Source organism: Myotis nattereri (genome assembly GCF_964212035.1).
Source record: "Myotis nattereri genome assembly, chromosome: 1".
NCBI classification, from domain to species: Eukaryota; Metazoa; Chordata; class Mammalia; order Chiroptera; family Vespertilionidae; genus Myotis; species Myotis nattereri.
This window is the reverse complement of record NC_138075.1, coordinates 44,658,657-45,235,372: the sequence shown is the minus strand read 5'-3', so window position 1 is coordinate 45,235,372 and position 576,716 is coordinate 44,658,657. Positions and strand designations below refer to the sequence as shown.

The 576,716-nt window shown below is 46.5% G+C and overlaps 4 protein-coding genes and 1 pseudogene across 5 annotated transcripts; 3 read left to right on the top strand and 2 right to left on the bottom strand.

Annotated features, from left to right (window-relative positions):
* Positions 1 to 169,565: 169,565 nt before the first annotated feature.
* On the top strand, positions 169,566 to 284,233 carry SMAD3 (SMAD family member 3; the record flags this gene model as incomplete). Its single annotated transcript, XM_081113433.1, has 9 exons — positions 169,566 to 169,771; positions 257,726 to 257,919; positions 258,071 to 258,202; positions 259,528 to 259,602; positions 262,478 to 262,528; positions 271,224 to 271,436; positions 274,448 to 274,585; positions 277,283 to 277,427; positions 279,963 to 284,233. 9 exons carry the CDS (start codon positions 169,566 to 169,568, stop codon positions 280,084 to 280,086), a joined length of 1,278 nt encoding a protein of 425 aa, XP_080969559.1. The 3' UTR covers positions 280,087 to 284,233.
* Positions 284,234 to 291,461: 7,228 nt separating this feature from the next.
* On the bottom strand, positions 291,462 to 340,849 carry AAGAB (alpha and gamma adaptin binding protein). The gene is made up of 10 exons (XM_081113423.1): positions 340,728 to 340,849; positions 321,612 to 321,802; positions 321,386 to 321,482; positions 320,778 to 320,867; positions 315,684 to 315,767; positions 302,662 to 302,744; positions 301,720 to 301,816; positions 294,314 to 294,418; positions 293,801 to 293,850; positions 291,462 to 293,152 (listed from the first exon to the last, which is right to left on the bottom strand). The coding sequence occupies exons 1-10, from the start codon at positions 340,798 to 340,800 to the stop codon at positions 293,075 to 293,077; spliced, it is 948 nt and encodes a 315-aa protein (XP_080969549.1). The 5' UTR covers positions 340,801 to 340,849; the 3' UTR covers positions 291,462 to 293,074.
* Positions 340,850 to 341,046: 197 nt separating this feature from the next.
* On the top strand, positions 341,047 to 541,933 carry IQCH (IQ motif containing H; the record flags this gene model as incomplete). Its single annotated transcript, XM_081088533.1, has 19 exons — positions 341,047 to 341,097; positions 350,811 to 350,930; positions 353,007 to 353,101; positions 363,509 to 363,623; positions 378,085 to 378,201; positions 404,083 to 404,203; positions 412,709 to 412,854; positions 438,688 to 439,239; positions 439,930 to 439,996; positions 453,375 to 453,458; positions 457,785 to 457,960; positions 467,978 to 468,169; positions 484,432 to 484,552; positions 489,621 to 489,907; positions 518,080 to 518,250; positions 527,671 to 527,793; positions 534,066 to 534,127; positions 538,835 to 538,943; positions 541,570 to 541,933. 19 exons carry the CDS (start codon positions 341,047 to 341,049, stop codon positions 541,690 to 541,692), a joined length of 2,832 nt encoding a protein of 943 aa, XP_080944659.1. The 3' UTR covers positions 541,693 to 541,933.
* LOC308527253 (small ribosomal subunit protein eS8-like) lies at positions 387,700 to 389,919 on the bottom strand (annotated as a pseudogene). The gene is made up of 2 exons: positions 389,766 to 389,919; positions 387,700 to 388,356 (listed from the first exon to the last, which is right to left on the bottom strand). The product of its transcript is annotated as a small ribosomal subunit protein eS8-like (transcript).
* Positions 541,934 to 558,338: 16,405 nt separating the features above from the next.
* On the top strand, positions 558,339 to 563,195 carry LOC308527087 (uncharacterized protein C15orf61 homolog). Its single transcript, XM_081102414.1, has 2 exons — positions 558,339 to 558,698; positions 562,969 to 563,195. Exons 1-2 carry the CDS (start codon positions 558,353 to 558,355, stop codon positions 563,094 to 563,096), a joined length of 474 nt encoding a protein of 157 aa, XP_080958540.1. The 5' UTR covers positions 558,339 to 558,352; the 3' UTR covers positions 563,097 to 563,195.
* Positions 563,196 to 576,716: the final 13,521 nt, after the last annotated feature.

Genomic DNA, 576,716 nt, shown 5'->3' with positions numbered 1-576,716 from the left:
CATGTAAATATCTGATATGCAGGATGGCCTTAGGCGACCCCTGTGAAAGGGTCGTTCGACCGCCAAAGGGGTCGTGACCCACAGGTTGAGAACCACTGAGATAAATAATGACAAGCTAAAAAAAAAAAAAAGGTAGCCCTGGCTGGTTTGGCTCAGTGGTTTGCAGACCGAAGGGTTTAGGGTTTGATCCCTGCCTCTGGTTGGGGCGCCGATGGGAGGCAACCAGTTGTGTCTCTCTCACATTGATGTTTCTCTCTCTCTCCCCTCCTCTCTCTAAAGATCAATGGAAAAAGTATCCTCGGTGAGGATTTAAAAAATAAGTGTAATTATGTCCCATGTAATATTGCAGTGTCATGAGGGGTCGATGAGATCTGGTCATATCAGATCTCTCTCCACCCCCCACCCCTACCGCCACCACCACCCACCCGCACAAAGGGCCCTAAGAGTGCGAAGGAGAGTTAGGGAAACGGAAGTGTGGCTGGAGGGGAGCCTGAGAGGTAACAGGGGCGAGATGGAGCCTGGACTCGGAGGCCCGGGTACTTTGAGTGAGATGGGGCCTCTGGACCGGAGGGATTGAGCCCAGGACTCATGTGGTAACAGGCTCCCTCTGGTGGCCGTGTTGAGAATAGGCTGGAGGGTCATGGCCCAGGCTGGCTGACCTGCGAGGTCACTGCAGCCGCAGAGAAATGGCGGATTCTGGGCATAGGGACTGTTTGTTATGGAAAACGGCAAGCATGCACAAATAGTACAGGGAACTTCCGTGTCCTCAACACCCACTCCAGCCATCATCAGCTCGTAGCCAGTATTGTTTCAGGGAAACCTTTCGCCCCTCCTGGAACCTGGATTATTTTGAACCCAGATATGGTGTCATTTCATCCATAAGTATGTCAGCATGTGTCACGAAAAGATAAGGCCTGGGACAGAGTTTGAGGCAGGTGCTACCAGGAATTTGCTCAAAGGCCCCATGAAGCCCATGGCTGTCAGCTCCCGCCTCTCCTGAAGCTTTTTAGTGCTTTTCTCCTCAGGCCTTCTCTCTCCCGCCCTCTGTCTGCATCGAGTCCTAGCATGAGGCTCCTCCGTCTGGGGTCTGGGGATGCTGGCATGGACTCCCCATTGGACACTCCTGCCTTCTCCCCAGACCTCACAGCCACCCCAAACCTCTCCTTTTTCTGGTCACTTGATTTCAGGATTGTCCAGGGTCTGGCACAGAGGTTTCCTATTCCCTCAAAGACCACCTCTCCCTGGGAAGTCAGGAAATGCAGGCAGCCTGGAGGAATGTGGGGGGAGCTCCTGGGAAGTCAAAGAATGAGGTGCAAGGACACAGATTCAGACATAAGAACTCTAATAAGTACAGGGAGGCCCTTTGCTTTCCTGAAGGCCACCTCCTCCAGGGAGCAGCCGGGCTCTGCCTCTGATTTACTGGGAGCCTTTGGATAGGTCCCTTCCCTCTCTGGGCCTGGTCACGCAGGCTTCTACCTGCTCCCCTCCTCTCAGATCTGCCTCCCCAGCGTTCCTGGGATGGAAGAGCTGAGGGGCAAAGCTGGGCCTGGGAGAAGCTGCTGGGAACATGCCGACTCCACCCAGCTACACCCACACACTGATGGCCAGAGTAGTCGCATTTACAGGAGAGGAAAGTGAAGGGCAGGAAGGAAAGACACGTCATTAGGCTCCCCTAGTTTGTAGGCAGTGCAACCAGGACTTGAGTCCACGGCCAAATCCTCAGAGTGCGTGCCCAGGTGTCTCCATGGTTTTTGAGGCCCCACCCCTGGGCGGGGGCCTCCTCAGCAGGCCCAATACGGCCCACGCAATCTGGATTCCTACCCTTCTGCCCCTCAGAGCCTCCCGAAGTCTGGAGCTCCTCAGCGTGGCTCTGGGAGGTGGGCTCGCCTTCCTAGTTGGTTCATTTTCACTCACCAAGATCCTCCTGCCGGCTGGGCTCAGTGGGTACCAAGCACGCTCATGCATTTCTCTCCTTTAATCCTCACAACCGCTGAGTAGAGTGCTATGGCCATTTCACAGATGTGAAAATTGATGCTCAGAGAGGTGCAGTGAGCTGCCCAATGCCACGCAGCTCTGCAGTGGGGAAAACAGGGCCGAAACCAGAGATCTCTGACTCTAAGTGCTCCTTCCGTTACATTGCAAGAACTGGCTTAGACAGTACAGTGGGGCCTTGTTGTACGAGTGTCCCGACTAACGAGTTTTTTGAGCTACCAGCTGTCTCTCGGCAGATTTTTTGCATTGAGTTGATAGAGTAATTTGAGTTAACGAGCTCCTTAACAAGCTCGGTCTCGGAACGAATTAAACTCGTAAGTCAAGGCCCCACTGTACATGTCTAATAACCCACTGCCATTGGGTTGTCCTGGCTTCAGGCATCCTTTTTGCACATAACTCCTCTGTCCTGTTTCACCTGCTGGTATGTGCTCACACCGACCTTTCCAATAACCATGGGAGGCAGGTATGCCGTCCTCTCAGCCTTTACAAGTGAAGTGCCACACATGCCCCTGGGAAGACTGTGTTTTGAAACTTCCTGAAATTTCCCAAGCCTTATCTTCCCTAGAGCTGCCCACCAATACTTACGTTCTTCTAGCGCCCCCTACAGCCCGTCAACGACATTGAATCACCCTGCTGGGTCCTTCAGGACATTTTTCTTGAAAATTGTTCTTTCCCTTTTTAACCCACCTCCCTCCGTTGGCACATCTGGGCCCTCCCCTCACAAGTTTGGACCCACCTTGTCCCTTCTTGCTCCGCATTCGTAGCAATAGTTAGAGCACGTTCACCTCTGTAACTTCGTCTTCAAGAAACTACGATATTATTAAGTCTCAAAAAAATTGGGGAGGTTGTCAAGCTTGGGAACCACAGAATGGGTCTGGTTTTCCCCAGTCTGGGAACCCTTGGGGTCCGGTCAGTGTTACCCCATCAGGTTAGACTAAGGGTCTTCCAGGAAAGGAACTGTGTCTCCCCTACAGCACCCACCCATGGGGACAGGTCCTTCAGGGCAACAACTGATGCAGTGACAGGGAAGAGGTGGCTCTAGGCTCTGCCCACCCGTGAGCCGGCTTCAGCAATTACCCCCTCGGGGCTGATCTTGTTTCATCATCCCACTCTCCACCATGGCCATTTTTTTTTTTAAAGCAAATCCAGGCTGTGCTATCACTTCATTCATAAATATTCAATATTATCTCACCTAAAATGTGTGCCATCGTCACAGCTAATACCAACTACCTAGCCAGTGCTCACATTTTCCTCATTATCTCATGAATGGCAGAATTATTTTTTGTCTTTTACATCTTGTTTGTAAAAGATTGCAAATAAGGTGCACACACTGGGATTGGCTGATGGGTCTTGCAGTAACTTTGCTTGGAAGCCATTTGGAGCGGTTCTTCTTTGTGTGGGTCTACCCCTAACCTAATGCACACATGTATTTGCTTCATTTTGCTTGTGGGTTTTATGAATTTATTTAAAAATTTTAAATTTTATTTATGGTTTCAAAGTCTATCATACAAAATAAAGAACATTTAGGCCCTAGCCAGTTTGGCTCAGTGGCCAGAGTGTCGGCCTGTGGACCGAAGGGTCCTGGGTTTGATTCTGGCCCAGGGCACGTACCTTGGTTGCAGGCTCCTCCCTGGCCCGGGCCCTGGTCGGGGTACATGCGGGAGGCAACCAATTGATGTGTCTCTCTCACATCCATGTTTCTCTCTGTCTTCCCCTCTCTCTTCCCCTCTCTGTAAAAATCAATGGAAAAATATCCTTGGATCAGGATTAAAAAAATAAAAATTAATATTTAGAAAGCTCTAACTTTTATTTATCTCCCCTCACCCAAACCCCCTTCCCATAACTATTTATTTTTAAAAAGTATGCGTTTCCTTTCATTGGTCTATATAGATCTATACACACATACTGGTATATATAGAATACATACATACGTGCATATGTATTTGTGTTCCTCCCCCTTTTCTCAGGTAAGTGTTGACCTGCAATGGCACTGCCCTCCCCTTGCTTCAGTCATGGTTCGCTCCGCCTGTGGTCCGCCTGCAGCAGTCAGTCTATCAGGGTGTCCCTTGTTCTCCTTCACAGCCGGAACCCTCCGCTGTGCCGCAGCCACAGCTCCCTGCTGACGGACCTCTTCCTTGTTTTCAGCCTTTTGCTCTTACTAATTGAGGTGCAATAACAACCCTTCTGCTCACAGCTTTCGGTGTATCTGCTGGAGTAGATTCCCAGCAATGGGATTCCCGAGTCACAGGTTGAATATACTCACAATTTTGCTGGCTTTTGCCAAAATGTTCTGCAAAGGGATTGCACTATTTTGCATTCCCATCAGCTACCTAGAGGAGCGCTGGTCTCCCCACTCCCTCCCCAGCAGAATGCGCTGCCAAACGTTTGGACTGTTGCCAATCTGATAGGTGGGAAATGGTATCTTCAATTTGCATATCTTTTATTTGAGCAATGTTGATCATCTTTCCAATGGTGACGGTCTTTTTGCGTTTCTCTTTCTGTGACTTGTCTGGTAAGATTCGTAGCTCACTTTTCTAGGAGTGTGTTGGTTTTTTCCTTCCCCGTGTTTAGACACTCTTTACAAATTAGAGGCATTAGTGCCTTCTCTGTGATAAACTTTCAGGTATTTCCCCCCAGTTGACCATTTGTCTTTTTTCTTTATTTGTTCATTTGTTCATTCATTCATCTTAGGCTGCTCGATGCTGGGGATACGGCTCTGAACAGGGTGGCCCTGAGGGCTGCACGGCCTTCGACAGATCACAGACCTCCCTCATCCCCGTGGGCCCTTTGCGCCCTGACCCCTCTCCTGCCACTCAGCGATCCCCCAGTCTCCGCTCAGTGAAGGACAGGTTAAGTCTGATTATCTCTGTATCTTCCTCCACATGCCTGGCACCTGATGAGCGAGGGAGGGAATGAATGAATGAATGAATGAATGAATCCTGTTAGGATAAAACAACTTCTCAGCCTGGGAAGCCAAGTCAGAGGGAAGCGTGGAGAAGCACCTTCAGGATCAAGGTTTCTTCACCCCTCACATTCTCTTCAGACCTAACTGGGTCAGTTTGCCCCTTTCAAATTGCTTGCAGACAGTATTTGATGCCCAATTTAAAAGGGTGTCTGCTTATTGTAAAAAAGTGTGAAAAATGCAGAGAAGAAAGAAGAAAATAGAAATAACCCATTACAGAGTAAACCACTGTGGTCATTTTGTTGTATTTTTATTCAACTTTAAAAAAATATTTTATTTTTATATATTCTATTTTATGCAAACATATATATGCATATCCCTTAACATTAGATCATACATATTTCCTCATGGTGTTGGATTTCAGCACATCATCATGATGTTAAATGGCCGTGTAATATGCCATGAAATGAATGAACCATGTCCTACCTCTACCACTTAACCTCTCTGTGCCTCAGTTTCTTCATCTGTCAAATGGAATAGTAATTGCTTCCCTGTAAGTTCCTTGTGAGGGTTGGTTGTGAATCATGTGCATGGTAAGCACTTGGTGAGTGTCAGACATTGTCATCATCATTGTTACTATTTTTCCCAATTGTGGACATTCAAATCCTAACTTTATTTTATTGCAGATAATACTGAAATGGACCTCCCTGTTCAGGGGAGTTCTATGGGTGCCTTACTCCCACCCCCAAATTAAGCACATCAGCAGCAGGGTGATGCTGGGGAGGCTGCTCGGCTGCATTAGGACAGCAGGGGTTTGCCACCGGGAGCCTGGGAAGAGGCCATCCAGGCAGGGGAACAGCATCGGCAAAGGCTCAGGAGCTTGAAGGAACATGGGAGTTCTGATGTGCTCGGCGGGGCGGCGGTTCTTGTCCCTATTTTACCAATGGGATAGGTGAGGCCCAGGTCAGGGAAGTGACGTGTCAGACGACAGGGGTGGGGACCAGACTTGTACCTCCTGACTCCCAGAGTTGGGTTCCACCCTCCTCAAAAGCAACTGTGTGCTTGAGGAGGAGGAGGCGAAGACGAGGAGCAGGAGGAGGGAGAATTTGGGGCTCACGAAGTCCTCATACTGTGAGCCCCTGCCTCGTGAAGGCTCAGCTGTCCGCAAGGAGGTTGAGGCCAGACTCAGCTCTGCCTCCACTTCTCCCTGAGGTCTCTTCAATGCAGGCCTCGGGCTGGCAGGTCTCCTGAGGCCCCACCCTCACCTCCCACCCCTTCGACCCAACCCCTTGCAGACAAAGACGAAAGCCATGGGCCCATTTCCAGTTATCGTCCAGAGCGTATCCTCAGGCAGCAGCTTGCCCTGTGTTTACTTTAAAAAGGAACTCATGTGACCATGTATCAGTGCTTAGGTCAAGAGGGAGGAGCCTGCAGGGCCTAGGAAGAGGTGGGGGTTTAGGACCTTAAAGGCCAAACCAGCCTGGGGCACAGGCCCTGACAAGCAAAGATCAAGGGCTCCTGAATGTTTTCCAAAATCTCCAACCTCTCCACTGCTGCCAGTTTCCATCCAAGGTCCACCATTAAAATGGATTCTATAGAATCTCAAAGGCCTCGTAACCATCAGAAAATTCAAGTTAATAGTTCTTGGAATTACGGCTCTGAGTTTGAGGGCATTGTCTGCAATAGCAGCCTCCTTGCAAGCATTTCTGTGCGATTCTTTCACGTCCGCACACTGAAGAGCTCCTGCCCCCTGCTGTTCACAGGAGGTACTTCAAGGAATGGGAGGTGGTGGTCCCACAGTGGTGGAAGGAAGAGCCGCTCTCTTGGCCTTGGGAATCGTCTACTAGCAGGACCTGGCTTTTCTCTGAAGGGCCGTTGTAAGTTAAACCTCCGATTCAGAACGTCTGAGTGGGAAGGGATCCCAGGGGTGCCTCGGCCATTCATTTCTCTTAAGGGCCAGAAAGGACACAGGGAGACCTGGGAGAGGGGGAGGGGCGCACCCCCAGCAGTTTGTAGCAGGACTGGGACTGGAACACAGGGCTCCTGATTTCAGCCCCGACTCTGTGGGACTGCGCCGTCTCCTCCCATCAAACAGCAGCGAGGAGACGTTCAGTAGCGTGGCTGGGGGAGCCAGGCAGTGAGCCAGGCACCAGCTCACAGTCCTGTACCCGTGAGGGGCTCCCAGAGGCCAGGGCTGAGGACATCAGAACGGATAACCATCTGAACTGCGGTGGGTGGGGGGCTGGCAGGGGGGCGGGGGGCACCCAGAGAGCTGTGGAGAACAGGGTGGAGAGAAACATGGGAAAGTTTCCAGAGAAAGTGACAGGAGGGTGAAGGATGAGGGACCTCACTCTCAGGGCCTCCCTGTCAGAGAAGGGGTGTTCCAGGAATGGGAGGAGCAAGGGCAGCGCCTGGGAAAAGGGGGGAGATTTGCCCCACTCCCAGCTTGCAGTGGGATCCTAGTTAGAGTGTGGACATCCCACCTCAGGGCCCGAAGATGCGACCTGTCACCTTGCGGGACATGTACCAGGACATTTGCACAGAGGGTGTTGGACATGGTGTATTTTAGTCTAAAAGAGTGACCCTCTACTGGTGGAAAGGCAGGCACTGTGGTGGCTGGTGAGGAGAACCTCTCTGGAGAAGTGGGGATGTGAATGCCATATGTGCTGGCATGTGGGGGTGTCTCTTTCTCGGTCTTAATTCTGTTGACTTGCAAATTGCAGTTTAAGAGCCATTTGCTCAGATCCAGCTGTTGAGGTGGCCACTCCCTCCTCCCTCACCTTGACCATAGCACCCTGCCCTCTGTGCCCTGGTTTCCCCACGTGTGAAATGAGGCAGGTTGGACTTGTTGATCTCTAAGGCCCCTTCTGCTTAGGGCTGGTGCTAGCCCAGTGTGATTCCCGCTTTGCTGGGGTGTTGGAGGCGCCCTCTGGTGGCTAATGTTGGCCATGCAATCTGGGAATGGGTCGGTGTATGTGAGTGTGAGCGTGCCTGTGTATTGGGAGAGGTTGCATAGGAGATGCGTGACAGGCTCATGACATATAGAATGCATAGTTTCCCTAACTCTCACCCCCTGATTAGAACACAGACAGAGCCCTGGCCAGAGTGTGGCTCAGTTGATTGGGTGTTGTCCCATGTACCAAAAGGTTGCCAGTTGGATTCCCAGTCGGGGCACGTGCCCAGGGTGGGGGCTCAATCCCCAGTGGGGTGCATGTGGAAGGCAGCCAATCAATGCTTTGCTCTCACATCGGTGTTTCTCTCTCCCTCTCCCTCCCTTTCTCTCTCTCTAAAAAAACAAAACAAACCAATAAAAAAATCTTAAAAAACACACACACAACACAGAGAGATGGGGCCATCCTATATAATAAAAGGCTAATATGCAAATTGTCCCCTCGACCGGGAATTAGACCAGGGTGCGGGGCTGGCCAGCCAACTGCACTCGACCCCCTCCTCCCAGCTGGCCCCACCCCCAGTCAGCCCCCCCACCCTGATCAGGGGTGGGATTAGCCCACCAACTGCCCGTGCCCTGGCCAGCCCGGCCAGCCCAATCAGGGCAGGCCAGCCAGGCTCCACCCGTGCACGAATTCGTGCACTGGGCCTCTAGTATAAAATAAAGGCAAGGGCTGACAAATCTTTCTGGGGTCTGCCTGGGCCACCCATCTCGCCAATACATGTGGGAGCATTATTCCTATGCTCAAAATACCATCCTTGTTGCCCCTCTGCTGAACAGGGTAAATGTCAGATGCCTGGCCAGGGTATTTAGGGTCCTCCAGAAGCTGACTCCTGCTTTGTCACTCCTATGGTGCAATTTTTAACTGTTCTCCTTTTTTTGTCCCACTCCAGGGGGACGCTTTCTCATCCTTTCCCATTGCCCAGCCTCTGCTCATACTGGTTCTTTTTCTCAGAGTTTCCCACCTTCTCTAGTCCCCCCAGAATCTTTTAGGACTTGGCTAAATGCCACCTCCTCCTTGACTTTTCCATTTGGGTCTGAGCTCTCCTTCCTCAGAATCTGCTGGTAACTTTGTCTACATCTGTCTCCTGGAATGTAGAGAGTTTGTAGAGTTTAACCAGGTAACTCAGGTCAAAGATGTCCAGTTCCACAGCCCATCCCCGAGGACTGGTTCTACGTCGGCTTCACATCTCAGTCCTTCCATTGGTGGCCAGGCCATCCTCTGTAGGGCCCTGGTTCCCGCTCCTCCCGTCCACCTTCTCTATGCCCTCGCCTTTAGCCAGTAGAAGCTGCTCTCGTGGAAGGAGGTCTGTTGGTAGAGGAGAAAGGCATGAGTCGTGGGCCAGACTCGGTCCTGTCCTTCAGCATGCGAGTGACTGGCCAGGACACAGGCTCCAGCTGCTGACAGTGTGTAGTAGGCTGGTCTCTGGGTGCTCAGCATGAAGGATCAGACGCTGGTACTGCTGGCTCTTTCCTTCAAGGACAGAAGTAATAATGCAGCCCTCACAATGGAACCTCTGGCTATTTGTAGAAATCTGTGATTGCCACTTTGTTGTTCTCTGAAGCATGAAATTCTCACACAATCCATTTATCAATGAGGAAATGGGATCAGAGAGGCTAAGTAACTTGCTCAAAGTCGCACAGCTCTGAGTGGGGAATACTGCAACTCAATTCTACCTTTCCAAGCGTCTCCAAACCTCGTGCCGTTCCTGGCGTACTCTGCTGTCACTGTGCCTTGCACATAGTGGGTGCGTGATGAATTCCTGGATCATAAGACACAAATGAGTATATGACGGTCCCTTTCTGCTCTGCTTCCAGCCTACCTCACACCCACACATTCACCTCTGACGTAGGAAAGGTCCCAGAACTGGGATTGTCTGAGACGGGAGCGGCTGCAGGGGCTCCAGGGAAAGGTGGCACCTGGGTCCCAGGAGGGGAGCATTCCCTGAGTCTGCGCATTAGGGAGTAACGGGTCCTGGGCAGGATAAGGACCAGCTCCCGCTGTCCACTGTCCCAGCTGGTGTGTGTCCCATGGATGTCCTATCACTTCAGGAAGACACAGGCTGGCCCTGGAGCCAGGACTGGCCCGCAGGGTGAGGCCTGGAATTCATCCCAGTTCTCTGAGAAGCAGACATCGAGGCAGGATTCGATGTGCAAGTGGTTTATTAGAGAGCAGATCTGTGAAGGGAAATGGGGACGAGGCTGGGGTGGTTGCGGTGCTCCAGGCCTAGCTGCTGATCTGAACCAGGTGAAGGGGAGAAGGGAGGGAAGAAGGCAGGCTGAGCGGACGCATTTTGAATTGCAGAGCAGTTTTAAGGAAGTTTGGCCAGGCCCACAGGGAGCCCTCTAGCCCAGGTGCCTGTCAGAAGGTGCCGCCCGTCCTGGGAATGGGCCTGCTCCGTATTCTGGCCGTGCCCAGCACTGGCCAGCGGAGCCTGTGGATGCAGTCGGGGAAGGGGGCCTCTTTCTCAGTCTGAGTGCTGCTACCTTTCAAACTGCAGGTGAAGAGCCATCTGTCCAAGGCCAGCCGTTGATATGGCCACTCCTTCCCTCCCTCACCGTGACCACACCACCCCCTCTCTGAGCCTCAGTTTCCTCGCATGTAGAACGAGGCAGGTGGACTTACTGACCTTTAAGGCCCAGAGCGCAGCTGCTGAAGCCGTGGGTCAGTTCTGCTCCCCACAGTCAGAGAGCTTAAGGGGCCTTCTCACGGCCACCACGGCCTTCTGCCTGGCGGGGCCTCCTCCCACCAGCCTGGCCTCGGGAGCCCCAGGCCCACAGCTGCAGGGAGGGAGATGCACTTCCTGTGAAATCAGGAGAGAAGGAAGTGGATTGGCCCAGCCGGTCGGGTGCCCGGTTCTGGCCCAATCAACTAGGTCAGAGGGCGGAGACACTTTCCTGGCTACCCACTCAGCAGGGCCTTGAGCCTGCGGGCTGAAGTGCAGGTGAGCGCTGTGGGGTGTGGGCACTGGCAGGGGGGAGGGGGGTGAGACTCTCTTGCAAAACGTATCCTCGCAGCATGACACAGCCAGGGGCTTGTTTACCTCCGTGCTGGGGGCTGCACACTGCCTGGTCTCCAGGTGACCCTGTGGGCCTGCCTTGCTATTGCTCACCCCGAAAGGCTGACCTCTGCTGGCCGGGACGGGCACCAGGTGTACTGATGGCCGCCACCCCAGGGCACAAACATCCGGATCTGTCTTCCCTTCTGGCAGGCACCACTGAGGTTAAACAGCCCAGGCTCTAGTCTTGAGTTTGGGTCCAGGTCTCCCACTAACTTGAGCAAGTTCTTTCCTTCCTCTGGCCTCAGTCCCTCATCTGTTCAGTGGGTAGCATCACACACAGCTGGTGGAGCAGCGGCTGGGCGGTGTGGAGGTTTGGGCCTCAACTTTCAAGCTGATTTGAATCCCAACTTCTCCAGTTACCTGCTGTGTGACTTTGGGCAAGTGACTCAATCTCTCGAAACCTCAATTTCCCCATCTATAAAAGGGGACCGGAGAAGACTCTTTCGTTCTGGAAAAGGCAATGTGAGGAGCCAGAAAGCTCTGAGCATGGCATCTGGCATCAATCCTTGTGATGTGACTGTGCTATCCAACATGCTGGGGTACACACATTCATCTCTTAACTTCATCCCTTCCCCAGCCCCACTCCTCGCAGCTCCCTGGCTGATGGGTCAAGCAGTGATCAGTGTCAGGCCCACAGCGGGGACTCAGCCATGCGTGAAGAGTGGGAAAGCATTGCACACCTTCTGCCTGGGTGGCCTCAACCTCTTCCAATAGCAGTTATCGAATACTTCCTGTCTGGCAGGTAAGTCCCTGCCCGAGGGGTTCCCAGGCAGCTTCTGCACGGGGCAGGGCGCCTGCTTTGTGAGCGCTCCCTGCAGGCTTGGGAGGGGCCTGTCTTGCATGTCTGGACACCTGAATTTGAATCCAGTCTTTGCTTCTCACTCTCTATGTGGCTCCCAAGCCAAATAAAGATGAATGAGCTGGGTAGGGAGGAGACTCACAGGGGAAGTGAGAGGAGAGATGGATCGCCCAGATGGGCCTAGGGATCTACGAATGGGGAGGCGCTGCGCCCGGTGTGGCCAAGGAGGTGGGAGGAGCCCGACCTCCTTGTGTTGTGACAGGTCCTGGAGCAGAAGTGGACGTTGTTCATTGGGCACATCCGGGCACGTGGGCCTGATAGGGCCTCCCAGAGCTCCCAGGAGCAGCAGGAGGCTCCTGTGTGCCTAAGGGGTTTCCCACAGCCTGGAATGGGGTGCACGTGGCAGGGTGCTTTTGTTGTGCCCAAGAGTGTGGCACAGTGAGGGCACGGAGGGCTGAGGTGGAGCCCAGAGGAAGGCAAGGCATAATTGGTGGGCACCGATGTCTGATGTCGAGACGTCTTTGTGTGGACAATGAATGTGGCAAAGGACCAAGAACTAGGTCCTCCTGGGGCTCCCCCACCCCCACACTGGTGACTGAGCCGTAGCCTTAGCAAAGGTTAGGTCGGTGTTTCCCGTCTACGTGAAATGAGGGCTCCAATAGATTCAGTTAGATAAGCAGTTATTCTCCTCATATTCCTCAGTTTGTGGTTGGAGATTCTTACCAGCCACCCCAGGGTAAAGAGAACATCATACAGGCTCATGCAGGTGATTTCAAAGAGAATCAAACTAGCATTGATTTTTACATCTGCAATACTGACAGTAAAACTTCTACAGGCTGTTAGGGAAAGGAGTTGTGACCCAAGAGTCTTAATCCCGAGATTAAGACCCAAGAGTCTTACCCTTAATTCTGTTAGGGTAATTTTGAGGGGCACACAAGGAGTGAAAGAAGTACTCAAGGAGATATGAAAACTGGGTTAGAAGAGAGATCTCAACAGGGGATGAAAAAGTACTCAGGGAAACAGTCGGAAGGAATGGACGCATATAGTTAAATCAGAATGAATTATGACAATGTGGTTAATAATTTTAGTGTTAAGTAGGGATTCTTCAAACAAAGAAAGCCATGCTGTCAGGGGACATGTGTTTAAAAGTCAGAAATGAAATCATCAAAGTCTGCACTGTCCAGTGCGGTAGCCACTAGTCACATGCGGCTCCTTACATTTAAATTAATGAAAATGAAGTATGACCTAACATTTAGTTCCTCAGTTGCTCTAGGCACCTTCGCAGTGCTCAGTGGCTACACGTGGCCAGTGGCTTCTGTGTTGGCCGGAGCACACAGAACACTTCCATCACTGCAGGAAGTTCACTGGACAGCGCTGGTCTAAGTCACTAGCAAATCCACGGAAGGGAACGCATTTTGGAGAGTAGAGAATAAAAAGATTCTAAAGATTTCAAAAAGGGTTGGGGAGAAGTTAACAGGCAAAACCAGCTGCAAAATTGAAAAGCAGAGTAGAATTTCTAAATAAGTAAGTAATGGTGGTGGTGGTGGTGGTGGGATTTGAAATAAGGAATAAAGAGAAAGTTGGCCAAGCCAGAAAAGGAAAAGGAGAAAGAGGGAGGAAAATATAATCAGTGGTAAATACAAAATTAGGCGGAGACAATAAAAGTAAGGTTATTAGCTATCACAGTAACCGTGATCTGAGTGGACTCTCCTAGCAGAAGTCAAAGATGCCATGTGCAGCAGGTGCAGAGAGAAATATCCCCTGGGGTAGAACGCCTAAAATGCTGCATGCGTTTTTTTAAAAAAATATTAAAAAAAAATAACTTAGATGACAGAAAGCGAGGGTAATGTCATTTTCAGAAGCATCAAGAAAGCTTGAGTCCACAGAGGTGAACACGTTTTGGAGCCAGCACTTACCCTGCCTATCCCTGTGACCCAAAGTCTGGCCACACAGCACATGGCACAGAAGATAATTCCTGGGGTCCACGCAAGGTGGGACCTAGAAAGACAGCTAGAAACAGCTAGATCCCAGCTGCATAAAGCTAGGCTTCCCAAGGGCTAGGAAAAAAGAAGAGCCACAGAGACTCAGCTGCCTCTGTCTTCACTAGGGTTGGAGCAGAGGAAAGAAAGATCTTTCCTGAGAGTCTCTAAGTTTCAAGTGGGTGTGGCACCTGAATTCACACTATATTGCTCCCTGTGCGCCCCTCCTTAAAAACAAACAAACAAACAAAAACCCACAAAAAAACAACTGGCAAAAAAATGCAGTTCCCCAGATGCCTGATAAAGCAATTGCTAATGCTCCCAGAGGAACACACTTTAAATCTAGGCTTTAAGAATTATCACAGATAAACTTCCAAGGAACAGGAGGTCACACAAAAAAATAAAAATAAAAAATCATTAAACAGAAGAGGAAATAAGCTACATGAAATGAGAGTCAGCAGAAACAATATTGCTGAATCAGACCAACAACCACTGAAGATATTGGAATGATCTGTTATAGAAGATAAAATAATTATGTGTGGTTTCTTAAAGAAATTAAAGAGGTGGTTGAGTGTCTGACAGAGGAATAAGAGAAAGTGTATCAGAACTGATTAGATGAGCTTGAAAAAAACCCAAGTACAATATCTATATACTAGAGGCCTGCACAGGTGGGGTTCTGAGGGGAGTAGGGTGGACGATGCGATCAGCCCTCCAGGTGGTTGGTGGGACGCCCTTGCCAGCCCAGGCCCAGGATCCCGATACATTCGCGTTGGTTGTTGGGAGCCACCTGGAGGCTGCTTTTATACTGTTTCTTCCTTGCGGAGCGTCTAGGGAGGGGAAGTGGCCCTGGTGCCCGAGGCTGACTTTCAGGAGGCCGGCAGTGGTGGCACTGTCAGGATGTGCTGGCAGCGCTGGTCCGTAGGTGCCTGGCCCATTCGCTGGAGATTGGACCTGCAGGACTACTGAGGGAGGGAGTGGCTGCCACCGGGCTGGTGGGCTGCTGGGACAGGTTGGTCAGCTGAGCGGCGCTCCTGCTGTGGGAGTGCACAGACCACCAGGGGGCAGCTCCTGTGTTGAGTGTCTGCCCCCTGGTGGTCAGTGCGCATCATAGCTACTGGTTGACCAGTCGTTCCGGTTGTTCTGGTTGTTTGGTCGTTCAGTCGCTTAGGCTTTTATATACATAGATATAAAAGGCTAATATGCAAAGTGTCCCCTCAGGAGTTTGACTGGTCGAACGGGAGTTCGATCACTCGCTATGACGTGTGCTGACCACCAGGGGGTGGCGTGGAACATGGTGGGCGACCAGCGGAGGTGGCAGGGTGCTCTGGGAGCAAGGGAAGGAGGAGGCGGGGAGGCGGGGAGGTGGAGATCCTGATCGGGCCTGATTGCCGGCCAGGTCTAGGGACCCTACCCATGCACGAATTTCGTGCACCAGGCCTCTAGTCTGGAAATAAAAAAATATAATTGAAATTAAAACCCAGCAGATGAAAGATTGGTTCTGAGAAAGACAGCGTAAACATATATGTCTCCTACTGAATACAATTATAAACCCTGGATGGGATGTATGAACCAGCTATCTGACCACCTGAAAATTAAATAGTAGCCAGTAGTTTGAAGAGAGAAAAAGAATTTGAAATACAACTGAACTGGGATGAGTTTCCCTTTCCTGACCCCCTCCCCTACAGTATTGCCCGGCCTGGACTCAAATGCAGCCCCAAACCTGGAAGGGCGCCCTAGGTAGAGACAGAAAGAACTTCATGGGAGCAAAGGCGCTCTCTTTCTGGTCTGAAGAGTAGGAAAGGTTCCTTAGCATCAGAGACGGGGATGTTTTCCTGCTTCTTTTTTCTTTTCCGCTGTCACCTCCCATCCCAGTCTCCAAACAGCCTTGCAGTGGTGGCGGTGGCAATGGGAATGGCAGTATGTATCAGCCAAGTAGGTGCCTAATATTCTGAGGAAAGAAAATCTTGTCTCTTACCAGAAGAGATGTGAACCCAAGAGAATGGCAGGTTGCTTTCCCCCCTTCTCTGTCCTCCTACTAGTTAGTCCTGGGCAGATACAGTCATAAGAAGCAATAGAAAAGCTGAGAAACTAAAGCCTGAGATTTCTGGCTGGGAGCCTGGCAAGGGAGGCCCCAGGGAGCCTAACAGTGTTGGGTGATTGTGGAAAGGAGAAGCACAGAAGAGTGATCCCATAACTTTGTGTGTGAACTTCTGGGATCACTTCCAAACTGTAAATGCATTGGTCTGATCCTAAACAGAACATGACAGGCTTTGAGAACAGAACTATGGGGCAGACCACCAGGCCTGACTGGCCACTGGAGTTACACGTGTAGGCCACATTTGAACAGAATTGCAAAAGGCTGTGAAAACTGAGCTGATAATGGAAACAGAGCCCAGAAAGTGGGTTAAAACTTATGACCTGTACCTAGCCTACATCAGATGTTGGCAAACATAAAAAAAAAAAGGAAAAAAAAAGAAATCAACATTCCTTTTGGTGTTTAAACGAGACCCAGAGTTACATAACATGGTATTCAAAATGGCCAGGATACAATCTAAAATGATTTGGGATATGAAGAACTAGAAAAATCTCAACTCACAGTAAAAAGGCAATGTCAAATCTAAGATAACATAAATTTTGAAATTATCAGAAAACTACATTAAAGCAGCTATTATAAATATATTCCAAGAAGTAAGGGTGAAGACTCTTGCAATGAACGAAAAGATAGAAAGTCTCAACAAAGATATAGAAGATACAAAAAGGAACAAAATAGAAATGATATAACTAAAATATATGATAACCAAAATTTAGAAATAACTGAATAGGGTCCATAGCAGAATGGAGTTGACAGCGGAAAGAGTCAGTGAACTCGAAGACAGATCAATAGAAATTATTCAGTTTGAACAATGGAGATATAAAAAATTGAAAAATTTGAACAGTTTCAGGGACCTGTGGTACAGTAACAAAATATCAAACATTCATGCCATTGGAGTTCTAGGAGAGAGGAAAGAATGCAATTCAAGAAATAATAATAGAAAAATAATGGCTCCTAAGTGCCCATCAGTAGATGAATGGATTAGAAAACTGTGGTACATCTACACGATGGAATACTATGCTGCTCTAAAAAGGAAGGAACTCTTACCATTTGCAACGTCATGGATGGAACTGGAGAGCATTATGCTAAGTGAAATAAGCCAGTCAATGAAGGAAAAATACCACATGATCTCACTCATTCATGGATAATAGAGACCATTATAAACTTTTGAACAATAATAGATACAGAGGCAGAGCTGCCTCAAACAGATTGTCAAACTGCAGCGGGAAGGCCGGGGAGGGTTGGGGGGCAGGAGGTAGGGGGGTAAGAGATCAACTAAAGGACTTGTATGCATGCATATAAGCATAACCAGTGGACATAAGACATTGGGGGATAGGGGAGGCTAGGGGACTGTCTAGGGCGGGGGGATAAAATGGACACATATGTAATACCCTTTGTAATACTTTAAGCAATAAATAAAAAAAAAATGAGAAAAAAAATAATAATATAAAAAAATAAATAAATAAAAAGGAAGAAAAAAAAAAAAAGAAAAATAATGGCTGAAAACTTCTCCAAACTTATAGGTTCAAGAAACTCAGCAAATCCCAAATAAGATAAATGTAAAGAAATTGCCTCCCAGATACATGATAATCACACTTATAAACTTTGTCTTTAAAGATAAATAAATTAATTCTGAAAGTAATTAGAGAAAAAAAAGCATATAGAAAATTTATTTGAAAGACTGTCAACCTCTCATCAGAAACTATGGAGGTTAAAAGGAAGTGAAACAATGTTTTGAAGTGATGAAAAAAACAAAACAAACACCCCCCCCCCAACCCAGCGTTCTATATACAAAGAAAACACAGGCATACCTCATTTTATTGTGCTACACTTTATTACGCTGTGCCGATATTGTGTTTTTTACACATTGAGAATTTGTGGCAATCCTGCATTGAACAAGTCTGTTAGCATCATTTTTTTCCCCCCTGGTGAACATGCTATGAAGATTGTTGAAATGACAACAAAGGATTTAGAATATGACACAAACTTAGTTGGTAAAGCATGGCAGGCTTTGAGAGAACTGGCTCCAATTTTGAAGGAAATTTTACTGCGGGTAAAATGCTGTCAAGTAGCATGGCAAGCTACAGAGAAAATTGCTCATGGACGAGAGAGTTTGTTGATGTGACCCTACGAGTCGGATAGGAGCGGGACCCTGGGGATCCATTCTCCTTGCCCGCCTCTTTCCCCTGTCAGTATTTTTGAGTCTGTAGCTCAGAGGTGTCCAGATCGCTTAGAAGAAGAATAAAACGCTTCCTTGCAGGACTCCCGTTTCCAAAGGAAGCACAGAAACTTCCCTACAACAGGGATCTGCTCCTGCTCATGCCCCTTTTCCTACTTCCCATGTCAGCTATTCTGACTTCTGTCACCACTGATGAGTTTTGCCTGTTCTTAAAGTCCACAGAAAGGGAATGGACAGTATGCACTTTACGTCCATCTAATGCCTGTGAGATTCAATCATATTATTATATATACTTATAGATGGTTTATTCTCATTGCTGTGTAGCACTCCATTGTATAGATATACCACATTTATTTATCCATTATCCTGTTGATGGGTATTTGGGTTGTTTCCACTTGGGGCTGTTAGAAATAGTGCTGCTAGGAATAATCCCTAGCACAAGTGTTTCTGTTTCTGTTGGGCATATGTCTAGAAGTGGAATTGCTGGGTCACGGGATATGCATATGATCAGCTTTCATAGATACCACCCAATAGTTTTTCTAATTGCATTCCCACCAGGAGCTAACTGACAGAAATCCAATTCAAAGTGGCTTCGTCAGAAAGTGTATAGGCTCTCCCTGGCTGGTGTGCCTAGTGGTCAGAGCGTTGGCCTGCATACCGAAAGGTTACAGGTTTGATTCTTGGTGAAAGTCATATTCCTGGGTTGCAGGTTTGATCCCCGGCTCTGGTCAAGCGCCACGTATCTCTCTTGCATCCATGTTTCTCTCTCTGTCCCTCCCTCCCTCCCTTCAATAGGAAAAAATATCCTCAGGTGAGGATTAAAAAACAAAAGTATATAGGTTCACACAACCAAACTGTGGGACCAGGGAGGGTACAGCTGCTCAGCGGTGGAGGAGCCCCTGCAAGGCTCTCTCTGCACGTCAACACCATTTTCTCGGACTAAAGACCGGCTTCCTCCATGTGTCTACCTGGCTTCACATTTTTCAGTTGCAGCGATTGGTCCAATGTGGATTCTGCACCAACCCTTGAGGGCCTATGATTGGCAATCCCCATTAAAACCACAAAGTTGGCCCGGCTGGCATGGCTCAGGGGTTGAGCATCAACCTATGAAGCAGGAGGTCACGGTTCGATTCCCAGTCGGGGCACATGCCTGGGTTACAGGCTTGGTCATCAGTGTGGGGCATGCAGGAGGCAGCCAATCAATGATTCTCTCTCATCATTGATGTTTCTATCTCTCTCTCCATTTCCCTTTTCTCTGAAATCAATAAAAATATATTTTTTTAAAAACCTACAAAGTTGGAGGGGGGAATGAGCAGTTCTCCCCGAAGACAGGAGTGCTTCCCTAGGCTGCACAGGGGCTGTCTGCGGCCAGGGCAGTGCAGTGCAGTAGAGAGCAGAGAGTGACATCAGATGTCTCAACTCCATTCCCAGCTCTGCAGCACCCTCCTCCTAGCCGTGCGACCTGGGCAACTGCTATCGGCTGAATGTCTGTGTCCCCCCAAAATTTGTGTGTTGAAACCGAATCCCCAATGTCATTGTATTTGGAGGTGATTGGGTCATGCGGGTGGAACTCTCGCAAATGAGATTAGTGCCCTTATAAAAGAGATGCTGGAGAGCTTCCCTCGCCTTGCGCCATTCGAGGCTAGGGTGAGAAGGCACCTAGGCTCTAGGAAGCAGCCGTAACACAGACACCAAATCTGCTGGCTTTGATCTTGGACTTCCCAGCCTCCAGAGCTGAGAAATACATTTCTGTCGTGTATAAGCCACTCGGTTATGATATTTTGTTATAGCAGCCTAAGACAGCAATTCACAGCCTCTCAGAACCCCAGTTTTCTCCTGGATGAAATGAACAAACACCTCCCTTGCAAGGTTCTTCTGAGCGTTAAATAATACCTGCCCCTTAATGGACACTTAGTAAATGTCCCTTCCCTCCCAGCCCCATCCGAGCAGGCGTTCCTGAAGAGTTGGAATGTGAGCCTTCCTTTTTCCTAGAACTGTGTTCTGTATCTAAGGGCTCCCGCTCCTTGCAGCTGATTGAGAAAACCATACCCAGGGATGGGGGGTGGGGGTGGGGGTGGGGTAGGTGTCACCCTGACTGTATATGTCTGTGCCTCCCAGCAGCTCCATCCAGTTACCCTGCACTGGACTCAGTGGGAAAGGAAAGATTGGATGCTGAATCAGTTAGGAATGATGCTGTGGGAGATTCCCACAAGCAGCAGCTTAAACAAATTAGAGTTTCATCTCCTTCCTCTGAGTAAAGGAAATACAGAGGCAGGCAGCCCAGTGCTGGTAGGATGGGTGCTTGATGCCGTCAGGGGCCCGGAATCCTTCCTGTCACTCATTCGTGGTCCGTGTGGCTGCTCTTCCTCTCTCTGCGCACCCACAGCCCCGGAGAGAGCAAGTCCAAAGGCACGTGGTGGTTGAGCCTGTCCCCTCTCTGGGGCTTTCCTAGAAATGTCACCCCACAGGCTGCCCTGACCGCTGCCTGCATCACATGACCACGCATGTGAAGAGTGCAAGGGAGGCTGGGAAATGTTCTGCAAGGACGCTATAAATTTTTGCTGTTATGGTTCTGAGGTGGTGCAAGACCACATGAGCAGAGGCTGGCAGCTTCCTCTGGGTAATTTTGGGAATGTGGTTTCCGGGTGGTGAGGAACGGTCACTGTGGAGGACATAGTTTCCTTTTCAGAATGTCTGGTCAAATGGACGCGGAGAGCAGCTTCCAGCAATGGAGCTGAGGGCACCCATGTCACATGGGCCACCAGCAGAGAGGAGCTGCCTGGAGGAGGAGTCACGGGGGCCTGGCAGCAGTTGTGTGCTGACGGGGCCAGGGCCACCATCAGTGCCCACGGAGGCCAGCGCCACGGCCCCCCTTAAGGGCAATGCCTACATGCTCAGGAGGCCATGTTCTGCCCCTTGTGCCCATGCACCACCTCTTGCCCCTTGGTCTCAGCTGACTGGACTAAAGGCTGGCACCTAACTCACAGGCAGCCAGTCCATAGGCTGGCCAGCCACCCATGTCGTTGGCTCAAAAACTGTTCTGGCCAGATTGGTTCATGAACTTGACCTGCCTATATGGAAAGAACTTGCAGGTGGGCCCACGTGGTCTCTCAGCAGCTGGCGCATGCGGGCTCCAGTGCAGGTCTGTCTCCGTGAGCATCCCTCCTGGCTCCTGCTGGCGTCACCCGCTCACAGTCCCCCAGGCTGAGTAGTTTGAAAGGGCCTCTGCTCCTTGCCACTAACCCTACTGGCCCTCAGCAGTTTTAAGGTAAGGTCATCAGACGCTTCCTACAGAAATTCAGTTGATTTCGATAATGAAATCAAAGTCAAGCTTTTGGAAGTTCATTCTGGTGAGGGTGACGCATCCAACATTGTTGTAAACATTCTTGCAAATTCATATACAGAGTTCAGCATTGAAGACAGAATTATTTGTGCTTTCAAGTATGAATATAAATTTTAGTGGAACCCAGCAGCCTGGTAAACACAATATGTATATCCAATTAGGAAATCTATAAAGCAGAAATGAGCCTGGACTTGGTGGTGGTGGTGCACATATACTTGAAAATTGAGATAAAACAAGCTGCGATGGCCTGGCAATTGAAATAGAAACGGTGGTTGTTTGCATACACACACTTATACATAAAGAGTAATCACACGACAGTATTTTTTGTGGCAAAGATGATGTTGAATATAAAACATTTCAGCATGGTAGTAGGGCCAGGAGCAGGGGGAGGGGAGTGCGGTGCCCACCTCTGGGGCAAAGTTTAAGGGGGCACCAAAAAATTCAGTAATTAAAACAAATAGTATTTAAAAAAAATCAAAATTAATGTAAAAATTCATGATGAACAAAATATCAGAACTTTAAATGAAGCGCAGATGGTTTTCTCAGTGTTTCCTTTTGTCTCCGGCTCCCCTCTGACTTGGCACAGACTGCAGAGCAGAATGCTTTCTCCTTTTGCTGTCTGCCATTGGTCGGATTTCTAATATGTTTGAGCCTTTGAAGAATTACTTTGTAAATAATCTTAAGTATTTACAATGGAATTGAACATTTTATAAATGAGTCCTCTAAATTTTGTTCAAAAGCAACCGAAAATCTTTAGTCAGAGAGTTCAACAAGTGTGCCAAAATACACTTTAACTTTAGAAACTTTTATCAAATTTTAGGTATCGTACTTGTAAACAAAGCTTTTAGCAAATTTCATTTATTTCACACTGGGAAACATTCACTTTTACCTTTCGAAAGCAAGGGTTGCTGAACAAATTAAGTAATGAGAACTCAAGTGGTGGCCAAGATTCAATTTAGACATTCTGTACTTTTTCTTTGGCATGCCTTCACTTGTGGGAAGAATATTTTGATGGTGCTCCTGTTTTTAATCAAGCAAATTCTATTTTGTACTTGATTTGAAAGGAAGGCAGAAGGCGTATAGTTTTGCAGCACCTACAATTGGCAAAATATTAAAAAGAATTGCAAAGTCAACTTACGGATGAGGTTTATGTTCTCATAATGTTTTTTAACGAAAGGTATTCTAGCCTGGCTGGCATGGCTTGGTGGTTGAGCCTCAACCTATGAACCAGGAGATCATGGTTCAGTTCCTGATCTGGGCACATTCCCGGGTTGTAGAGCATGCAGAAGGCAGCCGATCGATGATTCTCTCTCATCATTGATGCCTCTCTCTCTCTCTCTCTCCCCACTTCCTCTCTGAAATCAATAAAAATATATTTTTTAAAAAGAAAACTATTCTAAATGGAAATAAAAATGTATTACCTATGAGAATATTTGGGTGGAAATAGTTAACCATTTCTAGCTAAAGAAAGTAGAACTGAGAATATCATCCATTAAGCAGAATTTGCTCTGAGCTTGTCAGTTACCCCTGCAGAGAAACTATATCCTCATTAAAAATATTATGATCTATAAAGAGGAGTCTATGAAAGATGCCAACAATTTCTCTGTTATTAATCATAAATGTAACTTTGAAGATGATTATAGGCAATTATTTGGAGGAAAAGAGAGATCAAAATTTTAAAAAACATACATGCTTCAGAAAAATACCAGTGATACGGTATTAGAAGCATATATGGCTAAGAAATTTATATATATTTATATATATGTTTATATATACCAAAATTATTCTTTTTATCACTTTTAATGGTCAGATAAATATAGTTTTAACAATTTCAATGTACACACTAAATCATTATTTAATGTTATTTTAAAAATAAACTTGTAGTTTTAGAATATCTTTATATTTACAGAAAAATTGCAAAGCTAGTAATGAGAGCTTTCATATGTTCCACACCCAGCTTTTCTTATTATTAACATCTTACATACTTTGGTACATCTACACTAATAAAAGAGAAACATGCAAATTGGTGTCACTTCGCTCCCCTTCCTATTGGCTAATCAGGGTGATATGCAAATTAACTGCCAGCCAAGATGGCGGCCGGTAGCCAGGCAGCTTGAAGTGAACATGAGGCTTGCTTGCTTCAGTGACGGAGGACTCCAACGTTCCCCGTCTGGCGCTGCCGGCCTCTGAGCTTGCAGTTTCAAACATTGTTACAAATATAGAAGCTAAACAAAACCCCAGAAACCTGCTTTCAGCCAGCCAGGATCTCAGAGCTGGAGTTGAAACAGTGTTTCGATTATAGAACCAAACAAACCAGATACCTGCTTTCAGCAGCCGAGGCCTAAGAGCTGGAGCCAAGCCTCAAAGCTAAGACTGGCCCAGAATTAAAAAAAAAAAGAAAAAAAAGAGTGTTGGGAGCTTCAGTCACCCACCAGCCTGAAAACAGCCCTCAGCCCCTCACCCAGATTGTCCAGGCACCCCAGTGGGGACCCCCACCCTGATCCAGGACACCCTTCAAGGCAAACCAGCCAGCCCCCACCCGTGCACCAGGCCTCTATCCTATATAGTTAAAGGGTAATATGCCTCCCAGCACCGGGATCAGTGGAGCCGCGAGGCCTCCCGGCACCGGGATCAGCGTGACAGGGGGCAGCGCCCAAACCCCCTGATCGCCCTGCGGCTCTGTGTGTGACAGGGGCCGGGGCCACAACCTCCCTATCCGCCCTGCTCTGTTCGTGACAGGGGAAGGCGCCCCAACCCCCTGATCAGCCCTGCTCTGTGCCTGATAGGGGGGAGCTCCCCAACCCCCTGATCTCCCTGCGGCTCTGTATGTGACAGGCTGCAGCGCCCCAACCCCCTGATCGGCCCTGCTCTGTGTGTGACAGGGTGCGGCGCCCCAACCCCCACCCCCCCCCGCCCCCACGGGCCCTGCTCTGTGTGTGATGGGGTAGAGCAATAACCTCCCCATTGGCCCTGCCCTGAGTGTGACAGTGGCGGCGCCCCAACCCCCTGATCACCCTGCTCTGTGTGTGACAGGGGGAAGTGCCCCAACTCCGCTATCGGCCCTACTCTGTGAGTGACGGGGGGAGCTCCCCAGCCCCCTGATTGACCCTGCTCTGTGCGTGACAGGGTACAGAGCCCCAACCTCCCTGATGGGCCCTACTCTGTGAGTGACAGGGGGCAGTGCCCCAACCTCCTGATGGGCCCTGCTCTGTGCGTGACAGGGGGTGGTTCCGCAACCTCCCCATTGACCCTGCCTTGAGTGTGACAAGGTGCGGTGTCCCAACCCCCCAATCGGCCCTGCTCTGAGCCCGACCAGGGGCTGCAGCTAGGGATTGGGCCTGCCCTCTGCCACCTGGGAGCGGGCCTAAGCCAGCAGGTTGTTATTTCCCGAGGGGTCCCAGACTGCGAGAGGGCACAGACCGGGCTGAGGGACCCCCCTCCCCCGCGATTGCACAAATTTTTGTGCAACTGGCATCTAGTTTGTTATAATTGATAAACCAATAGTGCTACATTCTTAGTAACTAAAGTCTATACATTTTTATTATTTTTATTTTTTACCTACTGTCTTTTTTTAATCCTCACCTGAGGACATGATTTGATTGATTTTAATGAGAGAAGAAGGGAGAGGGAGAGAGTAAGACACTGATGTGCGAGTGAACATAGATCAGTTGCCTCTTGCATGTGCCCTGGCCAAGGATCGAACCTGCAACCTGAGTATGTGCCCTGACTGGGAATAAAACCCTCAGCTTTTCAGTCTAAGGCCATGGTCGGCAAACTGCAGCTCGCCAGCCACATGCGGCTCTTTGGCCCCTGGAGTGTGGCTCTTCCTAAGCCTTAGGAGTACCCTAATTAAGTTAATAACAATGTACCTACCTATATAGTTTAAGTTTAAAAAATTTGGCTCTCAAAAGAAATTTCAACCGTTGCACTGTTGATATTTGGCTCTGCTGACTAATGAGTTTGCCGACCGCTGGTAGGACAAGATTCCAGCCACCTGAGCCACACCAGCCGGGGCCCTCCTGCCAGGACCGTCTGTTTTCTTTCTTTCCTGTTCCAGTGTCTCAGCGCATTTAGTTGTCACGTCTCCTTAGGCTACGCTTAGCGGTGACAGTTTCTCAGACTTGTTTTTGATGACCTTGCCGGTGTTGGGGAGTGTTGATCAGGTACACACTCTCGAAGGGACTTGGCTGTTGTTCTCATGATTAGACCAGGGTGCAGGTTTTTGGGAGGAAGACCACAGAGGTGAAGTGCCGTTTTCAGCACGCTGGATTAAAGGCGTGCACAACCAATCAACATGACGGACCCCTGGGGGCGCTGGCCTTGATCGCCTGCTGAAGTAGTGTCTGTGGGGTGTCTCCATGGTAAAGTTAAAAAAAAAGACCGTACCCTTTTATGTAATGATGTTTACTTTGAATTTATATTAGTTCACACAAACACTCCATCCATGCTTTTGTTCCGGCCCTCCGGTTCAGTTTAAGAACCCATTGTGGCCCTCGAGTCAAAAAGTTTGCCCACCCCTGATCTATCCACTGAGCCAAACCAGTTAGGGTGCAATGTCATTTCTTGATCTGCAGGCTGAATACACAAAGGGGTACTAAAACTTTTAATGGCTTGCCTGGCTGGTGTGGCTCAGTAGTTGAGCATGCACCAAGAGGTCACCAGTTGGATTCCTGGTCAGGGCACAAGTGGGCTTGATCCCCAGCAGGGGGCGTGCAGGAGGCAGCGGATCAATGTTGATGTTTCTCATTGACATCCCCCCCTTCCCTCACTGTGCTCTTTGGAAGACAGTCACTATGCTCAGCCCACACCTAAGACTTGGGAGCTTATGCTCCCCTTCTTTGAGGAGGGAGTGTCTCCTAAATTATTTGGAATTCTTTTGCACCAGAGATTTGTCTTGTCTCCCTCATTTATTCAATCATTATTATTTTTTAAAGTTTTTTTAAAAAATAGGTTTTTATTGATTTTTAGAGAGAGAGGAAAGGAGAGGGATAGAGATATAGAACCATCAATGAGAGAGAAATGTCAATGAGAAACATCAACATTGATCCGCTGCCTCCTGCACGCCCCCTGCTGGGGATCAAGCCTGCTTGTGCCCTGACCAGGAATCCAACTGGTGACCTCTTGGTGCATGCTCAACTACTGAGCCACACCAGCCGGGCAAGCCATTAAAAGTTTTAGTACCCCTTTGTGTATTCAGCCTGCAGATCAAGAAATGACATTGCACCCTAACTGGTTTGGATCAGTGGATAGAGCAGGGGTGGGCAAACTTTTTGACTCGAGGGCCACAATGGGTTCTTAAACTGGAACGGAGGGCCGGAACAAAAGCATGGATGGAGTGTTTGTGTGAACTAATATAAATTCAAAGTAAACATCATTACATAAAAGGGTACGGTCTTTTTTTTTTTTTTTTAGTTTTATTCATTTCAAACGGGCCGGATCCAGCCCGCGGGCCGTAGTTTGCCCACAGCTGGGATAGAGCGTCTGTCTGAGGACTGAAGGGTCCCAGGTTCGATTCCGGTCAAGGGCATGTACCTTGGCTGTGGGCACATCCCCAGTAGGGAGTGTGCAGGAGGCAGCTGATCGATGTTTCACTCTCATCGATGTTTCTAACTCTCTATCCCTCTCCCTTCCTCTCTGTAAAAAAAATCAATAAAATATGTTTAAAAATAATAATAATAAAATGATTTTAAAAAGACATTGCTAGCACCCCAAACATCAGTCATTCACATATCACCTTCCTGATTTTTGCCTCATCCATGTCCCACTACATGCCAACTTTCAGATTTTCCTTACAATTACTTAACATTATCCTTTAAATATATACACATTTATTTAACTATATTTATTTGAAAAGGAACTTTTTATCACCTTGTTGAAAGTAAAAAACCATTATTATGAGCATTATTTATGCAAGTATTCTATTTGAAGGCACATATAAAAAATGTTGTTACTAGCCCCAGCCAATATGGCTCAGTTGGTTGAGCGAAGTCCCATGCATCAAAAAGTCATCAGTTTGATTCCCGGTCAGACACATGCCCAGGTTGTGGGTTCAGTCCCCGTTCAAGTTGCATGTGGGAGGCAACCAATCAATGTTTTCTCTCTCACATTGATGTTTCTCTCTGTCTCTCTCCCTCTCCCTTGCTCTCTCTGTGAAATCAAGAAAAACATATTTTTTAAAATAATAATAATTGTTACTAAATATCAGCTAGACACTCCCTGAGGTCTGAACCTGGGGTCTGCTGTTTCTGTATTAGGAAGGGGAATTAGCAGGAGGAGCGTGAGAGGTGCTAAGAACTGACTAGCACCCAACCCAGGCTTCACGTGTATCCAAGCCTAAGGATGGAAAGACAAATGGAAAAGAACATGAGAGAATGCTGTGTGATACCAGGTCTGTGCCTGCCCCCCACTCTCACGTGTCCCTGGCCACCGGCATCAACCCCACACTTCATGAAAGAGCCAGGGCCTTGTTCCTGACTCCTCTACCACGGCCTACAGCTCACTAACTGCGCAAGCCCAGGTGGGCGACTTCACCTCTCTGAGCCATAGTTTTTCAATGGCAACGGAGCAAAGCACAGTCGATTCTGGTATTTGCAGAAGTCATGTTTGGTAAAGTAGCAGGGAACACTGAATCAGCAAGTACTAAATGATCATTGCTAGAAAAAATACAGGGTTAGGTTTCAGGGAACCTTGGGTTACATTTTCATTAATCGACCAATATTTAATCTTGTTTTCTGTGTGTTTCTGTTTAGATACCTTATTTAAGGTATTGATGGTTCATTAACAAATGAACACACCTGCTCTAACACACCTGTTTTCTCTGTAAGGCACATCACAGCCTCTTACAATTAGGAACACGAGAAAAATAAATGAAACAAAAAAAGCAACCCGCCCCCTCCCCCAGCAAACAAACAAACAAAACCCCACAAGGAAATAGGAACACTAGAAAGCATTTCAGCACTATGTTTGGAGCCACTTAAAATAGTGAAATCCCCAACAATAAACAAAAGTGTGAAAAGCCTGGCAGAAAGGACACCTGCTACAGTGAGAGAGCAGAGAGGAGAGGGCAGAGGGTAGCCCTGTCGGACGGCAGCGGGGCGCGTGTGCGTCGATGACTCAGATTTCCCCACTCTACACATGTCTGTGAATGGCCCTGAGAGCACAGTGAGTGGGTTGGGGGTTAGCATATATTTCATTGAGTAGGCAAATTCGCACATTCAGCATCTGCGAACCATGAGGGCGGCCGTAGTACCACCCTCCCCGGGTCGCCACCAGGGGTAACTGGGTGACAGGTGGAAGCCCCTTAGCAGTTTGCCCCATAGCAGGTTCTTCTTCTTTTTTTAATAGTAAATATATGTATAATACTAGACAGGCTTTTATATGCATACTAGAGGCCCAGCTCACGAAATCATGCTAGCCTGCGATCAGGGCGATCTTCCGCCCGCTCGCCAGTCCCCAGTCCTGCCCCACCGCCACCCACCCAGTTCCCCATGCCCCCCCCCCCCGCCCCCCTTCACCATGCTGCAATCGGAACCTGCGGGCCAGGGGGCAGGGGTAGGGGAGGGACCGAGATGTGGTCAATGCACCTCATAGCAACTGGTCGAGTGGTCGTTCTGGTTGTTATGGTTGTTGGCCTTTTCTTATATAGGACTTATTTATTGATTTTTGGAGAGAGAGGAAGGGAGAGGGAGAGAGAGAAACATCTATGACAGAGAAACATCATTGATCAGCTGCCTCCTGCACGCCCCCCACGGGGGATTGAGCCCGCAGCCCAGGCTTGTGCCCTGATCGGGAACCAAACCGGTGACCTCTTGATTCCAGGGTTGACGCTCAACCCTGAGCCACACTGACTGGCTGGGCAGTCGTAGGTTCTTAATCCATGGTCGTCATCACTGTTCTGCTCCTTGCTAGCTCTGTGGCTTCAGCACATCAGACTCTCAGGGCGGTGAGGTACCCACTTTCAAAATGGGGTTGTCACGGCGAGTGCTGAGGCCCCAGAAAACCTCAGGCTATTGTTCTTGGATTCCAAAGAAATGCCCTGGAGGCCTGGCTGTGAAGGACGTGGGTTTATTAGGACTTACAAGCACACCGGTGGCAGCCCACCGGGAAGGTGAACCACTAAGTCCCATCCAGCCTGCGGAGGAGCCACACTGGGGGCGGGGCGGGGTGGGGGGTGGCCGGCCGGTGCTATTGTTTCGCTGCCCCCCAGACTTTTCCAACACAAGGTTTTATAGAGTACAGAACGCAGAGAAACAGGGCACGCAGCGGGAGGGGTCGTGCGAAACTGTGTGAGATCAAAAGGCTGTTTTCTTGACTGAGGAGCTGGCCAGGCTCCCAAGGTCTCGCTGTCGCTGTCCGCTTACTGATGGCCTTCGCTGTGTCTCCCAGGGGGCGGGAGGGGGAGCTGGAGCGCGGGAAGGGGCCCGTGTTCCCATTCACCACACAGGGGGCTCTGAGGCCGGGCGACGGGAAGTCTGTGGAGCCCAGCACCGAGCTGAGCTCAAGCCTTTGCTGAATCAGAGTTGAATTTCCTCGGCACCTTGGGTGCAGCACCGTCAGTTCCATTCTGAGCCCATGGACTTGCCCACTCTGGTGCCAGAGATGGTGGAGGATACGGAGGGGCAGGGGGTGGGCCAGATCTGAATAGAAAGGGCCTCCTTGAATTTTGTGCCTTGGGCATCTCCCCCTCACCCAGTGCCAGCCCTGGAACCTGCCTCGAGGGGTTGCCTGGAAAGGCAGGTTGGGCCAGGTGGCAGAGGGCAGGCAGTGGAGTGGGTGCTTAGGGTAGAAGGGAGCTTGGAGGCCGTGAGGCAGGAGGTGGCAGGATGGAGTGGATGTTCAGCAGGCAGCTCTGGGGGCAGCGTGGAGGAGGGGCTAGAAACGAGGCTGAGGGGAGCCTGCCCAGTGAGTGGCAAAGGCAGAAAGAATGCAGCCGCTGAGGTCTCCAGGGTCTTCCAAGCCACGTGTTTCCCCCTGTGTGTGGTCACAGTTTACCCGAGCGGCCCTGACAAGGTGGGAACAGTGATCACATGGGCGTTGCCCACTTCCCTGGGGCTCCCTCTGCCAGCTTGGCCGCCACCCAGGTCCCCCGTGCTCAGCAACCAGTTTGCTTGCTGTTCACTACATTTTTCACAAAGGAAAATGGTCACCAAAGTGCACAACTGGTGCAGTGCCAGCAGCACTGCCTGGGAGATAACGAGCCAGACACAGGAGAAGTCAGAGCACCTCCCTCCTTGTCTCCCCTTTGGGGGGTGCGCTGGCCTGATGCACACCGTGTGCAGCACCCCAAGGGCACACCCACAGCACCCATGTCAGCACTGTCCAATGGATGTGTGGTGCTCAGCACACACCCATGTGCCACACCCCCAGGCTGGCACAGCTCACAGCATAACCCAGGGCCTGGGGGTCAGCCAGCCAGTTTGGATCCCAACTCTGCAACTTAATAGGCAAGTTAACCTTCCCGACCCTCAGTTCTCACCTGGAAATGGGGGAGAAGAATAGAACCTCCCGCAGATGTCGGGTGGCAGGGCTGAATTCCATCATCCATGTACAGTACTTAGTGTGGGGCCTGGCACATGCTAAATGCCCCGTCAGCCCTAGATCTCAGCATTTCTCGTCATCAATGGAAAGGGCCCGCAGCATATAGACCAGCTCACAGTCCTCCTCCTCAGCCTCTTCCTCTCTGACTCCCAACCTCTCATAGCCTCTTTGACCACATACTTTACAATTGTGCCCAGGGCCCTGTGTGTTGCTCCCTTTGGTAATGGTGTATCTGTCATGGTGGGGCTCAGCAGAAGCTTACATTGTAGAATCCTGCAGAGAGAGAGAGAGAGAAGCAGGGGCGAGAGAGGAAGGGGAAGTGTGGAGGGCGATCCATTCTGGTTTCCGCCCTCCCTGAGGCCATCTGCATCTCCTTGGCCCCCTAAACCACAGTCATGGCCTTCCAGCAAATCCTGCTCTTTGATTAAATAGCTTGGTTGGATTCTGTTACTTGTAACCAAAACCAGTCCAGAGCCAGGCGAACAAGATGTGGCTCCTCCCTTTCTAGAGCTCAGTCCAGGGCAGGGACAGACAGGCAAACAGGCTACAATGCCCACTGCGGGGAGGCTCAGATGGGGAGCAGGCAGTGCCCAGCGCAGACCTGGGACTGCAGGGCAGTGAGGGGGAAGCTGGGGAGCCTCCCCGGGCACTGAGAGCCTCTGGTCGATGCTTGGCACTGGGGGCACGAGGACACTGCCCTGCTGCGCTGACAGTGACACACCCCAGGTCCGTGCACCTGACTCTGATTCTAAAATATTTATATGAGCCCTAGCCAGTTTGGCTCAGTGGATAGAGCGCTGGCCTGCGGACTGAAGGGTCCTGGGTTCGATACCGGCCAAGGGCACATGCCCGGGTTGTGGGCTCCATCCCCAGTGTGGAGTGTGCAGGAGGCAGCCAATCAATGATTCTCTCTCATCCTTGATGTTTCTCTCTCTCTCTCCCTCTCCCTTCCTCTCTGAAATCAATAAAAGAAAAATATTAAAAAAATAAAAAATTAAAACAAAATAAAATATTTATGAGAGAGAGAGAGAGATTAGTGATTACTTTGTGCCAGGCACTGGTCCAGGTGCCTAGCACCATCTCATTTCATTGTTTCAACAGCCTGTGAGGCAAGTTTTGTTCTCATTTTCAAATGAAGAAATCAAGACTCAGAGAGGCAATGCCACATGCCCATGGTCACACAGGCAGTACTGACCATAGAGCTGCCATGTTGCAGAAAAACCAGTCCAGCCTCATCGGGCCAGCAGAGCTGCTTTCTGAAGTGCAGCGTGTGCTGCAGAGGGAGCCGCACACCCGGGAGAGCCAGGAGACAGGTCGGATGCCTGTCAAGTTCAGCTCGGACACCCCCTCACCAGCTCATCGTCCTGGCGGCAGCCGCTGGCACTTACCACCTCCCTTCCCAGCTTCCCCTTTCAGAACTGCTCACTTTAGTCTGCAGGGGACCCTAAGAGCTGGCCTGGGGAACAGCACTCCTGGGCCAGAAGTCCCAAGGCAAGTCGTTAGCATCTCTCGGGGTGTCTCCTCCCACATCTGGAAAATTGAAACTAAAATAAGACTGAGGGTCTCCTTTAGAGCTATATTTTAATTGTTTTTAGCAAGAGAAGAAGGGAGAGGGATGGAGAAATAGAAACCTTGATGAGAGACACATGGCTCACGCTTAACCACTGGGCCACACTAGCCAGGCAGGTCAGAGAGTCAAAGTCATAGTGTCCTTCGTGGAAGGCTATGGCATTTTGACATATTTAATTATATAGTACAAGAGCACATTTATAGAAGAAAATATAAATATATATCATGTCTGTAGGATAGTGTATCTTTAAAAAAAAACACAACTACACATAGAATTTAAAAATCAGCAAATGCCTTCCTTGAACTTTTTTCTCTCTCTGTAAACTGAGAAAGAATCACCAGATGATATTTCAGGAAGAACTCTACGTCCAGCTCATCCTGCAGGTGCCAGTGTGGGAACCCCTGGGCTGGGGATGGGAGACTGTGCATCTGCTCCTGCCCCACGGGGACATACATGGGAGCCCTTGGGCCCCGGAAAGGCCTCTCCTTCCCTCACCCCTTCCCTCACCCGGGACCCCCATCTCCCCAGTCTAGGGCCTCAAGCCCTTAAACAATTGTCTGAGGGAGATCCAGGCTATTAAAGTAATTTACATAGTAATTAACAAGGTTCCATTAGCTGGTTCCCGGAGCTAGAACACTCTGCCTCCTTCTCCCTTTAGGGGTCCAGGTCCCGGCCTGGGACTGGGCTTTGGCTGGTGGAGCAGGAAGGGGAGGAATGTTTCACGCTCACGTGTCCCCGCCCCACACCCAAGGAAGAGAAGCAGTGGCTGTGCGAGGCCCCAGCTGGCTGGGTAATGAGGTCTGGGGCAAAGAGGCGCCTCCTGAGCACTTGGGGCCTGAAACCCCGAGAAGAAAGGCGGCCTCGAGTCTCGCAGTCATGTGTCTTCTGCAGCCCGGGGCCTGGTGCCTCTGAGAGCTCCTCTTTGATTCTCAGGTCCTTCTGGGCCTCTTGGCAACAATTGTATTTGTGACCATAATAAGGCCCAAGCTGTCCTGGTTATAGCCCCTCCGCAGCCCTGTGAGGGAGATGTCTTCTCTGCTGTGGGGACAGGAAACCGAGGGCCAGAGAGGTGAAGTGGCTCGCCCAGGGCCATACAGCCTGGATGCAGCAGAGTAAACTAGAACCCGGGCCTTCCCACTGGGCCGGTGGTTTGCAAATGGTCTGTGGACCTCAAGGGACTTGCAGAGTGGTTTGCCTCAAGGTCAGGGGCTGTCGAGAGGAAGTCCACCCCCATCTGCCCTTCGCTTCGAACAGGGCACTTATTTCCTTGTTGGACTTGTAGGTAGGATTTTGTGGGGAGCCCACAGCTAGAAAACCTTTTACTGCCACTGCGCTGCTACACATTGTCCTAAGAAGGGACTTGTCACAGGGCCACCTCATGGCCTATTCAACTGCGAGTGGTTGTGCGACACAGCAGAACTGACCTCTGAGGCTCTGGTCGGGGTCCCCTATCCCCTGCCCTTGGTCTGCGCACCAGGCTCCCTGCAGGTTGGGTTTAGGACTCCCCCCTGACCAGGCCCTGCGGCTCCTTTCCCGCATCGCCAGCCCGCTCTGTGAGCTTTTCTTCGGCTCTACTGTCCATGACCAACCAAGGAAAAAGACAACAAAGGTCAGGATAGGACCGTGATTCTGGTGTCTCAACAACTTTTGAGTGTTTTCCTACCCTCACTTGCCCAGCAGACATTTCCGGAGCTGTAAGCGTGAGCCTCTGAGGACAGAAAGATACATGAACACGCGTCCTGCCCTCAGACAGCGTATGGAAAGACACAAGACAGATTCACTAGCCGTGATTCCCATTGATGACGTACGGGGTGCAGAGCTGGGGGTGCCCAGACCCCAAAGAGGGGTCGGAGGAGTGGGTGATGCTATGGAAGACCACACAGGGTTGGAGAAGCTGAGCCACTTTGAAGGCGGAGGAGGAGTTGGCCCAGGGGGAGGGAGGAAGGCACATTCCCATTGGAGAGCCTGGCATTTGGGGGCTCAGAGCGGGACAGCAGAGGGCATGTGTGTGTGCTGAGGGAGGGTGGGGCCTGGGCAGGCCGGGACGGCTGGGAGGAGGAGCCTGGTGAGGGGCTGGACCCTTAGGTCCCATTGCTGCCCGCTCTTCTCTGCTGCTCCCTCTTAGGGCCCTCTCCTGAGGGACCACAGTCTTAGGCGATGGGAGCGGTCGATAGGGGGTTCATAGCTTGGGAGCATGCACACAGTTGCTGGGTGGCACCGGGCACTTCTTGCACCGTTTTGGCTCTCAGTTCCCTTATTTGCAAAATGGGCGTATGATGCCCACTCTGCTAACTTCCTCAGGTCGTTGAATCCGATGTTTCAGCAGGATGCATGGCGCCTAGTAGGTGCTCAGCAAATGTCTGCCCTGATGGAGACGCAGGAGGCTCTCACCCGGGGGGAGGGGGTGTCACAGTGGTTAGCTGGCAAGAATGCCTTGAGTCAGAGGAGCCGCGCCTGCCCCTGTGGGTCTGGGGTTGGGGTGTCTCTCCTCCCCCCGCCCCCCCCATCCGCTCCCCCCTGCAGCTCATGAGTCAGGTTTTCCGGCTCCTGTGATTTCACTGCTCCCTGCCAGCCAAGCTGTTTTGCAGACCCAAGTTGGCAATGACAGATTCTTCTCGTTCGGCCCTGCGCGGGCCAAACCGCGGAAAGTATTTGAAGCACGCAGCCCCAGGAATGTGCAAGCTCCCATTCGCCGGGTTTGGGCGTTTGGCAGGGGCCGGCCGTTTCTCAGCCAGCACTTTTGCCTAAGACTTCTGCCGCTCAGGTTTCCCACGAGCTTGTCAGCTCGGTTTCTCAACATCTTTTATACCTTTTTTCCTTCCTTCAGAAAATTAACCCTGAAGTAGGCTCTGCATCGGACCATTCTGGAAGCCAGGCCTTCCCTCTATTAGAAGCTGGCCTGCTCCTGGGAAGGGGGACCTACTCCTACAGGCTTCATGTGCCCAGGCAGCCTGAGTTAGAGGATTCTCTGCTGAAAGGGGTACCCAGGGGTCTTCCAGATCTTCTGCTCCAGGAAGATCTGGCTAACCCATTCCAGACCCCGGCAACTTTGATTTAAAATCATCCTCCCCTGGGATGGAAGAAGGGAGCCAGGCTGGAAAGAGCAGGCAGGGACTCTGGATCTCGGCACACCTCGCTGTCAACTGCACGTCTGCTCCCCTGGGTTTCGTCAGTGAAACGGCAACGACGGCCCACCTCCAGGTTATCCGGAGGTTTAAGTGCAGCCCATGACAGCACCTAGTACAATTCCTGCGCGCAGTAGGTGCGCCGCTCTTTCCTCTCTTCCTATTTCTGGGTCACTGATCCTGCTATCTCATCACAAAGTTGTCTGGCAAATGGAAGGATGAAGGTCTTTATGCACCTCAGCACCTCTGCTCCTGGTGACACCCTCGTTCTCCGCTCAGGTCAACAGTTTAAAGCACGGAGCCAGTATTTACTAAGCATCAGTGCTGTGCGAAGAGCAGAGCTGGGCCTCATGGACTGTAAAGGACTTTCTGGTCTAGAGAGGGAGCAGGCACCACGGGGCAATGGCCCGGGGGGAAACAATACCCCCCCCTCCACCCCCCACTCCCACCGGGAGGAGTAGTCACACTGCTGCTGCTCACTCGCTTGCACATAGCCACTCATTCCTGAAATAAGCATTTAGTGCAGGAGGAGGCCTGGCCACCCTCAGCCCTGGTGAAGGTGAGCCCTTTCCACCTGACATCCCAGGCTCTATTTGCTGGGAAGTGAGACCTGAAAGGGCGTGCTGTTCCCGCTGCCTAGGACACCCTGTCTTTTGCTACCAGGACTCACAGGCAGGGATAGAGGAGCTCAGGGTAGGGCAGGGGCAGGGGCAGGGTCTCTAGAGAGCCCTTGGGGCTGGGGAGGGGCCAAGAGGAGACGGAGGGGCCCACTGTCCTTTATGACCTTCACGGCCTTAGCCAGGTCCCGGGGTCTCTCCCTGGGAGCGCCCTCTGCACTTGATCACAGACAAGCAGGCTGTGTGGGCCTGCTTTACCCCGCTGAGCCCACTGTGAATTCTTAACAGTAAGGGCTTCATCTTATTTCGATTTTCCGAGTGCCTGTCTCAGTGCCTTGGCGTTTAATAGGTGTCCAGTAAATATTCCTGAGCAAATAAAGTAATAGGTCCCTTAGTTTTTCTATGAGATGGGGACAGGGCCAAGAGCCCTGTGCCGTCTCCCGTTGCCAGGCGGTCCTCCTGCGAAGGCAGGGCCCGGCTGTCCTTGCTCTGCCCCCGCCAGCACCCCGGCCCCAGCCAGGCCCCAGCCTCCGCCTTCGCCCCACACGCATCCCGCGTGGCAGCCTCGGGCGAGGGCGGCCACTGGGACATGGCGAGGACGGAGAGCTCCCGCTGGCCTGGCGCACGGCTCCTCGGCCTTAATTTCTATGAAATGCGACGCCATCACTCAGGGCCTGCGCCTGGCCTGGGTCGGTGCAGGTAATGATGATATCGGCTCATTTATGCAAGATTATCCTTTTATCACATTTCCAGACTCATTTATGAGGCTCATGTTTCCCCCTGAGGGCGTCATCAAGCAAGTTAAGTTGTACTATTTCCCTCCCGCAGCGAACTGGCGGGAGCCTCCCTCGCTGACGGATGAGGCCCGCTGCCTTTGCCAAATAGGGTCGGCGTGATGGATCTTTTACTTGTGAATATTGTAGCTGGGAATTAGCATGTTTATTGAGGTAGAATGTGTTTGTTTACATTCCACTACCCATGGCATTACCTCTTATGACCCGACTTATTTAGTGGAGGATAAGCACAAATGATCCGCATTTTGGCACCCACAAAAAATTAATGAACTTCCAGATACGACGTTCAGCCTTAAGTAAACACACCAGCGAGGTGGCTGGGGACGGAGGGGCTGGAAGGACTCGGGGCTTGTCGGGTGTGAGCCAGTGGGACCACCTGGTCCTTTGATCTGATCTGGAAGGGCAGGCGTAAAGGGATGGAGGCTGGGTGGGCGCTGTGGGGTCAGGCTCCCATACAGGGCACAGGGCCAGCACCCGCTTGTCGGGGAGGCGGCTTCTGCTGGTGGAGAAGGGAGAGGGAGGGAAAGGGTCAGGACTGTGAGTGTCCTGGGGATTTTCCTAGACGACCTGGTTGTCTTGATGCAGGTGCGAGCAGGCCGGCCCAAGCTTGCCGCCTAAGGGTAGGGAAGGCAGGTGTTTGGCCAAGGCGTCACCTGAGCCTGCTGCTCTCCTAACACTGTCACCTCCAGCAGCTTTGAAACCCAGCTTCTCTCTTCACCTCGTTTGCCGGGAGGCAGCACCATCTGGGGTCCAAACACCGGCAAACCCAACGTCCTCTTGTTTTAGAAGAATCTCAGAGACAGGGAAGTGGGAGGGCTTGGTCAGGGTTTTGAGGCAGAAGGAAACCAGAACCCTGTGCATATGGAGCACTTAATCCATGAATTAGTGCTTGTCAGTAGTGTTATTTTTCATTCCTGCAGCCCTGGCTTCCTAACAATTGGGAATTGATGGAAGGGATTGAAAGAGACAGAGGGAGAGAGAAACTGATTCCTTCAAGCCTCTCCATCGCTCTCCCCTCAGTGGGGCCTGTTGCGGGGTTTGGGGCCCTTCCCAGGGAGCCTGCAGAGTTCCCATGGGGGTGGGGTGGGGGGAAGTGGGACAGCAAGGTGCCATGGTCCATGTCAACCACAAGTCTCTCTGGGATCTGGGGAAGCTAAGCAGGTGCAGACCTCAGTCTCTTTATCTGTGAAATGGGGCCAGCCTCCCTGGTAACCTGGGAAGCAGCTGGGTTCATATCCCATTTGTCTCTGAATCACCAGTGCCCAGCATAGTGTCAGGCGTGCAAGGGGTGTTCAGTGGTGGCTGGAGGATGGGCGAATAGACTGGACTGTGTAGATCAGGGTTCAGGAAATGTGTTCTGTGAAGGATCAGCAGTTTTGTAAGCCGTACAATCTCAACCAAACTGCTGTCGTGCAAAAGCAGCCCCGGACAAGCTGTAAAGAAATGAGTGCGGCTGTGGTCCGGTAAGACTTTATTTATGCGACCAGGTGGCGGCTGGATTCGGCCACAGCTCTTCATCTCTGCGTCGTGAGGCCATGGCGGTCTTTGGGCTCAGACAGCTGGACTGAAATCCCAGCACCGCCACTGCTTAGCAAGGTGGCCTTAGACCCGTGGCTCACCCTCTCTGGCCTCCATTCCCTCCTCTGTGAGTTGGAGGACAGTGGCTTGTACTTTCCTGGTATTCTCCTCACCAGCCTGCGGGGCTGGCCCGGGGAAGGGGCTCAGGCAAGACTGGCAGCCTGGCTCAAAAATGGCCTCTGGCAGTGACAGTTCCTGGTGTGCGTGCAGTGCTTTTCGGTTTATAGTGCATTTTGCATACATCTCACTTCCTCACCCCACCCCTTCAAAATGGGTACAGTGTTGTTATTATGCCCACTTTACAGATTAGAAAACCAAGGTCAGGAGAGACTTAGAGACTTTCCAAAGGTCATTGTCTTACTCCATTCGGGCGGCTGTAACAAAATACCATAGACTGGGCAGCTTATAAACAGCAGGAATTCATTCTCAGTGCTGCAGGCTGGAGATCCCAAGATCAAGGTGCCAGCAGATTAAGTGTCGGGTGAGAGCCCATTTTCTCCTAGACCAGTGAGCTCCCTGGGCCTCTTCATAAAGGCACGAATCCCGTTTAGGAGGGCTCTGCCCTCACGACCTAATCACCTCCCACAGGCTCCACCTCTCCTGATACCAAAACACCGGGCATTAGGATTTCATGTGAATTTTGGGCGAACACAAACATTCAGTCTCCAGCAGGCAAACAGCCAGTAAGGCACAGAACAGGGATTAAAAGCAGATATTTCAGCAGTGGATCCTTGCATTTTCTCCACCACACCAGAGCTGTCATAAATAAATCTTCTCCCCAGTCTGCTACCCTGCCATGGGCACTGGCAAATGGACTGGCCCTGCAGGCACTTGGGAAGTATGGAGGTCAGGGGCCTGATCTCTCAGTGAGAGGGGGCTGCTTCTCATCTCCTTAACTTCTGAGACATACAGGCTAGTGATATGGGGATCTTGGCTCTGCAGCGAAGATCCAGAGCCTGGGCGATCCGATTGTGGCTGGGGTCAGGGTGGGAGTGAGGTGACACGGCTGCAGGCTGGTGCAGGAAGCAGATGGGCAGGCAGTTCTGAGCAGCTCAGAGAGCAAGCTTTCATTATTCGGATACATCAGGAAACCCTGCATCAGGTAGGGGTAGCATTTGGTAACAAGTAACCAAGACCCAAAAAGCGAAGGCTTAACAAAAACAGAAAGCTAAACAAAGCCCACAAGCCGAGGCCTAGCTTTCTCTCAGGGCCCATGAAATCCAGGTGGTCAGGGCTGGGGCAACAATTCCAAGATGCCATCCCAGGCTCTGGCACCTCCGGTCTTTCTCCTTAGTCAAGTGGCTCTGCAAGTGGCTTCCACCTTTAAAGTTTACCTCATGGTCACAAGATGGCCACTGGAGCACCGACCATCACAGTCACGTTCTCTTTGGGAGAAAGAAGGAAGGGGGAGTGTGGAAGGGCTGCCTTCCAGCGGAGTCAGCTCCCTCTTAAAGAAGACTTCTTGGGAGCCCCAGCCAAGAACAGAACAACTTTGGCTTCTGTCCCATTGGCCAAATTGGTCATGGGGCCAGCTGTATCGATAAGGGAGGTTGGGGAATGTGGATGCTGTCGTTGGTACATTGCTGCCCCAGTCAGTGTTGTGCTAGAAAGGAGGATGCTATAGGGTGGGCCAACATCAGTCTCTTAATTTGCCTTTCCCTAATTTGCCAGGCAAATAAACTAAGGGCCAGGGAATGAAGCAAGTTGCCCGAAATTGCACAGAAAGTTAGGTGCATACCTGAGATCAGACCCCAAAATTTCTGACTCTGAGAAAAGTGCTTCTTTCACTGCCTATACCTCTTCACTCTGAAGCCATGTACCTATTCACAAATGATGCCATTATTATTTATTAAACATTAACTATGTGCCAGGTGCTATGCTAAACGTTTTGCAGGATTGTTCCATTTCATCTGGTACCAACCATTTAAGGTAGACATTACTGTTATTCCCATTTTACAGAGGGATAAGCTGAGTTAGGCGACTGCTCCAGGTCACAGAGATTGTAAGTGACGGAAGGGGCTGGAAACCCAGGTTCCCACCCAGCCTGTGAGCAATTTAGGGCACGTGATGAAAAGGACCCACAGACATCCCAGGAGACTGTTGTATTGAGGTGGGTCTCTTGGTGACCCTGTACTGTCAGGATCGCCTGCAGACCACCCCGACAGTCAGGCAGCAAGCCTTGCACAGACTGAGGGGGCTCCCGGCTCCCCACCCACCTGGCCAGCCTCCCTCTCTGAGGCTCCTCATTCCAGCCAATTACTCCTAATGGAGTGATATGAAATGTAACTAACTTGGGGAAATATCTGTGTACTTTAATTAAATTAGTTCGCAATTAGCCATCTGAGTAATGAGGCTAAGGTGTTTATCTCCCTGTGAGCCGGCGGGCCAGGAGAGCCACGGGCAGAGGGACTTTGTGCAGATAGCGTGGTCCTAGTGACAAACTCTTCAGGGGTGTGGAGGCAGGTGCGAGAGGCCCCAAGAGAGGATTTGACCCAAATTTACTATGATTAAATAAATACAGCACCTCGGAGAGGAACTAGTAATTTGTGGGACTAAATTTTTAATGGCTACAGACTGTTTTTCTTATTAAAGAAATAGCAGGGCCTTTAATCCAAACACTTCATGGCAAAGGGCTAAAAATTACACGTGTCCGCTGTGTGACCCCAAAGTCCCCAAACATAGTAAATGCCTGGCTGGGCGGACTGGCCACTGTCCAGCAAGGGGCTCCTTCCAGGCCTCCGGCCGGCAGGGTGGGGCCAGGTGAGGTGGGTGAGGTGCAGAATTTATTTATTTTTATTTTTTTAAAAAATATATTTTATTGATTTTTTACAGAGAGGAAGGGAGAAGGATAGAGTTAGAAACATCGATGAGAGAGAAACATCGATCAGCTGCCTCCTGTACACTCCCCACTGGGGACGTGCCCGCAGCTCCTGACCAGAACCAAACCTGGGACCCTTGAGTCCGCAGGTTGACGCTCTATCCACTGAGCCAAACCGGCTAGGGCAAGGGTGCAGAATTTAAATGGGCACCAAAATACTCAGCAATCAAATAGGATTTTAGTGCAATATATTTTTTATTTTTTAAAAATATATTTGTATTGATTTCAGCGAGGAAGGGAGAGGGAGAGAGACAGAAACATCAATGATAAGAGAGAATCATTGATTGGCTGCCTCCTGCATGCCCCACACCTGAGAATGAGCCTGCAACCCAGGCATGTACCCTTACTGGAATCGAACCATGACCTCCTGGTTCATAGGTCGGTGCTCAACCACTGAGCCATCCCAGCCAGGCTAGTGCAATATATTTTTAAAAATCAAAATTAGTGCAAAAAAATATGACAAACAAAATTTTAAAACTTTAAATAAAGACAGCATCAATAGCAATGCCATACAGCACTGAGCCATGTTGGAGTCTGAGCAAAGGTGAAGTCAGTAATACTGAGCTTGTCTGTAGTTAATATTTTGATTTTTTTTCATCATGGGTTTTTGGCATTAATTTTTATTTTTTAAAAAATTGCATAGCATATCATGTATCTTGATTATTGAGTTTTCTTGGTGCCTCCTTAAATTGTGTCCCCATAGGCGAGTGCCTCACTCTCCTAACCCTCGTTCCGACCCTGCCAGCTGGGTTGCCTCGTAGAGTTCCTGTCTCCTTTGGTAAAATTGCCCTTCTGTGTGTCCCTCCAGGGCTCAGCTGGGTTCTTAGGGGCTCTGAGGGGCAGACTTTATGGTGGCTGAGATGGGGGTGGCACTTGGGACCCTAGACCATTGAAACAGAGGGTGGTCTCATGATTGCTCCAACAAGACCCAGAGACAAGAAGCAACCGGACCGAGGTTGCACAGCAGGCTTGCACCAGAGCTACAGCAGAAGTGGGGCTGCTCTGATTCCTTCCAAGGCTCTTCCTCATCTGAGGAGAGAAGGACTTTCAGACGACTCAGGGTGAAAGCCATTGCAGAGCTGCCCTCTGAGCGGGGAGGCGCTAGTGAAATGACCCACGGTGGATGGTGTTGACCGGCTGACCCAGCCCCACACACAGCCCCCTTCTCTCTCCCAGTGACTGTGTAGGGTTGGCCATGTGACCCAATCCTGGCCATTAAGACATAGCAGAAGTCTTTGGGTAGGGCTTATGGCAGGGGTGGGCAAACTTTTTGACTGGAGGGCCACAATGGGTTCTTAAACTGGACCGGAGGGCCGGAACAAAAGCATGGATGGAGTGTTTGTGTGAACTAATATAAATTCAAAGTAAACATCATTACATAAAAGGGTATGGTCTTTTTTTTTTTTTTAGTTTTATTCAGTTCAAACGGGCTGTATCCAGCCCGCGGGCCGTAGTTTGCCCACGGCTGGCTTATGGGGACAGACTCAGCTGATGTCCCTTTCTTCCTGTCCCTCTTCTCCCTTCATGTCTTGATGTTGTACTCTGTGCCTAGAGGTGAGCAGCTGCCTCATGGGCATTTTGTCCTTGAAGACAAGAATGCGAGGATAGTAGAACAGAGAGAGGAGAGGAGCCCGGGAGCTGGGGGTCCCTTTAACCCTCTGTTCCAGCCCTGGGCCGCCTATCCCATACCTTTCCCCCCCCATTTAATAAAATGTATATTTTTATTGATTTCAGGAAGGAAGGGAGAGAGGGAGACACAGAAGCATCATTGATTGGCTGCCTTTTGCATGCCCCCTATGGGGGATTGAACCTGTAACCCGGGCATGTGTCCTGACTGGGAATCAAACCCATGGCATCCTGGTTCATAGGTTAATAATCAACCACTGAGCTATGCCCGCTGGGCTTCTGTAACCTTTTCAGTGAGTTAAATTAATGGTGACAAGAACAGCTTTAGGTGAAATTCATTTGATATTCACATTGCTCACTCCCTGCTTCATTCAGGTCTTTGTTCCCTGTCATCTCCTCAGGAGAGCCCTCCCTGATTATCCTCTCTAAAATAGCAGCTCCCATCACTCTCCATTCCTTTTGCCATTCCTTTTATTTTTTTAATGCTCACCTGAGGATATTTTTTCCATTGATTTCTAGAGAGTGGAAGGAGGGAGGTGGGAAGAGAGAGAGAGGCAGAGAAAAATTGATGTGAGAGAAACATATTGATTGTATGCCTTCTGCACACGCCCCTACCAGGGCTGGAGAACCTACAACCAAGGTCCATGCCCTTGACTGGGAATTGAGCCCTAACCCTTTCGTCCGCAAGCTAATGCTCTAACCATTTAGCACCAGCCAGGACTCCCATTCCCTTTTTAATGGCCCTTATCAATCACTGTGTGACATTATGTTATGTAATTATTTGTTATTTGCTTCTCCACTGGGCTTAGTTCCATGTGGGCAGGGCTCTTCTCTCGTTTCATGGCGGTGTCCCAGTGCCTAGAGCAGTGGTTGGCATGTAGGAGGTCCTCAGTAAATATTGTGAATGATTGGACGTGCTCTGAGCCTGTTGGGCCCTGAGCCTTTGCTCCTGCCTCTGACAGCTGCCAGCTCTCTCTGATGGAATTAGGACTTCTGCTTCCTGTCTGGCTCAGCCTCTCAGTACCCATTGTGAATTCCCTTATTGACCACTTTGCTCCCTGAAATGATACCACCGGACACCCCAGGTCCCAACCTCTTGCCCAGCCCTGTCAGCCCTGTCTCACCAGACGTCCACTCCCATCCTATGCCCAGTGATGGCTGGGCACCCTCCACCTGGGACATCCTTCCCCATCCTTCTTCATCCTCATTCTCGAGGTCACTGTTCTGGTGGGATCCCAGGTGTCATGACGCCGTGTGAAAACTCCCTGGCTCTCCCCCCGACAATAAATACATCAGGAGCCATTACCTCCTGGTTCTGATCTCCAAGATGGAGCCTGCCTCTGAGAAAACAAAATGAATGGGTTTGGTGCGCCGACTCCATTAGCTGGCTACCCGAACTAATCAACAGCAGGAACGCAAGGAAATTGCTGGAGCAAATTGAGAAGCCAGATTATGTGGGTCTCTTGATTAAGATGGGAAGAATAATTGTTTGAGGTTCCATTTAACGGGCTCTGTTTACTCACCCCTGGTCCTGTTTTGGTATTTCTGCCTCGGTTATTGGGGAGATGGCGACACTAAGATACATAACTTTGATGTTCGGGTAGAGCTCCTCTACCCGAATCCCTTCCCTTTACAGATGGAGGTCAGGTCCAGAGGGGAAAGGAGGCTCCCCAAGGCCCCCAGGGATTAGAGACCCCCCACTCAGTACGCTTCTACTTCCGAGAAACCAGGGAGGGTTCAAGGAGCCTCCAAGGGCGCGGTATTCCGACACGGACACTAGCGCACCCTGAAGGGGCCTAAAGACCGGAATCTCCTCAGCAATGAAGGAAACACTTGGACAAATATGCTGGGGGGGGGGGGAGCGTGTCATGTCTCAAAGTACCTGAGTCTTCCTTGCAGGGTAAAAAGGGCACCCCCTTCTGCTAAGAACCCATCTTTCCCCGGAGTTACTGAGAATGCCACGGAGCTGGAGTGTGACAGAGACACCCCGTGCGGGCGGACAGTGTGGGGACTTCCGTGAGGCCTGGAGAGGGGCGAAGGGCCCCGTTTTCTGGCAGCTGGGGTAGTCTGGGAGTCTAGAGTCCCCGGTCAGGCTGCTGTTCCCTACTGCACACTGCCCAGTCCCGCTTGCAGAACCAGGATGTCGGTCTGGGAGCCAGCGAGCGCAGACCCAGATGGCAGGCAGTCCCTGCAGGTGTCCCTCGGTTCCCCTGGGGGAGGCGGGGAGCAGGGCGTGGAAGAGACGCTGAGTGAGCTGGGGACGGAAGAGGCAGGAAGAACCGCACCCTGTGGTCAGGGACGCCTCTCAGGCAGGAGGGGCTCTGTCCCTGGAGAAAGAGCAGGACGCAGTGGCACAGGCTTCGTTTTGTCTTGTCTGAATCGGTGACACGGAGGTGCCGGGGTGACCAGGTGCATGAGGCGTGCTCAGAGGAAATTCCCTCATTCTGCAATTTTTTTTGGCGTGTGTGTGTGTGTGTGTCTCTGTGTGTGTGTGTGATTTATTATGGGCGCATTCCTTACATATCCATTGGTTTTAATCCTCACCACAACCCTATGGAGGAGGCAGGAGTTTCACTTCCATTGGGCATTTAGGGAAAGAGGCGCGGAGGCCTTCGCTCGCCCAGGCTCACACAGGAAGTTTAGGGAAAGACTTGAACCCAGCCGTTGATGTTTCCTTTCACTACAGGATACAAAAGTACTTAAGCGTGGAGTCCTAGGAACGGAGGGTCATGGATAGGTTTGTGGGTGGGCTCACAGGCACGGGGGTTCAGGTACCAAAGGTACCCTGGGCCCCCATCACAGTGAGCCCTGGCTCCCTCTTTCATGTGAAAGCCCTTCCATAGTCACAGCCTCCTGACCCTCCAATCCTCCACGCACTGGTTCTTTCAACAAGCATGCTCGCACCTTCTCTTCTGTCGGGTGCTGTAGTAGATTTGGGGGATACAAAAGTAAATGGGTTGTGGGCCCTTCCCTCAGAATTGTCCACCAGGGACTAGATCTGTCTGTTTCCTTCTGTAGCTCAACCGTTACTTACACGAAATGACCGCGTCACCCCGGCTGCCTGGGCCCCTCGCCCCGGTGTCCTCAGTGGGCCTGGCACCACCGCCATCTGCCCCCCATGCTCGCACTGATACCATCTGAGCGGGCATGAGTTCCTGCAGCAGCTCTACCTCATCCTTTTAAATGGAGGAGTCAGTTTATGGATGATTAAAACCCCAGGGAGTTTAACAAGATCCCTAGGGATTTTAACTTGGTGTGCAGTCGAGCCAAGCATCCCCCATCCTATGCTCAACCAACTGATTTTTGAACTTAAATGGGTAGCTTTACTTTTTTCTTTCTTTCTTTTTTTTGTCTGCTAAATTCCACCTTATTCAGCCAGCCTATATTTCTTGTAATCTATTAGATACTTTCCCACTGGATATTTTGTCACTCAAGTGCTTCTGCGAAGCCTGGAAATGCAGCAAGTCTGCTTTGAGAATCTTTGTTCAGGGCAGTAAAATGCAGAATAGACCAGAGATGAGGCTGGGCCCTACAACCTCTCACCAGTGATCTTCCAGGCAGTTGTGCTCTATTCCTGGTGTGGGGCAGACGTGAATCTGTATATGAAACGCGCTCCTTGCCCCGTCTCTCCCACACGGCTAACATAATACATTATATCCCAGCAGAAGGAAAACCGGGTGAATTTGGCCTGACTTTTCTTAGTGAATCCCCACTAATTCCTAGTAGTCACCATTTCTTTTTTCCTTCCTTTTCTTTTTTTCTAACTGCTTATACACTAGGAAAATACTATCAGTTGCAAAAGGAAGTTCTGCAAAGGGCGGCAACAACTTTGCAGGTCGAGGATGACAATTGCATTGCAGTAGGAGGCCCAGTTCAGCCCCCCGGGCGCCCCCCCCCTTCTTCCCCCTCCCTTCCCCCCTCCCTCCCCTGCCAGTAGACATGGAAGGAAGTAGCAAAGCTAGTTGCCTCAGGTAGGGCGCTAGGACCCAGGCCACAGGAGGCTTTCCATGAGAGTACAATTTAAAAACCGAACCTAGAAAAGATAGTAGACATGGAATGAGCTGGAACATTTGACCTCACCTTGGACTCTGGGCCATGGGAGAGAATGGCCGTCCAGTACTGCTAAGGCTGGAGTTTGCAGTCCTGTACTTGAGGCAGGTTATACACAAGCAGACATAGCGCCACCCTGGTTCTTCTGGAGCTAAAGAAACCAGAGGAAACATGGCAGCAGCTGGAGCTGTGGGGCGAAAGCTCTGAAAAGGGCTGGTTTTTTAATACAGATGTGCCTCCTCAAGTCCTGGTCCATGGCCGCCTAGGCATGATGCCTACAAATCTCACCATAGCCACCAGAGGCAGCATTGGCAACAATTGACAGAGGTTGGGATTTCCAAAACCTGCCACCTGGTGGCTGCTTATTGTAATCACAGGGCGATGTTAAGGATAAGGGTTGGTGAGGGTAACAATGCACAGGATAAATCACTCAACTTGCAAGACAGTGTGCCAGCGTACGTTAGGGTTTGTAAGGCACAGTAGCCATTCACAGTCCCTGGTGGTGAGAGGACCAAAGAAACCAAGAAAAAACGACCCATGCAAGAAATTTAATCAGTATTTGTGCGTTGGGGACGGGTAGAGGGGCTGGTCCGGACAAGATAGAAGACGAGGGGAGAAGTTTAGAAGGAAATGAAAATGAATCAGCTTAATGAGGCTGGAGGAGTTTCGGACCTCTGTCTTACTGACCCTGCCGCTCTAAGGGGTCTCCCTCCCTTCGCCATTTAATTTACTTCAGTGCAGTAGGCCTGCATTGGAGATGGAGGTGCTCTCAGTCTTGAGGGATCAGCAGGAGCTATTCTCACCTTTGTATCAAGCTATTCAGGGTTTGGCCCCTGAGTTCTGTGACATGCTTGGGATCTTGGGAAAGATATCTTCCTACCTAATGCATTTTTTTTAAATATTCATATTGGTTTCAGAGAGGAAGGGAGAGGGAGAGAGAGAAACACCAATGATGAGAGAGAATCATTAATTGGCTGCCTCCTGCATACCCCTTACTGGGGATCGAGCCCCAAACCTGGGCCTGTGCCCTGACCGGGAATCGAACTGTGACCTCCTGGTTCATGGGTCTATGCTCAAACACTGAGCCACACTGGCCAGGCTCATTCTTTTCTTTTTCTTTAATTAGTAACTGTGGTAAGATAGACATAACAAAATTTCCCACCTTACCCATCCAATATAACCCTATATAATAAAAGGCTAATATGCAAATTGTCCCCTCCACCAGGAGTTTGGCCAGGGGATGGGCCAGCCGGCCAACTACCCTCAGCCCCTCCCCCTGGCTGGCCCCACCCACAATCCTCCCCCCCTCCCACACCCCACCCCCCGATTGGGGAGGGCCGGCCGGACCCCATCGGTGCATGAATTCGTGCACTGGGCCTCTAGTTTATAAGTATAAACTCAGTAGTATTAAGAACATTCACATTGTTCTGAAACCATCACCACAGTCCATCTCTAGATCCTTTTCATCTCCTCAAACTGAAATCCGGTACCTATTAAACACTAACTCCTCATCCTCTCCTCCTCCTAGACCCTGACAGCCACCACTCTATTTTCTATCTCTGTGAATTTGCTTCCTACAAGTGGAATGAGACTGTATTTATCTTTTATGTGATTGGCTTATTTCATTTAGCATACTGTCTTCAAGGTTTAACCATACTGCAACATGTGCCATGATTTCCTTCCCTTTTAAGGCTGAATTATATTTTATCATATCTACACACCACATTTTATTTATCCATTTATCCCTTGACTAGAGACCTGGTGCACGAAATTTGTGCACTGGGGGGGGGGTGTGTCCCTCAGCCCAGCTTGCACCCTCTCCAATCTGGGACCCTTCAGGGGATGTCCTACTGCCGGTTTAGGCCTGATCCCTATGGGAAGGCAGGGGAAGGCAGTTAGGGGTGACCAGGCCAGACATCCCTCTCACAATCTGGGACTGCTGGCTCCCAACTGCTCGCCTGCCTGCCTGCATGATTTCCCCTAACCGCTTCTGCCTGCCAGCCTGATTGATGCCTAACTGCTCCCCTGCTGGCCCGATTGTCCCCAACTGCCCTCCCCTGCCGGCCCGGTTGCCCCCAACTTCCCTCCCCTGCAGGCCTGGTCACACCCAACTGCCCTCCCCTGCCAGCCATCTTGTGGCTGTGGGTGCTGCCATCTTTGAGGGTGGGGCAGTCAATTAGCATATTCCTTCCTTATTGGCTGTGGGTGCTGCCATCTTTGTGATGCGTGAGGGTCCATTAGCATATTCCCTCTTTATTAGATGGGATGGGCACTCGGGTTGCTTCCACCTCTTGGCTATTGTGAGTAATGCTTCTGTGAACATGAGTGTACAAATATCTGTTCATGTTCCTGCGTTCACTCCTCTTAGGTATACACCCAGGAGTGAAATTGCTGGGCCAGATGGTATCTGTTTTACATTGTTTGAGGAACCACCATACTGTTTCCACAGCTTCCTCATGCATTCTTGTGGGGAAGTGTACCCTTACTCAAGCCAAACACAAAGTCCTCCAAGGAATAAGAACAGGAGCGTTCCTGAGTGGAACTCCATCTCCAGGTGGAAAGAAAGGGCTTGCATTATTCCTAGTTTACCTCTTGCTTCTCTTCCTCCTGACCCTCACCCTGCACATAAGTAGCACCTGTACATTTAAGCCAAATCCCAAATCCACCGAGGCCGGAGCAGAAAAGAACTCCGACTCCTTGGCAGGATTGGAGGACATAGTAAGGTCCAGGTAGGGAGTTGGGGAGCTCTGCTCCATGTGAGCTAATCCTCTTCACCCAGGGGGAATTGACAGCCCATATGGAGGACTCGTCAGATACACAAGGAGAATCAAGCCTACGTGTTGAAGGAGAGACCCACAAAGCCATTAACTCCTCTATCCTCACAGCCCGGCCTTACTGGAGAGAGGGCGGCTCCTGCAACAGCAAAAAGGGTAATGGAACCCATTCCTGCCGTTGCGTGATGTCACCTGCAGGGGTCAACCTGGCACAGCGGAAAGTGCAGCTTTGGAATCACAGAGACCTGGGTGTGAATCCCTCCTCTGCTCCTTCCTGGTCACATGACCTTGGACATGTTCTTCAGTTTCTTTGAGACTCATTTCATAGCCCACATCGGCCAGCCATGCTCATATCGCCTTTTCCACTGTTGTGATGATGACGTATCATGGAAGATGTGCAGAGCCCAGCACAGCACCCAGAATGGAGGGGTTCCATCGACGGTCCCTCTTTCTTCCTGTCGGGTCCTTTCTCAGTCATCGATTTGGATCGTTTTCCTCTAAAGTTTTCGTCTTCACGGGTTGCCAGGGCCAGCCTTCGGGGGCTGCTCTCACCAGCAGTGGCTCCACCTTGGATTGTTTCCGTTTGGATTCTTGGACCTTGATCAGCTCAGACACACCTTTTCCTGGCCTCCTAATTCAATGGGTGACTGGGGAGGAGGCATGAAACTACCCCCTATTGGGCCTGATTTCAAGCCAAGGCAGGTGAGGTGCTCTTTGCTTCGCTGTCTCCTCTGGCCGCACACTCTGTGTGAGGGGAGGTTGGCCAGCTCAGGTGAGCTCCCCCAGCCCAGCCCCTGACTTGCCTGGCTTTTGTTAGCTTGTGTTACAACCTTAACGTTACTTAACTGAAGAGGACTTTGGTGTGTGTGTGTGTGTGTGTGTGTGTGTGTGTGTGTGTGCGCGCGCGAGTCTGTGTGTTAATAGCAATTTGTGATAGATGCCTTTGGCGCCCACACATTCAATAACACCCACACTCACAAAAAAAGAAGGGGGGAGGGGCGTCGTTTTTATGGGAGATAACATAACTGCTTGCAATTTGGCTATTCATTGTATCTTTGGCATTTTATGTACTGCATTAGCGGAGGCAATTTCATGCATATGGATATAATGCATTAAGTGGAGGCATTTAAATATAGTGAAACTAATTTTATGATGATTAGTTGAAGGAAAACATTGCATTCGTATCATCTATATAGAAGCCAATTTGCATGAAAATGCCCAAAGTTGCTATGCCAACATTTTCTGTGCTGCTGGTCGGGGTCGTCTCCGAGTCAAGACTTTGTATTAAAAATCGGTCTCCAGTGCCCATGTCTTTTAATTCATTGCAAGCTGTAGGCCATTTGCTCACAAAGCGCTCGCAGTAAAACAAATGAATAGCTAAAATACTCATTTGCATGATTCCCATTTGAAAACGATTCCCCTGAAATTAAAAAAGCGTGTTACTCGGTTGTGAAGATGGATGGGCCAGGGAGGCAGGCAATTAATATTTTCGGCGTTCTCTTTAAAGCCCTCCCAAGACTGAGAACAGCACATGCCAGACAAATTGGGCCCCACAACACTTCCAGGGCCTCGGCGGCAGCAGCTTGCTTCCACTGTCTCCCCTTTATTGTCTCACTTACATTATGCAGTAATTAAAACTATTTACCATTCCTACTTATCCGCCATCTGCTCCCACGGAAGGTTCCTCTGCTTTAGAAAGCCGCCTTAAAGAGCAGCAAGCAGAGGGCAGGCTTGGCACTGCTGCAGAAAGGGGTCTCGGGGCTCTTTCCCCTCCCGCTGCCATGCCTACCGTCCTCCGTGAAGGGACGCTGGCATGACGGAGAGGTCAGGTTTGGGATACTGGGCTTCCGCGCAGGTTGGTTGTGTGTAGGTGGGAGTGTTGAGTTCAGTTTCCTTCATCTTTGGGCGGGAGACTTGGCTTAGATGTGGGGTGATCCGTATGTTTAGAGGGAGCCTGGGTCTGCGTCCTCTCACAAATAATGATCGATAAGGGTCTGGGGGCTTTAGCCGTGCAGCTGGGGCCTGGGGCACAGCCACCGACTTACAGCTGTACAGGTTGCTCACTGCTCAGGGGAGCCCAGCCCAGGGGCCGTGAAGGCTGAATTCCACCGGTGACCCACGTGACAGTCTGAGGTCCCATGGGCTGTGTCTGCCCCAAGAGGGTGCCTTCTAATTCGCACAAAGGCACCCTAGGTCCCAGCTCTGGCCTTGTCGGAGAAGCCATTTTGAAAGCAAGCAAGTGGCTGCCTCTTTTCTGTGGCAGCAGGTGCCTCCCAGGCTGGTCCGACATGGGGCCTGGCATCGAACAGGCTTAGCTTTTGTCTGTAGAGGCCGAGCTAGGACAGTCAAGGAGCAACCTCCTCTGGGTACCTTTCCACTTCCTGCTGGGCCCCCCTGCCCCGCCCAGCCAGCACCGACTCCAGTAGGAGAAACCAAATGTGGCCGGAGATGGGGACAGGGAGGACTCTCTCACTGGGACCGAGGGTAGACCCGGCGCCTGCAGACTCATGGCCGAGGGCGTGCTCTGGGCAACGGGCCCTGCATGGAGCATGCTCTCTGCTTCTGCTTCTCAGAGCCGCCTGGTGCTGGGCGCACAGCAGGTTCCCGAAGGACTGGTTGCATTAAGTTGACAGTGAAGCTTTGGTCTTGGCATCACTGCCCCTTCCTGAAGCCTCCTTCGAAGCTTCTCCCAGAAGCTCTAGCTCACGCCTCACCTTCCCTTTTCATGGTTCTTCTCTGGTACTTGACCAGAGGGGTTGGATTTTCCTAGAACGGAGCCTGGCTATGACTTTTCTGATTCCGTTGTTAGGCAACCCTCTGGTTTGAAATTCACCTTTTCTTTGGGGAGCCCAAACTGACATCTTCCGTCAAGCATCATCACTTCATTGAAAATGGCCAGCACCCTGTCTGACCTGCCCAGTGCCAGGTGGCTCCATTTCTCACCAGAGGCCTCCAGGCACTGCCTGGCAGCGGGCTGCAGCTGCCCCAGGCCTGCAATGCCCCTTCCCTGCCTGGTGACCTCACCTCTGCATCTCCGCCCTCCTAAAAGCTGGGCCCCAGCTTGCCCAGGCCCACACAGACAGCCCTCCTGCCCCAGCGATGTGGTTTTGAGGTGGTGCTTGGCCTGGTTGTCACACCTGCCATCTCCAGGTGGCTCTGGAACCCTCTGGCACTGGGCAGGTCGGACAGGATGCTGGCCATTTACAATGAAGTGGTGACTCTTGATGGAAGATGTTGGTTTGGGCTCCACAGGAAACGGTGACTTTCAAACCAGAGTGTTGTCTTACAGTGGTGTGGGCTGTCTCTGGCGTTAGTGAGTCCCAGTCATCAACACTCAAAATGAGATGGCAGGCGGGAGTCACACATCAGACTCTCCGCCCCCAACACAAAGGCCCCTCTGGGCACCAAGGGCTCTCCTGCTGTCTAGACCAGCGGTCGCCAACCGGTGGCCTGCGGACCACTGGTGGCCCGCGAGGTCCTAAAGGTTGGTGACCGCTGATCTAGACTAACCAGAAGCCATTCTCACTAACCGGACCGAGAAGGAACTTATTTCATTAAAGTAAATAAAGGCCTACGTGGGGGAAAGCAGGACTTAACCTAGAGGACAGTTCTCTCTAAGGCTTGGCTACACTCAGGAGGGGAGCAAAGGGCGCATTCTGGGGCCTCTTAAATGCTGTCACAGCAGCAGCTGCTTATGCCACCAGCAGTAAATGCGCTTCCTACCCAAACCTCATGTCCCCCTGGGCTCTGACAGACTGGCGGGGGTGCCAGAGGTGGCCAGTGTGCTAGAAAGGGCACTGCCCTTGTGGTCCATAGCTCTGGGTAAGACTCTCCCCTTTGTGCCCTGCTGGTGTGGCTCAGTGGTTGAGTGTCCACCTACGAATCAGGAGGTCAACATTCGATTCCCTGTTAGGGCACATGCCCAGGTTGTGGGCTCCATCCCCTATGTGGGGTGTGCAGGAGGCAGCCAATCAGTGATTCTCTCTCATCATTGATGTTTCTCTTTCTCTCCCCTCCTTCCTTCCTCTCTGAAAGAAAAAAAAAATGTCCCCTTTGCCATCATCTATCTGACCCCATGGCAATCGTCACGACTCCCTGCTAGTCTCAGGCTTCTCATCCGCTAAGTGGGGTCTCATGGCTGGCTGTCTTGGACAGGTGGTGTTGCGTCCATTAATTAATAAAACATTGGATCTCAGTGCCAGCCTGTATCCCCAAGGCAGGCGTGGGGCCTCCGGGAGCAGAAGGAAGCATCTTTGTGCACTGGCGAAGCTCTGCGGGCGCAAGCATTTGCGAGGGCCGTTGTTCTTGCTTGTACTGGAGCATAGTCCAGTTCTGCTACTCAGGGTCAGGTGCGCGAAAAGCTGGACCTCGCCCTAGCTGGTTTGGCTCAGTGGATAGAGCGCCGGCCTGTGGACTGAAGGGTCCCAGGTTCGATTCCAGTCAAAGGCACATGCCCGGGTTGTGGGCTCGATCCCCAGTAGGGAGCGTGCAGGAGGCAGCCAATCAGTGATTCTCTCTCATCACTGATGTTTCTCTCCCTCTCCCTCTCCCTTCCTCTCTGAAATAAATAAAAATATATTAAAAAACAAAAAGCTGGACCTGGCCTTGCTGAGGAAGGGCAATCTGATGATACCTGTATCTAACAGTGCTGAGCCCTCACACTGTGCCCGGCCTTGTGCGAGGCCCTTCACCCGAGTATCCCTGCTCCAATTCTAATTGGCCTCATTCTACTGGTGGAAAAGTGGGGCTCAGATCCTCTGAGCCCCAGAGTTCAGTGCTCTTCCTAATGCTGTGTGACCTCGGGCAGGTCACTTGCCCTCTCTGAGCCTCCATCTCCCCATTTCCACCCCACATCTGCTACCTATCATTTTCCATCCCACACTGCCTTTCAAACCCTCTGCTGGCCGCTGAGCTGTATCTCCTGCAAATCACCCTAAGTACTATTGTGAAGCTTTGTTAGTGAGATGTGAGCGAGAGAAGCATTGCTAGTCTCTGAAGAAGAAAGTCATCAGCAAAGTAAACTGAGAAGCAGGGATCTGGAAGGGAGGGGGAAACGCAAAATAAACCCAACAGGAAACTTCACCTACTTCGAATTCGGAGGGATGGGTGAGAGGAAAACAAGGGGGGAATGCCAACTCCCCACTCAGTAACCGCCACTAAATATCAATACTGGACCAAAATAGAAATTCATGTAGGAAACGATCTTGCTTCACAGCCTCGGAAAAAAAAAATTTAACATAGAGAAGCCATTTAAAGCAGAAAAAATATTTGTATGTAAAAGGAAATATTTTAGGTAGGAGTTGAATACCAAATGATTTTGGGTCTCTGTGGGGAGTAATGAGGCATAGCAAACACACAATTCTATATGCATGTAATATTATCATCGCACGCCTCGAAAAGCTTTTAAATCACAGAAATGCAGTTAGGGACCATTGTACAAAATAAACATCCCACTTGGTGTCTTGCCTGCCCTAAGTTCCTTGATCTAGAGCGGCACTGGCAGGTTTTTACAGCCCCATAAATTAACGTGGCGCTGATTTGATTGAGCTAAATTAATAAGACTTGTGCTTTGTTGCAAAATAACTATTACAGTATGTTGTGGGGATGCACTGCCGATAAGGAAATTGCTGCCTTTAACAATCCCACTGAAGTTTCATGGAGGATTTCAAAACCGATTTTAATTAAAACAAAAGCCGATGTGTGGCAATAATGTGGGTGTTAAGGAGAGAAAATGCAAAATGTCTTTTTAAATCCATTTTAATATGTCTTAAGGACTGGATGATCGATGTGGATGAGCCAGCGGCTGACACTGCGCCGGGATGTCGCCCATGCTCCCGGTTTCCTCCGCGTGGGCAGGTCAGGCCCACCTGGCGGTCCTCTGCCCAGACTCCACTTCTGGGCCAGGAGTCATCTTCCAATTTGGGGCTCCAGGGGGAAGACCTCCTTTCAGTTGCTTTCTCAGTGAGACAGAAGCTAAGCCCCCGTTCCCCTGGCCATTTGAGATAGGGCCATTGCCCCCAGGCCTGGCGCCGGCCTCAAAGACCTGGCTCCCCAGGTGCCTGTGACCGGCTCCCTGGCCACTGCCAAGGCCCAAGGCAGCCTCGGGGAACCCTGAGGGCAGTGGTTCTCAACCTTCCTAATGCCGCGACCCCCAACTTTAATACAGTTCCTCATGTGGTGGTGACCCCCAACCATAAAATTATTTCCGTTGCTACTTCATAACTGTCATTTTGCTACTGTTATGAATCGTAATGCAAATATCTGATATGCAGGATGTATTTTCATTGTTACAAATTGAACATAATCAAAGCATAGTGATTAACCACAAAACCAATATGTAATTATATATGTGTTTTCCGATGGTCTTAGGTGACCCCTGTGAAATGGTTGTTCGACCCCCAAAGGGGTCGTGACCCACAGGTTCAGAACCACTGCCTGAGGGGCTGGGTTTTAAATAAGAAGCAGCTGGAGTGTGAGAGCAAGAGGACAGGCTAGGCCTGAGGGCCCTGGGGGAGAGCGCCAGGCCAGGGCACCTGCAGATAGGGCCGCAGAGAGCAGCACCAGCGCCAGGACCAGCCCGGGAGGCTGGAAACTGGAGCCGCTGGGCCTTGGGGCCAGAGGAGGCCCTGAATCCGGGCGCGCGGGGCGTCTGCTGGCGCTGGGGCAGGAGGTGAGTTTGGTTGGTCCACCTGTGAGACCCACCCTGAGTCTCAGCCTCCCATGACCTTGGTTTTCTCAGCTGTGAAATGGGAATAATGGTAGAACTTACCTGACCGAGCTGCCATGAGGATTAAAGGAGGTTGGTTTTTGGTACACAAACACCTAAGAGTGTTAGTCACTGATAGAGATAAAACCACAACAACGCTAGCTGTCTTTTGACTTGTCATGTTTTAAACCAGAGATACTGTGATTAGCCTTTGAGGTCCTGTTGTATGTAAACAAAGCCAACACGAAGAACAGGCACCCGCATTTTGAAGCCCTGCGAAGTCTGGGTGCTGTTCTGAGCGACTTCGCACGCGCTGTCCCATCAGTCCTCACAGCAGCCGGGGAGCTCAGAGGTGAAGGAAGCGTCCACATCACACAGTGTCTGTGAGACGGGCGGGGACAGGATTTGAGCTAAACCTGCGTGACCCCCAGACCCTGCTGGGAACCACTCAGCTAGTGGCCTTCAACCTTCTTCGAAAAAAAGTACATATTCCACACATGATTCAGTGTCTGCACACATACCCACTTACAAGTAAGGTAGGCGCTTATCAAGACAGTACCCTTATTAAAATGATGCATGCAATGATTTTATTCTGTGTCCTTTGTAGAAGAACTTGTCCATGACTCACTAAACTCTTTGCATCCCATTCTCATGACTCAGCCCTCACTTTGGAAAATGCCTCAGGCTCCCCTCACCGGTGGGGACTTTCTCTGTGTGATCTCATTGACCATCCCACCTGCCCCAGGAGGTGGCTAATGGCTACAGATGAGGAACTGAGATCCAGGAAGGAGTGATTTGGCCCCAGCCCTGACCATACTGCTGTGACTGCTCAGTGTCTCACTGGCCCTTGGCCCCTCCCCTGTGCTATATGCTCCATTAGGAAAAGTACCATGTCTGCCTGTTCCCTCCCAGCGTCCACCCAGTGCCTGGCATGGAGCAGCCCCTAATAATTGTTTGCTGAACAAATGAATGAGTGGTGGGGTCCGTGCCTTCATTCTGGAACTCGGCCTCCACCACCCACCAGGCTCCGTTCCATCTCCACCTTCTCTCAGGTGCCATCCTCCCTCCTTCAGGGGTGACCTCCTGTGTCCCCCAAAGGCAGGGATGGCTTGGCCTTGAAGGCATCCACCAGGCCAAAGGTTATAGCTGAGAGGGCAAGAAGACTGTCAGGAAGAGAGGAAGCAATAGGCCATCTCAGGGACTCCTGAGCGAGATCCGACAGCCCCCACCAGGGGAGCCTGGGACAAAGCTGTGAGCATTCAGAGGAGGCAGAAGGGGAAGTTCCTGGAAGAGCAGAGAGAGTGGTCCAACTGGATCATCTCTAGGAGCCTGTGGGGAGGTGGGGCCAGGTCCATATCCTTATAGGATGGAGACTGAAGTATCTTCATTGGTTCCCAAGGAGACAATTACAAGGCAGAAGTAGCCAATGCCAGAGTTTGCCTTTGGACACTGGGGCAACTTGGTTTGCCCATCAACTCCACTGGCCCACCCAGAACTCGAGACTGAGCTGTGGGTTCCTAAGTCTTAGTGAGGGCGTCCAAGGATCCAGACACCTAAGTCTGGTGGGGACCCCTGGGAGAGAGGCTGGAGGGGATAGTGGAGCTCTGGAGGCCAGCTTGGGTGGGTCCTGAGTGCCGGGAGCCAGCGAAGGGCTGGGAGCTGTGGGGACAGAGCATCAGCGCTGTGTCTCAGAAGACCCTGGGAGAGAGACAGTGAGGAGAATGGACTGGAAGGCGGCAAGGCCCAATGCACAGAACCTGGATGGTCAGAATAACTTAAATAGTGTTGGACTGGGAATGCCTTTAAGGTACTGGGCAGAGGTGAACACAGATGATTTTATTCCAGACCACACAGAATCACCAAAAGCAATTTTCCAAGGAAAATCAATTCAGACAGAAACTAACAAAGTACACAAGGAAGCAATGCTCTGGAAATGAGGACCCGAGAATCAGCAGGAACAGATTTGCAAGATTTCAGATATTGGAATTATCAGATACAGACTAGAGAGCTGCAATGCTTATTATCTGAAAGGAGCAAAAAGACAAAGTTGGTAATATCTGCAGGGAAGAGGAACATATTTCAAAAGAGAAAGAGAGAGGCTTCATGGATTCTAAAAGGAAGGAAATAGTACAGTGATGGCAAACCTATGACACGCGTGTCAGAGGTGACACGGGAACTTCTTTTTTTGGTTGATTTTTCTTTGTTAAATGGCATTTAAATATATAAAATAAGTATCAAAAATATAAATCTTTGTTTTACTATGGTTGCAACTATCAAAAAAATTTCTATATGTGACACGGCACCAGAGTTAAGTTAGGGTTTTTCAAAATGCTGACACGCCGAGCTCAAAAGGTTTGCCATCACTGGTATAGTACATTTAGAAGTGAAAAACAAAAGTGTAATAAACATTCAACAGATATGTATAACAGCATGTTAGACACAGCTGAGGAGAGAATCAGTGAACTAAGATGAATGTAGCCGCGAGAGAAACGGAGATGGCGAATATGAAAGAGAAGCCAAGAGATACGGGAGATAAAGTTAAAATATGTAATGTGCATCGAATCAGAGTTCCAGAAGGAGAAGAGTAAGAGAATGGGGCAGAGGCAATAATTCAGGCAATAATGGCTAAGAATTTCCAGACCTGACGAAAGATATTGGTCCATAGTTTTAAGAAGCCGTAAGGGGTTAAACCACTAGATTTCACAGGTAGATTAATCAGAGTGAAACTGGAGAACCAAGGACAAAGAAAAGGCTTTGCAAGCTGCCAGGGAAGGAGAAAAGCAGGTTACAGTCATATCGTCTGTCTGATTTATTTCACAAGTGAGAAAAAAATTGGACACTTTGAGCTGTAGATCCTGTTCCATCATGTGGTGTTCATAAATTCTTTTTTTAAAAAAGCTTTTATTGATTTTAGAGAGAGAGGAAGGGAGAAAGGAAGAGAGAGAGAAAGAAAAACATCAATTTGTTCCACTTATTTATGCATTCAGTGGCTGATTCTTATATGTGTCCTGACTGGGGATTGAACCCACAACCTTGGCGTGTTGGGATGACTCTAACCCAGCGGTTCTCAACCTGTGGGTTGTGACCCTTTGGGGGTCGAACGACCCTTTCACAGGGGTCGCCTAAATACATCCTGCATTTCAGATATTTACATTAAGATTCATAACAGTAGCAACATTACAGTTATGAAGTAGCAATGAAAATAATTTTATGGTTGGGGGTCACCACAACATGAGGAACTGTATTAAAGGGAGGTTGAGAACCACTGCTAACCAAATGAACTACCAGACTAAGCCACCAAATTCTTTGACATTCCTCCCGGCAATGATGGAAACTAATTCCCCTCCCCTTGAATGTGGACTGGACTTGGTGACATGTCTCTTACAAATAGAATAAAGTAGAAACAATGATGTGTGACTTCAGAGACCAGGCTGGAAAAGGCATTGTAACTTCCTCATCAATTTCTCTTAAATTTATTGATCTCAAGGAAGAGGAGGACTCTCAGTCAGCCTATGGAGAGGCTCAAGTGATGGGGAACTTAGGCCTCCAGCCTGTCAAGACCTAGGTGACTGCATCTCCTGCCAGCATCCTGATTGCAGCCACACAGGAGACCCTGAGCCTGAACCACTCAGCTAAACTCCCAAATTCATGTCCCACAGAAACTATGGGTCAATAAATGGTTGTTGTTTTAAATTGTTGATGTTGGGGATAATTTGTTACACAGTGAGAGCTAACTAATACATAGCACTAATTTGCTGTGTGTGCAGTTTGCATTTCTTCTCTGGGCTGCAGTTTTCTCGTCTGCATAGTGGAGAAGTTGGACTAGAATTTTTAAAAAATATATATTTTTATTGATTTCAGAGAGGAAGGGAGTGGGAGAGAGAGACAGAAACATCAATGATGAGAGAGAATCATTGATTGACTGCCTTCTGCATGCCCCACACTGGGGATCAAGCCCACAACCAGGAGTCAAACCATGACCTCCTGGTTCATAGGTCAACGCTCAACCACTGAGCCACACCAGCAGGGCTGGACTAGAATTTGAATGGCAAATATATGTTATCTTGTCATAGAAATGCCAATCAGTTGGTACATTGAGAAGGATTCTGAGACTGCACCCAAGTTCAGGGTGACAAAGCATAGTAATTTATTGGAGGGGAGCAGGAGAGATACAGCTTAGTCATCATGTTTATTCTGCCCAGACTAAAGGGTCACTAATCTATGGAGAGGGAAGCATTTTAATTCCCCCCTTACAAGATGTAACTTCCCTGGAAGTTAGCATAGCAGTGACAAAAGCAGCCAGCCTCCTCCTAACACAGCTGCCGAGTCCTCCCACATCCTCATGTCAAAATCACATAATGAAAACGCATTGGCCCTGGGTCTGGGGATGAACCTGGGTTCAGATCTTGTCTGTCACTTACTAGCTGTGTGACCTTCAGCAACTTACTTCACCTCTCTAGACCTCAGCTTCCTCTCCTCTAAAACTGAGATTTTTCTAAGGAATGAATGCAACTCCATGGCAACTAGTCATTCAGTTCATCAGAAATCATCAGCTCAAGCACCACAAGCCCATCCCTGCCTGAGCTGGTGGTGTTTTAAAGGACATCGCGGCGTAGCCCAGAGTCCTTGCCCCCCAAGGAACCTGCTATCTGTGTGAGGAGACAAGGCTTGGCCACGTGCCCAGAGAAGCTCTCAGGCACAGTGCCTGACGGCCTAGTGTCTGCATTTGCTCTGGTAGTTCTCCAAGTGTGGCCCCCAGACCAGCGGCAGCAGTGGCACCTGGGAGGTGTTAGAAATTCAGACCTGTGAAACCCAACACTCCCGGGGTGGGCCGAGCGATCCATGTGTAACAAGTCCTCTCCGCGAGTCTGATGCGCGCTCAAGTTTGAGAACCACCGCTGTAGAAATTCAGGAGACAGAGGGACCAGGCGGTCCCTCCTGGAGGGTCTGGAATTTGCACGGCAAAGAATGACTAGCAGTTGGTAGGCAGGAGGAAGGGCGAAAGTGGTTTCAGGCCAGGGCAACGGTATGGGTAAAGGTGAGGAGATGGGACCACATGGCGTGTGCTGGGCCCGGGGAGGAGCCCAGCGGGGTGGAAAGGAGTACAAATGTTGGGAAGAGCAGGAGCGAGGCTCGGGTAGGCAGGGCCTCACGTGCCAAGCAAGGAGGCTGGCCTTGACAGAGGAGGCCACAGGAGTCCTTGTCGGTGTTTAGTAGGAGAGTGACAGTAGTCCGGCACCCCTTTTAGACCCACAGGCCAGAATCCTCCCCTGCGTCTCACTGGGCGCCTAACGCAGAGGAGGCCTTCATGCATCAGCATCCTCTGCATCCCCGGAGACCCTTCTGCGTGGAGGTGAGGCGGCTGGAAGGGAGGGGCGGGGCCCGCAGCCGCTGCAGCAGGGCCTCCCTCCCGCAGAGGACCCGAGTCCCAGCCTGCCACGGGCCGCGCGCAGGTATTGAATTATGAATGGAGGTTGCCGGAAATAATTGCAAACTTTATTGCCCCCTCCCCCACGTGTGTGTCCTTCGTGGAGCTGCAGCAATAGATTTTGTTGCTTGGTCTTCCCAGCGTCATGATGAATGGGACTCTCATGTTGACAGTGGGGCAGGGCACCTGGGGCGAGGGACTCCTGTTTGACACCCCTAAAAGGGACAGACCCCTCGGCTGTGTCCATTGGTTACCTTCAACTTTCGCTTTCATTTGATCGATTCCACTTCTCCCTATTAAATAACTAATTATTTAACATCTTTTAAAGCTTTGTTATATATTAGAACAGGCAGGACACAAATGAGTGCTTTTAATAATATAAAAGCCCATTAGCTTCATTTACTGTTAATGTTAAAATAAACATGAGGCAATTTAGATATACTATTCCAATTTCACGGAAACTTTGGTGTTTTTCTTCTCTAGTCACATAATTAAGGGAAAAACTACTAATGATATTAAGTTTGTACAGTGTTAATGAAAGAAACAGGCACAAGCTGAAATTGCAGCCATTAATATGAAAAAATAAAATATTTAACAGGGGAGATAGATGAGTGCAATTTTAATAAACCAAAATGAAGCAAATTAATTTTAGAAAGTTCCACAGGCTTTCGCATGCTACTGTGATCCAAGCTGTCTGATGCGTTATTTTTGCGGTCTGGATTATTTATTGATGGTCCAGAGGAATGGCCTGGCTTTTGTGTACTGCTTTGTGGATGATGAAGAGTTTGCCTTTATTTGTTTAATTATTTCTCTTTTCCCCTCTTGCCACCCCCAGTTCCCAAATGGAAATGGCTGTATTTACAGTGCGTGTTTGACCTGCAGACCTTACCAACAACCTGTAGATAAGCTGCAAGGGGAGGGAGGTGTCCCGTAACTTACTGAGAGTCTAGCAGTGACCACTGCCCGCCGGGAGCTGGTGGTTGCAGGGGTTGAAATGCTGGGGTTGCCCCACATGTGACAGTTGGCTCCAGAAAAAGGAACCCCCATGTCTGGGTGCAGACGGCTGCTCTGTCTTTAGCATGCCTCACTGCATCTGGATCTCTCTACTTGTAGTGGGTTCAGTAGTATTCCCCAGCTTTCATATTACCTGGGACCTCAGGATGTGACTGTATTTGGAAATAGATGTAACTAAGATAAGGGTCTTGAGGTGAGCTCATACGGCAGGAGGGTGGGCCCTAAATTCAACGAGAGCATCCTTAGGAGAGACAGAGAAGGCACATAGAGACACAGAGAGGAGAGGGCCAGGCTAGGCCAGAGGCAGAGGGTGGAGTAACGCTGCAAAAGCCAAGGTCCGCCTGGGCCACCAGGGGCTAGAGAGCCCTCAGAGGGGGTGTGGCCATGCTGACAGACTTCTGGCCTCCAAAACTGTGAGGGGATAGGTCTCTGTTATTTTAAGCCGCCAAGCATGTGGCTGTTAGCACAGCCCTAGGAAGCCAACACTGCTAAAGAGCAACACAGTGAAATGAGCATGTCTCGGGAGGCCATGAGAGGGCCTAGGGAGCCGGGGAGGGACAAGACTGCTGGGAAGGGAGCAGAATGCAGAAGCAGAACCAGGCCCTGCTGCAAGGAAAGGAAGTCCAGGCTGATGACAGACAGGGTATCTGCATGTAGCACATGCTGCAGAGCCATAGCAGCAACAAGGTTCCGACATGCTCTGAGGCAGGAAAACGGGGAGGGGTCCTGGGAGCCTGGGGCAGGTGCCAGCAGGTTCCTGAGCCAGTGCCCTGAGCCCAGTGAGGTAAGGCACAGAGTCTGGCTCTCCCTGGGAGGCATGGGGTGGAACTGGCTTCTCTGAGGGCCAAACTGAAGCCTATTTGTCAAAACAGCAGCATACACCTCAGCCAGTATGGCTCAGTGGATAGAGCATCAGCCTGAGGACTGAAGGGTGCTGGGTTTGATTCCAGTCAAGGGCACAGGCCTCGGTTTCGGGCTCAATCCCTGTGGCCCTGGTTGGGGCGTGTACGGGTGGCAACCAATTGCTGTGTCTCTCTCACATCGATGTTTCTCTCCCTCTGTCTCTCCCCCTCCCTTCCACTCTCTCTAAAAATCAATGGAAAAATATCCTCGCATGAGGATCAACCAAAAAACCAACCAACCGACTGACAAAACAGCAGCATGCAAGGTGCTGACAGTGCCCTCTGGGAGGCGGCATCAGCACTCCGCACAGACCCTCACTTAGCCTTCGCCTTGATCGATGAGCCCTCTATTCCTAATATCCCCGTTTTTGTAGACGAGGAGATGGAGGCTGGGAAAGGCGAGAGGGGGCCTGACTTGGCCTATTGAGCGAGGAGCAGAGATTCAACCCAGGAGCAGGAGTCAAAGACCCAGCCCCACCAGCACACCAGCCGCAGCTGGCGGGGCTTCCGGTCAGCCTCATGGAGGGTTACCCACGGGGCAGCGCAGGGCCGGGGCCTGTGGGGGAACAGGGCGGACTGAGACAAGGCAGGGCCGTGCGGACGCTGGGCCAGTAACAGGAAAGCGGAGCAGGAGCCACACGCCTGGAGACACGGATGTCCTCTCACGACAGGAAGTCTGGGGTAGAGCAGCTGCATGGTTTCTCCCTCTGTTGGCTCAGCCATGTCTTCCAGGATGCAGGCGCTCTGCATCTGTATCGGTTATTTAGGCTCCCGTCTCCGCTCCAAACCCTCCCTCCCACGCTGGGCTTTGTGACACCGAGGCTGGAACTCCACACACACTTCTGCTTTGTGGGCGGCTCCCTTCAAAATCGGCCACTAGGGGGCGCTGGAGGGAGGCCTTGGGGCTGGAGGGGGCACTTCCTGCTCCTGTCAGCATCGCTCCGGCAGCCCCTCTTCACCGGGCAGAGGCCATTCCTCCTGAATCAATTTGCTGTTTTTCCAACAGATACAGCCGCATGGTACCCCCTCCTCAGAGCCCGGGTCCAGGCCGCAGTGGGCTCATACTCCAAGCTCAGAGATGCCAGCACCAGCCAGGCAGCCCCTCCTTCTCTGAGGTCCACATTTCAGCTCCATGGAACCCTACCTCTATGCAGCTGTTAAATTCTGACCTCCGCTTTGTCCCCCAGCCTTGAAAGTGCTATTTGCTCCCTTCAGTCACCGCCTCCATTTTTACCCTTTGGTTACCCAGTTAATAATCCTATATAATAAAAGCCTAATATGTTAAGTGCCAGTCGACTAGTCGACTGTTCAACCAAAGCGTACTATGTTAATGATATGCTAAGGCTGCTCAACTGCTGCTATGATGTACACTGACCACCAGGGGCAGATGCTCTGACCAGTAGATTGGCTTGCTGCTGGGGTCTGGCCGATTGGGACTGAGTGAGACAGGCCAGACAAACCCTGGAGCCCTCCCATGGTCCCTCCCCAGCTGGCCAGCCCTGATCAGCCCTGATCGGGACTGGGCAAGACTGGCTGGAGCCCTCCTACAGTCCCTCCCATGGTCCCTCCCAGGCCACCAGCCCGATTGGCCCCAATCGGGACTGGGCGAGATGGTCCTGACCAGCCCCGATCGCTGGCCAGGTGAAGGAACCCCACCCAAGCATGAATTTCATGCACCAGGCCTCTAGTCTCTATATATAAAACCCTAATATGCAAATAGACCGAATGACAGAACAACCGAACAACCAGTCACTATGACGTGCATTGACCACCAGAGGGCATGTGTGGAACATGGTGGGTGTTGGCTGTGGCGGGATGGTGGAGCAGGGGAGGAGACCACTCGTACCTGCTGCCAGCGCCCAGCAGCAGCTGCCTCTCACACCACTGCTGGCGACGGCCCCGCTTGCACCCGCTGCTGGCACCGGAGCCGCCACTAGCACCCACTGCTGGCACTGGCCCTGCTTGCACCCATAGCTGGAGCTGGAGCTGCCGCTTGCACCCGCTGCCAGTGCCCAGCACCAGTCCTGATCGCTCGGCACCCGCACAGCTTTGGCTGCCAGCCCCGATTGCCCCTGAGGGCTTCTCCACCTTCCCCTGCTCCTGAGGGGCGATTGGGGCAGTAGCCATTGCTAGCTCCTGCTGCTGGTGCTGGCCCCAATTGCTCCGCGCCGTCAGCGGGTGGGAGTGGGGCCTGTGCCATCTGTGTGTGGGAGTGGCAGAGGCAGGAGCGGGGCTGTCAGCAGACAGGGGACTGGGGCCACGGTGGGAGGGGCTGGGTGGGGGCATGGAGGATGGGCCGAGACCCGCCCCTGTGTCCACCGCAGCCTTGTGGCCCACAGTTCCTTTCAAGGTGCACAAATTCGTGCACTGGGCCCCTAGTTATTCATAGCAAAATTTTTCTGTTAACATAGCCTGCATGGTTCTTGACTCCTGCCTGGACCTTGCTTGATAACATGTCTTTTTGCGCCCCCCTCCCCCCCATCCTCAGTGAGTTGGTGATGATTTATCCCAGGGCGGCTGCAGCAAGTCCACCTAACAAATGTTGGTGACCAAGCCCAGGGGCAGAAAGGGGCCTCCTTCCTCCTGTCCCAGTCCCAGGTCTTTTTAGCACAAAGAAACATTCCTGCAGGACCCCCAGCAGATTTCCTCTCACATTTCATTGGCCAGAATTAGATCATGTGCCCCCTCCTCAGCCAGTTCCTGGTCAGAGAAATGGGATGCTGTGATTGGAGTAGACTAATGAGGATGCATCTCCCTGGGGCTGGGGCTGGCGTCACCCCCATGGCCAGGCAGAAGAGGGTCAGCTGCGCAAATGTCGGGCCCTAAGCTAGGAAGAAGGGGGTGTGTTCCACCTGTCCCCCCACCCGTCCCTCCAGCGAGAGATGCCAACAATTACAGATGGGGGTGTTAGATGTTGAGGGGGAGGCACAGCAGGGTGCTGTGGAGCACAGAAGAGGAGACCAGGGAGGGCCTCAGAGAGCAGGTGAGGTGTGAACTGAGACTTGAAGGATGAGGTGGACTCTACCAGGTAGCAAGTGAGGTAGGACTTTCCAGACGGAGGATATGGTCTGTGCAAAGGCGCAGACAGGTGGTGAGAACATGGCACAACTGGGAACAAATTTGTTGGGTGTGATTTGAGTGCCTGGGGACACAGTGCAGTGGCCTTCCAGGTCAGCAGGGATGGAGCACTGGTAGGTAGGTGTGTGGCTACAGTGCCCGCTTCAGGCCAGGAGAGGTGGGAGCCAGGGCTGCTGGTCTATGAGGGCCTATAGGAGATGCGGGTCCTGGGGGCAGAGAACTGCAAGGACCCCACAGCTCCTATCGCCAATCTTCATGGGCTGCTGACCCACAGATGCCCTCCCTTTCTCCATCGCCTCCCCAGGCATTGCCTTTGTTGATATCACTGCGCAGAAACCAGAGAAGTAAAAAATATAGGCCTCGCCTACAGGGAGCTCACAGCTTAGGTTTATTTTTTCTTCCCTTTTTTTGGTTTTGGTGATAAAATATACATAACATAAAATTTACCATGTTAACCCCTTTTTATTTTTTAAAATATTTATTTTAATTGTGGTTTAATTAGTTTATAATACAAACTAATATATTAGTTTCAGATGTACAATTTAGTGATTAGACACTTCCATACCTTACCAAGGGATCATCTCAGTAAGTCTGCTACCCATTGGATGCTATACGTAGTTATTAGAATGTTATTGGCTGTATTCCCTATACTGCACTTTACATCCTGTGACTATTTTTATAACTGGTGGTCTGTACTTCTTAATTCCTTTTACCCTTTTCACCCAGCCCCTCAACGCCCCTCCCATCTGCCAGCCATCAACTTGTTCTTTGTATCTATGAGTTTGTTTCTGTTTTGCATGATCATTTATTTTGTGGTTTAGATTCCACATATAAGTGGCTATTATTATAACACTAGTGGCCCAGTGCACAAAATTCTTGCATGGGGTGGGAGGAGGGGTGTCCCTCAGCCTGGCCTGCACCCTCTCCAATCTGGGACCCCTCAGACATTCCTCTCGCAATCTGGGACTGCTGGCTCCTAACCGCTCACCTGCCTGCCTGATCACCCCTAACAACTCTGCCTGCCAGCCTGCTTGCCCCCAACTGCCCCCGTCCCGCTGACCTTCTTGCACCGAACTGCCCCCCCTACTGGCTTGCTTGCCCCCAACTGTCCCCCTGCCAGCCTGCTCGCCCCCAACTGCCCCCACTGCTTGCCTGCTCGCCCCTAACCACCTCTGCCTTTGTCCAGAAGGACATCTGGAAGGTCTCCCGGTCTAATTAGCATATCACCCTTTTATTAGTATATACTAGAGGCCCGGTGCACAAAAATTTGTGCACTGGCGGGGGGGGGGGGGGGAGGGTCCCTCAGCCCCACTTGTGCCCTCTCACAGTCTGGGACCCCTCAGGAGATAATGACCTGCTGGCTTAGGCCCGCTACCGGGTGGCAGAGGGCAGGCCCAATCCCTAGGTGCAGCCCCTGGTCGGGCTCAGAGCAGGGCCGACTGGGGAGTTGGGGCACTGCCCCCTGTCATGCACAGAGCAGGGCAGATTGGGAGGTTGCAATGTCACCCCCAGTCACGCTCAGGATAGGGCCAATTGGGGGTTGGGGCACCGTCCCCTGTCACACTCAAGGCAGGGTTGATGGGGAGGTTGCGGTGCCACCCTCTGTCACGCACAGAGCAGGGCCCATCAGGGGGTTGGGGAGCTCCCCCCTGTCATGCACAGAGTAGGGCCAATAGGGGAGTTGGGGCGCTGCCCCCTGTCACCCACAGAGCAGGGCCGATCAGGGGGTTGGGGCACTCCCCCCTGTCACACTCAGGGCAGGGCCGATGGGGAGGTTGTGGCTCCACCCCATCACACACAGAGCAGGGCCCATGGGGGGGTTGGGGCGCCGCACCCTGTCACACACAGAGCAGGGCCGATCAGGGGGTTGGGGCGCCTTCCCTTGTCACGAATAGAGCAGGGCGGATAGGGAGGTTGTGGCCCCATCCCTGTCACACACAGAGCCACAGGGCAATCAGGGGTTTGGGCGCTGCCCCCGTCACACTGCTCCAGGGGCCAGGAGGCTTCGCTGCTCCGCTGATCCCGGGGCGTGAGGCCTCGCGGCTCTGCTGATCCCGGTGCTGGGAGGCATATTACCCTTTTACTATATAGGATAGAGGCCTGGTGCATGGGTGGGGGCCAGCTGGTTTTCCCTGAAGGGTGTCCTGGATCAGGGTGGGGGTCCCGCTTGGGTGCCTGGCCAGCCTGGATGAGGGGATGATGGCTGTTTGCAGCTGGTCACACCCCCTTCAGGGTGGGGGTCCCCACTGGGGTGCCTGGCCCATCTGGGTGAGGGGCTAAGGGCCGTTTTCAGGCTGATGGGTGACAGAAACTCCCAACCTCTCCTTTTTTTCTTTTTTTTTTTATTCTGGGATTTATTTACCTTCTATGGCTGTCACTGGAGCTGAGAGCCGGCTTTAGCTCTGAGGCTCGGCTCCAGCTCTGAGACCTCGGTTTGTTTGGCTTCTACAATTGAAACAATGTTGCAACTCCAGCTCTGAGGCCTGGCTAGCTTAAAGCAGGTTTCTGGGGTTTGTTTAGCTTCTATAATTGCAACATTGTTTCTTAGACTGCAGCTCAGAGGCCGGCAGCGGCAGGTGGGGAACCTTGGCTTCCTCCATCACTGGAGCAAGCAAGCCTCCTGTTTGCTTCAGTTGCCTGGCTGCCGGCTGCCATTTTGGTTGGCAGTCAATTTGCATACCGCCCTGATTAGCCAATGGGAAGCATGTCAGAGGTATGGTTAATTACCATGTTTGTCTATTATTAGATAGGATAATGCTGCAATCATAGGAGTGCATTTTTTGAATTATTGTTTTCTGTTTTTTCTTTAAATATATTTTTATTGATTCCAGAGAGGAAGGGAGAGGGAGAGAGAGAGAGAGAGAGAAACATCAATGATGAGAGAGAATCACTGATTGGCTGCCTCCTGCACGCCCCCTACTGGGAATTGAGCCCACAACCCAGGCATGTGCCCTGACCTAGAATTGAACCGTGACCTCCTATTTCATGGGTCTATGCTCAACCACTGAGCCATGCCAGCTGGGCAGAATTATTGTTTTTATTTTCTTAAGGTTGCTTGTTCAGACTGCTAAAGACTGGCTCTCTGTTAGAGCCTCCTGTCGGTCTAGGCCAGTGGTCAGCAAACTCATTAGTCAACAGAGCCAAATATCAACAGTACAATGACTGAAATTTCTTTTGAGAGCCAAATTTTTTAAACTTAAACTATATAGGTAGGTACATTGTTATTAACTTAATTAGGGTACTCCTAAGCTGGCCTTTGCTAAAAACGTCCTCAATCTGATTGAGGTATGTTTGCTGAGGTTGACCCCTTCCAACTCTCCCATTCACACTCATCTTGTATACTTGTTTCATCTATCTCCTTTTGTTCATCCTCTCTATATGTCCAAACCATCTCAACATACCTTTCTCAATCCTCGACACTACATCTTCTTTCACTCCGCAACGGTCCCTGTACATGCACGCCCGCACATGGTATTTTGTGGAAGAGCCACACTCAAGGGGCCAAAGAGCCGCATGTGGCTCGTGAGCTGTGGTTTGCCGACCACTGATCTAGGCCATCATTTTCCAACCTTTTTTGTCCCATGGCACACATAAATTAATTACTAAAATTCTGCGGCACACCAAAACTTATATTTTTTGCTGATCTGACAAAAATAAATAGGTATAATTTTGATTCTTTCACACCGATGGCTATTGTTTTGTTGATTGCTGTCATTTTATTTGACCATCTATGGGAAAAGAGGTCAGTGCCCCTGATGAAATAGCCAGGTATTGCAAGTTTTAAAAATTCTCATGGCACACTGGTAAAACGCTGGTCTAGGCTGACCTGTTAAGGCTGTCCCAGAAAGCCAATGAGATTGGGAGGTCGTTGCAAAGAGAGTGAAGCTCAGAATCGAGAGGAACTTACCCATAGTCCTTGAAAATGGCAAGAAACACAGAGAACTCAACACAGAGGATTCACAGGTACCGGTGCCTGTGTTTCTTGTCCACAAAGCAGTCAGAGTTTTCCTTTGGATCCTGTGTGGGGCCAAATCTGTTAAACAATAAAATTCAACTGAGTAAATTTTAAAGATCTTATTGGTTTGGCTTAATGATTCATGAATTGGGCAGCATCTCATCTAGCATATAGAAAGGAGTTCTGAAGAGCTGTTCAAAATGAAAGACTTTCACAGGCAGAACGGGAGGCAGCATAAGCAAGTTAAAGGAGCTGTTTGTGGCAAGTGTGCTGGGCCAGCACAGCCAAGGGTTCGGTGAACCTGAGGAGGGGTGGTGAAGGATTAAAGAAGACAGACAAAGAGAATACAGCTGGGGCTCAGCAGATCTCCCGTGCCCAGATGAGGATACAGAAAGACCCAGCCTGCAAGCCGGGGCTTTATTTTATAGTGAGAGCAAAACAAGGGAAGTGGTCAACATGTTTACAATGTTCTTGTGAGTTTCACCTTGTTTTGTCAGCACTTGCTGCACCTCCCACAGCCCATTAGCTACCTAGGAAGGAACTAGGAGGATTATAAGGTTAAGCTTAATTATGCTAGGAGGGCTCTGCCCTCCAAGCTGGGACTTGTTTGTGGCCCTGCCACAGGTCAGTCGGAGGCTTCACCCTAAAGCCGCTCCCTACAGGCAAGGTCACCTTTCTTTAGGGGACAGCACGGGCCTATCAGGCAGGTTACCTCACTGGTGCTTACTAGGTAATTCCAAATCGACTGGCTTAGATTCCGTTCCTGGGAGGGCTGGCACTGTAATTAAATTAGGTTTTAAGTCTTGGTTTGGTGATGTGGGGCTTAGCACAAGTGACTCCATTTTGAGCCTGTTTATTTTTTTTTTTTTAACACTGGGCATCTCCTTCATGACAGGCAGGAAACATGCCATGTCACTTAATCCTTCTAATGGCCTCTGGGTCATCCCTATTTTACAATGTCAGGAAAATCATGTAAGTCTTTGAAAGGAGGGGGAAAAAAGGCCAGATGCCTTCAATAGTGCCCCTTTCTGTGTGATCTGTACATTTTATTGTCTTTTAGCTATTTTACAACTCCACAAGTTGTAGGAAACTGATAATAATGCAAATGCTTCTTGTCTATAGAGATGCAAATAAGTTTGTCTGTTGGAATGCAAACGACTGTTGCCCTGAGGATACTGACCAGTTTTGCAACTATTTGTAAATTCATTTCCAATTGCCTAGATGTGTGTAAGCTCTTTGAATTCTCCACAGAATCAGTTTTGAACACCTTACTGGTCTCCTCATTAATCAGTGAGTTAAATAGAATCTTTTTGACCCTTTTTCATCTTTATATTTGTACTAGAGACCCTGTGCACAAAATTCATGCACTGGGTGTATATGTGTGTGTGTGTGTGTGTGTGTGTGTGTGTGTGGTTGGGGGGGGGGCGTCCCTCAGCCCGGCCTATGCCCTATCACAGTCTGGGACCCCTCAGGGGATGTCTGACTGCCTGCTCCCCATGTGGGCCTAAGCTGGCAGTCAGACATCCCTCTCACAGTCCAGGACCCCTTGCTCCTTACCACCCACCAGCTTGCTGCTCCTTAATGCTGGGTTTGCTGCTCCTTAGTGCTGCCTTGGAGGCAGGAGAGGCTCCTGCCAATGCTGCTGCGCTCACCAGCTATGAGCCCGGCTTCTGGCTGAGTGGCACTCCCTCTGTGGGAGTGCACTGACCACCAGGGAGCAGCTCCTGCATTGAGTGTCTGCCCCCTGGTGGTCAGTGTGCATCATAGTGACTGGTTGTTCCGCTGTTTGGTCTATTTGCATATTAGGCTTTTATTATATAGGATAGGATTGAAGTGATTACTTAACATTTAAAAATTTATCTTTTAACATACACGAGGAAACTTAACACTTAAATACTTTACCCAGGGTCACAGTTTGTAAGAGCTACAGTCTAATTTCAAGCCTTATACTCTCTCTGCTATCCACACCCTCCCCCCCCAACCCAGCTTTCTTCTTCTTTCTTATAGCTCCTGGTTTGCAAGCAGCATAGCTGTGTGGTCAGTGTGACTTCTCAGAGCTGCAGACTCCTGTTACCAATGAAGGATCTGAAACCTTCCCTGCGCCGTCCAATAGCGTCATGCATATGGAAGCACTCTGAGAAAGGCGAAGGCCCTGCACAATACGTGTATTTTAATGAAGGAGGCCATGGGGCTATAGACTTGGGATTAGATCTGAGGGCAAATTCCACCTCCTCCCCTTAGCAGCCCTGTTGTTACTGGTGAGACAGTGAGACCTTGGGTCTTGCCTTCTAGAAGGAAAGACTTCAGTCTAGAGACAAAGTGCAGCAACACAGGCAAGAATTTATTTAGGGCAGTGAAACAAGGAAGGGCCTAGAAGAAGCAGCAGGAGAGCGTAGGCTGGGCTGCTTTGGCTCACTGGGATGTCAGAGAAAAGGGGCCTCGGAGACGGGTTCAGGGTGTCAGCTTGGGACGACCTGCTGTTGCCCATGGCTGCTGGGGTTGCAAACTTGTGAGGTCCCTTAGAGGGCAGAAGGGGAAGGGAATGTCGAGGGTGTGGCCCGCTGAGGGAGAGGGCACTGGGTCTTTTGTGTTGAGGGTATTTCTCTCTCTCTCTCTCGAAGATGGGAATCTTAGGGAAGTTCTCAGGGGAAAGTCCTGATTGAATACTCATCACCTTCCCAGGTATGCTCTTGCAGGGCATGGTCTCGACCGACTGGTCGGTGCCAAGGTAGGGGGTCATTAGTCACTGCAGCGGGTGTGGAGGCAGCCACAGCCACAGCCACAGCCACAGCCATAGCCACAGCCACAGCCACAGCCACAGCCACAGCCACAGCCACAGCCACAGCGTCGCTTGTCTGGTGTTGTTGCTTCTCTGGGCCTGGAGCTGAAATACAATTGAGGCCTAGATGTTATCTATAGGAAGGAAAAGGTCAGGAGGTTCAAACCACAGGATCAGTGATAAGCTAGGGGAGGATAGTGATAAGCTAGGAGGGACGAGGTTCTTGTTTTCCTAGTTTTGCCCTTTGCTGGGCATCCGGGCCTTTCTGTCCTGGGGAGTTTCTGTACCTGGCCCATCGTCCTTGCTCTGCTCATGTTTGTCTAACTGTGTATAACACTATGACTTTTTTCAAGACACTGGGTCCTCTCTTGGACCCTCAATTGTCAAATGGGCTTGCCTTGCCTGCACCTCAGAACTAGTAAAAGGATGGAGCGAGATACCGGATGTACAAGTCTGTTATAGACCATTAAGTGCTATAGAAAAAGGAAGCCTTAGTGTTTCTCCACATGAGAAATGTCCAAAGATGTAAAGAACTTTTGTAAGAGTTTATTTGAATCCAAACTGACAACAATGCCTGGAAGCAAGATCTTAAATACAGTTTGCCTTTCCTCTTATGCATTTGGAGTTAAGGAGGGAATTTAAGGAAGGTTTCGTGAGGGTGGGAGAAAGCCAGGCAGGGGTTGGATTACAGGATAGTTAACAAGATGATGTGCTCTCCTGGGGGTGGTTTCTCCTTCACGGGGTCTGGAAAAAAGAGGATCACTTCTGGCACTTCAAAGCCGTGTTAACCGAGCTGCACAAGAACAACAGACAGGGTTTGCTTAAAACCCTTGCCCTAACTGGTTTGGCTCAGTGGATAGAGTGTCGGCCTGCAGACTGAAAGGTCTCAGGTTCGATTCCAGTCAAGGGCATGTACCTGCATGTACCTTGGTTGTGGGCACATCCCCAGTAGGAGGTGTGTAGGAGGCAGCTGATTGATGTTTCTCTCTCATTGATGTTTCTAATCCTCTATCCCTCTCCCTTCCTCTCTGTAAAAAATCAATAAAATATATTTAAAACAAAACCAAAAAACAACAACCCCTGTCACCCAAGAAATCATAGGCCTGGGGTGTGTCTATCCACCATGACCTGCCTAGTTAGGAATTTATGGTCCAGTCACCATAAATGGGAGGTGACTTGGTTAGATTTATCACAGCTCCCTTTACATCCACAGTGTAGTCATGATTGCTGCTGTTACTCTTCTTACTCCAACTACTACAGAGGGGACGGGGTGGAGGAGTTTGAATACAGGAACTCCTGTTCCTTCCTTCCTCGGGTCTACTTCTCTGGGGGACAAACCTGCTCCCTCCTCAAGCTATCTCTCCTTCGCCCTCCTTTCTATGCCCTTGCTCCAGGCCAACAGCAGTTATTAAGTCCACTTTCATCTGGAGGCACTTGCCCCAAGAAAGTGGGCAGGAATACATTTTCCCAGGCCCTGCAGATGCCCTGCTGAGCCAGTGCAGGAGTCCCAGGATAACACTATCCCCCAGACCCATGCATCAGCTCAGATGCATGTCCCAGCTTATTGATATCTCCCTGATAATGAAGCTCCATCCACCTGGATGTCCCCCCCCACTGCCCCCCGCATGACTTTTCACCAGGTGTGAGCTTATTCTTGCTCAGCCAGCTGAGCAGGTGTGTTCTTAGTTGGTGCTGGTATAAAGAGCAGAAGGAGCCCAGACAGTGTGGCCCAGTGGTTGAGCATTGACCCATGAACCAGGAGGTCACGGTTTGATCCTCTGTCGGGGCACATGCCTGGGGTGCAGGCTTGATCCCCAGTGTGGGGAGTGCAGGAGGCAGCCGATCAATGATTCTCTCATCATTGATGTTTCTATCTCTCTCTCCCCCTCCCTTCCTCTCTGAAATCAATAAAATACATTTTAAAAAAAAGAGCAAAAGGAAGGCCTGGTTTCCTCCCTCCCGCCACCAGGACAGAGCATCCCAGAACCTCAGGGCCAAAGGCAGGCAGAGATGTTCAAATCCAGAGGACTCAACCTGGCTGCTAGGTTATGAGAGTCCCGGGGGGGGGGGGGGGGTGAGGCAGGGCCTGGGAGCGAGACAGGGTGAGCTCTGGCTTTACATCTCTCCTGGGGCTTCTGATGTCCACAGCCTTGCTTGGAAACCACTCTTCTCAAGCAATCTTCTTTCTCTGAACAGTGAGGAGCCCATGAGTCAGGAGTGTTAAGCCAAGTATCAAGGTCACCCAGGTGACCACAGTCCCTTTGGATCCATTGTTCCAAAGGGACAGGATTGGGGGGTGGGGGAGGTTGGCATTTTCTCCGTGTGAAGCTGCGTGCGTGCAGGGGCTGCTGCAGGGGGTGGAGGCGTGGGGGAGGAGCTCCTTGCTGCATTCCAGAACAGATCTGGCTGTGAACAGGCGAGAAAGCGCTTCAGCGAAAGCCCCGCTGAATGGATAATTAAACAGATAGCAAAATGGAATGCAGTTCCGCACCTCCTGGGAGCTGGCTGGGGGGGACAGTATGCCTTCCTGTTGTCAGACGGCACAGGAGGAAAAACAACTGGGCCTGGCCGCTGGCCATTTAACAGTATTGCTTTTGTAAACAAGTTGAAAAATCCAATAACTGTAAAACTTACGGCATGTCCTTAAAGCCGGTCCCTGTTTTCCCCATGAAGGGGTGTGTTTCCAACCGGGGGTGTTCTAATCAAACAGTCCCCGCCCCAGGGCGGCCAGGGCATCCTCGAGAAGGAGGTCTGGCTCCTCCACTGCCTTTGGGACCAGGGGAAGCAGTGATGAGCGTGGAGCACCTCTCCTCCCCCCTCCTGTGCTCTCTCACGAGAGGTACTGCCACAGAACGACCCAGCACAAACCAAAGCAGCAAACTCGTGGATGGAGGCCAGCAGGGAGTGCCCACAGGTGCCTCAGAGAGGGCGAGGAAAGGCTACTCAGTTCATCCACAAAGAAACCCTTTTGCAGTGAAGGCAACAAAATTAGAGAATGTGTAGTTCCGGGCCTAGAGGAGCACCGTGTTGATGGGGAGAGAAGGTGTGTGCGAGCACACACACACACACACACACACACACACCCTGAAAAGGACACTGAAGGGAGAGACATATAGCAAGTGAGTGAAACAGACAGCGGGCTGGCGCTCGGGGGCTGGGGTCTTCCTGGAAGGATCATGGAAACGCAGGGCTGGACGGGATTCCAGAGGCATCGGCTGCACCAGCAGCTCCCACCCGCTGCCTCCCCTGGCCCCGTTGACCTGGAGGTGGGCCCCATGCTTACTCCAGACACCAGCTGCAAGCCTAGGGCTCCCAGGACTCCTGCTGGTATGACCAGCCACTGCAAATGCAGGCATTCCTGTCACCACCCTCAGGGTGAGCATTTGCTAGGAAGACTCACAGAACTCAGGCACGTGCTATATTTATGATTATAGTTTTTTAAAATTGTAGTAAAATGCACATCCTATATAATAAAAGGCAAATATGCAAATCAACCGAATGGCAGCATGACTGGTTGCTATGACCTGCCCTGAGCACCAGGGGGCAGATGCTCAATGCAGAAGCTGCCCCCTGGTGGTCAGTGCACTCCCATAGGGGGAGCACTGCTCAGCCAGAAGCCGGGTTCACGGCTGGCGAGCGCAGTGGCATTGGTGGGAGCCTCTCCTGCCTCCCCAGCAGCACTAAGGACTCCTTGGAGGTCCCAGACTGTGAGAGGGCACAGGCCAGGCTGAGGGACCCCCCCACTCGCCCAGTGCACGAATGTCATGCACGGGGCCTCTAGTAACATATAATTCACCATCTTAACCCATTTATAAGTGTACCAGTTCAGAGTTGCTAAACATATTCCCATTGTTGGGCCACCATCTCCAGAACTCTCTTCCTCTTGCAAAGCTGACACTGTGCCCATTAAACAGACTCTCTGTTCCCCTCTGGCCCCAGCCGCTGGCATCTGTTCTTCTATAAATCTGACTACTGTCTATAAATTTGACTACTCTAGGCACCTCAGGTAAGTGGCATCATAGAGTATTTGTCTTTTTGAAGATTACAGTTTTATTATAGAAAAGCTTATAAATATGAACCAGTGAAAGGGAGAACCATGTAGGGTGAGGTCTGGGAGGGTTCCATGTGCAAAGCTTCTGTCACCCTCGGGTACCCTTACCCTCTCAGCACCGAAGGGTGGCAAACTCGAAGCGTACTGCCAACCCATGCAGCTCACCTGAGCTTCCTGTCCAGAGTGTTTGTTGAAGCAAGTGTGATTATGCAAGTGTGATTGAGGAATCACTGGCCCTCCGCCCCCAAGGTGAGGCTGGTATCACATGACCCAAAGCCCCAACCCTGCAATCACAAGGCTGGTCTTTCTGATACAGCAAGTCTCCATCCTAGGCCATCTCATTAGCGTAAGCTCTGGGGGACTCACTGTGAATAAGGAAAACATCACTTAGGAAATTCCAAGGAATAAGAAGTTAACTCCAAGGGAAAGGGGACAAAAGCCAGTCAAATTCTTTAGTGCACACCCCTCCAACCTGGTCACCCTTATCCCACTACCCCCACAGCCCTTTCTAGAAGACCACTGGCCCATCCGCTAGTGAACAGGAAGGGGACCCAGTGCTGGGCCTGGTTTGGTCATTTAGTTCCATGTGACCTTGGGCAAGTCACGTAACCTCTCTGTGCTACCTGTCAGCGCCATTAGGGCAGGGATATTTGTCTTGTCACTGATGAGTCCCAGGGCCTGGAACAGTGCCTGACAGACGCATAACAGGTGCTCAGTCAGTATTTGTTGAATGAATGAGTGAGTGAATGAATAAATGAATGAATATGCTTTAATCACTTTACCTGAACCATGAGAATCATTGCTGGAGTCTTATGTGTGGGGGGCCCTTGGGGAGCTGTGAGGGCCAGTAACTCTTACTCTTTCTGTAGCTGTGGTTGTGGCCAGGTAAGCACCCCCCCCTCCTCTCCCACCGCCCCCGCACACCGCCCCTCCCCCGGAACAGGTGCAGCCTTAGCAGAGGTGCCTTCGAGAGATCTTATGCTTTGACTCAGGAAGTGACTGGGAGGGGAAGGCCGGGCCCTGTGACTCTCACAAGGGACCTGGGGGTGGTTTTCTGACAGCTCACCAGGCCCCACTGTCTCAGTGCAGTTTCCAAAAAGGCCCCCATTCCCTGGTGGGAAAAGTCAACCTACTTTTTCTCTTAAAAAAAAATTTTTTTTAAAAATTGATTTCAGAGAGGAAGGCAGGGAGAGGGAGAGACAGAGACATCAATGATGAAAGAGAATCATGGATTGGCTGCCTCCTGCACGCCCCACACAGGGGATGGAGCCCGCAACCCGGGCATGTGCCCTGACCGGGAATCGAACCGTGACCTCCTGGTTCACAGGTCGATGATCAACCACTGAGCCACCCCTGCGGGGTTGCTTTTTCTCTTAAAGGACAAGAGACACTAGGAGAACATGTTGCCTCTTGGCATTTGCCGGGCCTTTCTGGATCAGGTGCTCGTTCAGGTTTCTGTTTGGCAGACAAGGACCCTGCAGCTCAGAGGTCAAGGCCGCAAGGTGGTAAGTGGGAGAGAGGCTGTGACTCAGGGCCCTGCCCTTCCCAGAGCCTGGGCTGGGCTGGGTGAGCAGAGGCGGCAAAAGACATGCCTGTGCCCAGGAGCCTGGGAGGGTGACCTTACCTGGGAAAAAAGGCCTTTGCTGATGTAATTAAGTTAAGGATCTCGAGATGGGGTCCCCTGGGTTATCCAGGTGGGCTCTAAGCCAAGTGCCCTTCTAGGAGGCACGGAGAGGAGAGGTGGGGAGAGGAGGAGAAGGCCACGTGAAGAGGGAGACGGAGGTAGGAGCGATGCGGCCACAAGCCAGGGGACAGCTGGACCCACTGGCAGCTGGAGCCGCAAGGACGGATTCTCCCTGGAGCCTTCAGAGGGAGCGTGGCCCGGCCGACATCTCGACTTTGGGCTTCTGGCCTCCAGAACCGTGAGAGAATCAAACCGTTGTCTTAAGCCGCCAAACCTGTGGCTATTTGTTACAGCAGCCACAGGAGACTAATACAGGGACCCCAAACTGTGCCTCACTGACGGCGGCCTCCCCTCAGGACGACCCAGAGAGGGACCAGGAGGGAAACTGAGGCAGGTCCCCGGACAGAAGGGACAGGAAGAGGCGTGGCAGCCCCACATCTCTTCTTCCTCGGGTCCCTCCTCTTCCTGGCAGGAGAAGGCCCAGGGCGTCTGGTGTCCCCCCTCTTCTGTGCATCCATAGGCTCAGGAAAGAGACCTCCCCCTGAGTCGTCTAAGCCAGTCACAGTAAGCCTGGTCTCCTTGGCTAGTGACTGGTGAAGGGGTGGGCATGTGCCCCTGTCCTGGCCAATGAGATGTGAGAGGAAAGGTTGCCTAGTTTTGAAAAGGGGATCAAAGGGCTCCTCCTTCTCTCCTGGACCTGTCAGGGGTGGGTGACCATGAGGACAGTGACCATGAGGACAGTGAGCGGGCTGGACGGCTGAGGGCAGAAGGAAAGGGGGAAGCTCCTGACTCCTGGGGGCGCTGTCTGGCCAGCGTGGAGCGGCCTGCCCGGGGCTTCTGGGAGTGCCAACGACAAAGGCCGTCATTGGGCTTGCTGGTCGGAGATTTCTGCAGCTTGCCGCCAAAGCATCTCCGCTCAGTGGCTTTCAGGCTTCTTCTTAGTTTCCTGTTACCAAATCTTACGTGAAAGCATTCACATTGGTAACCAGTGCACCAGTCCTGTGAGAGCTGCGACAACTCAGAAGATAGTATGTGCGACGTATTCTGAGATTTTCTATTTTATTCCCTTTTTTTGTTTGTTTATTTAATCTCTGGTCACAATCTAGTAAGCTGATTTCATGACACACAACTTGATAGACACCATACAAAAGAAATACAGTGATAGTTGAGAGAGCGAGAGAGCGAGAGAGAGGGAGAGATAGATAGATAGATAGAGAGAGAGAGAGAGAGAGAACTAGAGGGAAGACCTAAGTGACCCCAAAGAAGAGGAAGTCACACAGACCCGGCGTCAGCCGCCCGGTGGTCCGGCCTCCCTGAGGGCTCGGGCGTGAGGAAGGGCAGGGAGAGAAGGAGAAGCAGGGAGAGATGGACGGAAAGAGCTACTCACAGACAGAGCCTTTCCCCGCTGACACCACAGCCCGGAGAGAGGCCCAGGGGACAGGGGACATGCAGCGGAAACCACAGAGGCCCAGGGACAAGGGGGCAGAGACGGGACATTAACAAGGCGCAGAGAAAGAACCCAAACAGGCGGGGAGCGGAGCCTCTGAGACGGAGGGGCAGGGCTGTGTCCCCGACAGCCGAGGAGGACGGTGGGAACAGGGGCCAGGCTCTGGCTGGGACGGCCACTGCTCCCCGCGTGGCCTCCTGGCCTCTGTTCCTTCTCTGAGAAATGGGGCTAACGCTCTCCCCTCTGAGCGTGGAGAGAGTCACGCTGGGTGTACTCGGACCCCCCAGTCCCTTAAGAACTGTCCTCACGCCCAGTCCCTGGACGGAGTCTCAGCTGCCCCCCCCCGCCCCCGGGCATCCCCAGTGTCCTTCCCCCCACAGCCCCTGCCCGCTCCTCTGCCCGAAGGAGGGAAACCCATTTCCCTGGGAACAGCTGTGCTTCCTCAATGAACAAATGTTCCTTTAAAACGTTTCTGAGGAAAGCGGATGGTAATGAGCGAACATCTGGCCCATCGGCACACTTTCGTTTTTGGCAGCTCTGGAGCCGCCAAGTGACTATTCCCTAATGCTCACCACGTCCCGGCACCTGCCATTCCCCATCAGGCTCGGCCCGCTCCGCCGCGGCTAAGAGCAGATGCAGGGCTGCGCGAGAGGAGGGAGAAACCCGAGACACCCCCTTCCCCAGCGTCCCTCTGCTCTGCCCAAAGCCAGCAGTGGTCCCAGAACTAGAACCGGCACCAGCTCTGCCTTTGCCCTCCCTCCCTCCCTCCCTTCCTCCCTCCCTTCCCCCCTCCCTTCCCTTCTTCCCTCCCTCCCCCCTTCCTCCCTCCCTTTCCCCAGCAGATCTGAATGACATATCCTTGCCCTCAAGTTGCCTGCAAGCTCCTAGACCAGTGGTTCTCAACCTTCTGGCCCTTTAAATACAGTTCCTCATGTTGTGACCCAACCATAAACTTATTTTCGTTGCTACTTCATAACTGTAATGTTGCTACTGTTATGAATCGTCATGTAAATATCTGATATGCAGGATGGTCTTAGGCGACCCCTGTGAAAGGGTCGTTCGACTGCCAAAGAGGTCGCGACCCACAGGTTGAGAACCGCTGGCCTAGACAGACACACTTCTTGATGGTGGAGGGGTTGGCAGGCATGTTTCGTACAGGGCCAGGTCGTCCTGCAGGCCGCGTGGTCTCTGTCACAACTACCAACGCTGCGGCCAGAGCACAGAAGCAGCCGTGGACAACACGTAAGGGAACGAGCTTAGCTGTGTTCAATACCATTTTCTTTACAAAAATGGTGGTGGGTTAGCGTCAGCCCATGGGTCATAGTTTGCTGACCCCTGCTACACTCACACCCTAAATTGAGGTGGTCACGTCAGGGTGTCTGCCTTAGCTGTCCCTCACACCCACTGTATTACATGAGCCCCCACCACACCCCCCACCACCAAGGGGTACAATCGATTGGACAGGTGACATTGGCCCCACGCTGAGCTACTCAGAGTCTGTCCCCGACTTGGAAATGGGGCTAAGGGGTCCGCTTCCATCTAGGGCTGATCTGACTGGGAGCGGAAGTGTGGCGCCTTCCTCCTGCCCCCGGACAGAGCAGCAGAAAGGCCGGGCTGCAGAGCGCACAGGGGAAGCTGCCCACGGGGACAGAGGCTGCCCGGGACCCCAGTGCCCTCCCGGACTCTGCCCCGACCATGTCCCAGGCCTGTGCTCCCCGGAGCACCGCACCCCCGTAGTCAGATGTCCGCCTTTCTTCCCTGGATAGTGTGGCCCAGTGGGAGCGTGGTCCCGTTTACCAGCAGGCAGTGGGTTCGATCCGGTCAGGGCATGCATGGGAGGCAACCCTGATGCTTTTCTCTCTTTCTGGCTCCTGCCTTTCCTCTTTCTCTAAAAACAACTCATTTAAAAAGCTGCTTTTCCGTTTATGCTGGTTCAAGCTGGTACCTGCTTCACCTAACCACGCGAGGCATTCCGAGCCACTCTCTGCCCCCGCGTGCCACTCACGCAGCTATGTGACATTTGTGCCAGGGCTTGTCCTGCGGCGGGTACATGGGTGGGCTATGTCCTTGCTCTCCAGCAGCTCACAGGTAACATATCCACAGGGGAAACCAACACCCCTGCTCCTCACTCTGTCACCTGCAGGGCACTGAAAGGAGCAAGGGGCGGGGAGTAGGAGGAGGAGGTGGGATTGAGGGCCTTGTCAGGGGAGGAGCCATATGCAGGCCTTGGAGAATGAGTTGCCTTTCACTGGGCAAAAAAATAAGGAGAGGTGGCAGGCATGTAGAGCAGCATTTTCCAAACCAGGTTCATAGAACACCAATCCCAGGAGGGGTTTTATGGTTTCCACCCTTCCTTACCTACAGACCTCTAATTCCATGCAGGTCAGAATGTGCCCCTTAAAATTACTCAATCTCTCAGACTCCCTTGCAGCTAGGGTGGTCATGTGATATATTTCTGGCCAATGAAATGTAAGCAGAAGTCTGCTGGGGGAGCTTCCAGGATACAAAGGTTCAGACTAACCTTTGCTCTTAGCCGTTCTCCTTCTTCCCGCCTGGAATGTAGATGTGGTGCCTGGGAGGGCTGCAGTCATTCTGCAACTGTAGAGATGGAAGCCACATGTTAAGGACAGGAGAGCAGGAGGCTAGGAAGAGCCTGGGTTCGCAGTGTCCTGTCGGAGCCACCACATCGGCCTGGACTGCCTATTTCTGTACTGGCTCTTGGCTACTATTGGGGGTGGTGGTTCTTTTACTCACAGCTCAACACATTTGTAACTAATACAATGCTTTGTGATAAAAGGGAAAAGGGGACTAAATATGTTTGGGCATACCAGTTCCCACTATTATAGACTCATAAAATATATTAGATTAAAACGGAAAAATCTTAATGTCAAGATACTGTTTTACCCAATGTTCCCAAATGTTTTCCATCAACAGCCCTCCACCCCTTTTCAGGACACGAATGGATACCCCATGGAACACACTTTGGGAAACAGGCTCTTCAGGAAAGAGTATGGGCTTTGGAGTCAAGGAAGATCTGGGTTGAATGCTGTGTGGCTGCAGGCATGACATTTAGCCTCTCTGAGCCCGAGAGTCCTACCCCATAAAGTGAGGGCGGGTCAGATAGAGGAAAGGCAATCCAGAGAGAGCACCCGGCTCCTGTTGGTGATCAGCAGTTCTGATGTTTGGAGAGAAGATGGCATTAGTGAACGAAGACGCTGGCGTGGATAAAGGGTCCTAGCTCTTCCTGTGTGGCCCTCCCTCCGGACGTGACTTCCCTTCCCTGCTCTGAACTGTGGTGGAGAGGCTAACGCTCACCTGGGCAGGAGGAGGTATGTGGAAAAGTCTGCTCACCAGCGGTGGAGGCCTTGTCTGAGCTGAGCTCCGCCTCCCAGCCCCGCCCTCACCCCCGCGTCCCCCAGAAGGCTACACACCTGAGCACTTCAGCAGAGGAAGTCAGAATTGCTTTTGCATTTTCATTAAAAAAAATGTATATATATGTATGTATATATGTATATATATATGTATGTATATTTTTATTGATTTCAGAGAGGAAGGGAGAGGAGCAGAGAGAAACATCAATGACGAGAGAGAATCATTGATCAGCTGCCTCCTGCACGTCCCACACTGGGGATCGAGGCCACGCCCTGACATGTGCCCTGACTGGGAATGGAACCGTGACCTCCTGGTTCATAGGTCGATGCTCAACGACTGAGCCACACCTGCCGGGCTTTGCGTTTTCATTTGTCAGGTCTCTGCCTTGCCTCCCAACCCACCTCTCAACCTCCCTCAGGCTCGGCAGGCCCCAGGGCAGGCCCTCTGCTCCAGCCTCTGTCACCTCTCACCCAGCGGGCAGCCCAGGGCAGCTCCCCGCCTTTGCCGGCTCTGGGCTCTCTAAACCACAGGTCCAAGCAAGCGGCGGCGTCCTGACCACCTCGTGGGCCTTGGGGAAAGCACTGCCCCTCTGAGCCTGTTTCCCCCTCTAAGAGGAGGGGCTTGCAATGTATGGGTGAGATGGAGATGAGGAGGTGACAGACGTGCTTCCCAGGGTTGTGAGGAAGAGCAGTGAGAAAAAGTCCACCTGCGAACGTGTCTATACGGGACAGCAGGCACGACTCATGGTCACTATTTTCACCTGCGTCTGCCCAGCTCCTCTGTGAGGCCCTCACTGCCTCTGCCCTCCGGAGCCCAGGGCTTCACTTCCCCTGTAGCAGCTATCGCGTGCTAACTGCCGAGAGCCCCTCCCTCTGCACCCTCTCCCTGGGTGCTCCCCGACTCGCCCTTCGCCCAGAGCACCTGTGCATGGCTCTCACCCCTCACCCTGCCACGTCCTCACAGGAGCACCTGTGCATGGCTCTCACCCCTCACCCTGCCACGCCCTCACAGGAGCACCTGTGCATGGCTCTCACCCCTCACCCCTGCCACGTCCTCACAGGAGCACCTGTGCATGGCTCTCACACCTCACCCCTGCCACGCCCTCACAGGAGCACCTGTGCATGGCTCTCACACCCTCACCCCTGCCACGCCCTCACAGGAGCACCTGTGCATGGCTCTCACACCCTTACCCCTGCCACATCCTCACAGGAGCACCTGTGCATGGCTCTCACACCCTCACCCCTGCCACACTCTTTGCCCAGAGCACCTGTGCATGGCTCTCACCCCTCACCCCTGCCACGCCCTCACAGGAGCACCTGTGCATGGCTCTCACACCCTCACCCCTGCCACGCCCTCACAGGAGCACCTGTGCATGGCTCTCACACCCTCACCCCTGCCACGCCCTCACAGGAGCTGCTTCTACTCTGTCCCCGGGGCATGTTTCAGCGTCACCTTGCACAGCAAGCCTTCTCTCCCCAGCCCTCGGGGCGTCCTCCTTCTTCAACAGCCCTGAGTCCTGTGGCTGCACCTGTGCTTCTGCACCAATCCTGCCTGCAGGCCGAGAGGCAGGGACCACTTGTTCCTCCCGGGCAGAAACTCAGGCTCATCCAAAGCTCAGGAAGGAATGAGCCTGAAGGGTCACAGCCAGGAGTGGTAGGGGCTGGGCTTAGCCTTGGAGCTTGATCTCTTGCTTCTAGCAATTTCCACTCCATTCAGGGTTGCCTCTCGCAGGCCACTGTGGAAAAGGTGCTTTTCGCAGCCGGCTGATCCCAAGAGGGGAGTTGGGAGGGGTGTTTGGGGGCAGGGAGGGATTGGCTGAGGGGGTGATGGCTTTGTCTTCTCCTGGGGTCTGGGGAGGGGGACGCACGGAGCGCTGTGAGCAGAGCCTGGTCTGAGGAGGCAGCAGCCAGGCCCTCGGAGCTGCCCTGAGCAGGGCCAGGTCTGGTGGGCGCTCCTGCTGCCCCTCCAGGCCCACCCTCAGGGCAGGGGCTGTGGGCAAAGGGGGCTCTGTGCCCGCGGTGCCACCTGGAGGGCCCAGACAAGAGGAGAGGAGAGAGGAAACAGGAAGCCTAAGGGAGGAGGTCACTTGTCCAGGTCCCACGGCAAGTCCTCCGGTCCCCCCTCCCTGCCTCGTCTCTCTCTTCTGAACGTTGGAGCCTCTTGGCTCCCCGAGGAAGCCGCCGCGGGAGCCACACTTCCCACCACGCTCCCCAGGCATCTGCTCTGGCTCCAGGAGGAGCAGGAAGGGGCTGCCCGGCTGTGTGGTGTGGGTGGGCGGGCAGCAGGGAGAGAGGGTTACCGAAGATGTGCAGCGGCCAGACTAGCTGCCCAACCTCAGCGCCCCTGGAGCTGCCGCCTAGGCCAGTGGTCGGCAAACTCATTAGTCAGCAGAGCCAAAGATCAACAGTACAACGACTGAAATTTCTTTTGAGAGCCAAATTTTTTAAACTTAAACTATATAGGTAGGTACATTGTTATTAACTTAATTAGGGTACTCCTAAGGCTTAGGAAGAGCCACACTCAAGGGGCCAAAGAGCCGCATGTGGCTCGTGAGCCACAGTTTGCTGACCTCAGGCCTAGACTCACTGTGCATGGGTGTGTGTGTGGGGGGGCGGGGGGTGGGGTGTCAGATTGGCATCTCTGCTCCTTCCTAAGACTCTGAACTTCCTTTCCCAGAATCCCCTCCCCTGCAGGGTTTGAGATGGCAAGACTTACAAGGGTGGCAACGAAGTACAGGGGTCAGGCCAGTGGCAAACACACACAGGCGCCCACAGTCTACGTGGCCGCTGTCCCTTCCTCTGCAGGTGCCTGGGGCCTGGTTTTCCCCTCTGCCCTCTGCTGCATGACATGGTCTACTTGGCTGGCTGCACCCAGAGCCAACAGGGATCCCTGTCCAGCCCCCAGCCCACACCTGCCTACCAGGGTCCTTTCCACACAGGGGAGCAGGCCCAGGACCCCACCTTGGAACTTCTACCCCCTCATCTCCTCTCCCAACACCCTCCATGCACTGCTTGCCATTTCTCTGACCCTCAAGGCACCCTACCGCCCAGGCTCCCCCCGGGAAAAGCCAGATCCACTCCCGGGCGAACAGAGCCTGGTGACAACCCCTGAAACACACACAGACTGACTCCACCCACCTCTTTCTGACCCTGGAACTCAAAGCCCGGGGCTTCCCTTACTAGGGAGGGGGAGAGAGATGCTCTCATTTTCTTCCAGAGCAAATGTCTGATATGAAATACTGTTTTCAACAAATCATCTGTAACCTACCTGCCCAGACTCCTGGCTTCTTGAAGGCACCCATTCCCTGCTGGCCAACCACCAGGTGCCCAGCCACCGAAGGAGGGCTTAGCTCCCAGCTCGAACCAGGATTCGCCCTCTGTGATTTGCTGGGGGTGGTGCTAACATGCGTTGGTACCCATTGTTCCTACAAGGGTCATGCCCAGAGTGGAAGGGATGGGAAGAACCCTCAACGGCTCAGAATCCCGAGGGCTTTCAAGAATTCCTTAAGAAGTGAGCCCACAGGCGGCTGCTGCCATCTGATTTATCCTTCACTTGCTAGGTCACCTACACTTGGTAACGTGACCAAATGATCCCAGGGGTCGGCAAACTGCGACTCACGAGCCACATGCGGCTCTTTGGTCCCTTGAGTGTGGCTCTTCCACAAAATACCACGTGCGGGCACGCATGTACAGTGTGATTGAAACTTCGCGGCCCACGCACAGAAGTTGGTATTTTGTGGAAGAGCCACACTCAAGGGGCCAAAGAGCCGCATGTGGCTCACGAGCTGCAGTTTGCCACCCCTAATCTAGTCTCCTCCATGGGATGCTTGTGAGAGAAGGAGGCGTCATAAGCTAGACTGCAGGTGCAAGCCAGCCTCCTTCCGGGCAGCCTGGGTCGTCCAGCCCCTGGGGACTGGGATCTAATATTTTGGTCTCAGTACCTCCGGTGAAGGTCTGGGCAAGTTTCATGGTCTCCGATGCGGAAGTGATGACACTGGGGTTGAGAGCAGAGAGGTGATGGGCCCACATCCAGGCAGATGGTTGGGGGACGCCTCTGGCCTCGCAGCTGGGCCCTGTCCTCTGCAGCTCGCCCCTCATCACACTGGCTCACGGCTCTCCTGGTCAGTCCAGGAAAATTTCAAGGGATCCCATCCTCAGAGCAGTTCCCAGCACCAGCGCCATTAAGAGGCTCTTCTGGAACTTTGAAGGCAGAGGACACAGGTGTCTTTGTGGTCGAGGTGAGGCGGGAGGCTGGATGAGAGGGCTTCTGAGGGTAACTACAGCTGGGGAAGAGTAAGTCCCCACCGGGTACCAAGTGCTGCATTATGCTGTGAGGACACAAGAGGGCGCCCTCGTACCAACAAAGACACGCCTTGAACCGTTCTCTAGAGAGGCAAGAAAAGCCTTTCATTTTTATTGGTTTTCATTTTGAAACAATGTCCTATGTAAAGAAAAGTTGCAAGTGCAGTACCGGTAGTTTTTCCACCAGCCCATTAAGGGTAAACTGCTGAAATGATTTCCCAAGTTCACCACGTTCTTTACAGTGCACCTCCCACAAACAAGGAACTATTCTAACCATGCTACAGCCATCAAAATCAGAAAATTAATGTTGAAACATTATTGCCACCTAATCTTCAGCCCTCATTCATGCTTTGCCAATTTTCCTCCTTTTTTTTTTTGGTGGCTAAGCATCCGGATCAGAAACATGCTTGCACTTAGTTGTCAAGCCTCTATAGTCTCCTTCTGTCTAGACCAGTTCCTTGGTATTTCTCTGACTTTTGTGACCACACACACACACTGTTGGAGGATGTCCCTCAGTTTGGGGTTGTCTGATGGTTCTCATGACTGGATTTGGGCCCTGCGTCTTTGGTGGGGCCAATTCTATGATGCTGCTTTCTCCTTGCACCCTGCCTGGAAGCGGGGGGGGGGGGGGGGGTGTGGGGAGCGCGGGGGCGGGGCATGATTTCAATGTCTCCTTCCGGATTACCTGATAGGGTGGTGTCTGCCAGGCTTCTTCACCACAGCGTATTCTTTTGCCTTCTGTAATTGATAAGTATTTAGTGGGAGGTACTTTGACATTGTGTAACTATTCTGTTCAGTGCATTCATTTCTTTATTCATATGAGCATGAGCTCACAGCTCTCTTAGTCTGTCTCAGAAAATTCCCAGGGGTCTGTCCTCAGGGCGGTTACCAGCACCACGGCCAGAAAGAGACTCTCCTGGAACTCGGAAGGCAGAGGACACAAGTATCTTTACGGTTTATGAGAGGAAACTTTAGCCGAGGCAGGAGGCTGGGGTTCCTTTCTCATTTCTCCCCACTTCTTTTCTATTTTCTTTCTTTCTTCCTTTCTCAGGGTTTATTATTCTACTCGGTAAGTTATAGTCTATTACCAACATCATATATTTGGATGTTCAAATTGTCCCAAAGGTGCCTGTGGGAGCCCCTCTAGGGCAGCGCCTGTGTCCTTTTGACACCTCCCACCATCCCTTGAGTACTTCATGCTCTCCGGCACCTCGGGATGTTCAGGCGCATCGTGTACTTTCTCTGGAATCTGCCATTCCTCCAAGAGCCCTGGCTCCCAAAGGGGAGAGTGGTAGCTAGAAGCCAAGATCCGGGCACTCGGTGTACTTGTGGCTATTGGAATTTTCTCTTTCCAGGCTCAATTTTTGTGCTTTTTTTGAAAAAAAGTCACCCTTTCCAGTTTTCGTGGCGAGGACTAAGGAAGCAGCAGAAGTGGATGCCGGCGCCTGCCGTCTTCACTCATCCTGCTGGTCCAGCCACTACAACTGTGTCCATCCCAGCTCCACCGCTGGACTGGGAGACTCTAGCTGGACACTGGAGCAGCTCAGTCCACCTCTGAGGGACAGGTATGTCCTTTCTGCAAAGGACCTGGCCAAGAGGGGCCTGTGCCACCTGCCACTGGTCGTTACTCAGCACTTCTCACATTAGAGCAGCCCCACCCGACTTCAACCCAAGGGCCGGCCCCTGGAGGTTCTTCAAGCAGCTTCAGGCTGCTCCTGGGCCCCCGGCAGCCCCTCTCCAGGGCAGGGTGGTGCCAAAGACGGGGCTCAGCTCTGGAGGGGTCACGGTGCATCAGCACCCAGCCAGGCCGCCCTTGCACACACTGGGTGGGCTTCCAGCTGTCGTGCCCCCACACGTGAGATGGGGTGACTGGTGGGCCTGTGTGACCAGTGCAGGCTGGTAACTGACGAGCAGAAGGGAGGCGTGTAATGTCTGAGCTCGATCACGTAATCACTGATAGGGCAGCCTCTTCCCTCTGCTGCGGGGAGTGGCCCTGACTGTCTGGGCCTCAGAGTGAGAACAGGAAAGTCACGGACACAGGCCCAGCCACCCTGCAAGGTCATGAACAAGAGGAAGGCCGTGCAGGCCCTGGGCAGGCGGGGCTCTGTTCCTGCGGGCAACCTCGCTTGCCTGGCTGCTGCCTCACGGAGCTGCGAGGACTCAGGACAACAGGTGAGTATGCACAGGGCTCCACCGGGCGCTCAGCAGGTTCCCAGTAAATGTGTCCTCTTAGCGGCGGAAGGAGACCGGGAGAGTGTGTGTGACTCAGGCAGTGTGTTCCACATCAGACACGGGTCAAGGTCACGAAGGGGTCCCCACGGCCACCCTGAGGGCAAGTAAATGCACATTTATCCAGCTCCTAACACAGTGCTGGGCTGACCGTGCGGCAGACCTGGAGCCAGTGCTTGTGAGGCCAAGACAGAGAGCGACCGTCCAGCTGGGGCCACAGACATAGGGGCCATCTGTGCAATGAGGCAGTGATAGGAGGTGGGGTAGTTCTGATACTTTGGGGGCGCTGGGCCCTCGGGGGCCCAGGAAGAGCGGTGGGCCTCCTTTCTGGAAGTCACCCATGAGCATCATGCCCACCCCCACACATGTGTGCATGTCCTTTTGGGGGATTCCAGGCCCAGGTTGAAATGCCTGAGCCGGGAAGCCCAGTGGGCCGTGTGGCTGACGGGCACCGGCCTCTAGTGGCCGCGGGAGGGCTCCCTGCAGGAGCGCCTGTCTCAACAGCAGTAGTCCAGGTGTGGGGGCAGAGCCAGCACCGGTAGAGCGGCAGCCTGTGGGGGTGGGGGTGCTGGCTTGGGGTCTGGCGGGAATCCGGAGGTCACAGCTAAGTGGGGTGCAGGGGGGAAAATTGCCTTGAATTCAGACTCACTACTTGTCAGTGTGAAAAGCCCCGAGTCTCCACGTGGCCACTGTGATGCTGGGTGTGGAGTGGCCTACAGCTGCTGTCAGCGCCTCCACGGGGGGTGGGGGGGTTGGGGGGGGGGCGAGGCCGGAGACGGATGATTTGCTTACCCAGCTCAGGTGGCCGAGCCTTCCTCACTGGCTCCCACATGCCCAGGGTGCTGGGCATCTGGGCATCTCGGAGACCAGGTGTGTAAGTGACAAATCAACAACAGGGACCAGTGTGGAGTGGGTGTGGGGGGTGTTCTGGGGAGGGGGAGGTGGGGAGGAAACCCTGAGATGCTTCCCTAAATCCACCAGGTTCCTCCTTCTGGGAGGAGGGAAGATCCTCACGGAGTCGGCAGGTGGGTGGAGGGAGGACGCTCTTGGCAGGAGGACCAGCAAGGCAAGAGCACAGACGTGGGTCGTGGGCTGAGTGTGGGCAAAGCGGGCGTGTGAGGACGCTGGGTGTGGAGGCTGGGAAGGGCCTCACAGCAGGAGGCAGCTGCAGAGGCTGGGGGTGTGGCGGCCCCTTTGGGGATGGCCAGTCTCCTGGCACATGACCTGAGCTCCCAGGGGTGTCCCTCCCCCTCAGCTTGGGGGGTGCAGGGGCTCTGTTTGATTGTCCCCCATGTATGTGGTGGGGTTGTCTCCGCGAAGCCTTTTCAATGCATCCTGATGTCCAGCTCTCGGGGGCCACTGTCCTGGGAGCAGAGGAGCAGGTACGGTGACATCACACAGAAGTGCAGACAGGAGGATTTGGTCAGAGAAACGCCTTCATGAGCTGAAATCTGACAAGAGGTGGCAAAGACAGCGAACTTGGCCGCAGGTTCCATCGGATCAGGCCCTTTCTGGTCCTGAAAGGGCCCTGGCCCTCCATTCCGGGTGCCCAGGAGCGGTGACTCACGGGCCCTGGTCTGTGGCTGTTGACTATGTCAGCCCTCCATATGCTCCCCCGCTCAGCCCCCTGCAGCACCTGTGACTCAGCCGGCTTTAGTCAACCAGCGAGTCGACAAGCCGGGACATTTGGTGGGTGAAAGCTGTCGAGGATCTTGGGGGCTGTGTGTTTTTTCTGGCACCGGGACCAGGGTGACTAAGAGAGGCCCGCATCGCCATGGGAACAACCCCTCCTACTCACACAGTCCTGATAGTCTTCAAAACATTTCGTTCACGTGACCCTGCTGATCCCTGCAGCTGCTTCGTGCAGGGTGGGGGTGAGGGTGGGGGAGGGGGGGTGGGGAGGGAGGTGCAGCCCAAGCTGCTCTGCTCTGTTCCGTCTCCCATGGCGGACATGGCCAGACAATCAGACCACCCTTTCCTTCGTTTGCAATCCTCCTCCCCGGGGCTCTCCTGGCAGCCGCTCCGATCCACGAGGGCTGCCGTCCCTGCTGCCGTAGATGGAGGTCAGGCGCCTGGCCAGCTGGGTGACCTGGGCCATGCCAGTCAGCGTTCCCATCTGGAAAACAGGAAGAGGGACTAGCCTTTCGGTGAAAGGGTCTGCTGGCAAGTCCTGTGTCAGCCTTCCCTGCTCCCATCAGCACCATTGACGTCTCTTGTTACGTCTGTGAGGACCCCTGGCCGGCCCCTCTCCAGGCTGCAGCTCCTGGTGGAGACCTGCCGGCATCTCTCCCTCAGGTTTTCTGCTCAAGAACTTCCAAGGGGTTTCCACGACCTTCCGGGAGAGCCCGGCGGCACAGGGCCTATGACCTGGGACGTCTGCCCACCTCCACACTCCGGCCCAGGCTCCTCTCCACTCCCCTGGGGTTCCAGCCAGCGTGGACATGCGTTCGGCCCTGTGTGTGGCCCACACTGTCCCACCCCTGGGCCTTTGCCCGTGCGGCTCCCTCCGCCAGGGCGCCTGCCCTCACCTCCGCTCACCATGCCAACTTCTCAGAATCTTTTCTGTGCTCAGAGGCCGCCTTAGCAAGTGCCACCAGCTCCTGGAAGACTCCACAGATGCCCACAGCAGGGGGCTCTCTGCCTCTCACACATGTTAGTGCCGTGGTCAGCAAACTGCGGCTCGCGAGCCACACGCGGCTCTTTGGTCCCTTGAGTGTGGCTCTTCCTAAGCCTTAGGAGTACCCTAGTTAAGTTGATAACAATGTACCTACCTATATAGTTTAAGTTTAAAAAATTTGTCTCTTAAAAGAAATTTCAATCGTTGTACTGTTGATCTTTGGCTCTGTTGACTAATGAGTTTGCCGACCACTGACAGTTAGTACATCCTTTTTCTTTTCTTCCCGCCCTCCCTCCACCTGACTTACTCACTTAGGAAATCCCAGGTGACTCACAGCCAGCACTCTGTACGAGCAGGATCCCCACCGGGCCTGTCCCCCTTCCTTCCAAACAGAAGTTATGATGAAGGTACTTCCTGAGACCTACTATGCAAGGTTGATGAAAAATGGGAACATGGGCCCCTTCCCATTGCCCCCCGTCCTCCCCCCACCCCCCTGTGGGAAATAGAGTGAAGGCCATCTGTGAGCAGACGGGAGACCTTGGGAGCCCGGCCAGCAGCTTGGTCGAAGAGAGGCCAGAGAAACTGCTTCTAGCTGTGAGCCTGCTGCATGCACACAGCCAGTGTTTGATCTCACACAGCTTGTGCAGGGCCGTCTGCCTCGCCCTGTGTGCCCTGTTTTTCTTTTTTCCTTGTGCTGGGAAAGTCAGGGGGTGGCAAAACAACAGCACCAGCCAGCCACCCCCGGTGCAGCCCGCCCGCAGGCCGATGGGACTTAGCAGGACAACTTCACCAGTGGCCGCGGGTGTGGTGGGAAACTTCACCGGGTTGGCCGGTGCACGCGCAAGTCCTAATAAACCCATGTCTTCCACAGCCAGTCCTCCGGGTTATTTCTTTGGAACCCACAAGTAATAGCTGAGGTTTTCTCGACGTCAGCACTTTGCATAACCGAGGTGCTGAGGGGGCCACCCGGCACTCGGCACCCTCAGGAGGGGCGCAGGTGTCAGAGGGGGGCTTCCGTTCCGAAGGGGCCGCCTTTGTGAAGTCTGTGCCCTGCTGGGTGTGGGAGGGAGGAGAGGGGGACGGAGGCCCATCCCTTCCTCCTCTCCGGGAGCTCGCATTATCCCTGCTCACCCGCTGAGCACTTCCTGGACACTGAGGACCTGGGCCTGCCCTGATTGTGGTGGCCAGACTGATGGACACTCGCGGCCCTCTGTGCCTGTGGTCTGGATTTCCACTCTCTCCGCCGCCTGACGTCTGCTAGATTCTCCCAGCTCCGTGCTTCCTCCTCCGAGAAGGCCTCCCTGACTGCCCACCTGGAAACAACCTGGGCCTACAGACTCCCTTTAGCCCTTGGGTTGTGCCTCCTAAGGAATGTTCCTCCAGCCCCACCTCCTCTGCAGTCACTTGTGTTCAGGTGACACGACTCTTCCTACTTCAGGGAGGTCTTTGAGGTGATGCTCTGTTTTGGAGCCTCCCTGTCCCCCCTGGGCCTGGACCTATGACAGGTAGGTGGTCATGGGCCGCTCAGGATGAACAATGAGTGTCAGTCACTAAGTGGAGACTCCAAGAACAGGTCGCACGGTGTCTTTTCTAACCGCCCCCCTCCCCCGCCCCACACTCCTGGGGAAGAAAAGGGTCTGGAAAAGCAAGTTGGGCCTCAGGGAGCAGCTGAGAAAGATTTGCGCACCCTCCTGCCCAACTGACCGAATCACCTCCATGCCGAATCCAAGGGAGTGATGAGTTATCGCTAGACTTGGAGCCAGGTGTGCGGCTCCCCCACAACCACTCGCACCTGGGACCCGGGCCTCGGGCCCTTCCACTGGGACCGGGCTGGCTCGTAGAGACGCCGGTGAGCTAGGAGGGCCGCGCGGACCTCTGCGGAGAAGCCGGGCTCACACCTGGTCGTGTCACTTACTCGCTGGTGACGGCAGGTAAGTGGCTTCGTGGCTCCGAGCCTCTATTTCTTTGCTTTAAAATGGAGCTGGTAACCACAGGAAGATGAGTTCTGAATCTGGAGGAGCCGCATTCCTGGACCGTAAGCAGGAGGGGGTCCCAGGGGCCGGGGAGGGAGGGGGGGGTAGTTTGACGAGCTGCGCAGAGGTGCAGCTTTGAGAGATGCAGAGTCCGGAGATGGGTGCCCAGCAGTGAGTGCACATGACACTTCTGAACGGGATGCGAAAAACGGTTAAAACCGCGCTATTTACTTCATGTGTATTTTGCCGCAATGACTTTTTTTAATATAAAAAAATGGAGCTCATAAGAGCGTTTACCTCATGGGGTTGTTGTGAGGATTAAATGAGAGGTTTCCTCAGTCACTCGGTGTGTGTGAGTGGAAAGGACACTTCACAGATCCTCCCGTCCTGTTCCTACGTGTGTGGGGGCGTGGCTAAAGCTGGGGTGCATGATAGATGCAGCCCAGCTACTGGAACTGCTCCGGCAGCCGGACCCCTGAGTAGGTGGGACCCCTAGGGAAGCAGGGGCCCTGGGCAGAGGGAGTGCAAGTGTGGGGGGCGGGGGAAGTGCCCAGTGGGGTCAGTGGCTGCTTGGAGGGGCCTGGGAGCTCCCTTCGCAACCAAGGATTTGGGTGGTTTGAGCCCTATCCCACCACCATCGTAAGCGACACTGTTAAGATAGAGGACAAGCTACCACATTTTAATATTCGGCCGCGTCCCAGGCCCCTGCAGCCCCTGGATGGGGTGGAGGTTGGGGAGTAGAGGAGAAAAGGTTAGTGGAGAGTTAAGGTCAGGGGTGGGGTTAGGAGCCTCCCTCCTTCCTTCTCTGTGCTGGTTTCCTCCTCTGTGGCCGACAACAGCACCTCTTTCCTGGCATCTGTGATAGCAAAGACAACGCAGGAAAGTGCGCGGAACACAGCGACCCCCAGCAGCCGTGATGCAGGTAAGCTGTTCCTTTGGAGTGTTTAGTGGGGTGTGCGTAATTCGTTCTTGAGAGAGGAGCAGAGGGGGCTGCGGGGGGGGGGGCGGGGGGGGGCTGCGGAGGGGGCGAACAGAGAGAGGGGATCTGAGGCCCAGCCTCAGGAGCTGGGTCCTTCCTGGTGTGAAGTGCCTTCCACACTCTGTCCCGAACACTCAGGTCCCCAGGTCCCTGGGGAGGTACAGGGGCCTGAAGGAGGGTAGGGTCACCCCAGGACCCCAGTCCTCAGCCCAGGGCTCTCTCAGCCCACACAGAGCCTTCCTCCCACCCCCCCAGATGTGGCTGGAGAGCTCCGGCATTTCCTCCCAGGGGAGGAAGCGCTCAGTAAGGAGCAAGCCCCTGACAGTTGTCAGAAAGCCATTGAGAAGCGATAAATTCCCAGAGCAGCACTGGAAACCCAGCCAGGGGCAGCCGGGGCCTCCCTGGCAGGTGAGAGAGGCGAGCACCGTGGTGACCAGCTCTCTAACTTGCTGCGGACCCTCCAGGAGAGGTCAGGGTTCAAATGGCACCGAAAGCCAGGCCCAGGCCCCGTGGCCTCCCATTTGCATGATGAGAATAATGATTGTACAGTCACAACAGTGATCATAGTAATAAGAAGGAAGAGCTGATAGCTTGGGCCCTTGCTGTGGGTGACAACAGGGCGTAAGTGCTGTGATGAAGATGAGCAACTTTTACTCCGTCCCCCCACGAAGGACACATGATTATTATCCCCATTTTCCAGAGGAGGAAACTGAGGCTCAGAGAAAGGAAACCGAAGCCACAAAGCTGTCAGGTGGCCCTGACCGGTTTGGCACAGTGGATAGAGCGTCAGCCTGTGGGGTGAGAGGTCCCAGGTTCGATTCCAGTCAAGGGCATGTGCCTTGGTTGCGGTCACATCCCCAGTGGGAGGTGTGCAGGAGGCAGCTATCGATGTTTCTCTCTCATCGATGTTTCTAACTCTCTATCCCTCTCCCTTCCTCTCTGTAAAAAATCAATAAAATATATTTTTTAAAAAAAGCTGTCAGGTGAAAGGTTCCAAGCCCACCTCTCAGCCCCATTAACGACACAGCCGGCACAGGAAGCGGCCCCCTGGCTGGGAGGCTCCTAGTGGGGCCACATGAACAGTGTGTGCACAGGCACTCGGCCCCCTGTAGGTGTGCGTTACTAGTAAAATAGCAGCCTCCCACTCAAGGTCCAATTACACCCAAAGACGTACCCAGCCCTCTTTCTTCAAGAACAGTCAGCTGGGTGACACCTTCCAGAGGAGGCTGGGAGAGGACAGGTTCAGTGTGGCAGGGTCAGAGTAGAAGCCACAGGCAGGGCCGGAACCAGCCTGGACGCACGGACACCAGTCAGCGTCGCTTCGGTCTGGGCAGCGCTGGTTCCATCCATTTAGAGGCACGATTTCAGAAGGTCTGAATTGGCGTGGCCACCTCGGATCATGTTAGAAGCCGTTTTCTTCCTGGTCAGAACGGAAATGAGCTGGAACGGACTTGGGCTGGTGAGAAGAGGTTTCAGCCTGTGGTGACTCGTTTGAAGCAGTCAGAACCTGTCTGGCGTGGCCATAAGCCCTGGCCCTGGTTCTACAAGAGCAGCTTCAAAAACATGTTAGAAGTTGGGGTGAGGTCTAGGGATGGGGAGCAGGCAGGTGGGACACGGACAGCCCCGCCTGGCCCTGCCCCGGTAGGTCGTGAATGCCCAGCTGGAGAGCCTATGATGTCATAGCCACAATCACACCGCACAGAACCCTCCGGAGGGCTGCACAGACCACACGCCTGTAAATCAATTAGCCTCTCCCCCAGTGATTAATGGGAGGGAAGCTTTCATCACTCGTTCTGGGTAAATTATTGCATATGGAAGCGCAGCTTTGATTGTATGAGTTCTTGCTGGAGCATGAAGTTTCTTGGAGGAGGGTCCCCAAGGAATGTGGAGCCCCTACAGGCCCCCATGCGCTCCCCCGCACCTCCATACAATCCCGTTCCCTGCTTCCCCCTTGCCTCCCCTCCTCCCCCAGCTCTGTCTCCCCAGGAGTCCCGGCTGCACCTCCCCAGGACCAGGAGGAAGGGCTGGGGGAAGGAGGCGGGGGCGGTTCATTCCCACCCTCCACTCTTGAAAGAGCAAGGCCAGGGTGCTGTGTAGATGACAAGTGTGATGGAGAAGGGGAGGTGGCGAGTGCAGGAAGCAGATGGTGGATGTCCTGGACCAGATATAATCCACAGAGTCCAGGCCACCTGCTGTGGGCAGGGAGCTGGGGGTAGAGGGGCCAGCCAGGTCATCGGAGGGGGGGTGGTGGAGGGACGGGGTTCCTGTAGAAGCAGATCTACAAGCCACAGGGCTCCGGGTGTAAGTCCAAAGTGGAAACCCACACGGCTAGCAGTTCTAGGAAGAGCCTTGACAACGCACAGAGCGAGACCCTCCCTTTTCCTGGAGGTCCTGAGTGGGAGGGGGCGGCTCCGCTTGTGAACAAGAAGCTGCTCTTAGCCCCAACCCCCAACCCAGAGCACTCCCTGCCTCTGTAAGTGATGTCTGTCTTTAAGGCTCCTCCACTGCCCTGCCCACACCTGGAGCACCGGCCTGACTCCTCTCCAAGCCCCCCTGCACCCTGGACATCTAGGGCTGAGGTCACTGAGAGGTCCCCCATCACCCAAGCAGGCCGCCTTCTGTGCCGCTGGCTGAGAGGCTGACTGCAGGGGGGTTAGCAGCGTACTGCCGTTGGCCAGGCTGGGCACCTTGGGCCCTGGGCATTTCTTGGTTTGCTGACTACCCTTCTTTGAGTTGGACCCCTCTGTAGATTGGGCTGTACGTGCGGGGGCACTCTCAGGTGCCCTTCTGACACTGAGGTGCCCACCGTGTGATTCTCAGCAGAATTCAGGTGGAGGTGCTGGTCAGGACAAGCGGCCGTAGGTGCCGACCTCGCCGCCTTCCTCGGGTTCTGCTGGAGGGACATTGAGGGCCAGGGTGAGTAAACAGTGGCTGCCCCCATATCTGCCGTGAGCCCCCCATCATCACTCCTGGACTAATTGCCACCCTACCTGCCGCCAGGTGCCGGTCCGTGTGTCCCTGGCTCTGGGGCTGCTATTAGCACATGTTGCAGCAGCTTTACGAAGCGTGGCTCAGGACAATTTTACACCTCATTTGATTTATGTTCCAGGATCCGCGCCTCTCTCAAGGCTCCCTCCCTGTGCACAGACAGCCTGTGTCGCCCACACTGGCTTTCCCGTGCACCTGCAGAGCCAGTCCCGGGGCCCACCTCGGACGCACCCTAGGTCCTCAGCAAACAGCGCCCATGGCCTGGCCCTTCCTCCCAGGCCTTCCCTCTAGGAGATGTCCTTGAGCCAGGACATGTGTGATGAGGCCTCCATAGATGTGAGAAAACCCCACGGAAGGTCGTTGGGGACTGGCCACCCCACCCCCATCTGTAAGATGGGGAAACGGACTTGAAGAGAGTCCTCAGGGCCCTCACGACCCTTCTGAAGGTCCCTCATCAGTCTGTGGCGGCACCTGCCCCCGTCTGCAGCAGAGAGGGCGGGATCTGCTCGGGGACTCACCAGGTCAGCCGTGAGCCACCGCAGAACCCGATGGACTGGACTCTTTGTCCGGGCAGTGACCTTGACTTGGGCTGAGGAACGGATGAGCTACAAGATGATCTGGCCCACCTCCCTCACTGCAGAGAGAAAGAAGAGAGGCTCAGAGGAGGGAGTGATTCCCCACAAGGCACAGCGCCGGTGGGACGCAGAGTCAGGGCCAGGACGCTAGCTTCACAACTCCAGGATTTGGTCACCTCCCTAAGAGGCAAGATCAGCTCCATGACCAGATCTCCTCATCCATCCATGCGTTCATTTTTGGGTGCCCCCCCAGGAGCCAAGCTTGGTGTTAGGCTCAGAGGATATGACAATGGACCAAACACAGAAGCGCCTGGGCTATCACAGGCTGAGGAGGGAACGTGTTGGCCCCAGCAGCTGACCCCTCCCCTGTGTTTGGGGAAGTCCCCCCATAGCGAATCGTGGTGGAGGGCCAAGTCCACCTCCCACTTCAGAATCTGGAAAGGCCAGGAGCCCCCATCTCAGCCTCCCCTGTGTCCAGTGTCCAGCACTGGCTGGGAGGTGTCCTCCTGACAAGTTCAGGAGCTTCATGTGCGTGACATTTCCTGCTGTGGACCTCGGCGAGGAGGCCCCAGCCACCTGGAAGACATGGGTATATGTTACCAAAGGAGCATATACCACAGTAGAGAAAATAGCACAAAGAACCCCCATGTATCCATCCCCAGGTTTCAGAACTCATCAACGTTCTGCCGTTTTTGTTCATCTTCCCTCTTAAGGAACCCAGAAACATTTTTTTCTCAAAAAGATTTTAAGACTTGGTGTCCCAACAGTTTTAGGTTTACAGAAAATTCGAGCAGGCAGTAACGAGAGTTCTCATGTACCCCATCCCATACCCTGTTTCCCTATTATTAACATCTTACATCAGTATGGTACATTTATTACTAGTAGCAAACAAGTATCGATACCTTATTATTAACTAAAGTCCATGCTTTATTCACCCTGATGCTCTGTTCCTGTCCCAGGGTTCCATACAGCTGTCCTGTTTTCTTAGCCTATGATAGGCTCACACACTCCTCTTGTTTGTGATGACAGTCATGCATATTGTAGGATGTCCCACGATGGGCATTTGCCTACTGGTTTTCTCATGCTTAGATTGGGGTTATGGGTTTGGGAGAGGAAGATCACAGAAGTAAAGCACTGCGATAGTGTGATGCAATAAGAAATACATGCTTGATATTGTTCCTGGTATAAGCTCCTAAAACCCCAGTAGTTTCCTGAGTGATGGGGTGAAGGGAGCATCTTTATTATAAATTTAGTCTTAGTCCTGGTTCCTGACTCAAGAGTTTTAAGACCCTTGGAATCTCTTGAGTGATAAGAGTGTCCTGAGTATGTTAATGAGATGACTGGTGGATCCCCTCCCCACCAAGATGGCTTCCAGATGGGGGCTGGTTGCCAGAAAGATGAAGGCAGGATTGGACAGTAGGGACTTTCAGTCCTACCCCACTCCCATCCTCTAGGGAGGGGAGAGGGGCTGGAGATGGACTAAGTAATCTCCCATCCTACACGATGAGGCTGCCATAGAGATCCATACCCTGCAGGTATAGATACCCTGAGAGCTTCTGGGTGGTAAGCACACCCAGGTGCGAGAGACAGGGCTACTTTGCCTGGGACCTTTCTGGACTTTTCCTCTGTGCCTCTTCCGTTGGCTGTACCTCTGTACCCTTTACAACTTCCTTTATAATACCACCAGCACATGTATTTCCCTGAGTTCTGTGAGCTGTTATAGCAAACTAGAGGCCCAGTACACGAAATTTGTGCATTCGGGGGAGGGGTCCCTCAGCCCAGCCTGCGCCCTCTCGCAGTCCAGGAGCCCTCGGGGGATGTCCAACTGCCATGGAGGCGCAAGAGGCTCCCGCCACCACCGCTGCACTTGCCAGCCATGAGCCTGGCTTCTGGCTGAGCAGCACTCCCCCCTGTGGGAGTGCACTGACCACCAGGGGACAGCTCCTGCATTGAGCGTCTGCCCCCTGGTGGCCAATGTGCATCATAGCGACTGGTTGTTCTGCCATTCAGTCTATTTGCATACTAGCCTTTTATCATATAGGATTATCAAAACTGAGGAGAGGATTGTGGGAAACTCTGATTTGTACCAAGTCAGATAGAAGTGTGGGTAACCTGGAGACCTACCACTTGCAATTGGCATCTGAAGTGGGGGCAGTTTTGTGGGACTGAGCCCTTAACCTGGGGGGCTGCATTAACTCCAGGTGGTTAGCAGCGGAGTGGAATTAAGTTGTAGCACACCCAGTTGGTGTCCCGAGAAAACTGGAGAATTTCTTGGCATGGAAAACCCACGTATTTGGTGTCAGAAGTGTTGTGAAGAGAGAAATAGTTTTTCTTTCACAGACTTTCCTTGAATTTGATGACCTTGACAATTTTGAGAAGTGCTGGTCGGGTATATCGTGGGATGCCCCTCTGGGAACTTGGTTACTGTTCTTCTCATGACTAGACCAGGTGTATGGGCTGTAAGGATAAGGCCTCGGAGGTGAAGTACTATTTCCATCACACTGAATTAAGGGGATATACCATCAGCATGGTTTGTTGTTGCTGGTGTTGGCTGTGATACCTGGCTGAATAGTATTCATTAGGTACCCCCAGTGGAGGGTACCTCACCGCCCCCCTTTCTGTACTGTCCTCTTCGGAAGGAGGTCACATGGACAGCCCACACTTGGAGTGGGGGTTGTGCTACCCTCCTTTAGGGGGAGGGCCTGCATAATTTATTTTAAATCAAGTTCCAGACATTCTATTATTTTACCTGTAAACACTTCAGTAGGTATCTCTAACAGATACAGACTTAAAAACCACACCTCGAGCTACATTACCACGATGCCACCAGTGCAACCAACAATGCTTCTTTCATGCCATTTAATATGCAGACTATGTTCAGTTTCCCCTAATTGTCTGATAAAAGGTATTTCTGTGGTTGGTTCATTCAAATCAGGATCCAAGCAATATCCATCCATTGCATTTGGCTAACATGCTCTTAAATGTCTTTCAGTCTATAAAAATCTTTCCTCCTTTTTTGGTTTAGTGCCTCTTACTTCCTGAAGAAGTAGAGTTGTTTCTCTAGAGCAGTGGTTCTCAACCTTCTGGCCCTTTAAATACAGTTCCTCATGTTGTGACCCAACCATAAACTTATTTTCGTTGCTACTTCATAACTGTAATGTTGCTACTGTTATGAATCGTCATGTAAATATCTGATATGCAGGATGGTCTTAGGCGACCCCTGTGAAAGGGTAGTTCAACCGCCAAAGGGGTCGTGACCCCCAGGTTGAGAACCGCTGTCTAGAGTATTTTCTACCTTCTGGTCTTGGCTGATGGTGTCTCACAGATGTGTTTAACATGTCCCCTGGCCTCCCTTTTCCTGGAAACTGAGTGCTACATCAGAGGTTTCATTAAATTCCTGTTCATTATTTTGTCAAGAATACATCAGAGGTGGTGGCCACAGCAGGACACTTAAGTGTCCAGATGTTCCTCTTTTCATGGAGCTGAGATTGATCGGGGGGGACGTGATCGGGGGGGACGTGTGGTCAACATTTCTTCTCATGGGCCTACCTACCGCTGCTGATTGATGCCTTTCCTTTGCAGGGAAACCTGTCTCTGTTGCTTGCAACTAAGACCTCTGATGGGTAAATCCTGGGCGCCCAGAATAGCACTTTTTAAATCTAACCTGGCAAATTTCTGATTAAGTGCCTACTCCTGAGATGGGCAAAGCATGCAAGCTAAGAGAGGACTCCAGAGCCAGAACTGTCTGAGTTGGGGGTTCCACCTCTATCGCTGACTGGCTGTATACTCTGGACAACACTCCTCAGTTTCCTCATCTGTAAAATGGGATCCTGCTGCTGATAGCACTGCCTAGCTCATAAGATTATAATAAGAATTAAAGTAGCTAATAAATTAAACCCTTAGAACAGTGCCTACCATGCAGTAAGCATTCAATACTTGTTAAGTCATATAATAATATTTAAATATTTAAATTTCCTACTTCTCTTCCTCCCCCATATCATCTCCTTAGGTAACTTCACCCATTCCCATGGCTTTGGCTATCATTTTTCCCAATACCTCAATGTCAAGAACAAATGACACAATAGTTTGATTTTTGTTTGGTTTTATTTGGGGGGAAGGAGGACCTACAGCAAATGCAAACATTGCATTGTAAGACAGGGCGCAGTTTCAGAATTGTGAGAAGTGAGACAACTTGAGATATTTGGACAACTTCCTAAGCCATACTCACCCAAACAGCCCTGAGCCCTGAGGGGAGGTTAGTGGAGTCTTGGGGTGGCTGGGATCCCGTACAGACTCTGCGCCCCAGGGAAGGGCCTGGGAAGAGGAACCCAGGCTCTGTGCGGAGTGCTCTGGGCGTTGGATCTGGACACTGACTACCAGGACAGGGAGGTACAGTTGTCCCTGCCACTCCTGCAGAGCACCCCATGATGGAGAAAGGTGAAGGGGGTCGGTAGACACGGTCTCTGCCTTGGGACCACCAAGATGAAGCTGAGAGAGCAGCCCAATGTCTGGGCCATTGAGTGGCTGTTCTCAGCGCAAATGTGAAGGATTCGGGCATGTCTACAAGAGTTCTGCAGCGCTATAATTGCCATTGGGGAGTTCATTAGGCATCCCACTGTGAAGGCCTGTGGAGAGAGATCCATGGGCAAGGCATGTACTCCAGCACACCCAGGGTGCCCTGCAGGACAGCAGTGAAGGGAAAGCCTCCCGGCAGGCAGAACTCTGAAAACCTGGGTGTTTGTTTTGCCTGGAAGGAAATATGGCCAGAGGTTTGGATCCATGTTCATTCATGGACACGGCTAGGCTAGAGGTTTGGTCAGGGACTTGGAAGGAACCCAGTTGGAAATTTGATGACGAAGAGGTGTGAAGAAGAGGTGTTTCAGTAAACCTCTCCACATGGGCTCAGTGGTGAAGATATTTGTGCCCTAAGTGAGTGCTCCTCAGAGAGCAGTCTCAGCACAGCATGAGTTTAATAATCGGGTTGATGAGATGATCCGTTTTGTGAATGCCCACGTACTCATAAACAAAGCAGCCTGATAGTGTGGGCGGAGGTTTTGCATGTGCCCAGCAACATGGACCTCCACTCACCAAGCTCGATTTGGCCGTAGTCACTGCTGAATACTCAGCCCACCTGCCGACACAGGGTTCCCCATGTAACACCATCTCTGCGGAGACCGGCCAGACACCTGGCGGTAGGTGCATTTCATGGGCCCACTTTCATTTTGGAAGCACTTGTTTCCCTCCTGAAGTAGGTGGGTTTCCTGGATATGGGCGTGCCTACCCTGCCCGCAGCGCTTCTACCCACATCACCATCCACGGGCTCACAGAATATCTTGTTTACTGTCATGGTATTTCACACGGCATTGCTTCTGACCAGGGAACTCATTTCACAGCTAATGAAGTGCATCAGTGGGCTTAGGCTCAGGGAAGTAGCCAGTCTTACCATGTTCCCCATCATTGGAAAGCATCAACCTACTCAGGGAATGGCCATTTGGAGATCTGGATTTGGAGCCAGATAACACTGGGTATGAACTCTGCCTCTGACACGTACTGTTGTGCACTCTGGGTAAGCTAGCTGTCTTTTTGCAGATAAAGTAACGTGCACACTAAAATATGGTGGCTATTATCACTCTCAATGAATAATTATAGGTGCTCCCAAAGACTGAGCCTCATGGCTGTTCATAATGTTGTTTAGAGTAGTAAAATATTGAAAACTACCTCAATATCCACTAATTGAGAATTGTCTAAAAATGGTAATGCATCAGTTGAATAAAATACCATGTAGCTATTAAAGTTGTATTTAATGAAAGGGAGAGATATTCATGATACGCAGGTGAGAAAAAGTGAGTTATAAAATAGTAGATATACTGTATGATATCGTTTTTGTGTTTTTTTAAAAGGTGTATATCATACATGAAGCTAATGTTCAAATGATATAAAATATATTGGACATAGTTATGATGCTCTCTGGAAGATAAGGAATTTGTTGATTTTCATTTTGTCCTTTTGCGTGTCAATGTTTCCCAGATGTGTTTTCATGTAGAGGCGGAGGAGCGAGGAGGTGAGCTCTGTGGGCCTCTGGGCCGCGAGGCAGGCCTCTCCTCCATCGGGGAGGATACTGGCTGGAAGGAGCTTCCAGCCACATCGTCCCTGTGGCCTGCTGGTCACAGCCCTTCCTTGGCATGGCTCCACCCCTGCCTGGCAGCCCCCAGGTTGCCAGGCTTGTAATGGCAGGGAGAATTCTACCCACTGATAGGATGAGAGAATTCATAGCAGCCGCTCCCGTGGCCAAGACCAGACCTGCCATTTTCAGGGCACCGGCAGGAATGCGCCGCCTGGGAGAAGCAGGCCCCGACCCAGCCCCCTGGGCCTGCGTCTGTTGGCGCAGGTTCACAAAGACGCCCGCCTGCAGTCTGGCAGATTGAAAATATTTTTCAGTGCGGCCCCAGGATTTGACTGGAGAAACAATAATATTCCTTCTCTGGATGTCAAACATCCGGACAAATAGAAGCCCTTTTTCCACCTTCTCTCTTCCCTGAGGCTACAAAGGACGCTCTGACATAGGCTTCTGGAAAGGCCTCGCCTCGCCAGGGTGAGCGCCAGCGTGAGCCGCAGGGAGTGCTTATTTTTAAAAGGAGGGGAAGTAGGTGGCCCTTGAAGGTTTGCTCAAAGGGCCTGGCTTCCTCAGGAGAGAGCGTGGGCCAGCGGGACCTGCCTTCTTGGCCATGAAGGACTCTGAGTGGAGTGGCGGTGTCCCAGCCCCTCTCCTGGCGGGGAGAACGGATCCCACCCAGAGCTGGGATTGTGGGTGCAGCTAGAGCCGGGGAGCAGCATGGAGGCCAGGAGAAGAGAAGGGAGGTTGAGAGCAGACATAATGGAAAAACTCCCATCCCATTATTTTCCGAACTGGAACCCAAGGACTACCAAGCCACAGCAAAACCAGTGTCTTTGGCTAACCCCAGAAATGAAATGAAGATGCTCCTAACAAATCTCCCCCAAGTGAAATAGGCATTTGGGGGATCCCCTAGAGCAGTGGTTCTCAACCTTCTGGCCCTTTAAATACAGTTCCTCATGTTGTGACCCAACCTTAAAATTATTTTCGTTGCTACTTCATAACTGTAATGTTGCTACTGTTATGCATCGTAAATGTAAATATCTGATATGCAGGATGGTCTTAGGCGACCCCTGTGAAAGGGTCGTTCGACCGCCAAAGGGGTCGCGACCCACAGGTTGAGAACCACTGCCCTAGAGAGTTCCTGGGAAAGACGTTAGAGGGGAGAATGCCCCTAAACCTTTCCCAAGTTGCAGAATGAATCACGAAGGCCTTCCCATTCCTTGGGTCCCCCCGAGCACCATCCTAACCTGCTTAGCCAGTGCCACCCAGGCTGAGCGTCAGTCCCCTAACCCGACCCACCCACCGTTGGCGCAGCCTGCTTCCTGACACCTAGCCACTTTGCCCCTTCCCCGGACCAGGAGAAAACGCCTCTTTCCAATGCTGCATCCTGGACTGGCTCATCCTGAGCCACTGGCAGCGCTGCGGGCAGACTGTCCCTCTGATGGGCCTGGCCCCTCTCAGTGTCGTGTGCCCCCACGCTGTGATAGTCGTACCCGCACAGGCAAGACCGCACTCCCTGAGTGCCCGCATGGCCTCTCGCACAGTCAGCTGCCTTGACTTGATGGGATAACCTGGAGCCTCTGTTCCAGACGTTCTTGGAAAACCCAGTTCAGCGCCTCCCTGTTCCCGTGGACTAGATCCAGCCCAACCCCTGGCAGTGCAGGGAAGTCCGGCGGCCTCTGCCAAGCTCCGCCTCCACCAAGCTCCACCTGCGCCTTTTGTCCCTTCCTCTCCTCCTTCACGGCCTCTCCCTGGTTCAAGCCACCTTGATCTCTTTGCCTGGCTTACTGCAGTACCCTCCTTCCTTTTCCCACTCTGGTCTCTGTCCAATCTACTCACTGCACGAACTCTTCCCTGCCCGCCATTGCAATCCAGAATAAAATCCAGGCTCCCCACCCAATGGCCCTGCCACTGTCCGTTGCTTACAGCTCATCTTCACCCACAGTCCTCTGTGCCACTTGTCACACTGGCCTTCTCTCTGTGCCCACCACTGCTTCCCTGCCTCAGGGCCCACCCCAGTACTGTTCCCACTGCCTGGAACAGCCCCTCCTCATTAAGCTGGCTCTTGGTTACTTTTTAATCCACCAAGTCCAAGCTTCAGAGAGGCTTTCTCTGACCAATTGAGCCAAGAAAGTCCGCCTGGCATGCTCCTTTTTCCTCTCATGGCACTCACCATGCTTTAAAGTGGGTAGCTAATTGGGCATTTGCTTGTTTAACACCTGGCTTGACCCCTGGGTCCTGAGCTTCATTAGTATAGACACTGTGTCTGCACTGTTCACCCCACATAATTGATGCTCAACCAATTGTATGGTACCACCCAGGTAATGGATGCTCAGAATATTTCCTGAGTGAGTGAGTAGGTAGAGGGAAGAGAGAGAGACCAAGATGCAAAAGGCAAAGGGCACCAGGAGGCGGTGTGATTGAATAGCAGGAGGGTGCACTCTGGGGTCGGACGGTCCTTGACTGACACCTGGGATCACGGCACTCTATCTGTGTGACGTTAGGCAAGTTACTTAACCTTACTGAGCCTCCGTTTCCTCATCTGTAAAGTAATGAGTACAGTAAAGTGCTTGCTAGATTGTTTTGAAAACTAAAGGTAATATGTTCAGAGAGTTTTCCCGATGCCTAGCACGAAACAGATCTACTCATTTACCCAAGAAACACATATTGAGCAAGCCCTGGATGGTGTGGCTCAGTTGGTTGGAGCATTGTCCCATACGCTGAAAGGTCACTGGTTCGATTCCCGGTCAGGGTACATACCCAGATTGTGAGTTCGATCCCTGGTCAGGGTGCGTGTAGGAGGCAACTGATGGATGATTCTCTCTCACATCGATGTTTCTCGGTCTCTCTCCCTCCCTTCCTCTCTCTCTTAAAAAAAAATCAATAAAAACATTTTAAAAAAGAAAGACATACATATGGAAAGTCTACAGTGGGCCAGCCCGTGCTGGGGCCTACAGGACACAGGCCCTGCACTCAAGGACGGCACCTTTTAGAGGTTCTATAAATTGCAGCTATTCATAGTAATAGTAGTACTGCTACTACTACTAATAATAAACAAAATGTTAGGAACTCCTCTAGCCAGAGAATGAGCCACGCCCCGTGGAAGCCCGCCTGGGAAAACCAGGAGGTGAGAGCAGGGAACAGGGTGTGAAGAAAAAATACAGGAGCCAGTGTGTCGTTGGCTATAAATTGTCCTTTGATCTTTCTTTCATGGTTGGCTTAGATTTTCCATTTAACCAAATTCAAGAATTCTCTGACTAAAGTATTCATTCACCAGATAGGTATTTATCTGTAGGCTGCTTTCGGGAGGGAGAGGTTCCGGGTGAATTTGACATTGTTTCTGCCTTCAAGAGGCCTACAGGGGAGTAAGCTCCTACCACACGGCAGACTTAACGGAGGCACAGACGAAGGACAATGGGGCTTCGGAGACAGGAGCACGAGGCTTCGCGAGGAGCTGTCATTAGGGAAGATTGAAGGACATAAGAGAGAGAAGGAGGGAAAGAGCACAATATAGGGAGAGAAGTATGGAAGTGAAGTCAGAGGACCCGTTTCCAAACCCTGGCTTACCACTCACACCTAGGAAAATGACGGTTTCTCTGCGCTTCAATGTTCTCATCTGTAAAATGGGTTAATAACACCTCTGCATCGTTGTGATGATCATCTACACACCCATGTATCCTGGGAAGTCTCAGAGCCAAGGGACCGAGAAGCACCTCCTGAGGTTCTGGTGAGCTCACCAGCAAGCTCATCCTCACCACAGTCCTCCCTCTGCCGTGGAAAAGTAGATTCCTCAGGCCTGGAGGGCATGTGCTTAATGATGGTGACGGGTGATGGTGGTGATGGCAAAGGTACCACATCCTGCCTGGCTCAGGGCTCCGCATTCTTCCACTTCAGCCATCTGAGATAGAAATGGCATTTCCCCAAATCCCAAACCACTCCCATTCCCAGTCAGAGGACTTTCAGGAACCCTAAACAGAGCCTAGTGTCCGAGCCAGAGTGGGCCAGGAGCCCGGGCTGCCAGATGCCTCTGGGCTGAAGCAGACATGCTGAGACTTTCTAGCTGTTCACCAGCCCATTCCTGCTCTTCCTGGGCTCGGAGCTGGACTCCATGCCTGTGGCTGGGCGAGACCATGCAACATGGTTCTAATCAATACAAAGTGATAGATGTGTGCTCTTTCCAGGCCTGACTGATAAAACCCTTCACACTCTCTCTTGGTCAAAGGACTGGGACAGCATGGTTTTGGAAGCCGGTTTAAAGATGGCATGACTGTTACCAGCCCAAGTCTCTGGCTGGCTACATGGAGAAGGATGCCCCCGCATTTAGCACACCTGAACCCCAATCTAGAACCTCCCGGGACTGGTGGGTGAGGCATAAAACAAACTCCGTGATTATTATATGTTTGGGTCTATTTTTCATGGTAATACCTAACTAGTATACCAGAGCGGAGCTGTCCTACCTGAGGACCAAAGCAGGAGAGGCCCAAGAGCAGATCGAAGTCAGCAGCTGTGTGGATCCAGATCAGTGGTTCTCAACCTTGGCTGCACATTAGAATCACCTGGGAATCTTTTTAAAATCCTGATCTCTGGGCCTCATCCTCTGGGAATTCTGTTTCTTTGTTATGGGGTGGGGCCACAACATTAGTAACAAAGAAACAGAATTTCCGGAGGATGAGGCCCAGAAACCAGGATTTTAAAAAGATTCCCAGGTGGTTCTAATGTGCAGCCAAGGTTGAGAACCACTGATCCAGTTGGTGTGACTGAGGTGCCTAAATACCAGATGTGAGCTCTTTGGGGTGTGAGTGGAGTTAAGGGTTAAGAGCGAGGCAAAGTCAGGTCGGAAATGAAGGGAGATGGGCCACGGGGCCGGTGAGGGATGTGCAGCCGTGCCCAGCCTGATCTCTGAGGGGAGCTGACCTGAAGGTGGGAGCCGCTGCTCTCGCAGTTGGGCCTGCTTCACTCCTGGTTCCCACCTCCTGCCCTCCAGCCTCTGCCTCAAGTCCAAGGCCCAGTAACTGGGACCCCACGTCATTGTCCTGGGCCCTGACTGCTGTCTGCTACGCAGCCCAGTGGCCCAACCTGTTTTACAGATGAGGAAAAGCAGACCCAGAAAAATGAAGGGACTAATTCATAAAGCCCCAATTGATCTTTCCACCTGGTCTTGGCCAGAGATCACAATTTCCAGCAAAGTGCCGCTTCTTTAATGCCCTGGCCAGAGCCTCCCCCAAAAGGGCTGCTTCTCCCCACCCTCCCTCTCTTCTGGCAAACTCCATTTCCAAGCCTGGCCATTGAGAATTAAAAGGAACTGGTTTCTTCTGGTCCCAAAGAAAAACAAGCTGGTCAATTTTCTGCCGGTCCCAAGGCAGCTCCTCACTGCCCCAGAGCCAAGCAGACACTGGGCAGTCTGTGTGCCGGGCTGAGGCTGAGCTCCCACCGGCCGGTAATGACTTCTCGGAGGGAGCTGGCCAGGGCTCAGACCGCTCCGGGTGCGGGGAGAGGAAGCCGAAGACAAAACGGTACTTCTCGCTTCTCGTAAAGGTCTCATTCTAAAAATAAAGACAGAGTTAGCTAGGGAGTGCCCACAGGGATGCTTGTCTGAGTAGAGAAGTTTATTAGTCTGGATTCTCCAGATAAACAGAACTAATAGGATCTCTATCTCTATCTCTATCTCTATCTCTATCTCTATCTCTATCTCTATCTCTATCTCTATCTCTATCTCTATTGATGTAGCTACTGCTCATGAGGTTTTAGAAGCTGAAAAATCCCACAATGTGCAGTCAGCAAGCTGGAGATCCAGGATAGCCTATTAGGGGTGGGGAAGCTTTTTCTGCCGAGGGCCATTTGGATATTTATAACATGATTCAAGGGCCATACATAATTATCAACTTGAAACTTAGCCTGCTGTATTTGGTCAAACATTTCATTAACCCACCCCTCATGCCTTGGCAGGGCCAGGCCAAATGAATATGCAGGCCTTATAGAGCCCGCAGGCCGGACGTTCCCCACCCCAGTGCCAGTCCAAAAGCCTGAGAGCCAGGAAAGCCAATGGTGTAAGCTTCGTTCTGAGTCTAAGACAGAAGGCATGAGATGACCGACATCCAGCTTAAAGACAGACAGCGGAGCAAGTGCTCCCCACCTTGCCTGCTGTTTTGTTCAGGCCTCCTGTGGCCTGGATGAGGGCCACCCACTTTGGGGAGGGCAATCTGCTTTACTTATTCTACTGATTCAAATGCTAATCTCATCTGGAAACACCCTCTTGCCCAGAATAATGTTTAACCAAATTATCTGGGCACCACATGGCCCAGACAAGTTGACACATAAAATTAACCATCACAAGAAAGGATGGAACCATGCAGAAGTTCCTGAGTAGGGCAGTCAGACTAAGAGAAGAGCAGAGTGAGCCTTCTCCTAACAAGACCTGTATCCCAATCAGATCAAAGTTTTCAGCTTTTGATAAATCTGTTAGAGTGAGAAAGGTTCCGAGGAACTGAAAACTAGCCTCAAATGTTGTTAACAACAAAAATAATTTATTGGGCCTTGGCTGGGAAGCTAAGTTGGAGCATCCTCCCCATACACCAAGGTTGTGGGTTCAATCCCACATGCAAGAATCAGCCAGTGAATGCATGAATGAGTAGAACAACAAACTGATCTCTCTCTCTCTTTCTCTCTCTCTCCCTCCCTCCCTCCCTCTCCTTCTCCCTCTCTCCCTCCTTCCCTTCCTCTCTCCCTCTCTCAAAACAATATTTAAAAAGTAAAGAAAAAATAAAGTTTATTGGTTCTTGTACCTGAAAATTTCAAAAGTGCGAGTTTCAGGCAAGAGTTGATCCAGTGGCTCAAATGTATCACCAAGAATATACAGACAGTCCTCAGGTTACGTTGGACTTGACATAAGTCGTTTCATGGTTACGTTGCCATCTCCCATTTATTTATAAAAAAAAAAGAAAGTTCCGTCATTTCAACGTATGTACGTATGTGCTTTATGTTTTTTATTATTTATTTACCACAAATAAAGGTCACGAATTGTTATCTTTTTAAATTTTTTTTTTTTTACTGTTTCACTTCATTACTGCTGTGTATGTGCTCCATGTGAGTGATGTAGGTGCTTATGTAGGTGGGTTCCAACTTACGGCGAAATCTCGTTAAGTCGAGCCGTAGGAACGGATCTCCGATGTAACCCGAGGACCTACTGTAGTTTCTTTCTGCATCCTCTGCCCTCCATGGAATCATTCAGTTGTCAGAGTTAGCAAGAAAAATAATACAGGATAGCCCTGGCTAGGTAGCTTGGTTAGAGTGTTGTCCCCATTTGCCAAGGTTGCGGGTTTGATCCCCAGTCAGAACACATACAAGAAGCAACCAGTGAATGCATAAATCAGTGGAACAACAAATCAATAAATTAAAAGAAAAAAAGAGCACCTCCTTCTGGGTCATCCTGGCCAAACCAATTCATTCCTCTGGGCCTCCATTTAAAAAAGGAAGAAAGAGAACGAGAGCGAGAGAGAGAAAGGAAAGGCTATGTAGTTAATTTTTTTTTCAGATTAACACTGAATACATTTTTAGTATAAACATGTCTCATAAGACTATACTTTCAGGGATCATTTCTATAGTTCGTTATCATAAACATGTCTCATGCAATATTTGGTAGATAGTTATACTAAAAATCATTTGTTGTTTATCTAAAATTCAAATTTTACAGAGTGTCTTGTATTTTATCAGACAACCCTATCCTAAGACTGACTCTCTCTCCCCCTCTCTCTCTCTCTCTCTCTCTCTCTCTCTCTCTTCCTCTCTCTTTGATAGCTCGAATAAATGAGATAGTTTTTTTCCCAAGAACCTCAAGCAAACACTTTCTTGTATCTTCTTGGCTTAAAATATCTATTTCCAAACCAATTTCTGTGGCTGGGGGTCAGATGAACTGATTGGCTTGGCAAGGAGACCAGAGGCCTTTTGAAAAAGAAGAGGAAGAGTGGGTGTTTGGGGTGCATCCAGTAGATGTCTCCTACAGTGGGCTTTCCATTATCAGGCACAGAACCCAAGCTCCTCATGGTTGGATGAGACCCTAAAGATGACTTAGTCCACTTGCACTACGGCCCTTAAATCATTATTGTGTTCATATCCTCCCTGACAGGGAGCTCACTTTCTTGCACAGAGCTCATACCATCGCTGGCCAGCCCTGTCTGTTGCAAAGTTGTATCTGAAGTCTTTTTTTTCTTGCATCTTCCACTCATTGGTTCCATTGCTAACTAGAGGTATCTCTAGGGCAGTTTTCTAAACCAACTCCAGATGAATAAGCGCCTACTCCACACCAGGACCTGGGCTATGCAATTTGCATTGTTCATTTCCTTTCATCCCCTAACACCCCATGAAATAAGTTGGTCCCTTTTGATAGACACAGAATCTTGGGAGTCACGCCACTTCTAATCACACAGCTAATTGGTGGCCGAGCTGGATTTGAGCACACATCAGTCTTTGTCCCACCCACCTGCCCCTCCAGCACGATGGGGAACCAACAGCTTTCAAATATCTGATGACAGTGTCCCAGATCCCTTGCTCCCTAGGGGCCTTGCTCTCGGAGACCTTCACTCCTTAAAGTTGGTGTCCCAGAGGGAACGCACTGCACCGATGTGCACAAGGGTCAAAGAATTGTGCAGGAGGAGAAGCAGGCGGTCCAGAGAGCTCCATATACAAATCACTCAAAGTGGACTTAATTTGCTTGTCAACGGAGGCCAAGCCCCTTGTTTGTGCAGACGCTATGTGAGGCAGCGAGGACGAAGAGAAAGAGTGAGAGCAAGAGAGAGAGACAGCAAAAGAAGCTATAGACTGGAGCATGATGGAGCTCATGGCCCAGAAGGGGAAGCAGATGTGAAACCAATAATTACAATAAACGGTGGTGTATGTGAATATTTGAATACACCAACATGATTAGAATGCTGTGAGTCTGGTTGCGGGGAAGTCAAGGGAGGAAGGGCTCTGGGCAGGAGGAACAGTCAGGACAAAGCACCGAGCGGAGCTCCTGCAGAGAGAGAGGGTTAAAGAGGCGCCTGGAAGCGAAGGTGCTGGTAGAAAGGCTGCCGTGCACATGTACCAGTGGGACTCTCTCGAGACGAAGGACCTTTGCTTCCCAAGGCACCCCTGCCTGGGCCTTCTCTCCTCCAACACCCTCCTCAACACTGCTCGGCAGAAAACATTCTCTCCATGCGTTTCAGCAAATCCGTGATTCATCCCCACAGAGGAAACTGGTTTTGGCATTTGAAAACATCATAAATGGGCAAAGAACACAGCAGTCCACACAAAAGGAAATACGGTTAGTAAACAGATGTGAGGAAACACAGTCAACCTGGCCAGGAATCAAAGAAACGCAAAGTAAAACAACCAAGGTGCACATTTCCACCTATTAAATTAGCAGCCATAACACCAAGGTGTAGATGGCTATAGCCAAGTTTGGAGAGGTCTGTAGGGGAAGGAATCGCTCTGGCGTTGGTGAAGGCAGGACCAGCTCCAGGATCTGCAGGGCTCAGCGCAAACTGAAAGGGTGGGGCCTCTTGTTCAAAAATGATTAAGAATTTCAAGACAGCAACAGCAGAGCATTAAACCAAATTCTAAGCTCCTCTGAGTCCGCAGGTGAATTTGTAGAGCTCCGTTACAGGAGAGGAGGTACTCCTTCCACCGAAAGCCGGTCCTTCACTGGTGTTTCAGACTCATCCCCTCCCACCTGCTCAGAGACCTGGTTATCTACTGTCACTGTTCTCTTGACTTTCACCCACGTGCTCTTGACCCAAGCTCTCCCATTAGCATTTAACATACACACAAGCCCCCCTTTCTGGAAAAAGAAAAAGTGAACAAAAACTCCTCCCTTAAGCCCTCAACCCATCTTCTCCAGCTACCCGTCCACTTCTCATCTTAGCCGCGCTCTGGAGAGGGCTGTACAGACACACCATCCTCGTGTCTTCATTTCTCATTCATTTCTTCACCCTGTTTCTCTCTCCATCATTACAGGTCTTGCCAAAGCCACCACTGATCTAAATCCATGTGCTGGGACCTCCTGCAGCCTTCTACACTGGTGACCACTCTCCCCTTCCTGGAACACTGCCCTGGGCTTCTATGACAGGGCTGTCCTCTGCATTTCTCTTGGCTCTTCGACCAGCTGTCTTTTTCCACCTGCAAGTGGGAGTTCCTCACTCACCTGGTCTAGACTATGTCCACTTGTCACCTTTCCCCTCAGGCAAGCCCATCTATGCCTGTGGCTTTGGTTGTCATAACTCATCAGTTCATGGCTCATCAGTTCATGGCTCTGGCCCAAACTCTGCTCTGAGTTTCAGACCCATAGTGTCACTGCCCCCCTGACAGCTCCCCTTGCCTATCTCAGACACCTTGACCTCCTTATGAAACACACCCCCCTCCTCCGATCCTGGTCTTCTTTCACTGTCCCCTGTATCTGTGAATGGCACCACCATTCATCCTATTCCTTTATATTCCCTTCTCCTTTCTCTTCCCCCATACTTCTTAAATTAAATCCGTCTTGTCAATTTTACCTCTTTAATATTTCCCATATGTGTTCACATCTCTGTCTGTCCCTCCTCTTGTCATCTAAGCGGCTATCGTCTTTCACTTTGCCCACTGCAGCAGCTGCCCACTGGTCTTCATGCCTTCAAACTCCCTGCTCCCATTGACTGCAGTCAGAGTGTGCTCAAAGCACACATCCAGCTCAGGAGGGTCTCACTGCTCTCTCCTGAAAGACACGCCCTTTCCATGGCCCACAGGCCCTGCCTGGTTTTGCCCCAGGCTTCCCCAACTCTTTGAGCTTCAGTACCGGAGTCTTCTTAACTCTGCCAAAGGCATTTGTACACTCTGCTCCCTCTGTGTAGAATGTTGTTCTTTCCTCCTCCTTGGTCTAATTAGCTCCTGGTTATCCTGTGGTCCCCAGCTCAATCACTTTTTCCTTAGGAAAGCCTTCCATTAACCACCAGGCAAAGTTCCACCATGACACACTTTCATAGTTCCATGTCTCTCATTCCTTAGCAATGCTTAGCATGGTTGCAATTTTATCCATTTGTGTGATGACCTGATTGAGTCTGTCTCCCTGACTAGACGGTAGGGCCTATGAAAGTAGACTGTATGTTCTTCCTCAGCATTGTAACCCCAGCACGTAATCAGTGTCTGGCAGGAAGAAAGGGCTCAATAAATACGTGGTGAATGAATAGATGGAAATCCATTTAACAATGTATTTTGAGAGCTATAGACATGTTCGTATATTTTGACCCAATAATTCCACTCCAAGGAAATAATCCAAAAGAAAGAAAATGGTTTATACATGAACATATTAACAAAAACATTTTTTAAATTAAAATTTTTTAAAAATCTATAGATGTCTAGCAATAGGGAAAATGTTAGAGTGGCAGATTCATAAAGTAAAGACCATGGTAATTAAAAACAATTGTGAGGTTCTGGCCAGTGTAGCACAGTTGGTTGGAGCACTGTCCTGTCCACTGAAAGGTTGTGGGTTGATTCCTGGTCAGGGCACATATCCTGTTTTCAGGTTGGATCCTCAATCGATGTTTCTCTCACATTGATGTCTCTCTCTCTCTCCCTCTCTCTCTCTCTCTCTCTCTCTCTCTCCCCCCTTTCTCTCAAAAGTAAAAAAATAATTGTGAAAACTAAGTAGCAATATGGAAAACAGTTTGCCACATTACAATTGTTTTTCAAAGCTGAATACAAAATTGGAATTTTACAACTATGTGAAAGTGTTTTATGCATGCAGACAAGTACCAGATGGGAACAAGGAAAAATAAATGAGTTGATTTGTCAAAAAAAAAGTGGATCATGATTAAATTTTCCATTTCATTTTTATTTCTCTTAGGGCAGTTTTATTGATTTTACTAAAATAATACTTTAGTGTAATCTGTGAGTTTCATCTAACAGTCTTAGATTGAATAACACAGTCATGTTAAGCTAAAGCTAAGGGTCTGTTAAAGCACAGCTAGTTACATTTGATTCACTGCACAGTGAGTTCACAAATACCTGGTAAGTAATGTTATTTTAGAATGACCTTCTTAACCACTTATGAAGTAGTTTCCATGACAATTATACCCTATGTTTATAATATTTTATGGACATTCATGTACATGTCTTTGTGTGGATATAAGCTTTTGTTTCCCTTGGGCAAATACCTGGCTAGACTATATGGCAGGTGGGTGTTCAACCTTTTTTCTACTTCACTGTGAGCAGTTTTTTTTTTATTTAAAATTATTTTAAAAAACAATTGTGTATATTTAAGGTGTACAACATAATGATATGATGTACATAGTGAAATGATTAGTAGCCAAGCTAGTTAGCATATCATCTCACATAGTTCCCATTTTCTGGTGTGTGGTGAGAGACCTGAAATCTACTCGTCAAGCAAATTTCCAGCATTCACTACGGTATATTAGCTAAAGGCATCATGCTCTTCATTAAACCTCTAGACCAGCCGTGGGCAAACTACGGCCTGCAGGCCGGATCTGGCCCATTTGAAATGAATAAAACTAAAAAAAAAAAAGACCGTACCCTTTTATGTAATGATGTTTACTTTGAATTTATATTAGTTCACACAAACACTCCATCCATGCTTTTGTTCCGGCCCTCCGGTGCAGCTTAAGAACCCATTGTGGCCCTCGAGTCAAAAAGTTTGCCCACCCCTGGTCTAGACTGACTCATCCTGCATAACTGCAGCTGTGTGCACTTTGACGAATATCTCCTCCTTTCCCCCACCTCCTTATCCCTGATAACCACCATTCTGCTCTCTGCTTCTATGAGTTAGACTTTTTCAGATTCCATATGTAAATGAAATTATGCAGTACGTGTCTTTTCTGTGCCTGGCTCGTTTCACTTAGCATAATGTCCTTCAGTTCCATCCATGTTGTTGAAAATGACAAGACTTCCTTCTTTCCTTGAATAATTTTGCATTGTGTTATATATCATAACTCCTTTATCCATTCATCCATCAACATACACTTGGGTTGAGTCCATATGTTGGATATTGTGAATAATACTACATTGAACATGGGAGTGCAGACATCTTTTCCACATACTGATTTCATTTTTTAAAAATATATTTTATTGATTTTCTACAGAGATGAAGGGAGAGGAATAGAGAGTTAGAAACATCGATAAGTGAGAAACATCGATTAGCTGCCTCCTGCACACCCCCTACTGGGGATGTGCCTGCAACCAAGGTACATGCCCTTGACCGGAATCGAACCTGGGACCCTTCAGTCCGCAGCCTGGCGCTCTATCCACTGAGCCAAACCGGTCAGGGCCTGATTTCATTTTTTTAAAATATTTACCCAGAACTAAAACTGCTGGATCATATGGCAGCTCTATTTTTAATTTTTTGAGGAACAGCCAGACTGTTTTCCATAATGGCTGTACCAATTTACAATTCCACTAACAGTGTACAAGGATTCCCTTTTCTTCAGATCCTTGACAACATTTGTTATCTTTTATTTATTTATTTATTTATCTATTTATTTTGTTGATCATAGCCATCCTAATAGGTGTGAGATGATGCCTCATTAGGGTTTTGGTTTGCATTTACCTCATGATTAGTGATGTTGAGTATATTTTCTTATAAGATTGTTGCCCATTTGTATGTCTTCTTTTGAGACATATATATTCAGGCCCTTTGCCCATTTGTTAACCTGGTTATTTATTTTCTTGCTATTGAGTTGTTTCAGTTCCTTATATATTTTGTACATTAACCTATTATCAGATGTATGGTTTATAGCCTATAACTGCAACTACTGTATACACTTTGGTTAATATTTTCTCCCATTCTGTTAGTTGTCTTTTTTTTTATTGTTTCCTTGGCTGTACCAAAATTCTTTAGTTTGATGCAACCCCATTTGTCTATTTTTGTTTTTGTTGCCTGTGCTTTTGGGGTAATATTAAAAAAAAGTCATTGCCCTACCAGTATCAAGAAGCTTATTTCCTATGTTTTCTTCTAGTAGTTTTACAGTTCCAGGCCTTACATTTAAGTCGTTGATCTATTTTGGGTTGGTTTTTTCATATGGAGTAAGATAAGGCTCCAATTTCATTCTTCTGCACAGGGATAACTAGTTTCCCAACACTATTTATTAAAGAGACTGTCTTTTCCCTATTGTGTGTCTTGGCACATTTGTCAAAGATCAATTGGCCATGAAGCATGGATTTATTTCTGGGTTTTCTACTTATTTCATCGGTCATTACATCTGTTTTTATGCCAGTACCATACTCTTTTGATTACTATAGCTTTGTATTATATTTTGAAATCAGGTAGTGATCTACTTTGAAATCAGCTTTAGTTTCTTTGCTCAATATTGCTGTGGCTATTCATGGTCTTTTGTGGATCCATATGAATTTTAGGATTTTGTAAAAATTATTTCTGTGAAAAATACCATTGGAATTTTTATATGGATTACATTGAATCTGTAGAGTGCTTTGGGTGCTATGGACATTTTAACAACATTAAATTTTCCAATCTATAAACATGGGATAGCTTTCCATTTATTTTTATCTTCTTCAATTTCTTTCATCAATGTTCTATTGTCTTTAGTGTACAGATCTTCCACCTCCATGGTTAAACTTATTTCTAGGCATTGAATTTTTTTTAAATATATTTTATTGATTTTTTACAGAGAGGAAGGGAGAGGGATAGAGAGTTAGAAACATCGATGAGAGAGAAACATCTATCAGCTGCCTCCTGCACACCTCCTACTGGGGATGTGCCCGCAACTAAGGTACATGCCCTTGACCGGAATCGAACCTGGGACCCTTCAGTCCTCAGGCCGACGCTCTATCCACTGAGCCAAACGGGTTAGGCCTAGACATTTTATTTTTTGACGTTATTATAAATGGAATTGTTTTGTTAATTTCTTTTTTTTTTAATTGTTTGTTGTTAGTGTATAGAAACACAACTGACTTTTATATGTTGATTTTGTACCTGCAACTTTACTGAATTTGTTTTTAGTTCTAATAGTTTTTGGTGGAGTCTGTAGAGTTTTCTATGTATAAGATCATGTCATATGCATAGAAATTTTACCTCTTGCTTTCCAATTTGGATGCCTTTTATTTCTCTTTCTTGCCTAACTATTCTGGATAGGGTGCCCGATAATATGATGTCGGACAGAAGCGGTGAGAGCGGGCATCCTTGTCTTGTTCCTGACCTTAGAGGAAAAGCTTTCAGTGTTTCACCACTGAGTGTGGTGTTAGCTGTGGGCTCGTCATATATGGCCTTTATTATTTGGAAGTACATTCCTTCTATACCTGATTTGTTGACAGTTTTTATCATGAAAGAATGTTGAATTTTGCCACATGCTTTTTCTGTAACCATGGAGATAATCATATAATTTTTTAAAAATATATTTTTAATGATTTCAGAGAGGAAGGAAAAGGAGAGAGAGAAACATCAATGATGAGAGAGAATCATTGACTGGCTGCCTCTTGCACGCCCCTTACTAGGGATTGAGCCCACAACCCGGGCATGTGCCCTTGACCGGAATCGAACCTGGGACCCTTCAGTCCACAGGACAACACTCTATCCACTGAGCCAAACCAGCTAGGGCTAATTTTTATCTTTTATTCTGTTAATGCAGTTTCATATTTATTAATTTGCATATGTCGAACCTTCTTTGCATCCCAGGGATAACCCCACTTGATTACGGTGTATGATCTTTTTATTGTGTTGTTAAGTTCAGTTTGCTAATACTTCGTTAAGAATTTTTACACCTATGTTAATGAGGAATATTGGCCTAGAATTTTTTTCCTTGCAGTGGCTTTATCTGATTTTGGTATGAGGTTAATGCTGACCTCACAAAATGAGTTTTGGAGTGTTCCCTCATTTTTTATTTTATTTTATTTTTTAAAATATATTTTATTGATTTTTTACAGCGAGGAAAGGAGAGGGATAGAGAGTTAGAAACATCGATCAGCTGCCTCCTGCACAGCCCCCTCTTGGGAATGTGCCCACAACCAAGATACATGGCCTTGACTGGAATCGAACCTGGGACCTTTCAGTCCGCAGGCCGACACTCTATCCACTGAGCCAAACCAGTCAGGGCCCATTTTTTATTTTTTTAGAAGAGTTTGCGGATTGGCATAAATTCTTTTTTAAACGTTTGATAAAATTCACCAGTGGAGCCATCTGGCCCTAGGCTTTTCTTTGTTGTGTGGAACAGGTAAGAATTTCCAGGGACTACCAACAGAGTAGAGTTTGTAGCTGAGAACGTGGACTCTGGTTTAAATCCCAGTGCTGCCCATATTGGCTATGAGGCCTTGGGCAGGGTGCTTTCCCCTCATTTTCTTCAATGGTAACATGGGGATTATAGGACATACTTTACAAAGTTGTGAGGGTTAAATGATTTAACACTTTAAGCCCTCAGAACAATGCCCGATAGACAGACTGTGATAAATAAATGGTAGTTGTTATCAATATTACTTGGTAAGGTAAAGTGAAAAATCCCACACTTCTTATGGTAAAGCTGGCTGTGGCCTAGGCAATAATTTGGGCAACAAGAGGAGCGATAGGCCTAATTTGTTGTCACAAGCTATTGAGGTAACTCAGAAGTAAAAAGGAGAGATTGCTATGGTCTGAGAACACTTAGAATCCGATCATCAAAGCTAGAAGAGGTTTTTATGAGTTTGTCCAAACCATGACTTTTGTCAGAGTAAGAAGCTTGGAGGGGAAGCATCACAGCTGATAGTGGCAGATCTATACCTAGCCTTAGGGACCCCGAAGTCTCCTGGTGCCAGTAGCACAGGAGTGGACATTGGCACCCCATACCCTTTCCACCAGTCTGGGCAGGGACTGGTCAAAAACAGCTGTACTCACTGTCAGAAAAGGGCTGAAATAATAATAATAAATGTTAATATAATGTTAATAGTTGGCATCTATTAAGCACTTACTATGTGCTAGTCACAATTGTATTAGGATAAACTATTTTTTGCCAATAAAAGTGACAGTTTTATATAGGTCAACCTAATCCATTCCTCTAATCATGAAAGAGACTCTATGAAGCATATACAATTATTATCCTTATTTTACAAATGAGGAGACTGAGGCACAGAGAGATTAAGTGACTTACCCAAGGATACATAACTGTTAAGTGGTGGAGCCAGTTTACAAATCCAAGAGGTCTGAGTCTAGGGCCCACGCACATGAACCTCTTCTTTACACAGTGACATGGCTGTGCCCACAGGCTGTGTTCTGGCCTTGGCACCCATGCAGGGCACCAACTTCCCTCAGGAATTCAGATGGGCCCCAAACCTGCTGGGGCCTCATAGGAAAGAGCGGGTGCTGAACCAGCCCTGTGATCTCACGCTGGCGGGGCCTCCAGACAATGGAACAACGGGTGAGCACCGGGCATCATGGCAGAGACAATGTGCTTCTCCAAACACCAGCCGTCAGAATAACAAACATCGCTGACTCCCACAGCTCCGAAGTCTAAATACCGAAGTGGAGCATCCGTGCCTCGCTCCGTGTGGCGACACTTCAGTGGAAAAAAGCCGGCCGTTGCTATTGTCTCGCTTTCCCAGAGGGAAGATCTGAGGCCGTGTCTCTAGTCCTGCAGGACTTCTGCTGCCTCTCTCAAGCCCCCAGTCTCAAAGAGGGCTTGTTTGATGTGAGCCAGGCTGGGGAGCCCCCAAGCCCCACGGTGATCTTTACTGGTCTATTGCAAAACAAGAAAACAAGGACCAAGTGGAGAGTTTTTCCTTAAAGATAAATGGCTCCCATTTAAAGAATCCTAGTTATGACGCACAGCTTCCTTTCCACGGCTCCTGGGCTCTGTTCGCTCCATCCTCCTATCTGTACTTGCCAGCTTCCTCTTCTGCATACTCCGCCTTGCACCAGACCCCAGTGAGTGGCTTCTCCAGCCCTAACTCTGCGTCATGACTTTTCAGTCTCAAGTTCCATTGCCAGCTCCCTCATTCTCAGTATTTCTGTGCCCACGTTCTCGCAGGAGAATCTGCTTGACCTAGCATGCTCTTTTACACCAAACCCGTCAGCCATTTGTCTTTGGGCCAGGTGGCCACCACTGGTCATCGTGGGGCCAGCTTTCCTTAGCAGGGACCTGAAAGTCCAGTTTGGAGGTTTTGCACCAAAAATGGATTTGCATAGCCCTAACCGGTTTGGCTCAATAGCTAGAGCCTTGGCCTGAGAACTGAAGGGACTCAGGTTCAATTCCAGTCAAGGGCACATGCCTTGGTTGTAGGCTTGATCCCCGGCCTCCATTGGGGCATGTGCAGGAGGTAGCCAATCGATGTGTCATCAATGTTTCTCTCTCTCTATCTCTCCCCCTCGTTTCCATGCTCTCTAAAAATCAATGGGAAAATATTCTTGGGTGAGGAGTAACAACAACAAAAAAAATGGATTTGCATTTTTCAGCCTAGGAAGGTGTCAAGAGTCATGGTTCAGGAAGGCCCACCTGACATACACAAGGGATGCCAGAGCAAAGTCAGGCCCTGAGGAAAGCAGCCAAGGAGCAGACTCAGGGAATGGGCAGGATTCAGCCCCAGGGGGTGGTTATTGGGGCCGAGAGGAAGACACAGGTTCACTATGTTTCAAAAGAAAATCAGTAAGCCTTGGTGAAAAATTGGAAGGAATGAACAAGAGGGAGGCTAGATGTGGGCATCATTCAATGATAAAAAACACAACAGGTTTGGGAGATGAAGGAGAAACGGCCTGTTGCATTCTGACATGTTGAGATAGGAGACATTCTATTCAATTTACCAACAGGAAGTTGGCTGTTCAAGTGGGAAGTTTAAGAAAGAAACCCAACTTTTCTTAGGAAAGAATCCTGCCACCCAGCTGGCTTGGCTCAGTGGTTGACATCGATCTATGAACCAGGGGGTCACAGGTTCAATTCCCAGTCAGGGCACATGCCTGGGTTGTGAGCTTGATCCCCATTGTGGGGCCTGCAGGAGGCAGCAGATCAATGATTCTCTCTCATCATTGATGTTTCTATTTCTTCTTCTCCCTTCCTCTCTGAAATCAATAAAAAAAATATTTAAAAAAGAATCCTGCCTTCTTGGCTGGAAGGCTTGATGTGAGAATCTTCAGCATGTTGGTGGCTGAAACCTTGGATGATTTCACCCTGGGAGAAGTGGAATGCACAACTGACACCTGACAAATGCTTGTTGGACAAATAAGTGAATGAATGAGAAAGCGGGTGGATGACCTGGCCAAGTCTCGGGGTCCATTCATGTCTCACTCCTTCCCAAAGCCACTCATTGAGATCCTGCACTATGAAAAAGCATAGTGGTGAATGGGAAGAATATGGGCTTTGAAGGCAATACAGAGTTCAATTGCAAGATCTAAAACTTACTAGTTCTTTGCGCTTCATCTTTAATCTTTTGCGGTCTTAGTTTCCTCATCTCAAAATGGGTGCAGTGATATTTACCTCATCAGGCTGTAGTGAGGATTAAACAGGATAGCAAGAATAGAGCTCCAAGCACAGGGTTTGGTATGTACAGTAGGCATTCAACAGAAGTGGCAGACTCCTGCCTCCTCCTAAAGCAGGCTTTCAGATACTGGAGAGGATTTGGGGTAGGAGCATACCAGGGATTCTGAGGATGTCAAACCCTTAGCCAATGGCTTCGCAAAGGAACCCACAGACTGTGTAAATAATCTCGTTTGGAGCTAATGTCAAGAGTATAAATGTAAGGCTTGAACCAAACAGCCCTCCTCCTCATTCACCCCCACTCTCTGTGTGAACCTTCTGTGCAGGCCATGCCCATTCATGTGGTCTCACCCCCACTGGGTGCCTCCCTCTTGCAGGCCCCAAGGATCTGCCCACCCCAAGCCTCATCTCCCCAGGGGCCCTTCCTCACACTGCCTGCAGCTATCAAGGCACCTGACCCCTCCAAGGTGAATGCCCAGTTGTCAAGTCATTGAGATCTCCCCATGACCAAGAGCTCCCATTCTGACACACATACCCTGGCTACATAGATAGAAAATACACGAGAAAGTCTGTTACCTTCATTTAAACACCAACCATTCAAGACTTGGACATTACTTAACTTAAAGACATAAGATTTCCTCAAAGAAAGTTATAGAACCCTCCTGGGAGAAATAAAGGAAGGTGAAAATAAATAGAGGGCCCACTCCCTTCAGACTAGACAATTAGAAATAGCAAAGGCAACAATTTTCTTTGAGTTTCTGTATAGATTGAATGGACTACCTATTAAGGTTCCCAAGGAATACTTTATAAGAGCTTGAAAAGTGAATTAAATGGTTAAAAAGACTCAGCTTCTTTTTAAAGGGTGTGATGGTAAATTTAACCGACCAGATTTCATAACATATTACAAAGTGACAATTATCCAAACCATATGGTAGCAATGGGGGGAAAAAGGATCTGTAGAAGAGACTACACGATCTCAAATTAATTCAATATAAAGTAAAACTAGAAATAATCTCACAATGAGGAAAGTCATTACGACACCATAAATGTCTTGGAGTGAACTATGAGTAATACAGAGAAGAGTTGCTCTTATATCATCTTATGCCATAAATTGCAGATGAGACTTTTATGCATGTCGGAAAAAACCATAAAAAAATGACCAGAAAGTACAATCCCACATTTATCACATTGGAAAAGAATCCATCACCAGAGACAACAAAGATTAGATTTTCAAAGTAAAGAACACCAACCTTTGGTTGAATAAAATATAGGACAATCACAAGAGGAAAATAACAGCCTGGAAAACATAAGCCACCGATACATCTAAAATATATTAACTTTTGCTTTTTCACAAAAAGCTAAAATCAGTGACCAGTTCCCACTCTGTAAGCAGCAAGAGAGATAAACAGACAGTTTACACAGGAAGTACAGGTGGTAAATCAAAACACAGACAGGTGCATAACGCCACCAGAAATGAGGGACATGCAAACAAACCGATTCTGAGGGGTCAGCACGTGTTTGTCCAAGGCTCAGCAACGAGTGGCAGAACCCTGTGCCGGGATCGGGAGGGTGGACAGAGAGGTTCAAAGTGGGGTCTCTCCAGCCAGCCTGCTGGATTGAACACTGGCTCCACCAGGGGCCACTTCAGGAAGTGACAGTCTCTCTGTGCCGCGGTTTCCGCATCTGTCAAAGGAAATTTAAATGAGTCAAGATATATAAAGTGCTTGGAACAGTGCTTAGCACACAGTCAGTCCTATGTAAGTGTTAACTATTATTATTTGGGTGAGGGGTGACATTCACATCATTTTCTCCTGATTGTAGTATAAAGGACATGGACTTCGGAGCCAGAAAGATCATTCGTTCAACCGATATTGACCAAATGCCACACGAAGGTGCAAATCCCAGTTCCATTAATGATTAGTGATGTCCCCTTGTGAAAACTGCTTAGCAATATGGACTCTGTTTCCTCCATCCTGTAAAATGGAATAAGGAAATCTTATTCCAACTCTTCTCTGTATTACTCATAGTTCACTCCAAGACATTTATGGTGTCGTAATGACTTTCCTCATTGTGAGATTATTTCTAGTTTTACTTTATATTGAATTAATTTGAGATCGTGTAGTCTCTTCTACAGATCCTTTCCCCCCCCATTGCTACCATATGGTTTGGGTAATTGTCACTTTGTAATATGTTATGAAATCTGGTCGGTTAAATTTACCATCACACCCTTTAAAAAGAAGCTTAGTCTTTTTAACCATTTAATTCACTTTTCAAGCTCTTATAAAGTATTCCTTGGGAACCTTAATAGGTAGTCCATTCAATCTATACAATCTATTCAATCTGCTTAGTCTGGTTTGAGGTATAAAGAGCTCCTGCACCACAAAGTACCAAGGAGGGGCCCTGGTATTAGAAGTCCTAATGCGCCTTGGATTCCTCATTCCTCCTCCGAGAACTGCAGCCCTGCCCATGTCCATGGTTGTGGAATTTGCTCTCAGCTGCCTGCCAGCGCCACCAGATTAAGATCTTTAGGGGTCCCAAGCCCCGAAGCTGAGGATGCCACCTACATCTGAGGCAGTGGGAGCAAGAGCTCCTGGGGACTGGAAGCCTGGCCCAGAAGGGGCACCCAGTCAACATGGGCAGAATGAACGGATGAATGGATGCATGAACCATCACTGAGCAGTGGCATTTCAGCTGCCCTGGGAGGCTTTCTTTAATGGGGAGACAAAGTGACCAGACTCCTCAGATCACATGAGGTAGGTGCAGGGCTGCTATTCGAAGCATGTCACAGGCAGAGCAGCACCAGTTCTGACCATGGGCCTGTGGGTAATGGGAGGCTCAGGGTCTTCAAGGGAGGGGCTGAGGGAGAGAGGGGGCCCTGGGGGCTCCCGGCAGCTACTGTTCTCCAACAGGTTTAGAAGTACTACAGCATTCCAGTGACCAGCACACTCTCTCTCTCTCTCTCTCTCTCTCTCTCTCTCTCTCTCTCTCTCTCCTGCCCCCCCCCCAGCTCAGACTGCCTTAGATTTTAATATAATAACAACAGTGTGCAAAAGGTATAGTAGGAAAAGCATATACTCTGACCCTAGAAGACTCAGTTCAAATCGCAGCTGTTAGTGCGGGATGAATCCATATCAGTTAACTTCTCTGAACCTCTACTTTTCATAAAAATAAAACCCACAGCAAATATTTACAGAGGATGTTTTATATGCCAAGTCCCAAGGACACTCTGGTGATCGAGATTTGTCCTTGCTGTCATGAAACTGTCTGCCTAAGACTCCCTGAATGAGAGCGACAGACATAGACTGAGGGCAGCATGGGCAAAAGCAGAACAATATAAAGATGCAGGCATGTCCGGGGAACCCAGCGTGGAACGCAGCCAGACTGGAACACCTGCAGCCCCTCTGCTGTCCTCAGCATACTTGCTGGATTATTCATTCTCTCTCCCCCTCCCGCCTTAGCCTTCTCTCCTGCTCTCTCTTTCTCCTTCTAGAACTGATCCCCGTGAGCCTCCGTTGATATGACATCCCAATTCCAAATTCTCAAGGACAATCTGATTGACCCAGCTTGGGTCATGTGCCCACTCCTAACTCAATCACATATGACCCGAGGGCAGGGCCACTCAGGACAAATAAGGCCTCAGACACTGGCTCACGTGAATGGGGGAGGGGTCCAGGTCCCAAAGGAAGTGTGGGGGGGGCTTGTGGATCCTGGTGTCCACTCCACAGCCTCTTAGGGTGCTTGTGAAGATTAAACACAATTCCGTGGGAAGTGGCTGGGCCGGAGCCTGGGCTGTGGATGGAGCGTGTGCCACCTGGCCATGTTTGTGGCTGGTGCTTGGCTCTGAGGGAACACTATTGTTCAATTGCTTCCCTGTCTCCAGCTGCTCACTGTCCATTTTCTTCCTTACTTCCTCCCTTTGCCTTGATCGTGGGACCCACCTTGCAGAGTTGACTGAAGTAAGTTAGCTGGGTGCATGTGGTGCCCAGGCTGGCCAGCACCCCAGCTCACACCCCACCCACACACCTGGTGGGCGCCTCATGTGCTGAGTGAGTGAGTGAATAAGTGAATGTCCTCCCTCTCAGCCCTCAGAGCTCCACTGGGGGCAGGATGGCAAAAGGGAGGTGGTGTCTTTGCAATTTGGCTCCTTTCCACCCAGGACTTTGTTGGAGGACCTTTCTTTTCCCCTTTGCTTAGTGTCCAAAGGACCAGGAGCTCAACTTCTCCTAAGAATTTGAGGGGGAGCTCAAGGACAGGGTCCAGGTCCTCCCACCTCAAGTCCAATTTACTGACTATCACCGAGCCACCGACGCCCCCTCTCTGGGCCTCAGCTGCACCACTGGCAAATGGCCATGGACCAATCACGGTAGGAAGACTGGCTGAGGTCAGAGGTGAGAAAGGGCTCAGACAAGGGCCAGCCGCAGCCCTTCTCCGCTACCAGCAGGGAATCTCCAAGCTGCTGGCAGGCCCCTGCCTGGAGGGAGAGCTCACACACCAGGCCTTCCGCCCAGCTGCTCCTGCCCGCGGAGCCCCTCGGCCATGCCGGGACTGATGACTTCACCGGCTGTGTGGTGGAAATCTGAGCCCTCTCGCTAGAGCTCGAGCCAGGCAGGAAGTTTTTCCCTGCGGTGGGAGCTTTTGTTCTGCACGCCTTGATCGCTAGGCAGAGGAATTTCCAGCAGGCTTACGTCAGCGTCAGCTCCGACTGGGGCCGAGCCCATTGGAATTGCAGGGGGGCCGAGGGCGGGCTGCCAGGAGGTCAGAAGGTGCAGGGTTCCGGGCACCAGGGGGCGGTCCCCTCCTTCCTCTTCTTCCCGCACTAGCCCCGGGGTCAGCTCCAGCCCGTGCACTCAGGCGGGAAGGCCCGGGAAAACTCATTCCCCCTAAAAGTGGCTTGAAAGGTGGCTGGAAAGTGCTGTCTAATTTTGGTCCAGCTATTTACTGTTAGTTGAGTGCCTGGGACCATGCACGTGACCTTGCTAGGACTCAATTTCCTTATCTGTAAAATGGAATAATAGTGCCTCAGAATTCCTGGTAAGGGTGATTGAATGTAAAGTTTTAAAAACTGCCCAGTACCCAGTAAGTGCTGGATAAATGTGAGCAGCTATTTGTGTTGTAACTATTTCTCCAGTGAGGAGGAAGTCACTGCCATGTATGAGGCAGGCACCCAGCAAAGGGTCCCGCTCAGAAACAGAAGCGCCTTTGCTAAGGGATCATGCTTTTCCGCTGCAGGAATTCAATTGCTTTTCTTCCAGAACTGGAAGCCTCTGCAGGGATGGCTGTATTCATTTCCTAGTGGCGTAACCAGCAGACACACATCATCTCACAGCTCTGCAGGCGAGAGTCCTGAGATCAAGGTGTCTGCAGAGGTGGTTCCCACTGGGGGCTGTGAGGAAGGCTCTGTTCCAGGCCGTCCTCCGAGGCTTCTAGGTGGCCAGCTTTTCCCTGTGTCTCTTCACATCGTCTTCCCTCCGCGCTAATCTCTGTGTCCTCGTCTCCTCTCGTAGCAGGAGAGCATTCACGCTGTGAGGGCCCACTGCAAAGACCCCATTTTAACGGACGTGCTGGGGACACAATTCAGTCCCTAACAATAATTTATGAGGAGAGGGCGATGCTTAACTGGAAGGTGTATTCCAAGTCTTTATATATATATAATATATTATTGATTTATATATATTATTTTATATATACACTAGAGGCCTGTTGCATGAAGAGATTCATGCAATAAGCCTTCCTTTCTCCTGGCTGCCAGCACAGGTTTTCCTCCGGCACCCGGGACCCAGGCCTTTGCTCCGGCTGGAGCCGCCTTCAGTCTTCGATCTTTGCTGCTCCAGCTCACCTTCAGTCTTCCCTCCGCCTCTTAGAGCCTACATATGCAAATTAACCACCATCTTTGTTGGCAGTTAATTTGCATATCGCCCTGATTAGCCAATGGGAGGCATAGCGAAGGTACAGCCAATTACCATGTTTGTCTATTATTAGATAGGATAAAAATTATATATATTTATATATATATATAATATATATATTATTTCCTCTCTGAAATCAATATATATATTATTGATTTCAGAGAGGAAGGGAGAGGGAGAGAAAGAGATAGAAACATCAATGATGAGAGAGAAATATTGATTGGCTGCCTCCTGCACGCCCCCTACTGGGGATCGAGCCCGCAACCCAGGCATGTGCCCCGACGGAATCGAACCACGACCTTCTGGTTCATAGGTCGGCACTCAACCACACCAGCCGGGCTCCAAGTCTTTTAACATGAGAATAGAAGAGATCACTTGGAAGAGAAAGTCCTTCTTGAAGATTTTCAAAACTTTCCTGGAGTGTGGAGGTTAATTCTAACAATAGTGTCGAGTCTTAAAAGCATCAGAATCTAGTTGTGGAGCCCAAATAATGAAATTACTTATTTTCCACTATAAATCTGCTCCCCATTTCTGATTTCACCTGCCAAAATCGAAGGTGAAATCCGAGACCCCCTATGAGGCTACGCCATCCTTGATTCTCTTGGCAGTAGAGGTGGATAGAAGGAGCACTGGACAGGCAGTCTATGAACCTAGAGTTCAGTTTTTGCACTTGCCGTGTGACCTTGGGCATGACCTCCCCTCTCTGATGTTTTGGATTAGGTGTCAGCAAAAATATCCCAGTTCTGAGCCTCAATCTCCTCACTTGTAAAAAGTGTGTGTGTGTGTGTGTGCATGTATGAACACACATGTGCATGCAGATGTGGGGGGGGTGAAGTCACATGTCAGACTCCATCACTCTACCTGGAGCACCAACAGACAAACCAGCACATCTCCTTGGGTGTCAGTTTCACATGAAGGTAAGCAATTTAGAATGTAATTTTAAAACTCCCAAACACACAAGTACATCACAGAGTAGAAGGTAAAAGGGCAGGAATTTTTAAGCTAAAACACGAGGCTTTATAGAAACACTGGGCTTGTCATGGCTGCTCCATACTCCACTTTGCCCTGATCCTGGGTATCAGCTCTTTCCCACGTGTCGTCGGGGATCTGCATTGGAAAGATCTGAGGTTGCTCTGGACTCGGTGTTGGCAAATGCATTCCAGCTCAGAGCCCATCGCTCTTGTTGTCGACCTCCCTCTAGGACACTGAGAACCCCAGGGGCCTTTCCTTCGTCACCTGGTGCGGGCCCTTCTTCACTACGTGTGCCCCGGCCACACAGGGTGCCAGGTCTGCACCAAATCAGACCCGGTGTGGCTGGCAGAGAGGCGCGCACGGTGGGCGGGCCGCGGAGGAAGTGGGAGAGGCGGTCTCCGCAGCTGTGTGGGGAAACAGCTTGGGGCTTCCCCGTCTCCCAGTTCCTCTGATGGCCCAATGGCAGGAATTTGAAAGTGAGAGTCTGCATTTCTCTCCAGCTCCCGTCCCGTTCCTCTTCTTCACAGCCATGCTTCTTGAAGGTGGGGTCTATACTCACCTCCCCGCCGCCCCTGCCAGCTGTATTCTAGCTGCTGCCCCAGCACCCACCTTGGCTTGTTCTCTGTAAGGTCCTGGGCACCTCCTTGTTGCTAATGATGGTCAGTCTTCTTCCGTCCTCATCTCACCGGCCCTCCTGGCAGGACCCTCTGGCTTGGGGGTCGCTGCCCCCCTTGGCTTTCCTCCTTGCTCTCCAGTTACCCCTTCAGTCACCCCTGCAGCTTCTCCTGTCTCGGGCAGCTCCTTCTGCACACCCTCCTGTGTCACCGCACCTGCTCCCGCAGCTCAATCTCTCTGTACAACCATGGCCTCCAGTCTCCACCCCTGGCCCAGGGTCCTGCAGGAGCTTCTGGCCTGGCTACCTGGCCTTACCCTGGACATCCCATAGGCCTTTCTTTTTTAAAAAATATATTTTTATTGATTTCAGAGAGGAAGGGAGAGGGAGAAAGAGATAGAAACATCAATGATGAGAGAGAATCATCAATCAGCTGCTTCCTGCATGCCCCCACTAGGAATCGAGCCCGCAACTGGGCATGTGCCCTGACTGGGAATCGAACTGTGACCCTCTTGGTTCATAGGTTGGTGCTCAGCCACTGGACCACACCGGCCGGGCCCCACAGGCCTTTCAAATCATTGTGGTTCAAAGGGAGTCATCACTTTCTCCTGGGTCCCGTATTTCCACCTGTGTCCCCAAGTGCCGAAACCAACTGGGGAGCTCCCTGTGGCATCTCGCAGTCCTTCCTCCTCTCATCTTACTTGTAGATGAATTGCTTAGCATCTGTCTCATCTCTTAGCTACACTGTCATTTCCACGAGGTTAGGGTTTGCGAATTGCACCTCTTGGCATCCTCACAGGACCTGGCACAGTGGGTGCACAGTGGGTGCACAGTAGGACCTCGATAAATAACCGTGACTTGGTCCTTAAGGGAGGTTAGGCTCAGGTCCCGCAGACCCCATTCTTCAGCCTTCTGAGAAGTACTGTCCTTGTTCTATCGCTAGTTACCCGTGTGACTCTGAGAAGACCACGGGTTACCTGTCAGTCTGTTTGCAAACCGTAAGATGGAGGTTGGGGAGTAGATTCCTTTGCAGGGAGGAGAGGCCTACAGGGAGCACAGGTTCCTCACAGGGTAGCATGTGGTGGGAAGAGCATTCTGGAAGTAGGACAATCAGTCCTGCTCCGTCTCGGGCTCAACTGACCACCAGACTCACCTACTTCCCTCCCCTGCCTGCCTTCCAAGGCAGGGAAAAGGCATGGCCTGGGACAGATTTCACAGAGAAAAACAAGTAAGTAGCCCAAGGCTCGGGACCAGAACACAGCAAGGAAACGGATCCCCTCATCCGCATCCTCTCGCTGCTCTAGACTTTGGTCACCTGCCCAAGGGACTGTCCTGTGTGGTCAGCCAGCCGGACCGTCCACCCCCGTCCCTGCCCTGTGATACGTGAGCCAGAGCTGGTGTGCAAGCTCTCTAGAAGGAGCTTGTTTTCCTGGGTCTGGTTGCTTCTCGATGAGCTCATACATGGGGTTTGGAACCTGAACGCCAAGGACTCTGGTGGGATCCCTTTGGGAGGCCCGGCACGAGCAGCCACCTCGAGTCTCTCTCCTCGATGTGTCGCAAGTGCCACCCCCGGGGCTGCCCAGTCCAGCTGCTCGGCAGGGCTTCGAAGTGGCCGGTCCTGGCTGGAGCACCGTACTTTTCAGCAAGGAGGGAGATCGTTGGCAAAGTCTGAAGACACCTTTGGTTGTCGCATCTTGGGTGGGGCTGAGGGTTCCGTTGATACCTAGTGGGTAGAGGCCAGGGATACTGCTCACCTTCCTACAGTGGGCGGGACAGCCCCACAACAAAGAGATACCTGACCCAACATGCCCCGTGCCAAGACCGAGGAACCGCATATAAAGTTCGACTTCATAGCCCAGCTCTGCCTGGAGCAACTCAACCAGCCGCCTGCCTTAGTGTCTGCAGCTTGAAAATGAGCATTCGTATCTCTGTACACCCATAGGGTTGTAAAGAATAAATGACCCAACGAAACAAAGCCCTTGGGCCCTGGCCGGTGTGGCTCAGGTGGTTGAGCAGTGTTCCCTGCGCCAAGAGCTTGCTGGTTCGATTCCCGGTCAGGGCACATCCCTGGGTTGTGGGCTCAATCCCCAGTAGGGGGCGTGCAGGAGGCAGCCGATGGATGTTTCTCTCTCCCTCTCCCTTCCTCTCTCTCAAATCAATACAAACATATTTAAAAAACACACAATAATAATAATAAATAAAGCACTTGGCACCATGCTTGTTCCCCAATAAAGGACTCAAGGAAGTGTTATTATTCCTGTTGTTATTTGTGGGGTGACATGGGCCTTCGCTGTGCCCCTTCACGGCAGCACAGGTGCCACTCCATTCAGATCTGCAGTAGCATCTGCATCTTGTCACCACGTGTGGCAGAACGAGGACATCCCATGTCACCGTTGGGGCTTGGCCTCTGACAGACGCCCGGTGCCTCCCTGTGTCCTGCTGCTGATCCTCGGGCTGCTGGGCTGGGCTCCCCAGACCTCCAGGGGTTAGGTCCCCGGGCCTCCCACCTGGATTCAGTGGCTCCCCTACCTGGCCTTGCCGCCTTATCAGCCTCTCCAGACGTGGATCCTGAAGCTGCCAGGGCTTCCCCCATCCTGGCTGCGTCCCAGGCCGCTCAGACTCAGCTTTTGCTGGACACCAGGTCTGGGCTCTCTGCCCACTCTCTGGTTGGCCTCAGCTCACCCCAGGATTGAAGCTGCCGCCTGGGGGCCTCGGCTGGTTTCTGTGCCGCGAAGGCACTAGCAAACCTTGGGGAGTGGTGCCTAGCTATGTTTTTAGTTTTCAGGTAGGCCTGACTTATATCCAGAATCTCCAAAACACCCACCAACAAAGGCAGCAGTCGCGGAAGGTTGTGAGAATGAAAAGAGAGATGAGAGAAGCATTTTAAAGTGTATGAATTATAAATATGTCCAGCTTCTTGTATACACACACATGTGTGTTTTTATGTGTGTGTGTGTGTATGTATGTAAAAGCATTGTGGGGAAGTGTATGGATACGCAACATATAATCATCTCCCCTCTCCCAGTGTGCTTTAATTATTCAGAACGAAGGGTTGGCAGGGGAGGCAGGGAGAGAAAAGAAAAACATTTAAAAATCTAGAATTTCGGTGGAAGGAAAACCTACCCTTGCGTGAGAGAATTAGCTAGCCTTTCCTTTTAAGGAAGATCTGCCTTCAAAGGGGAGAGATTAGAACGCACTATCACTTAGGGAACAGCCAGCTTCCAAAAGGATCCTGGAGAAACTCACTCCTGGGACTTGAGGTTGGAGGAGTCAGCCGGCCTTCTCCCAGCGGCAGCTCTGAGCTGTTGGCCGTCAAGTTTAAGAAGCAAGACGCGGTCCTGCTCCAAATCTGCTCCTCCCTTTGACAGACAGGCAGGAGCGGGGCTGGGCTTGCCACCTCTGCTCCTCATAAAAGATCAGGCCTATTCCTTGCAGACGGATTGCTCCTCTCTTTAGGAAATTGGGCATTTGAAGACGTTTCTCTCACCCCATTTGATTCTGATGACAGGCCAAGTGCCCATTTTCTCACGAGCAAGCCATTAGCATGATGTTCAAGATGCAGTCGCCCGCTTCATGATGCACCGAGGCTCTGTTTCATCAAACGGGGCCTCGGAGTGGCTGTGTGAGGGAAGAGGCTTCAGAGATCCGAAGACCTCGGCCGTGGTGGGTCAGGGTGCTGGAACTGGGGCTGGCTCTCTGACTCTCAGGCAGTGATGGCGAACCTTCTGAGCTCGGCGTGTCAGCACTTTGAAAAACCCTAACTTAACTCTGGTGCCGTGTCACATATAGAAATTTTTTGATATTTGCAACCATAGTAAAACAAAGACTTCTATTTTTGATATTTATTTTATATATTTAAATGCCATTTAACAAAGAAAAATCAACCAAAAAAATGAGTTCCCGTGTCACCTCTGACACGCGTGTCATAGGTTCGCCATCACTGCTCTAGGATAACGGTACTAAGGACCTCTTGGTGCATTTTATACTTCATTCATTCAGAAAATACTTACTAAGCATCATCTACGGTGTGCCCCCCGACATTATTCTGAGCATGGGTTGCAGCAGAGAACAACAATAAAAAGGTCTTGTGTCCATGGAGTTAATATTTTAGTGGATGCGGCGGCTGAGTATATTGGAAAGAGGTGAAGCCATTTTAGGGGGGTTTTGGAAGGCCTCACTGAGATGCTAATGTTAGAGCAAAGACCTGAGAGGTGAGGAGGTACTGCACAGACACCCGTGGAAAGAGTGCTCCAGGCAAAGCACAGCCAGTGCAAAGGCCCTGAGGTGAGTGAGGATGAGCCTGATGTGTTTGGAAAACTGGGGCTGGACCAGGGTAGGGGTGGGAGACCAGGTCAGAGGAGTAGTAGGGGACCGGGTGGTCATGCAGGGAGTCCTGAGCCTTTGGATTTTCCTCCCAGTGGAATGGGAAGCCACTGGAGAGTGTGAAGCAGAAGAATGGCACTGTCCTGTTAGCTCATTTCTCAACTGTATTGTTGCCCCCATCTTAAAGGGGAGGAGACTGAGGTTCAGAACGGTTAAGAGAGTTGCCCACCTGTACACAGCCTGAGCTGCCAGGACTCTAAACCCGACTTCTCTCCCTTCTAATCCAGAGCTATTTCCAGGCTCATGTGTGGTTTCCAAATATGATGACCTCGGCACCTGCCTCTGAGAACTGGGAGTGGGGAAGGCAGAGCTGGCTCTTCTCGAACCCAGATTTCTGGGCACCTATGTATAGCACCATTTGAGGCCATGCATGGACAGTGCTCCGGAAATGATCTGGTGCTGCACATATGGCAAGCGTGATGGGAGCTGAAGACGCTCCCAAGGAGTCCTCTTGACCCAGGTCCTCAGTGCCTGCCGAGCCAACGCTTGAGCGTTGAGTTGAGTCTCCGCTCCTGTTCCCACCCGTCACCTGCGGGGCCGCTGGCTTCACCTACAGGCCCACCTTGCCCTGGTCCAGGGAGCCATCCGCCCGTGTAAAGAAGCACTTTGATAGCCAGACATCGGGCCATTCTTTCTATTGGGCTGTACCTCGCACAAAGGAGGTGGCATGCCTGTTAGTCGCCTTGAGCCCTGGGCTTTGCTCTCCTGTGTAGCCCACAGCTGCTGGCCCCTGCAGCCGGCTCAGCCTTGCTCAGCCTGTGAGGGCTGGGGGCTGGCCCCACAGCCGCCCTGACTCAAGGTCCTGCTGGACGTAAACAGCGGCTCAGCAAATCCCGGAAACAGGCCATGTAAGGAGCGAGAAGGGCACGGCCGTAGTTTGGGGTGCTGGCGTCCATTCTGCCTGTTTCCCAGCAGGCTGGCAGGGGAGGGAGTGGTGGCAGCTGCTGGCCCGGTGGAGAGAAACCCCCATCCGCCCTGAAGTTATCGTCCACCTTTCTTTGCGGGTCAGTTGCCATAATATCATCACGAGAAGGGTTTTCTTCCCGCCTGGGTTTCACGTAGGGTAGATGAATGTGTGCTTGCAGGCACAGAAAGGCGGGCGTTTCGAGGTCCTACAGGACCCATAGCCCATTCCCTCAAAGAAAAAGAAAAAGACAGGGAGAAGCAAAATTAGAAGGAAAGAAAGAAAACTGTAAACGTTAAACAAAACCACCCACAACCAGTGGAAAAGAAAAGGACTGTACCATATCACAGCAATTGTGGACAGTTTGGCCGCTGAGCTGCCGATGACTCATTCCAGGCTCTGGTTGCATAACCCTCCCCAGCCCAGGCAGGGAATGAAACTAGGAAACTAATGCAGTGACATTTAGTAGCAAAAAGGAAGCCCACACAAAATTTGTGCAAGGCCATCCAAAAATAGCGGGCTTCTCAGTGCTTGGGCTGGAAACTATGCATCGCACTCGAAATGCCTGAGTCGTGGCACATTTTTCTTGGACCACCCACACCCGGATTCAGTTAACTTCTCACCAGCAAATGTTTACTGCAGGCCTACTGTGTGTCCAGCTCTCTTGCTTCTAGCTGTGTGGCTCGAGCAAGGGATTTAACCGCCCTGTGCCTTAGTTTCCTTTTCTCTAAAATGGGTGCAAATAACAACTTCCTGATAGGGTTGTTGTAAAAAATGAACTGAAATAATGATTGCAAAGCACTTAGCACAGTGCCTCGAGGCCAATAATGGTCATCTACCGCCATCTTCATCACCTCTCCTAGCGCCATCATCACCACCACACACCACAGAACAGAGGGAGGCGCAGAGTCCTCCTGGAGCAGAGGAGAGCTTGAAGCGTCAGGGAGCGCCAGAGAGCGGAGGTGAGTTTTGAAGGTTATGCCAGAAGGGTTCTGGAAGGAAGGAGTATTCCAGGCAGGGGGATGATAGGAGAAAAAAGCATGAATGTGCAGAAGATAAATGTCCAGGAAACAGGAAACGGCTTGGGCAGAAAGCCAGGCTGAGAGGATGACCTGCACAGGGAGAGAGAGGGCAAGCAGGAAGGGAGTGAAAATCTTTCCTTTCTCAGCGTTTTCCAAGTGCTCTCCCGGCGCATGGCAGGCAGTCCGGAAGCCGCAGGCCTGGATGTGAGCACCCGGTCTCTCTTCGAGCCCTTTGCTTGCTCTTGGCTTATTTCCAGACAGCAGACACAGGCTCACTGAGAATGCAGCGATGGGTGCTGTCAGGTTTTCATTGAGAATACTATCCCTCATGTTGCTCGCAGCTCTTTGCATAAGGAAACCTCAAGATACATTTACTGTAGAATCCAGCCAGGAGAAATGATAGATAAAAATGATTCCTAACTTTTATTGGGAGTTCGCAGTGCGTTAGGCTCTGTCCTAAGTATTCGCTCACTTAATCCTCACAATATCCGCATGAAGCAGGCACCCCTGCCTGTGCTGTTTATAAGGAGAGAAACCGAGTCACAAACAGGTGAACTAATTTGTCAAAACAACATCGCCAGCAGGGGCAGCGCCAGGACTCAAACCCTGGGAGCCAGGCTCCAGAGCGCGTGCTCTTCAATCTTTTGTAACAGAGAAGCTCTTTTTCTTTCTGTGGTTCTCCTTAGGCCTTGGCTACCAGGGGCCTCAGCTGAGCTTGGTGATAAAGGGTAGTAGTACCTCCCATTAGCTCATATTTTTTTTGGTCATAATTACTTTTTTTCCTTTAAGGCCCTCTAGTCTCCAGGTCCAAACAACCAATCCGGGTTTTGTTCCCGCTGGACTCCTCTTTGTAATTTGTGCTCTGGTCATCCTAGACGCCTCACTGTTTCCAGGCTTGCTGTGTACCGTCATCGTTCCATGCCTGTGATCACGCCAGTCCTCCCACCTGAGATGACTTTTTTTCCTGTATGACATGGAAGTGTTATAATTTAGTGAGTGGACAAAGTAAGTGACAAAATGACGTGTACAGAAATACAACAAGCTGCCATATTTAGTAAATAACAATCGAAACGTAACTATGAAACCACCCTGGAGAGTTATGCATTAAAATAACATTATTTACATCTGAATGGTGGAATAACAATCTATTTTATTCATTTTTCTCTTGATGATCTGCATTTCCTGACTGTTCACACACAAAAAATGTACATCTCTATGGTAATTTGTCATCTTAAAGAAAATGGTAAGCTGCATTTTCACTTTTAATTTAAAAATTTTAAATTACTTGATTACCGTTTTAATCATTTTTAAGTGCACAGGTCTGTGGCATTAAGCACATACACATTGTTGTGCAACCATCCGGGGGGACTTTCTCACCTCATTCTCAGCTGAGCCATGCGCGCTATCTCCCCAGGACTAGAGTAACTTCACCTTCCATTTACAGCTTTCCCCAGCGCTCCCCACTCCCCAGCAGAAGTGATGGCTCCTTTCTCTCTGCTTCCTTGTTAAGGGGCCTCTGTGTCACCATGTCATTGTGCAGTAGTGCTCAATGAGCAGGCGCCAGGGTCTCCGGATCCTGCATTGGAAGCCTGCTGGCTGTGTAATGTGGGGAGTCACTTAACCTACCTGTGCCTTCGTTCCCCCCCCCCACCTTTCAAAATAGACATTACTCATTCCATTTCATAGATCAAGAAACCAAACTTAGGAAGGTTAAAGGAGTTTGCCCAAGATCCCAAAATTAAGAAGTGGTGGAGCACATTTAAAGCACATTTAAGTGCACATTCTGAGTCTCTGTCTCCCTAAATAATAACCGTACCATTTATTTATTTTTTAAAATGTATTTTATTGATTTTTTACAGAGAGGAAGGGAGAGGGATAAAGAGTTAGAAACATCGATGAGAGAGAAACATTGATCAGCTGCCTCCTGCACACTCCCTAACTGGGGATGTGCTCGCAACCAAGGTACATGCCCTTGACCGGAATTGAACCTGGGACCCTTCAGTCGGTAGGCCGACGCTCTATCCACTGAGCCAAACCAGTTAGGGCGACTCGGACCCTTTTCAAACAAAGCCCGGCCTTCCCGCTTGCTGGTCAGCACTCCCGGATTCCCCATGGCGCTCTCTCCCAAAAGGAAGAAGGGTGATTGTGAATGACAGAAGCTGCTCCTCCCATTTGTTGAGCCTCACTCTGTCCCAGGACTGGCCTCCACTAATCCTCACAACAACTCAGAAAGTGGGCATGACTACTAACTTATTTACAGGAAGAGCAGCATGGGTCCCACAGCTGAGAGCTGCCCTAGCTGGGGTTTGAGCCCAGGCCTGCCTGATCCCCAACCTCCCGCTCCAAAGTCCTCTCTGGGGCCTGGTCTTTCCTGCTTTAAACTGAACACACCACCTCCTGTGATTGACCCCGTCACTCGCTTTGTACTTTATGTAAGCTGTAAACTTTACCAAACCTGAGATGTAGAGAAGCTAAAACGCAGGGAACGCAATGCCCCCTGGTGACAGAGCTATGTGGCCTCTGAGGGGGCGCCTTTCTGGCCTGCGGGGCTGTAGAGAAGATATCTTGAAAGACGGAGCATCTATTAAAGTAAAGGATGAGTAAGAGTTGACCAAGTAAATAAAGTGGAAAGGCATTTAGGCAGAGATGAGAGTCTGTGCAGAGGTCTAGGGTGTGGGGTGTGAGGGCGTTTTCAGGCACACACTGGCGATTTGGCGGTGGAGCCTGGGAGTGGTAGGAGACGCAGCTGGTGGAGGTAGCAGGGACTCACTCACCTGTCGTCCTAAGGCAGTTTGACTTCACGGTGATGAAGCAATAAGGAACCCCTGAAGAACAGGAGGGCTATGAGGTCAGACTCTGAACTGTCACTGCTCTCCCTACTTTCAGAAAGGCAGACGTGACATGGTGGGCAGCACACGGAGCCTTGCTTAATCCTGAATGTGACCTTACGCAGGTCACTTCCTCTTTTGGGACTCAGTTTTCTCATCTATAACAACTGAAGAGATGGACCAGATGGCCACTGGGATCTTTTCCAACTCACATTCTATCTAAGAAAATCAATGACCCCTCCAAAGGGAGACAGCGAGGTTACCAGATCTCATTCTGGCCTCAGGTTCCTCTAGCGAGCTCCGCAGAACCCCAAAGGCAGTCGATAGAAGAGAGTGAAGTTCAGGAGAGAGATCTGGTTGAAGAGAAACGTTTGGGAGCCCTTGGTATCGCTGGTGTTTGAGGTCACAGGACTGGATGAGATGACCTAGGGAGGGAGTGGTGTCACTTTACCCATCCTTCTGAAGAGGGTGACAGGAGAGCCTGCCAATAGGATTGTTGGGGGATAGAGTGGGACAGTGCAGGCATGGAAGACATCAGGTCGGTGGCCAGGTCCAATGGGAGCGTGCCAGGCAGGGAGACGGAAAGCCCCAGCAGTCAGAGGCCAGGAGCCAGACTATACCTGGAGCGAGGTAAGGCTGAGGCCCTGAGTCTGTCTTGATAGGGCTGGGATGGCCAGACATCCCTCTAGCTGGCTGCATGGAGCATAGGACAGCCTGGACTAAAGGGTCAGGGTCCAGAGAGCACCTGGGAATCTGACCTCTGCAGAGAGGGTGACCCCACCCTAAGAAGGGGTGGGGTTAGGTTCTACCGTTAATAATCTATTTTCAATTGCCCCTTCCCAAGGTCTCTGCCACTGCCCCTCCCTCCCTGAGCCTCCCTGTACCGTCTGCAGTAGCCACATAGCAGGTGCCAGGCACCTAAAACCTGTCACACTAAGCACCCAACATACATCACTGCGTTTCGACCCATGAGGAAGGTACTCTGGTTACCGCACTTCGGAGAAGGTGGGTATAGAAAAACACTCCCTCCCAAGGCCATCTCATCCAGTCGCAGGACTTCACGTATCATTCATTCTGAGGGCTCCCAAATTTCCCCCTCAAATCCGACCCTAAGTTCATACATCCAATGGCCTTCTGAGAATTCCCACATGGATGTTCAACAGGGACCACAAATAACATTTATCCCAAATGGAACTTCTGACCTGCACGGCCCCAGCCTGTGCCCACATCTTCCCCATCTCAGTTCACAGCAATGCCGTCCTCCTGGCTGTTAGATTAAAAAAAAAAATGCATAGGCATCATCCTTGATTCCTCCCTGTGCTCACAGCCCATATGCACATCAGCCTTGCTCTGTGGCTGCGGGGTGAGCGTCCTGAGGTCACAGAGGGTGGAAGACAGCCTTCCGGGAGGACAGGAAAGGATGCTTCTCATCCCACAGGGCCTCAGAAACCAACCACTCATTCCCCCATGGAGAGGAAAGGCAAGATGGGACAAGGGCTCCACACCTTCGCCCCGTCCCCTCCCCAGGGCAAGTCCACTCGGGGACCCAAAGCAGCAGGACCCTAATGGATGGGGAGGACAGAACAGACTGAGAAAAGACAGCTGTTTTCATGGAGGAAGCTTCAACTTAGGGGAGAGCCCCCGTGGGGTGGGCAGGCTGCAGGACCGGCTGCCCCACACGGGGCTCCCCAGCGTCCCACCTGCGCTGCCCCTCCGACAGGCCCTGTGCCCCCTGGGGTGTGCTACCCCAACCTGGCTGGCCAAAGAGCTCTGCCGGCAGATGCCATGCTTCTGCGTCTCCCCTGCAGCGCCAGGTGGCCTTGCTGCGGGGGATCCAAGGCCACCTCCTGGATGGGGGCCCTGCGTCCCTGACCTCTTGGCAGGAGAGGGAGAGGCCTGCTTTAGTCCCTCTGCAGGGCATTCCTGCAGGCAGAGGGGGAAGGCTTTAGCGCGGAAGCGGGGCCTCCGGATTCCGGATTCCGATCCCACCGCTGTCTCTCATTTGCTGTGTGACCCCCGATAGTTAGTCTCCATCTCAGATTTCCCACCTTTAAGGCGAGCACGTAGATGAGATAACCCCTGGTTCCTCCGGGGCAGGACGGTGACCTATTTATTGTTTCCGTGGCCCCTGGATTGGGAGGCAGGAGAGTCACTGAGTGATTGTCTCCATTGTAATGTATTCCTGTCTCGGGGTGTGTGCGTGTGTGTGCGCGTGTGTGTGTGCGTGTGTGTGCGTGTGTGTGTGCGTGTGTGTGCGTGCGTGTGTGCGTGTGCGTGCGTGTGTGTGCGCACGCGCGCACGTGTGCGTGTGTGTGCGCGTGTGTGTGCGTGTGTGCGTGTGTGTGTGTGTTATTGGAACCAGATGTTCTCATTCCATGTGCAAAGTTATAAACGGCCCCCATTGTCCTGCAGCTGGGGACACAGAGCAGAGATTACACACAGATGCCAAATGTGTCTTAAGGCTCAGTTAAACCTCGAGCCTGAGGGGCCAAAATACAACCCTCTTGGCCAAAGTGAAGCTCATTCCAAGTTCTGCTTCCTGAAAACGTCCCTGCACCTTCGAGGAGGGATGGTGTCCCCGAGTTGCGAGTCTGTTCCAACCCCCTCATGAGAACAGATGAGCCTCAAGGTCAAAGGTGGGGGGGCGGGGCGTGAGGAGAAGCTGTGTGGGAGTCAGGCCGGGCTCCAGCGAGGCCCTGGTTCTGCAGACAGGGTCCAGGTGGCCGGAGGGTGGGAGGGGCTAGGTTTTCAGAGCTTTCCACGAAGCTGCCTGAAACCCAGTGCACTTCCCAGTCTCGGCTGCATCTGGCATCTGCGAGTGCCTCCCCAGGGCCAGGCTTGCCCAGTATAAGGGGTACTATTGAGCTCACAGCTGCAGGTAGGGGCTCAACTCCCCTGAAAGCTCCTGAGAAGCCTGCAGACGGCCTCCAGATTGGTCTGCGAGTGAGGTACAGAGCAGTGAAATGCTTGCCCAAGGCCACACAGCCGTGCGAGAGCGGGCCCAGCAGGAATGAGAGCCCTCTGCTCCCAGAGCCAGGCTGTGCCCACAATACGATGGACCCGGGTCTAGTTCGGCTCTGACTTGCCGGGGAACTTGGGCCCATCCCCTAACTCTCTCTGGAGGTGGCTCCGTTGCTCATTGGGCGGGGGCAGGAGAAAGGAATCTGCCTGTTTCCTGCCAGCCATGTCCCAAGGACCCTGGCAGAAGACTCATAGGAGCAGCGGAGGTGCTCACAGCACCACAGGACAGGGCAGCTCAAAGCGGGGCGGGGCGGGGGGGGGGGTCCTGCTGGGTACAGAGACTGAGGGTGGAATGGGGAGTCTGTCCGAAGGGACACTCTTAGAGGCCAGGCTGCCCACAGACTTCCTGTCCCCACCCCCCCAGGCCTGGGGTCTCCCTGGCCCTCTGCCCTCACCGACACCTGGTTTGCATCGAGAAGCCTAAGCAAGGAGGGCAGCCTCTCCCACAGACTCCCCTCTCCCAATTAGGAGGCTTTGCAGCTTCCCCAGTTCCCACCAGCTTTATTCCCCTCTCGTCACACCCCCTTGAGGTGGGCAGGAAAGGCATTGTATCCCACCTCCGCAGGCCCCGGGAAGGGACCTGCAGACCACAGCCAGCCCCTCCCTTCGTGCAGGCGGATAATGAGGCCTGGACAGGACTAGAAGCTCCTGGCTCAGGGCCTCGCAGGTAACCACTAGCAGAGCCAGGGCACCAAGTGAACGTGCTAACACCTATTTGGCCCAGGGTGTGCAAACCCTCAGGGCCTCCCTCTGGAAGCTGCCATTTAAAACAAATCCCCTTAAGATTTTTACTTCCCTCAACATCTGTCTCTTCCTCCTGAAAGTCAAGTGAAGATTAGTTAAAAGAAAGAAAAAGAAAAGAAAAAAAAGTCTGTGCCTGGATTCTGACCTGCTTCCCCCTCCGGGGTATGTGGGGGCGGAGGCTGGGGAGGGGAGTGAGGGATGTGGCCGCAGCTGGCCTTCGGTTCCCGCTGTGTCTCTCGGCCACATGGTCAGGGGCCATGGCCCCTGTCCTTCTCCTTTTCCTTCTCCCTCTCTGGCCCCGGCCTGTGGTTATTGATGACCACACTCCTCCTCCGTGACCCAGAGGAACCCTCTTCAGCAAGGATCTATTTAATCACAATTGGAGGGCAGAGAAAGCCGACTGACATTTTTTTAATAACTAGCAGCCACAAGGAAGACCGAAACAAATTGAGTTTTACCAGCAGATCTCTCCATTACCCAGAAAATTGTGTTACCCCGCCTCCCCTACTCCCTGAGCTTTCGGCTTAATAAAGTCCTGACTGCAACATACATTCCCAACGTCTGGTCTCAGAGGAATGGAAGGGGAAAAACCCAAATAATTCAGACATGCAAGGGAGCTTGTGAAGTTTTATTTCCTCAGATAGGTTTTGGAGGACTGCTGGGGGGAAAAAGCAACCAAATTAATTAAGCGAGTAACAGGCTGAGGTCCAACCTACAGCAACAGTTTTGCACCTGAGCCATATGAATGTTAGGTGTGTGAAGGTTTATCACGGAAAACCCAGCAGCACTAGCGGTTCAGACAGGTGCTGCTATCATCTCATGGTGTGCGCCAGACCTGGGTAGCAGCTGGGTCTTGGTTCCCAGCAAGGAGAGTGTGTCCTTGTTGTCTGATCCAATTGAGAAATTCCTCTTCCACTTTGTACCTTAAAATCTCCAATAGCTCACTCCCTTCGGTCCTCTCTCCCCATCCCTGCCCCAAAAGTTAGCCATATGTGTGACTGGACTTCATAATAGACTCCTCATATCAACACCATCTCAGGGATATTAATGACTGCCTTTTGTACTAAGCACCTTGAGTTCAGTTTTCCTCCCCATATGATCTTGAACATTCCATGGCTCCCTATTGCCTGCAGGGGGAAAGCTTAGATTTCTTTGTATAACACTTTAGTCCTCTGAATTGAGACCCAAATTATCTTTTCATCTTCCTCTCCAGCAACTCCACATCATATACCATCTACTCCAGCCTGGCTACCTTGGCTTTGACCTTGGCTACCTTCCCACCCATTTATTCAAATTCTCCCCAAAACATATAAGAACCAGAGAAAAAGAGATTTAAGCTCAGTGAAATCTTCCCTTTCCTTCCCCTGGGCCATAGTGATACTTCCTTGTTCTGCCTGCAGCACTCTGGGGCTCTTTCTTTCTTTATTTCTTCCTGTTTTTGTTGTTTTGTTTTGTTTGTTTGTTTTTAGAGAGAGTGGAAGAGAGAGGGAAAGACAGAGAGAAATACCCATGTGAGAGAAACCCACCGATTGGTTACTTCCTGCAGGAGCCCTGACCAGGGCCCGGCCTGGGGAGGAGCCTGCAACCAAGGAACGTGCCCTTGACTGGAATCGAACCTGGGACCCTTCGGTCCCCAGGCCAACGCTCTATTCACTGAGCCAAACTGGCTAGGGCTGGGGCATTTCTTGACCTTACATTACAAGTATGACTAATTCAATCCATCATCTGCATATATCTTCTTTTTTCAACCAAATAGTAAAAATGAATTTTCTGAATGAATGAATTTGCAATTAGCCCTCCACAAATACTCCCTGGCAAGGCAAGAACAAAATGATTTGCTCAAGGGGTCTGCAGTTTAAGGTCCCATATGCAGAAAGGCAAACTGTCATAACAATCTATTAGAAGCCTAAAGGTTAGCTCATTTAAGCGACCAGCTTCATTAGGGGCTGTTAGCATCAAAGCAGTGTTTATTGAACCTGGAAAAGTGTCAAATTGTACTTCGGTTCCTCAAACTTCTCCAGAGCTAGGTGATAACATCTGCTTTCTTTTCGAGAGAAAAATAGTTTCCTTTCCCTGAACACACAATATCTTTGTTCCTTCTGTTGACTAAGATGTCAAACTGCCCTGAGTTATTTAAAGAGACAGAACGGGTCTTTGTTCCTCCGTGATATTCCCCTTGGATTCCTTTCGCTGACAATAACCAGCTTCACCATTTTAAGATGTATTTGCTTGCTTTTCAGGGGACACCACTCTATCCATCTACACTCCGTTTTTCTGGTTGCTATCTTTACATGATACCACACTTCTTCAATGTTGACATGGAAAGACCCCAAGCTTCATGTCTCTTTCCTGGAGAAAAACACACATACAAACACCACCTTCCTCCTCTCTCTCCTTTTTTAAGGGCTTATGACTCCACTTTGCAAATATGCCATTTAGGCCCCAGCCTAAATGTTGGAACCAAAGGATGTGGCCACTTTGCTGAAATCAGATAAATGGGGCGGCTGCCCTGGTTACCGCGGAGACAGAAGCGTACTTTCCAGAATAATGGGGGCCACATCTGGGAGCCTCAGACTCCGCCTGTCCCCCCTTCCTGAGGCCTCTTGCTTTCTGTTCAAATAGGAGTGGAAGAAGAATAGTTTCCAGTGCTGACTCCTGACTTTGGGGGCCTCGCGGGGGAGCAGAGGGGAGGGAGCACTAACCTAAGCCACGGCTGGTCTGGTGGGTGGGACACTGGGCTGGGGCTGCAGGCCCAGGCGCAGGCCCTGACTCAGTCAGCTGTTCAGCGACCCTGAGCAAACCACTTTTTCCTCCTGGGCCTCGGTTTCCCGAGCTACAGGATGACTTTCATTAATTGTCTTGGTTTGGGTTTCCCCCAAAGCTGACCTTGAGTCAAGGATTCAGATGTGAGTACAGCCATCCCTCCGTGCCCTTGGGGGATTGGCTCCAGGACCCACGGATACCAAAATCTGCGGGTGCTCAAGCTCCTTATATAAAAGGGATAATATCTGCATATCAACAAACCCCCGGCTCCTTCTCCCTCATGCTAGACCTCTAGGCCAGTGATGGCGAATCTCTGACACCCGAACTCATTTTTTGGGTTGATTTTTCTTTGTTAAATGGCATTTAAATATATAAAATAAATATCAAAAATAGAAGTCTTTGTTTTACTATGGTTGCAAATATCAACAAATTTCTATATGTGACACGGCACCAGAGTTAAGTTAGGGTTTTTCAAAAATGCTGACACGCCGAGCTCAGAAGGTTCGCCATCACTGCTCTAGGCTGCCCCCAGAGCCTGACACCAGTGTCCATCTCTACTCACAATGACAAGTTTACCCACCGGCCAGAGGAGAAGGTGGTGTTCTCACAGGCTCCGTCCCACCTTCCTCTCCCACTGCACCCAGGATGTTGACACCACCCTCCCCACCCAGCTTCCAAAGCTGCTCATCGTCTGGTTCCAAGACACCTAGTCTGTGCTTTCTAACACCACCCTCACTGCTGCCAGGCTTCCTCCCTCCCCTGCAGAGGCCCCGCCCACAGACACCTCTAGAGCAGGGGTGGGGAACCTTTTTCCTGCCGAAGGCCATTTGGCTATTTATAACATCATTCTTGGGTCATACAAAATTACCAACTTAAAAATTAGCCTGCTGTAGTTGGCCAAACATTTCATTAACTCACCCCTAATGCCTTGGCAGGGCCGGACCGAATGATTTTGAGGCCCTTATATGGCCCGCATGTCCCCACCCCTACCCTAGAGTATCTCCATCTAATTGAATTCAAAGCCCAAACCAATCTCACCTCCTCCGGAAAGTGCTCATGACCATCCTAGGGTTAGAAATAGCCTTCTTCTCTGATACAGATGGCACTCATTTACCCTATCGCCCAGGGCAGTGGCACTTCTCAGGCATAGCCCAGACTCCCTCAAGTGGAGGGCATTATTCTTTGTTTAAATATGTTTTTATTGACTTTAGAGAGAGAGGAAGGGAGATGGAGAGAGAGAGAGAAACATCACCGTGAGAGAGGAACATTGATCAGTTGCCTCCCGCACAAACCCCAACCAGAGATCAAACCTGCAACCTGAGCATGTACCCTGACCGGGAATCGAACTGGCGACCTTTCAGACGATGCCCTACCAACTGAGCCACACCTACCAGGACAAGGACATTATTCTTTATACCACTTTGCTATGTATCTTCTAGTGCCTGGCAAGTGTCCTAGAGAAACCGAATGTTGACAGGGAGAGTGAACCCATTAATTTGGTTCAGTAAGTACTGATGGAGCAACTCAGCATGCAGACACTATACAAGGAGCCATGGGGTGACTCAAAGATAAATCAGACCCCCACTGTGGCTGTGTAGGACTTAAGGGTCAAAGTGGTCCTAGGTATAAAAAGCTAAAATTTGTAAGGATGGCTCTTGGAGATCTCCAAGTTCAAATCTCTTCCTTCGCAGACGGGGAACCACAGAAGAAAACTGCCTTGCCTAAGGTCACGCAACCAACAAGGAGTTTTACATGTATTTGTTCACAATGGAGGGCTCTAGGCTTTCTTGTCATTTGTGCGAGTTCAGAGACAATCTTTTTTCCTCCCTTTGTCTTCTGTCCCGCTTTGAAGAAAAAGGAAATTTAACAGCTTCTCTTTCTGACAAGAGGGGCACAGGATAAAAATACCAGTTACATAACAGTCATTCGCCTTAGTCACGCAGCCTGCGGAGTGCCGTTGGAACAGAACGATGGTTGAGTTAAACACTGCATGCTTGTTCCCCTGCGGTCACCCTCATTGGTTCTGCCACTGTAATTGATTTGACAGGTTATTTTTACTCAGAATGAGCTGGGCTCCTCCGCTGGCTTGTAGATTCGCTATTGTTCCCAGAGTCCAGGCCGGCAGCGGTCCAGATGCCCAGATGTGCGGACTTGAGGATGAGAGGGAGGGCCCCAGCCGAACCTGGGGGAACGGAGCTTGCGCCGGGCAAGTGTGAGTGTGTTTAGGGGGTGGCCAGGGAGAAAGGGACAGCGATGTTCACTAGAATGCTTCAAGAGGTCAAACTGGGAAGGAGCTAGAGAAGATGTAACACGATGTGTAACTGTGTTAAGGACTTTCTCCCGAGGGCAGAAGGAGCCTGGCAGGGCTTGGCGCAGAGGAGTCGGGGAGAACTTGCTGCCTACAGAGTCTTCTGTACGTTTTGTCCATTCCAAGCACACAAGTCTTCCCACCCTGCAAACTGCTCCCCGGAGTAGACTAGTAGAGCCACATCCCCTGGGAGCCTACAGCACCGGCCACCTGCACACCCTTCCCCGTCTCTGCGTGTGGCTCAGTGCCTCCCCTGTGCTCCGGCCGTGAGGGGAGAGTGTGTCGGCAAATGCCCCGCAACCCATGGGAGGTCTCCGGAGGTGAGAGGTGACCCTTGAAGGGGCTGGCATCCTGCCAAGCAAGACTCAGGCGGTGGATAGGGCCATTTCGGTGATCATGTGAGATCTTGGATATCATCTAACCTTTGAACCTCAGAGTCCTAATCATCTGTCAACATGAGGTCACCCTCGTCTATCCCATCCCTCACTAGGCTGCGATAAGAGTCATTCCAAGAAATGATTACTGAGCACACACAACACGCCGAGTGGGGACTAAGGGCTTCTGTGCATGATCGCCTGCCACCTTCACAATGCAACGGAGAGATGCCATTGGTATGGTTCCTTACAGATCATGAACTGAGGTTCGGAGACGTTCAGTAACTCCTCTGTGGGCACATAGCTCATGAGCGGGGGAGCTCAGGCAGGCCGGCCCTGCCCTCAGCGCTTCATTTCACACTGCCATTCTCCATTCCATACTGTACGCCAGGAAAAAGGTTCGAAGCTCCTGAAAGTACAGGTGCTGAGGAGCACAGTCATGAGAGAACGCACCATAGCCAGAGGAGTGCGGTCTGAGGAAAAAACACGTGGAAAATGCAGCCCCACCATCTGCTAGTTTTCTCATGTCTGGGGCATCCCTCCATCCCATCTTGGAAATGGGAATAATAATATCCGTCTCACACAGGTTTTTTTTTTCAGGAGTCTAGGACAGCCCAGGTAAAGCCCCTGGCACGGGGCCTGGCATACCGTAAGCACTCGATAATGGCAGCTCCTCTCCTCCTACTTATCCAGGAAGCCAAGCTCATCGGACATCCACGTCCCCCAGCTCTCCCGGCACGGGGCTGGGTACTTCCTCTGCATTGCACTTTGAACAAGGGCCCCGGGGTGGGACTCCACAGCGGCCTAACCTAGTCCTGCTCAGCATCCCGCATCCAGGACGAGGAGGCCCACCTGGGAGCGGGCTGGGGAAGTGAGGTCACAGCCTCTGACAGCACTTCGGAAGCTGGGGAGGCCCGCCAGTCCCTGCCAGCCCCTGCCAGCCCCTGCCAGCCAGGAGCAGTTGTTTCATGGTGAGGCTGGAGTCTCAGGCAGGAATGCTCAGCGGACGACAGTGAGGCGGGTGCACAGTCCAGAGGCTGAGGCAACGTTGTGCAGCTCCGGCCTCGAGGCCTTCCTGGGAGTGGGAGGCACTTCTTGGGCTTGGAGCAGGGCCAGGATGACCCGGAAGCAGCTCCTCCCAGGGTCCAGGGGAAATAGTGGGTGATCTGGTATGTACCAGGCGTTTTCACACAGATGTAACCATTTTATGGTTCCAGCTGGATCCAACATGCAAACAGAAGTCAGCTTCACTTTTTTTCCTGTCTCTTGTAGACAGCGCTTTCTTCCCATCCCTAAATGAAACCGCAGGCAGGCCTGTAGCTCTCCTGGGTCTTTTCCATCTTCAAGACAGTCTCACTTCACTAAATAGAAAATCTAATCTAGTTTCATATCAAAACTCCAGGCTTTGATCGAATTAAGCCCTATCACATGGGCCTGCTCTAGGGTTCATGGCTACTACTCACCTTTCTTCACTCCCCCCTACCGCCACCCCGCTTGCTGCTTTGGCCCCTGCAGAGCAGGCACAAGGTGGAGGAGAGGTGAGGGGCAAGATAGGTCACCCTTCCTGGGGTGGTGGTGCTCTGGGGTCCACTGTCTTTTGTGCCCCCTGCGTGGACCATGCTGCTCTCCCCTCTGCTCCTCACACCCCCTTCGGCCTGGGCTGTCAGCTGACTACCGCTCTGTTAGAGTCCCTCCCTCTGCCAGGCGTCATCTGCAGTGGGAGCCAGTCGAGAAGACCCCAATGAGTCTGCCTTTGACGGAAAAACCGTGGGGTGCTCCCTACCCTCTGAACAGCACCCCACTCCTTGCTCCAGCCTGTGCACCTAGTCCCTCACCTTTCATGGCCCAGCCACAGTCAGACACCAGTCCCTGTGTCCTCCACACCCTGGGGTTCCTACCGACCGAACTCCCCACGGGCCCTCTGGATGCGCCGCCTCCCTTCCCCTGCGCGTCAGGGAGCATAGGACACCCTGCGGCTCTCTTCTAAGACCTTCTCACCAGGGTCCTCTTTCAAGTCCACTCTGTCGTCCTGCAGGTGCTGGCAGCATGTTCCGCCATCTCTTGGCTTGTCCCAGGCACACGGCCCAGGCCCTTTACGACGTGGGAATCCTTGGCACCCACTGTATTATTTCAGGTGTTTGGGGTGTCCGCTGAGCTAAGTCAGCTAGCACCCCGTTGTCGTGTCTTCTTAGGAGAGTGTCTAATGCAAGGGCGGTGATGGGCACTCCTGTTACGGGGGTACATGGTTTCAGCCACTACACGAGGCAGCTTAGCTACCTGGCTTCACAGAAACGCCCATTGGCAAAAGGAGGAACTAAGACTCGGCCAGGCGAAGGGACCACCCCAGGGTCACAGAGCTCGACGGTAGTGAAGTTAGGATTTGACCTCCCAGCCACCGGCATCCACCACGCCGGGCTGTTTCTCTCCCCACTGCCCGGCCTGAGCTGAACCCCCTGCTCTGGCCACAACCTCTTTCTCTCTGACCCCCAAGCACCTCTGTGCTTCCTCCTGTCCAGTCTGTGCTCCTGGAAGGACCCCCACCCCAGCTCTGTTCTTTAAGGTCCAATGGAAAGCCCGCCTTCTCCATGAAGCTGTTCAAGGGGATCTCTCCCTCCCTGCATAAGAAGCACTTCTGAATGGAGCCCTTATCCCAAACTTGGTAATTTTCATTTCCGTCCACAACTTTTTCTTTTGTAAGTTTTTGATCAATGTGTCACGTGTATTACATGCACAAATCTTAAGCCTACAGCTTAATGAATCTTACAAATGAATATGCCCGTGTAACTACCACTGGGATCAAGATACGGGACATTCCTAGAACTTCAGAAGGTTGGGCCTCCACATGAATGATATACAGTATATCCTCTTTTGTATCTGGTTTATTTCCTCTATACAATTAACATATACGGTTGTTGTGTGTAGCACTTCATTTGAAAAAAATGAGTAATATTCCATTGTGTCTATGCCATAATTTATCTACTCTATTGATGATGGACATTTGGGGTTATTTCCAGTTTGGGGATATTATGAATATATAAGCATTCTTGTACATGTCTTTGGGTGGACTTAATAGTCATCTCTGTTGGGTATATAACCAGGAATAGAATTTCTGGGGGACGTTTACATACATTCTGTATTGATGCTGTCAACCACTTTGTAAAACGGTTGCACCAATTTCCATTCCCACTAGCAATGTACGGGAACTCTGATTGACCCCCGTCCTTGCCAATACTTGGTGTTGTCAGTCTTTAAAATTTTAGCCATCCTAAGGGATGTATAATGGTGTGGCGTTATATTTTAATTTGCATTTTCCTGATAATTAATGATGTTAAACACCTTTTTACAGACTTAGTAGACTTTGGATATCCTCTTTTATAAAGTGTCTATTCAAGTTCAATTTTAAAAAATTAAGTCATCTTTTTCTTATTGATTTGCAGAAGCTTGTTATATGTTTTGCATAAGGTCCTTAGGTATTTATATCGCAAAAAAACTTTTCTGACTCTCTGTTACTTTTAAATATCTCTTCTTTGTCTTTTTCACGAACGGTTCTTAATCCTAATGAAGTCCAATTTATCAGTTTTTAAATGTTATCAAATTTTTAGGGTTAGTTTTTTTGTACTGTTTAACAAATCGTTTCCTGCCCCCGAGTCATGAAGCTATTCTATGTTCTCCCCTAGAAGTTTTATCATTTCCCACATACATCTTTATCCTCTAACTACATGCATATGTATCATGAAGCATACACAATATTGTTTTGTATATCTTTAGATTTAATACAAATAATATATATTAATAACACAGAAATATAAGAACATTCTGCAACTTGCTTTTTGTGCTCAATAGTACATTTCTGAGACTAATCTTTGTTGATATGTGCAGCTCCGGTCCATTCACTTTCATGGGACCGAAGTGAATTACACCACATCCATAGCTCACCACCTGTTTGCCCTTTCTCCTTTTGATGGACATTTAGGCTGTTTACAGTGTTCGTCATCACAAGCTGCTTCAGTGAACATATGCACAAGGGCCTCCCGGTATGAGACTGTCTGTGTGCATCCACCTGCCTGCGGTTTTGGAGCTGGAGAGACTCAGCGCTTCAAGGAGGTGCCTCCGGGCTGCTGAGGAGCAGGACTGGGGAGGGAGTTGGGTGGGTGGATGGGGTAGGGGTCTTGGGTAGTCCTGGCTCTGGGCCCTCACCCATTTCATTTCATTTTATTTTAAAACTAGAGGTCCAGTGCACGAAATCCATGTACTCAAATGTGTGTGTGTGGGGGGAGGGTCCCTCAGCCCGGCCTGCACTCTCTTGCAGTCCAGGAGCCCTTGAGGGATGTCCGACTGCCAGCTTAGGCCCACTCCCCATGGGAGAGGGCCTAAGCCGTCAGTTGGACATCCTTATCGCTGTGCTCACTAGCCATGAGCCCGGTTTCTGGCTGAGTGACACTGCCCCTGTGGGAGCTCACTGACCACCAGGGGGCAGCTCCTGTGTTGAGCATCTGCTCCCTGGTGGTCAGTGCACATCATAGTGACCGGTCGTTCTGCCATTCAGTCAATTTGCATATTAGCCTTTTATTATATAGGATATGTTTTATTGATTTTTAGAGAGAGAGGAAGGGATAGAGAGACAGAAACATTGATGAGGGAGAAACATCATTGATCGGCTGTCTACTGCACCCTCCTTACTGGGGATCCAGCCTGCAACCCGAGCCTGTGCCCTGACTGAATCCACCTGTGACCTCTCATTAACGTCTGGGTCAATGCTCAACCACTGAGCCACACTGGCTGGGCTGGGCCCTCACCCATTGTCGCCAGAGCAGATTTGCTTTCATGCTGTTGACCTGGCATTCTGTTTAACTCTTTGTTTAAAAAATAGACTCTGCTTTAAAAATAAAATGCTTGAAGACGAGGCATTGAGGTAAGGCATGTTCACGAAGTGTTGTAGGTAAAACAGGACTGTGTCTGATGGGAGTGCTGAGTGACTCCCCTTCAGCCCGAGCCAGCTGCTGTGCACTGTTTGTTAACTCTTCCCCTGCAGCCCTCCTTTCTCTCCAGCTCGGCTCTTGACTTCTGCTCCTCTGTGTCTGGCTCCCTAAGCATGTGTTGATGGGTTGGTTGATGAGAAACATTTTAAATAACTTGGCACCGTAGTCATCTCACATTTGTACGCATTGCAATTTGCAAACCACGCTCATAGCTTGCTTTCCTTCAAGCCAGGCCAGCCAGAGGAGGACTGTGGGGGACTGACTGCTCCCACCCCGCAGGGGAGAGCACCAAGGCACAGGGAGGTGAAGAGACTGCAGGTCACGTGACTGGTAGGACCTGGACCCGGGCCTCGAGCTCTGGCAGCGTGCCCATTCCATGGTGCGCGGGGCCTGAAAACACGGCCTTCATCCAGACGTTAATGAATAACTAACCCGTGCACTGCCCTCCGCAGCCTACACGTGCTCTCCCTCGCATGGTCTCCTTCACTCTCCACGCCCTCTGTGCGGTGGATGCTATTATTTTATCCCTAAACCCACCACTTTGCAAAGAGAGGAAACTGGTGCTCAGAGGGTGGAGGTGTCTCACTCAAGGCCACAGTGCTCCGGGGGACAGAGCCATTCTCGGTATCCAACTCCCAGCTTCCCCTCCCCGCCCCCTCCCCCCCGCCCCCCCCCCACTCCTCTGCCCCTTCCCTCCCCTTTACTCCCAGCAGCAGGGCCCAGGGAGGTCTGGGGGCAGGTGGGCTTTTCAGCAGCCCAAGGGCCTGGCCCTCCCAGGCAGGCCCAGGAAATGGGGTTGGCCCTGCCCTGCTGAGCAGCCCCTCCCATGAGGCCCGGGGTTGTTTTCCTTATCTAAATAAACTCTGCACAAACATGGCCGCATTACTCATGAGTAAGTTATTTGCCATAGCATAGCCCAGAGATGGGAAATTCGTTCACACTGGAACTGTCTTAACCTGGTACCACGAATGGGAAAGTGCGGTTTGAGACCCACATCAGCAAAATCTGAAACCTGCTTTCCTAGGCCCCCACCCTCCATCTGGAGCCTGGGAACACAGCTGCCCCTGGCCCAGGAGTCCCGCTGGGGGACAGGCAGAGCCCACCCCGCTGGGGAGAGGGGGAGCTCCAGGGCAGGGCTCTCTCCTGGCCTCTGTCTCTTCCCGCGGGCTCCCTGGAGGAAAGAGGCAGACACCCCAGAGGAGGGGCGCTCTGCTCTATCCTCAGGCCTTTTGTACCGGGGCGCCTGGTGCCCGTTCCCGACACGGAACTCAATTCCTTCAGCCCTGGACCAGGGGAGGGCTCCCGGGAGCTGTTATGTAAATGAGGATGCCCATCACTGAGCCCAGTGCCTGGCACGGGGCACCGGGCACCGTCGCTATTATTCCTGTGAGGGGGCAGGGAGTTAGGCGGGTGGTGGGGAAGGCAGATGATGCTAAAAGCAGTTGATCTTGCCCACTGCCATGCTTTTCAAAAGCTTTCGCATCTGTCTGGGCTGCGTTTATTACATCATTTAACAGGAGAGGGCCTGGCTCTCAAGGAAGCTCTGTGTTGCCCTTGAGGTAGCAACAGGAGTGGATCATAAATCACCACCGAACATGGGGGCTGCGATGGCAAAGGACTCTCAGGCATCAGGTCTCAGCGGGAGTCCTGGCCGAGCTGAGGGAAGAACCGTAGTAATCCTTGACTCCCAGGTCAGCAGATTCTGGTTACACAGAATGTTCCTCGGATGCCACCTGGAGTCCCCGGAGGCGACTGTGTTCGTCCCCAGAACCCAGCGCGACCTGTGGCTTCCGTCCAGGGCTCCAGCACTGTGGTGCGGGGCTGTGTGGCCACAGGGATCCCTTGCTCCTCGTGGCCAGCGTCAGACCGATGGGCTGGAGCTTGGACAGCGGCGGTCATTTCTCTGTGTGGGCCATGCCCTGGAGACCGTCTGATTCGTCGCCTCGCTCCCACCGGGGCTGCAATGGGACCGAGCTGGAGGGAGATCCCAAGATGCCGGGAGGGATCTGGCCCCTCAGAGGAAATTCAAACAAAAACAGTCCTAAACCTGAAAAAGTACCACCCATTCATGCGTGCTAAACTCAAAATAGCTTCCTTCTAGAGATTCAGATTGCAAAATCCTGGATGAATGGGAGGAAGCTGAACTTTTCTCCGTGGGCAGGGAGTGGGGTGGAGGTGGGGGGAGGGGTGGGGGGAGGGATTTGCTGTCTTCCTAAGTGCCTACTTGCTCTGCCTCCTGAGTCACCCAGCCTGCCAAGGGGGCCTTGCACACAGAGAGTGCAGTGCCCACGTCTTCTGAGTTGTATGAGGTGTGCCCACTTCCCAGGGGAGGACTAAGTCCAAACATCTCTGTGTTGGGGTGTCGCCAGCCCAGCATGCACACATGCACATGTATGCACACACATCCCCACACATGGGGGAGGGGGAAGGACGTGTGTAACCTCAGCAACTTTCATTAATTCCATTTTGAAGGAACAGCAAAATGATAACATGTTTTTCTCTCATAATTAATATTCATGTTTGGAGTTTCCACATCTGGCCAGGTGCAGACTGACCCCTGGTGCTGACTGACCCTTGTGGACAAGTTTCCCACAGAAAGATCAGTTGCTCACCCTGACCCAAATGGAATGCTGGGCCTGGGACCCCCAACTTCACAGAAGATACAATTCTACAAAGGGATTTTAGTTTCCTAAGGCAGCCCCAAGCAGATGCATTGCATGGGTACCACGTCCTGCTAAAACCAGCCTGGGTGTGCTTAAAAAAATACCAATGATGGCAAAAATGCATTTAATGAAGGTGTCACACACCACAAAACCACTGAAAGTGGGGCTTGAATTTGAGGGGGAGTGCATAATTGTGTGTGTTTTAGACATTAGGTTAAGGTAACATGGCCTCACTTGGAAAAATCTGAGGGGAGGAGGGGAAAAACGATGAAAGTCTGAGTCCATGCTACCCAGCTAAGCTTCAAGGATAGCTAGAGTGTTCATTTCTTGGTGCATATATGTTAATTTTTCATTCATTCATTCATTCATTCATTCATTCATTCAAATATGTATTGACGGCTCTGTACCAGATGCTGTGCTGGGCCCTGGTGACACATCCACTAATTAGACAGGTAGGCTCCTGCTCTGTTTTATTCAAGTCGGTGGGGACAGAACTGTCATTTCTGACTCCCGGCTTAAACTGCGTGCTCCCCAAGGGCGGGAGGCCAGGCCCTTCTCTTGTGGCCTCTCTTCTACGAAGGGCTCCACACAAGTGCGCCCACAATGGATGCTCGGCAATGGGCCCACCGGGCTTACAAATGAAAGAGAGATCGTGTGTCCTGATGCTCCAGTGGGCACTTGGACTTCCCTTCCTCCTGCCACCTCCTCTCCGAGCTGCTCTCCCCGCCTCCTGGGTGGCCTTGGCAGGATCAGGCCCTGAGTTGAGCTGTTGATTAAAGCTGACAAGAACTCGAGGTGTTACTCTCCCACAGTCATTGGCAACGAGTGAGGGGATTCCCGAAGACGGAGGAATGCGCCTCCAGGATGGAATTCGGAGGTCAGAGCTAGAAGAGGCACAAAGGCGAACAGGCGTCCGCCGGAAGCGTGACAGCTCCATGGCAGAGTTTGGAGAATCTCAAGGCAGGCAAGGACTCAGTCACCCCCTGACGTGTCTGCCCCGGCAATACACAGGTGGATGCTTGAGTCATGTACTTACAGTCCCCAAACCAGTCTAAGCCCTTAGTTTTACAGATGAAGAAGCCGAGACTGGAAGTGTAAGTTACACCCAAGACGGGAGCAGGTCCATCGATGGAACCCAGACCCTCCAGACCCCTGGCACTCGGTTCTCCTGCCACTTAACCAGGCGTCCAGCACCTCGGGTGCTTTGCAGGGAAGTCACAGTCACCCTCTTCATCTGTGAGGGAAGCCAGCCTGGATGGAGACCTGTGGGCCACCCAGCACCAGGCCCCTGAGGGTCTTTTGGTCCCTGTCTTCTCCTAGCAAGTATTTGACGACAGTAAAGACAGCGCAGCCGATGTGGAATCCACATGAGAAACAGCAGGATTGGGGTCCAGGTTGCGTGGATTTTAGCAGCTGGCCCTCAGACCAATCCTCACGTAAATCCTTCGGTGCAGACACTACAGTTGAGCGAGCACTGGGTCGAGAGCCGTCACGCAAGAGAGGATGCCACGTTTTAGTTATGAGACCTCGGGCACAGCACTTGGTCTGTCTGGGTCTGTTTCCTGATGATCAAGTCATTCACTGGGACATATTTATTAAGCACCTCCAATGGACTTGGGCACGTGTGTTGGGGATAGAATGGAGCTCTGGAGAGGAGTTTGGCTGGACACTTGGATGTGGGAGACACTTTATAAAAATTAGTTGAGGCTCAAGGGTGAGTAAGATCGCCCAGGGAGAGGATGTGAGCGAAAAGAGGCAAGTACCTGGCTCTGGGGAACCATAACATCTGGGGGGGGGGGGGGGAGGAGAGATCTGAAATGTATGAGTTACCTCTAGTACCCGCGACAGTAACGCCCTGTGATTCCTCACCTTAGGGCAGGCAGCTAGCTCTGCTCCAGGCCCAGAGGTCTTCCCGCAGAAACCCTTGGCTTGAAGCACTCCGGCCCCCTTGAAGGGAGCTATGGATGACTAAGTGAGACAATAAGGAAAGATGCTGTCCCAGGTGCCGGCTCACTTTATGCAGCTGGTGTGGGGAGGGTAAGCTGCTACAATAGCTTTTCAAGGGACTATTTGGTAATGGCAGCAAAAATAGCAATTCTTCTAGGGGCTTATTCTAAGAAGAAAACCAGTAATGTACACAAATGCTTATGTACAAAAAAATGTTTAAAAACAGCATTTATGGCCCGGCTGGCATGGCTCTGTGGTAGAGTGTTGATCTATGAAGCAGGCGGTCAGGGTTCAATTCCTGGTCAGGGCACATGCTCGGGTTGTGGGCTCAATCCCCTGTGTGGGGTGTGCAGGAGGCGGCCAATCAATAATTCTCTCTCATCATTGATGTTTCTCTCTCCCTTCCTCTCTGAAACCAATAAAGATACAATTTTTAAAAAAACACAGCACTTATGATACCAAATAAGAGTGGGAGCAACCGACATGTCCAATCATGGGCAACTGGTTGAGTAAATTCTAATAGATCCGTGTGACAGAATGCTCCGCAGTTTTTCAAAATAAGGTAGTAAATGCATATTTATCGACACAGAAAGATGTTCACAATATATTTAATGAAAAAGCCGTTGGCTGCGTCTGATTATTTCTAGTTACTGGTTGTTGTTTGTCTTCATCGTGGTTCAGAGCAAGGGCTGTCCAGCAAGGCCGCCCGAGCAAGGCCACGCCTAGAGTCCCCTTCCCAAGTCTCAGAGTCCTCTTCCGGGGGAGGGATGATGACACCCACCAAGGGCAGTTGTCAAAATTGAGGTAACCTATTCCATGTAAAGTGCTGAGAGCAGGGCCTAGCACTCCTAAGACTTTAACATGTGCGAGTCATTATTATTTTAAAAAACACCTTTATTGAGATAAAATTCGCATATCATACAATGCACCCATTTAAAAATGAAAAATTCAGTGGTGTTCCGTGTAGTTGGAGTTGTGCAAACATCACCACAGTCCATTTTAGAGCATTTTCATTACCCCAGAAACCAAACCCTTTCCCCTGCCTCTCCCCCAGCCCCTGGAAACCAGAAATCTACTTTCGGTCTCTGTGATTAGCTTATTGTTGGCATTTCCTAGAAATGGGGTCATGCAACATGGGGTCTTTCGTGACTTGCTCTTTCGCTTAGTATTGTGTTTTCAAAGGTCGTCCATACCATTTTCATTGCAGATAGCCTTTTTTCTTGATGTTACTAAAGGCCCAATGCACGAAATTTGTGCAAGGGGCTCGGCCCTCACAGCCCCGGCTTCGTCCGGAAGGTCGTCCGGAAGGTCGCCCGGCTGTCTGGTCTAATTAGCATATTACCCTTTTATTATTATAGATTATTAAAAATGTTTAATGTTTCTACAATGAAGACATGTTACTTTTGTAACAAAAACCACCACCACCAAACCCATCTCTCTTTAAGCTGGTTAGGTCAAAATGCCTGCGAGAGGGACAGCTTTCCCTCATTTCTCTAACTTTTATTTCATCCCTTCGATGTCAGAGTCAACAGCAGGCTGTTCCCAGAGGCTGGATTGTATATAATGTGCAGCGTGTTCCAGACGTGTGTGTGTCAGTCTGAGAGAGGGGAGGCTCCTGCTCCTCCTTTCACACGTCCGGTGCCTGACTGCGCAGCCGCACTGACAGGGCCTCAGAGCTCTCTCAGAGCCACTGCCTGGGGCCTCCACCCCAGAATCCACACTCCTCACCCTAGAGAGGCCCCACTCTGCTTTCACCTCACATGGTTTTCTTTTTCTCTTTAAAATATTTTTTAAATCGAGATGTCACTTTGATATAGTATACTGTATTCATTTTAAATGTAAAATTAAGCCTGCCAATATATTAAAAACGATGTAAAGGCAGCTAATCTCTCTGCCATAGAACTAGATTTTCATTTTGGCACACCACTCTTGTGTGGCTGTCCATACGCACGTCTGCTTTTAAACACAAGTGCAATTATAGCAGACCAACAGTTTTCCAACTCCAGTATGATCGTTTAGGTCAGTGGTTGGCAAACTGCGGCTAGCGAGCCACATGCGGCTCTTTGGCCCCTTCAGTGTGGCTCTTCCACAAAACACCAACCTCTGCGCATGGGCCACGAAGTTTCAATCGCACTGTACGTGCATGCCCACACGTGGTATTTTGTGGAAGAGCCACACTCAAGGGGCCAAAGAGCCGCATGTGGCTCATGAGCCACAGTTTGCCAACCACTGTCCCAGACAATAGGAAAGGGAAAACAATGCCCTTTATGCAAATATCCTATATATAAAAGCCTAATATGCTACATGTCCAGTCGTCTGGTCGGCTGTTCATCCAATCAAAGCGTAACATGCTAATGATATGCTAAGGCCGCTCAACCACTCGCTATGATGTACACTGACCACCAGGGGGCAGATGCTCCAACTGGTAGGTTAGCTTGCTGCTGGGGTCCAGCTGATCAGGATTGAGTGAGATGGGCTGGACACACCCTGGAACCGTCCTGCAGTCCCTCCCTGGCTGGCCAACCTCCCATGTTCCTCCCTGGCCCCGATCGTGCACTGGTGGGGTCCCTCAGCCTGGCCTGCACCCTCTCATAATCCAGGACCCCTCAGGGGATGTTGGAGAGCCGGTTTCGGCCTGATCCCATAGGCCAGGCCGAGGGACCCACTGGTGCATGAATTCGTGCACTGGGCCTTTAGTATACATATAAGATACAAAGACAAAAGCCTGGAACCTGGGGAGCAAACTCACATAACATGGACCCATTTTGCATAAACAAACAGGGCTGGACTAGTGTGTCCTGAACAAGACAGATCTCAGAGGTGCAGGCAGATGGAGACCTCTAACTCAGCACACCTGCATTTCAACAACACCTCTGCATACGGAGAGGGTGGCCAACACACCAGGACATACACAGATGGTAAAACCAAACACACACACACACACACACACACACACAGCCATAACCAGGCACTAACCTGACCCCCAATTCCCAGACCTGCAATTTCTGAACTCTGGGAAGGAGCTCCTGCAGGAGCACCCAAAATAGCTCCGAGATCCCCACTCTGGGCTCCAGCTGCCTGCCCACAGGCCCAGCCTGCCTTCCCCCTGGACCTGGGCCTTGGTCTGCACAGAGCCGTGGAATCCCTCACCCCAAGTCAGTTCCCGGGCCCAAATCTCCCCAAGTCAGACCCGTTCCTTCTCAGTACCTTCCTTGGACAGCGCCCATACCAGCTCCTCTGTCACAGCCCACTGCTCCCAGGGACTATCATTGACAACGGGAACCCTGCTGGGGCCTCTGGAGACAGAAAGGCCCAGGCTGGGCTGGCAAAAATCCAGTTTGGACAGCAGCCACCGAACTCCCTGCCTCTCTGGTCCCTATTCTAGGTACCGCCTATAAATGGGATATACAGTATCTGTTTTGTCGTCGTTGTTTTGTAACTGGCTTATTTCACTGAGCACAGTGTCTTCAGGATTCATCCATGGTGTAGTATGTTGTTGTTGTGAAGCAGCAACCATCGTGGGGTGACTGAGAACTTCAAACACGACCTGACCCTGATCCCTGGCCCAGAGCCTGCGCCGAGCAGACCCACACATGGCATGAGTCCTCAGGCCCTCAGTTCCGTGAGCTAGTGAGGTGGGGCACGTGCTCCTAGGGGTTGCCCTGAGGCAGGCATTGCCAATAAATCTGACTGGGTTCTCCACATGTGGGATAGCATGGTGCCTGGGTTGGAAGGTGCTGGAAACCAAGGGCTCTGTCTTTTGAGCAAACTAGAGAACAATGAGTGCATTGACCACCGTGTGTTGAACACTTTGGACTATTGCAGCTCTGGAGCGGAGGGCGAAGTTAATCATACCCCTCAGGGTGCAGACTTCATCACAAAGCCAGGAATTCACCATTTCCCCCTTCCCCTCATCCCCATTCCCATTCACCCATCCTCAAGCACCTACTCTATTGCGTTCAATATGGTGTTTCTATGTATTTTTATTGTGGTAAAATATAACATAAAGCTTACCATTTTAACCATTTTTAAATGTACACTTTTGTGGCATCAAGCAGATTCATGTTGTTGTACAATTATCACCACCATCCATCTCCAGAACGTATTCATCTCCCCATCAGAAACTCCGTACCCACTAAACACCAACTCCCCATTCCTCCCTCCCCAGCCCCTGGCAGCCACCATTCCACTTTCTGTCTCTATGAATTTGAGGATTCTAGGTGCCTCCTATGAACGGCACACACAGTATTTGTTTTGTTGTTGTTGTTTTGTAACTGGCATATTTCACTTAGCACAATGTCTCCAAGATCCACCCATGGTGTAGCATGTGACAGGACTTCCTTCTTTCTCAGGCTGAATAAAATCCCATTGGCTGTATGTACCGCATTTTGTTGATCCATTCATCCATCAGTAGACACGTGGGTTGCTTCCACCTTTTGGCTATCATGAATAATGCTGCGATGAACATAGATGTGCAGACCTGTGTTTGAGCCCTTGCTTTTGCTTCTCTCGGGTATAGATCCAGAAGCAGAATTGCTGGTAATTCAATGTTTAATTTTCTGATGAACCACCATATCATTTTCCACAGTGGCTGCATCATTTTACAGTCCCACCAGCAAACAATGCACAAGGGTTCTAATTTCTCCACATACTCACCAACACTTTTTCTTTCTTTCTTTCTTTCCTTTTTTCTTTCTTTCTTTCTTTCATTAATCCTCACCCAAGGATATTTTTTCCATCGATTTTTTTTTTTTTTTAGAGTGAGTGGGAGGGAGGGAGAAAGGAAGGGGGAGAGACAGGTTGCCTCCTGCACACAACCCCATTCAGGGCCAGGGGTCAAACCTGCAACTCAGGCACATTTCCTTGACCAGGAAGCAAACCTGAAACCCTACTGTGTGCAGGCTGACGCTCTAACCACTGAGCACACCGGAGCTATTTTCTGTTATTTTGTTGTTTAATCCCCAGATCTCTCTTAGGCTCCTTACTTCCAGAGGGTAAATCGCATCTCCATACTGCAAGTCACCTCCCTTTACCAGATGTCACTTTATGTCTGTGTCATATGAAGACAGAAGAATTTTAATGCCCTTTCTAGATTTACCACCTGTTGATGAAACACCTTTAGCTAAAGGAAAAATAACTGGAATTGAAATCAGGTGTTTCCTTTCTTCCAGTGTTCCACCTGGGAGTCACTCCAAACACATGCAAACCCTTTGGCAAGTCCACTTGCATAGTTCCTTCCTGGTAGGACTAACCCCAGGGAAACGGAGTCGCTGCCTCTGGTCCCAGCCCACCTCTCTTGAACTTTGCACTTACCAGGATGAAAAATTAACAGGGCTAACGTTTTCCTTCCAAGGACAACCCCTGCAAAAGCTGGCCTGCCGGGGCCCCAGGAGACCAAGCACCAGAACAGAGTTCCTACCCCTCTGGAACAGCCTGCCCGCTCATCGCCATGTCAAGGGAGCATGCAGGGTCCTCCTGGCACCCGGAGGGATCCACTCCTCGCCCCCCTCACTGCTTTGGGAGACTGGGCTTATTCCCTCAAGTCTTCCCGTGGAGAAACTGAGGCCAAAGGAGAAAGAACTAGCCCAGAAATGCACGCATTGGACTCACACGTGGGCCCAGCACTGTTTTTCTGCAGGCACAGCTGTCCCTTTCACACGGATGCCAGCATTGGAAGGAAGTTCAGGAAAGCATGGCTAGTCACATAACTGGCTGCTGACTAGTTACTTCCTCCTCTCAGGAAAAGGAGAGGGCAAAAGGCGAGGCCCTTCCGATGGTATGACTGCAGAGGGTTAGGTATATGCCAGGCCCTTCCACGACATTTAATCCCCAGATCTCTCTTAGGCTCCTTCCCTCCACCGTGCAAATCGCATCCCTAGACCGGACATAGCTTCCGCCTGCGAAATGAGGGGCTTGCACTGGAGAACAATTTTAATGCTCTTTCTAGACTCACCACTCTGTACAATAAGAACCTTTCACCCTGTTCTTACGGCTGAGAGAACAGACGCTTAGTAGGGTGAAGGGAGGGAGAGAGCCAGGATTGAAAGTCACGTCAGTCATTGATGGAGCTTGAGGTCCGTTCACTCAGACCACCTCTCAACAGCTGGAACTGCCTGATTCGATTCAGGTGAAAATTAATGTGTTCCTGGGAGATGATGACTGCAAGGGCCCCTTTCTCCCAGGCACACACCTCCCATCCCTTTGAACTTCTCTTGGCTGTGAGCTCCTGGAGTTTAGGGACCTTCATTTTTCATGTCAGTGGTCCCAGAAACCAGTGTGTGTCTAACTGAACTGCGCTCCCTCATCTGAACCACTCTTCACGGCCTTCCCCTGGGCCCCAAGGCATGGTTCTCTTGCTTCACATTTGACTGTTGGCAAACCTTTTCACATTAGATTCCCACAACCATTTCACAGGTGAGCAAACATTTCTTGGAGTGTCACAATAGCACGCCTGTGTAAGGAACTTTTGTTTTGCAAAGAGATCTATCAATGATGTCATCTTTACCTTCCACAACTACCAGCTGGGTGCAGTGGCAAGCATGGGGACTGAGGCCTCACAAAGCGCTGGGTCCTGATCCCAGCTCTGCTGCTTGGGACCCTGAGTGAGTATCCTAATCTGTTACTGGGAGGCACAGCACATCTACCTCCAGGGCCATTGTGAAGATCACATCAGGGGGCAGCACTTGGGCTGCCTGGAGTGAAGAAAGCCATCCATCTGTTGACTGTGTTCCTTCCTTTGCTTTTGTGTTGAGGGCTGGGAAGAAGGGAGTGAAACCCAAGGCTACATTGGCTGCAGATTAGCCACAGGACCAGCCAGGAATGGGAACCAGGTCTGTAAGCCCCAGTTGGGATTCAGGGCTTCGCCTTTAAGGTCCATGCAGGCAGGGACTTAGAAGGACGGGAGGGGGGAGCCAGGGCTCTGCTGCAGCGGCAGCGGACTGGCCTGCGGGAGGCCATTCACTCTGACAAGGCAGGGACCCCTGCAGTTTCTAGGCTGACTTTGTGGATTCAGCCCAACCTCACAGGGCTTTGTAACTCCCTTGCCTGAAGGTTTGCAGATAACTTCTTTCTCACAATGGGGGTTTCCCGCTGTTAAAAACAAACAAAGGCCTTAGACACCAGGCAACAGGCCTGGTAGGGGCGGGGCAGCAGGAGAAAGGCCCTGGGGGCGGGGGTAACTAACTCCCGAAAGCAGTTGAAGGCTTTGTGGGTAGATGACCCTGAATTCTGCTTGTGGAGAGAAAAGCCCCAGAGTCCCCCAAACCCCAATGTTTCCTGGCTTCCCAAGGCTAACGTTTCAATACATAAGTTACCCTGGTGCTTCCCTTTGCCCCACTGTTTGCGAGGTCACAGCTTTGGAAACAAAGCTCTCCTATTTATTGGGCGTCGAATTGCGGATCTTTCTGTATCGTCAGATTCCAAACACCCTGTAATGCAATTTCCTCCCAAAGATAAATTCTAAAGCGCCCCCATTCATTCCTTCAAGGACTCAACAGATGTCTTTGAAGCCGGTTTTCTACCGGACACTCGTTCACAAGGCCCAAAGGACCCCTGCGGCAGCTACTGACTACCCAGGGAGTCACGGAGGTTCCCAGATGCCCACTTTTGAGAGCCCACTTCTCCCCCTCCCAGCCCCCGCCTTCGCATACAGTCTCGGGGCTTTCAGCCGGTGTGATCTCAGCGAGGAGAGAGAAGAAAAACAGCTCCCGGCCGCCGGCGCCCGCCGAGGCCCCGGACCGGGATCAGCGCGCGCGCGCGTCCAAGTGCGCGTCCCCACTTCCTGGGCCTCAGCCTTCGGTGCGCTCCCTCTCGGACCCGGGTCCTCCCAGGGGCGCACCGCCAGCCCCTGCAAACCTAACCCTGTCCGGCCCGCAACTCCAACTGAGCTTCCTCTCGCCTCTCCTTTCCCACGACTTCCTCCCGGCGCTCGCGGGACTCCGGTCGGGGCCGCGCGGGGTCCTGCGCGCTCCAGCCCGGGCCGCCGCTGTCCCGGTCGCCCACGTGGGCGTGCTCCGCGCCGGGCGGGGGAGGCCGAGCGCCCTCCCGGAGGCTGGGGGCGGGCAGGGCGCCCGCGGGAGGAGGTGGCGGGGCGCGGGGGAGGAGGCGGGGAGCCCCGGCGGCAAGGGGGCGGCGACAGCGCTTGGAAAGGGCGCTGCACACGGATTTGCATGAAACACAGACTGGGAACGGGCGGGAGCGGGAGCGGGAGCGCGGCGCACGGCCCAGACCGGCCCGGGGAGCGAGCGAGCGAGCGGTGAAAGAGCAGGGCAGCGGGGAGGCGAGGCAGCCAAGGCGGGGGAATCCGCGCCTCAAAGCGACCGAGGCGAGCAAAGTTTGGCGGGGGGTTGGACTTTCCTTCCTGGAGGCGGCACCCAAACAGCCAGCCCGTGCGGAAACCCAAACTTTCTTCTGCCACTCCGAGGCTCGCGGCCGCCTCCGCCCCGCGCTCGGGGCCTGCCGGACCCGGCGCCGCTGTCGCCCGCCCGCCCGCCTCCCGGGCCGCCCTTCGCTCCGCCGTGGGAGCCCCGCAGGCTGCAGCGCCGCGGCCCGGCCCGGAGCACCGGCAAGTTCGCCGAGAGTTGAGGCGAAGAAGTTTGGGCGGCCCCGGCCAGCTCCCCGCTGCGCCCCCGGCGTCCCGCCGCGCTCAGCCCCGCCGGGGGCGCCCCTCGGTGCCCGCGCGCCCTCCCCAGCCATGTCGTCCATCCTGCCCTTCACCCCCCCGATCGTGAAGCGCCTGCTGGGCTGGAAGAAGGGCGAGCAGAACGGGCAGGAGGAGAAGTGGTGCGAGAAGGCGGTCAAGAGTTTGGTCAAGAAGCTCAAGAAGACGGGGCAGCTGGACGAGCTGGAGAAGGCCATCACCACGCAGAACGTCAACACCAAGTGCATCACCATCCCCAGGTGGGGGCCCGAGCGGCCGGGGGGCGCGCCGGCCCAGCCTCCTGGCGCGGTGGGGCGGCCGGGTGGGGCTGGATCGGGAGGGATAGTGTGCGTGTCTGTGCGTGTGTGTGTGTGTGTGTGTGTGTGTGTGTGTAGGTGGGAGCGCGGGCGGAAAGGGGACCCCAAACAAAACCTCTCCGGGTTTGCAAAGATTCGAGCCTGGGCCTTCCACGCGGCACTCTCACTTTCAGACCTCACGTTCACTTTTCACCTCCCGGAAAGGGGGTGCTGCTCGAATGGGCCGCCCCCACTACGGGGAGCTGCGGGGCCCCAAGTTGAGGCCCGCTTTGTTCAGCTCGGCGGCTGGAGCCCCTCCCCCGCCGCCGCCCCCCGCCCCCGCGGCCCGCGCCCGTGGAGGTGGCGGTGGTGTTTCTCCCTTTCTTTTCTTCAGCACGGTCCCCCCACGTCTTTCCTCCTCAACAGGAATGCAGTCCGTACAGCTGGGGCCCGGTGATTGACAGATTCCTTCTCCCTTCTCTTTCTGCCGTCGGGATTAGCATTTTTATAGAGTATTTTTAGACTCGGTGATGCCAGCTCCCGCCCCCCCTCCGCACACGCTCACTTGGGGTGCAGTGCTGAGCTCCGACTTTCAAAGGAGAGAAATGGCCCAGAGTAGTGTTCCCCCATCGCCACCTCTCCCTTCCCCGCCCCCCATCGTTTCTTACTCGCCTTTCAGCCTGAGATTTCAGGCTGATGCAGAGCAGAGGGTGCTCAGGGCCAGCAGATAACACACACGCAGAGAGGGCCTCGCAGTGGCCCTTGCATTCCTGCAGAGCCCTCCTCCCCGAAGCGCTCTGCCATCTGTCCTGACGCCTTTACAATGCACGTTGCAATAGGCGGTCAGGGGGGAGCTCACAGATGGCTGGTAGAAGGGGTCAGTGACTTCTCTCCCATCCACAGGACTCCTCTTAGCTGAGCTGTGCCTCACTGGAAATTGGGGTGGAGGGGGGAGCACCCTGGCCTCCTGTCTCTCCCTCTCAGCCCCTCTAAAGTCTGACTGTGTACCAGGGAGTGTGTGTGCAGGCGTTCTTGGGGTCCCAGGCTGCAGAGGAATAAGAAGAGGGTCCCCAGGGCTTGAGCCCCACAGAGATGGCCATCCTTGCCCTTGGGCTAGGAGTGGACTCCATCCTTGGCCACCTGCTTGGAGCAGCTGTAGGAGAGCTGCCAGCCGTGTCAGGCAGGCACAAAGCAACATCTGTCCCGGCAGCCCAGGGCAGGCCTCCTCTGGAAATAAATGCCACATATGGTGGGAGCACTGACTTAAAAAATAATAATTTTTTTTTAACTGGGTGGATCCAGTCAATAAAGGGGGAGGGAAGGCAGTGTGCTGTCTGGGAAGGGCGCTCTGGGTGTGTGATCTGGAGCCAGAACTGACTTCAGAGGAGGTGGTGTGCTGTGATGGTCAGCGAGCCCTGGGTTCTGGTCCCAGCTCTGGTTCTTAATTCTTCGTTCTTCCTTTGGTGGGGGTGGGACGGGTGGGAGGATGAATGCGAGTCCCACTGCTCCCGCCAGGGGAGGGGATTGTTGGAAACCGGCCTTCGTAGCTGCCCAGGTGCATTGAGGACAAGGGCTTTCTGCCTTGAAACAGAAAACAAAAATGATATCAGTTATAAAACGAGCAGCTGTGCAAAGTGTCTTACAGTTCACCGAGCACTTTCACATGGTTTTACGAAATTAAAAAGAGAAAGTAACTCGTGGAAACCAGATAAGGCGGTTGGGCTTAAGATTTATCTCAGAGTTAATGTTGAGAAAATGTCCGAGGGGAGAGGTGGAAAGGCAGGTTGGAGTAGCCCTGGGACTCTGACCCACTGCGCTCTTTTTTTCTGCCTCCTGCTGCTGCTTACTTTGAAGGTTCTCAATACGTTTTTTTGTTGAATGCTCAAATACTGCAAACGGGGGGGTGGGGGGGGCATGGAGGGCAGGGCAGTGTGGATCTTTGTTGGGAGGGTTGCCAGTGTTCAGTCTTGGGCTGGTGACAGCTTGGAGGAGAGGCCTTGCGCTCCCCTGCCTCAGTAGAAGTTTGCCCTCTGGGGGAACACAGCCCTGGCCCCCTCTTTCCTCTTCCAGAGTTCTCTGCGGCCTGAGGTATATGAAGCTTTGGATGTTTCTGAGAGTTCAAGTTAAGTTGCTCCCTGGTCTGTCACCACTTTCTTAGGACTGGGACGTCTACCTGCCTGGCAAGGACCTACTGATAAGGCAGAGTTTTTTGTTGTGGATGTTTTGGTTTTTTTCCTCCATCTTTTCGCAGTGAGGGAAACCCAGTTGCTTGGGTGGATCCAGACAAGATGGATTTCCATCCCTGGATTCTGTGCCCACGCCTCTGGCTCACCTTGTCTCCCTTGGCAATAGCTGCTGCCGTTTTGGTCGTGGGCAGACAACTAAAGGCCAAGTCTCGGGGAGGTGGTTAGCTGGCCTCACGCTAGTGATACCGATGTGTCTGCTAAGCCCGTAGATTGTTGTGTTGCTTGTCAAATTGTCTGCACTCTCCACACTGCCTTTTATAAGTTACCCTCCTGTGTGTGAGAGGTGGGGCGCTGGGCACCCTCAAGTGTTCTGTGAGAGCTGGACCTTAGGGTTTAAGAAGCCCTCAGTCCCAGGAGGTTTTGACAAGCGTGTTTTGGCTAATCTGTGACTATGAGCAGCAACAGTAACATTTGGCAATTATAGCTGTATGTTAGGGCCTTCCAGACCACGTGCCTGCTTCTTTGTTCCACCAGCTCTAACCTGCCTCTGTGATCGGAAGAGCTGGAGTGATACAGGCTTATTGATATCAAGAATGTAAGAGAGCCCAGCGCCAAGGAAGTGGTGAGAGCTTGATTGAGGTACACCGACGTGGGCCATCAGGATACGCTGAGGTCTGGCAGGATGGGCAGGACGTAGACAAGTAGTATAACAGCATCTCACTCCTCACCTGCTTGAGTACCCGAGGAAAGCTTCAGGTGCCTACCTGGCCAGCTTGTAAGAATGGAGCCATACCATTTGCCTCTGAGGGATAGAGGAGGGGTGTGCAGGTTATGTCAGCAATCAGGAAGGAGACAGGCACACTTAGCACGCCTGTTCTGATGCATTCCAATAACCTGTGCCTCCCCCGACAGGATCCATGCCTTGTCACGGGTTTGGGGAGCTGGACCAAGCTTATTGGCTGGGTCTGTTTGGAAGGGAATTTGGGCTTTCTTGTATCAAAGCACCAAGTCCAGAGGAACATGGGGGAACTTCCTGATACACACTGACTCCTGCTTCTTTGTGCTTCTCTTTCAGCACAGCCTCCTCCTGTTACCTACCTGGACTTTCCCAGGCTACTCTCACCCTAGGGAAAGATCCTCGTCGTTAAAACTCCTCTCTCCGACTTCTGGGGACAGACCTATGGCTATGGCTGCTTGTTAACCTTGATTGGGAGAGTGACACACAAGGCTGGGAAGGGAAGGGGCCCACAGGACAACGAGTAGCTGACTATGGGGCTGGCTCAGAGCCCTGGTTGAACCCAGGATCAACTTGATGCTCCCTTGACATTTGGAGCCCTGGAACTTCTGTTGCGTTCAGGAGGTGAATGTTTGGGCCCATGCAGACAGCCCCTTGCTCACAGTTGCTAATTAAATGTTAGAGTTGGAGTTTGTTGATTCATGGTTATCTGTTGGCCCTGTCATGTCTGAGTCAGTATTCCAGGCAATGGGGGAGGATGCAGAGATAAATTTGAGATGGCCCCTGCCTGCGAGGGGCTTACACTTCAGTAAGGGAAACACCTGTAGGCGTTATTGGAGTGCCTAGCTGCTATTTTTTTCTTAGTCCCAGCCAAAGAAGAAATAGGTGTGGAGTGGAATTATTTCTTTTGGGGGGGGGGGCGGGGGGGGAACCTATACTGAGTCTTTTAAATACTGTAGAAGTCACTCTGTTAGAAAACAAAATAATGACAGCCATCTCTTTTCTCTGGAAAGAAAGCCCAGAACTCAGGCCCGGGATCTTGCCATTTTAATACCTGGCTGGGACTTAAGAGTCCACTGGATGTCTCAGAGTCTTCATGTCTGCACCTGTAAAGTCAGGATGAGATAAGGCGTGTGAAGCGTTTTGTAAACCAGAGAGTTTGACAGACGTAAGTGCGATCTATGCTTAGCCTCTTGTGGGTGTCATTCATTCATTACAAAATTATTTAATCATTTATTAAATATCTACCATGATGAGCAAGGTCAGGCACCTGTTCTCAAGAAGCTCCTTGTGTAGAGTGGGAGACAGACTTGCCCAAAGGTACAGGGCAAGAGCTGCACCCAAGGGGTGTACAAGGTGCGGAGACATGGGGGGCAGGCCATTCATTCTGTGAGGAGGTGGGGAGGGGGGGCAGGGGTCAGTGTGCGGTGAACACCGAAAGGAGTACGGAAGTTATTCTCTGAAGGAAGTTTCTGGGCTGCGCTATGATCATGAGCACTTTACATGGTGATAGTTGCCTGCAAGAATGAGGCAGCGGATGACATCTTTACCTTCTGCTTTTGCTAAAGGGAGCTCTGCTGTGAATATGTTACCATGTGGCTTGCACCAAAGGGCTAGTGACCCCTGGACAGTCTTTAACTCCATCATTAAGCGTTTTCTCTTTGAAGTAAAAAGCAACTTAGTATTGCAAACCTGAAATTCAGGTTTCCGAGATGGGAACAGCGACCTTAGATATTTTAGCTCAGAATATAACAGAGAGTGTCAATAAAAAGTGGACACCTTGGAGAGGATTGTGGGTGCATAGCATTTCAGAGTTTTGGTGAAACCTGGGCTTTCATTTCTCTGCTTAACACTTGCTAAAAACAAATTATTTAAGCCTGAGTTTCTGTATGGAGGTAAGAGCTTTTACTAACATATTTTGAAAGGTCTTGGCAAGGATGTAAGGTTTTAAATGATGATTCTACTAATAGAAAAAAGTCAGTGAATACAGTAGTCACTTAGTTCTGATAAGGAAAGCAAAAAGCAGATGAAATTGAGAGAATTTGGCTCAAGCTTATCACATTCAAAAATCCAATTAAAATGAGTTCTTTGAAAAATAAATATTGGTTTTAATGACATAAACTTGTAATTGCTGTATTATTACCATGGAAGTAAAATTAACATGATTTAATGGACTGAGCGACCATCAATTTTCACTTGTTAATTTTTAGGAGATTTTAATGCCATTTGATACACAATACAGCCATTACTCTGCATGCGCTCCTTTAAGAAATAGATAGAACCAAGCAGTGCTTGCTTTGAAAATTGCAATCAGCCCAGCCGTTGTTGCTCAGTGGTTGAGCGTTGAACTGTGAACCAGGAGGTCATGGTTCAATTCCCGGTCAGGGCACATGCCTGGGTTTCGGGTTTGATTCCCCAGTAGGGGGCCTGCAGGAGGCAGCCGATCAATGATTCTCTCTCATCATTGATGTTTCTATCTCTCTCTGCCTCTCCATTCCTTTCTAATATTAATTTAAAATTTTTAAAAAGTTTAAATCAGACATTATTCCCATTACCCACCTTATTCTCCCACCTGTTTTGTCCTCCTCCCCCCAGCTTTCTGTACTTATGTTCCCTAAGGTGGAATGCTGCTTTCTCAATGAACCAGGCTCGAATAGGCCTGGTTAACATTTGTCCTTATCTCCTTTGAAATGTTGACCTATTTTTAAAAATCAACCTACCCCCTTCCCCAGATCCACACCTGGTAGTTTTGGTTGTCTGGGGAGAGAAGTGCTCATGAGGGCAGCCTGCTGGGCATGCAGGGGGCTGGGAGGGGGACCCGCCCTCTGCAGACACCATGGTTGGTGCACCCTTGGATGGGACTAGCTCCTCCCCACCGAGGGCCGGGAATCATCTCTTGACCACGGACAGATTCCCGGCCAGAAGCCTTCCATCTCCAAGCACAATGGTTCCTGTAAACAGCTGGAAGCTGCCATTTTTAACCCCACCCTGCAGAAGTTTGGTTTCTAATTTTACTCTAGTCCAAGTTTTAGAACAAAGATTCCAGGAGAGCCTGTCCACTTCATTTCCCCCAGGGCACCCAAACGCAGTGCTAGGCAGCAGAGACAGACCGGAGGAAGGCAGCCACGTCCGTGCCCTCCTGTAGCTTCTAGTCCACTGGCAGCCAACGCGGGTTCTGTGTAGTGGAAATAACGGGGGGTGTGCTCACTGTAGTTAATGTGTGAGTACTGTTTTCTTGATGTCAGAGAGCCAAATCCCCCCAGCGCTGCCGTTTATTGACTCCTGGTGAGGGTAAGAGACGTGTGTGTGTGTGTGTGTGTGTGTGTGTAACATTACCCTTTGTTTGGACTTAATTAACAGTTTTAGAAATAACAAATCTATAGTACAAGTCCCACTATCTGCTGTTGATTATCCGGGCCTCTGAGGAAACAGCAGCCTGCCCAGTGCGCGCCGCTGCGGGACGTTTGGACAGAGAGACTCGGTTTAAGAGGAAGACACAGGAGCAGCCTGTTAATGAAGAGGGCCGGCTAATTCTGGACGAGGTTAAGGTTTGTTTAGCAGGCCTTTCCTCTCCATAGATGCTGTCAAAGAAATCCTAGTTATAAAGAAGGCTCGGGGGGTCATTTGGAAGGCAGGAGTCGGCAGACCTGGGTAGGTTCTAGACTTAGTTCTCTTTCTCATGATCTGTGTGGCCTGGGCAAGGCACCTCCTATCTCTGGGCCTCGGATGTGCTCAGCTGGAAAATAGGCTGGATCAGTTCCGTCGGAGCCTTTCTAACCCTAAAGCGGCTTCCAAGCGAGCCTCTGAGAAGCTCCCCTGGCACAAATCCAGTTGATCATGGAACCACAAATCTTCCTTAATGGTTTATGTCCTAAGACCCCACCAGTCTGGTGCCAATCCATTTATATAAATTCAAAACAATAAAGCTATAACGCAGATGCCAATCCATTTGTATAAATGAAAGTCATAAAACTGTAATTCAGTCTTTAATTTTGGTCATCCTCCCTCTCCACCCCCCCCCCCCCCACACACACACACACACACCACCACCACACTCCTCCACGCCTCTCCCTTACCTTGTGAGTCAGAATCAATGAAATTTAACTACAAAGGAATATAAAAATAGCCGAACCCTAGGATAAAGATGTGGAGGCTGTGTGTCTTTAGATGCAGTGAGCAGTTTTTCTTCTTTGTTGCTATTTTTGGCTATTCTCAGAGCAGGAAGTTTACTTAAACTAATGACCACAAATGCCTAAAAATGTAAGAGGTAGGCATTATAGAGGATACCTGTGGAAAATGTTTGCTCATATGTCAGAGTTTACCCAGAAAGCTTCCTTTTTTTTAAATTTTCTGGCATCTATATAAGGAACGGCCGCACTTGATTGCGTAAGCATGTGCCTTTTGTTAGGCCGCATGGAGGTGACAAGTTTAAACCCCAGCTAGGAAATGAAAAGTGCGTTTCTCCGGAAATAGTCCCTTTTCTGTGTCACATGGCTTTCCCCCACGTACATCGGGCGAGTTTTGCTCCCGCTGCTTTGCTTTGCGGGGGGCGGGGCGGGGGGGTGGTTGAGAATGAGAGTGCTGTTTAAGAAACATGGGGACAGGGTTTGCCTTTGAGACCTTCAGAGGCCCCGACCTGCTCACCTCTGCCGCTGGGTGTTGCATCACAAACGGCCAGGCCAAGTTGTAGCTCTGAGGTGTCACCCGTTTTCTCTCTTCAACGGGGCTTTTGAAAATAGTAATGCTTTTTGGGTGTGTGTTTTTTAAAGGTCTGTTTTTATGCTGTCACAGCTCAAAAATGCCAAAAGGCATTTTTTCCTTAAAAAATCACCTCTGGGCTAAGCCCAAATGTGGAGTAATGGATCCAGAAAGGACTTTTTGAGTAGTTACAAGTGGCTGAAAGCAGGCGCTGAGGATGGAAATTGGGTTTTTCTCTCGGCTTCCTGTCGCCCCCATGCTAAACCTGCCCTTCGCCTCACTGCGCGCAGGCTCACCGGCAGCCTTACTTCTCGCTGTGCCCGGGAGGGCAGAGGAAGTTCGTTCGTTCTGCTGCCCTTCACGTGTTGTGTGTTGCCGTTCATCTGTACCCAAACAGATTCTTACAGTAACACCTGGGGAGCAGAGGTGGGGGGCCGGGTGGACAGCAAGAGCTCAGTCATGAGGAAAGAGCAGAGGGCTCTGAAATCTGACAGACCTGGGTTTGAGCCTGCCCGTGGGCTGGCACTTGGGGTTCACTTGCTTCAATTTATTGAGCCCTAGTTCCTTCCTCTGTAAAATACGGGGATGGGAACACCTACTTCATGTCAATCAACCCAAATGAGATAAGATAGATCCAGCACTTAGGAGGTGCTCAGTAAACACTCATTTTCCCTCTCAAGGGGGGAGTTTGACTGATGGTGTCAATCAATTCCAATAGGGGACCGCCCTCCTTCCTCACCCCCCTAACCCCTTGCTCTCAGAGCTCACCATTTGGAGAACCTTGGTTATGTAGTAACAGAATCTGTCATCAACCCATCACACCAAGAGCGCACAACCATGCCACTTGCTCGTTGGGGGCTCGGCAGGCTACTGAAAGAGAAACAATTCCCCTTCTTAGGTGGCTCTGCCCTTCCCTCTCCCCTTCTCTATCGCCAGCTTTAAAATTGTTTGGCTGTCTAAAAATAATAGTATTGAAAACAAACTTTGATGAATCAGTGCCCCTGGGTGGGGGATGGGAAGATCCTGAAGAAGAAACGCTGTGACTCATGCCCTGGTCACCGATAGCCTGCCCGTAAGTGTGCGGAGCGGGTGATGTTTACTGTTGCTGCTGTGTTTTGTGGCCCGGCTGCAAGGCAGCTCCGGCTTTCCCTGAAGCACCACCTTACCCGTGGGCTTGGCTGGCAAGCGAGAATGGGCAGCGCCAGAAACTCGGGGCTCTGCTATAACCGAGACGTGGACAATGGTCCCTTGTCTGCCCTTAGCGCCTGCAAGAGGGGACGCGGGCTGAGAGGCCCTGCTGTGGTCCTCCCCGGGCTGCGCTGCTTTTCTGGGGGCAGAGCTGTGAGGCCAAGGGGTGGCCCTTCCAGAGCCTCGCTTCCTCCTCTCAGACCACACTGGGTCCTGACCCTTAGTTCCCTGCCCCAGGGGTCTGGCGCCTGCTTCCCAGTCCTGTGTGGCCTCTCTCCCAGGCCCATCTGCCTGAGGGAAGGTTGCCCTGACCGCGGACAGTGTGCGCGCCGTGGGCTGACCAGGGCTACGAGGCGCGGGGGAATCAGATGGAACGTGGGCTTGTGGTGTCTGCGTGGGTGTGCAGGAAGCCCTTCTACGTGTGGGATGGCCCTGGGGGTGGGCGGGCACTCGGGGTCTGCTGTCCCTGGGGGTCCACGTTCTATTGTGCCACCAAGAGTCAGAGAATTCCAAACCTCGCCCCGCTATCTTTCAAGATGGGAGAATAGAACACATTCTATTGAACAGCTTGTTACCTGGCTTTCTACTATTTAAATGTGACATATGATGGGAGCCTTCACGTGTTCTCCGGTGCGAGGACTCACCCATGGCCCCCTCCCACATGGTTCTCTCAGCGTGGCAGCTGCGTGCGGACAGGATGGTGGGGACTCCCTGAGGAGTTGCTTTCCCTCTCCTTGAACCCGGCTCAGCGTGAATGCAGATGAGGGAGAAGGTGACACAGGCTGCAGCGGCCCGTCTGAGGTGGAGCGGAGAGCGGGACAACATCATGTGTTTGCTCGTTGGACACGGGCGTTGGGCACTGGCTGTATGCTGGGCTTCAGGAGGTGCAGATGCAGAACCGAAGTCCTGCCTCTCCACTGTGCGAAGGCAAAAAGGGACACAATGACCACAGTTACACTGGGCTCATGGGGAAAACCCTCCTAAAGTTTGAACGCAGTGTTGTTTGGGAGCCCAGGGAAAGAGCGGCTCTCTTTCTGGGTGAGTCAGAAGGATTCCCCCAGGAGGTAGGTTCAAGCAGGACCTTGAAGGATGGCTAGGAGTGCGAGTGGGGTGAAGGCTGCAGGGAGTGCTGGCCAGACAGAGCACGCAGGGCCTGGTGTCTGGGGCAGGCAGGGCAGCTCAGGGTGGCCAGAACGTGGGAGAGGGAGTGGCCAGAGAGGAGTTGGAGAAGGATGTTGCCAAGGGCTTTGGTTGGCCAAGCTTGGCGTTTGGACCTGGCCTCTCTGTTAGCGCCAGGAGATTTTAAAGCGGGGAGTGGCGTGGCCAAAGCCACTATTCTGTTCGTGTTTCATTTTCTCCCCCCACCCATGGCCGGTAACGGCGGGTTTTTCTGCCTGAGTTATCCAGGTCAGAGTCATAATCCCTGACACCACCATGTGGACAGCTTTAGGCGATGTCTGGACCAGGGTGAAAATAGCGTTTTGTTTGCTGTCAGGAGAGAAGACGAGTTGTACAGCCAGGAGGACTCTGGGAGCCCCAGTGCTCAGGTAATTAGCTCGTGAGTCACGCCAGCCTCTCGACATGGTTTCCTTGGGAAATTAAGCGAGTGTTGCTGGGCTCCATGCGGATGCCTGGTGTCCCCAGGCTGAGGCTTCTCCGTCGGACCTCAGCCTCCCAGGCAGGTCTTGGCCTCTCTCTGGGTCTCCCCTGTGCCTGGCACAGTGTCTCTCTGTGAAATGTCTCTGGTCACTGTTTTTCATTTCTTTTTTGATGAATATCTAGGCCAGGCTTCCCACTTCCAGACCACACTGCCATCAGCAAAAAGATCTAAATTCTCTCCTGCAGGCTCATCGAATGCGATAAGTATATTAAAAATACATGATATTTCTTAATAAGAGAGAAAAATAGTTTAAGTTGGTGGCATTCATTCATTTTATCACTGGGAGTAAACAGAAAATATATTGATCATTTAGAGATTGGGTACCATTAACCTTACCTGGTGTGAGTCAGCTTTTGCTGTTGTTGTTAATTTAAGTTTATAGGTTTTCAGAAGATCAAGTTTTGTGTCCTAATTCTAGTTCATGGGCCATTTTTGAAAATATTGATAGAGACCTGCTGCGAAAGGGGCATCACTCCACGGTAGAGAACGTTGGGTTTACGTCCGGGAGGCCCAAGTTCAACCCCCTGTTCCCACACTTACTGCTTTGGTGACTATAGACAAGTCACCCAACTCCTTTGAGCCTCTCTTTCCCCACCCGTAAAGTGGGAAAAACAATACCTCCCTCGGTAGGATTATTGAAGTTTTCACTTGGATAAGCTATGCATTAAAAGCACTTTGCAGACTGTGAAGCATTCTGTAGTGCCCCCTCCTATTTCTTCATGAAGCACGACTCTAGGGTATTGCTAAAAACCGACAGAGAGGGAGTTAAATCTTCCAAGAGCACACCCAGGTTTTTACAGAGAAAAAATCATCAATGATGCAGAGAATTCAACAGGAGGGGGAACTCAGGGCGTGCACGGTCTGGGCTTGGTACCAGAAGCTTAGGTGAGCTGATGCTCTCTGCTGGGTCCGAGCCAGGATTTGGGTCAGTTGTGGTGACCTGTAGCAGATCACCTGAGCCCTCTCACCTGGTGATCCTGGTACGTGTGACATGGACCAGGTGCCAACTGTATGCCGGACACCACGGTGGGCCAGCGACCAACTTCTTCAGCCATCACAGGCTCTGGGAAGAGGAGCCGCCCTGTTGATGGGGAAGGAGATCAAGGCTTTGAGGCATCAACTCTGGTTGTCTGCCCCCAGGTTTCCCAGGAAAGGACTCCCATTCTCATCCTCGTGACGTCTCAAGATAACAGGATGGAGCTGGGTTTGCCTCGGAAGCTCTTTCTAGAATCTAGGGTGACTGTGTAATTAACTGAACAAACCAGGACAATTGGAAGAGTGAAGTGGGCACTGCTGTTATTAATTATGGCCAGAAAATTGGCATCCACCTAGCTGCCCAGACAAACGGGGGTCAACAGTCACCCTAAGTCACCCCACTTCTGTGCCAGGGATCACGATACCTGACCAAGGTAACTGGCAGGATTAGACCAGCCAGTTCATATGCCACTGATAAAGTATAAGGGCCTGTCAGGATTATGTACTGCTACTCTCAGTGAAATTAATTGCCTAAGGTTCTTCAGCAAGTTGGCAGCATAGTATTTTAAAGCTGGAAGAGACCTTAGAGATAATCTAACATAGTCCAGTTAGCACTAGCGCTTTCTTAACTGGAGTACCAGTTAGGGAACATTTGGCTGTGCTGACGGAAACCCTGAAGGGAAGTGGGCAGAGGTGACAGGTGGAGGTGGCGTGTGTCCGGGGGTGCGGGGCTGCCGGGCTGCCGGTGAGGGCATGGTAGGCCCTTCGACTGCCTCTAGAATGTCTGCATCCTCACCGATCCATGTCCCTTCCAAACCCGGGAGGTGGCACTGGGCCCAGTGTAACTTAATGATATCTAGTGGCCGGGAGCAGGGACTTCTGTGAGCTGACCTCTCCTGCTCCCCTGCTCCAGTTTAGCTGAGGCCTCAGCGATCCCACTGGCTGGGAGCTGGTGGGAGTTAGCGGATCATCCTCTGCTGAAGAATCTTGGAAGGCGTTGAGGAAGGAATTAAAAATAACAGCAAGCTGCCTTTTCTCTCTCTTTGTGGTAAGTGCATGGAATGTGCCAGGGCCTCCGTGGAGCACGTGGCCCCAAATAACCCCCTGCCAGCAGAGTTCTCTGTCGGAGACGTGGGGAGACTCGCTGTGGCACTCCTGCTTGATGCTCTCAGCCTCACCCTTCTTCTCTTGCCCCAGATGATTTGTTGGAGGCTGGAGAGGGACTCTAACTCTGCGCCCTCCAACCACACTGTTACCGTGGGTTAGGCCCTGTCTGATGAGCTGCAGGGAGAGCAGCTGGTGTGACGGAGTGGACCGGTTACTGGCTGAGAAAAGCGAAATGTAAATTTAAACCGAACTTGGCACTTGCTTGGAGAACTTCAGCTGATCCTGTGGCGCTCTGGTCAGCATCCTTTGGGGCTGTGCCGTGTTCTATAAATAGAACGAAATGCATTCTCCCTACCACCCCATCCCTTTTTCTCACCACCCCCCTCCCCCCCCCCCCCCCCCCCCGCCCCAAGGAGGCATGTGAGTGGGTGAGTATGGGCAGGGAGTATTACTTATTTATGTTCCAGTTCATCAGATAGTCAGCATGGGAACTGGGCCCAGGGCTTCATGGAGATGACCAAGCCATCTTGTGGATGAGGCTGGAATCTGCTTTTGTGCCCAGAGTTCCCGTTCTTTCCACCACTGCCACCCTCTCCTCTGCACCAGAGGCCTAGGCCCCTCATGCCTGGGTACCGCAGTAAGCCAGTGGCCCCTTCCCTCTCTGATGCAGCCGATATTCTGTATCAGGAGCCGGACTCGCTGTCTTAGGATGCTTTCGGCTGCAAGTAACTTGAAATCCAACTAACAGCTTCCACAGTGTGGGGGCTTATTATCTCCCCTAAGAAGTCTGGGGACAGAAAGGTTTCAGGCATCAGCAAGGACGTGGGTGCCTCCTATCTTTCTGCTCCACCATCTTCTGCCTGATCCCTTTTTTTCTTCAGGTGTGACCCCTTATGGTCCAAGGCTGGCAGCAGCTGCTCCTGGCGATACCCTTTTTACTGAATTGCATGCAGGGGCAGAAAAGGCCCTGAGGGAGGGCGGGATGGGTAGGGGGCTCTTCACCCAGGAAGAAAACCGTTCCCAGAAACTCTTTGTATCTCATTGGTCACTTTTATGTCATATGCAGCTAATGGCTGAGAGAATGGATTGGAATAAGCCTCTTGAAGTCAAGGATGCAGGCTATTTCTTTGACACATTATGTTCTTAGTACTTAATACAGTGCCAGACCCTTAGGGAATTTTAAATAATATGTATTGATTGCTTGTTGATTTCCTTCTATGAGTAGACTTCTGAACACTTACCTGATGTCCTGCTAATTTCTGGTGGTAAACCAGTCAGAGACCAGTTCTTGCTCTCATGGAGTTCATCGCTGAGATGGAGAAACAATTTGGAGCATCTAGCAGGGTGGAGGAGAGCAGTCTCCCAGGGCAGCTCTGGGAGAGGGGGAAATGGGGGCTCTAGGACACAAATGGAGATGCCTGAAGATGACACATTTGTGACCTACGCCAGGTCCTTTCAGGCAGGTCAGCCGTCCGCCTCTACCCTCCACCAGTCTTGTTTTCCTGTTGACAAAATGAGTAAAGACTTGCCTCTGAGTAGGGAGTGGGGGCACAGTACAGAGCCAAGAGCCCCCTGCCCCCTGGGGAGGGTTTCTCAAGGTGCCTGTGGTAGTCTAGCTGCAATGCCATGTGCACTTCATTTGGATGTCTAGTGTCTTTCTGCATCTCTGGCTTTGGATCTACTGGAAACTCTCTCTGAAAGCTTATAGATGAGGAAATAAAATTTCTATACATGTTTGGTCATTAAAACCAACGTGCTGGCTGATGTATATAGTTTGTTGTCATCTTCTGCTGGAACTTTCTGCAGACATGAAATACCTTGGGGTGTTCCTGCCGCCGTCAGCTAATAGCTGACTTCGGGTCTGCACCTGCTTGTTCATTCCAGCTCAGAGCAAACAGAGCCTGTCCCAAGGCCTCGCGTTTCTTTTCCTATTGCTCCAGGAGCTGGGATCACTCAGGACCCCGGGGAACATCTCAAAGCCAATTAAAGATGTTTGTTTGAGGATTGCCTGTTTTCTTTGCTTGTTTGAGAGAGTTGCACTTTGGCTTTTATTGTTGAAAAAAGAGAACCTATCACCACCGCTGATTAAGGAGGTGAGGTTGGGGGCAGGGAGCAGCTTTGCACAGTTCAGTAAACATGTGGCCGCATCCTCCTGCCCTCTTTTGTGGTCCCCTCAGAGAGGCACCTTTGAACATGGCCTGGAAACAAGGCAGCTACTTTCCTTGAAAACTCTTGAGTTTCCAGGAGTGGTGGCCGGGTGAGCCCAGGCGTGAAACCGAACTAAGTTCCCCCAGTGTGAGGCCGGTTCTGTGTGATCAGCTTCAGTTCTGAAGTTAATGGCCCAAGTTCACCACTCACAGAGGGCGAGTCAGCGTGTGGGGACAGGCAGGCCCCGCAGCCATTCCAGGGTGCCCCCCACCCTTTGTTTAACCACGGCTGTGGGCCAGTGGTCTCAGATGTTTGTAAGAGGGAAGTGTGGTCATATTTCTATCTCTTTTGTGGGCTGCACGGTTGCCTTACTGGGGCGCATGTGGGAAGTGGTTACCGTCAGGAGGAGGTGAAATAACAGTACTCGCCAAGGGGCTTTGATCCAAGACTCTTTCTGAATATCATCTTTGGCCACTGTGTTTTTTATTTTTGCGTTTTGCCTATCGGCCTTAAGTTCAGGGATGAGAAAACTGAACCACGTGCCGGAGCTCGTTCTACCCAGCTGGGCTGAATCAGAATTGCAGTTCAAACCACACCCTCTCTCCCTGGGTGTCATTGTGGGGAGGACTTCCAGGCCTGTCGCCCTTCACAGCTGGAGACCCTCGGTTCCAGCTGCTCCCTGGGCATCAACACCGGCGCATCCCACCAACGCCTGGGACTGAACTTGTCCCACTTCTTCCGGTCCTCCTCCTCCGCTGGTCTTCATCTTCATCATCATCAGAACTCCCGGGTCCAGTCAGGTGTAGAATCAGCGAGTGAACACACAGATGTGCACACGAAGGAACTGAGACCTGGGCGTCCTATTGCCCAGTGAGGCCAGGCCCCATGGCCACTCTGCTGGAGGTTGGCCTTCTGACTTTGGGGGGAATCAGCTTGGTGTCTCCAGGTATCAGTCTTCGCCTCTACACAAGGACAAGCCCGAAGAGACTCTCAAAGGTCCCCATGAGCTCGAAGATGTCACAGCTCTTCCCTGCCCTCTCTTCCTCGGCTGCTTGCCTTTAGTTTTTGTCTTGATGCGCGTACTTTCCTGGAGGACAGATCTAAGTTGTTATCTGATGCCCTACTTTCAGAGGTGGCCCATTTCTTAATGACCTTATTCAGTGCTGTCATGGTTTAAATCACCAGATATTTACTAAGCATCCCTAGTTGCTGGTGGTAGTGAGGGGGCACCAGGCTCTGTGGGCCAGGAGCTGGACATGCGCTGCTGATTTGGACAGTCAGACATACTCCCGCCCGCCCAGAGCCTGTGTTGAAATGAGGCTCACCTGATGATCATCTGTCCCCTGTTCCCAGGCGTGGGGAAACCAGGCTGCAGGCAAAGAGGAATTCTCATGTAGCCTGAGGCACTGGTAGCTGTGCTCCGAGGCACCAGCTGCATTCCTGCGTTCCAACCTGGTGCCATAAAAATTCAGGAAGGAAGGGAACCGTGTTCACAGGTTGGTTAGAGATTTTGAAACCAACAATCAACCCTCTTATCCACGAGCAACTAAATCCACTGCTGGCTCCTGGTCTCTCAGGCCTGCCGCTCAACAGGCCACCCTTTCAAAACTCGGTAGACTCCCTCTGCTAAAGCTTCTCCCCTGAGCCTCAGCCAGCCAGCAGGTATCTTCTCTGGGGATTACCATTCAACCAGCTCAGGGACTGTGAAAGGGAAGAACCAACCATCTCCGCCTTCAGCTGGTTTAAGGCCATTGAGGAGATGGTGTCTCCAGAGATGGAGCAACTGGAGGGCGGCTGCTGCTTTTGTCGGGAACCTGTCCCCATGGGGGCTCCTCTCTGGTGTGCAGGAGGGAGAACGAGAGGTGGGAGCCCTGGGCCTGGCTCCCCATGAACCAGCTTTGTGACCCTGGGTGAGTCCCTTTGCCACCCGAGGCCCCTGGTTTCCTTTTCTACAAACGAAAGGCATTGGCTTGGCAGGATTTTCAAGTTTCTTCCGCCTTAAACGTTCTGATTCTCGAGCCTGCATTCAAAGAAATGACTGACCCTGTTACTCATTCAGGTAGTTTCAGGATCACTGTACTGTCACTCTGGGGGCTGGCGAAGGGGGCCTGCAGTTGAAGGCAGGATGGAAAGAGGTTTGAGGTTCAAGGTTAACGGTGGCAGCTTGAATCCTGTTTCCTAATGATTCACATCGGATGGTTGGGCTCACCGTAGAAGGTTCTTCACCCGGGCTGCTTATGAAAATTCTGATGCCCAGACCACACCTCAGAGCAGTTAATTCAGAATTTCTGTGGGTGGGGCCTGGGAAATCTGTATTTTTAAAGTTCCCCAGGTGATTCTGGTGTAGCCAGGATTGAGAGTCACAGCCCCAAATCTTATATAAAGCTGTGGTTCAGAGTTCGGGGCAACTGTTCTCGGGGGAAAAGTGATAGTGGTTAGTTTTTTTAAAAAAGGAAGACAAAAAGTGCATACACACCGAAAGGAAAAAAAAAAGTTCTGATGGTAGACGCGAGCGGACTTGGTCATCATAGCTGCCGTTGGGGAACGTTTCCCTGAGGTTTGGAGCCCCAGTTCGCTCCTATCTCTGGGGCAGTGGTTTCGCCACAACTCTGAAGTAGTGGAACCATCTGTAGCTGCTTATTTCTGCTCAGGAAACTCAGTACTGAGTCAGGGGTGGGGGGGTGGGGGGGGGTGGAGCGAAGGCAGGGGTAGAGTGGGAATGGATTAAACAGGCCATCACACTTTTTTTTTCTTCATGAAACTAAGTCAGAGGCCTTGGCCAACGCTGGCACCCCTCCGTGTCAGATCCTTGGCGATGCCCGGTGGAATCGAGGGGCTGTGAGAGTCCATAGGCTGTAGCACCTAAACACACTGTTTGTGCCCCATTATTTGGTGGCTCCCTGCGAGGAATCCATCCCCACAGCCCAAGAAACCTGATGGGGCACAGCTGTCCGGGTTAAACACTAAGGGGAAGGGCAGCAGAATTGGAAACCCTCTCAGGTGCAGGAGCAGGCATGGTGTGATGGTGGTAGGAACGCCACGCTGTGACATGAGCTGCAGGTGGGAAGAAAACCTGTCAAGGCCCATCAACCCGGAAGTGTTTCCCAGGTTTGGGGTGGGGCTTGAGGAGCCTTTAAAACGAGATGTAGACGTGAGATGCAGGGACAGACACGCTAGGATAGGTTGCTGGGTTTTTTTTCAGACGGGTGAGGAATCTGTCAGTTAACAAGTATTTGTGCAGCTGAGCGAGGCACTCAGAGAAATGGGCAATAGAGCCCCTGCCCTCCAGGAGCTGCCGGCCTCCCCGGGGGTTGCGTACACAAGTATGGGACAGCGGTAATGGAGATCTCTGTGCTGTGGTCGCGGGTGAGTACCTCGGGGTTCAGAAGGAGGGGCCGTGGGGGTGGGAGGGGACAAATGCATGGAGGAATGTAGGCCTGAGCTAGTGAGAGGGAGGCACACCAGTCCGCAATGGAATGGGGTGTATTTTCCCGCTTCTGACATGATGTGGATTGTTTTTGGGGACCAGCCTCAGTGAACGCCCCCTTGCTGGCGGGAATGACTTGATGTTCTTGCACCCATCTAAACTCTCTGCACCCGGGAGGGAATTTTCCTCTAGCTTTTTTTCTTTTTCCTGCGAGGGAGGCGTGGTCTTTGCCAGACCCCTGCTTTGATGGTTACCATCTGCCCACCTTAATTTCCTGCCTAGTTTCAGTTGAAAAGCCTTTCTGTCTGGCCTGGGAATACCATGTAATGTGATTGCTCTGGAGCCCAGGAGCCCCCCGGCACCCGTCGCGAGGTAGCTGCACTTCAGGTGTGCACGGGAAGGAGGATGTGCATCGGGAAACGCACGCTTGTCCTCTGAGCAAGTTGGGTGATCGTCGGGGAAGGCAGACGGGCTCCCTTCGGCCCTGGCTGCGGCCAAGGCTGTTATTTCTCTGGGGGTAATTATTCCAGGCTTCATGGTCACGAGCCGAGCATAATCAGGGGCAGATAAGAAGCCATTTATAGAGCAAAGTACATATTTCTTAAGGTGGGCGGCAGAGGCCATGTGTGTGTGTGTGTTTAAAAAAAGACCTATATTTTCTGGGCAGCCGAACTTAAGTTTCCAGTAAACATCTCCTCCCTTTTAACTTCACCTTTTAATTTTGTGTTTATGGTCTCTGTGCTTTGAAATTGTTTTGCTGTGATGCCAGCCCTGACCGAAACGGGCGGAGCCAGCCAGGCCCTGTGGAAGCCACGGTTTAGATCAAGAGTTCTTAGAGTTCCTCCGGCCCAGCCGGTGGACAGCTCGGATGGGACTGCTCCACCTCCTTTAGGAGAGTAAACATAGGGACCTGGAGATGACGGGGGAGGGGGCACCCGGTGGTGTTAGCCTATCCCCATGATCACCTTGGCTGCAGGAGCATCGTCCGTGTGTGATTCTGGTCTGGGTTTGTTTTCTGTTCCCTGGAAATGAAGTGCCCGAGGCCGGCCTGGAACTCATTCCCGGACCGCGGTTGGGAGGCGGGCACTCACTATGTTCCCCGTTACCCAGTGGAACTGGCCTCTCCGGAGAGACTTGATGGGTCAGACGGTGTTCCTTTCCTGTCAGGAGGGGCTGGGGAAGCCACCGGAGCCACACGTGGTGGAGAGAAAGGCCCAGGCCAGGCGGGGGCGAACACACCTGGAGGAGGGAGGAGGCGAGCAGGAAAAGCTGGGGGAGAAAATCCCACAAAAGCAGCAGAACTGTCCGTCCGTGTGGTGGGGCAGCGGCGAAGGAAGCAGCAGTCTTTGCCTTTTTTCACGCCGCTTCAGTGCAGCGCTGCTGGGGAGGCTGTTCCAGACGCCCCCCTGAACAGAAGGGGGTGCAGCTGCCTGTAGCACTTCACACCCGGGGCCATCGGCCTCAGGAGCGCGTGGCATGGCCAGGGCTGGTCAGGCCACTTTCTTCAGACAGAGCCCATGGAACCCTGAGAAGCGAGGAGCCTTCCCCTGGGGGCCCTCCGTACCCTGACCCACAGAGTGCCTGGGAGACCCCCCAATGAAGCACTGCCATGGAACACAGTCCTGAGTGCGAGCCCAGCAGCGTTCTCCCACAAAGCCGGCTTTGAGAGGGGGGATGGGGTGGGCGCTGCTTTTTCAGTTCTGAAGAAGCCAGCTAGGAGCCGCCAGAGGAAGGAGAGGGTGGCACCCCGAGGACCTGCCCTCACTCCCCAGCCCCTCGGCGCTCCCTGCCAGACAGCCATCGCCCCGTGCTGTTGCCCCCCTCTTTTTCTTCCCTTGGAGCCCCTTGGCGACTTAGAATAGCAGGAACATTAGCCAAGTTTCCTTCTGTCTGTGACAGTCCATCTCCAGCCTCAGGGTGGGCTGATGTGCAGCACACTTGATGTTTGCAAAGCGATTTCCCATTGTCCTGCCTTCACAGCAGCCCTGGCTGGAGGCAGGGCAAGGGGTCTTACCCCTTTTCTGTGTGTGACCGGGGACACGTTACAGGCGAGTGGAGGGCCAGGGACGGAGGCCATTCCTCCGGTCTTCGACAGAGTAGTTCTTTTACTAACTACACTGCTGCCTCACGAATAAACACGCATGGTGTGTGTGTGCCCACGAGTATCGCCAGTATATTCGTCATTTCAACTGCTGTCCCCTGGAAGGGGAAACACCACCACTGTGACCTTTCCCGTGTACAGCATTTTACAGTTTCCAGAGCACTTTCTTACTTGTGATTTCATTTTATCTCCGTGACAATCCCTGGAGGTAGATGAGCAAGGGAAGCCCTGCAGGCGTGGCGTGCCTTGGCCCCGGGCGCCCAGTGGGGTGGGGGTGGGGGGTGTCACTGCAGGATGCGGGCATGTGGGAGCGGGTCCAGGGGAGCCCTCGGTGGTGTAACCAGCAGTCGGGGCTTTGGGTTTTGTGGTTCTTGCTTCTGAAGCCACATAGGGTCCTTGTTCCTGAGCATGATGCCCGCCCAGAGGGCCTGCCTGTGCATGTCCTGCCGGTGTGGAAGCCTGGACCAGGGTGCAAGGAGGGGGCACACCCAGGTCAGGCGAAGGGCCACTCCAAGGGTGTGGTGACAGGCTGCATGGAAGTGGCCAGAGTCAGGGTTCACCCTGCTCAGGGTGGGGCCCTCCTAGTTCACGGCCCTGAGAGGTGGACTCTGAAGGGCGTGTCTAGGAATGTGGAGTTTCCAACCTGGAGCCTCTCCTGGTGCCGTCTGGGGTCTGACATTTGTCGGGAGTTCTGGCTCTGCTACCGAGAAGCTGTGGGACGTGCCCTTCCACACTTGACCTTCAACTTGGGTGTAGTCAACATGCCCGTCAGAAGCTTGGGGTCCCTGCCACAGTGTGGGTCATACAAGAGTTACTCTTCTGGTCAGAAGTGACTAGACAGGTCATCTCGTCCAACCCCCTTAACAGCTGGGGAAACTGAGGCCCTGAGGGGTATGGTGACTTGCCTGAGATCATAGTGAATTAGTGGCAGAGCCAGAGTGAAGACCAGGTCTGTTGAGCTCATGCTGGGCTGGTTTGTTTGTTTGCGTTTTGCGTGCATCTGGGATAGTTTTTCTTGCTAGTTCACACTCTGGCCCCTCAGTGGAGTAGTCAGTCGTCTTAGGAGGGGAAGTCAGCTCGCATCCAAGGATGAAAGTGTGCCGCCTCTGATGTCCGCTTCTTGGGGAGGGGAGAATGGCTGGCAGAACGGGGCAGGGCGAAGAAAGTGCCCAACTCGCTTTGTGGCTTGTGTGATGTGAACCATTGTAAGTTGAATCCTAGTTTCCCAAGTATGTTTGGTGGTAAACATGGTTCAAATGCTGAGATGTTCCAGTCAAAGGTTTGGAAAGTAGACGTACATTTCTCTCAAAACCCTCAATGCTTCTCTTGACTGCATTCTCCACCCGCATTTCCCTGGGGCTTTAAATCATCTTTGGCTTGGGGCTGAAAGTACCCCTTACCGCGGTGCGCCTCTTGGTCTATTCCATGCAGCGCTGTCAGGCTGAAATACTATAAACAGACCACCACACTGTGCTTGGTCCGCGGCCAAGACCCTCCCTCCCCACTTGAGCATTTGATGATCTGCCAGTGTTCAGTTCAGTGCAAGAGGCTGTGCGAGTTCCAGCCCAGGAATCCAGCGTCATTTCTTGTATTGTTACCATCTGGTTTCACGGAGTCTGTTTCTTTTTATTTTAATTGTGCCTCTTGGGAGAGCAAAGTCCTAAAATAGGTGGAGAAATTAGCCAGCCCCTTCTCCACCAAGCACCCATATTGCTGCCATGATGCTTGGTGGGTGTGGCTGGGTAGAGTCCTCTCGGTTTTCTGACATTCTCACCTCTTATTCCTGCTCCCCTGGCTGTGTGGGGGCCCCAGTCTCCTCTGGGGGGATTTCCCCGATGGGTTCCATCCAGAGGCTGAATTGACATGGGGCGAGGGCTGCAGGGGTCTGGGGTGCTCCAGTGACATACTACGTGACCTCTTCAGCAGTGAGTCACTCACCCCAGGTAACCACCAGGACTTTCAGGGGAACTGCTGGTATCACTGTGGCTGTGGCCATGGTTTCCAAAATAAGGTGTTATTAGAAGTGAAAGTAGAGGGTTTGGTTTCCTTGGATGTGTTGTCATAGATTCATGGCTCCCCAACCTTTTCCTCATAAAGATTCACCTTGTTTTCTTTTAAATCATACACTTGGTGCCAGTTTTACATATTAATTAATAATAAATAACTGACATGCTTCTACCATTTGTAAAAACAACCTTCACCCCAGTTGGTATGGCTCAGTGGTTGAGCATTGACCCAAGCACCAAGAGGTCACTGGTTCGATTCCCGGGTGAGGGCACATACCCAGGTTGCAGGCTTGATCTCTAGCAGGGGGCGTGCAGGAGGCAGCTGATTGATGTTGATGTTTCTCTCTCATCAGTGTTCCTATCTCTCCATCCCTCTCCCTTCCTCTCTCTCTCAAATCAACATATTTGAAAACACCTTCATATTTTTACCTCTTTTAATGTTTCCATACTGCCTGCTAGAACTGTCCATGTGCATACGCATTTTTATGTGGCTGTAATCAGAGTGCATCAGTCAGTCTAAGCAGGAAAGCAGGAACTCCATCAAGTATTTACCATGAAGGGAACTTAATGCAGGGCCTTGGTTACACAGGCAATAAAGGAGCTGAGAAACCAAACATGGGAAGGTGAGGCGACCCAGACTTAGTGGCAGGAAGCCACTGCCACCTTTAGGCTGGAGGGACAGAGGAAGAGGTGGGGTTCCCAGAGCCCAGGGTCAGGTCACCGGTGGGCCTACCTAGAATAGATGCAGCTGCTTCTAAGATGCCCACCCAAGACAGATAGAGAGAGAGGAGAGAAAGGCCCTGGCTTCTCCCTCCTCCTGCCCTCCCCTCTCCCATGGGTTCCTGCTGTTGTCCAAACCCTGCCGGGTGTCCCTGACATAGGGCCTGGAAAGTCAGGGGTCAACCCTGAGAATACAGAGCAGGGCCCAGGATGCCCAGAAATGGAGTGGAGGACAGCAGGACCTGGCCTAATTTGATATTATCGTAAACATTTCCCCATTTCCACAGGCTCTTCATAACCGTACGTGTTATCTCCAGTGGATGTGCCATAGTTAACCTAACCATTTCCCACCTGTTGAGCGAGTCCTTCAAGTGATATAAACAGCAGTGCTCACCGTGTGGGCCCAGCCAGTAGCATCAGCATCACGGGGGGACCTGTGAGGAATGCGGAGTCCAGGCCCCACTCAGACCTCCTGAGTCAGCAACCCTGGGTGGAGCCTGGCAGCCTGCGCTCTAAAAGCCCTCTGGGGGATGACGATGAGCATTCCAGTGTGAGCACCCCTGTTGCAGGTGATGCTGCACCTTGTTGGAGGTGGGGACAGGATGCGGAGGGTGCTGGCGGGAGGGGTCTGTAGCCAGAGCCCCGGGGTGTAGCAGAAAAGGCACAAGACTGCAGCGCTGAACACCTCCAGGGTCAGGCCCCACCCTGCCTTTACCCTGCCTGGGCGGTTCTTTCCTTCATTAAATAGCTAAACATATTATCAAACCGTGGTAGCGGTGTGAGGATGAAAGGAAATAAAAGGCATGATGTTTTCTACGTGTCGCCTTCTCCTGGGGCGTTGGGGCAGGAAGTGTGGCAATAACAGTAGCTTCTGGGTCAGGCAGAACTGGCCCGGGTGCCAGGACCTGAGACATGTAGTCAGTGGAGAGTGCTTAGCAGGCTGGCGGATGAGCCTTGAGTCCATAGGAATCCTGGACTGAGAGTTGATATCCATAGTCGAGCTTCTTCCCCACTCTGTTTTCATTCGTGTTCTAACCTGACGCCGTGATTGCTGCTATCCTGTTACTCTTTCTTGTCCGGCCTCTTGGTGGCGTGAAAAGAGCCCTGGGGTCAGGACCCCCGGCTTCCTGGGCAGGCTGTGTACCCCTAGGCGTATCCCTGAACCTTTCTGAGCCGCTCTTTCCTTACCTGTCAAACCTCTACCTTCTTGCCTCTCTCTCTTTTTTTAAAAAATATATTTTATTAATTTTTTTTACAGAGAGGAAGGGAGAGGGATAGAGAGTTAGAAACATCAATGAGAGAAAAACATCGATCAGCTGCCTCCTGCACACTCCCTCCTGGGGATGTGCCCGCAGCCAAGGTACATGCCCTTGACCGGAATCGAACCTGGGACCCTTGAGTCTGCAGGCTGACACTCTATCCACTGAGCCAAACTGGTTAGGGCCCTTCTTGCCTCTCTTGATGACCAGGGTGCAGATCGGGGGATGGATGAACGTCTTAGTGAGTGAGCCCCATGAATATACAGCCTTTAGGGCCCACACCTCCGCCAGCGAGCGTGGTCAGCCGAGCGACCTCTGTAAGCCTCTCTTTCTACTCCCAGCGCAGGAAGCGCCTAGTCCTTGTTTGTCAGTGGAGGCAGGCATCTGGGTGCATCGTCATCCACGGTGACTTGCAGGAGAGCACCAGGCCAGGGGGCTTCCACGCATCTTTCTCTTTTAATTCTCCCAGCAACCCTGTCCAGCAGGGAGTCGTACAAGCAGTAACCAGGGCTCAGATAGCTTAAGAGGAAGGATGTGAGCAAACCCGGCCCTGCAGGGACAGACAGAGGCACCCTGTGCCTCAGAGCCATCCACAGAGCGGCTGCTGCTAAGAAGGGAAAGAGGAACCGGGTGAAGGCTGCCGCTGCTGACTTTGGCGGTATATTGGGTTCACAGGTCTTGTGGGTGGAATAGAGGAGCCATTCGGAGCTGGTCGGGAGGCTGGTTACCTGAAAGAAACAAGGGCTCCAGTCATTCCCGTCTTCTGCCTCTGGCAGCACCTGAGAGAAACCTCTTAGGCCAATGGGAGCACCAGCCACCGTCCACGGCAGACTTCACTGACTTCCCCATTTGATGGCTGAGGACACCGAGGCTCATAGAAGTCAGTGGTTTACCTGAGCTTACATAGGCAAGGGATTGGAGCCCAGATCATATTGTGTTTGGCCTAGGGCTCTCTGCATGACACCAAGATGCTTCCCAGACCCAGGCATGGCCAGCACTTTGCAGTTTTCCAAACCCTTTCCACCCTTCCTGTAGAGGGTGCTGCAGGGGGTGAGGGTGGGGGAGCATAGGTCTGCATGAGATGGTCTGCAGTGTGCCGAGTCCAGCAAAGTCGGAAGACATCCCCTCCAGCCAGTATGTGTTACTCTGTTGTTTGGGTTGCAACTAGAAGTGACATCAGGATAGGAGGTGAAGCCTTTGGGATAAGAGCACCAATTACCCCCCTGCATTTGGGGGTCAGTGGGTGTCACCATCCTACCTGGCGGCTCCTACAGCGCAGGGCTGAAGCCATTTACCTGGCCACCTTCTAAGGTAGACTCAGCATAAAATCTTATTGTTCAAGCTCTCCTCGAAATTGCTGCCCTAAGGAGAAGGCTGTGGCAGGGCAGGGCGGGGCATGATAACATGGCATCAGGGCCTGCCGGGGCAGCTCCCAGCCACTTAATCACCGCGCTGGAGGCAGGACCTGCGCTTTTGACTCAATAAATACACATTACGTCTAATGCAGCCAGGGGTGACCGGAGATCATTACCTGAGGTCTGCGTTAGAGGCGTTCAGGGAGACCCATGGCACTGCACTAACCCAGGTGAGGTTGTGGCCACGTCCACCTCACAGGTGTGTTACAGAGCCTTCCTGTTTGTTCTTTATGTAAACCCTGGCAGGTTGCAGCTGCCTTGATGTACCCGAACTTTCGGAGTCAAAGTGGCTCTCTTTTTTTCTCTGCTGCCCTGGACTTCAGTGCACTTAAGTTTTAACCCAGATCCCCACTATCCAGCCTCGCACACCGAAGGGCTGCGTGAGGAGTCTTTAAAAGACTCCATGTGTATCTTCTATTCTTAATCCTCACAGGGTACTTTACTTTGGACACTTCTGGTCACCAAGTGTGTGTGTGTGTGTTTGGGATTTCCCCACACCGAGCCACTCTCAGATTCTCTGGGCACCAGCTGGTTGTCCTACAGCTCAACTCGTCTGATACTACCTACCTGGAAACAGTGTCAGATCTCACAGGTTAAGGGCTCAGTCCCTCCCACCGGACCGCCCTCACTCCACTTCAGATGCCATTCGCAAGCCCAGGATGTTTCCTGCGCTTCTGACCCTCCCACCACCCCTTCCTAGGATTCAGTTAAGTTGCTATATCGGCTCACAGAACTTGGGGAAACATTTTACTGGTTTATTATAAAAGGATGGGTAGTAGGGAGTCTCCAGACAGCCAGGTGGAAGAGGTGCATAGGGCAAGGTATGTGGGAAGGCGCTTGGAACATTTCTGCTCTCTGGACACAGCTCTCCCCACGGCTCCACGTGTTCATCGACCCGGAAGCTCTTTGAACCTGTCCTTATGTTGTTGTTGTTGTTGTTGTTGTTTTATGGAGGCTGCATTACTTAGGCACAATGGATTAAATCCTCGCCCACTGGTGATTGGTTCAATGTCAATGTCCAGCTCCTCTCCCCTCCTTGAAGGCGGGAGGCTGAAAGTTCCAACCTTCTGATCAATGGTTGGTTTCCCTGGCAACAATCCCCCTCTCTTTAGGGATTTAACAAAACTCTCATTAACATACACGTAGGTGTGGTTGAAAGGGGCTTGTTATGAATAACAAAGATACCTGGTTCACCTTATTGCTCTGGAGATATCTAAGTGGGAACAAAACTAAATGTGATAACAGTAATAAATGTTCCTATGATTCTTATATAGGACATTATAAGGACTTTAGGAGCTACGTACCGGGGACTGTGGACAGAGACTGAATATGTATTTCTTATTATGAGTCACAATATTACAAGGGACCTCAGCAGGGTGGTAATAAGTTCAGAGACATCATTAAGTCACACCACTTCTCTGAGTCCTAGTTTCTCCAGCAGAAAGCGGGGGTAGTGAGAGCGTCTGCTAGGGTTGTTGTAAGATTGAGTTAATGCAGGTGCAAAGCTTAGCTCGGTCTTTGTCCCCTTGCTAAGAGCCTGTACATGCTTGGCCCTTTCTGCCCTTCTTGGTGTTAACCAGATCAAAAGATGGCTGGTTGCTCACCTAACCTGCTTTACTGTGTTGACAAAGGAACTTCACACAGTATGGCAGCCTCAGAACGGTAAAAAAATGCCAGTGAGCCTTTGAATGCCGATCTTTTTCCTGTTTTAGTGTTGGAGCCTTTAGCCAACATATCTCGGCGGACCCAAGGCCTCTGAGTGTGAGGACTTGAGCTGATTTGGCTTTAGAGCAGCCAGCCCGCAAAGGAGAGGACGGCCGTGGCGTGTGTCTTGAGCCTGTTCTTGACATGGGTGTGGTTGGCTTCGAGGCCAGCTGCGAGAGTTCAATCACACACAGCCCCACGCTCAGGAGAGCCCTGTGTTTGGTTTAAGTCTGTGGTCAGCATCTTGAAATTCTTTAGTTCCCTCTGAGCCAGTGTTTTGTAAATGAAGCCTGATGGGACAATGGAGCATGCTCAGGTGTAGAAGAGATGCATTGTTCCTTTCTGCCCTCCCAGCCCTGCCACTTTCCATTTGAACCAGAACTTGTTTTGGATGCACAAAGAAGGTGGCGTCATTCTAAGAAGCTTTGCTGACCAAGGAGCCCTATCACACGCTTTCTCACTAATGTTCCTTCCCCGTATCAGCACACCACTGACGCTGAAAATGATGACATGCATGGGAAGGAAAGCGAACACAACCAAAGAGCCTGTCCTTCCAGCCCTGTGTTACTCATAGGTGAGCGGAAGGTTGAGAGTGTTAATAAATTGATTGTGCATGGATCAAGAGGTAAAGTAGAAGCAGTGGAGTTAGATTTATATAGTGTTGCCCTTCTGGTAAGTCACACACATGAAGTATATGTGTGTCAAGCTACGAAATACTAATGTGTGATTTTGGGGGCGGAAATGAAAGTGTGATTTTGGTGATTTCACCTTCTAGTTAATGCTCTATGTTTGCATTTAAGACTGGCATTGCACAATATAAACATGAATGGTAAAATTTATGCTGATCTAAATTTTCAATTTTTCCTAGAACTGTATTATATAGTAAATAAAAGCAGCATAAAGTCAAGCGACTGTGGAAGAAAGGGGAAAAGCCTTACATTTGAATACCGTTACTGGTTCCTTTTCCCTCCCCTTTGCACCGGGCCCCACATGATGCAGCCAGCTCTGGCGGGCCCCTGGGGCTGGAGGTCTCAGGCTGGCCTTGCCGGCCCTTTGCTGGATGCCTGTTCTTCTCACACTCTCCTCTGGGCTGCAGAAGCAAGAAATAACATATGGGCAGGTGAGCACTGATATTTGTTGTGAAGATTCCAGGCTGTTCCAGGTGAGGGTAGGTCTGTTGATAGATCACAGTTGAGGAATTTTAGAGGCGACAAACATACCCTTGTTGGAGGTGTTTTGGGGCTGACAATGCATCCCTCTTGTAGATTAAGAAAAATTTTTAAAAAAATTTTTTAAATCTTCACCCCAGGAGTGAGGATATTTTTTTCATTGATTTTTTTAGAGAGAGTGGAGGGGAGGGGATGGGGGGGGGGGGGAAGAGAGAGAGAGAGAGAGAGAGAGAGAGAGAGAGAGAGAAACGTCCCTGTGAGAGAGACACATCGATTGGTTGCCTCCCGCTCCCACCCCAGCCACCTTGGGGGGATTGAACCTACAACTGAGGTACGTGCCCTTGACTGGGACTCAATCCTGAGAACCTTTGATCCTCAGGCCGATATTCTAACCACTGAGTCAAACCGGCCAGGGCCACTCTTGCGGGTTTTTGAGCAGCCCAGTGTAAAGGTATGAGCCAGCCGTGGACGGAGAGAGGCCCCGATTCGAATCCCAGCTCTGACCTGCTCTCCTTGGTCAAGTCATTTGTTTCTGGACCAGTTTCCTTAAATAGTGATTCCCAGTCTCTCGGTTGTAATGTAGCTGTCAGGGTTGTGAGCTACTTGGAGGCTGATCTTGGGTCAAATCTCTTCTCTCCCCCTGAATTAGTTCTTAGACTTTGGGTTTTGTTAGTGCTGGATCCTTGGTTTCCCTATCTGTAAAATGGGGATATTGCAACCACTCCAGAGGGTGTAAAATGAGCACAGGGGAAGAGGTTAACATTGTGCCTGGTACGTGGTATTGAATAAGTGGTCGGAACAGCCATGATGGTGAAGGAGAAAGAAACCACCTCGGGGTGCTAGGATTGCGGTAGCATTACACTGGGACCCCGCCTTCGAGGTCTGCCTTTAGAGATTCTGCGAATATGAATGCCAGGGAACCTTAGCCTCAGTCTTCTAAGCAGCTCTTCGGACTGTATGTTAGACGTTGCTGCGATGAGAGACAACCTGTAGTGCTTGGCGTGTAAAGATCTGGGTCCTTGTGCCCGCACCTCTGTCACCCTCAGTCGTGGGGCCTTGGGCAGTCCCTTCCCCACCAGCCTCACTTTCTTTATCTGTGACATGGAGTGATGATGGGTCACCTGCCTTCCAGGATGAGGCCCTGCTGAGGTGACATTTGTAGAAATCATCCATGAGCTTAAATTCCAGGGAGACGTCTCTGGTAAATCTTAGTATTTATTTCGATCTTGCTTACTGTTGTCGTGAGAAACTAAGACGCAGTCGCCTTGCTTGGGCCTCAGCTCTTCATCTGGGAGGTTCGAGGATGGGACTTGGATTTAGCATAAACTGCCCCCTGAGCAGGTTCAAAAAGAAGGAAAGAAGGAGGGAGAGGGAAAGCGAGAAAGAAAACCAGCAGAATTTGGAGTCGTCCCCCAAGGGGAACCACAATGGCAGGTTTCAGGGACTCAGGAAGGGGTGCAGCCCAGCCTTGTGGTTGCGAAACGTCAGATGTTGGGAAGAGAAAGGCCGAGCTTAGTGCAGCGGGGGTTTCTCACCAGCCCTGCCTCCTGAGCCCCGGTAGCTTGTTACTCCCTGGCTAATAGCTTGGCAGCACAGAGGCAAACCACAGAGTACATTTGAGGCCCAGATCTGCTCATTTTAAGGGTGGGGCTGCGTTTTCCTCCTGCCACAGTGAGCTAATTAAAGAAAACAAGCTTGGAAGTTGGAGAGAACTGGCCACAGAGCACTTGGGGAGGATTGCTCTGGTGGTGGAGGCCTCCACAGCCCCCGGAAGGCAGGTGGAAGTGGGCGGCCGGGGTCCCACGCATCCCCAGGGTTGCTCCGAGGACCTACTGCTCCTTAGCCAGGAGACCGGGGAGGGACACGGGGAGGGCCTAAGTGGGGTGGGAGGATGATCTCGGTTTGTGAGTCCTTCCAGCATAGAAGAAGTTCAAGCTACCCGTGAAGATAGGACAAACTGTGTTTTGTAAAATGCTTCATAAATTTGGACTTTTGTCCCAAATTGTGGACAAAGCCTATGTCCCGGCAGGCAGTCTGTGTGTCACGATATCTCTGCGGCAGTTTTGATTCTCACACCAGCCATAGGGAAAGTGGATGCAACTTCTGTATTCCCTAAGGGTAAACTGACCCTCAAAAGAGTGGCTGTTCAGGGCCAGAAAGTGGGCAAAGGACTTCTGTGTCCAGGTGGCGTCTGCTAATTACAGGAGAGGACAGCAAGCGTCAACTCTCACTGCCTTGTAACCATCGCTGGCCTCCAGGGTCAGACCGACTCTGACAGCCGCATACTGTTTTATGGAGAAAGGTGGATTGCTGAAACACTGGTTGTGCAAATTGAATTATGTTTTAAGTGTACCAGGAAAACCATTTAAAGGAATCCTGTTGTGAGTCATTTTGAAAAATGAAGAATTACACTATGTCCCCAACAATTTCCTATTTTGGTAAATTCCAGGTGGCAAGATTGCTCAAGAGGGGGGTGTTCCACTGTTTTGCTAGCTTAGGACCCTTACTGCATAAGGATGGTTCACTTCTTGGGGCTCAAGAGGGACCTGCGCGTGCTGGGGAGCTAGCGCACATGCACAGAGAAGGTGGGACCCCGGAGGCACCCAGGCCAGTGGTGATTGGCAAGTGAGGTGTGCTATGAGGAATTTTTGTTAGTGATGATGATGATGATGATGATAATGATGAAGCTATTGCTGATTGACTCATGATGTGCCCAGGACCTTATATAGATTATCTCATTTAATTATAACTAACAATTAATAGTGCTGAAGTTTGTGAAGGACTTACTTACCAATGAATTCAAAGGCATATTCCTCTATATAATGCAAGATTTTTCAGCCGAGATATGCAGTACATGCTACAACATGGATGAGCCTTAAAAACATGCTGAGCAAAAGGAGCCAAACTCACAGGGCCACACAATGTATGATTCCATGGACTCTCTGGGACGGGCAAATCCGGAGAGACAGAGAGCAGATCAGTGTTACAAGGGGGTCGAGATGGGAGGAATGGGGAGTGTCTGCTTAATTAATGGGTACAAGTTTTCCTTCAGGGGTGATAAAGAAATGTTCTGGAACTAAATAAACATGATGGTTGCACAATATTGTGCATGAACTAAATGCCATTTAATTATACACATTAAAGTGGCTAAAATGACAGATTGTTATGTGTATTTTATCACTGTGTGTGTGTGTGTGTATGAAGAATTACACTATGTCCCCAACAATTTCCTATTTTGATAAATTCCAGGTGGCAAGATACACACACACACACACACACACACATATTTATTTATTTATTTAGTGTATTCCTTTCCTGACGTCCCTCTCCCCAACGTGGCTTCTGACACGCTTGTGTTGAGCGGGAGAGAAAGGGAAGGGGGCAGTTCCGTGCGCCCTGAAGCTGAAGTAAGCTCAATGCTGCTCTCTTCAGGCTCCACCTCTATGGGGAACCAGAGACCCGGAGAGGGCCAGGGGCTTGCCCAGGGGCCCAGAGCCAGGTACCAAAGTTTGGATTTGGATTCTAGCTTTCTCACATTCTATTAGAAAACTCAGAGTGGAAAGTGCTTTTCTGTTTGTTTGTTTTTAGTTCTTTTTTTTGTCCCTGGGTCAGTTCTGGGCTGCAAGGCTCAGCTCTGTTGCACCTGGGGTTGTGTGCCTGCCTTGGGTATATGGGGAGCTGTCCCAGCTGGTGGACCAGCCCTTGGATTAACTCAACTGCCAGGAGGCCCTGGGGCTGCTCAGTAGAAATAGCCAAAGCCCCAGGCTGTGTCCCGTGCACAGTTCCAGGCGTGCAGCTCCGTGTTGGCATGTGGCAAAAGGGACCAGTTGTGTGTAAACACATACATTTTGTTTGCTGGGAGGCTCACCATGTGACACTGCTTCTCCTTTTCTTTTCTCTTTGACGGTGAACATCTGACACTACAGGAAATAAGAGCCTTTCCAGTACCTAATTTGCACTCACTCTACTTTCGAACCTGCTTGGCCCCCCGCTCAGGGTAAATGAAACTGCAGTGTTTAGTGATATTTATGTAGGGGAGGCAGTGAGCTGTTTAAGTGCTTGGATGTCAGAAAAGGTTTCAGTTTTAGCAAGCCCCTTGGTCCCCTCCCCCCCTTCTGTGGTACTAGGCCCACCAGCCTACTGTCCTGGTTGGAAATAACAGTGATGGTGATGATGATGGCAATGATGACGTCTAGAGAGGCTGAGGTGTCATTGAATTGTATGTATGTTTACTCCTTAGGAGAAGACAAATCAAGTTCCAGAGTCTCGGCAGTTCATTATTATACCCTTGGGAAGATCCATGGACAAGGAATTATTAGCCAAGCAGCCCAAAGTTTCTAAGCTACACTTCCTCATCTTGGAATGTGAATAGCGTCCCGGCCTCTCCTGTGTCGTGGAGTTGATATGAGCCCCTGAGTGAGAGGATGGGCATTCAAGTACCTTGTTAGCTGTCCAGGCTCTTACTCGGGTGACTTAGGAAACCAAAGGGGACAGGGGCTGAAAGGAATATTGAAGAACTAATGCAGACTGGTTTCTGTTGGGAGTTGTGGAGCTGAATTTGCCTTTATTTTTATATTTGTTGTTAATCCTCACCCGAGGCTATTTGTCCATTGCTTTTTAGGGAGAATGGAAGAGAGGGGGAAAGACAGAGAGAAACATAGATGTGATAGAACACATCGATTGGTTGCCTCCTGCACACGCCCTGACCAGGGCCCGGGCTGGGGAGGAGCCTGTAACCAAGGTAGGCTCCTTGACTGGAATCGAGCCCGGGACCCTTTGGTCTGTAGGTCGATGCTCTGTGCACTGAGCCAAACCAGCTAGGGCTGAATTCCCCTTTATGTTCAGGCGTGTTGTAAGTCATGGGGAACAGGATTCAGAATGCATGAATATTTATTTCTGCCACCAAGTCAGCAGGTTATGAGGCACCTACTCTAAGGCAGGGCGAGTGAAACCCAGTCCCTGCCCTCCAGGGGTTCACAGTGTAATTGTGTGTTTTTTTATTTTTTATTTTTACCAGTGGCCTAGAAGTAAAGCACATTCAGAGTGAGTCAGCTGACCCCATGAGTACTCTAGGCCCGCAGGCCCACTGCGCTATTCAAATCAGAGTCCTGGGGGAGATGCTGCAAGAGTGTGTGTGTGTGTGTGTGTGTGAGTGTGTGTGTGTGTGTGTGAGTGTGTGTGTGTGTGTGTGTGAGTGTGTGTGTGTGTGTGTGTGGTGTAGAATGAGAAAAAAGCTGGGAGAATGAGGTGAGTCAGATTTACCCACTGTTTTTTCCTTTTTTAAACTTGTTATGCTCATCCACACAGAGCAATTGTGCACTTACTCAGAAATGTGTGAAAACCACTTAAAATGTGTGAAATGTGGCCTTTTTGAAAATATGCCTTACACCCACATTCTGTTGAACGGGAATTGATTTGTGAGTGTTCAGATCTTGCCTCACCTGCAGGAATGTTGTGTCTGCCCAAGGGGCTAGCACAGGGCCAGCCGGGGGAAGTGTGTGGTGGATGGACTGGCCATGTGTGGGAGCAAGGCCCCAGGGGGTTCTGTGAACAGGTGAAACCCCGAACTTCTTGGTAGTCCTGGTGGCCTGGCGCAGGCAGTGGCCTGGGCTGGGCTGGGCAGAACCGGACATTCCGCATTTCTCTGGGCAGGGTACACTGGCCCCTTCGCTTGGTATTTAAAGCCCCCGAGAGCCAGCCACTTTGTGGGCTTACCTTCTGTGTAGGCCCCGCTCCTGCCAGACGAGGCTCGTCATAGCTCCTCCCCAACCTGTGTGTCCACACCCACTGCCTCACCTGGGCTCACCCTTGCATTTCCTGGGACACTTTTCTGGGTTCCTCTGCGCTTTTCTGCCTTTAAACCCAGAGCGAGTCTCACCTCCTCGGTTGCGTTTTCCTGGCCTCTCCTAGCTCACTGCGACCGCCTCACCTTTCTCCGAATGGCCTCCTGAATCACTTCCTGGGTCTGGCACATAGGGTAGTCAGTTGGCCCTTCTCCACGGTAGGTAACTTGTCTGTGTGTCATGAATCCACCCAGATGTGATCGCCCACTCCCCCTGCCTGAGAGTTGTGTCTTAGGCTGGCGTTGTGACTCCTCCCCACCTCTCAGCAGCCTGATGAAAGCAGTAGCCAGGCTCTTCCGAGGCCGAGACACTTCTCCCTGTTCTGTGCCTCACATCATATCACACCAAGCATGGACAGTGAGACCACCCTGCCCATAGCGAAGGCTACCATGATACTCAGGGGAGAGAGAGGGGTGGGAGGGAGTTTTGGGAAGCTGCAAAGCACGACACAAGCACGAGTTGGTAATGGTCTCGTGGCGAGGCTACCCGCGACTGTGACCCGACATTCCTGCTGGGTCCAAGCCAGGGGCCTCGGGGTGGTGGCGGGCTGGTGCATGCAGGTGTCACCCTGAGTCCTACTCACCCTCCCTGGGCCTCAGTTTCCTCAGCTCCTTTCCCTTGCCACTGTGGTCATGAGGTGTGTGGGGGAGGGGCGGTGGACACGGTCCCCCCACTCCTGTGTGGCTGGAACTCAGCTGAAACAGTTCAGAAGGTTTCCTCGGGCCTTTAGTGCTTCTGGGTGGGCCACTGCAGCTTCGAGGCCACTGGAGTGGTCACCCCGGGGCTCTTTCTTTGCGCCTCGCTTATCGCTAGATGTTCATCAACACTCCCCTGACCGTTTGCCCTATTGAAGGTGGCAGTTATTTTGCTCTTTCCAGAGGTGTTGACATTTAGGGTGGCTGGGGTGATGGCACAGAACGGGGCGGGGGGAGGGGGGGGGCCTGGAGGAGAGGGAGGGGCCAGTGGCTGAGAAAGTGTATATAACAGGCCCCTACTTTCGAAAGTGCCTGCCTCCACCGGCTTGGTGGTGGTGGTGTTCAAAGGCAGGAAGATCGATAAGATCAGATTTCAGGATTTCTACCTTCCTCCCCCAGCGTAGATGACGGAAAGCTTTTCCAGGGCAGGCGGGGCAGGGGCTGGGTGTTTTTCCCCCAACCTTTGAAACCCCTGTGTGTAGCACAATGTATGTCTAGTGACCGAATGAATGACTTCCCAGTTCTCATCCCTGAAGCGTGCCCCTGTGCACATACCGTCATGTGGTAGCAGATTGGATGGGCTAAGACATACTAACCATGTGTCTGGTTATAGAAGAAGATGGGGCTCCTGGGGGAGAGGGTTGCCCTTGGACGCGGCCCTCTGTGTCCCCGCCTTCGGCATTTTGTGGTCGCCCTTCCCTATTCCTGAATCCTGGAACAGAGTGAAGACCCTCTCTCCCCCAGTTCCCAGCAGCGGCTTGTGTTCGGCACACTCTAAGTGGTAAAAATTCAGAGTCCTTGTGGGCAGTGCCCTTTGTCCAGTAGATTTCCCACTTGTCTCCTCTGTTCTGGTCAGTGATTTAGGCAACCTTGCCAAATGGCCAAGTTTATAACACCGATCGCTGTGTTCTGTGCTATCCTGTTATCTCGTTTCCCTGATGGTTATTGTCACACAAAGTACTTCCTCTGTGGGCATCATTTTGTGGAAACCTTTGGGCCTAGATAAATTCATAAACTACGTTGCACATATGAAACCATTTCTGTCAAGAGCTGGGGTCTTACTAAAAGCCTCCCCTGAGAAGCCCCCCATGTCCCCGGGACCCGTTCGTCAGCCTCCTGAGGTCCAGTTCTCCCCCACCTTTAGTATCGCTGCCTGCTTCGCTTTTGAGAGCTGTTCAGGGAGGACAGACAGAGTGGCGTCCCACATACCAACTTCTTCAAGAGTTTGATCTCGCGGGGTATCCCAGTGGCTGCTTTTCCGATCTGCTTCCTGTCTTCTCCCGCGGGTCTGAGTGTGAAGCTGCCCACAGTTCCTTCTCACTGACCTGGGCCCGGCCCCCTCTGATCCTATGGCTGGGACCCCAAAGAGCGAGCCCTGGCCTGGAGTTTTCATCTCAGCCCTGCTGTTTGACCTTGGGCAAGCTGCTTGATTCTGCTAGTCCTCAGCTTGCTCCCCCAAAACAAAAAGGCTGGTTGGGGTGCTCTCCAAAGTCCCTGCCCCTTGTGTCCATCCTCTGCTGTCTACGGGGAGGGAGGCCTGGCTTCGCTCCTGCCCTGGGAACCCAGGCGGGCGGGGCAGGTTGGTGGAGGTCATGGTGCACCTCTGTGGCCACAGCGGGGACTCTGACCCTGACCTGGAGGCGGCCAGTCCAGGCCCCTGGGAGGCTGCTGGGGTGCAGGGGAAGCAGGCACCTATGGAAAGCAAGTGGTATTACTCAGGCCTGTGGAATGCTGAGGCTGGCGGGGCCTGGGCAGGGCTGCGGAGAGGCTTGCGGCTGTAACTGTGGGCAGCGTGTCAGGCTTTGAAGAATGCTACTGTATATACCAGTGATAAATATTAGTCACCCTGGCAGCGGAGGAGTTTCCTGTGCTGCGTTTTTGACACTTCCCGAAAAGGGAAAGCCTTCCTCCCTGACAGGGCCCAGGAGGGAAGCAGGAGTGGGCCTCTTGGGCCCAGGTGCCACGAAATGCTCCTACCCTGGTGCCCTGGCTGGAGAGCCCACGGGGTTTTCAACCACCAGTGACCCACCTCTGCCTGTGAAGGCCCCCTGTTGACTCCTCTGCCGGACACCTCTCTGGGCCTCCATCCAGTGGGTCCCAAATCTAAGCCTTGTTCCGCCCTCTTCCTCCTCACCCTTTGTCCCATCGGCTCAGCCTCTTCCAGTTTTCACTCTCTCAGTGAAAGGACCGCCGCAGGTGCCTGAGCCAGACCTCAGGAAGTCACCTGGTCACCTTCTCTCCCCCTTTCCCATCGTCCAGTCGATCTCCGGCAGAGCATCTCCATCCATCTGCTCCGCCCTCCTCTTGTGGCTTCCTCATCTGAACCAGGGTCTCTCTGGCGTTGCCTTCCTCCCAGCTGGTCTCTGCCTGCACCCACCTCTCCACCAAGCCCATTCTCCACCTGCAGCGCGGGTGATCTCTCAAAAAGCTCCTCCTATCACCTGGCTCATCTGTTGAAACCTTGTAGGAGCTTCTGCTGCCTTGAGGGTGAGGGTCCAAAGCCCTCCAAGGCCGTGGGATCTGGCTCTCGCCCGCCTCTCCAACCTCTGCTCCCGACTGGGCCCCCATCCCCACTCGGGCTTTCTTACGTCGCCTTCCTCAGGGCCTTTGCACAGGCTGCTCTTTCTGCCTGGGATGCTCTTGCCACAGTTTTTAGCTGGCTAATGTGATCTCAGCTTAACCAGCATCTCCTAAGAGAGCCCTCCCTGACTCCTCCCTCCGTTCTAATTGTACCCGACACCCTCTCTCAGAGCACCCCTTTCTTTTCCTCACCCAGCCTGTAGTTATAAGCCTGTGAGGTTATGTGTTCGTTGTCCGTCTTCCCCTCACCGTCTCCTGTTCTCCACTCTGCCCAGGGCCCAGGACTGAGGCGCTCAGGAAGCGTTTGCAGGCGTGAATCGTGTGTGTAGGACACGCGTGCTTGTGCTGCCATCGCCTGGCACCCTAGTCCCTCGGGCCCTGCCCATTACTCTCTTGTCCCCACCGAGCACCTGGCTTCACTCCTCTGGCTTCAGAACTTATCAGCCCCACATCTCAGTCTTTTGCAAGGTGACACTTCATCTGATTACCTAATTCACACTAAGGTGTTAATAGTGTTAATGACAGAGTGTTTATTACCCCAGGGAATGCAAAATGATGGTATTAAAACGTATCGTTCCTCCTGGGGTTTAAAACTTCAGTAACTTTCCAGTGAGTCCAAATAGAGCCTAGTCTCCGTAGCCAGGTTTACGAGGCCCTGTCTGCGCAATCTGGCTTTCCTCTCCTTTTGCCGCTTCAGGCCCCCAGGCCTTCGACATCTCCTCTCCCACCCAGGACCCAGCACAGCACCTGGCATGGTCAGGCCCCCAGTAAACATTTTACTACGCGAATTGAGGGTTAGATTTAATGACTCATGCTTTAACCAAAGCTTTCGGTGTAGTCAGTCTTTGGACCTTGGATGCCAGAGGAATGACAAAGGGTGGGAATTCCAGGCACAGTGGCCATGGTAGTATCCGAAGCCAGGAGAGAGGTTGCTTTATCTGGGTAGATGGGGGTACCTTTCAGGGCCCCTGAATCCAGATCTCCCCCATCCACCATACCAGGCAAATCACTTACGCACTTGTCCTTCTGCCCAGGATGAGATTGATCAACTCTTTGCTTTCCAAGGTGCCAGAGGAGGGGCGAGTCTTAGCATCCCCCCCCCCTCCCCCCCGCATCGGATGCATTTTGTGGTCATGTGCAGGTTGAGGGCCATGAACAGCAAAAGGGCTAGAGATATGCACTGAGAAAAGAGACGCTTCCCCGGCCCCCCTGGCCCCTGAGCCCTGCCAAGGTCATGTTGGTTTGTGTAACCCAATCACTGCCTGTCTGGCTGTGGTTACTGCATGACAAGGCCTCCTTCCCTCCACCCCCACCCCCACCCCACAATCGTCTCCCCACCCCCCGCCCCCCATGTGGATGTGGCCTTGGGGAAGCAGGAAGAAAGGAGCCATTATGTTTTGTTCTAAGAAAACCCTCCCTTTTGATTTGTGTTAGCGTTGGATGCAGAGTGGGGGCAACTACTGTTTAAAGTGAGTGGGTGGTTTGGGCTCAGTTTAGGCTTTGGAAGGGAATGATCTGGGGTGTGAGACTAGGACACTGACATCTGGTTTGGAAGACTACCTCCTCCCTCCCCTGGTTACTGAGCCTCCGGGGCACTTCCCCTGTAGCCCACCCCCCATAACCCCCCCCCCCCACGCCCCCCATCCCATGTGCCCAGGGTAATCTTACTAAAGGTCAGTTTTGCCCTGGCACCTCCCCGCTCAGATCCATCTCAGTCTGGGTTAACTCGGCTCGTCCTCGGGTCTGTGCAGTGTCTCCCATCTCCTCCAGCCCAGCCTCACCCCGGGTGGCTCCGGCAGGAGCTCTGCAGCCTGGGAGGTTGGTATTCGCTGCGGAGAGGCAGGGATTCCCCGGACACTCCCATTGTCTGTGGAGAGAATGAGTACAACTACCGTCCTCGAGAGTCTGTGGAAGTCAGAGTTCACTCTTTGCCCAGAAAGGTGGAGTCCCCATCCCGAGGACACTGAGTTCTGCGTGCCTTGGTTATGCTGCCGCAGGCCATTTCTTGACTCCTGCTTTGCCTCATGCCCAGCCTGGAATGTCCCAGCCTATTCAACCAGCTTCCTCCAAAATATTTCGTCTTGATCTTCTCCAGGAAGCAGCCTTTGGACGCCCCCCACCCCCCAGCCAAGCCCTCCTCCTGTGTCCCCACAAATGCTGAACACACACGTCCTTTTCAGTCCCAGGCAGTGAGGGCAGGGGTGAGAGGCGAGGTGGACAGGGTGCTGGCCCAGGTCACTTGGTGCATGTCACTCACCTGGACCACAGGGCGAGCTTGCCTTGTGTGAGCTCTGTTCTCTGGGCTGCACTGGTTCTCAGCTGAGCTCTTGGCCTTCTGGTTTATGACTTAATATATTGAAATAGGCTGTTGTGCTTCATTTTTATTTGTAAAGAAGGAAAAATAGTGGCGATGTAGATATTTCACTGAGCTGGAGGTTAAGATAAAATTATGAAGATCAAAGAAGATATTACTTATTATGAATGCTACATAAATCAAGGCTTGTTTGACATAGATTTATTTTCCATGGGTTGGTCTTTCCCAATTGAGTTCTCATTGAAGGTAGAAGGACCAGTTCTTAGTCACCTTCATGACAAGGCCTTCTTTCCTCCACCCCCACCCCACGATCGTCTGAGCCCAGCACAGTGCCTGACAGAGAGCGGTCACTTACCAGTAATAAATGCTTGTTGAATGAATGCATGGGAAGAATGTGCATTTGGGCTTTTTCAGTGCTTGGTGATTAGAAAATTCCCATGGCTTGCTAATTGTAAGACACCCTTTCCAGTGTAAAGCCTTTGTGTGTGGGAATGCTTTGTGTGCGGAATGGTTCCTAGGCTGGAAAGGCTTTGTGGTAGCCGTTTTGAAAAACGGAGTCATTTTGCTTTGATTGAACCTGGGTGACTTGTGCAAGTCGCTGTAACCCTCTGGGGCACGCGACCCTCGTCTGGAAAGTGGGCCAGAGGTGGGAGTGGATGACGTGGCTTCTGAGAGCCTTTTGCTCGCACATACTGCGTGGAGTTCTCGCATCCTCCTCTTCGGCGATTGGACACGGGCCGTGTCCCGAAGGGTTCGTGCACAGAGCTGGAATCCTCCCTGGCCTCTCTGACTGCTTTCCAGTGGATGGAATGCCTCGTTTCTCAGTAGCAGAGAGAAATGTCCATGTGGGGTTAGGAAAGCAAGCCAAGAGCCATTGAATAATTAAAACACACACGCACACAAAGAAAGAAAAGGCGAGGGGGAGAGACACTCTTAATGGGCAGGGGATGAGTAAAACCCAATGGGCTGAGAAAGCCCCAGCACTGAACTTCACATGACCCCGCGTGCTGCCTGCTCACACTGCCTCTCAGTGATGTCAGCGGCCGCGGCCGCACAGGAAGCAGGGCTGCCATCAGCCTGGTGGAGCGTGCACAGCCTGCCCCCTCCGAGGCCCAGTTCCCACCCACCCGTGTCTCTGGGTAGCAAGAAGCCATCACTCCCAGGCTACTCAGAGTAGGAAACCAGCACAAGGCTTCTCAAAAAACAAAACCCCAGCCCATGAGTGATGCCCATGAGAGGGCCAAAAAGAATTTTAGCTTTCCAGAGGTTCTCTGCCTGAAACCAGATTTCCTTAGGGGGTGGTTTTACCCTGAGCTTTCTGAACTCTTCTGAGTCATCAGTTAGTGAATGATTGAATAGACTCACTCCTTGCTTGGGCATAGATCTCTAAGACCTGGGGGTAGGAATGAATAACACGCTATCTCTGCCCTTAGACTTCTATACTCGTTTGGGGAGATAAGACTCATAAACATGCGGAGATCTACAGGGCTCCCATCAATGTATATACAAGGATCCATGGAACATCACCAGAGTCACCACCTCTGCGGGGGCAGGGAAGGCCAGGAAATGCCCAGCGAGTTTTCCCATGACCCCAGCCCACAGCAGGGTGCATCAGAAGATTGGGATTTAGAGGATGATGGGTTTGACAAAGCAGAAGTGTGTGTATATAAACAGAAGTGGGAGTGCGATGATAGATTGCTGACAGCACCTTGGGCTGAGCCGTTCTCCCTGGGTGACAGTTCACTCAGCTGTGAGGCTTGAGGAGATAGCTAGAGGGAAAAGGACCATGGTTGTCATGGCTAGTTCATTGAGCGTAGACTGGGTGGGCTGTCCCTGCCTTTGGATAGCTGCGGTTCAGAGGGGAGGCACACTATTACATAATAGTTCCTCTATATGGTCGACTTGTTCTTGAAATAAACCTTTTATCCTATATAATAAAAGCCTAATATGCTAAGTGTCCAGTCTGGTCATCTGTTCAACCAATCAAAGTGTAATATGCTAATGATATGCTAAGGCTATTCAACCACTCCCTGACCACCAGGGGGCAGACGCTCTGACCAGTAGGTTAGCTTGCTGCTGGGGTCCAGCCCATTGGGACTGAGAGACAGGCTGGACACGCCCTGGAGCCTTTCTGTGGCCCCTCCCCCTGGCTGGCCCCACCCCCAGCCAGCCCCGCCCCTGATGGGCCCCATTCAGGCAGACTGGCCGGACCCCTCCATGCATAAATTCGTGCACTGGGCCTCTAGTTTTTTTTTTTTTTTAATTATAGGTTTACAGAAAAATTAACAAAGATAACACGAGTTCCTGTGTACCCCTTTTCCTGGGGTTACCATCTCACATTACCACAGTATATTTGTCAAAATTCAGAAACCAGCACCAGGCCCTGGCCAGTGTGGCTCAGTTGGTGGGAGCGTCGCCCTGTACACTGAAAGGTTGTGGGTTCAGTTCCAGTCAGGGCATATATCTAGGTTTCGGGTTTGATTTCCTGGGTGGGCATGTTCAGGAGGCAACCAATCGATGTTTCTCTCTCACATCAGTGCTTCTCTTCCCCTCTCTCTACAATCAATAAACACATCTCGGTGAGGATTGGCAAAAAAAAAAAAAAAAAAAAAAAAAAGAAAGCAACATCAGTACATTACTGTTAATACAACTCCAGACTTGAATTAATCAACCTCTTAAAAAATGTTTTATTGCCTTATAATTCATATACCATAAAATTCACTCTTTTAAGGTATACAAGTCATTGGCTTTTAGAGAGTTCTGCAACCCTCGCTGCTACCTAATTTTAGAACATATTCACCACCCCAAAAAAGAAACCTCATATTCGTTGGCAGCCACTCCCCGTCCTCCAGCCCTGGAAACCTAATCTATTTACTGTCTCTATGGATTTGCTTCTCTTGGACTGTTCCCATAGATGGAGTCATATAATATGTGGTCATTTGTGACTGGCTTTTTTTTTTTTTAATACTCACCTGAGGATGTGTTTTCCATTGATTTTTATTATTTTTTTTTTCAGAGGGAGTGGAAGGGAGAGGAGAGGAGAGACAGAGAGAAACATCAAAGTAAGAGAGACACATTGATTGGTTGCCTCCCATATGCGCCCAACTAGGGCTGGGGATCGAGCCTGCAAGCAAGGTACATGTCCGTAACTGGAATCCAACCCATGACCCTTCAGTTCAAGGGCCAATGCTCTCAACATTGAACCAAACTGGCTAGGGCATTGTGACTGGTTTCTTTCACTTAACATAATGCTTTCAAAGTTCATGGAGTCGCATGTATCAGTAGTTCATTTTTATGGCCCGATAATACTCCATTGCACTCATCAGTTATGGACAATTGGGTTGTTTCCACTTTTTGGCTGTTATGAGTGATGCCGCTAAGAACATCTGTGTACACGTTTTCGTGTGGTCAGGTTTTCCTTTCTCTTGGGGAGATATCTAAGTGTAGAATTACTGGGTCACTTGATAACTTATATTTAACTTTGGGAGAAACTGCCAAATCCTATTCCAAACTGGATGTACCAATATTACAATCTCGCCAGCAACACATGAGGATTCCAGTTTCTCCAACACTTGTTATTATCTGTCTCTTATATTAGATATCCTACTGGGTGTGAAGTAGTATCCCATTGTGGTTTTGATTTGCATTTTCCTAATGGCTAATGCTATTGAGCATCTGTTCAGATCCTTTGCTCATTTAAAATATTTTATTACATTATCTTTTTTATCTTAGAGAGAAATATTGATTTTTTTGTCCCACTTATTTATACACTAATTGGTTGCTGCATGTATGTGCCTGACCAGAGATCGAACCCGTGATGTTGATGTATTCAGATGACACTAACCAACTGAGCTACCCAGCCAGGGTACCTTTGTCCATTTTTTAATTGGGTTGTCTTTCTACTGTTAGTTGTAAAAGTCCCCTATGTATTCTGGATATATGGTCCCTTATCAGATAAATGGTTGACAAATATTTTCTCTTCATTTGGTGGATTTGTCTTCTCAGTTTTATGATGGTGTCCTTTGAAGCACAAAAGTTTTGAATTTTGAAAGTCAGTTTGTTTTTTTACTTCTTGATTTTGTTGGTAGGGGTCCAATGTGAGGTAGGGGTCCAATGTAATACTTTTGCATCTGGATATCCAGTTGCCCAAGCTCTATTTGGAAAGCCCCACTGAATGATCTTGGCACCCTTGTTGAAAAATCAATGACCATAAAAGTCAGGTTTTATTATTGGACTTTCCGTTCTATTCCATGGATCGTGCCAGTCTTGAGTATTAAAGTTTTTAGTATTAATTTGTTAAATGTACTTTTAAATATAATTTGCCTTGTTTCAAAAAAGAACTTGAGGTAGCTCTCAAATGCAGTGAATGAAAAAGGATAGCGATAGACAAGGAAGTTAGGGGAAGAGGAGACAATGGTAGGAAAATACGAGGGGATCAAAGGTTTTGCTAGTGCACCACATTGCATAGCATAACGTTTTGTAGGTGGTTAGATGCGGCCTGCAAATTGGGTCAGAGCTGCCAACGCTGAAATGAACATGTGACCTCTGACAAGAGTTTAACGTATGCCCATTAGACTAAAACAACAACAACAACAACAAACTGCAGCAGCAGAGGACTTCTCCTGTGGACCCCAGGACCAAAGTTTCCTAAGCGCGGCATGTTACGCTTGCGTTGATTCTGTCCCTTTAGACTAGCGATTCTCAACCTTTTCACCTCCATGCACACGTAAACTAATTTACTAAAATTCTGTGCACACCAAAAAATATGTTTTGTACCATTCTAACAAAAGGTATAATTTCGATTCATTCACATCAGACAGCTATTGCTATATTGACTGTTGTCATTTTTTTATTTGCTAATCTAAGGGAAAAGAGGTCAGTGCCCTTGATTCAGCCCCGGTTGAAAATCGCTGCTTTAGACTGATGGCCCTTTGAAGACAGTAGCTGTGTCTATTCGTCTGCCCCCCCCCCCCCCCCCCCCGCCGCCAGTGCCTACGAATGTGGAGGTGCTTTAAAAAAATCGTGATTGAGTTCTTTCTGAAATTCAGAATGTTTATTACCTCCTCCAGCGACATTTCTGTGATCAGGTTGGGATTGGTTGGGACTGATTTGGAGATAGAGAAGTGGCAGGGTGGCCCTTCTGGCTGCGTTTCAGAAGTGAGTTCTCTCGTTTGGTTCCGTGAGAGCCGGCTGAGCAGGGGTCAGCGTTGGGCTGAGCGTGTGTGTGTGTGTCTTTGCCCCGAGGGATGGCAGTGACTTAGAGAGAAGGGCGGAGACGTTGCTTCACAGGGGCCTGGAAGCCTACCCACCTTCCCGTCCGAGGTGCTGAGGGCCTTTCCGTTTGCTCTCTCTGAGTGAAGCATTCCAGCTTCCCTGCCGCATGGAAAAACCCAGCGTGTGTGCGGGAGGTCCTGGCCCAAGTGGACAGCCTCTCATGGAACTGGGGCCACTGCCACCTATGGTTGTGCTTGGCACCGGATGGCCACTCTGCAAGGAGGCCCACCCAGCCAGGCTCCCTCACAGGGGAAGGAACAAGCTGCCTTTAACTGACTGCATATGTCGTGTTGGGTGGCCCTCTCCATCCCCTCCCCAATAAAGGGCTTTTCTACTTGTCTGTGGCATCCTTGAAAAAAAAAAAAGATTTGAACACCAACCTCTAGAGAGGTTATCATTATTTCATAATTTACAAATGGGGAAATGGAGTCGCAGAATGCATAAGCTCTAAGTCACATGGCTAGTGACAGGCACAGATGTGACTCAAGTCTGGGGAATCCTGACTTTGACTTCATCCTCTCCTTCCTTTTCTACCTGTGATGACCGCACGCTGCCCCCCTCCCACCCCCTCCCCACCCCCCATCTTTAACTGAAGGGCTGCTAGAGCCCGTCATTCTTTCTGCCTCAGCCACCTTTGGACAGGTTAGTACGGTTTCCTTTAAAGTTACATTTGCCTCCATGGGGAAGGCTAGCAACAAGCAACCCTCAAAGATCACCTTCAGCCCCGTCAGCGCTGTGCCAGCAGCAGCCTGGTAAGACTGTAATAACACAGACGTCTGGTTGTTGCCTGTAGCTTACAAAGAACATTTCACACCTGCATCTCATTTGAGCCTGGCCACAGCCCTGGGAAGAAGGTAGTGTGGGTGCTGTTAACCCCACTGAGCCCTTAGGGACGCTGAATTGCCAAGGGTCACCAGGTGGTCAGGGGCAGAGGTAGGCTTAGAAGCCAGGTCTCTGCCCCAGCCCTTGAGCCAATGTGTGCCAAGTTGCACCACTTAGAATTCCTGGAAGTCTAGCTGTTGTGAGTGGCTCTGGGAGCACCTCCGCCCTTCATCACCTGTGTGATGAGACAATAGGAAAGTCTTCTTTTCTCCCACGGAAGTGGTCTCCCCCACACCTGTGGATTTTGTATCTCTCCAGTTCTCAGATCAGAGCGGGTAGAATAGAATCAAATGCACCCAGAATGTGGTCTCCCCCCAGAGTCTGTAATGGGAGTGAGAAGCTCAGCAACCACCAGAAAACAAGTCTTTCTGGCTCCACCTCTCAGATCATTCCTGCTGGTTCCATCCACCTGGGTGTCCAAATCGGTGCGATTAGTACTGTGCTAGTTGCCAAAGAATCCAACAAGAAAAAGCCTAATTCCCTCCGGGGCACTTTTGTCAGAGCCTTGACCATGCCTCTGATCTCAGGTAAGAGACCTATGTCCTCTGAGCCACAGCTTCCTTATCAGTAAGGGGGTGTGATGATGTCTGGTTGGCTTCCCCACTGGAGTGATGGTGCAGCTGAAATAAGACTCAAGGGCTTGAACTCAGTTCTCCATTCATCCAGCACATCTTATTGGCGACTCCACTCTGCCAGGCTCTGAATTCAATGATGAGCCCAGACAGTGCCTACCTTGAAATAAGTCCCTACAATCTGGGGAACCCAGCAATCACATATGTCACATTGCAGGCCATGGAGACCATGAATGGAAAGGACAGGGAGGGAGCCTGGGGCTGTAGGCAGAGAGAGACCTGATTTCCATTTGGGAAAGGAGTGGTGGTCAGGGAAGGCTTTCCGGAGGAAGTGACATTGGAGCTGAAGTTCAAAGGGTGAGTAGGAGTCACCAGGAGAAGAGGTGGGTGACGCGCAGCCTGGGCAGAGGGAAAAGCTAGTGCAGAAGCCCTGAGCGGGGAGGGACATTTAACACTAGAGAGAGGCCCACCTGGAAGACTGGGCATTGCTCTCTATCATGTCCCATTCAGGGTAGTTCAGCAGGCTTCTTGGAGCAGGTCCCGAGAGCATCCCCGGGTGCCGGGGCCGCTCCCAATAAGTCAGGGCCTGATGGCTGATGTGCGCATCTCCTTATCCTCAAGGCCTGGCTCAAAGTGGGTGGGAAGGATCACCCGTCCTGTGGCCCTAGGATGCAGATTCGAACTTAGAAATCTTCCCTGCAGACGGCCCTGTGGCCTCAGGTAAGGGACCAGACCTTGGAATCTCCGAGGGGGTCTTGGCACAGTGGGGATAACAATCGTACCATCTTCTGGGGCGAGGGGGTGGGCATTGCGGCCATCACCGTTGTGATGTGCCAAGCAAGTGCCTGGCTAGAGGAGCACCTGGTGAAGGGGGCCTGCCACAATGATTATGGTGATTATTCCTGGTGGTCTTGCTATTCGTTTTGAGAGTAGATGCCACGGGAAATCAGAGAAGAAGAGAGGCGGCTTGTGCTGGGAGCGCTCCTCGGAGCACGTGGCAGCCGGGTGGCAGAGAGGAGGAGGCTCGTGTGCGGAGGCAGGAGACCTGAGCAGCAGGAATGAGGAAGACCTGGGTGACAGGGGTGTCCACTGGGTCTGGAGGCAGTGGGCGTGTGTCAGTGACCTGGACAGATAGCGTCTCGGTCACGGGGAACAACCCCGCCAGCTCTCTGCTTCATGGTCATAGGAAAAGGTTGGGATGGAGCCCATGGCATGTCCGATTTGGACGACAGAGGCCAGGAGGCGAGGCAGCGGATACATGCAGTGTTTATCTTGAAATAAGCTGTAAACTGCTCGGAAATCCCCACGCTCACTTCCTCCAGGAAGCTGTCCGTCTGGGCTGCCCCACCCAGCTCCCTGGGTCCGCCATCTCCTCGGCACCCAGACACGCTGTGGGGAAAAGGCTCCTTGAGTGTGGGCCCGGCCGCCTGCTTAGCGCACTCTCCAGGCAGAGCAGGGCCATCCACTCTGAAGGCATAAACTCCGAGGAGGCCTCCCAGACTGAGCACGCTGATGAGAACACAAACTAAGCCCTTTGCTTTCCCGCGACGCTGGCCTCACTCAAGTGGTGAGCTGCGTCCTGCCCACGAGGAACTGGGTGGCACATTTTTGTTCCGTCCAGCCAGGATGGTAAGAGCTGCTGCCAGAGCCAGCGGGGACCTCAGACCTCCTCAGTCCCAGCCCCTCGCTTTACAGGGACGGAGCCCCATGTCCCAAAGCAGACGTGGTGGTGGGGCCAATCCTCAGGCTCAGGCCCCAGAGCCCCAGCACCGTGCTGCCTTCTCGGCTCAGGGTGGCTGTCCCGTTCAGATGGTTGGGAAGTGCCCAGGCCCCCAGGTGGAGCTGGAGCAGGTGGCGAGGGTGTGAGACCGGTGGGTGCAAGGTTTCCCCACCTGCTGGGAGCCCCTCCAAGCACACGGGAGAGACGTGGTTTGCTGAGCACAGGTTTTCAAGACTTTTTTGGAGGGGGCTCCCGTTGGCTTGGACATGCCTGGAAACACCATCACGGGGTGGTGTTTCAGTGTTAGAACGGAGAGCGAACAATACTCGGCACAGCACACAAGCCATGCACAGTCAGAAGTCCTTAGGAAGAGCCTGAAATTCATTCTTTCAGCGTGCGGGTGGGGTGCTGACCACGTGCCCGGCACGGTGTTGGGTAGCTCTAACTCCCAGTGGGTAAATGAGGTCATCCCGTGTGGGAACTGGAATGGGGGGCCCGGTGAGGGGCTGCCATCCAGCTGAGAGGGGACGGAGAGAAGGCGAGGGTAAATGAGAACGTGGATCGAGCTTTCCTCTTTAAAGTATTCCTTACCCCAGAGTACGGCAAATCTAATGTATTTTCTGCTAGAAAATGGCAGTCCTTGTTTTACTTGGTTTCTGGTGGTCTTTGGTATTTGCCCCAAAGGTAAATCCCTGTCATTGAGGGAGGGTGGGACCAGGGCCAATTTGTCACCCTCTCCCCCCCCTCCCCCCAAAGAGCTCTGCTTAGAAGACGTCTTTCTCAAGAAGGTTTTCATCCAGTGTGGGATGCAAAGCACTAGCTTTACCAGTAAATGGCCAAGTACGTCGTGCGCTCTCCCAGCGGGATGTGGTACCGAGTACTCTTCCCCATGGGATGGGAGAGCTGGTTTCCTGCGCTGTCTTTCAAGAAGTGCTAACTTCTCAGTGCTGCCTTCCTGGGGAGCCCCAGCCAGTGCGGCCTGTCCTTCCTGCGCGTCCCTAGCATTTCCTCCTGGGTCCCCTGGAGCCCAGGGGGCACCCGTCGCCTGTGGTGCCCAGCACAGGCCCTGCACCGAGCAGGTCCTCAGGGTTCCGGGTGACCTACGCCGGGCGCTGGGTGGGTGGATGTGGAATTCAGGGAGAGGTCTGCGCTGAGATGCGTGTTTGTGAGTCATCGTCCCGCAGACCAGGCCAGGTTGGGAGCTGGGGAGGGTGGGACGAGCAGGCCCAGGCCAGCACCTGAGGCACAGCTGCATTTGGGAATGGAGGGAGAGGACACGCCAGTGCACGGTGACACGGAGGCTGAGAGGGAGGACCGCAGTGCTGGATGTCACCGAGCACCCGCAATGAGAAGGGTGAGAGCCCATGTTTTCGATTTTGTAAGTGGTGGTAAGGGCGGTCACAGGGGAGCGCTGGGGGCCGGAGCCCGTGCAGTGAGCCCGCAGTGGGGGGAGAGGAAGAGGAAACAGCGCGTGGGTGTTCCTTGGTGGCTCACCTGTGTGGGAGGACAGCCTCGGGGTGGGGACGAGAGCGGGCCTGGGTCCGGGGGGACCCTTGGGCCGGGGCAGGGGTGAAGGGTGGGGCGTGAGTATCTCTTCGGCCAATCTCTTAAGTAGCTACGGGGAACACTGGCCAAGTTGTATCTCAGACTTGCTAAAGACGCCTGTCAAATTCAGACCAATACACACTCGGGGGAACGGGGTGCATGGATTCTTTTGTAAGAAGTTTCTAGTTCAAAGATAGAGTTGCCTAAGAGAGCTTCTGAAGGCGAAAAGTCAAGGCAAGTTGGTGTTATTCCAGTGAAATAATGCAGGTCAGATTTTTCAAGTAACTTCAAAGTGTGAAGACTTTGGATTAGTCTCTTGCATCTCACTAGGAATGTTTTTGTATTTGTTGTTGTTTTAACTTCGTTGCTTCTCTTTGCTGAGTACTAGCCAGGAGCCCCTGGAATACCTTGGGGGCTCTAACTCACAGTGGGGGGGGGGGCGGTAAGGGGGATGAGTGCATCTTTTGGGGGCAAGGGAAAGATCAGGGGGCAGACTCTGCCCTGAGCTCCTGAATGTGACAGTGAGTAGTGGAGGTGGCGGGAGCCCCTGGCAGCCCGCTGTGACTTGGAGTGGGACAGGTGCCAGGGGTAAGTCTGTCAGTTTTCTGTGCCATCTGTGGATTAATACATGAGTGATTTTGGAGACCCCTCTATGTGTCAAGTTCACTTTGAAGGTGACTTCAGTATGGGGGTGAGGGGGGAGTGTAGCACAATGTCCATGTTTGGGATGGTTCACATCACAGGGCTGACTTGGACCTGCCGCCGAGTGGCACAGAAAGGGCAGGTAGGAGGGCTGGGTGGAGGCCCGAGGTGCTGTGGGCTGGGGTTCCCCAGGAAGGCGGCCTGGACAGGATGGGGATCTCACCCTGGCCGGGCCCCTTTATCCTGCAGGCCCGGAAAGGTTACGTGGTGTCTTAAATTAGCCGCAGCTTCAGGACTGGCACTTGGGAAGCCCCTGTAGAGCCAGTGCGTTGCATTGTTGTAACCGGACCTTAGCCCCCACCCGAGATGCTGGGGCGCTGTCTCACGTGTTTACAGATTATATCTGGAGCATCATTACTAATATTGAAGGACTTTGGTGTCTCCGCCTGTGCAGAGGCTGCCCCGCTTCCTGCAGCCGAGCCCCTGGGTCCCGGCCGAGGCGGGAGGCCGGCCCCCCTGAGTCACCCTCTGGCGTGGGGCCCGGTGGGGATTTCCACGCGGCCCGTGCTGTCTTCTTGTTTCCTGCCGGGCTCTGACGCAGGCGGGCCGCCAGCGAGCACCGGTGGGCACTCCCGACCCGGCCGCTGCCACCGCCCACCCTGGGAACCCCGGGCCCGTGGGCAGCGCTCGCCCACTGGGGTGCGTCCCGCAGGGCTGCCCTGTCTCTGTGGGGCTGGGTGCTGTGGGCACCTCCTAGGGGCCCCAGGGAGGCTGCCTCGGAGGGAAGGTTTTGTTGCCAGGGAGAGCTTGCCCACGGGCAGTTTGTCCAGGGGCGTTTGGGGTTATAAAAACCCAGCCTGGCCAGAAACGCCTCTCTGTAGCTGCCGATAAGAACATCTGTGAAGAAAGCCAAACAGCGGACTTCCAGCCCCTTCGTGTGCGCGCTTGGGGGCGATCCCATGACATCTGATTTCCTTAGGTCTTTGCGATGCCTGTGTGTCTCCCTCTCTCTGGCAGCTTCTACACCCTCCATTTCTCAAAGTGAGGCTTTTCGGCTTTAAAAACCTATCTCCACGGACGGGGCCTCCACCCACCTCACCATGCATGTTCCCTCTAGAAGAGCTTACTGCCCAGGCAGGTCACAGATGGCATGTCTTTCCGTTCTTATCACTGCACGGAGGGCTACCTTATGCGATATCTCTCACCGCCCACTGTGAGGGTCGCTCTCGCCCTCCCCGCCCCCATCCTGCTGTGGGTGTCTGGTTTCTGCTGGTTGCCTCACTGGCGTTTGGGAGTGAGCAAGCTAGGACTGCTTTCCTCATGGCAATCCTTTGGCCTGCTTGCTATTTGAGGATTATGGGTAGTGATCGCTGGCTTTTGTTGTTGTTGGGGGTGGTGGTGGAGGAGGTGGCGGGGGTAGCGGAGGTGGCGGGGGTGGCGGAGGTGGCGGGGGCCTTTGTTAGAGCCAAAGCAGGTCTCAGGAAGAAACATATACTGGTTTCACAACCAAATATCCTGAAGACCAGAGAGTGGGGTACTCTGAGGCCATGCGACTAGCTAGGAGCTGAGCTGGCTCTGAAACTTTTGCTTTCAAGCCAGGATTTATCTGATAACCTTAAGAAAGCAATCGCTCCAAGGACAGGGGTAGATTTTTCCCGGAGAGAAAAACACTGCAGCGACATTCCCGGTCGTCCGAGACGCAGCACAGAGGGGCGGAGAAGAGCAGGGCTTTAGGTTCGAATCCCGGCCCCACCGTGTGGAAGTTAGGGGACCTCAGCAAGGACTTAACCTTTCTGAGCCTCAGTGTCTTCATTTGTAAAACAGGGATGAACTGTCCCACTAGATTTGTCTCAAAGGTTAAACTGTAACCCGTGTACGGGGTTTGACAAGCCCTGGGATATACTGTGAATGCTCGTTAGATGGTGCTATTAATATTAATGATGGTATCATCACTTCCCTCCAGGACTCTCGCTTGAGCGTCCAGCACACAAGGCACTCGGAGATTCAGGATGCCCCGAAGTTGGGAAAGAGGAGTCACTTAATTTGAAACAGTCTTTTGGTCACATTTCCAGATCGTATGCTCAGTGTGTCTCTGCAGCCCTTGGGCTTCGCTTTAGGTGGAGAGCCTCTCAATGTAAAGGGACGGGTCCAGCTGCTAATATAAAAAGGTTCACTACACACGCCCCAGGTTGTCCCAAAGGTCGGAAGCAGACGGCAGATCGCTTGCCCTGTGTTCTAACTTTTTGGATGCCCTGTAGAATAAGACTGGGGGAAAAATTCACAGGAAATAGATTGTTGTCACTTTATTTGAAGGCGTTAGTTCCCTTGAAAGAGACATGGCTGGTGGCAGCCGCCCGTCTTTGCAGCTTTCCCCAGCCGGTTGGTCTGCAGTGAGAATTCATTTCATAATGAGGCCTGGGGGCTGGAGAGACCCTCTGTCTTTAGAAGGAGAATATCGCCTTTAGAGAAAATGGACGTGTTGAGGAAGGTGAGTGGACAGATACTTTCTAGAATAGCTTCACCCGGAATTGGCTAACAGGTTCTGGCTCTCTTTGGTTAATGAGAATATTCGTAAATCAGAATGCCTCATTACCACACATCACAGCTGATCAAGGCCTCGCCTGGGACTGCGTTTGAATAGAAATTAAACACGACGGAAGGCGAAATTGCAGCTTTTAAGTTCAGCTTTCCACAGTATTCTTCTAGGTGTGGCCTTGGAGCACCTTGAAAGTCCTCTCAGCCCCGTGCCCATATGAGGATGCATCTGGAGGGGTCGAAGGAAAGATGTGTCAGCGGGCAGCCAGGGGAAGGCTGGTGGCCCTGATCTTGGTGGATGTCCCTGGGAGCTGGGCCTGGCCTTCCCCATCCAGAAACCTCATTTTCTCAGTTCTGGAGTCGGAACTGCTGGCTCCCACGAGCTCGCAAGTAGCTAAAGCACAAATCAAGCCACCAGTTTATTTGTTGAAAAGTACAACCACTGTGAGGTTATGACCAGGGCGTTCTCTTCTTGTGGGTACCCCACCCAGGAAGCCAAATGGTCAGAGGGCGTGGGTGGGTCAGGAGAAGGGGTGAAGGGAGTCATGGGAAGCAAATGCATGGAGTGGCCTGGGCCCTGATGGCCGGTACGTCCCTGTGTGCTGGGCAGGCCGCTCCCTGCCGGACAGTGCTAGCGTGGGCGCTGTCAGCCTTGCAGTTTCTCAGCCTCGCAGCTTCTGTGCTGACCACCCACCTTCCTTTAGGGATTCAGACCTGCTCCAGGCTGGGAACAGAGAGCCTGTTTGAGGCGCTGATACCCATCTCAACCTAGCTCCACATGTCTTCTTGTGGGATCACCCTGCCGGCATTCGCTTAGCATCTCCTCAGGTCCCCACGAACGCGTGAACCCCGATACTGCTCACGCCAGAGACCAGCCCCTGCCCTGGCCCCTTTTAGCTCACCGTCAATTAAGGCGGTCGGGACAGGACGATAGGAATTAACCACTTTTTTTTTTTACTGCCTCAAACCTTTCCACTTTAATAGCTCAACAGAGACATCTGTGGTGGCTTCCATCCAGAGTGCGTGGTATTTATTTTTGATTTGAAATATGAAAAGCATTTTTTAAAGACAACTGACTCTCTGAGTCATGCCCAGGGGAGCAAACGGCCTGAAATGTGAGCTGGTGCCTGTGAGGAGGGTAACAGGAGAGGCTGCTGCTGACTTGCCTGGCGCTGGGGTCAGGTCACTGCGGGGATGAAGTGTGCTGACCATCAGAGCAACATGTGGGCTGGTGCGGCCGGCCGTGGGGTGATTTACTGCAGCCGCTCGCCCAACCCGGAACCCCACACACTGGGTTCCCACAGGATGGGAGACTGCATGGAAACCCACACGCGGCCCCTGTTGAGCAACCACGCTTGAGCAAGACTTATCTTATTTGGCAGGGTGGGTTCTGTGTGGGGGTATTTGTCACTGAGCAGCTGTTCATTGGACAGGCAGCTCTCGGGTGTTGCTTGGTTCTCTTCTTTTCTTTTGCTCGGTCCACTCGTAGCAGCAGTGCGGTTAGAGGATATGCATAACTCCCAATTGGCCAGCCCTTTACAGTCAGCCTTCGTTAGCTTTCTTCACGCCTCATGGCCACCCTGGGCGGGACGCCAGGCCAGGTGTCATCATGCCCATTTCGTGGATGAGGAGACTGAGGTGTGAGTTGAGATTCGTGTCCATTGTCATTTCGCAGGTGGGGGGGCAAGGCCTGAACTCTGCTCCTGGGCCCTGGGCCCCGGAAGCCCCGGACCCTAGGCTTCTGGGGCCCAGGGCCTCCTGCCTCCCGTCTCCTAGCCCAGTACCAGCTGTGGATTCCCTGGCTTCTCCCTAGACTTCTAATGGGACCCCGCAGTGTGGCCTGGGAATATGCATTGTAAACACGCTTCCTGGTGGTCTCTATGGACCTTCACTAACGTGGCCCAGTGTCTAACCCTGCTCACACTGCCCGCCTCAGGCATTAAACCTGTACCGACCCCGGAGTTATCTTCATTTTGTATTGTGTGCTTACGGCCAGTCTCCTCGCTGGAAATGCCAGCTCCCCGAGCACCGGGACCATCCTGTCCTGGGCCCCCAGTGCCTTGGACAGTCCTGACACCTGGTAGGCCCTCGGTAAATATTTGCTGGATGAGAGTGTTTTCCTCAGCTCTGTAGTCAGTGTGGGAGGGTGGAGGATAGAATATGGCAGGTCAGGTTCAAGTTTCCCTTTGTGCAACTGTGTAAATTGTGTGGCCTTGCCGAGCCTCGGTTTCCTCATCCGTGGAATGGGGGCGCCAGTCTACCTCCCTGTAGCTTCCTGGCAGGGAGAAGGTCAACACTCCCCACGCAGGCACACGGGTTTCGGAAGTTCCCGCAGGTGGACGCTCAGGCGAGGGTAGCATGTCCTGCGACTCCCTGGTGTCCTGGCGTGAGCAGCAGGGTCATGCGGGCGGTCAGTTTTTCCACTGCCATCCAATGGGACCCATTTACTTCCCAGACAGACAGGTGTAGGGCTGGACTCTGTGCCATGGGCTAAACACTGGCCGCCTCGGGCCTTAAATCAAAACCAGACACCAGCGTAAACCCAGGTGGCCCCAACGGAGGGCGCTCACCAGAGCCAGGCCATGAATGGATGAGTAAATATTTACCCTGTCTGAGGCCGAATATGAACTGTCTACCAGGCGTTTTGTTTTTCTCTCTCTCCTCCCTCTCTGCCTGCTATCCCTCCTCCTTTTAAAAAAGGAAACCGAGAGGTGAAGAGGTTAAGTGACTGGCTTGACACAACCAACCATCAGAATGTCGTCTGGTCCTGTCTGAATCCTGCTCCTCCTGGGAGCGTGTCCTCCTCCTTGAAGCCTTCCCAGATTGACTGGCCCACCCTGCAGGCAGCCTTCTTCTACCTGAGAACTCCAGAGGATTAGACAAAAGGGAGGCTCCTTCAGTCCTCCTCTGTCTCCTTGCTCCCCTTCGCAGACAGTACTCATCTGACAAGTAGTTGTATGCAGCTCTTTCATCGTCCATTCACTTTTCAGGTTCTTTGTACCATACTTGGTGTGCTCCGTAAGACGCAAGGCTATATCTTCTATTCCTTTAAGGGTTCATTCCTTTGTACATCCACCTACTCACCCACCCATCCAACAACACACACTCTGACCAGCCCACCTTGTGTCCAGCGCAGGGCCTTCCCCACCGGGCCCTGCAGGGTCTGTGCCTGAGCTGGAGTGTAGAGGACAGTGTGGGCAGGGAGGCCGTTTTTAATGGAATCAGAAGCTGAGCTTCTAAAACGTGGGAATACTCAGCCTAACTAGTGAGTTCCTCTGAAACAAACATCTTATCAGGCCCTTTGCTATTCACCGGTTCTTTATTCCAGGTTCCTGCCTGCACCTCGGGCAGGAAGTTCCTAGGCAAGAAAATCAATTCACCTTCCCTATCACTCAGCCCTTTTAAGATGTGAGTAATTCTGAGCTAAGTGATCCCGGGCCAGGCGTGGAGAGGGCTCTGCATGGACGCCCTCTGTGGTGTGTCCTTTCTGACTTGCTGGGAAAGCCTTGGGCGGCCTGGGGGTGGGGTGGGAAGCAGAGCCTTGCTGGGCTGAGCTCTCCTGGGATGTGTGATGCAGAGGCCTCATGTAAACAAGGTGTGTGGGCTGCATTCTTTGTCTCAAGGACAGCGGAGAGGAGTTGGAGTCAGAACAGCCTGGGTTTGGATCCCAGCTGCTATCCCTGACCATCTAGTAGCCTTAGGCTGGTGGCTCGACTTTCTGAGCCTCAGCTTCCTTATCTCTAAAAGGCAGGGAGTGAAATTTACCCCCTGGGTTAAGGACTACATGAGCTGGGATATGTTTTTACTCACTGACGTGGATCCCGGTGCATAGAGACTACTTGATCACATCTAAAACCTTAAGATTTTTATTCATAAGATTCCTGAGGGTACTCTGGTATGCCTGTGATAAGTGCAATGGAGGTGGGTGGGGTGGGGGGAGGGGTTAGGAAGAGCTAACAGGCATCTTCTCTCCAGAAGGATTTGCCTTCTACATGGGGAGGGAACAACACCCACAGTAATAGCTCTTGATTATTTAGTATCCTAGACAGTGCTGTCTGGGGGAGGGGAATGCAAGCTACATATGCATTTTGAATTCCACTAGCCATGTTAAAATGTAAAATGAAAAAGGTGAAATTAACTTTTAATAACATATTTTATTTAACACAATGTATCCAAAAACACCATTTCAGCGTGTATCCAATATAAAAGTTGTTAATGAGATAGTTTACATTCTGGTTTTTAGCATGAGTCTTTGAAATCAGCGTGTTCTCTTCACTTGTACTTGGAAGGGCTGCATCTCAAGTGCTCAGTAGCCACACGTGGCTGCCACATGGGACATCACAGCTCTAGGATGGATTTGTTAGGTCAGCTAAGGTTGTCTGCATTGTGAAGGGGGGATCATTGCGCTCCCAGGGGGTGTGACTTGTTGGGGTTATACAGCCACTGAAGAGCAGAGTGATCTAGGGTTCGGTCTTCTCTCCACTAGGAGCAGGGGCGCCTGGCATTTGCTGAGGGTCTGCTGTGTCCCAGGCGCTGTGCTAGACACTCTCCCTTTGTGATTCCACTGAATTCTCACAACAGCCTTGTGTGGTAGATGGGTATCATGTGCATTTTACAAATGAGCTAGCAGAGGCTCAGAGAAGCCAAGCAACCTACCCAAAGCCACACAGACAGGAGGTGGAGCTGGAATTCGGACCAGGGCCTGCTGACTCCAGAGCCTTCCTTTCACCTGTCCTGCTTTCCCTATACAGAGACGGAGGATTTAAACACAACGTAGTACTTAGGCCAGGTACTCAGGGAAAGCTCCAGGGCACAGGAGGGGCGCCACTGCAGGCCTACTAAACAAGGGCTCAGGAGGTGATGTGTGTGTAAAAGCAGGATTCCTTCTAATCCCAGCTTTTTTCTTAAAGTCAAACTCTAAGCCGTGGGGGGCGGGGCTGGAGACAGCCACTGCAGGTATGTGGCAGGGGTGGGAGCCAGGGGTTGGCGGCAATCTCCCTGCCACCTAGAAAGGCCGCTCAGTTTGTGCAGCTCCAGGCAGCGGAGACTTTCTGCTTCGGGAAATCCCAAGAATGTGGGGAGGCCGGGATTGAGCAAGTTCTCGAATGCATGCGTGCATTCATGCAGTCACTCACTCGCTAAATATTTATCGAATACGTGCTTTGGGCAAGCATGATGGGTGTTATCTTGCCCTGCATGCCTTTGCCTAATACCTCTGAGGAGTCTGTTCGTCAGCGTGGTTAGACCTCGCAGCAACCCTCTGAAGCACGCACATTATCCCCCTCTCCCCTCGTCACCCTAAGGCAGCCCATTGTAATCTCCTCTCCTTTCTAACACCCTCCTCAGAGAGTGGAGATCTCTTGCAAGAGATTAGATGGCCACTGAATGGAAGACCCAGGACCTCAGAACTAAAGGGTTTTGACTCATTTGTCTGTGTAGCCAGCAGCCAGTCATTGAGCTCCGTCTGTTTGCCAGGCATTGAGCTACATTCTTCGATCTTTCTGGTTTTGTTTGCAGTGTGATTGCTTTAGTTTATATTTAAGCGCAATCACAATGCTACCGGATGTTGAATGGTGGCTGATGTCTGTTGCGTGCCAGGCACTGAATGGGGTGCTGGTCACCGGCTACTCCGGGGTTTCCTCCCAGGCCTGTTGTAAAGGGGGGAAACCGAGGCACAGAGACATGTGACTTTCCAAGGTCACCTGACTTGGGTGGAGCTGGGATTTCAACCCCAGCCTATCTTTCCGGAGTCCTGCTTTAGCCGCTTCCCCTCAGTGCCCTCCCTGACCAGGGTCCAGCACTGGTCCCGAAGTGAAGCCCAGCTTGCCCCGGTACCTGCTTGTGAGGCTATGCTCGGTCGTCAGTTTTGCCACCTGTTAAGTGGGGACAGGAGCTGCCCGTCCACCCTCATTAAAAATCAGCCTGCCCAGGAGCCACTGCTCCTGGAGGAGTTGCCTGGTTAAGCACACTGCAGACCATGCGAGCGGAATGGAGAATGTGTGAGCCCTTCAGGCACCTCTTCCCTCCCTCGCTCCCCCTCTCCGTCCTTATGCAGGGCAAGCTCAGGATGTGGGCCTGCCTGGTGGGAGCATCCTGGAGCTGCCGCCTAGGCCAGTGGTCGGCAAACACTTTAGTCAACAGAGCCAAATATCAACAGTACAACGATTGAAATTTCTTTTGAGAGCCAAATTTTTTAAACTTAAACTATATAGGTAGGTACATTGTTATTAACTTAATTAGGGTACTCCTAAGGCTTAGGAAGAGCCACACTCAAGGGGCCAAAGAGCCGCATGTGGCTCGCGAGCCGCAGTTTACTGACCATGGGCCTAGGCCGACCTGTAGGGAACCCACTCCAACCTGATGGCCATTGGAGAGGTCCTCCACTTCAGAGACACGGGGCTTCAGAACAGGAAGTCATCTTGGAGAATAACTAGCAAACCGTCCACTGTATAGAGGGGGAAACCAAATCCCAGAGAGATCAGCCATATAGACTTTGTATCTTCAGGTGTGTCTGAAGAGCAAGTTCCCATGCTGGGAACCTCAGCCAGCCTCACAGGAAGTGATGCTGAGAATTAAACACCTGCTGGATGAATTACTGTCCTCGTCACCCCTGCCAGGGGCTTGGAAAGGCACAACCTCATCGTGTGCCCTAAACAGAGATGGGAAATCAAGGAACATTGGCACTGTGTGGAGGGTGGCATCCCTGGGAATCTGCGTGCCTCTCCATAGGCACGATGGAGTTAGACCAGGATGGACACCCCATGCTTCTCACCAGGGGCCCAGGAGGTAGACTCCCAGCCTTCTGATCCAAGAGAGAGGGACTCCAAGGCTCTGTAGTAGGAGGAAGTAGGAGGCCTGGGCGCAGGTCCCTGCACCTGCATTCATTAGCTGTGTGACTTGGGGCATAGCACCCCCTCTCTGAGCCCCTGTGGCCATATCGAGGAAGATGAACTCACAAATAAGCTTGGGTTGTTGTCCTTGCAAAACTTGCATGAGTGAAATGAGGTGTCATGCTTAACAGCACTGAATGACCAGAAGCATGATTTTTCTATAAGACAGGCTATCTTTTTTTTAAATCATCAATGAGCTGCTGACACCTTCCACTTCCAGATTACAATGGGCTGTCCCTCTAAGGCAGCCCATGGTAATTCTCTCTTCTTTCTAATAAACTCCCCAACCTCCCTGTAACTTCTGCTCCCACCATTCAGTCGTCTGTCCTTTGGGACACACTGCCCTGTCCCCTCAGACATCTCTCCTCCAGGCAAAGCATCCACAGCTTCCGCACCTGTTCCTCCTCCGATCCAGGTGTTTCACCTCCTGCCCCTCCTGGTCACTCCCCTTTACGTGCCTGTCCAAGTTGTCTATGGTTGATCTGGTGTCACACCCAAGACAGGACGCAGTAGCCCGGCCAAAGTAGGGGAGCCGTGGCCTGATGGGGGGTCTGTGTCCCCTGCCCTCCGGGTCGCCTGACAGTCAGATCTATGGGAGGGTGGACTCGATGGCGTTGCTGAGCTTCTGGTGGAAATGGGAAAAGCCCTCCCGGACCTGTTCTCTGTCTCCTTGCCAGAGGAAAGCCATGTCCCACGCGGCCCATTTGAGCACTCCCAGGCTTAGAGCTGTAACCTTCCGCACTGTAGCATAAGCTGGCCCCAGATGCCGATATTATATCGTGTTTTTTCAGAAAAACTTAATTGGAATTTTTAATGCATTTTTGGGGGTGGGTGGGCTGTGTTTTCATTTGCCTCTAAAAACAATGAGAAGGAAACAAAGTATGATCTTCCTGCCAGAAATTATGGAGCCAAATCTGAAATTAATTTACAAAGTCATTAGTATTTTCCATTTGCGAACCCCAAAATGAATGTAAGTGCAGTTCCTTGTAATTAACTACAAATTAGAAAAGGGTTGAGAGGACTTTTCAGGGAGCAGCACGCACAGCTCTAGCAGAAGCAGATGGGTGGGGGGCCGGGCACCCAAGAGTTGCTTTGTTTTTCACTCAAGTCTGTGGCTTTGGGAGAGTCGGACAGACTCAAATATCCCCCAGAAGAAAGCACTTTTCCAACAATTTAAAAACTATCAGGGACCTTCAGAATGATCTGTCCTAATCTTCTCATTTTTCCGAATGAGGAAACTGAGAGATTCAGGGAGGGTAAGCGACTTGCCCCAAGTCACACAGCCGGAGCCCATGCACCAGCATCCTGGCCGCCATGGCCATGCCTCGTGGGTGCTTGTCTGCTGGAGCCTTTCATGTTTGCACTGGAGCCGCGCGCCTGTTTGAGGAGCTGCTCCTCGTGAGAGCAGAGGAGCGGGAACCACGGGTCCGAGCCGGCCTCCTGCGCGCTCTCGGGGTTCAGGTGTGCTGGTGCACATGCTGGTTAAAGGGGGAAAGCAGTGGGTCCTCCCTCCCTTCAGGAGCCTGGTTATTCCCAAAGCTCACCCCACGCCAAGCCCCCGCCCTGCACATGTAGGATCTGCTGCTCCGAGTGAAACCGGCCTGCGGGTAATTAGCAGTGAGTGTGTGTCAGTGTGAGATGTTTGCGGCAGGAGCTCTTCCTGCGCCTCCCTGAGCTCAGATGAACGGGGGCTTTTAGATGCCATGAGCCATCGGAGGCCTCTGAAATGCTGTTCTCTCTGACCCACTGGAGGTGCAGCCCTGTGAAGTCAGCTCCCCGGGGCGTGTGCTACACAGGGACCCCGAGCTGGCAGAGCAGCACTAAGAAAAGCACTGCCGAGAGTTCCCAGCCCTTGCCTGCGTTGTATTCCGCGCGAACAGGATGTCTTAAAGGGCTCGGGGTGCCCTTTCCTCCAAGGCGAGCAGCGCTCTCTCCGGGGTGGACACCTAACCCCCCCCCCCCCTCGGCCCCTTGGCTTCCTTCCCTCCCCCTCGGACACTGGGAGCTGTGGGGACTGTGACATTCCCAAAGGCACGTCTCCTGCTCTCAAGGATCTGAAGTCCAGGTATTGAGAAAAGCTGTGTTTACTTGCAGTTGTTAAGGACAGTTCTACTGCTGATAAATACTTTCGAGTGACTGTGCCAGCCCCTCCCCCCCCCCCCCCTCTGAGAGCCGTAGGAGGTGTGTTATCGCATCAAACACTCACAGTGACCACGGGAGATGGAGCAGTGATACCTTCATTTAGAGATGAGGAAGCGGGGTGGGGGGGTGGGGGGGTGGAGTTACAGAGGTAAGTTGTTCAATGAGCCTGTGAGGTTTAGGGATGGGATTGGACCCTAAGCCGCCTGCCCTCCAAACCCTCCCAGTGTCCTGTTGGGGGAGCTGTGTCCCACGTGGCACTGTCCTTGGAGAGTGGTGTGGAAGCTGGGGAGGCGCTGGGGACAGACCTGGCCTGGTTAGGGTGCGCCAGGAGACAAGCCGGCAGGGAAGGGCCGTGTTTTGGGAAGTTTCTTGTCTGTTTCCTGGGTCAGCATTCTGGGCTCTGGGCATGTGAGGATGACCTGACCCAGGCTAAGAAAGATCAGCCGCTGTGAGTCCCTCTCACTCTGGGAACCCCTTCCTGTACCAGGAGTCCTGGAGGTAGTGCCGGGGGCCCGCCTACCTCTCTCCCAGCCCTTCTTGCTGGCTGCATGACCTTGGCCATGGCTTGCCCCTGAGAAACGCAGTTTCCTCCTCAGCACAAGGACAGGGTCACAGCACCCTTCTTCATGGTTAAGATTAGATGAGCCGATACCCCAAACTCCGTGTAAAGTGTCTGGGACCACGTAGGCCCCTCCTTTTCCCTTCCCCTCATTTTTTTTTAAAAGACTTTTTCCTCCTACGATAACAAAAATTTTAGGAGACAGAGACAGATTAATATGTTGCTGTATATACTCCCAGGCCAAGAATTTCCTAAGTGTTTACATACCACAGGGCTTTGAACTCTGATTTCTCAGCTGGCTCTGTGTGACGCAGACGCCCTCCGAGACGCCAGGAGCAGCTCCCTTCCTCGGTCTGCTGCTGCCGGTGGGGTTGTGTGTGTGTGTGTGTGTGTGTGTTTATTGTACAGTGGGGCCTTGACTTAGGAGTTTAATTCGTTCCGTGACGGAGCTCATAACTCAAATTACTCGTATGTCAAATCAATTGTGAACGAGTGAGACACGTGATGCTGGGCTGATGTTGTGGTGTTCACTGTGACGTTCGCTGCTCCAACTAGCGGTGGGGTATCTGAAGCTGGCTCGTAACCCGAATTTTAGCTCGCAACTCAAAGCAAAAAATCGGCCGAGAGTGGGCCTGTATCTCGAAAAACTCGTTAGTCGGGACACTCGTAAGTCAAGGCCCCACCGTATTATAAAAATTTGAAACATACACGTTACAGGTAAATTATAACTTGCCCACGGACCTTCCACAAATTCAATAAATGATAATATTTTCCCACATTCACTTTAGATATCTATAATATCTTATTTCTTTACTAAAACAAAACAAAACGAACAAACAAAGAACTGCTGAAGGTCTCCTGTGAGCCCCGCCCCACCCACTCTTCCCCCTTCTCACAGGTATTTACTCTCTGGAAGCTGGTGTGCGTGCCTCCCAGCCGGGATTGTGCAGCGTGTTATTTGCAAAGCCAAAAAGCCCCATTGGAATGTGCTCGAACCACCAAGCACATCCTCAGCTTCTGGGAGAGGAAGCCTGAGTCCCCCAGGCCAGGGAGTGACTTCAGAAAGCGCACACCCACCCGAGTACAAATTGAAATTCCCAAATTGTAAGTCCATTGCCTTTGGCATAAACCTGCCCCCGCCCTGCCCCAAGCGTGGTTGCAGATAAATTGGAGCTGGTGCCACCTCAAGCTCCCAAGTCCCTGGACCTTCCACGTGAGTAAATACATTCCAGAGTCAGTTATTCTTACAGCAGGTGTTTTGGTTTTTTTTTAATGCTTCCCCCACTCCCACCCTTGATCACAACTGTAATATACACTTATTGGGGAGCATTGGAACATACCGAACAGTAAAGATTAAAATCATTCACTGCACTTCTACCCCCAACCTCCACCCGCATCAGGGTAGACAGTTGGAGGTCACTGGGTCCTCCAAATGGGGTCCCATAGGGCTCCCTAGACTGTCTGGTCCACCTTGCATTTTACAGTGGGGTGTGTGTCCGCACAGTGAGAGGCCAGCCACCTGCCCAAGGTCAGGTCAGCGGTCAGGCTGCGATCAGAAGGCGCCCTTCCCACCACGTCTGCTCTTCGTGCTGGAGTCTCATCCTCTGAGGTGCCTGGCCCTGATAGAGGCTCGGTGACAAGTGCCCAACAGAGCAGACCTGGCTGCTTTTGAGGGTTTCCTGGGCTTGACCTTTGACCACCTTTTCTGAAAAAGTCTAGGACATTTTTTGTTTTACCATTTTAAACTGACTGCAAGTTGATGTAGACCTCGGCCATCTTCCGGGTACCACGGGTACCACGTTAAACTCTTCCCGAGTTCTTGTTTGTTCTTTATAACGGAAATGATTTTCGTTAGCATGAGTTCTTTTCCATGTGCATTCTGCTGCAAAACTTGCTCTGTCTTTGTTTGTTTGATTGCTGTTGGTACTGACTTTAACTTCTGTCACTTTGGCATTTTTTGTGTGTATGTGTGTATGTTACTGGATTTTTTCATCAATTTTTAAAAATCCTCACCCAAGGATATATTTTTATTGATTTTGAGAGAGAGAGAGAAAGAGAAAGAGAGAGAGAAAGAGAGAAGAGAGAGAGGCACCAATGTGAGAGAGAAACATTGATTGGTTGTCTCCCATATGCACCCTGACAGAGGATTGAACCCACAACCTGGGTATGTGTCCTGACCAGGAATCAAACCCCCAGCTTTTTGGTGCATGTGTGTGTCCGGGGGGTGGGGGCGAAGCGGATGATGCTCCAGCCAATTGAGCTACCCAGCCAGGCCTCATCAATTTTTAGTGACTTTTATTGCCTGCAATTTTATCTGCTTTCAGTTTTATTTTGCGTTGAACATTTTTCTCTGAGGTTTTTTGTTTGTTTTTTTGTCCCCCCCACCCCACCCCACCCGGGTCAATTTTGCAGTTTTTCCTTGTTGCTAAGAAGATAGGGTTCTTTGATCTGCCTTTTATCTTTAATAAATGTTTAAGGTGTGTGATTTTACCCATGACCAGTTTGGCTTGGGGTTGATTGTTTCTCTCAAGTCTAATTTTTCTTGGTGGTCTGGCCAGAATGCCCATGGGGATCAAATGACAGATCAGAATGGCTTCTTTCGTGAAGAGTTTGGAAAAAGCTTGTTTTGGGGTGTTGCCAGGACTTTCCTCTTAGTGCCGGAGACCAGGGGAGCTCTTAGGGGTCAGACTTCTCCTGGCAAGGGCCGTGCTGTCTGCTCTGTGACCTCCCACATTCACACTTAGTGCCTGCACCCTGGGCCAGCGTCAGCAGGGGCAGCTCCAGGCTGGTACGCTAGGAGGCAGACCATTGGGGGTCAGAAGCCCCACACTGGGCAGAAGTCCCCTCTCCTCTGTTGGCTGATGTTCCATCCGTCCGTGGGGCTGCTGGCCAGAGCTAGTTAAGGTTTTCCGGCATCATTCTTCTCTGGGTGGAGATATGTGGATGCTTGGGGTGTCAGGAAGCCACTTGGAGGAAACTCCCTGCATGGGTGAAGCAGAGTCGGGGCTCAGGGCTCAGGGCTCTCTGCTCAGTTTGGGTCCGCGGGACCCTGGTCCCCCATGACATCAGGGCTGAGCCTGCTGGCGAGGGTTACTGTTCCTTCTCACCAATCAGGGCTGAACGGAGTGGCTCCCTGGGACGATTGCACCCGGGGGAACCAGACTCATCTGTGTGAGTAAACATCCACGTCCCCTCGGAGGAAAGGCCTCCGCTCAGCCTCCCGGCAGCTGGAATGCTCCTCTGTGGGTCTGGGCATTTTTTGTTCCCGTCTGTCCTTCCTTTGATTTCTTGCTGTCTCCTTCAATTAGGCCTGGGACTGTTTTCAGATGGCTATTTGTATATACAAGTCTTGTCAGGCCATCATAATTTGTGTTTGTCTCGATCAATAAAAGCAGCCCTGGCCAAAGGCCAGCTGAGAATTTACAAATACCCTTCAGCTCCTCCCCTCCCTGGGAGATGTGCGATGTATCCCATTAACCCTTCTAACCAAAGCTGTTGGTGGACTTGATCAGGGAAGATGCAAGATGTAATCTCTTTTGATGTGTTTTCTCTTTATCCTTCCGTGGAATGTGATCAGCGTGTAAGCCCCTGTGGTGAGTCCCCGCCCACTTCAAAGCAAAAGCCCTTCCCTGGGCCTGTTGACAACATTACTTTTGAGAGATTGATGTGTTGGGAACCTAGTTAAACACAGATTGTGCCTCATATTCGTTCTCCGCTGCCCAATAAAATGGGCTTTGGCCCGTGAGGCAGCTACCAGAGGAAACTTAAAAACAGCTGAGGCTGCAGCCACGCTGTGGGGTGCACTCACTTGGGAAGAGAAGAGGCTTAGGGCTCTCAGTGCACGGAGACCTTCAGGATTTTAAACAGCAGGTTTTCTTCTCTTCGCTCACATCAGGGGAAAAATACAAGCCTCCGATGCCCTGTGATGGCCAGTTACGTCAGGTTTCTTATAAAATGTCAGGACAGCAATACCGGGTTTCCTGCCCGTCTTCCCTTGCGCACACTGTCTGCTCTGGTCAGATTTCTACTAGTGGCTGGGGGCCGACCTGCTATCCTCCCCCCTCAGAGAAGTCACTCCCTCCCAGCCCTTAACCCTTTAGAGCAGGGGCCCTCAAACTTTTTAAACAGGGGGCCAGTTCACTATCCCTCAGACCGTTGGAGGGGCGGACTATAGTTTAAAAAAAAAACTATGAACAAATTCCTATGCACACTGCACGTATCTTATTTTGAAGTAAAAAAACAAAACGGGAACAAATACAATATTTGTATTTGCATGTGGCCTGCGGGCCGTAGTTTGAGGACCCCTGCTTTAGAGATTGGGAAGGGAATACCCGGATTTTAGGGTTAAGTGTCAGTCTTCCTCATTGGCCGAGGCTGGAATTCATTAGGGAATCCTCAAGAACAGCGAGCATCTGGTATAACAAGCAGCTCACATTACCTGCTTCCCTTCCCGCACTGTGCCTTCGCCAAGCACCCCCTCTCAAGCGAGGTACTGAGCAGGCTATGCTAAACGGCCCCAAAATGGTGGGTAACTAGATTTTTTTTTTTTTAACCCTAATCCAACTTCACTTAGTTAAAGACGTGGTAAGTCTGTCCACAGATTCTGGAAGAGGTAAGTACAGATTGATGACTTGTCTCGCCATAAACACTGCCACCCTCTCTCTTCCTGGGTCCCCTCTGAGAGTTGGGGTAAAGAGTGGGGTAGCCTTAGTTCTTCTTTTGACTTCAGACAAGAGAAATGGTACCCGGAGGTAGGGTTGGTAATTAGACTCCTTTTTCTCTGTGTTTTCCTTTCTTTTTCCCATCTTTCCCCCCATTTCTCTTGACTGCCTACCCCACCGGCACTGTGAGGTCCTGGCCATTCCTCCCCCCCACACACACACACACATATCCCCAGCCCCTCTGGCACCATTGCTGCAGGTCCCCTAGGGTTGGCGGTTGCCACAGCCTTGGGAGGGCCCCCTTGAGGCTCTGTGAGAGTTTGAAATATTCAGGTTTTGGGTACAGATTCCTTGGGGTGAGCCGAGAGCTGGCAGAGGCTCAGGGTGGCCATACAATTTGTTACCCAAAACAGGAATCTGAGAGTGAAAGGAGATGCCATTAATAGATGCCAGGACAATAGATGTGACTTGAATGCTCCTAAACAATCCAGTGTGTGGTTGCCCGACAAAGGCCAGCCCCCAATCCTTCAGTTCCTTTTGTTTCATAGGGATGCTCTCCCCATTGGCAGCACTAGCTCAGGTGCTCACAGGGCAGTGGCGTGAGGGAAGTGGGCCCGGGCGTAAGCGGACAGCACAGGACTGAGGCTGCATTCGCAGTCTAAAGGGGCAACAGCGTCAGCCGGTGGCCGAGTGTTGCCAGATCTTCTGATATTTTTTCACGAGAACCCAAAAATCTAGATTTTCATATGAAATCTCCCAGCTTTTAAAAGTTGGCACCTAATTTAAATATTTCAAAAACACGGTGCTGGCCAAGCACAACATCTGTGGGCTGCTGCCTGTTTTCGATCTCCGGCCCAGACCAGATTAATTGGTGGCTGTCTTCTGTGTCTCCGCGTTCCGGCAACGGGAAGTTTCTGACGGAAGTTGCCCAGATTGACCACAGGGAGGTGGGGCCGAGGAGAGGGGCTTGACTTGGCTTCGACTGAACGTTCATTTGCACAATAAATATCTTTTGAACACCTGTTATGTTCCAAGCCCTTTCTCTGTTACAGTTTTCTGTTTAAATTGGTGGGATGAGCCCTGGCCAGTGGTTAATGTTGCTAAGTGGTTAATGTTGGCCTGTGCACCTGAGGGTTGCAGGTTCAGTTCCCAGTCAAGGGTCCGTACCTGGGTTTCAGGTTCCATCCCCAGCCCCAGTTGGGTGCATGCGGGAGGCAACCAATAGATGTATCTCTCACATCGACGTTTCTCCCTCCCCCACTCCCCCCCTCTCTCTCTCTCACTCCCTCCCTTCCACGCTCTCTAAAAATCAATGAAAATAATATTCTAGGGTGAGGATTAACAATGATAACAAAAAAATGGTTGGGATGAGCTGTGTTTTCCGCTGATGGACTCCTGATGTTGTGTGACATTGTGGATCCATGCCCGCTCCCCTGGGATTATAACCAGGATGGATGCAATGGGAGGAATCTCGAGAGGGGGTTTGGGGAGGAGAACCTGGGGTCCAGTTCTCAGGCCCTGGAAAGCTCACTGGATGTCAGCTTAACTCAGCAGAAGGTCCCAGGAGATGGTCCTCATCAGCGGAAAGACCTGGGACATGGAAGCTGGAAGGAGGGAGCCTAGCCGGGACACTTGTTCTGCGAGGTCCCTGATGGTTGGACTAGGACCAGAAGTCATGGAGGAACAGACGGCTTTCGGCTCTGCACACGGCAGAACTTGCTCACAGGACTCTGCATCCTGTGGTTGGGTTAAAGGACCTCTAAGCTGGTCTCTGATTATCGTGAAAGTCTGATTCCGTGAGGCCCCCTCCTGCACACCCACTAGAATCCTAGTCCTTAAACCCTTCCTGGTTCCTGGCTCTTAATGCTGATGGGTTCTCATCAGGTACTGGCTTATTTGTATCCTCTGGAAGCCGAACCTGCAGTCAGGTGCCCCAGAAAAGCCAGTGCAACTCTGACTAAAACAGACTGGGGAGGGCCGAGGTGGTGGGGGGATAGTAGCTCTTGGAGCTGTGAAACGCCACTCACATTTTCCGGTCTCCTGCACCATGAATTTTAAATTGGGGATAATACCTACCCAAAGGATGGTTTGAGGCAACTGAGGCACAGAGAGCTTAAGTAACTTGCTCAAGGCCACGCCGCTGGGTAATGAGGAGCTGGGTCCCAGATCCCTAGTTGACTTGCTTCGCTCTCTTTTCCACTATGTTAAACTGTTCGATTTGTAATTTCCTTTTGTGTCTTCATTCTTCCATGCATCTCCCCTGCCCTCCCCGCTGCCACCAATTGGTTCAGGGCTATAAGCGTTCAAATGTTGAATAGCTAGGTTCCCCCACCCCGTGCACTTGGCCACAAGTAGGAATTCATCACCATCTGTGAACTTTTACTGAACCTCCATGGTTTCTGTAGAATTGTACTAAACACTCGACCCTGGGGCTACGTTGGAAATAAACTAGGTCTTTCTGCAGAACTCTGGAGGACAAGTCACCAATGGGCTAGAAAGAATTTCCCTGCAGGAATGGCGACACTCTACTTTTCACCTTGTTAATGCTGCCCCCCAGCTTTGCTTCCCCCTGGTGTTGATCTTAAGTGTGTTAACTGCTTTTCCTGCTCAGCGTCCTAGATAAGAGGTTTCCAAATGATGTCCCCCACCCCATGAACCCTCCCACCCCAAATCTCAAGCTTCGTGATGGACAGAGATTGACTCTTGTTTTGGAGTAAGGGGCTGGGATAGGAGGGTCTGGAGGCTGAGTGACTATAGAAGCTTCCCGGCATCTGAAGACATTTGAAAACCACTGTGTTAAGTAACAGGGAAGCTGTAATGACTCAGAATTTAACAGGGATAAAAAAGAACTTAGGAAATAGTCTGTGATGCTTGTGAAAGGGCCATGTGGCTCACCAGGTGGGCCCACCATGTTGATCTAGAGCAGGGGTCCCTCACACTACGGCCCGCGGGCCACATACAAATATTGTATTTGTTCCCGTTTTGTTTTTTTTACTTCAAAATAAGATATGTGCAGTGTGCATAGGAATTTGTTCATAGTTTTTTTTAAAACTATAGTCCGGCCCTCCAACAGTCTGAGGGACAGTGAACTGGCCCCCTGTTCAAAAAGTTTGAGGACCCCCTGCTCTAGAGCATTGGTTCACGGCTGTGGGCAGGAGAGAGCCCAGCATCTGGCACCCCCCCGCAGTTCACACGCACCCCCCACAGTTCACTCCTGGGTGTGAACACCCTCCTCAGTTTAACTGGCACGTCCCTTTGCTCAGTGGATCCTTCCTGGCCGGACCAGACCTCCAGGTAAGAGCCAGGTGTCTGTGCCCCAGTCCTGGCGCCACTGAGGAAGGGGTGGGGTGTCTGTATACAGTTTGTTCTCTAATGCCAGCGTGGACTTCGGTGACTCACTTGGGGATGCTTTGCCCTTCAGGGCTTTTCAGTGATGAGCAGTTGTTACGAGGAGTGTCAGCCCAGGTGGTACTTTACACGTCATCAAGTAATGGATCTGCACACATTTCCACGTGAATAACTAAACAGAAGACGAGCCAGAACTACTCTTTCAATGACATCTCCGTGTGTGTATTTGTAACACTTTTTTGGGAACATAACGCACCAATGCATGTTTCAGTGTTGCCTGTCTTTAGAGTTTATCGTGTGCTGAGCAGTGGAGGACACCTTTGCACAGTCCATGGGAGTAATACGTGTCTGGGCCTTTGGCTTGCTTTGCTGCATTTTAAAATCAGGCTTCTGATCACTTTCCCATCAGAGTTTAGGGAGGTATTTTTAAAACATTTGTATTGAGGCATAATTGACATACAATAAATGGCACATATTGAAAGTTTATAATTTGATGACATACGTATATACCATGAGTATGATACATGTATGTATATACCATGAAACCGTCAACCCAATCAAGATAATGCCCATGTCCATTACCCTCAAAACTTTCTTCCTGGCCCTTTATCATTTCACCCTTTTGTTTGCTTGCTGCCCCCAACCTCCAGGCAACCACTGACTTGCTTTCTGTCACTATAGATTAGTTTGAATTTCCTCAATTTTTCTATTAATTAAATTGTACAGGATATACTCTTTGGTGGGCGGGGGCGGGGGGCGTGTCTGTTTCTTTCATATCACATAATTGGTTTCAGATTCGTCCATGTTTTTGCATGTTGCAATCATGAATTCCTCTTTGTGGCTGGGTAATATTTCATTATATGGAAATAAACAGGAGTTTTGATCTTAAGGGTGCAATCAGCAAAGAATTTTAGCGAAGAATATCAGAAGTAGGTGATATAAAATATGATGTCAACGGGCAACTTCTACACTTGTGTTTTCTTTCGTTTGTTTTAAAAGTTTCCTATAGAAGAGTATTTTTTAAAAAAATGAGCTTTGAAAGAGCAAATACTCATTTAGAACTCACTTGGCCCTGGCTTTTCATTTGTTAAAGCAGTCAGTATTGAGTGCTCACTCTGGTACTTGCAGAGCCCAGAAGCTCTTCACATCACACCCAGTAGTTCTTTGCTTCTCAGCAGTTGGTGGCACCACATCCTACATGCGATAGAGCTGCGGTGCTTTTAGACAGGGAACTCGGCCATGTTTGCAGATACGTTGAAGTCTTGCCTGCCACGGTCTTCTAGGGCCTGACAGGCCCTGACGCTGTTTTCTGACTCTGCAGACCCTCACAGCAGATGTGCCTGCCCTGCCCTTGCTCTCTGTGGCCGCGTGGGGACGGGATCTCAGGGCTGCATTTCTGCAGTCCCGTGATGCCTACGCTTCCTGCTCAGAGCATTGCGTGAGGGGGTGGAGTGCAGGCAGGAAGGAACCTGTGGATTCCCTCGCCCTCCCAGAGCCACACACACAGGGAGGCGGGAGTTTACCGTGGGAGTGATGTTCCCGGCACTTGGCGGGTTGCCAACAGGAACTAGCGCGGAATAGTGCTGCTGGGAAATTGGAAATGTGCTCCCTTTCCCATTGTTCAGTGAAATTCTCTTGAAAGAAGTCCCTGTGTGAGAAAAGGCAGCGAGCCTCTGGCTCATAGTCACATTATCACAGGAGGGGCCTCAGGGACCTCTGGTCCAGCCTGCCCCGTGGGAGACCCAGGCCAATGCTGTAGAGCAGCGATGGCGAACCTATGACACGCATGTCAGAGGTGACACACGAACTCACTTTTTTTTTGGTTGATTTTTCTTTGGTAAATGGCATTTAAATATATAAAATAAATATCAAAAATACGTCTTTGTTTTACTATGGTTGCAAATATCAAAAAATTTCTATATGTGACACGGCACCAGAGTTAAGTTAGGGTTTTTCAAAATGCTGGCACGCCGAGCTCAAAAGGTTCGCCATCACTGCTGTAGACCTTCACTTTCAGACTCTGTGAGGGTGGGAGTTTCGAGAAGACTTGGCAAAATTTGGTAGGCTTGAGAAGGAAATTGTTACTCTCTCAGCCTATGCTCAAAACTGCTTGTACCTAAAAAAAAAAAAAAAAAAAGACACCATAAATTATCCCCACATGATGTTTCTAGTAAGTTTTCGAGTCTCACAGTCAGCAACTTGTCAGCAACTTGTTCCAGGAATAAATTAAAAATTCCAGGGTGGGTGATCGGCAGCCTTGCTGGGCAGGCCTTCCTGGCCTGTGACTGAAAGGTGATAGGTGACGCCTAACCCTTGTGTAGCACTCCTCAGTGCATGCAGAACTTCCACACGCAGCTGTCACAGGAACCTCTCGCCAGTCCCCAGTCTTTCCCAGGGAGGAAACTGGCCCCGAGCGGGGGGACACCTTGCCTACAGTCACCCAGGTGGCAAAGAGAGGAGGCAGAGTTGGAATCCAGCTCTCAGTTCCCAGTCTCATCTTGTTTCCGCCATGTCCCCCTTCAAGGCAAGTGGGTGTGCAGGGTATCGGCATGACACCGCGACAACTCTGGGCTTGTGTTGCGAGTTCAGAGTTCCACTCTGCTCTCCTGCTCACTGTGTGACTTTGTGGAAGAATCTTTTTTTTTTTTTTTAAGCTGAATCCTTTTTTTGTTTTTTCCTCCTAAGCAAAATCTTTTTTTTTTTTTGAAGGTCAGCCACCTGTATTTTATTGATTTTTTTTTTTTTTTTTTTTACAGAGAGGAGGGAAGAGGGATAGAGAGTTAGAAACATTGATGAGAGAGAAACATCGATCAGCTGCCTCCTGCACACCTCCTACTGGGGATGTGCCCGCAACCAAGGTACATGCCCTTGACCGGAATCGAACCTGGGACCTTTCAGTCTGCAGGCCGATGCTCTATTGTGAAAGAATCTTAACCTCTGAGTTCCATGGTCGTCTTTTGGAAAAGGGGGCCCTGTCTTATAGAATTAAAGTGTATAAATAAAAAGTGCTTAGCAAAGACATTGCTTATAGGAAGCCGCTGGTCAGTGTTGCCTCTTTAATGAAGGTGAGGCGGGTGCGGCAAACACTGTGGCGTTGTGCAAGGAGCCTGTAAAGCAGAAATTAGGACAGACCTGCGCCAACTGTGAGGGGCCCTTGGCCCCGCTCTCCTTGCACACAGAATCTTACGGTTCCTGGTTTGGTCCATTAGTTTTTGATCCTTTGCAAAGTTAGGAAACTGAGGTACTCACCCAGTGCCTGGCACGTAGTAGGTCCTCAATAAATACAGTCTGGCTGATCAGGCACCCTCCTCGCAGATGCTTAGAGCAGCAGGGCCTGTGCCTGCACACCCCACACACTAGTTGACTAAAACAGGACAGAATCCTGGCAGAGAGCAGACTGTGAAGGTGCTGCCCGGGACCAGGGCAGGTGGCTGCTCAGCGGAGCTGAGGCTGGGAGGCCATGCGGTGCTGAAGGGGGCTGTGCCATGACAGCCGGGCGGCCAGGCTGAGTGGGAATCGGTGCGGAGTTGGAACGGGGCGGGGAGGACGTTGCTGTCAGGCACTTCAGCTTCACCTTCTAGTCGTGCCAGCCATGGTCCCTGTGTGGTCCTGTAGAACATCACTGAAGTCACTGAAGCTGAGTGGGCAGAAAGGAGAATGCGCCCCTTCCCTCGGAGCGGGGAGCCAGCCGCAGCCTCGTCTCAGGTTCAGGCTTTTTAAGTGGGGAGGGGACACAGTTGGGTCAGTGTTTGGGGAAGAGATACTCCTCCACCCCTCCTCCTGCCCAATACATGGAACAGACACCACCCAGGAGATCTGCAGAAATGGCCAAGGTGACTCGGGAACTGGATCTGCCTGAGGCGGGGAGGCTGCCTGGTCCCAGCCAGGCAGCTGGTGGGCTCCTAGTGGGTGGAAGAAGGAACACCGGGAAGTCTTCCTCCCATCCCACCAGGCGCCCAGTGGCCCAGCCTCCAAGGCCCCTCCTCTGCTCTGCTCCTGCCAAGGGTCCTGTTGGAGAACTCAGAAATTCACTTCTTCAACCCTTGTTTAATGTTCCTTCCATTGTCACATTCCAACGCCCCAGGCCCCAGCGGAGGCCTGTTCTGCGCTCTGGCCGCTCTGGCTGAGGAGGGAGGAGGGGTGAGGAGGGAGCAGCACTGTTTGCAGAACCGGGAGATCCCCCCCCCCCCCCATCTCGCCCCGTCCCCCCCTCCCCCCCAGCTTACTTGACTGACAGGCCGAGATGGCACCGGGCCCCAGCTGGGTGTGTGGAGGTTGGACATGCAGCAGCACAGTCCTCCTCCACAGAAATCTCCGGTCTTCCTGCCGGGGATGGAGCCCCAGCCCTGTGCTGTGGTATTAGTTTTGTGAGCCGACAGCTGAATTCTCCATTTTGGGTCACAGAGATTTTGGGGCTCACGGATTCCTGGGTCAGAAAAAGAACACCCAGTTCACTCAGAAGGATTCTTGAGTAGATGCTGTCCCCTTCTGGGCCTGAGTTTCCCCATGTGTGGGGAGGAAAGGGAGGTACAGTGAAATGGCTGATCTTCGGAGCCCCCACCCCCGTCTCTGAAGGCCTGTGGCTCTTGTACCACAAGAGGTCATCTGTGTTCACTCTTGTCGGGTCGAATTCCACCAAAGCCCGCCAGCCACAGAGGTGAGCACGCCTGCAGCCATTGCCTCCACTCCGTGACCTCTCACTCGAGGTCAGCAATCGGCAGACCCCCTCACCTTCCTGGTTTAAAGCTATCTTCTCTGTCAGGAAGCGGTTTGATACCAGGTTAATGCCTTCCTATCACATCACAGCCACGACTGCCTCTGTTTTGCTGATATGGCTGCTAGGGTTGAGAGGCTATTTGTGTTGTTTTGCTTCTCACCTGCAGAAAGAGGCCGAGTTCTGCAGCTTCTCTCTCACCCACGCAGAGCAGAGGAGAAAGGGCTTTCTGTGGGTCGTCCTCACTCTTGCTCATGTGTTTGCTCTGCTGCTATTGATTCAGGTTTGTTTTCTCCAAGGCCCTACGTGCCTAAAGGCAGCAAAGGAATGGAAAGTGTAGACAGAGCCACCTTTAAGCTGCTTTCCACTTCAAATTAGAGAATTTCACAGGTCTGTGGAATGTCAGTGCTGAGCCCATCATTTTACCCATGGGATGACCCATACCTGGAGACACCTCCCTCCCCCCACCCCCGCCCCTTACTCAGCTACCACTAATGTTCCAGTCCACTCCCCCAGATGTATGCAGGCTTTCTCTTCTAGTAAATCCAACACTGCTAACATCTCTGTTCAACAAATACCTGTTGAGTGAATTTATTGCAGTGCCTCCTATCTCCTGTCTGCCTAAGGCCTCCTAAGTCACAAATGACTTTGTCTCTTTCCGATGGCAAGTGAAATGGGCAGACTTCCTGGTTCCAAGTGCCTTTCCCCACTGGCTGCTTTAGCATAACAACGTGAGGTTGCCATTCCCCTGCTGTTTTTAATTGCACTTCTCCAGACCAAGGGATTGCTTAAAACGCATTTCTGGTCTCTGGTGGTGAGGTGCGACTGTGGGTCCCTTCGCCACCAGGCTTGATGCCCTGATTGGGTTATAAGGCTGGGGTCAGCCTGAGGCTTTTGTTTGTTTGTTTGCTGCCTCCTCTGACTGTTGGTGCCCAGGAATAGTTTCATACTCATGACCTACTTGTGAGCAAATGCGCTATGCAAGCCCCGTGCTCCGTCCTCAAGGAGCTCCCGTCCCTCGGTGGGAAGGGAAGCCAGAGACACGTGAGGCTGCTTAGTGGTAGCAGGTCTTCCGTGCTAAGTGACGCTCCGCTTGGTGAGTGTAGGACGTTAGGGACTGTAAGCCTTTGAGGAGGGGGGGACAAAGAGAGAGATCATTCTGCAGAAAGAGACACAAAATGGGATGAATTTTGAGCTAGAGGCATAACGGGGTCTGTCACGGGGCTGAAGAGAGCCTGTGGACCCACATGTGGCCGCCGCGTGCTGCCGCTGGCTGACGGTCTGTGCTGGGGAGGCCGAAGCCCAGGGCCTGTGCGTGGCTGCAGCAGTTACCTCTGCTCCTTGGGCGAGTTCCACACTTTGAATTTCCGAACCTGTAAATCAGACCTTGAAAAATATTCCTTCTGTTTGGGAAGTGTGTGTGTGTGTGGGGGGGGGCGGTGCGTCTGATGAAGCAGTGGGTGGGCAGGTACTATGTGAATCTTGACTGGGACTAGGCGGGCTGGTGCGGGGGTTGTGAGTGTCCAGGACCAGGGGAGGGGCCTCACCTGGAAGCCTTTCTGTATTTGGGATGCAGCTTTTGGCCGAGAGCCATTGAATGGATGAGGCCAGCTTAAGCAGCTGGCTGTTGCCACCCTGACATTGTGAGTGCTCCCCTGGCCTGTCTGAATCCTCCCGGCTTGCTTACTTGGAATTCCTATCTTCCTGCCCATAGGGGTCCATTGCTGTCTTAGGTGAAATTGCCCCCAATGAACCAGAACCTTTTGTTTAGGCACAATAGGAAGCCTGTCCCCTTAGACTGAAAGGAATGCTAATTGGCTGCTTCACTGTCCTCAGGACATGGGTGCCCAGAATATACAGGACGTGTTCTTTGTTACTGGTGAGATGGAAAGGGCTTATGTAAGCTTATAAAGTGCTGGTCCAGGAAGAGGCAGAGTGCTTGTCGAATGTTAGAGGTTGGTATCCGGCAAATGCCGCATTTTCTGGGTACAAAGGTAGCTATTTAAATTCATGGTCCTTAAACTAATGTCTTCTAAAAATGTAGCTGCTTCCCACCCCTCCCTGCCTCAGCTCCCCCACGGTGGCTGAACGGAAAGGTTGGAGGAGCCTAAGGGCTTCGGGGCCCCTTTTAAAAATAGGGAAAGAGTTGTAAATGTGGTGAAGACTGAAATGCTAGAACGTTCCTTTCCCAGCCCATATTGTATGGTATTTCACCAGGAATTGTTGTGAGGTTGGAGCTTGAGCAAGCACGTCTCCCGTGTGAATGTCACCGAGTTGCCAGTTTCCCCTGTGCTTGCTCTGTAATGCCTGTGACACTGTTTTATCTTTCTGGCCTGTGACTCATCACGAAGAAAGTACAAACTATGCAATTAACACAAAACCTCCTTATTTGCCCTCTTCACCTCCCCCCCCCGCACCCCCAACTCCCCGAGTCACGAATGCCTGCCGCCATTTTTCTGTAAGTCTTTGGAAACTTTGATGTGTTTTGATAGGATAAGACAGCCAGTCATCCTCTCCTGGTTTCACTCATTTAACCCCAAATGTCTGTGAGAATCTTCTCCAAAAAAAGAAGAAAGAAAACCCCGCTCTGAACGTGCAGCCTGCCCACAGGAAGTGATTCAGGGACTGGATTCATGCAAAGCCGGTGGGGCAGGAGGTGGGAGGTGGGGCAGGAGGTGGGAGGCTGGGAACCGGGGCTGGGGAGAGGCGGCCCAGAGAGGATATTCAGGCCTTAATGGTCGCTGCTTCGTGGAAGAAAGTGAAAAACAGAGTGACTAAGAGTCTCGTAATAAGAATTGTTTGTGTAGTGATGTGAGCTAACACAGAAGCTCGCTGGCAGATAAGACGAGAGGAACACTTGCCAGGGGAGGTGAGTTTCTGCTGCTCTGCTCTTTTTACTTCTCAGGAGTGCAAACGTATTTCTAAGTTTCAAGGCTTTCATCAACAGAAGGCTGGGGTCTGTATTTCCACCCCCCTCGCCACCTCTAAGCCTGTTTCTTCTAGGCAGAGGAGCGGGTTGAAGCCAAGATAATTACCTAACAGTCTCCAAAGGCTCTTTCTTCTCAGCTTCCCCTCCAGAGTTAGATGGAGCTTCACTCTGTCACAGAGAGAAGGACTCTTTTTGGGCCTGTGGGTTCAGTCTGGCATTTTATTTTGATTCCCCCCCAAATTGAAAATACAAATGAATCCGTTTCCCAAAAGCAGTTTGGAAACAGAGAGCCTCTAAGTCAGTGGTTCTCAACCTTCTGGCCCTTTAAATACAGTTCCTCATGTTGTGACCCAACCATAAAATTATTTTCGTGGCTACTTCATAACTGTAATGTTGCTACTGTTATGAATTGTAATGTAAATATCTGATATGCGGGATGGTCTTAGGCGACCCCTGTGAAAGGGTCATTCGACCGCCAAAGGGGTCGCGACCCACAGGTTGAGAACCGCTGCTCTAAGTGTTGGCTGGTGAGCAGTCTCCCTGCCCAGGGGGGCCGGCAGCACCAGAGCAATGAGAAGAGGTGTCTAAACGCACCTGGATCCATGACTGCATTTCAGACTCCCTGTGTTTTATGAGGTGTGCTTTGTGGTTGGGGGTTGTGAAAGCTGGGGTGAAGTGTGCTTTCTGCCTTAAGCCCATCAGAAGGCTGCCAGGAACTGTGAGAATCCTGAATGGGCCAGGAGCGATCTCTTTAAAAACAAATGAGAGGATGATCTTCAGGCTTAATTCCACTCCCAGTGAATGTCAACTGGCAGAGTGAAATGGCCGTTCAGAAAGTTCTGTGAAGCCTCATAATTGTTCTTTCCCCTTCTTCCATCAACCAGAGACCAGCCCAGGTCTCTGTAGCATCTTCGGTTTCTGGTTTGAAACCTCTGTGATCCTGACACTTGAGAAAAAGCCATGCCCATCAAATTGGTGTTTGGAGAAAAGAGTTTGTGAAACGGAAGCTGTTAAATAGAAAGCTTACAAATGAAATCCCCCTCTTCTCTTCCTCCTCCCCCTTCTCGTTTCCCTCCTTCTCCTTTAAGATTTCACTACTTTTCTTTGCAATGGGGAAAAGAGGGGACAGGGACAGCAGTCTCCCCAGAGCCCAAGGAGAATCTCTGATGATTCTGACACAGTGAACCCTGTGTTTTGCATTCATAGGGAACCAGGTCTGGGGTGTAACACCCAGATTCAAGGCCAGGCACTTCTTCTTGCTGTTCTTGGCATCTTTGGGCAAGTTATCCAACGTTCCATGAATCTTTCACCTGTAAAATGGGAGAGGGGTCCCCAGCCCATAGCATTCCTGTAGCCCCTGAGAAGTACCAGAAAACACCTAACTCTGAGTTATGAATTGCTTCAGTTCTCCCCGACCTCCACCCACCTCCCAGAACCTTCTCTTTACCCATGGTTCTCAAGGGACCCAGGGCAGTGATTTGCCTCTTAGGGGACTTTTTGGCAATATCTGGAGACATTTTTGGTTATGACAGCTGGGGGTGGGGCCAATACTGGCCTCTGGTGGGCAGAGGCCAGGATGCTGCTGACCATCCTACAGCGCACAGGACAGCACCCCCTCCCAAGGAGTGATCTGGCCCCAAACGTTGGGAGCACTAAGGTTGAGAAACAGTGGGGCTCGCCTTTCTCATAGCCGGATGTGGGAAAGCTGTCCGTGTGCGTGTGCTGTCCAGTGATTAGAAGGACGCCGAGCTTTCTCCATAAATCAGCCTCCCGCTCCGTGCCCATCCCCAGCCCTTCGGAAGGAAGGAAGCCCAGAGGGCCAGGTGATCGTCCCGTGTTTCCTGTGGGGTTCAGCCCCCCACAGAGGGCAGGGCCGCTGGTCCTTGGCTTCTTCCCTTGAGGCTCCTGCCCCCTCTGGGACTCACACTCCAGGCCCCACGAGCCCCTACTTGTTGTGGCCCTGACCTGGCTGCTGGCAGAGTCTCCGGGGGAGGAGTGGAGAAGAGACTCGCCACCGCTCTGAAGCACAGCACGGGGGCTTCAGCCGGGCATTTGACGGGTGTTCCCCCGACTTGGCAGCCTGGAACACCGGATATGATCCATCTGCGAGTTCAGATGGGAATTGAGCTGTTCTTGGTGGAAATGGTTCAATGACTGGTATCAGGGTTGTGAAATGCCGGTTGCAGCTCCTCAGGGGCCAGTCTAAACTGGAACATTAAAAACGTGCTTCAAGTACTTCCAGAACTTGCTGAGGACACTTACGACACTGGGCTAGAGCGTGTGGTCACTGCGGCAGAGCTGCCAGCGAATCCTCCATTATCCAGAACCTGCCCCACCACAAGCCTCACCTAGCCAGCGGCCTTCTCGGTGGTGCCAAATGAACAGAACACGCTGACGTTGGAGACGTTGCTTTTTATTTAAACACCAACCACCAAAGACAATGTTGAAAGTGTCTGGGAATAGTATATTCAGCATACAGCTCAAAGCTCAGTTTCTTTTTATTTTAATATAATTTCAAACCTCAGAAAGTTGCAATGATAGGACAGGAATTACAGTGTACATTGTCCACCCAGAGGCACCGATTGCTCAGCTCATTTTTGAAAACAGCTTTTGCCATCCTAAAGCGTGAGACCTTCAGGCAACTTTAAGATTCAGTACAGCCAAAAAAAAGAATATGTTTCGTCGTACTTGACTCACCAGGCGGGAGAGCGGACTCGCGCTTCACAGGCTCATCAGCGGGGAAGCCCAGCTGCAGGGAAATAGCAGTCGGGAGGCTGCCTTCGTGCTCCAAGTTCATTTGCTTGGTGACCTGGAGGTTCTTAACACATCCGCCTCGGTCTCCTCAACCACAGAAGGGAGGGATTCGGCAAGATGCTCTCAAGGGTCCACAGGTGCCAGCGGTCTGTCGTTCTCCACAGTGGGTTTCGGGTGGACTGCCAGTTGCCAGAGCTTCAGCTGAGCAGGACACTGTTCCCTGAACGGGAGGCCTCTGCGGTGTGCCACCTGCAGCCAGGGGGCTCGGCACACAGCCCCCAGCAGGTCTTCTGCTCAGAACAAAGGAAGCTTTGGTTTGGGGCTATGTTTACCCAAAGGAAGTGATCCTGGGTGAACCCCCAAATAAAAACTCTCAGCAGGCGAGTTTTCAGGGCTTTTCTGTTTGCTGCTCTATCAACTAGCTGACCTGGGCTGTCCATGGCGTGGAGGACTGGAGACACCTTCTGAAACTTGCATATTAAGGTGCAGAAGAGAGAGCGATATCTCAGGACAGACCACCCCTGCTCAGAGGCCAAGTGGACCCCATGCCAGCGGCCTTTTAAAGTCTCCAGCCGAATTTGTTTTGCCTCTTAGAAGGCTTGATGAGTGCACACCTAACTCAAACTTGAAGTCGTTCAGACCTTGTTTTTATTTTGAATGAGAAAAAGAAACAAAAATAAAACCCACATAAAATACAAAGCTCAGGAAGAGTGGAGTGCAAAGATTTTCTTGTGGGTCTGTGAACATGGGCTAGCAGGCTAGCTGGCTTGTTGTACAAGGGGAAGAGGTGAGGACTCATCCCATTGGTGTGGGAAGTATAGGCATTCAGAGCAGATGGACCTGCCAGCTGCAGCCTGCATGTTCTGGGAAGTATGGGCATGAGTGTGGTTTTGTGGTAGTAGTTGGTAATCCGACCCAAGATGGGAAATAACCCCCTTTTCTTACACCAACATATAGCAGATGCTAGGAGAAAAGTAAAGATAAAGAATAAATTGAATTGAAATGGATGCCAGAGGTTTGGATTGATATTGATAACATATTGAGTTATCAATATGCTACTTGGGCCACTTCAAGAAATTAACATTAGTTGAGCATTTGGGTATAAGTTCATATTTGATGCAAATTGACTCCGAAAGCCTATAGGGAGGTTGTTCTCTAGAAATAAAAACGATGTCCTTCTGAAATGGTCAAGTCATATCATGGTATTCTAGTCATGGTCAGGAAATAGCGTTATTGCCATTTACAGTTAGGGAAGAGTGAGTCACAAAGCCTGCCCTCACATTAGATGAACTCTGGGCCTTTGCAAAGTTGGGTGACCTTTCAGACACTCTATTTCTCCATCAGTAAAACTTGCAAGTTTATTGGAAAGACTGGTGGTGGAGTCAGTGTAGCAGTCAGCTAGTGTTAGGTAACAAACCACCCCAAAACAATGATGGTTTATGCTGACTCATGCTTCTGTGGCTCACCTGGGCGTGGCCCTTTGCTGCAGGATTGGCTCAGTCTCTTCCAACTGTGTTGGTTCCTGGGCCCAGGCTGAGGGGCAGCAGCTGCTCCAGAACGGCTCTTGCCATGGTGAGGGCAGAGGTGGTGCAAGAGGGCAAGCAGAAACACACGATGGTACTTTACCTCCTGCTGATGTTTCATGGACCAAAGCAATAGCCTAGCCCAGTGGTCAGCAAACTGTGGCCACCTGAGTGTGGCTCTTCCACAAAATACCACGTGTGGGCGCACACGTACAATGCGATTGAAACTTCGTGGCCACACTCCAGGGGCCAAAGTGCCGCATGTGGCTCGAGAGCCGCAGTTTGCCGACCACTGGCCTAGCCCAAAGTCAAGGAACAAGGACGTACACTCCACCCATGGTAGGAGGAGCAGCAAAGCCATCCAGCAAAGGGCAAGGGTACAGAGAGGGTGGCTAATTCCACCTACTGCAGACATCAAGTGGCCAGCACAGGGCCTGGCATAGCGTGGCAGTAACTTCTGCCCACTGTTGTTACTACTACTCAAAATAGGACAAGAGAAAGCTTGTTTCTGAAAGAAGCTAGAAATTTTCGCATTGGATGTGCGCTAAATAAAATCAGTTTCAGTGGAAATACGATAGTGTTCACAAATTTACTTTTTGTTCACTTCTATGACTCAGGTAACCGGCACAGTGCCTGGGATATGATAGGTGTTCAGAACTATTTGATGATTGCTAAGAGGTCCACTCCCTGATAGGGATGCAGCATGGGGTAGCAGAAAAAGTACTGCTCATCCCACTCCTCACCCTCCATTTCTCAGCACTGGTCTGGGTTTCAATTCTGGCCCTGCCTTTCACAAGTTATTTGACCTTGGGCAAGCCCCTTAAGTTCTCTGCGCTTGGTGAGGGCAGGATATACTGGGCTTTGTCAGTTTCCTATTCTCACACGATAGCTGTGTGCCTGGCACATGGTTCATGCTGGATAGATCTTTGTGTGTTTCTGGAGCTTATGTTCTTTGCTTCCACTCTTCTCCCTAACACCCATGTCCAAATCCACCAGCATTCACATTGGCCTCCAGATGGCTGTGGGGAGATGGTCCCTGGCAACAGAGGACACGAGTGGCATGCGGCAGGAGGTGGGCCCAGCCTTGCCCTCTCCCCCCGGGAGCCTCTGGCAGGCTTCCTCTCACTGTTGGCTTTGGACTCCCGCATGTCCACATCCTTGGCTGTGGCTCCCACCACCATTTTGGGATATTTTATGGATCCCACTTGGAGCCAATGGGAGGAAACCTAATTTCCTGCCACAGGAAATGGTTCAGCTGGTGAAGAATATATTTAAGGATTAAAACCTCTGTCAAAGGAGCTGGAGGGAGTTGCTGGAGAAAGACTTTCAGGGGGTCTCTCGTCAGAAAGCCAGGGTGTGGAAGAGATCTGTGTCACAGATGGGGAGGAGGCGAAGGCAGGTTCCTGGGACTGTCTGGGCCCAGCAACTGGTCTTGGGCCACAAGAAACGCTGGGTCAGGAGAGCGTGTCACAAAGGGATCCTTTCCTGCAACGGAGCATGTTATGGTAACATCAGCTCAGAATGAAGACCTATTTATTGGATTAACTTAAAATAGGCCTGGTGCCCTCTGAGGCTCATGAGGGTGTGAACGGACACATCAGCTAAATTAAATCCAGCAGCTGAAACTCCCCATGTGCTAGTATTACTTTGGAAAGCATCGGCGTGTGTTTTGAGTGGGACAGGGGAGGAGGAGGACTACCAGCGTTGGCTCTGGGCAGCCCAGGGTAAACCAAGAGGAGCTGTCGCTGATGCATTGGGAGTGAATGAGATGCCATCCATGTCATGAGTTAGGGATTGTATGGCCCCAAAGCAGGGGCATGGACCGGATGACTTCTGGAAAATACTGCCCCGCCAGCCCAGGGGTCACGTGCTTGTGAGCTGGAGAGCATGGCTGTCTCTGTTGGGTCCAGCCTGGCCGCCAGGAGTGTCGGCCTCCCCCTTGGGCCTTGTGCAGACTGCCCTGTGATCCTGGTCAAATGACTTTGTTGTTCTTGGTGTGTTTTTTATAGTTGGGCTGGTTGTTTTCTTAATATTGAGTTTATAGAGTTCTTTATATATTTCAGACATAGGACCTCGATCAGATAGGTACTTTGCAAATGTTTTCTCCCAATTCGTGTCTTGTCTTTTTAGTCTCTTAACAGTAACTTTCAAGGACCAGAAGCTTACGTTTTGATAAAGTCGAATTTATCAGCTTTTAAAAATGGAAGGTGTTTCTGGTGTGAGAGCTAAGCAGTGCTTGCCTATCGCAAGGTCACAGAGCATGTCTCCTGTTTTCCTTCTAGAGGTTGCCTTGTGCTAGGCTTTCTATCAGGATCCACTTCAGCACATTTTTGTACTGGGGGCCAGTGTAGATGGAAGTTCATTTTCCTTGTATTTGGATACCCAGCTCTCCTGGCTCCATTTATAGAAAAGACTGCCCTTTCTCTTTGTCTTTGGACCTTTGTCCAAAATCAGTTGTCCAGATATATGTGACTATTTCTGGACTTTCTTAGGTGCCATCATCTGTTTCTCAGGGGATTTGTTTGTTTGTTTTTTGTCATGACCACACTGCCTTGATTACTGTAGCTCCCTTGTTTTTTAAAAAATTAATTATATTATCAAAATAATTAATGTAAATAATAGTTTAAGAATTCAAGAAGTCCTTGACTTGATTCTTTCTTGCATTTTTAAATTTATATTCTTTTTTGTTTCCAAGAGGTTTTATTTTTTAATAGTCTATAAAGGTTCCTATTTTAGGATTGCAATATCCTATTTCCCTGAGAGTAGTATTTGTTTTGTTTTATTTACTTTGGAAGTTTCCTTTTTCTTGCCTCAGACTTGCCTTTTCCCTCCCTCCTTATTTCTTCCTCTGTGCCTCCTGCTAGTGGCTTTCTTTAAAATGCTGGGTTTGGGCTGTGCATTCATATTTAAGAGCGAGGCAATGAAAACACATGAAATGCTCCAGCCTGTGGCTGGTGGACTACCCTGTATAGGGGAAGCTGGCAGGCATAGGGTCATTTTGTTGGGGGGGGGGTCCCCAAATGTCAGATTGCAGGTCCCTTGTGGGCTGAGCTGTTTAATTTCTTCATCAGAAGGGGTGGGGACACGGACCATTCGTCACTGTTCTGGGTCCCAAGTGAGCAAGGGAGCCTCCAGGAATCCTCATCCCAGCCCTCATGTGACCTTCATCCCAAATTGTGCCCTGGTGGCCCCATTCAGAGCCCCCTCTCCAGTTTATTTTCTGCAGAGAGCAAACCTGCCTCTCACAGGATCGGGGAGGCCCTGTTGGTGGGGGCTTGGAAATGGGGCACGGGATCTGACTGCCTCTTCTATAAGCTTTCAACCCATCCCCCTGTTCTCAGCCTCATCCTGCGAAGTGTGTGGTACCTTCAACTCCCTAGTCCCAGGTTCTGAGGCGCCAATGGAATCACTTTTGTTGGCTTCCTCTGACAGGTGCTTGGTTTCAGCTCTCTCCACTCTGCTGTCTGTTCCCATTCCATCATCTGTTTTCCACTTCTGCTATTTTCCTACTTATTGTTTGGGGCAGAACAGAGATAAATGCATCTATTCAGTTTGTTTTACTTGACCTGAAGGACATTTCTTACCCTCGTCCCCCCTTCTGCGGCCTCCCCTTCCTCCCCCATCCATCCTTCCTTCCTCTCTGCGTCCCTCCTCTCTCCCTCCCCTCCACCAGCTTCTCCTATCCTCTCCCCTCCCCCTGTACCCCTCCCCTTTAATCCCTTTCTCCTCCATTCTCCTCCTTCCCTCCTCTTTGCCTGGAGCTTTCTGTGACATAGTTGTTCCAATAGACAGCCAAGCTCTTCAGGCCCCGAGGAAACAGCCCACAAACATAGAAAGGGTTGGATGAGGAACCAGGAAACAAAAGTTCTCTGCCTACGGATCTGATAACCTTCTGTCCTCTTTCACCCCCTTCTTGACCCTCTTTCCCGTCCCTCAACTACAAAAACCCACGATGACCACGTCACAGCCCACCTCACACTCAGACCTTGGCCTCCGTCACCTTCATCGTGTCCACTGGCTGCCCCATTTCTGCCTGCTCCTCACAGAGTGCCCATGAGTCCCATTTATTCAGGCATACGGGTGCCCTCCGTCACATGGGGACAGCGAGGGAAAGCTCGCAAATGCCTCTGGGCCAGCCCCGCCCAGCTGTAGAAAAGCTGTGCCCGCTACCCTCTCCCCGGTGCCACACATAGTAGGTGTTCATAGAATACATGTTAATATTGTGTGTGTGACTGGACTCCCCTTACCTGTGTGGGACTAGCTTCACCTGAAGCCTCCTTCCTCTCCGGAAGCCACCTGCCTGCCCACCTGCTCTTGGCTGATGGTGCCCCTGCCAGTCCTGAGCTCCCCAGTCCCGTCTGCTGCCCAACGTGCTTGTCATGCAGTTACCTGGGTTTTTATAAAGAGGAAGGTTCTGATTTAGTCGGTTGGATAGGCTCTACCTTTTACACAGGCTTCCGTGGACCCGACCTGCTGGTCCCGGACCACACTTGGGCCTGGCCTGAGAGGAGGGGGTCCCAGCTGCTCGAAGGCTGGTCACCACGGAGGACGTGGCTTGACAGGGACAGGGCACTGCCATTTGGCGTGTGTCTGGCCCATCTGGGCTGGGGACCGTCTCAGAACCGAGTGTGGTGTGTTCTGCTCGGCCCACGCACGGCCCTGTGGGTGGCACCTGGGTCCCCCTGCAACCACCCCTCACACTGAGAGGCACTCCTGGGAGGTGTAGGCTCGCCTTTTAAAAGCCCCTTTAGTGTCCCTCTTTCTCTCCCGGACTCATCACAAATATCACCTGAGAAAGAGATGTTTGAGGTTGTTTTTGTGTTTGTTTTTCTTGTTTTCTGATGTGTGAGGGAGGCACTGGGTGAGTGTGGAGAGCGATGAGAGCCATGCTGTGTGCTCGGTCACCCGCGCACACACCTAAAGAGCTCATTTTCTCGTTCATCCCTGCCCCGCCCACCTCCCCTGGCTCCTGGACCTGTGCAGACCGGGGCTCCAGTGCCCTTCCGTTTATGTAGGGGTGGGTGGGGGTGAGCCCTCCCCCAGGGCCTGGGAGAGCCAAGCCCACTCTGTGGCCCCGGGAGGCATGGCTTCCTTGGTGGGCCTCTGTGTCCTCCCGGGATCCGGTCCAGCGCTGAGTTAGCGGGTCTCTGCTCTCCGGGCCTCCGCCCTGGGGAGAAGGGAGCGAGGGAGGGCTCCCGTCCCTGCCAGCAGGCTCGCTCGGGCCGCAGCCGGCAGGACTTTGGAGGAGGCACGCCACGTCCACTTCACTGTCTCTCTTTGCCCTCCCCTCCCGGCAGGTCCCTGGATGGCCGGCTGCAGGTGTCTCATCGGAAAGGGCTCCCCCATGTCATCTACTGCCGCCTGTGGCGATGGCCCGACCTGCACAGCCACCATGAGCTGCGGGCCATGGAGCTGTGTGAGTTCGCCTTCAACATGAAGAAGGACGAGGTCTGCGTGAACCCCTACCACTACCAGAGGGTAGAGACCCCAGGTATGGCCCCCTGTCTGGGGTCTGCAGGTGCTTCATGTCACCGCCTCCCCTTGCCCCTTTCCTCTCCTCCTTCCTCTTCCTGAGGGAGGGTCTGCAGTGTATTTGGGGGTGCAGGGCCTCGGTTCACGTCTGCTCTGTCTCCCCTGGGCAGTTCTACCTCCGGTGTTGGTGCCGCGCCACACAGAGATCCCGGCCGAGTTCCCGCCGCTGGACGACTACAGCCATTCCATCCCCGAGAACACTAACTTCCCCGCGGGCATCGAGCCGCAGAGCAATATTCCAGGTGGGTGCTGGCAGTGCGGGCCGGCGGGGGACATGGGTCCCACTGCTCCCCTTGGGCCCCCTTGGCCTCCCCGTCACCCCCTCTGAGCACACAGCGCTGGCCCCTGACTCAGAACCACATCCCTGTTGGGAGAGGACCCGTGGCCTTGGCTCCCGCTCACTAACGATGCTTTTCTTGGCTGCGAGGAGTGGCGGTGTGACCCTTCCGCCCGGCCTCAGCGCAGTCATTTATTTTGGAAGCGGAAATAGCGATGCTGTGTTCCTCTCACCGCCCTGGAGGCCGGCCGGCGCTGAAGGTCAGGCAGGATCCCTGCCGGCCCAGGGGCTGCGAGGCCGTGGGTGCTCTGAGCCGCGTGGGCAAGTGCAGAGCTGGCCTGTGAGTCAGCCTCTGAGCTTACAGCCTGGGTGGGGGCGGAGGCCCAGTTCGAGCTTTCCCTCCCCAGGGAGAAGTGGGCCCCAGAGAGTGCAGGAGCGTTTAGAAGCCCCTCACTGACATGCAAACACAGCGTGAACCAGCAGCACTCTCGGAGTCTCGGGTAACAGCCCGCAGCACGTGGGCTGGTCCCTGCAGGGCGGTGGCTGCTGGGTGGTGGCCATGCTGTCTGTGTTCCTTTCAGAGCGTCCTATGGGGACCAGCTTTAACCCTAGTGAGTTTCCTGGGCCGAGGTTGACGGCGGGCCTGTACGTGTGGGTCACTGCAGCCAGGAGAGACCCACTTGACAGCCCCAGCCTTGTCAGATCCTGCACCGGACGCTGCTGTCCAGGGGCAGGCCCCCCACTGTGTTCATTCAGCTTAGAAAGCTCAGTCAGGGCCGGGCGTCATTCAGAGAAGCAGGTCACGGTCTCTGCTGCCACTGGACTCGCAAGCCACTTGGGAAGCTAAGCGGTCCCCTAAAGAGACAGCGTATAACCAGGCACCTGCCCAGGAGTCGGCGCCGGAGCCAGAGTGCGGTTTGGTTTGAGGGGTCGCCCTTTGGAGGACAGGGATGGGCAAGGCTGCAGCAAGTCAACAGCCTCCCTTGAGGGTGGTCTTCAACCGGAACTCGAAGGAGTGGGTAAAGCCAGCCTGGCCGAGGTTCTAGAAACAGACATTTCAGACTTCGGAGTGGGAGGGTGTGAACAGGGGTGGGAATGAGGTAACAATCGGGTGGGGAGCCTGAGGTGGGAGGCGGAGGACAGTGGGACCAGGAGCTGTGTCCTTGCTTGGAGGCCCATGATTCCTCCAGCGCTGCTACCGGCACAGGGTGCGAATGTGCGAGAGTTTGCAAAAAAATCTCTCTCCAAGTGTGGAGGCCAGTTAATAACCCCTTTCCTTCTGATTCTCAGAAACCCCACCCCCTGGCTACCTGAGTGAAGATGGAGAAACCAGTGACCACCAGATGAACCACAGCATGGATGCAGGTCAGAGTCCTGCAGGGGTGCGCTCCGAACCCCGAGCGCCTGCCCTCCTTTCCCTCCCTCCCTCCTGCCCTCTTTCTCTCTCCAACCCTCCCTCCACGCCTCTATCCAGTATTTGTAGAACAGCCACTCAGCCAGGGGCTGGGGATAGAGGAGGAGCCTGAGCAGCCCACAGCTGGTGGGGAGCCTGACAAGACAGGGAGCAGTTACTGTGCATCTCTATGCTCCCTGATGGAAGTCGCCACAAGGCATCAGGGGCGCAGAGAGGGCCCCTATTCCAGCTTAGAGGGGAAGTGCTGGGGCGGAGCAGTACCTTGCAGTATAGGTTTTTCTTCAGTTGAGTCTTAGAGCGATGTAGGTCTCAGCCAAGTCGTTCTGTCAGGCAAAGGGTGTGCCAGACAGAGTCATGGGGCACAAGCGGGAGAGCCTGGTGCATTCTTGGGACAGTAAACAGTCAGTGTGACCTACTCCTCCAGAATGGGGAGATGCAGGAGGGCACGCCCCTCAAGGCTTCACGTGTGGCCGGGAGCTGACGGGGAGCCACTGCAGGCTTTCAGCAGGGGCTGTGCCTCAGTGCCATGTTGCTGGCCATGGGGTGGGCTCCATCACCAGGAATAGTTCCAGAGCCTGAGTGGAGGGAAGGTCTTTGCCGCTGGCCAGTGGAGGCAGGCCCCCGGAGCATCTGTTTTTGTGTGGTGACCAAATGTGATATGTGTTCCTATTGTGAGGGACCCACCCCAGCTGTCTCCAGCCACATCTCCAGATGTTCCCATGTCATTTATTATGGGACCAAATGGGCTCCAAACCAGTGGTTTCTGGAGTTGAACCCCAGCTGCCACATGGAATGTGCGGTTGGGTGAGGAGGAGGGAGCCAAGCAGATGTTCTGTTCCAATGATGGCGGGCATGCCTTGTGCCCACAGAGCCGCTAGACAAAACATAGCCACCTGCCTTGCGCACAGCCCAAAAGAGAGTATGCGATTCCTGAAAGATGGACGAAAGCAACTCACATGTCCACTGTAAACGTAGTTGCTTGATACCCAGCCTGGGCATCGTGTCACTTTGGGGTTTAGCACCTCCCCACACACACCCCCTGGGTGAGTGGCTGACAGTGTGAACCCAGTGGAATGCATTGAAGACCTTCCTGTACTCGATGCCAAGTGGCCATGGCAAGCTTGCAGCCATTAAATGCTGGCATGGGAAGCCGGCCAGCTAAACAGCATCTCTCCAGATGCTACATTTCTCCTCACTCTCCCTTCCCTCTTCCCTCCTTGCTGCCCTCATGTTTGTGGAATGATTACTGTTACAAAAGAAAACAGACCAAAGGAGAGGGTCTGTATATGGGCTGAGCAGCTGCCATTCTGCCCCTTCCTGACCTGCCTCGCCACCCCACTTTCTCTGTCCCCTCTCCCTTCTTCTTGTCCTCCTCCCATAAATGTACTTGCAGGGCCCTGTTGTGAACACTAGTGATTTATCGAAAGTGGACATGGGGCTTTGTGGACCCCAGCCAGCCTGTGGGTGAGCGGGTGGGGCCTCCTATTTATTCTCCCTTCTTCACTCAAAGTTGTCCATTTGGAAACCAGTCCAGTTGCTCATGGACAGCTGAAATGTGGCGGCTGGAGCCCGAGGATCACCTGGTCTGGTCCTGGGTCTTCCCTAACACACAAGTCTGCTCAGAGCAGTGAGAAGGTTCCGTAGCCTTCCTGGGTCTACATGAGCCGCCACAGAACAGGAAGCCGGCCTTTACTGAGCACCTACTATGTACCAGTCACGGGGAAGGCAGTTTCACATGCACGCTCTCCCTTCGTTTCTACAGATCACACAGTAGATGGTGATTTCCCTTATGCCTGAGGGGGAGGGTCAGGGCTCAGCGAGGTTAAAACTCTTTAGCCAAGTCCCACAGCTAATGCCTGGCGGCATGGCCGGGCCCCTGATTCGGAAGCTCTGCTTCTTCCAGGCTCTCCCACATCCCAGTGGATTAGGTGCTGGGGGAGAAAAAGAAACCCAGGCGAGAGCAGGAACAACCCCCCGTGAACAGGGGCCGTATGTATGCAGACTGGCAGATTTCAGGGAGGAGCCAGCCCCACTAGGCTGTTAATAAGTGAACAACTCTCCGTCGCCCGGTGGTGCAGGGACAGAGGAGGGACGTGCCAGTGTGCCCTGTGGAAAGGCACTCACTTGGTTTTTTTGGAAGGTCGATGCCATATGGTTGTTTTTCTTCCTGGGGCTGAGGGATGGAGAGAGGGTCAGAAAGTAGGAAGAATTGTGTAGGTTTGGACTTTTGCCACGTACAGCATTGTGTCTTATATAAAATGTCAGTCTGGTCGCTGAGCTGTGGGATTTCTGAGGCAGCTTGGTGAGTTTTCTGAAACCTGGGGAAATGGTTGGAATGGTATTTCCAGGTGCCTGAGCCACTGAGAGCAGTGAGAGGTGATGTCTGGGTGGCCACAGGCCCCACCTGTGCGGCACAGCTGGCCTTCACTGCTTGGGGCTTTGAGGAGCTGGGGAGGGGGCCTTCGCTGCCCTCTCTTACTTTCTTGGGGGCACAGTTTACAGGGCAGGAGGGTGTGGTGTAGGGTCTGTTCCCTAGTTGGGAACTCGGCACCCCTGAGCTGTGGGTCCTGGGGAAGAGCAGCACCCTGTCAGTCGTGGCTGAGACCCCCAGGTCATCCACTTATCCATGTTCCACAGATGATGTCCCCTGGGCCCGTGGAGGGCAAGGACGGGCCAGGATGTGGCGATAGGCCTTCTCCTGGGCCTTGGAGGGTCAGCCCGGGGTTTCTTTCTGCTGGCCACCCAGCTGCCCACCTTGATGTCAGGAATTGGGTTCTCCAGCCAAAAGTCTTTTATGAAATCTCACGCCTGTGTCTCACTTTGCAGGTTCTCCAAATCTATCCCCGAACCCGATGTCCCCAGCACACAGTAACTTGGGTAAGTGTCTGCTCGTCTGTGTGACTGTCTCCCCTCTAGCTGCAGTCCTGGCAGGTGGCCAGTGTGAGGAGGGGGTCCTGAAGGTGAGGCTCCACCCCAACCCCCCACATGGGCCAGCTCAGCCCGTTGGGTTTCCGGTTACAGGGATTCTGGGGTCACCCACAGAACGGGAAACCTGAGAACAGCGGTGTCAGGAAAGGCCACTCTGTGCCGGGTTGTGTTTCCCCCGTGATGCTGAGACGTGAGTGAGTGAAAATTCCCCAAACCTCGTGCCCAGGAGCCGAGGGTCTGTGGTCAGCCAAGCGTGCGTGCGTGGTTGGATGGAAAGCCATGGGCGGCCGACTCCAGCCCCCAGCTTTCATAGAGGTTTCCGGTGCACTTCTTTGGAGTCTGCCTGAGCATTTCATCTTACAGTGATGTCATTAGTATTTAAAACGGACACATATAAGGAGCCTGAGAAAAAAAGCAAAATTGCCCACAGTCTCTCCACCCCAAACCACTGGTTTTGCTCTATCACAGTCCTTCTGATGTTTGTGGACCGAGCATAGATATTTGTGCCTTGCCACCGTGATCATAGTGCATATCCATTTTTTACTTTTTCTCTCCTCTTTGTGCTTTTGGTAAACACATTTCCATATGTCGGTGCCTCGTTGATCATTTTGCATCAGCTCCTGATGTTTGGAGCAGCTGGACCATGATTTTCACACTTTCCCTCAGCCCGTGGACTTCTGGGTCCATTTTTCTGAGATTTGCTTTTCTACCCCAGGGAAGACCTCAGCTCTAGTGTGGGGCCTGCTGAAGGGCTCAAAGCAAAGGAAACATCCATTCCACTTTTATTGAAGGGAATCCTTTATGTGCTGGCCTGGCAGCTTTAGAAAAATGTGAGTTTGATTTTGTTTTGGCCTTCATTGCTGGGGCTTAATGTGTGGCTCAGGAAAAGAAATAGGTAATACCCAAGCTTGGTGAATCGGAGGGGATTGGCCTGTCTTCTGTTTCCAGGCCTTGACTGATAGCATCAGGTGAAGAAAGCCATCCCCTGGAACAGTGAGAGAGGCTTGAAAGCCCTGTAATGTGGGCTGACTCGGGGGCAGTGTGAGATGGGACTTTGAGATCTGTCTTAACATCTTGGTAAAATAATATCACTGTGAGTGTTGGGCTTTGGAGAGGGAAGGTCACATTCGATGGGAGAGGACTGATTGAATTATTTAAAAAACAGACTCTGTGGGCTAGAAGCCACACTCACACTCGAGAAATGAAAGGTCATGATTGTGAATTGGACTCTGGGCTTTGGCCTTTGAGGTTACCCCACCCCGTGACCCCGGCAGCACTTCCCCTCCTAGACTCTGGAGCAGGCTCACCTGGGAGACCTCACTGCCTGACTCAAGATGCAGATGGGCAGTTGTCACTTGCTGTGAACTCCTATCTGCCTTGTGTGGACTAGGATGACAGGATGGTTCTCGAACGTGGACCCAAGGCAGAGTGTCCTATTGACGCATCCCTTCCTCCCCATTCCTCAGGCCCTTTTCTGAGGGTTGAGGATTCTTAGAGGTAGGAACAGGTCTCGAGCTGGGAAAGCAAAGAGTGGGTGCCACTCTGCTGGGAAGGTCTGAATTGGGGGACGAGTCAGTTGACGAGTCAGGGTTAGGACTCATGGTGAGACACAATGCTGATAGGCTTGGCTTTCTCTCAAGCCCTCACACCCCCACCTTCATCCATTTAAAACTATCGGCTTCATTCCACCCGTAAAATCTCGTGGATTCCTGGCCTCAGAGCTGGAAGGGAGGAAATGACGGTGATGACAATGGCAAACATTTCTTGAGAACTTACTATTTCCTGTGTCGCTCATTGTTCCAGGCCAGTCTTCATAACAACTGTCTAAGGTAGTGATTTGGTAGTTTTTCATTTCACAGGTTAGGAAAGCAAGGGGCAGGCTGCTTGGCTAACTTGTCCCAGGTCACACAGCTAGTAAGTGAGGAAGCTGGCTTTGAACTCAGGCCTCGGGACCCAGAGCACGTGCTCCTGTCTGCAGCAGGGCACTGCCTTGCTGGGGCATTTAGACCAGTTTCCCTCGTCCCACCACCTTACTCAGAAGACCCAGGCTCAAGAAGGGCATTTATTAATTTACAGTCAGGGACAAATGTCCGGTTGAAGACAGTGTCTCATCTGGTCCCTGGGTGGGAACCTGCCCACTTGCACCTGTCTCTTCCTTACTCATTCCCCAGGCACTTCTTGCCCAGTGGCTGTGTGCCCATCCAGGTTGGGGGGATTTGAAGAGGACTCACAGACCCTGTCCTCCATGAGCTTACGGCCTTGCTGGGATAAATAAGGCAGGACTGTGCATAAGTATAAAACAAGAAGTAGGTGCAGATGAAGTACCCTGAGAGGTCACAGGAGGTAGCGGTGGTATTCCAGTGGGTACAGGCTTGCCAGTGTCTGCTATGTATGAACTCATTTCGTCAGCACTGGCTGAGTTCCCAGGATGCACTGACACTGGTGGTCCAGAGCTGGGGATGACACTTAGGAATCAAAGTCTGGCAGAGTGGCTGGAGGTGTCCGTGCCCACCTGGGAGGCATTGTGCCAGATGCCAAGGGAGCAAGCACAGAGGAGGGAGGAACGATATATGCCAAGGAAGAAGGTGCCGGATGAGATGGGAAGACCTCAGAGCTGTGGCGACATATGTGAGCTGGACCCTGAAGGACACACAAGTAGGATGCCATGAGGAAGGAAGGAGGGAAGGACATTGCAGGTGGACGGAATGGCATGAAAGGGCCGGTTGAGCTCCAAGGACAAGCTGGTGGACAGCCTTTTCCAAAGTGGGGTCAGGAGACAGGATTTTGTCATCAAGTTTGGAAAGCCTGCACTCCCCTCTCATGGGGCCCCAAGGCACTGGCATAGTAAAGCCTCCGAGAAGTCCTGCAGGAAGGAGGCCTGTTTGATCAGCATCGCTCCCTCGGACCTGACCGCTATTCCATCACTTTTGTCTTATAATCCCATTTCCCGCCCAGAGACGGCACTTTGGAAACACTGACGAAGGTTCGGCTGAAGTCGTAGGAGTGGTTGAATTCAGTGGAGTGGGAGACCCAGCTCAAGAAGGAGAGAGAGAGGGGGGCCCCTTGTGGGAGGGACGGGGTTGAGGAAGAGGCTGAGGGTCAGGTGCAGGATGGGCCACAGCAGCCAGAGGGATGGGAGATGCCAGGGAGGTCCCACAGAGATGCAAAATGAAATTAAGAAGAGACCCAGAGTTTGACATCAGGAGTTCAAGGGCATCCTTTGGAGAGCAGGTGTGGGGAGGGGTGGTGGCGGAAGTTGGTCGGAAATGGGCTGAAGGGCAAATAAAGGGTGAGGGCGGGGAGGGAGCCCACAGCGGCAGCCTCTGGGTTCCTTCTTCCGGCCCCTATACCAGACGGTAAGTCCCAAACGGTAGGGAGATGGCAGGCACACAGCAAGTGCTTCCTAGAGAAAGATGGGGACATCTCAGGACATCTCGTTATTTCTTGTGAATAAATTATTACACAAAAAGAAATAAGACATAGGCTATCTGGCTCCTTCATTTCCTCCCCACTCCAGGCGAACGGTTGGGCCTCCCGCCACCAGGTGACTCACGGGAGCTCCAGTGTGTGACTGAGAGCCAGCTCAGCCTCCCGCCAGAGGCTGCGGAGACCCCAGGGCTGTGTTTTCTGTGTTTTCGGGGTGTGAGCAGGTGATGTTCCTGTTATTTCGCACTGTGCTGCCTGAGTCACCTGGAATTTCCTAAGCACCTAAGGCAGAAGGATTGGGGCAGTTGGAGAGGAAGGAGGAAGGAGGAGGGAGGTGGGGAGAAAGGAAATGATAACGATCTGGATCCTGCTGGTGAGTAAGTTGTTTTCTGCTTCTAAGTGAGACATTGGGGATGGGCCTTGACCTAGGGAAGCAGGGTACCAGGGAGTGCCCAGGGCAGCAGCTGAGTGAGTTTAAGGAGGTAAAAGTTCCTCAGAGCGCCTGGGGCAGAGGCCCCTTCCTCTCCTGCCAGGAGAAGGGCTGGGGGAGGGCAGCAGGACCCCCGGGGCCCTGACAGAGGATTTGGGTCCGGTTACAGCCCTTCCTGCTGCTGCACATGGCCTTTCCCTCAGGGGAGTCAGAGGAGCTCAATGGCAGGAAGTCAGCTGCCCGCCCTGCCCTCACACTTCCGAGGGTCCCGCTCTGAGACTTTGCCATGGTTTCTGGTCTGGGCGAGCTGGCGCTAGGCTGACTGCGCGGGGTTCCTTCTGTGTACACTCTGGTGTGTGGCCCTCATCTTCAGTGAGATGGGCTGGAATGGGTGCCCCAGAGGCGGGGACCCAGATGGCCCGGGTCTGCAGGAATAACGCTGAGGTGCGCAGGTGGCTCAGACACAAGGGGCCCATCCTGCAGGGAGTGGTCAGGCAATGCTCCACAGCTTCGGGAGCTTGGCTCTGACAGTCGGGGCTGGGCGCCTAGGTAGAGGGAACAGCAGGAGAGAGGGCAGCCTGAAGGCAGGTGGGGATGGCCGTGGGGAGCCTCCCAGCCTGAGGTGGAGCTGCTTCACCCTGAGGAGCGAGCGCCCAGAGGAAGCCAGCCATTCAGGTTCGCCCTTTGGCCTTGCAGTGTCGTGCTCCTGGCCTTGCCGGCTCCCTGCTTTCGATTTATAGTAGAAAGTTAATTTCCCCTCTGGCCTCCCCCTTCCTTTACCGGATTTGGATTTCTTGCACATGTTTTTAATAGGGATCCCTTAATCCAAGTGTTGCCTTCTGGGTTTTATTCTGTTTTCTTTTCCTTAAACAAAACAGAAAGTCTATGCCAGTTTGGAATAGGGCTCAAAACTGAAGCCAGCCCATGTGTAAGACTGGCAGGGGGCCAGTCATGAATTAAGTGCCCCATGCCACTCGAGAAGTCTGGCCGACATCACACCGGTAGGGGCAGGGGGCCGAGCACGGCTAGAGCTGGAGGTTCCTGCGTCTCTGACGCCTCTGCTCCAGGAACAGAGATTAGCACCGACTCAGCAGTTTGGCCGCAAGCAGGGAAGGCCCTGGGCACACTCCGTCACCTCCCATTCCAGGTGTGCCAAGCCCTTGGCCTAGAGATGCAGAGCCATGCTCCACTGGGGCGAGGCATCTCACCAGACTACAGGGTCATCCTCCCAGAGTAGCCTTTGGATGGGGTGTCTTCAGGTTCCTTTGAAGAAGCAACCTTATGTAAAATCCTTTCTGCATTTGTTGGGAAACTCGAAAACCAGGCCTGGCTGGCTTGATTGAAGTGGGGGAGGGGTTACCCCCTTGATGGACTTCTTTTAAGGTTTTGTGCTAAGACAAGCGTTGTTTCCCCCTGCAGAACTAGTAAGAATTCTGTCCACCAACCAGAGAATTGTAGCATATTCTCCCTTTTTGCCTTGTCTGCTAGGAAGCTCAGAGCCCAGGTGAGGGTTCTTTCAGTAGCTATCGTTCTATGGTTATGCCATGTGTAGCCTTCTCTTTTCTAGGGTCCTGACTCTTTGTTTCTCTTGTACTTAACCATGATGTGGATACGTCTTTAGGTGGGAAAGAAATGAGGGCGTATGCGAGGTTTAAAAATGAAGTGCCATTCAAGGCAGAGCTCGGCGGTGGTGTTCTTACTTTGGGTCTGCTGCTCCTCTTGCAGAAGTGCCTTGAGGAGCAGCTGAGGGGTGTTGGGGGAAGGAGAGAGGTGGAAGGCATGGCGGGCTTTGAATTATTTGCAGAGAGTAATAAATGTGTGGCTGGGGGTGCTGTGTGGTTCGGAATGCAGGTCAACGCGTCTACACAGCCCTCTCTGAAATGGCTGCTTCCAGACCGTCTCGGCCTGAATGCACTGCGCCTTCAAACTAGCATCTCCTTAATTACGTGTCAGGCTCCTGCGTCCAGCGTTTTCCACAACACTGTCCAGTGTGTGTCTGCAAGTTGCAGGGACGTTTGGATAAGGACTCCGATCTGCTTGGGAGGACCTCTTGGGCCAGGTCCCTAAGCCCCTCTCTGGTTGAGACATCTTGAATCCATACTTCCCCAGAGTGAGGTTCCAGCTCCATGTCACCGGACGGTTGGCCTGGCGGCTTTTGGTAGGTGGGCTATGTCAGTGTCCCTGGGTACCTCGCTGTCTGTCTTCCGCTTGGACTAAGCCCTGGAGTGCTGGATAGGGATTTATAACTTGGGGAGAGGACTCTTTCTGTTCTGCACTTTGCTGGGCAACCAGGGCCAGCCCAGATCAGCCACAGCTGCACCTTCAGGCCAACGCATGCCAGAAGCACAGTGACCTAGCTGGTCTGCTTTAGCTGTCCTCTAGCGCACTGCAGATACTCTTAGACTGGGAAACTGAGGCCAGAGAGGGAAGTCACGTCCCCCATCCGCAAGGGCACACAGCAAGATCAGCAGAGCCTGCCTGCTGGCCGTGGTGGCCGGCGGCCCTTCCCCAATACCTCTGGCCCTGACATGTTGCCCGACCACTTGGAAGGCTTGAATTGCACTTGGGTTTATTTATTTTTTAAGGTTTCCAAAGCAACACGGCTCACATTTAGTGACCACATTGTTTAGAATATAGCTTATCTCACTGGAATGTGGAAGCATCCCGCAAAGCCTGAGCCGGAAGTGGCTCAGCTCCACTTGGGGCGCACAAACCACAGGCCACGGTCACTCCCGCCTCATCACGCCCCGCCCACTGAGGAGCTTAGATCCCCTGCCTTCCTTCCCTTCCCTCCCTGCCCCCTGGGAAGAGAGGAAAGGGGCAAAGCGTCCTCTTGTGATGGAGGTCAGAACAGGAACAGGATGTACTCAAGTTCAAATAATCAAAGTTGTAATTGTACACACCATTTCTCGAGTGTTTGATGCGAGGTCCGCACTTCTTAGGAGTTGTCTCCGCCCCTCCATAAACAGGGCTTGGTGGTGGAAAAGATTCTCCGCTCAGGTGGCTGGGGCGGGGGATCTGGAAGCTGGAACTCGGAGTGGGAATGGTTTGCTCAGCCACACGGCTAGTCCGTGCCAGAGCAGAGAGAGAACTCGGGTCCACCTGGGTTTAAAGCTGGCGCTCCATGACCTGGTTGACAGCTAGGACAATCATTTTTAACCAGTGGCTTTTTGTCCCCTAGAAGACAGCTTGCAATGTCTGGGGGCATTTCTTGTTGCCACAGCTTGGGAGGGTGAGATGGATGGGCGCTACTGACGTCTCGTGGATAGAGACCAGGGGTGCTGCTAACCATCCTGTAATGCCCAGAGTCTCCCTCTCCCCTAAACAAAGAAGTATCTGCTCCAACCTGTCAACAGTGCCGCGGCTGAGTAACTGATCTGGGCGTCCTAACTCTCTGGCTGACACGCTCTGGGTGTGTGTTGAGTGCAGGCACGGATGTCCATTATCGATCCGTACCTCCCACGCGTGGACACAGCCTCTGCCCTTAGAAGGGAACGTGGGCACAGACCCCAGGAGATGAGGGCCACTTGGCCCTGCAGGGGGCACCCAGGCCCCTCTCAGAACAGCTTCTGGTTTCTCTCTCTTGGGCTTTACACGCTTTCAGAGGTCTGGTGAGCAGAGGGTCCTGCGGGTACTAGCCCCAGGAAGTTACCTGGCAGATGGTGAGCAGAGGTCTCAGGCCTGTGCTGAGACTTGGCCTGGCCCACTCACCAGCTCCCATGGGACACACCCAGGTCGCCACGCTCCAAATATATGTCAGAGCCAGAGTGAGTGATCAGGCTGGGGGTCTGAGATGGGGGCCGGGGAGAATGAGCAGGGGCTCCCTGATCCTCCAGCCACGCAGGCAGAGAGCAGGATGTGGGGAGCTCGGCCTCCCGGCCAGTGGAGCAAGCAGTGCAGAGAGGCAGCTGGAAGGGGTGGGACTGGAGACATGATGTGAGTGAGAAGTGACGAGTGCCGGCCAGTGCAGAGAGGTGAGAGGTGATGCCGGGCGGGCAGGAGGAGGACAGGGGCGGCTGGGGAGCCCAGAATGGCTGGAGGTGACAGGAAGGCTAGGGGTCATGTGGAATCACATGAGGGGAAACTGCTATTTCAGGGGTTCTGGACTCTTCTGAGAAAGAGAACCAACACCTCACAAGACGGCCGTTTTGCTCTGAGGAGCCCTGAATTGGGACTAGAGACTGATAACTAGGACAAACTCAGAACTTCTCTCAGGCGCGTTTGTGCCTGAGCCACTCCAGGAGGTGGCATCTGGAGGCATCCAGAGGTAGTTTCCGGAATGAGAGCCGTGGGCCGGCCCGCTCTGCAGGCAGCGCCAGGTGCCCTGTGGTCGCCGACCCTGTGCACAGCGCAGGGCCCCCTGGGCTGCGTTGCTTCAAGGCTGGGACGCTGCTGCTTGACAGGCTCGGCGCTTTCCTGAGCACAGGCAGAGCCAAAGGCAGAAAGCCCTTTGGGGGGCAGAGGTCAGCATGGGTTACGTAAGGGACTTGGAAGAAAGGCTGGGAAGCGGCCATGTCGGCGCAGTGAGCGCACGGGGCCTGGCCCAGCCCCTCCTTGAAGACTGCTTCACCCCAAGGCCAGGCCAGGCAGGACAGGCCCTGAGAACTAAAACTAAAGGGGCTGGTGGGAACTTCTCCTAACACCTGAGTATTGAGGCCATGGGATCCTGCAAGTTTTAGACAATAAAAGGCATGAGGGCGGGATGGTAATGCCCTCTGAGAGGTAGAGAAACGGTCTTCTGGAGCATCCGGGGGACCCCACTGACCCGCAGCCTGGACTGTCTCCCAGACCTGCAGCCCGTCACCTACTGCGAGCCAGCCTTCTGGTGCTCCATCTCCTACTACGAGCTGAACCAGCGTGTCGGGGAGACATTCCACGCCTCGCAGCCCTCCATGACAGTGGATGGCTTCACCGACCCCTCCAACTCGGAGCGCTTCTGCCTCGGGCTGCTCTCCAACGTCAACAGGAACGCCGCCGTGGAGCTCACGCGGAGGCACATTGGTAAGAGCAAGGGAAGGGGCTGCCAGTTCCCCCCTCTCCCACCCCTGGCCCCAGTGCAGCCTCCGTGCTGGGCCTCCTCCTGCTAGGGACTGGGGAGAGGACTCTGCCCCATCCCCACCCTCCCATTTTGTATTGTCTCGTTTAGGGACCAGAAAGGTAGAGTTCAGGTTGCTTGGTCATTCTCACTCACGGACACAGACGGATCGTTTCTGAACATTTGAAAGCCACAGAGGAAAACACCTCACTTAAGGGGACAAGAAAGGGGAATCTGTACGAAAGGCAACGTATGAGGTTCTCTCTTTTTTTAAAAAAGGGGAGAATGATGATTTTTATTTTTATTTTTTTAAATATATTTTATTGATTTTTCACTGAGAGAAAGGGAGAGGGATAGTTAGAAACGTTGATGAGAGAGAAACATCCATCAGCTGCCTCCTGCACACTCCCTACTGGGGATGTGCCCGCAACCAAGGTACATGCCCTTGACCGGAATCGAACCTGGGACCCTTGAGTCCACAGGCTGACGCTCTATCCACTGAGCCAAACCGGTTAGGACACATATGTGGTTCTCTTAATAACTATGCACTTAAACGACTGCTGGGTGGATAGGTGGGTAGTCCGTCTTGGAGGTGTGATCTTTTGTTTGTTAATTTCGTACATGATGATGATTATTTTAGAAACTTATAGTATGAACTGCCCACTGCTGGGACACCACTGCTGCTGGTGTTCTGCCTTCCAACACCCAAAACACAGGACAAGATTACCTAGGTTAGGCACAATGAAGCCTCGATATTTATCACTTGGTTTGCTCATAAAATGATCACACTAAGGATATTCATAATTCTGTGACCCAGAGTCACGTAGAAAGGCCGTGGAAATGGAGGCATGCAGCCCGCTGGCCGCGAGTTTGACGTGTTTGGCACTGTAGTGGGTGCAGGAGGGGATTCTCTGGCAGCATCCGTAGCCCCCAGGGCTGGTCAAGGGGCTCCAGGGCAAAGCCGGAAACTGGGCAGGGCAGCGGGGTCAGGCCCACGTGGACCAGAGCACCGCTGCTCGTGTGTGTGTGAGATCTTGGGCGTTAACAGGTGAAGAGAGGCTTTTGAAGTCGAGAGAAGAAAAGTTTGGAGCCAAGGGTAGACCGTGTGCTCGTTTTCAAGAATCATCTGCGAGGAAGGGGCAGAGCCCTGCAGGGGCCAGACAGCAAGTGTGACACAGTCCATGACAAACAGCCCCTGCTCTGAGCCTGCGTCCTTCCCAGACAGACTCCCGTTACTTTACTTTAAAGAAGACACTGATCTTGGGAGTTGCTGATTTCTCTTTATACTTTTCTATATTTTAAATTTTTTAAAAATTACCATAACAAAATATTTTTGTTCTCTTGGTCTGGGGCTCCCCACCTCCACGTCTGCCTCCCACCTTATTTTTTAATCCTCACACAAGGATATATGTATGTATCCTTTCAGAGAGGAAAGGAGAGGGAGAGAGAGAGATAGAGACATGAATGATGAGAGAGAATCACTGATCAGCTGTCTCCTGTATGCCCCCCAATGGGGATTGAGCCTGCAACCCAGGCATGTGTCCTGACGGGGAATCGAGCCATGATCTTCTGGTTCGTAGGTCAACGCTCAACCACTGAGCATACTGGCCGGGCCCAAGGATATATTTTTATTGATTTTTGAGAGAGAGAGAGAGAGAGAGAGAAAGAGAGAGAGAGAGAGAGAAACATCGATGTGAGAGAGAAGCATTGATCAGTTGCTTCCTGTATGTGTCCCAACCAGGGATTGAACCGACAACATTTTGTGTCCGAGATAGCTACCCGACCAGGACTGCCTCCCACTCTTGATGGACATGCACAGAGGTTCTTCCTTGAGAACCCCAAGTCTGTCCTATAACACTGAACCAGGAAGGAATGGGGAGTGGTGGGGTGGGACAGTAATGGGGTGAGGAGACAGGAGGACCTCCAATGGCCTGTCAGTTCATCGTCTGGTTTCCATCCCACTCGACGTTGTGCCTGTAGTCTGGCTCCGTTTCCCAGCCTTCGGGGCCTCCTCCCTAGGAGCTGAATGGAGCCCTTCCTTGCAGGAGAGGGGAGCCCCCCCTCCCTCCCGGCTGCATGGGGAACTCATTGTCAGAGTGTTTACATAACTGCTTGAATTGCAGAGCCCATTTAAAAATAATTTCTGTCCATCTGGAGTGGATTTAAGAGATGAAGGAGAGGTAATGATATAAACCTACGGAATGTTCTTGAAAACTGCATTGAGGGGAGAAAGGTAGTGTGGCAGTAAGTCACCCCTGCTGTGAAGGGCTCCTGGCGTCGGCTGCCTCGGCGAGGGAGCTCTGTAGGTTTACTGAACAGATTTCTGAATCTTGGAGCGGAGGGGACTAGTAGCAGAAATCAGATGACGCGTTGCAGGCACTCACTGTGTGGCTCACAGCACCCCTGTGAGGTGGGTGTCATGACTGTCCCCACCTTAGCTCAGAGGTTGGAGTAAGTCTCTGAGGTGTGGCTGGTCAGTGGTAGAAGCTGAATTGAGGCTTCCCCCAGGCCCCTCTCTCGTCATCTGTCTCCTCTGGCTTTAGGAACACAGCCTCACCCATCATGCCCCCTCATGCGGGTTAGGTTTGAGCTCTGGGTCCCATGTGCCTGGTGAAGCTGGAAAGAACCAGTCACTTGGAGCCTAGCTCAGTGATGGCGAACCTTCTGAGCTCGGCATGTCAGCATTTTGAAAAACCCGAACTTAACTCTGGTGCCGTGTCACATAGAGACATTTTTTAATATTTGCAACCATAGTAAAACAAAGATGTATATTTTTGATATTTATTTTATATATTTAAATGCCATTTAACAAAGAAAAATCAACCCAAAAAAATGAGTTCGCGTGTCACCTCTGACACGCGTGTCATAGCTTCGCCACCACAGGCCTAGCTGGCTCTGCCCCTGTGAGAGCCCAGCCGGCCCTGGGCCATCGTGTGAGGCCAGGCGCCCTGGTCTGGTCTGACCCGAGTCTCCCTAGGGCGAGGCGTGCGGCTCTACTACATCGGAGGGGAGGTCTTCGCAGAGTGCCTCAGCGACAGCGCCATCTTCGTGCAGTCCCCCAACTGTAACCAGCGCTATGGCTGGCACCCCGCCACCGTCTGCAAGATCCCACCAGGTAATCACACCTCCACACGCCCTTCTTCGGAGCTCCTCTCCCCCATGGCGCGTGCCTGGGTCGCTGGGGAGGTTGCTGTTTTCCTGGTGTTTGCTCCTCCTCGTGGTTGGCATGGCCAACCCGCAGGTGCTCCATCTGGGTTTTCTCTGAGCCGTACCTTCTCACAGCGCCCTCCCTGGCCCTCTAGGGAGCAGACACAGCGTCGGACGGACTGCCTTTGGCCCGTGGGCACCTGCTCAGTGCCCCGTGTGTGTGGACGCTCAGGCAGTCTCCTTCCTTCCTCCCTTCCTTCCACAAAAGGTGGTGCTACAGGGGACAGAGGGTGCAGGGCCCTGCTGCCGCCTCCGCAGGCCTTACACACCAGCAGAGCGTGCAGAGCAGCACGGAGAAGGTGCTCTTGGATTCGGAAGGACAAGCATTTGACTGTGGGGTGGACCAGGGACCCCCTCGTGTAGGAGAAGCATAGGCACAGGGCGACGAGGGGTGAGGACGGGGAGGGGTTCCAGGCTGAGGGGACGATACGGCGAGGGCCTGAGGGGGTGGAGGGCAGGCACGCAGGGGCAGCACTCTGGCTGGAGGCGAGGCCATGTAGAAGACAGGGGAAATGTTTAGAAAGCATGAGGGGACCCAGCCATGGAAGGACATAAGAGTTTTGCTTTTATTCTGGGGAACTGCTGAGGGTTTTCTTTCTTTTTTTTTTTTTTAAAAAAAAATATGTTTTTATTGGTTTCAGAGAGGAAGGGAGAGGGGAGAGAAATAGAAACATCAATGATGAGAGAGAATCACTGATTGGCTGCCTCCTGCACGCCCCCTACTGGGGATGGAGCCTGCAACCTGGTCTGGTGTGACCCACGGGCATGTGCCCTTGACCGGAATCAAACCCGAGACCCTTCAGTCCACAGGCTGACGCTCTATCCATTGAGCCAAGCCAGCTAGGGCGTGTTGAGGGTTTTCTGCGCAGGGCTGATGAACCCCACCTGTACTCCAGGAAAGGGTGGCTTGGACAGGGCCAGGCCTGGGAAGCAAGACCAGGCAGGAGGCCGATTCCAGCTAAGTTCCCGACTTAGAACAAACACAGAGGCAGATGGCCCAGCCAAAGCCCACTTTTCACGGGGCGTCCAGTATAGCCACGGCGCACACAGCTGGTGTGGCCCTGTGACCAGCTGGTGTGGCCCTGTGACCAGCTGGTGTGGCCCCGGTCAGGCTGAGGACCGTCAGGCAGGTGTGGCCCCGGTCAGGCCGAGGACCGTCAGGCAGGTGTGGCCCCGGTCAGGCCGAAGACCGTCAGGCAGGTGTGGCCTGTCTTTTCCTTCCCACTGAGGAGCGGATGAGAGTGGAACCCTGGGTCCTGGGCAAGGCCAACGTCAGAACCCAGATACCCCGAAATGATAAGTGCTCTGTGTTCCCAGAACGTTGTGTGGTTGTGCCCACAGAGTCCATTTATATCTCTGCTGTTAGTCTTCCCCAGGTATTCTGGCTCTTCAGGTGAGGAGGCATATTGAGGAGACCAGTTCAGAGAGGTTAAGCCACCTGCCCAAAGTGCACAGCTAGTAAGTGGCTGAGCCAGGTGAACCCAGGACTGACTGTGTGACTCCCGAGCCTCCTCATGCCCCTCTGTTTGGCTCAGCTCGTCTGGAGCCAACTTTGGCCCTACCTCCCTGCGCTCCCCCTGGAGAAAACTAGAAGAGGAAGCCGGGTTGCATTCTTGGCATTCTGCCCGCTCCCTTCCCCAGCCCTCCCCCCTTCTGTTTGGTGAGGGCTGAGTTGGCTGTGGTGGTGTCTGTTCGCTCATAGAGTGTCAGCGCTCGCCCAGGGTCCTCTGAGGCCAGCCCCTCATTTTATAAAGGAGACACCCACTTACAAAGAGAAAGTGACCAGCCCAGAGTCACACAGCGAGATTCGGAGCCTCCTGTTGGCCCATTGGTCAGTGTCACCTCAGCTCACCTCTCGGGCATCTCCAGCATGTGCTTTTGTCTTTATTTTTTCTGGGGAACACATTCCTGGCACTCGGGCGGCAGGACTTCAAACAAGAGATTTGTTATAAACTTTATTTGTGCCTGTCTCTAGTTTTACTGCCTGGAGAGTTAGACACACACCTTCACTTTGCTGTGAATGTCACCCCAACCCAGCCTGGTGCCCAGAGGCCAAAAAGGGGCCCAGGTCGCTCCCTCCCTCCTGGCCCCAACATGAGGTGGACTCGGAGGAGCTGGCGGGAGGCGCCTTGGGGCCCTGGGATGAGTTCTGTGATGGGATGGCAGGCGTAGCTTTCCGCTGGCCTGTCTCTGCCCCACTCACTCTGTTGAATGACAAGGGGTCATTTTTCCCCAGGCGGTCGGCCAAACCCCACACAGCCGTGGGCTTTCTGGCTCGGGTCCCTTGTCTCTCTGTTCCCTTAGCCCAGGGCAGGCCCACCTCTCCAAGCCCTCTCCCTTGTTCTTGGTGGCCCACTGTACTGCCTTCCCCAGTGTTCCCCACAGCTCTGGGAGCTGGCGCTTGCAGGCCAGTGTTTAATTCTCCCCCTCACCTATGCCAGCGGTACCCCCATGGAGGTGGCATGGCTTCAGGGCAGGGTGCCGAGCGTGGAGGAGGTGTGAGTTGGGACCTTCCGGGTGACCCAGGGGTGGTCTTAGCCAGGAGCGGAGCACCGGACACGCCCGGCCTTCGTCCTCAGGAGCACCGTTTTTGTTCTGTTGACAGGATGCAACCTGAAGATCTTTAACAACCAGGAGTTTGCTGCCCTCCTGGCTCAGTCGGTCAACCAGGGCTTCGAGGCCGTCTACCAGCTGACACGCATGTGCACCATTCGCATGAGCTTCGTCAAAGGCTGGGGAGCAGAGTACAGGTCAGCACTGGGGGGCGCGTGTCTGAGGGCCCAAGGACGGCAGCGGGCTCCACACAGCAGAGCAGGGCCCCCTCAGAGATGACCCAGGCCAGCCCTCGCCCAAAGAACAGAGGCAGGGATCCGAGAGGCCGCGGCCTGGCAGGCTGATAAGGAAGAGCTGAGCAGCGCTGGCCCAGGGCCTCAGACACGTGCTCTGTGCCACCTCACACTACTGGGCGGACACTGCATCACCCTGCTGTGTGTGTGTGTGTGTGTGTGTGTGTGTGTGTGTGTGGAGCGGGGGGTGGTGGCGGAGCTGAGGCCCAGGGACGGAAAGTGACTGCCCAAAGCCACATCGTTCGTGGAAAGGCTGAACCTAGGACCTAGGTGGTACCCTCTTGGCTTCCTTGTTCATTTCGGGCAGATGGGTCTGGCGCGACCTGCTCCACGGAGTCACCTTTCATCTCCTCGTTCCTTCCAGCCTCTGTGGCTCCATCTCTGACTTGGGTGACCCTGAGCACCTGGAACATGAAATAACTGAGAAGCAGGGGAGGAGGAGGAGATGTGGGTAGTCATAGAGGAACAGAGCTGACTTGCTCAGAAGAGAAACGGTGTCTCTCGGAATTTCAGATACTGGTTTAACCTAACACTGGTCAGGGCTGCCCTGGTCTGCTCTGAGGCTCTCAGACCACTCGGGTTTGGGCTTAGAGAATCCAGGCCCTTCTCTTTCACACCTGGACGGGGGCTCCTGAGAGGCAGGGCTGTGGGCCCCTCCCCCTGCTCACAGCCCCCGCTTCCCGCTCACGCCCCAGCCCAGCCCTGAGGCAGACGCGGAGGTACCCACACATCAGCAGGAGCCAGTGCCTTGCAAGTTACTCTCCCCTTCTCTTCATTTTTCCAGATGTTTGGAATCCATTTTGTTTTGCAGTCATTCTGCACCCAAGCCAAACCCATTTCGGTATTGGCTCCGGGCCACCGTTTATAATGAAATCCAGATGAGCATGACTTATGGAAAGTCAGATTCTCATTAGAGGATTTGGGTCCGTGAAATCTTCCTCTCCCATTTACCGTATTCTAGCTGCTGTTCCCTGTATGCCCCACAGTGCCAGGGAGCACGGCGCCTTGGTCTGTGGGGGTCTCCCTGAAATCCAGGAGTGGCCAACTGAGCAATTAAAGGGGTCAGACCTCAGGAGAACTCTCCACACAGTTTTAATGGCCTGCGATTAGCCCAGGCCCAGAGGCTTAGCCCAAGGGACGTTTTAGCCCACCTTTTAGCCCTGACTAAATCACTCGGGGACCAAGAGTTGAAAGGTTAGAAAATTAATACACATATTTTACTGGGGAAGGGAAGTGTTTAAAGATGGGCCCAATGGAAAAGAACCAGAGGGAGGTCCATTTGCTCTTCTTACATCAGACGACAGTCCTGAGGGCCACCCTCAGGCCCCAGGTCAGGCAGGCACCCAGGGTGAGTCTGCAAGCTCATTTCTCGCCCTCCCCTGGGGTGAGGCAAGGCGGGCGGTGCCCTGAGGCCAGCGGCCCTTGACCTGGCGTGGCACCACCGCCCTCAGCTTCAAGTGCTGGGAAGAGGCCCCTTGGTGACGGAAGCCATTCTCTGGGGGCACTGTGTCACCGCGCTGGACACAGTGCCAGCACACCCCGTCCCGGGCGGCCCACCACATCACTGCCACCTGGCAGCACCGCAGGGCAGCCTAACTGGTGGGTGCGGCCCCTTCCCAGAACAGCCTTGCCCTCCTCCTGCCTCCTGGGCCAAAGAGAGTAAGGTTTCATCCCTTCTCTGTGAGGTGGCCGAGAGCAGGCCCGGGCCCAGGCCTCTCACCTCCAGCTGGCACGGTGCCGGCCTCAGCAGATAGCCTTTGCTCAGCGGAGGCCTTTGGGAGCGCGCCTGCGGGCTGCGTCACCAACCAGCCTGAGTGTAGACAAAGCGCTTTGGGGAAAAGAAACGTGTGGTGTGCCCTGGTTTTTTCCAGTAATTGTTTCATGGCTCGCTCTGCTGGTAAGATTTTCCAAAATAAGGCCGTAGATGGGAATTATATCAGCACATTGGGAACCGACGGCATGCGGACTCTGTCGGCGCTTTGTAAAAAAACACCCCTCAATCAGACAGACACACGTCATCGCGGGCTGCTGGGGCTGGGCCGGGGCTGGACGTGGGCAACTGAGGCGCCCATTCAGGACAGAGGGGACCCGGGGAGACCTTTGTTCAGGCTGAAGGCTGTCAGGGGCCCCTCACAGCCACTGGTGGGCCTCTGGGGTGCCCTGGAATTTGCTTTCCACTTTAACTCTTTAAGGGCCATCTCCTTGCCCATCAGGAGAACCTGATTCACTCAAAGCTCTTCTTGGTCGGAGAGTTGGGCGTGGCAGATTCTGCAAGTTATCGGCACCTCCTCTAGGGTCCTCGGGGTCTAGCAAGCCAGGGTCTATCTATGACTCTGGGGAGAAGACTGTCACCGAAGCAGCAAAAGGTGTACTTATCTGTGTGTCCTTCTGGACATTATAAACACCTCCCACCCCTTTCCCTTTCCCTATGTCTTGTAGGAGACAGACGGTGACCAGCACCCCCTGCTGGATCGAGCTGCACCTGAATGGGCCTTTGCAGTGGCTTGACAAGGTCCTCACCCAGATGGGCTCCCCAAGCATCCGCTGTTCCAGTGTGTCTTAGAGACAGTGGGTGAAGGGGAGGGCGGGCTTGGGGAAAATGGCCACATAGGAGGTGGAGAAAACTGGAACTCGACTCAACTCACTGTTGTCAAGGAAGAAGACATTTTTCTCCCTCAACCAAAGTGGCACCAACCTGTTCTCCAAAACACAAAAGCAAATCCAGAGATGGATTTTATGAACAGCTGTTTGCTGAACATTTGCCCTCTGGCCCAATTTTGAAGGGCAAGAAATGCCTTCTGCTTTGGTGGCTTGAGCAAACAGGTAGTATGTCACCACCTGCTCCCTGCCCCCGCCCCCTCCTTTCTCGATGACCGCAGTCTGGGATGGCACTGTCCAACACGCAAAGGCCTGGAGTGTGGAGTTCACCTTGGGTGTTCCAGGTAGGGATGAGCCTGCAGGGGTGTGAGTAAACCCCATGCCCGACCTTCCGGCGCTTTTGACACATGCCTCTTGAGCTGAGCACCGCGAGCCGCAGCACTCCCTCAGCGGACCCTGCACTGGGAACTGGGCCGACTTGGGGTTGGGAGGGGCTTGTGGTCTCCTCCCGCTCAGAGCAAACGGATTGGTGTGAACCAGCGGATTGGTGTGAACCAGCGTTCAGACCGCCAGGGGCAGTGGGGAAAGCTGGTGGGAGCGACCTCTTTCCAAAACGCGCTTAGATGTCCTCTCTCACTTGGAGCAGTTAGAAGGATCTGCTGAGGCTCAGTGCACACGCAATGTACAGTTCGTCACATTAATCTCAGAGAGATTTGAATTACGTGAAGTGTTCACAGAAAGCAAGAGGTGTTGTGGAGCGATGGCATTGAGGCTACGGTGGCACTACACTGCGTAGGGCCCAGGCGTAAGAGCTCACTTCGCATTGGGCTACTGTTTATGTAGTCCATTGCATTAATTTAATGAGCTTTATCATGTGCTCTTTGTTTTATACTTAAATCCTGGGCTGGCTCATGGACTGGAAACCAGAGTGGGACCCAGCGACATCTCCCCCAAGGTGCAGGTTTTGTTGAGAAGACACCTGCCAGCAGTTTTGGAAGCTGAAATAAACAGAAGCAAATTCACCAGGAGGGAAAACTCTCAGGCCAACATAGGCAAATGAAAGGGCTATTGACATTTTTTTACACCTTTGAAAATTGCAGACTTGGTGCAAAGAGGTCTGTCATCTTTCCCCTGGGGTATAAGATTATCTAGTTCTCATAGAGGATTACCAGTGACAACTCTAGCAGTTATATTGTGTAATAAGTACTGCTCCCAGTGGCAATTAGTGAGGAAACTATTATGAATTATTTCAACTGGAAAAAAAAGAGCCCTTTTGCAGAATACAGCAGACAGCATTGCTACTTGCAATTGGTACTTTATTCTTTGCTGCTGTTTTTATATGAAATGACTTATCCCATATTTTTGCATGAATTTCTACCAGGAAAAATAAAGGGGTTTCCTATGGAAGTCCTGTCTTAATTCCAGGTGAAGGGAAGAAAGTATATACTTTTGGCAGGTTATCCACCTCAAATGTGATGACATTTCTGATGCTACGTGGAGAGGTGGGAGGCTTGCCAGAGCCTCGCCTGCAGGATCCTACGCCTCTGAAGCCCCAGCCTTGAGGTTTCCGGGTGGGAGCTGCTCACCACGCCTCTTGAGGACACAGGAAGAGACAGACGGGGAGCAGCACTTGCCAGACCTGTGTTAGTCTCCTCACAGGGCCACTGACAGAACCGAGACAATGCACAGCTCCGCATTCCACCTGAGGGCCAAACACTGTGAAGTTTGTGCCTGGTGTGAAAGGACCTGTGGACCGCTGCTTACCGGTGCAGGAGGCCGTCGGGACGCCTGGATGTGCAGCCGTACTCCCGGTCAGGTCTGACCTGTGGTGCGCATTATTCCACTGTGGCCTCTCCTAAAAGCCATGGGCACTGGTTCCTGAGGGCCTGCATTCTCCACCTGCTACACGATCCTGTGAGGGCTTCCTATGGCACCAGCTGTCCTGTAGGTACTTGGCAACTTAGCTTCAGGTACAGCCCAACTTTGGTGATTGAACGGCCATGGTTGGCTATATGTGAATGGTGCCTTAGAACCCTCAGTGCTTTGTTTTTCCAAAAGCTACTTACTTGGTCCTTTTTCTTTGTAGACTAGACTCCTGTGGGAGGCAGCAGAAGGAAAATGCAGGTAAGCGGACCTTTGGCACCACTGAACGCAATCTGGTCTTACCTAGAGCTTAGGACCTGGCCGCTCTGGTCACAGAGGCTGCACAGGTGCTTTGGGGCATGTGTAATAGCAGTGTCCTTTCTTTGTCACAAAACTAGTTATATTTTTTAAGTCCTGTTGTATGAAAGGCATTTATACATTTAACAGCTTTGTTAAAGGACAGCTGAAAGGCGCAAGAGCAAACAAGGGCCGTTCTAGAGGGTGACAGTAGCTGTTAGGTAGCAAAGTGTAGTTGTCCAGGCTCCCCACCAGGTTGCCTTCACCTTGCAGCCCAGAGTAGCTAGCCCTGGGGCGCGGGGCCTCGGCACCTCCCCCAGGAGCCAACTTCTATTCCCTTTCCTCTCCTCCCCCTTCCAAACTTTATTTAGTAACTTCGATCCTTCCAGAGCACACGCAGGAGCCGCCCAGCGGTTCCGGTTACAGGCCTGTGCTGGAACATCATCTCAGCTGGCCAGCTTCCCTGCGGGCTGTCGAAGACCTGACATTTTGAGACAAGCCGAGAGTCAGGAGCAGGGCCTTTGACTCTCAGAACACGTGAGGGCAAGGCTGCTGGCAGGCTTTTCCATTGTCCTTATGTGGTCTGTGCTGTATTTTTTTTATCGACCGTGATTATTTTTTAAAAATCATTGTTCATGTATTGGAATGAGCTGTAGCACGTATCTTGTGCTTAGTTTTTTTCTTTCTTTCTCCATCTCCCCTTGACTTCCTAGAGTGTGGATGTATTCCAAGGCTAAATGCTTTTACTCAGACCGCAGAAACAGGTTTTCTGTAAGCAGTGTGTGCATGTCTGCATGTATGAGCAGTCGGGGGAAGGCAGCTATCTGACTTCACCCTTAGCTGCCCTTTCTGAGGCTCCCTGTACGTCTCTGCAAGGGGGGAGCCCCACTAGGCCACTCTGTCTAGTCCTTAAAAGGTGGAGGGAGAGGAATCCGCAAACAGCTCGTGGGACTACTTACTTACCAGGGGTTACCAGTAGCAAGAGAGGGCATGAGTTTAGTTCCGGACCCTGTGCCTTACTGTGTGACTTGAAGTGGCAGAGTTGGGCGTTTTCCCAAAATCTCCATCGATGACTCGAAGTTGTACCATTTTTCTTTGTGTGGCATAAATGTCCCCTTCCAGAATCCCTTCAAGTAACCATCTTCAAGATGTATATCACCCTTTTAAAGAGCATCAGATACTTCTCAAGTGGGGGGCGGGGGGAGTAGAAAAATTTACATAGAGGACATGGATCAAAAATGAAGATGAGGCATCTCTGGTAGAAGGAAATGACCGGACATCCAGGCAACACTGCAGAAACAAACTTGCCTATCATGTAAACTGGATCGAGAACTTCTCAGTGATTCTGTAATTGATTTTATGCTCAAGTAATGTACACTCTTGCATCCTGGTGTTTTCTATTTATATAATAACTATTCAAGACAGACAACTATTTAATTTTCTTGAAGAAAATTGGAAAGGTCTCTCCTCCCAAAGCCAGTGGCTGGGAAGAGCTGGAGGCACAGCCAGTTCTGATGTGGGTTGAGGGCGCAGAGGCTTTTTTTGGCTCAGCATCCAGACACACCAGCCCAGGCTCGCTAATCATGTCGAGGCGTGTGACAGCAGGCAGCTCTGGGCCTCTCCCTGCCTGGGGGTGAGAACTTTACATGGAGGGCGGGAGCCCCTTCTCCAAGACACCTCCACTCACCCTCCTGCAACAAGGCTGTTCAGGTCGGGACTCTTGGAATGGGAATAGAGCATGGACGACGTCGACCACCTTCACTTCTCAGCCAGCCTGACCTTTTAATACCTTTGTAAAAAGCATGTACGTATTTATAGTGTTTTAGCTTTTTCTAACTTTTGTATCGTAAGAGCAGAGCACCTGGTTAAGCAGTGTACTATTGTACTATTAAAGATTTGTCCCCTCTGTCCTTCTCTTCCCTCTAAGTGCCCTTCTAATAAACTTTTCCTGGAAAAGCTCCTGCACCTGGAGCAGTCTCCTCCTTGCTGCTGTGTCTGGGTGGGGAGGGGATTTACAAGGGAATCCAGTGGGGCGCTGGGGACAAATGTCTCTAAGCCCTAATGTCCTTTGACCAAGGATGTGCCACAGCCTCATGTAATGCACCACGGGCCTCACTCCCTCCCCAAGGGCCACATGCAGTGCCAGCAGGAGCCCCTGGGTGAAACGTCCCACCCCCGTTGCATCTGCCTTGGCACGCACAGGCCCTACAGCTGCTGTCTCTCCACTGTCACTTTGCAGTCTTTTCCCCTGGACTTAAAGGCCTTTGAAATGATTAGATGCCACCAGACTACTCTTCCCCTAGGCATGGAGACAGTTTTAGATTCATAAGTGAGGTTTCCAGCTCAGATGACTCTTTAGCCTCCTGTGAAAATTCATTTTAAACTCCCAAGAAGACAGACTTCAACATTTCCTCCTGGGCTGAATCTTACACTGACCCCAGCTGATGTAGATACAAACCAGGATGATTAAAACAGTTTGGAGGAGGAAGACAGAATGGGGCCGGCACAGTCATTAGCTGGGCCGCTTACACAGCAGCCTTCCTTCTAAGGACCCTACCAGAGTTCAGACCCCTCCTGAAGGGAGGGAGGCAGAGTTCACAGGAACTACATCAAAGTCCTCCCTTTGTGATTATTATTTGGCCAATTCTCCCCTCCTGCCCTATAAAGACTCCCCACTAAGGTTTTGTCTAATCTGTATTTCTCAGCAAATGGCTCAAATCCATACCTCTAACCCAACCTGTCCTTTGAGCTAAACTTTAAATTCCAGCTGCCTGTCAAATGTGATTTAAAACATAACACCCACACACTGAATCATCTATTTAACCAAAATATGTGGCGAGCTAACTCCTTTCCTGACTCCCCATTTTTATCAGTAGCTTCTCTCTAGCTCCCTCCCCCGCTTCTCCAACTCCTGAGCAGCCTGATGCACATCTCTTCCTTGCTCTCCATCACCTCTGCTGCCTGTCAATCAAACCTCCCTTTCGGAAAGGCCTTGCTCCCTGAATGGCCTGGCTCCCCTTGGCACAACCTCCTCTTTTTCTTGTACCCGCACTTACTCCTTCTGTCCGGTTGGTGTTCCCAAGCCACTGCATGTGTTCTTGATGTTCCTCCCCAAGTGATCTCATCTACTCACAAAATTTCAGGCCACGTAAATGCCAATGACTTCCAAATCAGTATTTACAGCCTGGACATCAATCCCGGGCTTCATATCTGTAGCCAGCAGCCTGTGGGCTAACGGGACGTGGAGATGCCACAAATACCTCAAACTCATAACTTAAAAAGCAAATTCACCACTGCCCTTATTGAATCATCACCCTCTCCCCTGGCCTTCAGCCCCATTTACCCATCCTACACCCACAGAAGTCACAGTCGTCCACCCTCCCTCACTCCCCACATCCAATCAGTCCTGTTTCCCATTCTCACTGCCCTACACAGGTCCTCGAGCACCCGGACAACTGCACCAGCTTAATAATTACTCTCCTAGTCTCCAGCCTGTTTTCCTGTACATGCAGCATCCGTACCACCCCCAGTGACCTACCTGACCTTAGATGCCCCCACCTCCTCAGCCACAGCACACATTCTAAGGTCTTCAACACGGACCACTTGACCTTCATCATTGGGCCCATGTCGCGCTCTCAGCTGGCTGCCTTATACTCTGCTTGGAACGTTAACCCCTCCTCCCCAGGCTAACCCCGGCCCTGGCCTTTCTGACAGGCACCACCAGCTCTGTTGGCTAACGGTCACTAATGCTTTGCCTTCAGACATCTCCAGGAAGCCCTCTGTGAATCTATCACCACATTCTCAACTGTCTTCACCATGGCTTTCTCCTCCTCTAGGCTGCGAGTTCCCTGAGAGCAGAGTTTGTATCTTATTTTTATACCCCCAACTTCTTTTGGCCACTGCATATTTTTGTTAGATAAATGAATCAATTTAGAAGATTCTACCTCAGCAATACCTTTGCATCCATTTCCAATGTACTATTCTATAGTAAGTCCTTATAAATAGCCAAAGGAATACCACCAAACAGTTCCTGATTACCTTTTATCAGAGCTATTCCAATAGTCTCTAAATCTGTCTCCCTCTAGTCCAGGAATGGCAAATATGGGGCAAAACTGCCACCATTCTCTATCCACGGTGAAACCACTAATCACAGTGTTTGGTCCATTCTCAGCCTCAGAATCCTTCTCAACGCTTCTCTCCAAATAGTGCTAATTAATTAGTGTTGGCTAATACCACTGCCCGATTTCCTTGGAGTGTAATTATAGTTAATGTCTCTTCTGCTCCAAACTTCTTGACTCCTCAATTACCTCCAGAGGAAACACAGGCCCCACAAAGTAGGATTTCATGGTTCTCTCCAACATCAATCCATCCTTACCCATCACCACTCCTCTAACTGGACTACCGGAGTTTTCCCAACAGAACTCCTTGCGTTATCTCCATACCTTTGTTCATGCCGTAACTTCCACCTACTGCCCAAATTCATGTCCTTTCGGCTCAATGCAAGCATCACTTCCTGTAAGTCAGTGGGTCTCAAAATGTGGTCACTAACCAGTTACATCAGTATCAGGGTAGAAACACATTCCGAGGCCCCGCCCTGGACCTACTGAATCAGAAACTGGGGTGGGGCCCTCCAAGTGATTCTGATGTGGGCTCAAGTTTGAGAACCCCTGCTCCCAGCTGTGTTTTATGCTCCTCCCAACAGTGCTCTCCTTCCCACAAGCAATTAGGGCTGGTCAGGGTGCTCTGCATATTCTGCCCAGCATTCCACCTTTTGTGCCCTCATCTTGCTTGTCCCCTCCTCCCACCCGAGTTGGACGATGAGCTCCTAGAGCAGAGAAAATACATCCTTACTGAGTCTGCAGCCTCTGCTGCACCTGGCCCAGTCTGGCACCAAGAAAGTTCCCAATCAGTGCTGGCTGAACCCTGGATCCTTGCTTCATCAGGTTAAAGGAATAGGTTAGTTGCTTTTCCTCACCCTTTAGACCTAACTTCACCATACATGACTTCCTGAGAATTCCCTGGAGCAGCAGGATTGGTACAGACCTTGGGTTCAGATGAAGAGAATCTTTTCTCTCTTAAATTATGCTGCTGTTTTCTTACAGTTCCTACTCCAGGCCTCAGCCCATGTGGTTATAGCATTAAAGCCACCTGGTTGATATGAGAAAGGGGAGAGGCAATGACTGTTCACATCTTTCACAGGAGAGAACCAGGAAGGCTGGTCGTGATCTGCTGTATGTGCCCTTTTTGTGCTGCCCAAATTTGTAGTTATGGGGAGAGAGTATTTGAGTCTATCAACATATACCCACAGATATTAAAGGGGTCTAGAGAAAAAAAGTTCTTTTCTTGCCAAACCTGTGTTCCAAAGATGCAGTAATAACTATTAAGTCCTGGTTTTGAATCAGTACTTTCCCAATGGGAAACAAAGTAGAACTGTAAGTCATTAAGAGCTGGAATGTGCTCAGTGGTGCTCCAACAAAAGGCCCATACATTGCTATTACCTCTATTAATTCTTCATTCTGCAAATCAGAAACACCTCGGAACAGAGCAAGACGCTTCCTCTACTAGAAGAACTGCAACACACACACACACTTCACTCTGAATAAAGAAATCTACATTAAGAGCAAGACCTGTGATGTTAATAACAGGCATATAGGTCATGCCCAAAATATAAAACTTAGAGAATTTCTAAGACCCTTTCTACAAGAGCTAATATGCCAAAGGTGCAAGCATGGATCACTAAACTAACCTCCAAGTAGAATCTAAATCAAAATTAGAACTCTGCCCTGCATAGTCAGCATGCTACTTTATGAGATATACAAATGATGGGAAGTTAATAGGGTGTTGTTTTCAAGCCAATCCTAGTAAGTAGGTACACTTGACCAGATATTTTACATTTTCTCCACCTACAATCTTTTAATGAAATTTGATATTTAATGACAGAATGCTGTAGCTAAATTGTCTTCCCTATTTTTAAATGTGTGTGTGTGTGTGTGTGTGTGTGTGTGTGTGTGTGAAGGACAACTCCAACTCATTACAGCATTCTCCGGAAGTCTGTCTCCATCAATCAGAGCATTTAATGAATCAGGACCTCTGACCACACTAGACACATGTTTGCTAAATTTAGCTTTGCATCAGCAAACACAAGCTCAGAATAGTTCATGGAGCTCTCATCTTACCCTTAGACAGTGATTCTTCTAAGATTGTCTTTCTATGGCAGGCCAAGGCAGGGTAAGGGGTGCATGCCACGTGCTCTCCCTATGGCCATTGTTAAGAGACTGGCCCAAGGTGGAGGGGGTCCAACATCAGCCACGGCAAACACATTTATCCCCACCTCTCCATGATGGGAACTTGCAGTTAGCCATTTATCACATCTCATGTGGTATAAGTGGTTTGCAGTAATGGCCTGACATGCTCTATGGTCCTTGAACCACATCCCATATTACTCAGCCATCTAAGTCTAGCTTCTCTGAATCTCCAGCTTCTCTGAATTAGATGTGGCCAAGTTCTATAAATAGAGAGCAAGCAAACTGCTTCTGTCAATCTTCTCATATTCTGGCAGGATAACATATTTTAAAATTATAAAAATAACTATGTCTTCATCACTCTAAAATTATTACATAACACACAATTTTCTCAGGGGGAAAAAAGCTTACTGTCTCTCCCTACCTTCCAACACTCATGGACTTTCAAACTTTGTGATAATATTCATCAAACTATCAAATACAAATACAAACCAAAATTAAGGACCCACTATGTGCCAAACAGTGTGTTATACAAATAGATAAATATTTCAAGAGGAGGGGGGTAGACAATTCTCTCATATAAAATCCCAGGTGGACAGTCCATAATAACTTGTGAATGGCAACTACAGAGGTCACTTTAGATAAAGTACAACTTTTATTACACTACAGGAGGCCCATTGCATGGATTTGTGCACCAGTGGGGTCTCTCAGCCTGCCTGCACCCTCTCGCAATCTGGGGATCGGGCCAAAACCCGCAGTCCAACATCCCCCGAGGGATGTAGAAGTGTGCAAAGCAGCAGGCGGCCAAGGAGGAGCCTGAGCCCAGACCGGGTGCCATGCTGCCTCTCAGTAGCGCTGTAGCAGAGGCAGGAGAGGCTCACGCTGCCGCAGCAGCGCTCACCAGCCATGAGCCTGGCATCTGGCACCAGCTGGTTGGTCAGTTGAGAGGCACTCCTGCTGTGAGAGTTCCCTGACCACCAGTGGGCAGCTCCTGCATTGAGCATCTGCTTCCTGGTGGTCAGTGCACATCATAGCAACTGGTCACTTAGGCTTTTATATATATACTAGGGGCCCGGTGCACGAAATTCGTGCACTGGGTGTGTGGGGGGGGGGGGAGAGTGTCCCTCAGCCCAGCCTGCCCCCTCTCACATACTGGGAGCCCTCAGGCGTTGACCCCCATCACCCTCCGATCGCCTGATCGGCCCCTTGCCCAGGCCTGACGCCTCCGCCAGAGGTGTCAGGCTTGGACAGGGGACCCCCATCACCCCCGATCACTGGCTCTGGTCCCCGCCCAGGCCTGAGGCCTCTGGCCCAGGAATCATGCCTGGGCAGGGGACCCCCATCTCCCTCTGATTGCTTGCTCCACCCCCTGCCCAAGCCTGACGCCTCTGACCCAGGCTTCAGGCCTGGGCAAGGGGACCATCATATCCCCCCAATTCCCGGCTCCACCCCCCACCCAGGCCTGATGCCTCGGCCAGAGTTGACCCTCATCACCCTCCGATCACCAATCACCGGATCGGCCCCTTGACCAGGCCTGGGCCTCTGGCAGAGGTGTCAGGCCTGGGCAGGGGACCCCCAGCTCCCCGCGGTTGCAGGCTCCGCCCCTGCCCAGGCCTGACACCTCTGGCCTAGGCATCCAGCCCAGGCAGCGGGGACCTGCAGTGGCAGCGGGGGGCGCCGCGATCGTGGGCTTCGCTTTAGGCCCAGGCAAGGGACCCCTAGCTCCTGGGACTGCCAGCTTCGACCATGCCCAGCTCCCATCGCTGGCTCCACTCCTACTTCCTGCTATCACTGGCCAGGGCGGCAAAGGCGCCTGATTCTCCGATCATGGCTGGGGCCACCTTTGCCCTGCCCCCCAGCTCTTAGCTCCCCCCTGGGTTTCCGATCACTGTCAGTGGCAGGGGGCTTCTTCCTGCTTTCCCTTTCGCCTCCCTGCATTGTGCCTACATATGCAAATTAGCTGCCATCTTGTTGGCAGTTAACTGCCAATCTTAGTTGGCAGTTAACTGCCAATCTTAGTTGGCAGTTAATTTGCATATAGCCCTGATTAGCCAATGAAAAAGGTATCGCCGTACGCCAATTACCATTTTTGTCTTTTATTAGTGTAGATACTAGAGGCCTGGTGCACAAAATTCGTGCATGGGAGGGGGGGGTGTTTAGGATCAGGACTAAACCGGCAGTCAGACATCCCTCTCACAATCCAGGACTGCTGGTTCCCAACCACTCGCCTGCCTGCCTGCCTGCCTGATTGCCCCTAACTGCTTCTGCCTGCCAGCCTAATCACCCCCTAACCACTCCCCTGCCAGCCTGATCGATGCCTAACTGCTCCCCTGCCAGTCCAATCGCCCCCAACTGCCCTCCCCTGCCGGCCCGGTCACCCCTGCCATCCCCTGCTGGCCTGGTCACCCCTAACTGCCCTCCCCTGCAGGCCTGGTCCCCCACAACTGCCCTCCCTGTGGGACTGGTGACCCCTAACTGCCCTCCCCTGCTGGCCTGGTCGCCCCCAACTGCCCTCCCTCCTCTGCAGGCCCGGTCACCCCCAACTTCCCTCCCCTGCCAGCCTGGTCGCCCACAACTGCCCTTCCCTGCCAGCCATCTTGTGATGACATGGGGCAGCCATCTTGTGTGAGGGTATGATGGTCAATTTGCATATTACCTCTTTATTATATAGGATTAGCTCATGATCACTCTTCTTAACCTGGGCCTTTAGTAGATGCCACTGGATTCTTTTATCCCACATTTCCCCTAGAAGAGGCTGATAGCTGAGGTCTTAAATATGTGAGTTGTCAGTATACATATGCATGTTGGATCCAAAATAGTGAGTTTGACAAACCCTTACCTTATTCACTATTTATGTCTAATCCAATGAAGGAAGAAAGACTTCTCCATATACATCCTCTACTAAACAACAAAATCATAATAATACACATTAGCAGACTTTATATGCAAATCACATTTTAATCATCTGGCTTGGTTTAAGCCACAAAATCAAGTTCACAGCTTTTTTTTAGTCTGTTTTCTCTAACCAATGATCCTCATGTATTTTCTAAAACCTCTCATATTTTAAGAAAAACATGTTCCACCTTTTATTTTGCAGCAAGGAGCTAACTTTCCTTATATTCCTAATGAATGGCTGATCCAGTCATCTCAAAGAAACACTGATGGAATGGTGAATAATCCTTCAGAATAGTAAATAAAAAAAAGTCACCAAGCAAGACAGCCACCAAAGTTCCCTGAAATGGCTCTTCCTGAATGCTCCAATCACTGCAACCTTTGCTCCTGTGGTCGCCCTGGCCTGGCACCGTGAGCCTCCGTTCCTTCTGCTTCTGCCTCACGTCCCAGTGCTTGGAAGATGGAGCACAGGGGTCTGAAAGTTGTTTCTGCTAGTGAGCACACCAGACCAAGAAGTAGTGCTCAGCCCCGGTTCCAGCACCACCCAGCTCTGGGACCCTGTGACATTTAGAGCCATGCAGCGGCCACCACAGTGATGGGTTATTTGCTATATTTCCAACTCTTCCTTTGGAAACTTTCCTTTTGGTGGTCAGTTCCCCAGGGGCTGACCCACTCAGCCCAGGAAGTAACACAAGGTACTCAAGGACTCACTGCCTAATATTTTCACATCCTTTTCTACCTTAATCACTCCTTAGTATTACTATTAGGCAGTGGTCTGTCTTTCAGAGAGGAGGGTATAAAATGTGACAACACAGCTCTGACATCTCAAGAAAACTCTAAGGAAGAAGAGTTTATTCATGATAAAGGCAATGCCAAAACTTCCGTATATGATCACAGACTGTTTCAACGGCCCATTACAGGGAATTACTTAAGTTCCTCTCTGTCTCTTACACACATGCAAACCGCACCCACCCTCCTCACCCCCCAACTTTGTAAAGGTATCTGTCTTATCCCTACCAGAGTAGGAAACCTTTGCCTCATTTATTATAGTCTAAAATGTTACACTGGCTCCTCAATACTTTCTAGCATGAGCTCAGACACTATACTTTAATTGAAATGCCCAGAGCAACTTTTTAGCTAGATACTAACCTGAGGGCCACTGCCACTGGCCCCACCTATACTACGGCACAAATTGAATCCGCAGCTGCTTCCTTTCTTTTGATGCAAAAGCATCGAAGCTCAGAGCAGAAGATCCAGAACACCCAGGAAAGGCGGCACAAGCTCCTGATCTGCATCATCAAGTGTGACCACAGGGCATGCGCCAGCAAAGCTGACTAAGAGTGGCTTCTTCTTTAACTTGGGCAAGTCACACACAACCTCTGAGCCTCTCATTCCCTTCCATTCCTAGAACAAAAAAGCATATCTGAAAAATTATCAGTCCTTACTATCATTATACTCCTCACTCCTTTACAATATCCCGAGGGAGAAAAACTTTCTCCTTAACCCTCTACTAAAAACTAAAATTAAGAGGATCCTATGAACAAATCTGGCAGTCAACAGGATGACGGAAAGTTCAGCAAAACGTAACGGGGTTGACAGGAAAGTATCTCAGGTAGTGCGAGTTAGCATCTTTGTTAGTCAAACCCTAGTAGGAGTAATTTAGTGTTCTTCATCAGATGAAAGGCCTTCGATTTCATCTCTGTCTCCCCCAATTGCCATCCAGAAGGCTTTGGCAACCTGTGTCAAGAGAAACATGCAACACATTTTAGCCAACAGCTAAATTTCAGCTCATTTCATGTCACACTTTGATTAAGACTAAAATTCTATACCTTGTCCTCCAACCCTCTGGCAACATATATTAAAACCCTTGAATATCCAGACCCAGGACTTCCACTTCTAGAAATTTCCACTCAAGATATAATCAGAGTTGTGTACTATGGTGATGGGTAAGGATATGCAGAGCTTCACTCTTTATAGAAGCAAAAATTGCACATGACCTGTCCAAAAGTGCAGTGGGTAAATTATGACACATTCATACAACACATACCATAAACCATATATGTTTCCTGCTAAGAACATGTGTTGCGTTGGTAATAACAAACTAAAACAAAATAACTGCGTTTTCCAGCCCAATAGTTAGGAAGGCAAACATGCTGAGTCTCAATGACAGTTCCGTGTCACTCAACAAACATTTGAAAAATCTTGGTTTGACTGCAGCAACTAAGTTACTATTGTGTAAACATTCAATTAGTTATAAGTTAAAATCCAATGAAAAATTCACACTAAGACACTTTAGAAATAAAAAAGTATAATCAATCAATAAGTGCTATAATTCTAACAGCATGGATCTTTTGTAGGTAATAAATACCTGACTGATTGTCTCACCTTTTCTGCATGCAACTTTCTCTGCTCGTGAGGAAGCGTCGCAGCCTTGTCTAGGGGGAAAATATATCTTAAGAAATTCATCTAATAGCACAAGAGAATCTGGAGTGTACAATGTTCTAACACTGGGAGATGGGAGATGGGTTTCAAAGACATGCTTATGGTGTAGTCATTATAGCTGTGAGGAAGTTTAAGTCTTACAAATTCTCCAGATGGGAATTATATGAGTAAATTGGTAGGGGTGTCACTGACTCCACATTAATGAGACACACTGAAAGAAACAGAGGCAAGAGAAGAAGGGAAAATAAGAGGAAAGAGAATGAGGGAAAAGGAAAATTTACCCCAGGGGATTTTTACCACCAGAGGATGGCACAGTCTCCCAGTAACTACGTTTCTCAAGATAGCTGAGACCAGAGAATGGAATAGAATTAGCAGTTACCAAATAAAATCCTACTATATAAAACCAGGGAGTATCAATATGGGAACATGTTAGGCCCAATGGATTCATCTGCTTACCTTTCATTTCCTTTAACTTTGAAAACAGTCTTTCAAAATTCTCCAAATCTCCTCCACCCGTAGTAAGACTGGCTAATTCTTGAATATCCATATCTAACATAGGATCTGAAATAAGGATTCAACACATTGTCACACGTTATTTATATACTAGAGGCCTGGTGCCGAAATTCATGCGCAGGGGGTGGGGAGGGGTGAGTCCCTCAGCCCAGCCTGCACCCTCTTGCAATCTGGGAGCTTTTGGGGGATGTTCGGCTGCTGGTTTAGGCCCAATCCCGTGGACATCCCTCTTGCAATCCGGGACCGCTGGCTTCTAACTGCTCGCCTGTCTGCCTGATCGCCCCTAACACCTCTGCCTGCCTGATCACCTCTAACTGCTCCCTGGAGGGGCGGGGCCAGCCTCGGTGAGGGGTCGTGGTGTTCTGCACTTTCCAACCAGGAATGTTTTAATAAGCAGTCTCCAAAAACTTGAACTGGAAAAGCTAAAAGTAGAGTGCTCAGATTTCAGGCATCAGGTGCTATTAGCAGGATTTCTATCCCAATTAAACTCTAATTCTGAGCTCTCAACAGTCTGGACAAACTGCCCTTCACTATCTCCAAAGTTTCTTATTCGTCACTATCCCATTTTCCTCCACTTCAAACCAAGGTAACAAATGAAACCTTTAATTCTGATCTTCCTCGCCGCAATGGAACAGCAAACCTCAATCGAAATAATTTCCCGCCAGAAGTCACATCCAAATACTGTGAGACTGAGGACTATAGGGCTGACTATGTACATGCACTATAACAGGCTCACATTCTAGCAATAGACGCCCAGGCATCCTCCACAATACCACAATCCTCTGGTCGTATACTTCTGGTTTTTCTAACTCCTCCTTAAGTGATGTTTCCTTCAGTCATGTTGCAACATCCAGAGCCTCTAGTGGGAGAGGATGTTTCTGTTCTTTGATGTTGATAGCTGTTTACTATTTGGAATCAGTGAAGTTTTGGGAGTCCTGCCGCTGCCATGAACATGTCAGTCCCAAGTGAATTCATGAAACAACTGCTCATTCAGTCCACGGCTGGCACAGTCCGGTTCGCAATGAGAAAGGTACTGTGCTGAGCCGTTTTCCAATCGGATCTTCCTCTTCCTTCCCAAGCACACTCCAAACCTACTCCGGGTCTGACCACACCAACCCCACAGACCCTTAAGACCTTCCCCCCTATTTCTTCGACTTTCCCCCATCAAACTCGCATCCTATTGCGTTGCCTAGGGGAACCCCTGTTCCCTGGGGGGCGGGGCCAGCCTGGGCAAGGGGCTGTGGTGTTCTGGTCTCTGGTCATTCCACCATTTCGGTCACTAGGCTTTTATTATATAGGATGTGCTAAATACACAGAATCCTAGGGCAGTCAATCCTGGCTTTGATTAAAGTCACCACTGAATGAGTGCTCTAGGTACTGGCCTCCAACTCAGAGGGCTTCATTCACCCTGCTTGGCTGCTAGTGGGCCTCACAAATGAGCAGTAACTTATTTTATCCTTACAACACTATAATGAGGCAAGGCACACAGTTTCCATTTTAGAGATGAGAAAACTAGAGCTTGGTGTTGAAGTGACGTGCTCAAGGTCACAGCTAGTAAATGTGACCTTGGGTTCAGTCTTAGGTGTTTCCAACTCTATAGGCCACACTCTCCACTAAGGTACACCAATTCAGCACTAAAAGCCTGAAATTTATTCCATCTTTTACTGTACAACATATATTTTCACGTCTATTACTGACAACCATATAAGGTGGCTAGAATAGATTTCACTGTCCACAATTCACACATGAAAAAATCCGGGTTTAAAAATTACAACTCATCAAAAATTACAACAGTTCAGAGGTAAAGCTGGTTTAAACTCCTGTACTCCTACTACCATTCAGCATGTTGCCTCATTATCAAAGTTTAATGAGAATTTAACTCATCCTCCACTCCAGGCCCACCATCCCAGCACACAGGTCTGTCTCCTTCCTTTAATGCTCCCACACTTCATGTTTACAGAACTGTCTTGGCACTGGCATATGCTACTTTGTATTCTGACACCTCGCCACATTGCTATAATAAAGACTACCATAGTAAGAGAGTTTGCTTTTTATCTGCACCACGAGTGCTTTAACTTGCACATTCCATTTCGCTTTTGCTACAGCACTGTAAGGAAGATTTGTTAACCCCTATTTTACAGAAGGAGAAACTAATGCCCATGGAAGCTAACTAACTTACTCCAGGTCATTTCATTACTAGTGGTAGAGCCATGATTTGAACCCAGTTGTCTAGGACTCAAGCCCACAACCTTAACCATTACAAGGCCTGTCTCTGCATTTTTGGACTATAAGCTCCTTGAAGACAAGGATGATAACTTATAATCCTCTGCATCTACTACAATGTCATATAGATAATTTGGTGTTAAAAATGTATTTTGGTTAATAAATTTGTTTTAGTTCAGTGAGCATATCATGCTGGCAACTGGCATACAGGGCTAGAGATAAAAATTTGTGACTTGTCTGTGTATACATGATAATTGAACTGTGGACATGGATAGAACCACTTCATGCTTTAGCTACAGATTTGAAAGAGGAGTTTAAGTGGAGCATTGCAGAATGGCAATATTTAAAAGCTGGGTAAAAAAAGGGTAAATTTCTAAAGAAAGAGAAGGAATAACCAGAAAGCAGATAAATCACCCAACTAAGATGTGTTGGGTGAGTCAAGAAAAGACATTGTTTCAAAAGGGATTGCTCCCTAATATTGAATGCTGCCAAGAGGCCAGGAGGAGAAATGGAAGACATCTATTAGATTCAGTGGCATGGAGTTTGTTGGCGAGCTGATTTAGTGGGAAATGGAGGCAAAAGTTAGATGGGAGTGCACTGAAGAGTGAATGGGAGGTGAAGAATGGAAATAAGTTTAGTAAAGAAAGGAGGGAAACATGGAGTTGAAGTGTTTTACATCTGTTGGTTTAGCTTTGCCTTAAAAAAATACACACACACACAAACACACTAGAGGCCCGCTTCACAAAAATTTGTGCACTCAGGGGAGTGGGGGGAGTCCCTCAGCCCAGTCTATGCCCTCTTGCAGTCTGGGACCCCTCAGAGGATGTCTACCTGCTGGCTTAGGCCTGCTCCCTGGGGGATTGGGCCCAAGATGGCAGTCAGATATCCCTCTGGCAGCTCGGCAGCCCTCAGGGGATGTCTACTTACCAGCAGGGAACAGACCTAAACTGCAGTTGGACATCCTTAGTGCTGCTGAGGAGGCAGGAGAGGCTCCCACCACCACCACTGTGCTGGCAGCCATCAGCCTGGCTTGTGGCTGAGCAGAGCTCCCCATGTGGGAGTGCACTGACCACCAGGGGACAGCTCCTGCATTGAGCATCTTCCCCCTGGTGGTCAGTGTGTGTCAGAGTGACCAGTCATTCCCAGTTGTTCTGCTGTTAGGGTTAATTTGCATATTACCCTTTTATTATATAGGATAGAGGCCTGGTGCACAGCTGGGGGCTGGCTGGTTTGCCCTAAAGGGTGTCCTGGATCAGGGTGGGGGTCCCGCTGGGGTGCCTGGTCAGCCTGGGTGAGGGGCTGATGAGTGTTTGCAGGCTGGTCACACCCCCTTCAGGGTGGGGGTTCCCACTGGGGTGCCTGGCCAGCCTGGGTGAGGGGCTGATGGCTGTTTGCATGCTGGTCAAGCCCCCCCCCCAGTGGGGACCCTCACCCCATGGAGGTTTGGCCAGCCTGGGTGAGGGGCTGATGGCTGTTTTCAGGCTGGCCACACCCCCTTTAGAGTGGGGCATCCCCACTGGGGTGCCTGGCCAGTCTGGGTGAGGGGCTGAGGGGCTGAGGGCCGTTTTCAGGCTGGCCAATCCCCCTGGCGACGGAAGCTCCCAGCCTCTCCTTTTTTTCTTTTTTTTTTTAATTCTGGGATTTATTTACCTTCTAAAATTGAAACTTTGTAGCCTTGAGTGGAGCTCAGAGCTGGCCAGGGCAGGCGGGAAGCTTGGCTTCCTCCATCGCCTGGGGCAACCCAAGCTTCCTGCTTGCTCCAGCTCCATGGCCAAGGCCAGCTGAAAGCAGGTATCTGTGGTTTATCTTCTATAATTAAAACTTTGTTGCCTTGAGTGGAGCACAGAGCCAGCGGTGGCAGGCGGGAAGCTTGGCTTCCTCCATCACTGGGCCAACCAAGCCTCCTGCTTGCTCCAGCTCCGTGGCTGCCGCCGCCATCTTGGTTGGGTTAATTTGCATATAGTCACTCTGATTGGCTGGTGGGCGTGGCTTAAGGCGTAGTAAAGGTATGGTCAATTTGCATGTTTGCCTTTTATTTGTGTGTGTGTGTGTGTGTGTGTGTGTACAGTGGGGCCTTGACTTACGAGTGCCCTGACTAACGAGTTTTTTGAGATACCAGCTGTCTCTCGGCCGATTTTTTTGCATTGAGTTTATAGAGTAATTTGAGTTAACGAGCTCCTTAATGAGCTCCTTAACGAGCTCGGTCTCGGAACGAATTAAACTCGTAAGTCAAGGCCCCACTGTATATGTATATGTATGTGTGTGTGTGTGTGTGTATGAAATATAATGAACAAAATAAACTAAGAGATCCAAGACATGGAAGCAGGGAACAGAATGATGAATCTTAGAGGGAAGAAAAGGGAGGGGGCAAAGGAAGAGATTAATCAAAGAACTTATATGCATATATACATAACCATGGACATAGACAATGCAGTAGGCCTTGCAGAGGGCAAATGTGGGGTGAAAGGGGTCAAAGGGAGGGGGAAAGAGTACATTTGTAATACTTTCAACAATAAAGATAAATTTAAAAAAATTTTTTTGAAATAATTTTAGCTTTATAAAAAAGTAACAAAGCCCCAGCCAGGTTGCTCAGTTGCTTGGAGCATTATCCTATACACCAAAAAGGCTGCGGATTTGATTCCCAATCAGAGCACATTTGTGGGTTTAATCCCTAGTCTGGGTGCATAGAGGAGGCAACCGATCAATGTTTCTCTCTCACATCAGTATTTCTCTCTCTCTCTTTCCCTTGTTCCTTTCCTCCATCCTCCCCTCTCTCTAATAATTAAACATATATCCTTGGGTAAGGATTTTTTTTTTTTTTTTAATCTTCACCCAAGGATCTTTTCCCATTGAGAGAAAGACAGAGAGAAATATTGATGTGAGAGAAACACATTGATTGGTTGCCTCCTGTAAGAGAGGAGCCTGCAACCCAGGTAGGTGCCCTTTATCGGAATCAAGCCCAGGACCCTTTGATCCACAAGCTGACACTCTACCCACTGAGCCAAACCAGCTAGGGCTTGGGTGAGGATTTTTTTTTTAATATATTTTATTGATTTTTTACAAAGAGGAAGGGAGAGAGAGAGTTAGAAACATCCATGAGAGAGAAACATTGATCAGCTGCCTCCTGTACACCCCCTACTGGGGATGTGCCTGCAACCAAGGTACATGCCCTTGACTGGAATCGAACCTGGGACTCTTCAGTCCATAGGCCGACACTCTAGCCACTGAGCCAAACTAGTCAGGGCGGGTGAGGATTTTTTAAGTTGCAAAAATAGTATATGCCCTTCACCCACCTTTCCTCAATGTTAACATCTTATATAACCATGTTATAATTATAAATGTCAAGAAGTTAATAATGGGGTAGTGCTATTAACTAAGCCACAGACTTCATTCAAACTTCATCAACTTTTCCACTAAAAGCCTTTTTTCTCTGTTCCAGGGTCCTACACAAAATTGAGCTGTCAAATCTCCTTAGACTTCTCCAATTTCTGACAGTTCCTGAATCTTTCCTTGTCTTTTATGACTTTTAAAGAGTCCTGGTCAGTTATTTTGTATAATGTTCCTCAATTTGGGTTTGTCTAATGTTTTCTTATTATTAGATTGAGATTATGCCTTTGGCATAAACAGCACAAAAGTGAGTGCCTGTTTGGTACAGATCATGGGGAGATGATGTCAGTATATCTTATTATTACTGGTGAGGTCATCTTCATCACTTGAAGTAGTATCTAAGTTTTCTAATATAAAGTTACTATTTTCCCTCTGCAATAAATAAATAACTTAGCAGAAATGCTTTTAGACTATGCAAATGTCATGTTTCTTCTAAAATTTTCATCTATTAATTTTAACATCCATCAGTGGATCAGGCCTGCAAACAACTATTACTGTGGCATAAAGAGAAAGTAGAGATTATAGTAGTTCCCTAACAAAAGAATATTTATAGTTATTTCAACTAAGCTCCTTGGCTTTCTAGCTTTTGGACAGCAGACTAGATTCTAGTTTCAGTTCTAGGACCTTCTTATTAGATACCCTTAGGCAAATTATTGAACTCTTCTGGGCCTCACCATCATCTCCATAAAATAACTTCTCTGCCAAACTTAATTACCAGGTGAGAAAGAGGATATATAAAAGAACTTTAAAAGGATGTGAAAGGGCTTATAAGGTTACTAGAGGCCCAGTGCATGAAATTTGTGCACGGGGGTTTCCCTCAGTCCAGCCTGCACCCTCTCCAATCTGGGACACCTAGGGGCATGTCCGACTGCTGGGATCAGGCCTAAACTGGCAGTCAAACATCCCTCTCGCAATCTGGGACTGCTGGCTCCTAACCATTCGCCTGCCTGCCTACCTGATCGCCCCTAACTCCTCTGCTTGCCTGCCTGATCGCCCCTAACTGTCTCTACCTGCCGGCCTGATCGCCCCTACCTTGCCCCCCTGCTGGCCTAATTGACCCTAACTTGCCCCCCCTGCCAGCCTGATCACCCCTAACTTGCTCCCCTGATGGCCTGATCGCCCCTAACTGTCTCTGCCTCGGCCCCTGGCCTAAGTCGCAGTCTGGACTCCCTCTGTGGGAGGCGACCTGGCGGATCAGGGGAAGGCGCTGCCCCCATTACCCCTCTGCTGCTGTCACTGCTGGCCTGAGGCTGGCCCTTCGCAGCTGCACCTTGGCCTTCGCAGCCATGTCTCAGCCCTCACAGCCGCTGTGGCTTTGTCCAGAAGGACATCTGGAAGGTCTTCCAGAGGACATCTGCCCTAATTAGCATTTTACCCTTTTATTAGTATAGATATTATTCTTGATACCATCAACTCTAACTACTGTTAAATACTATGAAAAAAACTGTAATATGGAGATATAAAGCTGTTTCACCACCTGGTCCTGTCTATTTTAGCTAGATGATCTGAATGAAGATCTTGCTAAGAGAATCAGAGACAAAAATGATACAGATTTGCAATGTGTTTATTCTTCCTCCTTTTTCTGATAGCCATCTCAAGGCTCACATTCACTTGGGGTTATCAACTTCCTTCCCTTGCCCATATATAAAGTCAATATTCCCCAGATGATTCATTTCCTGATACATTGGCTATTCCAAATTCCACAGAGCTGTCTCTTAGCAGCCAAAGGAGGAACTTACCCACAATGCTATCGACCTGAGCATCTGCTGTATTAGCTGCACCACTCCGACGATCCAGGAGGGATTCAGTCCTATCTGCTGCTGGCAAACGGGGCTGCTGTTGAGGAGCACACACAACACACACGCAATACTTTAATAGCAGGCTACTTCAGAACTAAATCCAAAAGGCTCACACTTCCACCCATGGGCTGGCTTTAGAGAAGCAGTATTAGGGGCTGGAGACAAGGAGGGATGAAGAAGGCTCAACATCACATAAAAAAATAAATGGCTAAAAATTCACTAACTTAGGAGTATTTTCCTTAAAAAAAAAATTAGAAAGTGTCATGATTTTGCTACTATTGAAACATAGTGGGGTTTTTTTTAAGATCCCTGCTTTATTCAAAATGTGAAAATGAACATGATCATATCATAAACAGCTCAGAGACTGATGAAAAAGATGCCTGGAAGCACAACGTGGCCCTCATGTGCCCTTGGTTCCAGCATGTCGAACAAGGTAAACTTGGACCAAAGTCCTTGAGGACAGAGGGTTGAAATCAGCCTATTAAGCTCTCTGAGGGCAAGGACTTTGCCTCAGATTTATTCAGGGCCTTGTACATGGGAAGTACTGAAAAAAAAAACATCAATTTTATTTTATGTTTAAAGATCTGGAGGCAACTTTATGCCTCAAGGAAATCCTCGCACTTTTTAAAAAACACGCTAGCAAGAACACATGGAACCACCCAGATTGCAAACATCTTGAAAGGCTCACTGCTCTGATGCTGAACCAGCCTCTCTCACAGGTACCAGGCACAAGAGGACTGCTGTAGATTCTCCTTTTATCTATTTTGAATATTCTCTGCCACTTCTTAAATGAAAAGGAAAAAATAATAAATGATGTAAAGATTCATAATGACAAGGAGGAATTAAAGTAAAAGAGGAGAAAAGATAAAGGCAAAATCTTACCTCTGAGTGACACGGGTCTGCTGATCCAATGCTATGGTTTGCTCCAGCCAATGAGCTGAGAAGGCCAAAGCCTTGATTCCTATCTGAAAAGAAAAAAATACAATCACTGAAAATTTTAACTTACATTTTAAGTTGTTAAAATGACTGTGATGATGAAACAATGGCTAGTTCCTCACTATAAAAGTTCTAACTGTAAAACATAGTTTTTACCAATTACCATACTCTCTAAATACTGAATAATTTTCAAAAATCAGAGTATTAGTCCAGGTCAAATATAATGACAGAATCATTATAACATATCTTCTGTTTGTCAAGATTAACAGCATTGATGTTTTAACAGTCACTATGAATTAGTAATATCCCAGTGTTTTAAAGTGAAGAGGAACATGCATGCCTCTTTGGAAAAACACCTCTAATTTTGATATAAATGAGCTACTTGCAGTGAAGGCCCCTGATACTCTCGATATTTGTTTGCAATGGAGGACAAATCTAGAGCAGAACGTCTAGAACTGATGAAAGTAAAGGCCCAAGCCCTGATTTGATAGTGTTCCCCCCAAACCCACCTGGCACTTATTAAAACTACACCAGTATTCAGTAGGCAGTATTCTCCCTACTTCCAATGGAGGTAGAATCTCTGAAACAGAGGACAAGGAATCTGAACTTTTACCACGTACTCCAGGAGAGTGTTAGCATCAGGGACACTGAAAACAAAACACTGCCACAGAGTAAAACATGAAACCCACATCTCAAGAGTCTAAGAGTATAGAAGTCAGACAACTCTCTCAAAAAAAGACAACTTCCTCCAACCTTGCCTTTCCTCTCCCTAGCTCTGCTCTCTTCTCTCTTTCAACCACCTACAAACTTCCTGTGTCCTCTCCCCTGCCAGGTGGAACTGCTGTCAGAGGCTCAGGCACACACAGGTATCAAAGTCAGTCCTCCTTCCTTTCCCCTGGGGGAGATTTGCCTTTTCAACAGGGACAAAGCCAAGGTGTGGCCTCCTGGGTCTAGAGCAGGGGTGGGCAAACTTTTTGACTCGAGGGCCACAATGGGTTCTTAAACTGGACCGGAGGGCCGGAACAAAAGCATGGACGGAGTGTTTGTGTGAACTAATACATGTTAACACTGCTGCTGGTGAAGGAGCGGAGGGGAGACCAAGAGAACCCTCCGCTCTTTCGGCTCCGCGGGCCGGATAGAACAGCCGAACGAGCCGGATCCGGCCCGCGGGCCGTAGTTTGCCCACGGCTGGTCTAGACTGAAGCTTGCACCAACCTGACCTCTCCCCACATGGGGAGCTGCCTCGCCTCCCTACTGCGTGTGGCTATCGACCCAGTACCTCGGCTTTGAAGGCTTCAATTCTGAACGCCTGCTGCTGCCCTGCTGCTTTTCCTGCTCCACAACCTCACCTGGGGCAGCAGGGCCGCAGGTGCAGGTGCACCCTGGAGCCCCTTTCACCTCCTCATCCAGCTTGCTCATTCTGGGAGTAACTCTCCAGGCCAAATGCCTGGATGTGCTCCATTCAGGACCAGGCACTGAGGTTTCAACGAGGTAGGCTGCAGAGGCTGATAAGCAGTTCCATATGGTGTCCCACACTGATGGTTCCACTAACGAGGGAGATTTATTCAAACAGCAACATAATTCTTTCTTTTTGGCGAATGTGCTACAGACTTTACAGCAGTTGTATACAATTGTGCAATATTCAGACTGGGATTTCACATGTCAAGAGGATACACAAGGGCTCTTATAAAGTACTTTAGGCTCTTTGTACAAAAGGCATTATCTGAGTAATAGAGTACTGCTGTAAGAGAACATTTCTATTACTGAAAATAACTTGGATTGGGGTAATTTTCAAATCCAATTCACAAATCTCTCCATATTCCAATTCCACAGCTTATGTTTTTCCACTGTTGGGCAATATCTAACCTTGGCAGGTCAGTCTGCAATCCAAGAAGAAGAATGCCATCTTGCGTATGTTATTAGACCAAAGCAATCTATATAAAAGGCCTGATTCCTTCAAATGGCTGCCACGGAGGGGATCTGGGATAGGCAGGAGTTAGAGGGAGCTAGGCTCGTCGCTGAATACCGTAAACTTTTCATTTCATGTTCATGTGTTTACTAGTCAAAGAGATTTGTTGTTAATTTAACAATTATGTGCTAAATGTATTTACACAATAAAAAAATGAACGTCCCAATTTTTCAAAATTATGAAAAAGTCAGAATAGTGGGAAGAGAAGTGGGCTAGGTCAGAAAGCGTGGATTTCATTCCTGGCTCTGCCTACCAGTGCGATCTTGGACAAAGCAATCTTTTCTGTGCCTTAATTTTCTGTCCTGTGAAATAAGAGGGTTGCTATACATGATAGCTAAAGTCCATTCTGCTCTAGAAGTTAGTGATTTTATAAAGTAAAGAGGCATTCTTTATCTTCTCTTGACAGTAATTTGAGTTGGCTGGGCTTAGATATTTTTAAAAATTACTTAATAGAGAGAAAAACAAGAACCTTAAATTTCAGAACCGTTCTAAGGTTCACAGATGACTGAATTTATAATCAGGTTCTGGGCTAATTAAAATAAGCTGGAAGGACTTTTGCTCAGTATTTTCTTATACACAATGGAGCATTTAGCTAACTAACAAGAGAGTTCACTATGTTCTTACTGCTTATATTTTAAGAAAGTTTTACGCATAAATTTTCCCAATTAGTAAAACAATTCATGTTTGTTTGTCCAATGCTGATAGCTCAAAAATCTTGGCTTTTACTTTACACATTTACAATTTTAAAAAAACTCAGTTTTGCTTAGTTAGTTCAATGTTTAGCAAAATTCTGCCCATGTGCACCCTCTGTAAAGATTATTCTTCTTATAGAAAAGGATTACACAAATCTTCCCTTGTTTGCCAGATTTTTCTCCACCGATTCCGGGCATGGAAATGCCATCCTATTAAGAAGGATTTATTCTTTTAGCAGGTAGTTGTTGAAACTGGCTTTAGTATCTATGGTTTTATTGATACCTCAAAATACTAGAGTAGGAAGGAATAAATTAATCTACCTACTCAACTGATTCTTCTGGAACCTCAGAGCGGCGGAAAGGGGAAGTTGTTAAGTCATTTATTCTGAAATGCATAGTAAGTATATTAAACTCTGGTTATGAAAACGTCCCATTCAATTTCAGTAGACTAGTAAATTGGCACCAGTGGAAAAACAGATAAAAATGACAGTACCATGAAGAAAAAAACCCAATGGTGCTGGTCATGAGCATAGAATTCTTCCAGGAAGTGTCAGAAACAAAACCAAAGCCTCTAGAGCAGTGATGGCGAGCCTGACACGCGTGTCAGAGGTGACATGCGAACTCATTTTTTTTGGTTGATTTTTCTTTGTTAAATGGCATTTAAATATATAAAATAAATATCAAAAATATAAGTCTTTGTTTTACTATGGTTGCAAATATCAAAAAATTTCTATATGTGACATGGCACCAGAGTTAAGTTAGGGTTTTCAAAATGCTGACACGCCGAGCTCAAAAGGTTCGCCATCACTGCTCTAGAATAAAGATTTGAAATGGGAAATTCTTAAACCTTGGGAGGAGCTTTTCTTATTTATTTTAAATGAAAGTTTCAAGAAAACTATAATATATGAAATTACATGCATATCTCTTTACAAATCTAAAGGCACATGGTTATTTTACAATCAAAATTCATCTCACAGAAATTTTGACATGCATTCCATGAGACATCTAGAGAATTAAAAACCTAGGCAAAAAGGGAAATTTTAATATGGGGAATGGGCAAAGTCATTCTTTAATAAAGTATATTTTTCTTCTAATTTTCTTTGCTCTTCTCCACTAATTTATCAAGGCAATATGATAAGCATATAAATTTGGAGATAAAGGCATGGATTTGAATCCTAGTTCTACTACTTACTGTGTGGTCCTGTACAAGTTATGCCCTTGTACCTCAGTTTCCAGATTTATGCAGAGGGTATACCATTTCTTACCTTGCAGAACTATTATAAGGGTTAATAATCATAATAGCTAACATGTACTGAGTGCTAACTACAGGGTGGGCCAAAGGTAGGTTTACAATTGTTCATCTGGAAAATAACACAATAATTACTTAATTAATAATTATACAAGAATAAACTTTCCTGTACTCACAACTGTAAACCTACTTTTGCCCTACTCTGTATGTGTAAGTTAACATTCTCAGCACTAAAGATGCAATGCTCCTTTAATCCTCACAATTAACAAAATATGCCCTCTACACACAAACAGAAATCAACTTTTATCTCCTTTATTTTGTTATCTTCTTTACAGAGGATTTATTTTATTATTCTTTTTTACAGAGTAAACTGTAACTCAGAGAGATTAAATAAACTGTCCAAAAACACACAGCTAGAACCTGAACATGAAATCCAGAACTCTCTAATTATCAATTCCTCTTTCCATTAAGCCCAGAGATAACATGTAAAGAATAAAAGTTGAGACAGTCAATGCTTAAGATACAAATATTGGATATGACACAAACCTGGGTCAAATGCAAAAATATGTCTTTTTATTCACATATACCATAGTTCTCTTTTGTCCATAATCCTTCATTATATCCTTGGTTTAGACTGATTTCAACTAAACTAAGCTCAGGACTGAATAATTAATCATATACCACTTTAATGCTTCTCATTAATTCCAGCCCAGCCCCATAACTCCTGGAGGCATTAGTCACATAAAACTAGTGGCAGACAGGTGGTTAACCCTTTGTACACCATAAGCGTCTATAGACGCAATTAAATGTGTGGAGATGGTTTCTGTTTTGAACCCGTGGCAGTTAACTGGTTAAGACTCACTATCCTTTCACTGTCCCTCAAGGTACCTAAAAAGGGGTTTTCAAAGCAGCACTACTGACATTTGAGGCTTTGTTGTGTGTGTATGGGGGTGGCAGGGAGAGTCCGGTGAATCTCTGCCTATACCCACCAAATGCCTACAGCACTGCCAAATGTCCCCAGAGTTGGGGGTGGGGAAAACACAACATTATCTCCAATTGAGAACCACTGATACAGATCTACTGAGGAAAGGAAATTTTTGGCTAAAATTCTCAGGTTTTAAGTCATTTCTTGAAAATATTTTCAATGAAAAAAGAGGGTAAAAACATTTAAGAGATTCCATCTTATCTCCTGTTAACATAAATATCTCCCTTCTACTCTGGAAAACTTCTACAGATGATTTTAGCTCACAATCACTTCTACCTCAGTGCCATTTGCCTTTTATGTCCTTACTATTCAATTAGGCCTTGAGAGAAATGCTAGCATAGGTACTTGTCTGAAGTCAATCTGCCATCTTTAACTCTATTATAAATGCCTTGCACACACAGACAATACAGCTCCCAGCAGAGTGTTAAGTATACAGCAGAGATGCTGAAATATCTGCTGACAGCCTCATATGACAGAGGTGCAAGCATTAGCTAAACATAGATGTTTTTACTTTAAACTTATATATACTGATCACAATATTAAGAATTTCTGTAAACACAACCCCAAAATGCCTTAGGATGACCTGTTATGTATTTTCTGTATTAATATTTCAGCTTTTATTTCCTTAAAGCCACAATTATTTGGCATCATCTTAAGAAGTTCGTTTTCCCCATATTTTAAGGTTTTTCACATCCCCTTTCGTTCCCCACAAAATATTTTCGTTTCCACCCATGTGATAAACACGATCAGACTTACCATAAGCACAATTAAGATATTTCAACTTACACAGAAAAGCTGTACGTATTTTTGAATGGTATTTTTAAATCACACCATACTATTTACATAAAAACTTATTTTAAGCAGTGCTTCATCAGAAATGATTTCACTGATATCAGGGAAATAAGCCTATACTTTTATATCACCTTTCACATCTGCTTGATAAACTGAAATGTTTTTAAAATAAAAAATAATTAGAACTGATTCATTCTTTTACTAAACTACTGCTTGCAAAGGGTAAAACTTCGAAATATATTATTAAAAACGGCACTTATTTTGAGAAATAGGCTGCAACACTGGATTTGGTTCTGGATTCTGGAGACATGGATCTGGGCTCTTCCTATGACATTGGGGACACCTGCTCAACAAGTCAGCAACGTTTCTTGAGCACATAATGAACTGAACCAGAAAGTAATTACACAGTATTTTCTCTCTTTTTCCTGATTGTAAAGCATTTTTTCATTGTAGAAAATTTGGAAAATAGAAAAAGTATAAACAAGAAAATTTTAAAAATCCCCAAAGATGCCAATTAATACTTTGGTGTGTGTGTCCTCCTAGTGTTGTCTTATAATATTTTTATTTATTTCCGAGAGGAAGGAAGAGGGCGAGATAGAAACATCAATGATGAGAGAAAATCATGGATCAGCTAACCGGGAATGAAACCATGACCTCCTCCTGGCGCATATGTCAATGCTCAGGAGGCTAGGCTACAAATTCCCTTTTTTAAAAAAAATATATTTTTATTGATTTCAAAGAGGAAGAGAGAGGGAGATAGAAACATCAATGATGAGAGAGAATCATTGATTGGCTGCCTCCTGCACAACCCCCACTGGGGATCAAGCCCTCAACCCAGGCATATGCCCTTGACCCGAATCAAACCCGGGACCCTTCAGTCTGCAGGGCGATACTCTATCCACTGAGCCAAACCGGCTAGGTCCAGGCTACAAATTCTTAATAAAGTGAACTAAACATCAAAATGAGCACTGTCCTTTCAAAGGTCTTGTAAAGGAAAGCTTTACACTACTTCTAATAATGCTCCCATTGTGAAATCCAATCTCCGGAGTCTGAAGCACACTCTTGAAAATTCTCAAAGGAATGTTTAGAATCAAAGCAAAATATCATTTAGAGCCAAGTGTGGGGAATAATGAGAGCAATGAAACAAGACTTTATGGTAAAGGAAAAGATGATTTATCTTATGTGTGGTTCACAGCCAGCTCTAAAAATAATTCCAAAGCAAGACTACCAAAAATGTTTTGCAAGGTGGCTGCAGAAGGAGGCCTGTATGTGCTACCACAGTGACTAATCTGAAGAGATTTCCCATCATTCATTTGCTTATGGACAATTTGGGGCATTATTTCCTAAAACAAAGTCTCACATTTGACTCACACATTTATTCCCTTCCAGCTTCTCTAATTTTTCACAATTCCCTCTTCCCCTTTTCCTTTTACAACACAATCCCCCACCCCGCACCAAATTATGCCTTCTAAACACAGAGAAATCAGTATATGTCTTATTTATCTTAGTTTTGATGATAATATTCAGTTAGACAGCTGTCAGAGATTACTCAAATAATTTTTCAGTTCCCCAATATTAGGCGTTAGGATAAAGAGGAGCAACACATTCTGTCTCAAGGAACTCAGATCCATAGACTATAGGTTTGGTATAATTCTACCTATCCTAGGGACACTGGGGTCAAGAGACATGATGTCATCTTCCCAAGATCACCTAGCAGAGACAGACTCCACTAGAATCCTCTTCATGAACCATTCTTCCTCTCGCTAATTTGATATTTTATTTTCTGTAACACTAAACTTAAATTTTTATTTAATCGTTTCTTACTCTCTCTTTTTAAAAAACGATTTCTATTATAGGCATTAGCCATCTACTGTCTCAGGAGAGTAGCCCAGGCATCAGATAGCCAGACAGATCTTGTGTTTTTGGCACTCATTTCTTGCCACTGCTCTGTACATCAGTTGCAAATTATTCCTTAAACTGGAATCTGGGACTTCTGCCATGGTATCTTGTTACCAAGTAAATTCAGGGGAGCATGCATTAATAGATAAATAATTCTTTCCATTTGTAATGGGAAACAAAACTATCATAAGAAAGAATCATTTCTACTATTAAAATCCCACTTACTCCTTACCCACCTGCATCACTGGAGATTAAACTATTATGGATAAACATTCTCAGGGCTTTTGAAATACAATCTCTACAATTATTGTTTATCACTGAGGGACCAAAGTCACAACTCTAATATTTGTTTAGCCTAATCCCTCTTTTACTGATTAGAAACAATAGAAGATCACAGAATTTCTTTCCTTGCCCTTCACTCAGGGGTGGTATTTGCAAAAAGACCCACTGAATACCTGAGATCCATAAGTACAGACTAAACCCCTCATGGCCCTCCCTCATCAGTGCACAGGTGACAAAGCCCAGCATGGGGGTTTTGGGTAAATTAAACTGACACTGCTACCCTCCCATGTGAAACAGTGACAACTTCCTTTGAAAACCAAAACAACGCATCAGACTTTTCTTTTCCATTAAAATCAAACCTTATTATTTACCTAGTGCTCCCAAGTCCAAGGCACAGGGCTGAGCATAATGCCCAGACCATCTAATGAAAATAAAGTATTTTGCAACCAGGCTTTCTGGCGTACCAGATAAATAAAAAAAGAAGTTAATCTCACTGGAGACGAGACAGGTGAGAAGAATCAACTTTTAAAATCTGTCGCATTTGGCATAAAGCACTGACCCACAGTTTCTCCTTTCATGGTGATAATAAGGGGACATTATCAAATTATATAGATAGACCCAAATAGTAGTTCTCCACAGCCATAAGCCCAGCTCTAGCAGGGACTGAGGGTAACTCAAGTAGGCAGCTGAAATTCTATCCACATCCCTTTTCTTGAGCCACAGCCAGACTTTCAGGTCTAGGAAATGTAAGACAAGACAGCATAGGAGAGGTTATACAGTGAGCAAACTGATGTGGATGGAGACGTCTAGAATGCATAGCCCAAATGTAAACACTCCTAACCACTTCGTTTCCTGGACCATTTTGTTATGTCTTTAATGCGTATAACGGAAACTCTGACTTACCTAGAAGATTGGTCTTTACAATCAATACAATGATACCTGGGGATTTCCTCTAAGATAGAGCTAAGTATCTCCAACCAGATCCTGTGTTTCTCAACCATTTTCATCAGACTCCTAAAGAAAAAACTTCCATTTCCGTCTCTATTCATAACCAACACTTCTGACACTAGATGTGTGGGTTTTCCACACCAAGCAATTCTCCAGTTCTCGGAGGACACCAACTGGGTGTCCTACAATTTAACCCAATTCTGCCCCCCACCCCCGGCCCCAGGTTAAGGGCAAGATCCCACTAAGCTGTCCTCTCCCCCACCCCACTTCAGACACCAAGTGCAAGTCTCAGGTTCTCACCTGTACTTCTGATCATTACTTCTAGTCTGTCTCATTAAAATCTTATTCATGCCAGAACACCTACGCTGATGGGGTTCTATAGGGATGAACTCAACTAGCTCTGCCAATAATTTCCCACGCAGCCTGGGTAAATTATGTAACCACTGTGCTCATTCCTCTAACCAGCCAATAATGTAAATCAGCACACTGTAATGGAAAAACACACAGCACTCCTCGTCAGGAGACCTGCCCTCGGGTCCCACCTTAGCTACTGACTCACTGTGAGAATATAGGCAAGTCCCCTCTCCTTCCTGAGGCCTCATTTTCCCATCTGGAAAAGGAAGATGTCATACCAGATGCATGCATGGAGATTCTACATTCTAAAGGCCTGTACCTAGCTAGCACATTGCTTGCGGGTAGTTTTTATCGCGCACTAACAGGTGGCGTGAGCCATTTTTGCTAATTTTTTGCGCAAATGGCAGCGTTCAGTAAAATTACGATAACTTTAGTTTACGTATTTATACGTTAGCCGCCTTCTACCGCTAGTCTATAAAAAACGTATTAATATGTGTCCCGCGCTCTACTACACTGGTAGAACGTATAAATACGTAAAACATATAAATATGTTTACCGCATACAATGTGCTAGTTCACATATACTAACATACCAAACAAAACAATGCTCCTTATTAAATTCTATAAAATTCAACAACATGTAATTCAAAGAACAGCCAGTACAAGACTTAATAGAAAAAACACTGCATAGAAAAATATTGGGAAGGAAAACATGATTGCTTTCCAAGATAAGCCTTTAAAGTTTGGGCTACCTACCTTCCTAACTTGAATTAAATATAAGTGTCATTCATGAGAACTATTGTAGCCCCTTTGTGAGCCATATCAATTTTCTGCCTGGATCATCTTTTGGTGTAATGTACTCCATAAATTACCTCCTGCTATGTTCAATAATGCCTTCATTTTTTTAAGCTTTAGGGAATGTCCCTAAGTAATAGCAGTCTAGGATTTGGGAAATCAAGTCCATATTTACCCTATTCATACCCTAACTAGAGATTCCAATTAAATCCCTTCTGAGCTTTGGTTTTTCCAAACTTAACCTACACTAGACAATCTCTATTTTTCCCATCTCCTTGTTCACTTCAGCCATGTATTCCCATGGTCACACCATAAGACATTATTATTACCAACTAGAGGCCCGATGAGATCACCACAAAAGTAAGTGTAGTAAATAAAAAGAACCAGGGACTCAGCCCCTGGACATTTCAAATTAAGAGGATAGGGAGAAGAGAAGGAGCCAGCAAGAAACTGAGGAAGAATGATCAGTGAGGTAGGAAAGCCAAGAGTACAGAGTTCTAGAAGCAGAAGTGGGATGTTGTCAAGGTGAAAGGAGTGGTCAGCTATGCCAGATGTAGAGAAAGAGAAGGGAGAGAGGAAGGAAGGAAGGGAGAGAGGAAGAAACGTGGATTTGCTGTTCTACTTATTTATGCACTCATTGTTTGATTCTTGTATGTGCCCTGACCAGGATCAAACCTGCAACCTTGATGTATCAGGACGAGGCTCTAACCAAAAAGCTACCAGGCCAGGGCAAATAAGTTTTGTGTGTGTGTGTGTTTAAATATATTTTTATTGCTCTCAGAGAGGAAGGGAGCGGGAGAGATAGAAACATAAATGATGAGAGAGAATCATTGACTGGCTGCCCCCTAGGTGCCACCCACACTGGGGACTGAGCCTACAACCTGGGCATGTGCCCTGGCTGGGAATCAAACCATGACCTCCTGGTTCATAGGTTGATGCTCAACCACTGAGCCATGCCAGTTGGGCCAAATAAGATTTTCTGAAAATATTTCTCATATACATAATAAGCACCATTGAATACAATTTTATTTCAAGTTGATCCAGTTTACGTACCATACCTTAAAGATGTTTTTATAGTGAAGATATAGTGTACAGCAATGCCTCACTATGATAAATGCTCAACAAGGATTTGCTGAATGAATAGGACCAAGCTTCAATTTGAGTTTGTTTTGGTAACAGGGAGATAACAGAGGGTAAAATCTCCTTATTTTTTTCTACATCAGGACCTTATTTTGAATGCTATCACAATAAAATAATCTCGTATCTTTGCAATTCTAGATCCCCCTAGAAAGACTAAGTAGGCAGGAGAGGGGTGAGAGGGAGGAGGGAACTCTTACTAGGCAGAGGAGCTTCTCCAGCAACGACACAGGTCAGACAAGAGCTCAGCAAGCTCAAGAGCCCCAATCGCACTTAACACTCGAGTGTTGACCAAAAATTGAGATGAAATATTTTATTTCTGTAAAACTCATCTGCAACTAGACCCTTTATCTCAGGGAAGATGGGGTAAGCTCACTATAAATACTATTTTTCTCATTCCCATCTGCAGTATTTCACCAAGCACAGCATTCTTGTTGAGGAGCCAAGGCCACAAGAGAGAAACACACTATTCAGGCAGCAGTTCCTAAAGGACTATGTTATGGGCTGATCTGTATCCCCCACCAAATTCATGTTTAAGTCCTAACCCCAATCCTTTAGAATGTGACCTTATTTGGAAATAGGGTCATTGCAGATGTACTTAGCTAAGATGAGGTCTTCCTGGAGTTGGGTGGGTCCTTAAATCAATATAACTATTGTCCTCAGAAAAAGAAGAGATTTGGACAGAGAGGCACATAGGAAGTATGCCGTGTGAAGATTGGAGTTATGCTGCTCAAGCCAAAGAACTACCAGAATCTAGAAGAGACCTGGAGCAGATCCTTCCCTAACACCATCAGAGGGAGCATGAACCTTCTGACACCGTGATTTTAGAATTCTGGCTTCTAGAACTATGGGACAATAAATACCTGTTGTTCTAAGCCAGCCTATGTGTGGTACTTGGTTACTGCAGCCCCAGAAAACCAATCCAGACAATAAGAAGCTCATGTGCACCCACTAGGCCTACCTGCTTCAGACTGCATTCCAGATCCAGCTTTCCACCTCATGACTACAGCCACCACTTAGCCCAGGCCCCAACACCTCCCTCACGAGCTGCTGTAACAGCTGCCTAGTCTCCCTGACTTCAGACTTCAGACTCTACCTTTGCTTCAACTGCCAAACACACCCGCACTCAACCATGATAACCTTTCAAAGATGACAACTTCTTTGCATCACTCTCTTGTTAAAAAATCTCTAGTGGCTCATCAATTCCTATGGGGAAAAGCCCAGATCCTTCTGTCTAGCACTCAGGCCTCTATCTTCTAAGCTAGTCCCACTGCTAGGTGTGATTCCGCGAGTGACACTAGAATATACAACCACTGTTACTGATGCGATGCTTCCTCCCCTGCTTGTCACCTTCCTTCTACGCAACCCAATTCTTGACCACCCTATAAAGCCACTCCAAGACTGGCTTTCTCCTTGAAGCTCTCCCTATATATTGAAGCCCAGAGCCAAGGCCACTTCTGTGACGTCTCGGCATTACTGCTTGTATCAGTCATTCCGCACTCATCTCCAATTGCCTTGCACGATTACCTAACATTTAAAAAGTGCACATTTTGCACAGGTAGACTATGAGCTCCTTAAGGAGAGGGTTTGTGTTTTACAATATTGGGGGTACTTCTCAAAGCCAAAGACAACTCTAAGCATATTACAGACAAGTCCTAAATTTTTATTGAATGAAGTATTAAACATATATTTAAAATTCTTAGAAGTATTACTTTGGGCCCTTCTTTCAACTGGGGACAAAATTGAACAAATCTATAGGTTTCATGTAATCCTTGTGGATTATATAATCCACATATATCCAAATAATTTTAAACTTACATGAAATAGGAGGAAAACTCCTCAGGACATTTAGTCCCAAGTTACTTACCATTCTTCATCACTACGTTGGACCAGACATTGGCATTCAAGGCTTGAACAATTCGCTTTACTCCTGTAGATTCTGGGAAGTCATCTAATCAGTGAGATAAAGAGCATATATATTTAAACATGGACTTATACATACATACATACGTGTGTGTGTGTGTGTGTGTGTGTGTATACACACACACTGTAAGCCACATTTTTAAATAACTGTGGTTTAATTATTTTGCTTATTAGTTGTTACTTCTTCACATTGCAACCTATATGAGGAAAAATTTAAGCAAATACCAAGCTCAGAGCTCCCATTAAGAATATTCTAGAAACTAAAACAATGAGAAAACACACAGTATAAGAGTCTTATATTATAACATCATCCCACTGCCTCACCAACGGCACACCTACTTATACCCTCCTGAAAATGTTAATTTCCATTAATTACACAACCCTAGGAGAGTACGAGAGTACTACCAATCTTGGTAATTTATAGAGAATGATGTTGCTGACGGCAGGAATAGTCCTCTTAGTATGCTAAAAAATCCCTTTCTTCTCCTAGGAATCATAAAATAATTATTGTTTAAAACAGATATCTAGAGAACAAATTCTTGATCAGAGAAAGATAGTTTAAGAGTGAGAAGTTAAGTTACTATAACCAGAGTGTAAGACACAGGAAAAGTGTCATTAAAAATATTCAACAACTTAGTTAGTTTAGTATTGGTATTTTCCTGCTTCTGGAATTTAATTGATACTACTCTAAACAACAAGGCACTAATCCCAGTTAGCGTACCAATAATAAGTGGTATGCTTAGTTACACTGTATATATGAATGAGTATAAAGGCAATGGAGACCCTTCAGATAATGAGTATTATAAGACTGCGTATGGCTGAAAGAAGAAAGTCTCCTACACGTTTATAGAGCACAGTCCACAGAGAGTCTGTCTCTAGTGGAAGAGCGCAGAATTAGAAGTCAGAAGATCTGAATCTGAACCCAGGCTCTGCAACTTATTAGCTATTTGATCAAGAGCAAATATCAATTACGCTTTATCACAGCAAAGTGGGGATGACACCACTCCGTGCACACCTTTCCTAGAGGAAAGATGCAGTGGAACTGGTGATTTGCTAGTGTAACCTACTCCTCCAGCCTGGATACTCCCTAAGGCAGGAATCATATCTTACTGAGTTCATTATTCCCGCTGCCTAACACAGTGCCTGAACGACAGCAGGCACTTAGTAACTGCTGGGTTGATGAATCATTTAAAGAATACCAACCCAGCAACTTAACAGAAATAGGATGAGGATTAAACCAAAAATACTCTACAAAAATGAGTTTATCACCACTGATGTTTAAATGAAGAAATAAACGTTTGTTTATCTTAATTATGAATGAATGATTCAATTCTTGAAAGAATAACTAATATATCAGATGATATAACCAGGAGTCAAAAATAAGGCCTGAAGTGGAAAAGCCAGTAAGATGAAATTTAATACAAACAAGCATAAACTCTCATATTGATTGATGTTCAAATTAATACATGCGAATAAAGGATGAGGGCATATGGCTTGAGAACTGTTTGCATTTAAAGCTTATAGGAAGGTTTTAGTTACATTACCTAAAGATGACATGTCAAAAATCTATTTTAAGATTAAACTGAATTAATATAAGAACATTGTTCTGACAAGAAGCAAGAAGTGTACTGGTATAAAGGAGTAAAGATTCCAAAATGAAAACAGATGTAAATAAATGACTCAAATATTGACTCTCAAGGACAAAAAGAAGAGAAAATTCTAGTACCAAAAGTAAGTGACTACACACATGTTCACATACATAAAATAGGACACAAGTTTTAGGAGACTTAGAAGAACCTGGAAGGAGAAATTGCGCTTGTTACTTTTCAATATTCTTAAAAATGTACAAGGAGAAAAATCCGCCATTTATTTCATTTTTGTGCTCTTCTTCCCTGGCAAGGTTTTATTCCCAAAGGTAAGATTTTGAAAAAAATTCTAAACAAGTCATAATATAGAAGAACATTTTTAGCTCCTTTAAAATATATGTTTCATGTAAGGATTACTTATATCCTATCTACATAATTTAATTTGTACTGGATGCCCCTGCCTAGAATGTCTTTTGGAACAACTGGCATTTCTCAATGCTACTTCCCCACTAGTCCTCTAAATACAATTCCAGTATATTTTCCATCTCTCCCCTATGGATCAGTTGACGCGAGAGTTCATGGTGCCAATTCATTCTTTAAAATAATTTCTTCTGTCTCTGAAATACCACAGTACCAATATTTTTTAATCAAACTTAAGATGTCCCACTTAGTAATTTATTTATATACATGTTTTATCTTTTGTACCAGATTATATGGTTTTGATGGCCCAAAAGCCAGCTTATCTTGGTAGATCCCATAGCAGCTAGCATACGTATACTTGGAAGGAACAAAGATGAGAAGAGAAATGGGGGAGGGGAAATGAAATGGAGGAAGAAACAGAAGAAGGTCCAGACTATAGTAGAAAGCAGTTAAATGCAGAGCTACCCTAGAGGGCATTCTGAGTCTATTTTTTATTTCAAATGTGCAAAAGACATACACATAGGACTGACATAACCCCTATGGTTCTTGGGGATTCAGCCTCAGGTTAGTAGGAATTCAAAATAGGCAACTTTACCTATTTATGAATATAAACTCTCCTTTTTTGGATGTGGAGAAAGGATAAGAGATTAGGGAAATGACTAAGATTTAAGGTAGAAATCTTCTATCTTTATGCATAAGAAAAACAAACATTTCAAAAGTCCTAAAATTGAGGAGAAACTAAGATGGCGGCATAGATAAACACCGGGAAATAGTCGCCTCACACAACAATTGAAAAATATCCCAAAGGACGGAGCAAACATCGTCCAGAACAACAGGAACGCTGGCTGAGTGTAATTTCTACAACTAGAAGAAAAGAAAAGCACGCTGAGAGCCAGAGGAGCTGCGGAGGTGAAGTGCAGAGGTACGGCGGCGGCTCGCGCGCACGGAAAGGGGGTGGCACCTGAGGACGCGGCTGTCTTTTTGAATCACAAGCTCCCGACTGCTCTGAACTCCGGTACCAGGAAGTCTCTGGGGACCCAGGACTCATACGGGGAGAGGCTGGTCTGTCAGGCGGCAGCGGGTGAACTTGAGGGCGGATTTCCCTCAGAGGTGCTTGCAGCCGTTACCGGGACACTGAGATGCGCGACTCCGGGCGCGGAGAATCACCATAGCTGCTTTCTCCGCCCTTTGACTCCCTGAGACCCCGCCCCACCCAGGCTGCGGCAGAGGCTTTTGCATGTGAATGTACCTAACTACAGCCCAGCCAGGCAGACCCGGAACTTCCAAGAGAAGGCCCAAGGCCCCGCAGCGGCTTGCATTGCTTCACAGCTGAGCCTCTTCGTGGCTCCTGCTGTGTGGCCTCAGGCAGGGACTGAATTAGCACCTCCTTAGATCCAGGAGCCACTGTACCCAGTGGTCAGAGGGGGACCATTCTCCCACTTCACACACAGCTGATTCCCACAGCCAATTGGCCTGGAGGTCAATTCCTCCCAGTGATCCTACAACAACCAAAGCACCAAGAGTGCACCAAGAGTGTCCACCCCAGGTAACTGGGGAGGCTGAGCCACTGGGCCCTACAGGACACCTGGCGCGCAGGGCCACTCTATCAACACAGGGAAGCAGCCAAAATGCGGAGACAAAGAAACAGGTCACAAATGGCAGAAACGGAGGAGGGCAGACGACTGGATATAGAGTTCAAAACCACGTTTATAAGGTTTTTCAAGAATTTTATGGAAACCGCCGATAAATTTAATGAATCCCTCAAGGAGTATAGTGAGACCATGGAGGACATGAAAAAGGACCAACTAGAAATTAAGCATACACTGACTGAAATAAAGAATAATTTACAGAGATCCAACAGCAGACAAGAGGATCCCAAGAATCAAGTCAAAGATTTGAAATACAAAGAAACAAAAAATACCCAACCGAAAAAGAAAAAAGAAAAGAGATTCCAAAAATATGAAGATAGTGTAAGGAACCTCTGGGACAACTTCAAGCGTACCAACATCAGAATTATAGGGGTACCAGAAGGAGAGAGAGGGCAAGATATTGAAAACCTTTTTGAAGAAATAATGACAGAAAACTTCCCCCACCTGGTGAAAGAAATGGACCTACAAGTCCAGGAAGCGCAGAGAACCCCAAACAAAAGGAATCCAAAGAGGACCACACCAAGACACATCATAATTAAAATGCCAAGAGCAAAAGATAAAGAGAGAATCTTAAAAGCAGCAAGAGAAAGACAGTCAGTTACCTACAAGGGAGTACCCATTCGACTGTCAGCTGATTTCTCAACAGAAACCATGCAGGCCAGAAGAGAGTGGCAAGAAATATTCAAAGAGATGAATAGCAAGAACCTGCAACCAAGATTACTTTATCCAGCAAAGCTATCATTCAGAATGGAAGGTCAGATAAAGAGCTTCACGGATAAGAAAAAGCTAAAGGAGTTCATCACCACCAAACCAGCATTATATGAAATGCTGAAAGGTATTCTTTAAGAAGAGGAAGAAGAAAAAGGAACTCTTACCATTTGCCACAACATGGATGGAACTGGAGAGCGGATAAATACCACAGGATCTCACTCATTTGTGGAATATAATGAATAACATAAACTGATGAACAAGGACTGATCCAGAGACGGAGAGGCATTGATTGGACTGTCGGGCCTTGGAGGGAAGGTAGGGGAGGGTGGGGGCAAGGGGGAAAGATCAACCAAAGGACTTATATGCAAGCATATAGGCCTAACCAATGGACACGGACAACGGGGGGGTGAGGGCATGAGCGGGGGGGGGGGGGGGGGGGGTAGAGGGTACACATATGTAATATCTTAATCAATAAAAAATATTAAAAAAAAAAGTCCTAAAATTGATCAATGAATTATTTGGTTAATAAGACCACTTCAATGAATTTTGCACAAATCTTTTCAAGCAGCTGGGGGAAAAAGGTTTTTTGAATTTCACTGTGATTTTTTCAAGAATTAAATAATCTCATATCTCAACCCACATGCCATGTTTTCTCACAACATAAACACTTACCATCCTCCTCAGGTAACTCTTCCGGACTAAGTTCTACCAGTTCAAAGCCATGTTTTATACACCATTCTTGAGCTTTTTGTCGGTTTACACCTAAAATAGTAATTTTTTAAATTAAAAAATATTTACAAATAAAAGTAAAATATGAGCCTGTTTGGTTGTCATCCTGATACGCCAAGGTCGCAGGTTTGATCCCAGGTCAGGGCACATACAAGAATCAACCAATAAATACATAAATAACTAGAACAACAAAATCAATGTTTCTCTCTCTCTAAAATAAATAAATTTTAAAAATTTTTAATTAAAATAAAATATGAATATTGCTGCATTAGTATTCATAAATTTAAATGTGTTTCCATTAATGTCAATATTATTCTGTAGGAACCACAATATAAAGAAAAGTATTTCTCAAAAGTGTCCATTATTTAGAAAAATAAGAAAAAAAAGGTAAATATCCCAATTTTCCAAAGAGAAATAGCTAACAGTATTTTTGTAAAGTAGTAAAGTCACATGACATACACTAGTCTAAGTTAAGGAAGCAAATAGACTCTGTTTACCAAGAAATGGCAAATGTATGTACAAACTACCATCCATCCCATCCAAGTGCTTACCATTCTCAGACACTCTATCGCAGACCAAGATCATCACCTCAGGTAACCATGCTTCTGTCAGGGGAAGCCATGAGGAGACACTATCAAGACCAGATTTCTAGAGGGAGGAAAAATGAACAAAAGCAGAAACACAGGCATTAAGAGAACTCACAAAAAAAAGCAGGAGGGGGAACAGAAAGCATAAGATAAATTCTTATTCAAAATTCCATGGAAAAGAAAATCTTACTTGTGTGCTGTCAAAGTAAACCACAAATGCTTGGACAGACTCTGCAATCTCTGCAGTGACAAGAAACTTGTTCGGCACTACACACAGATTGATGTCGGCTGAATAGTACTTATTATCAATGGTCCAAGGATAAAATCTCACAGCATCATTGGCAGTGGCTTCCACAAGAAGATCTTCTGTTCCAAGGATGTCTAAATAAACGACACAACATCACCATGGAAAGTGCAAAACTAATGTACATAGGTAATGTACATTACTCAATAGGACACCAGAGTTAAATGGCTGTTTCCCTTCACCCAAAGATTTCAAAGGGCCTCACACTTATTAGGGTATTTTCTCTGCTGATCATCTACAGTACTAATAAAAGGGTAAAAGCTAATTAGACCAGATATCTTCTGGATGACCTTCCAGACATCCTTTCTGACAAAGCTATACCCCGGTGAAGCCGACCTGCCCCCGGTCCCAGTCCCAGGTGCCTGCAGCTGTGGCCCGGGCAAAGCTGCCCAGATCCCGGATTGCGAGAGGCATGTCCGACTGCCGGTTTAGGCCCGATACCACTAAACCGACATCCCCCGAAGGGTCCCGGATTGGAGAGGGTGCAGGCCAGGCTGAGGGACAGCCCCCCTGCACGAATTTCGTGCACTGGGCCTCTAGTCTATATATAAAAGGCTAATATGCTAAGTGTCCTTCCCACTGCCCAACCGGTCGCTATGATGCACATTGAATGCCAGGGGGCAGGCACTCAACGCAGGAGCTACCGTGATACACACTGGCCATTTATGGAGAAATGGCAGCGCCCATCTGGCCAACAAAGCAACACTTGTGTCTCCCCAAGTGGGACACAGGCCCGCCACCACCCCGGAGCAACAGCCCACCAAATCACAGCCAATGCTGCCAACACATCATGGCCAGCCGGAACGGTCACTGTGGGTGCTGGGTAATAACGTCACGTGGCAAGCCCAGCTTCTGTTCCTTAGCGATTAGCCTCCTTGTAGTTTCTTTAACTCAGGAACACAACTTGCTTTATAGCCAGGTGGAAACATTTACACTTTAACCAAATGTCTGTGAAGCGTTTTCCCATGCCTCATCTCATTTGATCCTCACAGAAGTCCTGGAGTAGGTAGACAGGAGACTCGGTGGAATCCTATTTTCTTTTCATTAGCCAGAAAACGGAGATTTAGAAAGCTTAGAAAATTGACCTGACTAAAAAGAAGTAAGAAATGGTGGACCTTGAAAATGACTTCAAGTTTCCTCACTGTGCAGAATATAGTCAAACACTGCTGCAGTTAAATACTTTATCCTTTGTTCTCCCTGCGTGATCTACAATAATAATCTACTTTGTGTTGATATTTACTGCTGTGTTGCTGACAATTACCTGAAAGAGAAGTTGGGGTGCTTCACTGGGCTGGAAAAAGCTTAGCTAAATTAGAAAACAGGTCTAATTAAGCAAGTTTATTCTATATCTACAAAAGGCTAAGTTGACTCACGCATGTGTAATACATATAAAGCTCTTGCTGGTGCCAATTGCACCTGTTCCGATCTGTCATTGTCAATTGTGAATATGGTTGACACTTCTATTATAGAGAAAGGGTGAATAGCGGTATTAAAATATTTTTTCTAATTAATTTGTGCACCGGGCCACTAGTTTGATTATAAAAATAGTGGTAACATAATTTAACTTATTGGCTTTTTTTTCTTTAAGAAAAAACACTATTGCAACTATATTAGGTAGAGAACAAAATAGTCACCTCATCAAACATCCAGAAAAGAATAAGTAGAAGAGAATGACAGCTGTATTTATTTTATTGCTTATGAACTTTATAGGAGAAAACCTGAAGTCATTTTCAAGGTCCACCATTTCTTACCTCTTTTCAGCCGGGTCAAGTTTCTAAGCTTTCTAAATCTCCATTTTCCAGCTAATAAAAAGAAAATAGGATTCCACTGAATCTCCTATCTACCTACTCCAGGACTTCTGTGAGGATCAAATGAGATGAGGCACAGGAAAATGCTTCACAGACATTTGGTTACAGTGTAAAACGTTTCCACCTGGCTATAAAGCAAGTCGTGTTCCTGGGCTGAGGAAACTGCAGGGGGCTAGTCTTCGCTAGGGAGAGGAAGCTGGACGTTGCTACATGATGTCATTACCCAGCACCCACAGCCACTGTTTCCAGAATGGGCTGGGCATGGGTCACATTTTGTGCCATGAAGTCTCAGCAGAGTCTGCTGTGATTTGGTGGGCTGTCACTCCGAGGTGGTGGTGGGGCTTGTGTCCCACTGTGGGAAGCCAAGTATTGCTTTGTGGGTGTCAGGTCCGCAGTGCCGTTTCTCTGTAAATGGCCAGTGTGTGTCATAGCAGCTCCTGTGTTGAGCGTCTTCCCCTGGTGGTCAGTGCGCGTCAGAGTGACCAGGTGGATGGACACTTGGCATATTATATACACACACACACACACACACACACACACATATACACACACATAGACACACACACATATATACACACACACACATATACATACATATACATATATATATGAAAGATAAGAACCATAAAAAGTTTGTAACTACTTTTTACTGCAAGCTAAAAGAAAGATAGCATTAAGGCTAAACCATTAATAAAATGAAGAGTTACACATATTCCCTGGGCCAAATGCTTACAAATTCATTCAACTAATAAAAGAAAAGAATGGGTACTGATAAATTACTCCAATCCATTTATATTCAGCCTTGTTCAGATTCTTTGAAAGTCAAATCAAATTCTTATTTGACAAAGACACTTCTGACAAATTTTAAATGTTTACTAGTTAACCAAATTGAATTATTTAGAATATAATTAAATATTTCAGAAACCCCTAAGGCAAAAATAGATGTTGTCATGGAACCATCAACACATTTTGCTTCCATAATATCATAAAATATTTAGAAATGGAAGAAATATTAGAAATTGTTCTAACCTACACTCCCATCTCTTATGCTCATACCTACAACCTCCATTTTAAACAAATGTGGAAAAGAAACTTAGAGAAGTAAAATCACATGCCACTAATCAAGTTATTATAAGAATGTACAACAAAATGGCCACAAACTCCTTTTTCAATGCAGACTAGTAATGAACATGTATTTTTTAAACTCACTATTAGAAGGACACTGAAACTAAAATTAAATTTTAAATTCCAGAACTAAGGTTATGTATTAGAACACTACCTTCGTTTTTGCTCAACAAAAATATACAGGGAAATTATTTAGTCCAAAAGACTGTTAGGAATCATGAATAATAATATATAAAGAGTATATGTGTATCTGTGTATGTGCATTTTTCCCCCCATTGGTAACCTTTCATCATGTGGTTATTAGCAGGAACTAAAATTAAGACTTTCCCTTTGACATAAGGCACACTTTGAACCTAACTTTCTAAAATTTTTCACCAAAACCATAATTGTTACTCTTAAATTAATAGGTCTGGGCCAATATTTGAAAATCTGATTTTACCCTGTCTCTTCAATTTCTATCTAAAGTTATAATCTTTATTAATTATCAAGCAATTCCATAGCAACCAGCTGCAATGTCCCTCATAGAAATAAACAGAAAGAACACATAAGTTATTAAAATCAAAGATTCTATTTTCATCTAAATGTCTCACGAGACAAAAAAAAAAAAAAAAAAAAAAGACCAAAGTCTATGTTGCATTCAAAGCTAATATACTCCAAAACTCCAAGCAGGTGGCACAGCAATATGCCAATAAAAGCACATATGGAAGAAGGCAAACTAACCCAAAAAGAGTAGCAAAAAATGTATAAACTGATTGTTTTGAAAGGGTAGGAGGAACCACCAAATGGATCAGTCTTCATTCATGGGTAATTTTTTAAATAACAAATAAACTATTCTTTAAGAGGGAAACAGAAAGAGTAAAATAATGAATTCACTTGTTGTTAATGGGGAAAGTACAAGGAGCATGGGGACTAGTATTTCTACTATCACCACAATCAGTTCTTGGTATTTCCTAAGTTGGTTGTATTGTTAAAAACTGGAATAGAATTCGGGTTATGCTTTTTTTCAAGACAATGTCCTTAACTAATATGAAAAAATAAAATCACTTAAAATGTCACACTTTCCAACTGCAATTTAGAATACCTGGATTCATTAAGGATTAAGGATAGTTCATTTTATTAATGAATACAGGAGGACAAACCAGAGAATATTCTTAAAATACCAATTTTACACTATCTTTCATTTTCAAATGATTAAGATATTTACTTAACACAGAGAAAGAAGCTACTTCTTTCTCTTTTCACTAAACCTAAATGAGAATAGAACCAATCAATTGAAAAATTGAATTTCGTCTTTCAATGTTTTAGTAGCTGGATTTTTAAAAAATTCTTTGTGCTGCCTAAAACAACTTGATAGCTCAATTTACTTATTTTTAACATTTTATGTCTAATCAGATACTTTCAAGCCAGGCTGCATATGGACTTTATTATCACATCTGTGCCACATTTGTACTAAAGAGAGAATAGTGAAGATTGTTTCACTCTAGTTCTTATCATCAATGTCATAATGTAGAGTTTAATTTAAAAAATGCAAATGTCTATTCTAAATATAGCTTTTCTCCCTCATCTTTTGTATTTGATTTTAAATATTTAACAAGTTCATTCTTTTCCAAATTAAAACAAAAATCACTAAAATGCTTGTGCACATGGCTAAGAGTTTCTGGAGATCAGCCATTACAATTCACTTATTCCACAGATGAGAAAACTGAGAGCCAAAAAAAGTCACCTGCCTAATGGGAGCAGAGCCTAAAATGGAATTCGGGTCACCAGCATCCTTTCCTACCACACTGTCATGACAGCTAGCATCTAAGCCACATCACACTCAAGTATCTAATGGTCAGAAGCCAAAATTAACCTATGGTCCTTTGAGGAAAACCAAAAAGAATAGTCAGAATGAGGGCACCAGAATACATGAGCCTGCAGCACAATTACCCATCAGAATCTGTCTATGGGTTTCGGGTACATCTATGTCAAAAGTGAGTCACAGTGATCTTGTTTTGTGTGTGTGTGGTGGTGGTGGGGGGGGGGGGGGGCGGATGCCAGACAGACTTCCTAGAAAAACCTGTAATGGTCTCCCTTCTTTGCCCTTCACTAAATTGAATCTGATATAGACAAATGATGCACAAATAAAATTAGAGCAGCTTCTCCCTCCTCCTGATGGATGTCAGCCTGTATCATTCTCACTGTTGGCAGCCACCTGGTGGAGCTGTAATCCATCATTTTGTAAGAGACAAACACTAGGTGACGGACTGCTGGGTCTGTTACTACAAACTTAGTTTCACAGGTTAAAATAGTTAATTTGTAGCGTTTTCAGATGAGAAGTTAAATGTTGAACCAGATCCAGTAGTAAGGATAAACATTGTCCCCAGTTTTAAGTGCAAATATACATGCTTTTCCCTGTTTGAGAAGCTGTTCTGCATAGCCACCAGTTCTCCAGCCACACCTATTTGCTTTCTAGGTGAACCATTTCCCCCAGAGTTCCACACGGAAAGAAAGATTCAGAGATTTGAAGAAAGCTGTGTGCCAAGGAAGTGCTTCGGTTCCGTAATCCAAAGCTTCCTCTTCATCCCGCCCTGCTTTGCACTGTCTGTTCTAATGTTCCTTCCCTCAGAGAAAGTGTACATTTGGTAGGAAAGGAAGTAGCTAGTTTTCTATGGTTCAGACCCAATAAAAGGTGATACTTTCTTTAATATTAATTAGGAAGCCAACTGAAGTTCCAAGGTGAATTCCCAAATTACCACAAATATCCTCTCTCTCTCTCTCTCTCTCTCCCTCTCTCTCTCTCTCTTTTTCTCACACACACACACGCACAAATATGCAGGATGGGACAAAAGTAGGTTTACAGTTGTTCATATGGACATGACAATAATTAATAAATAATAATACAAGAATAAACTGTGTTTTGCATACTCACAACTGTAAACCTACTTTTGCCCTACCCTGTATATAGTTAGTAGAATTAAGGTCACTTTTAATACCAGTAGAATTAATGTACACTTAATTAGCCATGGCATTCTTTATAAAGAGAAGTTGTCCAGTAGTTAAATCTTATTTTCCATGCCCTGAGGGAAGTGATAGCTGCCACCTCAAATCAAGATAATCCTTCCAGAAATCAGCGCTCTTCTGAGAATGCAGCTGATTTTCTTCTTTCTCACAGAACTGAAACTGCTTTTACAAACAGGTCTCATAACATAACTTCAACCCCAGATACAAGTGTCTTTCATGGTATACACTCTTCTAGGATCCAACATAGCCCTCCCTTTGTCATGACAGTACTAACCAGACCGGAAAAGAACAGGCCATAAAACAGAGCACAGACCTGGGGTGACACAGAGCAGTATTTGAATGCTGGCCCTCTGTGAGAAAGACAAATTAAACTTCATAGGTGTCTCATTTCCTCACCTGCAAATCGGAACAAACACACTTCTCAAACGTCTTCTTGAAGAGAAAGGGAAACAACACAGAATAAAACACCGGCACACAGTAGGCCCTCAGTAAATGTTCATTTCCTCCGCCCCAGCTCAGTTTTTTGTAAATGTGACAGCACTACTGACAAGAGGGTAGGTTACAGAGCATTGTGGAGAGTTCATGAGAAACATTACAGTTAGGAAATAACCGCCTCCTTTAAGCCACTCTGGCCCCTCCCTTCCCAATACAGGCCTTCTCATATTTTTCTTTTCCATTGTTGAGACATAAACTGAGACAGAAGAGAAAGCATTTAGGAAAATTATAGGAGGTAGCAGAATCTGACGTCAGTTGAAGGGGAAAGTAGTCATTATGAAAGCAAAGAAATGACCAAAATGTGATTGGGGGCGGGGGCGGGGGTGGGGGGGGGGGTGGCGGCAAAGAAGCCAGAGGTTTCATTAACTGGCAAGGATGGGCAAAGAGACTTCAAAGTCATAATGGTTCCAGCCCTGGCCGGATGGCTCAGTTGGTTGGAGCATTGTCCCATACACCAAAAGGGTTGCAGGTTCAATTCCCAGTCAGGGTGCATACCTAGGTTGAGGGTTCGATCCCCAGTCAGGGAGCTAATGGGAGGCAACCAATTGGTGTTTCTCACATCGATGTCTCTGTCTCTCTCTTCCTCTCTCCCCCTTCCTCTCTCTCTAAAACCTTCCTCAGATGAGGATTAAAATATAAATAAAAATCAGAATTGTTTCACAAGTTGTAATCACTTACAATTACTGTAATTAGTCACAATTTCATGAGGATGTCATGCAAGCTGGGTGCTGCTCGGGCAAATACTTAGAAGCAGTTATTAGCTAACAGATTATTTCCCAAGTACTAGGAGTAGATGATACTGATATAATGGAGCCTGTGTGGCATTTAAAGGTTCAAAGTGCAAGCTTAATGTTGGGACCGTACACAAAGGTTGGGAAATTCATATCTGAATAATAAAAATTGCAGCCTCTTGGTGCAAATACAGTAGGTAAGTTTTGGGGGAGTCAAAAGCTACATGTGGATTTTCAACTGCTGGCGTGGGAGGGGGTCAGTACCCCTAACCCCACATTGTTCAAGAGTCAACTGTGTCTGCAATATTTGTGTCAGTCCATATGACAGACCAATCACTGGAGCAGTATTAAGTTGCTGAGGGAAGAAAAACTGGATTGAGTTAAAGCACCGTACCACTGCTTTACAAGAGCACAGCAATTCTGGTTTGCTTACAACACTTCATTACCTTTCCCTCACACGCTCCTTCTCTCTGGTCTCACCAAAATACTCATATCCGCATGCTCTGGGGCTTGTTATATCATAGTGGAAACATTTTAAAAGTTGAAGCGGAGGAAATTCAACTTAGTCCTCCTACTTTTGCTCAAGTTTACTTTCTCCCAAAAGCCATCTGGAATAGGGCACCACAACTTCCAAGCAGAGGGGAAGAAGATACATGGTCTCTGCTTGCCCATAGAAGACCTCACAAAGCAGTCAGAGACAAACATGAACACAAAAGCATCAAGCTGGCAAGGAGAGAATGGAGAGGAGAGTTTTATGAGGGTTGAGGAACCACCAGCCTCAAAGTTTCGTGGGCTGAATGCAAAGACCCCAGTGGCATTAGTGATGGACAATTCCTATGTATATTTGAAGGGGAGAGGCTTCTTTAAATTCTGTTACTTTTATTTATTTATTTATTTATTCATTCATTCATTCATTCATTCAAGATCTAGCTGTAGATATACATCTAAAGCAGTGGTCCACTATGGGGAGGTAATTTTGCTTCCCAGGGGACATATTTCAACATGTGGAGACATTTTGGGTTATCACAAATGGAGAGATGCTACTAGTATCTAGTGAGCAGAGGCCAAGAACATTCTACAATGCACAGGATGAATTACCCAGTCCAAAATGTCAACAGAGCTAAGAATGAGAAACTCTGATCTAAAACAAAGGAACTAACTTAGCTATACTCATAAAACAAAATAAAAGTTCTGGAATGCAAAGTTCATTTTATTCTTTCTCATAGAAGTGAAACTAACCTTTACAGCCAGGCATCATAACCTCCCACCACATAAATAAATGTCTTTCATTTGTATCTGATAACATCTATTTCTGATAAAAATCTATCTCAAATGTCTTCTTTAATTATCTTAATGACAAAAATTATCTGGCAATTGAGGGCTTGTGCTTGGGGTTGGGGGTGGCCAGGGAGAGGTCAATGGGGGGAAAAGGAGTCTCATGTAATACTTTAAACAATAAAGAATTTAAATAAAAAATTATCTAGCAATTAATCTTATATGCTTTGAAAAAATTTATGATGGTGGTTTTCTGGAAGAAAGAACACATAAGCAGAAACAGAACAATTATGAGATAAAAATAATTTTTATATTCAAATGGTAACTTTTCATAAACAAATCAGCATCGAGTAATAAAACCTCACAAAAAATGTCAATGTCTGCTCAGGAGGACAATAGTATCTGAAGTAGATGCTAACTTACTGTGAAGAAAAGTAAACATGTCAAAGATAAATTTCCCAAACAGAGTAAGTTTATGAAGAACATTTACTCTTTAGCCAGCATATTCTAACATTGAAAACTAGAGGCCCGGTGCACAGCATTCATGCACTGGGGGAGCAGGGGGTCCCTTAGCCTGGCCTGCACCCTCTCGCAGTCCCGGAACCCCCCCCCTCCGGGGGATGTCCACCTGCCGGCTTACAGGCTCCTGCCACTGCCACTACCCTCACCAGCTGTGAGCCCAGCTTCTGGCTGAGTGGTGCTCCCCCTGTGAGAGCACAATGACCACAAGGGGGCAGCTCCTGCATTAAGCGTCTGCCCCCTGGTGGTCAGTGCACATCAGAGCGACCAATCGTTCTGCTGTTGAGTTGATTTGCATATTAGCCTTTTATTATGTAGGACTAGAGGCCTGATGCACGAAATCGTGCAAGAATGGGCCTTCCATCCCCTGGCTGCCAGCACCACCTTTGCTCTGGCCAGAGCCACCTTTCTGCCTTCGCTCCAGCCCGGAGCCGCCTTTCTGCCTTCATTCCGGCCTGAAGCCGCCTTTCTGCCTTCCCACACTGCCCAGAGGCCTGGAGCGGCTGGGGCGGTGCGGAACGCCCCCGGCCACTTGGTGCCTGCGTATGTAAATTAACCCTCCATCTTTGTTGTGTTAATTTGCGTGACTGGTGGGGCATCACGAAGGTATGGTCAATTTGCATCTTTCTCTTTTATTAGTGTAGACTAGACGCCCAGTGCACAAAAATTTGTACACTTGGGGTGGGAGGGTTCCCTTAGCCTGGCCTATGCCCTCTCACAGTCTGGGACACCCTCGGGGGATGACCACCTGCTTGCTTAGGCCCGCTTCCCAGGAGACTGGGCCTAAGCTGGCAATCAGACACCCCTCTGACAGCCCGGGAGCCCTCGGGGGATGTCCACTTGCCAGCGGAGAGCAGGCCTAAGATGCAGTTGGACATCCTTAGTGCTGCTGAGGAGGTGGGAGAGGCTCCCACCACCACCGCTGTACTGGCAGCCATCAGCTTGGCTTGTGGCTGAGCAGAGCTCCCCCTGTGGGAGCTCACTGACCACAAGGGGGCAGCTCCTGTTTTGAGCATCTTCCCCCTGGTGGTCAGTGTGTGTCAGAGTGACCAGTCATTCCCAGTCGTTCTGCTGTTAGGGTCAATTTGCATATTACCCTTTTATTATACAGGATAGAGGCCTGGTGCATGGGTGGGGACTGGCTGGTTTGCCCTGAAGGGTGTCTTAGATCAGGGTGGGGGTCCCCACTAGGGTTCCTGGCTAGCCTGGGTCAGGGGCTGATGTCTGTTTGCAGCTGGTCACACCCCCTTCAGGGTGGGGGTTCCCACTGGGGTGCCTGGCCAGCCTGGGTGAGGGGCTGATGGCTGTTTGCATGCTGGTCAAGCCCCTCCCCCCACCGAGTGGGGATCCTCACCCCATGGAGGTTTGGCCAGCCTGGGTGAGGGGCTGATGGCTGTTTCCAGGCTGGCCACACCCCCTTTAGGGTGGGGGGTCCCCACTGGGGTGCCTGGCCAGTCTGGGTGAGGGGCTGAGGGCCGTTTTCAGGCTGGCCAAGCCCCCCGGCGACAGAAGCTCCCAGCCTCTCCTTTTATTCTATTTTTTTTATTCTGGGATTTATTTACCTTCTATAATTGAAACTTTGTTGCCTTCAGTGGAGCTCAGAGCCCTGCGGCAGGCGGGAAGCTTGGCTTCCTGCTCGCTCCAGCTCCATGGCTGCCAGCCGCCATCTTGGTTGGGTTAATTTGCATATAGTTGCTCTGATTGGCTGGTGGGCGTTGGCTTAAGGTGTAAGTGAAGGTATGGTCAATTTACATGTTTGTCTTTTATTAAATTAGGTAAGTTTGAAAAACATTACAAAGCTAATATATTCAATATCCCAGTTTCCAAAACGTCCTTCAGGAAGGGTAAAATTATGATTGGGCAACACACAGTCAAAGGAGCTTGGAAAAAGAAAACACTGATAAATTAAACTTCATCAAAATGAAAAACTTTTGCATTTCAAAAGATACCATCAAGGAAACCAAAAGACAAGCCACAGAATGGGAGAAAATATTTGCAAATTATATATGAGACTTGTATCTAGAATACTATATATGATGTACTTACAACTCAATAAAACAAAAAAAATAAAAAAGGGCAAAAGATTCGAACAGGCATTTCACCAAAGACATATGAATAATTATATGTACACAAAAAGATTCTCAACATCATTAGTTATTAGGGAAATGCAAGAAACATTACATTAGCAAGAAACATTACATTCATGGTACATACTCTTCTGGAACCAAGAAGAACCACAATAAGATACTACCTCATACCCGCTAGAATGGCTAAAATAAAAAACAGAGACAATAACAAGTGCTGTAAAAATGTGGAGAACTTGGAACTCTTATTCATTGATGATGGAATGTAAAATGTTGCAGCCACTCTGAAAAACAGTTTGGCAGTTTCTTTTTTTTGTTTTAATATATTTTTTATTGATTTCAGAGAGGAAGGGAGAGGAAGAGATAGATAGAAATATCAATGATGAGAGAGAATCATTGATCAGCTGCCTCCTACACGCCCAAACTGGGGATAGAGCCCGCAATCTGGGCATGTGCTCTGATCAGGAATCAAACCGTGACCTCCTGGTTTATAGGTCAACACTCAACCAGTGAGCAACACTGGCTGGGCAGCAGTTTTTTAAAATAGTACAATAGGTTCTTAGAATGCCCATAACATTATTCATTAATAGCCAAGAAGTGAAAATGACCCAAGTGTCTATCAACTGATGAACTGATAAATAAAATGTGGTATATCCATACATTGGAATATAGAGCACATTCTACAGCATGGATAAATCTCCAAAACATTAAGAAGCCAGACATAAGAGGCCACATATTACAGAACTAGTGGCTCAGTGCATGAATTCGTGCACACTGAATGGAAATTAGAAGAAATATTTTAATATCACTATTTGCCCTTTCTCTATAATAGAAGTGTTAACCAAATTCACGATTGACAATGACAGATCGAAACACACATGTGCGATTGGCGCCAGCGAGAGCTTCATATGTATCGCACATGCGCGAGTCAACTTAGCCTTTTATATACTAGTATATAGAATAAACTTGCTTAATTAGACCTGCTTTCTGATTTAGCTAGACTTTTTCCAGCCCAGTAAAGCACCCTAACTTCTCTTTCATGTAATTGTCAGCAACACAGCAGTAAATATCAACACAGAGCAGATTACTATTGTAGATCACGCAGGGAGAACAAAGGGTAAAATATTTAACTGCAGAAGTGTTTGACTATATTCTGCGCAGTGAGAAAACCTGAAGTCATTTTCAAGGTCCACCATTTCTTACTTCTTTTCAGTCAGGTCAATTTTCTAAGCTTTCTAATAAATCTGGCTAATGAAAAGAAAATAGGATTCCACTGAGTCTCCTATCTACCTACTCCAGGACTTCTGTGAGGATCAAATGAGATGAGGCATGGGAAAACACTTCACAGACATTTGCTTAAAATGCAAAACGTTTCCACCTGTGTTTCTGAAGGGCTGAAGAAACTGCAGGGGGCTAGTCATTGCTAGGGAGAGGAAGCTGGGCGTTGCTACGTGACGTCATTCCCCCACAGCGACCATTTCAGGGTTGGGCGGGGCTGTGGGACACATTTTGTACCATGGTGTCTTGGCAGCGTCTGCTACAAATTGGTGGACTGTTGCTCCAGGGTGGTGGTGGGGCCTGTGTCCCACTTGGGGGAAGCCAAGTGTTGCTTTGTGGGTGCCAGGTCCACGGTGCCATTTTTCTGTGCACATCACGGCAGCTCTTGCATTGAGCGTCTGCCCCCCGGTGGTCAATGTATGTCATAGCAACCGGTCGGAAGGTGGGAAGGAGACTTAGCATATTAGTCTTTTATATAGACAGATTTCTTTTCTATAAAATATTCAGAAAAGGCAAATCTGTAAGGGGGAAAACACATTAGTGGTTACTGGGGTGGGAATGGGAAATGACTACAAATGGACACAAGATTTCCTTCTAGAATGATAGAAATATTCTACACTTAAAATGGTTGGATTTTATGGCATTTAAATTACATCTCAATAAAGCTGCTAAACAAAATCATGGAAGCTGGAAGATAATCCTCTCATTTAGCTGAGGAAGTAGGTGACTGAGGCACATGTTTGAGATATTTCGAACAATGATGGCACAGGTAAAGACATGTAAATATTTGTGGAATGAAAAGTTAACTTAAAGTTGGATAGCTAGGAAGACGGTAGTACTCAGTGCTCAATTCACACACTTTTCCCCCAACAAAAAATCCTGAACAATCCCAGCAGAATTCAAACAGAATGGCAATTCTTTTATGTCAGCACAACAGTACTGTTTATTACCAAATGATCACACATTTTCCTGCTCTAAGCATACTGATTTTGATCCAAGCACGATATTACTTTTCCCCACCTCTGAGTAGAACCAGCCTTCATGTCTGTCTGGAAAATTAAACTCTAAATAGGTTATTCATTACTGAACCTAAAACATCATAAAGGCTCTTTAAGAGTTTCACAACTATCCTCTCTGTCTTCACCTACGTCAATCTTGCTTCCTGGACAAGTAATTATTGGAGATGTGCTTGCAGTATCTGTGTGTACTGGCTCCAACATGAATATAATATCATGTCCAGATTATTATTCTTGACAGGCATATTTAAGACAATTTTCATACTTTAAACTTTTAAAAATTGTTTTTATATGAGATTTCATTATTTATTGAGTGTCATTATTTGTTGAGGAGTTATACAAAAGGCAGGAAGTTGTTTAAACCAATGACCACTACATACTTTATAGATGTTTTTACCTTTTTCTATGTAAAAGCAAACAGCTAAATGGCCCTGAAATAAAAGTCTGAATCTAGATACACCCATAAATGGTTTTGGTACAACATGGGCTGATGCGTAATACTTTTCCACTAGTGTTTCTCCTCCTACTCTCCACCCCCATTTACTGGAAAGAGGAAGATCAACACCTTAGAATCATCTCATTCATCAACAATCTAAAGTATTAGTCTAAAACTTCAAATTAAAGTCAAATTCCCTGCTCCACAAGTAAGGAAAACAAATTGGGTACCAATAGAGGCATTTTCATTAATTATTAAATTTATCATAGTTCATCTACTAAGGTTCCAACTACCATAAAAGAAAAAGTAAAAACTTATTATGAGCAATAACAATTCTCATTCTAGTAGTAAAATTTTCTTCAGTAATTTCTCCTATCCCTATCTCCACCTTGAATATATGCAGTTCTGGTTGGCAAGGTCATCATATTTTGCATATATAAAAGAATTGGAATTGAATCTTGGCTTCCTAACTTTTATGAATTGAAAACTTTAGAAAATCACAGCTTCTTGGAGCTTTAATTTCATACACACACAAACGTGCTTGCGCGCACACACACACACTGGAGGATAATACAAACATGTTTTCTAAGTCCTGTTGGGTGGAGATAAGGAACTTGTACCTAATCTTTCCCTCCTCCTTAGGTTGGTGACCTAACATTCTTCCTTTAATAAAGATAAAAATCTTAAGCCTTCTTTTAATGTTAACTGAAAAATTTAAAATATGTCATGGTTAAAAACAAATCAAAGTTCACCCACCCGCATTACCAGCTGAAATCACTGCTTTAATCTGATCATCTACATAATCACTGTGATGACAACTCTAGGTCTTTGTGGTAGATCTTGCTGGCCCAATCTTTCTTCCTTTGAAGAAAATAAAGAGCCCTGACCAGTTTGGCTCAGTGGATAGAGCGTCAGCCTACGGACTGAAGGGTCCCAGGTTCGAGTCTGGTCAAGGGCATGTAACTTGGCTGTGGGCACATCCCCAGTAGGAGGTGTGTAGGAGGCAGCTGATCAATGTTTCTCTCTCATCGATATTTCTAATTCTCTATCCCTCTCCCTTCCTCTCTGTAAAAAAAAATCAATAAAATATTTAAAAAAGAAAATAAAGAGTTGGAAGTATGGAAATATAATACAATCAAAGGCAGTGTCCTCCCTACAACAAAGTAAGCAACTTTGCCTAAGCAGAAATTAGTTATTCCCAGAATAAACCAAAAGGTTCCAATCAGAATACCTTAAACAGCTACAGAAAAATACAAATTAGAAGACCCAAACTCTTATTCCTATTCTCTTGCTAGAAAATGCTGGCTAAGCTACACAATAGCCCCTTATCTTTCAAATCAGAATGTCCTCCTTACTAAATTACTTTAAGATCCTTTTGTAAGATAGGAGTCTGACAGAACTTGAAACAAACTCCAGTCTTGCAGAAGAACGAAGGTTTCCCAAACAAGCAATGTCATAAATGATGGCTGGCTTTGCCTGTGTAATTATTTTAATACCTTCTTTTAGGGTTAATCTTCTCTGTCATTTCTTACACCAATGCCACCACCGTAAATTGAAATACTGCTGATTGCTAAGAAATTCCAACTCATTTCATTCACACATTCCATGCACACAAACCATGAATGTGAACTTATGCTCCAGCACTGGCTACTTGAGCACTTTTGGCAAGTCACCTAGTATTTCCAAACCTTGATTTCTTCATTTATAAAATAGAGAGAGCCTGCCTGCATGACTTCACAGGGATACTAGAGACAAATTAAACAATGTGAAAATGTATTTGGGAAGAGTACTGACATACACACAAATGCTTGATATGTTTATACGGTCTCAAAATTCCCACACTTCACTGAAAAAATAATTTTGCTCCAAATGTTCAAATGTAGAATCTGAGGCTTATGGTTGTTGAATTGGCATTACATACTTCAAACAAGTCTCCAGGGACTTTTCTATCTATAGTTCCTTCTAGGAAAGTAGAGTAAGATGTTAAAACTTAGGTATATATTTTAATATTTTCACAGGTGGAGCACACACTTTCACTACATCCCTCTTGAGGACAAGAGTAGTACCTTAGTCGTCATTTTAGCTAAGTAACTGGCACAGAGACTAGCTCTGTGATTAATGTGAGAATACAATTTTCTAGGATACAAGTAAATGTTCATATGTGTGAGATGGAAAGATGTGTGGCCTTGGAGTACAGACACCTGCTCTCACACCTCATATAGCTTGCACAAGTTCCTCAAGCATCCTGAGCCTTCATTTCCCTTGAAAAGTCTACACTGTAATCTGTAATGCCACCCTTTATCTGATGTCAGACCTCCACCCAGAATACTGTAAAACAGGCCTTTGCGTGACAAAATGAAAAAAAAAAAAAATTCTCACAAATGCACTTTCACCACATATGAACTTTATCCATAGTAGAGGGCTATGGATTTTTATTTCATGTAATATTTATACCAAACTTGCTTATTTGGTTATGAAATATTTCCCATTGTTGGTTAACAGCAGTAAAATAGATCAGCTGTCAAAGGAAAGAGAAACTCTAAAGGTTCCTCTTCCTGATGCATGGAATAAAACCAAATCTTCCCAAAAAGGTAGATCAGATTCAACCCAAAATCATACTATAGCCTAATGTCACTGGACACTTGACAAAAGTCATTCATTATGGTAGTCTCCATCTCTTATGCCAAAATTAGACTCAACTTGTGACTAATCTGATTCAATCTTTAATTTCAGCAAAACAGAATAGTGCTCGGCAAATACTGCATTCTAATGCTGTCCACTCTTAGCCTACTCATGAACCTGGGAAGAAATGACAAAGCCCCCTTTCACAGTTCACTTTCCCTTACTCAAATAATCGCTTCACTAACTGCTCTTACTTTTCACCACATAACATTAATAGAATCACAAAGGAAACGTCATCTAATTTTAACCAACATAAAAGTTAGCTTTTGATTTCTCAAAGAGGCATTATTTTATATAATTTCCCCCAATGATGCCATTATACTTTAAGGTACAATGATACTATTCACCAACTATAGGTATCAGCTCTTTCAAGGAAGTGAACACATCTCCCAATTCTGATCCTTAAAGCACATGAAGGGAATACTGTAATCATCAGAATACTTAACAAATATTTCTGAGGTTGGTTTTAAAGGAATTTTAGATATCAGTAATGGAAACTCAAATGCTTATAGTTGAACCTTGAACAACACGGGGAGGGGGGGAAGGAGGGAAGGGGCACTTACCCCCACCCATCACACCAACAAAAATACACATATAACTTTTGACTCCCCCAAAACTTAACTACTAAAAGCTTATTGTTGACCAATAACAAATAGTCAATTAACACATATTTTGCATGTTACATGTATTATATATTGTATTCTTACAATAAAGAAAACAAAGTTATTAAGAAATTCATAAGAGAAAATGAATTTATGTATTTATTGAAAAAATCTGCATATAAGTAAATCCACACAGTTCAAAACCATGTTGCTCAAGGGTCAACTGTAATTCTTTTGGAATGTTAAATACACCAAGAATCTTAAGCAAATTTTGATATGTTCACTAGATGTAATATATAATGAAAACTAATTTATGATGTAATATTAAATGTAAAATATCTGAATAAAAATTATATATAAAATGTTATTATAAAATATACAAAATGTATTTTATGTAAGTATATCTATTTATTATATAAATCATATGTATCAAGTATATTATAAATCCATAACTTTATATATTTATATAAATGTTATTTTATATATTTAAACATATATAAACTATTTTAAATTTTTATATATAAAATATAAAAGTATATTTTAAAATTATATCGAAAATATCAGGTTAAAAATTGTAAGTGAAATGTAATTACAATTTTTTAAAAAATCTATGCAATGTGGAAAAGTCTGACTCTAGAAGGAAATGCACAGAACAGTATTTGTGTTTAGGTGATGAGACCATGGGTGATATTTTTCTCCATATGATAAATCTTACTTAAGGGGTATGCACTACTTCTATAAAACTATTTTTTAAAAAGAAAGGAAATAAATAGGAGGAAGCACTGCTTAGGTAAGAAAATGGAATAGTTAGAGCAGTTATCATTTAGTAAATGCTATACTTAAACTTTACCTTCTCAAGGAACTCTTTAAGTGGTCATAAATGATGTTAGAGAATATTTGTGCTAGAGGGACATGCTGCCTAATTCTGTCATTTGACAGGTTCAGAAAAAAAAACTGTAGTTGTATGATGCTTTACAGTGTACAAAGTGCTCAACATATCACATCACTTGTCCCTCAATCCTGTGAGATAGGTTCATGTGCCTGGTTTAAAGATCAGGAAACTGAGGGTTGGAGAAAGAACATCTGCCATTTATCAACGCTTACGATGTTGGGGTAAGCACAGCGATCTGGCGAAAATCATCACCATGTTACAGATGGGAAACTGAAGGGCAGAGGTTAACTGTGCTCACTTTCTTACAGCTGAGAACGCTGCTCCGACTCGACTCAAGGCCACTCACTGAAAACAGGAGTCTTGAGTTACAATCAACTTCCCAGAGTCCTTGGTGGAAGCGTTGGGCCTATGCCCCCGTCCTATGCCCCCTCTACCACCCTGGTCTCCTCTACGGTCCCTTTTCAGAGTTACCTAGCTTGCCAGCCGCTGTGAAGGTCCAGAGGAAAGGTAATAAGGCCCAGCAATACCCCAAAACTAAGGTCGGCGAGCCGCCTGCGCCTCAGGAGGAAAGCAAGGCAGTGAGTGGCTACAGAATAAGGGTTGGAGGGGGGCGCAAGGCTAGCAAATCTTATACTACGGGGTAGTCAAGGGGAAACCACCTCTGCCGTAGGAGCAGGGATAGCAACAAAAATCACCCTTCCTGCCCTTCCACTCGCGTCACTCGGCACAATCTCCAGAGCGCCTTGCGGGTTCATGTAGACTTTAGATTCTAAATCTAAAGGGTCCCCACACCCCGTGGGCTGGGCAGGGATTGTCCCCTTGGCCGGAGAAGCTGGAAGACACGCGATAGGGGCCGGGCAGGCCTAAGAGTGACGAGTGAGGGGTCGGAGACACCCGGGGGGACGGGGCACACGGACAGGGCTAGGGGTCCTCGGGCCGGCGCAGAGTGGAGGAGCCCCAGACCGCGGCGGGGCAAAGGCCGAAGGGAGGCCGCGAGCTGGCTGCCCGCCGGGACTTGGAGAGCTTCGAGGTCGGCCCAGGAGCCTCGCTACTCACGTTGGACCAGCCGGTCTCCAGTGAAGGTGGAGGAGCAGCTGGTGACAAGCGCACAGGGGACACCCGCAGCCATAGCTGCACTCGGGAGCCCGGTGTGTCCAGCAGCCGCTTCCGCCTTGGGCTGCACCACGGCCGCCGGCGCGTGGGGGGGACGCGACTGGAAGGACGCGTTCTCTGACTGGCCCGGCGGCCCTGACTCCGCCCTCTCCCCCTCTTCCGCTCCCGGCATGGGACAGCCCGGGCCGAGCGTGCTGTTGCCAAGGGAACGAGCTCCCTCCACCAATGTTTCCGGGCTCTCCAGCCCTCCCCGGCCCTCGCCATGGCTCAGGAGACTAAAAACCAGGACCCCATCGGAACCATCTTAATCCAGGTGGGAGCTGGGCCCCTCCTGGCCCGGCCCAGCTAACACACTGCCCAGCGAGCCCGGCGGCGCAGATCCACTCGCACCCACCGACTGGGAGCGCTGCCCCCAGATTGACCCCGGAGAGCTCCCAACCCAGACCTCGCTCGTAAGCCTAGTTCACCTCTGGGTGTCTCTGGTAAAAACTCCCAGACCGCGCACCGCACCCGGAACCTTTACTTCGGTGAAAGCCACCTCACCCCGAGGCACCATTTTAAAATGTATTGTTCTGAGAAATTTGAATCCATGATGTAGGGGATTGGGGAGGACACAAATCAAACACTTTTCAGGAGTAGTAAGAAATTCGGGGGAGAAGTTGAGATATGTGAACTGCTTTTCTTAAGCACCCAAAGTTGGGGGACCTAAAAGTTCCTTGCTAATAAGTCCTGGGGATGTAATGAATATAGCCTGGTGACTATAGTAAATAACATTGTATTGTAATATTTGAAAGTAGCTAAGAGAGTAAATCTTAAAAGTTCTCATCACAAGAAAAAAATTATAACTGCCGATGAATGTGACCAATTGTGATCATTTTACAATATATACAAATATCACATCTTTATGGTGTAAACCTGAAACTAATATAATATTATATGTCAATTATATCTTAATAAAATAAAAGTCCCTTGCTTGGGGATGCACACATAGAAAAATATATTTAAAATAACAGCAAATCAAGTTAAAGTTTTTAATATAAAATGTGACAAGTTTAAAAACTCAGGGGAATAATTATTTCTGAAGGGGTAAATATCAAGAAAGCCTTAACTTCTCCAAGTATAATTCATTTTGTGATACTCTCAGATTTTTCTGAACCGGTAAAAGAACATTTACACATTATAGTTTTAAAATGTTTTCCACATATATCGTCACTTTTAACTCTTATATTTAGTTCCATTTGACTAACTTTAGTAACTTTCCTAAGGTCACTATTAGGATTCTCATTCAGATCTGCAATGGGTCTAATTTTTCTTCCTGCCAGGATTTTTATCTCTTAGCTCCTATCTAGGAAAGACCTCTGTAAACTCACCTTTCCAAAATACAAACCCCTAAACTTAACAGTTTCATAGACTTCTCCATTATGAATCATACACAAATCTTTTTACTGCACCTCTTATTACCCTTTTATTCACCATCACCTAGAATGAGTTTAGCCAAACTGCAAAGTCTGGGGAAATAGTCTCCACAAGACTGCCCTCACTTCTACATGAGCCTCAAGTTCAGGAGTCCCCAGAACTACCCTCACTTCAGACCAGCTGTCTATAATTTGGGAGGCCTGACCACCCTCACATTGGCTAATTTCCTAGAATAATTCACAGGTGCTATGTTTACAATTACAGCGTTATTATAGGGTAAAGATACAACTAAAAATCAGCCAAGGGAAGAGATGTATAAGGCAGCGTCCAAGAGGGGTCCAAATAGAGTGTCCAGTCATCCTCTCTCTATGGAATCGGACAGCATTACCTCCTCCCGGCCACAGTGTATGACAGTGTGCAGAGTATTGTCAACTAGGGAAGCTTACCGGACAGAGACTTTGGTATCTAGAGTTTTTATTGGAGATCAGTCTCACACTGTCCTACATGACTGACCTTTCCTCTCCAGCCCTTCCCAGAGATCAGACTAATGCTTTTAGCCTTCAGTTCCTAACGTTTGAAACTGATACAGTGTGGCTCAAAGCCCCATCATAAACCCCACTGTTAGACTGTCGGGTGGCCAAAGCCTCCAAAGCAAAGACATTCCTATCAAGCAGGAAACATGGGCCTACAGATCACCCCCCATTGTCTAAGGGAAAAGCCAGACTCCTCTTTAGGTGAGGTGAATTATTCACTACACATACCCCCTTCCAAATCCAGAGCCCATTTTCACAGACTCCAAACAATCAGAACACTAATGGAGACTCTTACTTAGAAAGAGCCAGTTCTTCCCAACAGTATACTTCATTTGACTACAGGAGCCATTAAGTTTCTCTATAGCTCCCCCTACTTCTCCAGACCTGAGACAACTCTTAAAAAAAAGACCAGAATCCAGGAAGAATTCTCATGCCTATAGTGGTTTGGAAGAGTGTAGGATAAGATACTGACTGAAAAGCAGAAGTCTTTTCATTTTGGAGTGAGATCCCGAGGTATCTGTTTGGTCAGTCCACGATACAACATTATAGTTTCTGTGTCCGTTGTCATCAAATTGTAAAATGGAACAAGAGTTTAGAACAGTCGTATCCATGCTGATCAGCACCTCTATCTGCGTAAAGGGGTTATTCTGGACACACTGTGTCGAGGCTGTGTAGAGAAACAGGGCCTACATTTTAACCTGATTGCTGAGGCTGATCTCTAGACACATACAATGTAAAATTCTCCCCGGTAATGTATAGCATACATATAATGAGGAAAATGTGGAAGACCTTTCCTATTTTCCCACTGAGTCCTGAGTATTTGTGAGCATACAGCACCACTCTCAGACATGCCACATGGATTTCATTTCTCGCTGGGGCTGTGGTTTCTTTCTTTCAAACAGACTGCCAATAAACAGTGCTGGAAAGAACACTTGGTTGGGAGGCAGAATCCTAAGGTCTGATATAGGCATGGCATTCTTCCAGGTGGGCAACTTTGGGCTAGTCGCTTCACTTCTCTGGGTCTCAGTTTCCTCTCCTATACAATACATAGCTTAGATTAGATACACCTCTAAACAAATTGTCTCAATTTCCCCAAAGCTGCATAATTTCTTTTCATTGTAAAATCCACTTCCTTCCTTTACAATTAGGCAATCAAATCACACACACACACACACGCCCACACATACATTCAGGGTTGGGCAAAAGTAGGTTTATAGTTGTGAGTACACAAAACAGTTTATTCTTGTATTATTTATTAATTCTTGTATTATTATTGACTTACTTTTGCCCACTTCTGTATGTAATATATGTATATATTATGTATTATATGATATATACATATGTACATATTATATATGGTATATATGCCAGAAAAACAGTTACTTCAGATCTCCACTTGTTTCACCCTGATGTGGTATATTTGGTCTGTGTCTCAATCAGATATATTAAGCAACTCTTTGGACCAGTGGTTCCTAAAGTGTGGTATCAGGACCAGCATTAACAGCACCAGCTGGGAACTTGTGAGAAATGCATATTTTCAGAACCCTTTCCAGATCTACTAAATCAGAAGCACTGGGGGTGGAGCCTAGTGACCTGTTTTGTTTGTTTGCTTTTTGTTAATCCTAACCCAAGGATATTTTTTCCGTTGATTTTTTTTTTTTTTTTTAGAGAGAGAGTGGAATGGAAGGAACGAGGGCGGCAGAAAGTGTGAGAGAGAAACATTGCCTCCCACATGCACTCCAAACAGGGGCTGGGGAGGAGCCTGCAACCCAGGTACTGCCCTTGACTAGGGATCAAACCAGTGCTCTAACCATTGAGCACACCAGCCAGGGCATGATCTGTGTTTTACAAGCCTTTCAGACAACTCTGATACATGCTCAAGGTTGAGAGCTACTATTTAGATCATATTGCAAACATAAACTCTAATACTATTTCAAGAAAAATCACAATAATCAAAGCTAACATAGTATTTACCAGGTATATCATGCATGGTGCTAAGTGCTATATAAATTTTAACTCATTTAACCTGTACAACAAGACTACCAGATAATTATTATGATTATTTCACATTATAGAAAAGAAACTGACCAAAGATGAGTCCTGTGAGTTGACCCATATACATGGAAAATGCAAGCAATCTTCTCAAGCCTTTTCAATCCAACCCTGGCATAAAAAGAGAGTCTTCCTTTGGCCCTTTTTGCTCCTCTAGATATTTAAACCCTGCCCTTTTTACTGAATTTTCACCAACCTCTAGCTTTATACATTTAAAACATACATTTGCAAATTGGTAGATATTCTCCATGCACTGGTTAATGGTTAGGCTTCTCTGTGAATGGAGCTGTACTAACATTGACTACTAGAGGCCCAGTGCATGAATTCTTGCACCAGTGGGGTCCCTCAGCCCGGTCTGCAGGATCAGGCTGAAACCAGCTCTCCAACATTCCCCCAGCGGTTCCCGGATTGCCAGACAGTGCAGGCCAGGCCGAAGGACCCCACTGGTGCACGATCAGGGCCAGGGAGGGACGCAGAGGTTGGCCAACTGGGGAGGGACAGCGGGAGGGCTCCAGGGTACGTTTGGCCAGTTTTGCTCAGTTCCGATCGGCCTGACCCCAGAAGCAAGCTAACCTATCAGTCGGAGCACCTGCCCCCTGGTGGCCAGTGCATGTCACAGTGAGCGGTTAAGCAGTCTTAGCATGTCATTAGCATATTATGCTTTGATTAGTTGAACGATGACCAGACGACCAGACACTTAGCATATTAGGCTTTTATTATACTAGTATACTAGAGGCCTGATGCACGAAATTTGTACAAGAGTAGGCCTTCCTTCCCCCTGCTGCTGGCACTGGCACCCAGGACCCGGGCTTTGCTCCAGCCCCAGCTTTGTCCAGAAGGACATCCGGAATAACATCCGGTCTAATTAGTATATTACCCTTTTATTATTAATAGACTAGAGGCCCAGTGCACAACATTTGTGCACTGGGGGAGAGGATCCCTCAGCCTGGTCTTCGCCCTCACGCAGTCTGGGACCCCTCGGGGATCAGGCCTAAGCCAGCAGTCAGACATCCCTCTCACATTCCGGGCTCTCAGTCTGGGACCCCTCACTCCTTACTGCCCGCCTGCAGCAGAGGCAAGAGAGGCTCCCACCACCACTGCTGTGCTCGCCAGCCATGAGCCCAGCTTCTGACTGAGCAGCACTCCCCCTATGGGAGTGCACTGACCACCAGGGGGCAGCTCCTGCATTGAGCATCTGCCCACTGGTGGTCAATGTGCATCATAGCGACCAATCATTCTGCCATTTGGTTGATTTGCATACTAGTCTTTTATTATATAGGAGGATTATTTAGTCTGGATTCAGACTGCCTGGATTTGAACAGTTCCACCAGTTAGCCAGCTGTGTTACCTTGCACAGGTTACTTAACCACTTTAAACCTCACATTCCCTTAAATATACAATGAGGATAATATGAACTCTCTCTTAGGAGCCTTGGAATACAGAATAACATAAAGTACAACACTCAATAGATGGCAGTTATGATTAGGTCTCTTACCATTTAATATTACTTAGCTTTGTGTACATTTCTGTGTCTTTTTAAGATTAGCTTGTTCTCTAAATTGCTGGAAAAAGAAGAAAAGTTAATTTTAGCTTGTCTTTTTAACTAGGAATACTTTATTCTTAATGAGAACTTTAAGGGTATTGCAATTTGGCAAACAAGGTATGCCTTATTTCCCTGTTACAACTGATTTTTGGGGGTATCCCATTTTACCTAATAGATGATTGGTCCATCAATCATGGATGACTGGATACAAATCTACTCATTCATTCAGTCTCCAGTAATTTATGTTCTGTTCAAAAGTGAATGTGCCGGCGTTCTTGTTCCAGCATCTAGAAGGGTTCAGCAATCTGGAGAAGGGCTGTGTGTAACTTAATAAAGAGTCCAGAGACGAAGCATAATTTTGAAAGGCATTATAGAAAGTCAGAGGAGCCTAGCTAAAGGAAGTAAGATCTCCTCATCTCAGGACCCCATGCTTTTTATTAACACAAATTGTCCTGAGGCGAGGCAGAGATATACACATCAAAGGGTCAGGTTTCTATACACAGTCCATTGTCAGATTATCAGGTTTTGGAGAAACTGCCTTCGGCTGTTCAGGTGTTTGGCCAGTAGGAGGCAATAATATGTAGATTAAGATGCCCTGAGCTGTCTGGCAGCAAGCAATCAATTTAATGCGTCCTTTTCAGGTTTGGGGAAATGCCATTGCCACTCCAGATGATTCAGCCCTTGCTGACATGTTGGAATTGGTTCCCAGCAGAATGGAGCTGGACTAACATTGATTATTATTTAGTAAACATAATAATTGGTACAAATTTATAGTAAAAGTAATATTTTGATAAAATATCTAAAATACTTAAGAGAAGATTTTTAAATACAATTAATCAGTGCCCTAATTATAAACTCCATGTGACTTATTATGTGAGCATGTGCTTAGATGTTTAGATTTTTCAGCACAGTCCTGTTAGTGAATATTCCATCCCATTGTCAGATCATATATTAAAGTCCATGTTTTCCTTTCCGGTTCAGAAAATATGATTATTATTTCCACATAGAGTTCTACTAGAAAGCATTTTGTTAACTAAATTCTTTCACTTCAAAATGCTTATTTTAACTAAATTTCACTTTTGAGTCTAAATGCAGGCTGTTTACGATTTTAGCTGAATCTTTCCTCAACTAATCAGAATAGTGAGCTTTTTATCATAGCCATAATAATCATCCTTACAATTAAAATAGTAGCCAACATTTATTGAGAGTCAGACACTGTACTGAGAGCTTTAGATTTTCTCAAGTCCTAACAATAACTCTGTTAGGAAGGTGTTATTTTTATCCCAACATACAGTAGAAGAAACTAATGTACAATGAGATAAAGCAACTTGCCCAAGCGATAAATCTTACGCAGGTGATGGCACGTTTGTGAAACTATCTTGAAAAAGTGTGGCGGTAACTCTGGGAAGCTTCCTAGATGCTTGCTTTCACTAATAACTCTTAGAAGCTCTCTTTGTGTGCTTTGTTAACAATAATGTGGTACCTTTTAAATACCTTTATAAATGCTTGCTTGGCCCAAATATTGAACATATGTTTGTGCAACAAGGATTACCTAGTCTTGCTATCTAAATTATTTTTTCAATTAGTTTTGGAAATTGTATTTCTTTTTCTTTTTTTTAAAAAACATTTTTATTGATTTCAGAGAGGAAGGGAGAGGGAGAGAGGGAGAGAAAAATCAATGATGAGAGAATATCATTGTTGGGCTGACTCCTGCACGCCCCCTATTGGGGATCGAGCCCACAAACCAGGCATGTGCCCTGACTGGGAATCGAACCATGATCTTCTGGTTAATAGGTCGATGCTCAACCACTGAGTCACACCGGCCAGGCTGGAAATCTTATTTCCAAAATGCAACAGTTGTGTGTTAACACCAACCTTGGAAACATTGGAGTTAATTGACCTTGATATTATCTTTGTCTGGTTTGTCAGAAGCGTACAACATAAATGTGATGAGAATGACTCCGCCTAACTCTATCTTTAGCAGAGATGAGTAAAATGGTAATTATGAGATAGATTGCTTTTGACAATGTGGAGTCTGGCTGCACGGCTCTTTTAAATTCTAGAGCAAATCTTTACTGCATTAAATATTTCAAGGCCTTCTTATTAAGCAGCCCTATCCCCAAACTGTCAAAATAATAATTTCCTCCAAGTAGATTTCAAAATGTATGGGAAGATGGGAGCTATCTATAATACTATCAATGATAAAAAATGTATTAAATAAATAAAAATGTATGGAAAGCAATGGGTCTGATGATCACAGAGATGATGGGTGACATGTGAAATTTCAATAAGGTAGATTGGATCTATTTGAAGAAAGAACAGAGATTTAGAACTTAATCTCTTTTCCTACCCAAGTGTGGTGAAAGATTTCCTACAGTACTTGGCTCTAAAGCAGTTATACAGATGTGCGGTCATTAAGTGGGGAGAAGAAACTATCTGGCGAGAAAGGTAAAGTGAAAGCTCTTGAGAAAGATTAAGAGAGCAGTTCAAATCAGTGAACATTTACTAGGTGCCAGTTGTGTGCAAGGAGTTTCACTAGGTTTCACAGGAGAGGAGAGGGAGCATTTGTTCAGTGCTCTCCTATGTGGCTGGCCCTACACAAAGCACTTGACACACTTTAACTCATCTTATTCTTACACTATTCTGAGAGGTAGTTATTTACCTCCATTTTATAGATGAGAACACGAAGGCTCTAAAAAGCTAGGTGAATTTGCCAAGCCCGGTTTAGTAAAGGAAGAAGTAGATTCTAGTTTACGTCTGTTTCCAAAGCCCATATTCACTCATTGTTACACACATTGCTTCCTTTTCACTCAGCAATTCTGTGAAGTAGAAGCATTCTTTTTTTTTTTTCTTGGTGAAGAAGCTAGAGAAAATGTGGGTGATGTACATGGACATCATGTGACCAGTGAGAGAACAAGGAATTACGTTCATCTGCCTTTTACTGATTCTTACTATGTACCAGACCTATACATATCTCACGACTCTATGAAGAGAGTAATTGTCCACACAAGGCAGATGAAGAAGTCAGACCTTCAGTTTCCTGCTAGTCATCCAGGCCAGTTTTCACTCTCTCCAGCACTTTCCAGGCACAATTACAGAATGACACATGAAGGCACACATGTGAGAGCTACAAGAAGGAAATTCAGGCACTCAGAGGGGTCTGGAAGTGGGGTTTGCCCTTGAACCACTTCTTGGTACTGTCCAAATGTCTTTAGGCAATAGGTGGCAGATCAGCTTGCAGCAGTAATGTGCACAAAACAAGTGCAAAGAAGGACATCTTCATCCTCAGAGCCTCCGAGCAAGCAGTAGGCGTGTTGATATTCAATCTGTGAGCCCTGAAGGCTGTACATGACAGTTTGTGCAGAGTACCAAGTGACCAGATGTGCCTGCCAGACTGTGATGGCTGTCAGTGAAAAGATGCAAATTCTGATCTTTTGAATACTTGGCTCAGTGGGAATATTCTAAGAGTAATCGATAACATAGGCTGGATCAATGAGTAAGTCCAGGTAGATGAACAGAGAAAGGTAACTGTTTCAAAATGCCTTTAGCAACCCAGTCTGCAGATTGTTATTGGTGGGACTATCGGTGAGACAGGTGTTGGGTTCATACATTTGCATAACAAAATGTTTTTCTTGTGGCAGCAGCCCATATAATAATTGGTGCCATCTGTATTTATCTGTTGAAGTTTGATTTCTAATATGAATTCAGAGAATCTGGTGCTAATTTCACAGTGCCCATTTTATTCTGAGGGTGCTTGACATTGGAGAGAGAGTCATCATTTCAAAGGAAAATAAAAATTGAAAGAAAATGTTAAAGTAGTAACAGATGTAGCTTTTGCCTCATGGATCATTTTCATTTCTGACCACATAAAACAAAGTCAGGGCCACACACCTGTCCTACAGAACCGGTTCTTCAGAACAGTTAGCGGGAAAACCCAGCTAGACAGGAAAGCCCACAGGCCCTGGCAACATACTTACAATTCTCTTTTGAAAGACACAGCTCTCCCTAGAACTGGGGATCAAACCCCCAACCCAGGTATGTTCCCTGACTGGGAATCAAACCAGCAACCTTTCAGGGCACAAGATGATGCTCAACCAACTGAGCCACAAAACGTTCTCTTTTCTTACCTTTTAACCAATTAGTAGAAATCGGAGTTTGGCATAAACTTCTTATGGTCCCTGATTCAACTACCATCTGAAAAAGCAGAAACCATTTGTGTTGCATATTTAGTTTGGATTTGTTTCTAAGGGGGAAAGGGAAAACAGACAATTGTATAAAAACTTAGTTTTTCAAAATCTAAGACAATTGGAACATTCTAACAAAAACTGTCTTAAAACCATAAGACAGTCCTTTACAATGAACACTGTAAAATCAACCTTACTATCTCTAGCAAATACAGCACAAATTGCAAACATTTAAAATCAATGTTCTAGATGGACTATGTATGTATACTTTTACTATTTCATATTTTTACGCCTACAGGTCCATGATGACCTTCAGCAATTAAAGGAGAAATTAGCCGACTTCCCATCTGAAGAAGGAGAGACCCTAGACATTCAGAATCTTAAAACAGCAATCAAACGGACTGAAATGGGGTTAAGAGTAAGTAGAACTTTCAATATTAAATAAAATACCAGAGGAAACGAAGATGCCTCAAGAAAAGAATTGTGGTTCTCACAGGACTCTGTGAAATCCTATAACAGAGAGGGATTTAGGGTGATCATCAGCTTGTTCTCATCCCTTTTTTAAATGGTAATGATGATTAACTGATTGATTCACATCCTGTCACATCCCACAAAGAATTTAAGGTATTGATAATGTCAGATTATGCAATGATAACTTCAAAAATGTGGTTTGAAAAAAAAGAATTTTAAAAATAACCACTATTAGTCCAAACAATATGTCTGACCAAAGGGGATTCATGCCAAGACATCATAGAGAGTTTCTATCAGATTCACTCGAGAAATAAGAGTTGACTTTCCCTAATAGCTTAAGTATTTTGAGAATAGACATTTTTTAAAATATAGTAACCTAATGGGTAAAACCAAAGAAATATACCAATTTTGAAACAGAAATAAAGTAAATCAGGATTTCATAATTATAGACCAGTGATCTTCAATCTTTTTCATTTCATGGTCCACACATAAACTAATTACTAAATTTCTGCAGCACGCCAAAAATATATTTTTTGCCGATCTGACACAAAAAGGTACCATTTTGGTGTGTGGACTGTTGTCATTGTTTAATTTGACAAGCTCAGGGAAAAGAGGTCAGTGCCCCTGACGAAATAGGCAGATAGTGCATGTTTTAAAAGTTATTGCCGCAGACAGGCTGAAAATCGCTGTTATAGACAGATCTTAGGGCGGGGAGAATCCAATCTTCAGACAAGAATAATATGCAATTGCCAAACAAGGTTGTATCTCCAAGGGAAACAAAAACACTAACTTAAAAACTATCTGCATCCCCACATTCACTGCAGTATTATTTACAATAGCCAAGACATGATAGCAACCTAACTATTCATTGATAAAGAGAAATATATATATATATACACACAATGGAATATTACTCAGTCATAAAAAAAGAAATCTTTCCATTTGAGACAACTTGGATAGACGTCAAGGACATTATGCTAAGTGAAATAAGCCGGACGCCCCCCCCCCCCCCGAAAAAAACTAATACTGTATAATCTTACTTATATGTGGAATCTAACACTTCCCCCCACCCCCCAAGAACATCTGATACAGAAAACAGATTGCTGGTTGCTGGAAGTGGGGGTGGGTGAAATGGGTAAAGGTGGTCAAAAGTTCAAATTCCAGTTATAAAAAAACAACTTCTGGGGATTTAATGTTCAACAAGATGACTATAGTTAAAAATACTGTACTGTATATTTGAAACTTACTAAGAGATTACATCTTAAAAGATCTTAAAAGAAAAATATTTGTAATCAGACTTATTGTGGGGATCATTTCACAATATATACAAATATCGAATCATTATGTTATACACCTGAAACGAATATAACGTTATATTTCAATTTCTTTAAAACTAAAAACAAAATAAAATACAGCAAGAATGTAGGAGTCCATGGATCCAAACAAGGACCATATCTCCATCTTCCAGCTCTCTGTCAGTACCCTTGCTCTTGCCTCAGACTTTCATGCTACCATATTCTGAGCTTCATCTGTCAGCTCCTGAGGCTGTGAGACGTGTGCTTGATTTTGTAGCCTCAGCAGACTAGCACACATTGTCCTATTTGCCCGGTGGTGAGAGGGCTGGACTCAGCTGGAGTCTTTGGGTTGGCCATTTTCAATGTTACCTGAAGGCCAAATTCTTTCCTCGGTGCTTGCTTGACGTCCTGAAAGAAAAAAAACATTACTCCATATCTGCATTGCCTAGTAAATTTACCTGGCTAAGCAATTTACTGACTATTGTGCATAGTTTCACTTGTGAAGAGTGCTACAGGTCACTCAAGCTTTGAGTCTCAATGCTTTTTGGGATAAAGTAATTTGGCCTTGAGGTGCCTAATTATACCTTAGGCTTTTAATAAACACATAGCATGTTGTGTCTTTTGGCTTAATTACACAATTCAGAGTGTTAACCTAATGAAATGAAGTAAATTAACTGAGTATCTTAAGTCCACTATAATGACCTAAACTTTTAACTTTTCTGTAACAGATTCACATTGAGAAGTATTTAAATGTTGTAAACCATCAAGTGTTAACGACTCCCATTAGTGAGAATAAGTTATTTTCTCCCCACACTTCCCAATGGTAAGTAAAATAGACATTTATGGATCCAAATAAGTACAAAAAAGTAACTTTCCTCACTCAGATGAAATGACTGTAAAGACAAAATTTTATTTGGCTTTTTTGATATCCTAATTTCAGTAGAAGTTTTGCACAAAAAAGTCAATGGAAAAGATTATGTTTTGCAAATATTGTATAAAGGATGCTTATTATATGAAAAAAGTTAATGGCACAATTTGGACTTGAATAGTTTATTCTTGGTTACATTTATTGAGTTCTCATGCTTGACACCCTATCAGTGATTTTAGGGTCATATTTTGGTGTAATTCCTTTTTATCTTTTTAGTAAAATGTTCCCAAAATTTAATTCCTGAAGGAAAATTTTTGTTTGTTTTTTGTTAATCCTCTCCCAAGGATATTGTTCCCATTGATTTTTAGAGAGTGGAAAGGAGGGAGGAGGGAGAGAGAGAAACATCAATGTGAGAGAGACACATTGATTGGTTGCCAGGCTGGAGAATGAACCTGCAACTCAGGTAGCACCCTTGACTGGGAATTGAACCCGAGACCCTTCGATGTGCTGTTCAATGCTCTACCACTGAGCCACATGGGCTAGGGCTAAAGGAAATGTTTTAATGCAAATCAGTTTTTACGCTATTTGGATTGCATGGCTCTTTCTTTACAGTTTTTAGCATATGTGCTTTATTGTAAAGATGATTTTGGTGTCCGGGGTAAAAAAATAAATAAAATAAAACTTGCTTGAAATATTCATTATGTAAATACATCCTAAGAGATGATTTATTAAAATTAGAATTGAGTTCAAGAGAAATGACCTTTCCTCACCTTGGGCCTCCTTATACATTTGCCTCCTCAATTTCTTTGTAAATTAAGGTTTTGTACTCAGCTTAAAACCTTTGTGGCCCATATTTGCATGGTAAATATATGCAATAAGTCCAAGGTTAAGGTCTATAAGCTTTTAGAAACTGTGACTTTAGTAAAACATGTGCAATGAAACCAATATTACCATTGATAAAAAGAAGAGTTAAGTTACTACAGCATATTTCTGGTCACACAAAAAAATCACCAAACTTCTAAATAAAGACCCAAACACTTCTAGTATTGAACACAGAAATAAATGTGAGCTATACACATATTTAAGGATGATTAATGAGAACAAGTAAGGTGATTATTGTTGTATTTGTTCATTCCAGTTCAAGGGTGCAGGGGCAGAGTCTATCTGGGCAACTCAGGGCTCCAGGCAGGACCCACCCCGGACAGGACATCCTTCCATCACAGGGCCGTTCACACACACACTCACTTAGACGGGGGCATTTTAGGAACGCCAGTTCACTTAACCTGCACATGTTTAGAATGTTGGAGGAGACTGAGGCCCTGAAAAAAACCCATACAGACATGGGAGAACGTGCAACTTCCACACAGACAGTGGTCCTGGCTGGGAATCAATTTTTTCTTCTTCTTATCAACATTATAATGAAATAATGTGGAACAAAGTGACATTATCCTAGGACCTGCTGTATCAAGTAAGTGAATAATATCAGACAGTGAGGTCAAGTGTCAGAAAAGGTGCACAAAGAATGTTGGATATCTATAGACATAGTCAAGTCCCAGCACTCAGAAGAACCCTGGGTTACACTGCACCTGACTCCCTTTCCGCCATGTAAAGATAGTGCCACCGGCATTCATCATCCTTGGGTAGAGACAGCCCTTCCCTAGTCTGTCTAATTTTTAGTCATTTATATCTTCAATTTTTTAAATTTGGGAATAAAAATATGACCTGCAAGTAGGTTAATATACGTAATCTTTTAAAACAAGGAAACTGTATGGAAAATAATAAAAGGGATTCTTGGGTAAGAAAATGTTGGAGGTTACTTTACAAATTTATATAGATGCTTAGTTCAAAAAAATCAAGAGTACCCATCAGGCAAAGTGGAAGGCCTGTTTAGAAACAGCCAGGAGATCTTGAGAGGTGAAGGAAGTATGTGGCCAAAGGATGAGGCATGCAAACAGCAAGTAAGAAAGCCGCCAAATGGAGGAGCTGGGGAAAGAAAACAGGAGAGTCTTCCCCAACTCTAATGAAAGCTCTCCTTCCCCAAGCTTTCCCTTTGTACTCTCACGTTGGCAAAGAACAGAGAGCCTGGCTATAGATTTGTAGGTTATGACAGCTAAAAAGAATGAACTAGGGAGCAATTGCAGCAAACAGATTCTGGTGAGACCTTTTTTTTTTCCCACTTAAGTTCTTTTTCTATTTATTTTTTAATCAATCTTTATTGTTCAGATTATTACTGTTGTTCCTCTCCCCCCCCCCATAGCTCTCCTCCACCCGGTTCTCACCCCACCCCATGCCCTTACTGCCCCCCATTGTCCTCATCCATAGGTGTAAGATTTTTGTCCAATCTCTTCCTCCACACCACCCCCACCAGAACTGTCAGTCTACTCCCTTTCTATGCCCCTGATTCTATTATATTTACCAGTTTATTCTGTTCTTCAGATTTTTTATTCACTTGATTTTTAGATTCGCTTGTTGATAGATATGTATTTGTTGTCACTTTGTTGTTCATAATTTTTATCTTTACCTTCTTCTTCCTCTTCTTAGAGAATACCCTTCAGCATTTCATATTATACTGGTTTGGTGGTGATGAACTCCTTTAGTTTTTTTCTTGTCTGTGAAGTTCTTTATCTGACCTTCAATTCTGAATGATAGCTTTGCTGGGTAGAGTAATCTTGGTTGTAGGTTCTTGCTATTCATCACTTTGTATATTTCACCACTTTGTATATTTCATCACTTTGTGTATTTCATCACTTTCTGGCCTGCATAGTTTCTGTTGAGAAATCAGCTGACAGTCGTATGGGTACTCCCTTGTAGGTAACTAACTGTTTTTCTCTTGCTGCTTTTAAGATTCTCTCTTTCTCTTTTGCCCTTGGCATTTTAATTATGATGTGTCTTAGTGTGGTCCTCTTTCGATTCCTCTTGTTTTGGGTTCTCTGCACTTCCTGGACTTGTAAGTCTATTTCTTTCACCAGGTAGGGGAAGTTTTCTGTCATTATTTCTTCAAATAGGTTTCAACATCTTGCTCTCTCTCTTCTTCTGGCACCCCTATAATCCGGATGTTGGTATGCTTGAAGCTGTCCCAGAGGCTCCTTACACTATCTTCATATTTTTGGATTCTTTTTGCTTTTCTGGTTGGGTGTTTTTTGCTTCTTCATACTTCAAATCTTTGACTTGATTCTTACGATCCTCTAGTCTGCTGTTGGATCTCTGTATATTATTCTTTATTTCAATCAGTGTATGCTTAATTTCTGATTGGTCCTTTTCATATCTTTGAGGGTCTCTAAATTTCTCATAGGTTTCTAGAAGATTCTTGAGTAACCTTATAACCGTGGTTTTGAACTCTATATCCAGTATTTTTCTTTCATCCATTTCTTTCATTTGTGACATGTTTCTTTGTCTCCACATTTTGGCTGCTTCCCTGTGTTTGTTTCTATGTACTGGGTAGCTGTTAAGTCTCCTTGAGTTGATAGAGTGGCCTTGTGTGGTAGGTGTCATAGGGCCCCATGGCTCAGCCTCCCCAATCACCTGAGGTCGACGCTCTTGGTGCACCCCTTTGTGGGCTGTTTGCACAGTCTTGTTGTAGTTAACCCTTGATTGCTGTTGGTATCACTGGGAGGATTTGACCTCCAGGCCAATTGGCTGTGATGACCAGCTGTGTCTACACTGGGAGATCTGTTGTGCAGGAGACACCCTTATGGGACAGGACTTGCTTCAGTGGGGCTTTGGTGCTCACTGAGTCTGCCCCTTGAGTGTGTATCTTATGGATGTGAAGAGTTGTAATCCGTTATGGTCTCACTCTGACTACTGGGTACACTGGCTCTTGGATCTCCAAGGAGGTGCAAGGTCAGCCACTGTCTGGGGCCACCCTGCAGGAGCTACAGAGACATCTGCAGGTTTCTCCTCTTTGTATGGGGTTTGGAAGTGCCCAGACGAGGCCCAGCTGTGAAGCAAGGCCGCTGCTGCTGCCAGGTAGTGGGCCTTCTTTTGGAACCTCTGGGGCTCTCTGACCCAGCTGCCTTTTGTTTTAGGCAAAAGGACAGGCCATTCATATGCAAAAGCTGATGTGTACAGCTTGGTGGGGTTGTACATTGGGTGGGGCGGGGTCTTTGGGAATCACCAGGGCAGAGCAAACAGTAATGGCTGCCCTGAACTTGAGAAGTCTCTGGTTCTCTGCATCCTGCGCACCCATGCAGGAACAATGCTCGCTGGGAGCACCTCTAAGAGTAAGCTGCCCTCATGTTCCTGTCCCGATGCCAGACTGTCCAGTTACTTTATTATCAGAACAATATTTCTTTCTCTTGCTAAAAAAGGTGACTAATTATAATGTCCTGGTTGTTTAACCTTGGTAATCATGATGACTTTATACTGACTGTAGCTAATATCCCAAAATTTGCTCTACACTTCGGTGAGATTCAGCATTAATGCTGGTTAGATGGAAGTCCATATTTCAGTTACTCTTTCAAAATTTTTTTTTAAGATTTGGGGGGACTGACTTTTCATAAGTTCAATGGGGTTATCATTTTTACTTTCCAATGTATCTGTGGAAAAGCTCGTGTTAGGAATAAAAGTGTCAGTTTTGCCATTTTCTTGTTTGTCACTGATGCTTGTTATCGTTATCACTAAAAAATACAGTGTTTTTTTGTAAGAATCTTTTAAAAACATTGGTCTTTTTTAAGGATTAGTTTAGTTAAAATGAAATATTATGGCTCATGAATGTACTGCAGGAGTGATCCACACTCATGTGGTTCTTCAACTGTGGTTTGCAATCCTCTTTCACTGGCTCCCAGATGGGGCCCTGGAGTCTGCATTTCAACAAACAAACTCATTATTCCTAATGTAGACAATGTGTGCCTGGGACAGGCATGACTCCCTAGAATCAATATTCTTTTGGCCACAGAGATGGCTTGCCTCTGTCTGATGAAGAGCCTGGTCCTGGAAATTCTGCTACCCTGATGCTATGAAGGGTTGGAGTAAGCCTCGTGCACTGGGATTGAGCCAGGAGTGGGACTTGGCAGTCAGGCTGGTAGGACTGTCAATATCTGCTTAAACTGGAAGTATCAGAGGCCAAAAGTTCAGGGCAGCAGCTCCTCCTGAGAGGAATGGCATATAATAAAGATGGTAGATCTCTGTTGCTCCTTTGACAACAGAACACACAGTCCCTATGAGTAAATGAGAATCAACATTGTCCCGATACTTGGGGCTTCATTCTGTCTGTGGAAACCCAGGGAATCTTGAGAGTTCACTCCAAATGACTTCTCTCCCTGGGTATATTTTTAACAATGATTTACAACAGACATAAAATAATTATCATCCTCATTATCATCATCATCATCATCATGCATTTCATCACCGTCAATAATTTTATGACATTCAACAGTTTTGCAGAGGACTTTTTAAAAGCCTATGATGTAGATATTTACCCTCTCCTTTCAAAGATGTAAAACTGAGGCTCCCATGAGCCCCAGGTCACACAGGTGGTCAATGGTGAGTCTCAGATTCAAGTTCTATCAAATGTCTACAATTACTATCTTCTCCTACACCAGAGCTGCCTGAAAGACAGGAAACCTCATTTTCACAAAAGACCGTTTTCCTTTTTAGAAAGTCTTGCTCCAGGGAAAATCTGGTGGTTTTGTCTAGTAGAAACAAAAACCAGTAGGTACACAAAGTGATAATAATGGATGCCAGCAAATGTAAGATTTTCCTAGCAGTCATTCAGAAAACAATGATAAGAACATTATCAAAAGTGGCATATTTTCTCCAAAGAGCTCGAAATGCTTTCACGTTGTTTTCCAAATAGGTTACACTGTTATCTGCACTCTGTCAATGATTCTTCTGTGTTAAAGTGTGGTTCTTCCTCTTATCATTACCAGCTTTCACAGATTTTATGGCTTGCGATGTCTGCTCACACTGTTCTTAACGACCACGCTTTGCTTATTGACACCAGGAGGGTGACTACCATCTGTACCAGCACTACCAGAACTGCACAGACATCTTCATTTTACATTCTGTTGTGCTAGTGTCTGAGTGGGGGTGGCGGGGAACAAGTACAAAGCAGATCAATAATAGTGAGAAACATTGAGAGATAAAGAAGAGGTTTCTGTTAATGGTGGGAGGAGGTTAGAAGGTACATTTTTGCTCAGTTATTCACACACCTTGGAGCCCATCTCTTCTGGGTTATTACAAAGCAGTCTGCAAATCCCACTCGGAGAGAATATGACTGCTTCCTACTCATAGAGAGAGATGAAGAATGGGTAACAAGATATCACCACGTCACAATCTAGGTGAAGAGTATTTGGGTGGCTCTCTGTTCTTTCAGTTTTTCGGTGGGTTTGATTTTTTTTAAAAACAAAAAATAAAATTTAAAAAAGCATCATAAAATTAAAAATAACAACTGGAAAAACATTTGCAGCAGATATGATATAAAAATTAATAATGGTCTTAAATACAAAGAGCTCTTGACAACAAAAAATACTTGACATAGACAAAAGGACATCAACAGAGAAATGCAAACAGCCAGTATATATGTGAAACATATTAAACCAGGAAAATGCACGTTAAACAATATATTACTAATACTTCTTCTTTACAACTGGCAAAACAGATCACTTAAACTACCCTAATACTTAGTGCTCATGAGCGGGCAGCAGGATGGCCATACTTTTCTATTACTGGTGGAGGCATAAAGTTCTTAAAGGCAATTTTTTCAAAATATGTGAAATTTTTTAAATTATTATTTTTAATTTAGTAGTTATACCTTTAGGAATTTATCCTAGGAAATAAGGAGCCATACAGGAATCTCTGTATAAGTTTATTTATTTCAGTGTTACATCTAATACCAATAAATTTTGAAAATACCTTAAATGTTAACAGTAAAATAATGATTAAATCTATAATATATATGTGTATTATATATCTACTAAAGTAAATATTGTCCAATAAGTTTTAATGATCTAGAAAAAACTTTCACAGTATATGTTGAGGGAAGGGAAAGCAGGATACAACATTATATCTCAATGCAAATTCACTTATAAAAACATAATTCATGGAAGGAAAAGGCTTCATAGGAAATATACTAAGAGTGGGAAGGGTCTGAGCAGAGGGGAGGAAAGGGGGGAAATGGGAGACATATGTAATACTGTCATGTGTATATATATATATATATATATATATATGATAATATGCAAATTGGTCAGGACACTGTCATGTAATGACGGATAAGCAGGCTGCGTCCCCGCCCCCCTGCACTGGCCTGGGAGTCCGCAGGCGTGTGGGGATCCACAGGTGTGCGGTGGTCCGCAGGCCTTCGCCATGGCCTGGCCCAGGGGTCCACAGGCCTTCCCCGGCTCTGGCCTAACTTTTTTGGCAATTCATCACGGAGCCCTGGATGGGTGGGTGCGGCCTACCTCTTTGGGACAATGGATCACGGGGCTCCCGCACTGTGACGAGGCATAGGCCAGGCTGGGGGACACCCCCCCCCCAGTGCACAAATTTTGTGCACCGGGCCACCAGTGTGTGTGTGTGTGTATATATATATATATCAAGTTCCATTTCTAGGAAGATGATGTAGACATACCCTATTCCTTCTTCTAAGTACAGCTAAAATCCCTGGGCATTATATATATAACAAAGTTAAGAAGACTTTGAAGGATGGAGAGGAGGTACACCAGTTAGGAACCTTGGGACACAAGGAAGAATATGGTGGTGAGGTCCCTGGGTTTTCTTTTTGCTTCGTATATCCCATAAGTGACCTGTATCATTTTCCTTTCTCTAAAGAATTTCTTTTAATATTTCTTGCAAGATAGTTCTCAGTTTTTGTTCATCTGAGAGCATCATTATTTCCCCTTCATTTTTGGAGGATAATTTCACTGGAGACAGAATTCCAGGTTAGTGGGTTTTTTCTTCCCATCCTTCTAGTCTCTTCTTGCTGGCATGGTTTATTAAGAGAAATTCAATGTAATTCTCATCCTTGTTCTTCTGTAGGTAAGTTAGATTTAATTTTCCCACAGTTCCTGATATTCTGTTCTGTTTGTTCGGTCCTTTTTCTCCTTGCATATCAGTTTTGGAATTTATATTGACATTTCTTCAAGCTCACTGATTCATTCTTTGGTTGTATCCTTGATAATCCTATCAAAGGCAATCTTTATTTCTTAGAGTGTTTTTTATTTCTAGCATTTCCTTTTGGTTCTTAGAGTTTTTATCTCTCTGCTTACATTACCCATCTGTTCTTGCAACTTGTCCACTTTTCCTATTAGAGCTCTTAGCATATTAATCTTGGTTATTTTAAATTCCAAAATCTATGTTATATTTGAATCTGATGCTTGCTTTGTCTCTTCAGACTTTTTTTAAAAAATTGATTTCAGAGAGAGGGAGGAAAGAGAGAAAAGGAGAGAGAGAGAGAGAGAGAGAGAGAGAGAGAGAGAGAGAGAGAGAGAAATTGATCACTTCCACATGCACCCCAAGGGGGGATTGAACCCACAACTCAGACATGTGTCCTGACCAGGAATCAAACCCACTGCCTTCTAGTGTACAAGATGACACTCCAACCAACCAAGCCACACCAGCAAGAGCCAAACATTTTTTCTTGCCTTGTCATTTTTTTGTTGATGTATTAGGTAATAGGAATAGAGATAAGTAGGCCTTCATGTGTTTACTGTCTGCTGTAGCTGTAGGTGTCTGAGGCTTCCATGTCCTCCACTATCCGTTTGTCTTCCCTGTTGTCTTTGGGTTTCCCTAGAAACTCCTTCCTAAATGGAGTCTGCGCCTTGCATCGTCCTCTATAGATACAGTGTGTGTTGGAGGGAAGCGTTTGATAATCCTGTGATTAGGTCGCAGTCTGTTGGTAGATCTATGTCCCTGGATTGTTACCTTCACAAGTTTTTCTCAGCATTTTACTCCTTACTTGAGACAGGAAGACTGAGGAGGTTGGAGTTAGCTAACTGCCCTTCCTCAGGTCAGATAAGGCTTCGGTAAAATAGTTTGCCTTTATGACAGAGAACAGAACAAAGAACAGAATCCTCTGGGAGTATTTTGAAATGGTTTATTTTCCCTTCTCTCTGCTGGTAGCAGGAGGGGATTTTTCTCTGTTGTTTACCATGAGACCATGTGGGGCTCCTGGAGGTAAAGGTCATGAAAGTAGGGCCCTCCCTAAGACCTGGCCCCTTGGAGTTTTTAACTTTTCAAGCTAACTCATAGAGCCTCCAGGGATCTGTCGATTGGAGTTAAAGTGCTCTTGCCAGTACCAGCTTCAGCAGCAGGCTTCCACTCTTGGGCTTTCTCCACCTCTCTCTAGTGTGCTGGGCAGCAGCAGTTCTCTCTATGATCTGAATTCTCTGATGGATCCAAGATGAGTTGTTTTTTTGATTTGTTCACCTTTTCTTCTTGTTGTACAGTTGGGAGTCTTAGCATCTAAGCTCTCTACCTGTTGGGGTGAAACCAGAAGTCCATAAATTACTTTCTTTTTCTTTTTTTAAAATATATTTTATTGATTTTTTTACAGAGAGGAAGGGAGAGGGATAGAGAGTTAGATCAATGAGAGAGAAACATCGATCAGCTGCCTCCTGCACACTCCCTATTGGGGATGTGCCTGCAACCAAGGTACATGCCCTTGACCAGAATCGAACCTAGGACCCTTGGGTCCGCAGGCTGATGCTCTATCCACTGAGTCAAACTGGTTAGGGCCATAAATTACTTTCTAATGATAATTTGGCACAAGTGGATATCATAGTGGAATCAAGAGATTGAGATTTATTGATCTTAATTATGTTGACCATTTTAAAGAACTGCTTTTAAATTAAAAATGTTAAGACATACATATACTCATTCTTACAACGCTATTTTGTTTTACATTGGTCTTTCATGGAACTGCCCACTGCTTAATAAGAAGGATCTGTAACTATCTTTGATTTTTAAATCTTTGTAATTACATTAAATAGTAGAGGTTTAAAGAATATAAGTATGAACTGCTTTGGGGACCAGCATTTTAGATATATTTAACATTGGCTACCCTGTGATTTGATTTTATTAAACAAAGTACAGCATATTGTGTTTTTCTTTACCAAGGAATGCTTTATAGTTCAGTAATTATGTCATTTGTGCATCATATAAACTCAGCCAGACATAGAGATTTATATTCATGCTATAATGGTCTTTATCAGACTTGGAAGTTCATATGCTTAATAAACAACTGCAGTTTTATGCTGATAAAAATGCTAAAAATTGGTCTAATTTATTATAATTACCAATAGAATATTTCCTGTAAAATCTAATTGATATTCTGTTCTCAAACTATGATGCATTGCTTTTAAATTATAATTTGTGAAGCTTTTAAGATAGCAAATTTGATTTGAAATTATTATTTTTCTTTAGGTTGATTCCAACTGTAATTGATCAGAAATTATTTATTTTCCCTTTGGAATCTGAGGGTAAACTTTGGCCACCCCAAAGACAGTGTGTATTTCCACATGCCTTTCCAAGAACAAAGGTAGGAATCGAGAAATCTGTAGAAACAGAGTAATTAGTGGTTTGCTAGAGGCTGGGAGGAAGGGTGAAGGGGAGTGACTCTTATGAGTACCAAGTTTCTTTGAGGATGATAAAAAATGTTCTGGAATTTGATAGTGGTGACAGCTGCACAACTCTGTGTCTGTACTAAACACCGTCCAGTTGTACTCTTTAAAAAGGAGATTTTAAAGTGTACGAATTATATCTCAATAAGGCGGTTAGAAAAAAAGTTAAGAGTAAAGTTGGGAAATTTGATTTGTGTCTAAATGAGAAAACATGTCATTGTTTTTTCAGATATTCATGGTATGGTCAGTTTCTCTGACAAGTGCTTTCTTCAGAAAGCAAAATAAATCAGAACAGAATGCCTTCAAATTTTAAACAGAGTCCTAGAAAGAAAGTTTCCAGGTGGCAAGAATAAAGCTCAAGAGGTGTCTGACTTTGCCTCCTTGGGGTGGTCTTTTAAATTTTCTCCTGTTTCCTCCCTGACTCACCAAGGGTAATAATAGCTCCCTTCCCTTCAGTACCAGGTACTGTTGTCAGTGCTTTGGGAATACTAACTCGTTTAACCTTCAGAATGGACCTAGGATGAGGTGTTGTTATCATTACCTTCATTTTATTGATGAAGAAACCAAGGTACAGAATGTTAAAGAAATTGCACCCTCTTGCAATCTGGGACCCCTTGTGGGATGTCAGAGAGCTGGTTTCGGCCCAATCCCTGCAGGCCAGGCCAAGGGACCCACTGGTGCACAAATCCATGCATCGGGTCTCTAGTATGCATATAAGATCTTTGGTTAACCTCTTCCTGCCCTCCCCTCTTCCCATGAGATTCATCAGTCTGCTCCATGTTTCCATGCCTGTGCGTTGAGCATATGCCGCCTGGTGGTCATTGTGCATCATACCTACCAGCTGGTCGGCTGATCAGCCTGTCTCTTAGGCTTTTATATATATAGAAGATAGATAGATAATTTATATACTATAAAATTCAACCTTTTAAAAAGTATTTAATTCAGTCATTTTTAGTATATACACAAAATTGTACAGTCAACACATGGTATCCTTTTTATAACTGTTTATATTAACTTGTATTTTTCTTTCATCACACTTACCACAATTTGTAATTAGATATTAAGTTGTATGGTTTTTTAAAATGTCTGTCTTTCCACTAGATTATAAGGAGGGCAGGATCCATGTCAGTTTGTTCATTGCTCTATAATTTTAGGGGACTCTTGATAAATGTTTGTTGAATAAATAAATGAAACCACCCCAGTAGGGTCTAAGGGTGTACTCGTCCCCATAAAATACTAGTCCAGGCTACACTCCCAAAGCAGCCTACTCCCACCTTTGTCATTGTACTGGGTTTGTCCAGCCACTCCCTGTGGCGTATGTACACTGTGCCAAGGACTGTTAGAGCCACACGGGGATGAACAGCTTGGACTAGATCCCTACTTTCACAGAGCTTGCTCTAGTTGGGGGAGGGGAAACAGCTCATTGATAAGAAAATACCAGGTAATAATAAAGGCTTTGATGAAAAGAGAATGCTGTGATAAATGGAGCTTAAACTTCTTTACTATTAAGTATCTGCTTCAGTTAAATTTGTATTTTTTTTTTTTTGTCAAGAATCTCAGGAGGACCACAGTTGGTCCACAGACAGAAGATTTGAGATCTCTGGTTTACAAAGACAATAAAGTAAAATATCTGAAATTAGGACTGTTGTTGAATGTATAATCGCTTGATTCTTCCAGAAGAAGAAAAAAATACCATGGCCAGAAATTTACTTTCCTGAAAGAGTTCTGAATCCTGATAAAGATAAGGAGTCTAATGTGCTGAGTAGAACCCCGGGTTCTTTGAAATGCTGTGAGCATGGGTGAGCTCTATTTAGGAAGGGGCAAGGACTGGTTTCCCATCCCGATTTTACCTCTAGCGCCTGGACCCCTACTGCTGTTCTATCTCTAATATCAATGACATCTGCTTAAAGATGCATAACCGCCCACACGAAGCAGAGCCCTGATCTTGCATTGCAAAGTCAATGACAAACAGTGCTGTTTTGCCAGCTGCTCCAGCAGGCCTACTGCACCAACTCAAACGCTTGAAGTATTAAGCAGTTGTGAAATCCGACTGGGATATTATTACCTTTAATTGCCCACAGCCAACCTTTCAAACTAGGTAAACCCCAGTTGCTTCTTTAAGCTCTGGTTCTCCAAAGTTGATAGCAGTTTTTGGAATTCCATTTTACACCAACACACTTAGGGGAAAAACAATTAGGAATTGCTCCATTGTAATAAAGCATCATAATTAAGAATTGTTTATTAATTTTCTTTTACATTTGAAAAAGCCGTATTCTGATGGCTTGTGTAATTTAGCTCCCTACCAACACCAGCCTAAACCCTCTATGGGCACCTTGGGCATGTGTACTCCTAACAGTCAAGGAAAGGGTTTGAAATAAACACAAAAGATAAAGAAGAAGGAGGGAGAGAAGGAGAAAGGCTTATAGGCCAAGAAAGTATTTGATTTCCTTGTTGTGTCTGGCAAGTTAAGTCTGAAGGCAATTTGAAAATAGACATTTCTAGCCGAAACCGGTTTGGCTCAGTGGATAGAGCGTCGGCCTGCGGACTGAAGGGTCCCAGGTTCGATTCCGGTCAAGGGCATGTACCTGGGTTGCGGGCACATCCCCAGTAGGAGATGTGCAGGAGGCAGCTGATCGATGTTTCTCTCTCATTGATGTTTCGAACTCTCTATCTCTCCCCTTTCTCTCTGTAAAAAATCAATAAAATATATTTAAAAAAGAAAATAGACATTTCTAAACTGTTGAGATCAGAGGACCAGCTTGGAAACATGATATACTTGGTACATTTGTGGAACAGGGAAATAAAGCCATCTCACTGCTTGAATTATTCTCTATATTAATTCATAAAATGGGTGCTTTATCAATGAAACACACAAAAACTGTGTGATTGAATATGATGCAGCCATGTGCAACACCTGTGTCTTAGATGGAAGAATCTTTAATTTTGTGAATTGGGATCTAATTGAGAAAGTGATTCTCAAAATCTGATCAAAACGAAAGTTTTGAGGATATCTGACATGATCCTGTTAGAAATAAGGCGAGCCCCCAAGTTCAGGGGCCCTGGTAGAGCACAAACCAGACTCGGGAGCCAGGCAGCAGGCAAACATCTTTATTTCTACGTAGAAGGGTGCGCACACATGGTCTGGAAGCCGCATACCAACCTAGCAGGCGGGCTGCTCAGCTTTATAATCCCTGACCCGTGTGACCTGTCCCTTGCTCTTGATTGGAGCTCAGGCTCACGGTCTTTCCAGATTGGCTAATTCAAAGGGAGGGGTTGGCCTTTGCTGTTTCAAGCCGGTGACCCCCAGGAAACTGCAAGCCATGCGGCCAACATGGCAGCTGCCAAGTCAGGCAGCCCAAAATGACGGCTGTCTAAACTGTTCTTTGACAGAAAAGATGATTTGTTTATTCTCACAATCCACATGGTGAGAGAGCAAAGAAGGCAAAAGCCAGGGCCAGTAAGGGTTGCTTCAGAGGTTTTCCCTGTGAGTTCATGTCACTCAGCATCAGGGTGGATAAGTTTGCTGATGAGCAGGAGTTGGATTTTACAGAATGGAGTGGGGAGAAAGGAAGGCCTGCAATGAGCTGGCCACTGTGGGCTCTGTCTTCTCATTAGAATGTAAGCTCCATATCCACCCCCCTCCTCCCACCCCCCGCTTTTTTATGGCTTAAAAAAACCTTTTTATTATGAAAATATTCCAACAAACCAAGAATAGTGTATTAATAACCATTTCTCCTTCACCTAGATTTAACAGTTGTTAACCTATTTTTTATTGAAGTGTTTTAAAATATGGACCTAATGACATTTCACCCCTAATGCTTTAACATGCATCTCTAAAAATGAGCATATTGCTGCTTACCCACAATACCATTATCACATCTAAAATATATAAGAAATTCCTAGGTCATATTCAGATTTCCTCAATTATCTCCCAGATGGCTTCTACTGCTCTTTTTATGCAAACCCAGAACTGCTAAGATTTTCCTTGCATTTGATTATTTTATTTCTTTTTTTTTAAATATATTTTATTGATTTTTCACAGAGAGGAAGGGAGAGAGATAGAGAGTCAGAAACATCGATGAGAGAGAAACACCGATCAGCCGCCTCCTGCACATCCCCCAGTGGGGATGTGCCCGCAACCAAGGTACATGCCCCCCACCGGAATCAAACCCGGGACCCTTCAGTCCGCAGGCCGACGCTCTATCCACTGAGCCAAACCGGTTTCAGCTGATTATTTTATTTCTTAAGTCTCTATTAATCTAAAGCAGAGAGACTATGTTTTGTTCACTGCAATACCCAATGCCTAAATAGTGTCCAGCCTGGAATAGGATTGCAGTAAATGAAAACATAATGGTTAAAAGTATAGATTCACATCCTATACCGTAGCAAGTCACCTAACCTCCCTGTGCCTCAGTTTCTTGCCCATAAAATAAGCACAATAATAGTACTTATCGACCTCATAGGGTTGTGTAAGGGTAAATAAATTCACATATGTAAATGCTTATCACAGTGCCCCACACATGGTGCTATATAAGTGATAATTATTATTTGTTGACAGATACTGATTAACCTCTATTAGGTGCCTAATATGTGCCAGGCACAATTTTAGGCATCAGCCAAACTCCTCTGCTCTCATGCAGCTGACATTCTAGGTGGTGTGGGGTAGGCATTAGGAAAACAACCAAAAAGTGACTTGACAAGTAAATATATAGTATGTTGGTTGGTGAAAGAAAAGCTGGGAGGGGGCGGGAAGGGTGTTGGAATGGTCTCGATTGTAAGAGGATCCTTGAACAGAAATTTGATAGACTTGAGGGGCAAGCCATTGGCCATTTGGAGGAAGAGCATTCCAGGCAGAGGAAACAGAAGATGCAAAGACCCAGGATTAGGAGTGTGAACAGCAGGGAAGCTGAAGAGGGATGGGCAAGGGGGAGAGAAGTAGGAACAGTAGAAGGGGGCCAGATCTTATGGACCACCGTGAGGACTATGGGTATTTCCTTGAGTGAGATGGGAAGCCATTGGAGGACCAGAGGGCCGACATGGTCTGATTTGCAATTTTAAAGGGTCATTCTGGGTGTCGTGGTGAGAATATGATGATGTTACAGGGCAAGGGCAGAAGCAGGGAGACCATATCACACCCTCAACAACATTTTGAGGGAAGGAATTATTGGAATCCTCACTTTAAAGACGAGGAAACTGAGGTCTATGGATGATAGTAATTTAAAGCTAAGGAACAGGAGTACTGGGATTCAAATTCAGGTCTCTCTGGCCTCAGAGTCCGGGCTTTTCCTCGCCACTGGAAAAAAAAAATACAAAAACTCAAGCGGTTTTCCTGTGTTTGCCACAAAGAAATTTACAATTGAAGAAAAGTGAAATAGATTCCTGATTTTGTCCACAAATGACTCTAACTATCCCCAGAATTATCCTCAGATCTGTCCCTCTAAACCTGCCCAGCAAAATTCCTCAGTGCACTGCACCTGATAAAGGTGACGCTTTTCTTTCTGGGGCCACACCAAGGTGGCAATTATGAAGCTACATTAGAATTATGGAAAATACATTATGATACTCTATCATATGTAATACTGTTTTACTATAATTGGTTCCCATTCAATTGGTTTACATATATACTTTAAAGAGGTTTATACTTTACAGTGTACATAAGTTATGGCTAATGGAACAGATGATTAAGTGTGGTATTTGGGGTTGTTTCTATAAAAAAATGGGCATCAAAAATAAGCCTTACGATGATATCTTCTAATAACATTGGTTCTATGGTAAGATTCAATTAGTTGCATATAATTGACCCATAGTGCCTTTGCCATGAACATAAACTACTTGCTACAATTGCAAAGATTACCTGAATTTTGTTAGGTGGGATTTCAGGCTCCAGTAATATTTCAAAGGTGGCATCCCAAATTTCTCATGCCCTTCCTGCTGACCTACTAGGACACTGATGTCGAACCTTTTGAGCTCGGCGTGTCAGCATTTTGAAAAACCCTAACTTAACTCTGGTGCCGTGTCACATATAGAAATTTTTTGATATTTGCAACCATAGTAAAACAAAGACTTATATTTTTGATATTTATTTTATATACTAGAGGCCCGGTGCACAAAAATTTGTGCACTCGGGGGGGAGGGGGGTCCCTCAGCCTGGCCTGTGCCCTCTTGCAGTCTGGGACCCCTCAGGAGATAACGACCTGCTGGCTTAGGCCTGCTCCCGGGTGGCAGAGGGCAGGCCCAATCCCTAGGTGCAGCCCCTGGCCAGGCTCAGAGCAGGGCTGATTGGGGAGTTAGGGCGCCGCCCCCTGTCATGCACAGAGCAGGGCGGATCAGGAGGTTGCGATGCCACCCTCAGTCACGCTCAGGGTAGGGCCAATTGGGGGGTTGGGGCACTGCCCCCTGTCACACTCAAGGCAGGGTCGATGGGGAGGTTGCGGCACCACCCCCTGTCACGCACAGAGCAGGGCCAATCAAGGGGTTGGGGCACTGCCCCCTGTCACTCACAGAGCAGGGCCCATCAGGGGAGTTTGGGCTCTGTACCCTGTTACGCACAGAGCAGGGCCGATCAGGGGGTTGGGGCGCCACCACTCTCACACTCAGGGCAGGGCAAATGGGGAGGTTATGGCTCTACCCTGTCACACACAGAGCAGGGCCCGTGGGGGGGGGAGGGTTGGGGTGCTGCACCCTGTCACACACAGAGCAGGGCCGATTAGGGGGTTGGGGAGCTCCCCCCTATCAGGCACAGAGCAGGGCTGATCAGGGGGTTGGGGCGCCTTCCCCTGTCACGAACAGAGCAGGGTGGATAGGGAGGTTGTGGCCCCGCCCCCTGTCACACACAGAGCAGCAGGGTGATCAGGGGGTTTGGGCGCTGCCCCCTGTCACGCTGATCCCGGTGCTGGGAGGCATATTACCCTTTTACTATATAGGGTAGAGGCCTGGTGCACGGGTGGGGGCCGGCTGGTTTGCCCTGAAGGGTGTCCTGGATCAGGGTGGGGGTCCCCACTAGGGTGCCTGGCCAGCCTGGGTGAGGGGATGATGGCTGTTTTCAGGCTGGGGGTGACTGAAGCTCCCAACCGCTCCTTTTTTTCTTTTTTTCTTTTTTTTTCTGGGCCAGCTTTAGCTTTGAGGCTTGGCTCCAGCTCTTAGGCCTCCTCTGCTGAAAGTAGGTTTCTGGCCTTTGCTTACAATGTTGCGATCCTGCTGGCTGAAGCCCGGTGGACTAAAGCAGGTTTCTGGGGTTTTGTTTAGCTTCTATATTTGTTACATAGTTGCTTAGAGTTGAAGCTCAGAGGCCTGCAGCGGCAGGCGGGGAACGTTGTTAATAGTGCATTAATATTATATAATTCCCAGCCCACGTTCAATTTTCCCTGTTTGTCTTTCTACTTTTATTGGAATCAGGATGTAAACAAGGTCCACACATTGCAGTTGTATCTCATTTTATCTATAACAGTTTTCCTCACTTAAAAAAATGTCATTTGCCCTAACTGATTTGGCTCAGTGGATAGAGTGTCAGCCTGTGGACTGATTGTCCCAGGTTCAATTTCGGTACCTTGGTTAGGGGCACATCCCCAGTGGGGGGTGTGCAGGAGGCAGCTGATAGATGTTTCTCTCTCATCGATGTTTCTAAATCTCTATTCTCTCCCTTCCTCTCTGTAAAAAGTCAATAAAACATTTTTTTAAAATATCATTTTAAGACACCAGAGCATTTGTCATATAGGTTTTTCCCACAGTCTCAATTTGGTTGATCACAGTCTTGTGGTGTCATTTTACATGCTTCTCTGTCCCTACTAATTCTTATCAACTAGTTTTACTTAGAAGCTTGATCAAATTCAGGAAACATCCTTTTGGCAGGATACCTACTAGGTGGTGATGTATCTTTCCTTTTAGAGCATTTTCAGAGGCAAATTCTTCTTTCTCTTTTCATGATGCTGAGATAGATCAGTGAGTCCAGGTATTACCAGCTCAGTCTGTCCTTTATCACAGGGGTGGGGAACCTTTTTCTGCCGAGGGCCATTTGGATAATTATAACATCATTCGAGGGCCATACAAAATTATCAACTTAAGTATTAGCCCGCTGTATTTGGTCAAACATTTAACTAACTCATCCCTAATGCCTTGGCAGGGCCAGACTAGATGATTTTGAGGGCCTTACGTGGCCCGCGGGCTGGAGGTTCCCCACCCCTGCTTTATAAAGGTTCTCTTCCACATTTCGCCTTAATGGTATGAGCAACCATTGACATTTACCCAAATACATTATTTCATTAGGGATTGCCAAGGGGTGATTTTACTATTATATCTTTCCTTCTGCATTTATTAGTTTCTATGAAGAACTTTCCGTTATAACTCTTTGGTGAATCTTAAATATAGATTTTCAGGAAAAGCAGGATAAATGTTTGGTTCTTTTATTTATCAAGGTTAAGATTAACTTATTAATTTTATTAAATTTCTGGGGGAGATGGGGAAATTTTATTAAGAACTTACGGATTTTTATATATCGTTTTTATATATCGTTTAAGTGTTTCGATCGATTGCAGTTATTATTTGATGAGTAGAAACCCCTTGCAAGTTGGCCTCTGAGTAGTACTTTATAATTTGCAAGATTTAAATCTCACAGACAGCTCTGTGAAGGTAGGTATTATTACCCAGTTTTACAAATAAATCTAGAACATATGGCTTGAACCAGACTTGGTGTCCTTTGTACTTCCATTAAATATAATAATGGTTGAAAGAATCAGAATGTTAAAGGAAGCTGGATTCTTTTTCTCTTTTTTTTTTTCCTGATTTCGAGATTAAACAGCAGATGTCTTTAACCAGCGGGACTATGATATTAAGCAATATACACTTTAGAAGGCATTACTTGTAGCAAACACTGTTGAGAATAATGTTATGCTGATAATACTATAAAATAGCTTGTCTCAACTTTGTTTGTGAAGCATTTCAATTTTGATTACTCTGTGTGGGATCTACTGCTCAGATGTGTGTCATTTTATGGTCTGCCCATGTCTGGGGACCTGGCATTACACGCTGCCTAGTGTTTTTAATTCAGAACTTCTCCTAAAAGAAACCTTAGCCTCTTATGCTCAAGCCCTAGTTTTAATAGCATAAGCTATTTCTTTCTTATATAGCTTTGTGGGCATAGTAATAAAATAAATACCACAAAATCACTGATGAGATGAAAATTGAGCTCCCTGCTTCTGTGCAGCCATGTAGGTAAAACAGTAATTGGCTCTGATAATAACTTTTGTTCTTACAAACCAAAGTCTAAATGAGAGTCACATTTGATATATCTGCTTGTAATTACTATCAAAGGGGAGAATAAAGTATGGATTATTTAGTGACTCAAGATAGATTAAGTAAATTGGTGTCTTTTCTTGACCAATTTAAGAAAATTTTCTGAAATTATTTCTGATACTTATTTTACTGTTGGTAAAAAATGATCACCTTCATAACATGCTTTCCTGCTTAATGGATTGATTCATTTTGTGTTTGAATCTATAATTGTTTTTCTAGGAAAATCTGGGTCTGATAAGGCAGCTTATGCTGATAAGTATTTTGCTATACATCTCTGTAGATGTAACTTGTAAAATTGTAAGACAAATTCAGATTATGAATGTATGTGGTAGTGATCTTCAGTGAAACCATTTGATATGTTAATTTTATTTAAATGTAGGCTCATTTGTACGTTTTTGAAGGAAAATTAAATCATGTGTGCTGCATATTATTTTGGTATACACATGCTTTGGTGCCAAAATAGTGAATATTAAAATGTTAATAATTTAAAAGACATTTCCCATGGCTTTAGAAGCCAACTAATAAAGAATTGATATTGCAGCCAATCATTTCTCTTGAGTTTCTGCTTATATTTTGATTTCTTACCAGAACTATCTGTGCCAGGGCCACAGAAATGTAAAATTGGGCAGAAAACAATTGATTTTAATGCCAGTTTTAACAATAATTTGGTATTTGATCATTTCTTTCTTACACCAGTCCCATAGCCACAGAAAGTTGAAGGACCATAATAAAACTAAGAAAATTCAATGGCCCACTAGCCAATGATCCCAGGATTAAAAAATTCTAGCAAACCTAAGATATGACATTGAAGCCATTCCCATCAATTATATCCAGAATACACATTTTTAAAACACCCTAATTACAGAAACCACATCCAGACAATCTAACACATATTGGTAATGTCCCGAAACTTTGTAGAATGAAAATTATTCTGAAAGTTTAATTAAGGAGAAACAAATTATGTCCAGGTATTAATTTCAATGAAAGAGACACTCTGCTTCCATGCAAACACCCGGAATAGTGCTGTTGAGTATGGGTTAGCCACAGAAGGAAACCCCCTGATAGCTGTTAGGCACAAGATTATTTTTATGACCACATGTACTTCAAGGAGAAGGGAACAGATAGGTCTTGTTTGCAACCTGCATCCCTGCATGGGTTAAATAAAGTGGGCAGTTAAGTACAGTTATTTGGTTTAAAAACTGCTATTAAAAAAATAAAAGGAAGGTTTGGCACCTGTATTAAGAAGTAACTAGACAGCATACATTCTGTAGATATTTTTGCAGTCTTTCCCTTCACTTCCACCGTAGGCATAGCCCATTGAACTAATCTGGTTCCTACAACAATTTTAGCAATTGCATCAGATCCCTTAGAACAAAGACAGCAGTTGAAAGGAAATCAGGTGTTTTAATCCCTTACAATACCTCCTTTTAAACTGTTACAGACCACATATTTACAATTCATATGAAATGTGCAGAATGGGACACATCGAAGAGGCAGAAAATAGATTGGTAGTTGCCAGGGAGGGGCTGGGATGGAGAGGAGATGGGGAGTGATTGATAATGGGTTTGAGGTTTCTTTTTTCGTTGATGAAAATGTTACAGAATTAAAGAGGGTTTTTTTTTCTTTTTTTTTTTATTGCTTAAAGTATTACAAAGGGTATTACATACATATGTGTCCATTTTATCCCCCCGCCCTAGACAGTCCCCCAGCCTCCCCTATCCCCCCAGTGTCTTATGTCCATTGGTTATGCTTATATGCATGCATACAAGTCCTTTAGTTGATCTCTTACCCCCCTACCTCTTGCCCCCCAACCCTCCCCGGCCTTCCCGCTGCAGTTTGACAATCTGTTTGAGGCAGCTCTGCCTCTGTATCTATTATTGTTCAAAAGTTTATAATGGTCTCTATTATCCATGAATGAGTGAGATCATGTGGTATGTTTCCTTCATTGACTGGCTTATTTCACTTAGCATAATGCTCTCCAGTTCCATCCATGACGTTGCAAATGGTAAGAGTTCCTTCCTTTTTAGAGCAGCATAGTATTCCATCGTGTAGATGTACCACAGTTTTCTAATCCATTCATCTACTGATGGGCACTTAGGCTGTTTCCAGATCTTAGCTATGGTGAATTGTGCTGCTATGAACATAGGGGTGCATATATCTTTTCTGATTGGTGTTTCTGGTTTCTTGGGATATATTCCTAGAAGTGGGATCACAGGGTCAAATGGGAGTTCCATTTTCAGTTTTTTGAGGAAACTCCATACTGTCTTCCATAGTGGCTGCACCAGTCTGCATTCCCACCAGCAGTGCACAAGTGTTCCTTTTTCTCCACATCCTCTCCAGCACTTGTCGTTTGTTGATTTGTTGATGATAGCCAGTCTGACAGGTGTGAGATGGTACCTCATTGTTGTTTTGATTTGCATTTCTCGGATGATTAGTGACTTTGAGCATGTTTTCATATGTCTATTGGCTTTCTGAATGTCCTCTTTTGAAAGGTGTCTATTTAGGTCCTTTGCCCATTTTTGGATTGGATTGTTTATCTTCCTTTTGTTAAGTTGTATGAGTTCCCTATAGATTTTGGAGATTAGGCCCTTATCAGATATGACATTGGCAAATATGTTTTCCCACACAGTGGGTTTTCTCTAAAGAGGGGTTTTGATTGCCATGGCTGGCTGGCGCAGTTGTTTGGAGGGTCGTCCTGTACACCAAAAGGTGGCAAGTTTGATTCCCAGTCAGGGCACATGACCCAGGTTTCAGGCGCGATTCCCAGTTGGAGTGCATATAGGAGGCAACTGATCGATGTTTCTCTGTCACATTGTTGTTTCTCTCTTTCTCTCTCCCCCTTCCTTGCTCTCTAAAATCAATAAGCATATTCTCAGGCAAGGATAAAAATTAATATCTCTCTCTCTCTCTCTCTCTCTCTCTCTATATATATATATATATATATATATACACATATATGTGTGTGTGTGTGTGTGTGTGTGTGTGTAAAGAAGTAATATGCAAATGAGGTCGGGACTCCATAACAGTCACGACCAGCTCAGGAGGAGGGGCTGGACTCGGCCCCTTGCCTGAGAGAACAACAGGCAGGCGCAGCCCAGAACCTGAGAATCAACAAAGAGGGGCACCTGCTCCAAGCCTCCGAAGCGTGTCTGGGGGCAGGCCCCCAGCAGACATACACACACACACACACACACACACACACACACACAGCACCTGCTCTGAGCCTCCGAGCCTCCGAGGCACAGCTGGGGGCAGGCCCCCAGCGGACACACACACACAGGGCGCCTGCTCTGAGCCTCCACGGCCAGATTGCGGCTTAGGCCCGCTCCCTTAAGCCATCAGTAGGACATCCCCTGAGGGCTCCCGGACTGTGAGAGGGGGCAGCCTGGGCTGAGGAACCCCCACCCCCCCGTGCACGAATTTCGTACACCAGGCCTCTAGTATATATATAAAAGGCTCATATGCTAAGTGTCTGTCCGACTTGTAGCTATGATGTGCATTGACTACCAGGGGGCAGACGATGCTCAATGCAGGAGCTGCTGAGTGGCAGTGACTTGGCAGCGGCAGTTCTCGGGTGACACACCCTGAAACCAGAGAGGAGGGAGCCCAATTCCTTGCAGGGCCATGCGATTCCACTTTCAGCTGTGGGTTATGTTGTTGCTCGGGCACTGTCGGCCCTGATTCTGGTTTACTGCACACTTGCATTTGTGTTCCACACCCTGTGTGACAGCAACTTTGCAGAGTGCCCTCTCGCACTCCAGGACTCTTAGGAGGATGTCGGAGAGCTGGTTTTGGCCTGACTCCCATGGCCAGGCTGAGGGACCTCACCTTCTGGAGGGACCCTGCTCACTCCATAGACACCCTTTGAGCCACAGCGCTACCCCAGGTGCGGCTGGCCAGGGAAGGTGGGAGGTTGGCGCCAGGGCGTGTCCAGCCCATCTTGTCTAGTCCCACCCCGCTGGCCACCTTCTAATTAATTTCCTTTCAATGTGCATGAATCTGTGCACCGGGTCTCTAGTAATAATAATAAAGAGGGGTGATAGATAATGGTTATACAACTTTGTGAATATGCTAAAAACCACTGAATTACACACTTTTAAAGGAGCTTTTATAGTATATGAATTGTACCACAATAAAAAAAGTCACAAGACTTCAGAAACTGTTGGTAATAACATATTTCTTAAGTGTCAGCTTACCTTTTAACATCAAGTCATAGAATGCCAAAGCAAGAGAGGGTTGTGTGTGTCGGGGTGGAGGGTGGTTGGGGGGAATTGAGGAGGGTGAATAATTCTTCAAGAGACCATCAAGTCTGTCACATTTTGAAAAAAAAGAAACTGGCTTCCAAAGGAGGGAAGTGACTTACCCAAGGTCATGCAGGCAGTCCAGGGGAGAGTAAGACTGGAACCCAAGTCTCAGGACCCCTCTTGTGCCCCTTTCCACCACCACTGCGCTGCCTACACTGCTGGTTACTATTTAAGCATCTCTGCCGTAACTCATTTGACTTATATGAAGTGAGGAACATGTGCTTCAAATGATATGCTTTTTTTTTTTTCTAATGAAAGCATGCCTTTTCCCTAAAAATAGCAATATCTCTGTGAAGGAGTAAATAAATTTGTTGTGGTAAATGTACCAAATCCAGACAGAGATTTACCTGTAACTGTCTGTCCCTTGAGGAAAGTGCCACATTAACAGACCAAGGGAGCCCTCTACCTGTGTGTGTGTAGTATAGATTTCATTGGCAAAATCCTTGACCTGGAAAAAGCTAAAAACAAATGAAGACCAGGTATTCTAGTCCTTTGTCCCACCTTGGGTGGCGTGTACCATTCTTTGTGAAAAAATGAATGCTGTCTGAGGATGTATTTGTATGAGCAATAGGAAACATGGAGGGAAATCTGCAGAAGGTTCCTTTTCTGTGAATAAGTAAGAACAATTAACAGCAGAAATAAAAGACCCAAATATGTCTTTTCTTCCCAGTGAAAACTACATTAAAATAATTCTTTCCAAAGAACTTTATACTCCTTTGAGGATATAAGATATTAGTAAGCATTTTTGTTTATCCAGCATGAAAGTTTCATTGTTTCTTTGTTTCAGCGAAAGATAGGGTTGGATGTAAAAATCATGCAGGATCCTGAAAACCTCCGCCACAGGGCTGCTGTCAGTGCGAACTACGGAATCAGTTTGCCAAGTATTAATCAGAGAAAAGCCTGTGTAAGTAATCAGTTGTTTTAATGAGCTCTTCGTCTTTTTAAGAATTAAAAGGCATACATTAGTAGTGTAAGATATAATGTAGATTTTAAGTAAAGATTTTGACCCCTTTGTTCTTAGCATTTAATGGAGCGGCTTTCCTTCTGTTTATAATTAGAAATGATTAAAACATGTGAACCTGTTTTTAAAAGATTCATTGGCCGCTCATTCAAATTTCTCTATTTCGTTTGATGTACCTAAATAATCTAGTACCATCATTTTTGACAAGGATGAGCGAATTTAACAACAAAGAGAATTAGTAGAGAGATTTTAAATATTTTATTTCTTTGATAATAGGCTTAGTTCAAAAGGAAACAACAGCATGATAGCAGCGTCAGTGGTGTATACTGATGCAATACACACCATTTGAGAAAATCATTCTAAACCTGAAGCCAGCAGGTCGGCAAAATGACGAGAGGGGAGAGCAACCACATGGGGGTTGCATCAGGGTTCTCAGAGTCTGTGCCTGTGTTTGCACTGGTTTTCTGGTGAGTGTCCCAAAGCAAGGATTGGACTTTCTCTGTGTTGTGAGGTTTTCATAGGAGAATGAAGAGTAATGCTTCGTTCAATTGGGAAATTCTTTTATTTGAGATTATTTCTGATACTAAAAACAATTACAGAGGTGACATCTATACACTATTAAATACAGTTTTAACCTTTGGCTTCTCTCAAAAGCTCTTAAATGTATTTGGTCAAATCAAAACTAAAAACTGGTTAATTTTAGAATTTGCCATTTTAGAATCACAAAACCACTTCTAACCATCATAATAGCGTCTTAGATTAATCTTCCAAGCCTCCTGCATAGCCATTTTCAGCTGCCTGCTTCATTCATGTAACCATGTAATACATTTTTTAGTTGCTTTCTATGTGCTTTATGTTTTTCTAACAGGTTTGGTTTAAGAGTACTTGATCATAGAAATACTTGTATAGCCTCAGAAATAACCAGAAAGTTCGGTATTTTTATTCCTGCTGAAACTTTATTTAAAATGTCATTGTGAATAATGTGAAAGAGTTTTTATCTGCTCCCATGAGCCCAAAGCCCTTGAAATAAAAATATTATTTCTCTGGCTGTGGAGACAGAAGCAGATTTCTCCTTTGTTGTTGTTGGTTTTCCCCGCTTCCATCTAAAATTAATATTGGCTTAGCTGGTGGAGCGCTGAGGCTTTGTCGCCCAAGGCAACTGCGGCATCTCATGCAAACTTTTCCTGATGAGTATTGAGGTTTAAAAAGGCATCATTCCAGATTTAGAGAGGATTATGCTTTGCTTTAATGAATCTTAGTGAAGACCTAAATAGGAATTCAAAATTATATCAAAATTTGGGGTAGAATCCTAGTCATTTATTATGTACTTTTTCCAATTCTAAAATAGGCTAAGAGCCTTGGCTATTGTGCCCATGCATGTTGAACGTAGAGGATATGGGGAAGCTCTTTGCCTTGTCTGACATATAGATAATGCATGCTCCTTTAATGTATTAAAAAATCCCCCTTTTTCATAAAACTGGGGTTTGTAAAACTTACACCAGAGCGCTTTAAAATGTATATACATTAGGTACATTTTACTCAGATTGACTACTGGCATTTCAATCAAAACAGTTGACCCTATCTTTTTATGTTGATATATGTATATATGATGGTACTAACTAAAGTAGTATTTTCACTTTGGATTCATAAAACAGAGCATTGTGCAGAAGGCCCCGTGAAAGAAATATTCAGGTGTTTGGTTTTAAAGGAACATGTAGAGCACCTGGGAACACATGCGGTTGTGATGTGCCGCTCAGAAAACTGGTTTTGAAAGCACTTACCCGAACCGAAGCCATGCGTCTAGCGCTGTGCTGTGTCGTTAATTAGAAAAGCAGCATCAAGGCTAATCGCTTTCTAGAACTACTCAAGACACTCAAAAGGGTTATTATTTGGTGGCCGAGGGCCGTGTGTTTCCTTACTTTCGAAACTTAAACAGCTTGTCAAAAGCCTGTACATGATCTCAGGCATTTTTTGACAGAGCAAACTTGAATATGTTGCTAATTTACATGATCAGTTCTTAGAAACTGGTATTTTCTCCACTTTGTGAAGAGGTATATCCTTCCTGATAATAAGAGGCTGGTATAAAGATTTTAATGCATTGAAAACACATATACCCCAGACACACGTGTACAATCCCCCCTGCCCCCCACAAAACTGCCTTCAGCATGTTATATCCTATGACCTCTATTAGTACAATCAATTTACAACAAAATATTAAAAGTGAAACTTACTGACGATTTTTCCAATACCTTAAATGTGCGTAATAAAAATAATAATGGTAGCAAACCCTCTGGCAGGTTTGTGAGAAGGGCCTTGTAGACATGGGGAGACCAGAAGGAACCTCTGAAACTGTTTGTACTGACTGACATTTAGTTCCAGCCAGACAGTCCAGTGCAACCCATTAAAAGACCTACAGAAAATTTGACTGAGATTTACTTTTTAAAATAAAAAGGGTTTCTTAAAAGATTTGAAACATGGATCTGTTAACATGAATTTTAAAAGAACGATTATGAATGCATAACAAAATAGCCAAACAAAACATTGCTTTGAATTGCTGCGCAAATAACTCTGATTATAACTGTTATGACCTAGAAAAGAATCGTAAAAACATTTTTCTTTTTGGCAAGATGTGAGTTGCTGTAGAATTATACTAGTTCTTTGGTCCCACTTTCCAAATAAATAAATATATAATGCAATGTAAACTTAGAATCTTTTATTTATTCATGAGGTTGAATTTAATACTATTATGATTTCTAGATTTTATGAGTCATATGTTATGCAGTGTTTTTCACTAACTTAGTTGGGTAGCAACCACACTTCACAAATCATAGTTTCATTCTTTACTGTTTCACGTGGGGTGTACATTGTAATCTCTCTCGCTGAAAGCACATTCATTTCTGAAATGATAAAGTAATGGAAAGTGAGGCAATTGTGTTAATGTCAAATGATTAGAAGAAGCATCAGAAGTAAGGGGCGGGGGCAAGGAGGCGGGGGGTGGGAAAGAAGGGCTATTTCAAAACATGATTGTGTTTTAAGCCCATGCATATGGCCACAATTACAGTCACAACATAATTTGGCAACGATAGCAGAATTAGATTTAAACAAATTGATGTTACACTGCAGTAATTCAGAATGAGCTTGTTGCATTTATAAACCATAACAAGAAGCAGAGTGAATTAATAAACCCTTCTTGTCACTAAGAATAAAAAAGGGAATAATTGCTGAGATGGAGTTAACTTAACAGATGACTATAGTCAGCATCCTTTCAGCCCAGATATGGGAAAGTGAAGGTCACCCCCATCTCGGATGACATAGAGGGAACATTTTGTTGGTAAACAAATTAATCTTTTGAAAGGTCGCCATTTGTTTTAAGTTTTTATCCAGTTCTTGTCATCTGGAATCAGAGATGGACTGTCATTTCACTAGGCAGGGGTGCGGTGGAAGCAGACAAAGATGCTTCTGTACATATCAGCACTCCTTGACAAAACTCGCCGCCTGATTGGGATGCTATGGGCTGCTGGTTTACAGCTGTCTCCGGACAAGAACGGAGGCCCACCCCTGAATTCCAATAAGATGGGCCTGCATATTCCGCCTGCTGTAAGCTGGCCCTCTGCCCATAAGTAAAATGTATTGCAGTTCAAGCCAGCAATTATCTCTTTCACTTCCTTCTGTGCTGCTTCTGTTCCCTTTTTCCAAAAACAGATGTGGGTATTCGCTCAAGTTCGGCTTCTATTCTTTCTCACACCTGCCGGGGCAGAATTTTGACAGAGGCAGGGTTTAAGGGAGCCAGCAGACAACGATCAGATGTAATCGCGTTGAGAGTAGTTTAAAAAGAAAATGTTGATTTTTCAGGAAATGTGGAGTCAGCATTTTGGTCCCCCTCCCTTTTCCCAGGAGCATTTGGTAAATTAAATTAGTTGAACAAAAGGAAATAGCTTTAAAGACATTCAAAAATGCCATATCCTATTTATGACACAGTCATTCCTCGGACTGCGATGGCCACTTCTATCACTGAAAGAGAGCTCTCCTCCGGGTTGCTTAGAGAGATTCTTGAAGAAACAATGACTTCTGCTCTTGGCCTGCAGCCTCTGAAAGGTATTCCACACCTGCGGTAGTAGTGGTGCTGCCGGCAGTGGGGGTGTTTTGCCTTTGCAAGTTGCTGCATTTTAGAATTTTAGTTCTGCATTGGTTTGAAGTTCTGGGAAAGCTGAAGACAGTGGTATGACAGTTGCCATTGGCTGGTGTCAGGCTTTCTCACCCAAGCCCATTGCTCTGGAAGTGAAGAGAGGCAATTAGAGGCTATATACCCTCATCAGACAATGTTCACAGGAAATCTGGTTGTAGTGACTTCTCTGACTTCTCAAGAATGCTGTGTATCTTGAATTTCTGTGCTAAGATCCTGCATTCACACCCAAGCCAACCCTATGCTGAACTGCAAACATTTGTAGCTCTGGGAATAGTGATTCTGGGTCAGAATGCCTGGTGTGAATTCTTACTAGACTGGGGCCTCCCAGAAACAGCTTCCCTTTCCTCATGTGTAAAATGTTCATAATCAGGCTATCTCATAGGATTGCATTGAGATTTAAATGAGATGATTCAACGGTTCTGGCACCAGTAAGTGCCATAAATATTAGTTATGACTCTTGGCAGTTTTCACATGTCATACTGTGCCATGTTTTAGACAGTCATCTAAAACTTACATTATTGTAGGGGTTGAGAGAGAGAAGGAGTATATACTGAGGTGCCTTCCAGCCTGGAAGTGAAGTGACGATTTTCTGGCCCCCCCACCCCCACCCCCCCCCGTAGCCATGGTTGCACAGAGCATCCTCCCACTGGGCCATCTGAGGGAGCTTACCTAATGAAACCCTGTGCTCCTGAATTCCGGTACAGCCTTGCCACTAACTAGCTGTTTCTAGAACAAGTTACCTACCTTGTTCATTCTTCTTGTCCTCATTTGTAAAATGGGTAGGCCAGATAGGAGGCAGTCTGGTGTGGCGGGCAGGATTTGGAGTCGCATAGATCAGAGTGTGGGACCTATCTGCCATTTCCAGGTGTGTGCCCCTAGGTAAGCAAATTCATATCTCCGTCCTCAGCTTCCTCTTCTATAAAGTCAGGATGATGGCGGCTACTAGGCAAGGGTGTTATGGGGGTGATAGATAATATATTAACACTGCAGGCACAGGACAGTTGCCTAATAAGGTTTCTGCCTTTCTGAAAAAGGAATTAAAATTAAAGAGCTCATACTTCCTCCTCCCTTGTTCTAAAACCTGTGTGTTGAGAAAAGGATCTGATTTGGCTCCTTTCACACTCCAGTGTAAATGAGTGATGGGTTTAACACTCTGGTTTTCAAACTGTTATAGAGAACTCCAAGGCATTTCAGAAAGGTTATAAACATTTAATTCATATTCATTTTTTTGATAAATATTTTAAAGTATGCCTGACAGGTATGGCTCAGGGGATGAGTATCCTCCCATGCACCAAGAGGTTGCTGGTTCGATTCCTGGTCAGGGTAACATGCCCAGGTTTCAGGTGCGATCCCCAGTAGGGTATGTACAGGAGGCAGATTATCAATGTTTCTCATCAATGTTTCTCATCAATGTTTCTCTCTCTCTCTTCCTCTCTCTCTAAAATCAATAAAAACATATATTTTAAATAAAGTGTAATAAAGAACAATACATACATACTTAAGTTAGATACCATCTTAATTGGTGCTCTCAAGTTCACTCTGTGAGCACATGGACACATGCATATGCATGGGTGCATTTGCGTTCATGCACATGTACATTTGAACTTTTGTAAAGGTACTTTTATGAGATAGGATGCATCTCTGTACTAGTCATATTTTGAAAATCAGTTATCTTCTCATATCCTATATAATAAAAGGGTAATATGCAAACTGACCCTAACAGCAGAACGACTGGAAATGACTGGTCACTATGACACACACGGACCACCAGGGGGAAGACACTCAATGCAGGAGCTGCGCCCTGGTGGTCAGTGAGCTCCCACAGGGGGAGCTCTGCTCAGCCACAAGCCAGGCTGCCAGCTGCCAGCACAGTGGTGGTGGGAGCCTCTTCTGCCTCCTCAGCAGCACTAAGAATGTCCAACTGCAGCTTAAGCCTGCTCCCCACTGGCAAGTGGACATCCCCTGAGGGCTCCTGGGCTGCCAGAGGGATGTCTGACTGCCAGCTCAGGGGAGCGGGCCTAAGCCAGCAGGTGGACATCCCCCGAGGGGTCCCAGACTGCGAGAGGGCATAGGCCAGGCTGAGGGACCCTCCCGAGTGCACAAATTTTTGTGCACTGGGCCTCTAGTAAACTATAATAATCATTCAAATGATTAAGTGAAGATTAAATGAGCTAATACATATCAAGATCTTAAAGCAGTGCCTAACCCAGCTGTGGGCAAACTACGGCCCGCGGGCCGGATCCGGCCCATTTGAAATGAATAAAACTAAAAAAAAAAAAGACCGTAACCTTTAATGTAGTGATGTTTACTTTGAATTTATATTAGTTCACACAAACACTCCATCCATGCTTTTGTTCCGGCCCTCTGGTCCAGTTTAAGAACCCATTGTGGCCCTCGAGTCAAAAAGTTTGCCCACCCCTGGCCTAGCCCCTAGTAAGCATTCAATGAATGTGCTGGTATTCATTAAAAGACAGGCAAGTTCTCTGGTGCACACATTTGGGACAACATATCAGTCAGTTGTACAGTTACAATACTGCATGTTGCATCGTGATAATACAGCACTATAGATCATTTCATTGCTCACTTTAGGTTTGGGTTGGCTCTTACCTGGTTAGGAATGTGCTGTACAGTCTTCACTTGGCATCACAAGGTTGTAATGTTATTTTACGACTGCAGATAAAATACCAGTAATAACGCATCATCTTAAAATATGGACTCACCAGACAAAATAAAATAGGTTGTTTTGAAACTGCATATCTGACAGAGAAAAGTGCTGAGATATCCAAAAAGAATTTAAATGGGACATGATGGAGCATATTAAAATGTTACAAGACACATTTGAAAAGTAGTTTTGATCATTCAACTCTTCAATAATAACATTTTATTTTTTAAAATATGTTTTTATAGATTTTTAGAGAGAGAGGAAGGCAGAGGGGGAGAGAGAAACATTGATGTGAGAGAAACATTGATTGTTTCCCTCCTGTATGCTCCCCAACCAGGGATCAAACCCTCAACCTGGACATGTTCCCTGACCAGGAATAGAACTGGCAACCTTTTGGTGCATGGGACGATGCCCAACCAACTGAGCCACATCAGCCAGGGCAATAATGGCATTTATTAAGAGTGCCAGACATGATGCTAGGTGCTTTATGTACACTATCTTATTTACCCCTAACCTATAAAATAGATGCAGTTTTTATAACCACTTGACACTTGAGGAAAGTAAGACTAAGATTTAGCTATCTGCCTAAGGTTATGAAGTAAGGGAGTCAGGATTCAAATTATTTATGAAGTCTATTTGTCAAATCTCCCAAAATTGAATACTTAACAACTAATCCTTAATTATTAAGGAACATGAGTAGTTGTTAGATATTGTTAGTGATTCTATTTTGAAACAAAAATTCCCGCTGTTCCTTAAAACTTCTGAATTATTTTAATTGAAGAAAATCATGAGATTATAAGTACCATAACAAATTGTTAGCTATTTGAAATTACTTATCTGTTTACATGAGGATTTTCTGCACCTTGTGCAGGCAAAATAAAACACAGAAACAAATTGTCTGCTGTGATGGAAGTAAGATTACAGTTATTACCTATAACTCTTGATTTCATAATTTGCTTTCATCAAAACAACCTCATTGGTGCCAGTGCTGATTCATATATACATATAAATATATATATAACTAACATAAAGGGTGGGGCAAAAAAGGTTTACACTTGTGAGTACGTGAAACACAAGAGTTCACTCTTGCATTATGATTAATTAATTACTGTATTATTTCCATACAAACTGCAAATCTACTTTTGTCCTACTTGTTTATATACATATTTATAAAATTATACTAAATTCTCATAAAACTTGCATTTATTTACATATCAGCATTCTACTTAAGGTTGCATTTGAAAAATAGATTCTATTGCTGAAAATAAATTTAAAAATCTTTGGCACTACCGTAGAGTATTACCTCTCCCATGGGCTTTTGCTTTTTAACAAGAGTAAATCCTCTATTTAATTAAACCCGAGGAGTTAGACTCTATTAAGGGATTTCAAGCACGAGCGGGCAGGGAGAAGAGGGACTTGGGAGATGCAGCGAGAGAGCCTTTGCCCTGCCCTGGAATCATCCCGGGTCAGGAGCCACCTGCTAACTAGGATCCCTGGTGGGACCCAGTGCCTTTGCACTCAGTGACTTGAGATTTGGACTTGAATTTTGTATTTGTTTGACTTTGTACTAAGAGGTTATGTTTCTAATCTCATAGTTCCACGTGGATGAGCCAAAAATGAGGTCGATAGAGGAGCCTGAGTCAGCTCTATGAGAGATTTAAGGCACAAGGAGCCCATGGACAGAACTATATTATAATGTAATTGGTTTCCAATGTTTATTATTTTATGCATTTATAAGAACACTATTCTGCAAAGGGGCTCTTAGGCTTCACCAGACTGCCAAAGGGGTCCATGAACCCCCAAATTAGAACTCTCTCTGATAGGCCTCCCTTTCATTCACACAAATATCCAGTGTGGGGCAAAGTATGTGTCAGAAAAGAGAAGTAACTTGAAAACACTGTATTCCTGTGGATGACAGATCCACTGCTCTCAGTTGATGGTGCATGAAACCTGCAAAAAAAAGTGGGTGCATCTAGACTGCCACTCCAGATTTTCATAAGAATTGCATCTTCATGAGTGAAAATATAAAACTTCATGCTTTCATCTAACTACCGTTGCTTTCCTATAGCAAGCAGGAAAATGGAAAAGCCACAAATGTGATAATACTTGCAATATTATAGTAAGTGTTCTGATTAAAATGAGGCAAAGGAGAAGTACTACTGCAAGTAGCACAATAGCATTAGCCATAAGAGAAATGGGCCTAATAGAACTGTTTTTATCATGACCCAGGTTAATTATCTACTGAGAGGTACTTGAGATGAATAAATACTATTGCTGTGTTCTCCAATATTCTAACCCATTGTACCTTAAACTGTACTTGGAATCAAGTATACATTCCTAACCTTTTAAAACCTCTTTGGTAGAATAGAAGTAAGAATCCAGAGATGAGAGTGATTCACCCTATACTTTCTTTAAAAGCATAGCCTCTGAATCAGAACGTGTAATGTAAGCCCAGGAGATGCCTAGTAGGTGGAGAGCCTTCTCATTGGGCCTACTACAAAGATCACTCGCCTGCAGCCAACATCTTGTTTCTTTAATAATAACACTAACTAGACTACATTCCTATTTGGGGCCTTGGTCTTTTATCTTTTATTTAGATTTTTTGTTTAGAATAAACACTTTTATTATTCCTCAGATAGAACTCCAGCTCCTTGCCCTCGAGCACATAGCTCTCTGCTCGACCGCACCGGCCTGGTCTTGAAGCGATGCGTGCAAGCAGCTTGCCCTGCTGGAACTGCTCCTCGAGAAGACTGCTGATTTTGGCATGCTTTTTCTTTTCATCGTATTTCTTCTGAATTTTCTTTGATCGTTTTTTGTTCAAAATCTCTTCCTCTTCAGGAGTCAGCTTGGCCCCCTCCTTGCGGCCCAGGGGCAGTGCGCAGTGGGACTCGTATCGCTGTCGGTCCGGTCCGGTGTGCTGTCAACCAGCACGATGCAGTTCTTCACTAGGGCCTTGGTGCGGACCAGCTCGTTGTTGGATGCGTTGTAGACAACATCAATCATCCCCATTTTGCGCGCACAACACTCTGAGCCCAGGAGAAGTTGCCCACGTCCAGCCTCAGGGCCCGGTACTTCTTGTTGCCGCGGCGCACGCGGGCTGTGTGTATGCGGCGGGGTCCAATCTTAGTGTTGGCAGCAGGGCGTCCCAGCTCATACTTTCGCTTCTTGTGGTAGGGCTTCCTCTTGCCCCCGGTCTTGCGGCGCTTGTGCCAGTTGTCCGGAGAGATACCTACCCATGACTCGGCGCCGGCTCGAAAGAGAAAACACAAAGAATCAGGGTCGGGTTTGTAAAACGCAGCCCCGTCCTAAACGTAGAAAGTAGCCCGGCGGCAGTCACGATGGTTTTGCGACCGTGTCCTGGGCCCCGCAGTTACCACGTGTCTGCGACCGCAGGAGACATTCCTCCTAAAAGGGGAATCTGGGCTCTGACGCCCCGGGGAGGGGCTTGGGGAGGGCGCTGGGGACCGGGGCTGGGGAGAGGATTCGGGGCCTTGATCGTTTAAATCAGCTTCAACATGTTGTTGGCCACATGATCATGTACTTATTTATCTTGTTTAACATGCAGAGTTGGGAACAGGGATAGGGGAACATCTCCCTGTCACCACTCTATGCTTCCTACCTAAAGAATTGTATTACCCAGAGGAGGAGAAGAGCACTGGCTGAAAGAAAGAGGATACATCAGAGGAAAGAGAGAAAGATAGGAAAAGATGTGGGAAGGAACCAGTCCGTAATGAAAAGTATTCTTGGGGGATTTCTTGGCGAGATACCCTGCTTCCCTTATCTCCCCATGTTTCCCAAGCCACTAAAGCCACTTAGAGCAAAAGATTTAATCCCCCATGCCTGGCTGAGGGTTAGGTTCAACTTTACAGTAAGTCCTCACTTAACATCATTGATAGATTCTGTGACTTTAAGGGAAACAACACATCACAAAACCAATTTTACTGTAGTCTCTTGGATATAAACCAAAGTTCTTATGTTTTAACAAAACAATGTGGAAGGAAATGCCAATCAAGAATCTGCTATACATATCTCACATAAGCCTGCCTGAGGACCTAACTACTCATTTAAGAGGTTCCTAAGAAACCTCTTTTATGAGGGACAATCTTTGCAGAAGGTTATCAGGAGAAGTTGTAAAGTGAAAGCAGGCACTTACCCAAGATAGGTAGCTGACCACCAAGAAAATGTTATCTCGACTTCCTTTCTTCCACACGCTTAAAGATGTAACTGATATCTAATATTGGATTGTTTTATGTAATGGTGATTAGGGGGAAAGAGGGTTGACTCTTTCAGCAAAGGATTTTCAAAAAACTGTAACCCTCTCATTATGGAATTATTGTTTAATCTAAAGCATTAAAATCCCAGGGGAAGCACCCGTCACCATCTTCCCACAGGGTTTATTCCTTTTACCTGTAGTTTCAAGTGAAAGGCCTATATTTTAGTAGAAGGGAAAGTAATTCCCGCACAACCTCCATTTTCTAACCTCGAACACTTACAGGACACCTAGCGGAGCCTCCGGGGCTCCAGGCTGCGTTGCAAACTGCCGTGCATCATCTGCTCAGGAAACTGCATATGGCGTCAAAGCCAGCGCTTCCAAGTACTTCTCTGCGTGGGGTGTGGTGTCAAGTACAACATGCACAGGTTATCTCATGCAATCCTCACCATAACCCTGCAGGTTAAGTACTGTTACTACTTTCATTTTATACTCGGGGAAACTGAGGTGGTGAAAGTGGTTAAATAATTTGCCCAAAGTCACAGAGCAGTAGGTCGAAGGGTCATCATTCAAGTTCAGCCAGTCTGACTTCCAAGTTGGCATTCTTGGCCCTTATTCTGTACCACCTGCATGGAGCTTTGAGGATGGTGATTTGACCTGCATCCCAGGGATGGATCTGGGACCCAGTCAAGAACTGTCTCCTCAATGACCGAGGAATTTGTGGAGAATTTCTCTGCCTTGGTCTGGGAAGAGAAGTAAAGGGTCAAACTTCTTAGTAAGAGGCAACATTAACTCAAGGATTAGAACAAGAAGAGGAGCTGGTACTTGTGCCCCTCCAGCTTTATTGAGGTACAATTGACATGGAATTCTGTGTAAATTTTAGGTGTGCAACGTAATGATTAGATGCACACATATATTGTGAAATTATTAGCACAATGAGGTTAGTTGATACCTCTGTCACCTCACATAATTACTTTTCGTGTGTGTGTGCGTGTGCGCGCGCGCATGCACACATGAGCGTGCGTGTGGTGAAAACATATAAGATATACTTCCTAGAGCTGGTATTTTTAAGATGGAAACTTCCCCCAAATAGATTGTAAACCCCTTGAGGGCAGGGACCATATCTCCAACATAAGGCATAGTGTCCAATCTGGTCAGGATCCAATTTAAATGTACTGTTATTGTGTGTATGTAGTTAATGACTTTGAACGACTTGTTAAGGGCCTGTGTAATTGAGTTAGGCTGTGTCAAGTTAATTTAAGTAATGAAATTTCAATGTACCTCATTTGACTACATTTGTAGAGAACTCCTCTTTTGGGCCATAAAAATGTCTTCCCAGATCTCTTTAGGTAGAATTAATTTTCCCTTCCCTAGATTGTCATTGTATGCATTTAAAGCTTCTACATGCCAAGCCTTGAATTTACTGAGCAACGTTAAAGAACAGTTGAATAGCCCTGGCCGGATGGCTCACTTGGTTACAGCATCGTCAAATATACCAAGGTTACAGGTTCAATCCCGTACAAGAAGCAACCAATGAATGCATAAATCAGTGGAACAACAAATTAGTGTTTCTCTGTCTCTTTCAAAATCAATTTTAAAAAAGAATGGTTGAATAAATACAAATGTGTAGCATAATCCTGAAAAGGAAAAATAATTCTAATAAGAAGGCCAGTTCTTTACAAATTAATCTTAATATCTAATGTAATTACAATCAAAATTCTTATGGGTATTGTTTGATTTGTGTGGAATATTAATTCTTTTCAACTTGCCAGTGCTCATCATCTTGAAAAACAAATGGGCAAAGGCTTCATTCCCCTCCCCTGCCTGAAGATTAATAAAGGTGAACTTTTCATACTACTTACTAAAGCATGTGATATAATTACAGTAATTACAATAGCGTCCAATGGGTAGAAAAATAAATAGGTCAATGGAAAAAAAGTGAGATGTTGATTTTTGAATAAAAGACAACTTTTAAGAATGTCATAAAGGTAACACTCTAAGTAGTAAAGGAAGGACTTGTTAGCTAAATGGTGCTGAGTCATTTGGCTAATGATTTGGAAAAAAGGATTAAGTTAAATCTTACATCCTATATCAAAGAAAATTCCAGAAGGATTAAATTAAAGTAAAATGTTTTTTAAAAGCAAAGAAATAAGCAAACCACAAAAACAGAACTATTTTTCAAGTTAGTCAAAGGAAGGTTTTTTCAAACGCTATAACCTCATACAATATTAACAGTCCTCATTACAAGAGAAGTCTATGTTTATATTGGGCTCCAAGCCTGGATCTGTCACCAACTTCTATATATTTTTGGGGCGATCACTTTCACTCCCTGGGCCTTATTTTGTTCATTTGTGAATTTAGAGCAGGGGTCCTCAAACTACGGCCCGCGAGCCACATGCAAATACAAATATTGTATTTGTTCCCGTTTTGGTTTTTTACTTCAAAATAAGATATGTGCAGTGTGCATAGGAATTTGTTCATAGTTTTTTTAAAAAACTATAGTCTGGCCCTCCAACGGTCTGAGGGACAGTGAACTGGCCCCCTGTTTAAAAAGTTTGAGGATCCCTGATTTAGAGCATTTAATCAAATCATCTCGAAGGTCTCTTCCAGTTCTGAAAACCCACAATTCTGACTCTGATCAAAATGTATTCCTTTTGTTCCCTTCCTTTGCCATCTACAATCACCAACATCTGAAGGTAAAACAGAAAAGCAGACCAGGTGAAACTGTTTTCACCTCTGACTGTGGAAATAAAATTCACAGAGGTGTTCATGTTTTCCATTTTTCACGTCTGATTTTAACAAGGCATTTGCGGAGCACCTACGATGTGCCTGACCCTGTCCAAGTGGTGTTAATGCATTATCTGTTTTAATACTTAGGACATGTCGGATTATTACCCCTTTTACAGATAAGAAATAGGATTGTAGAGGTTAAGATGTATGATTAAGTCATAACATTAATATGTGGCTCACGAAGAATTTGCACGTATGTTTTTTTCTGACAGTCTGATTCAGCGCTTAGGAAAATTATTCCAAGAGAAATTATGCAAAAAGGACAAACTTTTACACTTATACACACACGCACGTGCACATGCAGTATTAAGATGATCTATTCCTCACAAATCAGTTTCCTTGCTAAATTAATATTGTATTTTAAAAATGGATTTAATTTGTATTGGGGGGGGGGGGCGGCGTTAATTCCTTCATTGACTTAAGCAAAAATAACTGAACTAGACCTGCTCCTAGCCTCCTTTCAGGCTTGCCTAGGCATCTCTTCTGCAGACTTTACTGATACAGCACAGAAATGATGGCAAAGCCCAGTGGAGCCGTTGAAGTAAAAGTCTCAATACTGCTCAGGAAGGGATGCCAAATTAAATAAAAAGAGCCCCAGCAGTTCTGCAGCTGCGTGCCAACCCAACTGCTGGTATGAGGTAAATGAGGACCAAACTTCATTTCACTTGTGACCCTCGCCGGTATTTAAACAAAAATGCCTGGAGACCGGCACACTGTTCTTTAATAGGGGAATAAGCAGCAATAGCAAAAATAATCATAATAAATGATAAACCCATTCACAAAGCCTTTCTTAGGCCTTAACTGAAAAGATTACCATTTAAACTCATTTCCTCTCATGTGGTCCCTAGTGAAGGCTGAGACAGTAGATTCAGTCTGAGCATGAGGTTTTAATCTACAGCCCTAAGTTACCATAAGGAAAGTTACGTAAAAGGCAGAGGTAATCCAGTTGCTTTCCTTTCTGTTTCTTGTGACGATATTTGAGTGGTGGTGTGGCATGATGCCCACCAATAGGCAAAGGTCACAAAGCATTCTCTTTTCCCTTTTATGAGATGTAATAGGTATGCAGGTGAAATGCCAGTACTTTATTGTTCTCTAGTGATGATCTTTTTAGAATTTTAAAATTTATAATGGAATGTATAAATAAATGCTATCAAACATATAGAAAAATATAGCAACTAGAAATAGATTTTTACTTGTCAATCTGAATCCATCAAAAAATCCTGAGTCCCTTGTGTTTCAAGCTCTGAAGAAAAGTTTTGTCTAAAATCAAGGGATCACCTATCTTTTAACTTGGCAGAATGGTATAATATTAACACATTATAGCAATTATAATTGTTAGCTGTGTATTAATCCTTTGATCATTTCCCCCCAAAATGTATTCCAAAGAATACTGGTTCCTTGGAATGTTAATAGGTATTCCCTGAAAGGAAAGTTTTGTGGTCCCATAAAATTGGGAAACATGAAGTTAAAGAGAGTCGGACTAATTTTTATACCATCAGGCCACCTGGAGTCACTAACACACTGAGGTGCATTTTGAATCTTTAGGATGTTGCTGAAGTGCTGGATTTTATTGAACTATTTTTAATGGGACATTTTTAGAAGATACTATATATATTTCCTTCCTTAGTCACATTTTCCTGGAATTTAATACTTTCTTGAATGGGCTTTGGGGCATTATAACAAACCATTTCTTAAATGTGATATGCAGGCCCGTAAGGTGTGCAGTCTGAGCGCTCACACTCAGACTTCTATGTGTTCAAAATAATATTTTTTCTGGAATCTCCTCCATGGTCATCTCTACTCACCACATTCTTTGAGTCTGTTCACAAGCCCATGGTCACTTCTACCCTTTTTTATCACTCTGAGACCACTTCAGTTCTGAGAACTGTGACCTTGTGTGTGTGTGCCTTTTCTCTTCCTCCTCCCTCCCTTCTCCTCCTCCTCCTCTTCCTCCTTCTCTTCATCCTTGTCCTCGTCCTCGTCCTCCTCCTCCTCCTCCTCCTCCTCTTCCTCCTCCTCCTCCTCCTCCTCCTCCTTTTCCTTCTTCTGTCTCTCTCTCTCTCCTTCTCTCCCTCCTTTATTTCTGATATTGGTTATTTCTGTTTTCTCTTTTCCTTGATTAGTCTTACTGAAGTTAATCAATTTTCTTAATCTTTTCTAAGAATCACTTTTGGCTTTGTTAATATTCTTTATTATTTGTTTTCTATTCCATTGATTTATCCTCTTTACTCTTGTATTCTCTTCCTTCTACTTATTTTGAGTTTATTTTACTCTTCTTTTTTTAAAGCTTTTAGAATCTTAGGTCATTGGCTTTAGACCTTTATTCTTTTCTAATATAAACATTTAGACTGGGAAATGTCTCTCTACCCAGTGTTTCAGCTGCAATATACACATTTTGATACATTGCATTTTCATTCAATTCAAAACTCCCCTCGTGATTGATTTCTTTTACTAGTGATTTATTTAGAACTGTGTTGTTTAATTTCCAAATATTTGGGAATAGTTTTATGTTCCTCATTCTTATTGAATTCTAATATCATTTCATATGGTCTGAGAACATATTTTGTAAGATTGAGATCATTTGAAGTTGATTGAGACTTGTTTTATGGTCCAGAATATAATTTATTTTGGTGAATGTTTCATGTACACTTGAAAATAATGTATGTCCTACAGTTGTTGGCTGTAGTGTTCTATAAATATCAATTAGGTCAAGGTGGCTGATGGTGATGTACAGATCTTCTATATCCTTGCTGATTTTAAAAATTCATCTGTTATGCAAATTACTGACGGGGGAATGTTAAAATCTTCAACTCTGATTAAAGTTTATCTATTTCTTTCTTTAGTTTTGTTTCATGCATTTTGTGTTAATATTAAAGGCATACATATTTATGATTTTTATGTTTTCTTGGCTAATTGACCTTTTCATCTCTCTTTCTCTTTAATAATACACCTTGTCTTAAAGTCTACTTTGTTTGATATTAATATAGCCACTCCTTTTTTAGCTTACATGGTATATAAATCCCTTTTTTGTTGTTACTCCCATCTGTACCTTTAAAATTAAAATTCATCTCTTATAGAAAACATGTGGTTTTATCTTGCTTTTAAAATACAGTCTGATAAATCGTCCTGTTTAGAGTGTTTAATCCATTTCCACTTAATGTAATTATTGAACAGCTTTTTATTTAGAACAACCATTATCCCCACTTATTTTCTATTTTCCATTATTCCTTTATTTTCTGCCTGACTTAGGGTTATATGATTTAAAAGACTTTTTTTTAACATTCTGTTATATTAGCTTTTAAAGTATATCTCTTTGCATTATTTTTAGTGGTTGCTCTAGGGATTACAATATGCATCCCTAACTTAGAGTTTCCTTAGTGTTAATATTGCACCAGTTTATATACAATGTAAGGAACTTGCATTGAATTCTATTTACCTCCCAATCCTTTGGCTATTGTTGTCATGTAATTTACATATATTGTAAACTAAACAATATGTTATAATTTTTTTTTTGCTATAAACAATCAATTGTCTTCAAGAGAAATTAAGAGAAGAAAAATATAGTCTTTATATTTACCAGAAGGATCTGAGTCTTTTGTATTTACAAGAAAGGGACAACTTGTGTCATTTTCCATCAGCCTAAAGAACTTCCTTGAAGCATTTCTTATAATACATGCTTGCTGGTGACATTATCTTCTTTTGAAAAAAGAAAAAAAGTCCAGAGTTTATAATTACCTTCAGGAGAATAAGTCTGTTGTAAGCTACTCCACAAGGGTAACTAGGTGGTTATTTAGCTTTGCCACTGTAATACCTTTATCAAAAAGGAAAATATCTGCTAATATATCTGTGTTAACTGCTCCTTCTCAATAAACCTTGTGGTTATATTTCTCTTATAACACTTTTTTTTTGCTCTATTCCTTCTTCTAATGCAGTGGTTCTCAACCTTCTGGCCCTTTAAATACAGTTCCTCATGTTGTGACCCAACCATAAAATTATTTGCTACTTCATAACTGTAATGTTGCTACTGTTATGAATCGTAAAGTAAATATCTGATATGCAGGATGGTCTTAGGCAACTCCTGTGAAAGGGTCGTTCGACCGCCAAAGGGGTCGCGACCCACAGGTTGAGAACCGCTGTTCTAATGATATAATAAGATAAAATTAGATGGGTTCTGAATTTTGTAATGCCTGCAGAATACTATACAAAGACTTACAACCTCTGTCGTAAACGTAGTAAGAGAAATATACAAGAGAAAGCCATAGGAGGCCAGAGGAGGAGGAGACCAGAGGTGATTTTCTAGGGAAGGTTATCTTTACGCTAGTTGTAAAAAAGGGGACAGGAATTTAGTAGCAAAACTAAAGCTGAGAGGGACAGAGAACTTTCTGGAAAGAACATGATAAGCAATACAAAAAAAGTGAAAGTTTGGAGGCTCAAGTCTTACTGGTTACAGCTATAAATATAATTTATAACTCAAAATTAGTACTTGAAAGTTCATGATGTGAGCATACTGCTATACACGAAAATATGGGTAATCTCACACCAATTTTAAAAGCCAAAAGTCAAATACAAAAAAAAAATACATACTGTGATAATCCACTTATGTAAAATTCAAAAACAGGAAAATAACAGCTGGTAACAGAATTGAGAACAGTGGTTACCTTTGGGTTATAGTGGCGACAGGAGGAGCATGAGAGGGGCCTCCAGGGGTTTGCCATGCTCTGCTTGTTCTGGATGTCAGTTACCCACAGGGTCCACTTTTTGGAAGTGGGTCAACTGAGAACCTTATGATTGGTGCCTTTTTAAAAATGAAAGTTAAACTTCAATAAAATATTTATATAAAAAAATAAAACCCAATATGATGTGAAAAAAAGTTTATGATGTATGTCTCCATATATTAATTTATTAATTCCTCACAACTCCATGTGGAAGAGCAGGGATTCTGATTCGTATGTGAAACTGGATTATATAAATCTGAAATACCATAATGCAAAATAAGAATAAAGTATTGCTTTATACACAAAGTTTGACATGCAAATCCCCCAACTTTAAAAAATGAAACAAAATTTCATTTTTATTCACAGCTGGTACAGTCTAGTGAACTTAAGCTATATTTATGCTGAATTTTCCGTGGAGAGGTACCACTTGAGTAAATAAAGCTACCCTGTATTACTCAGCAACTATAACAAATAACAGTAGGTTGAACATGACAATAATGTTCTCTCATGTCACGGTTTGAGCACAAATCATTTGTGGCTGACATGGCAGCTCTGTAGCGTCAGGTACTCGTGCACTTTCCATTGGATCGCTCTGTCCTAAACAGGAAATTTTCCATCTAAGAGACTGTGATGCTCCCACCATCATATCTGTATTCCCACCAGTAGAATCACTCCAATTCCCATACTGCTGGCCAGAGTCTCATCACAAAGACACATGAAGCTGCAAGGGAGGCTGGGCAATGTAGCTTCTGGCCAGGCAGCACATTTAAGGTCAGCCAGCAGTCTTTGCCATACCTGCCATTTTTGTCTGGCTGTATTGAATTATATGAGTTGAGAATTATGAAATGCCTCCAGGAACAGATCCTTTACATAAAATTTAGCTGCCCTGTAGGTAAGAATATCCCTATTTTACTGAAGATAACACAAACTCAGAAAAGTTAAATGATTTCCCCCCTGCACCTGGGTAATTAAGTGACAGAGCTAGGACTCAAATCTGGTGCACTGAGCCCAGTATTCTTGCTTTGATAGTATAAATGCCTTTCCAGGGAGTTTTCTTGTAGCCCAAGGATGCTAGTAAACCTTAGTCTAAGAGAAAGTGAGACTCCTACTATATTAAGTTACATGGCTCTGGGAAAGGAGTGAGGTAGGGCTTTGCCCTGAGAACAGAGGGACAGAGCTGGTGGCCTGAGCCATGAAGCAGTGGCATGCATTTCAGTTCTGCCTCCAAGCTAAAAGGCATATTGAATGTGGGCCCCAGCTATTTTCTCTTCCCAACCTTTAGTTTCCCCATCCATAGTAAGGGGAGGAGGGCTGGGGCAGGGTTGCCAAATATGGTCACGCAGGTTTGTGCACGATTTTTAAAATTCACCAAGCAGAGGATTGTGGAGCAGAGGGGTACAGCATAGCTTCGATCTTAACCCCTTCCTACCTCTCAGAAATACTACGGGTAAGGTATCAAAATATTGGGATTTCCAGAAACACTACAAAATCTGGAGGGAAGACAATCAAGCAGGCATCCTTACCTTTAGTCTCTTCTGACAAGGGAACTTGGAATAAACAGGTGACATTGGGAAGTAAACAATGTGTTTGCTTCTTCTCGAGAGTGGTGAAGCCCTCAAAATTCCACCAAAATGTTCCAAAGCCGCTGGGGATGGGGTAGGGAGGGATGGCCTCGTCCTCAACTAGGAAGTTCCTCTTTGCGGAAGTTCATCAAAATCTCAGGAGAGGGAGGAGAGTCTACAGACTTCAACAAAGACTGTGTACATCCTGAAACAGGCTTTTCCCACCCAAGTCCTCAGGCAGCAAAACAGTAGAGAAAACCCAGAAGAACCAGTTCTCATGTGTAGGGAGAGAAGGCACACTGGCACAGGACAGTGGGGGAGGAGATACCACATCAGAGCAAGCAGAATGTCTGCGCAGTTGCCTGAGTATGTGCAAGGGGAATAGCAATGACATGGTCACTACACTGATCTATTATATAAAGTCAATATTTTACCCGCAGCTAAAAAAGGAGAGAGAAGGGAGGAGGGTGGGAGGATGATGGGCTGCACAAGGCAAAGCCTAGCCTAGAAAAAGACATAACTCAAGGAACAAGAGGAATTTTTTCACAATTTCTTCACATTACAGCACAGCTTGATTGGACCATAAATTAAGTAAAACTGGAGCTCAACCATGAGATGACAAATAGCAGAATGAGACAAAAAGGGAGTTTGAAGATATAAGGAAACAAACTGAATACCAAAATGCTTTATGGCACTAATAAACTATAAATAGAAAAAACTAACACTGCTTAATATTGAAATATTGGCATGAAGAAAAGACTGTAAGCACAGTAAATGCGGAGGGAAAATAAAGGAAATTATTTAGAAGCTAATACACATGTATATTAGTTTTTAACAGGCTAAGCTGCTGTAACAAAGACATGGAAAAATATAACACTTTATATAAGTTAGTTTAGTTCTCATTCACAAAATAGTGCACAGGTGAGAAGTTCAAGGCTGGCAGAACAGCTCTGCTCCGTGCAGTTATCCAAGATATGGTTCCTGCTATCTTGATACTCCATCATCTCCTCATTTCTGTGTTTACAGACACTCTCATTTCAATGACTGAAACTGGCTTCTCTCTATGCCCAAAGAAAGGATAAAGATGGGACAAGAACTTTTAGAAGATGTCCCAAAGGTTACACGTATCTCTTCTACTCACATTTTAATTGGTCTGAATTGGGTCACATGTCCACATTTAGTCACAGGGGACAGTGGGCAATGTAGTCTGGAACCATATAGCCATGTGCTCAGCTAAAATGTAGGGCGTCCTACTCTAAAAGGAACCAGGACACATATGTAATACCTTAATCAATAAAGAAATGAAAAAATATATAAAAAAATAAAACATAAAAAAATAAGTAAAAGGAACCAGGAGAGAAGGAATAGTTAGGTATCGCAATATGAAAGATAAAGATGAGCCAACATTTAAAGGCACTTGGTGCCCCTAAAACGAGAACCAGCAAATGAAAGAGTTGTACCAAAGATAAAAAGGAAGAAAAATGTTCCAGAAGTGAAGAACTATATCTGTAGGTGGAAAAAACAACACTGAATCCCAGGAAATTTTTATTTAGAATATTTAACATGAAGCTGTTTCCTAAGTTAAATACCCAAACTTCAAATCAATAAAAAACGCTTCAAACATTCAAGTGGAAAGAAAAATCGCCTGCAAAGGGTTAAACAAATAAAGCTGGCATCAGATTTCATAACAGTGGTTCAGTATCGACCATGCTTTGAGAAAAGCAAGGATGCCCCCAGATGTAATTGAAGTGTAAGGGATCAGAGAAGTAAAATCCCCTTGAACACCTGGGAAAAACTGCTTGACAACCAAAGCCAGGCAATTAAGAAACCGATCAAAATAAAGAAGTCAATCGGAGAGAAACAAGGACAAAAAACTGTTGGTGAGCACTGGGTCCATTTGCAGGTAGAATTAATACTAAACAGTCATAGCAATTATGGTTTCAAAACAATGTGAATCCTATAAATCTGGAGAGTGTAAAATTAATAATATAATACAAAATGGGAGGGTAGGGAGGGGAGATGGGAGCAGCAAGAGAGTTCTAATGCTCTCATTTTTTTGAAGCTGGGGTCATCCAAAATGAAACCATGTGGTTTTCAAAAATCAAAATGTTTTTCATGATCACCTGTGTGTAACGAAGGGGCAGGGGACCACAAAGTGCTGCCTGAGGGCTGACCACCTGTTTTTGTAAGTCAAGTTTTATTGGAACATAGATTCACCCTTTTGCTTACACCATGGACCTGAACAGCCTAAAATACTTACTATTTGGCCCTTAAATAAAAAACTGGCCAAGAAAGCCTTTGACAAAGGCTTCTTGTAGAGAAGCCTTTTTTAACTCACAGGAATCTTGTGTTAAGAAATATTGGAGGTTTAATAATTTGTTGGGTTTAATGCAGTCATTTCCCTTCCTATTAAATTCATGTCAAATTAAGTTTAAAATATAATATAAATCTAATTTTTTAATAAAATAATATATCAGTTATTCCAGAGATGTCAGGGATAATGGGTTACCTAATGCTATTTGGCATGGGTTCTTAAACTTGTATCTTTGTGTGTTTCTGTATTATTTGGAGTCTTTATAATGAACATATATCATTTTTACTAGAATAATAAAATAAAATGGTTTTCTATTTGAGAACACTGGAAGCAAATACACCAAGATATTAACAATGATTAATTCTGGCTGACAGGAAAGTAATTGCTGTTTTCTTCTTTAAGCTTTTGTGTGTTTTTTAAATATTAAAAAAAATGTGAAGCTATTGTAGACGGTTTAAGCATAAAGTGATAGAGTTATGAATTATAGTTTTTGAAATAGTAATAAACTACCAGATATAAGGGACAGTGTTCTATTTAAAATATAATTCATTAATAATATGGTACTCCATATTATACAAACTCCAAAGCATGATTCCGGCATAAAATAGAAAGCATGACATAAAGGAGCAGCCAGAAGGAGATGATATTCAACTTCTGTTAGGCAATCGTCACAGTCATAAAGCTGGTATTTTTAACTTGCACTAATCTCAACCTAGCTCTCCAGTCTCATCACCCGACCTGCCCTCCTGACACACACACCATACTCCAGCCCCATAGAGCTCCTCACCTTCAACAATAACTTCATGCATTTGTGTGCTATTTCACTCTGTCTCCACCATTCTTTCTACCCATGTAATTGCACCCTCTTCTCCACTTGACACAGTTCAATGCTTCTGTTCAGGTGCAATTTAAATATCACTTACTGCAGTACATCTCAATTTTGGCTGCGCGTCAGAATCACCTGGGAGCTTTACAAAAATACCAAGGTCCAGGCTCCAGCCCAGCTATTCGGATTTAAAGGCCCAGGATTGGGGCCCAGGCAGCAGTATTTTTAAAAAGCTCCCTGAGTGATTCTAACATACAGTCAGGGTTGAGAGTCATTGCAAAGCCTTCTGCCATACCAGCAGGCAGAGTTAATGACTCCCTCTTCTGCACTCCCACAGCCCTAAGCTTTTCCAGTGCTCATGAAATTTAATGCTCACTGTATTAAAGTTAGTGTGATATAGTAAGTGCTCAATAAATGCGGTTGTTACAGTCCTTCTCCCTCCAACCAAGCGTATGCAGATGTGGTTATCTTTACCATGGGAACAGGACGGGAGAGTGGGCTCAGGTTTCACATCCAGTGACACTGTCTGCGGAATTAATTTCTATAAACTCGCCAGGATATCACCTCCCTTCCATGTCCCTAAACACACACTCACACCCCTCACTGCCTTTTCTGCATTGCCTTTGGGTCTGGCTTTTCCATTGTTGAGATTGATGTGGTTGGAAGAATGAAAGAAGCAGCATTATGAATGTGCTGACTGCCTGACAGAATCCGAATGTCACCTGCTGTCTGCCCTGTCCTCTGTGTCATACTTTACATGGTGTTTTATGTCGGATCCTGCCACTTCAGCTTTCAGGAGCAGGTTGTCAGGTGTACTTTGTCAAAGGCTTTCGGAAAATCCAGATAAATTGTGCTGTGTGCCCTGAAACTGCCAGACCCATATTTTACATCTTCATGGTGCTTGACAATTTTATTTAAGTTGAATCTCTCTTCCTTCCTCCGATTTACCTTTGCCTCCTTGACCCTCATATCAATCAGAGGAGTGGAGACCCGGACATTTTTGGTGCTGAATATCCTCAGCTCTGAATGTGCCCTGTCTGGAGTGCAGCACACTGGGTGGTCATCTCAGCCTCGCTGATGAGGAGAAGACCTTACTTAGGAGCTGCTTATGTCTGGAGGAGGGCTGTGACGAGGAGAGCTGGAGATGAGGGAGAGGCCGAGGCACCTCAACAGGACCCCAGGTCCATGACAACACCACGTGCTTAAGGCTCCTCACTTTCCTGAAGGCCAGGCCTGTAGCACTTCCCTTTCCTCCTCCAACTCACCTGGAAGGAGACAGATTGCACTTACAGTCTTCTCTCTCCTGTAAAATAAAATCCTATTTACAGTCATTTTAAACTGTCCTCACCAATCAGCATCAGAGGGTTTGGTGTTCATGGGATGGTAGCTTCTTATAGTTTCCCTTAGGTTCCACATCCTGGCAATGGGGCCCTACCAACTTGTTCATACAGACATTTCTCAGCCAACAGGTATTTGTTTTGTAACGTGATTTTCTCCCATGAGTCTTGGTGAAATTTTCCCTTTCTTTTTCCTTAAGGTCACCATGACCTTGATGAGCAATCAGGTGCAGTACATCCAAGTCCAATGGCAAATTTCACTAATGTAAAATCAGATTCATCTTAAAATTGTATAATTATAAGTGTGTATATCTAGTGTGTACATAGTATATTTTAAGTGTGTATATCTGTGTATATCTAATATACAGTGTGACCTGGAACAAATCTAACCATTCTGTCCTGGTTCTTTACTGGTTAAATAGCGAATCGTTACCTGGCTCCCTTGGAAGATATGCAAATTAATTAATGTTTGGAAAATGACTTGAAAATTTAAATCAGTCTAGAAATATCAAACAGTTGCATCTTCCTAGCTGAGAGGGCCCAGGTAATTCATAATCTCCCATAATAAAGGTAAAAATATTGTTAGTGCGCTATACAATTAAATGTGATTTATGTGCAATACATATAATCTTTTAAGTCTAGACACCATCTAATAGGAACAATTCACATTTCGTAACTGTAATAAAACATTTTATGACTTTAGGAAAAGTAATCATCTTGTGTAACTGATCTATGTCTTAACCATTTCTGAGATCTGCAAGAGTCTACTCAGAGTTCATCTGAGTGTTGACTGATGTATTTATCTTTAAATTCTCCCAGGTTATTTTTTTTTAATCCTCAAAACTCTAATATGTATTTCCTGGGAAATTTGCTAGTACAAAACTTTGTTGTATTCAAAACCTCTTCTGCCAAGATTTAGCACTTTTATATTGTAGTCATTAAAATTGAACAAAATCTTAATGTTCCTTTATTAACTACTATACTGACTTTGCATAGTGGAAATCACAACATGTTAATTGGATTTAATTAACTATTTTAAATTACACAAACTCCTCACAGTAGACAATAGCACAGGGTACTCATGAGCAATAAAATTGGAGCTGATATTGCTACCTTATTAAAATGTAATGAAACTATTCATAATCTTATTTATTGTTTACAAGAAGAAAACTTCATTTTGAAAGCAAAAATGTCTGCTGAAAACAGATTTTTGACCATCTAGGCAAGCGTTCAGAAGTTAATGAAAGGGCCCACCGTCACCAGCCTCACGGTTCTGCCAGCTTCTCATCGCACGAATCCCTATTTCACCCCGGTGCCAGTCTTACAAAAAGATGCCAGTAAAGGTTAGTGATTCAGTAACCATATTATGTGTCTAGGAATCTGAAGGAAAGAGAACTGAGGTGGGGTCGGGGGCCTGAGTTTGAATTCTGGTTCAGCAACTAATTCTCCCAGGTGACCTTAGAAGTCCAGTCCTCACTCTGGCCGGCTGGGTCGGACTGATGGTCATAGAGCCCCTTCCACCTCTGAAACCCATCATTCTATAGATTTAATATGATTTCAGTGTTGAGTTATTACATATTAAAAGTATTGTGTTTCGTGATATTTCTAGAAATGTTCAAGCTGCTGAGTAGATAGTTTCTCATGCTGTCCTGGTAACATTTTAAAGTCTTATTTCAAATCTCTAATATAACCAAGTGAGGCAGTTGGTCCTTAATTATTTCTTCTCATTTTCTATCTGTTGTCTGGAGGTATTTGGACCTAGAGTTGGTTCCCAGGGGTTTTTCTGGCACCTGGAGATGTAAAGTCTTATAGCTCCTATATTCTCTGCTTGTTGACCTGCTGATGGAGGGATAGCAAAGCTCAAGAGAACCCAGAATCATTATAAGTCTCAACTTGTTAAGCTTCCCACAACGATAACTATTACTTTCCTAGTTAAGAACCATCACTGCTCATAAAGCTTTGTGACATATGCATTTTGTTAGTTTACATACTATTTACTCCCTGGGAGTACTGAATCACATCAGCAGAGTCTCTCTTGCTTTAGTGCCATTTTATATTCTTCCTAGATCAGTTAGAATGGATGAAATAGTGAACAAATAAATCAATCAATTAATGCTTGCTTTAGTAATAGATATGATTTAAAAAAAATGCTGTAAAACAAAGATAAATCTAGAAATATGGTAGCTTGGTCCAGAAAAAAAAAATGACATTTTTCTCTCTTAATTGTCTACCAGAGAACACATGGCCTACCATAACATTTGTGATTAATCAACCCACTTATCGACATGTATTTATTGAATACTTGCCATATGTTTGGCATTGCGCAAGGTACTTTGAGCGTCAGGAGCACAAGCCACAGCAATGGAGATTTTTTACATATTTCTGATGCTCTTAAATGTCACTTAAGCCTCACCCTAGGTCTACACAAGTCCAGCATGAGGTAAAAGATGAACAACATCCAGAAGAAAGAATCATTTTTGGAAAATGCAGGGCAAACCTCCCTGCTTTTTCATGAATTATCTTGCCAAATCCAAAAAAGGAAGGTTTTTTTTTTTAATGGTTAAGAATAATGTCTCACAGTAGTACACAAACCATATTTTCAACTCAGGCTCTTTGTGACTTCCAGCAAGTTGCTCTCTGATCTAGAATAAACTCTAAACTCTATAAACAAGGCACACCTGACCTGGCCCGCTCATCTCACTGCCTTCTCTACATGCCAGCCTCATGGGCCTTCTCTCTGTTCCTTATCAGGCAAACACATTTTCACATCAGGCCCTCACTAGTGCCTTTACCTCTGCCTGTACAAGTCACCTCCTCAAGCATCTATTGTTGTTGTTTCTTCAAATATTATCACAGTTTGTAGTTATATATTTATTTGTGGGTTTATTTAAGGTTGCCTTCACTACTAGAGCCTCCATGAGGTCTCTCTGGCTCACCACTGCATCCTTAACCCCCAGAGTACTGCCTGATACATACTAGGCACTTAACAAATATTGGTTAGATGAATGACATAATGAATGAACTTTCAATTCCTAATCTGTTCAACAGGAAAGTAGGAGTGTTACGAAAATGTAATGAGACAATGGTATTGATAGATAATTTTTAAAAACATGTAAAATCATGACTCATACAAATATAAAATGAACACATGTCAAAGATTTTATTTACCTTATCAATTAAAAGAGGGCATCTGTAAGACGACACAACTGGCTTAAAGGAGAATCCAAAGAACACACATTTGTAGGACTGGAATCTAATCTAATAAAAGATAAACATGAAAATTGAGCATACCTCCACTACACCCACAAGCCACGCCCACCAGCCAACCAGGAGTGAATATGCAAATTAACCCAACAAAGATGGCAGTGGCCACGGAGCTGGAGTGAGCAGGAGGCTTGGGTTGCTCCCGGCGATGGAGGAAGCCAAGCTTCCTGCCTGCCCTGCAGGCCCTGAGCTCTGCTCAAGGCTACAAAGCTTCAATTATAGAAGATAAATAAATCCCAGGTACCTGCTTCCAGTCCACAGCCGTGGCCAGCCTGAAAACAGCCATCAGCCCCTCACCCAGACTGGCTAGGCACCCCAGTGGGAACACCCACCCTGAAGGGGGTGTGGCCAGCCTGAAAATGGCCCTCAGCCCTTCACCCAGGCTGGCCAGGAGCCCCAGTAGGGCCCGCTACCCTGAAGGGGCTGTGGCCAGCCTGCAAACAGCCCTCAGCCCCTCACCCAGGCTGGCCAGGCACCCCAACGGGGAACTCCACCCTGAAGGGATGCGGCCAGCCTGAAAACAACCCTAAATCCCTCACCCAGGCTGGCCAAACCCCCATGTGGTGAGGGTCCCCGCTGGGGGGCTTGGCCAGCTTGCAAACAGCCATCAGCCTCTCACTCAGGCTGGCCAGGTACCCCAGTGGGGACCCCCACACTGAAGGGGGTGTGGCCAGCCTGAAAACAGCCCTCCACCCCTCACCCAGGCTGTCTAGGCACCCCAGTGGGACCCCCACCCTGATGCAGGATACCCTTCAGGGCAAACCAGCCGGCCCCCTCCCATGCACCAGGCCTCTATCCTATATAATAAAAGGGTAGTATGCAAATTGACCCTAACAGCAGAAAGACTGGGAATGACTGGTCACTATGACACACACTGACCACCAGGGTCAGATGCTCAATGCAGGAGCTGCCCCCTGGTGGTCAGTGTGCTCCCACAGGAGGAGCTCTGCTCAGCCACAAGCCAGGCTGATGGCTGCCAGCACAATGGTGGTGGTGGGAGCCCCTCCTGCCTCCTCCGCAGTGCTAAGGATGTCTGACTGCAGATTAGGCCTGTTCCCTGCTGGCAAGTGGACATCCCCCGAGGGCTCCTGGGCTGCCAGAGGGATGTCTGACTGCCAGCTTAGGCCCGATCCCCTGGGGAGTGGGCCTAAGCCATCAGGTGCACATCCCCCAAGGGGTCTCAGACTGTGAGAGGGCACAGGCCGGGCTGAGGGACTCCCCTGAGTGCACACATTTTTGTGCACCGGGCCTCTAGTATTGAAATAAATTCACAAATAGATGCAAAACTGGCTTTTCCGTGTTCCTACACCAGACAGAATTTCCATTTATGCCTATGGATAGAATTATTTGCATTATTATCAGATATTTTTGCAAATCAACCTTAATCTCTACAGTTGTAAAATAGTATCCTCTGAGACTAGGCCCAGATACTCCCTGGCAGCTGCTGCATTCCATTGAAAAGGCATCAGCCATCTCTTTTACTTATTCCAAAACCTTAAAAAAAAAATACTTTTCTTACAGTCTTCTCCCATTAGGATCTCCAAAAATATATTTACATGTTCACAGACTAAGGTTAGTTTCATTAGGTTTGGCCTGGTTGTTTACATAGGGGTAGCGAGAATGTTAATTCACCATGTATGGCCTTTCAAATTTGCTCTGCTGAAGTCTTCCTAAGGAATTCAGATAGAACTTTAAAAACCTCTGTTATTTATTTTACAGAGGCTAGAAATCAAGCCCAAGAAACTCTGTCCACTGTATTTCAATGACAGGACCTATACATTTGGGTAAATTCCTCTCTCCCAGAGGTACTTTAAATATTCTAAGGGTCTCAGGCCTGCCAAGAAGTGTTCCTTACCTGTAAACATTGTAACTGGCCAGTTTGGGAGGCTTTGTAAGCATTAGCATCATAAAGTCAACCTTAATTTTTTAAAAGTGATTTATTATACCTGATTAATACGCATCATTCTTAAATATTAAATTCCCATTTTTCTAACTACACTAGTAAAAGACAAAGATGCTAATTGACTGTACCTTCATTACACTCATCAGCCAATCAGAAGAGTATGCAAATTAACCCAACAAAGATGGCCGTTAAATTTGCATACTGTAGGCAGATCCCACTGCGCAGCCCTGCGCAGGCGGCAGCACGATCCCCAGCCACCGCCCATCCTAGCGTGGGATCTGGGCCTGCCGTGTGAGGCCCAGGGCGGGGGGCCGGGGGTGCCGGGCGGCAGCGAGATCCCCAGCTGCCGCCCGCCCCAGCATGGGAACCAGGCCTGCTGTTTGCGATCGGGGGAGACAGGGCAGGCACTGTGGGATTGGGTGTGCCATCTGCCACCAGGGGAGCGGGCCTAAGCCAGCAGGTGGTTATCTCCTGAGGGGTCCCAGACTATGAGAGGGCACAGGTTGGGCTGAGAGACACCTTCCCCCCTGCCAGTGCACAAATTTTTGTACACTGGGCTTCTAGTCCTATATAATAAAAGGCTAATATGCAAATCGACCAAACGGCAGAACAACTGGTCTCTATGATGCGCACTGACCACTAGGGGGGCAGACGCTCAATGCGGGAGATGCCTTCTGGTGGTCAGTGCGCTCCCACAGGGGGAGCGCCCCTCAGCCAGAAGCCAGGCTCATGGCTGGCAAGCACAGTGGCGGTGGTGGTAGCCTCTCCTGCCTCTGTGGCAGTCAGACATCCCCCGAGGGCTCCTGGACAGCAAGAGTGCGCAGGCCGTGCTGAGGAACCCCCCCCCCACACACACACACACACAAGTGCACGATTTTCATGCACCGGGCCTCTAGTATCTTCGTAAAAGGAAAACAGATTCTTACTGACACAATGCAAACAACTATATTGCCATTAAAAGTAAGGAGGCACTGAGTGGCTGGAGTGGCTCAGGTGGCTGAGCATCTCCTGTGCACCGAAAGGTTGCTGTTTCAATTCCCAATCAGGGCATTATCTGGGTTTTGCATTCAATCTCCGGTTGGGGCATTTATGGGCTGATGTTTCTCTCTCTCTCTCTCTCTCTCTCTCTCTCTCTCTCTAAGCATGTTCTCAGGTGAGGACTTTTTAAAAATGTAAGGAGACTCAATGAGACTGTCTGAATTTGTGAAGTGAGGGGGTCACATCTAAAGTATTAGAAGTTTATTTTCTGGAAACTTTAGGAATATTCAATTTATTACATAGCATTATTTCTCTCTATAAGTCAATCAGAACAGACCTTCTTTAAGAGACATTACAATCTAATTGATTAATACCATTTGGAGACAGGAAATTTCTCATACAGACTCATACATTTGCAGTGAGAGATAAAGGCCTTTCTGAATTTTAGATACATAGACATGTAGATACAGAGAAAGCCTATCTCTTCCATTCTACAATTTCATACACAGATTAAAATAAACACAGAAACACAAAAACGTAATGGTCTAGATATCAGTTATTCTCCTTTCTTGTGAGCATGAAAATCCTCATTGATTTGTGTTCAAAATACACAAATAGACAAACAAAAAAACTACCAAACTGTATTCTCCATTGTTTCTCACTCAACTGGGAGCAGAAGACATTAATCCATACACAGAGATCACCAAATTTCCAGTCATTTTAGCTTACAACAGGAATAACTTAACAGCCGTAAATGAACCAAAAACAAAAACAAAACACAGGATTAATAGGGAGTAGTATTAAAATGAGAAAAACAGAGTCAACAAAATTCTGTTTCCACGTTGAATTCACCTGTGGAAGCCAAGAAAAATATGTACCTGGGCTTCATTCTGTCTGAGCTACACCATTTCTGGCAATTTCAGGTGAATCTTTTGCTTATCTTAGTGGTGTCTCCAAAATGGTTTAAGGATATTTTATTTATATGTTTTAAAGTACAATCATGACTCATACAAATAGAAGATGAGGTTAAGAGTGTTATTTAACTCATTAATTAAATGAGGAGATTAATCCAATGTTCCAATTGATTCAAAGGATAATCCCAACAACAGACACATTTAGGAAAGCATGGAAATAAATGTGCAAGTAGGTGCAAAACTGGCTTTTTGGGGTTGGGGGGAGAATTGTCCTTCCATGTGACAGGATTTATTGGCATGTGTATAAACAAGAACTATTTGCATTGCTTTCAGTTTTCTATAAATTAGCCTTAATCTCTACAGAATTATAAATTAGACTAACTAAAACCAAAGGTGATTATATGGTCTGATCATCTCTAGAGGTGCCCAGCATTTTAATGCAAAGCCATTTACTAGTCTGTCTTGCTTATTCCATAGTCTTAATGTTTTCTTTTCAGTGGTAAATGCAACACGTGTGTGTGTGTGTGTGTCTAAAATTAAGTGAATTGCTTCAACCTGTACTAAAGCAAGGATTAAAATCATGCTTCTGTTCTTTGGGATTTTCAGAGAATGACCCTCACTCTCACAATAAAAATATACTGAAAAGGAGCTCTGCTTTTCACATCTGCAAAACAGGCGTAGTTCTTGGAAGTGAGATTTGATATTTATAGGTGGAAAATATTTGTGAGGACAAAGAATTAGTCTACATATTTTAAAGCATTTGTATTCATTTCAAAAAGGGCTTGAGGAATTGTACTCTGGATCAGTAAGTAGTTCTTAAGTTTTCAGAGTATAAAAGAAGGACCTGGAGTGCTTATTTAAAATGTAGGTTACTCGGCCTCAATTCTAGGGGTTCTTGAACTTCAGGGTACATATTCAATAATGCATATTCCAAGACACGGACTGCAGAAAATTGGGCAGGTCTTGGAGGGCCCAGGAATCTGCATTTGTGATAAGAAATTCTCCCCAGATGATTCTGCAGTAAGTAAACTGAATATTTCTTTGTAATCAAGTGAAGTCTCCTTTAGCCCACCAATCCCTCAGTAGTCATTTTTCTGAGTTCCTATAACACTAGACTTTAACACCTTCAAAAAAATTTAAACATGTTTTTATTGATTTTAGAGAGAGAGGAAGAGAAAGGGAGAGAGAAACATCAATCAGCTGCCTCCTGCACCCCCCCTTATTGGGGATTAAGCCCACAATCCTAGCATGTGCCTTGACTGAGAATCAAACTGGCCACCTCTCAGTGCCTGAGATGATGCTCAACCAACTGAGGCATACTGGCCAGGGCAAGCACCTTTAATAATAACACAATATAGTCATTAGAGGTCATAAGGCAAATGGAAGTAATATTTGTCCCTCTTAGAATATGTGTCAACTTCTTCAACTTAGTCCACCTTGGTACAGCGTTTGTATACTAGGATTTTATTGAGACCCAACGTTCTTTACTTTTCTTATATGAGAGCAACAAGGAGCTAAATCCCTATCACAAGTTTCTGTCAAGTACTCCCAGAGTTTCTGGGTTTCTGGCTTCAATACAATAGATCCACCTTAATGAAAGTTTTGCCCCTGACAGCAAGCTTTGTTCAATTATTCATTTATTCGTCGATTTATTCATTTGTTTATTTATTTAACAATGTCTTGTCCTTAAAAAGCCTTGGCACCAGCCATGCTGACACAGTATGAGTTCCAGGAATTGTAAATTAGTTGCATTAATACTAATGTGTTGCCCAGTTACACTAAAATAACCTCTTTAGGCATTCACATGTTCTGGTGACATGAAAAATGTCCAAAAATAACTCTTCTAAAATATGACTCATTATAACAACAAAGGCATGGTTTCAAGCACACAGAGTTCCCTTCTTTCAGAACAAAAGATCTCTTTAGTTATTAAGACTATGTGTCCAATTTTTCTGATTTTTATATTATTTTATTTTTTAAAATATATTTTATTGACTTGAGAGAGGGAGAGAGAGATAGAAACATCAATGATGAAAGAGAATCATTGATTGGCTGCCTCCTGCACGCCCACACTGGGGATTGAGCCTGAAACCCAGGCATATGTCCTGACCAGGAATTGAACTGTGCCTTCCTGGTTCATAGGTCAATGCTCAACCACTGAGCCAGGCTGGCCAGGCTTATTTCTCTGAATTTTAAAGGAAATAACAATATTATCAACTAGAGGCCTGTTGCACGAAGAGATTCGTGCAATAGATCTCCCCTTCCCCTGGTTGCTGGCACCAGTTTTCCTCCGGCACCCGGGACCCAGGCCTTCGCTGCTCTGGCCTGAGCCTTCAGTCTTCGCTCCGCCGCTACACGCCTATATATGCAAATTAACCGCCATCTTTGTTGGGTTAATTTGGATACTCTCCTGATTGGCTGGTGAGCGTAGCAGAGGGACGGTCAATTTACATGTTTTTCTATTATTAGGTAAGATAATTGAAAATGTCATATGTATGAGAAGTTGATGTTTGCCTTGAAATTATATTTCTACCTTAAAATGAAATGATCTTAGTACAAGTTTATTTCATTTTGCCATTATTGGAAATGCCATTTTTTCTTGGATTAACACTTTAGGCTTAAATAAACAGGTACTGTAGCTATTTTTTCATGCAAAGGATTAAGGCACTAGATACACGTTCACAAATAAGATGATGAATTGAGTAAGTTACACTTGTGAAATGTATAGTGCTCAGACTGTGGGGAAATGCTGGAAGTTAAACTCATATTCTTCTAACCTTCCTTTTTAGGGGTTTTAAGTATGATAGAACGAGGATTGATTCCACCAACAGCAAAGATTAACTTTCAGAATCCGCCCATTGTACCCAGAGCGGCCCCTCTGCATAAATTTGGTGAATCACATAAGACTCCAACTGCTGGTAAGATAGCCTGGCTGGTATGCTTAGCTGGGGACACACAGAAATTACCTCCCACCCAAATCTAGTCTCCCACTATCCAACTCTGACCTTCAATAATAGGACAAGAGGAAAACTGTAATGATTCTAGGTTTCACTTTACTGAGTAAAGTAACTTCAGTCTCATTGTAGAATACCTACTACGCGCCTGTGTTCTCTGTGTGTTAGAAGGTTGGGATTTTCAGGGGGCTTGCAGCGTGGTTGGGAAAACAAGACAGAGAAAGGTAAATACCAATACAAAGTAGTAGAGAATGAAAACCAAATGGATGTTAAAGTCTAATGCTGCATGAGCTCAGAGCAATGACTACTGAGGGATTGAGGTGCTAGAAGAAGACTTCAAGGAGGAGGCTGCATGGAATAGGGCGCTCAGGAAAAGCACTGGCCTGAATCTACTACTCAGTTGCCGAACCTCAGGCAAGTCATTTACTTTCTAAATTTTAGCCATCCCGACAAGTCTGTTGTGGTATCTCTTGGTGCGTTTAATTTTTCTTTCCCTAATGACCAATGAAGTTGAGCAGTTTTTGGATGTGTACTGGTCATTTGAGTATATTCTTTTTAAAGGCGAGTTAAGACTTTAACCTGTTTTTGCCGAAACCGGTTTGGCTCAGTGGATAGAGCTTCGGCCTGCGGACTGAAAGGTCCCAGGTTCGATTCCGGTCAGGGGCATGTACCTGGGTTGCGGGCACATCCCCAGTGGGAGATGTGCAGGAGGCAGCTGATCGATGTTTCTCTCTCATCGATGTTTCTAACTCTCTATCTCTCTCCCTTCCTCTCTGTAAAAAATCAATAAAATATATTTAAAAAAAAAAAAAGACTTTAACCTGTTTTAAAAAAAATGAGTTGTGGCCCTGGCCGGTGTGACTAAGTGGTTAGAGCTTTGGCCTGTGCACATGGGCTGAAGGTCCCATCTCCAGTCAGGGTGCATACAGGAGAGGCAACCAACTGATGTTTCTCTCTCTCTCTCTCTCTCTCTCTCTCTCTCTCTCTCTTTCTCCTTCCACCCCCTCCCTCCCTTGTACTCTCTCTAAAAATCAATGAAAAAAATATCCTCGGGTGAGGATTAAGCAAGAAAAAATGAATTAACTATAAATTCTGTATACTAATCTTTTATCAGTTATATGAATTGCAAACAATTATTCCTACTCTGTGACTTGGCATTTCATATTCTTACTGGTGTCTTTTTTTTAATTAAACTTTTGAATTTGAGATAATTGTAGATTCACATGGAGAGAGAAAGAATGAAGCTCGATCCCTATTTTATACTATATACATAAATCAACTCAAATTTATCAAAGACTTAAACATAAGACCTGAAGCTGTAAAACTGCTAGAAAAAAGTATAAGGGGGGTAAGGTCTTGGCAATGATTTTTGGATTTGACACCAAAAGCAAAGGCAACAACAACAAAAATAAACAAGTAGGCCTATATCAAACTAAAGCTCTCAGGCACAGCAAAGGAAAACACCAACAAAATGAAAAGGCAGCCTAAGGAATGAGATAAAATATGTACAAACTACATATATGATAAAGGGATAATATACAAAAAATGTACAATAATTCATACAACCCAATAGCAAAAAAATAAATATCCCAATTAAAAAATGGGCAAAGGACCTGAATAGACATTTTTTCAAAGACTACGAACTTATGGCCAACAGGGACATGAAAAGGTGCTCAGCATCACTAATCATCAGGGAAATGTAAATCAAAACCACCATGAGCCATCACTTCACACCTGTTTGGATGGCTATCATCAAAAAGACAAGAAATAACAGATACCAGCAAGGATGTGGTGAAAGAGAATCTATGTACACTCTCGGTGGGGATGTAAACTGGTACAGCCACTATGGAAAACAATAAGGAGGTTCCTCAAGAAATTAAAAATAGAATGACCATATGATCCAGCAATTCCATTTCTGAGTACTTATCCAAAGAAAACAAAGTCATTATCTTGAGAGATGTCTGTACCCAATGTTCATTGCAGCATTATGCATAATAGCCAAGGTGTGGCTATAACATGAGTGTCTGTTGATAGATGACTAGATAGATAGATAGATAGATAGATAGATAGATAGATATTGATATATGTATATATAATGGCATATTATTTACACTTAAAAATGAAGATCCTGACATTTGTGACAACATGGCTGAACCTGGAGGGCTTTATGCTAAGTGAAATAAGTAAGACAGAGAAACAAATACTGCATGGTACCACTTATATGTGGAATCTTAAAAAAGAAATCAAACTCATAGAAACAAAGAGTAGAAAAGTGGTTGCTCGGGATGTAAAGGGGTGGGGAAAATAGGTAAAAAGTTGGTAAAAGAATGCAAACCTTTAGCTATAAGACGAATGATGTCTGAGGATCCCATGTAAAACTGGTAACGACAGTTTATAGTTGATACACTGTATTGTATAATTGAAATCTGCTAAGAGAGTGGAACTTAAATGTTCTCACTAATAAAGGAAAAGTTAAACATGTGAGGTGATTGGCGTGTTAACGAACTAGATGGAGGACATCCTTTCACACTGGGTACACATATCAAATCACCACAATGTACACTTAAAATATCTTACAATTTTGCCAGTTAAGCTCTCATAAACGCTGACTTTTTTTTATAAAGGCACAAATAATATTTAAGACAGATACTACAGATACATACAATATTTTTAAAGTCATAGTATGGTAACTTTATACCAATATTTTTTTAATGAAATGAAAATTTTCCTAGAAAAATATAAGTTGCAAAAATTAACTCATGAAAAAAAAATAGGAAACTTAAAGAAAACAATTTCATTAGATAATTTTAATTGGCAGTCAAAAATATCCAAATTAAACACACATGGACAGGTGCACACATGCATGAACATAAAAATAAACCAGAGGAAAAAATGCTGCAGGCCTCAGATAGGCAAGATTTACCAACTTTAAAGAATAAGGTAATTCTTATTTTATGCTATTCCATAGAAAGAGAAAAGAAGGAAATCTTACCAAATGATTTTATGAAGCTAGTCTAACTTTGAAACCAAAACTGGATGAGGACCGTGCAAGAAAAAATATAGAGAGTTCTGCCTAGCCAGTGTGGCTCAGTGGTTGACCTATGAACCAGGAGGTCAGGGTTCAATTTCTGTTCAGGCCACATGCCAGGGTTTCAGGCTCAATCCCCAGCGTGGGGCATGCAGGAAGCAGCCGATCAATGATTCTCTCTCATCATTGATGTTTCTATCTCTCCCTTGCTCTCTGAAATCAATAAAAATATATTTTTAAAAATAGAGAGAGATCAATCTCAAGAACATAGAGACAAACATTTTAAATAAAAGTTAGCAGTATTTTAAAAATTCACCATGATCAAGGAAGACTATTAGGAAAACCTAGTAATATAATTCTTAATAGTAACAGATTTAAAAAGATAAACCCAATGATGATCTCAGTATATTCCAAATTGAAAAAAAAAGTCATTCAATATAATTCAGCATTAATGATAAGGGTGGGGGGGACCTCTGGGCAGAGTAGAAGTAGAAGGGAATATTCTGAACCTGATTATCGTTTTCAGCCAAAACCCCAGAGCAAACAATATTCTCAGTAGAGAAACTGTAGGAGCATTCTGTTTCTCCATTAAAAGTAGTTCCAGGATGACCACTCCTGCCACCACTACTGAACACTGTCCTGGAGGCCCCAGCACATGCGATAAGACAAAGAATGGCCGGGGGGAGGGTGCCAGTCAGGAATGCATGTGTTTGCAAATATCAGCAACCGTAACTACTGGTGTCTTAAAATAACGAGGTTCGTTTGTCTCACACGTAAGAAGTCAGGAAGGAGGCCGTCTAGGGCTGGTCGTGCTGATCAACAGCGTGGTTAAGGGCTCTCTTTCTGCTTCGAAGGCTTCAGCCTGTTAGAGTTCATCCTCATGTTGGCTACCTCTGGGCTCTAAGGGGTCTCTTGCAGATCTGGGCCTTAATGTACACACTGCAGGCAGAAAGAGGGGAAAATAGTGGATACCCCTGGATGGACCTCCCCTTACAACTCACTGGTCACATGGCCACTGTTAGCTACAGGAAAGGCTAGAAAAGTGGATGTCCAGGGCCAGGTTAGGGTTAGGATTTGGGACATACTTACACTATATACTAAGTTATACTTGGTCTAAGCCAGTGGTCGGCAAACTGCGGCCCCTTGAGTGTGGCTCTTCCACAAAATACCACGTGCAGGCGTTCACGTACAGTGCGATTGAAGCTTCGTGGCCACACTCAAGGGGCCAAAGAGCCGTATGTGGCTCGCCAGCCACAGTTTGCTGACCACTGGTCTGAGCCATTCATGAAAATTCTGTTCTTTGTCCAGTATTAACCATATTTCATATCAGGGCATACTTACAGTAAAATGTTATGTATCTAAAATTAATATTTAACTATGTGTCCTCTAAAAAGATTTTTTTGCTCAACAGCCAACCCTAGGTGCTGGGCATATTGTTACCCTGAAAAACCTGGGGTTCTAAAACCTGCAAGGAAGAAAGGGATGGCTCCTAGACAGACACCGATCTCTAACGGCCACAGAAACATACAAGTTTGACCAGAAAGACTGGTTTTTTTCCTCCTGACATTAACACGGGCAAAATTTATCATAGACTTTTCCAGAAGGGAAATTGAGCAGCAGGATTGGAAATACCTTAGGATACCGTTTTGCTGAAGATGCAAACACATTCTTCAACTGCATGTGTCCCATAAAATCCAAGGCTACCTGAAGTTATAATTTAGTGGCAGGATTTCTACAGGTGACTAAGAAAAACTTGAAGAATTTTGTAGAGATATTATTAACAGTGGATTATCCATGTGTAATTACAAATATTTTTAGATCTTTATCCTACCAAATTTTGTTAACATCTTACTTTTTAACTTATGCCCACTTGAAAATTTGTTAGCTGCTATTTTGTCTCAATAGGGGAACTTAAGTTTCACTTGGCTGCAAGAACCTGAAAATTAAAAAGTGAACGGAGCCCTAACAGGTTTTGCTTAGTGAATAGAGAGCATCGGTCACAGATTGAAGTGTCTCCGGTTCAATTCCTGGCCCCGGTCATGGCAGCGTGGGAGACAACTCATCGATGTGTCTCTCTCACATCGATCTTTCTCTTTCTCTGTCTCTCCCCCTCCCTTCCACTCTCTTTTAAAAAAATCAAAGGAAAAATCCTTGAGTGAAGATAAACAACAAAAAAAACGTGAACGGAGACTGCATATACAGGAATAACAAGCCTTATAAAAGGGTTACTCTCTGGATTCAAAGCAGGCTGGGAGCAGGGGGTAGACTGGCTTTCAGAAGAGGGAAGGCCCGGTCCCAGGGGACCACAGGGCAGAAGCACAGAGCTCCAGGCTGAAACTTGTCGGCTTAAGACGAAGTCTCCACACACGACAGCCGAGTGCCCAGACTCAGAGAAGGTGGCGGGCAGTCTCCCAGTCAGGGAGGCTCGCTGGACGCCAGGGAAACCAGGAAAGGGGTGAACTTGGGTTAGTCCAATGCAACAAACAAACCCCCTTTGCGGAGTTGATTTTTACTGATGAGAGTCTCCAATTGCTGCCAGTTTTTAAGAGATGGCTGAGGATATTCCTTGCACCCCACTTGAGGCAATGTGAGAGAACTGAGGTCTCAAGGTATGGGGTTCTGAATTGTACGCTGACTGCTGTATTTGATCAACAACCGTCAAGTCTTCCTAAGACTGTGGCTAAAAATTGACAGAAAAGGGGTGGACTAAGGAACTGAGTTGAAGGAAGCCTCATTTATTTGACTCAACTAACCACTTAAAGAAATTATTTGTTCTTTTTCTTGGAAAGAGTAGTGTAAGGATTTTTCTCTCCCGAGACTGTCAGGCTGTTTGTAAAGGGCAGGTGGGTTTGCTGCAGACATCAGGAGGGATATGATTTCTCTCCCAAGAATTGACTAGTATGTGGGCTTACGTGCTACACATGAGCTAGATGCTATGGACTAGATGTGTTCTCCAAAAGTTGCTTCTAGATTTAATGAATTTCAAAACATAATATTTATTGTGTTTTTCACTTGCATTATTTCCAAGCCATTTAAATTCTCTAGAATCATTTTTTAATGACTACACAATAGAATAGTCCATCATATGTAATTATAATAATTTACCTTTTAAATGAACTTGGCTATTTAAAGAAATCTTACAGGGAAACATTTTAAAAAACAACTAGTGCTCTCTAGTTTGCCTGCTTTTAAAATCTGCCTTCTCGCCGAGGCAGTTTGCAGAAGGCGAGCTGACCTTATACTCTGATGGAATTGCTGTTATGCTTTTTGCTTTCCTTCTGAAGTCAATGATCACAAAGGTTTCATTGACTTGATATAGGAAAGACTGACAGCGAACAGTCAATGGGTGACAGAACCATTTTACTTTCAAGGTGCAAGCCCAATAGCATTAACCTGTTACAAAATTTACCAGGCGACCAAAAAATACGCAGGAGTAAACCTGTTACAAAATTTACCCGGTGACCAAAAACTACATGGGAGTACCGGAGGCACAGGAAAAACCCATTTATTTTCAGATGTTTCACATGTACTAGTATAGGACTCAGGGGAGACTGTTCCTCTCCAAATCCTGAGCAAACCAATATGGAGGAAGCTCTCCCTTTATACCCTTTGGTTTCTCTGTCCCCCCAATATGGGATGGGACTTCTGGCTCTTTCGCGGGCTTTGCGAAAAGCCCAGTGTGTTGGGATGGGGGCCGTGAGACCACACCTAAAGGCCTGGCCTGGCACCAGCACTGATAACCCCGTCTGGGCGTTGTTCATGCTTTGTGGTCTCTGTAAATTGGGAGTAGTACGCAGGTAAACCGGTCTTGCAAGAACAGATTGTGGAGAAAGGCGCAGTGACTTAATTATAGGCCATCAAGAATGTACATTAGGTTACTGGCACAGATTCAGTTTCCACCCCCCCCCCCAAAAAAAAAAATGTCTCATTTTCCCCATCAAACCCAATGACTCGGCCTCTCTTTCTGAAACAGGTAACTTGGTACTATCTCCAGCCATAGCCCCTTTGGGTGCGGCCCCAAAACCAAAGCCGATTCTAATAGTGAAGAAGATCTCTCCCACGAAACAAAAAGCAAAGGTATTCATATTCCTAGCTAATGAAAGAAAATTGTTCTTCTTTATAATATTCTCAGTGAGATTTGTAGTAATCATGTGTTACAGAATTATACCTTTCACAGAGAAATCAACACCGTTTCAGTTGTCTCGGGGACGCACTTGATGTTTAAAAGCGGAGTTTGTGGTACAAGTAACGTCTGCCGTGACGTTGTCAGTCATGTCCAATTATTGTGAGACTAAATGACTGGGTCAGCCTATGCTGCTAGCTGGGTCCGAGTCCTGGAGCCAGAACACAATAGCTATTGCTTTACATCCAAATCTGTGCTGCGTAGTGTGTTATTGTGAGGTTTTGCTGTCTTTCACTTGTCTTTAAGCCAAGTTCTCCAATTTTGCACAGATGCCTTCATGAGGAAGGAATTTTATATTCTCTGACACTGGGACCTCCCAGTACAACATATTCACCCTCATGGAGAATCTCTTGGCCTAAAAGTGCTGGGTTTTTGTAGCTTGCTTTCTTATGTTTATGGCCTCAGACAGACCTGTGATAATTGAAACTTTTCACCATAGAAAGGAGACAGCTGGCAGTGTCTTTTTCTGGCCTGACTCTATGTGGTCATGTTTACAGCTGCTCCCATTTTAAAAAAAAAAAAAAGAAAAAGAAAAAAGAAAAGAGAAATTAAAATGTCATAGAAAAAATTAATCCTACTGTGTCTACATCGTATTCTGTTACCTGCTCTTCCCAGACCTTCATCTTTTAACACCCAGATCCTCCTCAAGATGTTTGCACTGTATTTGCAGCGCTGGTGGGCTGTTTCCTCTTAGATTTCCAAGCTGTTTATGTAGCAGCATGTCATGTGACACTCCAGTTGCCATGGCAAATATTTGTGTTTCATGAAAACTGTCAGTTAAAAAAAAAAATCAATGTAAATGGCCAAATCCCAAGACAGACAGGCCCCCAGGCTAGCGTTTGGCCTGCACCATTATTGTTTCAGATTCAGCTGTTTAACAGGCTGTGCGAAGGCCACGGGCTAATGTGTGTAATGGGAACAAGGGGGGCACCTGTTTCGATTCCCACCGTGTTCTAGCTCCCAGGTCCCACCGTTTTGCAGACAACAGATCTACAGGTAATACAAGGATGACTAGGTTTGAAGCGTTAAGCTGAAAGAATTAAAAGCTTAAACATTTTTTTAAAGAATGACATTTTCTAAGTACTAATTAAGCCTGCCTCTAATTTCCTATCGACTTCACAAAGCTTTCCTCCCTCCTGCTAGAAGCAGTCATAGTTAAAGATTCCTTCCTGTGTCCCAGATTGGTACATTCTTTAACTGACTCTTCAGCAGTAAATGCAATTATTCATACACTCTGTGAAAAGTGCCCCAGCTTGGAAGTTACAAGGCCAAGAGACTGTGATATGACTGGCCTCTGGGATCAGTGCCCCTCACTGGGCAGTGTGGTGCCACACCGAGAAGCCCTTTCCTGTAAATATTGCTCCACGGGTCCCCCAGAAGTGGGGCTTGGCATCTGGGTATAGTTGTTTTTGAAAATATTTACTTTGTCAGACTCTTTCTTCAAAGTAAACAGAGCCTTTGGCAGGCAGAGCATCATTGTCTGGGGTGGGGAAGGTCTTTCCAATCATTAGCTCCTGCCTGCATGGAAAAGGGAACAGGCTGGCCCAGCGAGGGAACCTGGGGCGTGGGGGGAGGGGAAGGGAGACTGTGCCTTGTATTTGTTTTGTAAAATTGCTGATGAGAGTCATTTTGATTTAAACTGTGTCTCATTATTCATTGTAGGGGAAAGGCAAAAGGTCAAGACTATCTATGGAGAGGAAGGTGGGTAATTTGTGTGACTAGTTGAAATTTGGGGTCTGTCACCTGATGTCCCTTCCTTTTGCTGCAGGGCAGAAATATGGGAGGCAAGTTTGACAGCTGGAGATAGTAACAAAAGTTCTTTGCTCTTCTTTTATAAAAAAAAATTACGTCATGTTTTCAAGGGGGAAAAATGGTTCATTTAAAGTGGAAAAGAATTTTTCCCCTTTGTTAGGACTGAATTACTTCTCAGGCTTCAGTCCAAAAATGCTATTTAGCATACTCAAAATTTGGGTGAATCACATCAGTCTTCAACCTCAATCTAAGATTTTTATCTTTTAAAAGTGCACTTAAAACGAAATAAAATGTAAAAAACAACAACAACAAAAAAAAACAGTTGTCCCCCAGCATGTTTATGCGTGTGTGTGTATGTGTATGCATTCACACACACACACACACACACACACACACACACACTGCATATATGATATAATAGGTAAGGGTAGTGGATTTAGAGCTAAACTAAAACAAATCAGGTAACAATTTGGAAAAATGAAATAGTCCCACAATGCTGCAAGTGCATGCCAGCCAGGAACATTCCATGGGGCCATGCATGGGTAATAAAAGTTCTGAATTTGAAGCAACAAAGAGCTGGTTTCTCCTCTTACTAATAGAGGGACTTTCAGCAAGTTACTTAGATTCTCTGTGCCTCCCTCTCCTCCTCTGGCAAATGAGAATAACACCACCTTTCCCACAGGGTTGCTGTGAGGGTGTGAGGAGTTGATGTCACATGTGGATGTGCTTTGGGACTACAAAGCACTTGTTACCATAATTCATTGGTCTATTTTTAAGAGCACCTTCCAGGTGTCCCTTTCATCTTAGCAGTAAGAATTTCAAAGGGAGCTTAACCATCCCTTCCCAAGAAAAAATATCCCACTTTTGGGATCTCCTTTTAATTCTGCAGAGCCGTGACTGTGTTTAGTCACTGCCACATATACAGTCCTAAACCTAGACAAATGGCTTCTAGATAAACTAGTCAATGCAATTAAATCCTTCCTCTAGCTCCCCTTGACTTCTTGCTGTGAGGAAATTGTGAACTTGCTTCTGCATTTAAAAATAGGGTGTGCTTTGGGAATACTAAGGTATTTTTAAGCCTGGCACTCTTTGTTCAAAAACATAACTTGCTGGTAAGGAGGTGAAACAGTTAACACAGCAGATGTGGGTGTGAAGGGCCTGGGCCCACCTGCTGGAACTTCCACTTTTCTCTTTATCCTGGGGGGAGTTGGAGGGAGCCTTGTAGGGGTGTAGAAGCTCTTAAAAACACTGATCTGTGCCCTAACGGGTTTGGCTCAGTGGCTAGAGCATCCGCCGACTGAAGGGTCCCAGGTTCAATTCTGGTCAAGATCATGTACCTTGGTTGCAGGCACATCCCCAGTAGGGGGTGTGTAGGAGGCAGCTGATCAATGTTTCTCTCTCATCGATGTTTCTAACTCTCTATCCCTCTCCCTTCCTCTTGATAAAAAAAAATCAATAAAACAAACAAACAAAAAAACCCCACACTGTTCTGGCCCTCGCCAGTTTGGCTAGAGTTTGGATAGAGAGTCAGCCTGTGGACTGAAGGGTGCCGGGTTCGAATCCAGTCACGGGCACATACCTCGGTTGCAGGCTTGATCCCTGGCCCTGGTTGGGGCTGTGTAGGAGGCAACCAATCGATGTCTCTGTCTCACATCAATGTTTCTCTCTCTGTCTCTCCCAGCATTTTGGCTTTAATATGTCCAGCCCAGTGGAGGAATAAGCCTGCTTCCTGAATGTGTAGAGTGCCTCTCCAGGTGGATTTGTGGTTCCAAAACAACCTAGTCTCCTTTCTTGTCTTGTCTTAAAGGGTTCAAGAGAGTGAGGTCAGACTTTGACAAGAACTAGAGTTCTTCAACCTGGAGACAAAAGATGAGATCTTTTTAAAAATCCAAGGCCATTTTTTTCTCTTTTAGACTTGCTTTCCCTCAAGAAACCTCATTTAATTTATCATCTTAAAGTAAGAAGAGAGGAAAAAATCTGAAAACAAAAGAAAATATTTTCAAAGCAATTTTCCATTTTCTCTAATTTATTAGAAATTGCCACCCTCACCTATGGAGTTTTGACATGAAACTTTTGAATTAAAAGTATAGTTTTATTTTCAAAACATTTCTTGCATGAAGGAATTGACAAGAAAAAAAGTTCATAATATTGTTTTTATTTCCCTTCATGGCATCTCTAAGTATACATTTGTATTACATGTAATTAACAATTTTACTTATTGACACCAGAAAAAGATTAAATCATCAGTGAGCCACAAAATAGAATCTTTACATTTTTAATTTATATTTTTCATTTATCAAATTATGGCCTGATTACTCATAGAAAATTTGTAAAGTTCAGAAAGGAGAAAAGAATGCCAAAATATGCAAGAAAAATTTTTCATCATGCCACATTATTTAAGAATTGGCATGTCCCTTGGTTGGTATTATACTATATATTCAACTGTGATTTTACTCTTTTCCCCTAACAATTTATCAAAGCCTTTACATATATGATTTAAAACTTAATAAAATATTTTAATGACTGCGTAATAATCTGTCTTAAAGATCCTATATAATAAAAGGGTAATATGCAAATAGACCAAATGGCAGAACAACCGAACAACCAAAGTGTAATATGCTAATGATATGCTAAGGCTGCTCAATGGCTCTCTATGACATGCACTGACCACCAGGAGGCAGATGCTCTGACTGGTAGGTTAGCTTGCTGCTGGGGTCTGACAGATCGGGACTGAGCGAGATGGGCCAGGCATGCCCTGGAGCCCTTCTGCAGTCCCTCCCCAGCCCAATCGTGCACCGGTGGGGTCCCTCAGCCTGACCTGGGCCCTCTCACAATCCAGGTCCGCTCGGGGGATGTCGGAGAGCCAGTTTCAGCCCTATTCTGCAGGCCACTCCCCTTGGGAGGGTGCCAGATGCAGGGCTCATGGCTGGTGAGTGCTGCTGTGGCAGCGCTAGCCTCTCCTGTTCAGGACTGATTGGGCACAAGCCTGCAGCAGACACAGTGGGGCCGGGATGAGCAGGAGCAGCATGTAGGAGCTGCAGGTGGTGTTGGACTGCAGGTTTTGGCCTGATCCCTGCAGGCCACCCAGAGGGACCCCACCTGTGCACAAATTCATGCACCGGGCCTCTAGTATACCATAATTTTTTTAGTTAATATCCTATTGGACATTAAATTATCAATGTCAAATTATTATTATTAATAAATAATGACATTATTTCCAGTTTTTCTCTTTTGTAAATAAAACTGCCATGAACATCTTTCATATTTGTACATAAATATTTATATTTAGGCTACATCTTAGCAGTAGAACTCCTTGGTCAAAGGGTATGGACATTTTCAGATACAAGTAATTAGTTTCTATTAGTGCTGCAGAACTCAAGCTACGAGTTTGCAAATAGTTTGTATGATCATAGAACAGTGTTATGCTATAGACTCAGCCCAAGTGGCTATGAGCCTAAATTTTAGTATTCATTCATTCATTCATTCATTCAACTAATATTTATTAAGCTTTTACCATACACCAGACAGTGTACTAAGTTCTGAGGATACAGCAGTGAGGAAAAACAAGCCAAGTCTTTGCCCTGTGGGATTTATATTCTAGTGAGGGAGGCAGAAAATAAACAGGTACTTACTATAATGTCAGGTAGTGACAAGTGATATGAATTAAAGCAGAATACACATGTAGATCTCTAGGGTGTGAAAAGGTGGGGTATTATAAGAATTCTGCAAGTGTTCTTCAGTTATCTGTGATCAGCACAATTTTCTTCAGGATAACTGTAATGTAAAGTTTTACTTTATATTGATAATGGAGGTCCTTTTCAAAGCTTCCTCTTTTTCCTTTACCTATTGAGAAAGTGATGATGTGACTTATCTTGGGGAACTAAGAATCCAGGCTGCTTTTGAGGTCCATCCTGGCCAGTTCCTGGCACTTCTCCCAGCAGTTCCATCCATCAATCATAATTGTCACCAAGTGGTCCTTAACTATGTCACATTCTTTCAGAGAATATTAGAAGGGTAGCAGAAAAGATGTCATATTTTTTCAGAGAATATTAGAAGGGTAGCAGAAAAGGTGTAGTCAATGCAGCAGTGAAATGTTTCTCTAGGAAAGGAAATTTCACCTTTGACTGAAAATATATTCTGTTTTTTAAAATCTTTCTGATTTCCTTCTGTTTGATCTCCAACCAGAATTGGATCCATTGAGTGTTTTTGTTCTATAAGAATGCATTTAGGGGTGAGGATTTTTCTCCTCAGGAAGTGTTTCAGGAAGACTCATTTGAATGAAGATACTGTTCAAAGCAATAGCATAAATTATCACTGAAAAATTGCTGCTGATCTGAGTGGCCTGTATACTCAATTCTCTTCCTTTATATGTCTCCACTCAGTGAGTTCTCCATGTTTGCCTTTTATTCTCTTTACTAGAGGCCTGATGCACAAAATTTGTGCATGGAGCCTTCCGGCTGCTGGCTGGGGCCTCCCTTCCTTAGCTGCTGGCTGCCGGGGAAAGCATTCCTTCATTCCATGCCACTCCTTGGTGGTCAGCACATGTCATAGCAAACGATCGAACTCCCCATCTCCAGGTCGAACTCCTGAGGGGACACTTTGCATATTAGCCTTTTATATATATAGATTACCTCTCAAAGGCCCCACCTTTGAATACCATCACACTGAGGACTGGGACTTCAACATATGGATTTTGTGGCAACACAAACATTCAGTCTTTGGCAGGTTGCAATTTGCCCAAGCATACGTAACATAATAGTGAGAGAGCTGGACTTGATTCCAGGTTAGTAAGACTTCAGGTTAGTAAGACTTATTTCCCTGGGAGTAAAAGGTGAGGCCAATGACCTTCAAGATCCCTCACGCTTTCAAATTCAGGACTGTGATTATGCTGAGTCCTTGAATCCTGTTTAGTCAGCTAATCTCTCTAAATATTATATGTATCTTTCTAACATTTTAGCAAGCTGAGGTCTTGACATCTGTTCTGTACAAAACTTAACACATTGTGGACCCTTGACAAATATTAAAGCGCAGTCCGGAGAGATGGTGTCCCTGGTCTTCAGAGAAGAATGAAGACTCATCTCCGAGGGTCACTCCACCCATACTCTGAGCTAGACTCTCACTTAGAGCTTCGATGTTGGGAGGAACTCTTCTCTTTCACACAATGGAACTGCCTAGGCCCGTGGTTGGCAAAATGCGGCTTTTTGGCCCCTTGAGTGTGGCTCTTCCTAAGCCTTAGGAGTACCCTAATAAAGTTAATAACAATGTACCTACCTGTATAGTTTAAGTTTAAAAAATTTGGCTCTCAAAAAAAATTTCAATCATTGTACTGTTGATATTTGGCTCTATTGACTAATGAGTTTGCCAACCACTGGTCGAGGCCAATAACTAATGGATATGTTTGGTGTTTGAGTAAGTGAACATGGGCTTATAGATCCAATAGTAATTTAGTCTACTCTTCTAGGCAAATCATTCTCTAAAGATATTATCCACCCTGACTGGTTTGGCTCAGTGGATAGAGTGTCGGCCTGCTGACTGAAGGGTCCCGGGTTCAATTCCAGTCAAGAGCATATACCTTGGTTGCGGGCACATCCCTAGTGGGGGTTATGCAGGAGGCAGCTGATCAATGTTTCTCTCTCATCAATGTTTCTAACTCCCTATCCCTCTCCTTTCCTCTCTGTAAAAAAATGAATAAAAAATATATATATTTTTAAAAAAGATATTATCAGTGTTGGATTATGCCAAGTACTTGACCATCTTGCACCAAGAGATCTTGGTTATATCTAATTTAGAGATCCCTGACTCTAGTTTAATATTACATCCACATGCTGTCCACATGTATGAAAAGAACATTTTTCATAAAAACATTCAGCTTAGAAATACATGCCCTTTTTTTCTGGAATTTTTCTTCGTAGCACTTATTTCTAAACTTTAGATCATACTGGGCCTGCCTTTTTGGCTTCACATCTGTGACTTACTGGCATATGTAGTCATCATCCTGCTTCCTGCTATTTGTTTTAGAATTAGAATTTTCCCTAAACAACTGCTCCAGAAACTCTCACAGTTACCTCACTAGTGATTACACTTTGCAAATGAAGAAGAGCATTTCCCAGCTAGTTGACTCAGTTAGAGCAGGATGCTAATAATTAGGCCATGGCTACAGGTTTGGGCTCTGTGTGGACCAGAGATCTATCCCCACTACAAGGAAACAATGTGGCTATTGAGTCAGTGACATTCATTGGGAGTACTGCACAACTTAAACCAAAAAGCAGGGAGGGAAGGAGGGTGCGAGGAAGGAGAGGAAAAGATGGAGAGAGAAGGAAAGAGAGGGAAGGAAGGAAGGAAGGAAGGGAGGAAGGAAGGAAGGAAGGAAGGAAGGAAGGAAGGAAGGAAGGAAGGAAGGGAGGGAATGTAGACAAGTTCATGGAGATGAATGGTAAAGGAAGAATATCAGAGGGAACCAAAACTTGAAGCATGGCCTGACCTTTAATCAGGGCTCTTGTTCCTAGCAGGCTGTGAAACAGCTTTGTCTCTACCTGCTCAATGGGTCTCACAATGCTGATGCACTGCTTTAATTTGGGAAGTCTTTCTCTTGAGAGACATGTCTTTTCTTGCTCTAAGTCTAAAGTGCTCCCAAGTGTGGCATTCTCTGTGACAGATGTACTACAGTTATGCTTTAGCTGACTCCAAACCCATAGCTTCCCCGTGCCTGAGTGGTCTATTTGATGTCCAAGAATGTGTTTCCTTTAAGAGCAGGTCTTTACTAGACTATCATCCAAGAAGGTAGAGAGGTGTAATCCCTTTGTTCTCAGAGAGCCATTGTTAAATTCTGTAACCCCACTCTCACCCCATAGATATCCTATATAATAAAAGGCTAATATGCAAATAGACAGAATGGCAGAACAACCGGAACAACCAAACAACCGAACAATGGGTTGCTATATGTGCTGACCATCAGGGGGCATGCATGGAACATGGCGGGCGTCAGCCACAGTGGGATGGTGGAGCAGGTGAGCGGGAGTGCCAGACCAAGGCAGGTCGCTGTCATTGGGGCAAGCCTCTGGTGGTTACTGAAAATTCTTTGCTCCTGAATGGCACAGTCCTGCCTGGCACTCACACCTTTTGCCAGCGCTGGCTCCGCTCGCACATGCTGCAGGCACTGGAACTGTAGCTTGCACTCACTGCCGGTACCGGCCCTTGCTTGCACCCGCAGCTAGCTCCAGAGCCACTGCTCGCACCCACCGCTCGCACCCACTGCCAGCACCCAGTGCCGGTCCCAATTGCTCGGCACTGTCAGTGGGTATGAGCAGTGGCTGCTGGCCCCAATTGCCCCTCAGGGCTTCTCCACCTCCCCCTGTTCCTGAGGGGCAATCGGGCAGCAGCTGCTGCTCACACCCACTGACAGCGCCAAGCAATTGGGACTGGCACTGGGTGCTGGCAGTGGGTGCAGGCGGCGGCTCCAGCACTGGCTGTGGGTGTGAGCAGGGCTGGCACTGGCAGGGGGTGCAAGTGGGGCTGGTGCCATCAGTGCATGGGAGCGGCAGCAGTGGGAGCGGGGCTGCCAGCAGAGAGGGAACTGGGGGCCACAACAGGAGGGGCTGGGCTGGGGCACAGAGGATGGGCCAAGACCCACCCCTGTGCCCACTGCAGCCTCGTGGCCCACAGTTCCTTTCAAGGTACACGAATTCATGCACTGGGACCCTAGTTCTTTATAAAGGTCAGAAAAGCATTTGCTGATATAGGTAGATGCCTTAGACCTACCCCAGGGAAAGGCACTGTCCCAGAGAGACTTAAAAGTCCTCTTCTTTCATAAACTTCTCCCCAGGTTGCTCCATTTTTCAAGGATGGCCCCAATTTTACACAACTCTTTGTAAAAATAAGGAATTTCAAAATATTTTTAACATTTCCAAGGAGACCAGATTCTCTGGCAGATCTCCTGTTCATAGCTACACTTCTTATGGGAGTCTCAGGGTCTACATTGACAGAATCAAACATGGGACTGGCAGGACCAGCCAGCTCCATACATGCCCATCTGTGATTATTTTGCATGTCTGTTTCTCACTGACGAAGCACTGTCATTCTTTTCTGAATTCAAACCTTTCCATCATCAGAACCCATTCGTGAAGGAAGGCAGAAGTGTAGCCATGGGCCATTTCTGTGGGAGCACGTGCCACTTGTCTTCTTCCAGGAGTGGCAGCTCCTCCTGCCAGCACTGATGGCTGCTACAGGAGGCTTACTTCTCTAACTCTCTCTTGACCATCCCAAAGAAGGAATTTATTTCCATTTACCAGTTTGAGTTCTTGGCACCTTGATTAGAACAGAAAGGGCTAGTGTCTTGGCGAGAAGGCTTTTTACCATCGCTCTTATGCCTATAACTAGTGACCCAGTGCACAATTCGTGCACATTGAAAGGAAATTAATTAGAAGGTGGCCAGCGGGGCAGGACTGGGCAAGATGGGCTGGACACGCCCTGGAGCCAACCTCCCATGGTCCCTCCCCGGCATCTGCGGAGTGAGCGGGGTCCCTCCAGCAGGTGGGGTCCCTTTGCCTAGCCTGTGGGGATCGGGTCAAAACCGGCTCTCCGACATCCCCTGAGAGGTCCCAGAGTGCAAGAGGGCACTCTGATAAGTTGCTGTCACACAGGGTGTGGAACACAAATGCAAGTGTGCAGTAAACCAGATTCAGGGCCGACAGTGCCCCAGCAACAACATAACCCACAGCCGAAGGTGCAATTGCATGGCCCCCGTGAGGAATTGGGCTCCTTCCTCTCTGGTTTCAGGGTGCGTTACCTGAGAACCACTGCTGCCAAGTCACTGCAGCTCGGCAGCTCCTGTATTGAGCATCTGCCCCCTGGTGGTCAGTGTGCATCATAGTGACCAGTTGGACTGTCAGAGACTTCGCATATTTGCCATATATATATATATATATAACTCTTAAATTAATAGCATAAAAAAGCTCGTTGCTATTTAAAGTCAACTTTTAAAGTTCAAGGAAATTTCCTTCTTTGTGCTTAACACTAACTTTTCAGTATTTTTATACTTGAGGTGATAGTAATTAATTCCATTGCCTAGAACCTAAGAAAAGAAAAAGAGTGTGAAGTTGTTTTTTTAATTTACTATGTTTGCTTATTGTGCTTTTTAATAAAGAATGTTTAGCCCTCACCAGTTTGGCTCAGGGGATAGAGCGTTGGCCTGCGGACCGAAGGGTCGCGGGCTCAATTCTGGTCAAGGGCACATGCCTGGGGTGTAGGCTCGATCCCCAGTAAGGGTGTGCAGGAGGCAGCCAATCAATGATTGTCTCTCATCATTGATGTTTCTCTCTCTCCCTTCTCTTCCTCTCTGAAATCAATAAAAATATATAACAAATAAAAATAAATAAAAAGAATCTTTATTGTTGAAAGTATTACATATGTCCTCCTTTCCCCATTGACCCCTTCTAGCCCACCCACTTCCCCCACCCTAGGCCTTCACCACCTTATTGTCTGTGTCCATGGGTGATACATGTATGCATACAAGTTCTTTGATTGATCTCTTCCCATCCACTCACCCACTCCACCTTACCTCTGAGATTCCACAGTCTGTCCCATGCTTCCATGTCTCTGGATCTATTTTGTTCATCAGTTTATTTTGTCCGTTAGATTCCACATATGAGTGAGACAATATGATACTTGTCTTTCTCTGACTGGCTTATTTCACTTAGCATTTTTTTATAAAAAATAGGTGTTGACTTTTATCCAATGCTTTTTCTGCATCTATTGATATAATCATGTGATTTTTGTCTTTCAATTTGTTTGTGATGTATCACATTTATTGATTTGCAAATATTGTACTAGCCTTGCATCCCTGGAATAAATCCCACTTGGTCATGGTGTATGATCTTTTTAATATATTGCTGGATCCAATTTGATAATATTTTGTTGAGGATTTTAGTATCTATATTCATCAGGGATATTGACCCGTAATTCTCTTTCTTTGTAGTGTCTTTATCTGGTTTTGGTACTAGGATAATGCTGGCCTCATAAAAAGAGCTTGCAAGTGTCTCCTTTTCTTGGATTTTTTGGAATAGTTTAAAGAGGATAGATGTTGATTCTTCTTTGAATGTTTGGTAAAACTCCCCTGTGAAGCTGTCTAGACCAGGGCTTTTGTTAGCTGGGAGTTGTTTTTTATTACTGCTTCAATTTCATTAGTTGTTATTGGCCTCTTCAGGTTTTCTGATTCTTCCTGATTGAGTTTTGGAAGATTGTATTTTTCTAGGAATTTGTCCATTTCATCCACATTGTTCAGCTTGTTGGCATATAGCTGTTCATAGTATTTTCTTACAATCCTTTGTATTTCTGTGGTGTCAGTTTTACCTCACCACTTTCATTTCTGATTGTATTAGGGTGCTTATATATTTACCAGGGTTAGATCCCTTTTTCGATCATTCCCTTTAGAGTTATGTAGTGACCTTTATTGTCTCTTGTGATGGCCTTCATTCTGAAGTCTATTTTGTCAGATATGAGTATTGCTGCCCCAGCCTTTTTTCGTTTCAATTTGCATGAAATTTTTTTTCCATCCCTTCACTCTTATCCTCTATGAGTCTTTTGTTCTGAGGTAGGTCTCTTATCGACAGTATATATTTGGGTCATGTTTTCATATCCATTCAGCTACCCTATGTCTTACACTTAAGGTTATTATTGATAGGTAGTTATTTCTTTTTCTTTTTTATTTTATTTTTTTAAATTTATTGCTTAAAGTATTACAAAGGGTATTACATATGTGTCCATTTTATCCCCCCGCCCTAGACAGTCCCCTAGCCTCCCCTATCCCCCAGTGTCTTATGTCCATTGGTTATGTTTATATGCATGCTGATAGGTAGTTATTATTGCCATTTTAATTCTTTATGCCTGTGTTTCTCTCTCTATATATTTATTATTATTACAGGAGTCCATTTAGATTTTCTTGTAGTACTGGTTTGGTGGTGATGAACTTCTTTAGCTTTTTTCAAAATCTGGGAAGCTCTTTATTTCACCATCTATTTTGAATGGTAGCCTTGCTGGATATAGTAATCTTGGTTTCAGATCTTTGTTTTTCATTACCCTGAATACTTCAGGCCATTCCCTTCTGGCTGTAGAGTTTCTGATGAGAAATCAGCTGACAGCCTTATGGGAGCTTCTTTGTAGGTAATAAATTGCTTTTCTCTTGCTGCCTTTAGGATTCTTTGTCTTTAATTTTTGGCATTTTAATTATGATGTGTCTGGGTGTGGGCCTATTTAGGTTCTTCTTGCTTGGGACTCTCTGTGCTTCCTGAATTTATGTGACTTTTTCCTTCACCAGGTTAGGAAAGCTTTCTGCCATCATTTCTTCAAACAGGTTCTCTATCTCTTGTTCACTTTCTTCACCTTCTGGTACTCCTATAATGCAAATATTGTTACACTTCATGTCATTCCACAGCTCTCTTAAGCTGTCCTCCTGTTTTTAATTTTTTTTTTTCTTTTTGGTTCTCTGATTGAGTGGGTTTTTTTTTCTACTCTGTCTTCTAATTCACTGATCCAATCCTCAGCTTCCACTAATCTGCTATGTATTCCTTCCAATGTGTTCTTTATTAATACTATGTCATTCTTTATTTCATAGTTACTATGTATTTTCTCATGCATCCTTTCCATCATTATTTTGAACTCTATATCTGATAAATTTATTATCTCCATTTCATTTATCTCTTCTGGAGAATTCTCTTATTCTTCCATTTTGAGCTTTGTTTTATCTCCCCATTTTAATGGGCTGCCTGTTTGGCTTTGTGTCTATGTATTAAGTAGATCTTAATCTCTAATGCAGGACAATGTCAGATGCTGTTTGAGACCCTGTTTGGAATTATTAGTGATCCACAGCTTGTGGCTTCCTCTGCTGGGGCTGGGTGCATTTGGAAAGGACCAAGATGTACACCAAGATCTGCTTTTCCTAGCCTTGGGACCAAAAGGAGATGAGGCAAAGACTCAAAGCCTCCAAAGACCCACCTCTGCTTGCAGTCTGATTATTATTCAGTTTGGATTAGCTTCAGGCTATTGACCACAGGGTGGGGCAAGAGGTTTTCCAATAAGGTGGGACAATTGCTTCTGGCTGATTGTTATTCTCAGTTTCTTAATGGGCCTCAGAAACTCCACAAGGTGGGGCAAGGGGTTTTCCAATAGGGTGGGGCAATTGATTCCCTCCCCAGGCAAAAGCTGCCTGGATGGTAAAGGTATGCCAGAGAAAGATGTCCTCTTCAGTATGAGGGAATGGCTCAGCACAGGAAACCAGAGTGTCTACCTTCTGAGGTCTAACCCCGGAGCCCCCAACCCTGGCTTCTGTTCACACAATTCCAGTCCACTCTACCCTCCTTCTGCTAGAGCCCAAGGTGAGTGGTTGCACATGAAATTTTTTTTTTTGGCCCTTTAGGGAGGTGCCTGCATTTCCAGCCATCTCTCCCAGGCAGACAGCAACCCTGCTGCTTTTCACAACCATTTTGTGGGCACCTTTCTCAGTTCCGGTGCACTGGGCTGGGAGGCCAAGCTTGGAGTTTATACCTCAGAATTCTCAGTGGAAACACCATAGAGCTGAGATATCTCTCTGGATCTTCAGCTGCTGTCTTTGGGATCCCAGCCAACGCTTGAGCACCTCTGTACCCCTTACCAGACTCTATGCAGTCTCCCCTTCTGTCCTTGGTTATCAGGGTTGTCTCCAGCTTGTCTTCAGTTGATTATTCAGATGGTTTTTCTGTATTTTAATTGTAATTCCAGTTTTGTCCTGGGAGTGTGTCAGTGTGGCTTCCACTTGCTCCATCACCATTTTGGAATCCTCCTTATTGTATTTTATTGTGACTATATCGCTTGGCTTGCTTTTGTCTTTGATAGCTTTCTGCCTTGAATTTGTTAGTATCAGTTGACATTTTAAAAATAAGAGTAGAGCATGAATAGTCTCTAACATAGTGATACTCAGCACAGAGCTGTGGCATAATAGTTACTGATACTTTAACTGGGTCCTTTTTTTTTGAGTTCTTCAAAATGCAGAGAGTAGCATCATTTTACAATTTGGTAAAGATGAGTTTATACATCTGAAAACATTGACATATTGAGGACAATCTGTTCCTTAAATCCCTAAGCAAGAAGCAGTGAGCACAGTGAGTTGATACCTGCTTACCACAAAGAAGGCAGGGCCTAAAACATCTATGTGCCCTCACCCCCTACCAGTGGTTGGCAAACTGCAGCTCGTGAGCCATATGCGGTTCTTTGGCCCCTTGAGTGTGGCTCTTCAACAAAATACCACGTGCAGGTGCGCACGTACAGTGAGATTGAAACTTCGTGGCCCATGCGCAGAAGTGGGCATTTTGTGGAAGAGCCACATTCATGGGGCCAAAGAGCCGCGTGTGGCTCGCAAACCATAGTTTGCCAACCACTGCCCTAGGCCATTAGGAACATTTGGACAGTAGGCAGAGTGTCTATTTTTTCAGTGCAACAGGTTTCAGTAATGAAATGCAATGGTTTCACAGTGGATGTGGACGTAACAAAAATTCCTTTCTTTTTCTTTTTTTCCTTTATTGATTAATGTATTACATATGTGTCCTTAACCCTCCATTGCCCCCCCACCTCCCTGCTCATGCCCTCACCCCCCTAGTGTCTGTGTCCATTGGTTATGCTTATATGCATACATACAAGTCCTTTGGTAGGTCTCTCCCCCTTGCCCCCACCCTCCCCTGCCTTCCCTCTGAGGTTTGACAGTCTGATCGATGCGTCTCTGTCTCTGGATCTGTTTCTGTTCATCAGTTTATGTTGCTCATTATATTCAACAAATGAGTGAGATCATGTGATATTTATCTTTCTCTGACTGACTTATTTCACTTAGCATAATGCTTTCCAGGTCTATCCATGACGTTGCAAATGGTAGGAGTTTCTTTTTACAGCAGCATAGTATTCCATTGTGTAGATGTACCACAGTTTTATGCTGATGGGCACTTAGGCTATTTCCAAATCTTAGCCATTGTAAATTGTGCAGCTATGAACACAGGGGTGCATATATCCTTTCTGATTGGTATTTCTAGTTTCTTGGAATATATTCCTAGAAGTGGGATCACTGGGTCAAATGGGAGTTCCATTTTTAGTTTTTTGAGGAAACTCCATACAGTTCTCCACAGTGGCTGCACCAGTCTGCATCCCCACCAGCAGTGCATGAGTGTTCCTTTTTCTCCGCATCCTCACCAGCACTTGTCATTTGTTGATTTGTTGATGATAGCTATTCTGACAGGTGTGAGATGGTACCTCATTGTCGTTTTGATTTGCATCTCTCAGATGATTAGTGACTTTGAGCATGTTTTCATATGTCTCATGGTCTTCTGTATATCCTCTTTCGAAAAGTATCTATGTATTTAGGTCCCTTGCCCACTTTTTGATTGGATTGTTTATCTTCCTTTTATTAAGTTGTATGAGTTCCCTGTAAATGTTGGAGATTAAACCCTTATCGGAGATAACATTGGCAAATATGTTCTCCCAGGCAGTGCGCTTTCTTCTTGTTTTGTTGATGGTTTCTTTTGCTGTGCAGAAGCTTTTTATTTTGTTGTAGTCCCATTTGTTTATTTTCTCTTTAGTTTCCATTGCCCTAGGACCGTGGTCGGCAAACTGCGGCTTGCGAGCCACATGCGGCTCTTTGGCCCCTTGAGTGTGGCTCTTCCTAAGCCTTAGGAGTACCCTAATTAAGTTAATAACAATGTACCTACCTACATAATTTAAGTTTAAAAAATATGGCTCTCAAAAGAAATTTCAATCGTCGTACTGTTGATATTTGGCTCTGTTGACTAATGAGTTTGCCAACCGCTGCGGGCCTAGGAGCTGTATCGGTGAAGATATTCCTTGGGCATATGTCTGAGATGTTGCTGCCTGTGGATTCTTCTAAGATTTTTATGGTTTCCTGTCTTACGTTTAAGTCCTTTATCAATTTTGTGTTTATTTTTGTGTATGGTGTAAGTTGGTGATCTAGTTTCTTCCTTTCTTTCTTTTCTTTTCTTTTTATTTTTTTTGCATGTATCTGTTCAATTTTTCCAACACCATTTATTGAAGAGAATATCCTGACTACATTGTATTCTCTTGCTTCCTTTGTCAAATATTAATTGACACAGTGGTTTGGGTTGATTTCTGGGTTCTCTATCCTATTTCATTGGTCTATATGTCTGTTCTTGTGCCAGTATCAGGCAGTTTTGAGAACAGTGACTTTGTAATACAGCTTGATATCCGGTATTGAGATCCCTCCTACTTTGTTCTTTCTCTGGATTGCTGCAGCTATTCGGGGTCTTTTTTTTAATTCCAGATGAATTTTTGGAAAGTTCGTTCTAGGTCTGTGAAATATGCCATTGGTAATTTAATGGGGATTGCATTGAATCTATAGATTGCTTTGGGTAGTATGGACATTTTGATGATGTTGATGATGACCAATCCATGAATACGGTATTTTCTTCCATCTGTTTATGTCTTCCTCTATCTCTTTTTTCAGTGTCCTGTAGTTTTCTGAGTACAGGTCTTTTACCTCCTTAGTTAAGTTTATTCCTAGGTATCTTAATCTTTTTGGTGTGATGGTAAATGGGATTGTTTTTTTAATCTCTCTTTCTGTAAGTTCACTATTGGTGTATAAAAATGCCATAGATTTCCGGGTGTTAATTTTGTATCCTGCTACATTGCTGAATTCATTTATTAATGTGTGTAACATATATTGCTGTTATAATCCAAGCCACTTCTGATTTTATTTTTTAAATAGCATTTACTCAGTTATTTTCATACAGAAAAGAATAAAGAAGAAAAAACTGCCCATCATCCCACTCTTAGAGAACCCATCTCAGCATTTAAAAACAAAAGTAGTATTTTTCATGACTTAAAATTCAATCAGTATAGATAGGAACAAAATGAAGCAAATGCTTCCTTGGTTTTATTTGTTAGGTCATTTCAGATTCTACCTGAGGATAGCACCAGATATATCCCTAAGAAGATACCAGATTTAAGAATAAAAGAACATATGTCAAAAAGAACCTAGAAAGTGGCCATGGTGATAACAGACAACATAATGCTCCTTATAAAATCACTCCTAGATATTAAGAGAAGGTGGCAGAATTTCAAAACACCAGAAAGTGAAGACCTGTTAGATGTCAGAATAGACAGGAAATCTTTGATGAGCATATTTGAAATTATCATAAAGATAGCAAAGAGCCTTGGCTAGTGTTGCTAAGTGGTTAGTGTGCCAGCCAGCACCCCGGAGGGTTTCGTGTTTGATTCCCAGTCAAGGGAATGTACCTGGATTGCAGGTTCGATCCCAAGCCCCAGTCAGGGCATGTACAAGCAGCAACCAACCACTGTGTCTCTCTCACATCAATGTTTCACTCTCTCCCCCTCCATCACTTCCTTCTACTCTCTCTAAAAAAAAAAATCAATGGAAAAAAATATCCTCAGGTGAGGTTAAAAAACAAACAAATAATGACCTTCTCTCGGTGGTGGATAACGTATGAACAAGAAAGCAGTGATTTGCTTCCATCCATGCGTACGTGAAAAGTAAATCACAGAGATTACAGGGTCAGTTGGCCACATCAAAGTGAACTAAATGCACAACTTGTATGTGATCAGTTTCGAGCAATTAAATAACACTTTTATTAAAAATTATAATAGCTTTGAGCAACCTCTAAAATATTCTTTTGGTAATGAGTTTTATGATAGATACTGGCCAGACTTCCATATTATGGCATATAGGTATTAAATCCAAACTAGGATCTATATTTTCCTTCCATCGAGTAGTAGATGATAATGTGATTGTGTGTTTCTTGCCCACTCCTTTAAGGTAGATCATAATTCTTTTTCATCTCTCCACAGAGCTTGAAATTCACACCACCTTCCAGAGCTCTGAAATCACCGTGGGATCACGACTTTTTTATTCATGATGGCGTCATAGACAACACAGCCCCAGACTTCATAGCATTCAAGTCACATTTTATTTTATCCTGGGGAAGCATTCTCTCTCTCCTGGAACACATCGAGAAGCTCCTCAGGGAATATGCAATACCGGAAGTCAAAATCAAAGGGAACAGTTTGGTGGGCCTCCTTCCAGAGTTTGAGCTGAAGAATAAACTTACCAGAAATGACCTCCTCTCAGTGGTTGAGAACCCTCTTCCCATCCAAAAGATGTTAACTGTTCCTGGCCAGCGATACAAAGGCCAAGGTGGGAAGTTAAATGCTGCCAGCAAGATCCAAGCCACATGGAAATGCTACAAAGCAAGAAAATACTTCCACGTTTTCCGCCAGCAGAAGTGGGCGTCGGGTGTGATTGCCATCGCGTGGCTCTTACATTGCCATAAGACACGACTGATGAAGATCCTGAAGGAGTCACGTGAGAGACACCTGCAGAATTTCCGCATTCGAGCCAAGGTACACCAGGCTGCCAGCTGTTAAGGCAGACTCTTTTTCTAAACATTCCTTGCTTGAACGATTGCCATAAGTTGTCTCTTTATCTGTCCTTTCTCTCTCCAACGACCCTCCCCCTCCGCCTCCCTCACCTTCCACTCTCCTCCGTGTGCGATGCACAAACCCTACGTTTGTTTGTACCATGCATCATATTTTAGTCCTCACCAGGAATCTGCAAGACCTGCTGCAATTTTTCTATAGGAAAAAGGTCCCTTCACGTTGACTGTGGTAGTTCTGTCAGGAAATCAATGGTGTAACTGCATTACCTTTTCTCCCTGTATATACCTTCTGGCACTTTAATTTGCTAGGGGAAAAAATCCTGTCTTGTCTACACTGCTGTCACCACTTTGTCAGAAAGTATTTAAGTTTGCAGACAGCCTTTTAATTAGTGCTCACAATTTCATTTATGTTTGCTTTCTCTTTTTTTTCATTCATATTCTGTTAATTAAGTGAGCTGCCTCTAATCTTCCCCTGCCAGTAGCATCATGTAGCCACCTAATTAAATTAATTGGGGAAGATGTTTTAAGTATGTAATTAAATCAATTAATATAATTTATGCCTGGCTTAACTGTACAGTGGAAACACAGCTGAAGTTTGACTAGATGAATCCACTACAGCTTCCTGTCACTGATCAATGCTCTTCTTGATTTTTAGCATCTGGCAGCCAACTGGAATCGCATCAGGACCTCCAGGAGGACTATTATCCATATCCCATCATTAGGTATAACACTTTTGCCTGCAAATCTATCAGCAACCTCTATTACCCACCACATTATGGCTCCTTGATTGAGTTCAAGGAAGGCCCCTTGTTTTATTCAAATTGGTCTCGGCAGGAAAATGTTCTCGACATGATGAGAGTAATAACACAGGGCCCTCGCTCGAAACGGCGTTTAATTTGGGGATTAAGCAAATAAAGTCATTATGTGGGGGCTGCTATTCAGTGGAGAGGTGATTTGCTGTAATTCGCTTTCATCTGTATGAAATGAACTAAAAAGTTGTATTTTTCCCCCTGAAATAACAGATAATGTTTCCTATCTTCTTTAATGATAGGAGAACACAGGCTTGTGTGTGTTGTTGCGGTTATGCCAATAAGCCGGGATATTGCTTGTACACTGTTTTTAATCAAATGTGCAGTCAAAATGATAAGCTACATTCTCTGAAATTATTTAGTTCTAATTACGAGCAGATGGGATGCTTTATTTGCACCTAGGGCGCCTGAGCAAAAGGAAATGCTGTGTGAACAAGAATAATTAAGAAGTTGAATAGTGTTTTTTGCGCTTAAATAATCTGCAGTTTCATGTTAATTAGCACTAATGTAATTATTTAATTACATTTATGAATTGGGGAACTTAAAAGCTGTTGTCTACAACACGGTGGTAAAATAGGTATGCCAAAATGACATGAGAAATTTGCATTGGAAGTTCTTTTAAAACATGAATCGCTGTCAAAATGTTTGGGATTTGTTTGCTGGCTTGTTTGTTTTGTTTTGCTTTTTATCTACCTGGTGTGTTAAATTTTTTTGGTGAGGCCGAGCTGACTTGGTAGAGTTTTGACAAATAGTAAAATTCATGGAATCTTCATATTACATATTAGCTCTTTGTTGAGGCCTTTCAAGTAGAGCAATGCACCAAGTGATCTATTGTAATGGAACTCAGAATCGCAATTTATTTATGCTCCTGGGTGAGTATATTTGTTTGTGTACTTATGTGTAGTATAGAACCATACACTATGTATATTATATATATATAACATTAAAAGCAAAAAAATTATAATATAAATATAATTAAGATTTTATTTTAAATTAGTAAAATATTCATAATAATAAAATAATGCAAACGTTCCTAGATTCTCAAATACTTATATTCCTAAGTATTTGTAGAAAAGTTTTAAAAATTCTTGAGTTTACTTTTGGTCTTTATGACTCATAGAAAAAATTAGTTGTTTTTTTTAGGATGTGAAGCAAGACAGATCTGAATTCTATTTTAACTTGGGCTTTTGTTTTGGTGGGACTACTTTTGCACACAAAATTAGCTCACACACAGAAATTGCACTTGTAATTGATTGCAACCAGAGAGGCTAATTGCAGACCCAATTAATTGACTCCAGTCCTTAGAATAAGGTGAAAGAGCCTTCTCTTCTTCAACAAATTATGGACCTGACCTGATATTATGTGGGAAATTTTGCTCTGCATTCTCCATTTTTTTCCAAAACTAGAAATAGAAACAAGACCCCCCACTTTGCAATGTTGACGAGCACCAAGAAAGGTATTATAGACACTATTTCCACAAACTTCTTCTCTTCTATACTCCCACCTCTGACTCTTCAAAACCCCCATGCAAATCAGCCCTGCAGAGAAGCCCGATAATTTTACTGAAGAGGTAAAATTATGAAAAGAATGGTCAGTAATCTGAACTGGATAATAAAAAAAATTAATGAAAATATCTTAAATTTTCAAAAGGGCTTGCTGACTACAAATGAAGTAGAAAAATAACCTGTTCAGAAATTATTAGAAAGCATTATTCTAAATCTGATATTAAACCTAGTTTTCTTCTAGATTACACAGACTCAGTTTAAATAAATGCATAATAAATCTGAAAATCTCCCCTATTGCCGTAACTTTTGTTTGTTAACAACATAATAACCCATTTTAAAGAAAAATGGCCAGTCGTGTCTTTTCCTAGAGATACGAACAAGCTCAGATATTTTTCTCAGCTAAGCATTTAAAATGCCCCATTACACTGTTTCACACAAGAGTTATACTTGGGCTTTGATAAAATAGTATTTGTTTCTACAATCTGTACTTTAGGTTTTATAAATGGCTTGTGGAAATTAAATTAATTTTGAGTAACATTAAACTGCCATCTCATACCTATCCCACAGACATAATTCTCAAACTATACCTTTGAAAAAAAAAAAGGATTATGGTGTGTCTTTTTCTTGTGGACCACTTCCCCTGGGAACACTTGACAAAGATTTCAGCCAGTCACAACATGGCTACTTTGTCCTGCACCAAGGACTTGCCTGTTTAATTCACAAAAATAGAAGTGGCTGAAAGTGAAGCATTTTTTTCTCTAAATACATGCCCCTCTCCCCCCTCCCCCACCTCCCATCTATTCAATACAGTCATTCTGTTTCGAGTTTAGGCAGCTTCAATAATAAAAATCTGTTGGTAGGAGTGTAAGGTCCAGGTAGGCATTTAATACAAGTTTCAGCCTTGTCCTCTTTCTCTCTTTCCATAGGAAATTTGCAATCAGTTCTGGTATAGAATTAGCCCTGGAAATTATGACATCATGCCACTAGCCAACTGGGGCTTGCTGATTTGTTTGAGCCCTAAAAATGAACTTTTAGTAGCTGATGACTGCCTAATTTATTGCAGTTGTAGGCATTTATGCAGTTTTGCACACACAGGAATAATTGCACTTTCCAAACCAAAAGGATGGCCTTTCAGGAACTTTTTTTTATTATTATTGATTTCAGAGAGAAAGTGGAGGAAGAGAGAGAGAGAGAGAGAGAGAGAGAGAGAGAGAGAGAGAGAGAAGAGAGAAGAGAGAAGAGAGAGAGACAGCAATGATGAGAGAGACTCATTGATTGGCTGCCTCCTGCGTGCCCCTTACTGGGACTGAGCCTGAAACCCGGGCATATGTCCTGACTGGGAATCGAACTGTGACCTTCTGGTTCATGAGTTGACGCTCAATCACTGAGCACACCAGCCGGGCTTAGGAACATTTTGACCCCCAAATATGTATCATGTATTTTAAAATCTATGGCTTGATAATATGATCATAAAGACAATTACACATTGCGAAGTAACCTCTTTGAACGGAGGAGTGATGAAACACAATTGACATATATTTTGGGTAATATTCCTAGATGTAACAGAGAGCTTAGCTATTTTTAACCAACAGGAGAGGTGGGATCCTGTTGATTAATTGTACAAAGAAACTAATCACTTTGTAATTTTATAAGATTATAAAAAGTCATTCTTTCTAGATTATATAGGCTGATCTCTTAATTAGATAGTTCATATTTTTATCATTTTTTATTAATGAAATATAATTATAGCAAAATAATCTACTATGGTTCATATCAGGAATAGAATACTAGGGTCAATTTTAAGCAAAATCTATCAGTCAAATAAGAAAGAACTGCAACAAAGAATTCTAATTCCTCTAGAAAAGCAGATGTCCAAACAAAACCTGCAAGCTGATCTGCTTCCAGTTTCTTTGGCCACGTTATTTCCCCCACTTTTAATTTAACCCCTGTGCATCTTTATTGCAGTGCATCACTTGGTGCTACACTTAAACTCAGTGGCATTTTAAAATAAGATGACATTAAATGAGATGTGCCAAGTATGGGGCTCAGATGCCGTGAGCAGGTATATGAGGCCGCTGCCAGCCAATTACACCCCCAGTGTTGGGTTTCCTCCCCCACTTCTCTTCCTCCTTTAAAATAAAAACAAGGGATATACCGAGATGGGATTTTCTCTTTTCTGTATGTGATTTTTTTTTCATTGCTAAATGATTTAACGGCTAAAAGCATGGTATATTGTTCATCTCATTCCCCCCTCTCCGCTTTATTTCAGCAAATTATCCTTAGGGCTAACACAACTAGTGGTCTCCAAGGTACTCCATTCTATAACATTACGGATCCTGCTGTTGTGAAAAACAACATTTTCTGCTGTTCTATGCCGTCACAAATACCTAAAAGATAGAAAACTTACTTGTGTGCACAACTGTCTGGACCCTGAACTGAGAAAGCCACAAATGCTCCTGAGAGGGTGGCTTCCTAACTCTACTCCCTTCCTCCAGAAGATAAGAATTTGCGCTCACCTTCATTTGTGAGCAGGGCCAGGGTAGAGGAACACAGCCAAGAGTGTTAGATCTGAAATCACATTTTTACTGCGCCTCCAAGCACATTGGCACCTTTCTACCTTCTCATTTTTAAGTTGACAAGTCAAAGACAAGATACACTCTGTTCCTTTCCACCTCGGGACTGGGAAATCAGGACTTTCAATCAGATCTTTGCAGTCTTCAACATGTATTTTGGCAAGTAGTATGGAATCCATAGTTTAGCGGTGGGGTTGCCATATTAATTCCCGAGACAGATGTACTGCCAAGATCTCCCAGACAGCATTTCCCAGAAACATCTAGGTCTTTGGGGATCAGGAACAAAGTACACTTAACTTTCACGTTTATTTATAGCCCAAATTAAAATGAAAACATATTTGTATTCATCCATGTTGTATTCATCCAAGTAAGCCAACTCAACAGTCATCCGCTGATTAGATCAGCGTTGGCCCTGTGACCCTGTAATATTAAATTACCCAGTTGGTCCTGAGCTGTCTCATGTTGTACCACGAAATACAGAAACAGCATTAAACTGGTTGTCAATTGACTAGCCCCTGGGCTTTCTAGGAAATGAATTAACATTAAGATATGCTCGCCTGGCCCTAGCCAGTTTGGCTCAGCAGATAAAGCATCGGCCCATGGACTGAAGGGTCCCGGGTTCAATTCTGGTCAAGGGCACGTACCTCGGTTGCAGGCTCGATCCCTCGCCCTGATTGGGGAGCATGTGGAAGGCACCCAATCAATGTCTGTTTCTCTCTCTCTCTGTCTCTCCCCCTCCCTTCCACTCTTTCTAAAAATCAGTGGGAAAATATCCTCAGGTGAGGATTAACAACAAAAAGATATGCTCTCCCAGCCACAGTCACTCAGTGGTTGGGCATCAACCTATGAACCAGGAAGTCACAGTTCAATTCGCCTTTGGCTCAATCCCCAGTAAGGGACATGCAGAAGGCAGCCAATCGATAATTCTCTCTTATCATTGATGTTTCTGTCTGTCTCTCCCTCTCTCTTCCTCTCTGAAATCAATAAAAACATTTTTCTAAAAAGGTATGCTCTAAAAAGAGTCTTACAAATACTAAGATAAAGCTATGATTTTCGTCATCGTCATTCTCATAAAAATATTAAAATAATTGTTCAGCAGTTCTCCAACTTATACTTGTGTTGATTACTGAGGACACTCCAGAGTGTTGGTTTAAGTAGGTTATATCTCTAGATACTCACCATATTAGAAAATAAAACTGATTAACTTAAAAATGTTTATTTTAAAATAGTAATAAATAAATCCATCACTAATTTTAAACTAAATAACGTAATTTTATTTTTTCTTTAAAAGTTTATTTTCCATTCCAAAACAAAAAAAAAATAGAAGAATGGCATACATCAGCAAGTTAGCAAATCTCTTAATAGAACATATTTGAGTTCTTAGATATATTTCTGTATTCAGTCTATTGCAATCTGTTGTTTTGGTTGAAGCATATGAAGAAAACCTGGCCCTACACAGATAAGTATTTGGAAAAGGGAATAATATGTTTTTTACAGCCTTTTCAGATAATTGTGTACATTCTTTTTTGATTTTATACCAAAATTCAACAATAATAATTCTTAAGTGTTAGTTGCAATGTGAAATCTAAAATCACATCAATAAACTTTTTGTGTTTTATGAGACAATAAGGTTGAAAAAGGCAAATACCATCTTGGTATCATTTTGAAAATAGTTTGACCTTACAGACCTCCCGAAAGGGTCCCCAGACCACACTTTGAGAATCACTGACTTCTGTTGCATGCAATGCGTGCCAGCCACTGACAAAAAGTTTAAACAAAGGAAAGTCCTCACCCTTTTGAAAAGAAGGTCTTCAGAACCACACTGAATCCATTTGGCAGGTTTGGTTTGAGAACGTTTTTAAAACTCTAAAAATATTTAAGTACCTCCTGTGCTTTCTACATCCTCATCACAAAATTCCCAAACCCTCCTCACCACCTCCCAAAACACAACTCTCAGCTTTATTTTCAACAAACTGGCACTGGATGTCTATACATATATAAGTGTCCCTCCAACCGTCCGACTGGTAGCTATGACACACACTGACCACCAGGGGGAAGATGCTCAATGCAGGAGCTGCTGTGACACGTACTGGCCATTTACAAAGAAACAGCACTGCAGACCTGGTGCCGACAAAGCAACACTCAGTTTCCCCTAAGTGGGACACAGGCCCCACCACCACCCTGGAGCAACAGCCCACCAAATTGCAGCCAATGCTGCCAAGACCCCATGGTGCAAAATGTGGCCCACAGCCCAGCCCAGAAACAGTGGCTGTGGGCGCTGGTAATGATGTCACGTAGCAACACCCAGTTTCCTCTCCCTAGCCACTAGCCTCCTTGGAGTTTCTTCAGCCCAGGAACATGACTTGCTTTATAGCCAGGTGAAAACATTTTACACTTTAACCAAATGTCTATGAAGCGTTTTCACATGCCTCATCTCACTTGATCCTCACAGAAGTCCTGGAGTAGGTAGATAGGAGACGTGGTAGAATCCTATTTTCTTTTCATTAGCTGGAAAATGGAGATTTAGAAAGTTTAGAAATTTGACCCAACTGAAAAGAAGTAAGAAATAATAGACCTTGAAAATGACTTCAGGTTTTTTCACTGCGCAGAATATAGTCAAACACTGCTGCAGTTAAATATTTTACCCTTTGTTCTCCCTGCATGATCTACAATAATAATCTGCTTCATGTTGATATTTTCTGCTGTGTTGCTGACAATTGCCTGAAAGAGAAGTTGGGGTGCTTCACTGGGCTGGAAAAAGTCTAGCTAAGTCAGAAAGCAGGTCTAATTAAGCAAGTTTATTCTATCCTATATAATAATAGACAAACATGGTAATTAACCATACCTCCGCTAGGCTTCCCACTGGCTAATCAGCAGGATATGCAAATTAACTGCCAACAAAGATGGCGGCCAGCAGCCACACAGCTGAAGCGAACAGGAGGCTTGCTTGCTCCAGTGATGGAGGAAGCCAGGTTCCCCGCCTGCCTCGGCCTGCTCTAAGCTCCACTCTAAGTAACAAAGTTGCAATTATAGAAGCTAAACAAGCTCCAGATACCTGCTTTCAGCCAGCTTCGGCTTCAGAGCTTAGAGTGTCAGTGATGGCAAGAATGTTTCAATTATAGAAGCTAAACAAACCCAGATACCTGCTTTCAGCCAGCCAAGCCTCCGAGCTGGAGCCGGGCCTCAGAGCTGGAGCTGGCTCGCAGCTCCAGTGACAGCTATAGAAGGAAAATAAATCCCAGAATTTTTTTAAAAAAGAAAAAAAGGAGAGGCTGGGAGCTTCAGTTGCCCACCAGCCTGAAAACGGCCCTCAGGCCCTCACCCAGACTGGCCAGGCACCCCAGTGGGGACCCCCACCCTGAAGGGGGTGTGACCAGCTGCAAACATCCATTAGCCCCTCATCCAGGCTGGCCAGACACCCCAGTGGGGACTCCCACCCTGAAGGGGGTGCGACCAGATGCAAACAGCCATCAGCCCATCATCCAGGCTGGCCAGGCACCCAAGCAGAACCCCCACCCTGATCCAGGACACCATTCAGGGCAAACCAGCTGGCCCCCACCCGTGCACCAGGCCTCTATCCTATATAGTAAAAGGGTAATATGCAAACTGACCCTAACAGCAGAAAGACTGGGATTGACTGGTCACTATGACACACACTGAGCACCAGGGGGCAGACACTCAATGCAGGAGCTGCCCCCTGGTAGTCAATGCGCTCTCACAGGGGGGAGCTCTGCTCAGCCACAAGCCAGGCTGATGGCTTCCAGTACAGCGGTGGTGGTGGGAACCCCTCCTGCCTCCTCAGCAGTGCTAAGGTCTGCTCCCCTCTGGCAAGTGGGCATCTCCCGAGGGCTGCCGGGCTGCCAGAGGGATGTCTGATTACCATCTAAGTCCAATCCCCCAGGAAGCAGGCCTAAACCAGCAAGTGGTCATGGCCCGAGGGGTCCCAGACTGCGAGAGGGCACAGGCCGGGCTGAGGGACCCCTCCTCCCCCCTGAATGCACACATTTTTGTGCACCGGGCCTCTAGTATATATATAAAAGGCTAAGTTGACTTGCACGTGTGCGATACATTGAAAGCTCTTGCTAGTGCCAATCACATGTGTGTGTTTTGGGATCTGTCATTGCCGATTGTGAATTTGGTTGACTCTTCTATTATAGAGAAAGCAAATAGCGATATTAAAATATTTCTTCTAATTAATTTCCTTTCAGTATGCACAAATCCGTGTCCTGGGCCATGAATACTATGTAAATAACCCAAATGGGCCTCTCTCTTGCTACATCTTATCTCCTATCTCAGTATCTTGTGCTTTCACACTTGCACAACTAATTAAAAGCGGGGTATAACCATAATGTCCAGATCACATTTCTCTAGATTACTGTAATATGTTGACATGTAATCAATTGTGAAGTATGGCACATGTTCCCCTAAATTTTTACTATTAGAATACCGAAGTTGACTAATGATAATTTTTTCAATGAATTGGAGCAATTCAAGATCATCTCTGTGATAATGGTGCTCTTGCTGAGCTGGCAGTATGCTTTCTTGAGTGGATGAGAGAGGGATGGAGCTACTGTTGCTTCTGTACTGCATATGCCTAGCAGTGTGTGATACATTTGAACATCTCCCATCATGTGTTTCAAAATGGGGAAAAGGTTGAGACTACTGCTTCAGTCCCTCATACTGAGGCATGGTTGACTGCCATCTCAGGCCAGGGTGATCAGATGAATGAGAATTACCTAGTAACTAGAAGTCAGTTTTAAACCCCTTCACTGCCTTAGGTACCATGACAAGGAATAGGACTTGGAGACAAAAGAAACTAGGAGTCAACTACAGGGTAATGAGCAGGTGTTCAAAAATATTTGATTCTACTACAGGGGCAGGGGCCTGTCACAGAGCCATGCATAGTCCTAAGAGAGCTTAGTCACTGAGTGTTGCCTTGGTTTCTGTGAAGGAAAAGCCAGTCCTAGCACAGCTAGCTTACTGCTTGCAAAGAGTCAATTAGCATCATCTGATAGGAGTTTGTATGGGGGTGAGGGTGGGAATGGGAAAAAAGATGAAGGTAGAAATGAAGATGGAGAAATGACAGCCAGTATGAGCATAATTGAACTAGTGATGAGTATTCTTGGTTCAATAGAGGACCAAAGTACTTGGATAACTTTAGAGAGGCAGCTTGTGGGTACCCTTCTTTGCTGTAAAGCAGAGGCATAACTTTTTGAAAAAAAGATGGAATACTCTATCAAACTAGGAATATTTTGCAGGTGATGAGGATGGCCATAAAGAAAGAGGCTAAGTTCCCTCTGTAGTGATAAGGAGAGAGTGCCCCTGTAGGCCAGTGTTTTAAATATGTTTTTTAATAGATTTTTAGAGAGAGAGGAAAGGAGAAAGAGAGAGAGAAACATTAATGAGAGAGAAATATCAACTGCTTGCCTCCTGCACGCCTCCTACTGGGGATCAAGACCGAAATCTGGGCATGTGCCCTGACCAGGAACCAAACTGGTGACCTCTTAGTTTTCTCAACCACTGAACCACACCGGCCAGGCCACTATTGTTTTATTCTATGCAGATGAGGACCTAGAAAAGCTACAGAGCCCACTGACCATTCTTTGAATTTCCTAGAAATTCTTCAGATCAGGGAACCCAATTTTAAAAGAGTTGAAAGGAGGAGAGGAAATGATGAGAACACATGGCAGAAAGGGCTAGGAATTTCAGATTCTTTGACTAGGATCTTGAGACACATTTCATTCATTCATTTGACTGGGGATATCTCACTGTCTGTTTTAATGGAACTTGCAGTCTGTTTACAGGAGCCGGAGTAGTGCAGGGGAGAAGAGAGACGTACAACCAATAAACCAACAAGCAAAGAAACATACAATGACAACATGAGAAAAGGATAGCAGAGAAAGGGTGCAAGAGAGTGACTGTGAGGGAAGACTGAGAATCTTCTTAGAAAAGGGTGTTCCGACACACTTGACAGCGATGAGAGCCTATCAGCTGCATAAGCGAGAAGAACTGTACTCTGATAGCTCAAATATAATTTTATGTTTGTAAGAGTAAGGTTTGTAAAAATGAGGCTCCTTTTGAAAATTGCAATCTGGCTCAGCTGAAGTTAAGAAAGAAAAAAGATAATAACAGCAACAACAACACTTATCTAATGCTTATTATGAGTTCTTATTGGGGATTTTGGCCCTTCCTCATCTTTCAGTTAGAGTGAAAGAGAAGCAAGATATCTGAGAGGTGATGCATACAGGAGGGCAAGGGAAGGTAGAAAGTCATATTGGTTTCCTATCATCTTGTAACAAGTTACTACAAGCTTAGTGGCTTAAAACAACCCAAGTTTATTACCTTACAGTTCTGTAGTTCAGAAACCCGAAAGGCTAAGATCAAGGTGTCGGCAGGCTGTGTTACTTTCTGGAGGGTTCTATGAGATCTATGAGATAATCTGTTTCCTTATCCTTTCCAGCTTTTAGAAGCCACCCACAAAGGAATTAACAAGAAAAGCCCTTGGAGCCTTCCTCCATCTTCAGAGCCAACATTGCAGCTCTCTGTGCCTTCCTTCTGCAGTCACATCTCTAACTCTACTCTTCTTCCTCTCTCTGTCTCCCACTTTTAAGAACCCTTGATGACATTGGGCCCAGCCAATCTCCTTATTTTAATGTCAGCTGATTAGCAGCCTTCATTCCATTTGCAACTTTTTTTCCCCTTTACCATGTAACCTAACATATTCACAGATTCCAGGGGTGGGGACAAGAACATCTTTGAAGGGTCATTCTTCTGCCCATTACAAAATTGGAAATAAGTCTTAAGAGTGGCAAAGGCTCTTTGTCCCTTCTGTAGTTCTCTGCTCACACTTGGAGAGTCTTGTTTTCTCTATTTTATGTAACCACATTTGTCACAGGAGCTAAATCTGTAGTATCTGAACTGTATAATAACTTGTAGGTTTATGCAACCTTGGACAAGAGACAAGGCACTTCCCCTGAGCTTCCCCATCTATAACATGGCGGGGTAGGAGGAGTGGGCTCTCAGAACTCCCCCAGCGTTTCTAGTCTGACCGTTGAAGTATCCCGTCTTTGTAGATTATATTCCAAACTGTGATGGTTCATTGCCACTGGAACTGCTGAAGTTCCCAAAGCCAGAGCATCCTTGCTGATAGTTTCCTGGTTAAGTCTCTGTTGTATTTAATATATGCCATCAGCATTAATGAGGTCTTTTCACCTAGGAGTCATCTACTTTGTGGATATACAAAACATAAGAATAAATCTGATTTTTTTAAAAATTGACTCCCAACATCTGCTCTGCCAATGGCACTGTGCATTGCATTGCATCTTGCCCAAGTAGAGTGGTCTGTTGCAACATACACAGAACTTGTTGTTGCTCTTACAAGCTTTGGAAGGGCACATACCTCACAACATTAAAATACCTATGTTTGCCCAGCACTTTACACTTTGCAAAATGTTTTCATATCTGTTACTCATTATGATCTTCTATAACAATGTTCTGAGATTGTTAATATGCAGTTCTTTAAAATGGGTGTATTTGTAGGTTTAACGGAGTAACCAGTTCTATCATACCCCGTAATTCTGTGTAGATACTTTATATGCATCCTTGATCAGTGGTAACAGAGGTACTAAATACTTTGTTGGAAAACTAACTTCAAGCACTTGATTGAAACACAGATATATTCATTCCTGTGCTGCAGAAAGTGACCAGACAGCCTTTATATTTTAAATTGGACAGCAGCTTAATGAGACATCACACTGCCTTTTATCTTTACTTTCGAAAAGAAATGTGTTCATGCAATGCTCTCAGGCACTTTTCTTAATAGCACCTTATTTCTTTAGGGCATTTTTTTCTGCCTTCTTATAGTTTTAATATATGTTATTCATAATGCCACTTTCTAAACACTTATTCAAATTATACATATGCAAAATCCCAAGTTACAATATTGCAACCACACACCAAGACAGCATTGTTTGTAGCTGTCTATATTAATTTTCATATTCCATGGAATGGCTCCCCAAATTATTTTAGAATTTAATAATTTCTCAAAAATAACTCCAACAACACATTTGGCTTTCTGCCTCTTTAGTTTATCTGCATAAAGCCAAAGGGAGGCTTTCAGAGGAATTGTAAACTCATTTAATTTCCAGAGGTCGTCTAGTGTTTAAACACTGACATCAAAGCAAGGAGCCAATTATCTGAGTTCATTTGATCTGAAGCCCTGTTGCCTGAATTGCTATAGTTTTCCTTTCGCTGAAAAGGAAGTCTGTGCCATCTCAAAGATGCAGTATTTAAAATCACTTTATCTATGGCAGTTTAACTTGAAACATGTGTTTGGGCTCACTAACCACAAGGAGGCATTGAAGCATTTCTTCAAAATGTGAAAAGCAATTTTATTGAGAGAAAAAAATGAGTTGCACCTACAGTTGTTGAATTTTGTGTAAGCCATTATACCTGATTGTGAGCATGCATGCCTTTAAAGTTCATGTTTTCACACACTTATATTTTTAACCCTGACGTATTAGCAGGAAGTGTTGTTGCTGCTGTCTGTTGCTGTGGAAGATTTTTGGACAATAGTAACCCACGTGGGTTTTCCTTCTGCTCTGTTTCCACTGGACACGAAGGCAACCGGCAGGACTTTCGTTAGCACTGATAAAATACTGCACTGACTGCAAGAAGCTTTATTGCCCTTTAAAGGTTAAAAGTCCTTTTGACTGTGTGAGCAGAAGCATGTTTCTTTCACGTAAAGACATATTCCTGACAGCAAGAGGTTTCTCTTGAAATCTGTGCGTCAGTTTAGAATAACCCTGGGACACATATTCAAAATGCCCCATAGGAAACATAAGTTAAAAAGCCAAAATTGTGTGTGTGTGTTTTAACCTGAGCATATTTTTTACATGTTGTTTTGAACATTCATGTTAAACGTCAGAAAATTTCCCCATGTTTTCATAACCCTGATTCCCAGCAGCCTGGCCAGTATTGAAAAATACAAACCTCTGTCTGTTGCAGAAAGTGCTGCTGAGCACATCTCCCGGAATAATGCTTACTCCCCTGGGAAGCGAGGACCTCACTCTTGGGAGTGAGGCTGTTTCTGCAAGATGCTCCAGAGAAAACTCTTCCCTGGAAATGTGAATGGTGACATTTGGAATCCTGGGTGTGCCATGTTGCCATCCTGATTCTCTCTTTCTGGGTTTTGACACCTTGTTTGCCTTTTAGGTTATACCCAGCCTGTGCGACAAAATATTGACAACTTCGACACTCAACAGAACATGCAGTTGGGGCGGCTGTGTGACATCATAGGTACAGTAAACACTTTTACACAAATGACTCTTTGGAATGTTTATCAGTGGGTGGGGATAAAATGTTTTTGAGGGGGTTTCTTTTGTTTGTTTTTGCTTTTTTCCCTCTCCCTATAAGTAAAAGGCTCAGACTTCTCATTTACTTGCAGGGCAATTGAATGTTTTGTTTTAAAGGACAGATTTATAGTGAAGTCAACTTGAATTTAAAAAATGACATCTTTAACCAATTTACTTGGGTAGTTTTCTAAATTCTCTTTGCTGCAGGTTTGGATAAGGATTTCTCTCCTATAGCCCCAAATCTTCTTCATTTACTAATTCTTGCAGGGAGTGAAATTACCATGTTTGTGCCAATATTCTCTATTATATTATCTGGGGAATGAGTGGAAGGTGGTATCAGAAATTAAAAGCATTGTGTCTTCATTGTAAGAATAAGAGGGAAATGAGGATAGATTTTTAAAAGATTTTATCTAATATATAGCATCTAGTTATTAGAAAACAGAGGATGCCTAATAGAGGAAATTCTTAAGTACAAACTTTGAGTGATAGATACACCTTTGTAAAAGTCAAGTTCCAATACTGATTTGGTCAGTTCCAAATCAGACACCACCTGGACCCAGGAGCGATGGGTACGAGAATTTGACTGATACCATTCAAAGCTAGGGTGCTGGCCAGGCTTAAAGAATAAAGGCTGCAAAGGCCAAGCAATAACAGTGAAGCAGTTTGAGATGTACTAGGCAAAATTCAGGGTTAAACAAAAACTAGGTTTTTATTAGTTACCAAATAAAAACTGCTTCGTTTTGTTAAAAATATAATTGCTTTGGCCCTTATTTAAGCAAAACAAAGAAGGATTTTAAATTATCAATGACCAACTCAGCTGGCTCCCTGGAATGACATACTTTACACGCTTCACATATATTTCAGCATCATTATTATTTTATAAATGCCATTTAGTAACAAAAATACATCCGTACTTGAAATTTACAGTGTCCTAAAATAATAATAGTGTAATTGCTTTAATCTATTATCTAGGCACTCATATTGTTTTTCAGCCTTACAAAAATAAATTTAATGACTTGAGATTGATTTGTTAGTGCTGAGCTATTGCAACTAAAAACCTGACCGGGTGGAAACCACTGAAGTGCAGCAGAGGGCAGACTTTGCTCTAATTTATTTGAATTAATTTTTTTCTTAGCTTTTTCATATAGCACAAACCATCGCCAAAGAATTTCTTTACAAGAGATTCTCATTATTAGAAAAGACTTGAAAGTATTAAACTTCTATTTTAAATAATTCAGTAATTCCGTGTAGGTCTACCTGCAATGGGAAATATTGCTAATGGACATTTCTGAGAGATTATGAACCAAATGCCTTTTCATGCTACACTATCTTCATGGCACAGAAGGCAATCCTAAAACCTCTCGAGGAGTAGTTAGACAAGGTACCTGATTGTGAAATAAGAAACTAAGAAAATTAGCAACAATCTTGTGGAAGAATAAATTACTATCTTTTAAATTCTATTTTTATGTTATATTAGTTTCAGGTGTACAACTCAGTGATGAGACATTTATATATCTTATGCAAGGATCACCCTGCGAATTCTAGTACTCATCTGACACCATGCATATTATTGAATATATTCCTTATGCTGTAATTCACATGAGTATCTTTTTTTAAATTCCATTAATTCCTAGTAAAGGGTATTGATTTTTTTCTGTTTATTCAGGGGAAATAAAGATAATCTGATTGATCATGTTGGTAAGACTTGTCATTCACGTATTGGCCATGAAGTCAGAATGCCAGGTGGAGACGCAACGACTAGTATTTTCAATTTCTAGATGAGTTAAGCAAGAGAGTGATTGATATTGACTATTGCTTAGCAATCAAAGCAATCTTCATTTTCATATTAATTCCTTTCCAAAATTACCTGTCAATTTTGAATGTTTATAGATTCACAGTCAAGCCACACTAATACTGGATATTAGTGTTAATGATACGTATTCCTTTGCCAGAAATGAACAGGAAAGGTGAAATTAGCAACATGACTTGTCATCATTTGTAACCTAGAAATTTTTTCCCAAGAAAAATTTAGTTTTCTGTTACGGAGTCTTTAAGTTATTTTTATTTGTTTTGTGTCCTTTATCAATACTTAAAAAAAATACTAGTGGTTTTTAAAACCACTAGTTTGGTAAGGCACTAGTCTCGTCTTAAAAACACAAGATTTGGAACAACTAGTTTGGTCATTCAGCAATTTTACCACTGTCATCTAAGTTAGTTTATTTTGAGGTTTATGGCGTTTGGGTTCCCAAATTAAATAGGAGCCCCTCACGTAGTTACATTTATGGAGCACCAGGTCAGTTCGGAGGACTCTACTTCTAGTCACAGATGTTGTCTCAGGAGCGGGACATGTCTCCCAGATGCCAGGGAGCTCACTGATTGTGTGAGATGTTCCAGGTCCTGAATCTCTCCATTCTCCCAGATCCCTTCAGTCCACCCACAAGTACTTAGTAAGTACCTCCTGCACACTCTATACTGTATCAGGACTTGGGAGAATATAAGAAAGAGTATGCACCTTACCTTTTAGGAGTTTGGAAAGACAAGATCAATAAGGCAGAACAGCAGAGGATGTGATTCCATCGTGTTAAATCTTGAGGCATTGAGTAAAAGGAGCACAGGTGTGAAGGGCGCCGCGGGGAGTACCTGTGGCTGGCCTAGGAAGGGTAAGCCATGGAGGATGTTTGTACTGTCTGCTGAGCACCTACTATGTGACAGATACGGCACCGGTTGCCATATATATACAAGGGTTGGCAAAAGGGGTTGTATAGTTGTGAGTATGCAAAACACAGAGTTAATAAAGCTATACCTGCATGCCTTTTTCCGTGCAAACAACTGTGGGGAGTACCTGTGGCTGGCCTAGGAAGGGTAAGCCATGGAGGATGTTTGTACTGTCTGCTGAGCACCTACTATGTGACAGATACGGCACCGGTTGCCATATATATACAAGGGTTGGCAAAAGGGGTTGTATAGTTGTGAGTATGCAAAACACAGAGTTAATAAAGCTATACCTGCATGCCTTTTTCCATGCAAACAACTGTAGACCTACTTTTGCCCACCCTGTATATAACTATGAATATCATGTATTCTTTCATTTAATACACTCTAAAACTGTGCCCCCGGTGATTTTATCCCCCATTTTACAGTTGATGAAACCAATGCTTACAAAGGTTAAATAATGTATCCAGGGTCCCTGGGCAGCTGAGCCAGAATTCAATCAGTCTATGCTCTGTGCCCTCTGCCAGACCGAACAGAGGCGTCTCCAAATCTCCTCTCAGGCCTCCCTCCCCGAGGACACATTTACAGAGCTCCCTCCTGTGAACTTCCCCAGCACCGGGTGGGCGTGCTTCCTCATGCCCACTGCTCTCCACCATGCTTCATGGCTGTCGGGTGGGTGAAAGGGTTGCTTTTCATGGCCAGCATCTCCATTGCTTTGCTTCCTGTATTTCCCTCCATGTCTTGTCAAGTGCTTTGCTCCTACTGGTCAGTTATTTTCATTAATTAATTAATTAATTAATTGACTTTATTGGCTGCTGATTTCCTGTCCATACTCCTTGAAATATTTTGCAGCCTGGAGAGGGTAATCTCACCTGACTTCCATTTGGGTGGGATATTTAATGAGGATTTCTTTCTAAGTCCATAAGTACATCTTAAGAAGGAGAACAGTTGAATGAAGACAGTGTTTCCTTTAAACCGACAGTCACTAGATGTCCTACATAATTAATCTACTCCTCCTTGGGAATGGAGCAGGGGAAAGGTTGGTCTCTTGAAATAACCATTGCTGTGGTCATAATCTTACGATTTATTTGGAGAGGGAAGTTCCCGAATTGGCCTTGCCAAGTCCAGGCAGAATAAGAAATTGCCATTTCATCAGCATTTTAAAGTTAATAGCTCTGTTTCATAATTTACTGAAGCTAATGGGATAAATTTTTAAAGCAGTATGCAATTCCCATTGATGTTAATGGGAGTTCTGGGGTTGAGTCTCTCTGCATTATTTGAAAGTAGACTTCCATGGGACCTCACAGCCTTCCTTCTGAAAGAATCATTGTGTCCATTTTAGGAGGGATAGTGTTAATATATCTTTTCTTTAGAGGAATGTTAAAGCGCCCAAAAGCCAGTTACACTGCTAAGATCTGTACAAAACCGATCTGACTTAACTTCAGTGTGGCTTTGGATATGCTCTTTATTTTAAACTGTGCCACATCCATCCGATGCCAGAGTTCATAATGTCGTTTACCTTTATACCAGTAATTAACACTGTGCCTGTTGTTTGTAGATGCCAATGTAAGCATCATCTACATCTGCTCCCATCAAATGAATGAAGAGTTACTTCTGTATTACCATAAAATCCTGAGTCTACAGGCAGCTGTCAAATCGGGGAACCTTGAGGACAGAAGTGACCTGCAGGACAGGTTCAAAATTATCACCCCTGAAGCTATAAAGATCTTCACTGTGAGTTTGTCTTCTAATTACCACGGCTTCAGGGATGCAGTAAAATTAAATTGGAAATTTTATAACTTGCAACGCTCTGGTACACATCAGTGAAATATTATTGCAAGTTTAACAGCTTTACTGATTAGATGACTAGTTGGACTGTAGGCAATAAATATCCCAGTTTAACTTTCAGGCTTACCAGTAGTTGAGCAACCCTTCCAGTTTCTCTGTAGCTGAAGCCTAATTGGGGTTATTGGGCGGTACCACCAAGTAGGTGAATTTATAACATCCACGGTTTCTTTTTCATTGTGTGTGGAGGACACCAAAGCAGAGAAAGGCTGGCCCTGCCCATGGTCACAAAGCTGGTTCAGGGCAGAATCTAGGCCAGGGCCCTGTGTTCTGGCTTCCACACCGCTATTCCTTCAGATCCATGGTTTTGGGTTCACCCCCCACTCAGGGGAATTTGGTCTTATTTACCATATCCCATGGTTCATAGTGAACAAGGCTCAGGGTCTGTGTGTGTGTGTGTGTGTGTGTGTGTGTGTGTGTGTGTGTTAACTTTTCTGATTTTTAACGAATGGAAAGAATTCTGAGTGAAATTCCATCTGTAGACTAGAGCTTTGGGGACATGCACGGAACCCCGAGGGCAGTGTTCAAAAACAAGGCAGCGCACGAGATAGCTTGAATGAACTTCGCTATATTTTAACAATAATTTAAACTTTCCATTTAAACAAACAATATTTTAATACCCAGTGGACTATGCAGTTTTGAGGAGACCTTTGTGTGTGTGTGTGTGTGTGTGTGTGTGTGTGTGTGTGAATCAAGAGTCTGAATTTGCTAATACAGATAGCTTTTTTCCATTCAAAAGTGGGATATACCAAAGTCAACTCTCTATCTATTGCCAGAGAAACTGCTTGCAAGCTTTACATAGGAAGCATATATGTGTTGAGTTACTTCCTACCCCTTAAACCTTTGGATGTGCCATAATTTTTACCACTCCCCCCATAAAAGGCCTGCCAGGGCGGGGGAGGGTTGCTATAATACTTCTGCTTTGCTGAAATACTCAGTGAATTGTCATCAGATTTTGCTCTCTTCTACCAAGATGAAGATTTTAAATTTTCATAACTGGATACCTTAATGTTCCCCCAAATCTCTGCTTTAGTGGCATCCCTGGGCTGTGGAAGAGAAAGGCAAAATCCCAGGCAGGACAAGCAAAAGAAAAGATGGGGACAAATCATCACCACTACCATTCTTAGGGGCCTACGGATATCCACAACAATGCAGGGATTGCCTTGTGCTTCCCAGCTGTCCCCTGGCCTCAATGGCAGAGATGCAGGGGCTTTAGGAAGAAAGGAAGAAAAAACTGTCATGAGTATGTAGTTAATTTCCCGAGTTTCTCCTGATAGCTGCTAATGAGGAGTTTCTGTGCATCTAAAATGTCCATATACATTGAGGAGGCATCACATGGGGAAGGGGCACTAGTTTGGGAGAAGGAAGGTGAGCGAGCTAACATATATCAAAGGCGTAGATACATGTTCTCATTTGATCCTCAGAACAACGCAGCAAGATAGAACTGACCAATCTCCTTCTAAGGGTGAGGAAGCCAAGTTACTACTGTGGCCAGAGTCCAAGCCTAAAGCTGTCTGACCCCGGAACACTGTCATGAACGGGAATGACTGCTTTACTGCTGGAGGACCTTGTGGCCTTGGGCAAGCCCTTTGCCTCTCTGTTCTTGGTTCTTTGTCTGTAAAATGAGGTGGCGAATTGGGTCATTTCAAAGTCCTCCTCAGCCCTATAATCCTATTACCTGAGAAGTGCACCCTTGTCAGCCAGCCCACCCCGATTTTCAAGCAGGAACGAGGCAGTGAGCATTCGCAGGTGCACTGAGTTTCGTTCAGAATTCAGGTTTGCATTGTTGAGAGTAGAAACAAGTAGGGAATATTTTAAGTAAATTTTAATACTTCTCACAGTTTAAGTTTAAATTATTTGAGCAATCACTCATAGGCAATCAACATTTTAAAGTACAAAAAAAATAAGTTCTCACTTCAGTTCCTGCTCATGTGTAGTTATTGCTCTATTTCTTTTTAATGGGTTGGAGAGATTGTACCCGTGCTGATTTTCATTCAAATGGATGGCTTTGAGGAGGTTTTTAAAAAGTGTGCCAAAAATCTGCTTGTACATCTCTCCAAGTTACTATACGATGTTTGGATTTGTAATGGTACAGAGTGCTATTATAAAGTCGTGTCTATTTTTGAACATTTTAATGTTTATGAAGATATCCTCAACAAATGCCTTTTGTCTCAGGTTAAAAAAGGTCAGTGGTGATCAAGTAAATGCAATTTTAGTGCTATGGAATTCGGAATATTTTATATTTTTCAAGCTGCGTTAATTCACAGCCTGGATCTAATGGTCATACAAGATCTGCCGTCAATAATGTGTACTCTGCCACTCATTCATACTCATATCTTTCTTAAACACATATTGAACACAATAGTAGGGCACCATCTTGCCTGAAGAATAAGGCATGCCACAGATGACTGTGATACAGGTCGGGTAGAGTACTTGCCAATGGAAATAAGCAAACCAAGAGGAGACAGAAATGCATCCTGGCTGGAGAAGTGCTCAGAACTTTAAGTTTACTTTCTATTGCTGCATCCGACTTCCCCTCATCACACCTCATAAACTCACCAGACCCTCACTTCTCAGTCTGTGAAAGGGGAGAGATTTGGCTGCTGTGGCACAATAACTGTGCTAATACCTGGGTTTAAATCCTACCTCTGCTGTTTACCAGCTGTGTGACTTTGGGCAAATCATTTGAGCCTCAGTTTCCTCATCTCCAACAGAGGGGATGCTAATTGGCAAGGTGTGGTATGGATCAGATGAGAACATACATGTCAAAGTGCTTTGACCTTGTGGACTTAACATGAGCACACTGCCACCCTGAAGCACTCTTCTTAGGGCCCCTGCAAAGCCACCAGGTACACTGTGACTCTGTCACCAGGTCTCCCACACATTTCATATTTTCACATTTCCCAGTGGAAATTATTTGCGGGGAAAGGAAAGGAAGGAAATAAACAAGGGGGAAGACAGGGATCACCCAGATGGGAAACACGAACTCATGAGGTGCTGTTACCAGCCATTGTCTAGTGGAGCATTGGGTTTCCTAGAACTGCGCTCTCGGATGAGGTTGTGAAAATGGATTTCGGTTACGGTAGACAAGGCATGTTGCACAGATCTGAGGAACGCAGACTACAACACCTACTCTGAAGGAAGGCCCAGAAGGGTAATCAATAAATCCTCTTCTCAGAAGAGCTCTGGGTTTTTTTGTGTGTGTTTTTCCCTTTTTTTTGGGGGGGGGGGGAAGAGAGGGAGTAAAATATACATAACATAAAATTTACCATTTTAAGTGTACATTTCAGTGGCATTCAGCACATTCACATTGTTGGGCAATCATTGCATTATCCATTTTCAAAACTTTTTCAACATCCCAAGCAGAAATTCTGAACCCATTAAGCGATAAGTCCAGAAGAGCTCTGGTTTTAAAGAAAAAGTTATTGCAGAGCTGGAAGGACCCTAGAGAAGTCTAGTCCAACCTTTCATTTGAATATTGGGGAGTTTTCTAATTCACCTTGCAAGTTAGAAATCCAGGCAAGACTGAAGTCCCAGGGCTCTCCTTGGTCTCTTTCTCCCATACTCAGCAGTTATTACACCCACAACAGTTTGATATTCGCAGAAATAGTTGCTCAGTGTTTCTCCATATCTTCATGCCATGTTGAGTAGATAATTTTGACTAGAGTTGGGGGAGTAGGTGCTAATCTACAAAATTCCTTGAACTCCCTAACTCTCTGGCAACTTGCATTATATTTTCTACATGACATTTTAATGACTTTAAAAAGAGAGTTTTCTCTGTAATAATAAGTACTATCATTTATAGAATAGCAACTCAATGTCATGCATTATAATAGGTGTTTACTTTCATGATCTTGTTCTATCCTTAGAGCAACCCAGAAAATGGGTATTTTTATTCCCATTTAACAGATGGCAAAACTTAGGCTCAGGTTCACGTAGCTTACAAACTTGCTCAAGTTCAGGTAGCTTATAAATGATAGAGACAGATTCAAAGCCAGCACTGTTTGACTCCTAACCCCAGCCCTTCTCTAGAGGAAGTGAGCATGATCTTGGCTTCTCATAGTTCATCCTTGGTTAATGTCTTTCCCACACCTATCCTCACCTACCCATCCTTCAAAATTCACCTCAACCCCAACCTCTTTCATAATAGTAGTAGTAGCTACCATTCATTAAGTGCTTATTGTGTCCAAACCACTGTGCTAAGTGCTGTACATGCATTATCTCATTCAGACCTTACAGCATCCCTATGAGATGAGTACTAGTATTATACTCATTTTACAGGTGAAGAAACGAAGGCCCCAGGAGAATGAGTCATTTGCCTTTTCAGCTCTCCCCATCAGCATGTGTCCTCTGCTTCCCTTCTCCATGCCTCCGGGGCCTTCTGTAGCTCTTTATGGCTTTTCTCTGCTTTGATTAGTTATGCATTAACGGTACTCATTTGTGCCCCCGCTCCTTGAATGCAGAAACATGGTTGTATTCGTTTGGTGTGTGATGACCATCTGGCTCTGTCCTCAGCCCCTATTAGACATGCCAGAATTATTTATTTAATTGAATGAGACAGTCGCATGTATTGCTGAGCTGGGTCTAAATAATCAAAACTAAAATGAAAGCTTCAGTCTTGCTGAAATTTTCAAATACTTTTTCATTCATGAATCCTCTCCAAAGTGATTGGCCAAGAACCAGGATAGTCATCATAAAAGGTACATAGTCTCTGAGACAGACTTTGTGGCAGAGCTTTGGAAAGGAAGTATCAAGCCAAACGCCTTTTTCCTACCGAATCATTTAAAGAGTTGCCAGATTAGGAGTCCTGTACAGAGAGGAATCCTATGGGACGTTTTTCTTCATTTTTGGTATTGATTTTCCAGGCGCTTTAGTGTTAAACCAGGCCAGAAGTGCTGCAGAGATGAATCACTATTATCCAAAGGCCGCCAGCCTCTTTTCCTTCTGACAGAAGGATAATTCCACGTGGATCAAATAAATACAGATGTGTAGTAATTAGTTCTATTCCCAGTGAGCCTATTTCCCACACACTAAAGATGTGAGCGATTATAGAGCCTCACCCCAACAGCTTTTATCAATTTAAACTGCTAACCAACAGGATAGGTCATAACCCAGCCTGCTATTAATAATGCATTTATGGTGTGCAACATTATAAATTAGGTGCATGGACTAGAAAAAAAAGAACACCTTTTAACAAGAATGATATGCTCTTCCCCTAGAAGCAACATATGTGCCTGGCGACTCACCTGAAGTACAGTCCCAAGGCAATCAAAAGAATAAAAAATCTCATCAGTGGACGAGATGCCTACATTGTCAGCGGGTTCCTCCACAAAGATGATCTGGCCGTGGCAGATATGTTAGACGTACCCATCCTGGGTCCAGAGCCTGAAATAGCTCATCTTTATAGCACCAAGTCTGGAAGTAAACAGATGTTTGCCAGCGCCAATGTGCCATTCCCTCCTGGAATATCTGACATCTTTAGTCACCAGCAGGTATGCGGGGTGGAAAAGAGAGGCTCTATTCAAATATAGCACATCCTCTTGAAGTTGCAGGGATCTCAGGCCTTCTGGAGCCAGCCCTGCCCAGTGGAGATTATGTGGAATACTTGTGTTGAGTTGTTAGGTCTACTTTAGGACTTCGTGTTTAAAAGTATTGTCCTTGAAAAATATTAACTCATTTGGATTAAGACATTGAAGACCCTGTTAGTGCACCAATGTGCTATCAATATTGATTGCCTCGACAGGGATTATTTAGTTCATCATCGTATTAGCTAGCCATCCATTGAGCAGGTCCCTGAGAAATGGGAAAGACAATTTTAGCTCAAAGGAGGCAGTTTGGAAAGCTCCACGAGGGGCACCTGTCTGTCAAGGCAGGTGGCAGAGGGCCTATGGCAGAGGGCTGCAGACATCCTTCGCTAGTACAAAAATCCTTTGGTCCCTCAGGAAAGAGCCATAAAGGGAGGAGTGTACATTACATTAAATAATTTCCAAAACTCTAAAATGTATGTGCAATAGTTGTATGGAGTCTTGATTTCATCTTCACTGATTGAGAACTCAGGCAGTCTTTGCCATGAAATGTGGTTAAAGATGCAGGCACATTCAATGCAGGACAACCTTCCTCTAGTGCTGGTGTTCAGAAGTAGGATTTAAAACTTCCCTGTAGACACATCAGATTTGAGGGATGTCATTTCACCTATGGCACATGCAAATTGCATCACCTTAAACAGACTTATAACTGAGTTCTACTCTACTTGTTTGGAAAACATACGTCTGAGGTCATCAAGAATTGAAGTACTCCACTGAGATTTTTCCAGATACTGACTATCCTACCTAAGCTATCTGAGTGTGTCAGCATTTTGAATTCGCAGATGGCGATGAATCAATAGCACTGACTTTTACCGCTGTGCATCATAAACTTAAAGCTGGTGAAGGAAAACTGTGATCATCTTAATTTAGGTTAATAAATATTCCTGACTATCAGTTGGATTTTAGCAGTAGTCATTTTTCTACTTCTGCTCTACACCAGTGTAAAATGAATGGCAATTTAAAATTATATTACTTCTTTTGAACAGATAAACTCAAACAAAGAATCATAAATGTTCTGAAAGAGTGTAAAGTCATTTGGTTTATGATTAAGTAATTTATTTAGTTTTTAAGTCTAGTGTGAGCACCGTGAGCATGTCCTGTTTTGATCCATAAAGTAACCACGCAAGTTCTTTTTCTGGCATATGCTCCATATGAAATATTGACAGCTTTGGTTAAATAAGCAAAAATAGTGGTGCTATTTTAAAGCACTGTTCAATTTTCACTTAAAGATAGCACATAATTCTTTCCCATGGTGCAGTCTTTACAATATTATTGATCCTTTTCATTCTGTAGGGGATCCATCAACAGACGCCCATTTATAGGACTCTCAGAAGCAACAAATAACAGGATTTGGAAGAAACAGATGATAATTTTGTTAGTAGTTGAGTCTCTGAATACACAATATTTCCAAATATACAATAAAAATGCTATGCCAGAACACCTTTTCTTACACCAGCAAAGTAATTTTATAAAATGCTAGAGGCCCGATGCATGAAATTCGTGCAGGGGTTCGGCCCCCCGCCACCGCCAAGGCTGCCTCTGCCTCAGCCCCCGCCATCAGGCTTCGTCCAGAAGGTCATCCAGAAGGACATCCACTCTAATTAGCATATTATGCTTTTATTATTATAGATTACTCACCAAAGACTATTTCTACTTCTGCAAAGTATGATCATAATACAGCTAAATATGATGAAATATATAATCTATCTTCTCAACACAATACCAGAGAAAGAAGGGATGTAACTTTGAAAGGTTCATTTAAAAACCTTTATAGGCAAAGCTCATAGCTACATGGTGGGTAGACCAGAGTACTTGTAATTTAAATACCCAAATTATCCACAGACACTACTTGATAATTAGGGAACTAAGACAATTCCATGTCCACCCTATTTGAAAACCCCATGATTGCACGGGGCTTCCAGGGATCCCAAGAATGCCCGTTTTGATGTCACTTCCACACCGCTGGGTAGTGTAACATTCCCAGGAAGAGCAGCTAAAAAAACACAACTCAAGAAAACAGATTGTACCTTTAATCAAAATAATTTTAATCTTCCAGCTCTGTACTTCAGCAGAACCACAATCTTTAGTCCTTTCACACACTTTAGCTGAAAAACATTCCATCTGGTGACCAAAACATCATCCAAAGAGAAGAGAATAGGAGTGTTGCAGCCTCGCTGGGCAGCTCAGATGGGTTAGAGTGTCATCCCAAACTGAGGCTGTCAGTTTGATTCCCAGTCGAGGAACATACAAGAAACCAATCTATAATAATAAAAGCATAATATGCTAATTAGACTGGTCATCATTCCGGATGCCCTTCCAGACAAAGCAGGGGCTGGAGGGAAGCCTAGGTCCTGGGTGCCAGCGGGAAGCCGGTGCCAACAGCCAGGGGAAGGAAGGCCTATATTCTTGCATGAATTTTGTGCATCGGGCCTCTCTAGTGAATACATAAATAAGTGGAACAACAAATTGATGTCTCTCTCTCTCTCTCTCTCTCTCTCTCTCTCTCTCTCTCTCTCTCTCCTCTCTCTCTCTCTCTCCCTCATCAATAAATAAAAACAGAATGTTGCAGAGACCTCCTTAAGTATAAGTGACCATAGCCAAGTACAGCAGTGGGTAGGCTCATCAAAGCAAATGCTTAGTAATGCTTTGCTTCTTTCGGGAAGTATACAAGTACCCTGGAAAGTCTGATGAGAAGACAAAACACACACACACATCATTTTGTGACTTAGTGAGTTATTTTTCTCCAAGGCTCTACTAGAACAGTATGACTTATAATTAAATAATATTGCTTTAGACTTTTGTCTGACTCAAACTTATCCCAAATGGCTATTGGTGGGAAGGAAAGTTGCTTCTCTTTTAACTTCTCCCTCCACCCATCGCTCCTCCTCCTCTCTGCAGGTTGAGCTAGGCAGCCCAGTGGCGAGAGAATGAGCTTAGGTGTTGGAGTCAGGGCAACCTGGGCGGAGTCTGCTCTGCCGCTCGGTTCTGTGTGATCGTGGGCCTGTTATTCAAATTTACTGTCCCTCAGTTATTTATATATGAAATGAAACTAAACATGGTGCCTGCCTCAGAGGTTTTGTGAGTATTCAATTTAAAAATAAACTCATGTAGAGAGCTTAGTCAAAGGCCTGGCACCTGCTGAGAGTTCAGCAATGTTAGATAGTATCATTATTATCACCATGATATTAGAGCTTGAACTTTTACCCCTTAAACTTCCATGTGATGGAGCCCAGTTCCTGAGGGAGTACCGTGTTAAATAGGATAGGTGTGCATTCCAGGAACATTGCTTCCATGAACGTTTTATCTCCTTTACCGCTCGTGTTCATGTGATACATATTATATAATGCACTTGGCCAATTGACCAGCCAAACAAATGCATTTCATGTATGTTAATGAGGAAAATGTTAAATGTTTTATGGGTTATAACAGTGGTCGGCAAACTCATTAGTCAACGGAGCCAAATATCAACAGTACACCGATTGAAATTTCTTTTGAGAGCCAAATTTTTTAAACTTAAACTATACAGGTAGGTATATTGTTATTAACTTAATTAGGGTACTCCTAAGCTGGCCTTTGCTGAAAACGTCCTCAATCTGATTGAGGTACGTTCGCTGAGGTCGACCCCTTCCAACTCTCCCATCCACACTCGTCTTGTAGACTTGTTTCGTCTATCTCAGTGGTCGGCAAACTCATTAATCAACAGAGCCAAATATCAGCAGTACTTCTTCAAAATAGACTCGCCCAGGCTGAAAACCGACTTCTGCGCATGGGCCACGAAGTTTCAATCTCACTGTACGTGCGCGCCCGCACGTGGTATTTTGTGGAAGAGCCACGCTCAAGGGGCCAAAGAGCTGCATGTGGCTCACGAGCCGCGGTTTGCCGACCACTGGGTTATAACATTTAAAAGCTCAACAAAGCACCAAATAAAGTTTTCAAGACTATAAATCTTTATAGTCTTGAAACTATAAAAAAATCATTTGAAGAATCAATAAGTAAACACACAATTCTCTGAAAAGGAAAGAAAACAATACCAAAATTCAATTTTTTATTTTGCTTTGAAAAGCAGGCAAATGATAATTTCAGTTTCTCATAAATAGGACTATACTTTTAAATGTGCCTTTAGTCCCATTGGTTAGTGGTTTCTTCACATCATCTCTACATCATTTAAAACTTCTTCCAGTCTGTCTTAAAAACTAGAGGATAACGTAATGAACAGACCATTTGAAATAAAGACACTTGAAAAGTACAACTGAGTTAATACAGTACAAAGGAATCCAGGACACCAGCTACATTAAATGTTGCTACGTCTTCATACCCACAGATGATAGAACAGCTGACTCAGCTGATCCTCGATTACCCGGAAATCCAACGCTGGCTCTTTAAAATGGACTATGAATTTGGAGGAAATGGGACTGCGTTTTGTGACATTCTTTCCCACCTCCAGTGCCGTGACTGGCTCCTAATGGAGTATAACAAATACAGCCGTGAAGACTGGAGCAAGAAATGGGCACAGGTGAGTATTCAATGGTGACATAAATCCACAGCGTCTGTGTATTGTTAGGAGATGAAGCAAAAGGCTCAGCAAGGAGGGGAAGGCACTTTCTTCAAGGTTCAGCAGTGTCACCTGCCAGCAGTGAGACCTTGGGCAAATCATTTTACCTTTCTGAGGCAATGGGGTTGATTAGGTTATTTTAAATGTCCTTTCATTGGGCCCTAAAAGTCTTCATTCATGTCTTCAAATTGATTATGATTATTAGGAAGTAATTTTTTTAAATCATATTCAGGTAACATTACAAGTCTCATCATTCGCTCTAAGTGGGTCTGATCATATGCTTCTAACAACTGACATTAATAAGCTACCCGCATTTTATTATGAGAGGGAAATTCTATTAGTAAATGGTAGTCACCTGGAAGCTAATGTATAATAGCATTCTATCAGCAGTCAAATGTTTCTGAAGTCAATTCAAGGACATTTGTGTAACTGCTGGCCCCTGTTGAGAAAATAGTACCTACTACCCAGAAAATCTCCAGGCCAAAGCCAAACAATAGGCAAGAAATCTTAGCATATAAGTGGTTGTGTAGAGAATTTTCCGTGTATGTTGGTGGAAGGATGAATTGTACAACTTCTTAGTCCGTTCCAAACTTGCTTAATAATTAAAGTTATCTTATATGGCTTACTATATAAATTAAACCCGCCATTCTAAACGCTGCCTCACTTTGCATCCAGAGTCTAGACTGGCCTGGCTTCTCTTAATCCCAAATCTCTGTCTTGGCTGACCTCCTTGTGACAGCATAACTGATGAGGAAAATTCAGACGTAAATTCCCTTCACCGATTCCTTCCCTACTGACGTGCTTAACAGTGGGCTGCGCAGTGATTTGCATCTCCTCTGAGCATCCCACTGCAGAAGTCTATGAATCAAAACACAAGTGATAGGAAGGGAGGGGCACTCCAGAGAGAACCGCATTACTCTTGTGAAAGTGAAACAACGAATAAATCTAGAGAACAGTCAGAAGAGAGAGTTGCCTTTGACAAATGTGTCTGTTCTCCCCATGATCTATCCTGGGCTTTTCTTCCCCCTCCGTCAGAGAATGGACTAAATGCAGTACCTGTCATGGCCAGCTTTTTACATATTATTTAAAGGATACCAAAGTGAATTACTCTCCTAGGAAAAAAATAAAACAAGGAAAATGTATTTAATTTTGAGGCCCATAGAGGGTTCTCTTTGAACTGGATTTTACTTCATATTGTATAGTGTTTTCTTTTTAAAGCAAAACTGTGGAGAGTCAATGATGAAAATATGACTTTTTCATTTCAAAAATTGAAATGTTAGTGGGCTGGTCTTAATATTTCAAACCAATATTTTTTTTTAATTCTCCTGAAACTAGACAATGATAAATTTAAAATATTTGACTTTAGGTTTAAAAAATATTTAACATATTGACACTGGCTGAATTGCACTTGGAAGCCTAACTATACATTATTTACTTTCAATTATTTTAAACTATACCATTTTAAATTGTCACCAACCACTTTTGGCATTATCATGAATGTTATTAAATGTGAAAATCTTGAATAATTAATAATCTATTGAAATCTTTTTTTAACTTAATAAGGAAAAAATAATTATTCAGAAATCTTTTTAATCTTTGAAACCTGTGCTTAGCCATGGGCATTTTGGTTAGAAGCCAAAAATAAAAATTAAAAATAAAGCAGCTCTGAAGAGCTTTTTTGGGGGGTGGGGCGGGGGGAAATTATTGACATTCTTTTGCCTTCAAAGTGAAATTGTACCCAGACTGGAAGTGACCTGCTATCTCCATTGAGTGTAGCTATTGAGGATTTAGGATCAGAATTACCCTTTGTTCCAGAAGACCGTCATAATGGTGCACATTTAGACATCAAAGCATTACTTTATGAGCACAGGCATGTTTTAATGTCCTATTACAGTTTGTGGACCTGTTTCTTTTCATAATGAAGATGTTGTGTCATCAAGCCTAGCCCGGCACATACAAAACATATGCTGGCAGGTTATTAAAAATTTCAGCTTCTTGATGAAAGACTATCCTGCAGGCTAAGAGTCCAGAGAAAGACTCCATTCTGGGAGAATTATTAGAAATGAGATTATGACTGTAAGCACTAAATTATGTTAATACTTACAAATAGCATCATTTGCATAGCTGTTTATGACACGATACCATGATTTTTCTCATTGGTATATTGTAGGCAACAGATTAAAAACAGGGCTGTTTATGGGAGTTGGAACTGTTTTGCGATTCTCTTGTGTCTTACGTGGATATTGGTTTTATTTTTTTATTTTTTTAAAATATATTTTATTGATTTTCCACAGAGAGGAAGGGAGAGGGATAGAGAGTCAGAAACATCGATGAGAGTGAAACATCGATCAGCTGCCTCCTGCACATTCCCCACTGGGGATGTGCCCGCAACCAAGGCACACGCCCCTGACCGGAATCGAACCAGGGACCCCTGAGTCTGCAGGGCGATGCTCCATCCACTGAGCCAAACCGGCCAGGGCTGGATATTGGTTTTAGATGGAGGCATCATTCAGTGTAGACTCAAGGATCCAATATAAAGGCCATCTTTTTTTTCCTACCTATCTAATTTAGAATCGGTTATTTAACTGGTTGGGGTTGAGCTTCGAAACAAGGTCATGGAGTCAACAAATGCTGAAAAGCTGTAGTCACATTTTAAAAATCAGTATAGACATGTCGGTGATTTTAGGAAAAGCGGAATGTTACATGATGGCCTCAGTAAAAATGGGGCACAAATCTCATTTCGTTCGTGGTGGCTCGGTGCAAACCTCATTCTCTTCATCCTACCAGGTAACAAAACCCCATGCGCCCGGAGGTACTTCTTTAGTAGGAATAAAGGCTTCCATCAAGGAAGGCACACTCGTAGGGGAAAGTCTTCCTGGACACACTCACCAAAGGCAGTGTAGGGAGAGCAGGTGGACGTTCGCTGTGGTGCCAGTCCTTGCAGTGCTTTCTCTCTGTTTCCATTTTTAAAGGGTAAATCTTCCCTCCCTCACTCCTGGGAGGTTGGCTTGGTGGCCGTGATGCTACAGGTGACGCTGCTTTTCGAGAGATCTTTGTCGAACGGCTTCTCCGTAGAGAGAGCTAAACCAGTTTACTTCTGGGTTTTCCCGGCAGACCTTCTTTGGGCCTCTGCTTCCCTGGGTGGGTGGTATAAGCTGTAGAGGTCTTGGCATCACAAATTTTCCGCTTACAAGAAAAAGGAGAAAAGGGAAATTGAACTGGCCCTAAGCTACTATATAATATTTGTATTTTAGCCCTGGGCAAGAGAAGTTGTACCTGTATTTGCACTTGGGTGTACTTTGTTAAACATTATTGTGCATCTCTTCACCAGTACAGTCCAAGCCTTTTGATGTATACTGTCATATTTCATACTAGAGGCCCAGTGCACAACATTCGTGCACTCAAGGGGAGGGGTCCGCTCAGCCCAGTCTGTGCCCTTCAGCAGTCCAGGAGACTTGGGGGATGTCAAACTGATGGCTTAGGCCCGCTCTCTGCGGGGAGAGGGCCTAAGCCAGCAGTTGGACATCCTTAGTGCTGCTGCGGAGGAGGGAGAGGCTCCCACCACCGCCGCTGTGCTCATCAGCCGTGAACCCAGCTTCTGGGTGAGCGGCACTCCCCACTGTGGGAGCACACTGACCACCAGGGGGAAGTTCCTGCATTGAGTGTCTACCCCCTGGTGGTCAGTGCGCATCATAGAGACAGGTCGTTTCACTGTTCAGTCAATTTGCATATTACCCTTTCATTATATAGGATATATATATAACCTAATAAAAGAGAAACATGCAAATTGATCGTACCTCTGCTACACCCAAAAGCCATGCCCACAAGCTAATCGGGAGTGAATATGCAAATTAACCCAACTAAGATGGCAGCAGCCACAGAGCTGGAGCGAGCAGGAGGCTTGGGTTGTCCCCAGCAATGGAAGAAGCCAAGCTTCCCGCCTGCCCTGCTGGCCTTGAGCTCCACTCAAGGCTACAAAGTTTCAATTATAGAAGATAAGTAAGCCCCAGATACTTGCTTCCAGCCCATGGCTGTGGCCAGCCTGAAAACGGCCATCAGCCCCTCACCCAGGCACCCCAGTAGAGCTCCCCACCCTGAAGAGGCTGTGGCCAGCATAAAAACAGCCCTCAGCCATTCACCCAGGCTGGCCCAACCCCCATGGGGTGAGGGTCCTCACTGGGGGGCTTGACCAGCCTGCAAACAGCCATCAGCCCCTCACCCAGGCTGGCCAGGCACCCCAGTGAGGACCCCCTCCCTGAAGGGGGTGTGGCCAGCCTGAAAACGGCCCTCAGCCCCTCACCCAGACTGGCTAGGCACCCCAGCGGGACCCCCACCCTGATCCAGGACACCCTTCAGGGCAAACCAGCCAGCCCCCACCCGTGCACCAGGCCTCTATCCTATATAATAAAAGGGCAGTATGCAAATTGACCCTAACAGCAGAAAGACTGGGAATGACTGGTCACTATGACACACACTGACCACCAGGGGGCAGATGCTCAATGCAGGAGCTGCCCCCTTGTGGTCAGTGCGCTCCCACATGGGGAGCTCTGCTCAGCCACAAGCCAGGCTGACAGCTGCCAGTACAGCGGTGGTGGTGGGAGCCTCTCCTGCCTCCTCAGCAGCACTAAGGATGACCAACTGCAGCTTAGGCCTGCTCTCTGCTGGCAAATGGACATCCCCTGAGGGCTCCCGGGCTTCCAGAGGTATGTCTGATTGCCGGGGAGTGGGCCTAAGCCATCAGGTGGACATCCCCAAGGGGTCCCAGACTGCGAGAGGGCACAGGCTGGGCTGAGGGACCCCCCCAGTGCACAATTAATGGTTGTATAATATTCTCTCATACTGATTTACTCTGACCTGTTAAACCAGTGATGGCGAACCTTTTGAGCTCGGCGTGTCAGTATTTTGAAAAACCCTAACTTAACTCTGGTGCCATGTCACATATAGAAATTTTTTGATATTTGCAACCATAGTAAAAGAAAGATTTATATTTTTGATATTTATTTTATATATTTAAATGCCATTTAACAAAGAAAAATCAACCAAAAAAGTGAGTTCGCATATCACCTCTGACACATGTGTCATAGGTTCACCATCACTGTGTTAAACCATTCAGCTAAGTTGGAAATTTTACGTTATTCCAGCTTGCTTTTTTTTACATGTCAAAATACATCTTATAATTGCTAGGAAGAGATTCTTTTTTGTGTCCTTATTTATTTTTTTAATATCAAAAACACAACATCTTGGTATTAAGAGAAAATCTAGGTTTTCTAGGTTAAGAAAAAAATCTAGGGTATCACTTTCCCTTAATCAGTAAGTATATAGCAATAATTAGTCATTTATTATGTATATTTATTTTTACATCTTAAAAACTTGACCTCTTTTGTAGGTCCATGAATAAACTGTTAAGGTCTTGCATTTCTTTGTATTTAACAACAACAACAATAATGGCATTATAGTATACCAGCTGGGTGTCAGGCATTTAAGTACTTTACAGAATTGTCTCACTCAATCTCAGGAAAATTCTAAGGTTTTTATTCATTTGCTCCCATACCACTCTGAAAAGGAAGGTATTGCTATTTTGTTTACAGATGGAGAAACTGATGTTTGGTACGTTAGGTGACTTGCCCAAGTTCATATAGATAACAAATGGCCGTGCCTACTTTGAAACGCACATCCATACCTCCTGGCCCAGTGCTCTTGCCACATTTAGAAAAGACTCCTTGTTTGAAAATCCCAGAGAAACATTCTCCACCAGGTCCTGCCATTGTGACCTGCTACCCTTGTGGCAAGTTTTCTGCTTTCTACAGAGACTTGCGAAAAACACAGAGGTCCCGGGAATAGCAGCAACCTTTGCTCTCAAATGTCCACAGCCTAGGCCAGGGGTGGGCAAACTTTTTGACTCGAGGGCCACAATGGGTTCTTAAACTGGACCGGAGGGCCGGAACAAAAGCACGGATGGAGTGTTTGTGTGAACTAATATAAATTCAAAGTAAACATCATTACATAAAAGGGTACGGTCTTTTTTTTTTTTTTTTTTTTTTAGTTTTATTCATTTCAAACGGGCCGGATCCGGCCCGCGGGCCGTAGTTTGCCCACGGCTGGCCGAGGCACACCACGATTACTTAGTGAGGGACCATGGGCTCTCCAAGTCTCTATCATCTGTAAAGAGAGATAATGTGGGTACCTGCCTCGAGGGGAGGTGGTGAGAATGAAATGAGATAACCTTTGGGAATCGACTAGCAATGTACTCAACACATAATACGCCTTCAAGAGATGCTCCCTGTTATTACTGAAATTACCAGAAAGTTGCGCTACAATTAAATTGCAGGTAACATTGAACAAGTCTGCACAATATAATCTTTCTTTGATGATGTAGAAGGTCTTTTAGGGTCTTGCAGGATTCCAGAATATTTTCAATGCATCAGTTGTCATTATATAAATGTGTGGCTGTGGAAGATGCAGAATGGTGACCCAATTGTGCCTACCCACTTAGTTACCCAGATAATGCCTTTAAAAGAATAAACTTTGATAGCGCCTGGCTTCTTATCATTTGAAAAGAGAAAACGATCCCAGTTACTTGAACTTCCTGCATGCTGAGTAAAGAGGCATTGACCCGATAGAGATTATTCTGACCATAAGACTGAGACCCGGATGCTTCATTTTCCGGTTCCAGTTGGCGTCTTTTCTAATTAGTGTAGCAGCACGTCACCACAATCACTGGAAAGTCTTAATCATTTACATGTTTTTCCTTATCTCTGAAAATGACTTAGAATGTTTTCTTCCAGTTCAGTGGTTATTTTCATGAAGCTGCCAGGGCTGGGTCTGAGGTGCCTCTCTGTGCCTGAGGAAGATGACAGGAGAGCGAAAATTGCCTCCCCGAGTTAAATGAAAGCCAGGTCCCCCTTCCGAGGACCTATAATAATCAGCTCTACAAGCTGTTGGTTTGTGTGTCCTATTGATTTAATATGCTTCTAATCAGTACATAAAGCTATGGGCCTGCAGTGTTAATTTTTCATATGCTTACAAAGTACCCTTTGATTTTCTGTCACACGTTAATTACAGCGTTTTGCCATTAAATAGGAAGCTTTGTGTAAACTAATTACTAGGTAATCATTGTCTACTGCAAGCGTGCTGTTTGTACCTTTTATTTTATTCTAAAAATGCACAGATCTCGCAGTCTGGAAACACTCTACCTTCCAGCCATTAGCTCTCACTAATTCATAGCATTATTGTGGTGAGAGTGGAGGAGTTGTAATTGTTGTGGTATCAGAGCTGTTAATTACCGGAGTAAACAGTTGAAATGGTGCCAAGGTCTATTGTATGAGGCAGAGAAAAGGAGGTTTAAATGTTACTCCCACCATCTGGGGACCAGGGGAGAGGCAAATGCTGGGAAACAGCAGTGAGGCGCTATCGCCGCCTCAGCTCCAGGGTTGGTGGCCATATGGATCCAGAATATTCTGAATCAATTGAATTTAACTGCCAGTTTTTTGCAATAACAGTGTGGAAGGAAGGAATAAAGCAAAAGATGAGAGGAACGAGAATGGGTTAGTGTTTTCACATCCAGGGAGTCCCTGCTGGAGGTCTTTTGGAAATATCTGCTTTGCTGAAAACCACAGAGCAGGCCCGGGCCCTTGGAATGGATTCAAATGAGTTTCACTCTCCTTGCCCGCGACTGCGCCATTTGCTTCTGGTCATCTGTCCCGCGTGCCCCTCGGGCAGAGAGGGATGCCCTTGAGAAGACCGGGACTTTCATGTAATTGTGCCAGATCGAACACAAGTCCTCACTTTTGGCGTTTTAACAAAGCATGGTCTGCAGAAAGAAAGCAATAATACGTATATAATGCTGTCGCATCCACCTTATGTATATGCATCTGTGCACGGAGGAATATCAGAAAAGGCACAGCTCTTCACTCTGATTTTAAAAAGTAGAGGCTTGTCCATTCCTTCTGTCTGAAATTAAAATATAATTTCTCCCCAGAGCCTCTCATTGCATTCCACAAATTCACCCTTCTCCCCCACCACTTGAAAGAAAAATTAAACCCCAAAGGGCACATGTTTTCTTTTGTTTTTAATTTTCAACTCAAGAGCTTTATCAGCTTCTGCAATTTTTTTTTTCCAACCAGCAATGTTTGTCTATCTGAAAAGAAAGAAACCATTCACCAATAATAATAATTATAGCCACTTCCACTTCCGGTTGAGCTTTAAACCGCACCGTTTCTGCTTTCAGATACTGTGTGATCTTTAAGACAGTCACATGTGTTTGCTTGATGTCACTCGTATTTAATAGAATTTCCTTCGAACCCATCTTCCAACATTAGAAACATTTTTAAAAAATCTGCCACTTGCTGCTGTAACTACTTTTCCGTGTCATTCCCAAAACAAGAACATATTCTTCTGTTTTCAAACCACCCTGGATTATTTATTTCTAATTGTTTCTTTAGCAGATGCTGAAGGAATTTAGGGTGTAGTGTAAACAACTCCTTTAAAGAGAGCGATCGCAGGCCGCCACACACACCAGGAAGCAAGGGCAGCATCCCTCCAGCTTTTGTGACCGCAGTCTCGGCACGGGGAGGATTTATTTCTGCTTTTGTGCATGTGCAACAGTTCAATTAGGAATTTCAAGAAATGCTTCATCTTTATCTACGGAAACCCCAGCTGCAGCGTGATGGGGTGAGCCTCGGAAGAAAGCCACGGCACCCCGTGTAGAGGCGGGGAGAGAAACAGCAGTTTAAGTGCTGGAAAGTTGAACGGGAATGAACCTTTCTAGAGTTTCTGTGCTGAGCTTCGGGATGGAGGCGCGACATATGTGCCTCAGTTGGACAAAACGCTTCTCAAGTCAGATCACCTGCTAGGCCTGCAGGTGGGTGCAAAGTGGAGGCCGGGATAGCGAGGGGCAGGCTCCCAGGGGGGCGGCGAGTGGATAATGCTACGTAAGTGTGGGATTACGGACGCGTTTTCACCATTCTGTTTCATGAGAGCCGCCACCGCAGCGAATCACTTGCCACACAGCCGAAATGGGCCATTAGCTATCAAGGGAAAATTGTCTTTGCCGCTTTCGGCAGATGGAGCAAATATTTTACAAAGCAATTTTACATACCAAAAACATTTGTGTGCCTCGGTAATGTGGGCTGTTTTACATTATGTTACCTTCTCCAGCAGCATAATTTTCCATCTCGTCGAAGGCAAAGTTGGCATTTTTGATTTTTAAATTCTCAATTAACAATTAAACATGGAGCACTAAAGCAGTCTTACGCTTTAAGTAGGTGTGGGGAGCAGTTTACGACTTGCCGGAGACCGTGGCATTTTTTCTTGGTCCCCTCAGCATATTTTTGCCTCTAAGGAGGGAGTGCTTCTCACCCTCCTCGTGGAAAGGAGTGAGCGCAAACTCCACCGCTGGCGCCAGGACGAGAGGAACCCAGGCCCAGGAGTGACCAGAGCACTTGCTGGCCTCTGCGTCCACCATGGGTTCCACAGGCCGTGGTGCGGCCCGCCCACTTGTATCAGTTTAAAATGGTTCCGCTTCAAGTAACAGCAAACCCAACTCAAAATCGCTTTTAAGATAAAGAGAATGTATTATCTCGGCTCACGGAAAAGGCAAAGATTGGTCTGGCTCCCAACAAGGCTTTATCGAGTGGCTCCGTGTCACCAAGGATCCAGTTGCTTTCCCTCTCACCTCTCTACTTCACACCGTGTCTGCTCCATCCCAAGGCTGCTGTCCTCGGTTCCGATGGCTGCAGGGGCTCCTGGAGCTCGTCCTCGGTCAAGGCAATAGGAAGAGAGAACATCTCGCCTGGTAGGTAGCATTCTCAGAAGAGCATGAAGCCTTTTTCTCAGGAGGCCCCGGCAAGGGCTTCCTAACATCTGACTGGCCTACGTGGGTCACGTGCCCATCCTGCACCAATGACTGTGGCCAGGGTATGGCTTTGCTACCCGGGGCCCCACCCTGGGAGCTGAGGGGAGAGTCACTCTCAATCAACTTGCATAGCTAAGAATGGGATAGCGGTAGTTGCTGAGGTGTGTGGGACATCATTACCCTGAAGGAGGGACAAAGATGCTGGACAGCCAACAACAGTTGTCCACGCTACCATTTTTTGTCAGGTTGACAGCACAGACTTAGCCTCACGTGCGGATGACCTAATCTGACCCAGCGTGATCATTTATGCCCGCCGACGGCAGTTACAGATCCCATTGCACCGTGCCATCCTCGTAGCAACTGGATTGGAATCCTGTCTCTGGCCATACCACCCTGAACGCGCCTGATCTTGTCTGGATTTGAATCCCAGCTTTGCTACTTCATGTCTGTGTGACATGAAATAGGGAATCGAGTAACCACTTGAGAGAATGGCTTTGAGATAGTAAATATAAACCCCTTGCTACAGGCCTGCCACTTGGTAAGCTTTCCACAAGTGAGAGCTGTTATCGTACCCAGAAAGCGACTGCAACGGTAAAAAGTAGCTCACCTCACGCACAGCAAACGCAACCTCGGATTTGGAATCCCTCCCTTCTCTTCATCTTTGTGCCTCGAGCCAACTGCAACCCTGAGCACTTTGCACAGCACCCCACACTTTGCCTCTGAGGGGGCAGCAGTGGTGGAGAGCGCCCACCCAGGTCAGAGGGCAGCCAGAGAGCTCCCGCGGCCGCCGTGGACCAGTGGCCGCGCCCCAGCCCTCTCTGGCACAGGGGACATTCGCTTGGATAGCCCTAGGCCCCTCCAGTCCTGACCGCTTGCTTAGTTTTCCAGGTCACTGTCTTATCCTTCTGGCTTCTGGCTTTATGCTACCCCCGTCTCTCCTTTTGGGGACATCAGAACCCTCTGTAAAGCAGGGCTGCCTAGGTGTGTCCTGGGTTTCTCTTCTGAGCGCTGTCAAACAATGCAATGCCCGATGTGGGAGATGGAGGTGATTAGCCTAAACGCTATTTGCTTAACTCACTGCTGCAGAGCCAGCAGAAAAGCTTCTAAGATAAAATGAGTTTTGGTGGGACTGATACTAATTTGTATTCCTTCTTCCTCCTCTCCCATCCTCCCCAACACACACACACACACACACACACACACACTCACTCACACACACACACACACATACACAGAATATACTTGGGAAAGTTAACTCTCAGGAGTTTAAAGTAGCTGTAGTCAGTATTAAATTGGATATGCTAGCAGCTTCCCCTGAGATGTCCTGAATTTCCTTTAGTCAAATACCTCTTCCTTCAAATTTACACTTTCTTGATAGAAAAAGAGAAAGAGGTGAGAGGCAATGTCCACACTTCCTGGAACACTCCAAGGTCATGACTACTGTCGCACTCTGAGCGATAAATGTGGGTGCTGGACAAAGGGTGGCAAGGCTGTGCAGAGGTGGGAACAGCTCTGGAGTTATCAGCTCCACGCAGGCCAGCAGCTACTGTGATGGGCAGAGCCAGAGCAATCCTGATGGAATGAAAATCTGGAATTCTGATTTTTTTTCCAAAAAGTAAAAGATATTTTTCTAACATTTGTTTATTGTCAACAAGGTACATACTTTCCACAGCCCCAGAGTCGCGGGTCTCAGTGGTCGGCTCCAGGTGGGTGACAGGCGCTCTGAAACACTGACTCGGGGGTCCGTCAATGAAAAGACACTGACTCCCAAGTTTCTGAGATGGAGAACGTGTGCCCAGTTGCTGGCCTATAACAGACTACACGCACACACACACACTCACACACATTCACATACACACATTCACATACACATACTCACACATACACACTCACATTCACACACACACACATTTACATACACACACTCACACACACACACTCACACTCACTCACATGCACACACACACATTCACATACACACATTCACATACACATACTCACACATACACATTCACACACACACACATTTACATACACACACTCACACACACACACTCACACACACATACACTCACTCACACACACATACACACTCTGGGAGGGTGAGAAAGCAGAAAAGAAAGCAGATGAGCAATGGTTCCCCAGCGCCATTGCTTTCTGTTCTCAGTCACATGTTAAAAACCAACCAATAACAGCATGTGACAGCTCGGCAGGTGACCTGGCACAGGCCTCCTGGTGCCTCCGCTTCCCATTTGTAAGGGAGGGCGCTGTGCCTCCGGGTGTTACTAGAATGACTGAATGAGACAATGAACGGGAGCCTGCTCTGACAAGAGGAAGTATTCTACAAATACTGTTTGATGGTCCACATGAACTTGGGGGTTTCTCTGGCATGGCTGTGTCGTGTGTGTGTGTGTGTGTGTGTGTGTATTTAAATTTATTCTGAACAGTATGAACCCAAATAGCTATAGATCTTCCCTTGCCAGCATCCGCCCTTAAAGGTGCAGTCATTATGTTTGTACTCTGCCCAATGATAATCACTAGCGAACAGAAACTGCCCTCAATGCCGAGAACTCACACCGACACCAGGAGGCCCTGTGTGACCACTGCGCCCGCGTGCTCCTAAGGAAGCGGCACCTCAGCCTGTCAGCTGCTGTGCTGGAGCCCTTGGCACCTGGATTTGAGCTCTGGCCTCACCCCCCGTTCACAAGCAGCTGAGTCCCCAGCAGGCACTGTGCTGTGGAGGGGATAGGGGACAGGGGTCAGGGGTGGGGTAAATTGAATCTCTTACACAGAATATCATTTTGCTGCCCTTTCTTAAATATAAGTTGCAGGTCCTGCTGTATTTTTTTTTTTAGTAGGCATAGAGGGATAATTTATTGGTATGAAGGCCACTCTTAGTAGAATTACTATATTTCCTTCCAGGTGCTTTAAAAATAAAGAAATAAGTTAACAGATACTAACTTATTTGTCTCCCCATTATTTGTCTCCATGTCTTTTCCTCAGAAAGATAATCATGGCCCGAGCTGCCTCTGTGGGTCCCCGCATCCCCCGCTGAGTGTCACCCCACCCACGCCCCCAGCAGTGGGCTTCTCATGACAGGACTCAGTCACCCTCCGATTCCCACAGCAGACTTCCCTCTGGGAAGCGTGCCCCGTGCTGGGGCTTTGCACACAGCATGAACGCTGCGGGTCAAGCCACACGGCTGGCCTGTGAGCAGAGGTGGCGGTGGCGCCTGGCACAGTGTCCAGAGGCCTCCCGCCCGCTGCCGTCTTCCGGTTTCCTCATTGGCCCTCACACAGCATGCGGCATCTGAGGTGACACTTCATAAAGCCCACCTCACTTTTCTTCCCAGCGCCCCCCAGAGGCAGGCATCCCGTAGCCTCCACCCAGGAAGATTCGTGCTTCCTCAGGGGTCATCACTCGGGCAGTTCCTGGGCAGCAAGGAGGGAGCCTGGTTTCCATTTTCTCTTATTCAGCTGTTCAGGGCTGGGTCCCTGTGTTTACTGCTGCCAGGATTCATTCCGCAAACATTTAGTGCTCCCTGTGCCGAGCGCTGGGGAGAATGACCTCAAAGCCACCGACCACACCACTAAGAAGCTGGAGAGTAGAGAGAGGACACCCACTGGGTAGCAGAGAAGGCTTCCTGGCAGAGGTGTGGCCAAAGAGTCAGAAGGAGGCAGCCAGGGGTGGAGGGGAGGAAGGAAGGCAGACATTGAGATGGGCCCTAGGCAGCAGGGGTGAGGCTGGGAGCTGGAGAGGAGACAAGCGAGGCTACATTAGGGACCAGAGGCCAGGTACAGAGGCCCTTCCTCGGGTGTCAAGTGGGTGGAGATCTAGTTTCAAGATTTAGCTGGCCAGGCTCTCACCTCCTCTCCATGGCAATCTCCCACAGTCCCTACACACGTCTTTCCCTAGTTCAGCAACTTAAAAGGCCTGACATCCTGTCATTGTCCCCAGTTTTATTGTGCTAAAATACATGCAGCATAACATTTACCATCTTAATGACTTTTAAGTGTACAGCTGGGTGGTATTAAATAGGTTTATAATGTCGTGCAACCATCACCACCATCCATCTCCATCACTCTTTTCCTCTTATAAAACTAAAACTCTGTACCCAGTAACTAACTCCCCATTCCCTACTTCCCCAGCCCCAACAACCACCATTCTACTGTACCTGTAATTTTTTATGTGGATGGGTGAATGAATGAATGAATGAATGAGTGAATTCTTTCCCTTTGATGTCTTGATGTGAATGATCACATAACAGATCCCTGGGAAGATGGTTCAACCCCTGTCGGAAGCAGGCAGAAGGCGGAACAAAAGGGAAGTCTCGCTGTCCTGGGAGAGGGCCCGGCCTGCGGGGCTCCCTTCCTTGAACTCGGTTGTCCCGAGCAGGGTGGGAATCCACAGCGATGCTTCCTGGCCCCAGCTGTCGGCCACTTCATGAATCACAGACTATCAGTCTCGTCAATAAGGTGGAATGGTTTTAACGGAAACAAGTGTAGAAAAGAAAGGAGTTTGGAGGACAGTGCTCAAAGACGGAGGTTGCCAGAATCGTGTCCTGTGCACTTGTTTGTGGTTTAGATGCAGGCCTGTGAGAGTTGATGGGATGGGCAGTAAGAGCAGGACAGCCGTGTACAGTGTGCAAGATATGGAAGGGGAAAGACCCCTGCTCTGGCAGCACTTTCCCTGCCTCCACCTCCCCAGGCAGGGGCTGCTGCACGCTGCCCCCCCTTCCCCAGAACCCTTCTTCACGGACTCCCCTCACTGTGCCGGGAGCCTCCTGAATGAGTGTGGTCCAGGGCACTCCCCTTCTCCTGGCCTTCTTGTTTTGTGTGCAAGCACTTGCTAAGCTAACTAATCAGACCCTAACGCCAGGATTTTCTGGATATTTCTGGATATTCAGAAATTATTTAGATTATTTGGACCTGCCTAGGGTATATGTATTCTCAGATGATTGTCTTCTAATGTAGAAATTCAGAGGGCACTGGACCCAGAACGGGCCAGGTGTGCCAATGAGCTGGGGGGAAGGGGAGGAAATCACTTTTTAATGTCAGGGAACATGGAAATAAATGAGCTTACAGATTATTTCTGATTCCTTCTGGCCCCACTCCCCAAAGTTTATTTTTTCCCCCAATCCCCAAATTACTGAGACTTCACTCATAGATTTGGAAGTTCTCAGCAGCCCAAAGCAAGCCTGAGTTCTTCTTGCCAGTGTCCCCATATTTTATTTTATTTTTTTAATTGAGTTCAGAGAGAGGAAGAGAGAGATAGAAACATCAATGACAGGAGAGAATCATCCATCGTCTGCCTCCCACACATCCCCTACTGGGGATTGAGCCCGCATCCTGGGCATGCGCTCTGACCAGGAATCAAACTATAACCTCCTGGTTCATAGGTCAATGCTCAACCACTGAGCCACACCAGCTAAGCATCCCATATTTTAAATATGAAGACTGCCCATTACATGGTTTTACATCTTCAGCCCTGCCCTACTTCATGCAGCAGTGAAATCTAAAGATGGCTTCCATTTGAAAATGTTTAGATAGTCTCTTCTCTTTGAAAATGTTCAAAAAGCCTAAGATTATTTAAAAAAAAAAAACTGTCCTGGCAAACCAAAGCTTTTTATATCAAAAAGCCAAGCTTCTTATGCATAAGAGGGTTTCCCACTGTTTTCATTTTGACAGGAGGCTCTGTAGTTTGAGATGTTTTCTGATCCTAGGAGGCCAGTCTCACGTCTAGTCAACTGAAGCTGTGACCCATGGTGAATATGGGGAACTGGGGCCAGCCCCCCTCACCTCACTCTTCCATCCTGCCCCCACCTAACGCCCCACATTTACGGCGTCAGCCCAAAGCTTAAGGTTTTGTTCACATGGTTACATGGAAGCCCCCCACCAGGGGGAGGGGGCACAGCTTAAAGAGATGGAGGTGCCCAAGAAAGCCCCTCCCCACTCTAATTTCTCCCAGGTCAGCCCTGGTAGAGTCGTAGAGTGAAAACATTCAGGTCTAAAGGATCTGATTTTACAGAATGAGACACTGAGGCCCCAAGTGGGGAGGCACATTCCCCAAGGACAACAGCTGGTCAGGCAGCTGTGGGCTGAAACCCGGATTGCCTGCTGCGCAGACAGAGGCTGCCTTTCTGGGACAACAGGCACGTGAGCAGCAACATTTAGGGGCCACATCACTTTGAAATATGAAAATGGAAGTGGCTGGGAAAATAGAGAAACTTTTCAAAATGGCTTTCTGACTCTGGGTAAACAGTAACCACATTTTTTTTTGCCTGTTGGAGGCCTGGTTTTTAATCACTCCACAAGCAGTTTTCATTTCTGTAGTAAAATTGCTTGTGGTTCTATTTAATTTGTTTCTGCAGGAGCCAGCTTTGATGAAGATCTCCGAGGAGCTGGCGGGCCTTCTAGCACAGCACGCTCAGCCAGTCAATGAGAAACGCTTCCCCACGTGGAGGAAATTCCTCTCCACACTTCTCAGTCAAGGTAAATAAGACTGTAAAGTTTCTATCGAGCACCCGTTTCCACAACCTTGAGTTCTAGTTCTGGGTCAACCTGGGGCCAGTTTAAACACCTCGCATCTCTTGTGTTGGTTTGGAAAAGGGCTCCAACAGCAGACGCTTTCCCTCTTTTAAACTTTGCCTAAATGTTTATCTTGCACTCTGCCCCTTAAGTAAATAGGAACTGGGCACGCCAAGCGTGGCAGGCGCAGCTCAGGACCGCAGCCCTTTATGGCACCACAGACTTCTCCTGAGAGGTGGGCGTTGCGACCTGGTGACCTGGATCTGGATCTCACCACGACCAGGAGCAAAGTTCTTAAACCCTCCGAGGCCGGGTTTCTGCACTCACCTACTTCACAGAGTTGGTGGGAGGAGTCAGCGAAACAGATGTGAAGGATTCTACCTGCAATGGGAAATAAATGTCAGTTTCCTCCTGTTTCCTGGGAGGGTAGAAGTGGCCTCACCTCCTCCTGTGAAGGTAGAATCTATAATAATAAAAGTGTAATATGCTAATTAGACCGGACAGCCGAATGACCTTCCGGACATCCTTCCAGACATCCTTCCAGATGAAGTTGCTGCAGCGGGAGCCAAGGCAGAGGCGGTTAGGGGTGATCAGGCAGGCAGGCAGGCAGGCAAGCAAGTGGTTAGGGGCAATCAGGCAGGCAGGCAGGAGGCAGCGGTGCTGGATTGTGAGAGGGTGCAGGCCGGCCTGAGGGCTCCCCCACCCCTGCAAGAATTTCGTGCACCTGGCCTCTACTTGCTAAATAAGGATCCTCTACAGTTCGGGAACAAAGGCAGCTTCCATTCCTTTCATCCTCCTCCTCCTAACTCATCCTCATTTTCTAAGGACATTAGGAGGCCCATGAATGAGGGAATGAATGAAGCGAATGATATTTATCCCCAGTGGCAGAGATCCCTGTGGGAGTGTTACACCCAGAGACACCCATGCAGTGCCGCTTACTCCCTAGGAGGTTACAGCTTCGGGCAGATATTCTTATATGCTTACCCACATGAATGAAAAGAGAAGGCTACTGTAACCGACTACAGAAGATACCTTTTCATCTATTCACCACCATCAGGTGATAATATTATATTAACATCAATATGTGATAATATCTTAATACTGTAATATTATATGGTAACAGCAGCAGCAGCAACAGCACAGTCATGCTAATGGCAGTGCTGATAGCCTAATAAGCACCAATGGTGCATATTATGTGCCAGGCGCTATTCTAAGTATATGTATATTAATTCATTTGGTCTTCCTAATAACCTTATGAGGTGGGTACCATTATCACCCTGTGTTATAGAGGGGGAATCTGCAGTACAAGAGGTCAGCGACCCTGCCCCAGCCCACTCTGTTATGTAATAGAGTCAACAAAAGGCCATGCCCGTGTTGCTCCAGGAATATTGGCCAGAGCCCAGAGCCGGTGGGTATATTTATCAAGGAACACCTCTTGGCTCAGTGTGTGGAGAGCATCGAGACCTGTTGGCTGTCGGAATACACTGGCTGGGCAGGGTGGGGTGGGACGGCTTAGCCAACACAGCTAACGAATTATTTAAGCAAGAGGTTGGATGGCCAGCCATATAACAAGAATGTTGAAAAGGGTTTTCCCGGGTGGGGGAGATATTGCTGCATGATGCCCAGTGTTCTCTCAAATCTACATGTCTATAATTCCACAAATTTCCATGTGCCCACTGACAGAAAGACCAAACTAAAAGAGTCAACCCCAAGCATAACTAGAAGAAAACAAGGTACCGATGACAACAACAAAAGAAAATGGTCAAGAATAAGGGATTCTTGCCCTGTGCGGTTTGGCTCAGTAGATTGAGCTTTGGCCCCGAGAACTGAAGGGTCTCAGGTTCTATGCCAGTCAAGGGCACTTTACCTCAGTTGCAGACTTCATCCCCTCCCCAGTCCAGGGAGGCAACCACTTGATGTGTCTCTCTCACAACGATGTTTCTCTATCTCTCCCCCTCCCTTCCACCCTCTCTAAAAAATCAATGGAAAAATATTCTCAGCTAAGGATTAACAACAACAACAAAAAGAATAAGGGATTCTTGCCCTGGCCAGGTGGCTCAGTCAGTTGGAGCGTTGTCCCGTACACCAAAAGATTACAAATTCTATCCCAGGTCAGATTGAGTACAGAGGCAATCGATGTTTCTCTCCCCCACCGCCCCCTTCTCTCTCTCAAAGCAATGAAAGCATATCATTGGGTGAGGATTTAAAAAAAAAAAAAAGAATAAGGGATCCTTTTTAAGTTAGAACAGAAAGACAGGCGTGAAGTTCTCCAGGTCCATCCAGGACAGGATATTAGGAAGTTCCCAGATCGTCCAAGGTCAGCCCGCAAACCTTCCTTTAATCTATGTATTTTCATGTGATCTTTGCAGATTAGAAAGAGTGTTCCAAGCCCCGTCTCATCTCCTCGGGGATGTATAACCACAAGTTTAGGCTTCACCTGACGCTCTGGTCATCTCTATCCTTTCAGTCTTTTTCTCTCTTTTTCTTCCTCCCTCCCTCCCTCCCTCCCTCCTTCCCTCCTTCCCTCCCTCCCTCCCTCCCTCCTTCCCTCCCTCCCTCCCTCCCTCCTTCCCTCCCTCCCTCCCTCCCTCCTCCCTCCCTCCTCCCCTCCCTTCTTTCCTTCCTTGTCTTTCTTTCAGCCATATTATAAACAGTGCCTATTTATGAGAGGTAGAACTAGGTATATCGAAGAACCAATTTTATAGATGAAGAAACAGGCTCAAAGCTAAGAAGTGACTTGGGTAAAATCACTACTCCATGTGAAAGGGAACACAGTGAGAGCCTGCCATTTTAGCACATCTCAAAAAAACCGTTCTAGTAAGTCATGTGTTTTCAAACCTCTGCCCAGCTCTGAGCCTAGTGCATGCATCAGGCCTAGTAAAGGTTCACTGATTGAACAAGGCTGTCCCCCAGGCTTTCTGACCCTCAGGCCACCACCCACCACCTCCCACCATTGCCTGGCTCGTTTCATTTCTGCTCTCTCAAGTGTGCTTATGGCCACAAAATGTCCTACAAATTTGATTTCTGCATTGCCATAGGATTATATCAAAGGCAATACCTTTTTATTTTTAAAAGGGAATTAATTGCTTTGAAAGGAACAAAATTAACAGTGAAAACATTGTGGTCATGATGCTGAGAGGACCATACTAATAAGCTACTTTGAAGTAAAAATTTAAAGTAATCACGTAGGTATAAAGGACAATGTGTTTCTACTGAAGCACTGTCTTTCGAAATGCAGGTGACAGCTAAAGCCATAAAATTATCTAAATCAGAGAGACTTGATGAGTTTTGCTTTGTTTTTTGTGGATTTTGTTGTTGTTTTATTGAGTCAACCTTGCTAACTCCCCAACAGCTGGCATTCAGGTACAGTACACCCTAGTAGCCCTCATTTGAAGAAAAGCATATCTCAAACCAACCAAAAAAATAAGTCCATTTTCCTTCTAAAACTCAGCCTTCTTTAGGGCCAGTTCCAACAACATTTCTAGAAATGTAAGGAAAGTGCCTTTGTATAAAATAACAGATGGCTGCATTTAAGAACCACTAAAGTCTCAGGATTTCACCGTGGATGCTGCTCAAAGCCTGTGGGCAGAGGTCACCTCCCAGCATGTTTGTGAAATAACAGACCAAGTTTATCTTCATACTGTCAGGCTCCTGAGCCCACCATGTCTAGGGAACGCTTAGCTGTTTTGATTTTTAAATTACATCATCTAATTCTTTACAAGTAATGTTTAAAATTGTTTTCTACAAATGGGATATCTACAGTAAGACTTATGTTAGGCCTAAAAAACAGAAAGTCAGGGCCATGTGATATTTGTGAACACCACTGGGCTAGCCCACAACATTAGCTGGGGCTAATATTGTTGCTGTGATTAAGCATCAAATTTGTGATTTTTGTTATGCAGAGAAAAAGATAAATATGATCCTATATAATAAAGAGCTAATATGCAAATTGACCATCACACCCTCACACAAGATGGCTGCCCCCATGTGGTCAAAGATGGCCACCCCCAAGTGGTCACAAGATGGCCACCACAAGAGGGCCTGCAGGGGAGGACAGTTGGGGGGGAACCAGGCCTGCAGGGGAGGACAGTTGGGGGTGATCAGGCTGGCAAGGGAGCAGTTAGGCATCAATCAGGCTGGCAGGGGAGTGGTTAGGGGGTGATCAGGCTGGCAGGCAGAAGCGGTTAGGGGCAATCATGCAGGCAGGCAGGTGAGCAGTTGGGAGCCAGCAGTCCCAGATTGTGAGAGGGATGTCTGACTGCCGGTTTAGGCCTGATCCCACAGGGATTGGACCTAAACTGGCAGTTGGACATCCCCCAAGGGGTCCCAGATTGGAGAGGGTGCAGGCTGGGCTGAAGGACACCCCCCCCCCCCGTGCACGAATTTCATGCACCAGGCCTCTAGTAAATTATAAAGCTCTCATTATCAGCAAGGAGGAGGCACAACCTGTCCCTCAAGAATGGCAGCATCTCCTGGCTCTGCATTTTCAAAAATGATTTACAACTGGCTTTCAATAGGAGTCCTTTGGCCGACATGATGGCCAGTGTTCTCTTACACCTGATAAAAGCCCTGTCAAAACTTCACAAAGCAGTGCAGTTGGACAGAAAGAGCACTAGTCATCAAGGTATGAACTGTGGGCCATGAGCAGCTAATTGCCTCTAAGGCATCTGCCTATTGGTCTTAGATTCATCATTTATATAATGAATGGGCAAACGGTGTCTCCCCTTAGTATGATCAGAAAACTTCCATCCATTGAGCCCTTCTGTATGCCAACCATTGGGCTACATACTATAAACACTGCACCTCTAAGACTCACAAGAACCTGGTCAGTTGCTTTTATTACACCCATTGTAGAGGTGAGGGAAAGGAAGTTCAGAGAATTGAAGCTACTTGCCCAAAGTCTCCCAAGACACAGCAGATGCACAACCTGAGACCCAGTCCATCTGCCGAGGCCTGGCCTCTTTCCTTCTGCTCTAAGTGGGCTCAGTCCAGGGAGCAAATCCTTTCACCTACTCCATGCTTTTCCCACCAGGAGGTGTGGTCGAAGCATACCCACCTGTGGAAAGTGTCACCAACCTGACCGTGGACATGCTCATAGAGCCCAACGGAGAAATCAGAGTGCTGTCCACGGGGGACCAGTTGCATGCAGAGGGCCCCTTCATCTCCTCCGGTACCACCATGCCTCAGGCCTCAGTGAATTCCCAAGTTCTCATTTCTTTGTGCCTCCAAATTGGAAAAGCTTGTAAACTGAGAAATGTGGTCGGTTACTTTTCTATAGACCTGGTGACCTTTATTGACCCAAGCACCATGGAACAGAAGGTAAGTCGACTTGATGCCACATGAACTTCTAAAATATGTAGACTCCACACTGTTTACACCCATGCAACTGGGCATGGAAGGGAGCTTCTAAGATTCACTGCTCACTGGCTGAGCTGACTGTAATTCAGCACCCACATGGTCTGTGTCAATCCATGTGAGACAGGGCTTTATGTCTGGAAATACAGGGTCTTCTCATTTGGGTACAGTTGGAGTTAAAATGACCACAGCTCATGCCACATAGCTCTGTTGATTGGGCCGTAATTCTCTGTGTCTTATCATGAGTTTATTTTATGCCATCTAGGGATTGAACCTGTCTAGAATCTATTTTTAAATAGAACGTCAATCATCAGAAAGGAGTTGAGTCCTTGTGTCTGTTCCTTTTCTTAGTAATTCACCAGAAACTTGGGTTGTCAATTTTTTCTTCTAAAAAAATGTGTTGGAAAATATTTTATAAATATAAAAAGGTTTAAATAATAATATAATTAATAGTATGTGTCCAGACCCAGCTTAAGAAATAAAATGGTGCCAATACCACTCCAGTCCTATGTACTCCTTGCCAGTCCTCCTCGTGTGGCCCTTCCTCCTCCCAGAGGTGGCCACTGTGTCACATTTAGGACTTTGATTTCTTTCAGCATCCTTATGCTTTTGCTGCACATTGATTACCAATATATAGTATATAGTTGCAAAACTTTTTATAGATCAGAACATCCTATATGTTGTCATTGTACAACATGCTTTTCTATATTCAATATTTCATCTGGAAGATCCTCATGTGGACATGTGTGGCTCTGACGTATAACATTCTTGATAACAATGTCTAAATTCACTACTACTTCACAGGATTTGTTTTTATTTATTTATTTATTTATTTATTTATTTATTTAAATATATTTTTTATTGATTTTTTTACAGAGAGGAAGGAAGAGAGATAGAGAGCCAGAAACATCAATGAGAGAGAAACATCGATCAGCTGCCTCCTGCACATCTCCTACTGGGGATGTGCCCGCAACCCAGGTACATGCCCTCGACCGGAATCGAACCTGGGACCCCTCAGTCCGCAGGCCAACGCTCTATCCACTGAGCCAAACCGGTTTCAGCAGGATTTGTTTTTAAATGTTCAGTTCCTCCTCTGTTAGTGATGGGTGACCAGACCTCTGTCTAAAGGATGAAAAGGCCTCCTGCCCTCCCTCTCCCGAGATCCTCTGGCCATCCAACATTGTAAATGCACTGTAGTTGTTTTCTATTCATTATTCTCAGGTTCATGATTAACCGTTTCAGTCCGATGATGGTTTCAAAGTGCAAGTTTATGTTTGGGCAGTTTTTGGGTTGTTCAGTAATCATTTTCCATGTGCCTTCCTAAGCCCTCCATTGGTTTTACACTCCTTTCTCAGGTCCACATGTTGAGAAAGTAAAGGACAACTAAAGGGCATTCAGAAATAATCTACCCTGGGAGGAGGGAGCAAAGAAACAGTGCCTCTGGTGGAAGAGCTGAGTGGCAGGGAAGTAGGCGGGGGGGGGGGGGGGGGGGTGCTGCGGGAGGGAGCAGGGGATGCTGCCCTCCCCTAATGTTTGTATTGAGAAACAAGGATTAAACCTGCCATCTTTGGGGCAGGAGGGAGGTTGGAACTATGGGGCTAGTTAACTTGTGGTTTTTATTTCTTTGCATTTGGTACAGGGAGAATTGCACATGGCAGTGAGCGGGTCCTGTCCCTGGGTGACCCACCCTTCTGTGGTTCTGGGATGATTCCACCCTTCTCTTGACTGGTCCCATGTGCCCATCTTTCCTCACAATTACTCTCTCTCTATTTCTCTCTTTTTTAAAAAATATTTTATTTATTTTTTTTACAGAGAGGAAGAGAGAGGGATAGAGAGTTAGAAACATTAATCAGCTGCCTCCTGCACAACCCCTACTGGGGATGTGCCCGCAACCAAGGTACATGCCCTTGACCGGAATCAAACCTGGGACCCTTGAGTCCGCAGACCGATGCTCTATCCACTGAGCCAAACCGGTCAGGGCTATTTCTCTCTTTTTTCAACCACATCAGCCTCTCTCTGCTGCCCTTAGTCATCATACCACCTTCTGCCTCAGGGCCTTTACACATGCTGCCCCTCCACCTGAATGCTCTTGCCTTTTCTTCTTTACCTAGTTAACCCCCCTTCCCATTCATTATATTTCAGCGCAAGCCATGCTTTCTTAGGGGAGTCTTCCCTGACAAAGCCAAACTCACCTGATTTAGGTTCTCACATCATCATGTACCTCTCCTTCACACTACTTACCATAGTTACAATTTTAAAAGTGTTTCCATGATGATCTGATTAAAGCTGTCTCCTCCTGTGGAACATAAGCTCTCTGAGGAGATGTACTGTGTCTCTTTTAACTCCCTACTCAATTCTTAGCACAATCTCTGCCCGAGAACAAAGTGGGCGTCCTGTAAATATTTGTTGAAAGAACGAATTAATGAACAATTTAGAGGGTACTCTAGCAGATGCTGGATGGTGGTGCCAAGGCTTTTAGAGAAAGAGCTCAGACATCAGTTGATGTATGGGACAGATAAATATTAGCCCAGGGTTCTGGGGTTTTATCGCGATATGATTTCTCATCCCTTCCTGTTAATACTTGAGTATACAGCCATTTGGGTTACAATTTTCAATAGGACAGTGGAGGAAGTTCTCAGGAAGTACATCAAGGGTGTTTCTACATTGGCGAGGGAAGTAGGTTAGCTCTCTGTGTAGTGTATGTACGTGCTTGCAAAATTACTTGAGTATTTTCTAGCCATTTTGCAAACAGTGTCACTGCAGAAAGCACCTTATTTTCTTTTCTAATTGACAGGCATTGTGGTGCCAATGAAGAGACTGGCATGCTATCAACCTCTTCTTTTTTTGCCAGTCTAACAGCGGGAAAATGTCATCTTGTTTTCCTCAGTATTTCTTTGATTATTATTGATAATGAACACCTTTTCATATGTCTGTTGGCCATTTATATATATTGTCTTAATTGCCTTATCATATATTTTGCTCCTTTTAAATTGAACTATAATATAAATGCTGATTTGTACAAGCTCTTTATAGATAAGGAACTATTACCCTTTGATGGTTGTACATATTGCAAATATCTTCTCCCAGATTGTCATCTGTGGCTTTTCTCTCTCTCTCTCTCTTTTTTTTTTTTAGCCATGTTTCTCCACCATAAAAATCATAATCCTCCCTTTGTAATTTATTGATTTTGTAACTTTTGCTTTTGTAGTTGGTTACTTTACAAAGTAATATTTGTGGAAAGGTATTCCAAGAGTACACCAATATCTTATTCCTCATCAAATTCCCACCCGCGAAACTTATCACCCATTGCCAACTTTCTCCTGAGTCAGCCACCACTATGATGGTGGCAATTTACTTTTAAAAAAATTTTATTGAATTTATTGGGGTGGCATTGCTTAATAAAAGAACAAAGATTTCAAGTGTATAACACATCATCTGTACATTGTGTGTTCACCACCCCAAGTCAAGTCTCCTTCCATCACCACTTATCCCCACTTTGCACTCTTCTACCTCCCCCCTCCTTTCCCTCTGGTAATCACCATACTGCTGTCTGTGTCTATGAGGGGTTTTCTGTTTGTTTGTTTTGTTATTGTTGGTTTTGTTGTTGTTGTTTTTTGCTCAATCCCTTCACTGTTTTAACTCATCTCCCCAACCCCTCTCCCCTCTGACAGCTGTCAGTCTGTTCTCTGTTCCTCTGGGTCTATTTCTATTTTGTTTGTTAGTTTATATTGTTCATTAGATTCTGCATATAAGTGAAACCATATGGTATTTGCCTTTCTCTGCCTAGTGTATTTCACTTGGTGTAATATTCTCCAGGTCCATCCATGCTGTTGCAAAAAGGCAAAATTTCCCTTTTTATGGCCGAGTTGTATTCCATTGTGTAAATGCACCACAGCTTTTTTTCTCTACTCATCTACTGAGGGGCACGTGGGCTGCTTCCAAAGCTTGACTATTGTAAATAATGCTGCAATGAACGTAGGGGTGCATGTATTCTTTCAAAGTAGTGTTTTGGGTTTCTTCGGATAAATCCCCAGAAGTCGAATAGCTGGGTCATAAGGCAGTTCCATTTTTAACTTTTTGAGGTGACTCCACACTACTTTCCACAGTGGGTGCACCAGTCAGCATTCCCACCAACAGTGCACAAAGGTTCCCTTTCTTCCAACACTTGTTGTTTGTTGATTTATTGATAATAGCCAATCTGACAGGTGTGAGGTGACATCTCATTGTGGCTTTAAGTTACATTTGTCTGATGATTAGTGACATTAAACAACTTTTTGTAGGTCACTTGGCCATCCAAATGTCCTCTTTGGAGAAGTGTCTATTCAGGTCCTTTGCCCATTACTTAATTGGATTGTTTGGGGTTTTTGGTGTTGAGTTGTATAAGTTCTTCATAAATTTTGGATATTAACCCATTATCAGATGTATCGTTGGTGAGTGTGTTCTCCTATCCAGTGGGTTGTCTTTTCGTTTTGTTGATGGTTTCCTTTGCTGTGCAACAACTTTTTAGTTTGATGTAGTCCCACTGTAATTTTTTATTTCCATACTTCGTTCTACATTTATTCATTGGCAATTTACTGCGTGGAAGAGCCTTTTCCTCTCCATCTTTCATTTATGTATGTGTACATGTGTTATGTAAGCATGCATGGATTGTATATATGTGTATACGTGTATGTATTTATAACAGTTGGAACTCATGAGTTTCTATTCTCTTTAGGCAACCGCATTACATACTTTCATCATTTTGAGGTTAAAATTGTCCCAGATTTGCCTAGTGGGAGACCCTTCAGGGTGGCTTTTGTGTTCCTTTGGTGTGTTCCCATTATTCTTTGAGCACTGTCTTACTTTCTAACACAATGAGATGTTTTAGGTTTATCTTCCACTTCCCCTGACCCAGACCTAGTGCCAGCCTAAGAGCCTTGGGTCCTTCTAGTGGAAGACAGTATTAAGATCTGAGCTCTCAGCGCTCTCATTGCTTCTGGAGTGTCATTGCTTCCGGTCTCTTTCAGTAGACAAAGCAAGAAATAGATAATATATGCACAATACACCCACAGACATAGATATATTATGCTTCTACAACTATTTCTATATCTATCAATGTATATATTTTTCTATTTATTTAATTCTTTGCTTTTATTATTCTAGTTGTCACCTAATGTCATAGCTTTAAAATTGTGCTGATCTCAATTTGACAAGCCTCTATTAGTGTATATATTTTCAGACCATGCATTCCTGCCAATATCTCTAATTCCAATCTAACACCTCAAGATTCTAGAGTTCCCCTTTTCCATACTTAAAAAATAAATAGCTTTTCCAAAAGTGATAAACCTTTGTCTCTTTTTCCTCAGTATGTTTGCTTATTTGCTCAATCAATGTATTTATTTGTTCAATGTAAACAACTAATCTCCCAATCAATCCTGCTGTCTTCTTCACCTGCCACTAAAGGGCCCCACCTGAGTCTCCTGTGCGTGGATACTGAACCCTGTCATTTGCATTTTAAGTTTATTTGTAACGTTCTTTCTCATAGTAAAGTTTCAAATAGTCAGCTCTAGTTTTTTTCTAAAGGACTGTATTACCTTGAGCTTCTCACTTTCTTTCTCTCAGCTTCAGTTTTCTCTGCTGTGAAATGAGTAGGGGAGCTTATTTGGCTTCTGAAGAACCTTCCAGTTCAAAAATTATTTATCCCAATAATATTTTCATAGTACTTATTTTTTTACATTCAAAACTTGATAATAGTTAGAGTCTACTTTTTAGAAATATCACAAGAAAATAATCACAAAGATTTATGTACACATATGTTAATCTCAGCATTATTAAGGATAGTAAAAATTTCCAAATACTCCAGATTCCAATAATAGAGAATTCATTAAGCAAATTATGATAGATCAATAGAACCGAATGCTATAAAAACAGTAAAACTCAAGTTTTTAGAGAATATCTTACAGGAAACTGTTTATGGAATATTGAAAGGGTAAAACAGATTACAAAACAATATATAAAATTGTATGTATAATGTGTGTCCCCAAAAAATGTATACACACTGTATGTATATGTATATTATACGCAGCTGATAGTTCAATTTTCAAAATGAAATGTATTTTAATAAGCCTTGCTCTTATAATTACTCCAAGTATGTGTATACATTTTTGAGACACTAAATATATACATATATAATTTTATAAAAAGAAAAAACAAATGTATGCAGAGCACAAAGAAATAAGAGCTGTTACAAATGATTATTTCTGCATGGAGGACTGAGGGTGTGGTAGGCAGAGTAATACTCCCCCCACTCAAATGATGTCCATATCCTAACCCCTGCCACCTGTGAATGTTACCATAAATGCCAGCATGTGCGTGTGGCTGACTTCAGGCTGCTGAGACTGAAGATGACCCTGGATTATCCCGCTGGCCAATGCAGTCACGGGGTCCTGCTGGCTTTGGAAATGGAGGCAGCACAGTGAGCCAATGGAAGCAGACAGCCTCTAGAAGCTGGACATGGCAAGGAAGCACATTCTACTCTAGAGCCGTTAGGAGGAATGATGCCCTCCTGACACCTTGATTTTAGCCCAGGGAGACTTCTGACATCTGACCATTTAAGCCACTAAGTTGATGGCGATTTGTTACCGCAGCAATAGGAAACCAATACAGAGAGCTTTGGGTTTTCCGCATTTGCATTTTCAAAGTAAGCATGCATTATATTAGTAATCAGAAAAAAACTGAATAATGAAAATCATAATTTGTATAGGATGTTATAACTTACAAAGCACTTTCACATACATGATCTTACATACAAACATGTCTTGCGGTAGATTTGGGAGGCAGAAACTGAGGTGACGGCATCCATCTCAAATTCTTGCTCTCTGTCCCTGCAGCTTACCGTGCTGCCATGGTAAGAGCAGAGGGACCAGGGTCCAAAGAAAGGTAGATAAAATAACAGTGGTGCGCCAAGGATGGACCCACAATTATAAATCGGCTCCAGCCAAGAGTGTGGAAAATCCTGTCCAGACCTGAGGAGATGAGAGTGTGGTTCTAGGGTGGCACATGGAGGAACGGTTTGGGAAATGTAAGCTTTCAATATTAGAATCACTGGGCAGGACCCAGGGTCTCTTGGGAATAAGAGGAAAAGGGCCAGTCCTGGGAAATGGAACTGGTCAGAGCATAGCACAAAACGACTCCTGCCAGTGCACTTAGGTCCAAGATCCCAGCATCCCAGGGACGGGGAAATTCCATGCAGATACATGGAACTACAAGGCAGCCAGGCTGGAGATCTGACTTCCCACGTGAGATGGAAGGAGGGGCCCAGCCTCCTGTTACTGCGAAGGGATCCCGCTCTTACACAAGGAGTGGCACACCTATTGCCAAACCCCGGTGTGTCCTGGATGTCAGTATCTAGTGGGTTCCAGGAGGGCCATGCAGCACCGACCAAAGGCCTTGAGGAGAGACTGGCATGATCATTGAACAAATATTTTCCAAGAGCCTACTCCACTCCATGCTGGACGCCAAGGGGTTAGAGATTCAATAAGACATGTTCCCTGTCATGTGGAAGCTCATTTCACACCCCTCATCCAATTTCATTTGATACACATGCACCCTGTTGTTGTCTTCTTACTGGTTCTTAGGCATAAATGTTGCCTCCCTGAGATTTCTAAATCCTCTAGAAAGCCCTGGACCTTAAAATTTTTTTTTAACCTCTTCATGATATCTACCACAATGATAGTAAGTCATGTGATAGCCAGTTGATTGGTAGACTTTTGAAAATTCTAGAAGATCCAGATCTGTTGAGCTTACTTATTTACTTCTGGGAAATTCTCAAAGAAAGAACAAGTGTTTATTGAGCATCTATTATAAACAAGACATTATGGTAGGTGCTAGAGGGTTGCAATGATGCAAAAGGTGTCCTTGGTGCCTGCCCTTAGGGAGCTCACAATCTATTTGGGGAGACAGACTTAAAAAGTGAATTACAAGAAAAAGCTTAAGTGACAACTACATAGGACAATAAAAAGAGACATTAAAACGGGAATGTTGGCTTAACTACCTTCTGTCTGGAACAATCAAGAAAGATATTTACAGAAGAGGTGAGATTTGAGCTGAAAAATAGGATTGGAAGGAGGGTAAGAAGGAAAGATGCTGTGAAGGGTGGTGGTAGAAAAGTTCAAATCACACATGGGTAAAATTATTATCTAAGTCTTACAAACATCATATCTGATTTATATCATGTAATTATGCATTTGTATATCATTCCCCAGTTCCTTTTCTTTATGTAAAATTCACCAAACAAATAGATTGGCAAAGATGCCTCCTGTTGAAATTCCCAGATTAAAAATGTATTTGTTTTTAGACAGTGTGAACTTTTGAAATAACTATCTCCATTATGAGCATTGATGTCTTAAAAACAAAACAAAACATGAAAAGGATAGAAAAGAGCTTAGATAGAAAAAAAAACAGCAGCAGGCGGTTAGCAATGATGGCTCTTCCTGGGCACAAAAGGAAATGAGACTGGTTACAAAGTACAAACTGCGAGGAAAGACAAAAATGTAGACCTCCATGTATAGCACAGAATCTCAATATATTCTGAAACCTGATTCTCAGAGTGCCTAGATAAAAATAAACGAATGGAACTATGTCAAAGCAAAAAACTACTCCACAGCAAAAGAAACTAATGACAAAACTTAGAGGCAGCCAACCAGAAGGGAGTTGAAATTTGCAAACAGTAGCTCCGACAAAGGTTTAATTTCATATATATATATATTTTTAAATACTCATAAAACTCAACACCAAACAAACAACCCAATCAAAAAGTGGGCAGAGGATCTGAAAATACACCTCTCCCAAGAAGGCATACAAACAGCCAATAGATATATGAAAAGATGTTCAACCTCACTGGCAATTGGAGAAATGCAAATCAACACTACAATGAGGTACCACGTCACACCTGTTGGAGTGGCCATTATCAACAAGACAAGCAATAACAAGTGGTGGAGAGGGTGTGGAAAAAAGGGAACCCTCATCCACTGCTGGTGGGAATGCAGACTGGAACATCCACTATGGAAAGCAGTCTGGCAATTTCTCAAAAAATTAAGAATAGACCTACCAAATGACCCAGCAATTCCTCTCCTGGGCATATACCTGAAAACCTTGAAATCATGTATTCGCAAAGATATGCACCCCCGTGTTCATTGCAACATTATTCACATGGCCAAGACATGGAAACAACCAAAGTGCCCCACATTAGAGGACTGGATAAAGAAGATGTGGTATGCCCTAGCTGGTTTGGCTCAGTGGATAGAGCGTCGGCCTGCAGATTGAAGGGTCCTGGGTTCTATTCCGGTCAAGGGCCCATGCCCGGGTTGTGGGCTGGATCCCCAGTAGGGGGTGTGCAGGAGGCAGCCGACCCATGATTTTCTCTCAACACTTATGTTTCTATCTCTCTCTCCCTCTCCCTTTCTCTCTGAAATCAATAAAAATATATTTTAAAAAAAGAAAAAGATGTGGCACATATACACAGTGGAATACTACTCAGCCATAAGAAAGGATGCAATAGCACCATTTGCAACAACATGAATGGATGGATCTTGAGAACATTATGCTAAGTGAAATAAGTCAGTCAGGAAAAGCTAAGAACTACAGTGGGGCCTTCACTTACGAGTGTCCCGACCAACGAGTTTTTCGAGATACGAGCCGTCTCTCGGCCGATTTTTGGCTTTGAGTTGCGAGCTAAAATTCGGGTTACGAGCCAGCTTCAGATACCCCACCGCTAGTTGGCACAGCGAACGTCACAGTGAATGCCACAACATCAGCCCAGCATCACGTGTCTCACTCGTTCACTGTTGATTTGACATACGAGTAATTTGAGTTACGAGCTCCGTCACAGAACGAATTAAACTTGTAAGTCAAGGCCCCACTGTATATGATTTCACTCATGTGTGTGATATAAAATTGAAACATGAACACAAACAGCAGTGTGATGGTTGCCAGAGGAAAGGGGGTGGGAGGAGAAGGGGGCCTAATATGAGGTGACAGGAGAAGATTTCACTTTGGGTGGTGGGCACACCGTGCAATATACAGGTCTTTTAACATAGAAACCCACACCTAAAACCTATATGTTCATGTTGACCAATGTCACCCCAATCAATGTAATAAATAAATATAAAAAATAAGAATGTCTAAATAAAAATTTATCAGCCTAGAATTTAAAAAAATGAGATAGTTGAAAATATTTTCATCATGATTGGTAATGGATTCGGGCCCCAGCCTTTCCACTTACCAGTTGTGATACTTCTGACAACCCACTGGACCTCTCTGAGCCTGGTTTTTTCATTGACAAAAAAAAATTCTGCCCTCCTTCCCACAGGATGTTCTGAGAGGCTGAGCAGATATAAGGTGCTGCTCTTATTAAATCAAATGGCATAATCACATGGAAAGCTGTCACCCGAGCCCTCAGCAGGTTCTCAAACTGTGAGTGGAATCTGAATTGAATTAGCATTATTTTTAAAACTCAGTGAGCATTTTCATAATCATAAAGTGATATATAAGCATCAAAAATGAATACATTTATTTCAGAGAGTGGAAAACCAAGGTCTACAGAAATATCATAATTCCTTCTTATTCAGTGCTGTATACTCAGCACCTATCACCATGTCTAGCATATAATGGATCCACAATAAATATGTATTAAATGAATAAATGAATACTTCTCTCTGAGTCCCCCTCTAGTACTCTCATTGGCAAGATCTCCCTGTCTCGGTTTTCAAGATGTACAAGGTATTCGCTGAGGGAGCTCGATGAGATTTACTTTTTCTCTTTAGGGAAGGTGTTTTATTTATATATAAGGAAGTTAACAGTGTATGTCTAAATTAAAATTTAATAAGCCTCTGGTATAAACAGAAGTGGCTATTATTCAGTGTTTCTAATGCTATAAGAGGCACACTGTTAATCACAAGTTAATACTTAGGGAAAGGAAAATAGATCCCAAGGGTTTTGAAGCATTAACGGAAAAGACCTGTCCCTTTAAAAGGACTGCATCTTTGCATTGATGAAACAGACCTGTAATATACAAAAAATAGTAATGATGGTGATGGTAATGACTTTTATAATAAACACAAAGGCAGTGATGACAATGAATTTCATAGTGACAATTACAATCTTGTTTCTTAACATGGATAGTGCAGGTAATCTATTGGCCAACTTTGCCTGTATACATTATTACTTTGTGTGACTGTCCTTAAACGTTTGGTTAACCCCTTACCTTGTAAATTTTGACCTTCAGAAAATTGAACACAAGCCTAAGCATCAACTCTTGGATAGGACTTTGGTTGATGTAAATAGTATGTAATAGACCCAGTTCCTCTGTCTACATCTCACCTCGCCCAAGACTTCAGATGCCCACTCTCATCATGGAGATTCTTGCTCTCTCTGAATGAAACTCTGGACTCTGAGGTTTCAGGATGAGCCGATCTGGCATTCACCTGCATCCTGTACTTTTCAGCAGGTGCCACAGCCCCACAGGGGGCAGCAGCTGGGGGAGAGGAAGAGGCTCCCTGCTAATGCTAAGAAAGACCAGAAGGTTCTCCATGTTTGTGTGTTTACAGCGTGTCCCCTAGTATCACAGAAACAAAGCTGAATGGCCCTTTCCTACTTCCAGCTGTCACCTGTTTCTGTGCGATAAATTTTGTCTTGTAGCAACCCAAGTTCCCATCAGTAGACAAATGAATATATATATATATATATATATATATATATATATATATATATATATATATATATATAGCTCAGGCATGAAAAAGAATGAAATTATACCATTTGGAACAACATTGATGAGCCTAGATGGTATTATACTCAATAAAATAAGTCAGACAGGGAAAGACAAAGACCACATGATTTCACTTAATATGTAGAATCTAAGGAACAAACAAAACAGAAACAAACTCAAAGATAACGGAGAACAAACAGATTTGCTAGATGGGAGGTGGGTTAGGTGTTGGGTGAAAAAGGTGAAGGGATTAATAAGTACACATTGGTAGTTACCAGTCACAGCATAGGGATTATAGTCAATACTATTGTAATAACTATGGACACAGACAATAGGGCGGTGAAGGCCTAGGATGGGGGGAAGGGGAACTGGGTGGAGAGGAACAATGGGGAGTGGAGACGGGGAGGGAACATCTATAATACTCAACAATAAAGCTTTATAAAAAATCAATTAGAAAAATCTTAAAAGTAAAAAATGGCCCTGAACTACCCTCCTCCCACCATGGGGCACTATTGCTTTCTCATTGATCATATCCAAAGTGCTCTCCGGGACAAGCAAGCTGACATGCCTGGTTCCTCCCAGGTTCAATAAATACATTCTCTTCCTGCCTCCCACATGCCACCTTCACTCCTAAAACTTGCCTTTCTGTCACTATACAACTTCCCTTCTCTCAAAACATGTTTCACAATCCAACTCCTCCTAGAAACCCACCTGAATCAATCCCTCTTCAACTGTCACCTCATTCTGAGGCTGAGGTACAGTATCGATGGCCAAAGTAATTAGTAATGACAACATTAACAATGTATTGAATTTTTGGCAAGTGCCAGGCACTCTGTTATATATTTTACATGTAATATTTCTAATCCTCACACCCTGAGGAATGGGCATTATTATCCCTAATTCACAAAGGAGGGCTGAGGCTAGAGTGATATGTTCAAGGCCACACAGTCACGAAGTGACAGATCCAGGGTTCAAACCATGCTCAGGTTCACACCAAGCAGGCTGCCGAGCCTGCTCCTCCTCTCACAGCAGACGCTCCCCGTGGTACTGCATTGAACTGATGGTGAACATCCTTTGCAAGTCACTCCCTCCTCCTCAGCTACCATCACCAAAGAAAATGTATGTTTCCCTTGTATAGCCTCAATATGCTTGTTGAATTGAGTTGAACAGCTTAAAGCCAGAAAACACATCTCCTATTTTTTTTTAACATATTCCATCCTTGTGCTCAGCACATAAGGTAATCATTAAATGTTAATGACTAAGCGCAATGGAATAAAATCAGTGTTGTGGTAGCCATTTTTAAGCCTTAAGAGTTTAAATGAGCAAACCCACGCACAGCACCACAGCTGGGAGTGCCATATTGCCATTAAGCCAGAAGGTGGATTCACGGGATGGGAACATTGAAAACAGACACCACAAGAATGGTTAAGTCAGTTTTCCAAACCACTTTCTACAAGTAGCTATTGCTTTTTTCCCCATAATAATTTCACAATAATTAGCCTGCTAGGTGAAAAAATTCCAGGCAAAAAACAACAACCACAACTGAGAGTCAGAAGAATTCAGAATAACCAGTCAACATTGAGCCAAGGATGGAGGTGATATGGACAATAGGCAGAGCCATTCCCTATTGTCTGGTTAAAGATATAAGAGACCTGCCATCTGGATTCCTAGTATGGGCTTTACCTTTCAGAATAAAATGCTTTTGTTCTTATCGTTAGATTAATGACGTCCAGTCTCACATTCCAACATACATGGATATCAAAATGTGTATTTGGTGAGGAAGAGTGTCTTAGGCTATCCATCTCTGCTTCCTTTTGCTTTCTTTGTTCCTAGCATGAAATTTTCTACTTTTTGCCAAAACCTCCCTATGTAGCTTTTTAACTTAATTAAATATATAGGCAATTACTGACACCATCTGTCTTCATAGAAAAAAGCACAAGAAGTGACACAAAACACTGGAATTCTGAAGGGAATACTTAGCAAACGAAATCTTCTAGCTCCGCTATAGTGATGTTTATGTTTGGGGGCCCTTATGTTATTTTAAGTCTTTTATGTTTTTCAGAAATAATGAATTTGGGCTATACTTAAAATGTAGTGGCTTTGGTAGGATTTTTTAAAAAGAAAATATCAAGTAATCCATTGCTTTTTCAGTAAAACAAAAACTTAAACATGCCATTGAACATCTGTTACTAGTACAGTCTAACAAAGCACTTAAAATCCTTTAAAATCCCTGAAAACCTTTATAAAGTTACATGAATCTTTTGCATAAATAGAACTGTTTTAACAATATGGATATTCCTCTAAACGTACATTTTGCTTTCTTAAACATAAGAGCCATTGTGTTGCCTATTTTCCAAACCCTTACAAATAAGTAATGAAACGGCTCCCCTTCTTGAGCCAGTCGGTCTTGCCCCAGCACGCCATATTGCTGGTCTACCCTAGGGTACCTACCTACTGAGGTCTGTTTATAAATTGGTTTTCCATTTTCCTTTTGAGACATTTCCACAACTATCTCATTATATAAATGATACCAAACCTACCCATTGAAACTTGATCAAGCAAAGTCAGGAACCAATACGAGTCCAAATAAAACAACAAAATTCACCTCCCAGAGGGAGAAGATAGGCAGGAAATATGCAGGAATTAGAGGGAAACGAGTCACACGTGGCTCCAAGAACAACATGGAGTCCCCTGATGTTACCACTAAGGAGGACACCTGGGCTCTGCTGCAGCTCTTCCCTGAATTGGAAACACAGGTTTTGAGTTTTTGAACCCCATGTGGCAGCAACAAAGAGTCCTACTCCCTGTAAATGGAAGTGTGCGGGGCGAGAGGACATCCCTCCAGAGGCGCAATATGAAGGAGACACTTTTCAAAGAAATAGCTATGCAATTTCGATTCATATTAAAGCCTGTGGTATGCCAAAGAATATGCTCTCAGATTTGGGGGGGAGAGGGGGAATCAATTTATGTTTTTGAAATGTTTTACTCACTGGCTGATGATGGAGATAGTGAAGTAATCTCACGATTATTTTCTACAAATCGCCTTGAAGACGCTGTATAAAATGCTTAGAAGTAGAGCTAGAGCTAAGAATTTACACTTATCTGCCATGACGGACAGGCCTTCTTGGGCACTCCCTTGAGGATGAGAAGGAGAGGAAAGGAGGAAGGAAGATAGGAAATACCTCCTTTGATCTGTTTCTTTCATTTGCTAGAAATTAAACCCAGGGACAAATGGTACCAGAGGGTGTCAGTCACTTAAAAACAGCCTCTGGGGTGAAGCTCAGAGGAGCAGAGGCCGCGTGTAGGGCAGAGCCCGAGGGGTAAGCCAGGCTGAGGACACTGACTCAGGGGGCACTGCAGGCTGATTTTCAGTCAGCAGCTACTCAATTGGAATCTTCCCAGGGTCCTAAGGCTCCGCCCCTATATTTCTGGAAAGTACCACAGGACTTTTATTGATCACAGATAGGAGCCTTGGCTTGTTGCCTGCACTGAAGGACAACATTTCCTTGTCCTTATACAACTCTTTGGTTTTTGGCTCTCAAGTAATGAGGCAGGTGAGGCAGAAAGGGGTTAAGTGACTTGGCCAAAGGCCCCAGTAAATCACAGGCCTTCCTCCGGCTTCAGTGATCGGTGGAGCTTCTGGGTGTGACGCCAGCCTCACGGTGCTCGCTCACACCCCACCAGGCATCTGTCCCCCTCTCCATGGGGAGGATGATCTCCAAGGTGAGGCCCGGGAGCGGAACCTGGACTTCAGAGTCAGGCACACTGATCTGGATCCCGGTCCTGCCACACAGCTGTGGAACTTGGGCACATTTCTGGGTTCTTTGAGCCTCTGCTTCCACTTCTATAAAATGAGGATGTTAGGCCCGACCAGCATGGTTCAGTGGTTGAGCATTGACCAGTGGACCAGGAGGTCATGGTTCGATTCCCAGGCAGACCCTACGCCCAGGTTGCAGGCTCGATCCCCAGTGTGGTGTGTGCAGGAGGCGGCTGATCAATGATTCTCTCATATAATCAATGTTTCTATCTCTCTCTCCCTCTCCCTTCCTTTATGAAATCAGTAATATATATATATATATATATATATATATATATATATATATATATATAAATTAGGATGTTAATATCCACTTCACAAGGTTGTGAGATGACATGAGAAATCCTTACCAGAGTGTCTTGTACATAATAGGCCCTTAATATTCATTAATTTCCATTCCATTTTCCTTCCATCGGTCTCCCTCCTAGAGTCTGTCCACCATGTAGTCAAATCGGCAGCTTCCTAAATATTGCTGCCATCAATAAAGAAAGCATATTGGCTCCATTGGGTGCTGAATCTTTCAAACACCAGAGTCCATAGACGACAAAGGCAAAATCCTGGGCTCCAGATTCATCTCTCAGACAACCAGCTCCAAAGGTTCCATTAAAGAGCCCTCCACAGTCAGCAAAGGATCAGGATTTATTGGATTAACATGATGGGGATTAGGAAGTGTCCCTGTGGGGAGCACAGGGCTTGGGGGAGGGGGCTCCTCAAACCACAGAAGCCAGGCCAAAGTGTTGGGAGGACCCTGGAATGAGCCATAGGAAGGAAGAAGAAAAGTGCATGTGCCCACTGACCCACTGACCGACCCAGCTGGTCTTCTAGATTTGACCAGGAGCGGATACAAAATGAAAGGCTGTGATGGGAAGGAGGAGGAAGTCTACTGTCTTTGAGAAAAGTGACACTGTGTCCTCAGAGCTCATGGGGTCTTTTCAGATGCTAATATGTTATCCCTTTCAGCCCAAGGCTGCTTATTGGGCCTCAGGTATTAACTTTGCTGGGCACTGGTTTGCTTCAGTGTAGGCAGCAGAGATGAGATTTTTTTACCTGCATGGCAATGCTTTCTAAGCCACAGGCTTGAAGAATGCCTAGAGTAAATTCAGAGGGCGGTTTGGAAGGTGGTGTATCACATGCCCCTCATTCAGTCATTATTTATACAAGTAGTGCAAATAAGTGGCCATACAAATTGTGTAGGTATTCTTCCAAAAATGGGTCTCCTGGAAACGGGGGAGAGAGAGAGAGAGAGAGAGAGAGAGAGAGAGAGAGAGAGAGAGATCTCTATTGAGATATCACATGCCATAAAATTCACTCTTTTAATTATACTAACGTATATTAACGTATATTTAATGTATATTTAAATATACTCACAGAATTATACAACCATCATCAGTATCTAATTTTAGACCATTTCTCTTACACACACACACACACAAAAAAATCCCTGACCCTATTAGAAATCATCCCCATACTCTCTCCCCTCCAGCCTGTAGAAAGGTAGAAAGCATTTTCTGTGTCCATGGATTTCCCTTATCTGGACATTTCATACAAATAGGATAATCCATTTTGTCTTTTGTGACATAATGTTTTCAAGGTTCATCATGTTATAGCATGAACCAATGCTTCATTCTTTTAAACGACTGAATAATAGTCCACCGTGTGGATGTACCACATTTGTTTATCTGTTAATCAGTTGATAGACATTTGGTAGCCTCCACTTTTTTACTATTATAACGTTACTAGGGGCCTGGTGCACGAACTTGTGCACCTTGAAAGGAACTGTGGGCCGAGAGGCTGTGATGGGCACAGGGGCAGGTCTCGGCCCATCCTCCACACCCCTGCCTGGCCCCTCCCTCTGTGGCCCCCAGTCCCCTGTCTTCCAGCAGCCCTGCTCCTGCCACTGCTGCTCCCACAGGCTGATGGCGCCAGCCCTGCTGGCACTGCTGATGGTGTGGAGCAATTAGGGCCAGCACCAGTAGCAGGTGCGAGCAGTGGCTCCAGCACTGACTGCAGGTGTGAGAGGGGCTGGCGCCAGCAGTGGGTACAAGAGGCAACTGCCAGTCCCACTTGCCTCTCAGGAGCAGGGGGAGGTGAAGAAGCCCTCAGGAGCGATCGGGGCCAGCAGCTGCTGCTCACACCCACTGAGCGATCAGGGCCAGCACCAGGCACCAGCAGCGGTGCAAGCGCCAGGTGGGACCAAGGTGCGCAAGAGCAAAGAATTTTCAGTAACCACCAGAGACTGGTGCCCCGCCTTGGTCTGGCGCCCCTGCTCACCTGCTCCACCATCCCTCCACAGCTGACACCTGTCATGTTCCATGCGTGCCCCCTGGTGGTCAGTGCACGTCATAGCAACCAGTTCGGTAGTTCGGTTGTTCTGCCGTTCAGTCTATTTGTATATTAGGGTTTTATATATATATAAATGAACATTCATGTACAAGTTTTTAGGTGTACCTGGTTTCATTTTTTTTTATTATATATAGGAGTATAATTGATGGGTCATATGGTAGCTGAAAGTTTAACTTTTTGAGAAACTACCAAACTATTTTTTTAAAGTGGTTGCAACATTTTACAATCTCACTAGCACAATGTATGAGGTTCCAATTTCTTCATATCTTTGTTAATACTTGTTACTATCTTTTTTATTTCAGCCATCCTGGTGGGTTTGAATGGTACCTCTCCTATCTGTGTTTTAAAGGAAAGATTTTTTTTGTCTTTGTGTTATTTCAATGAATCATCCAACAAAGATTTATTGTGCATACATATCAGGCAGGGGTGCTGCACTAGGCATTGTGCAGGATGCAGAGATGAATAAGAAGAAGTCCCTGTTTTCGGTCTAATTCTCCTCTCTAGGAATTTCCAAATGTAAACAAACTTGCCTTGGACTTGAAGTCATGAGCTCCGAGTTCTAGTCTAAACTCGACTCCTGACCAGGTCTCTTTCCTTCTTGAGGCTCGTGCTTAGAGTTTGAGGGGGGCTAGACTAGACCAAGGCCATCGCTCTGACATTCCGTGTTTCTTGTGTACAGACTCTGCAACCAAGGTAGTTCTTTGTAAAAAACATACAGATATGTGATTTACTGGAGCTGCTGAGGAAACTGGGGAGGAAAGGCGAACTCTGTGCCAGCTCCTTGCACTGCTGGGACCAGTGCCGCGGGCCCATCCTCATCCTGCTTTGCCCGGCAGGCTTCCACCCCGCAGAGTCTAGGCACAGGAATCCTCCTGATGGGAGATACAGAACAGGAGCTTTTCACTTTGAAAATCCACACAAAATCCTTTTAGAGATTATTTATAGTGGCTTGGAAGGAATACTTCTCAACTAAGCATATCATCACCAGCCCTGACGTTTATAGCCTGAAAATTAGAGGAGAATAGCTGTCTACTGCATGGGATTACTATACTGAGTTGCTGTGGAAGAAGCATCTACAATTACTGGTCCTAGAAACCTGATAGGTTATAACAATTGGGTTTCCCTGTTTATTACAGTTTAGTGCAGTGATGGCGAACCTTTTGAGCTCGGCGTGTCCGCATTTTGAAAAACCCTAACTTAACTCTGGTGCCGTGTCACATATAGAAATTTTTTGATTTTGCAAGCATAGTAAAACAAAGACTTATATTTTTGATATTTATTTTATGTATTTAAATGCCATTTAACAAAGAAAAATCAACCAAAAAAATGAGTTCGTGTGTCACCTCTGACACGCACGTCATAGGTTTGCCATCACTGGTTAGTGCTTACTGTCAAAATATGAAAGTGATCTTCCCAAAATTCATAATAAAAAATTAAGGAAATACCTAAAAAGAAAAAAAGATGAGTAAGTCTGTATGTTAAGAATACAAATAATATAAAACAATAATACAAATAATATCAGTAAGGCCATCAGTCTTAAAAGTAAGAGAGAGAGGATGGTACATGTATAGAGGAAGTAGAAGGCACTTAGAAAAGGCAGCAGAGAAAGCAAGGGGATCTGAAGAGATTTGTGGTATTTTTACAAAAATGGAAACCATAAATGCCGTTGTTGATGATACAGGTTTAATTTCAATATTTTCCACTTTGAATCCCCAAATTAACTTTGAATATTTTTTCTGCATATCCTGAAAAATTTTCCAAAGTCACAGAGAAGCTCCTGGCTTTAAAGAAATCGGGCCATTAATGCTGCTAATTCAGTGTCATGGACAGAGCTGACCAGGAGCCAGAAAACCTGGGCTTTGATCGCAGCTCTTCCCCCAACTGAGGGACCTGAGTGAGTCCGTCACCATCCATAAATGAGGACGCGGGAATGACAGGGGGCATTTTAGGCTGTGGGACAGAGATGTTTAAGACCTCTCTGAGCTCTGAGTGTTTTTCATTTTAGAAATTCCATCACCCTACATGCTATCAAATGCATTAAATGCATTCTCATGGAATAAACATAACTGTAGCAATTGTGTTGCATTTAACTGACGTGTCAATGTGGTTGATCTTTTTTAAATGTTTATTGTTATTTTTGCAGTTTTCTTATTTGGAAGCCAGTAACTTTTTTTTTTTTTCTGCCCCAGAATCCAAACATTTTGAAGACTTTTGAAAATCATGGAGCCTGGTGGACTCTGAGCCCTGAACGTTCAATGACGGGGCCCAGATGTTTTGCTGCCTCTGGCCCCAGAGTCCAAAGGCCCAATATAAGGCAGTGTCCAGGGTGGATGGCGCAGAGAATGGTTGCTCTCTAGTTGCTCAGAGACAGCCTCGTGGAGCCGTTATTTAAATCGTGCCAAGAAGGATAAGTAGGGTCAATAGAGACAGAAGGGAAGGCCTCCAATATGAATACTAAGAGTCTCAATAGTTGATCAGGGCCCAGGATGACTGTCCGTATAGCAGAGACCGCAGCTCTTTGCCTCTCCAAGAGCCTGGGCCATCCCAGCGGCTGCCACTAGGTGGCAACCTGCCAAGAGGCTGCAATCCCCTCTGCCTATGGACTTTTTTACGTAACTTAAACAATTCTTAACAAATATCATAATCACATTAACATTGTATTAACTGAAAATTATTACAGTGTCCTGTACCACCTTCTTTAAAATGAAGCATCAGGTGTGTTATTTACCACAGTGGAGAGCTTGATGCTGCCTGGGGATTGAAAGATCAAATGCGAAGAGACATCATTAAAAAAATATGCTCTCGCCCTAACCGGTTTGGCTCAGTGGATAGAGCATCAGCCTGCAGACTGAAAGGTCCCAGGTTCGATTCCGGTCAAGGACATGTACCTTGGTTGCCGGCACATCCCCAGTAGGAGGTGTGCAGGAGGCATCTGATCGATGTTTCTCTCTCATCGATATTTCTGACTCTCTATCCCTCTCCCTTCCTCTCTGTAAAAAATCAATTAAAAAAAAAAAAAGTATGCTCTCAACCTGAAAGCCAGGATTCTGGAGCTTGTTTTTAAACAGCATCTGAGAAGAGGTGAATGTACTCACAGGCTTTGTAAAGTGGGCAAGAATACTGAAGTCAGGAGCCAGGCAAGGGAGTTCTTACGCCCGCCCCAGCTCTGTTCCTGATAGTCACACAGATTTGTGTCTGCCAGACCCAGATCCCATGTAGTCACTGATCCTCACAAGCCCTCGGAGATAAAGACCACCACAGATAGGTCTGGGTTCAAAGACGAGGATCCTGAGGCCCAGAGCGGAGAAGGAAGTTGAGATCACTCAGACAGCGAAGGGCAAGGCACCTCTCCCACTGAAGCCAGCTCTGGCCCAGTGTTCTTCCCATTCCGGCCAAGCCACTCGCCTCCACCACTTCTTCTACCCTCTGCTATCACCGCGTCCGTCCAGCCATCATCATCTCCCACCCCGATCACTGCAGTAGCCTCCTAACTGGCTGCCCCCACCCCCGTTCCCATCCTTGGCCCCTCATGGTTCCTTCTCCTCACCACAACCCCCTTTAAAAATATGTCAGATCAATCAGTTTCCTGCTCCACACGTCCCAATGGATTCCCAATGGCCTCCACCGTTGTAAATAGGAAATAAGCCCTTGGCTGCAGACGGGGAGGGAAGGGGGGGCGGGGGGGGGCGCGAAGGTTGTGGGGGGGAGCAAGCAGAGGAGCGGGCAGGTGGCCTGGCCTCTGCAGCTCCGGCATAGCTACGGGGACCATGGGTCTGACCGAGGGCTTGGTCTCGCTCCAGAAAAAAACAAGTGGCCCAGCGGTGGGTTTCCTGTCCTTCCTGTCCGGTGGGGACTGCTGAGGAGGGCGGGCCGTGTGGCACCCTCTGCACTCGGAGGCCGTCTCTGTGGACAGTGGAGTCTCAGCGCTGCATCTCTCGGCTGCCTTTGTTTGAGGACCAGTCTCTTCAAAAATTCTCCACAAGGGAGAAATGTTCACGATTCCCAGGTAGCCTCGTAGATGTATCTGGAGGCAACCAAGGGCCGGTCCACCAGGGCTGGTACCCCAGTGACTAGCTGAGGAAAGTGCAGTCCAAAGAGATGACCTGCCGGGGATCACTGCTATTTGTCTCAGACCCTGGTACCAAGGGCTGGGGCTTTAGCAAGTCACCCTCCTGAGCCTCAGGAAGGAGGGGGAGGGGGAGGGGGAGGGGGAGGGAGGAGGGGGAGGAGAAAAGAAAACCTAGAGATGGGTCTGCAAAGCATCTATAGATTCTTAAAGCTCTGAAATTCTAGAGCAGGGGTCCTCAAACTACGGCCCGCGGGCCACATGCAAATACAAATATTGTATTTGTTCCCGTTTTGTTTTTTTACTTCAAAATAAGATATGTGCAGTGTGCATAGGAATTTGTTCATAGTTTTTTTTTTAAACTATAGTCCGGCCCTCCGACGGTCTGAGGGACAGTGAACTGGCCTCCTGTTTAAAAAGTTTGAGGACCCCTGTTCTAGAGTCATTTGATCTATAAATTAGTCTCTAGGTCCCATCCCTGCCCTGATGCCCATAAGAGGAGGCTGGCAAGACCTTTGCCACAGAACTTTATTTGCACTTGGAGACAGTCACAGAATATAGGCCCGGGCACATCTGCCTGCATCTGCACACTCTGCCACCCATCCATCCTGCCTGTCACCGGCAAGAGGCGGAAGCAGCAGGGGTGAGCAGGCGGCCTCCATCTGCCTGGAACACCTAAGGCAAAAAGGGCTCAATACTGGGCCTCTCTGCCACACCTCCCCACACAGAAGCACCCCAAAGCTTGTGGTCCAACAGGACGCAGAGCCTGGGAACAGAACAATTCTGGGCAAGTTTGCCTCTGCCTGACCCAGTCTTCCGGTTCTCACAAGCTTTTGTGAAAACAATGAGGTTGCTGTAGTTTCTTGGCTTTGCCTTCTGCGCTGTGTTCTGGCCCCTCCGCCCCAGGCCTCCCGAGGCAGCTGCGGTGAGCCCTGCACCCGGGCGGGCGAGGGCAATGGAGAGCGGGCCTCCGCAGCACTTCTCCCCACCCTCCCTCTGGCCCTGCCGCTGCCGAAGTGCCAGGGCCTTTTCCTAACCAGTTCTATCGAAACAGAATGTAAGCCACATGTGTCTTTTTAATTTTCTGTAGCCTCATTTAAAAATAGGTGAACATATTTCATTTAATATATCCCAAATATTAGCCTCAAACATGTAACCAGCATAAAGTATTATGAGATATTTCACATTCTCTTTGTCTCCTTCATCTTCAAACGCTGGTATGTATTTTACGTGTATAGCACACCTCAATTTGAACCAGCCCCATTTCAAGGGCTCAATAGCCACAAGTGGCTAGTGGCTTCCATATTAGATCATGAAATACATTGATGTAGAAATACATGGAAGTCCATGTAATTGCACTTGCCATCATTCTGCTAGTATTAACAATAGACTGTTCACATTTTGTTATATGCTCATCTCGTCTTTTCTATGCATAATATTATTTTTGCAAAGTGGAAGTCACATTGCCCCTATGACTGTATATCCTTCCCTTGCTCTTTTGTGGTATCTTGTTATGTCCCCAAACGTTATTCACAATCATTATCTTCAGTGATAATACCATAGACTAGCCCAGGCGTGGGCAAACTACGGCCCGTGGGCCGGATCCAGCCCGTTTGAAATGAATAAAACTATTCAAAAAAAAGACCGTACCCTTTTATGTAATGATGTTTAGTTTGAATTTATATTAGTTCACACAAACACTCCATCCATGCTTTTGTTCCGGCCCTCCGGTCCAGTTTAAGAACGCATTGTGGCCCTCGAGTCAAAAAGTTTGCCCACCCCTGGACTAGCCTATCACTTGAATGTGTCATAAGCTTCTTAACCAAGGCCCAGATATTGGACAGCTGCGATTTTTCAACATGACAAGTAATGCTGAGATGAGTATTTTTATGTTGCTTGTGCTTCTCAAGGCCTTGGTGTAAATCTCTCTGGTATTCTAGCCATTTTTAACAAAATGATTTTTGAATATCATCCATCAGTCAAACAATATCAACAAGTGATTTCTGAGTGGGAGCGGAAACGCCGTGGTTTCTCATCCCACACCGTCGGTACCTGGCTCTGTAACCTAGGGCAAACCACTTCTCAGACCAGAGTTGCTCCATTTATAAAGTAAACTGATGGTATTCGATGATTTTTAAGGGTCTTTCCAGCTCTAACCTTCAGTGATGTCTTCTCCTCACCCTCAGATTAATCAATTAATCTGTCAAGCTGGTCATTACAAGTCCTGCAAGTCATATCAAAGCCACCTCCGCACATCTAAAAGCCCGCCCACTCCTCCCCAGCCCCACTCACGGTGCCTTTGTGCAGGTCGCCATCCGCACTCATCTGACCTGTGAGGGGCGCACCCAGTGCAGAGAGAGCTTAGCTCTGAGGTGAACATTGAAGTCCAAAATCAAGAATAGGGTTGGTGAGGTGCGTGGGAAAGCCGGGGCTGGCACCGAGGAGATGCCCAATGAATGTTTGCTGCATTTGAATCTGAAACCAGCTTCAGGAGACCCACCCTGTTCCCGAAAGGTTGCCAGGGAGTTCGCAGTGAAGGGGAGCCTCACCCTGCCCCAGACACTGGGTGCCCTGAGCGCTGTGGGAAGACAAAGACGCTGCAGCTTCCCCACAGGGGCTGACAGTCTGGAGGGGGAGACGGGGGAGATAGGAGCCCCTGTACACAAAACAAGCCGCCTCGGGCGGCGTCTGCAATGGGAAGTCCAGATGGAGGGCAGAACCATTATCAGAGCAATTCGGGCAGGCCTGCTGTCGATGAAGGGCTTAAAGAAACAAACGTGCTCTATTTCTCGTGTGAACCCAGGGGTCAGGGCAGCCTGGGGAAGCCGGAGGCCGTGGCTCTGGAAGACCAGCACTCTGGCCGGTGCGCTATGATCTTAGGCAAACACTGAAGCTCCCTATATTTTTTTAATCCTCACCCGAGGATATGTTTTGTTTTGTTTGTTTTTTAAAAATTGATTCTTAGAGAGGGAGGGAGGGGGGGAGAAAAACATCAAGGCTCAATGGCTGTGTGTTGACGTATGAACCAGGAGGTCATGGTTCGATTCCCAGTCAGGGCGCATGCCCAGGTTGCAGGGTCGATCCCCAGTGTGAGGCATGCAGGAGGCAGCTGATCAATGATTCTCTCTCATATTGATGTTTCTGTCTCTCTCTCCCTATCCCTTCCTCTCTGAAATCAATACACACACACACACACACACACACAAAAAAGAAACCACAAACAAACAAAAATAGATGTGAGAGAAAAACATCAGTCAGTTGCCACCTGGATGTGCCCTAACTGGGGATCACACCCAAAACCTAGGTATCTACCCTGACAGGAAAAAAAAATCATGACCTTTTGGTGTTCAGGACAATGCTCCAACCAACTGAGATCTCTAGCCAGGGCCTGAAGCAATTTTTGATCTCGGTATCATGACTGGTCAAATGGACCTAGAGTAACACCAATCTTGCCCAAACCTAACCACCTACTACACTGAGTTGTGAGGTTGCACACCATGATTATGAACGGGGAAAACAGTTATTAAATGGAGCAATCTAATAGCTACACGGGCCACTGACAATGTGTCTCCTAAGATCCTACTCCTCCTACAGGAGAGGTCTGATAATTGTAAGTAACATTTGTATCGAACTTTATCATGTGACAGGCAATTTTATGTGCATTTATTCTATTTTGTTTCCAAAGTCCCATAAATGTTATCATTTGCTCCTTTTGCACGTAAGGATACCGAGATGGAGGGAACTTAAATAAGTTGTTCAAGTTTACACTCTGTGAGGCCCAGATGCAGGCCTCTGACTCCTTGGCTCTCATTCTTCCCCTTACATCAGTGGTTCTCAACCTCCTGGCCCTTTAAATACAGTTCCTCATGTTGTGACCCAACCATAAAATTATTTTCGTTGCTACTTCATAACTGTAATGTTGCTACTGTTATGAATCATCATGTAAATATCTGATATGCAGGATGGTCTTAGGTGACCCCCGTGAAAGGGTCGTTAGACTGCCAAAGGGGTCGCCACCCACAGGTTGAGAACCGCTGCCTTACATGGTGACCTTCTCGTTAACACCCTTATCACCACCGCATTAATATCATTAACATAGATATTCATCACATTTGCTGTATTTATTTCCCTTTGATCAGGACACTAAAACACCAAGATCAGGGGTCTGAAAAAATTGCCTGACACGTGAGGACAGCAAGTTCCCTCTCGGGTACTAAGGCAGAGTGGCTGTCCCCATCTGATTTGCATGTTATGCCATACAGCAGGAAATATCTAAGTTGACAAATAGGATATTTACAGCTGCAACAGATACTTGGCAGTTAGTTTTTAACAATTGTTGCAAATGTGATTTATTTGCTATTATACAAGGGCATTACTGTGCGAATATGACTCCTGAAATTAGCTTCCGTTTAGCAAGGGGCCCTGACAGCTTGACCTCCTAATATCCTTATAATGATGCCATTTACATTCAATGCTTACTCAAGTCACTCGATGCTAGATTTGTTTGAGAGGAGTCCACTCTGGGGCAGATGTATTATGTACTTTGCCATACCGAGTTGGTGTGGGGGGCACACGGAGGCCTTCTAAGAGGAAGAAAAATGTTTAATCAAGTCTTCGGAAAATGTGTTAGTTTCCAACTTCCTACAGTGAAAATGCATTACTGCTAATTGCAGCATACTCCAGAAATACAATACTTCATGTTTTCTCCGCAAGACATTTCCGTGGCGTGGATTATATTAAACCAGAACATGTTTTGATCCTCAGCAACTTTAACTTCTAATTTGACTGGGAAACTGGTACAGGGAGAGGACTGGGTGGGCCAAGATGAGCGCCGTCGCCTCCAGCAGGGAACGGGAAGAGGGTGGACTGGAAGCCAGGCAGAACTGGGTTCTAGTCCCAGCACCGCCCCTTCCTAGCTGGGTGGCACTGGGTGCCTCTCAGAACCTCTGTTTCTCCATCTATGGCATGGGGTGTTACTCTTTAGGGTACTATAAAGATCTGAGGTGGTTGTGAAGCACCTGGCACATTGTAGGCACTTGGTACGCGGGAGGCAGTCATGTCTGTGTTGCTTTTCAAAGCTCAAGTGTCACTTCTCCACGATGCAGCCCTGACTTCACTGGACAAACACAGTCGGTCCTTCCTTTCCGCTTCAGCAGCACTCTGCTCTGCCCCTTGATCATGTCCAGGGCTGCACTGTGCTGTAATTAATTGAATACGTATGTCTCTGGGCTCCCCTTCTTGATCGCAGAACTTGTGCCCATTTACCTTTGACACCCCGATGCCTAGCACAGGAATATGCCTTGAGCATCGAACTGAGGAGGACTCTAGGGTGCTCTGGCTTCAGTGTGGGCTTGGGGATAACAGAGCAAGCAAGGGGAGGGGAGAGGTAGTACATGACCCACTTTTGCCATCTCTAGCGTGGCACCTAGTAGATGCTCAGTAAATATCTGTCCAAGGAATTGGTGCCCGTCCCTAAGTAGTAGCTTGTAGTAACATATAGTGTACATATGTCTACTTTCAAAGCATTCGAACTTCTATTGCATCATAGTGTTCTTCTAATAACCCTGCCATTCAGCCTGGGTGGGTGTTATCATTGTTTCCCAGCTGGGATACTATGGCACCGTGGGCTAGCAAAGTGACTTTCCTGCCTCTCATGGTACAGCAGTGGTGGAACTAAGACTGACATGCCAACCTCGCGTCTCCCTTAAGTGTCACATTGAAATTCCCCGGAGGCCAGCACTGCTTTTTCCGGAATCAGGGCCAACTGCCCTTTTCTCATCTTTGCTCACTCTTGCCCCTCTGTTCGCTGTCCTTGAGTTGCCCATCCCCTCACGCTCTGTCCAGTCTCATTTCTCAGTGGAAAATATTGCATGACCATCTTAGAAATGGCAGACACTCCGAGTCCACAGGAGCACCGTGGCTCGGGCACAGCGACCAGACTGCCTTAGCCAGGCGTCTTCCCTTGTGGAACTTCCCACAAGAACCTTGAATCTTTTGATTCCACCCAGACTGGAGGTGCCATCCCGCCGCTGCAGGAAGTAGAAACAGAAGCAAAAACAGCCACCCGCTGGTTCAGTTGGGTCTCCTGTGGTTTGGGCCGGGCTGGGTGGGTGTGGCTTCTTCCCCCTCGTGGCTAATCTCCCCCACCCTCCTGCTTCAATCAGGTGTGGGCAACAGGCCTCGACCTGGCGTACAGCGACCAGCTGGCCCTGACTCAGCTCGCCTTGTACCTGACCAACGGCCACCTGGACTGCAGTATTAGCACCCTGACAGTGCCCCCGCGCCCTCCCAAGGAAGAGAAGAAGAAGAGCCACCTGACTACCCTGTCCGCGCCGGTAAGCAACAGCAGCTGCCCGGCAGCACTGGGCCTCCGCTTCCTGAGCTCTCTCGATGTGCCAGGCTCTTCGGTTTAGGGCAGTGGTTCTCAACCTTGGCTGCACATTAGAATCACCTGGGAATCTTCTTAAAATCCTGATTTCTGGGCCCCGTCCTCCGGAAATTCTGTTTCTTTGTTATGGGCTGGGGCCACCACATTAGTAACAAAGAAACAGAATTTCCAGAGGACGAGGCCCAGAAATCAGGATTTTAAGAAGATTCCCAGGTGAGTCTAATGTGCAGCCAAGGTTGAGAACCACTGGTTTAGAGAGAGGAAAGAACCTCAGGCAAGTCACTTCACCTCTTCAAAATGTGTTTCTGGACCATAAGGGCACAGGTCAAAGGAGAGGGGAGAGGGCATTCCAGAGGGAGGAAGGTCTGGGTGGGAGGGGGAGAGCGTGGGGTGTTCCAGGCTTACATCTGTGTGGTGTTTCCCTCGGTTCTCTCCTCAGCTCACTTCCCTGGGAAAGTACAGCTGCTTCCATTACCAGCAACTTCTGATAAAACCCAGATTTTTCTAACCCCAATATTTTTTAGCTTCAGATTCCTAAACCCAATATAGTCTCCAGAACTTCCCTGTAAAGTCCTCATGGTCACACTATCCAAAACCGCATTTGTCATCTCCCTTCCCTATACTTCCCCTTGGTGGGTCAGGCCAGGGCCTATCGGACACACTTGTCTGCCTGTCAACCAGCAGTCGTGGGGCTGGCGGAGGTCTGCCAACCGCAGATCCCTGGGTCACAAAGGGCACATCTCCATGGGGACGGTGGGCTAGGTCAGTCATGGAGAAGGAGAACAACAGTCAAGAGACCAGACGGGCCTTAGTGTGTTGGGATATGAGAGGGGATGGGGCTCGGCCACAGCTGCTCTGACAGCTGCCAGAGGTTTCTTCTGCCTCGCAACAGTGGGCTTCATACCCTTTTTGCAAAGGGAGCTCGACTTGAGGTCCAAATATATCAAACAGATGAAAGAGGAATGCCCGCGGCTAATGGGACCCCACACTGGTGCCCTAGGTACCTTTTCAGAGAAGTATCTCCCACCTCTCTGCTGAGCCTCTCTGGGTCCCGGAGAGGCCTCTGGACTTAAAAAGCCCTTGATTGACAGTCCCCCGGGGTTCCCAGCATCACCCTCCTTGACAGGAACGCAGTGTACATTTGGAAGGGTAGCCTGGAGAGGGTGCCAAATGTCCTGGGGGACTTAGGTAGCAGCCTTTTTCTCCTCCTCAACCCACCTGTCATGTGGGGTACCCTTGCTCGCAGGAACCCCCTCGATCTTTCTGCTCATTAAGAAGAGAAGTAGAGCTGGACTCGGGAGGAGAAACAGACCCGTTTTAATCAGGCCCCGGGACCTGCTGAGAAGCTCTGAGGTCCAACACCACCTATGGCCTTCATCCAACCAAAGGGACCTCCAGAATCGATCCCAAGTTCAACGCTAGAGGGAAGGACAGCCGTAAAACTGGAGTCCTTCTGGCTTAGCAAACCCAACTCCGCGACATTTCTAAAAGGAAGCTGGAGCTGTGTTGGTGTTCAACAGGAGACTTGCCACGACAACTTGCTCCATTTAAGTACGTTGCTTCAGAAGGCCGTAAGCAGAAGTTGTGCTTAGAATGAGAAGCACTCTTTTATTTTCCCCATCTTGCCTGCAGGTTTCAGTCCCAGCTACCGGCAGCATATGGGAATTCTCCCGTGATCAAGAGTCTTAAACACTTTTAGGAATTGCCTGCACCCAAGAGGGAAGCATTATGATCTTCAATAATTCAAATGTCTCTGCAATCACTGAAGAAAGCTAGACAGGTTTTCTGATGTGGAGTAAATTGAAAGTGCTTTTGGTTTTAGGAGGATAAATGAATGTTCTCACCCTAGTGCCACTGTGCATGTGTGTGCACACACATGCCCCCATGCACGTGTACATACATGATAGGCGATTATCTTTTTTAATTGATTTTAGAGAGAGAGGAAGGGGGAGAGAGGGAGAGAGAAACATTGATTTGTTGTTCCACTTATTTGCACATTCATTGGTTGGTTCTTCCATGTGCCCTGACTGGGGGTCAAACCCACAACCTTGGCGTATCCAGACAACACTCTAACCACCTGAACTACTTGGCCAGGGCCGTGATAGGGGATTTTTAAAAAGTCAAGCGACCCAATGGGCCTTAGTGCACACACAGTGCAATTGACCATCAAACTGAAGCTTCCTGAACATGTGTGAACAGACTGTGAAGCTGTCAGGTTTAGGATCAGTCTGTTGAAAGCCCCCTTTGAAGACGGAAGAGAAAGGAACCACACAGATGAAACCATAATGAGGGCCCATCCAGAACTAACACCTGGAAAATGCTTCCTTGGGGCCGGTCCCTTTAAGTAACATGCTATGCATGGGGGAAGCAAAAACTTCTCCGGGCTCGAAGAGGAGCTGTCGTCCCACGTCTGAAGCAGGTGGCAAAGAACTGTCACTGAGACCCATTTAGGCCAGGTGCATGGGTTTCTGACCCAGGGCCCTCCGCGGATGACCCATGGAATTCAGAAACAAGACGTGATGAGTCCCAGAGGTGCACGTGTTAGAAATGAAAAGAAGTCACCTAACAACTTTTAAACTTTTAATGTAAAGTTCTGTCAGGATAGGCCTAAGTGGTCACCCTTTCCGACCTGTTTTTACGCCTCCTCTCTCTCTGTGGGGCCCTCCGCACCGCAGTTGGTGAGTGGCCAAGAGACCATCTTTGCAAACATCTTCAAACAACCCAAGTCATTTATAAGCATTTTTAACAGCACACAATCTGTAATGAATGATTAAGTAAAACCTTTTGTGTTAAATTATGATGTTAATAATGATTCTGTCCCCGGTAATTTATTATGAATTCTCCGATGCTTCGGGTTTGATTTTGATAGAATGCAGCAACAACCAAGTTTATGTGATGACTTTATTTTTAGAATTCCTCCTTTGAAGGCACACATTTCCCCCACTACTGCTGCTCCTGTAATTATATACAAAACCAATCACTCATTACAGTTAGGATACATTATCTTCCAGACAGATGAGGCTAAATAAGCAGCACATTAATAATTCAGAGAGCAGTTCATTATGCATGTGGATGCCTGCTTCGTAACTGAAATAAGAACCCCATCAGCCTCTGCCAACCCTTAAACAATAGTTCTGTGTTATTGCAGCCGCATTCAAGTTTACGCTTGTTAAACTGCTACTTGGATTATTTTATCAAACATTCATTTATTTGTGGTCCCTTACTGCCGAGAACAGATTTTGGAAGCTCCTTTTTTAAGTTAATGATTTGAGCAATGGGTGTTATTAATTCTCAGAATATTATAAACATGATTAATTTTCAGGCAGAGATTTATTACATAAGGATTTCAACTATGTCAACTGAAATGCATCACTGTCAAAACAAGTATCATGGCAAAAATAGAATATGCTCCACACTTCAAGTGCCGGTGCTCAGAACTAAATCGATTTAAATTGTGGCGGAAGCAAAATTACATTCTCCAGTGAAAAGGAGTATTTCCAGCTTCCTTTATTTGGCTGGAAGCGTTCTTGTTAGATTGTGATTTAGAAAGGTAGTTTAATAAAACTAGACTTCTGCCGATAATGTGTTGTCTTCTATTTTCTCCCCCTTGTTTTACTAGAAAGGGCTAACCTCTGGGATTCCCACGCATTCCCAATGTGGCCAGTGGGAATTTGAAGTGAAGAGCACTAGTCAGAAGTCAGGGGTCATGAATTCTGATTCTCTGTCTGCCGCAGTTTTCTCATTTGTAAAAGAAGGGAGAGCTAAATGACCCTCAGGTTCTCCTGAGGGATTTGATTTTGTGGGGTCTGGAAAGTGGGGCTCTCTACCAAGCCTTGCCCAGGCAGCCTCGTATATAGGGGGGAGGAGACATGTCCTGTAAGGGGACACAGGAAGGGGCCATCCCTCCACACCCCAGCCTTCCATTAAAAGGTCTTGTTCTTGCAGAATCTTTTAGGAAGGAGTAATAATGTCATGACAGGTCACATCCTAAGTCCTCATCAGCCATTACCTTAGCTATCAGTCATACTTTCAGCAAAAATCAACTAGAAGTAAATTCAGCAAGTATTTAGTCAATAACTGCTTTGTGCCAGACACTCTACTAAGCCCAGAGGCGATAGGATGAGTAGCAAAGAGCTCCAACTTTACTAGGGAACACAGGTGGGTCAGCAGATAGCTATAATGCATATAATAATACGATCAGAATGTCCAGAATGTATCAAGCCTGACCCCATGCCGGGTACTTTAAGAGCTTTACATGAATCCTTATACAACCCACATATTAGGCGGGTGCTATTATTATGCTTGTTTTTAGATCAGAAGACCAAGGTTAAGAGATGCTAAGCAAGTGTAGAAGCCAAGGTTTAAGCCCAGGCCTGTCAGACATTAGGGCCTGTGTGTCTGACCATTGTGCTATCCACCCTGCCTTGCAGTGGCTGAGCATCAGTGACTCAGCCCCAGAACAGAGCTTAAGCTCATCCCTGAAGAAGTCTCTGGCCACAGAGAAAGCTCATCTTCCAAAAGAGGCTTCATCTACCTGTGTGATGAGGTTGTTGCCATTATCCACTGGATTCTAATCTGCTCTGAGCCTGGCCGAGACTCAGTGAGCACTGAATGGACTGAGTGGTTGTGGAGGAGGCTTCTGATACTATAAAACCCATCTAGGTCATGATGTCCTTGGCGAACTTTACAGCATCCAAAGAGAGTAGATTATACAAGTTACCCTTTTACAAATGGTGTTTTATCTTTGTATAATGTTTTATACTTAAAATAGAAATGAGCATATTTGAACCCCTGATAATCTTGAGAAATAAAGAAGACAGGGGTTATCATATCCATTTTACAGATTAGGGAACTGAGGTTATGTAAAGTTAAGTGAGCTGCCCAAGGTCATAGAGTTAAGTAAGTGGCAAAGCCTGGGTCTTCTGAGTTAAGTCCCTTTCTAAAGAAAAGGTTGATTGGTCAGTTGGTCAGTTTTTATTTTAAACTAGAGGCCCAATGCACAAATTTGTGCACCAGTGGGGCCCCTCAGCCTGGCCTGCGGGATTAGGCTGAAACCGGCTCTCCGACATCCCCCGAGAGGTCCCCGAGGGGATTGCAAGAGGGCACAGGCCAGACCAAAGGACCCCACGGGTGCACGATCGGGCTGGGGAGAGACGTGGGAGGGCTCCACGGTGTGTCCAGCCCATCTCGTTCAGTCCCGACCAGCTGGACCCCAGCAGCAAGCTAACCTACTGGTTGGAGCTTCTGCTCCCTGATGGTCAGTGCACATCATAGCAACTGGTTGACCAGTCGACTGTCTGCCCCCTGGTGGTCAGTGCACGTATAGCAAGCAGTTGAGCAGCCTTAGCATATCATTAGCATATTATGCTTTGATTGATTGAATGGCCAATCGGACACTTAGCATATTAGCCTTTTATTATATAGGATAATTTCCCTTATTTGTGAAATTATTTTGATTAAGAAATAATAATGAGCTCACATTTTTATAAGTATATTATTTTATTAAAATATTTTTATTGATTTTTTTTTAGAGAGAGCAGGGGAGAGGGAAAGAGAAAAACATTGATATGAGAGAGAAACATTGATCAGCTGCCTCTTCTGTGTGCCCCTAGAGATCAAACCTACAACCTGGGTATGTGCCCTGACCGGGAATCAAATTGGTGACCTTTTGCTACACGGGATGATACTTAACCAACTGAGCCACACCAGCCACAGCAATGAGCTACCATTTTTTGAGTGCTTTCTCTGTGCCAGACACTGTTCCACGGTCCTTACATACTCATCCAAACCTCACAGCACTGTGCCCTGTGCTATCAGGCTGGATAAAAGACAGCCCCAGATCACTGACACCTTTTTCCTATAGAAACCACAGAGCTGGTTAAGTCTTAAAAAATATAGGAGTATCATGTATGTTCATCTTTGTTATCATGATAATTACACAATTATTAGGCACTTAATATATGCCAGGAATTTCACCGAGCATTAGGGATGCAAAAACATTTTGACAAACTCCTGTCCTTGAGGAGTTGGAAAGAAATACAAAATAGCACCGACACAAGGAGAAACCTACGTCCGCATTTAAGTGCCAGTTAAGCAACAGCCCCACAACCTGCCGCTAAAGTTCCTGGGATCAACTGTGGACTGGGGGGATGGGGTGAGGGAGTGGGCAGGGAACGCCTTATTAACAACATAGAAGTCAGTCCATCCCTAAATACTAAGACAGCCACTAAGCAGTGAGGAGAGGGAGACCCCCCCCCAGAAGAAAGAACCGAAGCAAAGAGAGCCCCTGGTCTGTTAGGAGATGGCAATGGCCCTGCTGGGCTGAGGCAGAGAACCTGGGGGTGGGCAGTGAGAGAAGTGGTGGGAGCGGTCCACTGAGCACATTTGGGAGAGTCTGCCCACCCAGCCAGGTATGTGGACTGCATCTTAAGGCAAGGAGGAGACACTGGAGAGTTCCGAGCATCGACCATCCTGGGTTCAGGAGACAACCATCCGATGGTCGTGCTCAGAGCCCCAGGGACCAGCGGGGAAAAGGACCCGCCTGGGGAATAACGTTCAGTGTAGGTCCAAAATGCTCCAGGCCCGGTAGATGCTTTCAAAGAAACAGCAACACAGATAATAGCTGCCATTTATCAGGTGTCAAGAGCTGTGCTAGGTGCTTATTTAATCATCCAAGTTCAAGATCACATGTATAGCAAGTGGCTTCGTGCGGTTGTGGACCTCAGTCAGTCTGACTCCATGTAACATTTCACTACAGACTTCTGCTGGCATCCCCACCTCCCACGGAGGACGGAGAGCAGCTCCCCAGGCAGCAAAGTCTGGACGAGGGTGGTGATGGTGATGGAAAAGAGGAGGCAGCTTGGAGACATACACCCAATATCCTGGCTTTGCTTTCAGATTCTTTATGACTCAGAGCCAAGGTCTAGCAGGAGGAGGAATTGCAGCCTGTGTCTGCAGAGAGGAAGAAACCTCGGGCCAGCCTGTCCTCACTTGCTGTCCAGAAACACACACTGGACACTGAGCTCTTCTGCACGGTTTAGAGCCAAGACAAACAGCACTGCGCTGGATCCTGCTACCAGACGCCTGCCTACCTCTCTCCCTCGCTGACTGGGGCCTGATCTCGTATTTGCTGGTTTATATACTATGGCAGCATAAGACAAGTTTAGAAGACAAAAATAACCTTGGAATTATCTTGTGAATTCATGGTAATTACCATGCAATTACATGCTCAGTAACCACAATGGAATTCCAGAGTATTTACAGTTCACTTCCATATACAAAAGCTCAGGCTTCTGGGCCTTCGTGGTGCAGGCAGGAGCATGGCACGGCGGGGCATGGCAGGGCGAGCAGGCCTGGGGACCATGCTCTTCCCCCATTGACCCAGCAGCTGAGCCAGAACGTTTTGTAGCTGGAAAGCCCACCAATAATTCCTGACAAGTCTACCAGAAACACACCCTCTCCCAGAAGATGTCCTCTGAGGCCAAGGACTAGAGTGGCTGCCCTGAGCTGTCACTCTCTAGGGATGGTGTGACTAACCTCTGCTCTTTCTGAATCACCGGCTTCTGCCACAACGCACTCATTAACCACAAGTCCCCTGAATTATATAGCCTTTGAGGTCTTAAGTCAGAGGGAAGTGCTATCCAGTTATTGTATTTTGTTTATCTATTCTTTCTTTCATTCAGAAAACATGGATTGCCTGTTTTGTGCTCACAACTTGCCCAGCCTTGGGATTCAGAAATCAAACAGTGCCTGCCCTCAGGAAGCCTCTGGCCATGTAAGGGGGTCAACCAGGGGAACAACTCCTGATCGGCCAGGTGACGGCAAGTACAGGTGTGAGACCAATGAGGCTCAAAGAGGTTTTCTCTTGTAAAAAGGAAATTCCCAATGGCTGCAAATGGGACAATACTAACCAAGGCACACAAACCAAGATGCATGATGAGCCTGGGAGCCTAACATTTTTATAGATGTGGACTCAGCTTCCACGTGGGAAGAGCAGGCTTCATTAATAGTCCTGACGACGGGACCATCAGATATAATACTTTCTGTCAATGTTGAAGAGACATAATATGTGGGGGAAATATGTCTCAAAAGGTGACCATGAAATCTGTGTGTGTGTGTGTGTGTGTGTGTGCGCGTGTGATGTTCAGTCTCTGCTGGGCACTCAGTCAGCCTCAGTTCCCCGTGTGATCCCAGAGACACACACACAGAGAGAGTGAAGCATCACCATAGATAGTATCAGGTCTCATGAACCTTGCAGTCCGCTGCGGATCAACAGCATCTTTTTCCTTTTATTCCAAGTACTGCACTAGGGCAGGCACCTGGTTGCCCAGCACTTGAAGGATCCCAAAGTTCAAAATCTGGGCCAGGAGCCTTCATTTTCTATGCCCAAAGGTTGGCCGTGGCCCTGTTTGCCATTCTCCAAGTTTCCAGTTATCCAAGGACAAATATAATTGATTGTCAAAGGCAAATATCACATGTCACGAAGGACATGCTACAGAACTGCCAGGTTCCAACACTTTCTTTTGTACATATTAAATTTTAAATATTTTTTTAAGAAATATTACAGCTGAAATACTTTAGGCCTACTGGAGCCAGTCTCTTCGGGGTAGCTCCCACTGATAGGCAGGCAAAATAAAGAATGTCAGTTTCCCAAAGAAAGCAGTTGAAATAACAGTTGTAACATTGGTGCTGCCAAGGAGCGGACTGTGCTGAGTGACTTGCTTCCGAAGAGTACAGTGTAGAAAGGGGGAAAGTCTACCTACGCGAGAAACCTGGCCAACAGCACCTTCACCAGAGACCAGGATGCCTTATCAGTACCCTTGATTGAAGGTGATGAGAAGGGCAGTTTCCCCATGTGGCCCTCCTCTCAAAAACACATTACCCCATTCTAATCATGAGAAACATCGGACAAACCCAACGTGAGGGGCATTCTATGAAACAGCTAAACAGTGCTCCTCAAAACTGTCAAGATCATCGAAAACAAGGGAAGCCTGAAAAACAGTTACAGTCCAGAAGAACTTAAGCAACGTGGAAACTAAATACAATGCAGTAGCCTGGATGGGATCCTGAAACATAAGAAAGGAGGAGGGGAGAGAGTTAGGGGAAGAACTAATAAAATAGAAATAAAATCGAAAATAGTATATGGACTTACGTTAATAGTAATGTAGCAATTTGGTTTCTTAGTTATGACAAACAATGCATGATCACATCAGTGTAAGATGTTAACAAAAAGGGGCTGAATATGGGGTAAGTAGGAATTCTCCGTATTATCTTCATAACTTGTCTGTTAATCTACAACTATTCTAAGATCAAACGCTTGCTTACATATTTTGTAAGGAGTCTTACCTTCAGTTGCGGTCTTTTCCAGACGAAGGCAACCCATCGCTACGCGGTGATGACCACCCAGCTGAAGCACAACAATATGTCGCTGATTTTCCCCTATGTTTTCCTCCAGATGTGTAAGGCCCATGGCATCGGCTATGACATTGAGGTACGAAGGGTGACAGTTGGCCAGAGCTAGACCAAATAAATACAGGCCTGTGGACGATCCAGGCAGCTAATAATCTGGGGCCCCTTCAAACAGATCCTCTGCAAACACTAGTTTGACATGCATTTAGAGGAAGGCTGAGTGATGCTTAGGGAAGGGTAGAAAGGCAGCTCCACACTTGGTCCTGGGAAGTTCAGCTCTCTCACCAAACTTGCACACCCACCTTGGTAAAGCAAAAGCTTGGTGGCTCACCAGACTTAGGAGGAATTTAGGGGGCCATTTCTTGATTCTGAAGCATACCCTTAAGCTCCCTCACCCCACCCAAAGCTGTTTAGCAACCTCTATCCTCTGTCTTAGTCTGCTCCAGCTGGCATAACAGCACCACAATAGCAATTTATTTCTCACAACTCTGGAGGCAGGGAAGCCCAAGGAAAAGATGCCTGATGCTGTTCCTAGTGAGGGCTCTCGTCCTGGCTTGCAGATGGCCACCTTCTGTGTCCTAATGTGGCACAGAGAGAGAGCTCTGGTGTCTCTGTAACCTCTTTTATAAGTACACCAGTTCCATCGGGACAGGGCTCCACCTTACAACTTTATTTATCCTTAATCACCTCCTTAAAGGCCCCATTTCCAATACAGTCACATAGGGGTTAGGGCTTCAATACATGAATTGGGGGAAGGGCGGCGGGGAGGATATGCAGTTCAGTTCATATCATCCTTCTACCTGAAAATAGTAGTTTCTTTCTAGAAGGTGTTCTCATAAAAACAATTTTTCCCAATTGGAGTCTTTTTTTGGTGATTTTGATGCCCCGTGCCCAGCTGCTGCATCCATAATGTAGATGGGCGCGGGCAAGTGAGATATAATATCTCCTACCTAAGCCAGACCCTCCATTTTTGTGCCTAGAGACTCATGTTACTCTGAGAAATAGTTTCATGGTTTTGCACTTTGATTCAGAGTTTTAAATCTCTGCCACTGATGGCTGTTCAAGACCTAAGTGACCCATGCACTCTTACTTGTGGGAGACCCACCCCACGACCCCACATCACAGCAAACCTGTTAAAATCTGGTCTTCTCTCACATTAAATGTACTTTATAGATAATGACATAAGAATTGGGCAATAACCGATTGATTAAATGTTTTGATTTGCAGATATTCAGTTCTACATTTATTAATTTTGATTTTTCATACTTGAGAACAAATTCAAGTGTTTAGGGACCCAGTCTTTTTATAGGTCCTTGAAAAACATATAGACCTTAGGCACAAGGCCAACAGTGAATAGAATGGCCTTACTAACACTTGGCCATCTCCACCACACTGTAGGGCACTGCCAGGGTGCGTAAGGCCCTTTGATTAGATTGATTGGTGCTGTTTGCAAACATATAATGGAACTCATAGTCTCTTGCAAATTACATTAAAATTGGTAAAATATAGAAAGAATGAGAAAAGCCAGATTGAACTGATTTACCTGAAATTATTGGTTACATCTGCTCAACACAATCCCTTTGGAATTAGTTTTTAGCTACAAACTGATGAGACTGAAACACATCTATGTGCCAGAAGGTGGCTAAATCTAACTCTAGCTTTATGTCAATCTATTGGATTTATTTTCTCCTAAAATATCAAACGGAGCAAGCTCTGTGAATAGGCATATGTGGCAGGAAGTGTCCTACCTCGAAGAAAACGTACTCCCTAACTTCCTATTGCCTGAAATTATTATTAGAGATTGATTTCTTTGGCTAGAGGCTTTGTACTTGATTGAAGTTCTAGAACTCCTGGGAAAAAGGAAAGCACCGATTTTATTATGTTATTTATACCTTTGTGGCTCTGAGTTGATCAGATTCATTTCTAAGAACAAATTTTAGGGCAGGAAACAGACCGCCATGGCCCAGGGGAAACAGCGGATGGTGCAGAGGGAGAAGTCCCACTGAGGGTGAGGAAATTTACAGAAAGGCGCAGAGGGTCAATGAAGACACAGCTCTGCCTCCAGGTCACCTGTGCTGAGCAACTTATAAAATGAGAGAGATGAAATGGGAGAGAAAGACAAATAAGATTGAGGGCAATGCAGTGATAGAACCATAAGAAGACGAAAAAGATAACAGAATAAAAGAGAGGATAAAATCCAGAAGAATCCATTTTTTTTAAATGAGAAGAGGATAAACAGGAAGAAAAAGAGCCAAAAAATAAACAGAAGCACAACCAGAAAGAGAGGGGGTGGAGAGAATAGAGTCCTAAAAATCTGAGGTGGGAAAAAAAAAGAGTCATGTGACTATTTGGAAATTCTTCAACAATGTCCTGCTCTAGTTTTCCTGAGATGGGTTCTCATATGTTTAGGCCCATGAGTCCATCCCTGGTCAGACAGTCTACTTTTTCTCTTAATTGCCTATCTTAACAGGCAGGTGATGAACCAGCTTTTACAAAGCACCTACTATCCGCTGGCACTGGGCTAAGTACTAGTACTTCGTTATCTCTTTAATCTTCATATCTCTTTTGTAAGAAGCTATTATTTCTACCAGATCACACTGAGGAATTGGGTTCAAAGAGTATAAGCGCTTTCACAAGATCAGGCAGCCAATTGTTCTGTAGAACTGACATTTGAATCAATAATTGTCCATAGAGTCAAACACCAAGCAGTCCCCTATGTGCCTTTTCCCCCACCTAAGGACCACCTTACCAACTCACCCAAGAATTCTGGGAACCATTTCAAATTATTCCACCTAGGTACCCCTTATGTATTCCTCAGCTAAAGAAGCACAAACTTCTTCATAGCCACCGTGACTATTTCTAACTTACAAACGAATTGTTTAACAATTAACTTCTCTAACGTTGTATTGCCTCCTTGGATTATGCTGAATCTAAAAAGCTCAGTGTCACCTCTGCTACCTCTTCCCACTGGTGGTCGAATTTAATGTGGGTGCTCTTTCCAGAAAAAGAACAACATTAACAATCTATCATCGTCAATGCTACCAACAGGAACATTCTTAAAAGTCCTTACTCTCAACATTATGTTTTTCTTCCCATTATCACAGAATTTCAAGTGACATTATATGTTTCCTCCCATTATTCTCACAGAATTTCAAACGATGTTGCTTGTCCCAAATCTCAGGGAAAAACAAAAAGGGAAATGAGATCACCCTATGAGTTTATTTGTCCTTGCTGAATAGTGGAAGGAAGCATTGCTGAGTTTGTAACCAGCTTGGTGGGTCTCATGCTTGGTATTTCTGCAATGCTGCAAAATACCCCCACTGATTTCCTAATGAAATGACGTTTCAACGAAAGCTACATGGAGGAGAGCGTCATGTTCACTGCCTGCGACAGTGTGAGGAGGGCTGGTCTCCCACACACATAGGCAGTGTGCCACGGTCCTAAACAGCTCCACCACACCCAGCAGGCATTTCCCAAGGCCAGGATGCTGCCATGGTGGCAATCATTAGGACTGTTCAAAACATTCTTATTCTCCTCTTCCGGGCACACAACGGAAGTGTACTTCCTCAGCCCTCTCCCTGCAGCCAGGCATGGCACTGGAGCTTGGTTTGGCCAGTGAAATATGAGCAGGTGGATGTCCTTTCTATGCAGGAGCCTTTAAGAGCCACTGCATGAGTTGCCATATTCTTTTCCTGCCTTGGAAATCATGGAAGTACATTGAGATGGAGCTACGTACAGCCCGGGTCCCCAAGTGTACCAACAGCTACTAGGAACCCATGCCAACCACGTGGGAAATGGAGCATGGGCACAAACCACACTGTCACTGTTATAAACAACGAAGAATTGTTTGTGGGGTTTTTTTAAATTCCTGCAGCCTGACCTAACCTATCTGATTGACTCAGAAATTAGTATCAAGAAAAGGATGCTCCCCAAACAGAAAACAAATATTGTCATTTCAACATGGAATTAATATAAAAAGTAATGAGATAATTTACTCTTTTGTCCTAAGTTTTTCTTAAAGCTACAGCACATCTAAGTTTCAATGACTAATATTTCAAGTTCTCAGTAGTCCCATGTGGCTAGTAGCTACCATATTGGACAGCACAGTAAAGGGTGTGAGACACCATACAAATCAATTTGTCAGTGGTTCTCAACTCCGGCTGCCCATCAGAATGATCCGAGTGATTCTGATGCCCAGGCAGATAACCAGGCAGGGCTGGGACTAGGGTGAGGCAAGTTAAGCACTTACCTGGTACCTGGGTACACTGTCTTGTACCCAGGGCACAAAACTTAAAGGAACACACACACACACACACACACACACACACTCGGTAATAAAGATAAATGATATTATAATGCAATATGTTAAAAATCAAATTTAATGCCAAAAAATTTATAATGAACAAAATATCAAAATTTATATGCAAACATACTGATTTTCCTTAGGCTCAGGCTCCTATGGCTCAGTGTGACACTGTACCCAGGGCCCAACTAAATCAGTATTTCCACAGATAGGGCCCAGGAACTATATTGTTTAAAGCACTCAGATGATTTTAATGTGCAGGCAGCCTTGAGAGCCATTATTCTAGTCCAACATCTGTCCTCCTGCCCAGATTCCCTGATACAATGGGGAGTCAGTGGGCATTCATAATTCTGGAGTGTCATATCTCTTACCAAATCCCCAAAACGTTGTTTTCTTTTTTGTACTTCCAGAGATCAGAAGTTCACAGCTTCATGGGGCAGCCATGACACCATTGAACAGCTCCAGTGCTAACTTTTATTAATTTGGAGAACACTGGTAAAATAATAATTTTCAAATAAAATAATGCCTCTCAGACAGATACAAAATTAAACATGAGATAAAGATTTTATTTAACAGGGAAGATTTTAGGCAGATGTTATAACCAGTACAAAAATGAATCCAAAAATAGACATCATTATAGATCAGGAATATTGAAGTGAGTGTGCAAATGGCACAAAACTGGTTTTTCCACAAGGGGAGCAAGAGAGAAAGATCAATGAAATTATGGACAGAATCTGCTTGTCTCTGAATCACCTACAACCTACAGAGTTGCAAAAGATCTCCCATAGAACGAAGGACATAGAATGTGCCACAGACAACACACAGTTTTCCACTGAAATTCAAATTATTTTCCACACAACAAACTGCTTCTCTATATTTTTTTACCCGTTGCTCTTAGAATAGTGGTTTCAAACTTTGACGTGCGTGAGAATCATTTGGGAAGTACGCTAACATGCAGACCTCCTCCCAATGATCCTGAGCTTGGATGATGCCCATGAAAACGCGTTTTAACAAGCATTTAACTAGATGATTTTGATGTGAGTATTCTGAGGATCTGACTTCCAAAACACCTTGTCCTGGACAAGCAGTAACAGTGCTGGTGGAGATGTGGAATAAAGAGAGCCCAGTAGGAATGGAAGTTGATTCAGCCACCATAGAGGTCCCTCAAAAATTAACAATAAAACTACCATATGACCCAGCAATTCCACTTCTGGGTATCTGCCCAAAGGAAACAAAGTCACCATCTTGAAGAGATATCTATACCTCCATGTTCATTGCAGCATTATTCAAAATAGCCAAGATATGGAAACAACCTAGGAGTCCACTGATGAATGAATAGATAAAAGAAGATATGACGTGTGTGTGTGTGTGTGTGTGTGTGTGTGTATAATATTATCCAGCCATAAGAAGGAAGAAATTCTGCTATTTGTGACAACATGGATGGACCTTGAGCACATTATGCTAAATGAGATAAGCCAGACAAAGACAGATATTGTATGATATCACTTGTATGTGGGATCTAAAGCCAAAGCTATAGAAACAGAGAGTAGAATGGGGTTGCCAGGGGGAGTGAGGGGGTGAGAATTGTAGATATATTGTTAAAGGGTACAAAGAAGATGAAGTCTAATAATGCACAGCATCGTGATTATAGTCAATAATACTATATTATATACTTCAGAATTGCTAAAAGACTAGATCTTAAATGTTATCATTGTAAAAAAAGAAATAATGTGATGTGATAAAGGTCTTAGCTAAAGCCACAGTGGTAATCATATTGCAATATATTAATATATCAAATGAACATGTTGTACACCTTAAATTTACACAATGTTATATGTAAATTATATCTCAATTGAAAAACAACAACACTGTCCTAGAGTATATCTACTCCATATGCTGGAGACAGCCTTTCCCACTGTGCTTCTCACAGTATTTACAGTTAGCTTTAGACTTCAGTTCAAATCTGCCTTAGTGGTCATAGTACAGTACATTTCCTTCACTTTGTTTCAACATAACATGCTATTTCTTTTCTCCCCATTCAAATTTTATAGGGCAGACAAGGAACTGTTTTCATATTTTATGAGCACTTGAAGAGAAACAAGTTGGGAATGTTGTGAGTATGTCTATGAGATACAGTAAGCTAAGAAAATAGACTATAACAACCAACAAGTATGACACTTCGCATGCATTTTTTGAGAAATTTCTAAATTGAATTTATTGGGGTTACATTAATAACATTATATAGGCCTAAGATGTACAATTCTATCATTCATCATCTGTATATTGTAGTGTGTGTTCACTACCCCAAGTCAAGTCTCCTTTCATCACCATGTATTCTCCCTTTAGCCTCCCCTACCTCCCCCACCCCCATTTTCCTCTGGTAATCACCATACTACTGTCTGTCTATGAGGCTCTTTTTTAAATCAGCATGCTGATTTATTGGAAGTCTAACTTATTTTAGTTAGATCTTCAAGTGTTTCACACAATGACTTCAGATGTGTCAGTGGGAGTTCATGAATATAATTGATTAATTATTCAGATTGATGAGTAAGAGGCTAGTTTCAACAACATATTACACACACACACACACACACAATCTGACTCGTGATGAGCAAGCTCAGATGTTGTAGTTGTGGAAGGGCTACTGGCATACTTAGAAAAGTGTTCTGGTGCCTTTGGCAAATGCCCCCCCCCCCCAAAAAAAAGCAGGGTCTGTGGGCCCTCCTCATACCCAGTTTTGGCCGCGGTCCAGTCTTCTCAAGATGCACGTGTGCTGAGAAGAGCCCCGCTGGGGCGCTCAGGAGGCTTCTCTATGCTTCCCTGTTTCCTAGGAATTTCTCTCCAGGGGATATTGGAGAGCAAGCAAAGTTGTCTCCTCATCTAGGACTCAGAACTTTAGAACCACCATCTTGAATTGTGTCTTATTTCATATCCTGGAATATGGTTAGTGGGTCCTTTAAAATCATCCTAATTTATTGGAAAACCGTTTCTGCCCTATATGTCTCTCCTTATAACATCTAGAGCAGTGTGACCTCACATTGAAACACACAAGCTCAGACCTGTTCTTATAAAAACTGACCAAGCAAGAGCCTATTCTTCTGTTAAGTATCAATGTTCCTGAACAGCCTCAGTTTCTCCCCAGATGTTCAGTCTCCTAGACACTGGTCCCACATGAAAACAGACAGGCAGAGATGCGCACAGGACAGGTCTCTACTCCCTATCCAAAGTACAGTTCTTTGTTTTACCAAAGTATTATCAGTTGTAACAGGCATTATAAATGATTTAGCATGTCGACTCCCAGTAAGTCAGGAAAGGGCACCAGTAGCCAGAACACCAGAGATGAAATATTTCCTGTTCCACTCCCTCCAAACTTGTCACTGATGCCAGGGCTGTGGCAGGACACAGGCCACCAGGCAGTTACTGGGACTGGGAGCACCAAGCATTCAACTGGATTTGAAGATGGCAGCTGGGGAATATGAAATGTGTATAGTTATGATTCTGACTGAGCCGGTAAGGTTCAAGGTCCAAGTACATTTCTAAGCTCAGGTTTTCAGACAATGGATCAGTTAAGTACAAGAACTAGAAGTCAGAACGCAGAGACATGAACTCCACCTCACTGGGCACTGGCTGGCACGAAAGGTCGACTGAAAAGGACAAGCAGGGCTGGGAGTGGAACTAGGCAAACCCCACGCATGGTGACAAGGCTGGGAGGGGTGACTGCCCTTCAGAAAAGAACAGCCAGGCAAGCAAAAATTAAACCGGGTTCAGGAACCTGGAGGTCATCTCAACAAGCAGCACCAGCCAGGAATGTTCCAACTCCAAAGAGTAAATGGACAACCTGAGGTCTGGGTGGAAGGAGCAAGACCGTAGGAGCTCAGAGAGGAGGCTGCTTTTAGAGACCCAGGTCGGCAAGGGGTGCATGAAGGGAGCCCATTAGCAAAAGCTGACACTCAGGAACAGGACTTGTGTCCTAGAACTGACAGTATGAGACAAGGATAGTGTTAACAGGGCAGGGGCAGAGTTCCTGAAGTATGGGCCCTGGAAAGCTTTATCCAGGTGGGTACTAGGGCATAGAGGAATAGGCGAGAAGAAAACTATCACAGAATTTAGGAGTTGGAAGAAGAGGCTGTTTTGTGAAAAAGGAACACCCCCAATCATCAAACTGACCAAGCAGCAAGTTTGACTTGATTCTGAAATCTACAGAATGAATAATTACCAGGGGTGGGCAAACTTTTTGACTCGAGGGCCACAATGGGTTCTTAAACTGGACCGGAGGGCCGGAACAAAAGCTTGGATGGAGTGTTTGTGTGAACTAATATAAATTCAAAGTAAACATCATTACATCAAAGGGTACGGTCTTTTTTTTTTTTTTTTTTAGTTTTATTCATTTCAAATGGGCCGGATCCTGCCCGCGGGCTGTAGTTTGCCCACGGCTGAATTAGACCAAGAGGAACCCGCCCAACTGTGGCTACACATGCCCTGAGATATCAGGCAAGGATGCCTTGACCTGCAGACTAGCTTTGGTGGTAGAAACAGTCTTATTGGTGTATCTTCTAGATGGTTATTCCGCTATTCTAAGAAATAATCCCATTAGAGGTCACACAGTAGATTGTGTCTCCTGACCTCAAATCCATTGTTGTTTTCACTACACCACAATGACTATATTGTGTGGCCACCTTTGAACACTTTTATGGAATATAGAGGTTCTCAGCCTATTGTGAGGTGCTTCAATACTTATACAAGTTTATATTGAGTTTACTAATTTACTTTTTCTGACTATTAGGTAGGATTGAGGATTATTGCTGAGATTCTCACTTGCATCTAGTGGTGCTTTCTTGAGTGTAAGATGAAAGGGTGGAATTATAGCTAGTATACAGGGATTGCACTAAGGCATGGACATGGAGGTTGAAATAGACAACTTAATAGACAGTGGCCAGGAGACAGTCCTCATTTTCTGGAACTGAATTGAAAAGGAAGAGATGAGCAGAAATAAGCTCCCCCCCCCCCCCTTCATGTTGCTTAAGTTTTCTCTGGTGCTTTAAGGAGAAGCTTTCCATGAGAGAGCTGGGCTCCACTTGGCTTTACTGTGATCAGGTCCTATTGGGTGAAGAAGGTCAGATGGCCACGTCTTTAGGAAAGGTGAGGGTTCCAGGATGGGATGACCTTATATACCAGAACTTTGTGGCTTAGCTTTACCAAGATAACTTCATACCAGCTCCATTTACATTGGAATATTTCCTGGAATAGTGGAATTTGAAGAGAAATTTCAGGGAAGCGAAAGTGAAGGAAAATCTAGAAATGAATTAATTAATAGGGACGTAAATTAATTAAAGTCCATCCAGCCTCTTAGTTCCCAATCTGAGAACCATGAACCCCAGCAGTATGTGGGCCTCTATATCATACACACGCATGCACACACATACACACAACTATACTTTTTTGAAGTATGGTTCTCAATATTTTGTATATATCAAGATCATCTGGGGGACTTGGTGAAACTGCATATTCCTGGGTTCCAAGTCCAAAGATTAAGATTTTATTGATCTGGGGGAGAGCCTGGGAGTCTGCTATTTTAGGAGCATCCGGGGTCTAATATATACTGACCCTGCGGAAATAAAACACAAATACCTTTTTTAAATTATCTATTCTGAAGTTGCCTTGAGTGATATTTATACTCCTAAAAGCAGAGACACCAATGTTCAGTAGCTATAAGGGGTGGGGTCGGGCAGTCTTTAGATGTGGGAAATATACCTCACAAAGTTTGGGAGCACTGATCTAGTCCAATTCCTTCATTTCAGAGATAAAGAAATGAAGACCCAGAGAGATCAAGTAACTGTCCCCAAAGTCACACAGTCAGTGGCAGGAGAAAGAGCCCTGGTCTCCTGCCTTGGGCCCTGGGAAGCTTCCTAGTCCCGCCCTGACCCCAGGGAAAGCAGGATCAGGTTGGAAGGCAGCCTTCCCAAAAGGTCTAGGTCTGAGATTCTAAGGTGATTTATTTCACAGGTAACAACTAGGAAAGAAGTAATTGCAAAGTTTTTTTGCAGCTGACTTAAGGAGCAACTAGCTCTTTAGGTTCAGCCCCTAGGGCAGAACAATTTTTTTTAAAATTAACTCATTCATTTAATCTATTCTTTTCTATTGATAAAGTTCAAAAATAGCTAGAAATAAATACCTTGGCGTTTGTTTTCAAATTAAAATTTACAATGATCTAGTTGTTTAGAAACACAGAATTCTACAGGATGGTTTGCAAGTCATCACTGAGATTTTCTTAAAGTGTGTGTTCAGCTTTATAAAGATAGCTGCCCATGAAAGAGGCATTTTCTTTGAAATATAGTAGTCTTATTTTAGCTTGCTGCCATTTCTCAATGTGGGTAGGGCACCACTTACAAGTAGTAGAAGGAGTCACTTGTATACATGAAGTAGAAAATAATACTGAGGTGCAAATGTCTCTGTAGGCAAGGAAATTGTTAGGCATGAATTACACTTAGCAACGATTCTATTAAACTAACTTAAACAATTTTTTAAATGAGCTTCTCAATACTCCTGTCCTCACTCAGTGGTAGCCTTTGGCTACAAATGACTGAATCTATTCCTATATTCTGCTAAGTTGATTAATAAAAAATATTTATTACACAAATCCTTTTTGTTGACAAGTTAAAATGGAGCCTCATCTTTCATATCTCCCTGAAGATTGCCACCTTGTGAGATTGAAAATACTCATTAAATTCCATCACCAGACAGGCACAAATGAGAGGGTGATTGTTTTTAAGCATGTGAGGGGAATCATTGGTAAACTCATTTGTTTGGATATCATTAACAGAACAATCGGTGAGGATCTCCAGGGGGTCCTCATGACCTTTGCTCGCAATCTCTTTGTCATCCATCAAGAAATATCAGCACCTAATATGCAAGGCGAGACCAATTTTAAGGTGAGGTGTTAATTAACTAACGATCCTGGTTGATTTCTATACAAGGGCTGAAAATACCTCATGCTGTATTGTAAACAAGTGCTAAACCATTTTTTTTTATTGTAAGCAGTACACTTTTACAATGTGCAGGGTCAATACTGTAAGGTTCTCACTGAACCTGTTAGTTAAACGTAATAGTTTGAAACTTTTTCTTTGAAATATGGTCGTCTTATTTTAACTTGCTACCATTTCCAAACCCAAGCTTGCACTACAACCGGGCTTTCTGATGTTGGAACTGAAATTAAAACATCACAATGGAGCCCAAACAGAGACTGTTGCAGAAAAAAAAAATCCTGGCTATCACCTACCCACATTTCAGTGTCTGGTTAGGGATTCCTGGCGAGCCCAAGTTTCTAGGACAGAGGAGTTCTGAGGCCAGGAAGGACAGTGTGTTTAGGGAAAAGCTCAGCACATATCTGAGCCATCTACTCCACCCTGTTCCTCCAAAGTGGGTAGATGTTCCATCACTAACTGTTGAAGCTTCCAGAGAATCCAGTCATGTGTAACTGACTAAATGTCTCGAAACTCTAGAAAACAGGAGCAAGATCTGTACAAGATGTTTTAAAATACCCGCTGAGCAGAAATGAACATTTAGCATTGATGATCAAAGTTTTCACCGGATTTCCAGCCTGAGCCTTCATCATGTTTGAACGGGTCAAGTAACTCGAAGGTCTCAACTGGAACCTACATGTTATTTTTCTCTTAAATGGAAAGCCCAACAAAAGCTTGATAAGAATAAGATTTTTTAATATGTTTTTTCCTTGAGCTAGGCCCCGGTCCTTCTAGTAATGGTGATGATGATAATAATTCAATGTGATGTACTCTTCAATGTGATTTTATGAGTTGCAAGATTGACCACTGCTTTTCCCATAACATGACTGAGAAGATTTAATTTTAAAAGGGCCCAGTGTTATAATAACTTTCACAGGTCCTAAAGGATCTATGCTCATCGTTTATATTCTAAGTTACTGCAAGCTAGCATCATCTTGTCATTACTGCTATGCACAAAATTCTAAGACTGTCTGCACATGATCAGATTAGTCTGTCAAAATGTAGGTAATAATCAGAATCAGATGGTGCTATGGACTTAATTTTGTCCTCCCAAACTTCACCTGTTGAAACCTTAACCCCAAAGTGACAGTATATAGAGATGGAAGGGAATTATGTTGAAATGAGGTCATGAAGGTGGTGTGGGATGATGGGATTAGTGCTCTTATAAGAGACCAGAGCATTTGCTCACTCGCTCTCCTCACCATGTGAGGCTACAGCAAAAACCTGGTTATCTGCAAGCCAGGAACTGAATTGGCTAGCACAATGACCTTGAACTTCCCAGCCTCCAGAACTGTGAGAAAGAAATTTTTGTTTTTTAAGCCACCCAGTCTGTGGTAGTTTGTTATAGCAGCCTGCATACTATGACAGATGGTATATCCCCAAAACTACACGGATTTAGTAGGCTCTGAGTTTGGACTTGAGGTTGGCAAAGCCAACTACTCATGGCATAATGAAGGCTATTTTTCTGCCCTTTGTCTGACTTTCAAAATTATCAGGTTAGATGTTCTAAAGTAGATTTTTTAAAATATCATGGTTTCTAGCCTTCTCATGTGAATCATTATTATCTTGATATGCCTACTCTTGATAGAAGGTCAAAAGGTAAAAAGGTTAAATTTCAACAAAATAGGAATAATAAAAACTTGAAAAGTGAAATAGATTCATTTTGGGTAGTATATCCTCATGACATTCTAATAAATATTTTTAGTTTAGCAACAAGGATTTACTAGCAAAGTAAAGGCTGAATGAAAATGGAAGGTAATTTGCCCTAACCAGTTTGGCTCAGTGGATAGTGCGTCGGCCTGCGGACTGAAGGGTCCCAAGTTCGATTCTGGTCAAGGGCATGTACCTTGGTTGCAGGCACATCCCCAGTTGAGAGTGTGCAGGAAGCAGCTAATCGATGTTTCTAACTCTCTATCCGTCTCCCCTCCTCTCTGTAAAAAATCAATAAAATATATTTAAAAAGAAAGTGGAAGGTAATTCAGAAAAAAACATTTAATAAAATCCAAAATCCTTTTTTTTCCAGAGAGGGAGGGAGAGAGAAACATCAGTGAGAGAGAGGCATTGATTGGTTGCCTCCTCTACACGCCCTGACTGGGAATTGAACCCCCAACCTAGGTATGTGCCCTGACCGGGAATCAAACCTACAACCAACTGAGCCACACTGGCCAGGGCCAACTTCCTTTCTTGATAAAAATAAAAATAATAATAATATAATAAAAACTCAAATTAAAGATGTACACAATAGAAGCCCATTTTTTTCATTACTACATTTAATAGACATTAAAATTTCTATAAATATTTCCAAGTTCTTACAGTTTTTATATTCATTTCATCAGGACTGACAACCAGCAACTTGTAGATGATGCTGGTTGGTGGAGCACACTTTGAGTCAAAGTAGTCTAAATCACACTTAACTCCAAAAAGGAACAAATGCTTAGTGGTGGGGAGACTTGCGGGGGGGGGGGGGGGCGGGGGGGGAGGAAGAGTTGTAAGAAATGTTTAAGTCATGAATGTCGTTTTTATTGTTCATTTACAGGCCATCATTGCTGAGGTTGAAGTCATTCTGGGAGTAACAGAGGAAAACAAAAAGCGATTTGAAGAAGAGCTACAATCTAAAGATGATAAGAAAAATACCTCTCTGAGCCTGATATGTTTATGATCCTGGAATACATTACTGAGTTTAGATTCCAACTAGAGCTAAGAAAAGGCAGCGTTTCTTTTACTGTTAGGAATAAAAGAGGAGGGGAAAAGTTAGTTTGCTTTGTTTGCTAGGAAGTGTATCAGCACACACTATAATGTAATTCTCTAAAAAATTAAGTGATCTTATTTTACTTATTAAACCAAAACCTATTTGTGTGTCTCTTCCTCTTTCCAAACTAAGGGGGGAAATATCTAACAAGAAATGTACAAGTCTTACTGATATCACCTCTGCATCTACTTCTTTCTAAACTTCAGGATAGTGGAGATTTTGTTTGAATATTTTATGAAGTGTCCTCCTCCTATTTCTAATAGTAATTTGTCTTCTGCATTTAAAAAGTTAAATAAAGGCTTAACCATTGATATTTGGCAAAACAAAAATGTCTCCTTTTAAAGAAAATTACTTTTGTATGGATTTTTAAAGTGACCCTTTATCATTCATTGCATTTTATTGCGCCAAGCCGCTATTGTTTGTGGTTGCTATTTTTCAAAAAGGAAGGTAAGCCAACATTTAGTTCACTACAGCATCAGAATTTATCTAGGTGGCAGTATCTGCTCTTAGTTTAAGATGTAGTGTAACTCGAGCCTTCTCGCTTGAACAAACATTTGTGTTCTCTATTGAACAGAGCAGTAGGATTTTTACAAGCTTAATTCAACAGTCTCTGTTAAAGGGCAAATTGTTAAAATTATGCAGCGCTGACACTAACTCTCAGCATTTTCTTTGTAACTGTTCAAAATATTTATTCATCATCCAACCTTAACAAAGGGTGAAAGAAGCAAGTCACATAGTTGTTTTAAAGAATGATATCTTTATAAATACTGGAGTGTGTTGGGGAAAGGAGAGGTATTTTTTACCTAAAGGATTTCCATAAGTTTTAAACTATGCCGCAGCCACAGGCTGAGTTTCTGCAATAAAATTAACATTTGTGTGTGTGTCAGCTTTTGTCTTGCTATAGTTGGAAATACATTAATTAGCCAGGTTTCCTGCCTGTGCTAGGTACAAGGATGACCTCTTTTTCTTGCCAGATCGCTCTAATCCATATGAGGGGCCCATTGTCCAGACACTTGACGGATAGGAAGTACTACATGCCCATTAGAGTCTCCCCTCGATTGAAGCCAGAGCAACATAAGGTCCAGGAGACTCATTAGTTCACTGGCACAATCGTGTCCTGAGAGTAAATGAAACCCTCTGTCTCCTTATGGCTCTCATCTGCTCTGGACTTTAAAAGAAAACTGTCTCTGTTTTGTTCAGCACAGCAGTGGATCTTTCACATGGCGAGATCCCCTCTTAACAGTACAAAACGGTGAAATCTATTGGGGAAGTTTTGTGTGTGAATTTTGATTAGCACTCTGGAGCCTCAAGCTGCTGGCAATAGTCAAATGAGTTCCCTCTCTGGTACTTTTTTTTTTTATTTAACCCACATGATCGGTTTCTCAAACAATGCAGTTTCCTTCTCTGCATACACTACAGAATGCCTGTTTCCAAATTCAGGCCTTATATTCAGATTCAGGTCTCATTCGAAAGTGATTGGCAGTAAGGTCCTCTACCTAAAAACCTACAGCTTCAAAATGAAAGGAGAAAAATTGGTATAATAAGACAATCACTTCAAGTAATTAAGTGGAAGAAGCCAGAGGACCAGATTAAATTAGTGAAATATTTTAATTACAGAACATTTGAAAAGAAGCATAGTCTATTATCTTTTAGCACATGTATGCAGCAAAGATACTGTGCTATTGCTAAACTAAGGGAGTTTGAAAAAAATTATATCTATGTGTATAATGTATCCCAAATATTGTGATGAATTACTTAGTTTTTACTACTCTACATAAGAAACTGAAATCTTTGTCAATAAGCGGTGTGTTTTTTTAATGATGTGTCTTTTTCCCCCCAGAAACTTTTAGGAGAAGCAAACATTTAACAGTAGAGCCATCTTTATTTAATACTGAATGTTTGCAATGGTTTGAGAAGCAAAATGTGCTAACCATTTAGGAGCACATTACTGGATGATGATAAGTATCTTCCTTTACATATCATTTTCTATTGATTTTAAATAATCTAAATAGATGATATTTAATGACAAACTGTGCTCTCTACTTACCTACCTTCCACTATCTACTTACATTACCTGTTATTGAAAACATTGTGGGCTAGGTGTATACTGTACTAGACGCTTTGTATGCATTATTTTATTGTATCTTTTCAACAACCTCTATGGGTAGGTACTACTACTGTCTTTATTTTACATACGAGGAGAATGCGATTTAGTGAGGGTATCTCATTTCGTGTCTCAGGCTAAATGAAAAGAAATTTATGTGGGATTTGCATTCTTTTACCACAAATTCTAGCATGTTGTGTAGAAAGTTGAATGTCACTTGTCCTTGATCATTCAAAGGACTTGAACTCTTTTATAACAAACTAGAGGCCCAGTGCATGGATTCGTGCACCGGTGGGTCCCTCAGCCTGGCCTGTGAGGATGGGGCCAAAACTGGCTCTCCTACATCCTCCAAGGGGTCCCAGATTGCGAGAAATCGGGGCTGGGGAGGGACCGCAGAAGGGCTCCAGGGCATGTCTGCCCATCTCACCCAGTCCCGATCAGCCAGATCCCAGCAGCAAGCTAACCTACCGGTCAGACAGTCTGCCCCCTGGTGGTCTGTGCGCATCATAGTGACTGGTCAAATGGTTGAATGGTCAGACACTTAGCATATTAGGCTTTTATTATATAGGATGATTGTATTGCTTAAAGTACAGAGGGACAGTTTAACTCTCACACACTTCCTGCTAATAAAATCAACTTGCACAATGCTTAGCATTGGGAGGTATCACAATTATGTGATCAAAGAAATCAGGAGCAGAGAAAGGGGTGTCAGTGGAATTCTTCTCTGGCCATGAATCTGTGAGAATCTGTTGGAGGACAAATGATGGGATGTTGCAGGAAAGTGTGAAAGCTGTGAAATCATGCTCCATAGTTTTGTCTGAAAGATAGGTATGAGGTCACTAAAATGGGGAAGGGTTAAAAATGACTCCCAATACAATGTGGAGAGACCTAGGAGGAGTTTGGAGAGCATGGTCTCAGCTATCCCATCCTAAGAATTTCAAGAATCCTATATTTCAAGTATAAAAAGATGTACTTTATCATAAGTAATATATTAGTAACCATCTGAAAGTTTTAACAATAATCATTTGCATTCATCTGGCACTTTTCTTCTAAAGAGCTCAAAGCACTTCGCATTTATTATCTCATTAATTCCCTACCCTGTCCCTGTGGGGAAGGAAATACGTATTTTAACATTTAAATGTTTATCTTTCAGAATTTCTCAAGCATCCATTAATTCTATTGCCAAAAATGTAAATATTTATTAGTTTTATTTTACTGTTCCTCTGGCTTTAATGTACGTAACAGATTTGTTCCACCCTTTGAATGTACTGATCACAGTCAATCTGATTTGAAAAACTATAAATTAAGTTGCCAAGATGTTGTGAAGGTGGGGGTTTCAGGGAGGGAGGGAGCATCTAACTTTGCTTTTCTCACTGGAAGAAGTTTAGACCCATCCATTGCAAGTACAGATGACATGCGCTGTGGCTCTTCTGCACCTTTTCTGTATCCCATTCTTCCCAAAAGGTGACCTCAGAAGGTAAAACTGCATCTGAAAGCCTGAGGCAGATTGACCTACTGTTTCTATCTTTGTTTTGTTAATGATTTCATCAATGTGGAACAGAAATCTGATGCCTTCTATTAGGAGTTACATCTCAAGGAGTCACCACATAATGAGGGCTAGACACTTGTCTGCCCCGTCTTTCCTCTGGGTGGGTTGGTCATACCTTCCTCAAGTTTATAACTAGAAAAATGGCAGACAGTAATACCTGCTCCTTAGGAAAGCAGCAGAGATTAATTGGCCAATATTAAGAGAATGTTTCAAAGATAAAGCGTTCTACATAAATGTTTAAGTATTATGATTGCCTTGCTTCTTCAAATGAAAGTTCTAACTTTGAAATGTGATTATACACTTTCCCCCCAAACCCCTTGATAACCACATATATAGGTTTATTTTTCACCCTAACAGTCTAACTCATGGCTGTGAAACTTTATTGCACTTGATGGAGGGCCCTGGCTTTTATTAGTTTTAAACTGCTGGTTTCTGGGGTATTTATGTAAATGAGGGAAAGATACCAAAACAGTAAATAATAAGCATGTCCCTGCTGTTTAAAAATCTGTTGGTAAAAAAAAAAAAAAAAAAAAAAAAATGTGTTCTGTTATAAGAAGACCCTAAACATAGCACAGAAAAATACAGCTTTGGCATCTATGCATAAAATAACGTTTTGGGTTTGGGGGTCTTCTTGATGGTAGTGTCCCCCAAGCATTTCTTAACCATTCTGTACACATTTTATTGCTTCCACGGTTGTCACCATATACATCATATGTATGTGTGTGCATATATACGGAGAGAGAGAAAATGAGCAAAATGCTACATTTTAAGATTTTTTTCTTTAACAACATGTTGTAAAGTACACCAGATGGCTAATTATAGCTCCAGGAAACAAAAGGCCACACCCAGATGTATTGCAGTTGCCTCAGAAGGAATGTTATGATCAAATCATGGTCCCATAAACAAAACAGCTGACCTTTTCCATTAGGTGCAAGATAAACTTTATAGTCAAATTCAATTTTGGTTTATTTAAAGATTTATGCTTCTTTGCTTTCCAGCAGATGACACAAAATACGTGCTCTGCAATCATCGCAAAACTCAGAATTACCTCACAACACATTCTTTATCTCCAGGTCCCCTTTACAATACCTTTCTACTCATTTCACGTTCAACATATAGAGATACATTCCTAAGCCAAAACGTTATAGATCATTTGCAACAATGAAAAACCAGAAAGATATAAATGTTCAACAATAGGGCATTCCTTAAAAATTATGAGTATCTGTCAAAGGGGACTCTTTACGGCCATTTAAAAATCATGTCCCTACACTTGCTCTATGAATGTTCACAGCAGCTTTATTTGTAATAGCCCCAAATGAGAAGCAACCCAACCAACTGCCTGTTGTCAACAGGTGGGTGAATGAAGGAATTGTGGGATAGCCTTGCAATGGAATACGACTCAGCAATGAAAAGGAATGATCTGTTGATACACTCAGAGATGTGGATGGATGTCTATATAATATGCGAAATGAAAAAATCCAGACAAAAAAGAGTACTTATCTATGTACATAACATTTTTCTTAAGACTACTTTGTCTTTAGATATACCTGCAGTTTTTTAATTTTTCTAATTATAGGGACATTTGCTCTTGAGAAAAAATAAAATAAATAAATAAGAAAAATGTTTGAAAAACAGGAAAGCACCCTTACTCTCTGTTCCTTTATTTTTCTTCAAAGCACTTAACAATATGTCGTATTACATAATAGGTTTATTTTTTATTATTTGTCTCACCCAATGAATTGTAAGTATAAAGATATAGTCCCAACTCCTAGAACAGTACCTTATCAGTAGCAAGGGTTGCTCGATTAAGATATATTTATTGCATTTATTATTTTATGAAATCCGTACTAAGTTCCTACTATATAGTCCTTTATCTTTGTGTATGTAATATTTTAATAGGATCATATCAAAGATACTGAGTTGCAGACTGTGTTTTTCACTTAGCAATAAATTATGAAGACACATGGGAAATTCTTATTCAAAGTGATTTTAATAATGGTGTAAAGAATGTTGAAAATCCCCTATTGTTAGACCAGTACATGGGCATTTTGATGCATCCTTCCAGTACGTATCAAGAATGTCAACCAATTAAGATAGTAATAATATTAATGATGCCTTATAGCTATATGATACTTTACAGCTTACAAACTATTCTCATATCCCATTTGATTTTTATGATAAACTCAAGTGAGCAGAGCAGAAACTCAAGAGGTTAAATCATTCCCATCAAACAATCAAATAGGAAGTCCAGACTCAAGCCTAGGTCTCTGCAGCCTGGGCTCCTCGCTGTACCTCACCTCTCCCTGGTGGAAGCCTTCATTGTACGGGTGAATGATCCATGCTTAGAGAAGCGGGTAACGATGTGCCCAGAGTCACACGGGCCTCTTAAGGAAGAATACCGATGGAGAAGAACCAGGACTCCCGACTCTGTCCAAGGCTCTCTCAACTACACTAGGTCTCAACTACATGCTGGCTCAACAAATTAGAAAAAACATCCTAAATTACTGCATCGTTTAAAACGGCAGCCAATACATGCTGTTATACTTCTCCGAAGATTACACATTGTATTTGCTAGTGCTGCAAAGTGCCAACCTGATGACATTTGCAATCCTGAGCTTATTTGATGTGGTTGGGAAGCAAATGAGATTGCAGTGCCCCTGTTGCGCATAGGTGCTCAAGGAGCACTTCCTGCATGGCGGGGAAGTGCCCTATATTTACAGGATTTGATCCAGTTTAACAGCAAGATCGAATGTTAAAATTAGCCTTGTAAAAGGGTTCACCCTAGTTCCCACACAAAACAAGATTCTGAGATCATGACTAGCAATTTTTCATGAGTTGATTTATCTGAATAAAACCTATAAGGTTTTGAACCATTAAACATTCGATTTAGAAAAAAAAACTTAGCATACAGAAGAATAAACTGAAAAATGGAACAGATTTGTTTCTTGTAATAATTATGAGCAATATCTCAAACTCAGCATCCTTAGACCATTGAGCTGTGTAGGATGAATGTGCTAATTAATCAATTACTACCCAACAATGTACCCTGTTTATTTACTGAAATGCACCAGAAATGTGTGCAGAACTGGTAATTATTAATCATCTTCAGTAACAAATATGACTCAAGTTCACCTTCATATAATTAATAGAGCATGTAGTTAGCTTTAACATCTTGCTTTATTAGAAGCAGCAATAAAGAATAAAAAGAAAGAGCTGCACCACAAGTGTGGTTCACTGAAATGCTGGCTTGGACTAAATATGCCTATTATCCATAGCAGCAGTATTACTCATACCATCCAAAGTATGGCCAGATGCTCTCGCCATTAAAACCCAAGTTTTTAAAACTAAACTTTTAAATTCGAATAAAATTTTAAACTTACAGGAAAGTTGTAAAAGCAGTCCAAAGAATTCCCATGTACTTTTTATTCGGGTTCCCCCAATAAAACCCAAGTTTTAGGGCTTGATAACTTGCTTAGACTTGAGATCTTTGTTGGTGATGCCCAAATTCCTCAATGCGTGGCTGGCCCTCAATTTCAATAGACATATAAATTGCTGTTTTACAGCAACTTTGCAAGTGATCCAGTTTTGAAAAATCACTTTGAGAGTCATCATGTAGGTCACCCCAAAATTTCCTTTGAGCCAGGCAGACTTCTGGGCTAGATAGACCATATTTTGGAACTTATATGCTAGTTCCTGTGCCCTTACTGATTGTGCAACATCTAAGGCATGTTCAATTGTGTCAGCTACATTTCCATCTAAGTTTTTACTCCCTTCAGTGTAGGTTCAAATCCCAGCTCCACCACCTGGCTGCAGGGAGCTATTTTAACCTCTCTGACATTCTGTTTCCTCAGCTTGAAAATGAGGAAAATGAAACCCTGCTTTGGAACATTGTTTAAATGAACAATATATATAAACTATCTAGCAGAAGCAAGCTCTCAGGAACTGGTAGATATTATTATGTTGATTTTATTATCCTCTATGGCCACTTTTAGCTTAAGAAACTAAAATGTGTCTCCAATTCACACACAAATACAAAGGTATTTCATAGCATGGAAACTGCAAATGTAGATGAACATTTTTGAAAGTTTTCTCCAGAAGGAAAAAATCAGATAAAATTTAATGTTATTGTACAGCAAATTAAAAACCTGTCCCATCTGACAATACCAGTCACTGCAAAACCTAAACTGACAAATCATAAACCAGGGTGGACTTCAGTATTTCTATTATTTAATGATGCAAGGCCCTTTAGAGGGAGAGCTCCCTTAGGGCATCTCCATATTTGTTTATAGATCATTAGCTACTTGACAGTGAGACTGGGGAGGGGCATAAAGACTTACAGCTAACACTCTAAGAGCCACTGTTGGTTGAAGATCAGCAATAAAGCCAAAATATCTTAGGAATTTTAAATGAATATATGATTTGTGCTACAAGATGTCATATGCTATTCATGAATTGCTTTACCAAGCTGGGACCATAACTATGGCCCATATGACAAGGTGAATTTACTTGGCCATGTTTTCAAATGTTTCCCTAACCGTTGATTACATATTATAAAGATTTGTAATATTGGAAACATGACCATAATATGGATTTTGTTATCTACCAGCATAAATCATTATCTGGTTTCAAAAAGTCACAAACAGCCCTGGCTGTGTGGCTCAGTTGGTTGGAGCATCATCCCATTCTCCAAAAAGTCACAAATGTCACCTTACCACCAGATTCTAGCATCTACCGAGAAGAAGGGAACAGAAATGTTTCTGAATGAAAAGCTCACTGAAAACTAGAAGGCCAGAATTTTGATTCTTGTATATGATTTTGGATAAGTTTCTTACCTATTCTGTAGTTTAACTTCTCCAACTGCCAAAATTAGAATTTTAATTAAAACCACTGACCCTATATGGTAAGTTTCCCCCCCACCCCCCAATATCCCTCAAACACACTACTTATATTATTACTAGAGGCCTGGTGCATGAATTCGTGCACTGGTGTGGTCCCTTAGCCTGGCCTGAGCCCTCTCGCAACCTGGGACCCCTTGGGGGATGTCGGATAGCCAGTTTCAGCCCTATCCCCACAGGTCTGATCCAGACAGGAGGGAGCCTGATCCTGTGCATTGAGCATCTGTCCCCTGGTGGTCAGTGTGCACCACAGCAATCAGTCATTCGGTCATTCAGTTGCTTAGGTATATATATATATATATATATATATATATATATATATATATGGCCTAGTGCACAAAATTCATGCATGGGAGGGGGAACCCTCAGCCCAGCCTGCACCCTCTCGAAATCCAGGACCCCTTGGGGGATCAGGCCTAAACTGGCAGTCGGACATCCCTCTCATAATCTAGGGCCGGTGGCTTCTAACTGCTCACCTGCCTGCCTGCCTGATCGCCCCTAACCACTCTGCTTGCCTGCCTGATGCCCCTAACTGCTCACCTGCCTGCCTGATCACCCATAACTGCCTCTGCCTTGGCCCCTGCCACTGCGGCTTCATCTGGAAGGATGTCTGGAATGATGTCTGGAAGGTCGTTCAGCTGTCCGGTCTAATTAGCATATTATGCTTTTATTATTATGGACTAGAGGCCCAGTGCATGAATTTGTGCATGGGTGGGGTCCCTCGGTCTGGCCAGCAATAGGGACCAATTGGGGGGCTGGCCAGCTGGGGGGAGGGACCGCAGGAGGTTGGCCCCAGCAGCAAGCTAACCAACCACCGACTCTGCAAGGCATCAGGCTCCCTCCTCCCTCCTGTCTGGGTCCAGGGTGCAGGTGAACCAGATTCAGGCTGTCAGGGCCCCAGCAGCAAGCTAACCAATGACCAATTCCGCAAGGAATCAGACTCCCTCCTCCCTCCTGTCTGGGTCTGGGGTGCAGGTGAACCAGATTCAGGGATGTCAGGGCCCCAACAGCAAGGTCTGGGTCAGTGCGCATCACAGCTACCAGCAGGTCTGGTCATTCCAGTTGTTCGGTCATAACAGTCGCATACACACACACACACACACACACACACACACACACACATATATATTTAACTTTACCCACTTCCTTAAAAATTATTATTCAATGAGTACCAACCATATGCCAAATACTGTCATAGATGCTGGATCACAAAGGTTAACAGAACAGACATAAATCTCTGACCTTAGGAAGTTTACATTCCAGTCAGGGCAAACTTGAGAGTAATTTAGACAGATGCTTTTGGATGAGATTCTGTACCCACTATGTTCACAGTATAATGTTTCACCAGAGTAATTCTTCTTGCCACTTTTTGTAACAGCAGTCCCAGCTGCCAGCCAACTCCTTGGGGGGCTGTCAGGACATCAATCAGTTCCACAGAAAGCCTCAAGAAGATCTAGATAAAAAGACAGCAGTTCCTTCCTTTCCTAATGACTTCTGCCATCACTCAGAACTTCCATGAAGATAACTTTGCATAAAACCAATATATACTGTCCTTGCCAGGGCAGACACAAGGCTACAGGAATGGAGCAGCAATTGGTGTTTGCCACTGATGGGAGAGGGGAGAATTAATGAGCATTCATCCAGCTGTAGAGGTAACTCACCACCACCTCCTCTGGTGCTGAGCTTGGCTTAGAAGGCACTGAGCCATTAAGCAGATTTGGGTGGCTCTTTTGGCAGGTCTGTTTTTAAGTTCCAAAGCATGCTGGAATATGAATCATCTCCATGGTCTTTCTTTCCTTCACCCAAAAGTCCTTAAGCCTCAAACCGGAAATTGTAGGTAAAATCCTAAGTGTAAACATTTCTATCCTTTTTTCATAAGTCTTTTCTCTTTTACCTACATGTTGACATATTCGCCCACTTCTTGCCTATAATTCTCCCTCTGAGAATAGCAGTAAATTAAAATCTACCCTACTTTCTTTTAAATCACATTAGAAAAATGTGAATAAATCAGGATCTCAGTAAGGCTGTAAAAACAACATGGCAATAAATATTCTATATATGTACAAGGTCATGTTTGGGTCATGTCCACTATATATGTTCTCTGTACATCAAGCATATCAAACTCAAAGGCTAACACAGGCCAAATAAATGAGGCATGTAGCCCACGGGCTGCAAGTTTGACATGCTTGCTGTACATACTTATTCATAAACACAAATAACATGTGTTAATATATAACACTACCAGTAGAATTCATTGGGTTTTTTTCAAAATTAAAAAAAAAATCTTTATTGTTGAAAGTATTACATATGTCCTCTTTTCTCCCCCAGTGACTCCTTCCATCCCACCCCTGTCCACTGCCCCAGGCCTTTTTTCCCCCAAACATTTTATTGAAGTATAATATACATACAGAAAAGTGCACATATATGTTCAAAGAATCCACTAACTGCCCTAGTTGGTTTGGCTCAGTGGATAGAGCGTCACCCTGCAGACTAAAGGGTCCTGGGTTTGATTCTGGTCAAGGGCACACGCCCGAGTTGCGGGCTCAGTCCCCAGTAGGGGGTGTGCAGGAGGCAGCCGATCAATGATTCTCTCTCATCATTGATGTTTCTCTCTCTCCCTCTCTGAAATCAATATATATATATATATATATATATATATATATATATATATATATATTAAAAAGAATCCACTAACTGAATACACCCATTTAACTAGAATCCATATCAAGAAAGAGAATAATTTGTAGATTCATTATTTATAACAAATGTACTACTCTGGTGGGGGATGTTGATAATGGGGGAGGCTTTTCCTGTGTGGGCAGGAATCCTATATAATGAAAGGGTAATATGCAAACTGACCCTATCAGCAGAACGACTGGGAGTGACTGGTCACTATGACACACTGACCACCAGGGGGCAGACGCTCAATGCAGGAGCTGCCCCCTGGTGGTCAGTGTGCTCCCACAGGGGGAGCACTGCTCAGCCACAAGCCAGGCTGATGGCTGCCAGTACAGTGGTGGTGGTGGGAGCCTCTCCCGTCTCCTCAGCAGCGCTAAGGATGTCTGACTGCAGCTTAGGCCTGCTCCCCGCTGGCAAGTGGACATCTCCTGAGGGTTGCTGGGCTGCCAGAGGGATGTCTGACTGCCAGCTTGGGCCAGATCCACCAGGGAGCAGGCCTAAGCCAGTAGGTGGACATCCTCCGAGGGGTCCCAAACTGCAAGAGGGCATAGGCCGGGCTGAGGGACACCCCCGAGTGCACAAATTTTTGTGCACTGGGCCTCTAGTAGATAATAAATCTCTGTACTTATCTCTTATTTCACTGTAAATCTAAAACGACACTTTAAAATAAAGTCTATTATTTTTAAAAAACTATAGAAATAAAAGATGAAATAAAAGAATGAGAATAATCGCAGTCTCTCAGAAGTCTCCTCATACTCCTTCCAGTCACTAGCCCTCTCTTTCCCCACCTTGCTAAGAATGACCACTATCCTGCCTTCTACCAGCATAAATGAGTTGTGGCCAGTTTTTATACTTTATATAAATGAAATCATATCGTAGGTACTTGACTGTCTGGCTTCTTTCACGCTTACGTTTGTGAGATTCATGCACATTGTGTGTGATTCTATATTAGATCATTCCCGCTCGTTGCTGTATAGCATTCCACCATGTGAATATGCCACAATTTGTCTATCTGCTCTACTCTTAATAGGCATTTGAGTAATTTCTAGGTCAGATATTAAAAATATAAATAGTGTTGCTATGAATATTCCAGCATGTCTTTTAGAGAACGTATGCACACAGTTTCTATTGGTTACTGTTATGGACTGAATATTTATGTCCCTTCTAATTCACCTGTTGAAACCTTCATACCTAATGTGATTATATATGGAGATAGGGTCCATGAGGAAGTCATAAAGGTTAAATGAAGTCATAAGGGCCAGCGCCCTTATCAGAAGAGAAAGAGACAGACACCAGAACTAGCTCTCTCTGTCATGGGAGGATACAGTAAGACGGAGCTGCAAGCCAAAAGGAGAACGCTCACCAAGAACCCAATCGGCTGGCATTTAGATCTTAAACTTACCAGTTTCCAGAACAGTGAGAAATAAATTTCTGTTGTTTAGCCGCCCAGTCTGTGATGGCAGCCTGAGCACACTGCTACAAATATATACCTAGAAATGGTAAGCTGGGTCATAAGGAATGCTTACAGGCATATCCCAGAGACACTGCAGGTTCGCAATCCTTTTGCTGATGGACGGTCTTGCCTTCAACTTGTAAAAACGCAACATCTGTAAAGTGCAATAAAGCAAAAAGCAAAAAAAACAAGGTATGCCTATATATTCACCTGTAATATACACTCCCTCCAATTTTGCCAAAGTGGCTACCAGCAGTGTACAATAGCTGCATTTCTTGACCAAAACTTAGTACTTTTTATCTTTTCTATTTTAGCCTCTCTGGTGAGTGTGTCATGGCATTGCACTGTGGTTTTAATTTCCATTTCTTGGATGATTATTGAAATTAAGTCATTTTCACCTTTAATGATTATTTCAGACATTCTCCTTTGTGAAGAGTCCATTCAAATATTTTGTCCTTTTTATTAGATTGTCTTTTTTAAATATATATATATATATATATATATATATATTTTATTGATTTCAGAGAGGAAGAGTGAGGGAGAGAGAGATAGAAGCATCAATGATGAGAGAGAATCATTGATTGGATGCCTCCTGCACCACCCCTACTGGAGATCGAGCCCGCAACCTGGGCATGTGCCCTTGACCAGAATCGAACCAGGGACCCTTCAGTCCACAGGCCGACGCTCTATCAACTGAGCCAAACCGGCTAGGGCTGGATTGTCTTTTTTAATGATTTGTTCAAGATTCCAAATGCTCTGTCAGATCTTACTTCTCCCACTCTGTGGATTACCTTTTCACTCTCTCTTTTTTTGTTATTGTCTAAAGTTTTACATATGTCTCCTTTTCCCCCAATTGACACCCCTCAGCCATTAATGAACAGTCTTAATTTTAATATATTCTATATTATCAATTTTGTAAAACTAACTTTTAGTATGTTCTGAACATCCACAATGTCCTAGGTGTCTTCAAAACAAAAACAAGAAGGCTCAATCCTTTCTAGGAGCAGCATGACACAGCCATGTACCCGCTAAGTGCTATACACAGTGTCACTCTTTACATTTTTAAGGTGCTTTCTAATGGACATGCCATTTCTCCATGCTCTGTAGAAAACTGAGTATTCATATATTTATTTTTATCGTTGGCCACAGTGTTTTTTAAACATTTACTTAGGCTGTTGAGTATCAACTTCTAAGCCCCTTTGTTTATGGCCATCGAGAATTGGAACTGAAAAGAAAATCAAGCATCTGATCTGAGGTGTGATTTTTTTGAGAAAGTATGTTCTCTCAATTATGAAAGTCAAAAGAAATATCTAGAAGCCATGTTCTCCAGCTCAGAATCATCAGGTTAGGGCAATATTTTGTTCAAACACTCTTGACTACCTGGGTGTGGTCCCCCAGCTATCAGCTCTGCTTGGAGGAATTTCCTACCTTAGAAAACAAAGAGAGATAGTCAAAGAGCCTTGGATTAGGGAAATCATCATCATTGATGAGGTTTTTTCCAAGAGAGCATCTTGCAACAGAAATCCTTCAGTTCCCTAGCCCTTTTCCTAAGCTTTCATGAGAAAATGCAGTGAAACATATCTAAGTCTCTGCTCCTCCTTATCAGTGGCTTTTACAGTATATGCCAAAGAATCTAGGGTTTCTGAGGCATACTTCAGAGGCTCCACAAATATTTGATTTGTTTCATTTTTAAAACAGATTTTTGTATCGCCAAAATTTAACATATTGCAAAACTGCCCACACATTAATTTGAGGTTAAGTCATTTCAGTGTAGACCAGTGGTGGCGAACCTTTTGAGCTCGGCGTGTCAGCATTTTGAAAAACCCTAACTTAACTCTGGTGACGTGTCACATATAGAAATTTTTTGATCTTTGCAACCATAGTAAAACAAAGACTTATATTTTTGATATTTATTTTATATTTTTAAATGCCATTTAACAAAAAAAATCAACCAAAAAAATGAGTTCGCATGTCACCTCTGACAACGCGTGTCATAGGTTCGCCAACACTGGTGTAGACCCAGAATTCATCTCCACCTGCCATCTTTGTAATTGAAGCCCATGCCCAAGATTTCAAGATGAATCATTTAAAACCCACTCATATTTGTATCTACTTCTCTGGATCAGAATTTTCTTAATAGTATACAACCAAAACAGAGGCATAAGAAATAAACTGTTCCTAGGCAGCTATGACTGCATTTGTCCATAACCTCCAACTTCAAAAAAAAAAAAAATGTTTCGAGCACAGAAACAGCAGGGGCAAGGGTCCAGTGGCAGTGGGGCCAAAAAATACATTTTCTGAGCGTGATCTGAAGACTTCGTATTTATTATTTTAGCTACCCTATTTCCTTACAATTAATTCCCTTTTGCTAAAAACAAAAAGAAACCCCGCAAGACAACAACAAACCAACCTCATTTTTGTGTGTTTTTTTTTAATTTACCTAGAAAGGCAATGTTAAAATTTTGAACGTTCAAATGTTTAGTAATAAAGCACAAGTTTTCATCTACTTTATATGTTGAGGTTCTGTAACAGTCTTTGTTCTAAAATTTAATTTGAAAACCCAGAACTGAATAACTTCCCCGACTCCTGTCTTAGCCTCCCTTCAGCCATTTCTGTGCCAGTCTAACCACATCATGACTCCACCCAAAAATTTTTTAAGACTGTTATCTAATAGGGAATCCTATAAAGTAAAGTTCAAATTATTTGCATGACTACCAGGCCCTTCAAGATTTGGCACATGGTAGTGGGTACTCAATCACTATTTGTTCAACAAATCAGTCAAAACTGGAGGCTGTAATATGGAGCCACACTATCCTACATTCCTTGAGTTTCAACAACTATAGTAATTATTATATGCTGCTTACACATAATTATTGCATTTATACACGGTGCTTTCCACACACGTCATCTTATTTAAATCTAGTGTCTACCAACAAGATGAGCTTAGGAAAATAAGGGAAAATGCTTTCTTGGAAGGCAGGTATATACATTACCTCAAGAAGCTGCAAAGTTTAAGATTTTCCTAATATAATATCTTGATAATGGGTCACTGAGGACTATAAAGGTTTGTAAGTAAAACACTCCTGGTCTGGCATTCACCAGGCTCTTAGGAGAGGTCAACGGTGGTACATATCTGGGCACCACATGGAGAGACCTGGGACTTTTTTAGAAATAAACGTTTTATCTTGCAAATATCTGGGACTTAAACAGGGAACATAACCACAAAGACCTAAACATAGTAATTCTCCTTGACTTCACAGCCAATGCAAATCTGAGGGCTTTTTTTTTTTCTAGTATATTTTTATTGATTTCAGAAAGGGAGAAAGAGAGAAAGGAGAAGCATCAATGATGAGAGAGAACCACTGATTGGCTGCCTCTTGCAGAGGGATCTAGCCCAATGTGGCTTATGCCCAGACGGGAATTGAACCCTGACCTCCTGGTTCATAGGCTGACGCTTAATCACAGGCTTCAACTCACTTCCCTGAGGACACCCTCTCAGGTGTTACCTGGACCACAGCGCCAACTGACGGGTTTCCCTGGAGCCTGGGCCCGGGAGATGGGTGTGAGTTCTGCCACTCACCAAGGAGGTTCATACCCCAAGTGATAACACCTCCCCACGCCCTCGCCAGCGTTACTAACCACTACATGAGCTCATAAGTGCCGACTTCGCCTCCTCATTCACGCCGCTGACCCTCACCACCCTGCGCCCACCACCGGGCCCACCCTGTCCCCTCCGCTCTCTCCGCGGAGCCCGCGGGACACCCGTGCGCGCCGCCCGCCGGCGCCCTCGCCGCTCGCCCCGGGGGACCCGCGTGCGCGCTCCAGCCGCCCCGCCCCCAGCGGCGCGCGCCCCACGGCGTCTGCGGGGCGGGGGCCGCGGCGCGCCGGCCATGGAGGCCCTGCGGAGAGCCCACGAGGCCGCGCTGCGGCTGCTGCTGAGCCGGCCCTGGGCCGCGGGCGCCGCCTCCCGCCCGAAGCCCCGCGCCTCGGAGGTGCTGACGCAGCACCTGCTGCAGCGGCGCCTGCCGCCCTGGACCTCCTTCTGCGTGCCCTACCGCGCCGTCCGCAACGACCAGTTCGGCCTCTCGCACTTCAACTGGCCGGTGCAGGGCGCCAACTACCACGTCCTGCGCACCGGCTGCTTCCCCTTCATCAAGTACCACTGCTCCAAGGCCCCCTGGCAGGACCTGGCCCAGCAGGACCGGTTCTTCACGGCGCTCAAGGTCGTCAACCTCGGTGAGTGGCCCGGGCGGGGGAAGCGTGTCCCACCGACGACGGCCCCGCTGTTGGCAAAGCCACGCCGACCACCCGCTCGCTCCGAGGCCCGAGGCCGAGACCCCGGCCCAGGGTCAGAGCGCGTTGGCCCGGGAGGAGCCCTGTTTCGGCCGCGTGCAGGCTCTCCCGGGCGCACGGGCTCGCCGCGCGCGCCCCTCGCTGTTGGGGTTCCCGGACCCTGCCTCCGCGCCCCACCACACCCACTCCTCCAGCACAGGCCGGGGCTCTGGGCGTTTGTACCCGACCCCGCCCTCCCGGTCAGCGCTCCTTGGGGCTAAGCTGTTGCTACTGACTCGTCCCTGGAAAGTGGGCGATGTCCACAAGCCTGGGGATCACCCTGGGGGTGAGGCATTCCAGCCTCACTGCCTACCGCTCCTAACTGGAGGACCCCTATATTGGGCAGTAAGAAGGAGGGTGTAAGCCACTGGAAAGTAGCTCCTACGTTTAAAAAATGCCTTATTGCATGACAGGGTATGTCCCCATGAACATACATATGCGTGCGTTCATATTCTAAAAACTGGAACTACCTTTTTAAAGTTTCTTTGTTTTGTTAATAGGGAGTCCCAGCAAGTTCCTTTTGCTAAAAGCACTGAAGGTTTTCACCAGTCATATTAGTTTGCTCAGATGCTAGGCCTAAAAGATACTTAAAAGGCTGCCCCTTTCATATTTGTAGGTTTTCATGGGAATATTCTAATCCTGAGAGTGTTTACTCTTGCTGGTTGTTTATTTTCTTCTGGTTAATGACAGAAGAGGCATAAACATGGACACGAGGTGTCCTTTATCGATCAGTGAAAAATAGGCCTCAAGATGTTTTGAACCTATTAATTGCTGATACTAAATTAGTCCAAATTTTAGTAATTCAAAATCTTGACGTGGGAGCCGAACCATGTTACCCAACCAGTTCTTCAAACTAGAATGAAAGCTAAAGCAGCTGCACTAGTGTTATGTCGTCGGATCCCTCATTCAATTTAAATATGGTAGGTGTGTTTGGGCATATAATAAGTCACAAATGTCAATCATGGTTTTTTTGAGCCATTGCTCCCCTGGGATTATCCTGGGTTCAGTCCAGTAAGGAGCAGATTATTTAGCAATGTGTAATCCTTTAAAAAAAAAAAATCCTTATTGTTTGGCTGATGAACTATAGAGCATGCCCACTAATTTTGAGGTTGATAGGAAGTTGAAAGGGTTAGGTGACTTAGATAGTTCAATTCATAGTTATTTGGCACGATGACTAGAGAAAAAGTGTAACAGGAGCCCAGTGCCGCCTGTTTTAAAGTTTTCACGCTTTGAAACCTAACACTTTAGGAACACCTTAATGATTAGGGTTGTTTTGTTTTGTTTTTAGGTAGAAAGAAATGAAAAGTAGGATACCTAGAACATTCTCATATGGAAAAGTAAAACCTTTTGAAGAAAGAAAAAACAGTTGTAGGTGTGTGTGTGTGTGTGTGTGTGTGTGTGTGTGTGTGTGTAAGAGAAGGTTGAAGAGTGATTGGTCTTTTAGAAATTCAAAAAATCCTGCTCAGATGGGAATAAGAGTTTTAAGTTAAACAGAAAGGAAAACTTTCTGCTCATGCATGCTTTCATACAAATTAGATTGTACTGATAAAGGGAATTTATTTTTGGATTTTGTAAAGAGTAATGTATCCACCAATTTGGTAATATTTATTTTGTAATTTTGTCTGAAGGTTAGGGAATGTGAATTAGATAATAGGAATCCTTCCTACTCTGTGATGTACAATTGCCCCTCTGGACCATTAAGTACATAGTTTATTGATAAAAAAAATACTCTGGATTTTATTTGTCTTCTTCCCTTCCAAATTAGAAATTATCAGAGTAATTCATTTTTCCATTTTGTAAATAATAGAGATTTCTCTCTTACCCATTTGTTCTCTTTCTCCTCTGCCTTTTCTTCAGTGGAAGCTGACATTTTACTGAGGGTTTATCAGTCTGTGTATCCTGCTGGGAAGTAGATTGAGATTTAAGAAAAGCAACTTACCATTGGAATGAATGGGTAATCAGAGACTTGCTACGAAGTTCTAATTTTTTTTAAGTGCTTAATTTGACAGTGGTTTGTTTACCTACTGTTCAGCTGACTCAAAATGAATTATTATGCAAAGAACTGACTTTCCAGTTCATTTTAATGTTATGATAGGTTTCAAACAAGCTGGAAAATTTTTAATTTTTCATGGAATCTTATAGACTTTAAAGCATATGTGCTATAGATAAAGAAAATTGTTTTTTTAATGTGTAAATTATACAGCATACATGGCAACTCTTCCCATATAGTATATTAGCCTGACTGTATTAAATATACTGCAGGAAAAAAATATATAGAATTTCTGACTCCTATATCACAACTCCATCCCCGATCAAACAGCATTACTGCTAATAGCTCTTAGTTGTTTCCTAATAAGAGACATTGTTATTATTAAACTAGTAATCTTTGATCAGTCCTCCATTTTAGCTGAAAAAATATTAACCATTTATTTGTGTGATTTTTTTAAGTGTCAATATTTAACTGAAAACTGTGGTAAATACTGTAAAACAAGCAAAATTTTCAGTGTCACCAGCTATTCCTTATGTCCTTAGAATTGGTTTAAAAGGGATATGTTATATATTTTACTCTCAGTATGTTTAGAAAATTAATAATTGCCTCTAGAGCCTGTTTTTCTTCCTCACGCCATTGATTTTCAGATTTTGAACTGTGATGTCGTATTTTAAATTTATATTTTATTTCACCTGCTCCCTCTACTCTTTGCTTTTTTTCTACCTCTCTTGTTTTTTTTCTTCTCTTGTTCACTACCCCACCCCTTGTCCTACTAGCCCCCCCCCCTTTTTGGTTAAATAATTTATAAATAGCTTTATGTTGCTAGTTTTTATGGATATTTTGTGACACCCCTTTTAGAGAATTCTTTTGTGTATTACCAAGGCAAAGAAGGTAATATATTGTAAAGTATTTCATAGGAGTTCCAGTGAGTGATAGTGAGTGACAAGCTGTGATAGTGAGTGACAAGCTGTGACCCAGTATATTCCTAAAAATAGAGAGGTGCCCGCCTGAATGGGCATTTTTGCTTCTTCTCATTGCCAGCTAGTGATGCTTCTCCTGATTAATCTTTGGCATTACAGTGACTGGAATGCAGCTTCAGGGAATAAGCACAAAGTAGTTCAATGCACTTACACTCTCAAAAAGAGCATAGCACAGCAAATACACTCTTGCAGAAAAATAAGAAAAAAAAGTAAGCAATATTAGTCCTGAGCCTGTGTTGATTTCTCTATTAATGAGAAAGAAAATGATTTTCCAAATGTGCAGCTCTAACCCTTTAAATTGTCATTTTGGTCCAATTCCTACACAGCAACAATAAAATTTATACTTTATTCTGTGTAGAGCATACAGTATTTTTTATTGATTCATGTGCCTAAGGTTTTCTGCATACTTTTTAATGTGTTGGTGATCATTGATTTTAAAGAAATGCTTTAAAAAAGATGGGAATTGTGAAAGTTTGTGTCCAACATAGTCTCATATGCATATCCAAATCTCAGTGTAGTATATGTTTAGTTTTATGTATCACAAATGGCAGTTAATCTCAAGTATATCAGCAAAATCTTATCAAATGGAAATATTCCAAGAAAGAAACACATTGGAGTCTACTATGTGTCTATTTTAAATAGGTTGTAAAAAGCTTGTCTTCAATCAAATATAAAAATACTATTTCTCATGCCTGTTATTATATTAAAATCTTCCTTAGAGTCAAGTTTTACCGTGGTTTTGAAGACCGCTATTTGACCGATTTTTTTTTAAGTTGTACAAAAAAATTACTTTAGCCATCAATGTTACTGTGTAACTTAAAGTTGACCCAGTGATTTAAGCTCATCCAGGAGTATCTACAACTAAATTAATGAATATTCTATGTTTTCTTATTTGTGAAAAGAATAGAGAATTACTTCATAATTACTTGGAGGCAATGAATTAGTGCTTGTAAAGTGCTTTGAACTAAAATTTATACCAGCCGTATCTTTAGGTTTAAAAATGTCTAGGCTCACAATTATCATGTTCCCCAAACAGATGAAACTTGAGCTCTTAGGTAGAGTTAATACTTAACTCCTATTTTTATAATTTGATAATTTGTTGACATTGCTAAAGAGTACTGTGCAACTTGTATCATGACAAATACATGGGTGCATGATTAATACGTATTGACATTGGGTAATAATGTATTCGTTTGTTTTTTAGGTATTCCAACTTTATTATATGGACTTGGCTCCTGGTTATTTGCTAGAGTCACAGAGACTGTGCATACCAGATATGGACCAGTAACAGTTTATTTTCTAAATAAAGAAGATGAAGGTGCCATGTATTAAAAGTGTACATTGGAGAACATAAATATTAGTGGATTTTCTCTTGTGTGTATGTGCAATATTTATTTTTGATCTTTTAAAATAAAACTTTTGCAAATACTTTGTTCTTTTCTATGGTGTCTGGTGCTGTAAGATGAATCATGGCCCTCCAGAGGCAAAGCTTTTCCTACATTGTTATATATCACATACTCTGTTTAGCCCATGGGAACTAGGAACACATGATGCTTATACCGACTTTTTTCCTAGAACTAGATTAAACTACAGTTAAAAATAATTATAACACATGTAGATTCTGTAGTTAGGTATTAACAAATTCCCTTTGAAGAGAAAATAATAGACACCCACACAAACAAGAAAGGGAAAAATCTTTTATATGGCATTGGAAAAGTAGGATATATTGTGAAGATAATATAATATTATTGGTAAATCCAAAATTGATGAGAATTCTATTTGCAGTCTGAAATCTAAACCATTTAGCTACCAGGATTTTAAATGGAAATTTATTAAAGCCCTTGTACCATTTACCTGGATAAGAGGTAAACTTTTAAAAAAAAATTTTAATTGAATGTATTGGGGTGACACTGGTTAATAAAATTATGTAGGTTTCAGGTGTATATTGTATTGTGTGTTCACCACCCCAAGTCAAGTTTCCTTCCATCACCATCTATTCCTGCTTTACCCTCTTCTACATCCCCCCAATTCCCTTTCCCCCTGGTAAGCACCATATTGAACTCTCTGAGTTTATTTTCTTTGCTTCATCCCTTCACCTTTTCCACCCAGCCACCACCCCCTCCCCTCTGACAGCTGTCAGTCTGTTCTCTGTGTCTAAGAGTCTGTTTCTATTTTGTTTGTTAGTTTATTTTCTTCCTAGAGGCCCGATGCCTGAAATTCGTGCAAGAGTAGGCCTTCCTTCCCCCGGCTGCCGGCACCGGCTTGCTTCCCACTGGCACCCGGGACCCGGGCTTTCCTCACAGCCCTGGAATTGTTTGGAAGGTCGTCCAGTCTAATTAGCATATTACCCTTTTATTATTATAGATTGCCTAAAGAATCCAATACCAACTATTATAATAACAACATTGGTTAATGTAAATGCAGCAAGATGAATGAAATGAAGATTTATTAAAAGTTAAAATAGCATACTGATAAAGCTGTAAGGACAATTAAGATCCAGAAAGACCCAGAAAAAATAAATTTGATAACTGTTTATAAAAGCAATTAGCTGAAATGGTACATATCTATAGACGTATTGGCGACGGGAAGTGGGCTGAAATTTTAAAGACCTGATGGCAGTTTTGCATTATAATTTTATTAAGTTAATTGCATTTTTGAAAGCAAAGTCATTTAAAAAATTTATCCTTGGGGGGAGTTACAGAATACCCAGATGAATGGTAAATTTCAGAAATTTGGAGTAATTTAGGGAGAACTAAGAACTATTTCATTTCTAAACCAATGGATGTTTAAGATTTATGATCTCTCCCATAATTACAAACATACATTATATATCATTTTATGTTAATGTGTTGTTGATACTCTAGAACATTTACACATTTTGTGCAAAATATTTTATAAAATTCAATCTAAACAACATTTGGGTGCTTGCTTCTGGCAAATCAGTAGGGAAAGTGAGTGGAAGTGATAGAGGTGAAAGCACCAGAATAATGAGGTAATACAAACGGGCTTCGCTAAAGGTAGTCATTTTAAGGAAGCTACAGAGAGTGAAGTGTTCTTAAATATATGTACTGTTCACTTGTCTAAAAGCAATTCTAAGTAACACTTTAATCAAAGAAATATTTATGCCAGTATAGTTGGTCCAGAAGAATATACTTGACACTAGTTAAATGAATGGCTTACACAAAGGAGATAGTGTTACATTAAGCTTCATTAATAATAAAACTGGCTATTAGCATTTTGCATGGAAGGCTAGAACTGATTTTCTCTGTAATGGGCCGCATTAAATAACTATAGCTCATAAGTTTTAAGTCAAATACTGCTCATTCATTGCTGCTGGTCTTGTCAATACTTGTTGTAAAGGTTTGGTCCCAATACAAGGCTGATAAAATGGTTTTTAATTACCAAACTATAAATACAGCTTTTCAGTTAGAGTTGCACTTCTTTTCACACTGGCCTGTTTGATTTCTGATAATTTGTACTGCTGACTCTGCTTACCTGTTTTCCAATAGCGATAGTCAGTGTGACTTCTTGTCCATATGGTGATAGGTAAGTCTCCTTGGAGAACATCTTTGACAAACTGCCCTATTGATCTCTGTAATTCTCTGCTGCTTGCAGCATTAAATAGAGCCATGATTTCTTGTCTGCTGTGCTCACTGTGTAACAATTAAGCAAATATAATATTTTCTTGTATTACATGAAAATCAATAGACCTCTTGCTCTCGTGGAGTTGATCATGGTGAAGGATGAACTCAGCGATGCTAAGGGCATGGTTCAAATATTAAAATAGCATTCGTTGGATTTATTAAGTCTTGTGGTGAACCTTAAAATCTGAAGAAATGCTCTGCACTGAACAGGAATCGTTTAAGTTTTTTCTTTAAATTTGGATATTACACTGAAACATTGCGGCCTAAAAGGGATAAAGTATAAACGCTGGAAGTCAGGAGATTGATTCTATGTTTAGTATCAATGCTATCTTTTAACCTCAGGTAATAACTATTCTTCCTTTGTGTTGTCCTTTTTCCTCCTGTAATCTGAGGACAAAACAAGAGACCTTTCTACCTTAAAATGTATCATGAATATGCTTGTAAGCAAATGTTTTACTTTTATTTCAGTAAAAGCTGTTGTCCTCATTTTCTATTCCATATATATTCATGTTTGGGAGGCTTCATTAATAAAAATAGTTTTAAAACAATGTCAGAGAAAGGAAGAAGACACATTAATGACGTCTTGTGTGTGTCTGTGAACATACTGGATGTGCCTAAGGTGGCAAGCAGGGGCCAGGTGGACCCTAGTTTTCTGGATGTCAGGAGTTTTCTTAATGAAGAAACCAAAGATAGCTTTTTTGCCTATACCTCTTTAATGGGATTTTGCCTTTAAAATAATATAGGCAAAACTATTTTTAAATAAAGGTGCATTTTTAATATAAAATCTTGAATCTCTTCTTTCGTTATTTCTATACAAATCAATTATTCAGTATTGGAAGAAACTTCTGGTCAAAATTCCTAGTTCCTTTGTAAGTGATGAACCTCCATAAAGATGAAGTAACAGAGTTGGGAGCATGACAGAAGTTGCTAATACAAAAATCCCTGGTTTCTCAGTGCTGATACTTAACATACCAAGTTATACAGTTATAATTTCATTCCATATTTAGTCATTATTATTACTTTTGTTGTCCATAGTCGCCTGAGAGTATTTTTTCATTGATTTTTACAGAGAGTAGGAGGAAGGGGAAGAGAGAGAGAAACATCAATGTGAGAGATGGTTGCCTCCTGCATGTGCCCTGACTGGACCTGTGATGGGACCTGCAACCCAGGTATGTGCCCTCGATTGGGACTTGAACCTGTGATCCTTTGGTGCATGGGCTGATGCTCCAACCACTGAGAAGCCTGTCAAGGCTATTTTATTGACCATTAAAAATTGAAACAATTTTAATTTTTTAAAACATCTTTTTATTGATTTCAGAGAGAGAGAGAGAGAATCATTGATCGGCTGCCTCCTGCACACCCCCGACTGGGGATTAGCCCACAACCCTCGCATGTGCCCTTGACCGGAATCGAACTCGGGACCCTTTGGGCCACAGGCCAATGCTCTATCCACTGAGCAAAACTGGCTAGGGCTAATTTTAACTCTTAAAAGCCATATGTATCTCTTTTTAAATATACATTTTGTTTTGTGTCATATTTATATTCACTTAAAACTATAATCACAGAACACCTAGAATTCTTCATGAAATAACTATTAAAGAATGAGTGATGTTTGAATGAGTGGGGTGACATACAGAAAAGGATCTTGATTTCATTTCATTTAAAAGCTAATGCAGATAACCGAAACCTTATCCTAAAGTTACCGTATCAGGTATCTACTTTTTTTCAGCACTTGCTATTCAGACTGTATGATGTTTGGGGGCATCTTAACCTAAACAAGTACTTAGCATTACATCTCACCTGGGTCAACAGTCTAGGGTATCAAAGTTAAACCGTGTTACTGTAAATTAATGGAAAATGTAACTGCATTTTGCTGGAAGATCAATGTCCAATAAAGGCTGCACAATCAAATCTTGTTGCAATGATTGAGGTCTTTAATTGCCTTTCAAAGATAAGGTGGTAATCAACACAGCTTTAACTGATCTTTTTTACTAGTTCAATTACATGCTAATGACTAGTGCCAAGACAGAATCTTTAACTACTTATACTTATTAAATCTTATGTTAGTAATGAAAAATTACTTTAGCTACACAATCGATAGAACACAAATCTTAATTACTAAACTTCACTTTTTACTATTTCATGTGCTTGACAAATATTTCACAAGAGCTTTCCCAACCATAAGAAGTGTTATTGGTGGTGACCGAAGTCCACAGAATATTTTTATAATATAAAGTGGAAATCAGACATTGAGAAATTGTTTTTCTTTAAATGAAAATGTGGCTAAAATAGTTTCCACTGACACAAGTTTGGCCATCTAGCTACTTCTCAGAACTCTGTTCTACTAATGGAGAGTGCATTTAATACAACTGGGATAAGATAACTCCAAATTGGTTTTACTAAGAGTATCACTAAAAGTTCAGTTTTCTTTCTAGTAAAGAAATTGATTTCATACAGAACCTACTATAAAATTCCCTTATTTTGGGAAAGTGTAGAAGTTCGTAAAGGGAAATAATAAAAGAATTTTAAAAAGGTACGTCATCAACATTAAAAACTTTTGCACTTCAAAGAACACTATAAGAAAATGAAAAGACATTGACAGAATGGGAGAAAATAATTTGCAAATCATGTATCTAATAAAATGGATTTGAACAGACATTTCTCCATAGAATTTATACAAATGGCTACCAGGCACATAAAAAGATGTTCAGTATTGACTATATGGAAATGCAAATAAAAACTACAATGAGATATCATTGTATATCTACTACGATGGCTATAATAAAACAGACAGATAATAACAAGTGCTGACAAGGATGTGGAGAAATTGGAACCTTATGCATTGTCAGTGGAAATGCAAAATAGTGCAGCCACTTCAGAAAAACTTGGCGGTTAACTATTAAACATGGAGTTACCATATGACCTAACAAGTATACTTCTAGTTATATACCCTAGAGCAGTGGTCGGCAAACTGCGGCTCGCGAACCACATGCGGCTCTTTGGCCCCTTGAGTGTGGCTCTTCCTAAGCCTTAGGAGTACCCTAATTAAGTTAATAACAATGTACCTACCTATATAGTTTAAGTTTAAAATATTTGGCTCTCAAAAGAAATTTCAGTCGTTGTACTGTTGATATTTGGCTCTGTTGACCAATGAGTTTGCCAACCACTGCCCTAGAGAATTGAAAACATGTTCACACAAAAGTTGTGCCCCTAGCCAGTTTGGCCCAGTGGATAGAGCATCAGCCTGCAGACCAAAGGGTCCTGGATTTGATTCTAGTCAAAGGGCACGTACCTTGGTTGCAAGCTCTTCCCCAGCCCAGGCCCTGGTTGGGGCATGTGCAGGAGGCAGCCAATCAATGTGTTTCTCTCACATAGATGTTTCTGTCTGTCTTTCCCTCTCTCATCCACTCTCTTAAAGATCAATAGAAAAATATCCTCGCGTGAGGATTAACTAAAACAAAGAAAAAAACTTGTACACAAATGTTCAGAGTAGCATTACTTATTCTAGCAATAAAGTGGAAACCCTTCAAATATCCATCAATAGATGAATGAATAAATAAAATATGGCATATTCACACAATGGAATATTATTTTGCCAGAAAAAGGAATGAAGTACTGATACATGTTGCAGCACTGATGAAGCTTGAAAACATTATCCTAAGTGAAAGAAGCCAGTCATAAAAGACTACATATTGAATGATTCCATTCATATGAATGTCCAGAATAGGTAAATCTATAGAGACAGAAAGTGGGTAGCAATTGCCTAAGGCTGGAGAAGTTGGGAGGAAATGCGGAGTGACTGTTAATGAGCATGGGGTTTCTTTTTGGGGTGATGAAACTTCTAAAATTGGTGGTGGTGATGGTTGCACAACTCTGGCTATACTCAAGACATTAAATCGTACGCTTTAAATGGAAATTAGTAAAAGAGCCCTGGCCTGCTAGCTCAGTTAGTTAGAGCATCACCCCAATATGCCAAGGCTGCAGTACCGGGGGGGGGGGGTCAGGGCACATACAAGAATCAACTAGTGAATGCATAAATAAGTGGAACAACAAACTGATCTATTTCTCTCTCTCTCTCTCTCTCTCTCTCTCTCTCTCTCTCTCTCTCTCTCTTTCTCTCCCCCCCCCCCCGGCTCCCCACCCCACCCCCCGTCTCAAATCAATAAATAATTTATCTCTAAAATCAATTTTAAAAATTAGTAAAGGATTCAATATTACTATGTTAAAATATAATTGCATGATTTCTATAGAAAGTAACTGAGTTTGGGAAAATGTTAGGTAAAACAAGTGAATTTAACATCATTTTATATGTTGAAGTCTTGGAATTTAAAAAATTTTAGTTATGAAACCTAGTTTTAATTAAATCCCATTTGGGATAATTGTTAGCATTAAGAAAAGGATATACTTGATTTAAGATTTGTTAAGATAAGACCAAAGAAAAGCATGTAAAATTTTGGTAAATGAAAATATCCTTTTTAAATCCTAGTTGCTGGATAAAGAATATCAGCTACTACTAGAATGAGGTTTTATATAGTGTTGCTTATAGCTATTTTAGCTGCACTTATATCATTTTAAATACAGTTTATGAACACAGTACTACTCTATTATATTATTAATTTATCTTCAGAGATATTTATAGTATCAATTTAAAGGCTGTAAAACTTCATGAAAAGTAGCTTAAACACAAGGATTTTTATAAACAAAAGCTTTCAGTTTTTAAAAGGAAAACATGGAAGCTGTACTTCTTAAAGAAGATATGGAGTTTTTTGTTGTTGATAATGATAGAATTATGAGCCTTATAAACTCAGTATTTTTTAGTTAACCTAAATACATAAATCTATTTGAATTCATTTTATGAAAAGAGATATGTCATTAGATATATGATCATTATATACTTTAGTGATTCATGGACCTTGTTACATACATGCTTTGTAATGTATGAATTATTTAGTAAGAAAAATCACAATAATTTTGTTGTTACTCAAAAATTTATGGGTTGGCAGAAACAATTATGCAGCCCCTGAAGCTGGTATGTTAAGGTAACATCATTAATGCTGCATAGTATGATTTTTTTTTAGTAGTTATTTGACATAACCTTTACTGCTTCTGTTAGAATATATCAGTAATTTTATAACAATCTGTCCAAAAATGGAATATTGAATTAAACACAAAATGAATCATTTTATTCTGTTAAGTGCATTATTTAAAATCATACCTAAATAGTTGCTTACCCAAACCCCAAAGGAAGAATAAAAATATAGAAATCAATACGCTAATAAATAGATATAAATTTAAAACTTCATTTAATGAAAGTAGATTTTTAAAAATTTTTTAATATACTTTTATTGATTTCAGAGGGGAAGGGAGAGGGAGAGAGAAATAGAAACATCAATGATGAGAAAGAAACATTGATTGGCTGCCTCCTGCACGCCCCCCACTGGGGATCACGCACACAGCCTGGACATGTGCCCTTGACCGGAATCGAACCTGGGACCCTTCAGTCCGCAGGCCAACGCTCTATCCACTGAGCCAAACCGGCTAGGGCAAATGTAGAGATTTTTTATTTGAAAAAAAAATAGATGTTTAAGAATTGGATGAAAATAATTCATGAAAGTAGATTATCTTGTAAGCTTTCTTTCTATATGGTATGAAGGTCTTTACTGTGAGATGAAGCCAATATTTTAGTTTCCTAGCTTTTCAAATCTCCATATTTTATGAAATAAAGGAACCAAGAATTTGAAAGTTTGAATTAAAATCTAAATAGTGTCACTTAATTTTAGATTACATTTATAACCAACAGTCATTCATTCATCCTACACATACTTTTGCGTTGACCATGTTGAGGGCAAATTTTAGTAACTTTACCTGTCAACAAAATCCAGCAGCTATGAATCTACTAGACCTATAAGGGTCCATCCTGAAAAAGACTGATTCTGTTCACAGCTGGATACGGACCATGAGTTACTACTTTGGTGTGCATTGGTCATATAATGGAGGCTCTATGTCAAATGAATGTGTGATGACTCAAAATTAAAAAGAAAACTTGCCTTTCTTTTTAAGAGATTTAAGAAAGGGAAACTTTAATTGGAGTTTATATAGTCTTTAAAAGAAAAGCAACAAGTTTTGAAATACTATCTTAGATGTAATGACTTGACTCACACTGTTCTGTATTTTCTGAAGAATAGATTGGAATCTCATTGCATTACCATTGGAGGCATTTCAAAAGGTGCCTTCTCTTTTCTCATACAGGAACTTTGCTATTTTAAAGTCAAACAGAATGATGCGTAGAAGTAAATGAAGTGAAACATTAAATAGAAAGTACTAGGATCAGTTAGACTTATTCTTTTTAAGCAGAACTAGAAACAATGTAAGTAGGAGAGAAGAACTTTATTGTGTTTGTTTTTTAAATGTTTTTCACTGATTTTAGAGAGAGTGGAAGGGAGAGGGGGAGAGAGAAACATCATGTGAGAGAGCAACATTGACTGGCTGTCTCCTGAAGGCCCTCCAGGGGGGATGGAGCCCAGAAACCCGAAACCCAATCATGTGCCCTGAGACAGAATGGAACTAGCAATGCCTGGTGCATGGGCTGACATTCAACCAACTGAACACACTGGCCAGTCGACAGGAATGCCTTAACGGAGTTGGCAAAAAATAGAATGGGTTGCTTTAGAGGCATTGAGTATTGTTGGAGCTGTTCAGAGAGGCTGCAAGAAAATTCCCTGGGTAGATTATGGAGAGATTTCTTGAATTGGGCAGATGATTAGATCGGTGATTTTGTAAGTTTCCTTTAACTCTGCAATTTTATTATTCTTGAATGCCTTTGTCTGATTCCCAATCATGCTATTTAATTCACTATTTATTGCTGTTCCACTATGTGTGTAATGCAAAAAGACCTTGATTTGAAAATTAAAAAAATATGGTTTAAGGTCTCTTGCTATACAATTACTGGATGAATCACGTGGGAAAAAACCTAGAGCTTTCTAAGTCTGTGTCTTCACATATACATAAGGAGTTTATCTGACACATGGCATGTACTTGTGTCAGGTTCTAGATTAAGCACTTTACACATATTAACCCACTTAGTGCTCTCATAACAACCCATTGAATTAGGCACTTTTTTTATGTTCACTTTTTAGCCGTGGAAACCAAAAAGTCTTGCCCAAGCTCACATATGGTGAGTGTTATTCCAATCCCTGCCGTCTGGCTAAGGAGTCCATGTTCTTAACCATTACTCCATTCATTTCTATGATGCACAGGATAATTCTGTGAGATAAAAGACGTGTGCTTTGCAAGCTGTAAAATGCCACCAAAATGTGAAACATATTTTGTTAAGCCTAAGAAAATATTATAGGTTTGTTTAAACAATGAAAAGAGGGAAACGACAAAGCTTAAGTAGTTTATGGGGACAGCAGCCTACTCCACCTAAAGGAAAACGTGTTATGTGGAAATTAAATCTAATGACTTTTAAATGAATTAACTTCCTCACTTTAAAGCACCTAAAATCCACAGTAGCTGGCACACAGCAGGCGCCCCGTGAACTGTTGTTCCTCCCATTCCTGCCAAAACAGAAGAGAGCGGGCTTTCCTGTCAGCCTTTCGGGGGTTTGTGTCCAGTCATTTTTGTCCCTGCCTCTTCACGGTCTTCCTTTAAAAAGACTAATATGTACCTGAGCACTGAGAGGAAAATGCTGGTGTTTATTTCCTGGTTGTGATTGCTATTGTAAGTTTAATCTTTTTAAAAATTTAAAGGTATTATTGCTGGTGTGTAGAAATGCAAATTACTTTTTTTAAAACTTTTTCTTTATTTTGGAATAGTTTTAGATTTATAGAAAAGTTGCAAATATAGCACAGAGAGTTCCCATATATACAATCACCCAGATTCCCCAAATATTACCATCTTGCATCATCGCTGTACAGATTCCAAAACCAAAAAGTCAACATTGGGACATTGTTACTTAACTAAACTGCAGACTTTATTCAGATTTCCCGTTTTTCACTGCTGTCCGATTTCTACTCCAGGATTCCGCTGAGGTCCTACATGACATTTAGTCATTGCCTCCTTGGTCTCCTCAGGTCTGGGACAGCTAGTTCTTTGCTGTTGTTTTTTTATGACCTTGACAGTTTTGAGGAGTACTTGTCAGGTATTCTGTATAATACCCCTCAATTTGAGTCTGATTTTTTCCCTCAGGATTAGATTGGGGTTATGCGTTTTGGGAAGAAGAGCTGGGAGGTCAAATGTCCTTCTCATTGCATCATATGAGGTAATACATGACATCAGCATGACATAACTGGTGATGTTAACCTTGATCACTTGGGTTGGATGGTATCAGCCAGGTTTCTCCAATGGAAAGTTGCTGTTTCCATCCTCTATTTTTTCAAATCAATTAATCAACATGTATTTGAGTGTTATATGCAAAGGCCCACATTCAGCACTGAACGAGACAAGTGAAACTGGAACACAGGAGGCAGTCAACATTTTGTTGTAAAATTTGCAGTTTGAGTGGGTCGGGGCTGGGAGGAGGGGGCAAAGGGGGGAAATGGGAGATATCTGTAATACTATCAACAATAAAAAATATATTTTAAAAAATGTGCGGTTCAATGGGAATCTATATCATAAAAGGCCTGTGGTCCTGACGACGTAACGACGAAACGACCATGCAACTGGTCACCAGGAGCTGCTGGAGCACCTCTTGGGCCCTCCCCTCACCCACCCCCACCCCAGGGCGCTGGCAGCGTCTGCGGAGCATGCAAGGCATCGAGGCATTGCAGGGCGGTGTACATGGCCCTGATGGCAGGCGAGGCCTAGGGGACCCTACACGCGCACGATTTAATTGTGCGCTGGGCCTCTAGTCTATAATAATTGCTTCAGTCTTTGCAGTGGTAGAAAGGCAAAGAGCAAGTGAAGCTCATGACGGGTAGGAGATGCACATGGTAGTTACATTCCTTTACTCAATCCTCTTTGCCTCAAAATCCACTCATTCATTCAACAAAAATAATTAAAATGCCCACTGTGTGCCAAGTACTGTTTTAGGTACTAGGAATATGGCAGTAAATAAAACATATACAGTTCCATCTCCTCATGAAGTTATAGTTTAGTGGGGAGACAAACAAATGGGTTAAACATGCGATATGCTGAACTAGGGAAGGAACTAGAAATTGTGCACCAGTGCGCTTGTATCAGTGGGTGGGTGGGTTCGGGGCTGGCTTTCAATAGTGTGTAAGGGAGCGTCTCAGCCAGAAGGTGACATTTAAGTCAAGACGTGCAGAATGTGAGGGAGTGAGCCATGTGGATGTTGGGCTGACAGCAAGCCATGCAGAGGAAATGGCAATGCAAAGGCCCCGAGGTGGAATGCCTGATATGTTCAAGGAACAGTGAGGAGGCTGGTGAGGATGGGGAAGACAGGAAGGAGACGAGGTCTGAGAGCTCAGAAGTCGTGGAGTGCAGAATGAGTCGTTCTATAGTTCAAGGAAAGGACTTTCGTCCTTGGCTCTGTTCAAGTTAGGAAGCCACCCAAAGAATTTCCACCAAAGGAGTGACCGCAGACTGTTGGGAGGAGGGACAAGGGTGGAAACAGAAGATTAGGAGAGAAATATGGTAGTTTAGACCATATAGTGAAGGGATGGGAAGGAGTTAGATTCAGGGTAAAGGATTCAAGATGGAGAGCAAGGTAAAAAGAGATGAAAGAAAACGTCTCTGAATTTATAGTAGTAAAATGTAATTATCCTCATTTAAAAAAAAACACTTTACAACAACAAAAAGATAAATGGAATTAAAAATAGGTACAGGACTTGACTAGACAATTCTCCAAAGAAGATACACAAATGGCCAACAGGCATATGAAAAGGTGCTCAACATCACTAATCACTAGGACAATGCAAATCAAAACCTCACACCCATTAGAATGGCTCCTAAAAAATACAGAAAATAAATGTTGGTGGAGATGTGAAGAAATTAGAACCCTGTGCACTGTTTGGGAATGTAAAATGGTGCAGACATTGTGGAAAACAGTATAGAGGTTCTTCAAAAACATTAAAACTAGAATTATTACACGATCCAGCATTTCCATTTCTGGGTATATCCAAAAGAATTTAACCAGTTAACTGCCACAATACTTTGAATTTAATTTAAAAAGGTCTGCCGCTGCGTCTATAGCAGTGATGGTGAACCTTTTGAGCTCGGCGTGTCAGCATTTTGAAAAAACCCTAACTGAACTCTGGTGCCATGTCACATATAGAAATATTTTGATATTTGCAACCATAGTAAAACAATGACTTATATATTTGATATTTATTTTACATATTTAAATGCCATTTAACAAAGAAAAATCAACCAAAAAAATGAGTTCATGTGTCACCTCTGACACGCATGTCATAGGTTCGCCATCACTGGTCTATAGCCACTTATGGAGTACAAATGGTTAAAGTATAAATTGAGTTGGTTTCCTTATAGTACTATGAATAAAAAGGCTGTTTTAACAAATCATAGGTCCGTAGGAAATCTCTAGTTTTGTGGTCTATTTTCTCTAGTAATAGGAAATGAACTTTCAATAAAAAGTACATGGGGACTTTGAGCAACTGGTTTATTTTTCATAGAACTGAAGTGCAGGTGGAAAGGGGCAATTCCTAGAATATCTGGAGGATCTGAGTAAATGAATTTCTACCTAAGCTATTAACTTACAATAACTGAAAAGAGATCATCTGTCTCCTACAGTGGACTTTCAAATCAAATATAAGAGAAACTCAGGCAGAGAAAATGAATGCAGAAAAAAATTTTGGTATTATACTGCAGCTAACCAACATTTAAATATTCTCTCTCTTGCATTCATTATCTGACTGTTGGAGAGGGAAAATGACATTCTTCCCGCACCAGTTTATACAGAATTCAGACCCCAAAGTAAAGCGATATGTGCACCTTCATTAGAAAGAGATAAAGGACAGACCTACAGTATGCACTTTTTAAACCAATGTCTCTATGGGCACCTTAGGGCAACAAAATTACGCCCTTTAAAACTTGAGGTTAACAAGGCGCTTAAAAATAAACAAGGGTTATGGCTACTGCCTGTGATCGAACCCATCACGTAAACATTGCTACCCACTTGAAAATTCTGGGACTAGACTGGGTAGTTTTTGCAACGGTTTCATAAGAGAAGATGATGCCACTACTGCACTTGCCTCCAGGCAGTTAAACTCTGGATTTCTTTACAGTGGCTTTTGAATGGGGAGCTGTTTGCTGTTTCTGGGCCATCGTGGGGTAAAGAACCGCCCTGGAAGAAAAAGTCAAGTGCGCTTTGCTAACGTGGGAGAGTTGC

Bases quoted from the DNA above. Each gene is read 5' to 3' on its own strand.
- AAGAB (XM_081113423.1), bottom strand. From the start codon at position 340,800: ATGGCTGCGGGTGTCCCCTGTGCGCTTGTCACCAGCTGCTCCTCCACC. The intron at 321,803-340,727 runs GTGAGTAGCGAG...TCGTTTATTTAG, and splicing joins TGGAGACCGGCTGGTCCAAC to ACATCCTTGGAACAGAAGAT. The intron at 294,419-301,719 runs GTAAGTTCCTCC...TCCTTATTTCAG, and splicing joins TCAGGTCGATAGCATTGTGG to ATCCTATGTTAGATATGGAT.
- LOC308527087 (XM_081102414.1), top strand. From the start codon at position 558,353: ATGGAGGCCCTGCGGAGAGCCCACGAGGCCGCGCTGCGGCTGCTGCTG. The intron at 558,699-562,968 runs GTGAGTGGCCCG...TTTGTTTTTTAG, and splicing joins GCTCAAGGTCGTCAACCTCG to GTATTCCAACTTTATTATAT.